At 32.4% G+C, this 505061-nt stretch overlaps 1 protein-coding gene across 4 annotated transcripts; it reads left to right on the top strand.

The window, feature by feature from the left end:
- The first annotated feature begins 57981 nt into the window (after positions 1-57981).
- Positions 57982-503599, top strand: chas (chascon). Of its 4 annotated transcripts, XM_085944590.1 has the most exons (12): positions 57982-58100; positions 58711-58894; positions 189095-189246; positions 275133-275169; positions 275316-275485; positions 277976-278242; positions 420737-420892; positions 421631-421738; positions 444890-445037; positions 445921-446037; positions 467321-468731; positions 501443-503599. In XM_085944590.1, exons 3-12 carry the CDS (start codon positions 189139-189141, stop codon positions 502740-502742), a joined length of 3822 nt encoding a protein of 1273 aa, XP_085800716.1. In that variant the 5' UTR covers positions 57982-58100; positions 58711-58894; positions 189095-189138; the 3' UTR covers positions 502743-503599. The 4 variants fall into 4 exon arrangements, with proteins under 4 accessions (XP_085800716.1, XP_085800713.1, XP_085800714.1 ...); XM_085944587.1 differs by lacking the exons at positions 57982-58100; positions 58711-58894; positions 189095-189246 and adding exons at positions 222380-222437; positions 274586-274888; XM_085944588.1 differs by lacking the exons at positions 57982-58100; positions 58711-58894; positions 189095-189246 and adding exons at positions 222383-222428; positions 274586-274888.
- The last annotated feature ends 1462 nt before the right edge of the window (positions 503600-505061 follow it).

Here is a 505061-nt window from a genome sequence, read left to right as displayed (position 1 = left end):
ATAGGACAAAAAAAGTTAATTAGTTTTACCTATTTATCGCTCATATTATAGGGATATGTATGAAGAACAAGACATATTTTGGTCCATTTACAATTATTATCTTAGCTTCCTGTTCTTTTAGTTCGGTTTTTTTTAAATATGTATTAATTTGGTTCAGAAATTTATTTCTCTGCAAAATGCAGCTCTAATTAACTACATAATAATATGTCCGTAATTGTATTAGTTACGATTGCAGACCCAATAATTTATATACCCAATAATATTATTCCTTCATCCACTGTTACTAGAAAATTTTCTGTCCTAAGTAAAACTCTTGTTAGGTAGCTACTCATTTAACACAATATCCCTAAGCCAACTTTTAAAATACCTTATTGTTTAAAAATAGGTCTTGCTAAAATCCTTTTTTCTCTATAACAAAAAAAACAAAGTCAATTCTCGTTGAACACAGTTGGGAATCACTGGCCTATATAAAGAACATTTAATGTCATTTGCATTTTATGTTGTTTATGCATTATTGGATCAAATTAAATAAGGCCTTCAAACGTTGGTTGTCCGAGTGGGTGTAAGAATCTTGTTTTAATAAGCCTCTACAAACAGATGTGTGCTATCATCACTATCCTTACATGTCACGTGGGAAGAAATGTCATGTTGTTACGTACGAATAATACAAAATATATATTATTATCATTGTTTCATAACATTTGTTAACAACGGTGAGTGTTATAAACTTCTAGTGTAACGGCATTCGATGGCAACTTTGTAACGTTTTTATTGTAGTTGATTTGGTGGCCAAAAGAAATTATATTCTGTGGGCACTGGGCATTGAAACATGATGATTTTTGTGATTATTCATGTAAATATTCAAATTATAATAGTTTGGAGTCTGCCAATCTATCGTTACCAAATCAATAATGCATCGTTAGGGCAAGACAATATAGCATGTACTTATTTTACCTAGTATTTGGGAGACTTGACGAAAAGAGTATGTTTGATTTAAAATTTTAAAATTTGTGTAGTTTTTACACAATCAAGGTTCGACAAAACATCCAACAGATGTCTTTCCAATCACAGTCAATGGCAAATAACACGTCAGTGATATTATCTGCCCAAAATTAAAATAGAATTAGGTTTACTTTGTGTATGTAATCCATGTTCATGTTGTGTGGAGGCTAGGGGGAATATTCAACCATCTTCCTAACACACCGTCTGTAATTATTAACTGTAATATAAAAATTTATAATTTGTTTACCGGGTATCGGACCAAGTTAAATCATTTATTATGATTCATTGTAACTGGACCCCCTTGAAATGAAATTACGACTCAGTGGTTCCTGTCGTGCATTGGAAGGTAACCTGGATTCTAAAGATTACACTACCCTAGTAGTTGTTTTAAAACATGTAGTTTTTAGTTTTATTTGTATTATAATGTGAATGTTTAAGTTCCAGTACAAATAATTGATCATGTGTTAGATTTGTGATACGTAGTAAATAAAACAGTACAATCAACGTACAGCAAATTCAAGTTTTGGCTAGGTATATCTGCACATTTAATTTTTCCGACCATGTCCGATCCTAATAGGATCATATGGGCCTCCATAGAGTAGAGGTTTGTATTAACAGATTTTGTTTTTTACGAGAAATGGATGTCAGCCACTTGCTCAACCTATTAGGTCCATACCCTGACTCACACACAAATTGAAAAACAATATGTGTACTTGCCAGACCCAGGATTCGAACCTGGGACCCACGGCGTGATAGTCAAACGCTTAAGCCGCGCGGCCACCGTGGGTGTATCTATATATCGATTTTAGTATTTGAGTGAATCGAAATCGAGTATGATCAAAATTATACTGAAGCTTGATTTGCTATAGGTACCTACCTAAATAAAAAGATTTTCTAGTTCACACATTTTTAATTTCTAGAAAATAAATAAGTATCAATCTTTCCAAAATTAAATAAAAAATACATCTATGAAAACACTTCAGAGAATGTATAAACTAAATTTTAATTATAAATAAAAACATTAAATAATTAGTCATAATAAGAAGATGGAAGACTTGAATGATGGTATCCTCAGTTCAGACAGGGCGGAGTCAATTTGTACTAGCTTCTATAATAATAATATTCGTTCACACTTGTCCGCGTCGGAGCTAATACAAGTTGACTCCGCGGGGTCCAATCCGCGTTATTTATTTCTTTATTTATCTTTTTAATATTGTTTCATAGATGGCACTGTGTACTTAAGAAAAACAATCTTTATAGTATAATTATTAATAATATAATAATTACTACATTATTTACTTACACAACTAAATTTCAGAAATTAATCGCTATTCCCGCAAAAATACTTATGGAAATATAAATGTTTTAAATTTATAAAATTCAGATAAGTACATAATTATTAGAAAAGGTATATCTTTTTTGTTGACTATTACCGGAGATGTTTGAAAAGTGTTTATTATAGAGACAGGTATGGACAGGATTATCTACATCTTACCTACTCCACAAAATTTAGAGGAGCTATACTGAAAATAGGATAGGTTCCTAAACTAGCATGCTATGCAAAAGTAATGGCGAATGCTTAGTCAACCGAGGCACCAAGACAAGTGATAAAATATGAAGCATGCCAATTATTGAGAAAATTTAGTGATACTTTACATTTTAAGTGTTTTAATTGATCACTTAGTATGTAAATACACTGAAAAGATGTCTTTTTTACAGTCAAAGATCAATTTACAATTAAAAAAACTTTCCACCTACCAGTATAGTATCTAGCGGAAACATACAAATCTTGCAATTTAAGACATCTAAAAAAATTAAAATGGTGAAAAATATTAAAATTCAATGATAAACTTATAATTAAAAACAAATGTTACAACATGTGAAGGATCCCATCATATTATTACATGTTATTTTGTGGTGATGTTTTTTTATTAAAAATTAGTTTATTATGTATGTTCTTATAATTAGGTATGTTCCCAATATTTAAGCTCGATTTGATATAAATAAAAAGGATTTCAAGTTATACACATTTATATTTTTTATAAAAATCGATATTTTGTAAAATAAATATAAAAATATTAAAACTATGAATTAGTCAAAAATCTAAGCCGTAAAAAATTGAAAACTTAATAAACTAAATGTAACCATAAAAAATAATGTAATAATAACGTAACCTATGTACCAAATATGTCACAAATTCACATTTTTTACAATTGAAGCGCCTAGTTTCAAAAGCCCCTAAAACGGTTTTTGAAATTTTTTGAATTAGATATGTATTTAGATGGATATTTTTGTTACCTATATTATGGCCAAAGATTGAAATTTATAAAACGCCAAAAACCGTTAATAGGTGTGATCAAAAATTAGGATTAGTTTCAAAACCCGCCAAAATGAGTGGGTTTGTTTTTCAAATACCCCTAAAATGGAAAGCCAAAATACTCTTTAGAATGTAACGAATTTAAAAATAAATACATAAACTTCACAGATTTAATAGATATCATTTTTTCTCATTTTCTCAAAACTACCTAAAATAGTTTTTCTCATTTTTCTCAGAACTACCTAAAGTCGTTTTAGGGGCTTTTGAAACTAGGCGCTTCAATTGTAAGTTTATCTTTGACTTAAAAAAAATCTTTTTAATGTTTTCAGATACATATTTATTAAAATTGTAAATTATCAAAAAAAAATTGCAAGCTTCGTATTTTTCCGCTAGGTTCTCTGTTGGCATATAGGATCCCCCTTAAATGACCTTATTATTACACAATTAGTATTGTTTTATGGTTATACTTACCATTTAAATTTATTTTAATATGTATTATCTTATAGATTTAATAGACATAAAAACAGATTATTTTTAAACAAGTTGGACAAAACCAAATTACATTCGTAGCTACAGATACAGTTAATAAATATTGAATAACTCAGAGGGCGATTAAAAATGTAATAAACACAAAAAGTCGTCAGAAATTATTGTAAAATTGTTGTGTCATTCCACAGTTTCAAATTTTTATAATAATATACTTAAGTAATTGAAATCCATGTCCATGACATCCAATGAATATGCTTTTGGGACTCCATCTATTCCGATGGCCGCCATTAATTTTATTTTCTCACAGTGAATTAGAATCACACCAGGCTGTACAGATTGAAAAAATATTATGACATAACATTAAATAATATCTGAAAAATATTTGTTTTTATTGGAAGAGAAACTTTACTATCTTCGCGGGCGGTATAAACCTCTGATTTAAATAATAATCGGTGGATTAATCCAAAACAAGAACACTGTGGGTGCAATATTACGGAATCGTCGCTTTAAATGACTTTGCAAGAAAGTGTTAAATGTATATATAATATTATATTATATATAATTTATTAGGTACCTACCTCTTTATATGAAGTAATATTTTTTAATTTTATATTATTTCCGCCTGTCCGGTGTCGTAGGACTTTTACGTAATATGTTTAAATAATGTATATGTTTTTGGCATGCTAGAGGTTAAGAAAACCATAAAATCGACCACACCATTAAACATTTATGTACGTAGGCGATTATGAAGTATTTTTTTTAGTAAATTGAGTTTTATCAAAATACCAGTGGTGGTTTTGGCAATGGGACAACTGGGCGCCACACAGTTTAATGATATAAATATACGTTCGTTACGATTTTATACAGAAAGTAGACGAGGAATTTTAATCAGTTTTAATCTTGCTATTGACATGCTGTTTTTTATTGTGGATTGAGAAATATCATGCCTGAGGCTTTATATAAAAACAAAAGTATTCTCTTCTTATTGGAACTTAAACATATGCACAGTTAAATAATTGTACATATTTTAATTCTCACCAAGTATTAATTAATAATTTAAATATAAATAGATACAAGGCCAGAACAAAAACAATGCATAAGTGCGAGTGAGAAAGTATTCGGCACCCTTATAATCTCTGCGACACGCGCTAGAGTAAGATAAAAAGTTTACAGATGTGTAGAATATTTTGTTGTCGGCGTAGCCGCCAAATCTAGGTTTTTTGCTTAACTAAGCGTCGATAACCTGATAGCGCGTGTTGCTAAAATTGATATTTTTCGTCTTAAACATAAAGTCAGTGGTAAATATTTTTAGTTAATTAAGTAGAAAAGATGGTTCTGTGTGCTGATTTAAAAGGTGTTAGCCGTACTGATAAGCAAGAAGATGGTATTACGTTTCATAGGTAAGTTGATACATGTTCGTAATAATTTATTTGTATATTATTATATATTTTAATATCAAGTGACCGTGTTTCTTTAAAAGAACTTAAATTATGGATATTTTTACCTAATGGTTGCATTTTGACCGCTTAAAAATACTATATAACGTAAAAAAATAGAAAAATATATTTTAATTCTGAGCGTCTAGTGCGAGCACTTTGGGCAAGCACTAGCGAAATGGTCTATGGTCTCGAACATTTGTATACGAATGCGTTCGCTCGCCCACAAACCAAACGCACGGCAGCTTCATTTAGCAATGCAATGGGTGGCATCTAGATGTATCTATAGTCTAAGAATAGATATTTTAAAAGCACATATAATTCACGAACGTCTATTTATTTTTGAATTTTATTCGATTGCAGTGCGCCCAGTTGTCCCGGCGCTGAATCGTCCTAGACTCTCGGTTTTCGGTACGCCGAGCTTTGAGGCGCTGATATGTTTGGACGCCACCTTGCAATAATGTTGCCTATGCGATAATTATATTGCCAGGATTTTTTATGTTTTTTAAACTCCCTTTAAATGTGAATTTTCATTTAATAGTAGGTACCTTCTTTTAGTAAGTATTTATTAAATTGTTGGCAAACTGTTTTGGATCTACGAAACCCTTTTATATAGGGTTGCAGCCTAAATATATGAAAATTAATGGGAAAATACCATTGGTCTACTAACTTTGATAATATAAACTGAATAGGTATATCGTTTGGAAGTATTATAATAATATAACACTTGGTTACACGTAAATTGTACGTAAAACATTTCGCCGTGGCACAGTTCACCGCGAGCTTTCTTATAGGAATGTGACGACCGTATACCATACGGTCTCCAATTTTATTAGATTCAATATGAGAAATAATTCAATTTTCATAGCCGATTTTGGCAAAATTCATGAAATCATGAATGAAAGCTTAATCTAACCTAACCTAAAGAATAATCCAATATATCGGCTATTTTCAAAATTTGTTTGCCGCTGGTTTCCTGTAAAGTGTAAACCGACAAGAACCGTGTTTTATTTAGACATGCATTTTATGTCAGTACTATACGACTCAAAGAGGTTGGACCACAGAACAGATAATAAGTAGAATACCAATAGGCTATATTCAATACGCCGCGTGTTGATGCAGGGTTTTGAATGTGTGAGTGTGTCCTACGAAAATGAAGCACGGATTATGGACGTGCAATAGTGTGTGTAATATACCAACATTAAATGAGCGTAAATGCATAAACTGAGAGCAGTTTTCAGTATTCGAAGTATTACGTAGTCTTGACACGTGTGTAAGTTTAACCCGGGTTCTTCCTTACTCGATGCGGTTACCTGCTATCACCTTATCCGTTAGGTATTTCAGTTCCCATTATTTCTGAGTTTCCTGGATTGGACAGTCTTATACGGCCATATATTTCCGATACAACATTTCACGGCGAAGTGTGATACGGCGAACTGTATACGTACAAGTTTCCGGACACGATAACACTTTTGGTGTACTGGAAATTTCTTCAGTAATTTTGATTGGGAAACCAGACAGGGATCAATCTAGCAGGAGGGTTTCTTCAACATCTTTGGTTATAAACTTATATAGGGAACTCTGGTATACAAGTTCTTTGTCTGACAGACATTCATCCCACTAGTTAAACTGTTAAAGGTTAATTTTGTGCCGTCGTATATTGGTAGGTAAATGTTTGTCCTTAACTACCCTTCAAACACAGTTTTTTTTGTATCTTATTTATTACACGTTCATAATGTCTATAAAATCTCAAAACTACACCTTTAAAGTCAAATAACGACCACCTGAGTTGAATAATAAAAGAACTTTGGCGATGTTCGATAGTCGACTAAACGCGAAACATTCGCAAAAAATGGTCGACCAAACTGTTTTGTCTAGTCACTGAAACTTTGAAGCAATGGCTCTCCAGCTGAGAAAAAACATTTGAGTTTGTTGAAATCCAGTATTGTGTCCAGTAGCTTATGACAAAGACATGGTAAAATAAAAATGGTTCTTATGAGGAACCTAGGATGAAGAAAGCTTCTTGCATACTCAGAGGATGGTTTTAAAAAGTGATACAATATCAATGACGGAAAATGCAGGCCGAGGACAGACCGGATGGAAAAAAGCAGTAGATAATTCCATTTTGTAGATTCTGCCGTCTATAAATAATGCTGTAATTTAATCTAAAATAGCTCCTCAAACATCAGTGCAGTGTTCCTAGATTGTGGAACATTTTAATAGTAGAAGGAAATAATGAAAGGGAAATTTCATTCTGAAATAACATAATTATTGACAGAAAGAAACCTTTTTATGATTACGTATAAAACTGACTTTTTATTTGTTAAAAAATCGCCTTCGGTGCAAATATCGGTCATGTTAATTACTTATATTTACAAATAGTTTTCGATTATTCTTTAGTTTTTAGTATTTTTGTATAGTTATTAATTACTATATAATATAATTATTTAATTTGAAAATTCACTAGTTTTCATTCACCCTCAAGTAATTATTGTAAGAGTTGTATTAATAAAAAAATGGTGAGATCTTCAAATTATTATTGTTCAGTTTTCCTATAAAATTGCAAATTATCACTTTGACCTTTTTGCCTAAGCAACCTCGATAATAAACAATATGTTAAGAGATCTATTCAAATTGAAAACAGAATGACGATTGAAATATAAAGTTTAAGAAACATCGTTTCAAAGCAAGCCTACCAGCATTGATTTCGATCAGATTTTGTGCTTTTGACAACCGCAAGCTTCGCAAAGCTTTTGAGCGGAACTGGCGGGGCGAGAAGAACCGAGAAGTTTCAAATTAAATAATATCCTATCTCTCTTGTCAAATATTATCTACTTACAACTTGTATTTTTACTTGTAACAACATACGTTACATATGTCTACATGTCTATACTGTCAGAAGATGTTGAAATATTCAGTGATGCGCTATGTTGTAGGTTACCTATACCTACCTACATAAAACTATTACAATTAAAAATATGTATATTTATAAAATGGTTGTCGATCTGGCCAATCTTCTACCAGCAACAAGTATACCTATACTCCAAAGCCTAGAAACAGTGGACGAGTTTGTATATCTAGAACCGACCATTAGTGGAAAAGGCGGATGTGAAGCAGAAATAAGAAGGCGCACATAGGCTGCGAAAAATGCGATGACACGTCTTACATATTTCTGGTGTTGTGGACTCTTAGGGCAAGGGAGCGAAGGGCAATTGATGCCTTCGAAATGTGGTGTTGGCGAATGCTTCATATTTCTTGGAAAGGACATGATGTACCAGTCAACATCTCAGTGACTAACGATAAAGGACCTCGACAATATGTATGAAACACATTTTGCAGTGTTTTGGAGATATTGTCTGACGCAGACCAGATAACCTGGAGGACTGGTGGTTTTGGGTAGCCTACAGGGAAGGCAAAGCAGACGAAGAGCGTCCTGCGTCGTTATCAAGTTAAATAGCTGACTGAGGGTAGCCATCACTCTGTCCTATGAGAATCAGGTGATCGAGATGGGTGGATAGTCTTGATAGATCAATTAATGTTAATAGAATTTCAAGGTGGTCACGACCTTCAGTCATGAGGGAACGACAAAAAAGATAGCAATTCAATCTGACCAATATAAGCAGGATTAGGAAGTTGTAGAAAGAGTTTTAGCATACGCTTGACTTACCCTCTTTTCGTAAGCACCGATTTTTCACCAACGCGTGATACAAAGCTGCGCGACCATTGAACATTACACGCTACAATACGACCGCTTGACGGAAAATGATCGCGTGATACCTAATATTCGCTTCGTATGGAACGGGAGTTATGGTTATGAAGAATAAAATTAGCCCACATGGGTATAATAAATACTTTTATAGTATAAGTTGCATGGGTTGCCACTAAATGAAAGCGAATGATTTACATTATTATAATGTTGTTTTATAATATTAATATACAATATTATATAAGTTCATTGATCATTCCATGTATCCAGGCGCGCACACTGAAAAATTGTTTGCGGGGGACCACTTTGAAAAGATATTCATAATATTTTTTAATTGCTTTTTAGGCGGTGGGAGGGGGCGAGGTTAAGCAAATCTAGCAGGTGCCACTGACTTACACATTTACTCTGCCTACTAGTTTCTTGTCGCTTCAATCGCAGAATACCACGCTTTTCGTATACATTCCCCATACTCAGATATTTATTTTTATTTATTTATTTATTAAGGAAACAAACAGATACATTTTGAATACAAAAATATGTTTAAAAAAGAATAGTGAAATTATATTGCAACCAACAAAGTTTCCATGTATAAATTATAATATAGTTAATCCTAACAAGAATAAAAAGTGAGAAAGGATGAAGAGCATAAATATAACGAAATTACATATGAATAAGATAAAAAGAACTTTTTATATGAGTACAACGTTTTTAAATTTTCTGTTGAATTATTATGCTTAATATGCCCAAACTTGTACTTGAAGTAAATAAAAAACAAACAAACAAACAAATATAGAATACTGAAATGTCATTTTGACATTTCATTTTGATTTCCATAGTAACGCACGTATAGACTAATAATTTAGTTGCTAGGACCACCCCCTAGCAACCATTAATAGTCTTTTACTTTACTAGACAAAAATAAGTTATAGGTGCTTATTATATAATATATACATACATTTTAAATTTGGTTAAGGCGATACATCAGTGAAACGGCAAATAATTTTCAACTATAGGCGCGACGAAATTTTGGACTCGCTGGCATTCGGAGAGTGAACGTAGAGGTGTGAATACGTCAATTTGTTTCGTGATGGCGACGGGGTTATTAATTCTTAAATTGTGTAAAGATGACTAAAAACGCTACCCATTTACTTGAAAAACAAACATGTCAATGAATATATTATTATTGTTACTAATAAAACAACAAACAGAACATTAAATGGACGCGTGTTGGATTTATATGACAAATTATATTTCGTTCGGCATGCATCATTAAATTTGCACCCGCAATCCGCGCATCGCCTAACCACGATCTTTTTAGACCATGCCTCAATTGGGTATGGCCTTAATGTCCATTATGCAACATTTTGGAGCGCGTTTAAACGAAACAGATGTATTATTGAAAGGATCAACGGTGGAGAAAGACATACATATTGTAATTTAAAGAAGAGCGCCGAATAAATGAGTTTTGTGCATATTTGATATCGCATTTCAAATCTAGCGATAAACACATGTGCTGCATGTACCTATAACTAAGAGTTATAACCTATGATTTATTATTAGCAGTCGCATCTACAAGATCGTTAGTGTCCATTTGTGTCACCTGCTCTGTATTGTCTTTTAGACATGCCGCATCATCCGGGGGGCGATCCTCAATCATGAAGTCCTGGCTAAGTGATATTCCATTTAATTTAATAATTTAATTTTTTTCCGTTTCTGGGGGGGGGGGGGTCCGGATCCTAAAACCCCCCCTCGTGTGCTCGCCTGCATGTATCTAATAATAACATAATATGATACCTATTATTAATGCTGTAGCACATAAATAACGAAATATCTAGCAATATTTTGAATGATGATTCTTATAAATTTACAGCTATCAGAAGAGGCTTGTTAAAAGATGCGCCATCTGTTCAAGCATTGTTTTTTTAAATAACACCAACGATATATCAAGCAGTTTGTTGTTTATTGTCAAATTATCATATCACGTAGGTATGTACATCATTGTTTTTAATAAACAAAAAACAATAAAATATTGATTTTGCTTTATTTATGATAGGTGTAGGTACAGATTTATTATTATTATTATATATGATTCAGTATTACAAGTATACGCTTCATAACTTTGCACTCCGGCACTAGGATGAAAATGGTGTAATATATTCAATTTTTTTTATATATATACTTAGGTTTAGGTATTATATATTTATTTATTACTACATATTATATTAATATAAGTGAATATCATTTGAACTAATTTTACGCGAGGTAATCAGGCAAAGAGGCGTATCAGTGTAGTGAAAAGTGTAAAAAAGTGCAAAGTTATAAAACGTATTACTAGTTGTCATCAGTCTACACCAGGGGTAGTCAACCTTTTTATACCTACCGCCCACTTTTGTATCTCTGTTAGTAGTAAAATTTTCTAACCGCCCACCGATTCCACAGTAATGGTGATTTATAAAGGAGGGAAGTTAAGGGAAAAAGCATGAAGTCTGATGAAATTACATTTAATTAATTAAATTATCAATAAGATCTCTGAGGCTGGTGCTGCGAAACTAAATAATATGGCTCAATTTTTGTAAGCAACAAACGAAGGTCTGCTCTTTCGAAAATATTCGAGCGGTTTCTTTTTTTGGCCATATGATTAACAGCACTTAAGCCTGATTCCATAAGATATGAGGTAAGGAAAGGTAAATCAATAAACTGAATATCATTTTCCACGTATTTAGATATAAGACAGGCATTTTTTATTTTGCCATAGGTTTTCATATCCACCTCTATCGAATTTATGTTTACTTTCTTCAAGGCCATCCATGGACTGAAACCGTATGCGGTTTCAAACCGTGTGCTATACTAGGCTTATCTTTTCTGGTCATGGAAATATATTTTCACAAAGTATATTATAAGCAACTGATCGTACCCGCTTATACTATACACTTCCACTTACAAATTTAGTGAAAATATATTTTCATGAACAAAAATCATAAGTTTAGTATGGTACACGGATCTAAACCGCATACGATTTCAGTCCATGGATGGCCTCTTCATCATTTCTAATTTCTAATAGTTCTTCTTGGCGATAGTTACAAATAGTCTCTGTTCTGGCAGAACACACTAACTGGAGAATACTAGTTTTAAGTAATTTGACTTTGAAGTAGTTAAAATGTTTGAAATGGTCTATAATGTGAGTTTATTAAGTAATCGTAAAAAGTATGACTTTAAAATAAAGACTGTTTATTTATTAAGAAGGTTTCCAGGCGGTAAAGTTTGAAATAAGGAATATTTTGGTATAACTAACTCAAATGTCATTTTTTAGAATTAGTGTTTTCTGCCAGAAGAGTGACGATATTTTCTATTGTCACGGGGAATTTTATGAAAACATAATGAAAATGTTTTTAAAACCCCTACCGCCCACCATGAAAACTGGAACGCCCACTAGTGGGCGGTAGGGACCAGGTTGACTATCCCTGGTCTACACTCTACAATGTCTACACTTGTAGAGTATTAATAAGTTTAATGCTGGGTACTCAACCTACTTACAGGTTCATCGTTCAAAAAATGTAGTTAGAAGTAGGTACCTATTGGTTTTTAAAAGTATGTGAGACTTTCTTGTTTACATAACTACGCAAAGAAATTCGCTTTGAAATGAAGAATGTTGTGTTCAAACACAGCCAATAAGTGGTAGGAAATAATCATACACTCAACATTCGAGGCAAGTTTCATATATAACTGGAGTGGCGTCCCTATGAATATTTTAGACGTTGAGAGCTGTGGATGAAAAAAGTCAAGCCTGCCCAATCATATTCTTCTTCTCAAAGTATATTACAAACTTAATCAAGTCTGGGCCTTATCAAATTTTCAAGAAGGAGCTCCCTAGCGTTCAGGGTAGATGGTACCAGGACTTCTCCAAAATGTTTTAAATTTTGTATTAAGATTAAGTAATACAAAGTATAGTTATTTGGTTATTTATTATATGTCTTACATAAGCCATAAGTGTATAAAAATTTCTTCACGTCACACTGAAAATAGCAGTAATTGTTGAGCACGTCGTTTATCAACTAGGTTATAAAATCTTGGAATCAGGAGGCTCTCGTGGTGTAGTGTGTAAGGCGCTTGCCTTCCACCCGAGAGTTCCTGGGTTCGATTCCCGGTCAGGACACACAATATTTATGTTTTTCTCAAAGCCTGGGTATTTGTGATTGTTCAAAAATTACTAACAACCACCTTGTACGAAAAAGCAAGGACATGGTTATTTAATTCAAAAAAAAAATAATCTTGGAATCAAAATAATTATAGATCTCCTATGAGGTAAATTAAGGACCTAAAGTACTTCCCTTAAACAGACTCAAAACGCTAACTTACTCCCTTTTCCTGACGCCCAAATCATCCAGGTCATGAGATCCCAACGACGATAGATACCTACGTACGTAACTTATAACATAAGTCAACGTGCATATACTATAAAGCGTAGTCTTTCAGATACCAATTTAGGAGTATGATTCACGACCAATTCTGGGGTCGGCACCTTGAATTTTCGTGTATACCTACTATCATACTATGTAGATTAATTACAGACAAAACTGCGTCTCTTATATTATCCATACGAAACCGAGACTAGAAACGAGAAGCGCGGTGCCTTTGACGGACAAAGTTACGGAGGTGAGGAGTGGCATCACGACTTTTTTTTTAATCTAATATGGTCTCCAGTAGACGAATCGCAAAAGAAACTGCGTCCTTCATATCGGGGTCGGTCCAAGTAAGGGCCAGGGTTGGTGATTCTGATTATATCATAAAACTACTTAACCGAATCAATATGATATTTTTTTAGAAAGTTTAACAGTTAATGATTAACATATATATTTTGAAGAGAAATTTCGCTCTCCCAAAAATTTGCTTAATACAGCATTACTTGTGATCCAAAAAGCTCATTTTTAGAGTGTTGTTGTAGGTAGATAATGGTTCTGAATAACAGAACAAAATAACCACGTTAACATGTGTTAAAATCCGATCGGATACTACTGTATAAATGCCCCGCATTAGAATTGTTTAACAGTTAAAACAATATTTAATTAAAATGAAAAACAAACAACTTTTCTGTTGTTGTTTCAATGTTTTTTCGATTACTTCGATTACTACGATTACTCATTTAGGATCCGTCAGCCTACCAGGAATTCTCTCTGTATCCCTCCAAGCCAGTACGCCCTTGCACTGCGTAATGTGGGCCATTGACCAAAACGTGTAATCAATAAATTAAATACTTACCTACCATTACAAAGTAAATTGCACGACACTGCCCAGTCGTACGTAGTAATAGGTTGGCATACAATATATAATAAAATATATCGCATAATTCCGTTGGATTGAGGTATCCACGACCCGGCTCCTATGATATCTTTCTTCCACGACAAGCTGCACCACGCATGAACCAATATGCAGTTAATAAATTATTATAATGCAGTCTGCAGTTTCAATATGAACGTATTATTATTATTACGCTGACTCACTGATTCACCACAGACGCGACACATGTGATTGGCGACTGGACCAGATAGGTAAATAAATTAACTAAAGAGTGGTCATCTAACACAGTGCTTCTCACACTTTTTCATACCCCCTAAGAATTTTAGTCTTTAGTAAACAAGAGTACTTTATTTACCATTAATTATTATTATAGGTAGGTACATTTTTATTAAAATTAATATAACATTTCATTTACTTGCTTGTAAAACAAAATTTAAAAAAAAAACTTAAAATTTACCACCAGCCTAAAAACACAATTTAATGAAAGGAAAATGATTGCATATTTTAACATAATAAATCAATATCCGGTACAATGTTTGAAATGATAATTCGCAGGGTTTGTCACCGTTGAAAGACACGCCCTGTGTACTATGTACCAGCAGTGGCGGCCGGTGACAAGAATATGAGGGAGTGCAAAAAAAAACTCACCTATTTATACAAGAAGTCCATCTTCCATCGATTTTGAAAACACGTCGATAAGACGAACATCTATACTTAACATCGCAAGAGCATTTAGCCTGTCTTGAGTCATAGTATTTCTCAAAAATGACTTAACCTTTTCTAAAGTTGAGAAACAACGCTCACTTCCCACTGAAATCATCGGGATTGTACAAATTATTTTTAATAGGGTAACACTTTTTTTTATTATTAGTGAAAAGTTGAAGTATCAATAATGCTCCAACAGTAACGTAAAAATCTTTGTCACGTTAATAATAATTATTCATTATTTATAATTAAGTATTAAATTACCCGATTTAAAAAAATTCATTTACTAAAATATAAAGCCAGCCGGCTAGGTAGGCGGCTAGCTCTCTTCAGTATACATTTTAAATATACGTATGATTTTGAAATGATTAATGCGAAACATAGCTGATAATTTGGCATAATTCGGTCGCGTTGTTTACGGAACTCTAACTGTGACCGCCGATTTTTAAAAATTCATTGCGTGCGGCCGCATTGTAGATATGTTTCAGATGATGCATATTTACATATTCCAAAGTTTTAGCGTTGTCCATCGAGTAATAAGATAGTTATAATAAAAGTTATAAAAAATAAATGTCACCTCCGCGCATTGCCAATCTGCCCCTATGTTAAACGTCGAACTGCAAAAAATTATATAAACTTTGCAACGAAGGAATTTCGGCACATTTAACATGAGTGACATGCTTATTGAACATATTTAAGCCGAAACGTCGATATTGAGTGGAAAAAATTAATATCTTCGGTATTTTCTTTAAAATCAGCCCATGTCAGATTCAAATCGCAGAACGTTCCCGCGACACGACAGTGCTGTGATCTGTCATATAAAATCGCAACTTCGTTTAATGAATGCATTTTCACGATACCTACGATGACGTTATTGAATTGAATCGTCGATTTATGCTCTAAATTCCCATTGATGACATTCTGCCGCTACGGCAGCTATCCAAGGTAGGGTTGTATCGAAGTATTAGCACTTATTGTGATCCAAAAGCAGTCTTTATACTTACCCACCTATAGAATAGATGATGCGCCGATGTGAATAATAATTGCTTCATGAATTCAACTCGGAAAATTAATTCCCATTAAACTATAGGACAGTGGGTAGTTATCGACATACTACCTACACAATTACCTACCTAATGATAAGGTTAATGATACCTACCTAATCTCAAAATGACCACAAAAGAAATGGGGCCTTTTTATCGTACTTACTTACCTATCAAAATAGGTACCACCTAATCTCAAATCGACCACGAAATAGGGCCCCATTATCGTTTCAAATAAGAAAAATTATAAATAGGTAGGTAGGTACCGTTCAATGAATGAATACTTGGCTGAGCTAATAATGTCGGCCAATGTAAACTGTCATCCGTCTCGATGTGAATCGCTAATTAAAATAACGATGAACAATAATAATTTCACTTGTAAAATTCTCATTCAACGACAGTACCTATGCTCCATGTTCCTTCTTATTGAATAGATACCTACCTACCTATCTGTACAAAATAAACGTAATAATAGATATTATAAGTCCTATGTAACTAGGTACCTACTTCAATGCGGCAAACACTAGGCTAATTAATTGTTAAAAGCTACCCACCCACCTACGTCTACAATTCTACACCTAAGTACCTATTTATTCTCAATAACAGCCTTTCTGTGGAATACCCACCTCATTAAAATCATAATGAACCTAAGTACCAAATTAACAAGCTGAACTGAACTGTGTGTACATCAAATTTAAGATACCTACCTATTGAAACACTAATAGTAATAGGGTAATCTCAAAATGAAAATAAAAAAATTAATCCACCAACGTTAGCATAATAATATCGGCGAAATCGGTGAAACCGGGAGCGGCTTACGTTGAACTAAACTTACTAAACTAACCGTTTGATAAATAAGTCGGGAATAGGTATGTTTCTATTTTTGCACAGCATGCATTGACATGACATTAGTCATCAATAATTAGGCTTCCAACTATATCTCGACGCGTGGCCTAAGCGCTTGTGTTGGAATATTTATATCGGCCAGTGTATGATTTTATTGTCCGAACGCCGAGTTAAGCCTTGTGTGCTATGGCATTAGGTACAGGCAACCTCCTGAAGAATTAACTTGGAAAACATCATTTCCAACGAAGATTCATGTAGTCTTATAGAACTTTGTTGGTTTTGATTCTACTAGCCTCATTTGTCGATCTAAATTTTTAAATGTATGCGTGAAAAATAGTGTAAATTCAAGGTACACTTTGAATTTTGCTCCTTGGCATGTCTCACCGATGGAGGCATGTGTGTATTGGTCGCGTCTCATTGGTGTAGTTACGTGTGTATTGGTAGACGGTGGCGTTGGCACGTCGAAATCACATGTTCGAATACGCGCGGAATTCAAAATGATTGATTTCGTATAAGTTTCCGATATCGCATTTTTCGGAATACATGGGGGTTGTATATTATATATTTTTATTTAATCGATGATGGGAGTGCAGTGCACACTTTGCTCCTTTACTAGAGCCGTCCCTGTGTACCAGTAATGATGAAAATGCTGTTTCGCATAGGTATGTTGTCGTAATTAGATCAATATAAATTTTGTCTAATTAAAACGTCAATATAATTAATAAATATTAGTAGATTATAGAAGTATTGTGATCGCGTAAAAATTTGACCTCGAGATTTTGACTGATTTGTATCAGGTATCGTCCAGCGATCACATTTATTTTTATGATTTTTTTTTCAAATACTGAATTATTTTGCAGCTCCCTAGTAGAGACTTCACTGCGGGCTGAGGCCGGGCGAGGCCGCGCCTCCCAGTTTGAGAAGTGCCGATCTAATACAGAGCTTTTCAAACGGTGAACCATTGATATACCTACCATATTACCGGGATACACCCACACATATAAATCTCAATATTAAAATAGAGACATTTTGTAGAATATGTCAAAGAAATCATTAACCTTTATTGCACTGTAGGCGGGGTTAGTAGAATATAACTACAATGTTGTAAAACTATGAACGAAGATCTGTCTCTCTTCATACTCTAGCCCTAGCCTAATAATAACTGAAGATGGTGATTGCTGAAATTACAGGCGTTGCCAACAATCTCCTTTGATCTGGAGTGATCCTGCGCTGATACTATTGCTTCAGTGACCTCGTCCCTTCGACGCCACCAGAGATCACTATCTTCCAGGGATTTATACTGGAAGAGCTTGGCGTAAAAAAATGTTTTCGTCTATTATAAAAGACGTGTACTCTAATTATTTAATTACATAATAACACCATAGAGAAGATAGCACAGAACAGAATAATAAATATAATTCTGATAGGCTATTATATACCTACACTACATTTTTATGCAGGGTTTTGAATGTGTGAGTTATCGCGTCAGGTCATGGACGAGTTATTTTAATAACTCTTGTAATGTCATAACTGTGTATATTTTCTAAAAAATATTTCTCATTTTAGTGTGAAAATATTCACGATAAACTCGAGAAACGTGTTGATTTGGTAAGTTTTCACAAATATTAATCATTATGTTCCTATTTCATATTTTTTGAGGTATTTATTTTATTTCAAAAATAGCTGGCCTACAAGTGTCCACCTAGTAAAAATTGGCTGGCAGTGAAAAGGTTAAGTTTATCCCAAAGAATACCTATTATTCTTTCACACTCGAGATCGGTTACCTGTTACTTTAGGTATTTCAGTTCCCATTAATTCTTTCCCTGGGTATCAACAAGTGTAGTCCGAATATCCCAGCCATGCCCCCCACATCCTGAAGCGGGCCCCAAGGCTAAGATCTTTGTCGGCTCCCCTACCTATCGCCAAGGTTAAAGGCAGTGTGACGCACTACAGTAGCGTTTTCCAAATGGCGTTCCCGGTAAAATTAAGGGTATTTGGTGTATGTATTTTTAATACTTACATCCACTCTAATTATGGAGTTAATTATCAAGTAATGACACAATTCAAAATTACATCGCACTATCAGATATTTTAAAATATAATCACTATTAAAAGAAAATAGCGCCGCAGGCGACTTTTTTTACTATTTGAGCAAATTTGTGATGTGTATATATCTCACTTATTTGGTTGACTCTCCATGCCGGCCCCCCCAGGCTAGAGCCCTATCAGCCCCCTCCTTATGGGGGCCATGATCCCAGCCAAGGTAACAAGCCTGGTACAAGTGAGTCAGGTATCGACACGTTAGCAAGAAAGGGGTCTTCAAGCCAACCGTCCCGCACCCAACCACATTCGGTTGTAGTCGAGCGTATCACCAGGCACTACGTTTGGATATTAAGTATTAGCGGTTTTTTACGCGTATGGCTTCGTCTCAGGACAAGGAGGTGTGTCAATAAAATCTTTTCATTCCGAAATATTGTGTGTAACGACCGTATGCAATTAATTACGATTGCATATACCTACATGATGAATGCAGATGGGGTAACTCTATCATTGGAAATATCGTTGTAACTGCAGCTGATTTTATCGAACTATATTGATAATATGCAATCGATAAAACATATAGGAATGTAAAATGCAGCTCTGGTTCACTTACTTGATCGATCGCAATGCAGATAAACGACCCTATTGCGTCTGACGTTTGCCGAACACAAAAAAACAGTAGTTTGAGAGAAACTCGTGATTAGGTTTTTCAGTTACTTATGGGTGTATGTGGAGTAATGATAGTAATGCAAGTAATGCACTTGCTATGAGATGAGTGATTTATTTATGATTATTTATCATTGATGCTTGTGGAAACATTAGCGTTCTCAGTATTTTTATACGGTGTCGAGTCATGGACCTTGAAGGCTAGGGAGTAGAAAGCAATTTTATTGATGCCTTCGAGATGTAGTGTTGGCGCCGAACGGTTCGTATTTCTTGAACAGAGCACAGGACGAACCAGTCAATCATCCGGGGACTGCAGATAAAGGAACGGCGCTCAACAATATGTCTGAGACCCATTCTACAGTTTTTTGGACACATTGTCCGGCGCGCAACAGAAAATCTGGAGAGACTGGTGGTTTTGGGTGACCAGGAAAGGCCTAAAAGCGTCGGCGTGCTGTAGCGACCGAGCGGGGGGCAGTATTCATTCTGCCCTGAGAAAAATGGAAGATCGAGAGGGATCGAAAGTATTGGTTGCTCAAAGGATGACAAAACTCAAAAGTGGTCATGTTCCTCAGCCATGAGAGCACGACCAAGAAGAGAGAAGATAGTGATTTATGTACTTATTTATGAAAATATAGAGACTTGAAGGTATTGAATAATAATTATGTTGACTGAAATAGCTACCGGTAAGAAACACATGCGCCACGTAGGTCAAAATGGAGTTTTATGGTATTTTCAGAGCATAAGCCTGGATATTCCTTAAACGTTGTAGATAATCTATTTAGATAATTTTGAAGCCTTATTATCCTTTATATTTATTTTAAACATTTTGATGACTGTATAAAGTATTTTTATTGCATAAAATAGTATTCTTTTAAGCCTCTCGATCTGATGTTTTAGAATATGGTCATATTTTAGTATGTATATCCATGTGCAGCTATGTATTTTTAGTGTATCGTTTTTTTTAATAAAACTACAAAGAATGCATATATAACAATTTAATATTACAATCACTTACCTTGCCTGAGTTAAGTTTGGCTAATAATGTAAGTATGGTAACATTCCATACTAGTCTCCAGTTATAAAAAAGCAAAACTAGTAAATTCTACTACACATCACGTGCCATTTTTTCAAGTTTTAAAAACCTTTCACAATAATATTATGTTATTTATGCTTTATAACAGTTTATTGAGAGGTGTTGGTTGTCCGACGTTCGTGTACTAGAATCTAGTCAATAATTATTACGATTGCGAAATTCGATATAAATTTATTGAAAATATGCGTCATAAAAAATATCATGCACGAAAAAGAATCCGGTCTAGCCAAAGACGATGGTTAAAAACATTCTTCAATGAAGGTAAGCATTTATCAAGTAAGGTAAGGTAAGGTAAGGTAAGCTTCAATAAGCTTTTATATGTGAAAATGAAACCAAAGAAATTGAAATAAAATCCGGTTTTCTAAAACTAACTTCATATGAGACCTAATAATTAATCAGAATAATAATAAAAAAAATATTATTTTGAAAACACTTCTGAGAAAATATATTATAACCAATAGAAAAAATCTTTTTGAAAAAAGTAAGACCTGAATCGAACCTGCTTCTCTCGGGTATTAAAAAAAGCCATTAGTTAAAATGTGTCGCAATTAAGTATGACGCCTCTAGCATAGTGGGCTATGTGCATGGGCGCGATACCCGACATTCGATTTTTTTCTAATGGTCATAATATATTTTCTCAGAAGTGTTTTCAAAATTATGTATGTTCAATAAATTAGAATGCATGCAAAAAACAGTTAATTAAAAATAATATATGTATTTTTATATTGAAACAATAGCGACGACTTCGAAATAGGTATCTATAATAAATATTATATAATATTATACTTTAGATGTAAAATAATAGTGCCTATGCACATATATGGATTTACTGGCACCAATAGACAAGAGTACGCGATGTAATAGACGTTGCCAAACAGCTGAAATGGAGATAGGCGGGGCACATTGCTCGTCGAAAGGATGGCCGCTGGACAAATGCCGTCATCCAATGGTAACCAAGGGGCACGAAACGGCCACAGGGTCACCCTAAAAGCCGCTGGATTGACGAACTGATAGAGTTCGGCGGAAATACGTGGCAGCGAACGACAAAGGACCGAGAGAGTTGGAGGAAACTTGAGGAGGCCTTCAACCAGCAGTGGATTGATCCCGGCTGATGATGAATAGTGTGTAAATTCAACCATAGTGATAATAACTGTTTACATATTGTAATAGTGCTGACTGTCTCGCTAATCTCATTCTTCACACGTAAGCGAGACGCGTTGTTGTCATTTTATTTATGGTGCTATTTGGTTGTGAAAATGGTAAACGCCAAAAATGCTCTGCGCGTGTAGTTTTTTTTCCTAAGGTTCGTCACTATTGTTCTACTGCGCAGGCGCAGATATCTCACAAGCTCCAACTGTCGCGTGGAAAATTAGAAGCTGCTGAACTTTTTTGATCCATGCAGGCAATCTTGCAACTTGCACGATATTACTTGTTTACACGTCGTGTATTTTCTTGTCATGGCCGCGATAATACAAACTGTCAGCATTAAATCCATGCACGTGTAAACGGTAAAGTATAAAGATAAACAAATCAAAACCACATAAGCTTCATAAATGAGTAAAGACTGGTTTATTTCGGGAACCCGACTCGTGGTACCAATCGGGGCCCAACAGAAAAAACATGTATTTTTTAAGTACAATTTAACTACCTACATAAAAATCGTAAGCTTATATACCTACTAATATTACGTGTAGAAGAAGATGAGGAAGATTGATTTATATTTCTTTGATGTTTTCCAATCAATATTAATTTATTATTCTGTAATAAAGTGACTAAACCGGTAAAAACAATTTATATTCACAACGGAAATCATCTCAAGCAGGTTTCGTTACATAATATGTATATAATCAAACAAAAGTAAAGGGAATAAAGTAGCTCAGTAATTGCTTAATTGCTTAATAATTTTCCTCTTGTATTTCCCGATTGGCAAGCATGGATGAAACAATGACACAATATTGCCCTTGGGTACTGCATAACCGTTGCGTTACTATATTATAAGCAATAATGTCGTTTCGCGGAAGCGTTTTTGACTCAGAAATACGTAACTTCATAAGATATTGTGGCTTGTTTTGAGAATTCTCTGTAGTGAGTGTGAAGCATTTAAGAAAATATGTATTTTTTTTCGGTTTATGCGGTTTTTCAACATTGACTTTTCGAAAAAGATTGGGGCGTTTTTCACGAATTCCTAATAGAATGAAAAGATAACAATCCTATATCTATATCACATCTCGAAGATGCAAGATGTAAAGGTGCAATCCTCGTCTGTGACGCTAGATGTATATTAATGCTTTTAATGTAAACTGTATCGTTATTAATCAACATATTTATTCAATTAACAATTAATTAATTAAATTAATTATTATTTATGAGCTTATCAGTTTTTTTATTTCTTATTTCAAGGCTAGTCCTTATACGGTCATTTAGTACACATTTACTTAGAATATTCAGTTTATTAATAAAGAAAAATATACTACATAAGAACACATTATATTGATATACCATTTGTTAATATAAACGCAGTATTATGAAACACTGCTTCTTTACGTACAGCAACCACCTACAAAAACACTTTGTATTTGCACGTAAAAATACATAACTAAACCAACGATTTTAATCGAATTTCGTATTATCAAATTTCGTAAAGTGTAAAATATATTGTAGGTATACCTGCCTATTTAGAGATTGAGTCAAAATAATCCAATAGTTTAACATCATTAGTTAATTAAGAGAAAGGATAGTTTTAAACTTGGGTTATCCTATAACAATTTCATTAAAACCAGTAACGCTGTCTTTTTACTTAGCAAGGCAGTACATAACGAAACTACGAAAGAAATTAAAGACAATTTACTCAAAATTTACTTTGAGTATTTTAATATTAATTAATACATCTCTATAATCCTTTTAGTTTTCTTTTTAAAAATAAATAAAAAAGTACACTAAAACTATAATGAAAACTATAAGTTATAGTAATTTGAAAATTTTCAGTGATTTATATTTAATTTCATTTTTCGTAATTCCGTTACCAGATTTCCCTAGCTGCATAATAGTAGTAGGTACTGCATTTCGTCTTAAAATCTGAATGTATGGAATTATTACGATTTTTTATTGTCGTTGTTGTTTTAAATGATTTTCTTTCATTAGATAATATCTGCTGACTTTTATAATTTTCTGACTTCTCTGAAATCTGTATTATTTGTAACGGAGTCAATGAAGCTGTTCCCACACGTAAACCATTCTCCGAATTATTATTGTTTGTATTTACACAATATTATATACTACTGCTGTTTTTAAATAGAATATACCCAATTTTAACAATTAATTATATTTAAATGCTGAACAATAAGTTGTATGTACTTATTTAAATACGACGATATCTGTTGAACGATTTTACAAATTTATGCATTTTATGGGAAAATTAATGCATTTAACGGGCTATTATCCTAACAGAAAATATCAGTTTTATTGTCCGTTTTATTATCAGTTTTACTATTACAATGCTTACTCAGAGTAGGAATTAGCATGGTCGGATTTACGCTTTCAATGGCCCTGGGCTGATATATATAATAGATTATTGGCGATCTCAAAATATAGCTTTTTATAACGTATTTAAAAAAATGATTTTATTTTGCGAACACTCTCTTGATTTTTTATTGACAAAGTAACTTAAAGGTAGGCTACCAGACTGTAATAGATAACTGAAAACAAGTCATAGGAAAACCATATTTACATTAGGTACTTGAATTTCGTTCATCTTCAATATTTTAATTAACAAAAAAAATTATATTTTACCTTTTTACACGAAAAAGACAACAGGCACTAAAATAGATGTTTAAAAAAGTAATGTCCAACGCTTCAACCGCAATTCAAATGAACGCTAAGATCACGCGAAATGAATGTATAGTGTGTACATATACAGAAATAACCATTTCATGGATCCAGCGGCCTCTAGGTCTACCTTGCGGACGTTTTGTACCTCTTGGATACCACTGGATGACTAAATTTGTCCAACGATTGTCCGTTCTTCGAGCTGTCCAGCCTTTTTCCATTTGAGGTTTTTTGCAAAATCTATTACATCGAGCCTAAATAATGTCTTCAAAAGTGACCTCCCACTGTGATCGTCATTGAGATGTTTTCTTTTTCAAGTAAATGGGTAACGTTTTTAGTCATCTTTACACGATTTAAGAATTATACCCCCGTCGGCATCACGAAACAATTTGACGTATTCACACCTCGACGTTCGCTCTCCGACTGCCAGCGAGCCCAAAATTTCGTCACGCCTATAGTTGAAAATTATTTGCCGTTTCACTAAAGTATCGTCTTAAGAAGGTCGGCTTTAAGTTTAAATAATAGCCTAGTATGGAGTCGTGGACGGGCTGACACTTGAGGTACATTGACCTAGGAGAGGGGCTGATAGAGGAAGTTCTTGCGGATAGTTCATTTGGTAAGACTAAGAGGCACTGGGCAATATCCCATTTAGAATAACTCCAGCCCTGTGTATCAAATCAACAGACGTCATATTTGTATAAGCGACTGTTTGAAATGGTTATTATTAAATGCAACATTGAAAATCATTATCAATTACCAGGGATCGAGTATGAATAACGAACTGTATGGCCTTAAACTCTTGCAGTCAATTTTAATTCTTTTAATACATACTTGGAATTACTGAATTAATATTGTTTGCTTGTTTTGTGCTGACTATAGTAATTGAATTTACGATGTAGAACAAGTGTTTTTTTGTTCAGTGTATCGGGGTATGCTAACGTTCCTAACACGAGTTACTATCAATATGTATGGTACAAGGTCTTAACAAAAACGATGCATAAGTGCGAGTGAGAAAGTATTCGGCACCCTTATAATCTCTGCGACACGCGCTAGAGTAAGATAAAAGGTTTACATATGTGGGAGATGGTTTGCTACGGTGTAGCCGCCGATGTGAGCGTCAATAACCGTGTTGCTAAAATTGATATTTTTTGTGTTAAACATAAAGTCAGTGGTAAATATTTTCAGTTAATTAAGTAGAAAAGAAGGTCCTGTATGTTGTATTAAAATGTGGTAGCCGTACTGATAAGCAAGAAGATGGTATTACTTTTCATAGGTAAGTTGATACATGTTCGTGATAATTTATTTGTATATTATTATATATTTTAATATCAAGTGACCGTGTTTCTTTAAAATAACTTAAATTATGTATATTTTTACCTAATGGTTGCATTTTGACCGCTTAAAAATACTATATAATGTAAAAAAAATAGAAAAATATATTTAAATTCTGAGCGTCTAGTGCGAGCACTTTGGGCGAGCACTAGCGAAATGGTCTATGGTCTCGAACATTTGAATACGAATGCGTTCGCTCGCCCACAAACCAAACGCACGGCACGCGCTTCATTTAGCAATGCAATGGGTGGCGTCTAGGTGTATCTATAGTCTAAGGCAGGGGTACCCAACCTTTTTGTACTCTAGAGCACATTCTAAAATATCGGTAGGGTGGCGGGCACCACCTATTTTTAATCGACAAACTCCTTCCATAACTTCTCATTTTCCCATAATTTATTTTCTTATATAATTTATTAATAAATAATAAACAAAAATGTTTCAAAATAATAAAACTATTATTCAAATTGAATACACACAGAGAAATGTATTTACGAAATGTAAACAAAGTAAACAAAAAACACAAATACAAAGAAAACATTTTATAAAAAAATAGAATATCAATATGTCAATGTGATCTTTGGCATTGCATATCATTGGCCAGTGCCTCATAATTAGGAGAGTATGACGATAATCCTGTTAGCAAACAATCATAAAGATGCTCATCGGTGGGTCGAGATCTATATCTTGATTTTATTAAGTTCATGTTTGAAAACAATGATTCGCATAAATATGTCGAACCGAAAAATGATTCAATTTTATATGCCGCTTTTTTCAAAAATGGGAACTTTTCTCTGTCCACTGTATTCCAAAAGTCCTCTGATATTAAGGATTTAAGCAAAATATCATCCTTAAGCTCCAAAATTTCTAACTCTAGTTCTTCTGTCTTACCTTGAACAAAATCTGCAATACATGCGGCCATTTCCATTACATTTATTTGGCAAGTAAAAGGATTGATACAGAAGGAAACAATTGGCTCGATATATGTAAACTGCAAACATCTCTCTTCAAATTGTTTTTTTAACACTACTTGAAGATGCTTAATAAATAATGACCCGTTTAATTCATTGTTACCTAGCATTTTATTCATATGTGGGAAATGCACGAGAGAATTGATCTGCAGATGTGATATCAACAAATCCAATTTAGCTTTAAATGACTTTATAGAGCTTATCATTTCAGCACAACAAACAGACGCATCCATTTTTCACATTAAAGAAACAATATGATTCCTCCCAGTCAGTGTTAAAATTACAGGTTCGTTATCTTTTCTCGGTCCACTCATTTTAGAACTATATAGAAGGAATATCAAAACTCCTAATTCGTGTTTCGTCAGACGAAGATGTCTCCTAGCTAACTGTCGCGACCCGAACGGGGCAGCAATCGCAATCACAATGACAACAACGCGGTTCCAGGCGGGGAATGCTATTTGCACATCACTCCTGGTACACGCCGAAAACTTGAACTGTGCCGATGATCGCCGAAGCAATCGGGACGGTACGAGCACGTGACTACTGTCACGTGCTTTGGTCGGTCATCGGCTCAGTTCGTGGCGTTCGTTCACTTCGGGTTTTCTGCGTGTGTCAGGCTAGCGTGAAAATTCTGTCTCTGTCGAATAGTGGCGGGCACATACGAATCGTTCCGCGGGCGCCATGGTGCTCGCGGGCACGGGGTTGGGAACCCCTGGTCTAAGGTATGGTATAATTTTTTGTTTTATGAATAAGTACTAGGAAAAATTGTGTTATACAGTTATGGAGGAGAGTAATATTACTAGGGTCATCCGGCGACAGAATACGAAGGATGTAACTAAATGGATTTTTCTGATAATTTTCATTTTAAACGTATTAAAATTTAATAACCAATACGTAACTATCTATCTATCTATCTAAAAAACATTAAAAAATAAGTATACATACATATTTAAATTCGAATATAAAACTTACGATTAAAAAAAAATATTAAATGTGCGTTCGTTAAATAGTTTCTTAATATAACATATTACCTGTATACTAGAAAAAAATCATATTTTCAAAAAAAAAATATGGTACTTACGTTTATAATATTTGAGGCATTTTCAAATTATGTGTGTTCCATATAAGAATGTTACATTCTCAAATATTGTAAATTATTCAATGAATAAAAAATAGTTTATTATATTATTAGGCACATCTTATTATTACCTACTTCATCACCATCATGACGTGACTACACGTTGTTATTTAAATCAATTATATTAATTGGCATACCTACTTAAGAAAGCGTTGTTATTAGTAATTATTTGCAAGAATGACACATCGTGGGTCAATAGCTTGTGAGCACTCTTCTACGGAGTGAAAGATGTTATTTAGAATCCATGTCGGTCAGTATAATATTATAGTGTGTATATTGGGAGTGGGACAACTGGACTCCGGACAATTAGACGCCGCACTGTCGTAGACACGTATACAGAACGTAGACGAGGTATTTTAATCAGTTTCGATCTACTACTTAGTAGTTTTAATTCATTTTACACTTAACATAATGTATTCTTTATTGCGGATTGAGAATTACCGTGCCTAAGGCTTTATAGAAAATAAAAAACTCTTTTTTCGTTAGAACTTATCTAAACATATGCACGATTAAATCATTATTTACGTCTGCATATTTATATTCTCACCAACTTTTAAATCATAATATATTCATTTAAATATAAATAATAATATTAAATATTTTTTTTAAAGTACCTATAAGTACCTAAGGTCTATTTATTTTCGAATTTCGTGGCGTCCAGTTGTCTCGGTGCCAAATCGTCCTAGACCCTGTATATTAATTTACATCTTCAAAATAAAATATTTTAAATTAAAATAATATTACATTCTTAAATTGTGTGTACATTCAAAATTACATATAAAATAATATGATTTGACTATGTATATACCATGCAGATCTTTGAATACTTACCTAAATTAATTGATTAAGTAAGTAATTACTTACTTAAATGCGAATGCATATTCTTCCACAAACTTTTAGGAGTGCATTAAGGTGACATCAGTGAAACGGTAAATAATGTTCAACTATAGGTGCGACGAATTTTCGGATTCGCTGCCAATCGGAGAACCAAAGTCGAGCTGTGAACACGTCAATTTGTACGTAATTTCGGCCGCGTTGCCAGTCGGAGAGCGATACTGACCTGTTTGCACGTCAATTTGTTTTGTGATGGCATCGGGGGAATGAATTCTTAAAACATGTAAAGATGACTAAAAAACGTTACTCATTTACTTGAAAAAGAAAACATGTCAATGAATATATTATTATTATTACTAATAGAATAATAAACATAACATTAAATGGACGCATTTTGAATTTCTATGACAAATTATGTTTTGTTCTGCACGCATCGTTTGCACAATCTTCGCGTCGCGTAGTCACGATCGTTTAGACCATGCCCCAGCTGAAGCATACATAGCCTTAAATGCGAATGCATAAAGCATATTCTTCCACAAAACTTTTAGGAGTGCATTAATGAATTCTCAATTTCTGTGACGTTTCCCATGTGTTGATTTTCCCTCGCTTTCGCTGTAATGATTTGCGAAACTAGCGTTAATTTTTCGCGCATATTACAGAGACTAACGCAACATAAAAACGCCCAAGGACCGTGTTACAGATTATTTAATTGTTTTAAAAGATACCTACATTTTATTATTACGTCGCAGGTAAGCGGTAATTAAATTCAAATATATGTATTGGGAGTGTGCGAGAGAGGAACGCTTCTTGTATAAGACCGCGCGTGGGATTAGAACTGATATACTCTTGCGAAGAACAAAGACAACGAAATGTGGATACATCCCACGTACGCCGGATAGATAAAAAAAACTGTTCCTATTCTAAAATCACGCGGCAGTATTAAACTGAACGATTCTATTACGGCCGCAAGACGATGAAGACAAATTTTTCATTTTACTTGGCTGCATAATTATTAGATACTTTGCTTTCTTTCTAAAGGATATTTATGCTACAATCAAGGAACTCAGGTAACATAAAGAGGCCATTTTGAAATCCGACTATTTTTTTATTAAATATTGATGGTGGTATTGATAAAAATTAAAATTAACTAGGCGTATAACTTTAATAGATAAATAAAATTCAGGTGAGTATATATTTTTTATAACAATAATATGTTACATATTATAAATCTTAACATATTATGATATAAATCAATTATAATTCGTCGTGCAATCTGGGTACATATTTTAATTTTATATTAAATACCTACATCATTTTTTAATAATTGTATTAACCAGGGAACTAGGGAGAAATAATGGAAACTGAAATATCTAACGAATGTGGAAAAATAAGCAACCGATCCTGAGTGTGGAAGAATATGGGATAAACTTAAACAGGTGTGAAGAATACGCTTGTATTTTATTCTGATAACGGCTCTCGTTTTATACACTAACGCTCACTCAATATTGGTTGCAACGCGCACTATTACACGTCTATAATGCGTCGTTCATTTTCGTAGGACACTCACACATTCAAAACCCTGTGTCAGAATGTAGTGTATTGGGATATAGACTATCAGAATTCTATTTATTAATCTGTTCTGTGGCTCCAATCAGTTTGTTAATTTTCCCCATTTTTTTGGTAACCTGATTGTAATCCCGGATATTAATCTTTTTTCTTATTTTTTAAAAATCATGTTCGATTCTAAGAAGATTGTATGAGCCATTATAGAGTGGAGGTTGTATTAATAGATATTTTTTTATGAGAAATGGATGTTAGCCACTAAGCTTGGTCAACCTATTAGGTACATACTCTGAATCTGACTCTAAACACAATTTGATAAACAACATCTGTATTTGCTAGACCCAGGACATCATAAGCCGACGCGTTACCCACTCGGACATCATGGTTCTATGATTGCTGAAAATATACATAATCTTTTGTATGTGAACATAAATAAATAGGCTGTCTTTTTAATAATAGTTTTTAAAATCCCAAGTTCGCAACCCTCCATGCAACATTATATTATGTACTATGTACCTAGTGCTTCCGTTAGAATGTAATACAAGTCAGGAATGAGGATCACAACTAAATTCAATATTTTTACTCAGTTGTAGGACATGCACAATATTTCAGTCTACAGAGCAGATTAATTAAATAGAAATGCGAAAGCTAGTCACCATAGACTAAGAATTTGGAGGCAGTTTTGGTTTAAGAATTAATGAAAAGCAAGCCATTAAACGCAAGATATGTGAAGCCCCTGAATATCTACAAAATATTATCAATATTGAATGCGCGTTGCATTTACATCCGTAACTTCTTCAGTGCATATTAATATCTTTATCCCATATTTATTTTCTCCACACTCGCGAATCGTACATTCTTACAGAAGGTAACTCGCCAGGCATAATTTTTGTGTTTATTGAGTGTACCGATTAATAAAAAAATTAGAATAATAGATTTGGGTTAGTTTGTAATTTTAATCCCTGGGCGTAATACGGCCTTAGCGAAGGAGAACTGAATCTCGATTGAAAATTACTGTCGAGATGATGTTGATATTGTAACAATTTGCAAAATCATCCCGAACAACGAACGCTCTCGTAAATTTGATTTAATTCGTTGTTTCAAGCTGCAGTTGGCGTAATTGTGTTTTCATTTTCAATGAAAATACAATTCATTAATAAATAGCAGTGGTTATAAACAGAGTTATGAGACTATTACAATTTTCAAAACTTCATTACATGCGAAAAAATGTAAGTAGGTAACACTGATATTTTCTGAGAGAAAATTTTCCTTTCATTAACATACTTAATTATCCATAATTGTTATAAATTGGTTTCATCATATTATTCATTTGTAGTTTTTTATTGTTCATATTCAAATGTGTGTTTGTATCGAGATTCGAGGGTATGGCATAATTTTTATGGTGGTATGTAATTTCTCGATTTATTTTTACTTTCCAATAAACGGTAGAAAACTCGAGTCGAGAAAGAGTCGAAATTTAATTTCATATTAATTGAGTGAAACAGTTGACAAAGTCGGGTGCTCGATAAATGTTCAATTCAATTCAATTCATTTATTTTTTTAACATATTGTGGACATTACAAATTATAAGTTTAAGACGTTCACAACATGACATTTAGAAACAAAGATATATAAATATAATAGTATTACATAAAAAAGAGATATATCAGTAGATGAATTAGACAGGTACAAGGAAGTACACCGGATGAGTTAAGCAGACCCTATTTTAAGAATTTATAAAACAACATCCACCTTAACTCATTCTCACGTAGGTGGAATATATCAACACCCGAAGCAATTTCGTTGAACATAGTTATCACTCTCCCAATTGGCATTACCAGTGGCAGGTTGGTTCTGCACCTTGGGAGAATAAACAACTGATGGTCTCTATTTCTAAGATAGTTATCAGGGACACACAGGTCAACACTGCCCAGAATGGCAGAGTTCTCATTAATACCTTGTATATTTATTTTTATATTAAAATTAATTTCAAACAGGGGGCTAGAAGTTGTGATTGAATATTACACTGTGCATACATAAAATTAAAATAAAGTAAGAAAAGTAAAGTAAAGTTAGAAGCAGGCTTGAGAGTGGGTCTGTCGTTTGGGCCCCGCTTCAGTTGAAGTACTGCCTTATGGTGGAGAGAGTCCAAAAGAAATTTTTGAGACTCCTTTACTTTCGGCTGTATGGATATTATCCGTGGCTCTATCCGACTGATTTTCTCTTAGGGATGCTTACATACTGTAGCTTAAAATTTAGAAGGGATCTTTATTTAGCTACATATTTTTTCAGACTTATACACGGCGTAAATGTGAACTCTGGCATTCTTGGTGGTGTTGGCTTGTGTGTCTCTGATAATTACCTTATGAATCGAGGGCATCCGTTGTTTGTTCTCCCACAGTGCAGAACTAACCTGCCATTAGTAATGCCAATTGGGAGGGCAATAACCATGTTTAATGAAATCGCTTCGGATATTGATATATTCCACTTACGCGAGGGTGAATTTAGGTGGACGTTGTTTTATAAGTTTTTAAGATAGGGTCTATCAAAGTTCACTCTGTGTGCTTCCATCTACTTTTATTTTTGTTATTTTATTTTATTTTATTTCTTATTTTATTACTTATTGTATTATTAACTCACATTTCTCTAATTCGAAAAAATGACATATAGTTAGTTATACCAAAATGTTCCTTATTTCAAATTTTACCGTCTGGAAACCTTCTTAATAAATAAACGGTCTTTATTTTAAAGTCATTCTTTTTACGATTACTTAATAAACTCACATGATAGACCATTTCAAACATTTTAACAACTTCAAAGTCAAATTACTCAAAACTAGAATTCTCCAGTTAGTGTGTTCGGCCAGAACAGAGACGATTTTATTACTTACTGTATTATTAACTCACACTTCTCTGTATTTTTATTTTTTTAAATTATTAACACTTATTTTATGTCATGTCGTGAACGCTTTGAATTTATAATTTGTTATGTTCATTATATGTAAAATAAATAAATTTGATTTGATAAATAAAATATTTATCTTTCGTGGTCAAATGAAGATTGACTAAAACAAGGTTCAAACAGGTAGCTGGTTGTGATGAATTCAACCGACCGGGATCAGGCGATGCCCGTTGATTTTCTTTCGAACTTTATTGTGACGAAACCATGTAAAATTGTAAATTTTTAAAATTAGCCGGGCATGTTTAAAACTCAAAGTAAATGTTAAATTGTCGCTTAAACGCGTGAAAAATGTAGGCTACTGGATGTATTCATGTTGTGTTTATACCCCTCAATTATTATTATTAAGTATTATAGTGAAAATGCGAATAAAAGTTTTTGTAATTATAAAATAAAGTTTACCATTGATTTACGTCAAGATTATAGGCCAGCTTAACGTCAGAAGAAATGATAAATGATTATATTATATCTACCAGCAAAATAAAATAAATTTAATTCTTGTTAAATAAGCAAATAAACAATGCATTGTCCAATCAAGATAAATTGTGCAAGTATTGGCAGTTGATAAATAAAAGAAAACAATATAATTTAACTATCTTATTGGTTTTATCTTATTTATATTAATTATGGACACATTAAACGGTCGTTTATATAGAATTATTTAATTCTGTATATTTTCTCACCCTTGAGTGTTATATTAGAGTTAGACCTTGACTAGTCATTCAAAACGGTATGCATTAAATCAAACTTCATAATATCACACGGTCGGTTATTCTCTGACAGTCCATAATACATTACATAGTCAATATTGGTATTTTTGATGTTGATCGATATTATAGATAATAAATCAAATTTGGACAAAATATGTTTGCTAAATTAAGTTATTTTTTATACAAAATAAATTATATGAATTAAATTAGAAAATTATTTTAAATTAAATGAAGATTAAGACGTACCTAGTATAGGTGAGTTGTAAATACTGTCATCAGTTTGTGTACTCAAGTTTCGGATGAAACTACCCATACTCAGTATGTGTGGCCCAATAAACTTATTCCAAAAAACTTGTAATCTTGATGTCATCGCGACTCGTTGTTCTGTGCACTCTCTAGTTGGAACACTTTCAACACTATTGACATTGAATGCGCGCGAACGAATCGCGTCTATTGCGTTCGAATGTTTGAATAATAGGTCATAAATTTTGTTTCGCAGCACAGTGGTGAGATAACGCACAGGCTTAGGCTTGTTATACGACCGTTCAAACCATGTTTCAAATTTAAACTGTTATTCATTTCTGTTAACAAGAATATTGTAACCTAACAGAAAAACAACTCATAAATTTAAAATGTGTTAAAAAAATTGTAATAAATGGGACTTTTCGACAAGCGGAGCTCAGCGTATTTTTAGCGATTCTATTGAAGCCGATACACAGTCTGAGTTCCCTGAGCCGATACATATTTCAAATACTAATATGGAGTTAGTTTTAGTTTCTGTTGAGTATGAAACTTTTGTGGCATACGCATGCCAAACGCTCTATATAGTATTCCAAATACTAATAAGTATTTTGGAAGAAGTTTCTATACTTACTAAGTATTTTTTTTATACTGGTAGTAAATATACTTAGTCTTCAAAATCGACCAGTTTTCCCATCTCTAGTATCTAGTAATTGAAAAAATATTACTAATTACTAAATACTATTACTAAATAATATAAATGGGCACATATTGCTGAAAATGTGTCGAATACAATTAATGTAATGATAAACTCCTTTGCCGAATAAAAAGCGATCCTCATAAATTACACGCAAATCGAGCGGGCCAACAACTACGTATATCTTGGACAACACGTATCAATTGATGGTGATATACAAACTGACATCGATCGCATTTGGGCGTCTGAATAGTAACTCCAAAAGTTACCTCCCACCAGTGGCGCACCCAGGATTTAATATTGGGGGGGGCCCAAGGCGGAGAATATAAATTAGTCCCATAGGCTCTTTTTCTTCTTTACAGCCTAATTTCACGTTTATCGGTCTTTTGTCTATTGCATCGGTGTACCTACACCATGGTCCCCACATCCTGAAACGGGCCCTCAGGCTAGGCTATTTGGCGGTCCCCCTACCTACCGCTAAGATTAAAGGCAGTGTGAAACACTACATTAACGTTTTTCAATTTGTGTTTTAGTTCAAATTAAGGGTACGTATACAGTGAATTATTGACGATTTTTAATACATCTACTTTAATAATGGAGCTGTCGAGTATCGATACATAATAATCAAAAAATATATTGCACAATTATATAATTGAAAATGTTCATAGCCATGAAGTATAATAGCGCCGTAGGCGACTTTTCTTACTATTAAAGCTAATTTATGATGTGTGTTTATCTCACTTATCTGGTCAACCCGACACGCCGGTCCCCCCACAGCCCGGGCCCCCAGGATAGAGCCATGTCAGCCCTCCCCAGCCATGACCTACGCCACTCCGGAATTCGGGTGGACACCGAGAATTTTTTGACAGTTCCATTAGGGATTAGGTTTCTAAAAAAACCTGACATTAGTGTTTCGAAATTTTTGTGTTAGAAATTAAAATCTAAGAAATTTTTCTAAAAAGAGTGCTGGAGAATTACAAATAATTTTTTTGTCGTGTTTTTATTTGTCTAAGCCCAAAGGTATAGGGCTTTCGGTTTCAATGTTTAAAATCATTCTGATAATTTTCATGTTTGGGGGGTGCCAGGGCCCCTTGGCTCCCCCCCTGGGTGCGCCACTGCCTCCCACTGTGTCTTAAGCGTAATGTTTAACCAGTGTGTGCTACCAGTACTTACGTATGCATGTAACATGTGTAAGTGAAATCTAAAATTTACGAATAACGCTACGTACATGGGCAAGGTACATACTTGTTGGGCATAATGCAGAAAAATCACAAAAGCAATGGATACGGAGACAGACAAGGTGGTATCCAAAGGGCACTAAACTATCACAAGGACGCCCTGCAACTCTGTTGAAAGGATGCTAATACACGTTTTAGAGAAAACATATTATTATGAGAGGTCATTATGATGATTTTATTATTATGATTCATAAATTCGAAATAATAAATATAATTCTATCAAGTAAAATATCCATGTGCTTATCTATAACATTAATTTACTAGCGGCGCTTTTCAGTGGACTGTAATTGGGATGGATTCTGGGTTCTGGGAGAGGGCGGCTTAAACGGGAGTCAATCCGGGCACTTACCCAGATGTTAATGGAGTGATGGAGTTAGTACCGGGTTTCACGCACGCACGCACTAGTAAACTGATGGTAGTTTGTCACTCTCACAGTTACACTAGTTATTTTTAGGATGAATGATGGTGACAAGTTCACGATGGATAAGAGATGCGACAATCACTCAAACCATATCAGATTTAGCACAACCAAGGTCGATCAGATACATGATGGATGAGTCACCCTGTTGTGTTAACGCGGTTTTGGTCGTATCGTATCAGATCACGGCGCGATAGAGGTAGAAAGGGTACTAAATCATTTATTTATTAACGTGCCTGACATTAAAGTGCTTGGTTGACAGCAAATGTGATACGTAGGTAGGAAATATTGGATCGTGTTAGGGATCAAATTGGGACCAGAATTGACCCAAACATATTTTTACACATAAACAAATGCAATGAAAAGTCTATTCTATCTTATAGTGGGAATAATGGGAACTGAAATACTTAACGGGTAAGGAGTAGCGGGTAACCGATCTCGAGTAAGTAAGAATCTGGGATAAATTTAAACACGTGTCAAGAATGCGCCATACCTCCAATACTGATAACTGCTATCGGTTTATGCATTGACGATCAATTAATATTGGTGTATTACACACACTATTTCACATGCATAATGCGTGTTTCATTTTCGTAGGACACTCACACATTCAAAACCATGCATCAAAGTGAAGTGTATTGAATATAGCCTATCGAAATTCTATTTATTATCTGTTCTGTGGTAATGCGTCTTTTTCATTTAAGTGATAATTAATGTTGGTGGACACATAATATTGTCTTTGAAGCGCGTGAAACGTGTCTTGTTTATTATTAAGCTAAGCGGAATTACATAGTACTAGGTAGTATTGTGTTTTATTTTAATTAGGGTGCCTAATACGTTTATTTCACAACACTAATTGCCATGCCCTCCACAAGGGGGGGCTGACAGGGCTCTAGCCTGGGGCCCGGGCTTAGGAGGAGCCTGGCGTGGCGGGTCGATCACTTAAGCGAGATAACCATACACTTCAAATTCGCGTTAATATTAAAAAAGTCACCTGCGGCGCTATTTCACGCGTAGAATTTTATTTTATAATTATTTTTAGTGTGTTTCCTGGCTAATAAAAACGACTATTTTATCCAATACGGCGAAAGGCTGTATGCTACTTGGCTATCGCAAAAGGGGGTCGCGATTATTGCTTCATAATATAATACCGTTCCGACAATTGACAAGTTGATTTATTTAAAAATGCCAAAAATCTCGGAAAACCCTTAATTTTACACAGAACTCTGCAGTTCTACAGAATACCATTTGGGGATCACTATTGTATTAGTAAAAAATTACACGGCTCTTAACCTTAGCGTGAGGTAGGGGGGGCCGCCAAACATCTAAACCTGGGGGCCAGCTTCAGGATATGGGGGCCATTCTAATTGCTATGTAAAGCCCTGTCTTGAATATTACACTATATTTGTGAAAAATATTAAGTAATCTAAAAAAAAACAAAAATTAATAACTTAACTAGGCAAGTCGTAAAATATTAAATCGTTCTGTAATCAAAACTTTTGTATTAGACATTTATTGATCATTGTTAATTTTTACAAACTGGATATTATTACCCAATTATCGTAAAGAATGTAGGCATATTGAAAAACCGCATTACCAAATGAATGTTATTTATCGACATAACGTTCATTATGAATTCATATTTTTGACTGAGCACGCACATTTGGTAGATACATGAAATATGTACCTGTCATACGTGGCCAATCGAAAATTAAATACAAGTGCCTAGCGTCGACCTATTAGGAGCGTATAACATTGAAAAGGTCGTTTATAATAATACGAAATCTTTTGAAGACCAGCAATTATTATTGGTTACATAAGAGATTATAAAACGTGAACGATGAACCTCTGTTAAGTACAAAGTATATTTAAATATTATTGTAAATACAATTGAATACATATGGTATTATACACTGGGTCAAATCTGTGTATGTATTCAGTCAACATTGTTACATAATAATATTTAAAAAAAATTAATCAATCAGAATTATTATTGTCTAAGACAAGGCCTGAATAATAACGATGCATAAGTGCGAGTGAGAAAGTATTCGGCACCCTCATAATATCTACGATACGCGCTAGAGTAAGATAAAAGGTTTACAGATGTGTGAGATGATTTGCTGTGGTGTCGCCGCCAAATATTAGTTTGTTAGATAGCTAAGCGTCGATAACTTGCGAGCGCGTGTTGCTAAAATTGATATTTTTTGTGTTAAACGTAAAGTCAGTGGTAAATATTTTTAGTTAATTAAGTAGAAAATATGGTTCTGTGTGTTGTATTAAAATGTGGTAACCGTACTGATAAGCAGAATATGGTATTACGTTTCATAGGTAAGTTGATACATGTTCGTGATAATTTATTTGTGTATTATCATATAATATTTTAATATCAGTGACCTAGTGTTTCTTTAAAATAACTTAAATTATGGATATCTTTACATAATGGTTGCATTTTGACCGCTTAAAAATACTATATAACGTAAAAAAATAGATAATTATATCTTAATTCTGAGCATCTAGTGCGAGCACTTTGGGCGAGCACCAGCGAAATGGTCTATGGTCTCAAACATTTGTATACGAATACGTTCACTCGCCCACAAACCAAAAGCACGGCACGCAGCTTCACTTAGCAATGCAATGGATGGCGTCTAGACGTATCTATAGTCTAAGGTCTAAGATCATAATATTTATTTTAATAGACAATATAGATCATATAGAAAACTATTTTCCTTGAAATATCTCATATTGACATGAATATATTAACTTAGAGTAGCACAGCGTGGTATGGAGAGGTGGATTCTGGGCATATCGCGAAATGACAAAAAGAGAAATTAGTGGATAAGGAAGCAGACAAGGGTTTGCGATGTAATATAGTTCATTAAAAGCCTCAAATTGAGATGGGCTGGACACATAGCTCGAAGAAATGACAATCGTTGGACAAATTTAGTGATCTAGTAGTATTCAAGAGGTACAGAACGTCCGAAAGGTAGACTCAGAGGCCGCTGGATTGAGGAAATGATACAGTTCAGCGGGAATACGTTCACGAGTACGAGTTCATCCAGCTGTGGATAGATTTAGGCTGATGATGATGATGATATTATACATCTTTAAATTTATAATGTACATTAATTACTCCAAAGTTACGGGATAGGTGGATCCGACGAAAATCGTTTAGCCACTTGCTCAACTTATTAGGACCATACTCTGACTCCAAAAACAAATTGAATGATATGTATATTTGCCAGTCCAAGGATTCGAACGTAGGACCCACGACATTATAAGCCGACGGGTAAGCCGCTCGGCCATCGTGGGCGCGCACTGTAATATACGTCAATGTCAGGTTTTTATACTTATATCTTCTGGTTATGACATTTTATGCGTGTGTTTTTTACAATATTCGAGTAATCGTTTGTATGTGTTGTATGCGTGAAATGTACCAAATTAGTTGAAACCTTTGTTAGATTGACTGTGTTTGTGCTATAGTTCATTACGTATTAGTGGAATTGTTATGTGCTGTCTAGTTCATAGTTTCTTAACCGGTGGTGCGCGAAGATTTTTGGGTGGGCCGCAAAAATTTTCTGCAGTTCAAAAATAGTTACCTAGAAACCCAAAATCTGATGTGGGGTTGTATTATATTTCGACAATTGTTTCAAAAACTGTGAAAATATAAATATTTATTATTTTATTCCAATGTTGATGGTCCGCAAAACATTTTTTTGATTTTTTTGTGGTCCGCGGATGTAAAAAGGTTAAGAAACATTGGTTTGGACCAAGTCGACAATCAATTTATAATACATACCTACAGACAGGTGTCATTGGCAGAAGCTATTATTTAAATACCTTAATATGTATTTATAAATTGTTCTTATTATGAATATAAGCTTTAAATAATAGCCTAGAATGGAGTCTTTGCCACTGATAGACGGAATAAAATTTTACAATAAATATAATATTTACAATAAGGGACGTGCAAGTGACCAATGTGAAGTAAACGTTATGTAGCTTTGCGATGCTCAACCCTTTTGACAAACCAAGTGTTGCTATCATTATTTCCATATTGTTATAGAAAATTATTTAAAAAGTGTAACACGTACTGTGAGAAATATATTTGGGATATTTTGTATATCGACGATATTTATTTTATCTTTTGAGGAGCCAATTGATATTTTTCCTCGGAAGCAAATTTGATACATTTTTTTCGAAGGGATAATAAAAAAATTTCCATTAAAATTCCCTTCAAATTCAAAACATTTTTTATGCTTAGTTATTTTAATATTTACAACGATTATTTTTCCAACATCTTATAAACATAGACTGCCTTTCATTTGTTACTTTATACTTTTATAATATATTATTTGAATATAAAAATATTAGTTTTAAAAAGCGTGGGACGTGATGATTATTACTCCAACATGTTTGAACTACTGTGATTACTATTACATACCTCCTCTATACAAAGATTTTGCGAATAATATAATACAGGGTTTCCCAAACTTTTTCTGCAATGGAACACTTCGCAAACACGGAAATTTTAACGGAACACTTAGTTTATTTTATAGGTTATTTATTAGCGCAGCTAACCGTTTTGCCAATTTTGGCAACTGTCGTTAAACTGACAAGACTTGTCAGCCGGTCAGTTAAAGACAATATACCCCATCTTTTTTATGCACACGGTATGAGGCTGTACCTAGATCCGATACTTCCGTCTGTACCTAGATCATGGCCCCCACATCTCGAAGCGAATCCCAGAGCTTTGGCGGGCCCCCTATTTATCGCTAAGGTTAAAGGCAATGTGACGATCTACAGTTGCATATTCCAAATGGTGTTCGAGGTAAAATTAAGGGTATTTTTAGCGATTTTTTGTATTTTTAATACACCCACTTTTATGTTGATATGCACAATTATGGACATGTGAAAATATCGACAATAATCAAAAATTGTAAGTATGGCAAAACCACATAATATTATTAAATGTTAGGAAGTTTGAAGTGAAACAGTGCCGCATGCGACATTTTTTTTACTATTAGTGCATGTTTGTGATGTGTGTTTATCTCACTTGGCAGGTCGATCTCTCACGCCGGCCCAGGGCCCCAGGCTAGAGACCTGTCAGCCCCCCCCTTGTGGGAGCCATGATCTATCTAGATACTTGACGTCATAAACATCAGTGGCGATTGATCATCACTCGCCTTTCAATACGAATTAGATTCTTTAATTATTTTAGTTTTACTTATTTTACTTCTACTTAGTAGAAATCTTTAAATGTGTTACAGTGTATAAAATCTTTCCAAATGGTCGCGGAACATCTATCCAGGTTCGGCGGAACACTGGTGTTCCGCGGAACATAGTTTTGGAAACCCTGCTATAATAGATGTAATTATTATTTTATTTTTAGGTACTGTAATTATATATTATGTGCATTTTATGTAATTCTAGAAAATACAGTAGGTATATCGATTAAACTTCATAAATATAATATTAAGAAGTACCTAGTATTATTATTAAAGTTATATGTAATTAGGTATATGAATGCAAACAAGCTTCTATGAATTTGTATTTACGTTATATAAATCCATCCATATTGATAACCACAGAACAGACTAATAAATATAATTCAGATAGGTTATATATACTACATTTTGAAGCAGGGCTATGAATGTGTGAAAACGAAACATGAAACACACAATATAGACGTGTAATAGTGTGTGTTGCAACCTTCAAATACACCAATATTATATGAGCATCAGTGCATATACTGAGAGCAGTTGTCAGAAAGAAGGATACGCTTAGATTGTCGTATTCTTGACACGTGTTTAAGTTTATCCCATATTATTTCATACTCGAGAACGGATGCCTGTTACTCCACACTCGTTAGATATTTAAGTTCCTATTAATTCTGTGTTTCCTGGTGATAACAAAGGTTTACGTTGTAATTTATTTATATGGTTAATAAAATTATTATGAAGTAACGTAGGTAATATAAAATAAACGTATGTACCAAAATTGCACGACGTATGATAATAGATTCATATTATCATAATATGTCAAGATTTTGAATATGTAATTTGTATAACATGTTGTTATAAAAAAAAATATACACCTGAATTTTATTTAGCTACTAAAATAATGCGTCTACTAATTTAAATTTTTATCAATACCTCGATCAATATTTAACAAAAAATAATCGAGTTTCAAAATGGCCTCTTTATGTTACCAATAAAGTCAATATTATATATGAAGGTCCATATTAGATAGGTACTTAATCTAAAAATATTAAACTTTTCGAAAAACAACTTGACAGTTAAATATATAGTCAAAATTTAATGACATGGCTATGTGTTAATGAGATGTGCTTAGAATACGAATTAAAACCGCTGTTATCTTTGAGAATTTTAAATATAAATAATTACCTTTTATGTGTATGTTATATATTATGCTATCGTACAATTTAAGATAAACATATACTTAAATGAAATACGCTTAGCGAAAAGCATGTGGCAATATGGACATTATTTATAATATATTTTTATTACGTTGTTATATGTTGACCATAGCCCCCACAAGGGGGGGGGGGGGCTGACAGGGCTCTAGCCTGGGGGCCCGGCGAGGCCAGTTGACCAGATAAGTGAGATAAACATACAACACAAATTTGCTTTAATAGTAAAAAAGTCGCCTGTGGCGCTATTTTCCTTCAATAATATTATTACTTAAAATTATTTGGTTATACGATAAAAATTTTAATTGTGTATCGACACTCGACAACTCCTAAATTCAAATAGATGTATTAAAATATACAACACAAAACACTAAATATACAGATTAATTTTACCGAGTACACCATTTGGAAAACGCTTATCCTTAGAGATAGGTAGGGGGGGCCGCCAAAGATCTCAGCATGGGGGGCCGGTTCAGGATGTGGGGGCAATGATGTTGACCATCAATTCTGAAACGTCAGACATTTTTGACAATAATATCGGATTGGGATTTCTTAAAATTAAAAGTAATACCTACTTTTAAACCAGAGATAATAAATACTAGTTATTATTCTCTTTTATTCATCGGGATTCACGAAAACTGAGGATTGCGAACCAGATGATATAGCTCTATGACAGCCTTCTCGACGGTGGTACTCTTGATTTGATTCGTCCATCTGGTGGAAGCTTTTCCTCGCCTTCTCCGACCTTTGACATGACGTAATATCACGAGTTTAACAGGTTGTGATCTTCTCTTCAAGCTCGATGACCAAAAAATTGAAGAGTCCGACGTAGATAGGGTCTGTCTTGAACCTGGAGTTCGCTGATTATAGAGTCGTTCTATTATATGAAAATGCGTATTTAATTCACTATGTATATAATAATATATTAAATGGGTTTACATAAGAAGGAGTGAGTTCGATTTCGACTTCGCCAAAAATACCGTAAATTATAATTCATACTTGTATATTAACATGAAACTAAATTATTTTATAATATATAAATTCAAGATATTCACAATATGACATGGAAATATAAAGAAAATAAAATAAATAACGGTAGTGAGTAGAATAAACGATATTTTAAGAACTCACACATCGAATATTAAGTGGAACGGCAAATAATTTTCAGCTATAGGCGCGACGAAATTTTGGACTCGCTGGCACTCGGAGACCGAACGTCGAGGTGTGAATACGTCAATTTGTTTCGTGATGGCAACGGGGGTATTAATTCTTAAATCATGTAAAGATTACTTAACACGTTACTCATTTACTTTAAAAAGAAAACATGTCAATGAATATATTATTATTGTTACTAATAGAACATAATCTACGTTAAAGTTCCCACCACCACCCGTCATATATGCACAGCCGTAACAATACAACATTAAATGGCCGCATGTTGGATTTATATGACAAATTATATTTCGTTCGGCATGCGTCATTTGCACCCGCGATCCGCGCATCGTCTAGCCACGATATTTTTAGACCATGCCTCAACTGAGGTATAGCCTTAAGGCCATGCATTAGTTGAGGCACGGTCTAAAAGGATCGTTGCTAGGCGATGTGCGGATTGCGGGTCGCGGGTGCAAAAGACGCCTGTCAAACGAAATATTATTTCTCATATAAATCCAACATACGTCCATTTTATGTTCTGTTTATTATTCTATTAGTAGACTGGCTTTGCCACAAACTCTCGAGTAAGACGTACATCGTGTAGCTCCCGGGTCTTTTGTGCTTTAAAAATCGAAAAGTCATCCGATTTTGAAAAAAAAAAGGTTTCTCTGTTTTGGCTCATGAATGTCAACCTGGTGATACAAAACTTTTCCGAGAGATTCCTCCGGAAAGCCGTAAAGCCGGAAAATCTTTTTGAATGTTAGTTTTTTGATAAAGTGTCGCGAGAAAGTGTTTCAGAAAAGTCGGTTTTTGCTCCCAGGCGTCGACGGGAGCCCCCTTGCATTCGAAGTCGTCGGAAAGTTTTGGGAAAATCTCAAGGTTCTTCGTGAATCGAGTGAAAAACCATTTTTTTTGTCTTTTTTGTGCTATTTGTGACATTGTGAAGGCCCCCTTTGGGCTATAGTGATAAATTGTTTGTGGGATACAGGCGTATGTGCCCTCAACGTTTTGGTGTTTGTCCGAAGAAATTCGGTTCAGACCAACCGATTCTAGCTCCAAAAAACCATAATTTGTATTGTACCATTCCCCGAACACGTGCAAATTATTCATGTTTTGATTTGAACGATTTCCAGAACTTTCTCGAATGATCTGGAAGAATCGAATTTCGAAATCCGCATAGCAATTACACTTAACTGCAAATCCTTCTAGAAGTTTCTCGAAACTACTGGAGCAAATCGAAAACTTCGAGGGACTTTTTTATTAATAATATTACTTGCATATATATTTTAAGTTTAAATTTAATTTAGATTATTTTATTGAATTGAATATTATCATTTACCTAGTTTCTTTAATAAAGAATATATATTTTATATATATTTTTTAGAAATATTTTTTAATTTTTTTTTTATAATTCTAAAAAAGGATTTTTTAAATGGTTTTTTAATATTTTTTTTAAATAACATTTTTTTTTTTTTCTTTAAATATTTTTTTCAATAATTAGAAAAATAAATAATTTTTTTTTTAATTTTAAAATTTTTTTTTTTTTTTACTTTTTCTTTTACTTTAGTCATTTACTTATGCCACTAATCTTATATATATATATATTATATAATAAGCTTCTCCACAGCAACTCCACAAGAAAAGCAACGGCATGGGAAAACCTGCAGTCGATCCGCCCCCGGGAGGGGATAAGCCAATAGTTCCCGAGGACTGGTACAATACGCAATCCGACCCCTCCTCCGAGGACTCTGACACAGATGCAGTGCTTGACACCACCAAATCCGAAAAGGAAACGGTGAGAACTAGGGCGGAGGCTGCCACAAAGGCGAAAATCCTTGCTCGAAAGGCTGCGGATCTGAAAGCGGAAAAAATCCTAGCGGAAGCTGCCGTGAAAGCCAAAGCATCCGAACGCCAAGCGGCCACAGAAAGAAAAGAGAAGGAAGAGGCGGCAGCCACCAAGGCCAACAAGAAGGTCAAAAAGGTCAGGAAGGAAAGACGTTCCCTGGCTGAGGAAATACCACAGGACTCCGAGGAAACCCCGAGGCCAAACGCCAAGAATCCAAAGAGCGTTGCCCCTCCCGGGGATAGGATAGCCGACTCGGATGTTACGGACTCACAAAACGGGGCTACTAAGGTTGCTCAAGCAATCCAAAGAGTGAAAGAATTACTCACCGGCGACGGAAATATCCCCGCATCGACAATTAAGGCGATAACAATGGAACTGGAGGCAGTCGTCGCGGAGACTTGGTCTCTCGCAATCAAGCTTGAATCCAGCAAAGCCATACTGGAAGATCGTGCCTCCTACATAAACGCGGTTGCCGCTGCCACTGGTGACGCAGTCAGTGAAGGAACCAAGTATTCTTGGAGCGACGTCACTCGAAAAGGCGCCAAGCCGGTCAGACAGACTTCTCCGGAATGGCCAATTGTGCCACCAACAACCGCCGCAAGGCCCGGCGTGTTCTTTTTTCCTACACAAGAAGGAATGGAGTCTCCGGCCACTAAAGAAGTCGTCAAGAAAGCCATCGTGCCCGCGGAACTAAAAGTCCAAATAACGGGCTTGAGAATGGTACGTGGAGGTGGGATAATCATTCACCCCAGAACCGAGGAAGAGGCCAAACGACTGGCCGCCGCTCCTGGTCTAAAGGAGGCCGGTCTCCGGGCTGAAATCGCAGGAAAAAGGCTCCCGCGGATAATTGTATTCAACGTGCCGGTCAAGACGACGGAGGACGACCTTAAGGAAGCCATTAAGGCCAACACTCAAGAGGTCACGGGTCTCCCCTCGGAGGCATACCGCCATGTTAAACTGAGCCACAGGGCAGGCCCCAGAATCGGAAAATGTCACATGGTGATATCAGTCCCGGCAAAGGTGAGGGAAGCGCTCATCAATGACGGGCGCATATATATGGGATGGGAATCCTTCCCAACCAAAGACTTTTGTGGCATCGTCAAGTGCACAAGGTGTCACTTATACGGCCACATGGCAAAGAATTGTTCGGCGAGAAGCGCCACATGCGGCCATTGCACCGAGGAAGGACACGATAGGGCTGAATGCCCTAATATTAAGGCCCCCGGAAAGTGCCCGGCCTGCGCCAGGCACAAGAAGCCGCATCAACATGCAGCGATCGACCCTGATTGCCCAGCGCGCAAGTACGCAATCGCACAGGAGCGGAACCGAACGGATTATTCGATTCAATGATTCGGTTCGGTCAGTTAAATGCGGGCAAAGGGAAGGCTATAACGGCGGAGCTGATCAAGACGGTTCGGGAAATGGACATCGATTTGGTCCTGGTGCAGGAGCCTTACTCCTACGGCCCCAACCTGGGTTTCAGTGGGGGTCGGGTAATGCACCACGGCCTGGGGTCCATCGCCTGCATCTTCGTTGCGAATCCTACCCTAGTGGTGCTACACCTTGCCCACTTGTCGAGCGAACTCTTTGCCGTAGCGGAGGTCTCCGACCGATCGGGGAACTCCATTGTGGTGGTCTCTTCTTACTTTAAATTCAGCGTAAACATCCTGAAATGCGTCGAGCAGCTCGATAAAGTTCTGGTTGCATGCCGCGGCAAACAGATTATAGTGGGAGCGGACGTCAACGTTCAATCATGGCTGTGGGCCCCCCGGGGGCCGCGGTCTGGCCGGGACAATCCGGCGCCCCTCGAGGAACTCGTGGCAACTCACGACCTGACGGTGCTGAATAACTCTAATGGTCCAGCCACATTCTCTACCAACAATGGGGAATCTCACATTGATGTCACTTTGATATCCAATGGTTCTGCCGGACGCGTCGTGAACTGGACTGTCCATTTGGAAGCGTCAGCAAGCGACCACCGTCTGATCACGTTCGCCTACAGGACCGAGAGAGGCCACGCGTCTCTCGCTCCACTTGTGAGCGAGTCACTGCCGAGGCGTTTCAGGACCAAGGGAACCGACTGGGTACGTTTTGACCGCGAGTTTGCTGAGGGTCTGGACAGGATGGCCTCGCGCCCTCCGCCAAAGAACATGCACGCTGCGGCTGAGGACCTCACGAATCTCATTATTGAAAAAGCGGAGGGCACTATCGGAAGGACGACCCCGAGACCGCCGAACCTCGCACCCTGGTGGAAGCCGAGACTGACAAGACTGAGAGACACGATGAGGAGGGCCAGAAGGGCCTTACAAGCAGCGCGAAGATCGCTGGAGGGGCCGCTGCACGCGGACCATCCGCTTGCGGTCACCTACAGGACCACTAGACTCAAGTTCAAAAAGGCAATCAGTAAGGCTAAGAAGGTGCACTGGAGAGAGTTCGTCACTGAAATGGGTGGCAATGATCCGTGGGGCCCCCCCTTCCGCGTGATGAAGCTTGGCCTACGGCCCGGAAAAGTCATGTCGGCGGTACGGCGCCCCGACGGATCGTTCACCAATAGCTCTGAAGAGTCCGCCACAGTCCTGTTGGATGCTCTTATCCCGCAGGACAACGAGTCGCTCGACATTGACAACGACCGATTTCAGCAGCTTCGCGTCTATGCGCTGCTCCCCTTAAACACTCCGCGATCCGCAGCCACTACCATGTCCGAGCTAGGGATCCTGTTTGCCAGCCTCCCGATTGGCAAAGCCCCGGGGCTTGACTGCATAGATAACGCGCTAGCGAGAAGGGCGTGGTCTCTTGCCTCACACGAGATCACGCAACTCTACAAAGAATGCATGAGTAGTGGCATATTCCCCGACTGCTGGAAAAAGGGTCATCTCACGGTGATCCCCAAAGCCGGCAGTCGCCCTCCTTGTGACCCGAAAGCGTATAGACCGATTACGCTCCTTCCCGTCTTCGGGAAGATATTGGAAAGATTGATAAACAGCAGGATTGAGTCCCACCTGTCGGAAAACTGTCCAATCTCGCAAAGACAATTTGGGTTTAGACCCGGAAAGTCCACCGAGGATGCGATTCGCTTTGTGATCGATTCTGTGGAGAGCTCTGGCAAGGACCTCGTTGCCGGGATTTTTCTCGACATAGCGGGCGCGTTTGATACTGCGTGGTGGCCCTTGGTTCTGGCAAAGCTTAGGCTGAAACAGATCCCCGGGGACCTCTTTGCCTTAGTTCAAAGCTACTTCAGCAATAGGGAGATAACCTACGACTCCGGCCCCAGCCTGATTCACAGGAGGACCACCATGGGGTGTCCTCAGGGCTCCGTCCTGGGACCCCTTCTGTGGAACATTCTGTTTGACGACGTTCTGTCCCTGCCACTGCCTCCGGGCTGCACGCTCGTTGCGTACGCCGACGACTTGCTCCTGCTTGTTGGGGCGACCAGCCGACCGGCACTTGAGCGTGCAGCCACGGACGCCTTGGGCAGAATCCTTAATTGGGGGTTGCTGAACAAGCTGACCTTTGCCCCGAGAAAAACGGAAGCTGTCCTCCTCAGGGGTAGTTCTCGGGTCAACATAACTCGACGGCCGCCCACGGTTCGTTTTGGCCAGACCTCAGTGCGTTTCTCCGAAAGGGTTACGTATCTGGGAGTAATTCTTGATGACAAGCTGTCTTTCGTTCACCACGCCAAGACGGCCGTCTCTAAGGCCAATTCGGCCTATCAGAGAATGGCCCGAATGGCGGGCAGCAATTGGGGACTTAAGCCTAGAGCCCTTAAGGTTGCATACGGCGCAATTTTCATGGGAATTGCCGGTTACGCCTCCAGCATTTGGCATTCTCGAGTAAACTCCTTAACTCTCGTGAGACGCGCACTATTAAGCGGGCAGCGACTTGCGCTGATCTCGCTTACCAAAGCCTACCGCACAACTTCTACTGACGCGCTTGCCGTACTCGCGGGGGTGCTACCCCTCGATCTGCACGTCCAAGTCAGAGGATCGATCACCCTCCTCTTGAGGGGGATCAGCACAATACTCGCCGGTGTCCATCTGACACTACCGCAGAGATCCGAGGACGTTCCTTACAGGAAGACTGTAAGTGACATTGTGTACAAGACCGCATTTGCGGCATGGCAGGCGAGGTGGACCGCCTCCCCCAAGGGGCGGCACACTTACCATTTTTTTCCAGACGTATTCTGCAGGCACCAAACTAGAAGACTCCAACCTTCGCACTGGATTAGCCAGTTCCTCACCGGCCATGGCAACTTCGCCGCCAGACTCCACGAGTTTGGCTTGATAGTAGATGGGCCGGGTTGTACCTGCGGGCATGACCACCAAGATGTTGAACACATCCTCTGGGATTGCCCGCTTATGGAATTCGAACGAGCGGAGCTGTTTGCCAGGGTCCGTCCTCACACGGGCCCAATTGGTCATGGAGATCTGGTAGCAACCGAGGCCAACTTTGCGGCATTTGAGAAATTTGCAGCGTCGTATGGGGAGCGGGATAGTCCCGACTCTTCTGTAGACTCATCCATTTCAATTCGTGACACTCAGTATGCGGGTACACAAAGCGCTTAACGTCAGCGGACAGCAGAGCCAGTCCAAAAACAAACATTTTCTTTCTTAACTTTCTTCTTTCAGCACTACGGTGCATGGTTGCAGCATCAGTCCCGTGCGGCTCCGTCTCGGGACGGAATGAGCACTTAAAATCACTTCTTTCAGACACGTTTAAAGCGTCATAGAAAGCGGCCGTGCATATCCACGGTTGTGCATATATGACGGGTGGTGGTGGGCACTATTCTATTAGTAACAATAATAATATATTAATTGACATGTTTTCTTTTTAAAGTAAATGGGTAACGTTTTTAGTCATCTTTACACGATTTTAGAATTAATTGACCCGTCGCCATCACGCAGCAAAGTGACGTGCTTCTGGCTCGAGATTCTCTCAGTGAATGGCAGCGAGTCCAAAATTTCGTCGCGCCTACAGTTGGAAATTATTTGGCGTTTCACTGATGCGTCACCTTAAGGAAACAATTCAATACTCGATCCTTGTAGAGCAAGATATAGTCGACTGTTCTTCTTTGAAAAATGTGACATCTCATTTTAAAATAAAATATAACTATAATTTAATTAAAATATATAACATTTATAACAAGATAGGCACTATCATTCGATTATTCAACATTAATAATCATCATTTTCCATTATAGTGGTGATTGTATTGTAAGTTATTTGTCGTTTATATTGGTTTAAAACAATAAAAATAACTGGTATTTCAATATGCTGGTTTAGTTTAGGTATAATAAAATATTTGCATGTCTAATTTTTTGCCTACATTTAAAACATGTTTATTTTATATAGTAGCCGTAAACACTTAACGTATACAAGTTATAATAAAGAATAACTACCGATATAATGCATATTATGGAAGATGGTTACAATATAAATAAATAAACTGATGTTTTATGTGATATAAACCTGATTCACTTTATTTAGAGATGTGTTGCAAAATATTTAAACCAATGATTAACATGAATATAACATCAACTTTATCAGGTTGTTTATCGATAGAAAGTGACATATTTATTATGTAAATTGCGTTATATTTTACCAATGTTGAGATATTTTGCGGTTTGCTTATATAAGAATATCATAGTGGATTTTGTAACATATTGACATCTATATTTAGATTTTAACATAAATGTATCATAAATTTGAAGATTTTGATTTCTATTAGCCTATAAGATGAGCAAAAGAGAAAGTTATATAACTATGTGGATGTAAATTTATAAATAGCACGAATTCATTCATAATATACTTAAAACTTTAGATTTGAATAAAAAAAAAATGAATTAATATTATCGACTTCGGTACTTAAGAATTTAAGGAATCGACATTATTAAATTTATGATGCATTGTTAATTTAGTATTCAAACAATAATATACCTAGGTACATTAATTTTGTCAGGTATATACACTACATGGCACTCAGCTCGAACAATTAAAAACTACATCTATTTGGGACAACAAGTGTCTATAGATGGATGTATATTTGGTGAAATTGTTCGCAGAGAAAAGTTAGGCTGAAGTGCTTTTGGCCGCCTGAATAATATCTTCAAAAGTGACCTCCCATAGTGCCTAAAGCGCAAAGTGTTCAACCAGTATGTGTTTCCCGTAACCACATATGCGTGTGAAACATGGACCCTAAGTAAAAGAGAGATCCAGAAAATCCACAAAAGAGAGATCCACAACATGGTATAGAGAGGTGCATGCTGGGCATATCGCGAAAGGACAAAAAGAGGAATGAGTGGATAAGGGAACAGACAAGGGTTTGCGATCTAATAGAGTTTGCTCAAAACCTCAAATGTATTCAAATGGGCTGGACACATAGCTAGAAGAAAGGAAAATCGTTGGACAAATTTAGTCATCTAGTGGTATCCAAGGGGTACAAAACGTCCGCAAGGTAGACCTAGAGGCCACTGGATCGATGAAATGATAAGGTTCTGTGGAAGTACGTGGCAACTCAACGCACAGGACCAAGATAAGTGGAATCAGCTTGGAGATGCCTTCATCCAGCAGTGGATAGATTCAGGTTGATGACGATGATACACTGCATCTTAAGTTATTACAACTTAAGGTTCGCAGATGATACCACGCTAATCGCTTCTGATGAAAGAGATCTCAGAGAGTTGCTACACCGGGTAGAGAAAGAGAGTCTCAAATACGGCCTCCTTATTAATAAGAATACGACCAAGTTAATGGTTATCGATCATGCTAACATTCTACCAGCAGAAAGTATACTCCAAAGCCTAGAAACAGCGGATGAGTTTGCATATTAAGGATCGACCATTAGTGATAAAGACAAATGTGAAGGCGCACACAGATTACGAAAATGCGATGACACGTCTTACCAATAAATGGAAGGATCGGGGAATTTCAATTCCAAATGACGCTTGTGCAAAAATTAGTGTTCTCCATATTTTTGTACGGTGTCGTGTCATGGGCCCCGAGGGCAAGAGAACGGAAGGCAATTGATGCCTTCGAAATGTGGTGTTGGCGCCGAATGCTTTGTATTTATTGGACAGAGCACATGACGAAACATTCGGAGATTCAGATAAAGGAACGGCTCTCGACAATATCTTTGAGACACTTTCTGCAGTTTTTTGGATTACATATTGTTTGGTGTGGACCGGATAACCTGAAGAGACTGGTGGTTTTGGCTAGTCTCTAAAGAAGGCGTACCAGGAGAATGGTAATTAATTAGGGGCTGCCTTTACTCTGCCGTGAGAAAAGCAGAGGATCGATTGGTCGCTGAAAAGATGACAGAATTTCAAGGTGATCACAATTCTCAGCCATGGTGGAATGATCAAGAAGAAGAGATATATGATGTATATAGAAAAATATATACATCATTAAAACGCAGAAAAGCGAATACCTGGTCGCTAAAATTGATTACTATGCAATAGTACAAAACCAGGAAATCTCTTAACTATTTTATATAGGTATCTGTTATGAAAAATCATCGTGTTTATATTGATCATCATGAATTTAAACAAGATAAATAGAACTATGTATTATTGAAGATTATAGACAAATAAACTAATTAAATTAAATGAGAAATGGTTCAAGAGTAAAAATAATGATTCATGTTCATTGGGGGAAGTTTTAAATAAAGCTACATTGCATACATAGTTAAGAAAAGTCAAAACTTTATATCCCATTACCTCCATTTATCAAACACCATGTTTGATCTTCTCTTTTATCCTGGCGCTATAACCCTATATTATGTATCTTGATCTTCTCTAGCGTATGTATCTATTCAGGTCTATCCAAAGTCGCTTTCCTCCAGTTTTGGACCTCAAAATGCCGTTTGCCTTCTGTCTTCGTGGACAATTCATCTATCCTGTTTAAATGGTCCAACCTATTCGATATCCTGCTCCCAAATTTTCTATGATTCGTAGTGAACATAGACATTTTTTTTAAATTAAATATTTTGACAATACGAATATGGTAATCGTCGACGCATCATCTGGAGCCGGCATTACGATCTTCGATAAAATTTACTGCCAGTAAATATGATTTAATTATGTTTGGATTTAAAAAAAAATAATATTTACCACATGTCATGTCCAGAGCTACCAACCCACACAAGTAATAACAAACACACGCATGAATACAGGTAGGTATATTAATTATACCTACACACCTAAGCGACGTCATTTGTTTTGAATTCCACCGGCCGATATTCGCCAAACCTACGACAAGGTGGGCAGAAAGTTTTAGAGATAGATAGACATCATGACACCAGTGTCGTAGAGAAATCATAATTAAATATTATAATACGAATTTGAAAATGACTTGTCAATTCAAAATGTGTTGTAATGTACTGCTGTTGTGTTGTAAGTTTGTAAGAGGGGCCCTGGGTTACCCGAAAAAAATAAAACGCCATTTTTCAAAATGCTAACTACTTATTTTTACTTTTACAAAAAAGTTTTTTGCTTTATGATATCACAGGTCCTTCAACAACGGAAGTTTTGGCTGATGTGTGCAAAACTAATGAATTTGGTGTCATAACTTCTGAATGCTAAGGTCACTTCTGATATATTATCCAAGTTTGCAGTGCACAGTAAATATTTTTGCCGATGGCAATTTTATTGAGATTAATTTTAATAATAGTACATCCGATCGAAAGTAGCTTGTACTTGCTTTTGTTATTTTAGACAATTATTGTCTGTACCATGGGACCCTAGAAATTAGTGTGCCATGGTCTATAGCCCCTTTAGCCCTATGGTGAATCCTGCCCTGTGAATCTACTGTAATATTAGATAGGTACCGATTTGGCAATCCTGTGAAAATAAGTGCTGCATGAAGACTAATTCTAGTGTAGTAGGTACCTTGTTGGATGGTCGTACAATTCGGGATTTGTTATATATTTAACGCCTCTCTTGAAGTCGTTTCGAAGAGAAACCGTAAAGTCAGGGAATTATGTGAGTACCTACCAAGTAACTAGCGAGTATATATATATTTGAATTATTAATTGTAATGTAGCGGACTATTATACATATATGCATTTATTCATATACTTTTCTTCAAGCCATATACAAGCCAACACAATTAAATAAAAAGCCTATTGTTCCTTTCTAAATATGTATATGGCCAGATATATTGAAAAAATAATTTTATTATAATATGTAATTACATTGCCTAATACGGCTGCGTTAATAGAAAACTATTTTCGATTTCATATTTGTTTTGATATCTAACGTTATTTTTATTTGTCAATAAGATAGACAATGATCATTTCAAAGTGATAGCATCACAAGAAAACGAAAACGATTTGAATTCAAGTACCCTAGAGTATAGAATGCTGCATAATGTTATTCGTAAATTAAAATCAGTGATTATATACTATATTCTATTATATGCTAGCGAGAATCAAAAATTCTTAAGATCAATTATTAAAAATTAAACATAGAAAAGTTATCCCAGTAAAACCTCGTTGTGTTAGAAGGTTAGATGATAAACAGCACCTGGTAAATAGCAGATTAATATACATTTTTAATGGCGTTTGAAAATTGTGCTGAAAAGTAAAGTTTTCAAATGCAATTATCGTAGTTGTTTGGTATTTTAATTTGATATGATGTCCAACTACTAGGTTTAATTTTATATGGATATATATTAGATTAATAGACACATAACTGTTGTTTTATTGCATGCACCGGTATACTGTATTACATTAGGCCCCCATAGACGGACAGTTCTCGTAGCAGTTTGAACATGGCACAGACAATAACTGTTCAATAACTGTACGTTAGTGGACACACCACAGATCAGTTTAACTACCCCATTTAAATCTGTCGAACTGTCAACAGACGTGCCCATATACGTACAGTTATTGTCCGTGGCAGAGCAAGTGTCAAAAACTATGGAGGTTATGTTCGCGGAGATAATACACAGGGGTATTGTTTAAATTAGTTTTAGGTAGGGTATACTTGAACGATGATACACGAATAATTTGACATAAATACACACCTATGACGTTGGTAAAATGAATCATGATTTCGCTAGTGGATTGTGTATTTTATCGATTCACCGAAACAATATTATACACATTCGTGTAAATATAAAATATAATCTTTTCTTTTGAATAAATTATTCCCTTTAATGGACAGTATTAATTAAGTAAGAAAACGGTAATATTTATAAAGGTATTGATTTTATATACAATAAGCCACAAAATTATATTTACATCAATCATCAGTATAATAATTAATTACTATGATATTATTAAAATATATACTTAGATTTTATTTAGATTTAGCGACATTGTCATTCACAATTAGGTATATTAATTTATGTTGTGAACGTCTTAAATTAATAATTTGTAATATTCACTACATACAATAAATAAAATTAGTCTATATTTTCACAATAACTTAATATTTATAATGCTCTCTAAATTTTTAACATTTATATTATATTGTATAAAATAATATGTTTACATAAATAACTATTACTTTGTTTTACTCTCGTAAAAATAAATAAAATATAATATTTGCGATCTCCGCGTACATAATATTATTATATTTTTAATAATAAATGAGTTTGTATTTTATAACAAGCAACACCAGCCGTAGTTGTATCGTGCGGTATATTCTACTTTACGTTACCGCCATCTAATGTCAGTCGAGAACTTTCGGCTAGTTGAAATTCCAACAGTTTTACAAAAACACGGGAGTGGGGGGGTCGCTGGCAGTTTGAACATGGCACATATCTGAAAGGTCGAAAAGTGTCCGTCTATGGGCGCCGCAGATTATCTACCAAAGATAACTGTATAGTTATTAACTGGCATGTTCAACCTGTTACGAGAACTGTCCGTCTGTGGCCGGCAATTGTGAGGATGTTTATATTTAGATAATATTTATTTAGTTATATATGTAAATTGTTTATTTAATAGTTTTTACGTCATTATTGGACAAACACAGTATGCTAGGAATAATAAATTATTTGATTGTAAGATTATTTACGGCTTGATTGAAAGGTTTGATATCGACTGATCATTACATTGTGTAATACACTGTAATATTATATGTTCAAGTGACGAGTAGGTACTTAATTATCGTCTGAGATCGTTAGTTATATTTTATGTTTATATATGTTACTATATATTATCTTTGGATGTGTTTATTTCTTTAAAATGATGAATGCAGATGTGAATAAGTCGAAGTTAAAAAGTTAAAGTATCAGTAAAATGAGACGTCTAATTACAAAAAGCGACAAGTCCACAAATCAATATTTTCGGGAAATGTTTTTATGTTTCAAGCTTCAATTATTTGTTTTAACGTGAGATTATTTTTTCCGTTGTATTCTATGTCGAAATTAGAACCAAATTGCAATTTGTTTCAGCCGATAAACTCTTAAATGTAATAAATATAGGCAAAATAAAATTGGACGTAGCGGTATTTGTACCTCATTTTTTAATTTACTCCGCATAAGGCACATATTTCCGTGGCACTGTCATGAGTTTACCAGATGCTACAGCATGGGAGACGCCCTTTTCAATATTGAACGTTCCCTTATTGGTTGACTTAAACACGCGCAAAATCAACCAAGCTTTAAAAATATGAAACACGGACTTTACACTTTTTGTAATAAATCGAGACTTAAATATTTTTTTCGTAGGGTTATGTCGCGTTTTGGAATTTATAGATCAATACACATTGTGTAAAATTATACACAGAATACGTGCGTATTTTTTTCTCGATTTTGACCAAATGTAGACTTATCGCTTTTTGGTAATATCATTTAAACGCCTCAAATGGTAATATCATTTAAACGAGAAAGTTATTTAAAATAGGTTACCGTCATAATATGAGTGATCACTATTAATTGTTTACAAATTAAATTATTTTTTTTATGTGGCGTAGATAAGTGACGTTGGACCGGCGCTACTGTCGCTTGTACCAGCGGAGGCTGCGCGGCGACACCGTTTCCGCGACACAGAGCCAGTCGCAGGTTGATCGCGATTTTCCCTCGCCGATTTTGGGCGCGCCGCGGTCCGCGAGGAATGCCTTCTTGCCTCCTAACCCGACCTGCGCAGTGATTACCGAACCGGCGAACCGAATGGTAACGCGTGCCGCTCTTGCGCACTGTATTATTGTTGGATCATTTATTTATTTATCTATTATTCGATCCGTTGTTTACCTATGGATCGCGCACGCGCTGTTCTTCGAATTGTGTTGATTTAAAATATAAGCCGTGATTTATTTGTATTAATACTGACAATTTCAAAAATCGAATATAGAATTCAATTGTGCAAGATTTTGAATATTCAATTAGAGTTTAATTGAATAAAATGGATCGCCCATGTGTTGATTTGCATATTATGAGATCATTGTGTTGTTTTTGTTTAATATTGACAATTTCAAATATAGAATTCTAGATTAATTGTGGAAGATTTAGAATTAATATCTACCAATAGATAATTTCAAATTTGGAATAACACCTTAACTAAAATTTTGAATAGTCAATTGAATTTGATTTTTTTTAATTGATTTAATGAGTAGTTTTTATTATACTCGAACAAAAATAGGATTAAATTTGAATAGTTACATATATTTATTTAATTTCAGTAAATAAACTTTCCATTTGGGTTTATTAAATTATCGTAGAATATTATTAAGTACGTCTTTTTGAATTATATAAATAAAGTGTAATACCTATAACTTTTTTACAGATACGATTTTTTTTACTCATAATTAATAATTAATGAAAAAACTTAAGCAAAAAAATAATAATAATTAAGAAGTGTGTGGTTATGCAAATACGTGACTTGTGACAAGTTTTTAGTATAACAACACATGTCATTGTGTTAGTGACTTGTGTACAAAACTTAAGTTTTTCCTGCATCACTTGTTCTGGTAAGTTGATTTTGCCCCATAATGTGTTACATGATTATTATTTTTGTAAACCACAATGTTCAACAGTGACACTTGGCTTTTTTTCTTCGATAAGTATGATGTTTCTGAAATTAAAAAACAGTATTTTATTTATTTATTTGTCTCCTTGGTTACGCAGTCTAGTGATGTTACATGATTGACGTGACGTCATAATAATATTATCATCCATATAATCACAAGTCTGGTGTGCGCACTACAATTAATGTGATGTACACCTGACTTCTAGATTTATTTTTAAAAAAGTCCTAAAATGTATGTCGATAGCTATTTTGGTTGACACATCATTACCAAGACACCATTGTTGCTACCGAAATAGCTATTTAGATTTACTAATAAACCAACCTGTAATTAAAGGGTTGAAAGTCTATAGGGTCTAAGTACCAAACATTCTATTACAAGTTTTTTACTTCAATACAATTTATATGCCAAACCTAATGATATTCTGAATGGTCTAAGTTCCTAACTCACATATATACACACTTATCACACAAATTCATTGAAATATGGGCGGGGTCTATGTGCCCTTACATACCTATCTACATAGAACGTTTCAATATTGTCCATGTTTAAATATTTTATTTCCTTCCTTTGTTTATTTTATCTTTAGAATTATATAAACTTATCATATTATACTGATCTTCTTCAGTAACTTTTAAAAATAAATGTGTAAGTTTTCATATTCGTATGGTTTTATTCTTTTTTTTTTGTTGATATATCTCAGTTTCATATTTTTGGCACATCCAACCCTTAAATTTATTTTATCATTTTATAAAACGAAATTATACCGAGCAAACGAAATTCACTATAAAAGTATACAGACAGATGTTTAGGATACGTAACGTGTAAATTCTACTGCAATCGATAATTTATAATAATAATAAAACTATATTACAATATATTACCTGCTCCTTCTCGTACCACAATAAGGGTGTTAATTGTCAGTACCTTTAAAGCAGTATCAAAGCTTGTGATTTCGATTCTTGAAATTAGGGAAGTTTCGAATTCAAGAATATTTTATTCTCAAGATTTTGTTTATTTAAGGCATTACGCGAGAAAACTGTAATGATTTTACTAAAAATGTTATTTTAAGCTGTTCCTAGTAAAAAATATTTTCCATCCGAAACCTTATCTACTTTAATTTAACATAATTTTAAAATTTGTGATATTGCTTCAAAGTATTGTTTTGTCCGTCGTTTATTTGTCAATGCAACTGCGTTTTAGTAGATATGTATCCTTATTTTTGTGTAATATTTTGATTTTGGTATTATTTCGTCCATCTGCCATTTCTCTGTTTACCTGATCCGTGCCACGGACGAATTAACTCGCCAAAGCATGTATGTCGCGTCAGGCCACGGACGAATATATTCGCGGGTTCTTGTAAACGTCATAACTTCTGTGTATATGTGTATATTTTCTAAACATTATTTATCATTTTAGTGTGAAAATATTCACAATAAACTTGATAAATATGTTGTGTTGCTAAGTTTTCACAAATATTTATCATTCCGTCCTTATTTCATATTTTTTAAAGGATTTATGTTATTCCGAAAATAGCTGGCCTACAAGTGTCCACCTAGTAAAAATTGGCTGGCATTGATGAGGTTAAGAATGTAGTACTGATCTCAACAGAGTCTTTATGATTTTTGAATCAGGCCATTTTTTTCCGAGGTCTTCTTTACCAAAAATATTGTTACTTCTCTAAGTTGCATCACGTGGCCAAAGTATGTTAGCTTTTTCAGGAGCTAGCTTAGTATGATAGATGATCATTTTAAATCGGGACACTCAGTAGATAGGTATAGTAGTTGAATTGAGTCTAATTTAAGCAAAATCTCTAAAATAGAAAATATATTAGATGCTCATTCAAACACTTTACCAAGGAGCTAATAGGTTGTAAATAAGATTTAGAGAAGATCATAAAAACTCTCGACCATTATGAAGTCGTCGGAAAAAACCGACCACAAATCGAGTCGATTGTATAAAAGGCATTATAAAAAAGAGGTTATGGGCAATTAATAATCATTATTACGCGATTCACCTGTTTCGGTCCTGCCTTAAAGTGCTCGGGCAATAAATATCCGGATATTCAGGTGGACAAAAAGAAAGTTACCGACAAAAAATACTTAGTTACCTACCTGTCTTTTGGACTTAAATTAATTCCGAATTTACCACCCGATTATAGTCTGAAATCATTGAGTATGCTAGTTCAAAAATGCTGTCTATTTTACTTTTGTCACTGTATTGATACGTCGTATAACTTATTGTAAGGGAAAATGAGTTTTGTGAATTACCTCCAGTTCTCATAAATGTGTGTAGTTTTTGTGTCTCGACATAGGCTATAGGTATTTTATCAATTTTTTACAACTCGGAATTCTACATTGTCGTACTCAAATACCAACAAACATTGCATTAATTTGAATATTATATTCTTCAAACACGATTACCTAACCCAAAACAAATAAATAATACTTACTACAAGTTAGAACTGAAGTGACGATGTACGTATATGCAATCACTCTCATTAACTGTATCGACGACACGCAGATTTATAAATATTCTTACATAACATTCAGAAACCAATCAGATCATCTCGACTCATGTTACGATTGTCTTATTATTACATTATTTGTGTTGCTAGTATTAAAAAAATACTCTGACGCTTTACAAATATTCTTTAGTCAAGTTAGGGGCTACAATAAAATATAGCCGTTCAGCGTTATTTTAAATGCCAACTATTGAAGATTATGGTACTGTTCGGTTAAAGCGGATACAGCGGAAAACGCATTTTTAAGATTATATTTTATATACATTTTTGAGAATTATTAATATTTGTGTAAAACGTCCGAGCGAAAATTATGAAGCCAAAGAGTCTGTCCAGGTGACGGGTGTCTCGCCGCGATACGGCGCGAGTGCATGTGAACAGCTCAATAAGACCGCGCACGAGAAGTGACTCGCGGCGATTATTTGTGGACGGCTCAATGATGTCACATGTACCTGGAATGCGCGCGAGTTTTTACGCGCAAGTCAAATCGCGCCATCTGAACAGGGGCAAAGACAAGGCAGCACACGAGATGGTAGCGTACTAGCATAATATGGGAACTCTTTCAGAGACATTCGTTAACCATCGACATGAAGTCGGGTCTGGCAAGAATATTAGTTTGTTTATTTCACTCGAAACTGTTTAGCCAGATTGAAACGTAAATTTTATAACACATACATTACATGACACATACTTAGCGTTTCGTGTTGCATGTTGTGTGGTTTATATTTTTTGATTAATAGATTTTAATACAATTGATTATTTAGTAGAAGCGATTATATACCGTATGGATGAACGTAAGGACAATATGAATATTTTTTTATATTTTGTATTGCCTGTTTATCAAGAAACTTTTTAATTAAAAAAAAAGGAATTCACAAGTTAACCGTGTTTTATTAGTAAGTAGCAGGTTCCATTAATAACGATAAATTCTCTTCTGGCACATGAGTCATATGATTTAATCACCAATAAAACCGTTAAAATCACGCCCGTATACATAATAATATTATGTATTAAAAACAATAAAAAAGAATGATAAATTAAACATACATACGTTGCATTTTTTTCTCATGATATATTATTCAATCAACAATAGAAAAACTTTACTCGAGGCTCATTCACTGTTGAAAGCAGACCAGTTAAACGCATGGCCTATAAGATATATATAATATGTACACATCTACAGTTATACATGGTAATTAATTGCCACAGTGAGATTACAAGATAATTAATTATTGACCTGTGACACAAAAAAAAAATTAAAAAAAGACTAAGGTGGATTACTCACGTATTTTTTTTCAGTGATTAATGTCTTTGTTGCATTTTGACGGCGATGAAAGAATTAATCATTCCAGGGTAGAAAGACATTATAATTATAAATTAAAATAAAATCATACATAAAGTATGTATTTATTTAACAATATAATAATAGTTTGCATCGATTTATCCAGCTTATACCGTGGTTTACCACGTGGACATCACCGCCCCTTTGTAGGTGCTGGAGAAATCTGAGAAAAAAGCGTTGAAGAGTCGATAATACGAAATGTGATTTCAGTTGAATGAATAGTTTCATAATTATTGTAGTTTAAAGTTATATATCATCAAAACTAGTTTTTTGAAATCCAAAAATTATACACACAGGTACCTACATAGATATTTTAGTAAAATTAAAAAAATAAAAATTGTGTTGTTGTTGAAATGGTGACAGAAATTGATAGAAAAATCATATGCCGTTATTAAAATTTAATTATCTTCCCTACTTTAATGAAAGCTTAACCCTTAGTGGATACAAGTGCTTAACATTATAATAATTCATCAGGTCTGAGTTATAAATAATATTTTAAGTAAATGGTCATATATTATGTTCTTACGCGGAGCATGCACTGAATGTAGGTTATATAACCAGGAAGAATGGATATAACCCATTAGGCTCAAACACGCATTGAAAAACACAACGTATAATTTTTCACGCGAAGTTCGAACCACGATATCAGAGATGGAAACTTTTATAAGTATTGCAATTTAAGGTCAAAGTTAATAAAAAGTATTTATTAACTATTATGCTCAATTGTATGAAATTATTCGTACGATATTCGTTTATAAAAAGATTCTGAAAATTTTACTTCAGCTTAGTTCTAAATTCAAAAATAAATTTAGAAGTAAGCTGAATGTCCTCCGCTTTTCAAAATAGAATTAAACCGAATAATTCCCTTGTGTTGTACGTGTGACACAATGTATTCAAGTATACATTATTATTTTATGTGTGTGTCTCTGTCCAATAGTAGGTCTTCTTCATTCAACTCACCAATGTCCGTATTCCATAGTTCGTCATGCCCATATTATTTATTGTATAATTATCTTCTTTCGAGCAAGATGATTAAATTTAACAAACCATAAGAGGTACGTGTGTACTATGGCAGTGAAAGTGTTTTTACAAGTGATACGGGTTGGACAGGCCTTGTTATTACGAGAAGAACAAAAGGTATACAGTAGCGGGATATTTCGGAACATTTATGAATTGTATGCTAATAACAGTTTTGAAGAATGAAAGTGAAGTCAGCCGCGAAATATTTCTTACGCATATTATATCCATATGCAAGAATGAATTATTAAGTTTGGTTCGTCCTCGTGCATTGATGTTTCTTTAAAGAAAATTCGACCCATATGGAATATTATTGACGTCACTTTTATTAGTAGATTCATTTTGCTTTATTAAAAAAATATTCCACCGTCGTGCTGCATATTTTATAGAGTACATAATACGGATCATACAATAAGGGAGATAGTTTAATTGTTATTAATCAATTAATTAATTTATAATCGGTGTATACACATTAGAACGACAATTCATAATATTATAGTTTCTGATATGAATGAACCGTTGACTAAACTAGATTAATCCAATTATTTTAGTATACAGTATTAATTAGAATCATGGTATATTTCGTTACCCCGTTTTTAACTGATACATTTAAATTGTACGTATTACATTTCACCGTAGCACAGTTCGCCGTGAGATTTCTTATCGGAAAGTGATTACCGTATACTATAAGCATAAGGTCATCTCTATAACACCGAGATAAAAAAAATCTGCGTTGTTCGTGGAGCATTGCAGACAATAATATTCCAATTTAAACTTAACCTAACCTAACAAATAATCCAGTATATCAGCTTCCTGTAAACAGACAAGAACCGTGTTTTATTTAGATATGAATTTTATGTCAGTACTATATGATCCAAAGAGGTTGAACGGTATTTATATGACCATATATTTCCGGTACAACATTTCACAGTGAACTATGATACGGCGAACTGTATACGTACAATTTTCCGAACACGATTTTTAGCTTATTATAAGGGAAATATACTGTATTTAAATACCATCAGTTTTCATAAATGTGGGTGGTTTTGATCTGTATTTAGCTTAATTCTTTGATACTTGAGATTTTCTGAGATACCCATAGATCCTTCCATTCTTCTTGGTCGTTAGTTATTTGTTACCATATACATCCGTTGAATTTAATGAGTTCATTGATCCAGTCCATAGTGCCATTTCAGTAACATTGTATGACTGCTGTGTGTTGTTTCTAATTCACCAGCTTGGTAAGTCCTATAATATCTTAAGTGGCGAAGGGTGGAGGTAGGCTGTTCCGGCATAAATAGTCTACAATAAACTTTGCCAGTCATAAGAATTTGTTTTCATTGAACTAAGTCTACGATTTACGGATGGCGTTGATTAGTTTTGTAAAATTCACTTAAACACTGTGAAAACCAAGCCATAATAGATAATAGTCAAAAAATAATCGTCTATCTATAAAATATCTAAAATTAAGCCATTAAACTATACATAATGTTGGATATTTTATAGACAGAATAATATTTTTATATACTATGGTTTGGTTTAGGCAGGGCTTTATCAATTTAAAAAAACTAACTAGCAACGTGTGTAATATGTATTCTTAATTCATTGAAAACAAATAAGTGTGAGTGAAAAAGTGTGCACTATTTTGTTGAATCGCTCATAACATACCAAAACTATTATGGTTTGATTTAGACAAAGTTTAATTGATTTTTAAAAACTAACCAAAACCATCTGTAAATAATTTTAGTTATAGGTCAATAAAAACAAATACGAATAACTGACAAAGTTTAATATATACTATTTAAGTTTGATCTTAACAGCTTACCTACACCCTTCGCCAGTGACATTTACCTTATTCGATGGTTTCATTTGTGGTCTTTTCGCGTTATACCCAACATCCACCGCACAATATATAAATATTTAGTATTAAAACTAGATTAACTCGAAAATAATAAATCGAACTTACGACAAGTTAGAAGCTGGGTGACACTTTATTATGTGTTCGCGAATTATTTATGCAGCTCATTTTCAATGTTAAATTTAAAAATACTCACGGAGCTTAATTTCATTGAAATTATTAAGCAATTAAATTCGTTTTGTTTATTGAAATAAAACAATTTATTCAAAACAAGATCCGAGTTTGTGACAGGATCCACGGATAAGAACATGGTTGACATTGCGTGCTATACGCGCGATTTTTTTGAAACAGGTAGCATATATCGTGACCTTGACCGCCTAACCTGTCCGAATTATGACCTCTAAATGACATTTAAATCTTAATCGATTTTGTATGACAAAACACTATTGCTATTTTAATGACGCATGACGTTTCGTTTGATACTTAAAACATACTATCACACACATAAATATTGTCAGATTGGCAAAATATCATTATAATCCATAGTTAAGTTAAGGGTATATTCCTACTTCCAAAATAAATTAAAGGTTTTTCACTATCTTACCGTATTATTTCTTTTTATACTTATTAAGATGTAATACATAAATAATTACAAGATAAAAAGAACTTTTTATACCTATACAACGTTTTAAATTTTTTTGTTGAATCATATTATAAACTTGACTTGACTAGCTTAAACGATCAAAAAATTTTGTACTTGATAGAAATACTGAATAATGAAATGTCATTTCATATTGATTTCCACAGTAACGCACGTATATATTATTTAATAATTTAGTTGCTAGGACCCCCTAGCAACCAATAATGGTATCGAAATTACTTTTCAAACAAAACAGAATTAACTAAAAATGAATTCAATTCTACTTAAAGATGGCTAAAATTATTAAAAATGCATTGGCATCGTGTTCTGATATATTACAAAAGTTTCAAATGTCTAGCTAGTCGGAAGTTAGTTAAAAATCTATTGCATGATTTGTACCGGACAAATAAGAATACGAGCTAAGAAAAACGTTGTAAAATAGTTTTTATGTATGTTATTGATTATTAAATAAAATTACTTACTGATAGAGTTTTACTTGAATCGCAAAGATAATAGCTACTAACAATGCATTTTTTATATACTACTAGCTGAAGTACCCGGCTTCGCACAGGGTCGCTTCGTGGTTATATTTACTCGTAGATATTTAAAAAATAATAAGAGGTAATTATTTTTTTAATATTAAAATATCTGTGTAATACAATATATCAATATGAAAATAATTCTAATAGGAGTAAAGGTCAAACAAAAGAACACTAAATTAAAATCGAATCCAAAATACGCAAACGTTATTAATGTTATTAATATGCACTAACAAACCAAAATTGGATTAAACGAACTTTGTATTTTATATAATACTAATTAATTTAGAAACCTTTGCAGGTGTGCGCACAACAACTTACAAAAATTTCATCGCAATCAGATGAATGGTATAAGAACGCATACGAATAGAAGAAGATAGAATAGATGAAAAAGAAGAAGAAATGGTTGCCTCAATTCAGAAACCTTGGCGGGCGTGAGCACAATACTTGATCAAAATTTCATTGCAATCGGATGAATGGTATAGGAACGCATACGAATAGAAGAAGAAGAAGATGGTTGTACTAATTCAAAAACCTTTGCGGGCGTGCGCACAACAACTGGTCAAAATTTCATCGCAATCGGATGAATAGTATAAGAACGCACACGAATAGAAGAAGATAGAATTGAAGAAAAAGATGAAGAAAATAGTTTTATCAATTATTCATTAACCTTTGCGGGCGTGAGCACAACACTTGATCAAAATTTCATTGCAATCAGATGAATGGTATAGGAACGCATACGAATAGAAGAAGATAGAATATAAGAAGAAGATGGTTGTACTAATTCAGAAACCTTCGCGGGTGTTGGCACAATTACTGACGAAAGTTTTATCGCAATCGGATGAATGATATAGGGACCATACGAATAAAAGAAGAAATAATGAAGAAGAAGAAGAAGAAGAAGATGGTTGTACTAATTCAGAAACCTTTACGGGTGTTACCACAAAAACTGATAAAGGTTTCATCGCAATCGGATTAATGGAATAGGAACTCATACAAATAGAAGAATATAGAATAGAAGAAGAAGATGGTCGTACTAATTCAGAAACCTTTGCGGGTGTTATCACAACAACTGACGAAGGTTTCATCGCAATCGGATGAATGGTATAGGAACCATACGAATAAAAGAAGATATAATGAAGAAGACGAAGAAAATGTTTGTACAAATTCATAAACCTTTGCGGGTGTTGGCACAACCACTGACGAAAGTTTCATCGCAATCAGATGAATGATATAGGGACCATACGAATAAAAGAAGAAATAATGAAGAAGAAGAAGAAGAAGAAGAAGAAGATGGTTGTACTAATTCAGAAACCTTTACGGGTGTTACCACAAAAACTGATGAAGGTTTCATCGCAATCGGATGAATGATATAGGAACCATACGAATAAAAGAATACATCTAATATATAAAAAATAATATTTGTTTGTGGGTTTGTTTGTTTGTTTGTTCGTTTTGAATGCACTGCCATACCGTTCATCCGATTGCGATAAAACTTTGTCAACTTATTGCTTGCACTTTCGCAAAGAGTATAGGCTATACTAATATATAAAAATGAATGTCTGTCTGTCTGTATGTCTGTCTGTCTGTGTGTCTGTCCCGTATGCGTTCCTATACCATTCATCCGATTGCAATGAAATTTTGGTAAGTGGTTGTATGCATACCCATGAAGGTTTCTGAATTAGAAAAATCATCATCTTCTTCTTCTTCTTCTTCTTCATTCTATTTTCTTTTATTCGTATGGTTCCTATACCATTCATCCGATTGCGATGAAATTTTGGTAAGTGGTTGTATGCACACCCATGAAGGTTTCTAAATTAGAAAAATCATTATTTTCTTCTTCTTCTTCATTCTATCTTCTTTTATTTGTATTGTTCCTATACCATTCATTCGATTGCGATGAAACTTTCATCGGTTGTTGTGGTAACACCCGTAAAGGTTTCTGAATTAGTACAACCATCTTCTTCTTTTTCTTCATTCTGTCTTCTTTTATTCGTATGGTTCCTATATCATTCATCCGATTGCTATGAAACCTTCATAAGTTGTTGTGGTAACACCCGTAAAGGTTTCTAAATTAGTACAACCATCTTCTTCTTCTTCTTCTTCTTCATTATATCTTCTTTTATTCGTATGGTCCCTATATCATTCATCCGATTCCAATCGTCAGTGGTTGTGCCAACACCCGCGAAGGTTTCTGAATTTGTACAACCATCTTCTTCTTCTTCTTTATTATATATGTATTCTTTTATTCGTATGGTTCCTATATCATTCATCCGATTGCGATGAAACCTTCATCAGTTTTTGTGGTAACACCCGTAAAGGTTTCTGAATTAGTACAACCATCTTCTTCTTCTTCTTCTTCTTCATTATTTCTTCTTTTATTCGTATGGTCCCTATATCATTCATCTGATTGCGATGAAACTTTCGTCAGTGGTTGTGCCAACACCCGCAAAGGTTTATGAATTTGTACAAACATTTTCTTCGTCTTCTTCATTATATCTTCTTTTATTCGTATGGTTCCTATACCATTCATCCGATTGCGATGAAACCTTCGTCAGTTGTTGTGATAACACCCGCAAAGGTTTCTGAATTAGTACGACCATCTTCTTCTTCTATTCTATATTCTTCTATTTGTATGAGTTCCTATTCCATTAATCCGATTGCGATGAAACCTTTATCAGTTTTTGTGGTAACACCCGTAAAGGTTTCTGAATTAGTACAACCATCTTCTTCTTCTTCTTCTTCTTCATTATTTCTTCTTTTATTCGTATGGTCCCTATATCATTCATCCGATTGCGATAAAACTTTCGTCAGTAATTGTGCCAACACCCGCGAAGGTTTCTGAATTAGTACAACCATCTTCTTCTTATATTCTATCTTCTTCTATTCGTATGCGTTCCTATACCATTCATCTGATTGCAATGAAATTTTGATCAAGTGTTGTGCTCACGCCCGCAAAGGTTAATGAATAATTGATAAAACTATTTTCTTCATCTTTTTCTTCAATTCTATCTTCTTGGGTGTGCATACAACCATTTACCAAAATTTCATCGCAATCGGATGAATGGTATAGGAACCATACGAATAAAAGAAAATAGAATGAAGAAGAAGAAGAAGATGATGATTTTTCTAATTCAGAAACCTTCATGGGTATGCATACAACCACTTACCAAAATTTCATTGCAATCGGATGAATGGTATAGGAACGCATACGGGACAGACACACAGACAGACAGACATACAGACAGACAGACATTCATTTTTATATATTAGTATAGCCTATACTCTTTGCGAAAGTGCAAGCAATAAGTTGACAAAGTTTTATCGCAATCGGATGAACGGTATGGCAGTGCATTCAAAACGAACAAACAAACAAACCCGCAAACAAATATTATTTTTTATATATTAGATAATATATTATTATGTCTACACAATAAAGTTATCTTCCTAGAATCAGTACGCAATAAGCATATTATGTGAGAAGATAGGTATATACCTACATAGCCTACATATGTTGGAGTGGTTAGATAATCGGTATTGGCTCTCCAGATATAGACATGATTTCACTTCAAGTTTGTATTTCTCATCTAGCACACACATCAACGCTATGACACACTACGCTTGGTAAATTAACATTTTTCAGCTATTTTTTTGTATAATATCCAACACTGGTTTGATTAAATTAACACCTCCAATCCTGACCGCAACATTACAGAATATATTAAAAGGGTAAACACTTCTTTTTTTGTTAGGATATCTCGTTACTTACCAAAAATTAAGTTTTTTGATTTCTACAACTTTGATTTGGGGATTATGGCATTTGGCGTTTTAGGCAACGGGACCCACACTTTTATTATAACATTTGGATCTGTATACTAATTTAGGTATACATAATAATATAAGTATGCATTTACATTCATTTTAATACGCTGTCATTATAATTGCCAACGCTATTAATATTAAGACAGTAAGCAGGTGAACCTTCGATTTTATGATACAATGTAATATACATGTACATACTTACTATGAAATATGCTTGACAATTATGTGAATTTAGGGGTGTTGGTATTTGTTACTTTCCAATGTAGACCCCACAATTAAATACACTATTTAGTCTGCAATATTTACACATTATCATCATCAGCAGAGGTCGACCCACAGCTGGATGAAGGCCTCCCCTAACTCCCTCTCCTCTTCTCGGTTCCTACTAGTTAAAAAAAAACTACTTTATCGTTTAAGGATAGGTCATGTTAAACATTTTACTACTTTATTATTTTATTAGCAAAAAGATTATGCAAATTTCTGCGGACTCCTAGGACCCGGTCAGACTGACTTATGCAAAAGTTAGCATCAATTTCGTCTCGCATATAATTAATTATTTTTCCACTACACTCATTAATCATTTTATCGATTGAACTGGCTTTTATATGGTAACACTTCATTGTGTTAATCAAAAACAATCTCATACATACTTGATTACTAATACTTATATAGAATATTCGAAATCAAAGACAAAAAAAAAATAATACGTCTTGAACTAATAGTGTTGGAAAAATTAAATATGGAAACGTATGTGTGACATTGATTACCATACAAAAATGGAATAATTATTGATGAAGTCGGCTTTTGATGTCATGTTGTGTTTTTTTTTTTTTTTTTTTTGAATAAAAATATAATAATATTATGAAAGTGAATTAGAGCCATGTAAATTTTTGTTTTTTCTGATTTCGTATCTTATTGTTTTAAAACCATGTGGGTTTATTAAATTTACAATAAAGATTTTACTGTCAGACTCATATTTGGGCACGACACTGACTATGTCTGTGTAGTCATATTTCATTTTTATCTGTGATATAATTATTTCTATATACTTATCTTATAAATAATATTCCATCTTGTCTTTAGTAAGTACATCGCTACATCCAAAACATATTACTTATTCTTTTTGTGTTATTTCTGTAAAGATCTTGAGTTACCTTGGACCAGTGACGTCCCTAGACAAAATGCCGCCCCTAGGCAGTGCAAAAATGCCGCCACATTTTTTTATACAGTACTTTTTATCATCCTTTCATGACTCCAATATCTAAGAAATGTGTTATATGGATACATTACTAACAAGATATATATACCACTGAATCTAATTTGAGTGCCATGTCTGGTTCAATAGACAATATTGCGAGTCTAAGGTTTCAGATAGGTACATTAAAAAATACACTTGACAACTTCCAAAACTCACGAGTGACTGGTAAATAAATTTGAAATTAGGTATGCACGTGTCATTGCTGTTCACCAAGAACGTGACGTCCAAGGACAACGGAAGTAAACTAGACATCGTGAATCTGATAAAAAAATAAAGTCCTGTTAAAACTTTAATAGTAAGTACCTACCTAATTAATACATTTTGTTTCCAACCAGTGAGCTTAGGTAGCTATTTCTATGTTTACCCAATGATTCTCCTCGATTTGCCGGCCTTTGGGTAACTGCCGCCCCCAAGCGACGCTCAATCTGCCTACCCCCACGGGACGTCACTGCCTTGGGCCCATCCCAGAGCCTACAAAAATTGCAGGTAAATAAATACTTACATCCAATTTCACTACCGTAATAGAGACAATAGTACAAACGTTTCCTATTACAACATTACATAGACCTAGGATTCAAACTCAGGACTTTCGAAATTATAAGCTGTTACGTTACCGCACAGTCATTGGGCCTATTATTGCACTTAATAGTAATTATAGAACGTCTTTGGTTGGATACTTATAGTAACAATAGCCTAGTGCGACCTTGGCTAATAAATGCAAATAAATCTGAAAATATTACATATTAGAAAAAAATATTGGGCCTTAATGGCATTTGAACATACATCGTTCACTATCCAAGCGAAGGCCCCCACTTACCACTAAGATACCGAGTCAAGTACTAATATTGGAGATATTGCCTGATAATCGCTATTTGAAGTGTTTTAAAATTATGTGAATAATGTAAATCATATTTGTAGTAACTATAATTATTTGATATCTATTTGGCACTAGATTTTGGGATATATATATTTATATATAATCATAAATAATTAGACTGTAGAAAGGAAAAAGGACGTAACCCTTAATTTTTTCAAAATAGGTTTTATTGGATAATAACGTTGTGTATGTCCAAAGGATGTAAACTGCAAATGCCGATTGATCATTTAAATATAACTGCCAATTTAAAAAAAAGAAGGAAGTGAAGTGGTAAAAATGACTTCACTACCATGTTTGTTGATTTTTCTTTAATTAACTCAATAATTAATATCAGATTAAGGAAATTAAAACCAAATTATTATTTATCATGCACTTCACGGTTATGTCAATTTTGTATTTTAACTTTGACCGAAAACCATAACAAAAACGTTTTTGTACCTCCTGTAAAAATTGATTTGTGTGGATTACGTCCTTTTTTATTTTCTACAATCGATTATACAGTTTGAAAAACGCTTTTTTAAACGTGACCGGTGACACGAATTAATACGATTTAATTAATGTTACGTTTTTGAATAAAATAAAACAGCTTTCATCATACATATTCGACGTTCACTTTAATTGAGATCAGATAATTTAGATTCCTACATATATAATATGTAATTATCTACATGAAAAGATTTTTATTAAATAAAAAAAAATATCTTTGATGCAGCAGTGTCTTTGAGAGACACCTATTTATAATTAATATGACTATTATACATAACTGCCATAGGACATATTCGAGAGATTTAATTGCATATTTTGATCTTGTGAAAGATATTATTTATAAAAAAAACTTACACTACCAATTATTGTTAGTAAATGTTGAGTAACTGACTACCTGGCAGGCTCTTTTTATTTAAGTATATAGATTGATAATTAAATCAAAATATTTTAACAAATAATTTAAACGGGATACTACTGAATATGAATTAAAGTTTGTAGGTATGTGAAATGAAATAGCTCTGTTTATAACGAGTAATTTTAGTTTTTCTCTCCCCATAAAAACAACAGTTGACCCCAGATTGATATACCATATTATACAGTCTCTGTTTAAGGTACGTGAACGCCCCAAGTGGCGACAAATTTTGAAATGCTCTACAATAGAAAATAAACAAATCAGTGGTTAACTTTCAAAACTGGACATGTCCCATTTATGCCGAAAATTAGTTATTATCGGAATATCATTCTATAAACTCATACACATTTTGTTGACTTTCAAAAATAGCCACAAAACACCAATTTCATATTGATAAGAGGTTTCAAAAAGTAGGTTGAAATTCAAATAGGGACACGTCCAACGTTGTTGACATTCGAAATGAGACATGTCACTTTCAGCTAATGGCGGGACTGTATTGAGTCACGTGACCAAGTATGTTGTCATACAATCTGACAGTTTGGTTTTTGTTGCGTGCGTGTTTTCGCTCTATGTTATTATTTGAAAAGTTCATTTATCTCTGAGGAGTGAATAGTGGACATGTCCAGTTTTGAAAAATAACCACTGAAATCTACTTTTACTAAAAGTATGTCGTAGCACGGAATTTAGGCTATGTCGCAAGTGACAGTTATATATACTAACCATCTGATCCTAATAGGATTATATTATGGGTCGCCACAGAGTAGAGGTTTGTATACAGATTTCTGTTTTTTTTTACGAGAAATGGATGTTAGCCAATTGCTTAACCTATTAGGTCCACCTGACTTAAACACAAATTTAAAAACAATAAGTATGTGTTTTTGTCAGACCCAGGATTTGAACTGTACCATGGAAAAGTCCTAGTGCTTCTAGGATTTTTTATACCTACTTAAAAAAAGTCTACGTAGGTATCTCTTTAAGATTTTGAAATTTTCTGGCATAAGCAAGTACTTAATGTGTTTTAAGGAAACCCGTCAATACGTACTGATAGAGAAAAACAAAATATTCATTTAATGCAGTCGGGGTATTCAACCTTGTATGCTTTGTATAGATAGTTATTGCTGTATCAAGTGATTTTACGCTTAAATTCTTTTCGAGTATATAATCACTTAGCATACATCTTAATTAGTAATTCACTTGGGCAGTTTGATTTATTTAGAATTAATAGTATTAAGTCCACAGTGAGGTAATGCTCAAAGAACACTTGATACATACTATAATATCGACCTTGTTTAGGAAAAAGGGCGTAACCCTCACAGAACAAATTTTACAGGAAAGGCAAAAAACGTTTTTTTGAGTGATTTAAGTTTAATATTTTTTTTAAAATAGACACAGATATTGGGTGCATGATGATTGATCATTTGGTGTAATATATTTTTGATCTAATAATAATTAAAGAAGTTATTACAGAAACATCATTAAAATTGAGGATAAATGCTTTTTTCATAAATTAAAAATTAATTAATCTCAATTAAAACTTGAATTTAGATAACAATTCTGCATTTGCGGCTTACTTCCTTTTTATAGAATGTGTATTTAGTTGTATACATTGCTAATATCTAATAAAAGCACTTTTCAAAAAATCGAGTGTTACGCCCTTTTTTCCTAAACACAGTCGATATAGTGTAATATTATGACAATGAAGTTTTTTCCCGCTTGTTTTTCACTACAGCGTAATTCTGCCAAACAAAATATTTAATCGATCCAGCGTACCTTGGGGCGGCCTTTCGATTGTCATTCCCTCGGCTACCACTGGATCGTTTCATTCGTCCAGCAGTCATCTTGTTTACTTAGTTACTTATTGTTAGATCACATTATTAAAGATTGAATAGATAATATGTTGTTTAGAAATATAATAAAACGTTTTAAAAAATATCTCACTCAGAGGTAATAGAGTAAATGAGGCTATCGTGTAATTTATAAAGCATGTGTTCTTATAAATTGCTAAAATGACCTCACATTTCGGCATTATGTATTCTAAGCCTATGAACTGTCGCGACCCTGGCAATATAAGCATATATTATATTATTATTTTTAATATTAAATAAACATTACATGATTATTATGCAAGAACTTTGAATTTTATATTGAAATGAATGAAAGTTGTGTGACACCTTTTTAATTCATAACATAATTTACATATTGCATTGATAATAATTTCTATCCAAATTTCCGTCACATGGTTATGTTGATTTTTTAAAACAAGTTTAAATAAAATCGATCAATAGAATGTTTCTACATTGATTATGCGTAACCATATTAAAGAAGGAAAACGGAAATTGAAAAAAGTAAGGAAGTATTATATCATAATTAAAAAAACGTGTTTTGGTCTTTTTTGAAAATATTTGTGTAATAAAAAATAATTAAAATTAAATCTTCACACTGAGGCTATTACGCAGTGCAGCATCATAAAGGTAAATAAATTTAGGTAGGTACATAGATTTTGTCAAATATGTACATATCTAATTAAAATTATAAAATATTTTAGCCCAATTAATTATCGATCTGAAACACTACATACAAATTGATTATACAAAACTATTATATAAAAAAAGTTTTAAATATACTTTGGTAGAAAAGCTTACCATTTTCGTATAATTTGATAATAATATGTTTCTCGTGGACCGAATAATCTGGAGAGATTGGTGGTTTTGGTTAGCCTCCAAGGAACTTAAAGCAGAGGAAGAGCGTAATCACGCTGGAGTCACCACGCGAAGGAGCTTACTGGGGTAGCCTTCACTTTACCACTCAGGTTAGTTAATACTATTGAATTTTAAAATGAATTAGGATGAAATAGGCACTTTAGCATATCTAGTGGTGTAGAGTGGTTAGATCCGACATAAATTGTGCTAACTAAACTTTGTCAGTCAAACGTACTTGCTTTCATTGAATTAAGTAATTAAGACTATAATGTGTAGATGGTGTTTTTTAGTTTCATATTTTAAAATTCATATAAACCATGCCTAATCCAATACATGGCAGATAATAGTCAAAAAATATTCGTTATTTATGGTTTAATGATCATTTTAGATATTTTATAGATAGAAGAATATTTTTTATCGATTATGGTTTGGCTAAGCAGGGCTAAATAATATATTTAAAAAAAAATAACCAACACCATCTGTAATATGTATTCTTAATTCAACGATATTCAAGTATGACTGAAAAAGTGTGCACAATTTTTGTAGCATCACCCGTAGGATACCTAAATGATTATGGTTTGGTTTAGGCAGGGTTTAATTGAATTTTAAAAACTAACCACCACCATCTGCAAATTGTATTCGTAGTTCAATGAAAACAAATAAGTAATTAGTATGACTGACAAAGTTTAGTGTCAAATTTTAACAGCCTACCTCCACCCCTCGCCACTGGTCATATAATATATCATACTGTCAGGTGTTTATTATAAATATATGTAGAATATTAGTTTCATTTAATTTATATAACAGATTACCCACATCGTAGATATGTATGTAAGTTAAATGTAATGTAAATTTATATAGAAATGATATATAATTGTGATTAGTCAAAGATATTGTTTGAAAACAGTCACCGTATCCAATCTGTCAACGACTTCACTAAATAAGAAAGTGAAAAACGATGTGTCAAATTAAATAAGATACGCTTAACATAATGTAAAAAATGGTATGTTAAGTTTTTCGCAACGCATGGGTATTATCCAAGTACAAATTTCACGCGTAATTTTTCATTTAGTAACCATATTTTAATGTCATTCAAGGCAAAAAGGATTCAGACAAGCGACGCGATGTAATTAATGATGTCGTATTAACGATATTAATAATATTATTTTGTTATATTACCTTGGCCGCAGTGGCCTATTGGTAGAATGTCTGCTTCTGAGGCTATGAGTCACAGATTGAATATTGCGTCCGGTAGATTTACATGTTGTTATTCAATATGTGTTTTAAGTCAGGGCGTAGACTCAATATATTGAGTGAATCGATATAAACCATTTTAGAGTATGTTGCAGTGTTTTTTTTTTTTAGATAGACGACGTTAGTCGAAAATACGATCAATGATTTGATAGCTCTCTAACTAAGATATGTATTATTAATACTATCGACCGAGGGTACTTGATGGAATTTGAATTTATATTTTAATGGATTTAAATTTTGTACAATTCCATTTGAGTCATTCATTTTTTGCTTATACAATAAATGAATACAATAAAAGAAGGTAAACAAATTATTATCTACTAAATAATGGATCATGTATAAAAAAGTGTTTGTAAAAACCCGTACCTAATAGATCATTTGATAAAATATACTCACTAATAATGCATTCAGTAAGAGAATTAATCGTTGTATGTAATATGGGTTTTACCTTCTTGTATTTTATTAATTTCTTATAGGTATAAACGAGAATTAACTGTATTCGTTGTCACTGTGCATTTACCATTTGGTGATTGCGCATAGTGCCTGAAGATGACGAAAATCGAAACCCGAGTCGCAAAAACCAACTCAATATGAATCGGTAGTACAAAACTGAAATAGCTACATTAGAATTTAAGATATATATATATATATATATATATAACCGATACCCAACATTATTAAGGCTATACTTCAGCTGGGGCACGGTCTAAAACGATCATGACTACGCGTCGCGAAGATTGTGCAAATGACGCGTGCAGAACAAAACATAATTTGTCATAAAAAGTCAACATGCGTCAATTTAATGTTATATTTATTGTTCAATTACTAATACTAATAAAATATTCATTGACATGTTTTCTTTTTCAAGTAAATGGGTAACGTTTTTAGTCATCTTTACACGATTTAAGAATTAATTCCGCCGTCGCTATTACAAAACAAATTGACGTGCTCACAAGTCGACTATCGCTCTCCGAATGGCAACGCGGCCGAAATTACGTCCCACATAGTGTTGAAAATTATTTGCCGTTTCACTTATGTACGCTCTTAATGCAATTCGATAAGCATTACTACTATCTAATCTACTAGTTAAAATCATTGTAATTATGTAGGATGCCCGTAACTTTATTGGAAAAGCACACTGGTGCGAATCCAGCGGTTACTTCAAGTCCCGTCGAGTGTAGTATTTTTTCTGCATGAGTTATTTTCAAACTATGTGTATTCAGATTATATTCCTTTTCCAGTGATATCCAGGTTTACTTATGCAACAATGAGTTTTTCATTAATCGTTAACTGAAAACTATTACTCTTAAACACAGATGAATAATTATATTTTAGACCCATTTAAGCGTCTCTTGCAGTTAATATTTAACGGGATTGTATTTATATATTGGTTACTATTAAGTACATACATATTTAATATTCCTGGAAAATGTTCCTAAACGTCATATAGGTACAATAAGTAATTTAGGCGTTTCAGATAATACTCGTATTGAAACAAGTTAAATAAATATCATGGGTTGAAGCAAAATATTGTATAGTAATAATATTATGTAGCTATTAAACCCAGTAAACTAGAAAACGATATATATTTTTTGTTGCGTGGGAGGGAAGACTGTAAACCAGTGTCAGGCAACCTTTTATGGTCTCGTAAACAAAACCACAACACTGTTATTAGCACAAAAGTTATGACTTATAGCAGATATCGTGTGGTTTTTTGAAATATTTTAATTGATGTAGGTATGAAAAAAAGTGTAAAATGAACATTTATGTTTATAAAAGTTTACAATGTAAGTTGCACGTTTAAATAATATGATAATATACATACCTATATGATCTAAAAACACTGACATCCGACAGGACTCGAACCCGTATCCACTGGATTCACGCCAGTGTGATTTACCAATTGAGCCACGTACGTCCTATTTAATTATGACGAAATTAACTAGCAATTTTTACAATATCTCGAAGAGCTCAACAGATTGCGTTAATTTGAATTTCTGTGTTTTAAATTATAGTATTGATATCCTAAATTAGTAATCGGCGTCAGGTTCTTTCGAAATTTTAGTTATAACGTACTTGGCATCTGCTGATAATTTAATAAACTATTTTTTCTGATAAGTATACATCTGAGGTGTTTTCAAATTATGTATGTTCAATAAAGAAAGTTACATTCTCAAAATGAAAAATTATTCGTTGAATAAAAAATAGCTTCTAACAACAGGATTGATTGTGGTGAATTCACAATACACAATGTTTGTGAATTTCTCAAGCAATCTGGATCCAAGGGGTTCATATATAGATACTTATATAGAACATGTTTTACTTTTTTTTACCAATACTTCAGAAATGGTTAGGGTAAGCATCAGATTTTGTTTTTTTCACTATTTATTTGATTTTAACCAAAGTGTTGGAGCGGACCCTTTTTTGAGTTGCTCCGGGACTTAATACTCGCTCCGCCTCCGCTCCAGGTAAACAGTTTTAATAAGTATTATATGTATACAAATGTTAAAAAATAAAAAAATAAATAGTTTTAAAATAATCGTGATTTTCATTATTAATTTTATTAAACAAAATTCCCGACAGCAATCGTCAATCATATTTCATTATTTGCCTCTTCTGTCAAAAAAGTAAGGTATTTATCACTCGGCAGTGTTGCTATATTTCAAATAATTCCAGTGTTGCAAAGTGTCAAAATATAGTATTTCCATTGGATTTTAGAACGAAAATTTAATAATAAAAAAGCATTCGGAGCAGTGGAGCACTGCAAATTTTCGGTGCTGCGGCTCCGCTCCTGCTCCAGATAAAATCCCATTGCTCCAAGGCTCCGTGCTCCTGGTCCTCCAACGCTCTGATTTTAACCTATGTCATGAATTCTGCAGTAGATTTTATCTCACAAGACTTTTTTATTTTTGCTAGCTCATGCTGAATAAAAGTGCATTATTACCTAAAAATTGATATTTTTAACTTAATAGTATTAAGTTAAGTTAGGTTAAGGCTATACTTCAGTTGAGGCATGGTCTAAAAAGATCGTGGTTAGGCGATGCGCGGATTGTGCAAATGACGCGTGCCGAACGAAATATAATTTGTCATAAAAATCCAACATGCGTCCATTTAATGCTATGTTTATTGTTATATTACTAATAATAATAGTACTTATATTCATTGACATGTTTTCTTTTTTAAGTAGGTACCTACATAGTAAAGTTTTTTAATCATCTTTACACGATGTCATATAATGGTTTTGACAGGGGGATTTAGGAAGGATGGGATGGGGATATAGGGAATAGGTGGGAATTGTGACAATTGATCGGATTGTCACGTAGGGTAAAGAGGAGTGGATATGGGAGGGATGAGCATGAGACTCGGGGAAAGGATGCAGGGTCGTGGGTGGTTTGACTTTTACCTCTTAGACCTCAGTTACCTGTCCGGTTACTTCGCTCATTCGTGTGATGTTCCTTGATTAATAAAAAGGCATAATAAATATGGAATAAATATAAATATCTCGGATTTGAGCGCCACTCTATGATGATGCATAGAGACAATAGTGATAAGGATAATTAAATGAAAAGCAAGTAGAGAAATTTCAACAAATGTATATTAATAAATGAGATAACTTGCGGGCTACAGTGTATAAGGATGTATAATTACTCAAGTGAATCACGAGCACCTAATGCGATATAATATTTAAACAAATTAGAACAAAAACCCAAAAGCTAATTCCGGTGGACCGTAACATAAAAGAACAATAAATACCAATTACACAAAAGGCTCTCCAGCCTCTTCGCTGCCCTCGATTCCTTCCAGGACGGAATCGAGGAGTGCTTCTTCAAACGTGTGGGGACCGTGGAGTTCCTCCGATCTCCTGACGTGGGGGGGACGTCCTTCGGATGGCCATCGTCCACGTCTCCAAAACGTCAGGAAATCGAAAGCCCTGTGCCCCGGGTCCGAGGCTCGGAACTGGCCAAGACGTCTGCTTCCTTCGAACGATCAAGACTGAGAGACTCCTTCTCGCTCGCCGTCATCTTCTCAAGCCCTTTTTTTGTTTAGCGCCGGAAATAGTTTTACGAACGGCGTACAAAACTATCCGGCGTGCGCACTTCTGACGATCCTTTGCGTATTGCCATCATTAAAAAATAGTGTGTCATGTTATTAAAATAACCTGACAACGATTTAAGAATATTTTCGACAAAACGACAAATGACAAAACAAATCGACGTGCGGACACCTCGACGGTCGATAGGCGACTAGTGAGAAATTCACTGAAGTACACTCTTAATACACTAAAGTACTTTTGGTGCGACTGATCTTTGTTTGATTTCACTGAGCTTTATTGCGTAGCAAGGGCAGACAATATACTATTTTTCAATCATCGTTTTGGAGTTAGAACATATTGAGCAACGACGGTAGTGGATTTGAATGTTATGCTGACGCATACCGTTATCTATGGTAGTTGGCTGATTATTTAAATTTTGACGACGCGATAATGATCACCGCTGCGACTCGCAACACGCCCGAAGAGATTTCAATTCCCAAGACACTCATTTGAGACATCACAGCCGAAACGGTTTTGTGATTTATCCAACGCCAGCCGTGACAGACAGACAAATTTAATAAAACCAGTACCCACGGACGTAATAAAGGTACTTACGGAGGTGTTGATGGTGTTCAAACGGAATTTTATCTTCGTCTTCTTCTTCCGATTGCGCTACAGCTCAACTTGTACCGTATTCTATTCCGATATGTAAATTATAGTGGAGAAGAATGCTAAATGTATACTATAAGTGAAAAATTCATATCAGTAAGTTTATACACTAGTAAGCATACCCCCCACATCCTGAACCGGGCCCCCATGCTAGGATTTTTGGCGGGCCGCCCTACCTATTTCTAAGGGTAAAGGCAGTGTGATAACGCCCACGGTGGCCGCGCGGCTTAAGCGTTGGACTATAACGCCGTGGGTCCCAGGTTCGAATCCTGGGTCTGGCTAGTACACATATTGTTATTTAATTTGTGTGTGTCAGGGTATGGACCTAATAGGTTGAGCAAGTGGCTGACAACCATTTCTCGTAAAAAACAAAATCTGTCAATACAAAACCTCTACTCTGTGGAGGCCCATATGATCCTATTAGGATCGGACATGGTCGAAAGAAAGAAGCATGCCCCCCACATCCTGAACCGGGCCCCCATGCTAGGATCTTTGGCGGCCCCCCTACCTATCTCTAAGGATAAAGGCAGTGTGATGTTTTACAGTAGCGTTTTCCAAATAGTGTACGCGGTAAAATTAATGTGTATATTTAGTGTTTTTTGTTGTAGATATATTTTAATACATCCATTTTTATTAAGGAGTTGTCGAGTGACGATACACAATTAAAAATTTTATCGTACAACCATATAATTTTAAGTAATCACATTAATGAAGGAAAATAGCGACTTTTTTTACTATTAAAGCAAATTTGTGTCGTATATTTATCTCACTTATCTGGTCGACTGGCCTCGCCGGGCCCCTCCTAAGCCCGGCCCCCCAGGTTAGAGCCCTGTCAGCCCCCCTTGTGGGGGCCGTGTTAGTAAGTTTGTACATAGTAATGAGTGTCAAATTCGTTCGGGTAAGTAATCAGTGCAGGGAAAGGTAGAGGACAGTGGAAGCGTAGCCAGAAGATTCTCTTGGTAATAGTGACTCAATGTCCAAAGCGTTGGGAGGTGTAGGTACCTACTGCAAGTTTTTCGTCAACCTTCGATATAAATGCACAAAATGAAGACGAAACGTTCAGTGATCAGATTTTTTTGAATCGACCACCATACAGGAAATTTAAAAGAAAGTATAGTCAATGTTGTATAGTTAATTCCGGGTGGCGCATGTTCAAACCCTGCTGGGTATCGTATTTTTATCAATTTTGCTATATAGTTATTTCTTAGAATTGTTTTAAAATTATGAATGTTGTACTCGTTTAAAAAGTAAATTACTATGTTCACTCCTAAGCGGAATCAGTGGTATCGGAGTCCAGTCCGAAAAGGGGCCCTGAATCTTAGCTCGACATGTGTTAATAATTTTTCTATTTCATAGTAGTATATCGATCACAAAAGTAAATCAAACGGAAATCTGAAAAAAAAGCTATCGACTCTGATTTCGGACTTAAAAAAATATTGGAAAAGACGACTGAAAAAATAAGAGAAGAGGTAAAAAAGCTCTCAGTTTTTTCACTTACTGGCTCCTTGCTGATATTTCTAGTAACGCCACTGAGTAAAGCATGTCGGCTTCTAAAGAGTTGATATTGTATTAACCGGTTAAGTGCCCAAAGCGTCTTTGGATGCCCTAATTACACCAATTCTTATGTTAATTACTATCAATTAACTAATTGCGGCATAGAAAGGATTAACAGAGTTTTAAAAATAGGAATAGTTGTTAGCCATTCACCCAACCCATTGGGTCCTTGTACTGGATCAAATACACTTTGTAACAACGGAATCATTTTTTTATCCAGCCGTGGATTCGAACCCGTGACCGACGGCATCGTATTTATACAAAGAAGATCGCTCCACCAACTAAGCTAACGTTGAAGCAAAATTATCAATCCATTCATATATAGTATCTAAAAACATTTTCAGAATTGAAATGCTTAAACTATACATTAATTAATTATACATAGAAAGTATTTTTATGTTTTACATGTAACTAACTATGTTTTAAAAAAAATCGTAAAAACTTGTTTCAAGTTTATTTGTTTTTCGTGTAGCAAAAACTACAGCGTTTTGAATAGCCAATTAAAACGTTCAAGCTCTATTTCAATAATATATTATTATGATTATGTATTTTATATTATATTCTCAAGGGCTTAAATTTGAATAGCATATGCTCGTAATATTATAGTAGCACATAGTTTATAAATATCCAATCACGTGCTCGAATGTAAATTGTCACCGCATGAGGTATGCAGACCTTCGACGCATTAATTTACCTGTTATTTGCATCAATATGTAAACATGTTGGTTATTATTATTTATTTTTCATAAAGTTAATGTTTATCATGATTTTGCACATTCTTTAAACTGAAAGTTTGTTTGAAGTTAATTCATAACTTCGTTGATTTTATTTTGACTTTTAACCTTATCTAACGGCCTCCGACATTTTCAATTTAATTGTAACAAACATACGTATCGAAGTATTTATTTTTTTATATAATAAGTAACACGTCTTTTCTTCAATAAAGTGATTTAAAAAAAAATGTTTATATACAAATTTAATAAACTACTTACTTGTTTTGTTGAACAAATAATTCACAAGGTTTTAGAATGTGTCATTCTATATATTATTGACCATACATAATTTGAAAATATTTCATGCAAAAGCACACTGGCAGGCGGTTACAGGTTCAAGTCCCGTCAGGTGTCGTATTTTTTCTAAAAAGTATGCTTGAGATGTTTTCAAATTATGTATGGTCACAATTCAAATAAAGTGAAAATTACATTATTAATAATTATAAGTAAAAGAATTACTTAGGAATTGGAAAGTTTAAATTTTTTGAAATCATTGTATATAGTAATGAGAACTAATTAACTTAACACATTGACTGCTGACTAGATAATTTTATCACATTTAAATAGCATGCTAATTATATCGAATGGCCACCTTAATCGTTACGCACTGGGCCATAATTATGATATATTAAAATAATTATAAGACATCCAGCGCATTTTATTTTGCTTTTATTACTATGCAATAGTCTGAACTATATGAAAGCACTGAATATATGTTTGTCAAGACAGATTTAGGGCAATGATTGTGTTCAACCAAACCGCATCGGATATGGGTATACAATTTTAAATGAATATGTTTATGGTGCTTTTTATGTTTCTATTTACTCTTTTAATTACTCTGTTTTTATATAAATATTGTACGATGTTGTGAACTTCTTGAATTTGTAATGTTCACTACATGTAAAATAAACATTTTTAATTTAAATTTTAGATTGTTTTATGGACCAGTTCATTTGTTTTTAGAAGTAGTAATAGGATCCAGCTGTTAACTTAGTCAATACCAACATCTGTTAGAATACACACCGATAGAACCAATTTCTTAGTTTAACTTATATACAAACGCAGTTATCATTGGTCACTATCGGTCCAAGACTTTATTATGCAGATATAAGTGATATGTTATACGTTAGGTATAATGTATAATAGATACGCACATTTTTACTCATATATCATTGATGAAAAAAAAACGAGTCGTGTCAAAAATTTATCGGAACAGTTTAATTATTTATGATAGCCAATTAGGCAGAGTGTAGCCCACGGCTAGATAGCCAAAGATTTACAATCCAGATGACCAAGCCTTGAGCTAAGATAATGATTTTTTTTAAAACAGTTTTCCTGGCATTAATGATGCGTCATATATATTTCAGAGTTATCTTATTTTTTAATATTACGGGTATATATACAAGAGTGCTAGTTTATGTGAAATAAATAATTATCCCAACTATGTTATAACTTTATAAATTAGTGAGTATATTTACCTTTTTATATAAATTTAAATTCACACAATTTGAATAGTATTCAGAATTGTAGACACTATATTTATTTTGATTGTTTATAAGCGTGTACGATATCGTGGGGATATAGCCAAACGTTGGTTTGACTTGCCAACTGTCACAACCTAGGGGCGGCAGGTTATATGAAAGTATGGTGAAGCAGGCTAGTATGCTGAAATGTATGGTGGGGCGGGCTGGTAATCAATTTGTGGCAAAATCTGAACGTTAACATTATATTATATGGGTACGTTATAATGACCAAAGTAAATCCTCTGTGATGCCCTGAATTTTTTTTATCGCGTCGCTATTTTTCGTAAGTTATCGGCTATTGTTGGCCTGCTTCATTCAGCTAATGAGAAAGCCGATTCCTTGCCCCTCTTTTAATTTAATACCTCTATGATCACAACCATCAACCATCTTACTCTTACTTATTCTTGGTCCATAGCTGGTCTTTAAGTGAAGCATATGTGCCTCCAACAACCTGTCACTCGTCAGACTTTTTCCATATTTGCAGATTATGCCAGCATTCTGGAGATCTGTCGTATATACCTTGGTGTTTAATGGCTTTCCAGAACGCTGGAATCTGGCTATTAGCAAGAAAACCCAGGACATATTGAGACTCACTTGAGGTAACTGTATCATGTGGTCTAGTCAGGTTCAGCGTTTAAACCTCAGCATAATATAATATGTGATGATATACTGCATTATCTGCTTCCTTATGTTACAGTTACCAACAAAACCATACGTACATGGCAGTCTTCGTCGGGTACTACAATTCTGTTTTAAATTAATAACCATGCCCTTACTTTCTCGTACAAGGTGGTTGATAAATAAATAAATTGAAATTGAAATAGGGTTAATTATATTGATGTACAGTTAATTATGTTCCTCCGTGTATGTTTTTAATTTTATTTGTGGCCAGAATTAAATATTTTGTGTATTGTTCTTGTGTTTTTTTAATATTTCGTGAGATGTTTGGTAATACGACTTTTTAAAAAAAATTAATAACCATGCCCTTGCTTTTTCATTCAATGTGGATGAGAGGGGTAATTACATCGAGGTGCAGTTAATTATGTTTCTTTATTTATGTCTTTAATTTTCTTTATGGTCAGAATTAAATATTTTGTGTACTATTATTGTGTTGTTTTGTTGTTTAGTATTTAGTGAGGTATTTGGTACAACGACTTGCCACCACATGACGGAACTGACAGAATGCTACCGTTGTACCAGCAGTATTTGTAATCTAAGGGGTAACATAATCATATTGTTTAAAATATTAGGTATCATCTGCTTTGTTTCCTATCGGTACTACATCTAATAGTATTTGTGTGTGAACATAATATAATAATGTCAATTATTTTATTAAGGTTATACTTCAGCTGGGGCACGGTCTAAAACGATCGTGACTGTGCGACGCGAAGAATGTGCAAACGTCGCGTGCAGAACAAAACATACTTTGTCATAAAAATTCAATATGCGTCCATTTAGTGTTATGTTTATTGTTCTATTTTTAATATTAATAATGTATTCATTGACATGTTTTCTTTTTCAAGTAAATGGGTAACGTTTTTTCAGTCATCTTTAACCGATTTAAGGATTAATTCCCCCGACGCCATCACAAAACAAATTTACGTGTTCACAGCTCGACTTTCGCTTTCCGATTGGCAGCCAGTCCGAAATTTCATCGCACCTATAGTTGAAAATTATTTGCCGTTTCACTGAAGTATGCTCTAGTATATGAGTCTCCTTTTGATGTCACGTTGTTTATATTTTGCATAAGTTTTTAATTTATTATGATTTAAAATCGTTAGCTATAACGTAAGAATATAGGTGTAAAAATATTATAAATTCGAAATAATACAGCAGTCATTAAAAGAAAATGAGTATCGCACAAACGTTGTATTAGATGGCGTCAACGATGGATTATGTCGCATCCTCCATGTTACATTATCATAAATAATATTAAAAAATCCAATCAAATGGATTAGAATAATAATATAACAACACGAGCTATGCAAATATAAAATGAGAATAATCGTCAAAAGAATATACGACTTGGAGACTAACAATAGTCAAATCATTAACCTTCGCTCGACAAGGTATCCACCCACTTCAAAACGCCAAATCAAATGATCGCATCGAATCCATTTACCGCCACCATATAAAGACATGGTTAACTTGTTGTATACATTCACGCTTATGTTTTGCAAGATCGAAGAATCGTCGTCAACTGTGAAGTCATGTTATGTTTTTAGCGTCAAATTATTCTGCATGATGAACAAGTCTGATTGAAAAAAAAACCAGATTTATTTAATATAATAAAGTACTAAACTACATTTTCAGTCTACTTAGGCAGTCTACGGTTTCAGTAATCGAGGAAAAGGGAAGGAAGCGTATTATTAATTATAAACAGGAATGATGAAGGGTGGAGGTAAGCTGTTAAGATCCGACATAAATAGTGCATACTAAACTTTGTCAGTCAAATGTATTTGTTTTAATTGAACTAGGACTAGGTACAAGTTGTAAATAGTATTGGATGTTTTTTTTTAAAATTCAATTATACCCTGCCTAATAGCCATGATAGCTGATAATAGTCAAAAAATGTTCGTCTATCAATAAAATATCTAAAATTATGTATGACTAACAGTATCACCCGGCGCTGCCCAGGAGTGGAATGGTTTAATATTTGAAAATAAAAATTATAAATTTAATACGTAGAGTGCAAAGGATTGAATTTAAAAAAAATTAAAAAAATATAATATTAGAGATTTTTAATTTTAACATAATATAGTATATTTTTGTACATGTATTGCATTTAAATATCTTAAGAAGTAATACATATTCAATTTATTATTTTAGGGCTTTTCTATATATGTAATATAAATATCCAATCCATCATTCCAGGGCTTTTCGATATACAATATTTGTGGCTTTTCCATTTGGTGCCAAAATATATAGATTTTTACTACTCCCCGCTCTTGATGCCGCTACATACAATTGTCCGTGAGTGAAGCATTCCAATCTAATGTGACAGCACTGCCTCGCCCGCGCCGCGTCGGCTCAGTTGGCTCCCTGCTGATTAGCGATTCTAATAACATAATTATTTTCATATAACTTTACCATTTGTATAATATTTTTTAAATGTAGACATTCTAGCGACATTTTCAATAAAAAATGGGGGTTGCAGCATTAAATTCCGCGTTTCAAAGCCTGTACGCGGCAACATTTTCCGCAAAAACCGCAAAACTGTCCCCGGGGTGCAACGGGTTAAATCTGAAATTTGAGACCCCAAACACGCACTCCGGTTTATCGGCCTCCGTCTACTGTCAAAATGTTGTTGAAATCCGACTGCGCGTGTGGATTTGTATAAAGAAAAACCGACGCGACGGTGCATAGCCACATCCAAATATATTTTTCAAATTATAGTATAGATTTAATAGAAGAATATTTTTTTATATTATAGTTTGGTTAGGCAAGGCTTAATGAATTAAAACAAAACTAACCAATACCATCTGTAATACTATGCATTATTAATTCAACGAACACAAATAAATATGACTGAAAAAGTTTGCACTATTTTTCTCGAAACGCTCATAACGTCCCTAAACTGGTATAGTTTAGGTAGGCAAGGTTTAATTGAATTTTAAAAACTAACCGGTACCATCTGCAAATCGTATATTTCAATAAAAACAAATAAGTATAACTGACAGAGTTTAGTGTGCACATTTATATCGAATTTTAACAGCCTATCGCCATCATTCGCCAGTGATATACAGATAATATCTGTACTATCTATACATTTACAGACATATAATATATCTAATATTATGATTCTAAATCTTAATTATTGACCTACATGGCATATTATGTCACAATCCCATCGAAAAACTAATTATTAAAAATAATGTTAGTATGTAGGTACTTTTATAACGTTAACACTATCACAAAATTAACGATTTCTTGAGATGTAGAGATAACACGCTGGATTTTTCGGCAATTAAATAAACACAATAATATATTTATTCTCTTTATATTATATTGTCCTGTTTGGCAATATTATTTTTTTATGCAAATCAACAGGTTTCGTTAGCAATCTAATATGTACAGTGATATTAAATTTATATTTTGATAAAATAGTTAAGAATAGAATATAAAAAAAATACTTAATGATGCACAGCAACTATAACGAAAATTTAGGTTTGGTGACACTACCCGAAAAACAAGGTTGATACTCGTATCTTTATACTAGAAACATTTGTCATTTGATAAACTGTTTTCTTTATTAATTACTACTGTTTTTGTTAACAGACTATCGTGTTTATCCAGTTAGTATTAACCGTGTTTATTGGCTAGTATATCTCAGTGGCCATGGGTGGAGGTACGCTGTGGAGATTCGATATAAACACTGCAAACTAAACTTTGTCGGTAATACTTATTTATTTTCATAAGACTAAAATACAAATCGCAGATGGTATTGGTTAGTTTTTAAATTCAGTTAAACCTTGCTTAGACCAAACCATAATAATAGAAGTAGGCTATGGAGATCCGAGAAAAATAATGCACACTTTGTCAATCATGCTTATTTGTTTTCATAGAACTAAGAATACAAATTGCAGATGATGTTGGTTACCATAATAGATAAAAATATTCTTCATTCTATAACATATCCAAAATGATTAAATTAAAGGCATAATTTTAGATATTTTGTAGATAGTAGAGGCTTTTTTTTAATCTAATATCTATTATGGCAGGGATGGCGAACCTTTTTACGTACGCATGCCAAAATTTCCTAAATAATAATTTTCGACTGTCTGACGTGCCAAGCAGTTTTTTTTATGGCGAAATTTTTTTTCAAGTTTTCTAAAAAAATAGTTTTTAAGAATTCTATTGAAAATTTATAAAGATTACAATTGAGTAATTGATATTCTATCTTTCACCGTATTTATAGCCGAAGGCATATCTTTTATTCTTCCAATATTTTTTTCCTTGTTTTAAAATTACTCAAAGAAAATACGCATGACTATGTCATTATTATTTTTTAATATTATATATAAGTACGTACTTAAGTATATATTTATTTGTGAAACTTTTTCATAAAAAAAATATTTTTTTAAATATACTTATATAAAATAGTAATATTTCTCTTCTCTTCAAAATGAAACATTTGCGTGCCATGCAAAATCATCTCGCGTTCCACTGGTGGCACGCGTGCCATAGGTTCGCCATCCCTCTATTATGGTTTGCTTTAGGCAGGGTTTAATTGAATTTTAAAACAAATCAATTTGCTTTCTAAGTTAAATGAAACAAATACTAAAGTATGACTGACAAAATTGTGCTTTATATAATATGTCAGACCTACACAGCCTACCTCCATCCTTCGCCATTTGTGTATCTTGACCCTAATACAAAATTATTGAGTACGTATATATGTTTTAACATTATGCTCCATTATATTATGCCGCGCGGCATAAGCGTTGGACTATAAAGTCGTGGGTCCCAGGTTCGAATCCTGGGTCTGGCAAATACACATATTATTGTTTTTCAATTTGTGTGTGTCAGGGTATGGACCTAATAGGTTGAGCAAGTGGCTGACATCCATTTCTCGTAAAAAACAAAATCTGTCAATACAAACCTCCACTCCGTGGAGGCCCATATGATTCTATCAGGATCGGACATGGTCGAAAAAAAAAATTATTATATACGTCCCCACGGTGGAGTAATGCCAGAGTATTCGTTTCTTTAGTCGTGAGAGCGGATTTTACTCCGCATCTAACAATATGATTTTTTTTCAAAATGTGATTGCTCCAGAGCAAGGGTCCAATGGGTTGAGAGAATGGCTAAAAGTCATAATTAGTAAAAAAAAAATGTTAATTTAACCTTCACTCTCTGGATCATCTGGTCATTTACATTTTTATTTATATAGTAGGTATATCCATACTGAAGTAGGCATGGATTTAAGTACGTGAGATGACATTGGTCGTCAAATCTATTTAGGAAAATTGTAAAGAACACTAAGAATATTTCGTGACTTAGTGTCCTTAATCTAAAGAGTTCCATGTCAACACGCAAGGCCAAATTGAAGACATGCTTTGTGTTTATTAACAATAATTTAAAGAAATACATTATATGAATTGTATGCCTTCACGGCTTTATCACCTAAAATTTGCGTCAATTTAAGTGAACGTAGGTGTTTTTATTTAGCAAAAATAGTGTTAAGTGTATATAATTTACTTTGAAAGTGCATTTTTATAATCTCAACCAATGCCAGCACTCCAATAATGGGTTGTCATTTAATGTATGTCAAGAAACAAGTGTTTTGTTTTGTCAAATAAACGATTTTATTGTTCGTAATATACTGTCATTTCCAAAGTAAGAGGTTTTCGCGTTGAAAATGGCCAATACGGTGTTTTCCCAAACTGTGGTACGCTATTAAGCGCATTTTAGTTAAATTACTTTGACTTATCGTTTAGTATTGCCAACTGCATTAAAATTATTATAGAATTTTGTACAAAGTGTAATTTTGGTTTTGTACGAGTACATAATGACCAAAATACTATGATATTACATTTCTATACGATAATCATTATTCTCAGAAATAAATAATGAAGTAGGTACCCATATAAAATAATGGAAATGAATTAAATATGAAAAAGTGGTACCTTTACTCATATAATATAAATGATAAGTGACATATATTTTCCTATAAAACATCCTTTTACATAATATACTCTTTGGCTGACATCAGAAGTTGCAACTAAATTTTCGATTGCACATCAGAAGACGGAACGAAATGTTGATTGAATCTCACTCTGCAGGAAAATTTGTATCGGACATAATATAATACCTATATAGTGTAAGATAAGAGATATAAATATTATAAATCAAAGTTTTATTGATAAAAATGACCGTATTTTTACATCGTTTGTATTAACTCGTATTCTTACTTGTCCGGTGGTTGTTTGTCCGGTACAAATCTTGCAATCGATTTTTAACTAACTTCCCGACTAGCTAGACATTTGAAACTTTAAAAATATATCAGAACACGATGCCAATGCATTTTTAATACTTTTAGCCATCTTTCAGTAGAATTGAATTCATTTTCAGTTAATTCTGTTTTGTATGTAAAGTTATTTCGGAAGAAATCCGTAATCCAATCCACTATTATTGATTGCTAGGGGTCTGGGGTCCTAGCAACTAAATTATTAATATATACGTGCGTTACTATGGAAATCAAAATTACATTTCAGTATTATTTCTAGAAAGTATAATTTTTTTTGATCGCTTAAGCTAGCTAGTCAAGTTTATATGATTCAACAGAAAATTTAAAAACGTTGTATATAAAAAGTCCTTTCATCTTGTAATTATTTAAATTAAAATTTTATGTGTTTTAATAAAATGGTAGCGGGCTTTTAAACATAGTCAAATTGACCTGGGGTTTTCTTACATGGTTTACAATAGATAGTATTAAATTATTGACTAACTAATTTGTGTTATAAAATATACAATTCGACCTGTAAAATCATCCAGAAATTATTTGAAGCCTAGAAGAAACAATTCCTACACTGAAGCATCCATTCTATATTTTAAATTGAATTTAAATGTTACCCCGTGGCCTTTTCTTTGTCTCGTGGAAGGTAATCGTGAAGTCTGGAGGTTAAAGAGGGTACTATCATATTATAAGTTTGAGAACCACTATGGTAAAAGATTGTTCAGACAAGGTCATTAACATCATAGACAAGACCCATTACGCACAAACATTTCGCTGCTTCCTGCGGTTTTGTGAAACGAATTGGTATAAGTACTTACGCACGTGGAAATTAGACCCGGTATAGTAGCAATAAAAACCGTTTCAAAGATATATTATTATAATCTCAATGTGGGAACATTAGAAATCAGAAAAAATACAGCGAAATATTTGTCTGACAAGGTTGCGTACAGCATACTAATAAATAATTTCCGATATATAGTGACACAGCTCTAATGGCCGAAACTATTACAGTCTCCTTAATCGAGTCAATCTTGTATATTGTAGATAATAGAAATAGATTTAATGTTAATGTAAAATATTGATAATTAGCAAAGAATAATGATCGAACTGGTTGTTAATGGTTCGGGTAAAAATATAACCACTATAAAAATTTTAAAAGATACGACACCCAGCAGATTCGACCCTGCGTTCCCTGAAAATCGCATCCATATGCATTGACCTATAGCTATACTATACGTGTCTATAAGTGCTTTCTAAATTCTGGTTTTAAATGGTTTTTGGTGGCTATATCTATATTTTGGTGGTTATAAGTGTTTTCAAATTATGTATGTTTAATAAAAGAATGTTACATTCTTAAATCTTGCAAATAATTCGTTGTATAAAAAAATTATTCATTAAATTTAGACTGGTGAGATTAAGTAAGCTCAATCAGTAAAAATCGTAGGAAAACTTTATTAAAAAATAACTTAAGATAGGAGTTGTCAAAATGTTGATCTAAAACTAAATAACCGTATATACAAGGTGATTTGATCACACAATTATTTTAGTAGGCATTTCATGAAGTAACAAATTACGTGGTTACAGGTAACAAAATATCTGAGATATCTAAATTACTAACCTACATGTATGTATATTATCGCAGGTACCTGTATAAAATTAAGATTTATATCAAAGTCGTGAGTATTCATCTGCAATACACTGAACTCCCAAATATCTCCAGCTATAATAGACTAATGAGCACCTAACCGGTTTTCTTGTATTATACTAGTGGAATGAAATTCATTTCCAAAAATAGATGCATCAGTATTTTTTCATTTCGTACTATAGACTCTCGTTTGGTAATGAACTCTGTGTAGTTTTTTTTTCGTGGATGTTCTTCAAGCTATGTTTATGTTTTGATTACTACTAGAAATGTTATTTGCATATATTAATGCCTGGAAATTTTCAGAATCACTTTACCTGTCTATTGTATATATAAATAAATCAGACTCAATATAGGTATGATTAGAGTTGGGTGTCGGATTTTCCCGACGAGAATTCTCGAGAATTTTTCGAGATTTTCCATCCCGAATCTCGACAATTGAAATTTTTACTATTTCGAGAAATCCCGGATCTCGAGAATTTTTTCTCGGGATTCGGGATTTCTTTATTATCAAATATTAATTGAAAAAACGATTTTCTATATGAAAAAAATGTACAGAAAACACAAAACTTTCAAGGACTGATAGGGGCATTTAACACAATTAAGCTAACGTCGACTCAAAATGAGCGCAATTTTTGCAACATCAGGGAATTTTGTGTCTCAAAGGCGTACGCGATTGTCAGACGCAGCGATTAATAGTCTGTGTTTTTTGAAATTCTATTTTAATAAGTAATGTTTTGAATTATTTTTGTTTGCTTACTTCTGTTTGTTTGTCTTCTTACATTTTTTTGGAAATTGTCTCTTTTTACACTGATTTTAGGATTTTTACAGGTTTATTTTAAATTTCCCGATTTCTCGGAAATTCTCGAGAATTCAAAATTTCATCATTTCGGGAAATCCCGAATCTTGCGATTGAGATTTTCTCGGGAAATACCCAACTCTAGGTATGATTATGAAACATGTTGCCTAATCGAGACCGATAAAAATTAGCTGTCTCTGAGAAAGAATATCATGTAATATCTTTGAACTGACAATACGCAATGGGACTTGCCATAGCTAACGATTGATAGATTCTGGAAGATCTCAATGGTCGGTTCATTCAGAAAGAATGTCAGACAACTACTGTGTAGGGAATCCAATCCCGAGCCAAAATTCTGATATCGGGATTTCGGGATTACAACTTGACAATCCCGGGATCCCGAGACTGGTCCCGGGATTGGCATTTTTTCCATAGTTAATATAACATTTTTATATTTACAAATAACATTGATAAAATCGGTCAAAAATAAATCTAGTATAATTTATACCATTTAAGACATTTATTGTTAATATTGTGTACGTTCATCCTTGGAAATATATAAGTTTAATGGAGTAAATAATATTATAATATAAATAATAATGTAAATTTAATATGAGATTGCTGTTTTTGATAGTAAAGACTCAATGAATGGGTTAGCAGGATTTAAAATAGTAAAGCAAATCATGGTGTATGGCCTTTCCGCTTCATAAATCTAATTAGTCAGCCAAATATGAAACTGTCGTAAAACGTATGAGATCATGGTGGAATTACTTTGTTAAAAGTGCGAAGCATTGTTTTTTCCAATCTTTCTCATTTTTATTAATTTATGTGAAAAAATAAAATGAATAGGCAACTTACACATGGGCATAAATCAAATTTCATTCAAACTCAGTTTATTTCTAATGTAGTTATTTGTTATTAAAAGTATTTTTTCTGTAATATTTTCGTTTTTATTTTATTTTCCATAAAAATTGATAAAAAAATCAATCCCGAAAGTTTCGGGATTATGTTTACCAATCCCCAGATTCATAGGTATCAAAAATAGCTCGGAATACCGGGATTGGAATCCTTACCACTGTGCATCATATATGTAGCCCGCGATGGAGGTGGATTGACTGTGTGGAAATGGATAGTAACATGATGGAAAGGTTGGGAAAACTATGAAAAACTATGTGTTATGGGGTCTGGAGAAAATTATGGGGGATTGGAGTTTTTTTTTTTTTTTTTTTGTGATTTTACCGAGGCTTTGACTGCGACTCGCTGTCATATCGCCTCTTCTCTTCTAGAAGGGGATCCTTCGATCAGGTCCTCACTCCTATTCTGTTAAATGGCTTTATAATTATTTTGTCTAGCTCTTCCGTCTTTCTTTCTTTCTTCTTTAGACGCCAGTGTTTTATGCACCAGAATCGCTCTCCTCCGTATCCATCCCTTCTGTATTTTCGATACATCGTGTAATCATTGAATTTCAGATAGTCTAATTCAGACCTCAGCCAAGTCTCTGAGATTAATGCTATTGAAATTTTTTGTCTTATTAAGTAGAGTTCTATATCTTCCTTTTTTTGCTTCATACTTCTGGCATTCCATTGTAAAATCCTAATTTGTTTTTTATTATCCATTTTGCTCCAGAACCTCCCCTAGAATTTACTTTAAGTGTCCTTCTTTGAATTGTTTGCATACCCAGTCCACTGCTTTAATTATTAGTTGTTTAATGATCTGCTGCCAGTCTCCCCCTTTCAGCAAGACTTTCATAATTTCTCCCATCGCGTTAACCTCTGTCTTCCCCTTTGAATTTTTCTTATTTTTTGTAGGCTTTACGCTACTACCTGTAGATATTATTGTTGAGCCTGAAGCTTCTACCACCGCTTCTTCTTTCTTTTTGTTTTCCTTAGTTTTTTGAATTGTTTCGCTTTCATCTCTTCCTACGATTTTTTTTTGTTTTAATATGTCAGCATAGCTATTATTTAACATATTTTTTTTTGCTTCCTTGAAAGGTATGTTCATTTTTTTCATTGCTTCTTTGCAATTCTTTTCCTCTTGCCACTTTGGGCATTTTTGGCTGTTTGCCGCGTGGTTACCTTTGCAATTGATGCACGTAATTTCCTCCTTTTTTTCGCAGGTTTTGTGGTTTTCACCACACTTAGGGCACGTTTCTACTGTACGTCCGCAATTGTTCGCGATATGCCCATATCGCCAGCATTTGTAGCATTGCATAACCCTGAATACATACGGTTCTACAGCAAAAGAGACTCCATATATGTAAATTGTTCTCGGCAATATTTTCTCCCCAAATTTAATACTGACTGACGAGGTCTTTGTCAGCTCTCCTGTATCACCTTTTCTTGTCAACCTCTTAAGGTTGATTACTTTTGCATCACTTTTGATTTCCATTTGCAGTTCTTGGAGGTCCATATCAATATCGACTTTTCTTATTACTCCATAAGAGCAGGAGTCATTCTCTTTGGTCACAAAACCGAGATCTTTGAGTTCTCCAGCTTGTTTCACTTTATCTGCTTCTTTTTCGTCTTCTACTTGGATGTACGTCTTTAAATTTTTATTGTAAATTTTCTGTACTTTTACTCCTGCCTTATGCAGCATCTGCGCTATTTTAAATTTTAATGGAATTTTACTTCCCGTCGCTATCATGACGATGTTTTGGTTTCCCTTTGGAGTGACCCCAGAGTCTCTTCTGGGTTTTTTTTCCAGAGGTCACCGTCTGCCATTCTTCTTCTTTTTCTCCAACCACTTCCTCTTCATCATCGTTTCTTTTCTTCTTCGTTTTTTTGGTTTCATTCACTTCCATCGTGGTGTTTTCCATTTTATTGCTTTTGCCGTTCACGCGGTCTTGGAATTCGTGCAACAGTGTGAACAAAAAACAGTGTGGACAACCCCTCGCTTCACAGCGTTTGACGCACTCCCCGCACAAAGTGCACTATCCGTGCAACAATAAATATTTTTCACTTTTTCTCAAGCACTGGCACTGATTGTCATAATCACATGGGACCACACATGTTGAGTTTATTGTCAAATTCATTTACAAACAATATTATTTTTGTTGTATCCCGTATTTATAACCGTTCGCGAGTAACCAGGCGAATAGCGTCCCGAATACGCAAGCGAAGTTGTACAACCTCACTCCACCGCTGTTGGCTTCCGACTGGGGATTGGAGTTAATGGAGACACTTAGGGATGAGGTCAAATCACACTCTAAGATATAGTGATGAGAAAACACGAAGAATATGGAGTGGAATTAAGAATCTAGAAAGTTAAAAATGTCTATGTTAAAAGGTATACGAAGCTACAATCTCAGGAATATGTTAAACTAGATTAGATAAATGTGAAATCAAAATAATGGTCGACTAAATCTCATTTTAAATCGTACCATTTATGTATATTCTATTATCAATAGATTCGGAAAGATTTAAAATCGAAGGCATCATTAATAATAAAGTTGTATTTTTTGGAAGAACCTTGTTCGGGGTAATCTTATACGTAGGGTGCCAAATCATCCATACATTTTAATATAATGTATTGGTACCGCATTAATATTTGTGTACAGGATTTTAAGTCACTGGATACACAGAATATATAGGAACAGAGAATAGAGGAGCATATTATTATTATAGTTCTAAAACCCAAGAGAATATTGTAATAAAACCTCAAAATTGACTAAGGATGTGAATTCTTTAATTTTGATTTTGTTTTAAAATGTTTTTGAAGCCGTGTGAACATAATTGAACCTATCAAGATACGCATATCCGTGAAAACATATTATGCAAATGACTATTAACATCTAATACCAATGTTCATGTACAATCATTTGTTTGAAACCAACGTGCGTCCATGTCTGCAAAACATTGTTATCAAATTAAATGTGGTAATATTGAGTTTACGTTTCGCTACTATCTATGAAAATATGTCACTATTTTACAATGTTTTTATTAGCTTGTATTCTTGTTTGTCCGGCGGTTGTTTATCCAGTACAAATCTTGCAATCGATTTTTAACTAACTTCCCGACTAGCTAGATATTTGAAACTTTTAGAGTATATCAGAACACGATGCCAATGCATTCTTTTAATACTTTTAGCCATCTTTAAGTAGAACTGAGTTCATTTTCAGTTAATTCTGTTTTGTATGAAAAGTTATTTCGGAAGAAATCCGTAATCCAATCCACTATTATTGGTTGCTAAGAGGGTGGTTATTATTATTGATTATTAATATATACGCGCGTTACTATGGAAATCAAAATGACATTTCAGTACATATTCTATATTTGTTTGTTTTTTATTTACTTCATATCAAGTACAAGTTTGAGCATATTGAGCATAATAAATTAATAATTCCTAATTCAACAGAAAATTTAAAAACGTTGTATTTAAAAAGTTCTTTTTATCTTGTAATTATTTGTATATGATTTCCTTTCGCAGCGAAATGCAAATAAAAATATTCATTTGCACAAAAACATTTAAGATGTTCTTAAAGAAATGTTCGTAAACAGTTTTTATATAACTTTTGAACAGTTGTTGTACAATGTTCATTTCTTCTTACACAGTTGTATTTTGGTCTGGATGATAAGTAAGCACATAAAGAGTGTAGATTGTTTATTTTATAACTAACAAATAAGATATAGTACCTCCACATTGGTTTGCTTATGCTTAGCCCTTGGTATTTTAATATTGTGAAATATATAATAATATTAACCATGCATCATTGCTTATTAGATATTGTAATATATGTATTGCTCAACCTTTAATAATATCCCTCGAAGCTATATCCTACAGAGTTTTTAAATGAACCAAAACCCAATTTCGTTAAATCCGTAAGCCGGCTTAGTGTATCTCGGTTATTATGTGCAATACTCTTCATATTAAAATATATAAAAATACATAATCAATAGGTGATTTAAAATTATGTAATAATTTTTGATTTGTACGCTACGGTTAATCACATGAGAATATAAATAAGTATGCAACGTATATAGTTTCTCCAAGTGATTTCGTGTTATTAATTAAAAGTTTTGGTAGACATTCAGGAAATAAAATAAAATTTTAAAACTTATACAGTACCTTACCGACTAATACTCATAAATTAAGAGAACAAAATTTATACGATTTCAAGGATATTATTGTACCAGACTCCTGAGACCTGGACAGCGCATGACCAGCACATGCCAGGTCATAGCCTCGCAGCTTTGTGCCTATCTTTGTATTATTAATAAGCATGCATTATGAATGGCTGGAAATGCATTTGATAAAGATTTGATTAAGATTTGATTTATCGCATTTTCTTATCAATCCAAACGTCTGGATTGCAATGCATCTTTATCGCTCGTTGTTTCAAACTTCATTCTAACGGATATTGTTTTATAGGTATACACTTTTCTTATCAAACTAAACGTGTAAGAATGCCATGCGTAATATTAATAATGTTTGTTTTATATAGAATCAAAATAGTTTTTCAACCTTAAAGAAGGACGTATTTGACTGCATTCAATCGCTGTATCAAATCAGACTGTTAACAAGTTATTGTCTAAAACATAATCTATTATATATAGGTATTACATTCTAATAAAGCCAGTTTATATATAAAAAAGTGTTTATATGAAGTTGATCCCACTGTTCCATAACAAGAGAAACGGGTACCCAAAATCATCCTCGTTGAGAACCCAGGTAAATGGTGAACAGTTAGGTAGCCACGGAAGTACTAAATCAAGTAAGAGAGACGACTATCTTAGAAATCGGGAGCATCAGTTGCTTGCTCTTCCAAGGTGCAGAACAAAGATGCCATCGGTGATGCCAATTGGGAGGGCAATAACTCTGTTCAAACAAATTGCTTCGGATGTTGACATATTCCACCTACCCCAGGATAAGTATTATAGGAGGGCAGTGTTTTATAAATTCTTAAAATAGAGTCCTACTTAGCTCATTTGGTATACTTCCATATTTGTATTTATTCTTTCTACTGTTTTCCAATACTGTTACCTATTTCTTTATTTTTTATACCATTTGATACTCTTTCTTTGTTTTTAAAACAAATTAGACACAGATACGAAGAATTTTACTAACTCAGTTAAAATACCAAGCTAAGGTAGTGACACGAGCAGAAACGCCGACCTTCAGTTAGTGTTTGTGGCAGAGTATGGTTTAACGACATAACTATACAAATCTAGCCTTGTAGTCAATTCTACTTCTCAATAGCCTTGCGACAACCTCACGACACGGTTCAGACAGGATATATAAGTCCCATGGTTCTAAACTATGGAAGAAGCAGGGAAGAAATGGTCGAAAAAGACCATGAACAGGTAACCAGTAGCGTAATCGTTTAGTAATAAGAAGTAAAATGTATGTTGTTAACCTTTTCTTTGTAAATGTAATAAAATTTTACGTACAAAATTTCGCCTCCGAAAGTCGAGACTGCTAAAGTGTAATTGGAACGCTGTGACCACAGGCCTCGAAATGACACGTCGCGTAGATTTGGGCGCGATCTAATTTGGAAATAATTTCCGGGAAATCTCCATTAAACTTAGAAAATAAGTTATGGGAGAGATTGTTTACGTAAAATTTAGCAAGTACATGCTTCAATAACTTTTATAGCAATAATGGGAGTGTATGAAAATTGAAAAAGAAAATTGAATATTTATAAATTTATATACTGTATAATTGTAAATAAAGAATTTTAATACTAATTTTATCAATACAAGATAGAAGTTAACTACCGTTATAAAAATACTGTAAACGCGTACCTATATTTATAGACGCGTAATTATAATTATAGATTTTATTAATGCTATAACTCGCTGACTATAATGAATATTGTAAAAGTAACGATTGGAAAAACTTAAGATTCTGGTATAGATGGGTTTCTACCCATAAACAATAATAAATCTTAATCGCGTCTTGGGTAAATAAAAGAATCAAATACTACAACTAAAAATACAAATTGACGTGTGACCTTGAACTTTAACTGAATTCTGTTCGACTAAAATTTACGGCCCAGCTGTGTTGAGTTGCCAGATAAAAATAGATTCAAGGTTACGTTTAGATTACTATGGAAAAGCCACTATTAAAGACTAAATAAATTTGTAGTCGCTTGTAATTAACATCTTGTTAGGATTAAGCATTTATATATTTAAGTTGAAATGTTAAGTATAATATTATAGAGTTTCTACGTAATAATATTCGTCCGGAAGGTAAATATCGAATGAAACGTTTTCTGCGGGAATAAATAGTTTTATTAAAACTTAGTAAAATTCTATTGGCCTAAAAAGGCCAAGAGTGGTGGAAAGGACTGGTACGTGGGTGTCAACCTTTCGTTTTGACATTTTAAATTTAAAGACTGCCATTCCCTTATTTAGTACCCGAATACCTATTCCGATACCTCGTTGGAAAGCTAGAAACTTTCCCCTTCGTTCGAACACGAAAAATCATATAAAATCAACTACTTTGCTTACGTCATCGCAACTGCGTATTTAAGGGACTTGTTCTAGAGGGTGCTTGAAACACCCCTATTGAAACTTTATTTTGTGAAAATAAGGTAGAGTAAATTTAACCCGATTTAATTAGAAGATATCTCTATTAGAAAGTTGCCAGGAACGGGAGATATACGTAAATTTATCCCGTGAGAGAAAGATATACATCTGCTATCCCTTACGGACTGTTTCCTGTTAAACCTCTATCCCGAGGGTATAAAAGGTGACATCCTTTTTCCGTAAAATCATTAGTTTCCACACTCTTCACCGGCGATCTTCAACAAGCAGCAGTCCTCACTGCCAAGTTGTGAGACACGGTTCTCAGTACATTCGCGATTCATACGTACCAGTAAGTCCCCCTTCGGCGGGCAAAACGTAGCGCGAATAACACGTATCTGTCGGTAGTGACGTCGGCCGCTAAAACGTAGCACGAATACCACGTATCTGTCGATAGTGACGCGCTCGCGGAGTCATTTTATTTTTCATTACTCATCATACGAGGTGACGTAATCGGGATAAATTACGTGATCGGATTTGTTTTATAAAAACAAATTAATAAACTCAGTCTGTAATAATACATTTTACAAATCTTTTCGGGATTATAAAATAATTTTTTTTTTTGAAACTTTATTAAGTAAACATAATTATAAAACAAGTTTTGGTAAATAAATTTGTAAACATAAAACAAATTTTAGTAAATAAATTTGTAAACATTAAGCAAACCTTTTGTAAACAAGTTTGTAAACACAAATAAATATTTGTAAACATGCTGTGAACATAAATAAACTTTATAAACAACAATAAAATAAATTCTATTCTTTTATAAACCTAATACTGTGTGACCAAAGAATAAATTATATTTTCTTTCTTATGGGAAAATATTTCATGAATTAAAAATATCCAAAGAATATCTGCGTATACATTCTCTGAATTAGGTGTGACTTTTTGGGAATTCGTGAAAGATTTCACAGAGATCCTATAGTGAACAAATAAATAGTTTACTGATACTTTAATGAGATTTAATTACGGGAACAATGACAGTTAACCTTATCGTGTGACCGTGAACTCTGGTACCTGGATAAATTCGGCACCACACCAGCTGAGAGTTTTATTCGGGAATTCAAAAGTTGTGATACTACAAAGGAGATCCACCTCTCCTAATTCATCACTAGTCTCCTCAGTGACGGCCCGGTAGCATTATTGAGCTAGCCGTGAGCCGGGTCATGTCAGTAGTAGGAATGTAACCTACAACCACTTCCGTGGTTGTATCGTGACTTTTTGTGTATAATGTCGTCTCAGGTAGGCGAATTATGACATAAACTGCGTCTACCATATTATGCCGAAGAATCCGAAGCTCGCGCGTGATGCCCACCAAATAGCAACTTACGGAGGTGAGGAGTGGGAGCCACGATCACTTCCCGGTACAATATTGTCTCAAGTCGATGAGGGTAGAAGAAATTGCGTCTTTCATAATAAATTATTATGTAAGTATACGAAAAAGGTCCTAACACGCGATCTATAAAATATACGACAGCAAAATACGACTTAACAATGTTAAAAACTCGGTTTAAAGTAAACTTAATTTAATTATTAAAAAAGATTAATGATCTCTAATATTATGATTTAATTCATACAATTACGGTCGTTTAAATGGTGATTTTCTGTTGAATAACAATATTCCTAAATATGTCAAATTAGCAGATTCCATTTGAGATAAACAAGTAATTCGTATTAAAACTATTTAAAAATCAACATCTCACAAGTATATAATTGATTCATACAAATAAAACAATTTATTTTATTATGCAACCCACAAAAAAGCTTACTTCGCAATACGACCAGCGTTATGACGTCACTAGAAAAATTCAAGTTGTTCGGCGAAGAGCGGTGAGTTGAGTACATATTTACATACATTGGTGATGGCGCTGTGGCACGGAGATGTGATTTGTCTTGTATTTCGATGATCGGAGTTCATTATACTACATTATTACTTTTTCCCACCCATATAGCAGTAGCGAAGGGTGGAGGTAGGCTATTAAGATCCACCATAAATAGTGCACATTAAACTTTGTTAGTCATACGCATTTGTTTTTATCGAACTAAGACTATAATTTACAAGATGGTGTTGGTTAGTTTTTAAAAATCAATTAAACCCTGCCTAAACGAAACCATAATTTTATTGTGTTGGTATATAATTATGGGCGATACGACAAAATTGTGCACATTTTTTCATTCATACTTATTTGTTCGTTGGATTAAGAACACATAATATTACACATATTGTTGGTTCATTTTTTTAAATTCATTAAACCCTGCCTAAACCAAACCATAAAATAATAAATAAACCATAGAATATTATTCTACCTATAAAATATTCAAAGTTATGTATGATATAATTTTAGATATTTTATGGATATACGAGTATTTTTGGCTTGGCATCGCAAGGCTTAATTGAATTTTAACTAACTAACACCATTTGTAAATTGTAGTGTTATTTCAAGGAAAACAAAAACGTATGATTGACAAAGTTTAGTATGCACTATTTATGGCTGATCTTAACACCCTACCTCCACCCTTCGCCACTGCCTTATAGGTGCATATAGATCCTCCAGTAAGTTGTCTGCTGATTGTGGGCGCCACATGCTAAGATTTGATTTAATTCAATACTTTTTATACTGTAATGAGCTTAGTTCTGAATTCGATCACCTGAAGATTTATGATGGTACATTTATAGTTATTCGGTAGGTACCACATACTTTCGCGCAACTTAATAAGTTCTTCAATCCAGCGGGTTATGGGGCTCCCCTGCGTGCATTATTAGTCTTCTTGGTATCACTGTATATTTGCATAGTTTGTCCAATGGTTATCTATTCGCCGAAGGGAATGGGACGATTGGCATCCGGACAATTGGACGCCGCACTGTCGTAGAGTACTTAGTAGTTTAAATTCATTTTACTCTTAACATAATGTATTCTTTATCGCGGATTGAGAATTACCATGCCTAAGGCTTTATATAAAATAAAAAAAACTCATTTTCGTTGGAACTTAAACATATGCACTATTAAATCATTGTTTACGTCTGCATATTTACATTCTCACCAACTATTAAATCATAATATAATCATTGAAATATAAATAATAATATTGAATATATTTTTAGTACCTACCTATAAGTATCTAACGTCTATTTATTTTCGAATTCCGTGGCGTCCAGTTGTCCGGTGCCAAATCGTCCTGGACCCCTCGCCGAATGACATACACTGGTCCGAAAATTTGTACATAATATGTACGCAGTTGATCGGATTACAGTTCATCGTAAGCTATTGTGACAGAAATAGGTGGCCGTATAGTATCGAGATCAAATACATACCTAAATAAAACATTAAAAAATACCAATAAAACCACCGGAATACAAAGGAAAGACAGAAGAAAATAGGTGGGTAGGTAAATTAGAAATAATATTATATTTATATAGAATTATAGTAGGCGCTCGTAAGTATTAAGTAATACCAATCAAATTAATGTTTTTTATTGAAAATAATAAAATTATTGTCTCCAATGCCCCACGAACAACGCGTATTTTTTTTGATCTCAAACTATATGGCCATCCTCTTTCCGATATGATAGTTCACGGTCAAGTGTGCTATGGTGAATTGTAATACGTACAATTTACATGTAGCCGAGATACATGACCCATTGCTATTTTAACAATCCCAACGATGACTGAGCGGTTAATGCGTCGTCTTATAATGTCGTCGGTCCCAGGTTCGAATCCTGAGTCTGGCAAATACACATATTGTTTCTCAATCTATGCTTATTGTCAAAGTATAGACCTAATAGGTTGAGCAAGTGGCTAACATCCATTTATCATAAAAACACAAATCTGTCAATACAAACCTTTACTGCGTGGAGGCCCATATTATGATATTCTTAGAATTCTTAGATTATTTTTTAAAAATATAAAATTGGTCACTTCTATCAGATCATATATTCTTGTCTGGCTACTTATTCATTAGTTTATTTTGTGACATTTCCACGCTATGCCTAACATGCACATGTCCATGCCTAGTTCCGCTTTTCTTATTTTTACGATTTATCTTACATTAAAGGTACATGTTTCACATGCACACGGTAATTAAATATATTTTATTAGAAATTTAATATTATGTTCTTTGAAAAAAATTACATTAAATAAAATAAACACAGTAAATTTAATATAATAATTACAGAACAGATTAATAAATAGAATTCCGATAGGCTATATCCCAATACACTACATTTTGACGCAGGGTTTTGAATGTATGAATGTCCTACAAGAATGAACTACACTTTATAGACGTGCAATAGTGTGTTGCAACCTTCAAATACATCCATATTGAATGAGCATCAGTGAATAAACCGAGAGCTTTTGTCAGAACGATGAAAAGCGTATTCTCGACATATGTTTATCCCATATTCTTCCACACCGAGATCGGTTGTCTGTTACTCTACACCCGTTAGGTATTTCAGTTTATTTTATGTTTATTTTATGTTCAGTTTATTTTATGTTTAGTTATTTCTGAGTTCCCTGATAATATTGATATGGATTGGTATCATCTGCTCAAAGGAAGAATTAGGTTTTAAAATTTTGTATGGAACTATTATTTATGCTAACTTGTTGATATATTCAGTCAAATCTGACAAACAATATGATTACGTATTATTCTATGCACGAATCTGTATTCGACCACAACTTATTTCGATATTCTGAACAAAGTTAAATCTCAAAATAATTTATTACACAGGCACACGAAAACCTTATCGTATTTATATATTATATCCATCGCAAAGTTTAATACTGTGCTTCCTCTTCCTCTGATAACAAAGCATAATAAGTCAACCGATCTCTGAAATACCTGACAATAAACAAACACGCCTTTTCGACTATTTCATTAATCATGCCGGATATGACGATAACAAGTGCATACATGACTAAAGCACCAACGCTTCGCTACCAAAATATTCTGAGAAAACTCGAAATTTTTCTTGTGTTTTATATTACACAAAGTGGGAAATTGGCTATTGTAATACATACTTACTTATATACCTTATATTATGTAGTATGAATAGGTATGATTCGTCAGTATGACTGGACCTTATGACTTATTCATTCGCGTTCGTACTATAAGTAGTAATTAAATCTAGTACTTTGTAAATTATTTTATTATTGTCTGATAACAATAAACTAAGTATATAATTTACTTCACAATCAAAGTAAATTACCACTTTAGTAAATGCTCTAACACGACACGTTTTATGTTGATCATCATCAGCCTGAATCCATCCACTGCTGAATGAAGGCCTCTCCAAGCTGATTCCACTTCTCTCGGTCATGTGCGTTTCGTTGCCTTTATCATTTCATAGATCCAGCGGTCTCTAGGTCTGCCTTGCGGCCGTTTTGTACCTCTTGGATGCCATTGTATGACTAAATTTGTCCAACGATTGTCCCTTCTTCGAGCTATGTGTCCAGCCCATTTCCATTTGAGGTTTTTTTGCGAACTCTATTACATCGCAAACCCTTGTCTGTCTGCTTATCCACTCATTCCTGTTTTTGTCCTTTCGCGTTGTGCCCAGCATTCACCTCTCCATACCACGTTGTGCTACTATAAGTTAATACATTCATGTCAATATTAGATATTTAAAGGAAAATAGTTTTCTATATGATCTATATTGTCTATTAAAATAAATATTATGATCTTAGACAATAATTATGTTTGATTAATTTTTTATTATTGTGTAACAATGTTGACTGAATACATACAATGATTTGACTTAGTGTATAATACCATATTTATTCTATTGTATTTACAATGTACAAGTTTCTAGATCTCTCTTTTACTTAGGGTCCATGTTTCACACGCGTGTGATTACATTGATATAGTAACAAAAAGGTGTATTGAAAGTAGGTATTAGATGTTTTGAAAAAAAAACAGCTAGGTACTACGGATTTTACATACCTAGTTATATTAAAAGAGCGTATGTACCACTATATTGATTGAACAAATAAAAATATTATCGTATTGTTGACAGTCATTTACCCATTGGATGCATGATCTAAAAATATTGAAAAGACAATATATAATCTTTGCAAATGCAGGATCGAACCCAATCCCAGTAACTTCAGAAATGAATGCTCTGTCAACTACTATACCACAAAGAGATTCCTACCTCAAATTTTGTTTTTTGAGCATTTTATATGGGTCAGGTATTAGGTATTATAAATCAAAAATGGTTACAGTCAGTGTTGTGTAGGTAGTTCAAGATGACCCTGTGAAATATGAGACTCACAGTAAAGACTAATAAACATAAATATGAAACCAGTCGCCATACATCAAGAATTTGAATATAGATTTCCTTTAAGACTTAATGACGGTCAGGACATAAAACCCAAGAAATATAAAGCCTCCAATATGTCCTCAAATATTAGCACTATTGGATGCGTATTTCGTTTACGTGAGAAAATTGAATGCATTTATTATGTGATACATAAGTAGCTTTAAAACGTGTTTAAGTGTATCCCATAATATTATCTCTACAGTCGAGAATTAAATTTCTTTTGCTATACAATTATTTTTTGATTTGTTTTTTCTTCACTAATTTGATTTACATGTACTTTTTATTCTAAATATCTTGTTATGAACGCCTTGAATTTATAATTTGTAATAAATAATTTGCTCAATGTGTCTTTTTCAAATGAATAAACAAATAAACCTTATTTCAGCCTTATCCAGAAGGCAACTCATTTCCCATTATTATTATGTTCCCTGATGTAACTAGAAACAAGCTTTATATCGTATTTTTTACTGTGTAGAAACGATTGACTTACTTATATCATCTTATACTTTTATATCAATGGTGAAAACACACTACATACTTTTGCCATATACCTACTCTAAGTTTATTTTAGTACAATACCCAGTATTAATAAACGTACTATAATTATAATACAATACTTAACTTTACGCCAAATATACTACAATTTTGCAGGATTGAAGACGAAAGATGTTCCGGTACTATAATTTGTTATACACCTTTTTACTATAATCAACATCGAAAAAGATTACAAAATTGACAATAGGTACTTATGTACATTAAAATTTATTTCACAGATTCTGTTTTCCAAAACTAATAGCAACTACATACCTCCCAGCTTACAAAAAACTTGGGACAAAACAGCCAAGACTTGAATAGTAAGTAAAGCAGGTATAGATCCACCTTCCTACGTGATTGTCAGCACGATACCTGTAATTAATATTAGGATTGCATTTATTCATAGGAGCGTACAATATAAGAACACATCAGACAATAGATATCAATGTAAATATGTAATACCTACATAGATATATTACATATTGTGTTATACAATGGATTGATGTTTTTCTACAATGTTAACTTCACAATGGACCTACTGGCATGACGTTATGTGATTTGACGTTGATGTAATTTGATTCAACAATTCTGCGAATCTGATTCGCAGAAAAAATGTATTAGTGTTAGATGATGCAGAAAAATATGTAATACAGCGGTCTATTGATTTTTTATGTAACTGATTATTATGAATATTAACTTATACAATGTATAATATAATCAATAATTAATAAATATAGTTGATAATAGATACTATTAAAATTAAATTTTCTAGCGTGTTCAGTAATTTGAACGAAAACATTGAAAATTGACTGACAACATAAAATACGATTCACAAATCAAATATTTTTTTCATCGAAGGAGTGTTTGCATATTTAGTGTATTTAATGATTTGTTTTGACATTTTCATATTCAAATGTATGTAGGTACCGAAAGTATCCTGAGTGAATGACATACACTTCGTACCTAATTAGTATCAAAAATTTCATTACCATTTTGTCGAATTCTGTAATATATATAATTCTTCATTGTCTTCATAGGAAAAGAGCTGAAAGGAAAGAGCTGCTCAAGTCGATTCAACCAGCTGTTGGGCCCGTCGGACCGTCCAACCTGGTCGCCACAAAGGCCAATTTTATTGGATTTAGAAAATTTGCGGCGTCATACTGCCAGCGTGAAGATTTCTTCATTTTGAATGTTCGGCAATTTTGTATTAGCTTTTGTTACTTACTACTATTTTTAATATTGCCTCTACGTGTTCATCTCTCCCATTGGTACTCCTGACTTAAAGTCATGTAAATTCAGTTAAAACATATTTGAGTGCATGGCGACCTTCGTCTTGGGCAACTGCTCCTGAGACATTCCCAGTCATAAAAACATCCAAACGTAGGGTCTCGTGATACGCCCGATTAATACTGGTGTGGTTTGGTGGGGCCATTAACTTCAATGTTTATATTACAATTATTGTTTTAGTGTCATAACCGCAAGAACCAAATGGATGTTCCACAAATTGCACAATACTCGTGCAGCGTCCAGATGTCCATCGTCCAGTTGTTCTATAGGCGGTCCGAATTATTTCATTCCTCATCAGTTTGCCTCGTTTGAAGGTCACTCTATAATACATTGACTGGTGATCCTATACAAAGGTATTACAATTCCGGCATAGATTTAAAATTTGATATAATAATAGGTACTTACCTACATTATATATTTAATTAAATAACAAGTTACACAGCCATCCATTTAACGACACGTTAAAAACTGAAGACATGGCAATTTTTTAACAGTCCGCAGGCCGCTTTAATAGCAAAAAATCCGATGCACAGATTCATTAATATTCCGAGCACGATACTACACATGCCAATGTTTACTTTTTACGAGCACACAAACATTAATATTGTATTACAAGTCGCTACTTAGTTGGTATCTCTTAGAAAAGCATCGTATATTGCAGGGATGGCGAATCTTTTTACGTCCGCGTGCCAAAATTTCCCAAATAATATTATTCAACTGTCCGACGTGCCAAGCAGTTTTTTTAGTGCGAATTTTTTATTTAAGTTTTAAATTTAAGTTTATTAAATTACAATTACGTTATTTATTTATTTAAGAATACAAAACATTGTGGACATAACAAATCTAAATTCAGTATTTCAGGTATTCTATTCTTCATTGTATTTTTAGCCGAAGGCATATCTTTTATTCTTTGAATATTTTTTCCTTGTTTTCAAATAATTACTCAAAAAGATCGTGGAAGCATTTAAACCACTCTCTTTTCATACTAATATATTTGAATGACTGCCGATAATTAATTTCATAAGGTTTGTTGATTGTATATTATTTTCAAGTTTAATTCCCCGATCCTAAGGACCGACCTATGCAATCGTATATTAACATTAAACGTAATGATTATTCTTTAAATTGATTTGCCTGCATTTTTTATGAAATACGATTTGTCATTATTCATGCATGAATTTCGACGTTTCCGTTTGCGCATCGATTTTTAGGTATATAAACATAATATGAAAAACCGAAGAAAATACGCATGGCAATGTCGTAATTATTTTTTTAATATTATATATAAGTAAGTAATATATTTATTTGTAAAACTTTTTTATAAAAAAACATTTTTTAAATAGGTATCTGTATATAAAATAGTAATATTTATTTTCTCTTCAAAGTGAAACATTCGCGTGCCATGCAAAATCATCTCGCGTGCCACAGGTGGCACGCGTGCCATAGGTTCGCCATCCCTGGTATATTGGATGTATTTTACTGGCCAAACTATTTTTTCTCTCTCTCCATGTTGACTATTTCGTGATGCAATATTATTTATAGAACGGTATAGCCACTTGAACCGATCTAGAATGATCGTCATATATTACAATATTATATATTGATAAATATATTATTTTTATGTTCTTCTTTTTATATATTATTTACTAATAGCGCTTTTATGCATGCATATACAAAATGCGTCTTTGCAAACTTTAGCGTCAGTAAAACTTAGAACGAATGGTCTACATATTATGCATTTTTGTAGTAGTGCGATAGTGACTAGAGAATAGAATCCCGAGCCAAAATTCTGATCCCGGGATTTCGGGATTACAATTTGACAATCCCGGGATTGGCATTTTTTCCATTGTTAATATAAAATTTTTATATTTACATTTAACATTGATAAATTTGGTCAAAAATAAATCTAGTATAATTTATACTATTTAAGACATTTATTGTTAATATTGTATATCTAAGTTCAATCTTGGAAATACATAAGCTTAATGGAGTAAATAATATTGTAATATAAATAATAATGCGAATTTATTATGAGAATGCTGTTTTTGATAGTAAAGACTTAATAAATGGATTAGCGAGATTTTAAATAGTAAAGCAAATAATCATGGTGTACATAATATGTCCTTTCCGCTTCATAAATCTAATTAGTCAGCCAAATATGAAACTGCCGTAAAACGTATGAGATCATGGTGGAATTACATTGTTAAAAGTGCGAAGCATTGTTTTTTTCCAATGTTTCCTCATTTTTATTGATTTATATTAAAAAATAAAATGAATCGGCAACTTACACATGGGTATAAATCAAACTTCATTCAAACTCAGTTTGTTTTTAATGTAGTTATTTGTTATTAAAAGTATTTTTTCTGTTATATTTTCGTTTTTATTTTATTTTCCATAAAAATTGATAAAAAAATCAATCCCGAATGTTTCGGGATTATGTTTATCAATCCCGGGATTCATAGGTATCGGAAATAGCTCGGGATCCCGGGATTGGATTCCCTAATAGTGTCTACATTATAAATCTCACCAGTGATTGTTAATGCCAATTGGGAGGATATTAACTGTATACTCCACTTGGGTGAGAATAAGTTTAGATAGACATTGTTTTATAAATTAAAAGGGTTTATTCGGTTTTACATGTAGTTTTTTTTAATCTAATAGCGCCTGTGCACGTGCATGGATTTACTGTTTGCAAATTAAACTATCGCGTTTGCGATAATAACGATTTACACGCAAAAATGCTGACTGCCTCGTCAATCTCATTTTTCAAGCGTAAGCGAGACGCGTTGTTGTCATTATATGGTGTTATTTGATGGGTTGTAGAAATTGGTAAACGTCAAAATGCTCTGCTTACTGCAGGTTCACCATTATCGTTCTACTGCACAGGCGCATATATCGCACAAGTTCCAACAATCGCGTGAAAATTCATTATTCAAGGACATTTTTGATCCATACGTGCAAGTCGCAATAATACGTACTGTCAGCAGTAAGGCTATTATACTGTTTAAATACTGTTGATACTGTTTTTTTTTTAATTTCTAATTTGTAATACTATAGTACAGTGGCGCACCCAGGGGGGGGGGGGGCAGGGGGCCTTGCCCCCCCCCCAAAAACCTTGAAATTGAAAGCCAATAGATTAGACAAATATAAACACGGCAAAAAAAATGATTTAAAATTCTCCAGCACCCTCTAGAAAAATTTCTTAGATTTTAATTTCTAACACAAAAATTTCGAAACACTAATGTCGGGCTTTTTTTAGAAACTCAATCTCTAATGGAAATGTCAAAAAATTCTCGGTGTCCACCCGAATTCCGGAGTGGTGTACACCGAGTGTAATAGACAAAAGTCCGATTAACGAGAAATTAGGCTGTGTTCTGTTGGGTAGTGACATGACCCGGCTCACGGCTAGCTCAATAATGCTACCGGGCCGTCACTGAGGAGACTAGTGATGAATTAGGGGAGGTGGATCTCCTTTGTAGTATCACAACTTTTGAATTCCCGAATAAAACTCTCAGCTGGTGTGGTGCCGAATTTATTCAGGTACTAGAGTTCACGGTCACACAATAAGGTTAACTGTCATTGTTCCCGTAATTAAATCTCATTAAAGTATCAGCAAACTATTTATTTGTTCACTATAGGATCTCTGTGAAATCTTTCACAAATTCCCAAAAAGTCACACCTAATTCAGAGAATGTATACGCAGATATTCTTTGGATATTTTTAATTCATGAAATATTTTCCCATAAGAAAGAAAATATAAATTATTCTTTGGTCACACAGTATTAGGTTTATAAAAGAATAGAATTATTTTATTGTTGTTTATAAAGTTTATTTATGTTCACAGAGTATTTACAAATATTTATTTGTGTTTACAGACTTGTTTACAAAAGGTTTGCTTAATGTTTACAAATTTATTTACTAAAATTTGTTTTTATGTTTATGAATTTGTTTACTAAAATTTATTTTATGATTATGTTTACTCAATAAAGTTTCAAAAATTTATTTTATAATTCCGAAAAAGATTTGTAAAATTTATTATTACAAACTGAGTTTATTAATTTGTTTTTATAAAACAAATCCGATCACGTAATTTATCCCGATTACGTCACCTCGTATGATGAGTAATGAAAAATGAAATTACTCCGCGAGCGCGTTACTACCGGCAGATACGTGCTATTCGCGCTGCGTTTTAGCGGCCGACGTCACTACCGACAGATACGTGTTATTCGCGTTACGTTTTGCGGCACACGTCACTACCGGCAGATACGAGATATTCGCGTTACTTTTTGCCGCCGATGGGGACTTATTGTAGGTAAATTTCACGAATGTTACTGAGAACCGTATCTCGTATCCGCGGAAGGACTGCTGCTTAGTAGGAGATCGCTGGTGAGAAGTGTAGAAACTAATGATTTTACGGGAAAAGTGGTCGCCTTTTATACCCTTCGGATAGAGGTTTAACAGGAAACAGTCCGTAAGGGATAGCAGATGTATATCTTTCTCTCACGGGATAAATTTACATATATCTCCCGTTCCTGGCAACTTTCTAATAGAGATATCTTCTAATTAAATCGGGTTAAAATTACTTTACCTTATTTTCACAAAATAAAGTTTCAATAGGGGTGTTTCAAGCACCCTCTAGAACAAGTCCCTTAAATACGCCGTTGCGATGACGTAAGCAAAATAGTTGATTTTATATGATTTTTCGTGTTCGAACGAAGGGGAAAGTTTCTAGCTTTCCAACGAGGTATCGGAATAGGTATTCGGGTACTAAATAAGGGAATGGCAGTCTTTAAATTTAAAATGTCAAAATGAAAGGTTGACACCCACGTACTAGTCCTTTCCACCACTCTTGGCCTTTTTAGGCTAATAGAATTTTACTAAGTTTTAATAAAACTATTTGGAGCCGCAGAAAACGTTTCATTCGATATTTACCTTTCGGACGAACATTATTACGTGAAAATACTATAATATTATACTTAACATTTCAACTTGAATATATAAATGCTTAATCCTAACAAGATGTTATTTACAAGCGACTACAAATTTATTTAGTCTTTAATAGTGGCTTTTCCATAGTAATCTAAACGTAACCTTGAATCTATTTTTATCTGGCAACTCAACACAGCCGGGCCGTAAATTCTAGTCGAACAGAATTCAGTTAAAGTTCAAGGTCACACGTCAATTTGTGTTTTTAGTTGTAGTATTTGATTCTTTTATTACTTAGGAGGCAATTAAGATTTATTATTATTTATGGGTAGAAACCCATCTATGCCAGAATCTTAAGTTTTTCCAATTGTTACTTTTACAATATTCGTTATAGTCAGTAAGTTATAGCATTAACAAAATCTATAATTATAATTACGCGTCTATAGATATAGATACGCGTTTACAGTATTTTTATAACGGTAGTTAACTTCTATCTTGTATTGATAAAATTAGTATTAAAATTCTTTATTCACAATTATACAGTATATAAATTTATAAATATTCAATTTTCTTTTTCAATTTTCACACACTTCCATTATTGCTATAAAATTTATTGAAGCATGTACTTGCTAAATTTTACGTAAACAATCTCTCCCATAACTTATTTTCTAAGTTTAATGGAGATTTCCCGGAAATTATTTCCAAATTAGATCGCGCCCAAATCTACGCGACGTGTCATCTCGAGGTCTGTGATCACAGCGTTCCAATTACACTGGAGCACTCTTGATTTTCGGAGGCGAAAATTTTTTACGTAAAATTTTATTACATTTACAAAGAAAAGGTTAACAACATACATTTTACTTCCTAATACTAAACGATTACGTTACTGGTTACCTGTTCATGGTCTTTTTCGACCATTTCTTCCCTGCTTCTTCCATAGTTTAGGACCATGGGACTTATATATTCTGTTTGTACCTTGTCGTGAGGTTGTCGCACGGCTATTGAGAAGTAGAATTGACTACAAGGCTAGATTTGTATAGTTATGTCGTTAAACCATACTCTGCCATAAACACTAACTGAAGGTCGGCGTTTTTGTTCGTGTCAGTAGGTTTGTGTACCTATAAGTTAAATGCAATAATACTTTTTTATCCATTTTCAATTAATATTTTGGAACTTCACTATTAAAAAACCCAAAATCGACGATAAAAATTCGGCGAAAAGTACGACTACACCAACCACAATGGGCTGACAGGGCTACAGCCTGGGGGCCCGGGCTTAAGAGGGCCCGGCGTTGCGGCTCGTCTAATTGTGAGATAAACACACACCAGAAATTTGTTATATTATAAAAAAAATCGCATGTGGCGCTATTCTATTTCATCAAAATGAACATAAAAAATATGATCTATGATGAAAATATTATGAATACGTAACTACATGATAATAATTCACGTGTATCATTTTATATTACAATTATTTTTAGTGTTTCTAGAAAAATAAAAATGGTTATTTATCCAATATCGAAGGGTCGAATGCTACTTGGCTACCACAAGAGGGGGTCGCGACCAGTGGTTCATAGTATGATAACGATCGATAATATGATATGAGGTCCGACAAATCAAGAATTCAAGGGAATTATTTAACAATATAGATAAATCCAAGGAATACCATTTGGGAACACTACTGTAGAACATCACATTCCCCTTAACACTGGTGTTAGGTAAGGGGGGCCGCCAAACATTCATGATGTGGGGGCCATGCCCACCATAGTCGGTGGTGGTGTAAACTAAAAAAAAAATTTTTTTTTTCGGTGGAATTCAGCATAAATATTGTGGCTCTAGACCAGTGGTCACCGCTGGCTTATTGCAAGTGCACCGCAAAAATAATGATAAAAGCAGAAAAATCCGCGAAATAGCGAAAACCGAAAAAGTCCTTCGTGAAATTATGAAAGCCGATGAAAGATCTAATGTGATTTCGATGTTGCCGAATCGATCGCACGCGTCTATCGTTGGCCTCACAGGTTTTCGTTTCATAAATGAAAACAAAATAGTGGATCAATATCTATGCTGCAGAGAACTCACCGAGCGTACAACATGACAAGATGTTTTTGATTCTATTTCTTCATATTTAGAACAATCTAAAATATCATGGAGGAATTTGTATGGATGGTGCTCCGTCAATGTTAGGCTCATTTTAAGGATTTGTTACCCTCGCAAAGACACGAAACCCTAACATTATATCTACGCACTGTTTTATTTACACAGGAAATCTATAGTTTCGAAAACATTACCGCAGTGCTAAAACCTGTACTAGACCAATATGGTAAATTTCATCAAATCCAGACCTTTAAAAACAGGCATTTTTTAAAAAAAACTTTGCATTTCTATGGAAGCTAAGTACGAATGTTTGCTTTTTCACACTGAAGCGAGGTGGTTACAGTAGCGCACCCAAGGGCGGGGGGGGGGGGTGGCAAGGGGCCCCAACACCCCCCAAACATGAAAATTATCAGAATGATTTTAACCATTGAAATTGAAAGCCAATAAACCTTTGGGCTTAGACAAATAAAAACACTGGCAAAAAATGATTTGTAATTCTCCAGCACCCTTTTTAGAACAATTTCTTAGATTTTAATGTCTAACACAAAAATTTCGAAACACTAATGTCAGGTTTTTTAAGAAACCCAATCCCTAATGGAACTATCAAAAAATTCTCGGTGTCCACCCGAATTCCGGAGTGGTGTAGGTCATGGCTGGGGAGGGCTGACAGGGCTCTAGCCTGGGGGCCCGGGCTATGGGGGGACCGGCGTGTCGGGTTGACCAGATAAGTGAGATAAACACACATCATAAATTAGCTTTAATAGTAAAAAAAGTCGCCTGCGGCGCTATTTTACTTCGTGGCCATGAACATTTTCAATTACTTATATAATTGTGCAATATATTTTTTAATTATTATGTGTCGATACTCGACAGCTCCATTATTAAAGTGGATGTATTGAAAATCGCCAATAATTCACTGTATAAGTACCCTTAATTTGAACTAAAACACAATTTGAAAAACGTTAATGTAGTGTTTCACACTGCCTTTAATCTTAGCGGTAGGTAGGGGGCCCGCCAAATATCCTAGCCTGAGGGCCCGTTTCAGGATGTGGGGACCATGGTGTAGGTACACCGAGTGCAATAGACAACGAGAAATTAGGCTGTGAAGAAGAAAAAGAGCCTATGGGACTAATTTACATTCTCCTCCTTGCCCCCCCCCCCAATATTAAATCCTGGGTGCGCCACTGCTATAGTATGTAAGTACCACACGACGTAAATTTGAATTTAATTTTAAACCAAAAGCAATAAAAGGGAAACATCACTCTGATATTGTAAAACATATAGGTATATAATATTTTTTTATAGAATTGACAATAATATTCACCAAGTTTGTATTAGTAAATGTTTATCTATAACTTCTTAATTTTTTTAACGAAATCCTTGAACAGTATTAAATATTGTTTGTTTTTGTAATAACCACTAATAGTTTCTGTCGTAGAAGCATTTTTTTTATTCATTTTATACAATTATCATGGAAAATGTAATTCGAGTTATTTTTTACAAAATCGCGATAAAAAGTATAAGATTTTGTCAATTTTATATTGTTAAGATGGTACAAGTTACAAGGTAAACATCATGAGTAAAAACAATTGTTTGTAGATCACATTTCTTATTATAAAAAACTTAAAACAAACATTATATCGGAGCTTAACTTAAAATAAAAACAAAAAGCTTATATATTTTACGTAATGTTTGCTCGTTGAATCAAGAGGCACGACATGATCTGAGAGTAAGTTAAATAAAACTTAACGTTTATATGTTATATCTAAAACGTTGATTATTGTTTATGTCTTCCCACAAATTTTTAACATCATGGTCGCTTTGGGACCTATTGAAAAGTTTATCGGAAGAAATTTCATTGTAGAAAACGCTGTTGGAATTTTAACGGAAAAGTTTATTTACAAGATATTGCAATGTATGTAAACTGTGCACATAATTTATTATGGATTAGTTGCAAGAGTATGTACTCATATGGGTGCGATCCTATGGCTGGATAAAAATCTATGTTTTTTTCAATGTCTATTTGCTCCAGAAGAAGGACCCAGTGGGTTGGACTAATGAATGACTGATGATTAATAAACGTTCCTTGTAAAAAAACCTATTACTATAACCACAACTCAGAGAAGATCCACGTGGTCCGCTCAGGAGTAAAAATAATTTAATACATTTTTACATGCGGTACACAAAATCATTATGCCTTTCGAAATAAAAATCAAATGCGATGGTCGGGACCGATCTAGGGACCTTTTAACTAGGAAGGGCGCATGCTACTGATTGCGCTATTCTGGGCATCATGTAAGTGACATTTTAATAATTTTTATATACAAGAAAACTCTTATTCTAGATGAAAACCAATAAACTAATGATTTCTATTAAAATCCTTAATTTTTATGTATTTTTAACAAAAATTGCGATATAAAAATGTTTATCAACGAAGAAGATTATAATATTAAATTCATGTATTTTGAGAAATATAGTAAAAATATTTATTTCGAATATATTCTTCTTCTTATTGTGCCATCCCCTAGCGGAGGTCGGCCACCATCAAGGCGATCTTATATTTGTCGTCTGCTACCCGGAACAGTTTGGTGGAGCTGCACTCGTACCAATCACGAAGGTTCTTAAGCCACGAAATGCGGCGCCGTCCTCTGCTACGCTTCCCATCGATCTTTCCTTGAATGACAAGTTGGGGAATGCTGTATTTTTGTCCTCTCATAATGTGGCCGAGGTATTGTAGTTTCCTGGTTTTGATACTACGTAGAACTTCTCGGTCCTTCCCCATCGAATATATTAAAATAATTAAAAAAATATATATATGCAATTTCCTATGGCTGCTTGTCATACTTATAATTTATGTGTGAGAATAGAGAGTAAAATGAAAAGTTTCACATCTGTCGCGTGTGTTTGCCTCACTAAAACTTATTTTTCTACTGATATACTCGTATTATAGAATTGAAGTTAATAATATAACGTTAGTAGATAATGAATCATGTCATTTCTATCCAAAAAATATGTACATCGGAATAGTAGACATTGTTGAGAGGTATGACAGAGTATCTTATTTATTACCGCCTACTACGCAGCCATTCCTATTTACAGGATCTACCTGTGTTTTAGTAGGCGTACATAACTATGCCTATACATGATATATAATATATAGGTATCTAATGGCGGGTATAGGGACGTGGATGCCAGACGAAGACTGTTTTTGAGGCCCCCACAATAACAAGTAAAATAAAAACCATAAATGACATCTTTTAACTAATAATAATTATTGTTGATAATGACGATGATAACATTAATATTATTAGTGGATTACTTTCTGTGTAGAAAGAGGTACATATATATTTGATTAGTTATACCTTGTGCCATTTAAATGTTAGTTACAGAGAATTTGTTATATTTTGTGTACAATTTAATACTTGTATGCGTTTGGTTTGAACTGTTTCGAGGCCCGTTTTAAATATTATGCCAAATCAATTGCGTTATACGCGTCAATGATAATAAGGTCATGTAGTTGTCTAATAATCGTATGTTCTATCTACATTCCAAACTTAGCGATTCTCCGACGAGTTGACTGCAGATTTATTTTATTTTAGCTATTTAGCTTATTGTAGCTGAGCAGGTCTACCCCCAGTAGGGAATCCAATCCCGAGCCAAAAATCTGATCCCGCGATTTCGGGATTACAATTTGGCAATCCCGGGATTAGCATTTTTTTCCATTGTCAATATAAAAATTTTAAATTTAAAAATAACATTGGTAAAATCAGTTAAAAATAAATCTAGTATAATTTATACTATTTAAAACATTTATTGTTAATATTGTATACGTTCAATCTTGGAAATGCATAAGTTTAATGGAGTAAATAATATTGTAATATAAATAATAATGTGAATGTAATATGAGATTGCTGTTTCTGATAGTAAAGACTTAATGAATGGGTTAGCGAGATTTATAATAGTCAAGCAAATCATGGTGAACTTATGGCCTTTCCGCTTCATAAATCTAATTAGTCAGCTAAATATGAAACTGCCGTAAAACGTATGAGATCATGGTGAAATTACTTTCTTTCTCATTTTTATTAATTTATGTGAAAAAATAAAATGAATCGGCAACTTACACATGGATATAAATCAAACTTCATTCAAACTCAGTTTATTTCTAATGTAGTTATTTGTTATTAAAAGTATTTTTTCTGTTATATTTTCGTTCTTATTTTATTTTCCATAAAAATTGATAAAAAAATCAATCCCGAAACTTTCGGGATTATGTTTATCAATCCCGGGATTCATAGGTATCGAAAATAGCTCGGGATCCCGGGATTGGAGTCCCTAACCCCCAGCTATCTGAATTGCATAACCTGCTGTATCAGTGTACCTTTGATTATACAATTGCATCTTGTTAAGTTCCTTGAAAATAACTGATCGCATATATGCTGACGGAAGTAATTTCATAACATAACAAGGAATAAAATTGTTCAACCGACATTACATTATATGTTTTTTTAAATCAAAATAAATACATAATTATCCGCTTCTAAAACAATCCACTGACTGGCATACTACTCTACTCACTGTATCGTAGTTAATCAAATTCACACGCTTTGTGCGATTTTCATTTTTTATAATGTTATATAAGCAGTAATTTAATAATTATTCGACAATAAATAAGTAATCGAGGCGCGAAAGATCCGTGACAAGGCGAAACGTAAACAAACACTCTGCAACGCGATCGGACGGTGATACTCGACCGGTAATTGAATCGTGGATGCTGCGCTCTGTACGCGTTATGCATTTACCGACTGAGCCGTGAAGATATTATTATTGTAGGCAGGACTTCGCCTTCGGTAAAGCGTCTCGCTAAGTTATTAAAATTGCTTGATAAAAAACCAAAGGATTGCGAGCCGATTAAATGAATTATAATTATTATTATTAATTTTACAGTATCGTACCATAAATGGCATAAATAACTAAAAAAATCCGTAAAAAAAGTTTCAGTTTTTGTATAAATTCTTATGTACCTACTTACATTTTTATTTAAAAAAAAAAAACACAGTAATAAATGACACAGTAACCACGTTAATTAATTGAACTTAGTTTTAAGTGGTACAGTTCCATTATGCTCAAATTACATTGGCAGATTGCGTCTGGCCGGATCGTCTGCTACGATTGCCAAAATCTATTATCTATGGTTTTCCGGGATCGTGAGCAAATTGAAACCAATCCTATTTCCGTCTGCCACGAGTCATGAAGATTCCAGCGAAGATTACCTAGAACGTACAAAGATATCGCTTGCGAGGTTAGCTTTTGACGTAAAATTGAGAGGGAAAACTGTTCAGTGTAGCCACCAATTTAACGAAGAAATAGTTTTTGGTCAACCTATATTTTTAATAATAGCAACACTATGTTTATTTTAAACCAATCAAAGGCAAGGACCAACGCGATCGAATCATTGCGTGTAACGACGTCAGTTACGACGGTCGGCCCTTAATAAGAAACAAAGTTTTTGTAAATTGTACGATGATTTAGTGTCTCGGGCTATAAACCTTATCCTAAAAAACATCTAAAGATAACTGTTATAATATTCTCTAAAAGTTATCTTAAGATCGTTTTGTTGATTGTGATGGGTGTTTAGACTGAACAGAACGTAAATCGTAGGATTTCCAAAACCATTAGTGATATTACAGTACATATCGCATAACGCTTCTCAGGTTCGAATCTGGGACTGGAAAGTACGCATTTAAATACATAAAATAGGCTGAGCAAGTGGCTAACATCCATGATCGTTTAAACAAACCTCCACTCTGTGTAGGATTAAATGATCTTCTTAGGATTGGACATGGTCAAAAAAATGCATAGCATAGAACTTCTATGTAGTATATTATGAAAAAATGAGGGTGTCACTGAACTGACCAAATTATGTGAAAGATAAACATTCAACCCCTTTTCACCTAAAAATGAAGCTTATAAGTTACTATCAACTCTACTAATCTACCCTTAAAAAAATTCCAAATTATAATAATAATAAATTATTGAACATACATAATTTGAAAACATATCATGCATTTACTCACTAGAGACAATCTTTTATAGAAAAAATACGTCGTTGGTTCGAGGTTCGAATCCTGGATCTCGAAAATACACATAATACTCTTTTTCAATTTGTGTTTGAGTCAGAGTATGAACCTAATAGGTTGAGCAAGTGGTTAACAAAAATGCATGAGATGTTATCAAATTATGTATGTTCAATATACAGAATGTAACATTCTTATATCTTATAAATTATTCGTTGAATAAAAGATATAGTTTATTATAATAATATATAATTACCTTTATTTTCTTACAAATTTGTTCTACGAATAGCAAAAAAGCCAATGAAATTTCATCTACTGTTTATTTACATTAAAATTATTATGCTTACGTGATATTATTAATTGGTTCTAAGTTACCGATTATAATAATGTATTGATAGATTCGATTCGTCACCTGTATGCGCTGCCAATTATTATTTGTGAACATTTTTTGTCTACGTCAATGCAAAGGAATCATCTTTTTTTCGCTTCTCTATGAAAGTTCACGTAGTATGTATTTTTATTGATACAAGATAGTATTTCTTAGCCATAAATAGATTCGGTCAAAGATTACTACGATTTTTGGCGCGTGTTTATTATATATATACTAACTACCAATGTTATCGACTCAAAAATCGGTGTTAAATAAATAGACACACACGATGTCCGCGCGGCTTAAGCGTTGGCCTATAGCGTCGTGGATCCCAGGTTCGAATCTTGGGTCTGAAGTACACACGTATTGTTTTTCAATTTGTGTATGAGTCAGAGTATGGACATAATAGGTTGAGTAAGTGGCTTATATCCATTTCTCGTCAAAACAAAATTTGTTAATATAAACATCTACTCTGTGGAGGCCCATATGATCTTATTAAGATCGGACATGGTCGAAAAAAAATGTGGAATTGGATAGTTTATACGAAAAAGTAATGTGACTGCGAATGTACGTAACATCAATAACTAAGGTAAATTGCTTATATTTGAGGGCTCTGGAAACAAAAAACGACAGTCTATTTTCGCAATATGTTTTCGAGTAATTAAAAATGTCTTAAGTACATCTTTCTTATACGTATAAATTCTGAAAAAATATTATAACATGTTAAATATGTTTAGTATAAAAACGACATTTTTAATGACTCGCCAACATATTATGAAAATGGAGACTGCCGTTTTTGTTTCCAGTGCCCTCATTTGTATTACTTATCTTATTCATAAAAATGACGACGTATTTCCTCGAAGCCTTATTTTAGTCTATAAGTGGGTACTAACTAGTTGAAAAAGATTTATTGAGTGGGAAGTTGCGACAAAAATACTTCAAATCCTACAAAAACAATGTGAATTCTTCCGGGTCGGTCTTACAATAAAATTCCATCAATTTCGTCGAAACTCTCAAGGTTCGCAACCACTCCAGAAATGGAATATAATATAGTGTCAAGGTCAGTTGACAGATGGTGCGGTTAGCCTACAAATCCTCACGCCTTTTGCACTTATATGGACTTTCAAGGAGTACTACGCACGCTCTGATGAACTGCCTTGTCTTGGACAGTAATGGGAAACCATATGATTGATATCTTTTATTTAATAGTGATAAAAATAAAGCAGTGAATGCATCATACGTATTGATTGAGCTGTCTTACAACTACATAATCGATTTGATAAAAATAGTTGTATATGTATTGGATTTTTCTTAATTATATATTTCTGACGTCATAATAGTTATAATACGAGTACAAAGTATGACCAATGTTCTAACGACACAAACATAGAATTATGGTGCTCGTACTAACACAGTTTTAGGTATGAGAACGAAACAGAGTTTTAGTTGGTTAAACTTAGTATATGAACGAAACAGCTGATGTTAGATTAAATATATATTTATTTATGGTAAATACCACGTGATACATACATTTTATATCATGAATTATCACCAAATAAGTGCAAAATTTCTTAAAAAGGAAAGTTTATGTGTTAATGAAACTAGTTTGATTTACGGATGTTGACAGTAATTTCGGAGTATAAAGCTGTAATCAGAATATTCAATAAAACATTTTTTTGTTTATGCAAATTTGAGGTAGGTAGATTAAATAGGTATATTTGGTATTAAATTAAATTGTAAAATTTACAAACTCAAAACAGTAAAATTAGTTTTAAGTTTATTTCTCAATCTTAGTAAAAATTGTTAATTGCCATCTGCCAAATTTCAGTGTGTAGTTCATCGATACTCTAGTTCTAAAATAATGGCGATTAATTATTGTGCATGAATTTTAATTTCAATATTAAAGCCTTAATCTTTAAGAGAGATATGATTTTGTCGAATATGATTAAGCAATGTTTAATGAAATTTAAAAATCTACGCCTAGTATATAATAAATTGATGATTTGGGTTTTTTTTTAGAATTATTAATAACCATGTCCTTGCTTTTTCATACAAGGTAATTGTTAGTAATTTTGAACAATCGAAAACACCCAGGCTTTGATAAAAACACATAAATATTGTGTTCTCACCGGGAATCGAACCCAAAACTCTCGGGTGGAAGGCCAGCACCTTACCCACTGCACCATGAGTGCCACTCATTAGTGCCAAATTTTGTTTATTTACTGAATATACATTTCTGTATTGGACGTATTGGTTAAACTAGAGTAACGTTAATATGTGCATTCAAAGAAAGGTTAAGGTTATTTTAATATTTTTTTACGATGCACGATTGTTAGCTATTCGCTCAAGCCATTATGTCCATGGCAAGGTGTGGAACTCAAACCCGCAACCCACAATCTTGAAGGCGGGTGTTTTGTTCATTACTACACTACGTGTATTAATTGTTATTAGTAAATTTAACTGATAATACAAAAATCAAATCAGGATTTTATACCGTTATGTATTGTCACATTATTTCCTATTTACCATTGATAACATGCTATGTTACGAGTAAAAAATACACGTATTATGTAGCATGTAAGACAAATAATCATAAAGTATATATTATTATGAAGGAACATGCCAAAATTCTCATGCTCATAAGTTTTTATGAACACATAAAAACTTTAAATGACCCACTACTAAGTAACTAAACCAATGTACTACGACTAGAAATACATAGTAATTATTAGAGGCGGCAATGAGGATTCGACATAAAAACTGAATCGTGTTGTCTTATTGCTGCAAAAAACTTGTCTTATTGGCAGTGGCGACCGGTGAGTTATTTTACTGGGAGTTCACTTTTTTCACCTTTTGACTGCCGTAAAAAGGCATTTGCCTTCATCAAAACTTCACCAAAAAATCAAAAAAAAAACTATTGGTTTTTTTAATTTAGTACATTTAAAAGAAATAATAAATAACTCATTATTTATTATTTGTTGTACCTCTAAAAACAGTTTTTCTTGAAAAAAAAATGGATTTTAAACTTTAACACAAACTATTTTGTTTTGACCGAATTATTAATAGTACCGAAATATCTCGTATCTGGCAGTGACCGGGATTTATTGTTCATTTGTATGAGAAATCCATTCTTCTGTTTTTCATCGACACAAATTTTTCAATTACGCGTTTGTTGAAGTCAGGAATCTCTTGTATCATTCTTTTTTCAATACTGAGCATACATAATGCGTTCAATCTTGATTGCGCGATGGTGTTTCTACTAAAACACTTGATCCGTTTGAGTGTGAAAAAACATCTTTCGCTTTCCACTGATGTCATCGGAATAGTAAAAATTAAATTTAATAGTAAAACCGTTTCCGTAAATGTGTCAATGAGATTTTTTTCGATTAAAATGTTTTATAATGCTGAGGCGCCATCAGCATTATAAAAATTATCCAAGCTGTAAATAACAGACAATTCATTTTTGAGTTTATTTTTATCTCAAAAGTCAGACGTATTACAGAGCTAGTTTGAAGAGATATCATAATTGATAAACATTGTGAATTTAGTTATCAAACTGAAAAAAAACTTGAAGTTTATTTTTAAATTGTACTTCGCCTAAATTTGAGAAATGTTGTCAACATGTGCAGAAATTTAAATGCGTACTGTGAAAAGAATTTATTTTTATAATAATATTGAATAAAAATTGTCATACAATAATTGTACGTCTGATACGGGCTGTATTGTTTTAAAACCAATGAATCTGCGTTCGGGCCGAGAGCGACTTGAACTGTCGCTCCCGAGCACGTAGAAAAAATATTTACGTATTGCTGTTCCACGCGCCAGACGACGCTCTTTCTCATTGCAAAGAAATCGAAATTAGATTACTGGGCGCTTTGGTCGAGCGATGGCGAATATCGCTCACATCAACATATAATATTATTATTTAAAATAGCCGGTTAAAAACACATATTAGAATTTGTTTTTGTGTATGAATTAATGACTACGGTAATAGATCAGAACACTTTTAATTAATCAAATATAAATTAAATACTCATTTAAAAAAAGTCTTTTCGCATAAATTGAGTGGGTGGGTGTGCACCGCTCCAACGCTCTCAAGGGAGAATCGCCACTGCTTATTGGTCAATTAAACCAGTCAACCCATCGGTGATATCACTGAGAATATATTTGAGATGGCTTATACAATATTTAATACCAGAATTTATACGTTCAACTATCTAAACATATTATTTTTAGCATCGTGTCATTAGATATCTTAAAATTTTCCCGCTTTGCTCGTGCCTGCTTACCTACTAGTAACAAATACATTTTCAGACTCAAGATTAAAACTGGTAACCCACGGCTTTCAATAAATCTTTTTCGTTTTCATAGCGGTTTGTCCAAAAAGTCGGTTCTCATTTCTAATTACTTATTCGTTATTAGAGAATGATAAAATAATTAGATACGCTCAATAAATGGATGTACTTATGTATTTATTACGTCTATTTATTAAAAACGCTCAGTGAGCTAAGAAAGTGTCTATAATGCGTTGTGGATGGTGTTGAATGACTAAACACTGAAATCAACTGCTTTTTCTTATATGTTCTTATAGATATAGATAATTATTTAGAACGATCATAAGCCGATCGAACTTTTCATAATTCACAGAATTAACAAGACATAACTTATAATGAAAAAAAATCTTTTATCCGAAAATATTTATTATTCAATAATGCGGGAATGAAAAAAATCAGGATACAAATAACAAAAAAAAAATTAAACTCTTCATGCATTGTGCAAATATAAAAATAATAAAAAATAATGGTTGGTCAATTACCACCATCCACAACCATGTCCGGAAATATGTACGTATACAGTTCGCCGTATTACACTTCACCGTGAAATGTTGTTATATATATACATATATTAAAGATCGTCCAACCTCTTTGTGTCTTATAGTACTAACATAAAATTCATGTCTAAATAAAACACGATTCTTGTCGGTTACACTTTACAGGAAGCTAGCACTAAACAAATTTTGAAAATAGCCAATATACTGGATTATTTCTTAGGTTAGGTAAGGTTTTCATTCTTGAATTAATGAATTTTGCCAAAATTAGGTATGAAAATTGAATTAATGCTCATATTGAATCTAATAAAATTGGAGACCGTATAATATACGGTCATCTCTTTCCGATAGAAAGCTCACGGCGAACAGTGCCACGGTGAAATAGTTTACGTACAATTTACATGTAACCATCCACAACGCATTGTTGCTGCTTTTGTTATGTTTGGGGTTAACTACATATTTGTTATATAGTTATAACACTTATAACCTATTCGTCAAGTATGTATTTTTTACATAACGACAGATCAGTAACAGTATGTGTTAATCTTATAATAAACTCAATACGATCATTCTTCGCAATAATCGATAAAGAAGTTGAAATATTTTTAATTATGTAGTCACTGTATATGTAATTATAAATACATCAATGTAGGTAGTAATACTTATCGAATTAATCTATTGACTTTCTCTGCGTTATAAAATCATTGTGTTTTTCTAGGAGAATTATGCAATTTTCTCGTATTGTTTTCCAGGAAATTCTCATTATGCGTACAAGTGTTTATGATTGAATATACAGTGGCGTATTTCTTTGGAGGCAAAAGAAACTAAAAACCAACATATATAATCAATTAAATGTAAATGATTATTTTTTAATATTTTAGGGTCGTTTCAGTGGGTCTATTCTATTCACAAGGCAGCTATAGACGGCTATCTAAGGTAGTTTATCATATTTATGTATTGATGCGTTTAATTGTTACAATAAATTAACCGTCTGAACTGTCAAACAGTGCTATGTTTTAATAGCACCTCTCTTGGCATTGTTAACTTTTAGAGCGAGATAGACAGTTTTGATAGTTTAGACGGCTAACTTATTGTGACAATTATAATAGCTCAATACATAAATATAACAAACTACCCTCGATAGCCGTCGATAGCAGCCTTGTGTATAGAATAGATGCGCTGGTCACAATATCTTCGGATACAAACGATATAGAGAAAACGCAATCAAATTTTATATCATATGCTGTTAGTGGTAATATCACTCAATTTTCAATCAATCATTTTTACGTACTTAAATAAAATACAGGAATTGTAATATTTTTTTTTACTCCCAATCTCTCTCTCTCATACAAAGGATATATTTGCATAGTTTTTTTTTAATGTGAAAAATGTTGCAAGAATCTTTAGAACTAATCGAACATTAAGTATCTACAAATAATAGCGTAGAAAATTGGGATCGATAATACTGATCCTGAAATCATGGAAATGAATAGTTAGCCTAAGATCGCAACTCCTAGCTATTATATAAATTACGTATATAGTAATTAATTTAGTAAATTGTAATTAATTCTTAATCATTTTTATACTTTGCCATGTGAATTATTAATCCGAGATTCGCTGTGTGGCATTTTCAATTCATTTGGCAAATATACAATTAACAATAATAATACTAATAATACACTATATATAGTCAGACCATGACACGAAAATGTAAACTTCGATGGTAGAGCTAGTTATAGCGCATACTTTGAATGCAATGTAGTAAATTGTTTGTTTAACATGATTGTTGCTTCATATTGAAATAAATGATAATAATTTGAACGAAATATGTAATCTAATATCTTCATTTATTGCGAAAAAGTTGCCACAGTGTATATGAAAACAATCAATAATATGTAATGAACCATTTCTTTTATTCAACAAATAATTCGCACCCTCGCAACTAAACTGCCACAATCCAAAAAACGTCAAACAGAGAAAATCAGCTTTGAAGTTTTTACCTTTCGCATTTTTGTACTGTATTTTTGAAATATGTTTAGATATTGAATGAAGTTTTGATTTGTATTTGATGACTTAGAGATATGAAATTTTCGGTATATGTACTATGAACGATAGACAATGAAACCTAGTAATTAACTCGTTAAAACACGTAAATTTGGACTTGTGGCGGTTTAGTTGCGAGGGTGCGAATTATTCACAAGATTTTAAGAATGTAACATTCCATATATTGAACATATAACTTGAAAACACCTCAGATACCCAATAGAGAAAATCATATTTGAAAAAAAAATCGATGCTCGTTTTATTTTACGAAATACGAAATACGATTTTTTCTAGTGCGTATATATCTGAAGTGTTTTCAAGTCATGTATGTTCAATATATTATGGAATGTTAAATACTCAAAATCTTGTGAATTATTCGTTGAATAAAATAAATGGTTTATTAAAAATCGTTAGCAAGTTCAAGAGAGCCGGGCGTCGGTTAGTAATTAAAGTAATTACAATTCCTTGCTTTAATACACAAAAACCGATAGTCAATAATAGCACAATTTGATAAGCATTTCATGTATGACCTGCTAGTTTAAATTTTCGTAATTAGATAGGAGCCTCGTAGCATAATTGGTTAATGCACAGTTGGCGCGATACCAGTGGTTAAACGGCTTGAATATAGTCGGAAAAACCAAACCTGTGTCGCTAAAATTTATTCTTTGGGAGAATATAAATCTCACAATAATGAGAATTAAAAATCAATGTTCATAAACTACGTACCTACTACCTAGTCCCAGTCGATAAAATTAATTGTATATTAATAGTAATTATTCATACCTCTCCCTGTGTTACCCTGGTAGAGGTGCATATAAAGAGGTTCGGATCAAAGTAAAGCCGAGCCGTGCATGTGCAACAGTATACAGCAAATAGGCGTTACATAACGCTTTCCATTTCACGGATTTTAATGCGTATTTTATAGTGCCTTGCAATTCGCAATGGTTTTCATTGACGTAGGGAATTACGGCTTGCATTTTCCCTTTTGGTATAATTGTCGATTGTAATCTATACACAACGTCTTCTACAAAGAAAAGCATTTTTTATATCAGTGAAAATGTGTGACATAGTATTCACATATTTTAAAATAATACTTATTTTACTTTTAATTAATTCTTGAGATAACCCAGAAAATTAACATATTGTTTTTATGAATGGATTATGGCGGATTATAATGGAACTATATTACCTACTAATAACAAGGTGACTGTATGTTGTATTACATAACAAATTATTTTCAATGTTAATTTTTGCTGGAACGAATTGTTATTAGAAAATAGCATATACTTTCTACTAAACGACTTATAACTAACTAAACGTTCTAAATTGTTATTTCTAATAATAATTAGATAAAAAATCACAAGATACAGTAGTTATTTTATGCGTACAAACAAAATATCAAAATAGGCTGTCATCTTTCAATGGAATGCCAATGAACAGAATATTAATTATACTATCGGTACAAGAGTTAACCACACTAAAACATTGCAAAATCACCATCAAGTATTGTAATACATAAACTTGATATGACTTTATCTAGCTATAGACCTAAATCTTCCATTAATCCAATAGAAAATGATCAAGTTAGATATAGTTATTACAACGTTTTTATTAGGTCGTATTCTTGTTTGTCCGGTGGTTGTTTATCCAGTACATATCTTGCAATCGATTTTTAACTAACTTCCCGACTAGCTAGATATTTGAAACTTTTAGAATATATCAGAACACGATGCCAATGCATTATTTTAATACTTTTAGCCATCTTTATGTAGAATTGAATTCATTTCCAGTTAATTCTGTTTTGTATGAAAAGTTATTTCGGAAGAAATCAGGAATCCAATCCACCATTATTAGTTGCTAGGGGTCTGGTGTCCTAGCAACTAAATTATTAATATATACGTGCGTTACTATGGAAATAAGTATGAAATGTCAAAATGAAATTTCAGTATTATTTCTATCAAGTACAAATTTTTTGATAGTTTAAGCTGGTCAAGTCAAGTTTATATGATTCAACAGAAAATTTAAAAACGTTGTATATAAAAAGTTCTTTTTATCTTATAATTATTTTTAATTACAGTTTATAATAATAATATTTTCATGATATTGTACGTCATTAGTGATATTTAAATAAAAATATTTACTGATTTCTATTCTAAACATCTGGCAGAGACATATCACTAATGCCTGCCTGCCGTGCCTATATAAATTATATGGCTATCACCAATTCCATATCCTAGTCAAGTTATGTTGTTAAATATTAGAAATTTGTATTATTCTAATGATGGATATCTGAACCAGGCCACGATGTCCATGTGGGTTGATAACTAGTCCTCGTATCAATGGAACAATTATTATTTATGTGTATTGATATACCATTTGTATACACATATTTATAAAATAAATTAAAGGAAAATTATAGATATTATTAGAACTTTCATGTGACCTACTGTAAGTAACCAAACTATGTAAGTAGATTTATATATATAAATATAGAATTGAGTATTAACGAGGATAACATTTACTGAAAATTAACATTTTCTTATTCATCTTCCTGGTGCTACAATAATTATATTTTACCATGAGCTGTCTTACTGGAAATATATGGCCATGTAGTATTAAGATAAAAAATAACGCGTTGTTCGTAGAGCATTGCAGATAATAATCATCAAATTTTATTAAAATCCATATGAAAATTCATTTGATATAGATTGGTATACCATACCTACTTGCTACTCCACTTTTTAATAATTCATAATTTCATTTTAATAATATATACGGTGTGATTGTATTTCTAATTTATTTACTTACCTATGTATATTCCTTGTAATCCTTTGTTTTTTATTACGTATTTTTAAGTGTTTAATTTTTACATGAATTTTATCTCAATGACCATTTATTTCCGATTTAACATCCCATAATGAATTATGATACTGCCAACTGTATACGAATAAATTTCTGGGCCGGGAATTCTCAACTCCACAGTCACATTCACACAAAACGTTGAAACTTGGCGTTTTCATGCCAGATCTAGCATTTTTGAATAAGCATCTAGCTTGCTAAATACATATCTAGCCCATGGTATTAAATCTAACGTTTTTGAAACCGCAAAAAGTTTTAAAATTCTCACAATAAAGCTATAACTGTATACCATAATAATGTGATTGAAAATCAACATACTGGCTTAACAATTAGCAATACAACAAATGTAATAAATGTATGAAACAATAAATTCTTTAATATTTTCGATCTCGTGAAAACAATTTCCATAATTATTATGACGTAATTTTTGAAATGTTAGTTTCTATTTTTTTTTATTTTGTAAAAATCTAGCATTTTTTTCTGCCAATTAGTTTATTTTATTTCCCTATCTGATATATATTATTTTTATTTGTTTTTTAGTTGTTGTTTTTATCAGTTTTATAGTTATATTTATAGTTGGCAAGACTGTTCACAGGTGGTTATCTTGTGCGTGCAACATTAATGATTGATAGTGAAGTAGAGATGTAAATGCCGTCAATATGCAAAAAAATGTTGCTATGTAACCTTTTATAATTAAAGTTGTAGCAGACACGATATTCTATAACTAATAATAACTAGTCGCTGAGATAGCATCTCTTATTATTGGTATAAAGATGAAAAAGTGGATGTTTTATCTAGTTAGTAAAGTCGCTGTAAACATCAATGAGGTGTATTATTATATTACTAAAAAGTCGTGCAATTAATATGACAGATTAACCAACGCAGAGGCGTAGAGTAATTTTATTTTAAATCACTATCAAATTAAACCTGATACAAATGGCGCGTCAAAATAATAATAAACAATGCGAATCGGGTCCGCGTTCAGCGGTCCTTTTTCGTACGAGGAACTGTCGTGTGGGATGGCAAGACAAGAAAACAGATCTGCGCAGAGAAAACCGAAATGGAAGTGGGCGATACAGATACTTCCTACGACGTTCCAAAGGAATGGGAACGATGACCAGAAAGCATCGCGGTGTGTCTAATATGGAAAAAATCGATTTATTAAGTCGGTGAAGCTGTGCAAAATCGATACGCTCAAAGGATTATTGCATTGTAATTCTTCCTCGGGAAGTCAGCGACCAGAGTCATGACTGAAGAATCGTGGCCTAGATGATTCACATACGCCTTACCACTTCTCGCGGTATTTCGAAATACCCAAAGACTGTGTCAGTAGTTCTTTTGACTAATACGTGGTTTTAATAAGAACTCTGTTATTCTTGTTAGTATTTATATATGCGTGATTCTGATAACTATTTAAGAAATTGGTAATATCAGTAGTTTGTTCTAATGGAATTCTTTGGAAATACTGTCACCAGTTTGTGTACTCAAGTTTCGGATGAAACTACCCATACTCAGTATGTGTGGCCCAATAAACTTATTCCAAAAAACTTGTGATGATATCATCGCGAGTCGCTGTTCTGTTCACTCGCCAGTTGGTATACTTTCAACACTATTGACATTAAATGCGCGCGAACGAGATAGCACTTGAATATAGGTATATTTTAATTTATTAGTCTATTGCGTTCGAATATATGAAAAAAAGGTCATAAATTTTGTGTCGCAGCACAGTGTTGAGATGTCGCACAGGCTTAGGCTGTTATATGACCGCTCAAAACATGTTTGAAATTTAAAAAAAATCAATGTTATTCCTTTTTGTTAACAAGAATATTATAATCTAACAGAAAAACAACTCATAAATTTAATATGTATTTAAAATTTTATAATAAATGGGACTATTCGATAAGCGGAGCTCAGCGTATTTTTTGCGATTCTATTGAAGCCGATACACAGTCTGAGTTCCCTGAGCCGATACGGAGTTGGTTTTAGTCTCAGTTGAGTATGAAACTTTTGTCGCATACGCACGCCAAACGCTCTATAGTATATAGTAATCCAAATACTAGTAAGTATTTTGGAACAAGTTTCTATACTAAGTATTTTTTTTATACTGGTAGTAAGTATACTTAGTCTTCAAAATCGACCAGTTTTCATCACTAGTGTTAACCTACCTTGGTGATGCCGATTGGGACGGCAATAGCTGTGCAAAACCAAGTTGCTTAGAATATCGATATAATTATCTTACTTGTGTGATGGTACGTTGAGGTGGACGTTGTTTTATAAATTATTAGAATAGGGTATAGTTACTAGATATAATAATAATTATAATGTGTAACATTTGCTCACGTAAACAAATATATAGAATAATTTAGTAACAGTACCTCGTCGTTTGCGTCATTCATTTCAGCCGAATACCACCGCACTTTTTCAACAAGCTCTCTAAACTAGGAGAATATGCTGTGTTGCCGTCCATGAGACTCACAAAAACATTCAGTGCACATTTGGATTGCAACTACGTATCCACTTCATATACTTATATTATACTCTAGTCAAGTGTATTCCTCATTTATTTTATTTGAATAATTAGTTCCATTTTTACTATGATTAAATAATCACTATTATAGTCACTGATCAGTGATATTCTTAAAATATTTATATTTTAATTTGACATAATTTTTTAGTCTATCAATATATTTTTACCCAACTTTCATCCCATCACGCCACTGTCGTTGATGTTTACGTGTTTACCTATATTATATACTTGCATTTAATATTCATACGTATTATTTTTATACTACTAATCCTTGCGGTTAATTTGTGACTTCGTTCGTTTGGAGTCCAATCTTTGGTCCAATGAGTAGGCGTCATTTTATTGACATTTAAGTGTCATGGCGTAGCTGCCGATTGTCAAACTAATTTTAACTTGGAAAACACATAATTAAACATATAAAGTCGACAAATAATTTGTTTCCGTTATATTATATTACACCAAACATAATTAAAATTTAAAATATAAATCTGGTTAGTACATATATATTTTCACATTCTTTTATACAAGCCGACTGACAATATTTGCTCTTTGGTTAAATAGGGTTATCAAATAAGATATATTTAATTTAACTCTTAATACGTTGATTGTTTCACGAGCTGTATGGCACGTTGCACCATCTTATTGTAACCACAAACCGTCCAGATCAAACTCATCTAATTCATGTCAGAAAAAAATCAGTAATCATATTTCTGTAGCGTTCTCCATTGATAGTAACTGCATTGCCATTTTCGTTTTCAAAAAATATCATTTAATTACACCTCCAGATCATAAACCACACCAAACTATTAATTTTTGTGGATGTAAATATGTTTCAAGAATAGCATGTGGGCTTCATTACGCTAAATGCGACAATTGTGCATACTTACGTAAGTCAATTAACAAAAAATGAGCTTCATTGCTAAAGATGGTTTTTTCATGAAATTCAGGGCCTGTTTCAGCAAATTTTCGACACACCGAATGGTCATACCGTTTAAGTTCTTGTATTAACTGTATTTTACACGCCTTTAAATGCAACTCTTTGTGAAGAATATTCTATGTACTGCCAAAAGAAAGTCCAAGTTTTTGAGAACAACGTGCAACAGATTTTTATGGATTTTCATAACATCGATATTTTTAGCAGTACGTTTACGTTTTTGACGAGTTGGATTCTTAACATCACAAATATTACGATTCGACTCGATTTTTTCAATTAAATTACGAATAGTAAGCTTTGTAGGTCGGTTATTTTAACCATAAATTTCAAGTAATGGCCGAAACGTAGCTCGAATATATTCATTATTAATATTAACACTATCGACTGAGGGTACTTGGTGGAATTTGAATTTAAATTCATTAATATTTAGATTTATTATTGTAATAAATTTTAACAATAATTGGTTTACGCTGTACAACTGTGTATCTTTGCATGATGATTTTCCAAATGCCAATTTTGGTGGGAATCAGAAAAAATGGCTGCTATGACGTTTTAAAAATCTATAGTATTAATTTGATAACTCTTTATATTTTTCCAAATCTTCAGTTCAACTTTTTATTACTCTGAGGTTATCCCGTAGACTCGCATGGCTACAAAATTTTGGACCTTGTTCTATTCATAAGATTATTACTGGAACGCTTACTGCGATTCTCGATTCTATTGAGTTGCTTCTAAAATTCTGTCAGAAACTCTCTACAATTTTTTAGTGTAAATCGTTATTTTCCTAGCCCTGTAGCATCAAATTTAATGTCTCAGTCAGCGCCATACTGTTGGTACTTGTTTACACCTTTTTTTCAATTAAAAATATGTTCAATCTATCGCAGTAACATTCTAGATTAGACAAATTGTTGGTAATTAATTTTCTTTTCCAATATTCCCTATTATCTATTGTGGAGTGGAAATAGTATTTTGTTTCATTAAACATAATTTGGTATTTGAAAAGTTCATGATTTCATAATTAGGTTCCACATTCTGACTACTGTCTGTTACAATATTGTCTTATATACCACAAAGCTATAAACATATACACGAATATTATAGAATTTTCAAATGGTTTATTCTTTTGAATTTGTTTCTTAAATATTTATACATAAAAAAAAACCCATGTAAGAACTGCGGAATACTCAATTTCAAACTTTTTTTTTTAATCTGTACACATAGAAAAAAATCCAGCACAGGGAACTCAGAAATAATGGGAACTAAAATACCTAAAGGTAAGGAGAAACAGGCAACCGATCTCGAATACTGCTATACCTGATACCGAATACTGCTCTCGGTTTATGCATTTACGTTCATTTAATATTTGTGTATTACACACACTATTGCCCTTGCACAATGCGTGTTTCATTTTCGTAGGACACTCATAAATTCAAAATCCTGCATCAACATGTGGCGTATTGAATATAGCTTATCGGTATTATATTTATTATCATCTGTTCTGTGATCCAGCACCATCTTCCAACAATTTGCAAAGTTTTGCGCACATGATAAAGGGCTATATACCAAATGTATGCACATATAGGTACGATTAAAGAACCCAAAGGTGTATATAATTCAATTTGCTTGAAACCATAACTAATCACCACATCCGCCGGTCAAAATTCTCGAGTTGAGAAACGTTGATTGTAAAAAACATAAATAAATAAAAAAAAAACAAAGTTACTGAAGATGAATTCATCATGGCCGTGATTTGCAAACCTTGGTTAACAATAATAATATTAACAGTAAAAAATCAATTGTTATTTCTCGCTACAACAGTATCTACGAAAGTGAATTTGGTTAACTCAAGAAAAAAAAGTGTAATCCGATTTGCCTTGACATAGCAACAATAATAAAAATAATAGGTAATATTCGGTTTATTATTGAGAAACAGCTCTCTTATACATAGTAATAATATTATTATTATACTTTTCGGTATTGAGAAATGGTTCTCAACAGCTTCCAATGATTTTCAACCAGAGGTCATAAATGTATTGTTTGTTCATTATTTTCGGGATTTGCATCTTGTTTCCCAACGCCTTTCTTGTTATATTATAATAATATGTATCTAGTTAGATACTAGTTGCATAGTCAGTTATTTCGATTTTTTGTCGATGTTGGTATTTGTTAATACTGTATAAAAATAATATTTATTGTTAATTCTCTTTAACTAGGTATCAAATTCAAAAAATCTGTTACTTTGCAGAGTCAGTATTATCCATAAAATGATAGCGATTTATTATTTATCTAATAGCATAGCGGCCTTTTAATAATCAATATATTATTATGTGTTCATTATAATACATAGATAATAGTTGCATAGTCAGTTATTTCCATTTTTTGGTCGTTGTTGGTATTTGTTAATACTATTTATAAAAGTAATATTTATTATTAATTCTCATTAACTAGGTATCAAATTCAAAGAATCTGTTACTTTGCAGAGACAGTATTATCCATAAAATGATAGCGATTTATTATTTGTCTAATTATAGTATAGCGTGACCTTTTAATAATCAATATAATATGTGGTCGTACACCCACGGTGACCGCGCTGCTTAAGCGTTGGACTATCAAGCCGTGGGTCCCAGTTCAAATCCTGGGTCTGGCAAGTACACATATTGTTTTTCAATTTGTGTGTGAGTCAGGGTATGGACTTAATAGGTTGAGCAAGTGACTGACATACATTTCTCGTAAAAAACAAAATCTGTTAATACAAACCTCTACTCTGTGGAGGCCCATATGATCCTATTAGGATCGGACATGGTTGTAATATAATGTACAGTTTGGATTTATTGTTGTTTATTATTATTTTATCTGACGAATATCTCGGAATAAAAAAATTTGGAGTTAATACACTTTGAGACTAGTGCCCACTCTCATAATATGAGAATTTACCACAAAATACTAACAAGGCCTGTGTTTAATTTAAAACAGTTACTTATTGACCCGTTTCCTTTAAAATATTGAAATACTATTTTATATTCATTAATTCATACCATATTGCAAACATAAAAATTAAAATATTTGCGGCTATGGTCAGTGTGTGATATAAAATAAAGTTTGTAGGTAGTTACGTATCTACTTTACAACTAAGTAGCTAGAACCGACGATGGCTGAGCGGCAATACGTCAAGCTTATAATGTTGTGGGTACCTGTGTTCAAAGCCACAATGCACATGTTGTTTTTCAATGTATGTTTGGAACCAAAGCGTGGACCTAATACGTTCATGAAATGAGTAATATCAATTTCTCGTAAAATCAAAAATCTGTTAATAAAACCTCCAGTCTATGGAGTCACATAATTATTATTAAGGCTATACTATAGTTGAGGCATGATCTAAAAAGATCGTGGCTAGGCGATGCGCGGATTGTGCAAATGACGCGTGCCGAACGAAATTTAATTTTTCATAAAAATCCAACATGCGTCCATTTAATGTTATGTACTATAGATCTACCATCATAAATTGGCGTTTCAGCGAGGGCGCTAGTATGACATTGAGAATTTTACCATAACTAACAAAAAAATAGTAATTTATAATTTATTATTGGTAGTAGATTTCTGTACAAATATTATGCAATCCATAATTCGAGAAACATGTTGTAAAATTAAATGGCATTTATAACAAATTTATCCTCGATAAACAATTTTAGTTTCAAATTCGACCGGCTGCCAACTTACGATGGTAGATCTTTAATAATAATAGTATATTCATTGACATGTTTTCTTTTTTAAGTATACATGTAAAGTTTTTTAGTCACCTTTACACGATTTAAGAATATTTTCATCCAACGGCATGACAAAACACATCGATGTGCGTACACATCGACTATCGGTCTCCGATTAGCGAGTCCAGGCAACGAGTGAAAAATTTCGTCGCACCTACTGTTGAAAATTATTTGCCGTTTAAGTAAAGTACGCTCTTAAAGTAATATAAGTTAATAAATTATTTTTAATAATTGGTAAAAAAGTTAAAGTTATGATATTGATTTTTGGTACCTATATAGAGGTTGTTAATATACTGTAAAACGTTATCACATGCAAGTTAACAAAACGTTGTCGAAAGAGCATCATTAACCGCTATTTAAATGACTTTTCCAAGTAAATTGAGGAAATGACGTTATGCAGGCACTATTTCCAAATATATAAGTTTTATACACAAGACTCGAATGATGAAAAATAACTTGAGTTTATTGGGAAATTGCAACTTCCAACATAGGCTCCCAAAATGAATACTCACCTACGCTTTATTCAACAGTTGGCTGTGAGTTGGCTGGCGGTTGAGTATTTACAGTAGGCAGTCACTAATAATTTTACAATTAATATATTATTTACATTATGTAGGTATTGTGACAATGTTTTTTTTTTTTACTAAGTTAAGTGTTTGTAAAGTTTCAAAAAATATCACGTGTCATCGATGTAATAATTACAATCCTGTGTTTGTTTTAACATGTTCAGGAGAAACAAGAAATCTTCTTACAGAGCGAGATGCTAATTTAAAAACAAGTCCGCTTAGTAATAGCATTTGTTTCTTCACATTATTGCTGATCCACGGGTTTTACAGCAAGTAGTGGTTCTTACACGGTATTTATTAAAGCTTGGTTCAGACACGGCGGATTCCGCGCGGATACAAGCCGTGCGGTCTGATCCGTGCGGAGCCAATTTGTACTACCATCTTGAAACAGTAATCCGCTAGTCAACCTCCAAAAAATTGACCCCGCTCAGAATTTGCGTGGCTCTGTTTCTATGGAATGCCTACAAGGCGTTCAGTTACGGCAGGAAAACCACTTGAAGAACTTGAAAGTTCTTCTCGAATTATCGCACCCAATTCTTAAATAATTAAACGATTTTGGTTAAAATTGTAATTATTGTAATATGTCATGTGTAAGTTTATCTTTTAATATAGGGTGCACCCAATACAGCTCTTTTTTGTTATTATTTTTTGTAGAGAATCGACTATTTTGTAAAGTTCGAATTACATATTACGGGGGTGGGTCAATAATTCCTTAGAAAAAAGCATTAAAACAGTTTTTATTTTTGTATTTTTTTTTATTTCTCAACATAATCTCCTTGGAGCTCAATACACTTGGTTAGACGTTTCTCAATTTTTTTTAAACCGACAGAAAAATAAGTTTTCGGAAGGTCCTCAAAATAAGCATTTGTCCGATCGATGACTTCTTCATTTGAAAAAAAACGTTGTCCACTTAGCCATTTTTTTAAGTTTGGGAAAAGGAAAAAGTCACTGGGGGCTAAATCTGGCGAATACGGTGGGTATTCGAACAATTCGAACTTCAATTCTTCAATTTTAGCCATTGATGTTTGTTGGTGGTTGATGGCCAATGGTGGTTGAATATATGTATCGAGTACAGGACTCATGACAATAGTAGTGCATTCCGTGATGGACTCGATGAGTGAGTGAGGATTCATGCATTGTCCTACCAATTTATACAAATGCAGTACATATATTACAAGAGACATTGTCGCAATTAACAAACCATAACAGACCCTACCGATCTAGTTATGATTGAGGAAATGCTGACAATTATTGTCGCTCTATTGTTTTATTTTGACAACAAAACATATGTATTAAAGTGTGTCACTCATTTAATGATGAGTCGTATGATTGCTGCAAAAGTATATTAAAGAGAACTCATTTTATAATTCTGTTTCACTTCAATTTAATTTGTCATTAAAATACAGTACATGTAAGTGACGCTGGGTTTAAACTGGTATTTATGCATGTAATAAAAAAAAGATATGCGTTTTTGCCCATTAATAGTAGTGCGTTATACTTACATAAGCAAATATAAGGTCATAAGTATTTATAATGCAAGTGAATCTAGTAATAAATGCTCTTGCAATAACTTTAATTGGGTTGTTTTAAGTGTTATGACTGAAAGCACTTGGTATTATATAGGTAGAAACTGTCATAGAAATTGCGTGACATAACGCAGTATTATTTACTGACATAATATAGCGTCTAAATTATTACAGACATCGATATACGCAGATGTCCTTTGAAAATATATAGATAAATATTTAGTAGGTACTCGATTAGATCTTCTTTGAAATTAATATTTATTTTTCTATTTGATAATAAAATATTAACACAGATAAAATATTATATTGGTGAATATGAGTAATGTATCATAAAAATAAGTTGAAGGGTAATGCATGTGAATCTTTCAACAGTAATTCTAATATAAGCTAGGAAACATTATCCCAATTGCGAAAAGTTTGGGGCTAATGGCCAATTAATTAGTGTTCGGTCCACGTGGAAAGGATTAATTGGGTTGAAAATAATTTTCAGATTATTTTATATTAAAGCCGATATATTCTTTTAATAAAATAGGATTAATTTAAATAAATAAATTTAAATAGGATTATGTATGTACACACCATTGGAAAATATATATTAGTATGATACATGTACGACATATTGTTAAAAAAGCCGAGTTTTTATTTGAATTGAATAATACCACGACATATGAGTGAATATTACAACGAAAAATTTCAAGACGTTCTCAAAATTGCATGAAAATTATAATGAAAATAAGTACTACACAAAAATGTGAAATAATACAAGCCAATACAAAAAAAATCAGTACCTATGATAATAAAGTGTATTATACAAAATTACATATAGTGAGTATAAGGCCAATACATAATTATTATACATATTTAAAGAATTTATAAAATAATGTCGAAACTTCTAAACGCACCTCACGCAAGTGGAGTACCCGAAGCGATTTGGTAGAACAAAGTTATTGCCCTGTTCTTTTGAAAATATACGCAGATTATTTATAACTATAGTTAGGGCATTTTTCATTTATATAAAATATATTGTTCATTCAAATAAATAACTTATTGCTTTTTATTCAGTTTTCACTTGGTGGGAATTCATGATAATTTATAAAATAGGTTTATTAATTGATATTCACCCCATGTAACGATTGTTTTAACAGGATGTGTTTTGCTCACATGTTGAGATTTATCAAGTATGTGTACTATTAGGGGGTGTTTTAGATTTGTCATCTTACCCTTAATATATTATATTCAGACGGTTGCGTTTGGATGTGTGATGTGCTATTATATGGGTCCCTTAAGGCAAAAAAGCATGGGTGTTGTATATAGCACAATTACACTGGTGATATTACATGGCAGGATAACACGAAAGTATATTAATCTATGAATTTACATGTACAGGTTTATAATGATACTTTTACATTATTTGATATTTTAAAGTAAGGCTGAGCATCTTGTAACGTGTAAATTTTGGATGCTCTCTTTTACAACTGCGTCGTTTCCGTCTCGTTATTGTCTATGCTCTAAAAATAAGCATATTTATGATAATATGTCAGCTGTAGAGTTTGGTAAAACCTCTATTGATAAAAAAAACATCATGTGAGCGACATGAGTTTGTAAAAACTATTCTTTTATTTTGTGGTAAATACTAAATTAATAAACCTATTGTTTAAACTTATTAGGTGTAAAAGATTAAAACAAATAATATAGAATTATGTATTGTAGGGAGAACATAATATGTACTTACTGATGATTTTAAATGGACCAAACTACACTCCCATATAAGTGGCTCCCTATATATAGCTGCAATACTTATTTATGTATTGATGCAAGTAGTCAATAGATTTTAAAATTGTTATTCAAATCACGATAACAATATGGTTGCCAAACTAAATGTATCATATTATTTGAATTTACATGAATGAAGTGAGCAGGTACGCAACCAAGCTACTGCATAAATTATCTTTTTTGATTTCATTTAAATATAATTATCGTTGCTGTATATTGAGATTCAAGTATATTATACAAACAGCTTGCAAATGCATTATTGTAATTCATCAGCTATTTGTCGGGCAGCGCATATAGCCGTATAGTAAATAATGCATCGTAATGACGAGAATAACAAATCCATAATTATTCTGTATAATGTGACGGATTACTATTGATTATCATGAATTGAAACCGACTAATATATTATCGAAATTTTATACGTAGCATGCTAACATCTTGAATTTGTAATACGTTAATTTCACCATTTGTAAATAAATAAATTTGAATATTTCAAATATAATTTGAAAATCACTGATATGACAAAATGCTTCATTACAATTGCATAAAAAAAATGAGGAAAAGTGAAATTTTCAAACGGTCAGGTGTTTAAGGTGATAATTTTTAAAGCGTCATATTAAATTGAATACATACCCAGTGCCTAAATTTTCCAAGGCTATGTATAACTAAACATCTGTTCTCCTTAATAATATTCTAACTAAATATTTATTTTTATGTTAATGCTGTTAGTACCTTGTTAGTGTTCGAGTTCTGCTTTATTGTAAAACTTTACCTTTTCCTGTCTCTCTTCTTCTTGGTCGTGCACTCATGGCTGAGGATCGTGACCACATTTAAATTTCGCCATCCTTTGAGCGACCAAGACTTTCCATCCTTCTCGATCTTCCGCTTCTCTCAGGGCAGAATGGATGGTGCCCCCAGTCAGCTCTTTCACTTGGTCGCTCCATCGCGCAGACGCTCTTCCTCTGCTTCGCCTTCCCTGGAGGCTACCCAAAACTACCAGTCTCTCCAGGTTGTCCGGTCCGCGCCTGACAATATGTCCAAAAAACTGCAGAATTATTGTCAGACATATCGTCGAGAGCCGTTCCTTTATCTTCATTCTCTGGATGATTGACTGGTTTGTCCTGTGCTCCGTCCAAGAAATGCGAAGCATTCGGCGCCAACACCACATCTCAAAGGCATCATTTGCCTTCCGTTCTCTTGCCTTCAGGGTCCACGACTCGACTCCGTATAGAAATATCGAGAACACCAATGTTTGCACAAGCATCATTTTTGTGGCAATCGAAATTCCCCGATCCTTCCATATAGTGGTAAGGTTTGGTAACCTTTTCCTGTATGCCTGTTAAAATTTAGAAAACATTTCTGGATAGCAGGAATGATAAACTTGGAGAAGTATAGTTGCGTAAATGGGATGTATCTAGGGCGAAGAGATCTCATTTGGTAATATAGAATATAATTGTAGATCCAGGAGTCTAATAGCTCCGTAACATATCGTAGCAAATGGTACAGATATATCCGATGATGAGAATATAGAACATAAATAAAAGATTAAATTTGTTTCAGTACAGACTTAATCTAAACTCTAATGCATGTTGTTATCTTGAGGATAGGAGGAAGGATCATGACGCAATTAGATAGATGATGCTATATTAGCACAGGTCTAGTGAGAACTATTTCTAATGATATTGTTCTCACTAGACCTGTTCAGACAGATTCTGTTGATATGTTGTTCTGCCTATGATTTTATCTTTCACACCTTGCAACCATTCGGGTAAACGAAGTAATATTATTTTACGATGAAAATACATTTTCTTTCGCAGTTATCTTATAAACGTACTACTTTTGATCATTAAAATCAAAACATATACAATATGATATTTTAACCAGTAGCGGATTTAGGGACGTAGATTTTGAGTTTCGACTACCATAACAAAAAATAAAATAAAAATCGTAAATTATAATATATTATGATGTGACATAATAATGTTAGTGGTTTATTTTGTTTACACAAATACGTACCTGCCTGAGTCTTTAGATATGCTATTAGCCCGTTTGAAGTAGTTGCAATTCTATAATGGTTTGGGTAGTATTATTTAATACTCGGCTGCTCTCGTGGTGTGATGCGTAAGGAGCTGGCCATCCGTCTGAGAGCTCTGGGTTTTATGCCGGTGAGGACACAATAATATATTTATGTGATTGTTCAAAATTTTTAACAACCACCTTGTACGAAAAAGCAAGGACATGGTTATTAATAATAATAAAAAAAATGAATACTCAATTTGTGAGAAATACGCATCTTGTAAGACTTAGGTATAATTGAATAACTGTGTAATTGGTTTGAACTATTTCAGGACCTTTTTTTAAATCACCTGTCGAATCGATTACGTCGTCTGCGACAAAGAAAATCGAACCATGATTTTAACTATTAGGTACAACTGCTTTAGATTTATTGTATACCTACTCTATACGATTTACAAACCGATAATCAGACAATTATATTTTATTTAACAATGAATGCTTATCGTTATAATATATATTATACTATATTTTTTATTGTTAAATAATAACCAAAATAATTATCCATCATCATAATCTACACAACAATCCAATTTTCGTTTTGACAACCATCAAGAATTTTCTCTCGGTCCTGTTTTTCTCTACCGAAATGCTCATTCAATTTATGAAATTGGTGTCAAATTTTCATTTCTTATTTTTTTGTGAGAGCAATAACAAAGATGTAATACTATGTATGAACATTTTATTAGCGTTTTTTTTAATACGCAATTTGTAGTTATGTGAACATTTATTATTATCTTCTATGTATATAACTACTCAAAATAGAATATCAGAATACTTAAGTTTTCGTTATATAACATATTATTTAGCTACTTTGTTACAACAAAAAACTGTTTTCGTAATAAAATAAAGGCTTTGATAGTATTTAGACTGATGTTGTCGTATTAATGAAATTAGCAGAATTCACACGACTCTTCTTAAATAGTGACTTTCATAACTCTTTCACTTACGATTAAGATAATAAAAAACAGCACTTAAAAATAATGTTACCATGTTTTCATAATTAACTAAGTTTCTACGTAATACATTATGAAAAATGTAAGTATGAACAAATTAGAAATAACTACTAAATGTAGATATCTATTATGTATCTAGTATTTACTAATTACTATAGGAATAACCAGTGGCCCGTTTAGTGACAAAAAGGTCCAACGCACAGATTGATTTTACAATAAAAAATAACAATAAAATTTTATTTTTCAAAATGAAGCAACACATGATTGATTATTTGGCAAATAGCTTTCATAAATTTATATTAAAACACGAAAAGAACGTAAGTAAATAAGTTACAATTAATGAGGTTTATTTTTATCGCTGCGAAAATTGTACCTTCTGTTTATGAAACCCTACGTTATATAAACATTCCTAGTGGCAATTTTCTTTAACGCAAAATGATGTAACCGATTCATCAGAAAACAAAAAAGGGAGCCCTTAAGTAGTTCAAATCAGTCGAAACATATTTCTCACAAGTTGCCACATCATTAGGTACTGGAAGTTTATAAATTTAAATTAACGTCACCGTTTTGTCACCAAGTTGGTAATTCAATAATTTAAGTATTTAAAGTTAACAACGAATTTTGTGTCCATACATAAATATTTATGCTACAAAAAAACTTCAAGATTCATTATAAAGCACAAATAAATAAGCATTGTGTCTGATTTAGAGGACATGTCAAACTTCAAATTGAAATTACTCCATAACGTGATTTCGAGACTTACCAACTTTTGGTAGTAACCGCATGATATATTGTTTGTATTATAAGAATCAAGTATCTACATCACACATCTACAAGATTTAGATGACTTTTATAAATAATTGATATAATCATAGTAAATGATTGCAACAATTAAGAAATATATTGCCTTCATTTTAAACTGTAATATTTTTATTACTATTTGTTATGTAGGTAAATGATAAGCTAAATGGCTTAGAAAATAAATAAAATGAAAAGATACCTATCTACATAATTAAGAAATATTTATTTTTAAATTTCGGTGGGTTTATGATTTCGGCACGTTTTCTCACGAGATAAATTATTTGAGACAGATATTATCATTATATGAAGTTTTGTAAACAAAACCCACGCTTTAAAATGAAAATGCAGTTTGTTAATATTGCTTATTTAACAATATATGTTTTACCTACTGTGTTTGAACATATGTAGATTACGGAACCAATAAGCTTGGCAATAAATTAGGTGCGATTTATATCAAATTTAAAATATTGTATAATTTAGCTATGTACTAAAATTCATTTGATATCGTTTCTATGTTTAATAAATGTTATTTTCTTTAAATATTAGACTTATTACATAATGTTAGAATATGTTATTTACAAAATATTCAATTTATTAATAAATATTAATAAATAAAATAAATACTATGTACTAGCATATTTTTTAACCTATCTGACATATTTTTATGAACGCCAATCCTGCCAGTGAAACTTGGTGCTGCTGGCTGAAGACTCAACCAGCGAAGTTATCCACTCTACTGTTTTTTTCTATTAATTTCTTGTTGAAAGTTTCTTTATTGAGAGACTTTTATTGTGGTATATTTCATTGATCGAAGTCGAAATATCATAAGTCTGTTAAAAGCCGGGATTTATAACGTGTACAAGTGCATGAAAACTCACTGCTCGTTAGCTTATCGATAACCCGAGAAAATCTTAAGATGTTATACCTGGAAAAATCTCACAATAAATAACTGAATTTTACCTGTGCGCAGATCGAATAATGAAATTTGAAATAATTTGTATATATGTAATTATATTAAAATAATCATAATAACATATATTACTTAATCTACACATCGCTATCTGAAATCAACAGTGATATAAAGTGAAATAAGTATGCTAATCCATTGCTGAAAGCTATACCTACATAATGAATTTCTGAGATATTTTTTATAGTGATACCGCATTTAAAAGAATATTGCCACTATTGCATTTATATTATAATTGTAAACCAAAGCGTATAGTAACTATTTAGTTTATATGACAGAAACATTAAGGATCAATTATCTCAAAACTAGTATTTTCGACTTATCCTACTGTTGGTTTTAGGTAGCGATATGTAATTTAATTACAATCTGAACCAGTTTCATCTAATTTGGCATGCATTGTGCTGTCTAAATGAATGAAACTGGCTCTGATCATTATTCCATTGTGGGGATTAAGAGTTTGCAAAAAAATGTCTGACGCGGATGATTAACTTACTGCAGACTTATATTATTATCTATTATTTCATTTTTATTATAACCGACTTCTTTGTTTTGACTATGAGATTAATTTGTCCAAAAATCTTCAAGCTGCATTACAAAATATTATTTCTGTTGAAAGACACTTTTATTATTTTTCATTATATCAGTGACCACAAAATCGGTTTTTTAATACATTTATGAATCTACCCGCACGTCTTATTTCCGCGGTAAATTATTTAGGTATGCAAATGTATAATATATATATTAAATAATGTTTGTATTCACATAAATAGTTAGTCAGCACAGTTAAGCACAGTTTAGGGCAGGCATTAGAAAGAAATTATTTCATCACTTTATGAAAGGTGAGAATCAAAATGTAGACTCAAAAGGTGAGAATCAAAATGTAGACTCAAAATCTTGAAATATAATAATACCTCGACTTATGTTATCCCGACTTACGCGGCATTTATTTTCAAAAACGAGACGGAAACAATGCCAGAAACTGATCATGTCGCTCATGTGATAGAAAAATTATTAGCAAGCTACGAAGAATTGTGTCGTCAGACGAATTTGTTAGATTTTATGAAGCCATCAACATCGAAATAACTTTTTTACGTTACTCATTTATTTAATTAATATTAATATGTACAAATAACTGCAATTTTATTAAATATTTTTCTTCAAAACTAGTGTTTTTGTTCGTCCTTGGTCCCAAATAAACAATATATATATGAAAAGTTGTGCCCTGACTTACGCGAATTAGATTTAAGCGAAGTTCGTCAGATCCACCTATTGCGTAACTTTGGGATATTGCGGTACATAATTATTGGTTACGTTGGGTTAGGTTATGTTTCATACTCACCTCCAACATTGATATTATATAAACGTCGTCTGTAAATTCACAAATACCGTTTTCTTGTAGTACTTATTCCACTTTTAATACTTTGGACGCGGAAGACGCACACGGCGCGTAATGACCAGGCGGCCGATCGATGTAATTAACGTGCATTTTAAAGGGGGTAATTTAAATCTCATTATCTATTCAGCAGCGAATGCGTTAATCAATAAATTAGGACCGATTTCGTCCGCCTCAGAGGGAAATTTTCAACTGAATCATTAAAAATGTCCTTCTGAGGCGGACGAAACCGGTCCTAATTTATTGATTAAAAGTGGAATAAGTAGTACAAAAAAAATGCGTTTTATTAAATTAAACAAAAAAACAATGCAATTCCACCATGAATTGACAGTTAACAAAATAAAAGAAATTCATAAATACCGTTCAAATTGATATAATAATTATGTATATAAACCAGAAGCCTCTACATAATGTCAGAACTATGACAGTCGGGATTCAATTTTAATTAATTATATAAGTGTTTAAATTAATTTATGTCGAGACTTCTAAAAACAAATGATTGCTGATTTTTATTAAGTCGCTGAAGGATAATTGTAACATTATACAACTGAATTACAATTGCTTTACGGCCTTCTGTCAAACATTAGGAGATAGCGATATCAATAAATAAAGAACATAATTATGCCAAAAAATCGTGCAAAAATGCTGTTTAACCAAGAAATTGTTCACGCATCTATTTAATAGATCAATAAAATGCCAGATTTCATTGTGAATTTTACTCTATAAATAAAATATACGAAGGCCAAACAAACAGTTAGTTAAAAGTAAATCGCCGGTGTAAATTGGAATAAAACTGTGAGAACTAACTAACGAATAGATATCATTGAGTTTATCTATTCAGGAAATCCATTGTTAATTCAAACGTAAAACAGTTATTTATTTATTATTGCAATTTTTACTAGTATTTAAAATCTTCTGTAATTGTCCTTATTCATACAACATTAAAATTAATTTAAGCATTTTGACGATTTTTAAGGAAACTTCTTTGTGGTTGGTAAAATTGGTACTGTTCGGTTAAAGCGGATCCAGCGGAAAACGCATTTTGAAAATAGCCGATAAACTGGATTATTTATTAGTTTGGGTTAGTTTAGGTTAGGTTAGGTTGGGTTAGGTTAGGTTAGGTTAGGTTAGGTTAGATTTAGTTAGGTTAATCTAACAAATAATCCAGTTTATCGGCTATTTTCAAAATGCGTTTTCCGCTGTATCCGCTTTAACCGAACAGTACCGTAAAATTATATCACTTCGGTTTGTTTGCGACCTATATAAATGATATACTCCAACTTATAATGTAGAGGAAGTTAGAGGGCAGCAAAAGCGTAAGTAGAAAGAGATTTTCTTGGCTATGCAACCTCTGTAAGTATGTATAATGTCCAAACCCCAAGATATTGGTGATCTGATACGACTGACCCAAGGAAAGGAAGGTGTATGTACTGTGAGTTGGTCGCCAAACTTAGATAGAAGGTGACACCACAACAAAAAGAAGTATCGTGGACAGTAAAGTTGGGTAATTATTGGCTGTTGTATATTTTTCTGACAAATACTACGACACACAAATTGACATGACAAAATTATATTAAAAATAATACACGAAAAGACATCAACGGTAGGTCAAGATAGCAGATTATTTTATTTTCTAATAATTTTATGTATTATTATAGAGGATCACCCTCGACTTTATCCCCGTGACATACGGGTAGAAAAAGTATATATATTATACTATGTTATTATTGACACAAAATTATACGTGTTCGATTTCTAAGCACGTGTTTCTTATTCCTTGATTCATCCTATATTGTTTTTGAAATATTTAGAATCGAGATGAAAGTCTACTAGTAGTATGTAATAACAATAAGCATACTCTATAGTCTATATTATAAAATATGAAGTTTCATCAATATTGGTCCAGTATTTTTTTTTTAATTATTACCGAACAAACAAAATTTTATTATTACTTAGTATTATATAGATTGTTTTAAGCTATCGATGATAAATTATAATTTGACCTCTTGTGAGAAAGTTAGACTACATATTAAATATACAGACGATAACGCATATTGTGATAGCTAAAATACAGCTGCTGAATACTATATTCATAAAATTATCCTTTTAAACAGCCTTGGTTTTATAAATCTATACTAGATTTGATTTTAAAACATTATACATAAAAATGTCAAATAGAAGAGAAAAATACTCACTCATTGTTGTGAATTATCAAGATTTATTTCAGATTGACTTAATAAACAATGTTAATTGAATTTTATATTACTTAGGTGGGTGCAAAATTATCTTCATTAATTAGCATATTATACCTAATTAAACATTTACAATTCTAATTTAATTCAAAGTATTTTATCTATAAAGGTAAGGCGTCATTATAAAAATGATGACATTATTACATTAATCAATGCCAGTTAAATCAAATAAATTAATTTTATAATAAAATTGAGACTTATAAATAAATATATGTAATATTGAATATTTCATTAAGATAATTAATATTTAAATCCTTTGTCCCGCGCAGTGCACTAACGGTTAGTCTTAGTTACTAATATTCAATATTTTTTTAAGTATAGAAATTATTATCTAACATTTGACTCAAAATTCATGCCATGTGTGTTTTAAATATTATCTTTTTCAGTTGTTTTTCCTATTCTTTAAGAATATCCTCATAGAGATGGTGAAGATTACCTATTAAAGGAAGGTACACAATAGTACAATTCTAAATAAAATAGTGCCGGATCGCAGTTTTTAATCATTCTTAATTCCCCCATCTCCATCCTACTTTTTCTCAAGCATATTTTTAGTATTTTGAAGAATAGAGACGTAGGTGCCGAATTTAATAACAGCAATTGTAATAGTTATCGATAGACAAAAAATAAAAGAGACGGGATGATAAAGATCAACGCATTTTTCTATTACTCCATTTCCTAAGAAATTGAACTGAATTATCACGTTCCTCGCATTTTACACCCAGTTTATTGAATCTGGATTGTAATAATAATATATTGATGAAAACTGTCTGGAGAAGTTACAAAACTACAGTCTGGTGCGTTCCGTCCAACTACACTACAGCGCATCTATTATATACACAAGGCTGATATCGATCTATTATCGCTAATGCGGTTATTGAGGGTAGTTTATAAATATTATAAAACCTCGATACATAAGTATAGTAAACTACCCTTGATAGGCACCCATAGCAGCATTGTGTATAGAATAGACTTGCTGGAGGTGAACGATTCGTGGAATTATGAATTATAACATTATGATATTTATATTGATAAAATATACCTTTAGTCTATATAGTACGAAATCTCTGAAAGTTTCACTCCCGTATATCGTTTTAAATAACACGTTAATCAGGCAACGTGATGTATCAGTATAGAAAAAAGTGCAAAAAAGTGCAAAGTTATAAAACGTAATATACTCTATCATAGACCAGTGCATAAGACGCTGGTTATTCATCAGGAGACTAAGAGTTTGATTCCCGATGAGTTCACAATAAATTTATGTGATTTAAACAAAGTCTTATTTGTGATTGTTTGACTTCTCTAACTAAATATACTACTGTCAATGGGCATCGTGGTATGTTGCAGTGTTAAAAATATATTATGGGATAACTAAAGCCATTCGCACAGTCAAACTTTTAAATTTATGAAATATTATTAATTTATATTTATAATAAATATATTATTAATTTATTAATATATTAAATATATTATTAATTTATTAAATATATTTAAATTATGTGGGCATATTGGCCATCATAGACCAGTGTGTAAGGCGCTGACCTTTCGTCCGGAGACTTTGGGTTCTATTCCCAGTTAACACGTGACATTGACGGCCCACGCGCGCCACGTAGGTCAAAATGAATATTTTATGGTATTTTCAGAGCATAAGCCTGGGCATTCTTTAAACGTTGTAGATTATCTATTTATATAATTTCGAAGCCTTATTATTCTTTATATTTATTATAAACATTTGATAACTGCATAAAGTATTTTTATTACATAAAATAGTATTCTTTTAAACATTTCGATCTAATATTTTAGAATATTGTCATATTTCAGCACATTCATGTGTAGTGGTGTTAAGATTTTTTAGGTTTATTAATTTTTTAAACGCATTAGTAAAATTGTTGTTAACATTATATAGTGAAATATTTGCGATAAAAAATATATTTATAATCTCTGTGATCCCATGTGGGCCCTTAAAAAAAGGAATTCTCGTACTGAGTGTACAATGATTATTTGTATATTATAATATCACTATAGCGTTTCTGTCGATATGTTAAAAACGTGGATATACATATTTTAATTTTTCCAATTTTTTACCATTTTATTTTTCACACATTAAAATGCATGAATTGCGTTAAAATACTTAAACAGTGTTGTTCTCGCGCTGCCAAATTAAAATGTAGTCAAATAAATCAATTTTCGTTATTAGTGGCTATAGTTGCATAATACCTTGATTAATGAGTGCTTGTAAAAAAAATATTTATTTTCAAGTCAAAGTAAATGATAAATACCTAACTTAACACTTACTGTGGAGTCTTTGCTACTGCTTTGCGGAAACCCGAGCTGAAAATGATAAAATAATTAAAATTTATTATTCCTATAGTATCTCATATGAACTTACTATGGTAAACAACAACTATCAATGAATAATGACGTGTATACAGACATAAAAACTAAAAACATATTTCGGATTTATGGTTTTATTATCCCTTCTAAGTTGGTAGTTATAGATTGTTTTAGAATAGTTTCTGTTATCACGATTGATATTGTATTTAAAATTATCTCGTTAACAATGGAGTAACTCAATTGTTATCTTACTGTTATCGTGACGCTTGTTTTCCCGCCGGGTGTGGTCAAAATCAAGCATACAGTGACGTCCGGTCTAAAACGGCGTTGCTATTTTACTCCGGGGTCGAAGAGGAGGCCTTGTAAAAGGTCGGGTGGTTCTGATTTTTGAATATGTTTTATATTTTGGGGTCCTAATAAAAATCCGAGTTTCCATTATCAATTCATTCTACACGAAAATACGTTTACTATAACTGTTAAATGGGCCATGTTCAAAAGACCGGTGACATGTTGTTAATTTACTGATTAAAGCATAGATTTACGATTGGAAGTGGATTCAACATTAAATTAAATTAAAATAGACAATTATAATAAACTACAAAAAAATTCATGTGGCAGTGTCACTTGTCAATATTCTTGGAGGTGACTTAGTTCTGCAAATTAAATTGTTTTGACTTAAATCACATTTAGACTTTATTGATACCTTTTCGTCAATCTGTCATAAATTAAATGTAATTTCGTTTAATACTTTCCATGTGCTCAATATGCTTGTAGGACTGTAAGTATCTGTCAATTTATTATGACAGTATCATTTGTCTTATTTCATGACCCAATTTTAATATGAACGTGTGAGATTATTACCACGTTTTTATTAGTTCGTATTCTTGTTTGTCCGGTGGTTGTTTATCCAGTACAAATCTTGCAATCGATTTTAACCAATTTACCGACTAACTAGACATTTGAATCTTTTAGAATATATCAGAACACGATGGCAATTCATTTTTTTAATACTTTTAGCCATCTTTAAGTAGAATTGAATTCATTTTCAGTTAATTCTGTTTTGTATGAAAAGTTATTTCGGAAGAAATCCGTAATCCAATCCACTATTATTTTTTGCTAAGGGGGTGGTTCTAGCAACTAAATTATTAATATATACGTGCGTTACTATGGAAATCAAAATGACATTAGCAAATAAGCAAAAAAATAGCAAAAAAATGATTTGTTGACAATTGCTTTATTTGTCCTAAATTATTAATACATAGAATTGTCAAGTTTATATGATTCAACAGAAAATTTAAAAACGTGGTATGTATATAAAAAGTTATTTTTATTTTGTAATTATTTTTCAGATTTAAATTGCGTTTACGTGTACTCACTTTACCCCGTTTAATAATTTTTTTCTCCTACATATTTACATATTATTATGTTTTATCTCACGTGTTACAGATTAATTATGACAAACACGTACGTATATTATAAAAAAAAATGTTCAAAACTACAATTAAAAATGATTATTTTTAAACAATTCGATAGGTACAAAGAATAAAAAATATGACTTCTGAATAGCATGGAGAATTTTCCACGGGTTTTGTGGCGATTGCAGTTTCTTCAAAAAATATTTAATTAAGTCGGCAGATATAATATATATTTTTAAATATACACTATAAAAATAAGTTTTAGCAAATATTTTTTCCGATAGGTAAATGATTTAATTTTTTAAATGATTCACAAAAAAAATCTTTTGTATTCTGTGGCTGCTTTTCTACTTAAAATACTAAACAGATACTTGTGGTTTAAAGAAAATACCTCAACAGTGGAGAATTTAGTGGAATGTAATATTATTAATTTTGTTGACCTCTTGTTGTTTTTAAATAAACTATTTTATATTAAATCAATATATCGCAAGATTTAAGAATGTACCATTGCATTGATATATTAAATGGTAAACAACAGTGCTTGGATTATGGTGGTTTGTTTCAATCCCCATTCGGTACATTTTTATGCATGTTATAACAAATTTTATTATGCATGTTTTATACGATTATTTGAATACAGTGGGTACTGCACTGATGGTGCGTATTACTTTGAGGGAGTAGATCCGACCTCTCGGCAAGTGCAGAAAACATTATTATGATTATCTTGTCAATAATGAACGTAAAACGTGCCAAAGAATTCAATACAACAATGAATCATGTCTTTTTTAATTATATGAAATAAATTAGCACACAAAAAATAATGTCTGATTAAAGAGTTGCTATATTTTATAATGAATTGTGATACGATCAATAAATCCCCACTTTTTTCTCTATCAAGTATGGCACAGGTGTATATCTACAATACATAGAAAAATTTAAAAACGTCAATATAATCTGTATTGTATATAATTAGGTGTCTATCACAGAACAGATTAATAAATAGAATTCCGATAGGCCATATCCTACATTTTGAAGCAGGGTTTTGAATGAGTGAGTGTCTACGAAAACAAAACACACATTATAGGCGTGCAATAGTGTGTGTTGCAACCTTCAAGTGCATCAATATAAAATGAGCGTCGGTGCATAAACCGAGGGCAGTTGTCAGAACGAAAGGCACGCTTAGAATGGCGTATTATTGACACGTGTTTAATTAAATCGTATATTCTTCCACACTCGAGATCGTTTGCCTGTTACTCCATACCCGTTAGGTATTTCAGTTCCCATTAATTCTATAATATAATGTTTTATATTTTATTAAATATAAAAATGGGTGACGCATTTATATTATGTGTAGGTACATATTATAATTGGCGAAGATTCCATATTAAGCATTTATTTAAACGTTATTTTTTAATTGCCTATTAATGCCTTCATTATTTTATATATATGCACTACAAAAAATATAAATTGCCAACGATACCTGTCTGTAGGCATATATTATAAATTGATTATCGACTTGGTCAACCAGACGGTACCTAGCAATTTGACTAATATGTAACGAGATATAACACACACGTAATATAAAAAAAAACTTTAACTAATTTGGTACATTTCACGCATACAACACATACAAATGATTATATACGTATATTAGAAAAATCACACGCACACAATTTCAAAACCAGAGGCTACGGGTATAGAAACTTAACATGTTTTGTATTATATGTTCTTTATTTTAACAAAGTTCAAATTAAAGTCCTGCAAATGTGGATGTTCTAGGATTTTCATTCAGTTGCCTACCACAGCCTACCTAACTTCAACTGGCATCCTTCGCCACTGGTACGTAATATCGTATGTAAAATAAATCAGAGAGAGTTTATTTATATATGAAATGATTAGGCTTATCCAAAATTTGACAGCACATAAAAGTATATTTTTTGTATTTAATTTATTAAGCTTATGAAAATAGACTTTTACTTCGAAATGCAATCATCTAAACACTTAGAAACAAACATAAAATAGCTCTTAAAAATGATTGTATCTATTTGACAACATTTTTTTAAATCAGGAAAAGGGTCCTTGGTTTAATATTTTAGTTTAGTTTTTAGACATACAACTTAGAACAAACAGATTATTATCGTTATTATTAAGGTTAAATGGTTGACCAAAACAAACATGTGCGAAGCAAATTTTAAAAAAATATTGAAAAAATACAGCATAAATTATACTAGATTGTAAATCTTACAATATAACTTATGTCGATAGCATATCGATTAGAGACCTAATGGTTGGTTCATACCGTAATCATTAAGTAACTCATTTTTTAAATTGCTTCATTTTTTAACGACTTGTTTAGATGTTATAAGGCAAGGTATTGCAAAAATTATGGGAGCGGTTTTTAACTTTTATAACTTGCCCTTAAGCTGAGTTCTAAGGTTATTTACTTTGAATGTATATTTTGATTTTTTTTAATGACTTAATTTTATTTTTTATTATGCATTTAAATATACAATAATATCGGCATTTATTGTTAAGATTTGTAATGGGCACAATATTTATAACGTGTTTTTTATTGGAAATACTTATTCTTTCATAATATAAATAATTTTGTTATATGCTCTATAGAAACCCCCTATATTTGGTCACATTTATACAAGCATTTAAATCTAGTATCTATGTATCTAATATATTTATACAGCATTAGTTGCTAGTAATTTATGTTTATCTAATTCAGGACAAATAAAGCAATATAAAAAGAGGTTAATTATGTTATAAATCAAAACAACTTTTTTGACACTGAGCTTATAGTACAGGGAAAAGCAGGAAACTCGATTTTGATTCGAGAGATAGGTAATTGATAATGGGTACTTCATTTAAGGTCCGTCAAAACTCATTTATTTCCATAGTAATTTACATCAAAGCACATTCATTTGGTAGTTATATGCGGTTATGGAATTGATTTTTAACTTATTGGTGGGGCTCGAGATTACAACACGTTTTCTCTGCATGAAAAAAATAATACTAGGAAAGTTACATTTTTGAATTGGTCTTGTTAACAGCAACGCGATGGAAGGTCAACTAATTTTCTCAGGTATACGAATTTCGAAGCACATATGTAAATATTACGATGTTAATACGATAATATTATAGGCATGCAAAACCCCGTAGTGTGTTAGGAACTGGTTTATTATATGAGGGATTGCAGGTTCAATCCCCGACGAAGTTTTCCCGGGGTGTTTCTGTGATTGTTGCACTGCGAATATTGCAATACATACTGAAATTGGACCTGTCGTATTGTTTAAAAAATATCCAGCTAATGTACCTACTTCATTAATAATTATAAATAAGATGTGGTTTTCCTTCAGTTAATACAAGATGTTCTATACGGTGGGTCGCTAGTTATTGAAAATCAGATCTATATTTACATATTTTAATCAATATAACATATTCCATTTCCATATGGATTGATATGAGAGAACGTGGCATTCCATAACAATACTGATCTACGACATAATGATACGATGATGAATAATTGCTAATTTCATATTGGCTTGGGAAATTATAAATAATGGGAACTACGTTAAAGTGCCCACCACCACCCGTCATATATGCACAACCGTGGATATGCACGGCCGCTTTCTATGACGCTTTAAACGTGTCTGAAAGAAGTGATTTTAAGTGCTCATTCCGTCCCGAGACGGAGCCGCACGGGACTGATGCTGCAACCATGCACCGTAGTGCTGAAAGAAGAAAGTTAAGAAAGAAAATGTTTGTTTTTGGACTGGCTCTGCTGTCCGCTGACGTTAAGCGCTTTGTGTACCCGCATACTGAGTGTCACGAATTGAAATGGATGAGTCTACAGAAGAGTCGGGACTATCCCGCTCCCCATACGACGCTGCAAATTTCTCAAATGCCGCAAAGTTGGCCTCGGTTGCTACCAGATCTCCATGACCAATTGGGCCCGTGTGAGGACGGACCCTGGCAAACAGCTCCGCTCGTTCGAATTCCATAAGCGGGCAATCCCAGAGGATGTGTTCAACATCTTGGTGGTCATGCCCGCAGGTACAACCCGGCCCATCTACTATCAAGCCAAACTCGTGGAGTCTGGCGGCGAAGTTGCCATGGCCGGTGAGGAACTGGCTAATCCAGTGCGAAGGTTGGAGTCTTCTAGTTTGGTGCCTGCAGAATACGTCTGGAAAAAAACGGTGAGTGTGCCGCCCCTTGGGGGAGGCGGTCCACCTCGCCTGCCATGCCGCAAATGCGGTCTTGTACACAATGTCACTTACAGTCTTCCTGTAAGGAACGTCCTCGGATCTCTGCGGTGGTGTCAGATGGACACCGGCGAGTATTGTGCTGATCCCCCTCAAGAGGAGGGTGATCGATCCTCTGACTTGGACGTGCAGATCGAGGGGTAGCACCCCCGCGAGTACGGCAAGCGCGTCAGTAGAAGTTGTGCGGTAGGCTTTGGTAAGCGAGATCAGCGCAAGTCGCTGCCCGCTTAATAGTGCGCGTCTCACGAGAGTTAAGGAGTTTACTCGAGAATGCCAAATGCTGGAGGCGTAACCGGCAATTCCCATGAAAATTGCGCCGTATGCAACCTTAAGGGCTCTAGGCTTAAGTCCCCAATTGCTGCCCGCCATTCGGGCCATTCTCTGATAGGCCGAATTGGCCTTAGAGACGGCCGTCTTGGCGTGGTGAACGAAAGACAGCTTGTCATCAAGAATTACTCCCAGATACGTAACCCTTTCGGAGAAACGCACTGAGGTCTGGCCAAAACGAACCGTGGGCGGCCGTCGAGTTATGTTGACCCGAGAACTACCCCTGAGGAGGACAGCTTCCGTTTTGCTCGGGGCAAAGGTCAGCTTGTTCAGCAACCCCCAATTAAGGATTCTGCCCAAGGCGTCCGTGGCTGCACGCTCAAGTGCCGGTCGGCTGGTCGCCCCAACAAGAAGGAGCAAGTCGTCGGCGTACGCAACGAGCGTGCAGCCCGGAGGCAGTGGCAGGGACAGAACGTCGTCAAACAGAATGTTCCACAGAAGGGGTCCCAGGACGGAGCCCTGAGGACACCCCATGGTGGTCCTCCTGTGAATCAGGCTGGGGCCGGAGTCGTAGGTTATCTCCCTATTGCTGAAGTAGCTTTGAACTAAGGCAAAGAGGTCCCCGGGGATCTGTTTCAGCCTAAGCTTTGCCAGAACCAAGGGCCACCACGCAGTATCAAACGCGCCCGCTATGTCGAGAAAAATCCCGGCAACGAGGTCCTTGCCAGAGCTCTCCACAGAATCGATCACAAAGCGAATCGCATCCTCGGTGGACTTTCCGGGTCTAAACCCAAATTGTCTTTGCGAGATTGGACAGTTTTCCGACAGGTGGGACTCAATCCTGCTGTTTATCAATCTTTCCAATATCTTCCCGAAGACGGGAAGGAGCGTAATCGGTCTATACGCTTTCGGGTCACAAGGAGGGCGACTGCCGGCTTTGGGGATCACCGTGAGATGACCCTTTTTCCAGCAGTCGGGGAATATGCCACTACTCATGCATTCTTTGTAGAGTTGCGTGATCTCGTGTGAGGCAAGAGACCACGCCCTTCTCGCTAGCGCGTTATCTATGCAGTCAAGCCCCGGGGCTTTGCCAATCGGGAGGCTGGCAAACAGGATCCCTAGCTCGGACATGGTAGTGGCTGCGGATCGCGGAGTGTTTAAGGGGAGCAGCGCATAGACGCGAAGCTGCTGAAATCGGTCGTTGTCAATGTCGAGCGACTCGTTGTCCTGCGGGATAAGAGCATCCAACAGGACTGTGGCGGACTCTTCAGATCTATTGGTGAACGATCCGTCGGGGCGCCGTACCGCCGACATGACTTTTCCGGGCCGTAGGCCAAGCTTCATCACGCGGAAGGGGGGGCCCCACGGATCATTGCCACCCATTTCAGTGACGAACTCTCTCCAGTGCACCTTCTTAGCCTTACTGATTGCCTTTTTGAACTTGAGTCTAGTGGTCCTGTAGGTGACCGCAAGCGGATGGTCCGCGTGCAGCGGCCCCTCCAGCGATCTTCGCGCTGCTTGTAAGGCCCTTCTGGCCCTCCTCATCGTGTCTCTCAGTCTTGTCAGTCTCGGCTTCCACCAGGGTGCGAGGTTCGGCGGTCTCGGGGTCGTCCTTCCGATAGTGCCCTCCGCTTTTTCAATAATGAGATTCGTGATGTCCTCAGCCGCAGCGTGCATGTCCTTTGGCGGAGGGCGCGAGGCCATCCTGTCCAGACCCTCAGCAAACTCGCGGTCAAAACGTACCCAGTCGGTTCCCTTGGTCCTGAAACGCCTCGGCAGTGACTCGCTCACAAGTGGAGCGAGAGACGCGTGGCCCCTCTCGGTCCTGTAGGCGAACGTGATCAGACGGTGGTCGCTTGCTGACGCTTCCAAATGGACAGTCCAGTTCACGACGCGTCCGGCAGAACCATTGGATATCAAAGTGACATCAATGTGAGATTCCCCATTGTTGGTAGAGAATGTGGCTGGACCATTAGAGTTATTCAGCACCGTCAGGTCGTGAGTTGCCACGAGTTCCTCGAGGGGCGCCGGATTGTCCCAGCCAGACCGCGGCCCCCGGGGGGCCCACAGCCATGATTGAACGTTGACGTCCGCTCCCACTATAATCTGTTTGCCGCGGCATGCAACCAGAATTTTATCGAGCTGCTCGACGCATTTCAGGATGTTTACGCTGAATTTAAAGTAAGAAGAGACCACCACAATGGAGTTCCCCGATCGGTCGGAGACCTCCGCTACGGCAAAGAGTTCGCTCGACAAGTGGGCAAGGTGTAGCACCACTAGGGTAGGATTCGCAACGAAGATGCAAGCCAAGGACCCCAGGCCGTGGTGCATTACCCGACCCCCACTGAAACCCAGGTTGGGGCCGTAGGAGTAAGGCTCCTGCACCAGGACCAAATCGATGTCCATTTCCCGAACCGTCTTGATCAGCTCCGCCGTTATAGCCTTCCCTTTGCCCGCATTTAACTGACCGAACCGAATCATTGAATCGAATAATCCGTTCGGTTCCGCTCCTGTGCCATTGCGTACTTGCGCGCTGGGCAATCAGGGTCGATCGCTGCATGTTGATGCGGCTTCTTGTGCCTGGCGCAGGCCGGGCACTTTCCGGGGGCCTTAATATTAGGGCATTCAGCCCTATCGTGTCCTTCCTCGGTGCAATGGCCGCATGTGGCGCTTCTCGCCGAACAATTCTTTGCCATGTGGCCGTATAAGTGACACCTTGTGCACTTGACGACGCCACAAAAGTCTTTGGTTGGGAAGGATTCCCATCCCATATATATGCGCCCGTCATTGATGAGCGCTTCCCTCACCTTTGCCGGGACTGATATCACCATGTGACATTTTCCGATTCTGGGGCCTGCCCTGTGGCTCAGTTTAACATGGCGGTATGCCTCCGAGGGGAGACCCGTGACCTCTTGAGTGTTGGCCTTAATGGCTTCCTTAAGGTCGTCCTCCGTCGTCTTGACCGGCACGTTGAATACAATTATCCGCGGGAGCCTTTTTCCTGCGATTTCAGCCCGGAGACCGGCCTCCTTTAGACCAGGAGCGGCGGCCAGTCGTTTGGCCTTTTTCTCGGTTCTGGGGTGAATGATTACCCCACCTCCACGTACCATTCTCAAGCCCGTTATTTGGACTTTTAGTTCCGCGGGCACGATGGCTTTCTTGACGACTTCTTTAGTGGCCGGAGACTCCATTCCTTCTTGTGTAGGAAAAAAGAACACGCCGGGCCTTGCGGCGGTTGTTGGTGGCACAATTGGCCATTCCGGAGAAGTCTGTCTGACCGGCTTGGCGCCTTTTCGAGTGACGTCGCTCCAAGAATACTTGGTTCCTTCACTGACTGCGTCACCAGTGGCAGCGGCAACCGCGTTTATGTAGGAGGCACGATCTTCCAGTATGGCTTTGCTGGATTCAAGCTTGATTGCGAGAGACCAAGTCTCCGCGACGACTGCCTCCAGTTCCATTGTTATCGCCTTAATTGTCGATGCGGGGATATTTCCGTCGCCGGAGAGTAATTCTTTCACTCTTTGGATTGCTTGAGCAACCTTAGTAGCCCCGTTTTGTGAGTCCGTAACATCCGAGTCGGCTATCCTATCCCCGGGAGGGGCAACGCTCTTTGGATTCTTGGCGTTTGGCCTCGGGGTTTCCTCGGAGTCCTGTGGTATTTCCTCAGCCAGGGAACGTCTTTCCTTCCTGACCTTTTTGACCTTCTTGTTGGCCTTGGTGGCTGCCGCCTCTTCCCTCTCTTTTCTTTCTGTGGCCGCTTGGCGTTCGGATGCTTTGGCTTTCACGGCAGCTTCCGCTAGGATTTTTTCCGCTTTCAGATCCGCAGCCTTTCGAGCAAGGATTTTCGCCTTTGTGGCAGCCTCCGCCCTAGTTCTCACCGTTTCCTTTTCGGATTTGGTGGTGTCAAGCACTGCATCTATGTCAGAGTCCTCGGAGGAGGGGTCGGATTGCGTATTGTACCAGTCCTCGGGAACTATTGGCTTATCCCCTCCCGGGGGCGGATCGACTGCAGGTTTTCCCATGCCGTTGCTTTTCTTGTGGAGTTGCTGTGGAGAAGCTTATTATATAATATATATATATATAAGATTAGTGGCATAAGTAAATGACTAAAGTAAAAGAAAAAGTAAAAAAAAAAAAAAAATTTAAAAATTAAAAAAAAATTTATATATTTTTTCAAATTATTGAAAAAAATATTTAAAGAAAAAAAAAAAAATGTTATTTAAAAAAAATATTAAAAAACTATTTAAAAAATCCTTTTTTAGAATTATAAAAAAAAAATTAAAAAATATTTCTAAAAAATATATATAAAATATATATTCTTTATTAAAGAAACTAGGTAAATGATAATATTCAATTCAATAAAATAATCTAAATTAAATTTAAACTTAAAATATATATGCAAGTAATATTATTAATAAAAAAGTCCCTCGAAGTTTTCGATTTCGTCCAGTAGTTTCGAGAAACTTCTAGAAGGATTTGCAGTTAAGTGTAATTGCTATGCGGATTTCGAAATTCGATTCTTCCAGATCATTCGAGAAAGTTCTGGAAATCGTTCAAATCAAAACATGAATAATTTGCACGTGTTCGGGGAATGGTACAATACAAATTATGGTTTTTTGGAGCTAGAATCGGTTGGTCTGAACCGAATTTCTTCGGACAAACACCAAAACGTTGAGGGCACATACGCCTGTATCCCACAAACAATTTATCACTATAGCCCAAAGGGGGCCTTCACAATGTCACAAATAGCACAAAAAAGACAAAAAAAAAATGGTTTTCACTCGATTCACGAAGAACCTTGAGATTTTCCGAAAACTTTCCGACGACTTCGAATGCAAGGGGGCTCCCGTCGACGCCTGGGAGCAAAAACCGACTTTTCTGAAACACTTTCTCGCGACACTTTATCAAAAAACTAACATTCAAAAAGATTTTCCGGCTTTACGGCTTTCCGGAGGAATCTCTCGGAAAAGTTTTGTATCACCAGGTTGACATTCATGAGCCAAAACAGAGAAACCTTTTTTTTTTCAAAATCGGATGACTTTTCGATTTTTAAAGCACAAAAGACCCGGGAGCTACACGATGTACGTCTTACTCGAGGGGAACTGAAATAACTAACGGGTAAGCAGTAGCAGGTAACCGATCTCGAGTAAGGAAGAACCGGGATAAACTTAAGCACGTGTCAAGAATACGCATACGTCGAATACTGACAACTGCTCTCGGTTTATGCATTTGCGCTCATTTAATGTCGGTGTATTACACAAACTATTGCATGTGCATAATACGTGTTTCATTTTCGTAGGACACTCACATATTCAAAACCCTGCATCAAAATGTAACGTATTGAATATAGCCTATCGGAATACTATTTATTATCAGTTATGTGGCTTATAATATTATCTAAAAGTAGGATTGTAGAAAGAGTGGGAGTACAACTGTATGATACCATTCTTTTTTTAAATATTTAAATTTAAAAAAAAAGTGATATAGTCGCAAAAGGGATTGTAATACCGGAATCGCAAATCCCGGGATTCTATTTTATTTGTTGAACCAGAAATTTCAGGACTAAAATGCTAAAATCCCAGGATTTTGGAACTGGAAAAAAATATGTTGAAAATTGTAAATAAACATTAAATACAATGGATAGTTTCTTAATAGATCAATATAAAAATTGGATTCATATATAATAATATATTTTGAATTATTTATTTTTATAAATACCTAATATTATTTTTCTGTAGCTCTTAAAATATACCCCTACCATCTTAATAATAGGGATGATGGCTTAAAGATTCTCATAAAGATCATTGATAATAAACCTTGAAGAACTAAGTGTATATAACTTATAAACTGTTTCATTTAGTCAATACTATATTTTGATTATAGAGACTGGTATTTTTAAATTTTGCATGTTGCCTAGATTCTTGGATCGGGATTGAAAGTATTAATCACGAAATTGCAATCCGCAGCTAAAATAGTATCAAACAATACTTTAGATAATATTGTAGAAGTTCAGTAACTATGTCACTGCTGAAAAAATATTGCAAACACTGCAATGATAATTAAGGTTGAAAGTTGAAATATAGCCAAAATTGGAAGTGTACCTATATTTATGTTTAGAGTTTCATAATAGGCACTCGGCGTAAGTAGAATTCTTAGTACATTCTATACTTGCAAGTTGCAATGCTAATTGACTGACCAAATTGTATAAACATAGACAATACAAATTCCATAATAAGTGCACAATCGCTCTGGCGTCTGCTGTTTATAAAAAAAATCTTTTGTTATTGAAATTTTCTGTATTTTGCAAGCGCTAAAGACAAAAGTATTAGTCCTAATACTATATACTTTGGACTATAATAACCAGAATGTATTCTAGGTCGTTCTACATTTTAAATTAGTTGATAATATGTATCACTTAAAATGGGTAATTGATTTTACAATAATTGGAATTCTTAAATATTACCGATGATTTTAGATAATACACTGTTGCAAGTAAATTATATCACTAATTTATCGGATGAAAGAAAACTTTAACTTCGGTATTTAGTACTAGCCTAATTTAATGTCTCTCAGTAACTCAAATTAAATTGTATTTATTATTATCCTTATATTTAAATATATAAATAATTTTGTGTCGATAGCTAATTCAACTTTCACGCCACTACCAAGATTTATATATGTAAATAAAATAAAAGAACACTTAATTGTAATAAAACACAATATGTAGTATTGTGGAACATAGTTTCCAGGACAATGTCCGTACGAAGCAGACAAAACCGGTCCTGGTTAATTTAAAAAACATATAGAGTAGTAAGTAGTAAGGTAGTAAGTACTATATTTTGTGTATTATTTCAATTACGGTTTTTCCACCAATAATTGGCAGTTAACATCATACATGAAATTAATTAGAGATCAATTCTTATTTTTTTTGTTCTTCACGGTTGAAGATTATGGCTTGTTTCAAATGACCTAGTTTTGTGTCTCCAGTAATTCCTCATTTTGCCGTCTATATAGCTGAAGATTTTAAGAGGTATTCTTTACTTGATTGATTGGCACTCTTACCTCTTCCGCGGCGATCCTCGATAATTTCACTGGCTGTGAATTTTTTTCAAGTTATCCTATTCCCTTATGGATATGTTTCACGAATAACTGCAGAGATATCTGGAAACTCTGTCATCAAAATAAGGCTGTATTTTCACTTAATATTTCCCCACATTTATCTGCATTCATCACGATATTATAATTCATAAATTAGATCAGAAAACAGCTGATTCCGATTTATATTTTGTTGATAAATTCAGAGCAGTTTTTGGTTCGACCGAACTAAATAGGCGTCGATTGTTTCTAATTTATCAGGTTGTGTAAGCTCGAATTGATTGACACCAAATAATTTTCTATACACAAATTACAATGGTTTACTTGCGAAGTGTGGCTTCGGAAATCCGGCCCTGATCAGAAAGCCTGACGTTAATAATACTTCCATTTTTACTTCGCCTTTTTTTTGGAATTCCAAATCGACGTAATGAATATATTGTATTAGCACTAGTTAAGCTGTACTATCTGTTTTATAAAATATTTTTTTTGTGCACGTAATGTCAGGTATCGAATATGATTTTTTTTATTTATTTGTTTGTAAGTGGCGTGAGCCTTAAAATATATACAAATAAATCTGACATATATAAACTTACAGAAATAAAACACAGAACAAAGAGCAATATTAATAAAATATTCGCCGGGTAATATTATATAACATAAGTAGGTATAACAAAAATATAATAAATCAACATTAATATAATATTATGAAAAATATGTTGAATAGGCATACAACAAAAAACAAGTTAATTTACCGCATTGATTAGTGTTTGAATGGAGGTATTGAACATGTCAATAGAAGAGCTATTCGAAAGAGTTAAAGAGAAAGAGTACATCCGTGGTATTGAAGAATGATTAGAGAAATTATTTTAAAAAAATCAACGTGAAAAGGGTTTCAATTTTTCATCTATCTAGTGGGGACTCGCAACTAGGTCATTTAATTTAAAGCTATAAATTTAATGTCCTGGTAGAATAATACAATTGTAGGTATATGTGAGTAATAAAAATTGAGCTAGTTTACGGATACAGGATAGTGTACATAAAATTCTGAACCATTTGACATAAAATCACAAGCAGTATTAAAATCGACATATTGTTTTTCACTTTTTTCGCAAAAAAGGTAGTTATTCTGAACAAGAAGACTGTAATAAAGGGATTCATAAGCAAAACAGCATCGATTGAAAATATACTGGTTTTTGCTTAAACCATAAATTTAAAAAATCATCCACAGTTTTGAAAATTTTCTTAATTTCTTTTATTTTGTTAACTGTCAATACATGGTGGAACTGCATTGTATTGTTGTTTTTATTTAATAAAAACAACAATACAAAACTTTCTTAAGAAAAGTTGAAAACACGTGAATGTCTCATATCTAAAAATGTGACTAGGGAAAATAGCTTCCTTTTTTGCTTATGGGGTAGAATAGTGTTGGAATTAAGTAAGGTAGTATAAATAATTTTGGTATTGGCATTGTATCAGCTTCATTTAAATCTGTGAAAAAATATTAGGAACATTTAAATAAATGAAAAGATAATATTTGAGTACATAAGAATGTGGGTTACATAACTAACTAACTAGCTTTGTGGTTTAATGAATGTATGTACTCGTATTATTATTATGGGAGTGATATACGATCAGTATTATAAATCAATCACTACTATCCAGGAGTGTGGGAAGTAATACCTCGAATGTTATCCATTGCATCAGCTGTTGATATGGCGTAGGTGGAAAAAATAGCCACAAATTCTTTCTGATCCAATTCCAAGATGCAGAAGTGAAAGGACTTGGTGCAATATCTCATAAAGTCCTTGCGTCTGATACGAAAAATCACACGATACTAAATAAGTGGGAATTTTACGATAGGACAGTAATAAACTCGTTATGGCTTGTTTATCTGAAACGTTATTGCAGCATTTCTTAACACTTTAGGTGATATTTGAAAAGTGTTCCTGTATAATGCGCGCATACAGAAAAATAGTATGGGGGGGTCCATTTTGATATAATATCAAAAATACTTTAATATTGATAATTAAGGCGGCGGGAGGGGGCGAAGTTAACAAATTCTATCAGGCAAAATTGACTTCTCACCACTTCAACCGTAGACACCACCCCGCATTTTTCCAGATACATTCCCCATATCCAGACACTCTCCATTTTATGTATAGATGTGGCGTACAACACAAATACAGACCCCTCCAAACCAACCTGCCTCGAGCCGCACTCGGTCTCAATCGAGCGTATCACGAGGCCCTACGTTTGGGTGTGAAGCATCAGCAGTTTTCCGCATTGTTAATGTCTCAGAAGCAGATAATTAAGTTCTCAAGTGAGCTTTGACTGATTCTAATGATTTTACTCTAATGCAAAGTGCCGTGGTAGAGAAAGGCACGGATGATTTACAAAACAAAAGAAATTTAGGAATAATATAAAATATAACAAAAAACGAAGCTAATCAATACGGACAGCAAAATTTATGTGAAGCGATCTTCACGCCCGCAGTAAGACGCCACATTTTTTTTAAAAGCAATAAAATTGGCTTTTATGGCAACCAGGTTGGACGGCCCGATGGGTCTAACAGCTGGTTGGACAGACTTAAGCATCGCTTCCCTCTCGGAGCACATTCTCGGACTATATATTCTACAACTATAGGTGCTTACGTACGATAATAATAATTAAGATCATTACTGTCAGGTTGTGTGCGTTGTCTTAGAGACGGGACACCGGAATCGCGCTCGATATACTATAGGAGGCCTTTGTATTCGAATAAATGGGCATTTGTATTATGTTTATGAACGTCCCAGAGCTAATGAGTCAACGCGTGTCTGGTACACTTTTTCGTCGGCCGATTCATCCGCTTTCGATTTCAGCCGCCGATACACTTGTTTTATTACCACAACCAGTTTTATGTTCTAATTTATAGCGCGAAATTATGCGTTGACTCATTAGCTCTGGGCGTTCATAAACATAATACAAATGCCCCTTTATTCGAATACGAATGCCTCCTATATTATATCGAGCGCGACACCGGTGTCCCGTCTGAAACGGGCCTTATTTTGAGACAAGCCACGTCCGAATATTAATGGTTGTATAGTATATCCAGTGTAATATATATTGATTGTAATGGCGGTTTATCCCTTAGGTAAAATTTTTATAAGGGTGCCTCAACATCTGTCAGTGATTATAACTACCACCGTTTGAGAGTAGGTATCGTGGAAATGTTATAATTCTCAGTCGATGATGTGTTTGTCAATTTAAACGTTTTTTTAAATGTATTTGTTTATTTAAGTAAATAGTAGCAGAAAATAAATAATAAAGTATGTAAGTAGATATCTAACGAATTTGGTAGAAAATTTTAAAGTATACATGGAAGGGGAAGGCATTTTAAGTTTACTTAAGGGTGTAAAAGTAATCTTGAAAAAGCTCAATGATTGAGCGAAAAACAATCTTTATAATGTGTGCTGAATAAGTACCATCCAAGTGATAAATCCATTTTATAAATTATCAACAATAATTATTGAGAAACTTTAAATCTATAAAATGAATTGTTTAACTGACTTGCAATTTATTGCGTCCTTCACAAAATGAAATAAAATTGTATTAAATATACCTGAAACACGTGCACATCAAACACATGGTAAAACAACATATGACTCATGATCTGAAAATAGAATTAATCTTTTATTCATTGCATCTACAATATGTAAAAAAAACACATAATATACCTATTATGCAGTTGACGTCTACCGATGTCGACCAATAAGGGATATACCTACATGTTTCATGTTACGCAGTTTACCCGTAAATGGCAGACGTATATAAAATCGATGGGCATTGAATATTTAAATGACATCTTGTAAGATAGACACTTCTGATAACTAATTAGGTGTAATTTGTTGAGGGTTTGGACATGTACAAACCAATTGAATTTACTTTAAAAATAATAAAATACGCATTTTACCGTATATCATTGTCTCAGCTACTCTTGAAAAACTGCTGGATGAAGATCTCTCCACTGTTTTCGGTTCTTAGTCTTTCGTTGCCACGTAGTTTTAATAAGCTCAGTTATTATCTTTGTTACTTAAAAACGAAACATTGTGGATGTAACAAAATAGAATTTTATTCAAGACGTTCACAACATGACGTTTACATTGAAATTGAACTGGCTCTAAGAAAATGAGTTAAATAAAAATAAATATCTATTTTTTTGACCATGTCGGATCCTAATAAGATTATATGGGCCTCCACAGGGTGGAGGTTTGTATTAACAGTTTTTATATTTACTAGAAATTGATAGTAGCCACTTGCTCAACCTATTAGGTTACTCTGACTCATATACAAATTGAAAAACAATATATTATGTACTTGCCAGACCCAGGATTCAAACCAGGGACCCACGACGATATAATAGGTACATAGAAAATATTATGGAATTAATGGTCTTTAGGTCTTTTAACATATTATCTTGAGTACAGTTGGATGGATAGTAGTAAGATTTATCCGTCGATAATCTGTTTTTCGAGCGATGTGTCTACCCATATACACTTTAAGGTCTTTACACTTTGTAGGTACATGCTATTATGTTCAACACAATTATTTGTTTGCTCCCTCACCTCTTTATATATTCTCTCCATACTAAGTTGTGAGCTTTTTTTATCATCTTTTGAATTTGAGGTCTATGTATCACATGCATACGTTAGTATTTTAAGAAATCGGTTAAACACCTCAGGTTTCTTAGATTGGATCATTTTCCACATCCATGTTGAATAAAATCTGACTTGTCTTCTTTGAAATATTACACTATATCAATAAACATAAACACATTGAAATATTAATGTTTGGGCCATTTATTTTCCCATTCCACTCCTTATCTCCTCACAAACCTCCTAATCCCCAATGTTATTGTCACCAGACAATCAATAAGCAATTACGGTTGATGAGAGACGGTGTTACAAAGAACATGCAGTTGCATCTCGACAGCGGGCGTGTGCGGGCTTCTAATAGCTTTCCGTCACTTCAGTGATTGACTCAATAGATACAGACTCATTCAGAATCTATAATCATCATTCATACACCCTCACATATAATCAATAAAACTGTGTCACAAAGTGCATGAGGGTACACAACAATACCGATAATCGAGTGAAAGTTAAAACCAGACCACGGAGCCATCATACATCATCACAAAGGTCAGTGTCTGGCACTCTGTTCCATCGCCCCCACCCCTAGATCCGACCTCCTTATCTTCCCACAAAATAATTACAGTCCACTTAAAAAGCTCATCTAATTATTAATAAATTATATCTTACAATAATACACAATTGGAGAACATTACCTGATTCACAAAATATTGAAGACAGTTATGTAGAATTTATAATCGCATATTTAACTTTGCCGTCGATAATTTCATCGATAACCTACCGATATTTTTCTATTCGTCCAATCCTCAGTACCTACCACAAAAATAATTATTGTAAAAATTGTGTATTTTATATTATTTATTTGTTTACGACTGATGACTTTTATTTTGTCTATTTTCCTGTAATATTAATTTTATTCAAATGTAATATTTTATTTACAATTTACTATACTTATTCTATGTTTACTGTTTTTATTATTACACTTATTATATTTGAATATAATATGGCATTATCATTAATAACTACAAACAAAACATATAAATAAACATAACAATTATAACGTACGTAATATGTAGTTGATTTTATTAGTCAGATTAAATTATATTTATAATATTATATCAACGTATCTCAGGCTGATTCGTAGACGTATGCATGAATCATATGTGTATGTACATAAATGTGCAAAAAACCCCATATGGTCATAGATTTTTTTTGCTTCAGTCTCGTTACGCTTTTCTCGATTGATACCTACTAACTGCTAAGTAACACAAAGCAAGGTCGTTTGATACCATATGGTGCGTATGACTGTTTCCATATTTTGGTCTAGTAGAAAGCGAGTGCGGTTTTAATGGCAGCACTTTATTTGGGAACATCCTGTTCTTCATTGGAAAGACAGGAAACCGCGTAAGGAGAGATCGGCCTGACTTACAATGTATGCCGATTCTTGCAGAAATTTTACAATAATATGACCCAGTGGCGAAGGGTGGAGGTAGGCTGTTAAGATCCGCCATAAATAGTGCAGATTAAACTTTATCAGTCATACGTATTTGTTTTCATTGAACTAAGACTACAATTTTATAGATGGTTTTGGTTAGTTTTTAAAATTAAATTAAACACTGCGAAACCAAACCATAATAGATATTAGTAAAAAAATACTCGTCTATCTATAAAATATCTAAAATTATGCCATTAAACCATACATAATTTTAGATATTTTATAGATAGAATAATATTGTTTATAATTGATTTTAAAAAACTAACCAACACCATCTTTAAATTGTAGTCTTAGTTCAATAAAAATAAATACGAATGACTAACAAAGCTTAATGTGCACTATTTATGTCGGATCTTAACAGCCTACCTCCACCCCTCACCACTCATTTACCTGTTTATGCGGATGAATGCTAATTTCAATCAAATTTATTGAAATCTTTACGATAACATATAACTTAGCTAAGCTAATTCATAACAATAAAAGGTGTGGTTATCTTAAAACTATCTCTTGTTAGAAAATTAATATTGCATATTAAGTGTTTTGTATAAATAATGATTCTAAGAAAACTATGGATTTGATTAATCGATTGATAACCAGAATCGTATTACACGTAAATTTATCATAAATACCTATGTCATAATCAGTCTAAATAATCTCGTGGTACCAGCGTTGATTTTCTTTGACGTGGATGATGCAATCGATTCGTCAGGGGTTTTAAAAAAGGGGGCTCGAAACAGCTCAAACGAGTCATATAATTACTAAAGTATACCAAAATCGGGAAAAAATATGCTCTTCTAATAGCATAACCGGACATTTTAACATAACCACTTGAACAAATACGTATGTGTAAACAAAAAAGAAACCATTATTATTATGTGTCTATTACCTACCGTGGATATCATTCTAGAAAAGATATACTTATATTTATATATATTATTTTCTATGTAACTATGTACCTACATGGGTTTGAACTCTGTTTTATTGAACGTATAAAGGCAAGTCAAAAATAAAAAAAAGAGTTGGAATTTATCGTTTTCTCATCGTGAGGGCTTCAATATCAGGATTCGAAATAGAATGAAATACACATCCGGTTCGTGAAACCCCAGAGATTATCGCTTCGTCTCGCGGAAAAGTTAAATATTGCGTTCCGGCTCGCCAATTATTAAAAAGTAATTTAATTTACTTACTTTATATTTATAATATTAAGTTTAATGTAATAATTGTCGGAGTCAGGGCTCATATTTATAACGTGACGTTAACCGAATTTTCGTGCTAACAATATTTGCATGTCCTAATCTTGCATGCTACAAGTTTAAAGACTGTTATTCCATTTGACAGTTTCAGCTATGTAAGTATATAACAAAAATTCTGTCTCCACTTCCCTAAATCCATCATTACTTGGGGCCATTCGTTGCTTGGTAGCGAATCTACGCATAATTTGAGACTAGAATAAACGGATGAGGTGTGTTATAAAGGTATATAAAATCTACCGTTTTATACTCATCCATAATCGTTGCGAAAGCCTAACAATATGAAACTTAAAAAAACATGGATACAAAAAGGTTTAGACACAACAAAACAAAACACACCAACCCCCACAGAGGTGAGGCTGACAGGGCTGTAGCCTGGGGGCCCGGCGTGGGGGTTCCGGTCAGTCAGATAGGTAATATTAACAGAAAACAACAGTGTTAATAACTGTTGCGTTTGTACAGATTCCATTCTCCACAAATCTGTTCCATGAATAATAAAAATGTCGCTACTTTGCTTCAGATAAATTAACATTTTAAAATATGTGTTTTCACGAGGTAGGTAACAATTTTGTATTTTTCAAATTTTGATTATCGTGTGTCATTGCTGAAAAAACATAGTAAGTTTGGGATTTCGTATTTTTTGATCGAAATAGGAAATTTTAGGTCTATGTGTGAAATATTCTTTATATCATATTTGAGAAAACTGGTTTGACGACATCTAATCACGAAATCTTTCTTGTATGTTCCCTTTTTTATTATTATTTTGTAATCTTTTCACGTTATCCTACCGGATCTGCTTCAGCTGATAAACTACTGGACTCTGTAGAATATCAGCTGCTACCTTAGCGATAGGTAGAGGGGCCTTCCAAAGATCCTGGCCTGGTGGCCCGTTTCAGGATGTAGGGGCCACGCGCAAACCATACACGGTCAATAATTCGCCGCGTAGATAGATTCAAAAACTTATTGAAAACAATGTTGGATGTTCACTATAATCTTAAAGAGATATAATTATAACGATGACAATACACAATAATGATTGTATATTAATCACTCATTTTGGTTAGAATCATATGAAATAATATACAATAATAGGCAAATGTTTTTTTTATATAATATTATGTAATCATTTAGGAGAACAGTAAATCAAGATGTAGGTATATCATAATATATCTGACATCTGAGTAGTATTTATATAAATTGAATACGCAGTAATTGTTTACATGTTTAATATGTTCACGACTATCTTTACATGGATGATGTCATATTGCATGGTTCAATCATTCGTTAGAAATTTATAACGGTAAATTTTGAATACGGTATATTATTTATTATAAAGCCTTTCTTTTACGTATTTAAATAAATGAACGTTAAGTAAGAATAATTATTTATTATAAATCGTCACTCAATTTTACAAACCTTGTAACTGAATAAATATACTTTTAAGCACACATAAATAATCCAGTACATCGGCTATTTTCAAATTGTGTTTGCCGCTGTATCCAGGATAAACGTATAGAACCGTTATTTTTGCTTATTGCAGTATTTGAAAGTCTTTGCTATAGCTAGAAGATACTAAATACAATTATTATATTAAAAAGAAAAAAAATCGACTATTTTCTAGTGTGTTAGGTTTGTTCTGATTCAAAACATGTGTTTATAACTTGGTACGTAGGTACCTATATGAATAATCAGTTCATATAACATATCAACAAATGTTTTACGACACGTGTTTTTATTGGTTAATTGTACGTATTACATTTCACTGTAGCACAGTTCGCCGTGAGCGATATACTATACTATACGAGATCACAGTATAGTATACGGTCATCTCTATAGCACCGAAATGAAAAAATACGCGTTCTTCGTGGAGCATTGCAGACAATAATGTTCCAATTTTATTAGATCTCAACCTAACCTAACCTAACAAATAGTCCAGTATATCGGATATTTTTAAAATTTGTTTGCCTCTGGCTTTCTGTAAACCGACAAGAACCGTGTTTTATTTAGACATGAATTTTATCTCAGTACTATACAACCCAAAGAGGTTTGACGGTCTTTAATAATATACGACCATATTATATTTCCGATACAACATTTCACGGTGAAGTATGATACGGTGAACTGCATAGGTAAAAAAAATCGGATACGGTTTTTATCACGTAGTGAGACCTTGATAAAGTATATAAATCTACCTTTATGTAATATTACGAGTACATTAATTATTGTGTATACTTATAGGTACTATGTGATTAGGGTAGGAAAGGAGCTCTATTTGAGTATCAAGTGATACATTTTAACGTCCGAATGTCTTGAAAGGTTATTCGGACGATTATATTTTCTAGTTCACATAATAATATAGGGGTGGCATTCTTGGAATTTCGAATATTTTGCAATTCGTTTTCAAAAGTAATTTATTTTTATCGTTTAAAAGTAATTTCTATACTTATCATATACTATAAAAACTAATATATACACTTACTGTGAATTAACTCTTTACAATAATAATTTTATTATTCTCTCAGTATTTATGACAATAGATAATATGTTCTATAATCTAGATAATATTCTGGAATCGCTATTGGGAATACAAATTTTATCTCGAAATCCCGAGATTTTTATCTAAAATCTCATTAAAAATAACAATCATAGCGGAGACATCTTTCGCGAAAAAAATAACCGAAAAATGTTAACAAGACAATCATTATTATAACAATAATAATTATAACATTTTTCGTTGTTTTATTTTCTACTCAAACCAAATTACGTTTGTTGATAGAATAATAGATGGCGCTGTGTGTTACATTGTTTCATAGAAATATGGCATGATTATTTTTTATTTATTTTACCTTCATGTATGTATATTAAATTTACCCTAATAATATTAAAATAATGATAAATAGGTAGCTATATAAATGATAAATTAAAATTGATGTTTGAAAGTTATTTTGTTTTATTTAACATTTTGTATTCATAATATTAATCCTTTTTTTTACATAATTCAATAAAACGTACTTTTTTATCGTACCTATTCCACAATTAATTCAAAGATGAACATGTACTTCTGAGGTGGACGAAACCGGTCCAGATATTAAATAAAAGTGGAATAAGGACTATAAAAATGCGTTTAATGATAAAATATAATTATAATAACACTGCATTTCAATCACGAATAATTGACATTTTTCATTAGGTAACTATTAGGTACATACAAGTCAAATTAAATATTATTCAGTTGGGTTAGCCTGATATTATTTATTTAAACATAATATAAGTAATTAAAAAAATAATAATACAAAAACATAATATGCAAATGCGAAAAAATTCATAGTTCATAGTTTATCTACTCATTATGCCTAAAGAATTTAGGTTTTTCTTTCGTTTGTGTTGATTGCAGTATAACAAATAAATGGCTTATTTCAACCTGTAAAATGAGCGGCGTACATATTATGTAATAGCAGGTATTAGGAGTGTTTGAGTGGCAGATGCAATCCTATTGTTAGATGCAGGTGAAATAAACGTTGGTTTATAGTATCCATTATTTATAATTCTACAAGTTTATTAAATTTTTTTTAGAATATTTTTATTGATGACAATATATTATTATACAACAATATTATCTACTTTATCGTTTATGAAAGTTGATACATTTGTTTTAAATACGTTGCATATTCGGACTTATATACACTCTGTGGAATTGCCTTCAGATATGTATTGATATGGACAACATCACATTAGCTAGTTCGACACTTTGGGAACCTTGTGCTATAGCTGTTTTAGCTATTACTAAAAATCCAGTCCTGCATACATCGTATGAACCAATGGTGGAGGTAGGCTGTTAAGATCCTGCATAAATGGTGCATATTAATTTTTGTCAGTCATATGTATTTGTTTTTATTGAAATATATGTATACAATGTGTACATAATGTTTGTTAGTTTTTGAAATTTTATTAAACCCTGTCTAATCCAAGCCATAGTAGATGATAGTAAAAAAATATTCATTTATCTATAAAATATTTGAAATTATGCCATTAAAATATACATAAATATTGAGATATTTTATATATAGAAGAATGTTTTTTATCGATTATGGATTGGTAAGGCAGGGCTTAATGAATTTAAAATAAAAAAAACTAACCAATACCTTGTGTAATTTATGTATTCTTAATTCAACGAATGACTGAAAAAGTATGCACTATTTTGTCGGATCGCCCATAGCACACCTATACTATTATGGTCTGGTTTAGGCAGGGTTTAATTGAATTTTAAAAATTAACCAACACCACCTGGAAATTGTATTCTTAGTTCATTGAAAACAAATAAGTATGACTGACAATATTCAGTGTGCACTATTTGTGTGGAATATTAACAACCTAGCTCTACCCCTCGCCACTGGTATGAACTACCATACTGAAATGCAAGTGTCTTATAATGGTCGTCCTTTTATATACTCATGTCATCGGTATCTGAGAGAAAAAGGAGACTAAATATTATTTTCTATGATTATATTACATACTACGGTAAATTTATTCATGGTTTTTTATTTCTGAGAAAATTATTGGATGACACGGATATGGCTTGTTTACCTGCATCACATATATAATATATCAACATATTAAAGTTTTATGTATTGAAAGACAACAAGAAATAGGGATAATATAATAATTTATACATTTGAAAAAAACACATAGATAATCCGTATAATAAGAAAATTATCATAATCTTCAATATCTATTTAATAGTAGTTTTCACATTCTTCTTCTTTTGGTGTCATATTCTATTGAACATTGTCTACCGAATTGCGGTAGCTACATCTCTTTTGCCCAGGCTACTATTATCAGATTACCAACGCCTTTACTTAGAAATGGAACCACTTTAACTTACGACTTTTGAGTTTTCAACTTCTCTATCCGGTAGGTATTTGGACGACTGTTGTAAGCTTTCCTCGAAAAAAGCTATTGATAAAAGTTCTGCGGCCGTTCCAGGTGATTTTGAGGATATTTATGTATCGTAAAGAAGTTTTCTGCACTACAGACGATAACCATCTTCATCAGCGTCTCGTTTTATACAGTTTTGTATTAATATTCCTCTAACATACATTTTTAATATCACGTCCTGGAAGTTTATCATAATTACGTGTCTTTGAAAAGATCATAAAATTTATTTTACCTACATTGATTTTCAATACATTTAGTTACAAACAAATGTGCAATTAATTGAACAATTAAGCATTTATATCCAATAAGTAGTGGGTCTGGAAACGTGGCCAGTCTTATTAGCTATGTTTTTTTTGCAAGTAGGCTTTTTTAATGTTCGTCATATTGCATACCTCGTTAATGAATTTAATTTTATGGCAACATTTGAGTCAATGATGGTTTTTGATTTTTTTAATACTATTAAATTATTAGACTCAGATAGGTATGTTGTAACTGAATTTCATCGTAGGCAGTCGTGAGTTGTTAAAAATGTTAAATACTATAATGTAGTTTGATGTATGTAGATGGCATGTCAAACTGTAATACTTTGTTTCAATAAACACATATAATCTTTTTGGGTGTAAAAAAATATATTCCCGTAAGTACGAGTAGACTAAAATTCTGACTCTTTAAATTGCATCTCAAATTGTATGTAAATTTATAAAACACTAGCTAATAAATACCCCACTTTGCACGATATCACGTCGTTGACCGATATGTATTTATTTCACTTAACAAATCAATAGTAATCACATTTTCAATATGAAAACAACTGTTTAATCTACGAATGCAATATGTCAAGATGAAAATAATTCTGACAGCAATAAACGTCAAACAAAAGAATACAAAATTAAAATCGAATCCGATGTAGTATATATTCATTCTTTATGGTAAAAATTCAAAAATAGAAGAACAAAAAAAATAAGGAACAAACATACAGAACTACAAACTTATCTAAAGAATGAATGGGGGAGCCACAGTTGAAAACTACCCAACCAAGACTCGCAACTGGAATGAATCTGACATTCGAATGACGTTTTCAAAATGGCGTCCATATGATTGTCCGTAGTTCCATATTTCACCGTTATTTAGATAAGTTTGTAGGACTGTATTTTGATATTTATGTATTCTCTTGTCAAAAAAATGAGCGTTTAGTTAGTCATGATAATTTATGAAACAAATTGAATACGTGAATTAATTAAGGCTCTAAGTACCAAAAAGTAGTATTGCCTGTTGTTACAAAGTACCGAGTCAATGCAGTAAAATTGCATGAAGCAGACCTTTTGAAAAATGTGGTGTCACAGTGTGAAGCAATCTCGGTAGCTTCCATAATTTAAGGTATTAAGAACTCACGAGTGTCAACACACCATCGTCAGCCATTTTACATTGAATACCGTTGACCACTGCAGTGGTACTTACACCATTATAAATAAAAAAAGCCAACGACGTACAAAGTCGACAGATTTAAATATATTTTGCTGTATTTTTTTGACTTGCTTGAGGCACTTAGACCATAGTTGAAGTTATTGGCGTTGGTATGTAGAAAATTTTTCTATAAAAATGTTAGTTTATATTTTTTTGGTACTTAGCGTCTCAATTAATACACGTATTCAATTCATCCCTTCATATTATGTACACATATGAAGATAGTATTACGATACGTACCTAGTTTACTAATGGTGAGCTTTGTGAAGTATTAGTACCAAAATTTACGTTTGTGCTTAAATAATTAATAAATAATAATTATTGACAATACAAATACAGGCGAGTGCCCACTTGTAGATTGATTTATTGATTGAATGAAAAAAAAAAGAATTTTTTCTGACATCAGGATTAGTATTCCGATATACTGATAAAAAGTAGTGTAGTGTGCTATTCACTGTTATATGGTGGGCATTATATATAATGCTCGATACAATTTTATAATACTCTAACTAAAAAACAAATTTATTCTGAGAGGCATGTTGCATTGGCCCTTGAAATTTCTGTATTTGAAATCTGCCGAAAATTATAATATTCCTATCAAACGTGATGGCATATTATATTTCCTGACAGAGAGCTCTAATCTAATTTAATCTTCTTTCACGGCGCTACATCCCGGGGTGGGATTTGGCCTCCTCCATAACCGCTCTCCACTCACTCCGGTCTCTCGCCACACTTCTCCAGTTACCGGTTCTTCCTATATGAAGCCAGTCCACTTCCACGGCGTCAGCCCATCTCCTTTTTGGACGACCTCTGGGTCTCTTCCGTTGGGGTAGCCACTTCGTCATGACCCGTGGCCCTCTAACTTCAATCTAATTTAATATGGATGTATTATTTTATTTTTTAAAGATAGAATTAAGCTACAAGGATTAGTGTCACTTATTATACACGTCATGATTAGCAAGCTCTAGCAAGATTAAGAAAAATTTAAATATTTATATATTTTTCACCATATTAGTTTGTTTTGATAATTTGGTTTAGGTTCCTATTAATTTGAAAAAAGAGGTACCATATGCCTTTACCTAATGGTTATAGTATGGTTAAAGAAACATCAGTGATGGCGAACTTATGGCACGCGAAAGAATTGTACATACGTGGGGATCGTTCCGGAAAATAGGTCCCTGCCAAGGCCTGAACAAAAACGAACCATAAGTGCGAGTGCAAAAGCATTCGGCACGCTTATATTCTCAGCAATATGCGTTAGAGTAATCTGCTGAATTAAATATTTTTTGTACACGTCGTCGGTAAATATTGGTTTAAATGAATGCATTCATTCAAAAATTGCGAGTACGTATTGCTGAAATTTATTGTTTTTGTGTTAAATATAATGTTAGTGGTAATTATTTTTAGTTAATTTAGTATCTAGAAAATATGGTAAACTATGTTGTGTTCAAATTTGGTATCCGTACTGAGAAGCAACATGATGGCATAAAGTTTCATAGTTAAGTTAATAATAATAAAATTGAGGTTCCACGGTGCGATATACGCAAGAAATACGGCTTCATATAGATAGATGAACAATACATACTCTCTTTATATTATTACTCTGGGGTCCCTGGCCAGGATCTCCGTTGAATCACAACCGGTATGTACGTTATAAGACACCGATCCAATTTATGTTTAACGGGAAGCTCTTAATGATAAGTAGCACCTCGCAAAATGTTCAACTAGGATTCAAGACGAATAATATTTTTCCAAGAAGAGTCGTAAGTAGAGTTAAGTAATTGTTGGAAAGAAAAATTAAAGAAAAAGTGCTCGGACAGAAAAAAGAAAGATCTCAATAATATTTATTAATTCGATTTAATATTTTTACACACCCATTATTATAAATATATATACATTATTAAGTTAACATTAAAAGGTATGCCCCCGATGTTAAAGATCACCTCTCTTCATATTATTTGCCTTATTATTGAGGACGGAGATCACTGAAATTACAGGGTTTCCCAACACTCTCCTTCCATCTAGCTAAAGAGATCGTGCGCTGATCTTGCTACTTCAATTTTTATTAATAGTGTCGCTCTTTCCTCTTAACCTCCTCCCTTCTACGCCACCAAAGATCACTCTTATCTTCAAGCTGCTCCAGCGCTCGAAATGGAAAAGTTTACAAACCGGAGCGCTCGACAAATTTTATGAAGATATTTACATAGTCATCAAATCGTATGTGTATTTTATAAAAATAAGTGTCAGATTTTCTATTCTATGGCTTTTCTAGCTCAGATGGTCAACATATTTTTTCCACGAGACGGAGCGATAATTTTACAAATTACAAGCCGGAATGGCGCTCCGGTGCGTTCCGTTCCATTTCGAGCCCTGAGCTGCTCATATCTCTTATTATTACGTCACAGAAAAATTGGAGAACGCGTCTCTTGCAGTTGGCCGAGAGACATTCATTGATCATACATAATTTGGAAAACTTCAGAAACATAGTATGTACTTATTAGATAATGCTTGAGACTTTCACGATTGTTTGTTATTGAAATAGCTTTTTTAGTTGTCACCGTGTGTCCTTCCTTCTTCCTTACTCAACTTTAAGGGCTCTTTTCAGAGACCATTCTCAAGAGATAATAACATATTGAAGTGTGATGTAAGGTATATGACTGCGACAACTCAAGAATCGATTTCATGATGTGATGTGTGTTGCCATTCGGTAGAGATCTTTTTGAAATACGTATAAATCTGAGGTTATTCTAAATTATCTAAATACTGTTATATTCTTCAATCTTGTGTATCATTCATTTAAAAGTTGAATTAAAAAAATATACGTTATAGATACCTACTCAATATATAAATTAATCGGACCATTAAACAAAACACAGGATGCTATTATAATATCTATATGCAATCAAATTAATAATGTGCAAAGTAATAAACTAATATGTTAAAAACTTTTCATTGAATCTGACACTTTGAAACATTCGCGAAATTAATTTGCCTGCAGATTCAAAATAGCGTGTTCGAAATTGCATACTTATTCAATTACTGATGTTCAGACGTTGATAAAACTCCGGAAATTAAAACAATTTCACGGTTGATTAATTTTAATATGTGCCTATTAATTATATTACCTCTTCACGACTCGAAGTTAAATAAATAGTAGCGGCTACATAAATAATAAAACGGTTTCCTTTCGTGTATAGATATGATCTATAATTTTATAAACATGTATAGTATTTATTAATAATTTAGAAAGGTATATACTAGCTACAGCAACCACATAAATTTCAATTACCTATGTATTTAAATGTACCGACAATTTTACTTTCTAAACAAAACTTACTCAGTTGTGTTAGGTTTTTCATTAAAGTTTTTTTTATTCATGTTTGAATATTAATAATATACATGAATTTAAAATTCAATATTTTTCCTTGAATGGAGAATGGCTTGAAATTAGAAAAATCTTGAATCGCTACCAATCAATAGCATAATTGATAAAGCTTTCGTCCGGAATTACGATTAATATGAGTTCAAAGACTGTGTGTATAAATGTATAATATTTTCTGAGGCTAAGCAATTTTCTGAATCAAATGCTTCGTGCAAAAGCTGATATGCCACGATTTTCCATACTATATGATTAATAATTTGTCAAACGATTACTTTCCGACTGCCTTTCTACAAGGCATGTTTACTTTTCACTCTCTTGAATCTCGTATGTCACTTCTGTTCTTGAGCCATTTTTACCTGCCATCACAACGTGTGGTTTTCTATCATGGCGTCCCAAATAGTTTAAATGTATATGCGCCTTTCAATTGCCTACGTTGTTGCAGCTATGACATATTCTGGGTCAGAACTGTTTCCTCTAGTCAAGCCTATCAAGCACCGTTAGCAAGGGGTGCAAGATATTTTCAATGATGTGCTGTTCATTTTGTTTTTGTAGATTTATTTTACTGTATAAAATTCTGAATGTTTTTTGTATTTTTTTTCTTCTTCCCTCTTGTGAGAGTGATAAAGTAAATCTCATGTTGTGAATGTCCTGAATTTTGATTTGTTATATCCACAATATTTTCTTTCCTTAAAATAAATAAAAATATATCCGGAAATTATTATGCAATAAAATTATTATATTATAGCATTATCGCACTTTTCACATATTTGTGACTGCGATGTTAGTTTCCACGTAATCGAATTTGAAGATTGAATACAAATATAATATATACAATGATAGTATGTACGATATAATAATCTCTTGTATTCAATTCAATTTATTTTCAATTTTCAATTCAATTTATTCAATTCAATTTATTTATTTTTTTACATATTGTGGACATTACAAATTATAAGTTTAAGACGTTCCAACATAACATAAAAAAAGATATATATAGATAGTTATTAAACAGTAGAAATATGTACATACAAAATTATTAATTATATAGGTACATGGAAATACACCGGATGAGTTAAGCAGACCCTATTTTAAAAATTTATAAAATAACGTCCACCTATACTCATCCTCACGTAGGTGGAATATATCAACACCCGAAGCAATTTCGTTGAACATAGTTATCGCCCTCCCAATTGGCATTACCAGTGGCAGGTTGAATCTGCACCTTGGGAGAATAAACAACTGATGTTCTCTATTTCTAAGATAATTCTAAGGTCAACACTGCCCAGAATGGCAGAGTTCTCATTTATACCTCGTATAAGTCGAAAAAAATACGTAGCTAAATAAAAATTTCTTCTAAATTGCAAACTGCAGTATGTAAGCATGCCTAAAAGAAAGTCAGTTGGATAAAGCCACGGATAGTATCCGTACAACCTCAAATAAAGGAGTCTCAAGAATTTCTTCTGAACCCTCTCCACCATAAGGTCATACTTCAACTGATGCGGTGCCCAAACAATAAACCCACTCTCAAGTCTGCTTCGAACTAAAGAATTAAATAAAAGTTTTAATACCGTAACATCCGAAAAGACCCGGGAAGTACGCATGACGAAGCCCAACATTTTAAGCGCCTTGTTAGAAATGGTAACTATATGGCTAATAAATGTCAGTTTACTCTCAAACGTAATGCCAAGATCCCTTACAGATGATATTCGTGACAGAACTCTAATGATCTGATATTTGATCCGTCGCGTAGATTCTTTTGTCATAACCTGTAAACCCAGCTGTCAAACTTATTGCGACAATATACCTAACTTATTTTGTTGAAATTAACCTATCTTTTATTTTGCTCCTAGTCTCCCAAATCATTATCTTTTCAGATCTAAGAGCTGGCGCCCATTACCAGCATTAGCTTTTGATACTCGATATATGTTTCGCCTTGTGAGCGGATGTTCCAGAGGAGTGAAATTTCAGAACGGCCGTTGGTACTCAAAAGACCCACAGCCTGGGGTACAGGTCTCTTAAATTTGCTAGCCGGCCTTGTTACTTATATTCTTGACCCTTTCATAGGCCTTATAAACCCCGTACACGAAAGTTACGTGACAATTAGGCTTTTTTATTAAAAAGTAAAACTAACCGATCAAATGTGACATTGCCTAAAGAAGAGAGACAAAAAGTACAAAAAATTGAGATTAATTATGACATCCCTTGAAAGCTTTTACTTATAATAATATTGAAATAGATTAACAGTACAGTTTATCGTGAAGTGGTGAAGATCGTAAATATTGAACACCAAAACAAGAGATATTTTATACACGCTAAATAAGTTCTGGAACTGAGATATCAATTATTATTGAGCTAAAGAAAAGTTAAAAGGTTATAATCTTTATAATCTCATTTTATTCGATTACAAGTAATATAGCAATATTCATAGCTACACAAACAAATAATGGGCGAAAATTATAAAGACGTCAGCGGTTATCTTATTTACATTTTGTTCTAATATTTAAAAAATAGTGATATAAATTAAACAAGAATATTCTCTTTTTTCAGTGAAAATGTGCTGTTAAAGTGAGTTTGGTTCAACCTCATTGGAAATGCCAGCTGGAACGCGTCCCCCTGCTCCACCACCGCTGCCGCCGGCAGAGTGCAAGGCTGTTGCTGTAAAGCACTATGAAGCTGGACCACCCTTGGGAAATGAACTGGTATGCCATTTTTAAATTAATTTATATTTTAATCAGTTTCATTCATATTGAAATGTTTAAAGGTGAAAATCCACATTTAATTTATAAATTAATATAAAAGCTACAGTTTGTAGATGACAAAACGAAAGATACATTGTATGGTTTATTTACCCGAAAAATCATGCGCCACAAATCATAGTAAACGATATTTTATGAGTTAATAAAATACCAATATTAAAATTTAGTTAATGTTTCTTCTATTTTGGATAAGCACATTTCAGGAGTTAGTTTTCAAATTTGGTCAAATCCACTTTTTGTGAGAAAAAGTGAGAAAATGCGCTAGTTTCATTCATTCTTCCTAAAACGTTTCTGTTTATTAGCAATAAAACAGATCATCATCTTCATGACTTTTGTCATTCAGCAAGATTACACCTGGCTTTGAATGGTTGAAATGAATTTTGTGGTGTTTGAAAATAAACCTGCTTCATCTGAATTAATCCCATATTTAGTAGATTTTTGAAACCATTATTTGATATTAAATTTGGTGAGATCTAAAAAATACATGTTGTTAGACACTCAAAAGAGATTGACGTAGCATTGCCAGTATACATTATTATTTTGAAGTTGACCACTTTTGAAAACTACCTCCTGAGGTAATCTTTATTTATTTTCATATAGGTACTCAGTTTATAATGCATTATTTTAGCAATAGTTGATATAATATTGAGTTAACAATATATTATTTATACATTAGTCACAAGCAACTGATTATTCAAAAAAAAATCTTAGTACACTAACTTTTGATTAAACCTTTCGGTTAACTTAACGTCGATTTATGCAGTTGAGGATTTTGAGGAAAAATAGTCTAAACTTGAAATAATACCGATTTTAATGACAAGCATGTCTCAGTCACATAATTTATGTATATCCTAAAAAATAATCACTATTCTGCAATGTCCATAGATGATGTTAAAACTTACCAAAACAAAAGCATTTTATGGTCTCTCTTTTGCTTTAATTAATTAATTTTATTATCTATATTTTATTTCCATAGTTTTAAATCATTTTTTATATAATCTCTTAGATTTCAATAAGTATTATAATTATTATAGTTATTATATTAAAATATGTTTTGGAAACGGATGTTTTTCATTTTATTAATCTTTAAGAAGCCTATCTTATGAATTTCTTCAAATTCCTAATCATTAATAAAAGGATTATTTAATTATAAATAAAGCCCTTATTAATTTGAGAAACTATAAAAGAAAATATTCGAAACGTTTTTTGATTTATGACTGGTGTATAAAGTGGGTGGGTATCCTATATAAACAAGCACGTAGCAATTTACTTGTAGTTAAATATTTTGTAATAGAAACTCTTTGAAATGCCTCGTATTCAAAAGCAGATGTAAATTGTATGGCGACTCGCGATGAATGGTAAACAAATAGGTTAAGGTTATGCAGGTGAAACAAATAAAATTGCGATGTTTTACGATCTACACAGGCCACAGCTGAGCGAATGATGCTTTCATAGAAAATGAAATAACAAAGTCGTGAATGGATTAGATGCCTACACGTTTTGTAATGATTTGGTTCATATTTATGGCTTCAAATAAAATGTATTTGAATTATGCGTAAGGTCAAAGAGGTTATCAATATATTATATTATACTAGCGGAATTTCATCTCCGATCAGTTGGCTGCATGCCCTGATCGTCTACGACCCCCACCCTTACCAATACCACCAATAAAGTTATTAAAATAATACAAGGCTTAAGTTACATCATCTCTAAAAGTAGATTGACAATATCCATGTTTGCCTATGTGTGCTCCTCTCTCCCATGGGCGGTGATAAATTAAAGTCATGTTAACTCAGATAAAACTTATCTGCGTGCTTAGCAACCTCCGTGTTGAGTAACTACTCATGATACATCCCTTGTCATGAAAATTACTTCACATTCAAATGTAGGGTGCCGAAATATGCCCAATTAAAATAGGGTGTAGTGTGTGACGGCGGGCGGAGTTTGGGGGGGGGGGGTGATTTTGCAATGACCATTTTGTACTACAAACAACATTTAATAATGTTTGAAGCATCTTTAAGATTTTTCAATGATTTGATTTTACAGTTTAACCATAAATTAAAAAAAGAAATACAAAATATATGATGGCAACACAAACAATGACCCCTCCAAACCAATACGCCCCGCATAACACTGGTCTTAATCGAGCGTAACACGAAACCCTATATCTGATGTGAAGCATCTGCAGTTTTTTACGCCTAGTAATGTCTCAGGAGCAGATACCCAAGTCTTATGTATGCTTTGACCGATTTCACTAAGTTCACTTTATTTGATCCATGTGAGAAAAAAGCACGGAAAACTAATATAATAAATATACGAATTGAATGATTATAATACAAAAACAAAGCTAAAACAATACGGACATACGAAACTACGTAAAGAGATCCATAATATGAGGGAATGGGACGACTGGCCTCCGGACAATTGGACGCCGCACTGTCGAAGACACGTGTAGACGAGGTATTTTAATCAGTTTCTATCTACTACTTAGTAGTTTGAATTAATTTTACTCTTAACATAATGTATTCTTTATCGCGGATTGAGAATTACCATGCCTAAGGCTTTATATAAAATAAAAAACTCTTTTTTCGTTGGAACTTAAACATATGCACGATTAAATCATTGTTTACGTCTGCATATTTACATTCTTACCAACTATTAAATCATAATATAATCATTGAAGTATAAATAATAATATTGAATATTTTTTTTAAAGTACCTATAAGTATCTAACGTCTATTTATTTTCGAATTCCGTGGCGTCCAGTTGTCCGGTGCCAAATCGTCCTAGAGCCTAATAAGACGCCGTAAACTTCTTAAAAGTATTATAATTAGCCTTTGTGGCGAACAGCTCGGACAACCTGATGGGCCTAAAAGTGGTTGAATCAACTTGAGCATTTTCTCCTTTCAGGGTACACTCTAGATAGGACATTAATTGATGGCGGGAAATAAAGCCTAGACATAGTCTAAATTATTACGTTATATTTTTTATATATTTTAATGTAATGTAATGATGTATATACCGTACGCCGGCAAATGGTGAGTAAGTACGCCTGTTAGGTATAATAATGATGTAAATTATAATATACATCATATTATAAGAAAATTCTCTTGGCAAAAAGTTAGAGTACCTAACGTGAGGTGATGCATGCAAGACTACGTTCACCAGAGCGGAGAGGTATGTGATCTGTGAATGAGACTTATCTGTCTGCAAAGTTCATCATTATTATATCATATTTAACAGAGTTTTTAGTGGACTAGCCATTTGTTCAACCCTCGTGAGTAAAATGTAGATGTCAGCAGTAAGCTATGCATGTAGATAGTATTTCACTTACATGTTATTGACAGTCAATATTTGATGGAAAAACAGTATTTAAATGAAAATAAAATATATTTTATTATTATACGTAAAACCTATCCTAACATGTAAGAAAAATATCTAAATTTAATAATCATTCCGAATTTTATCATGGTAAGTATATATAATTTAGAAACATTTAATTTAAAATTTAAAATTTAGAACATTATTGCTTAAAGTCTCCCCATAAAGTTGGTATTTAATTGCATTGTCATTTGTTGACCACTGCGAAGGAAAATATTATTATGTAAAAGTATTATTTCCACAATAAATAATTAATGAAGTCATCCAAATGGCCAGAATGTCTTCTAAAACTTCCTAATTATGTTTCCCATTATTTTAGGGAACCACTACAATATTAATTAATATGCACATATAATTTAATTTTTAACTATTTTTGTAGTACGTAATGCGAATAACATATACGCTGTTTTCATTTATTTTATTTATCTGTAATAATAATATATATATTTTTTTAATTTAAGCTGCCCTTCTGCGTGCATTTCAGACTTAATTTTTTGGAAAATGTAAACATACAATTCAAAGAAAGCTTCAACTGATTTAAAATATTTGGATATACATGGTCTTTTTATAGGATTATTGTGATTGTTTGTTTTGTGAGGTAATTTATTATATTGCTATGAAAATTTTGTTAATCTGTCTCTCGTCTATCTACTCATGGTACCTACCCCATGACTCATGGGCCGGACATGGCCCAAGAATTATTAATTTTATGTGGGCCCAGGTTTCAATAAATAATAATAATAATTAAAACATGCATTTTTTCAAGTGGGATGGTTTTTTTCAAATATCAAAAAAATGGTTTGTAGCAAAATTATATGCATAAAAAAACTATATAAAATTATACCTTATTATGTTAAAAATGTTGCTAATGCTTCGAGGATGTTTTAAATTTATATGATTTAGAATACTTACCTAAGTTGTTTGTAATTAAGGCCTCCGGATCAAAAAAGTTTGCCTATACTTGTAGCTAAGAGGATGTTATCAAATTATGTGGATGTAATAGTTAAGTTTTATTGAAAAAATATTATAGTGGATTTCTACCCAATTAGCGAGTTAGAACCGCGACCCATCGTGTTGCCAATATACAACATTAACCGCTATTCTGACAAGTGACAAGCAATACAATAAAAATAAACCTATTTCTTTTGTGACAACACATCTCATGTTTCTACAATACATAATAATTGAGGGGCGAAGTATTAAATTGGTTGAAGTTACACATAAGGAAAAAAATAGTTATGAATCGTCACAATATCACTTAACTATTTATATATCAGAAAAAGGTTCAGAGGTGGCAGTTATCTGTATGCAAAGTTATCTTCCTCGTCGTCACCTTTATGAGTGAGGATCGTGGTAAGGAATTTGTGCCTACTGCGGAATTCAGGATACGTCTTTTCAATCTTTCTCTACTTTTATAAGCATTATGGCAGAAGCAATAGGTTTTATAGTGAATTCTTTTATATGACCATTCCACTTTATCAGCGTTCACACTCCGATTTTTAACATAACATATTGCCAAAAACAATGAACTACATTTTTTTTGGTTTCCGCCAAGTTAAAATACGTATATTGCTTTCAAGAAAATAGTCTGGAAAATAGACGTTGATTTACACAACTTGAACATAATATATCCGCAGATAAAAAATTATCATCAAAACACTGTATCATTCATAATAATACACTTATATAGTATGTAGAGTAGATATAGTATATGTACGTTTAATAAGGAAATTTAACTGCACGACATGCTTGTAAAGTGCATTATTTTGCAAGCTGCAAACAGAGTATTTACTTGTTGTTGTGTGTGCCTAGAATAAAAACAATGATTTTTTCGCTCGTTAGCAATGCAATTTTGTTAGATTTTTTTCCAAGGACTTGTGATAAAACGGGTTGAATAAATTAACATTCAAAGAACGTTAGAGTAGCATGCGTTTTGTAATATTTTGTCGGTGATTTCAGATAAAAAGGTGTATTTAATTTTTCTGAATGAATTCTCATGTACTTTCCTGTGTAATAGTATATTGCTGTCAATTTTAAAGGATGTGGTGTAAGAATTTTTACATTTAACTTACAAGTAGAAACGCAAGTTTTTTTCAAAAAAAAATATCACTTACCTAACAGCTATGCTTAATATACGTCCGTATTTAGTCAGAATTCTTTATACTTGGCAACCATGTCCGCACTTGATATTTTAACATAATTATTTATTTCATCTTATTCAAATTCCGATAAAGCCGTTTTAATAATAATTAAAAAAACAATGTAATGTAATATGATGATGTAAAAAACAGTTTTTAATTATAAAAATACATACATATGGGTGGCGTACCTTTTTACGTACGCGTGCCAAAATCTCCCAAATATAATTTTTTGACTATCTAGCGTGCCGATCAGTTTTTCATAGGAAAAAATAGTTAAGTATAAGAATTCTATTAAAAAAGTTAAAATTATAAAATCGAGTTTATGAGTATTACTAAGTTTGGTTGATTACGCACAAATTGACACCTCTGATCAGATGAGGTATCCTCTCCAAGCATTGTACAATTATTGTAAATCGGTCAAGATCAGAGGTTCATGGCGCGGCTTCCCACATCGCATATTGAGGTCAGTGTGATGATAATATTATGTATGACGAATAAAACGCAAAGACTGATCTATGCAATTTAGATACACACTTACTTACCAATACCAGTACGATAGATGGTCCAAAATTTCAAATATTCCAAGATTTTCGGAGACTGTGTAGTCAATAAAAACTTCGTCTGATTAGACCTATATACTGACTAAGTAATTGTAAGATAATAATATAATTCTTCACTCTCCCACCAAAATCGTCTTAGATTGGTTATCTGTTCAGAGCTGAAAAAATATGTTTATACTTAACTGAATTAAAAATCAAGTAGGTATTTACTATTTAATACTCAGAAAAAATACCAGGTGGAAGTGCCACCTATCAACATACTTACGACGCGGTCAATAATAATAATATTTTTATATCATAAGTATAATAATATGCACTGCTAAAGAATGCGTCGATTTTAATATCAGTGTATATTGGCAGGTATCTACTTTGATAAAGCCGGTGTATTTTATGTGAGTTTAATCTGTGCTGATTAAGTAGCGTGTGATCGAAACGAAAATACGTAAGTGCAACGCGCATGAAAGGGATGCAACGTGTGTTTCATATTTATAATATCGCGCAACAAAGACCCAAACTCTTTCGCATGTAAATTTATGTGCGTCAGATAAAGTGATAGACAAACAGATATATAAAGACATATATAACGTAATAATTCATTTTAAATCATTTAACAGTACAGGGGATCCTCGTTATCCGAGGGTAATTGGGACCGAAAAAATACCCCTTAAAGTGAATTTGCTTATAACGGGCACCAAAGTTACTTAGTAAATGGGTTTAATTGGGGTACGTATAGAAAAGAAAAAGCGTAGGAATGTGGGATTGATAGATTGAAAGTGACAGTAGTTGACGACTGTGAACTATTGTGCTGTGCTCAGATAACGAATACGTGGATAATGAGGACCCCCTGTAATATTCTAATTTTTTTCACTATGTAAATGCAAGCATACATTTTATTTTTTAATTTCACTTGTATATTATGTACATTATCTTCAGCGCGAACAATATTTTGGGTCATTTACCAACGGTTTTACTCAGCACGCCCAATATTGTTCACACACCCTCCTTATACAACGTAATTATTCAATATACTATTGTGAATAAGCAGGTACATACTCGTATTATTATAATGTAATATACGGGTAATATAGTACCTACTAGTAAACCGTGATTTGTATTGCACAGTTTCGTGTTTCGTCATAATATTTCCGCTGCAAAAAGTGCTTCTTGGATCGCCCCTGGCTAGTCTTTCTATATTATGCAATATGCCTATGATTAGAGTAGCTACAAACAAGTACTTTTATTGTACTAGAAAATAGTCTAAGCAATTGGCACAGGTGGGACTGTAACTAGAATTATTTGTTCCGCTGCATCGAAGTTATAACCACACCTGAGTACTGGTGGTATTTGTAAATGAATGTTTGGTTCTGAAAATTTATGTGAAAAGAGGAACATGATTTAAAAAAAATAAACGTGGAAGAATACTATACAAATATCGACGTGTTGATTATTCAATTATGAAAAACAATTAATTATATCGGTAAAAATTGTAAGTAATGTTTGATTAAAATTTAGCTTACTTTTGCACTTTGTCTGATATGCACAATTTAAATATATTTTAAATAAAATATTTTAATAAAAATATTTTATATGAAAATACACTGGATACATGCCTCAAAGAAAGGACTATCGGTAGACAAATTAAGTCTTTTCAAATGAATTAATTTTATTTGCTGAATTAGACAGTGATAATTATTTATTTATTTATTACACGAGTTAAAGTTGTGTTAAACAAAAAATGGCATTAATTTGTCCTATTATTGATATAAGTTTATTTATAGTCGGCAAATGGAGTATAATTGAAAACTCTCTAAAGCGTCAATTACATTGAGCTTCTTTACGAGCTGTTTGTTGGCGAATTTATAATCTGCCTGTAAAGTCGCCCAGTGTAATCATTGAATAAGCTAACAAGCAGGTTGTAAACACTCTAACGATAAAAGTTGAAAACCGGTCAACTTTACACGCTACACGCCGGCGTATGGGCCTTCTGCGTCTGCGCAGTAGAGCATAGTAGCAACCTCCCGGTAGAAAAACGAACTACGTTCTGTCAAAATAGTCGCTGGCTTGTGGCTTCTCAGCGAATGGAAAGTTTTGTGTGTAATCATCAAATCGCAGTAGCTGAATCGCCCGCTTTTAAATTCGCCAACAAACAGCTCGTAAAGAAGCTCAATGTAATTGACGCTTAACTGACCTATACCCAGGGCGATTTTATTCGATGAAAATAACGCAATCGATTCAAAGAAAAAAAATATGCGTATATCTGACAGATTGAGTATAAAATATTACTCGAATTCAAAGCATAACGAAATCCATTCAACTAAGATCAAACGGACCTATAACATAACCACTCAAAAAGATATGTAGTTAGGTACTTGTATACATAAAAGTAATCCACTAATATTATTATATATTATCATTGTCATTCTCATTAATAATTATTTTGAACATACATAATTTGAAAACATCTCATGTATACACTAGAAAAAATCTTTTTGCAGAAAATACGACACCCGAAAGGACTTGAACCCGTATCCACTGGATTCACGCCAGTGTGCTTTTCCAATTGAGCTACCGGCATCCTACTTAATTACGACGGTTTTAACTGGTAGTTGTTACATGAAATGGTTATCGAATTGCGTTATAATGTTGGCTATAGATTTTAGTATATATATATATATATATATATTTTGAATTATTAATAACCATGTCCTTGCTTTTTCGTACAAGGTGGTTGTTAGTAATTTTGAACAATCACAAACACCCAGGCTTTGAGAAAAACACATAAATGTTTTTGTCATGACCGGGAATCGAACCCAAAACTCTAGGGTGGAAGGCCAGCGCCTTACCCACTGCACCACGAGAGCCGCCGGTTTTAGTATATTAAATTAAGGTAGGTATCAATTAAATCTTTAATATATAAAATGTTGTATTCTCAGATATTGTGTCTTATTTGTTGAATAAAAAAATAGTTGATTAAATAATTATTTTGATTAGGTAAAGTAATGAGTAGATGAGGTAAGTGATTTCTGGTATTTATTGTATGTCTTTTCGTAGTGATCTCAAAATCAGTCAGTGTGTCGGACCTCCACGTTCCTAAACCTACCACTGCCTATACATATTCATATGTACTATTTAATTTATTAACGTTTGACTAGAACATAATTCAATACTAAATAATAATATTTATTTTTATAAGTACTACGTAATTCAGAATAATAGCTCTTTAAAATATTCATATCCCATACATAGACTACTTACATATTATATAATATAGTTATTGAAATGGCATGCATTCCTGCCACCTAGGCGATCACCTAGATCCAATAATAACGTAGTAATTTTATTACACTGTTTATTGGTTGATTGAATTCCTTCCCGGGTAAATGCAACAACATTCACACGCTTTGAAAATATAAAATCAAGTACAATATACTTTCGTTCCAATCATGTTGCATGATCTTTGACCATAAATCCGTAATTGTTTACCTTTGCCCATTCGTACTCCGTTAATATTAACCAAAGATTAATAAATCTATCAAGAAAATGGAACACACTTTACATCACCGTAATGAAAAGCATATAGATATTATATTGTCGACGTATTTCACTTTGTTCATAACTTGTAATGTTTGTTTATTGTTGTTGAATCAAATTCTTCTTCTTTTAGATATTTTATGATTATTCTTAGCATCAACTCGTTTAATGATGCAGTTATTCTGAATTATTATGGTAAACTGTTACAACTGATGATTAATATTATTGTAATTACTTGTAACATTTCATGTTAAATCCATATAGTTTCTGTTTTTATTATTTAAGAGAGAGGAGAGTAAAAACAATGAGTAACGTCTCCAAGAAACTTTCTCAGACTTATTGGGTCTTTCTAAATTATGCCAGTCATGGCCCCCAGATCCTGACACAGGCCCTCCTACCAATTTATTGATAAAGGCAGTGTGTTGTTCTACAGCAGAATTTCTCAACGAGTATTCCGTGGAACCCTAGGAACTATAGTATAATGAAAAGTCAATGAATGTAATTATTATAGTACAAAGAGCAATTTAATTTATGGGTTACCACTTGGGGAGTCGTCGATGTGTTGTAGGTTATGGTGTTGAGGATGATGACGAAGAAGTCGAAGATGGATGCAGGAACGAGTTTTATTAGGCGTAACGGTTGGTAGAATAGTATGTTACAGTAGTTATATTGCGAGGAGGTGTGAGTGAGGATGAGGTAGGTAGCTGGACTTCAATGGATCGAAGGTAGATGCGTGTTTGAGTAAATCTCAGTTTATTCTCCTCAACAATACTTGAACAATTCTTACAGACAATATATTTAGAATTACAGTTAAATTGATAAGGTTAAATTATAAAGGCGTGTTGCTATGAGAAAAGTTGAACCGCGAGCGACGAGCAGAGATTCGACTATGTGTTTCAAAGATTTGACGACGTATGTTATCAGATTCGCCCCGCTTTGAGCTTTTATAGAAATTATAACAAAGAAAGGTTATCTGAGGTCAGGGCGTTGACCGGTGACCACATGTCACTTGTTTACTGTGAGTTTACTAAGTACGAGCAAATCTGATAAGTTGGCACATTTCCTGATTACCTTATAAGGCCGCGGAAATGCTGCTAACGCACACTTGTTACAATGTTGCTCAATAATTATTGTGAATAATTATAATTTATCAAGAAAGCAAATGTGTTTACGATGAAATTTGATGTCTTGCAAATTGCTGCGAAAGTTGACTGACCTGCCAGTGTGTGCAGTCAGTCAGATTATGAATCATGCCAACACGCTTTTCTTATCAACTAGTTTACATAGTAACAAATATTATTAGATACTTAAATATATTATGATAATTTATATGTAATGGTGAGTTTCCATGCTAGTCCCGACAGACCCCCTCCCTAGCGATCTGGTGTGGCAGGTCGTGATGCAGGAAGATAGACGGTGTGTAGCATGGTGACTCTTGCGTTAAAGTTGTCTTGGTGGTGCTCGGGATCCTGGGACGTCTGTCCTGATGTCCTTGAGGATCCTTTTTGTGAGGTGTGTAACGTACAAACAAAGGACTGAAGGTTCTTTTGTTTATTATTACTTACATAATGTAGGAAGGATTTGTCACATGAATGTAACATAATGAGTAATTTGAGCTTTACCTACATCAGACTTATACTTCTGAAGCCGCTCGTTCCGACCTCGCTCTCTCGTCCACCTAACTTTGCCACCTTCTGGTGTAGAACATGAGAATTTCTTATCAAAAGGAGTGGATCCGACCGCTATTTGGAGCAGCTAAACCCACGCCGGGAAGCAACTCCCTTGGCGTGGATTCCCAGACTCACCAGGAGTCTGGAGTTAGGCTTGCACGTTTCCTTCAACCTTTGAGGTACCCCCGTCCAACAGGGTTGGACGCCAGCTAGCTTTTCTTTGGGAGGGAAACAGCTGCAAAAGACCATGTGTTTACTGGGACTCTAGGTTGATAAGTGAAAGAGGTTTCAAAGTATATCGCTGAAATGCGGTTACATTTAATGAGAGATTATTTCAGCGAAGGTTTACAAAAGATTATATATAAAAGAAGTGGGACGGAGGTTCTCACAGGAGCGTCTCCGTCACCAGCGAATGGCACTAACCTAGACACAATTTATAATTACATATTTACATGCATCGAGCCCTCCTCAACGTCCTTCCATTTCCAAGTCCAAGGGGTGTATTCCCGGGTGAAGATGACACTAGCACTTTACCCTTCGACACGGGTATGGAAATATGCCATCCATTGTTGAAGCGTGTGCTCCTAACACGACCGCGTTGCGCGGCACGAGCGCGTCCGCCCGGTAGAACGGTTGAAACCAGAAGAAGGAAGTTGCCTCCCACGCACTCGTGTTCTCCCCCCGCCGCTACGTCCCCCCCACCTTGTCTGCTCCGGCCGTTGATTATTTGCAGCCAGCATGAGTTTGGTGTTGCCAGTTAAGAAAGTATATTTATGGTTTCTTTAGGTGACGAGTTCATCGCGTTACATCACCCGCTTGGTCAGGAAGAAATTGAGTCATGGGTGTCAATTTCCTGCCAGGGGCGTTCTCCGCTTCTTGGTGATGAGAAGTTGGTGCAGTCAGGTGGTACGGTCGGGGCAGGTGACGAAACTGCTGACGGCGGAGCTGCTGACGGCGATCCAGCGCAGACCCTCTTGTGTGCTGGTGAAGTGCGCGCCAACGTCTCCTCGTCGCTCCTTGCTCCCTTCATCCATCCTTCTGGGGGGGTTACCTTGCATCACATAGAGGCCTTTTTAAGAAATATAGTTTTGCACAGTACAAATTTTACAAATTAAAGTATCTGTCAACAATATGACTATTGTTCGGTAATCAAATTACAGTTTTTGACGGAACTCATCCTTGATGAGGCCGTCGGCTACTTGGCTGATTACATTTCTTACAATCTTCTCCATTGAGAAGTTGTTTCCTAATTGACAGACCGTTGGACCTCTGTCTCCCTACGTGGGCCTTGCATGTAAGCATGTCGCAAGGGCAGGAATGATAGGTTTATCGGTGCTGTCTAGGCACGCTTACGACTATCTAGTGTGGTGGGGCTCTTCAGACCTCCTCCACTTCTATGGTATCCTGACCGATGCCAGACCTAGATGTAGCTTCAGTTTCCCATTCTAAAAGGAGTCTATCCTTCTTGAACTGGTACTTTTTGAGTTTGCCGCTGCTTCCTCCCACAGCTCAAGGCAAACCGATTGCTAATGCAACTTATTCTCAGCGCTTGAGAACCTAATTCTCAGCGCTCCTTCTTCCGCGTCTGAGGTATGCCATTTCGGGCTCCCTCATGTTGACGTCTAAATTGCTTCTGGAGTGACCAACGTACGATGTCGTGACGCGAGCTTCTCCAAGCTCATCTTGTTTACTATCTGAATCTGAAAATGGATGGTTTACTAGACCATCGGATGCTTATCGTGGCAATTAAGCGGTGACGATAAGTGTGGTATTCTGAAAGACATATGCACAAGTGATGCAGCTTGAAGGGGAACCGCGTGAAGCGGGCTCGGACCTCTCTCTGAAAATGAATTTATTATACAAGAAAATACCATTCATTGCCACGTTGGCTTATTGAACTACCATTAAAATAATAAATTTCTGTTTGAGCGCGCAGAAGTTTATATCTATCATGAATCTATAACCTATAAACTTCGATCAGCGTTGTCTAGCCGTGGTGTTGATAAAAACCAGAGCTCTATCTTCATCAGTACTCTATCCTTGTGTGTGGTGTGTGCTTATAATCTAGTTTATATACTACTCCACTCTGGTTCCCACCAGACCACAACAGACAATCTGAGAGTTGCTCATGTCCCTTTAAGGCATATGCCCCCTTGTCGCTGCTTAAAACTATCGTGATCTTACTCTAGTGCGCCAAGGTGACAGATGTCCAAGGGCAACATGAAGCTGTAGGGAATTTACTCAGCGATTAGCCAGATCCACCACACCACGGCTCATCTCCAAATCTGCATTTGCCTATAATGTTAAATTTTGTGACGTGTTGAGTCACACATCTTGTTGACCGGTCTTTATGCCGAGTCGTTTTTTCCGAAAATTATTAATTCTAAATGCTTCCAGCTTATGCGAAATAAGTAACCACAAGCGTTCATATGTATTAGACAATATGAATTACTAAGCTATTAAGAGTTGGTTCTTGAGGTCCCCACTTGAGTTTGCTTGGTCGCGCACCCTAAAAATTTGACAGAACGGACTTTTCCAGTACCTTCCTATCAACAGTCATATCACAGCGCCAGGACACACTGCTTTTCCCAGCTGGATTGACCCTCTCCCAATTACACGACTCACAACACAGAGTCCGGTGTGTAATTAGAGAATTGACCAAACAAACAGAGCAAGTGAGACTAGACCTCTCAGTTGTTTTTCTCACAGCTGCCAAGCTCTTATACTAAATGCTTTAATTAAGCTATATTTACAAGTTTACAACATCTTAGTGTCCTTCATAGCGATTTCATCTGTATCGTGAGATCGGGTGTACATCTCTGGTACAGATCTCGTTGCGTGTTCGCAACATCAAGGTTACATTGTTGGAAGAGACACACTCTTTCTACGGAGTTGTGTCGTAAATTCCATATGCATGACTTACATGCAAGCTCTACGTTTACAATAGTTGGGAAACATTACAAAGAGGTCAACTTAACTTTCATCTGGTATTCACAGCACAGGCTGTGACGCAGCACGTCTCAGACCAGCAGGAGTTCAAGCGTATTTCATGGCCGCAATGGTGCTCATTACTTGCTGTCTATCCCCTGTGGATCTCTACGTTACTGCTAGCACACGAAATCATCGTCCAGATGTAACATTATGTTGAATACAGCAATTCTGAAATTGATAACAAACTTTTGTATGCAAAACAAACAACATTTCTTACATTAGTTAGGCTTATCTTGTTACGTAGAAACGCAACTATAGTATTTCTTAACAATGATATGAGAATTCATTTTTTATAAAAAAATAGAATCTTATACATTTTCATCGTGCATACCGCACAATAATTTTCACATAGTGAGTACAGTTTTTCCATGGTATTCCCATCAGGTATGGATGTCTTTGAACAGACATATTTGTGCTCTTTCCATATTGAAAGAATTTACATTTTGCTTATAAATTACTAGCAAGTATGATCATTTTGTGATTCAAGTGTACTTGTTAAGACATAAAATATGGATTTTAACCATAGTTTGTGTGGCACAGACTGCTACATTATTTTTGTAAGTACCATGATCAGGTGATGATGGTACGTTTGCAGTTGCATTTTAACTACATTATTAAATGCTAAATTATAGTAAATCTAAATCATATTGTTAAATACTAAGGGGACGGCACATGTTACCCTATTTAATAATAACTAAATCCCGGTAAGGTAGATCCTTCATCGATACGATGCAGAACGCCATATTGCGGGTGTCTCTCAGTGAAACATAATGAATGCCGTGTACCTTGGAGGGGTACATAACTTTGTAAGTTGCAAGACAACCATTCGTGTCATTCATTTACTGATGTTCCAAGAGACGAGACAGCTTTGGTGCTATCATGTAAAACATGAAAGTTTGAACACTTATTTAACTATACTTATTATCGAAATGACAACACAGTACATAGAAGGCGCTTGATGTTACCATCCAGCTTGTGTCGAACGCAGAGGAAACTGTTGTTCGAATTCGGTACAGACAAGTGTACTTAGTGCGAAGGATAGGTTATATGCTATCGCTGTACAATATGATCGTACGAGTACTTCGTTCACTATACTTATATTGAGGTGACAATACAGTATGTAAACAAAGACCGCTAGATGTGTACATCTAGCATGTGTCAAACACAGAGGAATCTGTGGTATGACCATCACCCCTTTCGCCAAATGACGAAGAAGAGCATGAATGTCCTCCCTTGGAATTCGTGGGCACGGATATACGTTGCTTGGAGCTTACAAGGCTACTTGAACAAATGCAATTTTCCAGGATTAGACGCAGAGCGACGTCCGTTGTCTGGGAATCATAGGTGATCCGAGGCAGTTGGGAGTGCAACCACAGAACTCTGCAAGGAACGGGGTGGTCAAACTAGACACATATGACATATCAGGGAAGAAGATAGACTGTAGAAAAGGGGTTCACATCCACCTACCATGTGAAGTGCCCGTGAAAATGCACAGACGGCTAACATGGAGACCTTATGTGTTATGACACGATAACGGTTCCGTTAGTATGTTACTTACAATGGTGCGATCAAAACGCACTTTACTTAATTTATGGATGTTTATGCCTATGGGACAACACACACAAAAACTTAAGTAAATAAACATGTAAGTAAAATTAATTCAGACTTTGAGACATCAAGAAGATTCTCTCAGTAGGTGGAATAATATCCTAGCAACACTTGATGTGCGCTTGGAGATATTATTAAGGACTACTTGCACTGAAACGACGTGCAAATTTGCATTTGTTAGTGGTTAGTAGTGATGTACCTAGTAACACTACTAGATTTTCATGCTTCCTGCATGTGAAATCTGTGTTACGCTAGAAATGAGGAATAGACAAGTCTTTTTGAAACAATGAAGACCAAATCGATGCTTGTTTATGTAAGGTCTCACCAGTTGTGCTGCTGGCTGTCTGCTTTTAGCACACTTGACTGGCTCGAGAAGACGAGTGGACAAAGTCAGCGACAAGTTAACGGGAATGTGTAATCATTAATTGCACATCCTGAACATTGTGTTTCGCGACGAGTGTCAACTTGAATGAGAAGTATTGGACTTGGGACTCGCATTGTCAATTACCATAAATGTTTAATCGATCCATGGTGAATTGACCCGAGTTACGTAAGTAAGAAGAAAGAGATTGAATTGCGCACTGTGACTTTGGTGATGTTCGCGCACACCGTAGGCAGGCACAAAGTGACGCAAGTCGAAACCACAAGTTGTATATATGCGACTGGTCCTCTGCAGCAAACAGAGAGCAGTAATACACCCCTTCAACACATTACGTCCCTTGGAATGTGATGGTGACCATGGAGCAAAAGATGAAAAATGAAAACTGCGTTTAGTGAGATTTCCGTTTTCACCGAAATCTCACACAATTCCGCACCCTCACTTGAGCGAAAATTTGCTCACCTATCGAATTCCTTCCAACACAAACAACCACTACTTTGATTCTCCCTGTGAACGCAATGGTCAATGTAGTTGGACCAAGGTTTCACTGTACTTAACTTAACGACAAAGTCTTATGTTGAAAGACTTATGTCAAATTATACTAGACTTATGTATATCACAAGGCACAATATGAAGTAATATATCTAACGATGATGTTGGACGAGACAATTATTAACTAATATTTGGCGATGTCCTTTATATGAAATCGACCTAACGGCTTACCATTCAGATCACCTAATTCATAAACCAACGGAGAGATCTTAGTTAAAACTATATTTTCCACGTACCGTTGCGCGAGCTTGGTGCTGAAATAATTTGCCGCATCTGAGATTCTGAAGTTCTTACGCCAGACCCTCTGGCCTACGACAAGTTCAGCATCTTTCCTTCGGAGATTATACCTTTTGGCGTTCGATTGAAAATTTTCCAAAAGCTGAGCTTGGACGATTTCAAAGACGAACGGCAAGTTCTGTATGCGATCAGCATACTGCGCACAGTCTGCTGCCGCGGGGAGAACTGAGTCTTTGGCCTTGAGATAGTCTTTTGGAAGATGAAAACGACCATCCAAGATTATCTCTCGACCATGCATGAGGAAAAAGGGGGAGTACTTGGTTGCTAAGTTTACAGATGCGTTTATCGCAGTCTGCACGCTTTGAAGATATTGCGACCAGAGTCTCTGATCCTTTCCTACTAGGATTGCCAGTGAGGTACCCACTGTCTGGTTATATCTCTCAACTGTGTTGCTTTGCGGAGAGTACACCGCATTAAGGAACAATTTGGGGATAGAATACTTCTTAATGAACGCCTTGAATTCTTTAGATATGAATTGACGACCATTGTCCGTTAGAATACTGTTGGGTACTCCATGTTTAAGAAAGATCTCCTGTTCAATGAATTTTATGATAGGTGTTGCTGTAGCTTTTCTAAGTGGGTGTAACCACACATATTTAGAAAAGACGTCGACAACTGAGAGAATATGCATGTATCCCTCCTTCGATTTAGGTAGAGGCCCTATCAAGTCAATCGACAATGATTGCATCGGGCGGTCGACTTCCTTCGGATTCGACATAAGTCCCGCCGGTGCATTAGTTGTGTGTTTATATGCTTTGCATATAGCACAACCCTTAATGAATAACTTCACATCTCTGTAAATCCCTGGCCAATAGAACAGTGAGGAAATGCGCTTGAAAGTTTTGAATGTGCCAAAATGCACAGAAGTGTTTCCACTATGAAACTCTGAGATCAGTTTTGTTCTATCCGCGCCCTTGACGCACTCTTTCCAATTAGAGTCATCAAGGGGCAGATCTCCTGCCTTGAACCTGAGTAATTTATCTCCCTCAAATTTGAATCTCGGGAATTTTTCTGGGTGAGACTTCACGTTATTGACTAAGTTCTCGAACCAAAGGTCCGGTGGGTCTGCAGTGTTGCTAGCACTAACAGATGAAATCACGACTGGATTTCTTGATAATACATCAGGGACGGTGTTAAGCCTTCCTGGACGATGTTTTATTGAGAAGTCATATTGTGAAAGTCTCGCTGCCCAGCGAGCGAGCCTACCCTGTGGGCTTTCGAGCGTCGTTAACCATTTTAAACTAGCGTGGTCAGTGATTACCGTAAACTTATTTCCCTCTAGGTATCTCCTAAAATGAAATATACTGTCTAAAATAGCTAGTAGTTCTAGTTCAGTGGTTGTGTAGTTGCGTTGAGGCTTTGTTAAGGTGCGAGAGTAAAATGCAATCGGGTGCTCGCCATCAGAAAATTCCTGCGTGAGGACCGATCCTAGCCCTAGGTTAGAAGCATCACAATGTAAAGTGAACGGACTAGCGAAATCAGGACATGCCAAGACTGGAGCTGAGGTCAGTGCGAGTTTGAGTGCCTCAAACGACGCCTGAGCCTCATCTGACCAAGTGAACGCGGAAGCTCCCTTGCGCACACTTGTCAAGCCTGTCAAAGGACTCGCTACCTTGGCAAAGTTGTCTATAAACCTCCTATAATATGAACACAGTCCTAAAAACGATTTCACGTCCCGAGAATTCTTGGGAACGGGAAAGTTCCTGACGCTGTCAAGTTTCACTGGATCACAGTGTAATCCCTCCTCATTTACTACATAACCTAGGTATTTTAGTTCTTTTCTGCAAAATTCTGATTTGGAGAAATTTATAGTCATGCCTGATTGTTTAAACTTTTCAAAAACGCGATCTAGTAACTTCATGTGGCTATCAAAGTCTTCAGATATCACTATCACGTCGTCAATATAACAGAAAACCTTGGCCTCGAATTCCGGGCCGAACAAACTGTCAGACAATCTTTGTAACTCCGCGCTCGAGTTTTTGGTGCCAAACGGCATGACAACAAATTCGAACAAACCTCTGCGCGGAACCACAAAATTTTTGACGTCGTTAACGTTTGACCATACCATTTCGAGAAAGTAACATAAAACTAGCCAAGTCTTATATACTAAATGGAAAATGATGCGGATGTCTACATCCACACCATAAATTAATTGCTAGCTGTGTACTAGCTATTACATATCTTTTTACGGAATATGAGTATTTTTTGTTGCTATACTAAAACGTAAATGCACCAAGCCGCAACGAAAAACCACCGACCTAGGTATACACTGATCGAAACTGAGTGAAAAAAACTGGCACAAAATTTACAGAGAAATACGACAATGAATATCCTAAAATAATCTCACTTTAAAATTATTTTAATTATACTAAGACGTAAGTACAATTGGATCACTATATTCTTAACGGAATGTTCCGGAATGATTTTGCATTATAACAAAACACGGTACGGCACTGTGAAGTTTTGTGAAAAAGAAAAAAAACTTGCACACAACTTACAGAGAAATACAATAATAATTATCCTGAAATAATTTCATTGTAAAATTATTCTAATCCTACCTATGACTAAACATAGCATGACGTAACTACAATGACATCACACAATTCTTAACCGAACATTCTGGAATGACGCGCACTACAAATATTAAAACACTCGAAATTAATTACGGCACGGCGCAAAGGAAAAAATCCTACGCGAGTCGGTGTGACTTCTGCCCTTTTCTGGCAAGAGGTGAGCGCTCGTGAATTTTGTAACAAAAAGTTGTTACGAAATTACGATCTCCACTGAAATTGTTATTTGGATCGAACCAAAAAATAAATTTTACCATTAATCTGAGGACGCACAAGATATGCTATGTGACCAAATGGAAACAATAGTCTGACTATCTTGTAAGTTTTCATTCAAGCTAATCTTTTTATAGACGAGAATTCATTTAAGTAATTGCAGGAAGACTTAGCTTTGATTGAGAACGTCGAACATCGTCGTGAACTGGAAGGCCACGTGACTTCTACGTCTTATCCAACATCCTTCAGAAGCGACTTCACGTTCCTCCAACGTGAAAAATCCTAGAGTGCCTCCTGGGTGTATGGCAGGGAATGAAAATAAAAACGTCCTCTCCGTCGTCTTTCACCATTAGTCTCAAGTTTCCTGACTTGATTATGATGATTGATATCCACGAACATGTGCTTTTCAATAAATTCTATAACAGTATATTGGAAGGCACAACATGTTAATTATACAAAAGCGCGTTAAATGATTAACGCAAAAGTTATAAGTGTGCATGGATTGCACAGATAAACGTGGATGTAATTCGGATGTTGGATTCTAACCAACCATCCTTGCGCGTAGAAAGCGGAAATGCTCCCTCAATAACTTCACACTCGTTCACAAAATCACGTGTCGTCATTTATTTGATCGTGTCAAATAAATAAAAATTAATTTCCACAATGCAGAAACATTTTCAAAACCACACTAATGTTACTATTATCAATACTAAAACTGAGTAAAGTTAACTAAGTTACTATGGCAGAGCGCAAGTAATGTGCGTCTTGCTATTGTGAATGTTCAACTAGAAGTCGCCCGCATTTTTTTTTAAGAATGCGCGCAGTCGCTCACTTCTGGTATACCCAACCACAAATGTTCCGTCACTATAGAACATTCCAGAACCGCTCGGTTAACTAGACAAAATGCACTACGGAAGAAATACATACAAATATAACATATAATATGATTGAATGCTGGTGACAAAAACTCTCGCAAGGCACAGGAAACATGAAACCAACTTCACCGTCCAAATCGCGTTGGAGGCGCAAATGTAACATATAAACAAAAATAAAGTATGAGGCGGATTCAATTTGGAACAGCTTAACCCCACGCCGGGAAGCAACTCCCTTGGCGTGGATTCCCAGACTCACCAGGAGTCTGGAGTTAGGCTTGCACGTTTCCTTCAACCTTTGAGGTACCCCCGTCCAACAGGGTTGGACGCCAGCTAGCTTTTCTTTGGGAGGGAAACAGCTGCAAAAGACCATGTGTTTACTGGGACTCTAGGTTGATAAGTGAAAGAGGTTTCAAAGTATATCGCTGAAATGCGGTTACATTTAATGAGAGATTATTTCAGCGAAGGTTTACAAAAGATTATATATAAAAGAAGTGGGACGGAGGTTCTCACAGGAGCGTCTCCGTCACCAGCGAATGGCACTAACCTAGACACAATTTATAATTACATATTTACATGCATCGAGCCCTCCTCAACGTCCTTCCATTTCCAAGTCCAAGGGGTGTATTCCCGGGTGAAGATGACACTAGCACTTTACCCTTCGACACGGGTATGGAAATATGCCATCCATTGTTGAAGCGTGTGCTCCTAACACGACCGCGTTGCGCGGCACGAGCGCGTCCGCCCGGTAGAACGGTTGAAACCAGAAGAAGGAAGTTGCCTCCCACGCACTCGTGTTCTCCCCCCGCCGCTACGTCCCCCCCACCTTGTCTGCTCCGGCCGTTGATTATTTGCAGCCAGCATGAGTTTGGTGTTGCCAGTTAAGAAAGTATATTTATGGTTTCTTTAGGTGACGAGTTCATCGCGTTACAGGTGTTTCTTGCAAAGCTTCCACAACAGGAAACTGGTTGCTGCTGCAATGATGATGATGACGATTGCAAAAGTTGTCCAAGAAAGCTGGTTGGCTGCTGATGTGTCATTTATGATGGTGCCACCCGCGGCGGCTTGTGACAGCACGATTTCCTCTTTTGTCTGCTGGGAACCCATGTTATCGGATGTTGGCGTTAGTAACTTGATTTGTTACTGCTCTCGTATTTCACACTGGTTATTCCAGCTGTGTGGTCCAATATATATTGTTATTTTCTTGCTTGCGAAGCGTTTTGTCGTTGTGCAAAAACATACTGACCTGTATTTCGGTCACTCGTATGGTTTTTTTTTGCTTGCACTGGTTTTGTAATAACAATGAAACTCGTGTCGTTGTTTTGCAATTTGACGCTTGAACATTCTGGCGGCGCGTGCCGTGTGCGATATTTATGGTTTATTGTTCCTTTGCATTTTGTTGACCTAGTCTCTCCGGGAAACGGACACGACGGCCTGTTCGGGTTACATATTGTGTTTGTCCGAGGTCAGTTCCCTTTGTCGGCGTTGTTTGCGTATGCAAGTTATTCTCGTTAAATAAATATGCCGGTTTTAAACGATCGATTGAAACCGTGATATTTTTTCCATGTTTGCAAATGACATAAGTACGCGTGTTGCGTGTTATGACTTCATATGGTCCATTGAACGGGGATTGAAGTGGAGTCTTAACTGTGTCATCACGTACAAACACGTGTGTTGATTTGCTGAGGTCCTTGAAAATAAATACACGCTTTTCGCCGTGTTGTTGAATTTTCACAGGTTGTAGCTGTTGGAAGTGCCTTTTTAGCCTCGTGACAAAGTTACTAGGATCTTCGTCTGAGTCGACCTGTTTGCACAGAAATTCTCCTGGTAGTCGTAAAGGTTCACCGTAAACCAGGTCGGCTGCTGTTGTTTTCAGGTCTTCTTTCCAGGCTGCTCGCATACCCATTAACACGGTTGGGAGTGTTTCCGTCCATTTATTGTTTTCATGGCATTTGATTGCGGCTTTGAGCTGTCGATGCAGGCGTTCGACCATCCCGTTTGCTGCGGGATGATACGCTGTTGTGTGAATTCTTTTCGTACCAGTCAGACGGTTTAATTGCCTGAACAGGTTCGATTCGAATTGTTTCCCTTGGTCTGTAGTGATTCTCAAGGGTGTGCCAAATCTTGTGATCCATCCGTTGTAAAACGTACGAGCGATTGTTTCTGCCTCTTGATTTATTATCGGGAATGCCTCTGGCCAACGCGTGAATCGGTCGACGCAGGTAAGGCAGTATCTACATCCTTCAGACATGGGGAGAATGACGATGTCAATATGGACATGTTCAAACCGGCCTGAAGGTGCGAATTTTCCGAGCGGTGCTGAGACGTGACGGGTGATTTTGTTTTTCTGGCACTGTACACAATTGCGGGCCCAGGTTCTGCAGTCTTTTTTAATGGACGGCCACACGTATCTTTGTGTGACAAGTTTGACCGTCGCATTAATCCCTGGGTGGGCAAGACGATGAATGTGGTTGAACGCTGCCTGGCGGTGTTGTTTGGTGACGAATGGTCTAGCTAGCGGTGTCGATAAGTCACAATATACGTTTACGCTTGAGTCCGGAATTTGCACGCGTTTTAACTGCAGTGCTGTTCCTTCACGTAGGTACGTATGTAACTCTTCGTCGTTTTCTTGATCGGCTGCTAGGGATGTATAGTCCAGTGGGTTGTCAATTTCTTCGATTCTTGACAAGGCGTCAGCGACAACATTGTCTTTTCCGGCGACGTGGCGAATATCCGTTGTGAATTGGCCGATAAAATCTAAATGGCGGAATTGTCTCGGCGAACATTTGTCGGATTTCTGTTGGAATGCGAACGTAATGGGTTTATGGTCGGTGAAAATCGTGAACGTGTGAGCTTCAATCATGTGTCTGAAGTGTTTCACGGCTAGGTAAATAGCCAGCAATTCACGGTCGTAAGCACAATACTTTTGCTCCGCTGGGCTTAGCTTCTTTGAGAAAAATGCCAGCGGTTCCCATTGGTCGTCGATTCTTTGTTGCAGTGCCGCGCCGACGGAAGTGTCAGATGCGTCGCTGATGATTGCCAAGTGTGTTCCTTCACTCTTGGGATGATGCAGCAGTGTTGCTTGTGCTAGGCTCTCTTTGCTTATGTCGAAGGCCTTGATTGCTTCTGGTGTCCAGTTTAGAGGCTCTTTCTTCGACGTTTTTCCTTGTAGGAGTGTGTTTAGCGGAGCTTGCATCTCTGCGGCCTTAGGAATGAATCTTCTGTAGAAATTCAATATTCCTAAGAACCGCCGTAAGCCTTTTTGAGTTTCGGGTCGGGCGTAGTCACGTATTGCGCTAACTCTGTCTGGAAGTGGCCGGGTTCCCGTGCTGGAAACTAAGTAGCCGAGGAATTTGACTTCCTCTACTCCGAAGTGGCACTTTGAAGAGTTCACTACCAGGCCGTATTCTTGAAGGCGTTTGAATAGTACTTCCAGGTGTTGCAGGTGTTCTTGCTCAGAAGTTGACGCGACTAATATGTCGTCGATGTAGGCATAGCAGAAGTCCAGGCCTTGCAGCACCTCGTCGATGAAGCGCTGGAATGTCTGGGCTGCATTCCTCAAACCGTACGACATATATGGAAATTCGAACAGTCCGAAAGGGGTTGTGATCGCTGTCTTGGGGATGTCTTCTTTGGCAACAGGGATCTGATTGTAGGCTCTCACCAGGTCAATTGTGGAGAAAATCTTCCTGTCGCGCAGTGATTGCGCGAAGTCCTGGATGTGCCGCACGGGATACCTGTCTGGTATGGTTCGTGCGTTTAATCCGCGATAATCTCCGCATGGTCTCCACTGATCCTCGTTCTTGGGAACCAGGTGAAGCGGTGAGGCCCATGAGCTTTCGGATGGACGTGCTATTCCGAGTTTAGTCATGGTGTCAAATTCCTTCTTGGCGATTCGCAGCTTGTCAGGGGCTAGGCGTCTGGGTCGTATGGCGACTGATGGTCCTGCAGTGGTACGGATGTGATGTTGAGTATTGTGGATGACTTCTCTTCCTGCTCCATCCGGGCGAGTAAGGTCGGGAAACTGCTGCAGTAATCCATGAAATGTGGATTTGCCTGCGACAGTCTTGATCGATGTGATCTCCGATGTGCTGTAGCGTCCAGAAGTCGTAAGATGAGTCGTTTGATCCAATAGCTTGCGGTTTTTGACGTCGACGAGTAATCCAAAATGAATTAAAAAATCGACGCCAATGATGGGTTTTGTTACATCCGCCACGACGAAATTCCATGTGAAATCTCGCCGTAGTCCTAAGTTCAGGGTCATCGTGATGCTGCCATATGTAGAAATTACCGTTCCATTTGCGGCCGAAAGTTCGTATTGTGCTTTTGTTCGGCGCCCCTGCACTTTCGTGCGTGGGAAAACGCAAAGATCTGCGCCGGTGTCGATTAAGAATTGAATTTGCGTAGCGAGGTCGGTAACGAAAAGACGGCTTGAAGTAGGGCTGAAATCGCTTGCCGCATTTAACGAGCGCCCTGGGCGTTTCCCTCGGCGAAAGTGCACGGTGTGACGCACTTCTTCGCCTGCTGGCCGAATCTGTGATGGTACCAGCACATGCCGTGGCGTGATTGGCTTCGTTCTCTGGTTCGGGATGCGCTTCGATTTCTGCTGGGCTGACGTGACTGCCTGCTAGCTGGGCGGGAATCCTGGTTAAAATCCTTGGAGAGTTCTTCGCGGAGTGCTGAGATTTCCTGGCGTAACGTGACGACCAGCTGCTTGATCCGGCTGTCGAACATGTTCTCCATGGCTGTTTCAGCGATGGTGGCTTTCGATGATGATGCAGCAGACATGGCGTCTGCTAGGTCGGCAACTTTGTTCAAATCGGCGTCCTTCTGTGTGGCCAGGACCACTTGCATGGTGTTTGGTAGGCGGCCCATCCACAGAGTGCGCAGGATTTCGTCTGACATGGCTGTGCCTGCGAGGGTTCGCAAGTGACGCAGGAATTGTGATGGTTTCCTGTCGCCAATTTCTTCGTGTTCCAGGAGTCGCCTCGTCTTTTGTTCTTGGGTGGAGCTCAGTCTTCGTGTCATCTCCGTCCTTAAAAGCTGGTATGCTCCTTCCTCTGGTGGATTGAGGATGATGTCTCGTACTTCCGCGGCGTAGCGTGGCTCCAGTGCTCCCAGGATGTATCCGAATTTGGTTGCGTCGGTCTTGATCTCAGATGCCTCGGAGCTCCTTTCTGCCATGCAGAACCACATTTCAGGGTCCTCCGGGCAGAATGGTGGAATCCTCACCGCCACGCGGCTGATCTGTGCTGCTGCTTGCTGGGCCGGTGCTGTGGTGTTTTCTCCGGCAGTGTTGCCACCCCCGGTGGAATATTGTCCATAGGACATCTTGAAAAGCAAGTGATTTTAATTGAAAAGAAATACGCGGGAAAACGGATGTTGAAAAACTTCGCGGGAAAAACGAGATCGACGATTCAGTTCAACTTTCTCAAAGCAAACGCAGTGTAAATTTATAAAAAATTAAATATGCAAGTAAAGACTGTAAAAATTGATCAGCTGAATTGATTGATTTACTTTTGAGGGGTCACCACTATTGCGAGGAGGTGTGAGTGAGGATGAGGTAGGTAGCTGGACTTCAATGGATCGAAGGTAGATGCGTGTTTGAGTAAATCTCAGTTTATTCTCCTCAACAATACTTGAACAATTCTTACAGACAATATATTTAGAATTACAGTTAAATTGATAAGGTTAAATTATAAAGGCGTGTTGCTATGAGAAAAGTTGAACCGCGAGCGACGAGCAGAGATTCGACTATGTGTTTCAAAGATTTGACGACGTATGTTATCAGATTCGCCCCGCTTTGAGCTTTTATAGAAATTATAACAAAGAAAGGTTATCTGAGGTCAGGGCGTTGACCGGTGACCACATGTCACTTGTTTACTGTGAGTTTACTAAGTACGAGCAAATCTGATAAGTTGGCACATTTCCTGATTACCTTATAAGGCCGCGGAAATGCTGCTAACGCACACTTGTTACAATGTTGCTCAATAATTATTGTGAATAATTATAATTTATCAAGAAAGCAAATGTGTTTACGATGAAATTTGATGTCTTGCAAATTGCTGCGAAAGTTGACTGACCTGCCAGTGTGTGCAGTCAGTCAGATTATGAATCATGCCAACACGCTTTTCTTATCAACTAGTTTACATAGTAACAAATATTATTAGATACTTAAATATATTATGATAATTTATATGTAATGGTGAGTTTCCATGCTAGTCCCGACAGTTATGCTACAATACTTATGATACGGGTCCGAAGTCCGCATCTCGGTACAATGAGATGTTGTGCGGGACTATAGGGGGAATGAGATTCTAACAGCCCGTGAATTTATATTCGAGTGAAATTTAGATGAATTATTCTCATACGATCAAAATACTATCTAAACAGTATAATTTAGTAAATAATGATTTGATCGAGTCAGCGAATAAATGGCGTTTGCGTCAATGGATACAGGAGTAGCTGAGAATTTATTATTTGTTTATTATTGCAGTCATATAATTTGTTACTATGTGAATGGATCAAACTGCTGACACAAGCAATGAGTTGTTTACCGCCATACATTTAACAATTGAAATGAAATAACACCGCAGACGACCTTTTACTTGTCGTGGAATAAATTAGTAGTATATAAAAATACTTTTATCAGAATTTAAGAGTAGCTGACGATTCCCTAGGGCCTAGGCCCTAGTAACATTCAATTAAGAGAAAACCTTATAATTTTTATTCCAAGACAACATTTAATACGGAAACGCTGCTCTACAGGATTAAGGATAAAATAAATTGACCTAAATTATCATACACTAGGATAATGCAATGTGCCTAATAAATAATAGTCAGATGGACAAAACAAAATTCAATATTTTATTCACTTTTGTCTTCTGTTCATCACTTAGCTGGCTGACTTGCCAAGCCGGTTCGCACCCATAAGCCTAGGCCCACCCCTTGTAGGGACCATGATATGATGCTAGTATCTCGTAAATTTATCATAAACATCATGCGGATGGTATTTAGTCAGATTCTGGTTTCAGGGAATTTGTAAGAAAAAAATTAAAAAATTTCATGAAAATTTTGATGAATTTATTTTGTATTCCACTGCGGATGGAAAACATTTAAAAATATTATCAAGCATGTAAGTGTGGCAATGTTTAGAAGGTTTTTTGATCTCGTCACCTTGTGGTATGATGTTCTGTCTAAACTACGTTTAATTTTATAATGTTTGCAGATGCATTTGTTTCAAATATCTAATTATATACGGACATCTGTGTTGGAACAGATGATAATAGGCATTTGTATAATTTGTTCACGGGCAGATGTCTGGAGTCTGAACTAGGTATACAATTATCAATTTGTTTTTTTCCCACACGTTATACAATACAATTGTCAAGTTTTATTTCACAATATTCATAATATCATAAAAGAAAACAAGATTTCATAATATTAATTAAGGTCACATTAGCATTAGGATCATTAGTAATCGTATTACCTGGTATTAAAGCAATTTAGTGTGACCTCACGATTTTTACAAACGGTACCCGGGCTGTCATGAGATAATAATAATCATGCATGCAGCTGTGTGACAATGGTAACTTGACATTGTGAATATTATTACATAAATACAATATACATGTAAAAGTAGTAAATATCACGGAAGAGGTGATTTAAAAAATGCAATATTTTTGGTGTCTGTATTTTAAGATGTGATATTATATTAAAAACTTTTGTATATACACATAATTAGGAAATATATACCTCGGAAACACACATATTTGAATATATTATATATATAGTTGCCGGGTGTTCCTCCAATATGATTTAGCAATTTAACTACAATTATTATTATACACAATTACGACGAAATTAACTTATATCTATACGACTAATGTTTATAATATTAGCAACCAATTTTTGCGTTGTCATGATCTCTCTAATGTAAATATCATTGTTTAATACATTGCTAGAAAAAGGCCTCTCCAAGTAGATTTCATTCTTCTTGGCCCTGTATGTTTCATTGCTACATAATTCCACAGAATGCATGACTCGTTTGAACTCAATCTAGTGGTATGTAGGTCTATCATTCTGACGTTATCTATCTCTTTGGTACCACTTCTTCTTCTTCTTCGATGGCGCTACAACTTAAGTCGAGCCCTGGCCTCCTCCACCGCCGTCCTCCAGCCGCAACGGTCATCCGCAGGTCTTTTCCAGTTCATGATTTTTAGCAGCTGGTTGGCATCTTTTGTAATGTTGTCACCCCATCGTGTGTGTGGCTTTCCCACTGTTTTATAGAGCCGGGTCTTAGTTTTTCTGTGGACATTTCTGGATTTGAATATGGGCAGCAATGAGAAGTACGATTTATTTCCAGCGGTTATACGGGCTTTTATTTCTTCCAATTCCTCGTTCTCTTTTGTAATATTGGAACCCAGGTATGTGAACCGGTTGACAATTTCAAATTGATGGTTTCCAAAACTGGACTCTTTGGTACCACTAGATGACTAGATTTGTCCGGCTATGATATTTCCTTTGAGGTAGAGACCTGTCCATTGTCATTTTAGCCTTTTGCTTTACTAAATCGCCCAAAATAATAATGTCTACATAAGTGACTTCCCAATTTACCTATGTGCCTAAAAGAGAGTCGTATTTTTTGTAATCGCATATATGTGCGAAATATGCAGAAAAAAATATCCAAAAACTTAGACTACAATTAATAGCGTGCAATGAACTGTAAATATATTAAAAATGAGAAAAAATAATGAAGATTTTACACGTGACATATCATAACTCGAATAGCGTAAAACTTAAAAAATGATATTTCATAAAACTAGACTGTAGTATGTGAAAAAATACAGTGTTCATATTATAATTGAATCCAAATATTTTAGCCTCACTAAGCCAAGCCATAAAATAATGTATTTGCGAGAAGTAAATTTGTTAAAATAAAAACAAAGTATCACGAAAACTTGTGTAGAAGTAGCAAGTTAAAAATAATAAAATTTGATCTACGAGTAAACAATTTTATTTTTAATACAGCTGTTCCTTGTTTTAAGATAAAATTTTGCAACAGAGGTCTGTAATTTGTGTAATAAAAAGAAAATTATCTTAATTTTTGGAGGGTGTCATGTTGATGAAAAGTCGGCAATTGAAAACTAAAATAATATGTCACAGTTTAATTTGTAATAAAACACTGATTCGTTTCTCGTTATTCCAGCATTTTTTGGATGGTAAAGAATATCGAACATCTTATGCATTGTCATATTAATTATGAGTAAAATCTAAATTATTAGTCATTTTAATGGTGTTTACTGTCAATTTTTAATGGAAAGACTTTGTATTCCAGTACATATTCATAATATTATTAAAAATAAAACTGTATTTTTGTGTTTCATTCCAGAATAAAATAATTTAAATTTAAAACTAGTTTTTTGAGATACCACAGTCCTGATTCATGACGGCGACATAATCATTAAAATTTAACAGCATTATTTTAAAACTTATGAGATATTGAAAGAAGTTCATTGGTATATAAAATCTTAGGCTATTAATTGGAATTTATATGTTTTATCACTATCAAACTATTTGAAATATCTGGTTCAATATATGTGATAGATTAATTAAATAATTAATATAGCATGCATTTGGTAGAATATCATCTTCAACGGTACAATGATATTAAATTACCACAGTGAGATAATACGATTCTTGTATTGTAACAATGATACTCGTACCTAGACGTTGTGTATATTAAAACATAAACGCAACATGCATCATACAATTATGCACAGCCTCATTTGTCGGTACTGCATTGCACTTGGTAACGCTATTAAAACGCACTTGAATAAAATGCAATCACCGTAGTGAAACGGCCTGCATATTCTTTGAAAATGACCCAAAACTAAAACACGCTTTTATTATGATGGTTGCCCCACTTTTTAAAGCGATAGTAAAATAATGTGTAGTTTTTATTTTTAAGATTTTGTTGACGTGCGATTTCGATAAACAGATTAAAAATAACGAAAATATTGATTTCTCCGATTTTTTTTAAAATTATTTTTTAACCTGGGTTATTCACGGTGAACGTTGAATTTAATATAACTTCGCCACAATATTTTCAATCATTAATTTTAGAGTAGTAATGCCATTCATTTCTCGGTGGTATAGTCATTAAATCTTCCGTCTACGACACTGAGGGTGCGGGTTTGGAATCAAAGGGTATTTTACAACGTTTTTCTTAGCTCGTATTCTTATTTGTCCGGTGGTTCTTTGTCCGGTACAAATCTTGCAATCGATTTTTAACTAAATTCCCGACTAGACTAGACTTTAATAATATATCAGAACACGATGCCAATGCATTTTTTAATACTTTTAGCCATATTTAAGTAGAATTGAATTAATTTTCAGTTAATTCTGTTTTGTATGAAAAGTTATTTTGACACCATTATTGGTTGCAACTAAATTATTAATATATACGTGCGTTACTATGGAAATCAATATGAAATGTCAAAATGACATTTCAGTATTATTTCTATAAAGTACAAATTTTTTTGATCGTTTAAGCTAGCTAGTCAAATCAAGTTTATATGATTCAACATATGGACGAAGCATCTGGAAAGAAAAATGACACTCACTTTTTTTGTCGGGTCTGCCGAATGGCATAATCTGTTCTAACGCCATTACAATAAAGGTGATATTGCTATAAATTCCCGAAACTTTTTGTCGGGTCTGCCAAATGGTTCGGTTCGAACAGGTTCGCTCAAACGAACATTGATACTAGAGACACTGTTCTAACGCCGTTACAATAAAGGTGATATTGCTATAAATTCCCGATGCGTGATATCGCATAATGGATATTGCGTGACGTCTACCTATGCACGTGCGAATGTCACTGTGGGCGAATTTACTTGCTAGCTACTGTACTGAGTGCGTCGTCCATTAATATTGTCATTGGATTCAACAGAAAATTTAAAAATGTTATATACAAAAAGTTCTTTTTATCTTGTAATTATTTCAATGTGCATTTGATTAAGAATCGGGATCCAATGTGTGGATGAGTGTCTAACAATCATTACTCGTCTGATAATATTATAACGCCGACTCTGTGGAGGCCATATATACTGCGTATAAGCCAAAATATTATAAATTGAAAAGCTATAATAGAATTTATGAATTAGTAGCTGTAAGGCTGACATGACAAGCGCTTACGTACATGGCGTCATTTCCGGAAATTTGTACGTATGCGGTTCGCCGTATCACACTACACCGTGAAATTTTGTATCGGAAATATATGGTCGTATATTAAAGACCGTCCAACCTCTTTGGGTCGTATAGTACTGAGATAAAATTTATGTCTTAATAAAACACGGTTTTTTTTCAATTTACAAGACGCCAGTGGTTATCAAATTTTGAAAATAGCCGATATACTGAATTATTTGTTAAGTTCGGTTAGATTTTCATTATTGAATTCATGAATTTTGCCAAAATTGGCTATGAAAATAGAGATGACCGTATAGTATACGGTCATCTCTTTCCGATAAAAAAAGCTCACGGCGAATGGCGAAATGTAATACGTACAGTTAACATGTAACGACGTGTCGTTGGATCAATTGAACTATCGAAAAATCGTGTGCTTCAATGGTGCCTACCCTCTGTCTATATCTATCAAACAAGTCTTAACCCATAGCTTACGGGAAGCACAAAATTGTGTTTTTGCTAATTACTTTTCAAATGCAAATTAACACGTTAATTACAAAATTAATTAAAAGGGCCCGTAAGCATTGTGTTAATACTTTGGACGCTGAAGACGCACCTGGCGCGTAATGACCAGGCGGCCGATCAACGTAATTAACGTGCATTTTAAAGGTAGTAATTAAAAAATCATTATCTAGCCAGCAGCGAATACTTTAATAAAATAATTTTACTATAACAATAATTATTAGCTTTAAATATTTTATACTAAGTTTGTTAAAAATACGCATATTTTTTAAGTTTTGTTATAATTTAATATTTGTATGATTGGTTTGAACTGTGACGGGGCCCCTTTTTTTAAATATTCTGACGAATCGATCGCGTCATTTGCGTCAAAGAAAACCGCCGCTGCTTTTGGCGTGAAAATTAAATTGAAAAATATTATATTATTCCTAACTTGGGTACACCTTTACGGAAGTCGCTACAAAATAAAATATTCTCAATATGGTTTATTAATAATATTCTATCGGTTAGCTTAATTGAATTCCGTTGACGTGATGCCTCTTCGTTCAAAACGTACGGCAATTTTTTTCGCTCACCATTTTGTACGGCAGAGAAACACTTTTTGTTTCATTCGGTTGTGGGAAATTGCTGTGTTCGGCCGCCTGGCGCTCTACGGTGAAAATTGTAAAATATACTCATTACAAAAAAGAGTTTTCTTATAAATCGCGGATATATCTGTTGTGTGTTAAAGTGCACGTGATTGACGGAAATATATGGAAATTCGAGCCATATGTTATGTGTGTTAAAATCGTAATCGTAGACGAATAGACAAATACAATTTTCAATTTGAAATAAAATCTAAAACTCACGATTTCTGATGATTTTTTATAATAGTAAAGTAAACGGAAACTGTTTCATATTAATTAATGAAAATCTTTCGTAAATTATGTTATTGTGTAAGGAAATCTTGAAGAGTGTCTAAATTGATTTAATCATGATCAAATTTGGTGCTATTGTGAAAATTCGAATAATACAATCTAGTCTAGTATTTTAATTTTAATACATGGTGTTTTTGTATAAAATATTTCAAAGTTTTAATGAAAAGTTATAATATGTGAAGTGACAAAAGAAACGTGCTTTGAAAAATGAATGCTAAAATTTTCTATTACCTATCGACGATTTATAAGCATTATTTTAATTACAAAAATATGTTAAAACGGTCGCTTCGGAAAAATTTATTCATTATATTGTTTTAATAAACAATTGAGATATTATTTACCTAGAAGTACATCCATTGTACAATAGTAAAATAAATAAATATATACTTACAGATTTTCTTTTAGTTGATAGCTATTTCGGCCGTAATATCATTATTAGGACTAAATGGATTTTTATCTTTTATATCATATTATAAAAATAACTGTCGTATTTATACGACCATAATTAATGTTTTACCGTTTATTCTTAAAATAGGTACGTTTTTCACGTATTTTTATTTAAAATATTGAAATACATACGCATGTAAGAAATATGCATTTAAAAGAAAATCTAGGTGATCTTATTAAATCATTTAAAATATATAATAAAAAATATTTCTATCCTAAAATAAATTAAGTGTAATTGTTACTAATGAGTAATGACTATCTGAATAATCATTAATATGCTCTTCACTCCCCACTAATTTTAAATAAAACGTTATAATTTATTCATCCTGTAGGTATAGACAAATATTGTATTTTTTTTTGTAAATTTATAATACAATAGAAGAATAGTTTATATGCAATTTCATTAATATTATTAAGGAGGTACTTATAACTTATTTATATTCGTTAAAAAATAGCTTTTTGTATTTAATGAAAACGACAGCTCATAAAATGTTAGCAATTATTGTTGGTTAATAAGATGGTTATTTGCTGTCTAACTAGATGCCATTATAATGATAAAAATGTTAAATTAACTCATTTTTAATAGCGTAAAAATGTTACAGTTAGCTAACTGTGCATTAATCATATTCAAATGTTAATATGATTAATGCCAAAGAATCCACGCTTTAAAATAATTTATGTCAAAAATAATTAGTGTATGTTGCAGTTATTAACTGTCTGTTAAAAGAAATAATTTTCAACATTATATTATTTAGAAGAACACTAACTGAGAGAGTATATCACAACCAATAGAAAAAACTTTTTTGAAAAAAGTAAGCCAACCGGTCGGGAATCGAACCCGGCATCTCCAACGGGTAAACGCCCCAAACTAGTCGCATTCAGCCATTATGCTACGGAAGACATACTAATGACGACAAATATTTAAGCTATTGGCTATTAAATACCTACCACTCAACGCTCTTCGAAATCATGTTACTTCGGCAATCGATTTTTGTTTATTAAATCAAAGTAGGTATATATCAAAGGTATTAAATCAAAGTAGGTATCAATAATCAGAATGATATATTCTTAAATCTTGTGAATTATTCGTTTGAATAAAAGAAATAGTTAATTAAAAATTATTAGCAAGTACAAGAAGTTGCTTAAAAAATATTGGAGAAATTCCTAGACGTCGGTTAGTAATCGTTGTAATAGTAAAATAACTACCTACTTTGATTTAATAAACAAAAATCGATTGCCGAAGTAACATGATTTCGAAGAGCGCTGAGTGGTAGGTATTTAATAGCCAATAGCTTACATATTTGTCGTCATTAGTATGTCTTCCGTAGCATAATGGCTGAATGCGACTAGTTTGGGGCGTTTACCCGTTGGAGATGCCGGGTTCGATTCCCGACCGGTTGGCTTACTTTTTTCAAAAAAGTTTTTTCTATTGGTTGTGATATACTCTCTCAGTTAGTGTTCTTCTAAATAATATAATGTTCAATAATCAGAATGATATATTCTTAAATCTTGTGAATTATTCGTTTGAATAAAAGAAATAGTTAATTAAAAATAATTTTCAACTTCAAAAAACGTATAATAAATTAAATAAAGTGGTAATGCATTATTATTTATTTTATTTCGTACATATCGCTGTATAAGTACAATACTAACACAAATCAAAACATATCGTTATAAAGATGTAACTTAATAATTTATATACACATTCCTAGTAATAATCAATTAGATTGATTGATAAAATTATCAATTAGAAACGTAGTTTTAACAAAATTGATTTATTTAATTGTTATGCTGTACTGTAAGGTAGTGCATATATACCTATATGCATTATATAATATTGCATTACATACATAAATTTTTAATTATTCAATGTGTATAATATAGTACCTTACTAACGGATATTGTTTAATTTTTAGTGGTTGAGACATGATTTTTAGGTATTGAGAAGCGTATATAATCAAGTAAAGTTGTTCGATTACATATTATTTTAAGTTTGAATATATAATTATAAAATTCAGATTATGAGAACAAACCAAAGGGAATTTTAGCAATGAATAAAAATGGAATTATCTTATTTATAAAGGTACGCGTAGGTATACATATACTGTAAACATACAAATTGTTAGGTTAGATTATTGCATCTATTCAAAAGTAACTAGCTAGATACCCTCATAATATGCAGTCAATGTATATACAAATTATGACATGTATTTAAAAATACATCGACATAGTTATCAATAGAGAAACATAAGTTTTATGAGCATTTTATTCCATTGTTTAAACAGCTGGTTTAGATGTTGTGACAAGGTTTTATGACGTTTTAATATTCATTGAATACAAAAAACGTTTCATCGTAGTTTGTGATTGAAATGACCAGGAAACACAAAATAAATGGGAAGTGGGTTGCCTTCTGGGTGAGGCTGAAGCAAGATTTAATTTTCTAGAGTGTGGAAAAATATGGAATAAACGTAAACACGTGTTAAAGAATATCGACTGTTTAATCTGTATGTCAGTTAACTGCATGTTGGACCAAAAATGAGATTTTCATGGCATTAAGCATGTTTTCTGTGCTTACACAAAATTTCAAACTCATAACCCTATACATAAATACGTTATCGTTCTTCACACAAAACAGCCAACTGCAAGTGCCAAATTTTCAATATCGTAAATGGAACAACTCCGCTCTTTATAACAATTTTCTTTAAATATAAAAGGGAAGCTTAAATAGTGTATTAATTTATCATACAGCTAATTTTTTGTAAAAGAAATAATTTCCATGTATTTTTCGAAATCTTAACGGCGCACGTGCTCCGCGTAGGTCAAAATGGAGCTTTTATTGTATTTTCAAAGCATGATCCTGGGATTATCTTCAACGTTTAAGGAATGTCCAGGATCGTTCTTTGAAAATACTATAAAAGCTCCATTTTGACCTACGCGGCGTACCTACGTCCCCCCTTAAATTATTAAGTTTTTTCTCCTTCCTGAACAATTTGCCCAAATGGATTTAGCCAGTTTGCAGATTATGCAATCGATATTTAATTTTCAGAAGTTATCGTGATATGAATTAAATTTTGTTATGTGAATGAAACGCGTATAGAAATTGGTAATATTTGAGGTCTTTCCAGAAGCGTTGTATTTCTAAGTTTTTTTAATCTGACTGTCATTAAGTCATAAAGCGTTATTGAACTGTCCTGTGGGAATGACTACAATATTCGTAGAAGTTTTTAATGAAAGAAGTTCTACAGAATCATATTTTTATTATACTGATATGTTAGATGATAAATTTTATATATGTTTGAAAATTTACTGTAGATACCAGAAATATTGAAAAAATCATTCTATATAATATAAGAAAGTTAAGTCGGAAAATATTTAGTATGACTAATTACTATATTAACTGTTTATAGAAAATTTAACATTGGTCGCATCTAACAATATACGCAAGAAATTAAACAGGATTGCTCATTCAAATAGTCGGTGTTATAAATTGTTATTTATATGAAGATATTACCAAGAATTAAATTAAAACTTGAATGTTGATATGAAACACGGTTGACTTGTTCCGAAACCAAAGCATTTATATTATGATACAAATAAAGCTCTAGTTGCCATTGAAAGGACTATTTATACATACAAACAAATACAACGAAACATTTAAATGACCTTTAACAAAAATAGTATTTTTTTTAAAACATATTGTGAACATTACAAATTATAAGTTTAAGACATCCACAGCATGACTTGTAACATTATTATAAAAAAACAAAGAAAAATAAATGTAATAAAAAGGGATAAAAATGAAAATATAAAAATATAACATAATATTATGAACATACAAAAGCGGTGAAAATACTATAAAATCTATAAAAGTTCAAAGAAGTACACCGAATTTGCTAAAGAGACCCTATTGTAAGAATTTATAAAACAGCGTCCACCTAAACTCACTCTCACGCAAGTGGAATATATCAACACCCGAAGCAATTTGGTTGAACATAGTTATCGCCCTCCCAATTGGCATTACCAGTGGCAGGGTGGTTCTGCACCTTGGGAGAATAAACAGCACTGATGCTCCCTGTTTATAAGATAGTTATCAGAAACATACAAGTCAACACTGCCCAGAATGGCAGAGATCTCATTATTTATCGTCGAAAGTCGAAAAAAATACGTAGCTAAATAAAAATCTCTTCTAAATTGCAAACTGCCGGTAATGGCACCTTGTTGCAATGCGTACACGAACAGAATATTATTTTATCTATAATTAACTACCAATTTAACTACACTAATAACGTAGCTGTACTTATCGAGTATTGACATAATATAAAAATCATAAAATTTATCGGTCCACGACATCGATCATAAAGTAGTGATTATATTGAGATGCATGTCGCGTACTGTCACGCTGTTACGGTAACAAATTTAGTCAATGGTTTCGTTATTTTACAGAATATTTTCAACGGACACGATCTCTGTAAATTCACTGTTGGAGTAACCTAGTAACGATTTTCTGTAAATTCAATAATATTTTGAACAGAACCCAACCCGAAGACCATAGATAATAGAAAACAATCTTATAGAAAATACATGGTGCCAACCGCAAAAAACAAAAAAACACGCGATTTTGACATGATTGAAAAATGTGTAGGCATGTATAAAATGATAAAAAACGTTCAAAACGTCATACAGTTGTCGATGTAGTGTAGTACAACGTGAGGTGACCTCATTGTTGTATTGGTAATTTCGGCAGATTTTGCTGACTGACAATGTTCGTTTAAAAAGGTTCAAAATGTACTACGGGATAGAAGCATCAGTCTGATAACATTTTAAACACCAAGAAAAATGACATTACACACTTTTTTACTGAGACATCACGTGATAGTACGCGACATGCATAATAATATATTTCGCGCTTAATTGAAAATATGTTTGTCTCGTATGTAGTATCAAACCCGAGATCGACTGGTCAGTAGTTCGCCGCTATATCTCGACGGGATAGTAAATAGTCTACATACATGTAATAATGACTCTAAAATTGGACGAAAGGGAAATTTTTGGTTGCACTATGAATTGACCCTGGTAACCCAGTGAAAATACGAGGCGTTAAAATATTTTTTATACCATTTTAACGTTTAAAGTTTTTTTAGATTAATGATGAGTCATTCATTGTTTAATCTAGATCAGGTGATAAGCCGGTGATTTATTGCACTTAATTCACGGATGAAGAGATTTGTTTTAAATTTACATATATTTAAAAAAAACACCGTATATTTTCTGCTAGCTATACGGTCTTGACGCAAAAACGTGCGGAAGGTTTGATTGTTTAATATACTTAATCATAACCATCATACGAATAATTACGTTGTAAGATGAAAATTATATATGATATGAGCATTATGTATTAGGCACGATTTTCAAAAATGGATCGACATAATTACTACCTACTGTAGACTAAAATATAGTATATAAGAATACCTAAGTAATTTTAAGAACATCAATTTTCAACATTGTTTTTTTTAACGTACATAACTAAACTTGTTCTCATAAATCAGTGCACCTCTATTATATGTATGTATTTTGGCGTATAAATAGGTAAGCTGTTCAATATATTGGAACTGCTTATAACTTCGAAACAAAAATTATATAAATAGGTAGACAAATCAGACCCCTGACGCCGCAGTGGTGTGATGTGGTAGGCTAAGATTATTTAAAAAATAAACCATATAGTGAAAACTACAAATTACTAATTGCAGACGTTCACAACATGACATTTAGAAGCAAAGAAATCAAATAAACAAAGAAATAGATCAGCATTAAACAGTAGAAAAGTGTAAATACAAAAAATAAGCCTAATACAAGGAAGTACACTGATTGAGCTAAGCAGAACCTATTTTAAGAATTTACAATGCGTACATAGTGTTTGTTAGTTTTTAAAAGTAAATTAAATCCTGCCTTGGATTAGGCATTTGATTAATTTTTTTTAGGATCCAATGAACCTTTTGAACAAGATGTAAATTAAAGAATTATCATTTAGAATTACAGAATCATCATCATCTTTATTTTACCATGTCAATGAATGATTTTAGATTTTTTTGTTTACTATTTTTACCAATATGCAAGATCATTCCTAATATGATTTTTTTATAATTACATAAAATTATTATAACCGTCATTCATTATTAAGGCTTATTAACATTATACTTAATTAGTACATTCAATACAGACACATGTCATGATAATTTCTCGAATTTTCGAGAATCAATTTTTTGAAAATTTTGAAAGTTTTAAAAAAATATTTATGTTAATTGAGAATTAAAAGTTTCATATTTCTCGATCGCAATCTTCTACTTATTTGTTAATAATCAGTGATTAAATTTTCCATAGTTTTTTAGACAGACTTATCTCCACTTAAGTCAAAACTAATGTAAATTATATTATATATATATTACATACTAGGAGTCCATACCTATTTATATTGTTTAATACAGTTGAAGTCATATATTGATTTACGAATACCTTGGCATACAAACGTTTACAAATAAATACATGTATAATACGTACCAGTATAAGACTTTGCCCTCTGTAAAACAGAATAAATAAAAAATCCATGCATTGATAACTTTAATAATGATTACACAAAAAATATTACTTTCACGCTTATAAATATTAAAGAATTTTTAATCGTTTATGATAATAATAGTATAGTAAGGTTCCGACAAAAAATTTCTAAACATCTTCTGAAAAACAATAAATGAAAGTTTATTTTATCAATACTTTTTGTATGGCAATCATTAACGCGATGTGAAACATATGTTGGGTTTATTCAAAATGAACCTATTTAATCGTACATATACTAATAACTTATATTATCAGTGTATCATATTATAATGCTTACCTATTTCTAATTTATGTAAGTAATGTTTTGCTAAATGGTCAAATAGTGTAAAATATCACTATCCGTTGATGGATTTTAACGAGTTTGCAACCAATTTCCGATATAAACATAATTTAACAAGTAAAAGAGCTGACTTTGTAAAATAACATTAGGAATGAAATTATAGAGCATAATACTTAACACACATATTTATATAATGGACCAATACCAATATAGATAGATAGGTAACTGAGTTTCCAATTAATACTGTGTTTTTATTTGACTGACTATACGATAATGAATTAACTAAAACATTTTTTAAATATTTTTGTTTCATTAAAAAAGCCTTGCTCGATTTATTTTATCCAAAACGAATTGATAATAAACAATTACAAGATAAAAAGAACTTTTTATATACCACTATTTTAAATTTTCTGTTGAATCATATAAACTTGACAATTCTATGTATTAATAAATACTTTTTTCTTGTACTTGATAGAAATACTGAATAAATATAGAATACTGAAATGTCATTTTGACATTTCATATTGATTTGCATAGTAACGCACGTATATATTAATAATTTAATTGCTAGGACCCCCTTAGCAACCAATAATAGTGTTTTACTTTTAACGATTTTTTTCCGAAACATACAAAACAGAATTAACTGAAAATTAATTCAATTCTGCTGAAAGATGGCCAGAAGTATTAAAAGAATGCATTGACATTGTGTTCTGATAAAAGTTTCAAATGTCTAGCTAGTCAGAAACTTAGTTAAAAATCTTCAATCGTCCAATACAAATCTTGGACAAACAAGAAAAAATCTGTACCGTACAAACACGAATACGAGCTAATAAGAACGTGGTAAAATAATTGTTTAGTGTATGCGGTAATCACTTCTTTCATGAAATATTTTTTTAAATTAATTTACATAACATACTATAGCAGTTGGTTGATCGTCTCTATATTCCACTTCTCTTAACTTTAAAGAATATCTATTATATATTCAATTTTCTTTCTAATTATATTATTTCATATTTTTCAAATAAAGAATGGTGATTAAAAAACTTTACAAATAACAGTATAATATAGGTATAACATTATAATATATGTATAATCATATGGTTATAATAAAAAAGACCTATTTAATTTTGGTTGCACACCATTATCAATAGGCAATATTGACTTAACGTCTACATTTTAGTATCACTAAATATAACTATTTTATTATTACTAATTATTTCCTTGGTCTGGAAACAAAAACCATATGCTGTTTTTCAATATGTGTTTGGACCTAGAGTTTGGGACTAATAAGTTGAGCAAGTGGCTAACACTCGTTTCTCGTAAAAAAAATCTGTTAATACTGTCCACTCTATGGATGCCCATATGATTTTCTTAAAATCGGACATAATATGGATTATAGGTTTAGTCATAGTGTTAAAGATACATATTTTTTGTACCATAATCATAATATAACTAATGTGTTAGTGGTTGAACGTGTTGATTTAATAAAGAATAGTATATAGTTTTTGTTTAAATAATGTTATCTTAGGTTAAGTTAGGTTTTAGAATTTTAGAATTTCAGTTTTCTTATTTTAGAATATCTTTTATTATGTTAGCTGTCAATTCAAGGTGGAAAAAGCATTGTAATATTAATTTAATTTAATAAAACGCAATTTTTGAGTGTACCTTTTCCACTTTATTAATTATATCTGGAGCAGTTTCGTCCGCCTCAGAGATACATTTTCAAGATGTACATACAATTATTAATAAAAGTGTAAAAAGTACTATAAAAATTTGCGTTTTGTTTATTTTAGAGACAGTAAGAAATGTAAAGCTTAAATTTATTTTCGTAATGCATTCAGTAACAATAGACGCAGAATAGAGAGGTTGCAATTCAAATCGACCGTACAAAATCACCATAATGATAATGGCACAGTCGTTTCATAAAATAATATGGCAATAATGGATTAAAGTAATTTGTGTCTATGAAATTTGGCTCCAAGATCTGTTCCAATTTCATTCTATAATAATAATTGTTATAATTATTATTCTGGAAATAATTTTTAATGAACGGAAAATACATTATTATTAGACGTGGACTGTACTCAATAAACATTATTGTTTGTCCGGTTTATTTTGTACATAATTATTTTATTATTTTGCAAACAACATATTATTAATATAGTGTAATATATAATATACCTTATTGGGCTCGCACATTCATACTAGACGCAACCGCAACTTGATGGTGTCCGTAAATTTGTACGTATGCAGTTCGCCGTATTACACTTTACCGTGAAATGTTAATATAAGTCGGAAATATATCGTCGGTGTTTTGTAAAAAGGGCGAATCAACAATTTTGGCGAAATCGAAATTTTAATGAAAATACAATATGTGCCCCACTAGCTTTGTTGTGTAAAAACGGAGAATTTGTATCTCCACAGGAAAGTACTTAAAAACGATAATCGTAAGGGCGAATATCCATTTAGTATTACGAATAAAAAGCGAATGTGACATATTAGACCTTTTAAAATATTATATAATAATGCCTATTATAATGAAAGTATTCTTTCTAAGCTTTATTAACTTGTTAGATATTTATAATCATCCACAGGTAATTAACATATAAATGTCAAAAGTTAAAAATCCTCCTCCTGTAATATAGCATTTTGGTTAATTCGCCCTTTTTACAAAACACCGACGATGGTCTTATATTAAAGACCATCCAGCCTTATTGGGTCGTATAGTACTCAGATAAAATTCATGACTAAATAAAACACGGTTCTTTTCGGTTTACAGGAAGCTAGCGGAAAACAATTTTTGAAAATAGCCGATATACTGGATTGTTTGTTAGGTTATGTTAGGTTAGGTCAAGTTTACATTCTTGAATTTATGAATTTTGCCAAAATCGGCTATGAACATTGAATTAATGTTCAGATTAAATATTCTCATCAGTTATATCTTTCCGATAGAAAGCTAACGGCGAACTGTGCTACGGTGAAAATTTTTTACGTACAGTTTATATGTAACCCAACTTGATAACCTTATCTATGCAATTTAGATAATATTTACAAAATACATGTAACCTAATGCACTGACGTACACACAGTTCATTCAAAATTGTTTTGGTAGGTACCAACACTATTAACAATGTAGTCATGGTATCGATTTCGATTTGATGTAAATAAAAATGATTCCAACTTAAAACATTTTCATTCTCTAGAACATTTTTTTAATTAAATGAAAACACAATTAACCCTTGAATTATTAAAAAAAGCTCATATACCGACACTAATTGGTAGAATTATTTATCTAAATGAATTTAAATAGAAAAAATATTTTTTAAAGAAACATTAGGTAGGTATATAAAGCTGAAGGTTTTTTTCTTTTTCTTCGTCTTCTTCTTACACTCTACCCAATTTAGGGTAGCATAAAGCAAGCACAATTTTGCGCCACTTCAATCGGTCCATCGCCAACTCTCGCGCTTCCCATCATGCAAGTAATGCGGCGCGTAGATCGCTTTTGTAGTACCGCTGCAGGGTGAGTGAGGGCCGGCCTCGGCGACGGAACCTTTGTAGCTGTGCTACTACAATGAATGCTTTCAACGATCGCAAATTATATGACAGTTTTTTTTTATAAAATATAATATATTTTATTATTTATCATAAATGGTACGTATTGATTAATTACATATAGTTTAATAAATTTCTTTTATCGTAGTTCCGTCAGTAGATTTTCCTTATAGCTACATGCTAATACTACCATTACTATTGCTTTAACGGGTTGAATGAACTATGTCGTGATCGTCATTAGAAAAAGTAGGCCCTATTATATTATAGCAATAAAATAAAATCATACTTTACATAATTGATTTAACACGATATTAACACTAGTGACCAAATAAAGGTTGTACTTATATACATTTGTAAAACGGTAGAAGAAATCAACAATTATTATTTATGTAATAATTACTTTTACATAATCAGTATGATAAAATTAATACAAACTATTTATTTATTACCTAGTTGTAATAACCAATCATTGAAGAACGTACAGGTATATTTATAAAGAAGTTTATTATAATTTTACAACCTATCAATTTTTGATCAATCTAACGGTGTGATATTTACTTACAAATCAAATGCCAATTTAATTATTGATAACATTTCTATTGAAACCTTTTACGGTCGCGTGGTGTCATAATAATATTATAATATAAAAAAGTTATGCAATATTTTTATCACATAATAAATGTAACACTAAACAGAAGAAATGAATGCACATGACGTTTCATAATGATATTATTCGCCCAAGCTTTAATAAGACGCAGCATGAGTCAGATTCATATCTCCACGTCGTTAAAGAGAGCAAATAAGGCTTCCAATTTGGAAAATGATCTTATGATTTATTTTATATTACTAAGTTACGTTAGCTTAAGCTAGTTCGAGTTGCCGACGCCTATTTTTTATTTAAATAAAAGTTCAAGATAACATTAACACGTCTAGAGTTAAGGGTTTTAAAAATACAAAATTTTGAAAATCATCGGAAAGATACATACAGTAAAATTCCTTGAAAAAATCGTGGACTAAGTTGTAATCGAAATCACATCGTTCACTTTTAAAAGAGTGATCTTAACAGATGCAAAAGTTCTTCATGGTAAAGGAAGCTTTTTAAATTCCGCCAATTCTTAACACAATCTATAAATACATCTTTTAAATTGCGAAGATGGTAATAATGTCTACACATTTTAATATGGACAAACACACACACAACCTATAGGAACCCTGAAAATATTAATAGGGATGATTGGCTACGGTTAAAAACGTCATGGCTTTTGGCACTGTCGGCAAGATCCAATATTCGATACGTATCTCTGATCGTCACAGCTGGCACAGCATATTACTTTGAGCAACGTTTGCTCTCAACTAATCGGAAACCCTTTTGGCGTTTGAAGATTTTTTAAATCATGTTCCAGTATCTATAAATCCTATTGACTTCCGCTAGGTTATCTGGTCAGATTCTTTAGTGTCCTGTTGGCTGGCATTTTTTTCTAAATATGACCTGGTTGTCGCAGTCATTACGTCTTATATGGTCTACATAGGTATCCATCATTTTGCACATCATGGCACACTTTTCACAAAATTCGCGCAACACTGAATAATACTAAGGAGAATCATAAAATATAAGTTTTTGAGATACTTACGTGAATTGATGTACTTATTTTTATTTAAAAAAATAATTAAAACTGATTTTGCAAAATGAAATATTGCAAATGAGCTGAATTTACCGATTACAACAAGCATTTGTTTTTAAATAAGTATGTAGGTTCAGGTACAATATGAATAAATGCCGTAAAATTGTGGTGGAGGCGACTTTTTTTACGACATAAATACAAGTATATCATCTGTGTGACAAAAGTGCATGAAAATGTTATTTTTATCCAGAATTTTCATGATTTATAAAGGCAGTGTGATGATTGCTGCACACTAATTGATTCGTCGCTGTTAGCCTGTAAGTCAATAAGTAAGTTTTATAATGTGGGTCCAAAGATTTGAAGTAATATTTTTTAAATAAAGTATATTTTAAAATTACCCTTTATTAGTAGTTTGAATATTGAAGACCTCAACGGCAAAAACACTTGTTAAATGGCGCAAAACTTTATTGCCGCCAAACGCAACCGTGTTCCAGTGTACCACAATCACAAAAATGTACAATGAACGCTGTTATACGTTCCCACGGCTTAGAAATAGGTTTAGTTAGGTACATATTATTATCTGTCGTTTCCTACGTATTTGTTGCTATTATAAAAATAATATTGTTTAGAATCGCAGCCATAATTGTTATTAACCACTTCTAATTAAACGCCGGTTAATTAATTATGTTAGAAAATAAAATAATCTTTCAATTAAGGGGGGACATGCTCAGCGTAGGTCAAAATGGAGCTTTTGTTCTATTTTCAAAGCATGATCCTGGACATACCTTAAACGTTGTACATAATCTATTTAAATATTTTTGAAGCCTTATTATCCTTTATATTTATTTTAAACATTTGATGACTGCATAAAGTATTTTTATTACATAAAATAATATTCTTTTAAACCTCTCGCTCTAATGTTTTAGAATATAGTCATATTTCGGTACATAACTGTGCAGTGGTGTTAAGATTTTTTACATTTATTAATTTTTAAACGCATTTATAAAACCATTAGTATAATTTATGACGAGATACTTTTAGTAAAATATTTACGATAAAAAATTATATTGATAATCTCAAATCCCAAATTTGACAAGAATTAGGCATTTTATTATTCAAAAAATCGGCAAGATTAACACATTTGAAGATAATTCTAAAGATACTAATTATAAGCTATGTTTTTGACCAGGTTTGATAAACATCCCATGAATAATGATTGCTTTATAATAATTATTGACCTAATAATAAGGTAGTGTTTTTTTTGAAATACGCCATTTCTTTTGTCATCCCCCAGTGGTTAAGCTACAACATACAGTCGTAGCCATAAATTGACAAACTAAAATTGAAGTAGAGCGAGAGGTTTAAAAGAATACTATTTTATGTAATAAAAATACTTTATGCAGTCTTCAAATGTTTAAAATAAATATAAAGGATAATAAGGCTTCAAAATTATACAAATAGATTATCTACAACGTTTAAGGTATGTCCAGGATCATGCGTTGAAAATAGAAAAAAAGCTCCATTTTGACCCACGCTGAGCACGTCCACCCTTAAGTAAGTTATTAATTACATACATATCTAGTAACTTCATTCATAATTAGAAGGTTAGCTTAAAACTTATTTTGTCTATATAACTAATAAATAAAGCATTCTCGCGATAAATAAATGTACACATTTATAATATATTTAGTTGTTGGTATATTATATATCAAAGAACTAAAATCAGACAATAAAATATATTCAGTCAAAATAGATATATTTACTCGTTGATTAAATAGGTATGAATTATTCAAAATGAGCCCACGATGGCCGAGCGGCTAATGCGTTGGATTATAATGTCATGGGTCTCAGATTCGAATTCTGCGTCTGACAAATACACGACATATTATTTTTCAATGTGTCTTTGGGGTCAGAGTATGGACCTAATATGTAGAATGAGCAAGTGACCAACAATAATTGTCAATACAAACCTCCACACTGTGGAGGAAAGATACATATTTTTGGTATCATAATATAACCAATGTATTAGTGGTTGAATATGTTGATTTAATGACGAATAATATGGTTTTTGTTTGAATATTTGGTTAGGTTAGGTTAGGTTAGGTTAGGTTTTTTTTATATATAATTTTGACATTTCTCGTAAACAAAAACCTACTTCCTCTCTGTAAAGGCTCATATGGTATTCTTAGGAACACAAAACACAAAAGAAAGAACACAAAAAAAAACAAAGTTATTATAGATAGTATTAATATAGTACCTATTGTAAAATGTTCATATTATGGTGAGTGTTTCTTAGCTTATTGCATATTTCTTATAAATATGATTGTCATTCCTATTTCATTTAAAATTCATCAAATATGACTGATTTTTACAGTGAAATGAAAATCAATGTTATTCAACGAAAAATATATAAAATATGTATAAATAATCTAATGGAAGTACCTATAGTAATCCTATAATACCTAAGGTCATTAAAAATATAAATAACATGTCAGTCACTATGTTTATTAGAATGACATTTTTAGATCCCATAAAAATATTTCTTTTTTGGTAACCTTCTCTCAATATTTTATTCTTTAATAATTTATAGGAAATTACAAAAAAAATATACTTACTGTAATTATTATTTTTTTAGAAGAAAATTATGTAGGTTTCTATAAATTTCACCAGAGTAGGAATTGTAATACGACGACAAAGTAGGTATACGTTATATGTGTTTAGTTTTAAAAACTTTCTAAAAATTGTTTCTAAATAATAAATTACACGTTTATAGCACAGACTGTCAAAATATGTTATTTTATTTCAATAAAATTGTCAAGGCAGCAATTATTGTTAAGTTCCGCCTTTGAAGACCGCACCCCCAAAATAAAAAAAAGATCCAATAGAGATGAGCACGTCTTGCTGATTATTTGTCGCCACTAGTATTTTGATATTTGTAATTTTTGTATTTATTAAAAACGTATATCTCTACCATATGCTGACTAGATCATTAATTATCATTTCCAGCTCCCAGTTTTATAAAAAAAAGTAGTTGCTAAATAGCTAATATCTATCGATATTGATCAATAACAAAACATCTTTTTCTAATAATTAGAATGTGTTTAAGGTCATTATATTTCACCATTTGCATTTCTAATTGTTTTATAATTATATGTTTGTTGCATCAAACGACGGTCGGTTTTTGTGAATATCTCAAAATTAAAGTTTAGGATATTACGGACTTTGTGTATGTTTTACTGGAGTTGTAGTAACTGATATAGCTTAATAATAATTCATAGTATATTGTTTTCAAGTTAGTTCATATTCATAGAACAATCTTGCCTGACCTATTGAATTACATCATATTATAACGTTTAGCACTGCTTATTTCACATTGTATTACATTTTGCAACATCTGGGTTAGCTATTTGCAAAGTTAACGCTATTATGTATGAAATTTACTATTTAATTGGTAGTTATCATTTGAGCGCTATTGTTAAATATACAGGTTGAATGATTCGACGAAAACTTAGAAAATTATTATCAAAGGTTTCATATAGTTTTACTCAATCAATTTTGATTCATAACGGTATTGTAGTTTTTAAAATGAAATATACAATATAATAATAAAAAATAAAGTATGTTAATTTATTCCTTCCAATTTTGAATTTTTACGGATTAAAGGCCCACGTGCTCCGCGTAGGTCAAAATGGAGCTTTTATGGTATTTTCAAAGCATGATCCTGGACATTCTTTATACGTTGTAGATAATCTATTTATATAATTTTGAAGCCTTATTATCCTTTATATTTATTTTAATTATTTGATGACTGCATAAAGTATTTTTATTACATAACATAGTATTCTTTTAAACCTCTCGATCTAATGTTTTAGAATATAGTCATATTTCAGTACATCCATGTGCAGTGGTGTTAAGATTTTTTACATTTATTAATTTTTAAACGCATTTATAAAACCATTAATATAATTTATGTGTGACATTATTATAGTGAAATATTTACGATAAAAATTATATTGATAATCTCTGTGATCGCAAATTTGACAAGAATTAGGCATTTTATTATTCAAAAAATGGGCAAGATTAACACATTTGAAGATACTTCTAAAGATACTGATTATAAGCTATGTCTTTGAAAATTCAAGTGTGGTATAAACATCTGACGGAAAATGATTGTTTTATAATAATTATTAAACTAAGAATAAGGTAGTATTTTTTTGAAATACGCCATTTCTTTTGGCATTTCCCAGTGGTTAAGCTACAACATACGGCCGTAGCCATAAATTGACAAATCATAACTGAAGTAGGGAGTAAAATCATGTTAATGCGCGTGTTTGAACATGTACCTAACCGAAAAAAAAATCTTTTTTTTTAAAACTGTAAATGTTCAAATAAAATTTACATAATATTTTGGATTCTATTTAAATTTAGTGTTCTTTTGTTTGACTTTTACTGTTTGCCAATAATATATAGTTCCTTATTAGAACAATAATATTTTTTTATCCAATTAAGATTGTAACAAGTTTTGAAAGATATCGAATCGCACTTGGTTCAAATTTTTCTAAGCTTTTTTTAATACTCATGTTTTGAATTTATTTATGACCTGTGGGTCTATTCTATACTTATCTACCGCTAAAGTAATAAAGTGATAAATATTATCAAACTTAGGGCAGGTTTGTATCAAAGTATTAGCACTTATTGTAACAATTAGAATACGTTGGTTGTAATTGTTGCAATAAGTACTATATTTTAACAGCACCTCTCTTGGCTGTGATAAAATTTAGAGCGAGATAGACAGTTTTGACTGTTTATACGGCTAGTTTATTGTAATAATTATAATACCTCAATACAAATATGTAATAAATACTATAAATTTATCACTTTATCGGTCGATAGTCACCTTGTGTATAGAATATACCAGATGATTGTAATGTTCGAAGATAAGTATAAATTATATTAGGTACCACTCAAAAGAGTTCATAATAATGATAATACTATTTAAACTGTGTGAACTATCGACATTCTACTTCTTATATTATTTGCTTGAAAATGTAGTGTGCAAAACACATATTTACCTGACCCACCTAATTTTCACAGTATTGAAAACATAACCTATTTGCATATGAATGTTACGTTAGGTGAATATGTGAATAAATTACCAATGAAAACACACAGACTATGTAAATAACCATCATGTAATCACATATTCTTAGCAGCAGTTATATCGTTCAATTGATTCAGTTGTTATTGGGGAATATGTATATTATACTATGTTAAATAAGTAGATATATTTATAAAAGTATTTATACCGAATTGATCTTGGACAGATAACTATCGCAATCAGGACGGTATGCTTTACCAATTAAGAACGATATCGATATAATCATTAACCAGGGCGAAACTAACAATATAAAACTGAGGTGTTATTCCAGGGAACTCAGTTATGTGTGTTATTCGGTTAATATAATATATTTTCCCTACTACCACGTGGTATAGTTTTCAATACCGATATTCTAGAAAATTTGAATTTTTATGCACCCGTCAATTACATGCGTGGTCGCTATGACCTATTTTGGGTGAAAGCTGTTTCCTCATGTCAGGCTCACCATGAACCAATAGGGAGTTGTTTTTTTATTTTATTTCTTTTCTATAAAATAATTTTTTGCTTTGATTTTTTTTCTCTACCTTGTTTTTTATCTAATTGATTTAATTGTACTTTTATTCTAAATCTCATGTTGTGAACGTCCTGAATTGATAATTTGTTATGTACTCAACGTGTCTTTTTAAATAAATAAATAAATAAAATATATGGCGGAACGTTCCATGGCAAAGTGCATGTTACCAAAGGCTACTAGTAAGAAGTATATTTAGACACTGTTGATCTCAGAGGAAGTAATATGTCTGCCTACAAAGGCGAAGCGGGTAACGTATTGGCCTATACTATTGTGGGGTTCAAATCCCGGGACTGGCAAGAAAAATTCACATGATATTTTAATGTGCGCTTGGGCTCAGAGCACGGACCCATTAGGTTAATAAAGTTGCTAACATATTTTTTTCTCCAAGGCCCATAATATGATTTTCCTAGGATTGGTCTATAAGTGCCGTCATTCAGTGATACCCTAAATGGCCACAGGGATACTCTAAAATCTAGTTAACCGAATAAATTAATTGATCGCTCGAGCTTTTTTATATAGTGCACAATGCGCTAACCTTTTATTCGGGGGCTCCGGGTTTGACTCCCAGTGAGATTACAATATATTTATGCATTTTTTCAAAGTCTGGGTGTTTCTGATTGTTTTACTTCTATTACTAATTACACTACTGCAATTGGACCTCGTGGCCTGTTGGAAAAGTTAAAAAGAATATAATATATTCTATATTATTAATACTAACGACTGAAGGTACTTGATGGAATTTGATTTCAAATTATAATGGATTCAAGCTCTGTACTATTCCATTTAAGTCGTTTTTCGCGACCCGGGTTTCGTCTTTCGGCATCTTCAGGCGTCGTGTACACTCAGCAAAGGTAAACACACACTGACAACGAACACTATTAAGTCTAGCTTATATAATAAATCAATACAATAACGTAGGTAAAAACTCCATTACCTACCTATCAAGTCAAAGGTCACAAAAAATACAATAAACAAATTATGAATAGTTGAAGTGTCAGTAAAAAACCTAATTAGTAAAAACCCTGTCTTATTAATAACAATACACTCGATAGCATATTATAATAAATCGTCAACCTAATAATAGATCATTATTCTTTATAAACAATAAAAATACTACACTCAAGAGGTGTAAATCGTCAATTCTAAGAAAAATAATTAATGGAATTAATGTTATATGGGGTTTTTACCTACTTTATTGTATTGATTTATTATATAAGCTATAGTTAAGAGTGTTCGTTGTCAGTGTGTGTTTACCTTTGGTGAGTGTACACGACGCCTGAAGATGCCGAAAGGCGAAACTTGGGTCGCAAAAAACGACTTAAATGGAATAGTACAGAGCTTGAATCCACTATAATTTATATTCTATATATTATATAGTATTAATATTAAGCTCTACATCGTGTAGTTTGTTGTCGTAGCATCAGCACCAAATAAAGCTATGTAGGAAAATAATTTGACGGTGTTCTTTTATAAGTAATTCATTTCTGTTTTATCAATTGAAAATTGCATTTTGTATCGGTATGAGATTATATCTTTCGATGTTTCAGAACATTTATGGCCAGGCAAAGGTTAGTTTAAACTTTAAATTAACCTGGGTGGTATATAACGCTATAGTTATGCAATGAGCAGGTGCCAAGGGAATCTGTAATACATTTATCGTAATAGATAATAGATTGTTACCGTCTTGAAGTATATAATTTACTGTTGTCTTCAGCACAGATTATCTATGTAGCCTTCGCATTACATTCGTGACAGTAAATCACGCATAGGCCTGGTATATAATTATTTCGCTAGTTATCAATTATATTAGATATTTATTGCCATATTTAAAAGGAAGTCATAAATTATGTATTTTGAAAATTGATGTTATATACTTCCAGACAGTTTTGATAAAAATATCAATCATAACCGTTGGGTCGGATTAAAATGGAAAGATAATTCTGATAAGTATTTAAAAAAAACCTCGATCACGCATGAAATTGTGATTCAAATAGATTTGTATAAATAAAAAAAAACATGAAGGTGTTTATCCAAATCAAAACAACATTCATCAGTTACGGAAAAAGTTATATTTATTTAAAAATATTTATTAGACTTGCAGGAAGGACACTTGATAATTAATAACTAACCCATATTTTCGATAATAATAATGCTATATTTTAAAATATTATGTATTGTATACAATGCTGAATAAAAAATATGTACTATATAATTTATTCTTATTAATTTATTGCATCATAGTAATTTTAATTTTATGGTTCTACTAAAATAACTACATTTATTATGAAATTGAAAACAAAAATACTCCGCCCATAGCTTGGCGAAGACAAAACAAAAACATAATATTCTAAACTAATCTATTGGAATAATACAATATTATAACAGCCTCTATATTAAAATTAAGATGGTGCTCTTAAGAGTAAGTAAGTATTCAACTCTCTACTAGTCGAAGTGGGTTTTAAAAAGTTCGTCCAATTGCCATTGATTTTTGGTCTACTTATTACAAATTTGAAATGTTTTTGGGAGACAACAGTCAGCATAAATCGAAGAGTTCCTTAATCAAATTTATTTCTACCAATCAATGGCACTTCTTCTTCTTCTTTTTCTTTGACTATGCCCGATCCTAATAAGATCATATGGGCCTCCACAGAGCGGAGGTTTGTATTGACATATTTTTGTTTTTACGAGAATAGATGTTAGCCACTTGCTCAACACGTCCATACTCTGACTCCAAACACAAATTGAAAAATAATATGTCGTCAGCTGAATGCCAAACAGCTATTTTAACTCACATTTAAAATATTGTACAGAAGTATTCTTTGAAACACCGTATTTAAGTGATTTTTTATTTATATAAACGCATTTATGCATCATTTTCTTCATCAATAGTCTTATTAAAATATGATGTATATATTTATTTATCTATACAAATAATAAATAATTGAAGTAGGTTGTTTCAAAGAACTTCCTTCTAAAATATTTCAAATGTGAGTTAGAATAGTTCTGCATTCAGCTGACGATTGTGTATTTGCTAGACCCAGGATTCGAATATGGGGACCAACGATATTATAGGCATAGGTCCTGCAATCAATAGCATTTACCGAAACTTAATAATTGTTATTTTTACATCGAGTATTTTGCGTATTATGTACCTACTTATTTACTAGTACGGTTTCGAGTATCGTATCTTTGTACACTATTTACACTCCACAGTGATTTGAATAAATTAGGTACGTTTACAAGCAATCACATGAGTTATTTTTAAAATTTACCAAATAAAATAATGGAGGATTTACAGTAATTGAAAAATAACTTTTTAATTTATTCCTATTTACTAAGTAGAGTATCCGGCCGCCACGTATCGACTCGAAAATTTAAAATATAAACAATATTAAATTTTGTCGCATTCTTTGATGATGAGCGAAATAATTTTAAATAAATATGAAAGACATTATTTTCTGACGTGTATCGATTCGAAATGCGTTTGCGATACGAACTATAAAAGGCTATGCCACTACCGGTCGGGTTTTCCATTGTCATTCGCAGTCGCTTTGTTGTTACTAAATTGGTAGTGCCACAATAGTACATTGTGATACTCGATTATCGATTGATGATGATGATGATGGTGGTATTTGGTAAAAAAGGTTATATATAATTGAACTGACGAAATTGTCAACACAAACTACATCATTGGTTGTGAAGTTGTATATCAAATGACAGCTGTCTACAGACTCGCTGAATTAGATGTGTTTACTGTGTATATAATAATATGAGAAATGCCAATTATAGTAACAATATAAATTAAAATAAGAAAATTGACGAGGAATGAGCTTAAGTTAATACTGAGGCTAAGAACAGAGCACACAATGGGGAAAAGATTTGATGTCCTCATGAGAAGAAGCGAATCGCAGCTCTGCGATGAATGTCATGTTTTAAAGGACATTGTACATATAGCACTGCAATGCCCTAAATATGAACTTCACAGAGTACAGCTGCAAATTGCGGATATCTATGAGAATGTCGACGAATTGAAGGGTGTCGGAAGGGTGTGGGTAAGACGGAAGAGCTAGGCAAAATTGTAAAGTTATTTAACAGAATAGGAGTGAGGACCTGATTGACGGATCCCCTTCTAGAAGAGAAGAGGCGATATGACAGCGAGTCGCAGTCAAATCCTCGGTAAAATCACAAAAAAAAAAAAATGATATCGTCACCTCAATACTACAACTAGATAACTTGATTTTCATTGTTTTTGAGAGAGCTATTGAATCTGATTCTATATTTCATTTGTCTACAAAATGATAAACCTAGGTAATTCAGCAGTTAATGGGAACTGTATTAATTTTGTGTTTGAAAATGTTAGATAACTTTAAAACCATAAATGCATTAAATAAATAAAATAATATATCTACAATATTTTTTCATACAATTGAATATCATTTTATTGTTACCAATTAGACAAGCACAATTTTCCATTTTTATTTAAAATAATAATTATAGTATAGATATACTGTTAATCAAGTATAGTTTAATTTTCATTTTCCCAACAATGACCAAATCAGAGTTATCTAGTTGCAGTATTGAGGTGACGATATTATTGGTCAATAATAACGATCATTATTGAGTTATATTTATATCCTAGTTATTGAAACTTAGCTGACAATATTTTTTTGGTACTGTAGTTGCTGTATGCTAGTAGTACGTAATAAGTCAATTATGATCGATGGCTCGCTACAAAATCGTCCTCCAGACATATCTGTCCCGAATCCTCTCTTTCCAGTAGGGAATCCAATTTACCGAGGAGAAAATACTTCCAGTTTTTTACGAATCCGGTTAACCGATTAAAATCATAAGATTTTTATTTTAGACTATACCTAATATTGTTCACTTTTTAAACATAAAACAAAATAAAAGAACAATGCGAAACTTTCTAAAGCTCATCATCAAAATACTATACCTACATGATACAAAATAATGTATAGTATTTACTAAATTGTATTTCGTTTTCGAAAGTGAGAAGCACGCTGTCACTTTTATTTTGGTATGGTTTTTCGTCTGGATTCGGGATGTGGAGGTGGACAATTAACACACCGGAATTGTGATGGAAGTGGCGAGGTTTATTTAAGTTAATAATATTATATAATAGTTACATTTTTAATAATTTATTTTACGGAGGACGAAAGGTGCGTGTTTACTGTTTGGCTGTTTGCAGCGTATTACCCGACATCTTGTGTTTCGTTTTCAACGAGAGCGTTGTCGAAAAACGGCGACGTTGCAAATATTTTCCAACGGTCGTAATCTACGGCATTGCTGGCTCTATTATTATTTATTTTCGTAATCAGCCCTTACTATTTGTTGGATTTGATACCGACTCGGGCCTCTCCAGATACACAGAGACATCCCCAAATGGGGACCATTCGGGGGTGTAACACTACCTATTTGTTTTTTATTTTCTATGAAGACAAAATTTTGGGTCATTCAATAAATAAATACATGTGGTTATTGAGTGCAGTTGTGATTTTTCAACAATCTGCATCTGTATTAAAAAAAATACTTTTATTATTTGCTTCCCGAATTTACCTGTCACTATAATTACGATTATTTCAGGCCGCTTCAAGCTTACTAATAATATGAATGACAGATTAGTTATTTAGATGGGTTTTAAATAATTTAAGTAAAAATTATGGACAGTTAACCAAGTAATATTACTATGCGCGGTTACCTGGTTAGTCGATTTCGGTTTCACCCATTTTGAATGCTCTACTTTCCAGTCAGTCATATTCTATATGCTATATGCATCCCTTTATATTTTTTTTACCGACTACCGGTCTTACCTTACTTTACGTAGGTCTATTAAGCTTCTTCAATAGCATTATCAAGAGCCCTGCGTTCATTATAACATCGTGACCTGCATGTGAGTCTCTTGCCCTCAAGATAATATTAACTTTATTTAATCAATTAAATATTAATTTTTAAATGCTTTCTATCAACATATAATATATTAGGTATATATACATACACAATCAATGATGTATATTTTTAAACAGAATAAAAATATTATTTGAATAGTTTAACGTCGCACCTTTTGTGTGAACGCGTCACTTGTATAATAAGTTTTTTTGCTGTGTGAATATGTTTCACTTTGTAGATTGTTGGTGTCGATAGTTAAATACTTTTTATTTCGCGATGAAAGTTGTCATCACTTAGTTGATGGTGCCAGTGTGATAACAGGAGGAAATGTTTTTAATTAAACGATTAATGAATACAGAACAGGTACTAGATTTGTTAAGCTCATGCTGATTTTTTGAAACTATGCGTTGAATACCATTCGTTCTCCATCGCTCTGTACGAAATTACTCGCCATGCTCATTTAATCAAGAAATGCTTAGTTATGTTTTCAGACTAGTTATAGAATAAGTGAAATGTCAATATTTTGGTTTTTAAGGAAATGTTCTTCGGTTTTGTCAAATTGTCTTAATAAATTATGTAACAAAATCATTTCAATTTCAAACGGACTAGCTATATTCTTTAAAACATTATTTATTTGAGATTTAGTAGGTTTCTACCCACCGTATCTCTGACAAAGGAAAACATGCATTTCAAAAAAGATAGTTGTATTCATGCTACCTAATTCTACTTTTTAATTATTATTTATTTATTTATTTGAGAAAACAAAACACTGTGAACATAACAAATCTAAATTTAAGACGTTCACAACATGAGATTTACATTATAACAAATATTACCCTCACAAGAGAGAACAAGAAAATAGATTTTAAAAAAAACATAGAATTTTATACATAAAAATACAATTTAGAAAATAAAATACATATAACGTCACTGAAAATGTCTTTGGGGAGCGCATTGACTAGTCTTGCACCCCTCGTTAATGGTGCCTGATAGGATTGACACGAGGAAATGGTTCCGACCCAGAATATGGCTGTGACCACGTAGGTAATTGACAGGCACATGCAAATTCAAATTCTTTAGGACACTAGGATTGGAAAGCATCTCTCGCGATAACAGTCAAAAATGTCTCAAGAGCAGAAGTGACCTACGAGATTCAAGAGAGTGAAAAGTAAGCATGCGTTGTAAAAAAGCAATCGAAAAATAGTCATTAGATGTCTATGCCATTTACGTAAAGATTTTTGCAGTATTCGCTTAAAGCAGCCGAAAATAAATAATAACATAGGTACCAACAAATTTGCAGAAAATGTTAAACTAAAAATGAAAGAGGGCGGTATTGAAAGTCTGATTAAGGGTGGCACCTTGGCTAGGGACATCACTGGAAGAGCGATATGAACCCATCGTTATCCCCGTGCCAAGATGAGTATTGATTATTACATATTCCTAGTAGGTATATTATTAATATAATAATGATAAATTATTATTCTATACTAGCACTAAATCGTACACGGTAAACTTTTGATATTATCATTTGACCGCAAAATTATAATAATTTAAAAACATATTAGCTTGTCGGCTGTCAGCATCATAATCAAAATTGTCAGCGTGCTTCCCGCTAACTATAAACAAATCCAGGATGTCGAATTTTTACACTTCCAAATATGTTGATCAGCGCCATGACCGGTGGATCGCGACGCCATATTTGACAGGCCGCGTACGTGTCCACCGACTGGTAACCATTTTATAATGTAAATCGCCACATATCGACAGCGATGTCACTCACTGATAGAGGAATTATAAATAATAATCACAGCGATTCGAAATTATCGCTAAAAGTACTGACGAATATTAATACATAGTTATAACTTATATCCATCAACTTACTAATAGGCATAGCATGCCGTAAAAAATAAAAGGGTTCTCTTAAACGAAACTTAGGTCCACCAATGACTGCTTAAAAAATTTTAATAAAATTAATTAATGTGGTAGAAAAGTGATTTACACATACATCGTAATAAGGGTCATTATTGTAATTCGCCTGCATCTAACCGGTTACGTGTAAATTCTATGTAAACCATTTCACCGTGGCACAGTTCACCGTGAGCTTTCTTATCGGAAAGAAATAACCATATACTATACGGTCTCCAATTTTATTAAATTAAATATGAAAATTAATTCAATTTTCATAGCTGATTTTGGCAAAATTTATGAATTCATGAATGAAAACCTAACCTAACCTAATCTAACAGATAGTCTAGTATATCGGCCATTTAAAAAAAATGCCGCTGGCTTCTTGTAAACCGACAAGAACCGTGTTTTATTTAGACATGAATTTTATGTTTGTACTATACGACCCAAAGAGGTTAAACAAATAGTTATGATCTTTTTAGACTATGCCTCAGCTGAGGTATAGACTTAACATATTTTTGTTTTTTTACGAGAAATTGGCGTTAGCCACTAACTTGCTCAACCTATCCATACTTTGTCTCCAAATACACTATCAAAAAGAACATTTGAATTTTCCAGACCCGAGATTCGAACCCAAGACCCACGTAATAATTAGTATAGACCAGGCCTGGGCAAACTATGGCCCGCCAAGTATTTCCGTGGGGCCCGTGAGCTTTAATCGTATTTCTGAAAACAGTTTACTTTTTTCTATATTTTAACGCCTTTTTAAAAATAAAATTTGATATAATTACATAAATTGCACCGTCGAGAAGAAATCTATAAATTTTACAATACTCTTAACTCGGACAAATTCGAAGAACTTAAAGATTCTGTTCGAAAAATGTTGGTTATTTTTTGATCAACCTATGTTATGTGAACAAATATTTTCAATTATGAATATCAATAAAAACTCTTCACGATCAGCATCGCCGATATTTACCCGTAGTTTTAAGAATCTTAACTACAAAATTAACACATGACATTTAAAAAAATACAAAACAATTTCATTCTTCTCATTAAATTGTTGGCTATTAGAGAATTATTTATTTTTACCAAGTTTTTCTTAGCTCGTATTCTTGTTTGTCCGGTGGTTGTTTATCCAGTACAAATCTTGCAATCGACATTTGAAACTCTTAGAATATATCAAAACACGATGCCAATGCATTCTTTTAATACTTTTAGCCATCTTTAAGTAGAATTGAATTATTTTCAGTTAATTTTGTTTTGTATGAAAAGTTATTTCGGAAGAAATCCGTAAAAAATAAAATACTATTATTGGTTGCTAAGGGGATGGTACTAGCAACTAAATTATTAATATATACGTGCGTTACTATGGAAATCAATATGAAATGTCAAAATGATATTTCAGTATTCTATAATATTTATTCACTTACCTATTTCTATCAAGTACAAAAAAAGTATTTATTAATACATAGAATTGTCAGTTTATATGATTAAACAGAAGATTTAAAAACGTGGTATATAAAAAGTTCTTTTTATCTTGTAATTATTAAATGATGAAATTCCCTTTTCATGATAATATAATAATGTATGTCTAAAAATAGTATTTTAATTGCGGCCAGCCTTTCATTTTATGTTCATAATGTGGCCCTTTATTAAAAAAGTTTATCCAGACCTGGTAATAGACTATAGATTAAAAAAAATTGTATTTGTTATATTTTACATAATTACTGTAGTTTTTCAAAAGAATTTGAGAAGGATGTTTGTTTAGTGAAGAGAAACCGATAAAGCCCTAATAAGTAGTCAGCCCGCATAAGTCATATGGTTAGGAAATATTTTTGCGTGTCATATCCACATACCTACTACAGTGTTTATAATACTATGAATTATTATATAGGTAGGTACTTACAGAATATCTCTTTAGCATCTCATAGATTTTATACACTATGTCAGTGGATCCCAAAGTTGACTGGACCCCGACCCATCTAACAAAAATTTCCAATCTTGGGACCCACCTCTTAGCTGTCTTAGAGAAAAGAGGGTAGGTATAAATATTGGTAATGCTCAGATTCCCTAGTGGCGAGTCGTGGAACTACTTAATGCTGTCTTATTTGTTCTAATTGAAATAAAATAAAAATTTATAAGTGTTACCAATATGAATGAAAGACTGTTGAAATAAGAAACACAACTTAAATAAAAAAATATTACTTAAATACCTACACCTGCAAGGTTTTTTTACAAAGTTATTTGAATGGGAAGGATGTATTTGTTTCTTATTTTTCTTCATTACAGTTTTAGCATCACCTTCAACTTTTGTTACTTTTAATCGCAGTGAGTTTGATATATCCAATTTATTTCGGTATTTAGTTTTTAAGGGGGGACATGCTCGTCGAAGGTCAAAATTGAGTTTTTATTGTATATTCAAACCATGATCCTGGACACTCCTTAAACGTTGTAGATGATCTATTTATATAATTTTGAAGCCTTATTATCCTTCATAGTTATTTTAAACATTTAATGACTGCATGAAGTATTTTTGTTACATAAAATAGTATTCTTTTAAACCTCTCGCTCTAATGTTTTAGAATATAGTCATATTTCGGTACATAACTGTGCAGTGGTGTTAAGATTTTTTACATTTATTAATTTTTAAAAGCATTTATAAAACCATTAGCATAATTTATTACGAGATAATTTTTGTAAAATATTCACGATAAAAAATTATATTGATAATCTCTGTGATCCCAAATTTGACAAGAATTAGGCATTTTATTATTCAAAAAATCGGCAAGATTAACACATTTCAAGATGATTCTAAAGATATTTATTATAAGCTATGTCTTTGACCATTCAAGTGTGATAAACATCTTATGAATAATGATTGCTTTATAATAATTATTGACCTAAGAATAAGGTAGTGTTTTTTTGAAATACGCCATTTCTTTTGTCATTCCCCAGTGGTTAAGCTACAACATACGGCCGTAGCGATAAATTGACAAACTATAATTGAAGTAGGGAGTAAAATGATATTAACGCGCGTGTTTGAACATGTACCGTTTAAAAAAAAATAAAAAAAATTCGGTTAAGTACATGTTCAAACACGCGCGTTAACATAATTTTACTCCCTACTTTAATTATAGTTTGTCATTTTATGGCTACGGCCGTATGTTGTAGCTTAACCACTAGGGAATGACAAAAGAAATGACGTATTTCAAAAAAACACTACCTTATTCTTAGGTCAATAATTATTATAAAACAATCATTATTCATAAGATTTTTATCACACTTGAATGGTCAAAGACATAGCTTATAATAAATATCTTTAGATTTATCTTCAAATGTGTTAATCTTGCCGATTTTTTGAATAATAAAATGCCTAATTCTTGTCAAATTTGGGATCACAGAGATTATCAAAATAATTTTTTATGGTGAATATTTTACAAAAATTATCTCGTAATAAATTATACTAATGGTTTTATAAATGCGTTTAAAAATTAATAAATGTAAAAAATCTTAACACCACTGCACAGTTCTGTACCGAAATATGACTATATTCTAAAACATTAGAGCGAGAGGTTTAAAAGAATACTATTTTATGTAACAAAAATACTTCATGCAGTCATCAAATGTTTAAAATAACTATAAAGGATAATAAGGCTTCAAAATTATATAAATAGATAATCTACAACGTTTAAGGAGTGTCCAGGATCATGGTTTGAAAATACAATAAAAACTCAATTTTGACCTTCGACGAGCATGTCCCCCCTTAAAAAATCCGACCTCACATAGATATGAGGTAGTAAAGAGGAGGAAGATTTTCATAGCTTCATCGAACAGGCAAGGATAATTTATTATCAGCAACTGAGAGCCAGAATTTCGTTAACTGTTTACGATTGAAACTATTTTTCAATGACGTATCTTCTGATAAATCAATGAGTTCTTCACTTGCTTTTGTTGACTTACTAGTTGGTAAGTCGTCTTGAAATGGGTTACAAATCCAACACAACAAATCAAGCCATCTGTAGTGCATTGGCAATTGAAATTATTATTATTTTATCACAATATTTTCCGTAACTTAAGTTTATTTCAATTTTTAAGAATTATAAATAGCTGAATGAAATATCAAATTTATCACTTTCTATTTTTTTAAATTCATGTATACAGTGGCGAGGGCCCACTCAATATTCGCTCGCGACCCACAGTTTGGGAAACCATGCACTATGTATAAAATTATTAGAAAAAAATACATCAAAGAGAGATAATAAATTATGCTAAGTCCAAGTTAGGTGAAAATGAGTTATTACCACGTTGAAATTAAAATTTTCGTCCTCTGTATGATGATAAACATCTCATGATAAAAAAAAAACTCATAATGTTTTTAATGACAAAGAAAATCATTAAAATGTCTTTGAAGTTAAACATTAAAAACAAACCCGTTCTGGACAATAAAAAATCTAAATAATAAAAAAATATTTTACAACTCTTATGAATACATAAAAAAGAATATATTATTATTATTAATTTAATTAAAACGCAAATTTTTTATCGTACTTATTTCACTTTAATTTAATATCTGGACTCAGGGGAATATTTTCAACTAAAGAACAACGGGCATTTATAATAACAATTTCAAAAAGTGACAAAAACAATCAACTAATACATCGAGGTATAATATCAAATAAAATTATGACAACAATACATATGGTAATTAAAATGAATAAAATTGCATATAAATGATCCATAAAAGGACACTAAAACCCAAACATTCTTAATAATAAAATGCATTTCCATCATGAATGTTTGACAGTTTACAGTCACGATAAAAAAACGAATATATTAGTATACTAGGAAAACTGTAAGTAATCAAAATCACCAATTTTATGTCTCCGGCAAAGTTGTCAATATGGAATTACCGTTCTTTATCCAACAGCTAACTGTTGGATACAGAAATTGAATAATTTTATTGTTAATTTCATGCATTTAATAGTAAGCAAGTACATAATACACTATTATTAATACGAAAAACTACAATTTTTAATTAAAAAAAACAACCTTTCCTTTAAATTAAAAGTTTAACTGCAAAATTCGGAGGTAGTAATATAGTTGTGTTAAATAAAAAGATAGTAAAAAATATAGGATGTTTCTAATCTGAAAACCGTTTTCCAATTTATCCAGAAACGGAAAACATGGGTGCATAGTTTTCTGTGTTCACTTACTTAGGCCTCATTAGTCATTACTATAAGACCAAGGTCAACCACGGCCAGTGGACCGCGGATTGAAGTAACCTTAATCAGTGGGAAAGGGAAGACATTTAAATAGTTAAGATGCGTAATAATAATAAATCATTTTATAACAAGTCATAATTTCGATGACTCATTGTTAAAAAATCATTAACAAATAATATCACTTCAAGGTTTGTTATATAACAATGGCGTGGTTCAACGCACAGCAAAACCTTTTTTGACCGCTATTCAAACAATGATCAGATCCTCTTTAGTCAACGTAAAATTCAAAAGTGAAAGTGTTTGGACCCTTTGAGTACCAATACTTTGCTTCGACCCTAAATATGTCATAAGTGTTACCATTACATTGATATTTTGGTATTTTTCGACCACTCTTCTTCATCGTCACAATTCAAAAATCTTAATTTTCAATTCCCCACCAAAACCGAATTCGTTAAAAATAATCGATTTTATTCCGAGTAAAAATGCATTATTATTTAGTTTGTTTGACGTCAATTTTTTTGCGACACCCCTTTCATTATTTTGACAATAATCGTCTTTATATCAGACGTTATTCTAAGGCATAACGACCCTTAATGCGTGATATGATTACTTGATTGAATTTACTGAAGACTATTTTTTTTGTGAAAAAATAATAAATCTTTGATAACTAACTACACTATGTACAACATGTGGAATAGCTCAGCAGAGTTTTACATTATCTTGTAAGTGCCGAGTGGTTACGCGTCAGGCTTATAATGTCGTGGGTACCGGGTTCGAATCCCGCGTTTGTCTAATTCACAATATGTTATTTCTCAATATGTTGAGCAAGTAACTAACATACATTTCTCGTACAAACATAAATTTGTTAATATAACCTCCACTTTGTGGAGGCCCATATGATCTTTTTGTTAACAAGCATAGTAATATATACATAATATCGACAGTGTTTAGGAAAAAGGGCGTAACCCACACAGAACAAAATTTACTGGAGAGGCAAAAAACGTTTTATGAATGATTTTGGTTTAATATTAATAAATAGGCACAGACATTGGGTGCGCGATGATTGATGATTTAGTGTAATATCTTTTCGTTCTACTAATAATTAAAGAAGTTATTACAGAAAATCATTAAAATTGAGGGTAAATGCTTTTTTCCTTAAATTAAAACCTAATTAAAGCATGAATTTTGATAATAAATCGGCATTTGCGGCTTACTTCCGTTTTTACAGAACGTGTATTTAGTTGTATAAATTGTTAATATCTAATAAAAGCACTTTTAGAAAAATCGAGGGTTACGCCATTTTTCCTGAACACATAAACAATTTGAATTGATCACAGTTCAATACGTAATATTGGTGCAAAAATAAATAAAAACAATATAACCATGTAATAAATCAATCTGACAGTAAACAACGTGTTATATACCTTATAAGGTGCAGTGTCCAATCACCGCGATCGTTTACCTAAGCACACCTACCGCAAGACAACATCACGAATCAACAAAACACGTGGAAATTGCCGGTGCTTACTCTACCGAATCGACGAAGGCTTTCACAATATTCGATACTGCGGGTCAAGCACTTCGCTAATGCGGGACATAATAATGAAACGTATCAATGAATCAGTTACCGTAACTGTTCTTTCTTACCTATTTACTAATTCATGTACTATTATAAATATTTTGGTTAGATACGGAGTGGGAAGAAATATATGTGTAGATAGCGGTGTTTTGTGACTGGGCATTCTCTTCAAAAACATATTCTTATAAAGGGATATTTTGAGATACTTATAACATGTTTTGTTAACCCGGATGTTCTATTTTTGAAATACATTATTTAGGTGGCCTATAGGCGTAACCACAGAAAAGAAAATAAATAGAACTCCGATCTCCTATTCTACAAACGTTTGAAAGTGAAGCAGGATTTTAGTAGTGTGAGTAAATGTGTGGACGCAAAAAAAATGACCTTCGTAGCACGCACAGAGCCGCATTATTGATGACTACTTTCAGTAGAAAGACTTAATACGAAACATATTTTAAATACTTACATATTACTAATATTAGTATTTTAACGCGTTTTTAAATTAACATACATACTTATTAATTTCACACACAATTAGGAATATACTTTCTAGAAATTAAAAAAAGGATATTAATTTGGTTTTTTAGAAAGTAGGTATATTTATATGAAATGAATGAACATAAATAACACATTGTACAGAATAATTATGAAAAATATTAAATATAATTATAAAAATCCCATTCAACTTATACGTCACATAATATATAAGATTAAGTAATAACAAGATAAGTACAGCAATATTTACATACAACAGGTAATTCTATATAGGTATAACATTAATCGCATTTATAATAATATATTAACAGAAAGCATACATTTTGTCTTATACCTAACTTACTGTCATCCATCAAACACACATTTTATTAATGGTGTGGGTTGAAAAAATCAATCTAATAAACAATAATGATGGGACCCATGTAGGGCTTCCAATTATTATTAACCAGAGGAAAATTACTTACTATCCAGTTAGCGGTTAGTTTGCTTATTTACATTATTTACAATATATTTGTATACAAACAAAATTATTTACGGGCAAGACAAGACGTGTACCTACTCAATTTAGGGGATTAAGCAAAAAACCCAAAGCAGTTGTCGATATCCCACAGCTCTATAGATTTGCCGTGGATATCTAAGCCACGCGTAATCCTTAAAGACCGCCGCGCTATTATTTATTCTATGGAATTTGTCTCACACTATATCAATAACAATAAAAGTAAGCCATTTAAAGGGTAAGTAAGTAATAAAGTAATTTAGGCAGGCGATTTTATTACTTGAGTGAAGACTGAGTTGTTGATTATTTGTTACGACGCGACGTTTTTGAAAAAGCTTTCACATGTTATTTTCGCGGTTTGTCTCTTTAGTTCATATACCTACTAATAATTATATAATAATAACCCGGTTTTCGGTTAGTTTACATATCCGCGGTTACCCAGTTAGCAGGTTTCAGTAAAAACAGGGTTGGAAGCTCTAGATCTATTAACACGCTATTCATTTTTCGTATACAAATATGAAAAACGACGGTACGGACGTAAATAAGAAAATATTATACACGATTTATTCAATCGAGACAGGGAGAAAAACCAAATATCAACTTTTTTGACTTTTCTGTCGCATGTATAATGGAAGATCTCTCTAAACATGGCATTATCACTTCCCTTCCGACTAAATATAGGTAGGTACACAATACATCTACGGTGAGCAATAATACATAACTGAAACATTTAATGACTTCAAAATAAAGTGATAGTCAGCAATTACAAGGTTTTGTGTCTGCTTATGGTAGTCGAGATGGATATCCAAAACAAGGTACCTATTTGGAATGATAAAAAGATCATGGCTATGTCAAAATGCCGACGGAGATTAGGTATGTCGACGTAGTTTTAAAATTTGAAATAATATAGCTAGCCATGTGTTTTTTTTTAATTCATAATCGGCGGTAGTGCGTAAGGTACTGGCCTTCCATCCCAGATGATGAGTTCTGGGTTCGATCCCGGTGAAGTCAAAATATATTTACATAATCTAATATGTAAATTCCTTAAGCCTGGGAGTTTTACCACTATTATTGGGCTTCACGGCCTGTTATGGTGTTTAATACAGAAACAAATAATAATTATAAAAAATAATACAGCCCCTTTATAAACATTATATATGTATACAATACTTATGTGTTTACGTTATTTCTTGATAATAGAAAGTAACATTCAGACCATCGACATCTAATTCAAATATAATTTTCTACAGTAAATATTTTACTATATAACTATAACAATACTAACCTAACATGATCTTGATCTTGATCCCGTGGAAATCTGTTATGCCAAAAGTCAATTCTTAGTATAATATCATTAATTATTCATAAAATATTTGAAATCGTTAAACTTTGTAATTTGTGTGTTTATCTCTTCATTTTGTGATTAAAATGAATATTGACAGTAAATAAATGCACATTTACCTATGCATATTGCATACGCAACTGTATAAATCATTATTATAAACAAAACAGTTATAATTGATTATAATAAATATTATCTAATATTCCCTGTCTGAAATGCGGCCCTGTTATTCAAACAAAACACACGTATTATATGCATACAATGGTGTGCGTCGCACTTTCCAAATACACCCAATATTGTTTGTGCGTCGTCAAATACCACGCGTAAAATTAATTTTAATTCATGTTAAGATATTGACATATATATTCAAAATAACAACAAAAATATGCTTTCTTGTGAAATGTAGTTGCGCTATTTGTTTTATTTTTCATATTTGTATCGCTACTACAACCTTTTACTGAACATATTGCCATTTTCAATTTTAAATTAACATAAAACCGAGAGCACTGAGGCAGTTGTCAGACCGACGCACAAGTTTAGAGTGACGTTTTCTGAACACGCGGTTTAAGTTTACCTTACTCGAGATCGGTTGCTTGCGTAGCCTTACCGGTTGGGTATTTCAGTTCCCTATATTTCTGAGTTCCCTGGGCGTAACTCACATTTTTCAATATTGTCATTTTTGAGTTAAATTTACCAAGTGATTCTAGAGCAGTGGTTCTCACGTAAAATTTAACTGTGGCCGCACAATTGACATTGACAGTTCTATGGAAATGTCTGGTAGCCGCACCAAATTTCACTTTTGTTGTGATTGAAAAAAATGTATTGACTAAAAAAATGGATCAATATATTTAAAGACAAGTCCATTTAATAAAACACATTTGAACATTTTAGTACATATCTATTTATTTAAAAATAATGCAAATGGAAATTCCTCAATACTCTTTTTTTCCAATGCGAGCAGCATGGCTGCTTCTTATATTATATGTATTTATCTGATATTTGTTTTTTATGAAGTGCATTACAATGAATGATATTTCACAGTATACAGTAGTAGGAAAAATCGACAATATTAATAAAGCAATTTTTGCCAATACTTTGAATTTACTTGATTCTTGGTCAACGTATAACTTCGACCACAATTTTTCAACCGTGGTATTATTAAAACGGTTTTTTAGTAGGTACTTGGTCATGACTCATTTCCAATAACGCATATTTAACGTTAGCCCAGTTAATTAAATTAAATACTGAAAATAATGTCTAATCAATCAGGGAGCTCTATTTCTCATAGTGTGCTATGTGCCTGCAGGCTTAGGAGTATTATATATATCTAAAAAATAATGTAAATCTATTCACTCACTCATTAATATTGAAGGGAGTTCAATACTTATCTTCTAATTATAAAATATTTTTAAAATATATTTTTGCGATTATCTCAAAACTAGATTTTTGGAATATGTTAGTAGTTACTCTAGGCAACTCATTTGTACTAAAAAATACTCTACGACATATGTGCAAAACAAATAAAAATATTAATAATCAAGAAAGAACAATAGAAAAGATCTACCAAATAGCAAAGTCTTATACCACACACTTGCTCCCATAAGGAGCAGTACCGGGAAATTATTATGATATTAAATATTAATCTATTGGCTTTATGGATAATTATGCTATCATACTATGCGTAAATTAATCCAAAGTATTCATATTATATGACTATCTTGGAATAATGTATGTATGCGCCACATCCATAGCATCTATGCATGACACGCCACTGATAGGTAGGTATGCTATGATAAAAAAATATATAACTAATTATTTCGACAGGTATTATTCTTACGTGCTGCTTTTTTACATTTTGTAGTCGATACAGAGTAAAAGTCTCATGGGGTTAACGAATGGCTCACTATCATTCCTCGTAATAAAAGTTTATTAAAACAAACTCCACTCCGTAGAGGCCCAAATGGTCTTTAAATAGTATACAATTGTATCAATAATAATGGTATTAAATTGTTTTAAAGTACAATGATTTTCATACTCAATTATAAACTTTCATTTGACTGCCAGGCAATGTTATATCAGATCGGTTTTCACACATATTGAATTAAATTAAAATTATCTTTGAACATATATTTTTTTATTTTCTTAATCGTTATGAGAGAATCTTGGCTAGAAACCCAGTTCCCTATCGTTGATCGAATGTTTCATCCAACGTGGTAATCCAGTTCTCAATCGCTGGAGCAATCATGACTTGGTGAGTGCCAGGCAGATCGAGATGGATGATTAGGTACGGTTTCTCGTTCGCGACCACTCCGCAGACGCTTACATCGTCTTTATCTGTGGCTATCACCTGGCGAGTGACATGTTTAATTAGAGAAAACGTTTCGGTTGAAGTGTTAATTGCTGTTTATTTAAATTGCGCTAAGTGTGCAACTTTCAAAAGTTCGTTACCATTGTATTTAAATTTCATATAATTTTAAACTAACTGTTAAAGCGGAAAGGTAAATAGTGTAGCTTGTGGAGAATAAATAACAATACATAAGTAACTTACATACTGAGAAGTAAACGAAAAAATATTAAAATTTACTGAAATATGTATCTAAATTACATTATGTTTCTATGGCCACATTTACATGTAATTATATAACAATTGGTTGGAAATTTTAGCAGTTAAAATTACCGTGCCATAGGTACACACTGTGAACTTATTGGACTTATACTTTGTAATGACAATAACCATAACGTCTTGAAATAAATAAATTGAAATGGTCCGATGTAAATAAATTAATTTGGCACAGTAAAGAAACACGAAATAACCCGTCTAAATAACAAGTTATCTCCTACACAAATTGTTGATTTATCTAAATACCTTCCACCGGTATAATAAAATTACCTACAATATTACACAGTTGTCACAAATAAATGAAATTCAATGGACTATTTCTAACAAAGTTAAACCAATGTTAAATGTATCACTGTAATTGCTTTTAATGAATAATACATAAATATAACAGTTTCATGCGTAGAAATAAATTACATTCAATTAAAATTTAAATTATTTTTTTCGAAATCGTTCACACGCTCATATATTATATGCAGTAATTAAAATCCTGTGTTATTTATTTTATACTATTTATATATATCTATTAAAACTGAATTGTTACTTTAAAAAACATGGTGATTAGTTTTAGGTTAAATTATAATATGTCATGAATTAATATTGGTTTTAACGTTTTAAATTGATTGGCTCTATCAATTCAATATTTTTTTCGACCATGTCCGATCCTAATAGGATCATATGGGCCTCCACAAAGTAGAGGTTTGTATTAACTGATTTTGTTTTTTACGAGAAATGGATGTCAGCCACTTGCTCAACCTATTAGGACTATACCCTGACTCACACACAAATGTGACGCTAAAAAACAAACGTAGCCATCTCCATCACAAGTGAAACTGAGTAAATCAACTTTTTTGTTTTTGTGGTTAATTTGAACCCGTAAGTTAATAATTTCCTAATTTATGATTATATTTTATTTAAAAGATACGATTTAAACAATGCTCAATAATCGCGAATCTTTAACAAACAAGATATTTACGATTTTATGTTGGAGATGGCTACGTTTGTTTTGTATCATCTGGATTTGACCAGGTTTGAAATAAATACTATTGGAGATGGACAGTTTTGTTTTGTATTCGATTGGTTTGTTTTGTATTCTAACAAACAGGGTTGTGTTAAAATGGGTGCTGGACGAAATCCCGAATGCTGAAATCCCGAATGCCGACATCCCGAAAGCCGAAATTCCGAATGGCCGGTATCCCGAAGGCCGAAATCCCGAAAAATAAAAAAATATAAACAGTATTAATTTTCAATCAGCGGTTCCCCAATAGGCGGCGCTTTTTCTTGGGTGTGTAATTTAACAAGATAATTAAAATAGTTATATAAAAACTGTTATTAATTATGGAATGAAGCAACAAAATAATTTTCAACCAGCGGCACCCCAAAAGGCGGCGCTTTTTCTCGATTGTATAATTTATCTAGATAATTAAAATAGTAGTATTAAAAACTATTATTAATTATGGAATGAAGCAAAAAAATAATTTTCAACCAGCGGTACCCCAATAGGCGGCGCTTTTTCTTGAATGTGTAATTTAACAAGATAATTAAAATAGTTATAATAAAAACTATTCATAATTATGGAATCAAGCAACTAAATAATTTTCAACCAGCGGCACCCCAAAAGGCGGCGCTTTTTCTCGATTGTATAATTTATCTAGATAATTAAAATAGTAGTATTAAAAACTATTATTAATTATGGAATGAAGCAAAAAAATTATTTTCTACCAGCGGTACCCCAATAGGCGGCGCTTTTTCTTGAATGTGTAATTTAACAAGATAATTAAAATAGTTATAAAAAAAAACTATTCATAATTATGGAATCAAGCAACAAAATAATTTTCAACCAGCGGCACCCCAAAAGGGGACGCCTTTTCTCGATTGTATAATTTAACAAGATAATCAAAATAGTTATTAAAAACTATTATTAATTATGAAATAATGCAAAAAAATAATTTTCAACCAGCGGTACCCCAATAGGCGGCTCTTTTTCTAGAGTGTGTAATTAAACAAGATAATTATTTTCTTACTTCATTCCATAATTAATAATTGTTCTTATATAACTATTTTAATTATCTTGCTAAATTATACAATCGAGGAAAAGCGCCGCATATTGGGGTTCAGCTGGTTAAAAATTATTTTGTTGCTTCATTTCATAATTAATAACAGTTTTTATATAACTATTTAAATTATCTTGTTAAATTACTTACTCAAGAAAAAGCGCCGCTTATTGGGGTACCGCTGGTTGAAAATTATTTTCTTGCTTCATTTCATAATTAATAATAGTTTTAAATACTACTATTTTAATTATCTAGTTAAAATATACAATCGAGAAAAAGCGCCGCCTTTTGGGGTGCCGCTGCTTGAAAATTATTTTGTTGCTTTATTCCATAATTAATAATAGTTTTAAATACTACTATTTTAATTATCTAGTTAAAATATACAATCGAGAAAAAGCGCCGCCTTTTGGGGTGCCGCTGGTTGAAAATTATTTTGTTGCATCATTTTATAATTAATAATAGTTTTTATATAACTTTTAATTATCTTGTTAAATTATACAATCGAGGAAAAGCGCCGCCTATTGGGGTGCCGCTGGTTGAAAATTATTTTCTTGCTTCATTTTATAATTAATAATAGTTTTTATATAACTATTTTAATTATCTTGTTAAATTATACAATCGAGGAAAAGCGCCGCCTATTGGGGTGCCGCTGGTTGAAAATTATTACTGTTTATATTTTTTTATTTTTCGGGATATTGTCCGGCACCCGAAAAAAACAACAATATAAATGTATAACTTATTTCATATTTACAACTAACACTTAATAATTTGAAAATTATAATTGGGTTTATGAATTTATTTTGAGTTTTATGATATTAGAATTAAATAGGTAACTAAGCAAACATAACAATATTTTTGAATAAAAATATATAAAAAAATATACATGACTAAACCAGTTTACACGATATTATGCAGCTTTAAAACTGAACTTAAAATATGAACAGCCAAGGCACAGCCCTGAGGTTCTAAGATGCTAACTGTCGTAAAACGTTTGAAAATCAAAATTTACTTACCGTTTTTCAGTCTTCTTTGTACGTTTAATGGTATAATTTGATCTGGTAAACTTTCGTGCATTATCTGGAGACACTATTTCAAACTTTATTTGGATTATTTTCCATTCTTTGACAATTATTTCGCTTAAAAACTTGAAGAGCACATCTTATATACAAAGAAAACTTTTTGCTGATGGGAGCCATATTGATAAAATGCCACGACATGATTGGCCATTCTGAAAAAGTGCTACGTCGTGATTGGCTAAGACGAATGTGACCACGTTTGATATAAAAAGTCAATGGAGATGACTAAGTTTGAAAAAAATCACAACTTTTATTTTGATTTTTTAAGCAGAAAATAAGGAGATAGACATGTCTGAAGTGAATATTATTATATAAAACAACACAAGCAGTCATACCAACCAAAAATCTAAAAAAAGTCAGTGACTGGAGATGGCCACGTTTGTTTTTTAACGTCACAAATTGAAAAACAATATGTGTACTTGCCAAATCCAGGATTCGAACCTGAGACCCACGGCGTGATAGTAAGGACAGATAGATTTGATATACCATCTTTTATTCAATGAATAATTAACAAAATTTGAGAATGTAAGATTCTATATATTTAATATACATTACATATTTGAAAATACCTCAGATATATTATTGTAACCACTAGAAAAAATCTTTTTTGAAAAAAAAATACGACGCCCGCTGGGTGTTGTGGAACGGCGGAATAATTTTCATATGAACACCTTTTATATTTAAACTGTCTTTATTAGAACGAAATATATATAATAGATTATGTTTTAGACAATAACTTGTTAACAGTCTGATGTATACAGTGATTGAAAGCAGTCGATACGTCCTTCTTTAAGGTTGAATTTAAACTGAATTGAAAAGTTATTTTGATTCTATATAAAACAAACTTTGATATTACGTATGGCATTCTCAGATGACAATATCCGTTAGAAAGCAGTTTGAAACAATGTCCGATAAAGATACATTGTATTCCAGTCGATTAGATTGGTAAGATCAATGGTGCGATAAATCAAATCTTTATCAAATGCATTCTCAGCCATTCATTATGCATGCTTATTAATACTTGATACTAATACACAGATAGGCTCAAAGCTGCGGGGCTATAACACGGCACTTGAACATGTAACCACATGATTCGCGCCAATATGCATTACCAATTGGCTGAAGTACTTGTGAATATAATATTACTAGCTGACCCAGCAAACGTTGTTCTGCCATATAAATTATTTCTAGTGAATATTTTGGTTGTTAAATAAAAAATAACGAATGTATCGTAAGTGTGTGGGGATGGGATCTATGACAGAAAGAGGAATGGAGCGCTGTAGACGATGACCGCCGGTAAAAACAAAAAAACACCAACTATTCATTTTTCAATTCAAAATGAGTAATGATGTTCATAATGAATGAGTTACCTATGACAGGATCTCGTTGTTTAATGTTTATGCAATATCCGTCTTGTCCCTTCCAGAAAATTAGCGGATATTGGAGAGCGTCGTATGAACGGTGTGTGTCAGCGATGAACTCCAGATTATTGTTTCTTCTTCGAATCACGATTTCTCGCGTCGATGTGCGGTCGCCAACCATGATTCCAGCAATGTCGTCAACAACAGGCGCATTGAATCGACGCACATGCTCTCCAGCTGGTGTTTTATCAGGATTGATGACAATAGCGTGATTGTCACTTTGGAATTCGTGCATGTGTGCTTTGAAGAATTTCAATAATTCATTGTGCTCATTCAATAGGGCGTCCAGTTCGCCGACGATGCGCCTGGCATTAGGTTAATTGAGGTTATTGTAGCCGCAACGTGCATCCACATGATTGATGTCCTCACCGCCCATGAAGTAGATTTGTAAAAATGTATGTGGTTCGTTTGGCATTGGCAGCAATGAGCCTACTTTGTGGTATACCTGGCCTTTGATTTTGAACGTAGAATGGAATTGTTGACCATTTGCCGCAGTATTGTGAACTATTTCTGTTGCTCCGAACGAAGTCATTTGGAAGCATGAATTGAATGTCCGAATGGACTTCAGGAACAGGTTTGAATCTGGAACCGTGCCGATGAGCAAGCCGTTCAATAGTTCTGGTGGTATCTCAATTTCTGGTAGTTGCACTTTTCCTGATGCGCAACACATCCCAGCTGACTCATGTTTGAATTTGAGCGCATGACAATGGGGACATTCTTTGTCCATAGCACCAATCAGCACTTTCGGGTGAGCGGAATATATAAGTGGATGTAAATGCTCGATGTACTTGTTGGCGTTGTCGGTCATTTGCTCTGCGTGTGTTAACTACGAACCGGCGCGCTTGGCTCCGTTCCAATTGTCGTTGTTAATTTCGTTCAGCTCGTGCCTCTTGTGATTGAGATGCACGCAATTGCGACATGCTCACACGCACGTTTTTGTTCTCTTGTTCGATTTGTTCGTCTGTTATTTCTGCTCTACTATTTCGCATGTTTGTTGCTTTATTCGTTCGATGGCCCAAATAGCCCCCCTTGCGTCTTGCTGGCATTGTGCACTGTAATACACGCACATAAAAATAGATAAATTAAAATAAATCGTACAAAATTTTGCACGCACTGCGTTGTGATATGCCGAATGAAATGTCAAAATGACGCGACGCTTCTCTTGAATTCTTCTCGGACGTAGCGCCATCTGTCATTCAACAACATAAATAATTTCCTTCTGTTTGAAATACGAACGACGGTTAAATTTGTTCATACAAAAATAATAAAATCGTAATTAAAAAATGGGAGGGTGGGGATAGGAGATTGAAAACTTAGGGTTATAGGTATTTTTTGATGCCAGATAATAAGAAAAATACAAAAAAAAAATTGTCAAAAAAATAAAAGAAAAAATTTTCTGGATAGAGATACCCTAATCACTTAGCGGTATGAAATATACTTGTTGACCTATTTTCATACATATCAAATATACAGAAAAAAAATCATAAAAATCGGTGAAGCCATTTCGGAGGAGTGCGACCACAAACATCGTGACACGAGATTTTTATATATATAGAGATTACCACGGAACAGATTAATAAATATAAATGTAAAAGCCATTGCCATGGACCAAAGTTTTGAAGCAGGGTATTTTATGGCCTGACCGCCATAACATCCGAGTGAAAAAACCACGTCGACTGTAAGCTCCAAACGATTGAAAGCAATTGACGTGACGAACTAAAATGATTAATATTAACTATTGAAAATAGCATATTCTTTAACACGTGTTTGTTTATCCCATATTTTGCCACAGTCGAGATATTTAGTCTCTTATACTACACCCAGTAGGGTAAGCCAGTTCCCATTAATTGTATGTTCCCTAATTATTACTAATGTAATGAAAATACAAAAAAATCTTAAAATAGTCAAGTATTCCAAAATAAGTGAACAATAAAACATAGCGTTGTCGTCATAATCATGATATAACAGCTGAGTTATTATGTAATTAAGTGGTGGTGTGTATTTAAAAAAAAATCATGAATGATAATAATTATTAAGATACATAACAGTTTATTATTGTGACAGGGCACAACAACAATCTCAGCTGCACCGAGCTGTTGAGCGTTTAATAAAATGCTGCTGCATTCCTTGCAAGGTCGTTCGACTGCATTTTAATTCTGTATTATATTAACGGTCCAAATGGAGGCCAGTGACGTAGGTCACGCTTAGCATAAACTTTTATTGTTTTTAATTAAAAAGAAAAAATACTAATGAGTAAAAAAAGGAGTATTTTACTTGAGTTTATTTCTTAATTGAGAGAGCATTCGCCCGACATGCAATAATTAACATGCATTTGTATTCTACTTCGTTGAAGATTTGTATTGTGTTATAATACATAGTTAATTTTTCTGGAGCAGTTTAAATTATTATCTGTTGTTTTGTTTATTATTCAGAAGGAAAAGACTACAATTTGTACAACATAATATTATAATAATCGTACCTTACTACGGTTTGTTTTGTCAAAAGGAAAAAGAGTTTAGTTATTAATTAAATCCATTTTATTAAATCAGTGTGCGTTTGTATTCAATTATTTTGTTATTTAATTAATATTATTAATTAATTATATTGTATATTGAATATATAAAATATGTAATACATAAAAAAGTATTCTATATTTAAAATATTTTTAGAAAGCTCTATGAGGAGAGTAGAATAATTTTAGTTACATATTATTTATTTATGGTACTGTTCGAGTATTAGTTCACGTTCTTAGTTATTATCAAATAAGGTTTTTTTAAATGAAATAACAAAATATGAAAAGTTCAATTTATTTCAACGGGATACATGTAAGTTGTACGTATGCAGTTCATCGTGGGACACTTATTCGTGCGCCGCAGTACGTGAAACATGAGTTCGTATAACATTTTATCAAATGACGTGGAAATTTCACCTTGGAATACATTCGTACGTATCTAACAAAATGCGGCGATAGTTTGAAAAAAGTACTGTTCGAATTAGATTAACCCTAACCTAACTTAGTAAAACATCTCATAAAATTTGCCACATGTTGTAGTATACGTACAAATATACTCCATGGTGAAATGTTTAACGAAGAACTCGTCATTCGATTAAATGTTACATGAACTCATATTTCACGTACTGCGGCGCACGAATAAGTGTCCTGCGGTGAACTGTTTACGTACAAATTTCCGGATACGATTTCAACAGGCCTAATAAAAAGTATCGCGAATAATCTGCAAGACTTTCAGACAAATATAATTAAACTTAATTGAGATAAAAAAAACATTTAGTTTTATTTTGGACGTCACTGGAAACCAATAATATCACAATGGAAAATTATGATTTGGGTTCTAATGAGAAATAATCTATGTTATTAAATAACTAGTTTTCTCTTGATCGGGTGCATTGATTGCGGTGTAATTTCAAAATGAATAATAAATAGGAAAATAAAAATTATGTCAGACAGCTGCTATTAAATGAAGGTATGGCCTAAACTGCTTTTTATATACTTACATTATGTAATGACTTTTGTGAATTACTACTCATTTTGAATGCCTATTACAAATTCCTATGTTCTTGTACCTCTGTATGGCTATGAATGTGTGTACGTAAGTATATATTTTATTAAATATCCAGTATGAAGACGTGGCTTCGTTTTGAAATGAAAGCTTTTTTTTAAATAAAGTATCAAAATAAATTATGGGCTTAAATGAAACTTTATTCAGATTTGTTTGAAGGTTTATATTATTAGATACCAGTTTATTTATAGTTTAATATCAACGTAGCAACCGGTTCACATAATGTAAAAAGGATTACACAGTCAATTATTTACTTTCCATTCAATGAGAATTTTTATGAAATACATATGTTCAATGCAATTAGAAATAATTACAAGATAAAAAGAACTTTTTATATACAACGTTTTTAAATTTTCTGTTGAATCACATAAACTTGACTTGACTAGCTTAAACGATCAAAAAAATTTGTACTTGATAGAAATAATACTGAAATGTCATATTGATTTCCATAGTAACGCACGTATATATTAATTATTTAGTTGCTAGGACCCACTTAGCAACCAATAATAGTTTTACTTTTTACGGATTTCTTCCGAAATAACTTTTCATACAAAACAGAATTAACTGAAAATGAAATCAATTCTACTTAAAGATGGCTAAACGTATTAAAAAAATGCAGTGGCATCGTGTTCTGATATATTCGAAAAGTTTCAAACGTCTAGCTAGTAGGGAAGTTAAAAATCGATTGCAAGATTTTTACCGGACAAATAAGAATACGAGCTAAGAAAAACGTTGTAAAAAATAATGTAGGTGCTTATCTACTGACTTGAAAAACATTTTAAAAAAATATTCTTATATACAACATAAAAGAGGTTACTAATGAAAATTATGAAATTAACTGAATGTCACTTCGATTACAGATCCGTGGCTGGTAACTTCACATTTATGATTTATGTATTTCATCAGAGATTTATTTCTAGGGTCAATGATTAGTGTTACAAGCCTAAAAGTATACATATTTGTAAATAAACAAAGTAACCAAACCATGAAATTTTCAGCTATCTGCCAGTTTCTTTTTTAAGCGTGTATAACCACCAACGTGTAGGATTTTTTTTGAGTTACCAATGAAATTGTTACTGAATCGCTATGAAATAGCAAGATTCAAACCGTTAAAATAAAATTGCTCATTCTATTATAATAGATATCAGTGGCGAAGGGTAGAGGTAGGTCATTCATATTTGTTTTTATTGAACTAAGACTGGTGTTGGCTAGTTTTTAAAAATCAATTAAATCCTGCCCAACCCAAACCACAATAGTTTAGGTATGCTATGGGTGATCCGACAAAAATAGTGCATACTTTTTCAGTTATATTTATTTGATTTCGCTGAATTATTAAGAACACATAATATTACAGATGGTGTTGGTCAGTTTTATAAAAAAAATCATTGAGCCCTGCCTTATCCAAATATTAATTATTAATATTATCCTGTCTATAAAATATCTAAAATGATACATTACTATTATTAATTATGGTATGGATTAGGCAGGGTTTAATGGAATTTAAAAAATTAAAAAACACAATCTACACATTATAGTCTTAGTTCAATGAAAACAAAATACGTTTGACTGACTAGCGTGCACTATTACTGTCAGGTCTTAACATCCTACTTCTACCCTTCGCCACTGGACGACCCTTTTTACGGGACGTATCAACGCAGCACGCAGCGTACCAACGTTGAAGTATAATACATGTATTAATAATATTTGTCCCAAAGTTTATTAAAACTGCTTCTATGAAGTGCTCGTTATTAATATGATGCTGGTTTTAAAAAAAAATCTTATAGACAGCTGAAACGTATTGAGTAATAATCCCTTTCTTTGCTCATTGCAAGACTGGATTGAGATAAATATAAGAGAACCAACTGCAAAAATGCTAAATGGAGATATCGAGCTTTAAAGTCTGTACATGTTTTTATATAATTTATGTAAATGTTGGGAAAATGAAAACTATTATAAATATATCTCTATTACCAGTAAAATAATATAAAATACAGTAATACTCGTATATCTTAGGATATTAATCAATAATACAGTTGGTTCCTTTTCATTTTATGACATTTTCCATACAAACAATTACTAGAAACTACTGTACATAAAGGAACCAACTACTGTGTGTCTTTTTTATTATTCTATATTACTTGGAAAGTCGTCAACTATTTATTTATCACAAAATGTCAAATTGCAAATAAATATTTGTATATCTTTAATAACCTAAGCAAAATAATTTAAGGTTAAGATATAGTACTATATACCATCAAAGAAACCTTGACCTCTTGCCTTTTCTGACACTTTGATACTGACTATGACAGATACTTCTTAGCAGATGGTTCTTTTTCCATAACAGAAAATTTGAGGTTTAGAACATTTGTCCGTTAAGCAAAAAGAAAATAATGTAAATAAAATAGAAGCTAGACCAAATTGAACTTGGATCTCTTTGGAAAATTGAAATTTGAATTTTTTTGAACAAGTTCTCATTCATAACTCAAAATACCTGAAAACGTTGTAAAACTAATTTTAATTGTTATTTCTACACATAATTATAATTTGAATCCAATACAATAATTTCTTTAGATTGAGCATATTGCAATGCTTAAAATGCATCATTATCCATTTTCATCACATGCCTATCGTGTCGTAAAAACACAATCGTCTACCAAATTAATAATATGCTATTTGTCCGTGAAAACTGATCATTATTTTCACTATTTCTGACACACAAACTCAAGGCAAATTACTCCAAACACTCGCTAGTAGAAGGAATACTTTGTCACGCGAGGCAAAATCAATTAAATTGTGAAAAGTATTGTAGCTATCGGTGTCAATATATGAATATTTATTTATATTTATAATTATTTCGATGTTAGACGAAGTGCGAAGTGACATCTTTGCCGTTAACGGATATGTACTTGTGAGTATCATACAAATAGTTGATCAATGCGTTAAGGCCTTGATTACTGCTTCGACAAAATAATGACATCGTATAATACGGCACTATCGTTGTCATCAGTACCGCACTACAACGCAATGGGGGTTTGATTACCTCTAGAAAATTTCGCTACTCCCCTATGTCTCCCGCAAGTTTCCTCCACCGCCAAAGATTATGTGTTTCCATTTACATATACCAATAACCGCACTCTATATTTTCCGACACTTTTGGTATATTGAGTAGAGTTCAAAACTACACACATATTATATACTGATAGTTTAGAATGCTTAGATAATTGATAATAATTTAAATATTTTAATTTAAATTTAAATTTTCCTTTTGAAACGACTTAGTTAAGTATCAACTTAGTTATTTATCAAATCAAACAATCGTAGTTAGGCATTCGTTCGACTTCCAGAGTTAGATAATGTGAATTATAATATAACTACTGTGACGTTACGTCTACTGTCCTGAAGCCTAGTTAAAACTAAGCTACTATTTAGTCGAGTTGCGATTGATTTACTTACCACACATTTTTTTAGTAACTAAAAAGTGTCCGAACACAGCAAAAACTAAATCGTGGCAACAATAATGTACTTAACTATAGATAACATGTTCAGTGGATCTATTCTATATACAAAGCGGCTATCGGCAGCTATCGACGGTAGTTTATCATATTTATGTATTGAGGTATTAAAATGGTTACAATAAGTTAGCCGTCTAAACTGTCGATCTCGCTCTAAAAGTTAACAAAGCCAAGAGAGGAGTTGTTAAAACACAGCACTTTTTGATACTCGTAGATTAGACGATTAACTTATTTTAACAATTAACCGCCTCAATACATACATTTTTGATAAACTACTGTCTATAACTAACTGCCTTGTGTATAGAATAGACCCACTGAATTGGTATTTAGTGTGATGTGGTGAGGGCCGCTATTCGACCGAAAAATATAACAGAATGGATTGACTCGACTAAAATTGTCTATTCATACACATTTAGTTACTAAATTACTCGAATAAAACACTAGCATTATCTGAGCCTGACTTTATTAGAGAGAAATAAATAGTCATCGCTCGACGTTCGCCACATAATTCCCTTCATCCTTGAAAATGCGACTTGTATTCATAACGATAATAAACGAAAAACGAAAATATTATGTTGAACCGTAAAAACCTTAAATTACTTAGTAAAATAAAAGTTAAGCGACATAATATGGAAATATATGTTGAATTATGTGGCCTGTTCGTATATTTTTGAAACATATAAAATATTATACACGCCATTCATAGGAATCATAGGCCTCTATTGATACATTGTAATATGTATATACATAGCTACTTAGGTAGATTATTAAATAATATTCATACGTGCCGATGTGTTCGTGAATACGTTATTACTGTAAGTAAGCTGTATGAATGGATAAATAGACAAGATTGGGAAATACCTGCGAATGCTCATGGATAATATTATTTTGATTAGGTACCTCTCTCACGACAAGGTTTCGCGTAGTAGGTACTGCATAAAGATGAATCTCGGCTCATCGTGTGTTGACTATTGTGTCATCATACATAATTACGAGACATGAATATAGTTGGCACAATATATTTTCTTTAATTTAATATTATGTACTATCATGAACATACTATTCTGCTGTAGTGAGCATACCGTAACCGACACCAATAGGTTCGAGAAAAATTAAATATTTACATCTATATAACTATCTATTTCTCGATTTTCATTTGTTTTTGATTTCTTCTTATCTTCTTAGATTTAAAATAATTTTGCAAGTAGTTTAGTAGAAATAGCTTGAAATATAATATAAATTTGCTTAATATATAGCAATACATTAAATTGCATTATGAAATATATGGAAAACTGTATTTGGATTTATTTCATCCGAAAGAATATATAATTTTGATCTACATATTATTCAAAAATGTTAATATAACTTTATCATAGGTATTTCACAATCTAGCAGTTTCTTAGCTGAAGAGATAATAATGAGTCCACAAATATGTAAACTTATGTTATATACGTTATTTTTAATACATAATGTCTACTGGATAACCAATCATAATATCTACGATAAAAATAATGTAATCTAGCGGTTTCTTAGCTGAATAAATAATAAAGAGTCCAAAAATCTGTAAACTTGTCAGCGCACGAAATGAAAAATTTTACGAACCGGAGCGCTCGACGGTTTTCTGAAGACATCTACATAGTTATCAAATTTTATGTGCATTCATAATAATAAGTGTGATAGATTTTCTGTTATATGGTATATCTAACTTAGACGGTCAAATTAATTTGTCCACGAGACGGAGCGATAATTTTACCGATTTCACGAACGGGAACGGCGCTCCGGTGCGCTCTGGTGCGCTCCGGCCATTTTGAGCGCTGAAACTTGTTAAATACGATATTTTTAATAAATACTGTCTACTGAACCAATCATAATATTATATCTATGATAAAGATAACGTATTAAAAGTCTGTTGTAACTCAAAGATATACATATTATTTGACATATTATCCTAAAATGATTTAATCTTGGACCGAGTATGATTCGAACACACATCTCATGCTTGTCAGACGAATACCTTGATGTGATCCTGGGTGTGATACGATATAAACGAATAATATAGTAAACCAGTGCTCTGATATTAGTTTCGGTTTATTACTTAACGACAGTCAAGCCATTAAACGCAAAAAATGTAAAGCCGCCAAATATGTCCTCAAATATTAGACAATATTAAATGCACGTTTCGTTTACGTGACAAACTTTAATGCTATAATATGCATAGACGTAAGAAAATAACAGTTTATACCACATTTATCCACACTCGACAATTATACCCTGTTACAGCCTCACCCAGAAGGCAACTCACTTGAGTTATTTTTGTGTTTCCTGGTTACGATCGTTAACAAGTGGTGTTGGTGGGAATATTAACATAATTCTTACTTGGTATTTAGAAGAACTGTAATAGTCCGTACTCATTAATGAACTCACAATTATTATTGTTTTGTATGACTAAATATTTCTATTATGTAACTTTTAAATAATAATAATTTTAATAATAATTAATAGTCGAGCGAGGAAAATGACGACATTGAAAATGGAAAAATATAAAGTGCTCTGAAAGAAAAAGCATTTTTTTAAAGTGTGACATAAAAAATAAATAAATTATGGATTAGATTACTATATAAAATTATAATAACATTGAAGTGATGATAGTTCACAACGTTTGTATAAAGTTAAAAAAAAGAATTGGCCATTTTCATGGTCGTGGTGGTATTGGTAGGAGACGACAGCGCCACCAAGCGGAGCCCGCGCTTACTGCTGCGGTTCGTGTCTAGGGTGTCGATAGAGAAGGATTCTGCAAACACACAGGTTTGTTTGAACATTGGTACAGAGATGGCAGTAATGTAATCGAAATAAAATACAAATTAATTTTTAACCTGTTTATGCTGTAGTAAACATATTATTATAAACGACTGTTGCACGTAAAAAACCAATTATTATTATTAAGACGTATTTGTATAAACTATTGTTTTTTTTTTTAATAATTCATAGATGTCTCCACCAAAAATATTATTATGTTTTCAAATACTAATTTGTGTTTTTTTTGTTATAGGTTGAACCTGGGGAAACGGTAGCAACAACCAAAGAAGGTGAGCATTGTTTGTTTACCATTTTTTTTTAAATTTATTTCAATTTAACAAGTTTATTACTTTATCCATTAAGGAGACAATACGGTTTATCGTGTAGTTAGTCACTCATATTGCATGGTACATAAACAAATCCACTCGTTTCGCAGAAGAATGGGTGACGAAGAAAACACGCGAGTTGACGACGCGCAGGCAGATAGCAACAAGGGTCCAGCGCCAAGTGGTCCTCGAAGATGGACGCGTTCTTCAGGATTCTGGACCTCTCGTTTCCACCACCACCAGCGAGGATACGGAGACTCACGAGCACGAACATACAGAGGTAATATATTGATTATATTTTTGTTGATTCAATGGCCGCATAGCATTGAGATTAAAAACATAACGCGTTGTTCGTGGAGCGTTGCAAACAGTAATTTTGAAATTTTATTATATTTAATAAGAATATTAATTTGATATTGATTGGTATCAAATATGTGATAATAACGGTGTCATTATTATCAGATATATTGACAGGTATCTACAACTTTATACTTACGAGCACCTACCAAAATTTTACATAATTAGGTACTTATATACGACATGGTTGTAATCAGTAGCGAAGGGTGGAGGTAAGTTCTTAAGATCCGCCATAAATAGTGCACATTAAAATTTATTAGTCATAATGGATCTAAACAGCCCAGCTCCACCCTTCGCCACTGGATTATAACCCTTTCCTTTGTATTCCGGTGGTTTTTATTTATACATGAATTTGATTTCAATTATACACAGTCGAATACCTATAATATATTCGACGCTTGCATTCTGACGGTGCTGCTTTACGGCTCAGAGCAACCGTATACTGAGCTTCGAAAACAGATGTTTGCGACGACGACTTTAGGAGCAACGAGGATATAAGAGAACGCACCTAGCAGCCTCTCATCACGCTGAAAGTGAAGAGGCGATGTTGGACCTGGCTCGGCCACATGCTGCAGATGCCAGAAGAGAACTTCAACCTGGTTTGCCTGTTCTTCAAGCCGACCAGATTCCGGCGTCCTGGAAGGCCGCTATTTAAAATCTACAGAGTGTATACGGCGGAGCTATGGGATGATGGTTTGACCTGAAATGAAGCAAGAAGACTGGCGAGCGACAGCGATTCTTGGAGGCGCCGCGTGGTGTCCATATGCTCCAGTTAAGGGGCGGATATGGCCAAAGAAGAAGAAGAATACACGGTCATATATTTCCGATATAAGAGTTCACTATGGCCTGTGATATGCCAATTGCATACGTACACATTTTCGGACACGTCGTTCACAAGGACCATACAGAAAACACACACGTAGCCATTTTCAACTGCGATATATTTAATTACATATTTATATATATATGATTTGATACTATAACCTCCACTCTGTAGAGGTCTATATTATGTTAACTAAATTTTCACTATATCTACATTACACAGTCGTCATTATAGTTTACCAACTACAGCTAATTAAATAAATTAATATTACTACATGCCTACTTATATTAGATGGTAAAAAAAATATCACAGATCTATACAAAACGAGCGGTGCCTACTGAGTTAATAGTTAATGTTATATCACGACAATGAACTTTAGTTTTGTTCAGACCAATTTGGTTATATCCTCAACGTGAAGCCTAGAGGGTATTCTAGGCTATTAATATTTCACATTTTTATCATAACGCGCGTGTCTAACTATAATAATATTATTACGTACCGAGGATGTGAAGTTAAAAGGGCGTATGGCGAATTTAGGCGAAAATTAATTATCTATGGAATTATATTGCTAAGAATCCAATCTAAATTTTTAGCATCCCAAAACTTTGCCAGCAAACTATTATGTTAGTAGGATTGTTTTATTTATTATTAATCGCAATGACACATACTCCGAATAATTTGACTCCAAAAAATCTTATATACTAAAACTATTTCATAACCTCTACAATGTTTTAGTTATGCAGAATTAAAATAATTTGGTTAAAACTTAGACAATTCTGATTTTACTTAAAATATATGTTGAGCAATTATCATAAAATAGTATTAAGGTTAATTTTTGGTGTAGGTATGTCATAACACGATTTCCTAATATTAATATTTAAAAAATGAATTAAATTATTTATTTCGACTATGTTTAGGGAATGGGGAGTAACCCTCATAGAACAAATTTTACAGCAGGCACAAAAACATTTTTTATGGTTTTCGGTTAAAGTTAAAATATACAATATAGATAAACCTTAAGTGCATAAAGATAATTATTTTGATATTTTATGTTCCCAATCAATATTAATTATTGAGGTGATTAATGAAAATCCAATAAAAACGATGTTTAAGTCGTTTTTTCCACTTCACTTTCTTATTTTAAAAAAAAGTGTATAAGCTGAATTTAAATAATAATTTAGCATTATACTTTGGACACAGAGTGTATTTAGTCGTATTCGATGTTATTATCCAATAAAACCTATCTTGAAAAAAAAATGTGGGTTACTCCCTTTTGCCTAAACAAGGTCGAATTTTGAAATCGAAATTAGGTACTCATATTTTGACAGCTCTGAATTAATAAGAACCTCGAGTTTTGACACGAAATTTTAAGGTCGGCTATGTGTCATAAAGCATGTTTATCGGAAGGACGAATTAATTATTGTTTGCCATTTGTCTGATTAAAATTTAATGGTACCTACTTTAGATAATATTATCCTCCCTAAAAGCTTTTACACGTGAAATATAAAAACATGGCCATATAAATGCTTTTTGATACAACAGAAAAGAATTATATTGATATACCTAATAATAAAATTGTGTTATTTATAGCACCGGAAGCTCGACGACCCTCCCGGGGAGGACGTAGACGCCGTAGACGGAGCGCAGGCGCAGATCGAAGGCCTGTCGGAAGTGACCAAAGCCCTGGCAAACGGAGACCTGGTGACTCAGGATGGATCCCCGTCAAAGTGGGTGTCCGTGGCCAATCCAGACGGAAAGGTCCGCGAGATTAAGGAGCGCAGGGTACTCACGCACGAGGAGATCGACGAACGAAAGGAGACGGAGGAGCGACAACACTTTGGCGACATCACTGATGAGGTGAGGGTCTTTTGTTATATTAATCTTACATAACAGATCTTTAATGTATATTGTTTTAAGGTTTGTACAGACGTTGTATACACATATTATATTAGATAAGATTTCGTATAATTTTCATATGCAGTACCTTGTGAGTTTAGGACGTTGGAGACCTGAGGCACTAACCGATTGTAATATTCTAAAAATCGTCTAACTTCATCGTAATTACGTAGGATGCCCGAAGCTTAATTGGTAAAGCATATTGGCGCGAATCCAGTGGTCATACGTTCAAGTCCCGTTGGGCGTCGTATTTTTTCTAGCAGGTATATCTGAGGTGTTTTCAAATTATGTATATTATAAATTATAATACAAGAACGCCATTAATAAATATGTGGCTATAGCCCAGACCTTAGTAATGTCATTATTTTAATTGATCACAAAGAAAATTTCCTCCCGATTGGCGGAATTTGAAGTACTTCAGTTTAAATGTAAATATAAGAAATAATTCGCATGAATCATAGACGGATCGATAGCTAAAGAGTCCAAAGCACTCACCCTGAAAATGAAAGACGTGAGTTCGAGTCCCATTCGGTCCAACTTTTTTAGTTCTTGTCTATTTAGTGGAAGCCAGCGGCAATTGAAAATAACCGATATACTGGATTGTTTGTTAGGTTAGGTTAAGTTATCATTCTTGAATTCACGAATTTTGCCAAAATCGGCTATGAAAGTTGCCGCTGTTCCCGCCTGGTTTTCAGTAAACAGACTTGTACCAATTTTTTTTCTAATATGTTTCTGAGGTTTTTAAAAATATGATATTTCTATAATAAAGAATCAAACATTCTTAAAACCTTGTGTATATTCATCATTCATTGAATAAAAAAAATATTAGTTGAATGTTACATTCTCAAATCTTGTGAATTATTCGTTGAATAAAAGAAATTGTTTATTAAAAAAATATTCACAAAATCTGCTGTCTGCATATCTAAACATGTTGCTACGTGCTATGGATTTTTATTGCAGCATTTAAATAGAGGGGTATATTATTTTGATTGTCATATTTGAAACGGCAGCCAAATAAATCAAAAGACTAATAATTATTTAGGATTATGAGTTGAATTTAAAAATATTGAAAAATAGCAACTTATTTTTAACCAAAATTTCACTTGTTTTTGTCTGATCCCGGGAATGAAACAATATGTCAATACCATAATCCTGGGATGGAAATCTCTATATTTGGCTAAACACTTGTCATATCGATTAATATTGATTGCGATTTTATGATATTATCAATGATTCAGCTGATAAATTTTAAAAGTGGCACTGATATAAAATAGATTACTTGTCTCAAAAGTGTTTCACCATTTTTCGACAAGTGAAATAATTGGGAGTGTAGTATGAATTGCGCCAAAGGCGATGTTATCAGATTTCCAAACACCCGTAATTTATTCATACAATAAATTAATAAATAAATCGTCGCCCAAAATAAAACCAATAAATTTTCTTTAAAACTTGAAATCCAACTGTTGATTTCTTGCAGCCAATAAGAGCGTATATCTATTCACATAACTAATATAAACAATGTACAAATCACATTCACCTGACACGGAGTTCAACTATTTTTCTATAGGTAGATCAGAATTGGCTCATTAGAATGCCTGAAGCAATCAGTGTAAGCTTTGATGTATTGATGTTGGTATAGGCAACTTATTTATTGAAGCGATATAATGTAGTTGACTCTCGATTTACCAGAGTCTTTCTTATTCTTCGGCACCTTCTAAATATTGTCAACCAAATTACAATTATTCTGGACGAGTCGTGTCAGATCACCAACATCTTGGATATTGATTCACTTACAGAGGTTTTGTCAATTTGAGCATCTATTTTTATCAACATACCCAGGGCTTTTTTTTTTAAAAAAAAAGGTGCCGGAACTCACTTCATGTCAAGCTTTTTACTAAATAAAATTATATTCAAATGTCACTTAAATGAAATTTAAAGGAGCTATGCCACGAAGCGAACAAAAAAAGGTTGATTTTTACGATAATTTTTTATTTTAGTCAAAACAAAGCTACAGAAACAATAAAATACATACATTATATTTGAAATATATTGTACAAATAAGACTAAATAAGACTAACTTTAAAATATAATTGTAAATACATATGTAATGTATTTATTTATGAACTTGAATAAAAGTTTAGAGTGATTTCCAAAGTTTTTTCCAATTCTCGTCTGATACATCATCTCGATTCCTTTTCTTAGTGTTAGAGTCTAAGGCCGAATGTCTTCCTTTAAGTAACCACCTATCAACATATTTTGAAGGATCGAAAAGTGTCAAGGGTGGTCCCACGAGTTTGATGAACAAGAGTGCCGAAACTGTTTTAGTGTTTAACGAAGCTCTTGTTGGGGTAATAATAAGATTCATTTGCGAAAACCCCCGTTCACATTCACTTGAAGAAATGGGAATAGAATTCAGAGCATATACCAAACGCAAGAGTTTTTCAGAATATGTCTTTTCGAGAATGTATTCGCGAAATCCACGAATCATTTCTCGTTCATCTAGTTGTAGCCTGATCGAAATGTTTCTAATTTCCATCTCTCCAAATGTCAACCGATTATCAATGTCTTCAGGCCAATATTTTTGGTCAAGTACGCGAGCCCAAAGTGCAAACTCAACATCTTTATTATCTAGCAGCCTTTTTTCAATTGACGTTTTCAACGTGGAATAAAATATTTTCGGATCAATAGGAGGATCATTTTTAGAAACTTTTTCGTGAAGTAAAACTCCACGAAAATGCAGATTGCTTATAGCAGCTGCAGCACATTTATAATAGGGTCCAAAATTCTGTTTTCTTTCTTCAAAAACTTGAACGAGTTCATTTATTTTTCGATTTGCAATGTAAAGGTTCACATTGCGATTTTGTAGGTCCAAACTAAGTTCCGACTATTCTTGGAGAGCGTCGCACATCAATGCTAGATCCAATAAAAATGCTGTTGATGTTATTTTGTTCTTTAAGCCACTGTAAGTACACTTGTCATTTTTATCTCTTGTAGGGTCATTCATCGCTTCTTCAAAATGACGCACAAGGGATTCATAATTATTCCACACAGCCGAAACTGAACGAAAACTAGATGCCACCCATCGGGTACTTAAAACTCTTCCGATTTTCAGTACCTCAACGCCTAGTGATTCTGCACATAAATGCAACTCTCTATTATTTTTCGGCGACGCGTGGTATAAAACATAAAGTTTATCAATAAATGATTTGAATCTATTGATCCCTGAAATTTTTTTTACAACATCACTTACTGATAATTCTAATCTGTGATTAGTACAATGCCAAACTATAATTGAAGGAAATTTTTCTGTCAGCAATTTTTTCACTCCATTTTTAGAACCTAACATCACAGCAGCGCCGTCGCATGCAACCGAAACTAAATATTTTTTTAAATATTCTTCTGTCATCCCATATAAATCAAGAGATTGGAGTAATGATTCAAATATTCCTTTTGCCGTTACGTCTTTAAGTTCAATCAAATCCAAAAACAAATTAATTGGTGAATTCATTCCAACACTTTCGACACAGCATCGAACATACACAATGAGGGTGGTTTTTTGGCTTATGGTGGTAGACTCATCAATTATCAAAGAAATTATATTTTTCGATTGAACAATTTCTTTGAAAACATTTTTTCTCATTTCATCACAACACACATAGTTGCACAATACGTAATCGTAACACAAACTGACTAAACAAACGTAAATAACAATATACGCAGATGCTGCCATGCGATAAACGTCAAACTGTCAAAATCAAAATACGCAGCATACGTATGAAGCTAGTTACATACGCATGTTTGCTATTTAAACTATACGGTTACTTCACTAACACTAACACGCCAACATTCAAAATGGCTTCCACCTGTACCTTATTTTATCATTTTAACGAATTATTATTGTAATTACTTAAGCGCAAATATTTTTTCGTTTAATTGATTTTGAAATAAAACCGTGAAAAAAGGTGCCGGAACGCCGTTCCACCGCGTTAAATGGAAAAAAGCCCTGAACATACCTATATATTGTGTTCTACATTTCTCCCTGCGTTATGTATTGGAGTAAATCCTAGTTTCCACTTTGGAAAATATGCAAACTTTCGCGGTTTATATTATTCTGCATATTGATTTGTCTTAAAACCTCCTTAAAGGGCTCGCACATCAGAACTCGCCGCATGCGTCTTACGACGAATTCGTCGATGTGACGTCATCGTAAACCAAGAAACAAACGTTATCAAATGGAGCTTCGCAGATTGGCCGATGCAACTGCGACGCTCCTGCATGCGACGAATTGTGTTTGCTAGAGCCTGCATGTCGATATCGAAAAATGTCGACTACACGCATGCGCACAGCCCGCACAATCAGCAATTTCTGTCTCTGTCTCTGTCTACACTGTCATTGCTCGCTCATCGCTGGTCACCGCGTTTGACGTTTGTTCATACAATTAACACAATAAAAATGGCAGACGAGAGACATCTCCTTTTTCGCGTTTGACGTTTGCCGCTAGGCAGATGTGCGAGGTTGTAGCATGCAACATTCGCCGGCGGTCTTGGAAATTTTTATTTATGGCCGTCAGGCACACAAGACGAGTTGTGATGTGCGAGCCGGCTTATTGGTAATCTAACCAGTAAATCCTCATTATACGCTGATATAATATAGCCACACCCTGAAAGCCTTCAGTAATTTATTCTGATGGTCCATTGATTTATAGTACAGGTTCAAATAATATAGCACCTGATAAATAGATATCAGGTGAACCCTGACTTATCTCCAAATAGGAGATTTAAAATTTTTCAACAGTGCTTCTTGCCATCCCAATTTTGATCTTTTTTTATCACACGGTTAGGCACTATTTTATATGAAGAATAATCTATTTCTCGGAGCAATGTAAATATTTATGTAAACCACGTGTAAATGATGATATTTTATTTCATTCACGATTAATCCGTCGCCAGATTAAGACAAACCCGGTAGATCGAGAGTTAACTTTAATATTATTCGAGAGGCGGTTAGATTACTTTGTCAGGGTTAATAGCGAGTTGTAAAACAATTGCTATTAGCTTTCACTGCGTACCCTTTCGCTGAATTAATAATGATTTCCATTTGATTAAGTAAATTATATTTAATGATTTTAATGTTGAACTAGAATCAATTTTCCTTGTATTGACAACAATTCCTGGTGTGTTATAGATTTGTACTGTATTCAATTGACTTAGGAATATAGAAGATTTGATATATTATGTTATTCATATACAATTGCCAATATGTTTGATTCATCGAAGCTTTTTTGGAAACAATGTTTTCACTGCCTTTTCTAGATTTTGTTGGAATGTATCACCGATGGATGGTCTGAATATTAAAAAATGAATTTGGAAATATTTCTTAATTTCATTCGCCAAATATAAGTGAAGAATTAATTGGTACCTAACTACCGTATCAAAGTTTATTTTATACTTATAATGAACATATATTTTAGACTAATGATTTTTATCTGTCCCAAATTTAAATTTAAAATTATAATATAAATTTTATTATTTTCATATATAAAACCTACCAGTTAAAACTGTGATCATCACTTTTAAAAAATGAGAAGTTTTTTTAAAAATCTTATTGTAAAAATTACTTAGGGGACGTCCATATATGATGTTACAGCCAAAGAAGGGCAAGAAGTCTGATATAATGTGATGATTGTGTGACAAGGGGCAAGATGTTGTAGATATTGTGACAATACAAAAGAAGTCCACGAGAGCCACTGAAATTGACAAATTGTCATGTTTCAATGAAAACAGGGGGGGGGGGGGAGGATTAAATGTGACGTAATTAAGGGAGTTAATTTTTTGTGACGATGTTGGTAGGGGGGAAGGTGTCTCCTAAAATACCATAATTAGTGTAACGCGATTTATGTTTTTTTACTACCTATTGGTTTTTCAATTGTCACTAAGGATATTATAAGAGGTTAAGTTTTTATGATCATTTATTTATGAACCTATAATATTGATCTACTCTTAACAAAAAAATATTTATATTTATTGCTTTAAAATTATCTATTCATTATTTTATTAATTAAAACAGTTCCCACAATAATACCCGAGATTTTTTTTTTGAAATATTCCAGGATTTAAAAATAAAAACATGAGAAGAGTTTAGTTAGTTATGTAAATAAAATTAGCAGATAATCACGTTTCCTGCGAGTGTTAGACAGTCATACTGAATTCGATAATGCGTATAAACTGTAGTATGAAAAAAGTTAATTTGCTATATAATAGGCTACAGCGAACTTTATATAGGTATATGTCCTTTCCGTTCACAATGATGATTATGCATTTTGTATGAGGTACGACCACAACTGGTTATGTAAGTCGCCGTAACTAAGATTCAGGTTACTCCAGGTTAACAGGAGCGTTTAAGGGAATGAATGCTCTGAATTCTGCGTGCTCACTTTTTGTACAGTTACTTTAAGGACTGTCAAAACGAAAATATTAAATAATTAAAATAAACTGTCAATTGAGACTTTGTAGCTTTCAGAAAACACCTAAACTCTCCTATACTGCCTTATAATTATCGATATTTTTACCCCATAACTCTCCCACAAAACCTAAGTTTGATAAACCTTCACTGCACCGGATATTTAATTCTTCTTTACCCGTGAGACAAACAGTTAAATACCTAGCCCACATAATATTAATATATATATCCAGCGCTCGAAATGGACCGGAGCGCACCGGAACACAGCTCCGGTTAGTGAAATATCCGAAATTTTGTGGACAAATTAAATATTGCATCCCGATGCGAATTATTAAAAAGTAATTAAATTCACTTACTTTGTGATATTTAAAGTATAGTACAAAACTTGTTGGTTTTGTGATAAAAATAATATTAATGACGTGTCGTAAACCCCGTTTAATCCTACGGTGCTGATATTCGATAAGTTTAAAGACTGTTATTCCATTTGACCGTCTGAAGTAGGTGAGAGGTAGTGATATAACAAAAAAATCTAGAGTAAATATTTGTGTATATTATACGTAAAATTAGATAAATATGTTAATACTTTCTGAAAATTATCGAGCGCTCCGGTTCGTAAAATTTTCCATTTCGAGCGCTGTAATATATCCACTGTACGTGTTTTGATCACTTAAGTTTTCTAATCGAAACATGGAGTGTGATGCTCATGTTCTTATATAATGATTACAATTGGTGATAGAATTTAAAATGTCACATTCCGTCCGCGTGAGTTGGGTCGTAGATTCCTGGAACGAGAGTTGATCCAACTATTCCCATTCGGATAGCGAGCTCTCTCTGCAAAATGCCATCTCCCGTGATGTGTACCCCCAGGCTCGTGGCTCAGGCCTCGGGGGCGCTGGGCTAATCACCTTGCTTCCTTAAAAAAACAATCGATTAATACAACACTATTACATAATATATGTGGGGGGCTAACGGGGTAGTGCATGCGTACAGTACGACACTGTATCCTGATAGTCTCACAGAGCCTCTCCTACTCAACTCCTATCTCTACCTCCACGTAGTGAACCCTGGAAACCTGACCAACTACACCTAAGATCAGGTAGTCAACCCTGGTGGAAGGTGTAGTCAGGGCTAACGGAGAAGGATACAAAAAATACAGGATTACAAATAAACGAGGCAAAAACTAAATACATGCTTGTCTATATACACACCACAAGAAGGCGCACCAAAGTTAGATATTGGTGGATACAAGTTTGATACGGTCGACAGTTTCATATACATTGGTTCTCTTGTAACTCGACATAATGATAGTACAGAAGAAATCAACAAGAGAATCATGTCTGCGAATAAATACTACTTTGGCCTGTTAAGACATTTTAAGTCCCGCATACTATCTCGCCGAACTAAAAGCACTCTTTACAAGACACTTGTAAAGCCAGTGCTCACCTACGTATCGGAAACCTGGAGATTAACTTTGCGAAATGAACGAGCCCTGAACATTTTTGAAAGAAAAATTCTCCGCCGTATATATGGACCGATCAGGGACGGCACCAATTGGAGGAGAAGATATAATAATGCTAAGCTCTACGGGCTGTACGAAGATTGCAGCGCAGTTCAATCAATCAAGATTGGGAGACTGCGTTGGGTAAGTCATGTGCACCGTATGAATGACAATGAACCGGCAAAGAGAGTGATGTCCAGCAATCCAATAGGGCGTAGAAGAAGAGGCAGGCCAAAGATTCGCTGGTTGGATGGAGCTGCCAGTGACTGCCGTATTCTGGGGGTACCGAATTGTAAAGATAGGGACAGCTGGAGGGAGCTGGTGGAGGAGGCCAAGACCCACACCGGGGTGTCGCACCTCTGATGATGATGATCACATATATGTATAATTAATGGTTATCCCTTTCTTTATTACCACGTGTCACCTTCTCATATGTCTCCGAAAAACTTCTAAATTTAGCATCCTTAATCTAAAAACTTCCAGTTTATTCCCACCAACGCCAAGCGCTTTAATTCGTAGTCAATATAAACGTGATGCGAGGTATGTTAAACCCACTGTGAGGCACAGATCTTTCAAATTGTCTCCACTATATTCGGTCATTGTCGCAGAAAATTGGCTTTAATAAATCTTTTAGTATGTAATATAAATAGTATAGAGATTTTTTACTATGCGCATACCAAAAAGTATAAAAAAATATTCATAATGATTTGTTATGTACTGCTACCTACATGTACCTGTAAGCATAACAAAGAAATCGATTTCATATCTTTGTTTTTTTTATTGCTACACTAGAAATTCAAAAATGGCAATGACTTTATTCAGGTTTGCTATACGTAGAGATATTAGTGATGCACCCCAAAATAACATCAACCGGCTCATCGAAACAACAGTAAATTGATCACAAATAATTACAAGATAAAAAGAACTTTTTATATACAACGTTTTTAAATTTTCTGTTGAATCATATAAACTTGACTTGACTAGGTTAAACGATCAAAAAAATTTGTATTTGATAGAAATAATACTGTAATGTCATTTTGACACTCATATTGATTTCCATAGTAACGCACGTATATATTATTAATTTTGTTGTTAGGACCCTAGCAACCAATAATAGTGGATTGGATTACGGATTTCTTCCGAAATAACTTTTCATATAAAACAGAATTAACTGAAAATAAAATCAATTCTACTTAAAAAATGCATTGGCATCGTGTTCTGATATATTCTAAAAGTTTCAAATATCTAGCTAGTCGGAAAGTTAGTTAAAAATCGATTGCAAGATTTGTACCGGACAAACAACCACCGGAGAAATAAGAATACGACATAATAAAAATGTTGTAAAATACTATATTTTTCACAATAAATTAAGATTATTTTCCTATGTATTTTTCTCATAACTGAATATAACAATAATGATTTACCCAGCATATTGGAGAATCTTGAAACTACACGTGTTTCAATTTTATTTTATCTTCTGCTAGTCTTGAGATAGTTCCATTATAGTTTATAATAGTTTTACCGTGACTTCTTTCACTTGTTTACACCATTTCATGTTTACCTACTTTATTGTATTAATTTATTATATAAGTTAGAATTAACTGTATTCGTTGTCAGTGTGTATTTGCCATTGGTGAGTGCGCATAGTGTCTGAAGATACCGAAAGGCAAAACCCGGGTCGCAAAAAACGACTCATATGGAATAGTACAAAACTTAAATCAATTTAATATTAAATTCCATTAAGTACCTTTGTTCGATAGTATTAATAAAATAACTTATTGTTGACAACAAAATATCGTTTACTTGATCAACTGGATCGTAGGTACCGGTTGTTAAAATGATCGACTCTATAGATACACGGGAGACACCACCCGGCTGAGTTCAAGACTGATTGATGTATTACTGACATTTTACCGAATGTCGATACGTATTGTGTTTTGCATTTTGTATTACAATTTATTTGAGAAAATACCTTAACGGTTTCTTGCCTTATATGTACATCAGAAATCTCAATTGTCCCATTTGTAAGTAAGTGTATTCATGTTGGTCCAAAATAAGATATTGAATCTTAATATCTATAAACCTGTTTTTTTTCATAACTGATGTTTATCAATCTGAGACATTTTTGACATTTTTTGAGACATTTTTTCAATAATCTACATTTTGAGTATTTAAATAATAAATATTATAAAATGTAAAGGATCGTATCTAATAATTTTATGGTCATGTTTTTAGGGGTGAAGGTGTAGAGATGAAAGACAGGGTGTAGATTGCTCGAGTGAATTGAGGAGAAAACCACGCGATGAGATATGCTCAGTCCGGGAAGTTATGATAGAGTATCCTATCCAAACAATTATGATCCGCTATTTATTGACGTACGCACTATTGAATAATATGAAATGACTATTCAATAAATTGCGGATTAGCTATTTTATTGAGTATGTGATAAATTGGAAATTTCGCCGGCTGTCGCTGAATGAATTATTTAAGAAATAATTTTATAATTGAGGTTAGTTATCTCATTGAGTTTGCAATAATTGGATACTGGCTGACTCTACGTGAAAATGGATATTATGAAAATGAATATTATAATTGAGGACAGCTCCAATATCGCAGACATATATGCTGATATCAAATCACGTTATCAAAATTCTGTTTATTAAATTATCTCTAATGCACTGAAAAGATTTTTGTCTAATTCATAGTATTAATGTATCTATTCTAAATTTATTTTTAAAACATTGATTTATATAACAAAGAAAAACATGAATACTTTGAAATCATTTTTATTTATATTAAATCTAATTTCAGTATGATTCCAAATTGAAGCTCGATGAATTGGGAAAAAAGAGTAAGGGCTTGTTTATACGGGCTTAGTCATTAGTAATCATTAGTACTTGATTTTTCCTCCACCACCCGCCACGTCTCCACAACCGTTATGTAGGTATATAGCGTGGCGTAACGAGCGTCACGTGGCCTTCAAACTTGTCTTAAAAGTAACTTCCTAAGCTTGGTTAGCGTGCAATAGAGTGTGCGTGATTTTCGTTTGATATTGTAAATTACGGTAAATTCTCGATGAGAAAAGACCTTCTCGCTCGAGAATCATTAGTAGTCGCTACTCGCATAAATACCGACAAGTGGTGGCTGAATACTAATGCTTATTACTAATTCGACCTGTATACACATGGCGGTATTAGTGCGAGTAGTGATTACAAATTATTAGTACTAAGCTTAATCCTATCCAATATATCGCAGAAAAATAGGCGGGCCAAAATCAGCTTATTAGTTTGAGCTCCACCCTGCTAAGTAAAAATACAGTCTTTTTGGTTTTAGTGAACCCTCTTTTACATAATATAAAAAAAGGTAGTTGAAAACTTGGGTTCTCCTACAACAATTTCACTAAAACAAAAAACACTGTCCTTTTATTTAGCAGGGCAGTATTCGTGACGTCGTACACTTGGGAGTACCGAATCGGAAAACATCGATTTGCTAGGATAGGTTAACTATATTTAAAAATACTTTAAGATCATTTTAAATATTGAAATTATGTAAGTTGTTATCTTTGAAAATTACAAAGCCGACCCGACATCGAATATAGAACAAACTTGTCTTTTTTTATCAATTTTAATTATAAATGTTAATTTAAATATGTCAGCCTTCTTATTGATTTGACATGTAAGGCCACCGAATCAACATTTTTTTTTAAATTATAAATTTCGACGATGAATATTATTACGATGCAACTAATTTATTGTATATTTTAAAAACTGATTGCATTAAATTTGGTGACCCTAGATAGTAATGTAATCGATTTTTTTTGAGTGGGTATTTATTAAGACTGAAAATTTATTTAAAGAAAACGAAATATTAATTTATATTCTTATTTCAAAATGACCACATCACAGAATAATCATAAATATTTGAAGAAATTCAAATGATATTCAATTTATGTGTTATTGTTTATTCATTTTTCGGGTAAAATAACATAAGTCACTTATTTCACGATTAACGTTTTGGTAAAAGTAGATAAGTATAAGTCAACAATAAATAATTAAGTATATGATTTTAAAAACCAATGTAATATACTTCAATTTGAATATACAATAAGAATAATTCAGTTTCTTTACAATACTAATCGGTATTTAAAATAAACTAATATATATAATATGTATATGATTGAACACAATGTCGCGCATTACGTGGTTTTATTATATACAGCATGTTTAATACGAGTATTGTGGTTGCAGGGTAAAAGTTTTAATGAAATTATGATTTTAATGATAATGTGTAAAGCATTGTGCTCTTTTTTGTGTATCATAGATTATGTCACATGTATGCAAAATAAATATATATTTCAATTTGAGAAAATTTATTTATTTGGTACAGTTTGGTTATAAGGAATACACCGGAAAACACGTTTTGAAAATACCCGATATACTAGATTATTTGTTAGTTTGGGTTTGTTTAGGTTAGGTTAGGTTTGGTTAGGTTAGCCTAATAAATAATCCAGTATATCGGGTATTTTCAAAATGTATTTTCCGCAGTATTCCTCATAACCGAACTGTACCATTTATTTATTTAAGAATACAAAACATTGTAGACATAACAAATCTAAATTTAAGAAGTACACAACATGAGATTTACATTATAACCAATATTACACTCACAAAAGAGAAGAAGAGAATATAGAAAATAATAATAATAGTAATAATAACAGAAAAAATAAAATCAAAAAACATACTTAGTATAATTTAATACAGAAAGATAAAGTTTTGAAAACAAAAAACAAAGTGCATCATTGAAAATGTCTATATCTTTAAGGAGCGCATTTACTAATCTTGCACCCCCTGCTAATGGTGCTCTAATAGGCTTGACACGAGGAAACAGATCCGATCCAGAATAAATCATGGCTGCGACTACGTAGGTAATTGACAGGCGCATGTATATTCAAATTCGTTAGGACACCAGGATTGGAAACCATCCCTAGCGATAACAGGAAAAAGTGTTTCAAGAGAAGAAGAGACCGACGAGATTCAAGAGAGTGAAAAGTAAGCATGCCTTGTAGAAAGGCAGTCGGAAAATAATCATTTGACGAATTATCGAAAGGAAAACAGTTCTGAGTAAATTTATTTATTCAAAAAATTGAATATAACGTAAATAATAACATTCATTTTACCTACACATCTTGAAAAACTACTTTTATTATCATTTTTAATAAATTTGTAACACATTTAATCTATAAATTCGATTTCGTGTCTTTCTTCACTTGTCGTTTTCCAGTTGATTATTTCATTGTTAAATCAAGTGCTCTTGGAACAATATATTTTATCAAGATTTTTATAATATCAATAATTTTTTTCTTGATTATTGATACATAACTTTAGGTCTTAGCTTAGAAGTAGTCATTGTTACTGGAATTCTGCCATCCCGCAAACAAAATATATGTTCTACAGGACTTCCAATGAATGCTAGTCCAGGACTTGTGTTGTTTTGAAAGTCAACAGTTTTTTTTGTCTTGGTTTTATACCAAAGATATGTTTGGCTGAAGTTGTTTTAAAGTAGAATGGTAGATATTTATTGAAAATATTTTTTTTTCTTTTAGTTCTTTTAATTATAAGTGATTCAATTTTCTTATTATTATAGACATTTGAAACTTTTAGAATATATCAGAACATGATGCCAATGCATTTTTTTAATACTTTTGGCCATTTTTAAGTAGAATTGATTTCATTTTTAGTTAATTCTGTTTTGTATGAAAAGTTATTTCGGAAGAAATCCGTAAAAAGTAAAACTATTATTGGTCCTAGCAACTAAATTATTAATATTAATATATATATATATACGTGCGTTACTATGGAAATCAAGACGAGTGTCAAAATGACATTGCAGTATTATTTCTATCAAATACATGTTTTTTGGTCGTTTAAGTTAGTCAAGTCAAGTTTATATGATTCAACAGAAAATTCAAAAACGTTGTATATACCTAAAAGTTCTTTTTATCATGTAATTATTTATTATAGAGGAATTTATTTAGATTCCTTTCTATGACGAATTTAATTGTAAATGTAAATCATTTGTAACAATGCGTCAATTTTGTATAAGTACATTGGTAGATTAAGTAAGCTACATATATATTTATTTTTTTCTCAATCAATTGCTCTAGAAAATTATAAGCTACAGAGGCTCGGTTCGATTATTCGATTATTTATTACTACTATTAATATAAGTTAACTTTCAAACGGCCATGAAAATGTAATATGCAAATGGTTCAAATTGAACTCATTTTAAGACCGATATTCAGATGCGTAGTGTGCTTTTGAATGAAATTTGAAAATTACCAGTCATTCACTGACATTAATGATAAATAATGTAATTTGGTATTGCGTAACCGAATGATAGTTGCATATAGTATTTCGTTTAAGTAATTCTACTATTTCTACGACAGTTATTTATTATATTGGAGTAATTTTGAATCCAAAATAAATTATTGAATTAGGTTTTCTTTAGCGTGCTCATAGCCAAACCAGCATTGTAATCATCGTACCCACCGTAGAGCTCAACATTGTATCATTTTCTTCACAATTTTCCGTCAATGATTTCCCATTTATATAGCTTATAGCAGTGGCGAAGGGTGACTTTTGGAAAGATGTAAGCGGTGGAGATCAGAGAAAAAGAGCACACTTGTCAGGTAACTTACGGGAAATAAGAAGATAATACTTATGATATTACTACTGATGTATAGGTGCACACTAATGACAACGACACACTGGTCATATGGTTTACCGCTGAATTTATCAAATTATTTAAATCACTTATGCCAGTAGAATTCCACGCTGAGTTTTCTTTAGCAAAAAATACGCATGGCCAACAAAAAAGTTTGTTTAATGTATAACTGCCAGTTTAAAACGAATATTTATCATATAAATTGTTGTGAAAATGTCTAATATAAGTTTTTTTGCTGTATTTAAACTAAATGAACCATTGGAAGGTCAAGCTTTAATAATTTTTGATTTTTGAAGAAACATCAAACTCGGGAATGATTGCACAATAATTTTCAACTTCAATCGGAACACTAGACAATTTAATAAATACTTATATATTTAAAGCACTGACAAATGATTTTGGTACAATATGAGATAATTTATCCACATTCAAAACACAGTAATACACTGAATTTTGTAGTATAAAATAAAACTTTATCACCGTCTTTGAAATGTCAATATGACATGAACTGTAAACAGCATGTTATGTGTGTCTATGACTGAAGTAACCTAAATAATAATCACGAAATACAATATTTATTTTTAATAACAATTTATAAACTATATGTGATCGAACACAATAGTTATTTTTTTGAATCATCCTTATTATTTATTATTTGCTTAAAAAGATAGTCATCGACAATAAACAAATCAACATATAGTGTAAGCTTATCCTGTAGCGCTTATAAATCTGGAACAAATATGCAGGCATGTATGAAGTTGGCGACGAAATCGCAGTAGAAATAACGGCGATGATTATGTTCGACATAATTCTAAAAATAGAACTCACTTCTTGACCTTCCGTCATTTATTTTTGATTCGAAACTTGACTAAATTAAACACTCTACTTCAAAATTCTGACGATAGATGACACTCAATATTTTTATTGTATTACCTAGTCCTAGACAATATAGATATTTATTTATTTAAATTAAATACTTGAAAATAGAAGGTAAGCTTTAAATAATTGCTTAGTATGGAGCCTTCGCCACTGGCTTGTAGCAGCGTAGACTTTTTCCATGAAATATATTATTAGGCTGTTTATTTCACATAAACAAGGATCAGGTTTCCGAGTCGTAGATGTGCACAGACTTTTTTTAATTCTACACGATAGACGAGACTTAAAATGTAAGAAGCATTTCTGTGTATTTGTATGTATTTTTAAAAATGTATTTCTATGCTATTTCAATTTATTTTACTGTTAGCAATGTACTAAATAATATTTTTCATTTAGATATAGAAGATTATAAATCCTATTTTTATTTAAATTTCTCAGAATAGTTCGGCGAGGTGTTTGAGAGAGTGAAAACATATACCCAGCAAATTGAGCAACAGTTTTATACTATCTTTTTTATCATTTAGTTTTATCATGGACTTTTGTTATGTTGTTAAAAAGTCTAAAAACACATTTGACACGTTTTATTGATTGCACTGATATACAAAGTTAGCTTAAGATATAAATAAATATTAGAATAATTCAATATCCACAAATATTTCAAGAATTTATTTGAATTAAATGGTGAAATGCGTTTTGTTTGTAATTAATAATTCATTACTATTTTTTTTACGATATATCTATAAATAATGGCCTGTATAAAGGTCAAATTGTAAATTTTAATAATACATCGTAATAATAAGTGGTAACTTAAAAGATACACAACATTTTTCATGGGCGAATTTATATATTGAATAATGGAAAGCCGAACTTTTGATTCTAGACAACTCACTTGATAAGAACATGTCAATAGGAAATATATTTTTCAGTGATCTCTGACGTCACGCGCGACCCCATTAATCTCTTCCGCAAGATGTCGCCAGGTTAAATGTTACATAGGCGAGCTCAATAGAGCCTTCCTTGGTCGACTTCGTGCGGCCGCATACAGCCTGAGACAGGTCGTTTTCTCTCGCGAGCCTTATTATTACTTTAGAAAGTGCATCTCGTCGACAATTTATTATTCCACCATCTACGTCGCTTGCCGATGGTGTTTTACCGCTGCATTTTGATAATGTAGGCTTCGGCCTTGGCCAAGTAAAGATTGTGTTATTGTTATTATATTTAATTTAGAGTCTGTCCGATAGATATATATATATATATATTTAAATATAATAGCGAAGCCTTTTGTGATTTACACCGCTGTGTCTAATAAGTAATAAGAAACATCTAGCAAATACTATGAGTACCTGGCACCTGTACATAATGACAATGAGTTTAAGCGAACAATATTAATATAATAATACACCTGTGATTTATAGTTATATATACTTATATATTTCATGTACATTAAAGACAATACTTTATAGAATAATTAAATAAAATTATTTTTCGATAACACAAACATTATCGTCTGCGTCATATCCAGAATGAAGAAATAAACCGATTCGATTAGATTTTTTTTTTTAAATTACGAGATATACAAAAGTTGAATCAAGGCGAGGGTCTATCTAGTTGAACCTCACCTCACCATTCTACGGTTGTCAACTGACTGCTTTACCTTTTCGTGATTTATTATTGCTAATGTGTTATTCGACAACAGTTAGACGAAGTGAGTCCTTTTACCCGTAACCCACCTCATCACCATGGCCTTCACATCCTAAAGCGGGCCCCCAGCCTAGAATCTTTGGCGGGCCCCCTACCTATCGCTATGGATAAAGGGAGTATGATGCTCTAAGGTAGCGTTTTCCAAACGGTGTACGCGATAAAATTAATGTGTATATTTAGTGTTTTTTTGTGTAGTTTAATACATCCATTTGAATTATGCAGTAGTCGAGTATTGGATACACAATTAAAAATTGTATCGTACAACCACATAATTTTTAATTGCAGGAAAATAGAGCCGCGGGCGACTTTTTTTACTAGTGAAGCAAAGTTGTGATGTGTGTTTAGCTAAATTATCTGGTCGACTCGCCTCGTCGGGCCCTTCCTGAGCCCGGGCCCCCAGGCTAGGGCCCTGTCAGCCCCCCCTTGTGGGGGCCATGTTCACCACTACACTACTACTATTTAACCATTTTACCTAGTGCGTTATATTAGAGGAGTATTCAATTATAAATTCAGAGCATTTTGAGTTACTTATTTAGATAGGATAGATCTAGTTAATATGAAAAATGTAGTCTATAATCTTTTAGCTAAAATAATGACGCGTTATCGCAGTGTTGCCATCTTTTTTTCGCCAAATTATAGTACGCGTTCCAAAAAAATATACTACGCCTTGTCTTCTTGTCTTGCCTTTTTAATTTAGGTACCTCTTCTGACCAAAAATGCTTCCCAGTGAATTCCTATTTAAAACCCAAAGATTAAAATCAAAGCCTTTTTTACCTCCTTTTTTTTCATGTTTCGCCAAATTTTCTTATATTGCAAAATTAATGTACTTTGAACCAGTTTATAATACAGACATATCAAAATTTTAATTCCATTTGCGTATTCTTTCCTATATTCCAAATTATAGTTTTCTGGGTATACTATAACTTTTTTATTATCGTACATAGTACGCGGACCAAAATTAAAGTACGAATACTATACTTATAGTACGGTCGGCAACACTGCGTTAGAGTCTTAATATTACACCATATACCGAGATCAACCAACTGTTGGATGAAGCATCTGATGCTCAGCCATGAGAGAACGACTAAGAAAAGAGAGGAGTCTTGGCATTGAACGAGCGCTCTGGTAGCTTTTAGTTTTTTTTATTGTTGTAATATTTGAACTCATCTTGGGATATAGATATTTCACCTATGGGACGACATCAAACACTGAAATAGGTGCAGTAGTTTTCGCACAATTAAAAGTGCGGTGAGTTCATTTTATGATTTGTGTTTGATTAATAACTCGCTAAATCTTTCACACCGACAAAAGAGATATAAATTTAATATTGCCACGAAAGCTCGACGATATTATTTAATGGATACGTAATCGATTATAAATAAGAATTATTCGCTTAATTTGTTCTGCCACGATTTAGTTTTATGTAGCGGAAAGTGTTTGGTGTAATATATACTACAGTCTCATAAAACAGACTACACATAAATATATATTATGTAGATTAAAGCCGAAGAAAATATAAATCACAGTTTCATTAATAATAATAATATTGTACATCTCTTGCGGATGTATTATTACGTGGGTAATAAGTAAGTTACAATAAGTGCTGATACTTCGATACAAACCTACTCTAGATAGCTGCCGTAGCGGCCGAAAGCAGTCTTGTGTATAGAATAGATGCGCATGAGCAAATACAAAACTGATGTTACCACGCTCTCAAGTGAGCTTTGGCCAAGAGTATCGATTGACATAATTTAATAAAAAGTGCCATGTGGGAGAAAAACACGAGAGAACATTGACATAAAATAAATGAATTTAATGGTTCATATATGAAACAAAAATCAAACCTAAAACAATACGGATATACAAAAACTTTATGAAGAGATCTTCACGTTCACAATAAGACGCTGTAATTTTATTTTTAATTCAGTGACTGGATTTATTTGTTGCCAAGAGAAGTTAGTATACTGACGTAATTAGTGCTTATCGTATGCTCTCCTACTCGGACTTTATGCACATGCGCACTGTATCATGTTAATACGTTTATAAATTTGACTTTCCAACGGTATATTACTTATTACAGGGCTCGAAATGGACCGGAACACACCGGAGCGCCGTTCCGGTTCGTGAAATTTGTAAAGTTATCGATCCGTCTCACGGACAAAATAATTTTACCGTCTGAGCTAGATATGCCATAGATATAACAAAAAATCTAGCACCCTTATGTTTATAAAATACAAATACAATTTGATAACCTTGTTAATATCATCAGAAAATTTTCGAGCGCTCCGGTTAACAAACTTTTCCATTTCGAGCGCTGTTACTATCCGATGACTGGTTACTGAGTTAGAGCTCTTGAAAATCCCTACTAATTTCGTAACACGTTGAATTCAGGATAGCACCGATTTCAATGACGTTAAAAAGGTAATCTGAAATTCATCAAATAATATATATAGTAGAGATTAGAAACTCTTCAAATTCTAGGTTACTGTAACATCGTCTAATTGATGTATCAGATGAAGTTTAGTAGCGCGTTGCGATTACAAAATAATCTATAAAATATAATGGTAAAGTCTATTGTCTTTGTTTCATGCAAAATCAACGACATGCCTTGTCACAATACCGTTATATATAATAGAAAAATAATAATCCTAAAATTATGTCTTATTTATTGAATTCTGGGGTTACTAATCTTTATCTGGTAGTGCCAGGGGTTTTCAAAGATGGTACATATAATAAAAAATGGCTTGCTATAGTGGTTTTCTATTTTTTCTTTTTACGGTGCCTTTAATGTATACAGATTTTTTGACGGTATCCTAAAAACGTACTGAGCTATATATAAATTGTTCCACGGGGGGGGGGTTGGCTCAATATAATAAAGATATATTTTTTGATTACTTGAAAGCTAAGGTATTTAATATAGTTAAAAGCACATTTTTAATGTATGTAAAAATTAAAGAGAATTGCGCAGCGGACAACTTTTTTCTAGATCAAATCTATAAGAAAAGTCTTAATTCGAATCGAGAAAAATATTTTTCTTTAAAAATGCTTTGCAAGCACTGAATTTCCGATATATGTTCGACAGTTTTTCTCTTCAAAATTACACTCAATAACTTTTTTAAGCTTCTTTGCAAGGTGTCAATCGGTGGTTGTCTATTGGGAAGTTATGTCATATCTGACTTCGACTGAGTGCTTACCACAGAACAAATTAATAAAATGGAAATTCAAAAGCCACTTGCCATATACCAAGGCTTTTAAGCCAATTTTGTTTATTACTATGACATAAAATACAATAAATACATAACTCGCCGAATGTTCTCAAATATTGAATGCGCGTTTTTTTGAAAAATCGTAATGCATAATAATATGATACATAAATAAATATTGAAAATAACACGTGTTTAAATGTATGCCATATTTCTCCACACTCTAAAATTGTATCCCCAGAACATTGTGTACCCAGAACAAAAGGTAACACTTCCCTTATTTTTCTGTACCCTGGTACCTATGCAGTACTATCTATGATAAGTAGAGACAATTTAATTTTGTTATCGCCTAAAAAAATAGTCACCGATGTATATTATCACTATAATATCATTGTAATCATACATCATCTGCATGTTTTTTTTTTGAACAGCCTGCGACGCCCCTAGGAAGCACACTTTGAATACCACTACCCTATTGTATCGTTCATTGGTAGGTACTTGAAATATAAAGTGTAAAACATACTTCCATGTCAAGTTACTTGTCTACTACATTCCGCTGTCAATAAGCACAGTTCTATGACAGTGACATTAATGGCGGATAAACCTTGACCCGTGTAGTGCTTCCCACAGACAATAATTGTCATGTAATTAATAAACGGTTTGCCTATACACGGCTGAAGAAAGTTATCTCGCCATCAAGCTAAACAATGCATTGGCATTTGAAATTGAATGAAGGTATATAAGCGGTTAAACTTTCCATTTGTACTATTTAGTTGGAGTAAGAAGTTGAATAGGATAATGCCTTAATTGGTGTATTATTTGTATGAGTAATATTCATTCTTGTATTTTTCATTCATAATAAATCTTTACAAGTTAACTTACATTTTTTTTTACCTTGCAAGACAAATCGAATATTTTGATCCATAGCTGTTCATAATATATCATTGGGGTAAAAGCGAGCTAAATCCAATAGTATGATTTCACGGTAACCTTTGAATGAAACTATATGTAAGTATCTTTCTTGCAAAATTCAAATTTATTGTCATATAAAATCTATAATTATTTTGAGCGGTTGTGGAAATATAAAATTTATTCCGACTCATTAAAAGTTGTGTCAAATGTGAAAGCCACAAAATTTCGTATTTTTGACTTTATGTATTGCAAGTAAAACAAGAGCAAGCAAAGCAAGACAAAATACAAAATCATGAATAACTATTCAATTTGATAACTAAATATTGGGACCTACTACAAAATAAGCTGATAAAATCGCATATTTTATTATTTTTAAAATATTTGATTTTAAACTGTGTTTTTCATTTGCACCAAAACATTGGAATATAAATAGTATTTTCTCTCTCTTAATTTTATTGAAAATATCTGACAGGTATTTGTTCACTATCCAATCTTTGATACGAAGTCATATTATTAGGAATATGACACTCAATTCCGATTTTTTTTGACATACATTCATATTATTTTAGTTAAATATAATAGCTCGATATTACCCTCAATGGAATTTAGTAGATATTTTATTATTTTAAATATTATGTATTGCATTTTCTAGAATTTATTGTTTTTTTTAAGTAATTTATTGATGGCACAGAAATACTTTGTCGTTAAAATAATCTTAATATTAACGACCGAGGGTACTTACTGATATTTGAATTTAAATTTTAGTGTATTTAAGTTTTGTACTATTTTATTTGAGTCGGCTTTTGCGACCCGGGTTTCAATTTTCGTTATCTTCAAGCACTATGTGCACTCACCAAAGGGTAATTACACACTGACAACGAATACAGTTATTTCTAACTTATATAATAAATTAATACATTAAAGTAGGTAAAAACTTTATCACCTACCTATTGAGTCAAGGCTCACAATAAAAAATACAGCAAACAAATTATGAACAGTTAAAACGTTTGTAAAAAAACCGCTATCACTAATAATAGTGTGTATTTACCTATTGGTGAGTGCACATAGTGCCTGAAGATGCCGAAAGGTGAAACCCAGGGATGACTCAAATGGAATAATACAAAACTTAATCCAATAGAAATAAAAATAAAAATTGGTAATAACGATCGCTAGTTATGGAGTTATGGAAATGGCGACGCTAATAATATGTACATATTATATTTTTAGTATACTTATATAGAAAATTTATATGTTATTTTTAATATATTATGTTTGTATCCAGAGTATGGACCTAATATGTTGAGAAGATGACGAAGATCAATTTCTCGTAAAAATCCCTTTTTTCTCTGAAACAGTAGACTAATAAATTATAAGAATAACTTTTTGGCGGGTTTTTATTGAATACAAGTCATGAATAATATAAATACGTAGAAATCAATAGATGTCGACTGAAATTTGTAACCGAATAAAATCGATTGATTTAATTTTGATTGGATCACGTCTAGCCAATGGGTATTTTCAAGTATTTAACGAATGAATCAGTGACGTATCTGTCAGTGCCATGTTTTACGGTGGAACGCACGCCGTTTCTCCACGGATGGTCTTCAATTTAGCGTCAATGCTTCTGTAAATGGACACTTGTACAGGGAATGAAGACAAACACTATCGACCTGCGTGACTTTCATTGAGTATAAACTCGACAAGATGTCTCGTTTAATGTAAGCTTTGGAACTGTATTCCAATACTCAAAGATAAATATTTTTGCTAACCTTTATAAAAGTTAGTTAAAATTTGAAATTACATCTTAAATACATGTTATTATTTACAATTTTTCGAGTCATTATTTACATGGATTGCAGTGGATCGGGGTTAAAGTTTCATTCGCTATTTTTTTCAACGATTTTCTCCAACATAATCAAATGAAATATTTTTTATTTTACATATACCTAGTGCACATTAAAAATTATTAATTTAAGACGTTCAAACAAAGAAAAAAGAAATAGATCAGTAAACAGTAGAAAGTGTAAATACAAAAAATATTAATTAGATACAAGGAAGTACACCGGATGAGCCCCTATTTTAAGAATTTATAAAATAATGCCCACCTATACTCATCCTCATGTATGTCGAATATGTCATTATCCGAATTGATTCCGAAGTTTTTGGGGTTGCTTCAAATATTGTGTTTCTTAATGTAATGCTCAGTATAACTGTCATAATTCTACTATGTGCAGCTAGGGACAACACAAAACATACAATTTAATACAATGTACTGATGATTTACATTTAAAAAAGTATTTTAGGAAATCAATACGTACTTATATAAAGAGATTAAAATAGAAAAAGTTCGTTCAAGGGTCACCATTTTTGTTATTGTATCTATTTATTTAATAAAATCGAAAAGAACAGGGCGAGAACTTATAAAAATGGAAAAATCAGTTGAATTAGCCATTTGAACAATACACTATATACATAAATATGAAAAATGCTTGGTCGAATCAACGGGTCTGAATTACTAAATTTAATACTAATTCTATGGAATTTCCATAGAAAGTGGTCTAAAATCAATTGATAGACATTTAAATTGACTAAAATGTAGTGTTTTTAGACTTATCATCATTTTGCATGCTTTCGTAAATGTGAAAAGTTTTAATGTTTTTTTTATTTACTTAATTTAAAAAACATCGATGATTAATATATAAAACAAAAATGTGGTATTACCTATGTAATACCACATATATTACCATATTTTTCACATTATGTTCTTTGGCGATAGGTTATAGGCACTTAGTAAATAAATAAACTACACTGTTTTTTTAGGTATTTTTATTTCTCCTTTTGATTATTTAAGCCATTGTTGACAAGTATATGGGTATGTATCTGAAAATATCCTAACATATTATGAAACCGGATTGATTATTTAAAAAAAAACGAATATGAAAGAAGTATGACGTACTGAATCAAATTAGTTTTATATTATGATAATCAAAGACACGATTTCAACAGCATTGCACACCTAGTCATTTCATATCAGTTTTCAGGCAAAATAAACTGTTAGTTGCAATAACATTGTAGTAAATATAACTACAATGTTATTGCAATCAATATGTAATAAGCATTAATAGAAGAAAATATTAAGAAATTCAGAACAGGCAAATTGTATGAAGATATCCAGCGTGGTGAATAAACTATTAAAATTCAACGAATTGTAAACATTGCATAAACGCATATCGTAAAGGTATTTTAAGATATTGAGCCGCTTTAAAATTTACTTTATTTATTAAGGTAGGTACCTAAATTCTAAAATGGCAATGATTTTTCTTATAATAACAGTCTGAATAACCGAAAATATTAAGTTTAAAATCGAATAAGTATTTAGCACCATATAATACACATCCTTTCAATATGCTTGAGGCGTAAAGTGTTCCAGTTACCAATGTGTGCTACCAGTGCTAACGTATGCTTGCAAAACATGGACTCTCAACACACGAGAGATCCAAAAATTGAGAGTTGCGCAACGTGGCATGGAAAGGTGCATGTTGGGCATAACGCGTAAGGACCGCAGAAGAAACCAATGGATAAGAAAGCAAACAAGAGTGAGAGCTGTGATAGAGATCACCAAATTGATGAAATGGCGGTAGGCCGGACACATTGCATGGCGAATGGACGGCCGCTGGACGAATGCAGTCATTCAGTGGTACCCGAGGGGCACTAAGCGGCCCAAAACCCGCTGGATTGGCGAACTTGTCAGGTTTGATGGAAGTACGTGGCAGAGAAAAACATGGAACCGAGAAGAGTGGAAGGAGCTGGGGGAGGCCTTCATCCAGCAGTGGATCGACCCCAGCTGAAAATAATAATACATGTGTAAACTTAAAATCAATAAAATAACACGGTTTTAATAAAAAATAAATTTTGGTAACCATTTTGGTATTTTATTGGCTTCCAATTATTGTAAAATTTTAAGCTTTAATTTTAATTACTATTAAGCAAAATAAAATACATGTTCCATCAAAAATCAATTAATTCAGATGGTAAATAAAATACTTGAACAATTGAATTTTTATTCGCACTTTTTTATAGTTTAGAGATTGTTGTGTAGATTTTGAAATGGCTCAATATCCTAAAAATGACCTCTAAAATATTTATAATAATTACGTCAAATTTTATGTTAATTGTACAAATAATCGACAATTATTTAACTATGCCGCCGAACTATAAATAATACAGATTTTAGGAAATGACTGCATGAACTAAGGAGAGCCAATACATGGGAGAAATGGACAGTTTCGACAAAACATCGAGATGAAGCCAAAAAATAAATAAAAAAAGCTCCTACGTGCCCCATCTTATTGTAGTTGTACGAATAAGCTACCTATCTATGATGTTTTCTTATAGGCAGAGGCCATTTATTTATTGTATCAGATAATAGACCATTGCATTATCGCATGTCTTTCAGTGAGGCGACTGACGATTTTAACTCAGAGAGGCGTATTGATGGAATATGGATTTCCGGTATACAATAAAGATAAATTAACTGCTCTGGCGTAATAACAATTTTCTGAGATCATTACGAATTAATGGATTATACAACTATTACATATTGATCATCATCGAAAGTGATTCTTGTTGGTCAATTTTGATTCATGGTTTGGTGTTGGTCTGGTCGTGGTCTAGTCGTGATCTTGTAATGTCTGATCGTAGCCCATTCGTAGTCTAGTCGTGGGCTAGAGTTATGGTTTGGTCGTAGTCTGGTTATGTAGTAAAAAACGTAGCATATAAATGAAAACTATAAATTCTCAAAGTGTAAACTTCTGGAAATAATAGGCGAATGAATGATGGGTGAAAAAATGCAGTGATACAAATTATCTCGTGTCCGGAAACTTATACTTATGCAGTTCGCCGTATCACACTTCACCGTGAAATGTTGTATCGGAAGTATATGGCCGTATATTAAAGACCGTCCAACCTCTTTGGGTCGTATAGCATTGACATAAAATTCATGTCTAAATAAAAAACACTTCTTGTCGGTTAACACTTTACAGGAAGCCAGCAGCAAACAAATTTTGAAAATAGTCAATAAACTGAATTATTTGTTAGGTTAGGTTATGTTTTCATTCTCGAATTCATGAATTTTGCCAAAATCAGCTATGAAAATTGAATTAATGTTCATATTGAATATAATAAAATTGGAGACCGTATAGCATACGGTCATCTCATTTCGATAGAAAAGTCACGGCGAACTGTGCCACGGTGGAATGTTTTACGTACAATTTACATGTAATTACTTAAGAGACACTGCCCTATTACCCGTTAGATCATTGAATTGATTAAATTCGGAAAACATATGTGGTACTATCATGCTCTCGATTTACTTATGCGTTGTAATTATAATTATAATTACGTTGTTAATCGAGTTTTTTTTTGCAACGAAAAACTTGTGAACACCTGAAAGTTTATAATATTAGACTATAAAATATTATTGAAGTATATTTTTATTGTTCAATTCAATTATTGGGGTTTCAAAAATCTTTTTCAATGAAAAATGTTAAGTTTGTAATTTACATTATGTTGTAAACCGAGATAACAAGACGATATCGTTATATAAACAAACAGATATATTATTGGAACGTGATTATAAAAAAAAGAGTGATACCTATTTAATTTTAATATATTTAACTTAAAACTAAATACTATATTGTAGTTAAAACTCAATATGAACATAAGAAAAAATCTGGACCGAATGGAATTTAAATACACATCTTTCATTTGCCGGGCAAGTATATTCCTCGCAGATTGTTTTCTTATATTATGTGGATAATATCTGAAGGTGACTTTATTATTGTTAAGAGCTTCAGTGAAACGGCAAATATTTTTCAACAGTAGGTGCGACGAAATTTCTCACTAATCGCCAATCGGAGACCGACAGTCGAGGTGTCTGCACGTCGATTTGTTTTGTCATGGCGTCGGATGAAAATATTCTTAAATCGTGTAAAGATGACTGAAAACTTTACGTATGTACTTAAAAAAGAAAATATATCAATGAATATACTATTATTATTAGTAATATAACAATAAACATAACATTAAATGGACGCATGTTGGATTTTTATAAGAAATTACGGCACAGTTCGGTTATGAGGAATACAGCGGAAAACACATTTTGAAAATATCCGATATACTGGATTATTTGTTAATTTGGGTTAGTTTAGGTTAGGTTAGGTTGGGTTAGGTTAGGTTTGGTTAGGTTAAACTAACAAATAATCTAGTATATCGGCTATTTTCAAAATGTGTTTGCCGCTGTATTCCTCATAACCGAACTGTACCCAAATTATATTTCGTTCGGCACGCGTCATTTGCACAATCCGCGCATCGCCTAGCCACGATCTTTTTAGACCATGCCTCAACTGATGTATAGCCTTAACTGATTGTTACTAAGAAATTGAAAATAAAGTAAAAAATACTTAGCAATTTTATTTTTAATAGAAAAAATAATTTAATACTTGTCCCGGATTTGTTTAAAAAAAGTTAGCGATCTGTTGTACTCTAACCACTGAATTATCGATCCAAAAAAATGTAAATAATCTTCTAAAAACTTTTGGTGTATAGTGTAGTGTAAAATTTGTACGTAATAATGAAACAGATTTCTCTTGTTTGAGAGATTTTTACTGGGGCCAGATACAATCGGAAAGGTTAAGGTCATTCGTGGTAATGTAAACACATTCACTCATTGTCTACAGAAAAAATAAAATGGATCTATTAACTAACGAATATGCAAAATGAACGTTGACGTTAGGTGTATTTGTTAACTAAAGGTAGCATTGTTTATTTATACTTGAATAATTTTGGGGTATAATATTTAATAATTTGGAAAAACTGATCAATTTTCAATTAACTATTACAGCAGCATTAATTAGAACAGTTTTGTCACAATAACAAAAACAAAAGAGGTCATTTTTTAATTTAAATATGCATATATTTTAGGTGCATACGTTTTGACGATATTTATGGTAACAATTTGTCGATGAAAAAATAAATATAAACACAATGATACAAAACACACAATCATATCGGTGAACATACATAATTTGAAAACATATCAGAAAAAATCACATCCACTGGTATCGCGCCAACATGCTTTAACCAATTAAGCTACGGGCCACCTACGTAATTAAGATAATTTTTAACTGGCAGGTCCTACATGAAATCCTTATTTGAAGTTTAATATTGTGAGTATATTGTCATTCATCATTGTTGATTTATTACTTCCCTTCCCATTATTTAGTATATATTTAGTATTAAGTAGTATTTATTTAACGTTTTATGTATGATTAATTTGGTGGCCGCTGTAAAATCGAGTAGCCGTTGTATTAAATTTAGTATTACAGGGAATTTTTATGTATAAGTACTTAGGTTTAGAAATATTTGGAAACACCTTTCAAGGTGGTGGGTTTTTTTAAAATACAAGAATGTCTGAAAGTTACTCGGTATGTACCCATATATATATATATATATATATATTTTTAAATATAATGAAAAGTAATAATTCGAAATGCATGATTTATTTACTAAGATAGGTCATGACACTTGTGACACAGCTTAGTGAGTTTCAAAAGCAATTGGTTATTTTTTATGATAAATATTACTTTAACCAGTGAAGTGTGACAGTTCTATGACGCAGGTGGGTTTTATTGCGGTACCTAATCTTTTTTTTTTGTTTTTAAGAAATAATCAAAGTTGTTACTTAGCTGTGTAGTATTTTTTTTAACATGGAATCAGTAAGATGGCACGTGTAAACAATGTGACATTGGTAAATTTCTGGAGTGGAAATGGCTGGATATTTCGTTCGATAATTGAATGATTGTTGGAAAATGGCATCAAAATATGGGGTTAATAGTAAAGCTAGTTGTCATTTGTATGGAGGATTAAAGGTAATACGAATCCTATACACCGGGCTGTTCTGGATGGAGGAAGAATCCGTCCAGAATAATTGTTTTGGTGCCAAAAATGCTAGATGTAATATCATACGCCAGGGGCCTTATGTTAGAACTTGCGAGTTGTAGTCGCCCGGTCGACATGACGTCATATGACATCATTGTGACGTACTACCGGAGTGATAATAGCATTCGAGAAAATAACGCTACTAAAATAATGGCGTTATCCATTGTCCCCATACACAAATAGGTGTTTCAGCATAATAATATATATGGTGAGCCGTGTGCGTTGGACGGCTTGCCTCGAGCCTATATTGGCTGACGTCACAATTCCGTCATGTCGTCGGGTGACTTCATATCACTAGTTAGAACAAAGGGCTGCAGATACGCATTTTTCAAGCTGTGTATATTATCAAAAATGCTAGATCTGACAAAAACACTAACCTGACAACCATGTGAAAATACTTAACGGTCTTTAACTCTACCCTTCTGGAGGAATGCTTTGGCTTAGTTCCAAAAGATACAAAAAGAGTAAAATAATGTAAGACTTTATTCAGCAGTCAATCGCCTAAGATGACGATGATGATTATAACCATTAAAATAAGCTACATTATAAATTTCTTTATACTCTAATATTCTCGAAATCAAAATAATTATACCGACTTACATGAGAGTTTTTTTCTACGAATAATGAACGCATACTACATACATAATTAAATGTTTTATTTTATAATATACGAATGTGAAGCAACAGGCAGTGAAAATATTATCTATGTAATAGCATTGTTAATGAGAAACGTCAAATAAATTGATCGGTACAATCAAGCTTTGTACTAAATATTGTACAAGAAAAATAAAACGATTACTGAGTATTACATATGTTTGTGATTTTGTAATACATTAGTTACATTTTATACATAAATAGATTAACGATTATTTAGCTCAGATTACGTATATTTTTTTTATTCACGATTCACCTCGATTACAAAGAATTTAAGGATAAAAATTGATGATTACGGTATTCTTAATATGAATGTATGGGAAAATTAGGTTAATGTATTTTGTAGTATTTATGTATGAATGATGAACCAAAAAAATATTCACCAGTATCTAAATGATAGCAAATCTATCAAATTTCACATGACAGGGTCATGTCTGCATACAATACTTCAATTGCTTTTTGTTTTTTTTTTTTGCTATTTTTAATTATATTTTTCAAATATATATTGATGTGTGTTTCTTTTTTTGGTTTCAGGTAAGCAAAATATTGCTGTTTATAAACTGGCCGAAGAAGACGTGGCATTTCAGGGTTTGTCATTTTTATATATTTATTCACGTTTAACATGATATTATTTAATTTTTCGTTATTTCATAGACGGGATATGACATATCGACTGCTTCATCTTTAAATCAGCTAACTGCACTTTTGATCAATAATGAGATTTTGATTGCATTTTCATGTTTTCTATAAAAAAAAAAACTCGACACATAAAAAACTCCTAAACCTATAAATAAATGCGTTATTAATTATTAACTATTTTTTTAACGAATAATTCACAAGATTTCAGAATGTACCATTCTAATTATTGAACATACATAATTTTGAAAACACGTCTGGGAAAATATATTATAACCGATAAAAAAATCTTTTTTGAAAAAACACCCAGCAGGAATCGAACATGCATCTCTCGGGTTTCGCCCCGGTGCACATAGACCACTGTACGTTATCGTTCTTCACACAGTACAGCCAATTGCAGGTGCCATATTTCCAGTATTCGAAATGAAGCAACTCCGCTCTTTATATAAATTGTCTTTATATTATAAAAGGGATGCTAAAATAGCGCAAAAATTCATAGTGCAGCTTATTTGTAAAAAAATAGTTTTTAAGTGTATTTTTGGAATTTTTAAATTCCGCTCGATGGTTAAATTAATAAACTTTTTTCTATTTCCTGAAAAAATTACTTAAATGGAGTTACCCGGTTTGCAGACTAAGCAGTCGGTATTGGTTTATTAATATAAAATTTTGGTAATGCTCAAATCCTAAATTTTTATCGGCGATACGTTTAGTTTATTAGATGGTTTATTCACATACATACATACTTATTAGATGGTTTATTCACATACTGGATAATAAAACTGTACTGTTTATTTTCGAGTTGGTTTTCCTCAGACAGGATTTAGTTTTTATGTCACTTAATCATAGCAATATTCAGCGATTTAAATGTCAAAAAATAAGAGATAATATCTCAGTACATTCGCTTTGTTGACTATAAATAAATAACTATCAACTATGACTGTAAACTGGAAACTATAAATACTTAGTTGTTGAATTTAGAAAGTAAGAATTCTAAAAATAAGCATATTTTTATGTCTTTAACTTACAATAAAATTTCTGGTGTATTTGACAAATTTACCAATATTATTGGACCTGGTTTTACGAATGAATAGTGAATAACTGTTCACACGATTGATATAGGTATTTGAAAAATATTTACGTTCAAATCAAAAAAATATTCTACGTTTTTTTTGTATTTACTGATAAAGACCGTAAAAATATTAATTTGTATGTTATACAAGTCGATAGAATCCGTCTTTTCAATTGTGAATTAAATGTTTATCAAATTATGCTCAAAAGAAAATGAAGACGTATAATATTAATTCTGTAGTCAAATAAAATGGTGATAAGTCAAATATAAGATTTAAATATCATACATATTTATGTAAAATAATAAGGATATGAGTCAGAGACAATAGTATTTTTCTGATATAGGTATATCTAAATAAAAGAAATTCAACATACATTGATATATCTCCATATTACTTTTTGTACACTTTCATATTATAGGTCACATCTCAGTAATAATGTATTTAAATTCGGTACTGTTCGGTTATACGGAATACAGCGGAAAACACATTTTAAAAATACCCGATATACTGGATTATTTGTTAGTTTAGGTTAAGTTAGGTTGGGTTAGGTTACAGATAATCCAGTTTATCGGCTATTTTCAAAATGTGTTTTCCGCTGTATTCCGTATAACCGAACAGTACCTTAAATTCTAATGGATTTAAGTTTTGTACTATTGTCCACCAAGTTCAAGTACCATCGGTCGATAGTATTAATATTATTAATAATGTATTTGTTTTAATTCTCCTTTCTTTGAAAGAAAATAATTATTTATATAAAAGATCTAATATATTAAGTCACCCAGTGGTGAAGTGTGGGGGTAGGCATTTAAGACCAGACATAAATAGTGCATACTAAACTTTTTAAGTCATAATATATATGTTTTCATTGAACTAAGAGAATACATATTGTAGATAATATTAGTTAGTTTTTAAAATTAAATAGCGCTATCTGCAATTTTTATTCTTAGTCAAAAGAAACAAACAAGTATGACTAACAAAGTTTATTGTGCACTATTTATGTGGAATATTAATAGCATACCTCCCATCCTTTGCCATTGATTAATCTCATAATTAAAGTATTAGCTAACTGAGTCGCTTAGAATCATAACTCACATATTCCAAAAATCAAGTTTTGAGATAATCGCTAAAAACCAACAGAGCACTATTTTTTGTAATTAGAAGAACAGTATTGAACTCCCTTGAATATTAATTAGTGAGAGAGTCGAATAACTTTTTTTTTTTTTTAATATATATACCTAATACTCCTAACTTCCAGACATACAGCTTACCATGAGAAATAGAGCTCTCCGATTGGTTAGGAAGGCGTTGGTGACAAAACTCTATTCTTTGAAATATGTGAGATATTACACCAACAATGAACTTTGTCAACGATTTTCACATGGTTTAAATTGACTTTTAATACTCAACTATTTTTCGGTATATAGATTAATTCATTTAAAATCACTTGGCATATTTAACTAAAAAACGACAAAATTGCAATATGTGAGTTATGACTCCAAGCGACTCAACTATTCTATATTATATAGTTTGAGTTTGAACATTGAGTTAAAAAGGAAAAAAGGAAATAAAATAAATAATCGTGAATATTTCAGGCACTATAAGATTAGTATTTTAGTCTTAAATTGATGTATTATTATTCATGGAGAGAGAGAGAGAGGACACTAATCATACCATTATTAAGTATATGAGACATTTCTTCATTGAAAATCATGTAATTTTGATCAGCAGTTCATAATTGTGTATACTATGTTAAATACTATATATTACATGGAAAGGTAATTGAAAATTATATAAGAAGATAGTAGATTTAAAAAAATAGTAATATTCTTACTGTATTGATTCTCGATTAACCAGTCAAACTAGAACGTCTTTTTAATGCACTTTGAATTAATTATTTGATTTGAGAGCTTAATGCATAACTTACTAGATGCATTTTTGTCAAGGCGATATCAGGTTTACAAAAAAAATTAAATCATCGAAGAAAGGCCGTTTCAAGGTCCCACATATTCTAAAAGCCTCAGTCTTGTGGTCAGAGATTCATTTTTGAGAGTGAAGGTGAAAAAAAACCTGTATACTAATATGACTCACGTTCACATTATGATGTCGAAATATAGATATGAAATCACAATTCTTACAAGTCTTTTGTTGCTTCAGAAAAACACGAAAATATAGAAATATCTCTGGCAGCCTCACGGAATCAGTTGAGTCAAAAAAAACAATGCTGGATTTTTGTAAATGTCATTAATCAAAAATACATACCTTGAACTATAAAATGTAGTATTCTGAACGAAGTAAAAATAGCGATTTTGATATAATGGCATCATGTTTTTTTTTTGTTGATTAAATACGTTGAAGGATTTTCGACCAATACAGGTATTATTGTAAGTACAGTATTGGTCTATATTATTGGTCAATTGATTCAACAAATAAATAACAAACGATTCTATAGAATTTAAATAATTACAGAAAACATATTATGCATATAGTATTTAACTTTTGACATTTTGTAAGAAAGAAAAATCCATTTAACTATTGTCTAATTAAATACTTAAATCAATTATCTAAAACTTATTTTAAGTCACTATAAACATATATAAGATAGTAGTATTATATCAATTTTGAGGCTACATATGGGTGGTATTTTGCTTATTATTTAAAACTGATTTACAAATGTTCCTTGATGTCTTGAAAATGCTCCAAAGGTTTCTCCAACCAAAAAAAGGTTTCACATCACTGTTTTATATAAATGGATCCAAAATAAAGTCCCTGATCTACTATTTTTTTTATAAAAACTGATTAAGAAATTTAAGAAGATTTGAAGGTTGTTATGTAGATAAATAACACTTACCTACGTCTAAAGCGTCAATTACATTGAGCTTCTTTACGAGCTGTTTGTTAGCGAATTTATAATCTGCCTGTAAAGTCGCCAACAAACAGCTCATAAAGAAGCTCAATGCAATTGAATCTTAATTGAATTTTATTTCAGCGGATTTGATTGGGAAACCACAAAAGGGTATCTTCTGTATGCAAATTTATGTGTTTTGAGTTATCTTTACATAACACCAGTGTATCACGATACACTGGTTGAGAATCTACAATTCAGGAGCAATTACCCTGCTAATCATATTTTATTTTCTTCATATATTTTTAATTTTAGTATCCCTTGCTCAGAGGATCATGTTTTTTTTTTATAAATTTCTTGGTTGTATCTCTCCGTCGATTTCCGACCCGCATTGTTGAAGATGAAATGAGATATAAAATAATATAACATAATAATATTATGTTTTAAAGCTCTATTTACATAGGCATATGGTTTTTATATAACGTTTTTTCATTTGCATTCACAATTACGTCGATTATCTTGGATATATTATGTTCTATTTCTAAAACCTCGATATTATAAATTCTGAGTTACTCTAAATCTATAACAAGGATCATTAAATCGCGGATCACCAGTCACGTGTGACTCATTGGTACGCGCATACGGTCTTTCAGAATTAATCATCTTCCATATTACCAAAATCGATCAACCCCTAGATAAAAATTTTCCCCCCTTCATTCACTTACTTAATGTACTTCATACTTATCACGTAGCTCCACAGAATTCTTTGATCTAGTTGATTTTAGATTAGTTAGCCCTGTGGACATTTAGTGCTGTTAATTGCATTTTTCCAATATTTATTATATACAAATAGTTTTGTGTTTAATGTACATTCTGAAATGACAGCCAATATACATGTGATTTTACTATATAATAAGTATTAAATGGTAAATAAACTTTTATATATATTTCATATTTATATTACTCTTACAATTTTGGAGTATTCTAATTATAGTATACCAGTGGCGAAGGGTGACTTTTGGAAAGAGGTAGGCTATGGAGATCTGATAAAAAGAGCACACTTGTCAGGTATACTTACGAGAATAGTACGATATTTACTACTAATGAAGAGGTACACACGAATAAATGACAACGACACACTAATTCATTGAAACTTCAAAAACTCATTGACGACATAAAAATGAGCGATATGTTTAAATTATGTATTTTTCAAAACATTTATACCCATCAAAAATCACTAGATAAAATTTATTTCTATTTTTAAAAAGAATTTATACTAATTAATAAACGTCGTTGTAATTATTTTTTTAATTATTAATGATTTTAGACAAAGTGCGCAGTCGTGACAACAATATTATGCGCGAATGTTTTAGGCTCTGCAATAGGAGCTTACCTTATTTCATACAAATCAACAGACTTCCTGAGGTTACGAGGCGTAAAGTCCATACGAAAAAAATTCAGAATTTTTTCACACATAATCGGAAATTTATTTACGTCCAAGATAGATGGCGCGCTGTGGTATATTTTTTAATACCTTGGCAGATTGTTTAGTAAATTGTGTAATACTGTAATACATTCCTACATATACGACATCTCTCGTTGGAAAAATAAATTATTTTTATAGAACATAAAATAATGAAGTGATTAAGTATATAAATATGTCAATATGCAATTAAACAATATTTTTCTTAAGAAGGTAGGCTTTAAATAATCGCCTAGTATGGAGTCTTCGCCACTGTAGTATACATGCTAATATGGGCAAACGAGTAGTTATAAAAAAAAGGAAATCAATACAGTTCGTTTAGCCGTAAAACTTTCTTCGATTTAAAGGCTATAAAAATATAACCTAATTAGGTGCTAACGTGAAAACTACTGCCTCATAATTCGATCGTGAAAAAAATACAAAGATTTAGACTATTAATACAATCACGACTTTTATATGAAAGTAACAATTTTATTTGGTACTTCATTACACTGTTATTGAAAACGTAATACTATGTTTTCTTTTTATAGCGATGTCGTGTTCGTTTTAGCATGTCAAAGGCCATACTCAAAATATGAATTATTATAATATATTTTATGATAGTTTTTTTAGAATAATCTAAAATTAATGGATTGCCGTTGAAGTGAAATGACGTGAAAGTTCTTGATGAACCTTTATTTTAAATACAATATTTTGATAGCTATAAACTATTTGTGAGGAAGATTTTTATCAAAATGATATTACGCAATAATGAAAGTTATCGTATACCTTTCTACTAAGTATTTGATTTTTATAGTTGTGAATTCTTTATAATTTGTCCTGAAGTTAAAATATTTCTTAACTTTATATTTTTATTTATTATTATTATAAAAGCAACAGATCACGACTTGGTCCGCGTGAAATAAGGAAATAAAAAGTAAACTGAATATATAATTATAATGAAGACATATATGTAGGAAAATCAATGAAGTTGTTGAATGCTGTTGTCTAAGCAGTTAGATTTGAGCGCGAGCCCGTTTTTCTGCATCTCACCTCACCATTCCACCGCTGCTATCTGATTTTTAGTTTTAATTTTTTAGGCACACAAATATGTTTAGGCTCACACGATTCAACTAGCTTTTGGGCCAGTCGGACCGTCCGACCTGGTCGCCACAAAGGCTAATTTTGTTGCATTTCGAAAAAATTTCATACTGCCAACGTGGTCACTTAGAATGTTCGGCAATTTTGTATTAGCTTTTGTTACTTACTACAATTTTTAATATTGCCTCTACATGCCCATCTCTCCCATTGGTACTAAAGACATGTAAATTCAGTCAAAGCACATTTGGGTGCATGGTGACCTCAGTTTTGGATAACTGCTTCTGAGATATTCCCAGTCATAAAAAAGATGCTTCGCATTCAAACATAGGGTTTCGTGATATGCCCGATTAAGACCGGGTGTGGTTTGGTTGGGGCATTCAATGACAACTTTTTATTTCTGTATCTCACGCGGACGAAACGGGATATCACTAGTAATATCAAAGTTAAATAAATAATGAAAAAAATATGAATATAGATCTGTTAACTCTCGATATGACTACTTAAATTTCAAATGCATATTAATTAGATAGAGTTGTCACTATATTAGCAAATCCAATCAGTGTTTTTCTGTTATTATCAAGGATATACACCTATTTTTGACACCTGTTAGGTAAACTATCAGTGACTGACTCATATGTATTTTACTATTGTTAGTGCAATATGCAGATATAAGTACTTCCTTACAACTTGTGTAGAAGTGAAGATAATTTATAATGGTGAAATAGCTAGCACGCCAGGTTAAGTCTTGATATTATTTGTGAAGAGTTGGCCACGGAAGTACGCAGTTGAAATCCAGTCGATGTAATTGCTTCCCTGAAGGCTCGATCAGAGCTCGTCTGAGAATTAACTCAGGGGAGTAGATATTAAAAACATTAAACATAACATCTTCATAATGTTTTTAATATACTGCCTTATTTTACTTATACGTAAATATACGAACTTACGTAAATTCATCCCTACGCCATCTGTATTTGGAATATTTAAAATAATAAATTAGCAAAACAGTTATTTAAAATTGCAGAGACTAAGGATAATAATTAAACGATATAAATAAGATTATTTGGTGCAAGGGGAGAAAAATCTTTATTCCACAAAAGCTCACCGCTAACTGGGCGTCTTACGTGGGCGAAGTCGACGAAGCGTTGAGCGGCGTGCGCAACTCAAACGTATAACCGTGTGTGAAAATGTTCGTAGACAAAGTCTTTTTTTGATTATACGTTCATACTGTTATAAGTTTGAGTTGCGCGCGCCGCTCAACGCGCCGCTGAACGTGTTTACCTAGGACGAGCCGTTAGTTTATTAAAATCATCTATCTCCAACTTACATCTGTGATTTTATTCTACTTTTTGTGTATTTTTGTAATAAAAGTGTTATGCACAATTCTCTCATAATTGTTGAACTTTTGAAAATTCATGAACTTTTTGTCGACTTACGTTACGTACAATAAGTCGCCGACTGTCAAATCGCCTAAACCATAACTTCAAAGTGTTGTGCCTGAATTTTAATGTAAAATTAAAAAAACTACTGAATAGTATAATATCTTAAAATATCGATTACAAAATTAACATAATCTTTTAGGATGCAGCGCAGAGGCGGCTCATAGTATTCAAGGAGGAGTATAATACGTATCTCTAATTTCACCGTCAACGTTAAATTATATTTTTTTACTTCATAACAATTAGATTTGTGTGTTTGGTGTCAATGTAGGTTCGTTATTATTATCTTACATTATTTTTTCTCATTTCTATCTTCTTGATAGAAATCATATGAATGAATAGTAAATTATCATAGTAAAAACATTTCTTTAAGATACCTCACCTATTATAAGAATTAAAATGATTCTAGAACGTTTTTTGTCTGCTTGAAATAGTAAATATAGAAATTTTCATATTATATAGGTCTGTTGAAGATAATCTTTTGGTTTCATTATTTACTTATTTTAAACACTAAAATGGTACGTTTTTATCTTACTCTTTAATCTTGTTTTATCTTCAATTCGAAATATCTGATGAATATCTCATCATCAACTTCTATTTTATTTATAAATGTTTCATCTACTTACGTAGAAGATTGTTTTTGTTTTATAACATTCCATTTATAATATTGCGTTACGAATTTTTGGTTCAGCGAATATTTTCTTCAAAACTGAGAAACAGACTAAATTTAAACCACTCTGATGATTATGAAATACCTACCAAAAACGATCGGTGCAATAGTATAATAATTCTCACAGTAATGTCAATCAATTCGGTTCCTATTTAATTTGTAAATTGTATTAGTATATAATAATAGTATTATATTAAATTTATTACGTTACTACGTCACTGCATTTGCATGTGCATCGGCAACAACTGGCCAATGGCCATCCCATATTATATCGCATACGGTTTATGCAACGGCCTAACCGTGGGCATATTTTATTCATGCATAATACTAAAGTTTTGAATCTAAGCTTCATATCGGTTTTCATTTTTACAGCACAATAATTCATTTTACACACGCATAGTTACATCTTATTGACACTTTTATTAGCAATAGTTAAAATAATTACCGACAGTTAACCAATATCTCCATAGGGTAAGATAAATCACCCCTTTTGCTTTAAGGTAGATTAGGTTAGCCTGCAAGGTGTAGGAGTGTCTTAATAGTATTTTTAGACTCGATTATACATATGTAGGGATATGATGATCATGTCGACTTTGATTCTCGTTTCACGTTGGGGTCACCACTTTGGGGATTATGATGTGTGTGTAAATATGACAGAGTAATGTTATAATCGCGGGTACGGATGTATTGATAAAATGTACTATATTAATGAACTGATTGGCGATGTACGGGATGTTAATATAACCGAGAGACTATTAATTGAAAAAGCAACATGAGAAATTGACTTAGCTATGAGATTTAAGCTCGTAACGGATAGGACACACAACTCTCCCCTCTCCAGTGTGCCTTTTTATTTACTTACTGGTTTCGCTTTTTAGTGAACTTAACTAAGTGGATAATTTGGATGCGGAGGAGGGCGGTTACACAGGGATTCAATCCAGGCACTAACCATTTATGTTTAGGTGGTGGGCACGCTGGGTTGGTTCCATGTACTTCTGGCGGATAGATGATATAAATTTATTGAGTTTAATTGACAGGCGAGGAGGGTCATATTCGTAATTATTGTTTTATGATGGAGTCACTGTGATGTTAACGTTTTGATGGTCTGAAGGTAAATGAATTGTTCATAACATGTCTGGATGTACAACAATGATTGTGGAAGGTAGGTGTGGAATTAGTGCTACCATAATTGGCCCAAAGATTTATACTTCAAACTAATAATAATTAAAAATAAAATCATCAATTTGTGATAAAAACACATTTTAAATAGATTTTAGTATAATTTAGAGTGATTTGAATTATTCGGAGGGCCCCTTTTAAATTTTATGATAAATTCGTTTCATAATTTTAACATTTTATGACTGGTTTGAACTGTTTGGAGGCCACTTTTAAATTATATGACGAATCCGTTGCATAATTTGCCGCTGAGTAATATAAAGGATCCATTCGTAATAAAGCAAGGTTTATGATTGTTAAGACTCATATCGATGGTGTGGTGTCACATTATAATATTACTCTGAACCGCTGTAATATTTCGCTATAAAAATATTAGACTAGCATAAATGTGTCTTTACATTTCAAAATCAGCCAAGTCCACCTTTAGGTATTTTTTACTTTTTTGTGAATTGCTGAAGAGCTACTGCTTTCTAACATTTCTGCATTATCAAAATGTGGAATTTATTAATTTTAAATATTATATAATCGAAATAATATAAACTTTCACCCTTGTGACTGTGTATTTGAGAAAACAAAAAGCTGTTTTTCCCCTATTCATCTATTATGGACTTAGCTGATTTTGAAATCCAGCGACACAAATATTCCACAAAATGCGCAATATTTTTCATATAACTTTCGATTATTATTTTGATTACATAAAACTTCAATAATACGACCAAAAGAATCTTTAATTAAAATACTTTTTACAAACTAATATACAAGAATCTCGCGAACTGATAAGTTTCGTTCACTAAGTAGAATTTAATTTTTTTGACATGCATTAAAAATATGAGTACTCGTGGTTGCGATACTGTCGAACAAAACATTGGGTAATTTTACTGCCCACGTACTGTCAAATGAGCGTTATTTATGACGTCAGTTTGACCGCCTTATCAGTGAAAGCACTCCAATATTACAATGGTCATATAAATTCGAAGAGGCAATAATTTATTAAGAGGGATATACTCATTAATTAAAAAACTGTTTTTCTTTTACTATATCGATTATGCGAAGCATATTTTGTATTGAAATAAAGCTCACAAATTAATTCAATACAGTTGTAATTAGGTAAGTTTTTACGACTTATTTTTAATCTTTCTACGGGATGTTCTAAGTGAGGGTACTAAGGTCAGTAAAAAAAAATCTTAGGTTTGACACATTATTTTCCATAATAAAACATAGCTCTATCAATAATACATGTATTTTTAGGTGAGTAATTATTTTGTGAGGTCAATTTTTCTCAAAACACCAAATTTAACTATTGTTTATGACACTATTTCGTCTATTAATTCACGCATAAATTGAATCGAAGATAAATATTATTATGTATATTACCTTTTTCTAGAACAACTTAAAATTAAAAGGTTTTTCCGCGAGATATCCGCCATATTCTCCTTGAAACAGTTCATATAGGTCGCCAACTACGTCGATATTTTTTATCGTTTGATTGTACTTTTAACAATAAACATATAATTAATATATTATGTTTGCATAACAAAATTAAAGCATTCTTATTAATATTTATCCAAGTAGAAAATTATATTAAACAGCGATTACTTTAAATTTAGGATACGAAAAGTTAAGATTTAAGAAAATATAGTGTGCTCATTTATTTTATGATAAACATAAATGTTTGGATCACAGGTGAATTACGGAACTGGAAAGACACTCGCCTGGAATGCCATGGATATAGGGTTTAATACTACTCAGTGCATGATATTTTACAACGTTTTTATTAGCTCGTATTCTTATTTGTCCGGTGGTTGTTTATCTGGTACAAATCTTGCAATCGATTTTTAATTAACTTCCTGACTAGCTAGACATTTGAAACTTTTAGAATATATCAGAACACGATGCCAATACATTTTTAATTTTTTTAGCCATCTTTAAGTAGAATTGAATTCATTTTCAGTTAATTCTGTTTTGTATGAAAAGTTATTTCGGAAGAAATCCGTAATCCAATCCACTATTATTGGTTGCTAGGAAATTATTAATATATACGTGCGTTATTATGGATGTCAAACTGACATTTCAGTATTATTTTTATCAAATACATTTTTTTGATCGTTTAAGCTACTCAAGTCAAGTATATATGATTCAACAGAAAATTTAAAAACGTTGTATATAAAAAATTCTTCTTATTTTGTAATTATTTCTAATAATTACATATTTTTGAGGCTATTTCAAATAATTGAGTTATTTTAAGTCCTTAGCATAACAGCCGATTTGTGTGGATTAACCACCTAACTACTGACTACTACAAGTAGTCTTATGTTGGTGGGTCTCTAGTACACTTGGTATTGAATATTGCCTTTTCAAATAAACTACCTAAAATTTCACGGTCGGTTCATGTAAAGTTTCTCTTTTAAATATGGCGGCTATTAAATTTATTAGTTCATTTAATATCAGACTTTCTAGTGATGCATATAATATAGGTAATTAGAGTTTATATTTCACGAAGTAATTGAAAATATGTAAAAGTAAATGTATATATTTAATTTTAATTATGGTCATTACTTTGAATGTGGATAAATTATTAGTAAATAAATGTATCGATAAACGTTATTAGTACCGATAAATGAAATGTATGATATTTTTTTCATATAAAAAGTAGATCGTAAGTTATAAAAATAAAATTTATTTAAAAAAAAAATACAGGGTGATACAAAACACACAGAGTAATAATAATAAAATATTAGTCAGGTATAATTATTTATACAACAAGAACCAAATAAAATATATCGTTAAATTAGAAATACATAAGTAAAAGTAAAATAGGTAACGTAAAACCAGCATCTCTAATAATTATGGAAACAAGTTAAATTGTCATTATAAAAAAGTCATTTAATGAATTTCTTCAGTAACTGTATGGAGGTGGTGAATATATCAATAGAAGTACTATTCGAAAGAAAATGAATCTTTCGTACAGAAGAATAAACAGATAATTTTGCTTTACAAAAATCAATGTTTAAAGTGTTGCAATTTTTTGGATACGAAACTGGATCATACATAATAGTCCGAGGTTCAAATTTACGGTTTATAATATAACGAAAAGGCCAGCTATTTGCCAAATTAATTTTGACGTCGACATATAAGTAAAGTTATCTCTAACAGATTACCACAGATACTATAAAAAATACATTAAAGTAATATAAATATATACCATTATTCTATACACAACGCGGATATTGGCGGCTATCGACGATAGTTTATCATACTTATGTATTAAGAAGTTAATTTTTACAATAAATTAGCCGTCTAAACTATCAAAACTATCTATCTCGCTCCAAAAGTTAACACACCCAAGAGTAACAATAACATAAATATGATAAACTATCGAAGATAGCCGCCTTTTGTATAGAATAGACGCACTGAATACTAAAAATATTGATTCTTTTATAAAGACAGAGCTTTTATTTAATATGAAACTAAAGCTGAAGGAAAGTTCTAACATTAATGATTAAATTGCCTGCATTTCAATTACGTCATTCTACGTTGCAGGTTTATTTGTAGCCAGTATCAAGACTTATGGTGTGTATATTTTGTCTTATTGATATAAATACTTATATATTTCATCAAAATATTGGATTTTCAGATTCGCGTATCTCTTGGTACTTACTATTACTCAAATTATATTATTTAATCCTTCTTATAATATTGTAGAAATATTGATGAATTATGCACGATAGTAATATACAGATGTTTCAAAAGTTATTTACAAAATGCATCATAACAATGAATGGTTTTTAAAGGGGACTGTTAATGCCATGAAAGACGTTTAATGCACTCAATTGATGCAAGATTATGTCGGTAATTCGACTTTATATCAAAAGCTTGTTTTCATATATGGGCGTATAAGGAAGTATAAATTGACAAGATATGAAGCTCCGCTTTGAGAATAATATATAATATACGGCATATATTACATATGTAAGAGTCTAAATATGTTATGCTTGCATACATAATTATTATTTCATTGCAAGATTATCTCTAGCGTAATGCAATATATATATATATATATATTTAAACATTGTATTATCAAAACCTACTTCAATTCAAAAATAATAGTTTATTATTCACTTAGGTAATCATCTTATTAATATTATTTCATATTAAATAGTATTTCTCGTAAGATTGTGGTTTTTATAACATTTTATACATATAATAATTAAATAATTTAAAGTTATTTAATTATGTATTTAATTTAGTCTAAAATAGTACGCTCGGGTTTTTCATATATTAGTATGCAATGTAAATATAGAACCATTACAAATCATAAATTTAAGATGTACGCAACATGACATTTAAAAACAAAGAAATAGTATTAAAACATTGTAAATAAGAAAGAAATATATATATCATCACAAGGAGAATATAAAAAGTAAATAGGTATAAAAATGATAAAGCATGGAAAAACATACCGAATGAGCTAAGTGGACCCTATTTTTAGAATTTATAAAACAACGCCTACTTATTATAATCGTACTCTCGTAGTTGAAATATATCATACGAAGTAAATTGGTTGAACAAAGTTATTGGCCTCCCAATTGGCATCACCAATGGCAGGTTAGTCGTGCACCTTGTAAAAATAGACAACTGATGCTCCCGATTTCCCAGGTTTTCAGCTTTGCCAAAAAAATGAGTTTATAGCTTGTAATGAATATATCATAAAAATTGATAGTGCTAATGATAAAAGAGGAAACGGAAATCACACATAAACTGAAGTGATCAAATCAAAAATGCGCCAGGACTCATTGATGTCGGGAAAAACTGGAGCATAATAGAAACTGGTCATAAAAATCACAATAGTCAGTGACTGAAAATAATTATTATGTAATATTATTATATTTTCATTTTAATACGAGATTTAGAAATCGAAATTTAATAAGCCTTTAAACAGTATTCCGACTGTTTCCATTTGAATAAAACAATGATAAATTTATAATCCGCCGGCGAAGTTCAACGGATCAGTGGCCGCTAAGAGTAATTCAGTTTACTGACTGTTTTTAGTTTTACTTTGAATATTCATTTACAGTTAATATTATCATATTAAATCTAAACAACATTCATTTAAAATGATCACCATTATCGATATTACAACACAATACGGATTTCGACAGTTTCCAATCCATGTGCCAGTGTAAAATTAATGAAAAATTTGTTTTTTTGCTTCAGTTATATATAAAATGATGATGCAATTATTATTATTATACTAACTTTAAGATTGATATAATTTTGACTAGTTATTAGTTATGTGTAATTTAAGATATATAGAGTCATTATTCAAAAATATATTTATTTTTAATATAATTTATTCAAAAACAATATTATACTAATAATGATAATAATTTTTAAACATTTGATGACTGCATAAAGTATTTTTATTACATAAAATAGTATTATTTTAAACCTCTCGCTCGTCATATTTCAGTACGTCCATGTGAAGTGGTGTTAAGATTTTTTATATTTATAAATTTTTAAAGGCATTTATAAAACCATTAGTAAACTTTATGTTGACATTATTAAAGTGAAATATTTACAATAAAAAATATAATTTCTGTGATCCCAAATTTGACAAGAATTAGGCATTTTATTATTAAAAAATGGGCAAGATTTACACATTTAAAGATACTTTTAAAGAATTAATTATAAGCTATGTCTTTGACCATTCAAATGTGAAAACATTCTACGAATAATGTTTGCTTTATAATAATTATTGACCTAAGAATAATGTAGTATTTTTTTGAAATACTGTCAAATTTAAAAAAGGGCAAAGTGTAATAGTAGTATCGTTAGAATGATAATAGAAAAGAAGTTTAATAATTGTAATGCACAATCGTTAAACATAGAGTGCCAACTAATTCAATCAATAAAACATGAAATATTTAGTACTATTAATCTCACAGCGTATGAGATTCGGCTTTCTGCCAACTTAACCTTCTGTAAAGAATGCTTTATAAATCATTTATCTACCTCAAATAAAATGTCACTTGTAAACTCGTTGAAATATTAAATTATAATTTTTGGGCGCCTTAAAAGGTGTATTTTACAAATTAAATATCACAATATAAAAATAAGAACACAGCTTAATCGTTAAAAGTGTCATTTAATTACACAAAACCACTTTACATTGAAATTTAATACTGATACGAAAACAAATACAAATTTTAATACAAATTTGAGAAGCGTTCCTTGGTATGGGACATAGAGAATTTCTTGTAAGATGGTAATGATTACTAAGCTTTATGTTTAAAGTGTGATGGCTGGAACTTCATCTTGGCTGGAATTATGAGCTGATGATCTCTTCCTGTCCGAAAGGAAGTAACTACAAATGGCGCTGAAACTGTATCTAAATGTTAACCGGACACATCCGTACTGCACTGAATCTAATCCCGGAGTGAAATCTTCTGGGCGGAAATAAGTTATTTGTTGATATGACGCTTTCAAAAAGGCGGGAAGAAACCCCATTGGCCTATTTTTTTAACGATCATTGTTTTAGAAACAAGGTTGACACATACTTTTAAAAAGGTTGTGCCAAATTTATTGTTAATTAAATTAACATTATTTATTTAAGTCTGCGTTTGAAATGTAGACATGTCACGTGAAATGTAGCATGGCAATACGCCATTTATATTGGCATTTCCCAGTGGCTAAGCTACAACATACGGCCGTAGTCATAAATTGACAAACGATAAATGAAGTAGGGAGTAAGACCATGTTAACGCGCGTGTTTTAAACTTTTAATTTAAAATAAATATAAAGAATAATAAGGCTTCAAAATTATGTAAATGGATTATCGACAACGTTTAAGGAATGACCAGGATTATGCTTTGAAAATAGCATAAAAGCTCCATTTTGACGTACGCCAAGCATGTCCCCCTTCAGTGGTAGAATGTCTTCTGAAACAGTGAATCGTAGACTATTTTTAATAGAAAGAACGTGTTAATAAATCTTAGATAAAATTTTTATTGTGTCAATTAAGTATATTATATTCGTTTTAACTTCTTTAAAACAATATTGCAATTAATAATGAGTTACATGTTATCGATACATCATTCTGAGGATAGGTATGTAAGCTGAGGATGCTGTCAATATCAGTAGCTCAATGAAATCATAGATATTGTTTGTTTCAAAATTTATTTAATTTAAATTATATTCATTTTAAATTTCACTTAACGCTATACTTCAGCTGAGGCATGGTCTAAAAAGATCGTAACGCGTAGATTGTGCAAATGACGCGTGACGAACAAAACATAATTTGTCATAAAAATTCAACATCCGTCCATTTAATCTTATGTTTATTGTTATATTAGTAATAATAATATATATTCATTGACATGTTTTGTTTTTCGAGTAAATGCCTAATGTTTTTTTAGCCATCTTTACGCGATTTAAGAATATATTCCTCCGACGCCATCATAAGACAAATTGACATGCTCCCAGCTCGGTTATCGCTCTCCGATTGGCAACGAGTGCGAAATTACGTTCCACCTATTGTTGAAAATTATTTGCCGTTTCACTGAAGTATGCTCTTAAGTAAAATTCCTGCAAATATTTAAAAACATTATCCATTCTTTACATTGAATAGTTTGTAGACTTTAGAACTAAACCAGTGTGATCAACGTTCATTAGCCGCTTTTTTAAAAATTTTATTACCATTTTTACTACCAATATAAATTTAATTAGAAGTTTTGTCGGACATGTTCATTAAAACGTTTAAGATTAATAAAAACTGGATTTTATGTTGATAAACTATAGCGTCTTTCAATAAAAGCTGTTAACATGTTAAAATATTATAACGAACACATATTGAATATCGACTAGTTTATTATACAAAAAAAACTATTATTTACATTACAATAATAAAATTACAACATGTAATATAATAATAGATAAACAGACAACTTTTAGTTCGAACAAATGTTTTACTACCCACATGAATCTATTAGTCTACATATTATTTAAATGCCGCCTCTCTATTCATGTTATCATCGAAATTATAATTAATATGTTATTTTATCGTTTTGATACTATAATTAGGTATGATTATAGTTGTATATTATATAAGTAATAAATATTATAAGCAATGAGTTTCAGTAAAACAGTAGTATTATAAAGTGAAACAGTTACAGTAACGCCCGTAAGAAACTCAAATAAATTTATTTACCTGGAATCAAATCCATAGCTTTTACATGATAAGCCAGTGCCTTATACTTTAGACTACGATGACGATAGTGAAGGAGGTATTGAAGAAAATGTTCTATATGTAGACATACCTCAAATATATTAAAGAAAAGAGTTACTAAGACTAATAAATAATCAAATTTGGCTGCGGGTTATTTTGAATTTTGAAATTAATATAATAATAAGTAAACATCAGGTCGTTATCACCTGTATCGATCACAAACACCAATCATATTGAACGCGAAATTCGTTTGGTTTGTTCCGGAATCAAACAAAAAAAAAATACAAAATATTATTATATGGGTTTTCACAAGCATAGTGAACCAAGTCCATTCTGGTTATTTTTGAGTAAACTAGGTTCAAACATAATATTTGAGTATTTCCTATTCTCTAAGAGTATGATTTCCCTTATATAATAACTTAAATGTATTCAAAATAACACTTAAGAATTATAATCATACCCTTACAGAATTAGAAATACTCAAATATTATGTTTGAACGTAGCTTACTCAAAAATAGCCGGAATGGACTTGGTTCACTATGCTTGTGAACCACTTATATAGCTTATTACCGTCTATAAACGGACTATGATTGCAAGTATCTAGATACGAAGCCATACATCTAATAATTATTATTTATAATATTAGACAAAGAATCACACAAATTCACTTACATCATTCGCACATAAGAAGGAAAGTCAAAACTTTCTTGGTTACTTCCACAATACTAAAAACGTTGAGAAATTACTATTAGAAATTTGAATATAAACAGTTGATAAGACTCCCCCAAGTTCTATTATAAACTTTTGGTTCATGCATAATATTATATTGTTGTAAAAAATTATTTGTAATATCTAAATTATTAACCACAATATTTAAATTAACATGTTAGAATGTAAATTTTTTTTATAAAGTAGATACATATAAATAGATCTGTAATATCAATAAGCTTTTTTTTAAGTTGTTGGATTGAGGAAACAATTATTACTTTCCGAAGAGATATATCGTAACACTGGTATTAAAAGTATAAAAAAATACTGAAACGAAAAATGATTAGAAAGGTCTTCATAGACTAAGAACAGATTTATAATGAAGTATCATGGCCATAGAAATTGAAACATAAATAAAGATAACTTAACATACTCTTATGTGAGTATATACGTATTTAATTTATTTGCCAAATGAAAGTGCCACTATTTTACTATCTAACGACCACGTTAATTAAAGTTTAATCAAATGATGTATCTAATGATTATTAATCGATTCGGTACACTACATAATTAGTTTAATTTAATTAGTGGTAAATAAAAAAGTATCAGGGTCGCAGAAAATTGCAAGAGAAATTCAGATAACTGAAGTACTGGTCACAAGTCCGAACGGCCTCTCTACTCACACAATATCTTCCTCGGCTGCTTTGTTGCGTTTTTTGGCCTTTTATTCATCACATCCATAAAACAAGTGAGCCTGCACAGTTGGGCGGAAAAGTTACAGCATTCATTCGGTAGGTAGATTCAAAAATTATATGTAATTTGCGTTTACTACTAACAGTTAACTGTACTTTGATAAACGTTTCGGTTTTATGATCTCCTGATTCAAATGATTGTCTCAGTTATATAAATATACATACTACCGAACATAAAAAGTAATTAGTTTATTAAAAAAAATATTCCATACTTTTCTCTTCGCAGCGTATTAGTAATACAATAGGCCTGGAAAACGACCCTGTACATAGACACCTGAAATTATGAGTTTATTCAACAAATGAATGTAGATGGAAAACAAACTCTACCGCTATTGTAATAACGGTACATATTGCAAAAACCAAAAACTCATTGTATTATTTATTTATTTCTTTGTTAACCACCAAAACAGGCCATGAAACCAAATCACAGTGGCAAAACTCCCAGGCTTCAGGAATTTGTATATTGGATTAAGTAAATATATTTTAACCTCACCGGGAATCAAACCCGGAGCTCCCGGATGGAAGGCCAGCGCCTTATGCACTGCATTTACTGTACTTATAAGGGCTGTGTCCTGAATACGTCGATAAAAGTATTTAAATTTATTTTATACATTTAAATCATTCATATTAATAATAATTATAATGAAAATCCCGTATAATTTAGTTTCGGACGAAAAAACATACTCCATATTATTATGAATGTACAATGATAATATTTTTTTATATCTCATTTTTTGTATTGTATCTCACCTTGGTTTATTGTACTGTGTTCGTTTGTGAGATAGTGCATTGAATGTAGATTTATAAATCGAAATATTTGTGAAAATAAAAAAATCAGTCAAAAATAATAGGATTTATAAAAAAATGATTCAAAACCATAAAAAAATATGCATTATGCTTCACTAGATATAATGTGGTATTGTTTACAGAAGCTCTTCTGGTATGTATATAATAATAATTATTGTATGCATTGCATACGTAATAATGAAAGCTATACAGATGCACTTAATTAATATAAATTGATAGGAATAACATTATTAATTTTACACTCCATCCTGTACATTGTAAATTCTTATGATAATTACAAAAAATGTTATTTTGATCAATTTAAATAATTAATAATGCATAAGAAAGTTTATGTATCATCGCACTGACTTGCTCGGGCTATGCATGTTGACCAAATAATTGCATCGATAAAACGCTCTGTTCACATAGCGCAGTATCTAATCAGTACCCGTTGACTAAAATTATATGACAGGATATGATGCATGAAACTGAAAGACCCCTAAAATTTCATAAAATTATATAAACACATGTAATATGTTACGGATATAACAGTTATTTACTTATTGTTTCATAACAGAATGAGGCAACATGCACCCTTGTTGCTTTTCAGCCACATCCTTAGGAGATAATATTATAATGTATTTTAATGTGATAATGTTCAAACACCCACGTTCGGAAACTTTATCAGAATATGACAAGAGTATTTGAAATGCACGAATGCTATTTTTTTGTATTAAATATTCTTTATAAATAGAGTTTATTTTATACGCATTCATGCTTAAGATGTTCATCAGTAAAAATACAGTAATATTTGAATTCACAGAGTTTTAATATTGTATTATTCACGTCATATTGAATATTTTTACTGTAGAAAAGTAAAACCACATGATATTGTTTCTATAATCTAAAATAATAATAATTTAGATCACCCAACAGTAAAAATAGATCTTTGTATTGTTTTTATTTCACAGTAACGTTTGATAAAATGAAATAATTCAATTAATTTTACAATATGATTTTTTAATTTTAATTTATTTATCATCACTATATTATTATTATCTTTAAATGACGACATTATTCAGTACAGTTTTACTAATAATGTAATGTTTTTTAAAGTTATTAACATTCACATAAACTAATTACATTTTAAAATACAACAATCCTCGGTTTATTATCTGAAGTTTTATGAATTCAACTATCGCAGTATAATAAAATTTAATTGATAATAAATTTGGGAAAAAATGAGTTAATCGGGTTAGATTATTTAAAATTCTATCTTCATTGTCTTAAAGGTGCTCTGGTATATGACGAACACAATCAAGTTTTTATTTTAATTTTCTGTATATTTAAAAATTGTCATTTTTGGCTTAGCAACATCAATACATTTTTTACAACGTTGCAATGATAATAATAAATACATATTATACTAATAGATATAAACAATTGATATGATTTAAAGTTCATAGAAATTAAGGAAATTTATTGATAGTTAATTATGAATATAGCTTGTGATTGAAAGGGTACTGATCTGGTACTGAGTCTATAAACGGGGCTTAATACGGCGAATGCTTAATCGGCCGGCGAATAGACGCAAAGAAAAAAAACAAAACACCTTTTTGCTGCCAGCCACCACCTCCTCTTACTCCGAAGACTGTCCTTCAGCGGTCGAAGGCAGTGCGGCTGCACGGCCTCAGTGGCTACCTTCAGTAATACTTGCGAATGCGCTCGGCTAGGTAGGCGATCGGGTTTTCGTCTTGCCCGCGCGTCGACATAAACACTATAAAGAGTGAGTGTATACTAGAAAATGTACCGGCAAACTTTATTATCATAAGTCAGTGATTTTTGTTTTGTTTGTATTGGTGAATACATTTACAAACATCATATATGACTTCGAGTGTATACAAAAGTTCACCATCTGGATTATGGATGCTGCTTTTATATTGATGTGTGCGAAATAAATAACAGCCCTTTTCCTTTTTTTTCAAACCCCAAGAGCCAACTATGAAAGAAATGATCAGAAATCAGTAATCTTTCCCTTTAAATTGTATAGTGAATATAATATAATAACGTCTTATATAGATTCAAGTGTAGTTATACTATATAAAGGTATTGAGTTACCATTATACAACATAAATATGGACTGTTCTACTATACATAATATTTCACTTCATACAAAATAAGATACCAATAATGAATTGTTGGTATATAGGTCCCAGTTGATGAAATTATAATCAATATATATATATATATGAATTCAAAACATGGGCGTGCAGTGTTATAACTTTAGGCACTCTGACGTATTATTACTCTAAATCAGGGCTCGAACTGGACCGGAGCGCAGTTCCGGTACGTGAAATCTCCGAAATTATCGCTCCGTCTCGTGAAAAAAAAATATTGTGTTCCTGTTCTGAAATTATTAAAAAGCCAATAAATTTATTGACTTTTGTATATAATTCATTTATTGTTTTATAATATTATACACAAAATTAGTTAAATATGTTAATATTTTCAAAAAAATATCGAGCGCTCCGGTCTGTAAAAATTCCATTTTGTGTACTTCTCTTCATATACCGGTTGTGATTGAATGGCTAACGATTGATATCATAAAGATATAGATGAAAAAAAGTGTAACTCTAAGATTAATAGGGTTAATTCCTTAGTACAATTACAAGCAGTTATAGTTATCTAATGGTGTTAACTGACATTTATTGGTTAAAATAAAACACACTCTGTGACACTTATTCTTCTTATCATATTCCTATCGTAACATTTTCTATCCAGAATTTTTTGGTAGACCTGCACTCTTACTAATCAAATATGTTCGTAAGTCATGAAATGGGGCGTCGTCCTCTTATACGTTGACCATTATGTAGTAAGTATGTACTTATTTTACATAATTTAAAAATGATCCCAACCGCTTTCATCAGCTTCAAGGAAATATTCTCAACTGATACAAAATATACGATCAAACGGCTATTATTTGTACTAACTAAATTAAAGACAATAGTATTTATTACATACATAAGCAATATATAAATCTTATAAAGGACTTAGTTAAAAGTAAATTTAATTTACCTTTTAATAAATGAAAAAGATTTTTAAAGCAGAATAAACTAGTACTGATCATTATAAAATTATGAAGAACGAGTGCTAAATAATGATTGTGTTTTATATTAATTAAATTTCAGTTTTATTAAAAAATTTATGGTCGATTATAAAAATAACAATAATCATTACCATTATTCGTCGTGAAACAACTCTATGTTCATCATATAGTTGTCACTCCGATCCCCATTATATGCATATCTTGGGATAAGGTATTCAAACCACCCCAACTCGGACATTTCAATACCCATAAAACCAGTTGGCAATAGTTTGGCATTAAAAAAGCTCTCAGGTCCTTTATAAAAATCATTTGTTAGACATGACTAACCGATATTAGTTGGAAATGTTGATTACTTTAGATTACCTGTGTTAAGTTTCCAAAATTACTATTACAAAAATACTCTCAAAATGTTTTTTATCTCCCATAGTTATGATCAATCAATATGTGAGAACTGACGTCAGCAGTTTTTTGTATATTTTGATTTTTCGAGATAGTAACTTTGACTTCAGGTGTATTCCAAAGTACGAGCTGATTTTTGATTCTATATTGGTGGTGTGATGAGATCCAGGTAGATAAGGTTACAGTGACGAAGGCTAGAAGTAGGCTGTTAAGATACTCCATAAATAGTGCACACTAAACTTTGTCAGTCATATGCATTTGCATTGAAATAATACTAAAATTTACAGATGTTGGTTAGTTTTTAAAATTAAATTAAGCCCTGCCTAATCCAAGCCATAGTAGATGATAATAGTGAAAAAATATTCGTTTAACCATAGAATATCTTAAATTATACAATTAAATCATACATAACTTTGGGTATTTTACAGATAATAGAATATTTTTTGTCGATTATAGTGTGGTTTAGGCAGGGCTTAATGAATGAAAAACAACAATATGTGTAATATGTATTCTTAATCCAACGAAAAGAAATGAGTATGAATGAAAAAGTGTACACAATTTTGTCGTGTCGCCCAAAGTATACCAAAACTATTATAGTTTGGTTTAGACAGGGCTTAATTGATTTGTTAAAACTAATAATATCTGTAAATTGTAGTCTTAGTTCAATATAAACAAATACGTATGACTAACAATGTTTAATGTTCACTATTTATGGCGGATCTTAGCAGCCTACCTCCACCCTTTGCTACTGTAAGATTATCGGTATTCTAAAATGTGTTATTTCTAATGATGATAATATTATCTAGTAGCTATATCGAGACTATGGTTTTTATATATTTTATTTGAAGGGACAGTAATATATTCATATAGAAAATATACGAGAAAACTTAATATAATATGATAGAATTTTTGTTTATATAAGGGAATCAGCAAAAACATTACATTTTTATCAATATGGCAATTATTGAATCATTGACTTAAAGTTTGCCGGTATATATTATAATAACCGCGAGTGTTAATCGTATTTCTTCATTGGATTGATATTCGATACTTGTCTTATCGAAATGTCGTAACGTGGTTCTGTGTTGCACTCGATAGAGTGTGAAATACATAATAGATTATGATATCATATGAACTAGTTTCGATAAGAGAAATTAAATATCGAATTTATTTCGTGTTAAGTAAAGTGACAATATTTTTCAGTTAATTGTGTATGACAATAGCGGACTGAGTTGAACGGCGACAAGTGTTTTGGTGTATTTTGTACATTTTAAAAGTTGGTGTGTTTTGATATCTCGTGTGCTTGGATGGACTTGTCTGATATGATATTTGCTGTTATCAGGTAAATAACTATTTTTAAAAACTAATATTGTAATATGTTTGTAATGCCAACCATATCGTGGCAGTTTTTTAGTGATCGAATATAGAATATAAATACATATACTACATTGATGATTGGATGGAGGAAAACAATTATAATACACAAAAAAAATACAATACATACTTTTTATTAAAAAAAAAATGGAACTAGTACTACACCCACGGTGGCCACGTGGCTTAAGCATTGGACTATCACGCCATGGGTCTCAGGATCGAATCCTGAGAGTGATAAGTATACATATTGTTTTTTAATTTGTGTGTGAGTCAGGGTATGGACCTAATAGGTTGAGCAAATGGCTGACATCCATTTCTCGTAAAAACAAAATCTGTTAATACAAACCTCTACTATGTGGAGGTCCATATGATCCTATTAGGATCGGACATGGTCGGAAAAGTACCACATACATATTGTGTTTTATTTTAATTAATGCACATTTTATGTAACCGAAATTATTTCGCCTGCAGCGCTTATTCTATCAATCTATGAAAACAACATTTTTAATAAGTAACATCTATAGTAAACAATAATTTAATGACTCTCCTTCTTTCAAAAACTTTTTCCTGTGCAACCTATCAAAGTGTTTCATTTCATTAATAATTAAGCACGGCTTATTAAAACACGTAGGTAGATGCTGATTGTTTTTCGAGTAAAGTAAATTGGCACAGTTGCATTTAAATCGACTATAAGGTCATTCTTATGTCTAAAAATTTAAATACTCATTGTTTGTATTGTATTTATAGTTGGGTGCAAAATTCGAAAGGTTTTTATTTTGCGTTGGCACAGTATTACGTAAAAGTCTACCTTATTACATTCAATAAATGCAGGTAGGTTATGAAATGCTTCAAAGAGCTTAACAATATGAACAGTACGATTTTTTTTGCATACAATATGTTTATTTAAATAAAAAAAATACAGAAAGCTCTAGTTTAACTTTTATAATTATTATGACAATTCATTACAGTAAACTTTCATTTTTTTAAAAACTAGGGTTAATAATTATTAATTACAACTTAAATTATTTACATAACAGGTAATGGGAGGCTCATATTCATAGAGCGTTTATTGGTCCGATGCGATGACTATATACTTTATCTTGAAGGTAGAAATATCTTACTAAAATAAGATGTAATACACTGAAAGTTTTTATAATTAATTGATTATTATGTTATAATATATAAATAACACTGTGTACTATTAAAAAACGTATAAAAATAAATATATAATTTGACAAAATTGGCATACCATTGATATATAATTCTATCCTCTGTAAATTTTATATTATTCGATGAATTTAATTTTTATTTAAATATGTCTAAAGTATTTCTACGTGGGTATAATTAGATACAAACTATTGGTATTTTTTGTACCTAACCGCTGTCTGTGGTTATATACGAAATGAAACCGGAAATTTAAAAATTATTTCCACCAAGATCAAGTAGGTACCTTCTTTGCAAATGGTTTATTTACAACTTTCACTGAATATAAACAATAAAATACAACATATCGCGTGCAATAAATAAATTGTTTTTGTAAAAAAGCATTCGTTGGATAAAATCGAAAATGCATTATAAACATCTTCGTGAATCGTAAGTAATTGAAAGTAACATAACATGAACGTAAATTTTGTTGTGTTTGCAGTTTACATTTCAATTTAAAATATATTTATATATCAACAATAAAAAATCATTTTACAAGTGCTAATACAAGCAAACATTTATTTTTATTCAACCTATAATTCACCGAATTTAAGAATTTAACAGTCTTTATTACACATTTATAATTTTAAAACACCTCATAGAAATATATAACCACTAGAAAAATTCTTTTTGGAAAAATACGATGCCTTGCGGGATTTGAACCCGTGGTCGGGATTCGCGCCCATGTGCTCAAGCTTTTTTCTTTCTAGTAAATATGTTATTCTAAATTATGTATGGAATATTTTTTTGTATATTTTCATGCAGATAAGTCATATGATATCACAAAGTAATATATATCAGTATCAGATATTTATTTTAGTTACCAAAAATTGCATGATTTGTCCATTCTCTCTAAAAGTTTAGAGACGATATCTACATATATATTTTAAATTTTATTCATTAACTAAAAGTTAGTTTTGCAATTTTTTTACTTTGGCGTTCCAGGCCACCCCCATTTAAAAAATAATATATTGTGTCATTTAATTAATTATTTTTTTATTCAACGAATAATTCACAAGATTTAAGAATGTAACATGCTAATTATTGAACATACATAATTTTGAAAACACTTATGAAAAAATATATAACCAATAAAAAAATCTTTTTCGATCGCCAATAGTAACTCAATTTGGAAGGCGCTTCAGAGAGTATTAAGAGTCATTAGATAAAATTAGTCGCAATTCAGTATGATACCTATTTATAGCATAGTGTTATATGTGCATGTGCGCGAAACCCGAGGGATGCAGGTTCAATTCCTGCTAGGTGTAAGTATTTTACAACGTTTTTCTTAACTCGTGTTCTTATTTGTCCGGTGGTTCTTTGTCCGGTAAAAATCTTGCAATCGATTTTTAACTAACTTCCCGACTAGTAAGACATTTGAAACTTTTAGAATTTCAACACCATTATTAATATATACGTGCGTTATTATGGAAATCAATATGACATGTGAAAATGACATTTCAGTTTTATTTCTATCAAGCACATTTTTTTTTTGATCGTTTAAGCTAGTCAAGTCAAGTTTATATGATTCAACAGAAAATTTAAAAACGTTGTATATAAAAAGTTCTTTTTATTTTGTAATTATTTTTTTTTCTACTATTGGTTATATATTTTTTCAGAAGTGTTTTCAAAATTATGTATATAATATGTCGTTGCTTGAGAGCCTGCGTACCAAATTTAAAGTCTCTATATACCTATACGGAAAATAAGAAAAAGTTGTTCATAAAAACGTGATTAAAAACCAGACATACATAGAAACCTGACAAAAACCTGACAAAAAATATCGAAGATGTTAGCATATCTTTTTATACTATAAATTTAATTTTAAATATCGCATTGGATTTCCATGAGATCAAATCCGCCCATTTTTTGCATCTCATGTCCGCTAGAAAGCAAATTAATTTCTTAGTACTTAGCTGTCATTTGACAAAAAGTGCTTGTAATACCGGTAGCGTGATCTCGACACCGCGTAAAATTATTAACAATAAAAATTCCTCGGTGTCAAATGTTGACTTTGTGATTGATTGACAAAATTGTTTAAAAAATGTTAATCGTCTTTCACTTTTGACTTCACATGAACGCTTATTGGAATAGAAAAATCGGCTCCAGTTGATGGACTATGTTTAAACGCGTACTTCATTAATATTTTTTTAATTTAAATAAATTAAAAAGTAATTAAAAATTGACTATTATTTAATGAAATATTTAAATCATCTTTAAATGTTACAATAGAAATTATCTCAAAATGGAAAAAAGAAATCTGCCTTGAATATTTATTTAAATTTTATTTGTAAATTATTATTTATTTTTGACTATCCTAATATTTTTCTACAAAATAAAAGTTAAAATCGTTAGATTCATAAACTTTTAAAACTTATCTTATCACTATGCTATTATAAAAAAACAATATTTGTGTATTACTATATTATTTCACAATGTATATAATTTAATAACACGTATATAACATATCTCTTATAATTTTGAATATTTTAAGCTTAATGTATTTTTTTTAAATATGAAACAGTCATTTAGATGAGTTACATCAGTGCATTTTCTTCTAACATATTATTGAATAATACAGAAAAATATAGTTAAAAAAGCCTTACCAAATCTTTTTGTCAGCTTAAGACAATTAGTTGTGAATTTTGGGATATATATGGTTATTAAATAAGAGATATATATGTTTAATACAATTTTCAATAAGTTGATTTTATCACAAGCTGTATGGCTAGTTGCAACTTGTTGGAACCACATTTATCGTCCAGATCAAAATCATCTAATTCATGCCAGAAAAAATACGTTATGATGTTACAGTATCGTTCTTCATTGACAGTAACTGCATTGCTATTTTCTTTTTAAAAAAAATATGATCCAATTACACCTCCAGATCATAAACCATACCAAACAGTTAATTTTTGGGGATGTAAGGGTGTTTCAAAAATAGCATGTGGGTTTTCATTGCTCCAAATGTGACAATAATTGTGCTTATTTATGAAGCCATTTAACCAAAACTGAGCTTTATCGTTGAAGATGTTTTTTCATGAAATAATGGGTTGGTCTAAAACCCAATTAGAAAAATTTCGACACACATACTCGATACTTACACAGTTATTCGATCAAAGTTCTTGCATCAACTGTATTTAATACGCTTTCAAATCTAAATCTTAATTAAGAATATTCCATGTAGATAGTGCCATAAGAACTTCCAAGTTCTTGAAAATCACGTGTAATTGATTGTTCAGATTTTTTATCCACATTTTGATTCACAACATCGATATTTTAAGCAGAACGTTTACATTTTTGACGAGTTAGATTCTTAACATCATAAAAATTACCATGCGACTCGAATTTTTTAATTAAATTACGAATTGTAAGCTTTGTGGGTTGATTGCCCGTGTGCGAGTGCCCTAAATGTAGCCCGAATAGATTCATTATTATTATAATAATTTTTAACAATTTCTATACGTTGTATAACTGTGTATAATTTGCCAATGACGTTTTAAAAATCTTTAGTACTAATTTGATAAACCTTTACGTATACTATATTGAAACTCCCATTTCGTTGATAGTATTAAAATATATAATATGTATTATATATAAATAAATGTATATTTATAAGTTTTATTAGTACATATTCCATAATATTATTATATTAAACTCAAGACCGGTGTTGTTCTGACTCATTTCATTAATTATGTATATCCAATAACGAATCATAAATCTAATGACTTATTCATTGAATTAAAAACAGTTTAATTAAAATTAAACATATCCATACTATTATCCTAGTTCTAATTTGTTGTCAATAAAATTTTGAGTTTATTAAGTTTGAAAATATATAAATATTACTGGATGTTGGTTTGTGCGGCAGTAGGTACCCATATTGTCCCAATTGAACGATAGTTTATTAAGCTGTTTCGTGTTTAATCCTACGACAAGAAATACACGTTTTTATAAAAATATGTATTTGATCAATTGCAAGGACAAGGACCCAATGTATTATGAATCCCACTCTGAGTATCTTTAGACACTTCACTTTTTTATGTGCGGCAGAGTAAAATTTTGGAAATTAAATCCGATTATTAAAATATAGCAATACTTACGAAATAAATACCATTGTAATTAACTATTTTTTTTTCAACGAATAATTCACAAGATTTAAGAATGTAACATTCTAATTAATGAACATACATAATTTTTAAAACTAATTATGTTCAATAATTAGAATTTTACATTCTTAAATCTCGTGAATTATTCGTTGAATAAAAAATAGTTAATTAAAAATTATTGTCAAGTTCAAGTAAGTTACAATAAAAAATCTTGGAGTGATCCATGACGTCGGTTAGTAATTAAAGTAATACCTACTTTGATTTAAAATACAAAAACCGATCGCCAATAGTAGCTCAATTTGGAAAGCGCTTCAGTGCGTATTAAGAGCCATTAGTTAAAATTTGTCTTAATTAAGAATGACTCCTTTAGTAATAGTGATATATGTGCGTGGGCATGATACCCGAGAGATGCAGGTTCAATTCCTGAGGAGTGTCGAAACAAAGATTTTTTTCTATTGGTTATAATATAATATATTTTCTCAGAAGTGTTTTCAAAATTATGTAACTGTGTTAAATACCATTGTGATAATTAAAATTAAAATAGAAAAGAAATGACAATAAATTTCTGTAAAATGTATAAACAATGTTTGAATATTTAAATATTCTTTTGCAATAAATTAATATGCTGGCAATAGAGAAATTCGAAGTCAAAAACTATGTATAATGATTTATTAATTACATGCAGGTTAAATAGCTTTTACATAAATTATTCATTGTCCAGTACCAAACTTAAATTTTCACATTATTAGGAATTGCTTTCCATCTAATGAACGTGATTGAAAGAGAGCCCATCAACAAAAGACTGGCGTGGGAAAATCAAAAGGCATTTTTTTTCACATACACGTACTCGCGGCTATATTATAATGCTCGTGTATTGTCGATCGAAGAATGCTAAGTAACTTTATCTGAATATCACTACCAGTGTGATAAATTAACCAATACACGAGGCCTTAACAAATTGCTTTTGGTTCTAGAGTGATAATTAGGGCTTCCAATTACTCGGAAATTATTCAGTAATCGGTATTTTTTAGATAACCGGTTAAAACTCTCAAATTTAATATTATATTAAAAAAAAAGTAATTACCATGTTTGCTCTTAAGTTAAGAATGCCTCTATAGAATATATGTTATATTAACATTTTTTACGTGGTAATTGTAAAATATTGTCTATGCACTGCATCGAGTACACATTCAAAAACTTGTTTTGATTAGCCGAGGGTTAAAACTCGCGACCTACGGCTTCTTATTTATATAAAGATAGCCACCACAGAAACTAGGCCAACGTGGGTAATAATATATGTTTGGTTGAATATTTTTAATCTAAATATTATTTATAGTTGCCAAAAAATATGATATACCTAGTAGGTATGTTAATTATACATAGTATTTTATTAGTAAAATATATTTATAATGAAACATGTCGTAAAATGTTATTAATACAGATTAAATCAATTTTAAATTACTTTTAATGCATAGTATACAAACCGATTAAAACATAATATTATTATCGATACTTATATATACAGGATATATAATTTAAACAACAGTTTTTTAGAAGTCAATAGCTTAAGGGATATTGAAATTAGCACACGCACACCCATGCATAACATCTCCAAAAATAACTGTTATATTATTGTTTTCCTCGAAAATGTATCTACCCACTTGACAAAGACAATAATAATAAGCAGTAATACGTTATTAATCGGTGGTACAGTAATTCAGGTACAACTTTATTTTTGTCATTTCCCACGCCCATTGCTCCATTGCTAAAATTTTATTTTTAAAATCTTCATTGTTATCTTTTTTGTCTATTACTTACTAAGAGTTTGATCGATCGGTTAACCGCTTAAAAGTACTCAGTTTTAGTTTACTTTAAAAACTAGTGATAACCCGGTTAACCGGTTTCGGTAACCCTAGTTTGGAAGCCCTAGTAATAACTATCACCATATTGATCTATCATGCTTAAACTGTAATAAATTGCTGCACCTATGTCTTATATTAAAAACATTACTAATATTACACAACTTTGATTACCGCTATTATTTGAAATAATTATTAATGACAACTTTTAAAACGTTAAAATTTAGTCCAGCTGTTTAGATGATGAAATTTGATAAATGTTATAAGTTTAGAGTATAGTTACTTAATAATTTATTTTTTATTACATTTATTTATCCTTTTTTATATAGTGAATACGAGGAGTGATCGCCATTTATTATGGAACAGGGCTTAGTACAATACATACTCATTATCAGTTTAAACCTTAATACATTAGTTCGGTGGTCATAAATTATTACGATAAACTTAAACTAATAATTATAAGATTTTTTTAATCGAAATACATTAAAATTATTGAATTATAATATAATTATTAATAGTCTCTAGTTAGATGGCATTAAAAATTATATTAAAATAATAAATAATGAGCAATATTACATGGTTTGCAGTAATTTTACCAATTTACCATTTAATTAAAATCCATTTTGTTCTCATCCGTGTTATACAATTAAATATTTTTATTTACTCAAAATTTTCTACACTATGAGTTTGTTAAAAATATACTCAAGTGAATCGTTTTAATTTATTTAATAATAAAAAAACTCTGCAATTAATTATGTATGAGCAGTTGGGTCTTTTCTGTTAATAATTCTTATCTGCCACGTATTTCTGCCGAACATGATGAATTCGTCAATCCAAAGTGTTTTAGGATCGGTCGTTTAGTGTATTCAGCACGTACGGATTATTGTCATTTCGTTAAAGTGTGGCTCTTCCGTGTTATAAGGGGTTATGCCAATTTCCATAATACATTGCGCTAGCCATAATTGTTAGATTTAACTTATATCAATAGTCCATATTTCACATGCATAAGTTAGTACTGATAGTAACTAAATATTATTGATTGAAGATGTTACTCTTCAGACGCAGTGGGAGGTCATTTTTGAAGATACATTTAGATGCACAAACGCGCAATGTCAGTTTTCTTGTGCGTGCAATCTCGTCAAATATAGGCATTATTTGTTCTCCGAAATAGAGTAATTATTGACCCATTTGATTTGAGTGCAATTGATGAGGCGAAGCCATTTACAATTTTTTTAATTTTTATAAAACTATTTTTTATAAAATGAATACCCAATTCTAAAATATATAGTTAAGTTAATCATTAGTTATATATTTGAAACATTTATCTTAAAAATATGTTACGACATTCATTACTAAGGTACTGCATCATATTCTGCTGGATCTTTTTTGGGTGTTTTACAAAGTCAACAATGTCGTCTGTAAAGCGTCAAGGTATAAAGATTATATGATGATTGAATCACCGATGTGCAATTATTATTATGGATTAATAAGATCTTAGAAAAAACATATTCTGAAGAAAAAATAATTACAGTTTCATATCAATTTGGTTCATCACAACAAGCCAAGAAGCTTAATTACAATGGCAAAACTCCCAGGCTTGAAAAAGTTACATATTAATTTACCCAAATGTATTTTTATCTCATCGGCAATCGAACCCGGAGCCCCCGGATGAAAGGCGAACGCCTTACGTACTGGACTGCAAGGGCCACCAAATATAATAGTAATAGTTTGTTATTTAGCTAGCTACATACATCTGTGTGTAGGATGTTATCTATATGATTTCTGCTAGGTAACCTTTGACGGTGGGCATATTTTTTGCTCATCTATTTAACAAGTTCGTGTTGTTGATCTTGTCTGTTGCCTAGCAACTAAATGACAGTACATTTAATAACCATGCAGAGTAACTATGATCGTATCATAACAATCATAGATTTTTTTAGGTGATATGAGTTGGTGCCGTTGGTATAAAAATTACGTTACGTGTTAAAATGCATTGACTATACAACACGGTGCGATAAAAAATTACTTCAGGATTTTTTACAATATTTAACGTTCGTGAGAATGAAAACTTGCAAATATAAAAAAAATGTTTGTGTAAAAAAATCAGTTTATATATATATTATAATATGCTTCGTTGCATTACTGTACATACGGTGTAAATTAAGGTTTGCAATTTCGGAATCCCAAATTCCGGGATCTCGGAAGTTTGCGAGATTCGTCGATTTTGAAATTTTGGGATTGGTATGCTACATTCTGGAATAATGAGTGATTAACTTTCATTGGATTTACATCTGAAATAAACCAATATTGTGAACGGAAAATATACGAAATGTGTGACTTAATTAATTACATCTATATTGATTTTTGCATGGATATGACACTGTTTTAATGATATATGAAAATTTCTTCCATTTTTCACAATTATAAGATATTATATGTGAAAAATATAATACAAAATATCATATTTGTATGTAAATTATAATCGATTTTAGTTTTATACTATTCTAATTGAGTCGTTTTTTGCGACTTGCATCTTCAGGCACTATACGTACTTACCAATGCTATATACACACTGACAACGAATACATTTCTCGCTTATATAATAAATTAATACAAGTAAAGAATCAACAACTTAGTAGATATTATGTAATAACGTTTTTGCTTACTTTATTATATTACTTTATTAAAAAGTGAGAATTTATTGTATTCCGTATCAGTGTGTATCGGGTAATATGCAAAAAACGAGTCGAATGGAATAGTACAAAACTTAAATCCATTACAATTTAAATTCAAATTCCATCAAGTATCCTCGGTTGATAGTTTTAATATATCTATGTGTATTTAAAATATTTATACATTGGTCAATTTTGCATATGCGAATAGGAACGATAGCTTAAAAAATGTAGGATAATAATATAATACGTACTAACTGATTTCATTTTTTTTCTTTTCGACCATGTCCGATCCCACAGAACAGATAATAAATATAATACCGATAGGCTATATTCAATACACCGCATATTGATGCAGGGTTTTGAATGTGTGAGTGTCCTACGAAAATGAAGTACGCATTATGCACGTGCAATAGTGAGTGTAATACACCAACATTAAATGAGCGTAAATACATAAACCGAGAACAGTTTTCAGTATTCGACGTAAAACGTATTCTTGACACGTGTGTAAGTTTAACCCGGATTCTTCTTTACTCGAGTCGGTTACCTGCTATCGCCTTACCCGTTATGTATTTCAGTTCCAATAATTTCTGAGTTCCCTGTCCGATCCTAATAGGATCATATGGGCCTCCACAGAGTAGAGGTTTGTATTATCAGATTTTGTTTTTTACGAGAAATGGATGTCAGCCACTTGCTCAACCTATTAGGTCCATACCCTGACAGACACAAATTGAAAAACAATATGTGTACTTGCCACACCCAGGATTCGAACCTGGGACCCATGGCGTGATAGTCCAACGCTTAAGCCACGTGGCCACCGTGGGTGGTAATCTCATAAGTAATATAATGTATATGTAGTAATAAATAATCTCATAAGTCTCATAACTCATTATCGACTAATTAAACAACCTATAAAATACAATATAACTTGTATTATTTCTAAAATTTAATTTTACCGAGCTAATTCAAATAATAAATGTTTTTTTATGAAGTATGTAGTTACAGATTTATAAGGATAGTGTACAAACATAGAAAAAAAATCTTTATATCAAATTTATTCACCAATACCAGAATTTGTATTGGGATTGGGATTTGAAATACTAATCTCGAAATCATGGTTTTAAAATTCTCACTGATATATAAATCACTAAAAATAGTGTATACTGATATGTAAATTTCATTCAATTATATATACAGAGTGGAACGTAAAATTTTCACTGAACTTTACGATATGCAATCAATGTTTTCAATTTAACAAAGAGAGCATCTTTATGAGGCCAATAAAGCATCGGGAAATATATTTCTGCGTGTGAAGTATTTATGATGTTGAGTTTTATTTGCTGAATAAAAGAGTTATTCATACTTCCCGTATATTTATTTACGTTTGATTTTTATTGGTTATAAAATTATTACAAGAATTCATTCAACTATACAAAGATTTAATTTTAAAATTATTTGTTTTCAACATGGTATACTTGTGATTTTTTTTTTAATTCTGAGATATAGTACAGTGCATTATAAACTACTAGTAGGATTGCTTATGTGTCTATAGCCTTGGACTATGTCTACAAATACTATTTTTAAATGTTTAGTTATAGTTTTGTTTATATTTATATAAATCTAAGACCGGTTTCATCTTGACGGATATACTCAATGAATAAAACTATATCTACATATATTTAAACAGTGTTCGTTATATCTTTTTATCTTATATAAGTATGTGTTTAATATATCAACCTATCATAACCAAAGATACTTTTTAATAATACGCTATACAATTTCATCATAATAGATTCTTGGGTTTCCACCACGTGTACTTATTCCTTTTTTCCTCGATATTTCAGGCTCGTTGTATAGGCCATTATGAAGAGGTATGACATCTGCAACGAGCACGAAACGCCGAGAAAAGAAGGAAAAAATACACGCGGTGGAAACTCAAGAATCTATTATGATAAAAAAAACAACCGCGAAAGTCTCAAACATTATAGAAATATATATTTTTTTAATTAATAACTATGTATTCAGAATAATTTTAAAAGAAGATATATATCACAACCTCAATACTACCACTAGATAACTCTGATTTGGTCATTGTTGGGAAAATGAATTTTAAACTTTACTTAATTAACATAAATCTAGGCAATAGTTATTATTTAAAATAAAAATGGAAAATTGTGATCGTTATATTGGGAACAATTAAATAATGTTCAATTTATTGTATGAACAGATAGGTATTGTAGATATATTATTTTATTTATTTAATGTATTTATGATTTTAAATTTATCTAATATTTTCAAACACAAAATTAATAATAAAGTTCCCAATAACATCTGACATACTTACCTATTTTACCATTTTGCAGAGAAGGAAATGTAGAATCATATTCAATAGCTATCTCAAAAACAGTAAAAATCAAGTTTAGTTGTAGTATCGAGGTGACGAAATGCATTGGTTAGACATTCGGTTAGACGAGAATTTTTCACAGAATTATAATAATAATCGAACCGTTAAATATTCACAATGAATTATTGATAATGTAGTTATGGTTTTATTTTAGTTTATATTATATATGCGTACCAGTGTTATAATTACCAATAATGTTAGTAGATAATCGTAAAGTCGATAAACTTCTTTTTGTTTAATAAAAAATGATATTATCTAAACTCTGTCATTAAATCATTTCGCCAAGTAAAGGTTACGTATATTATTGTAGTGTTTTTTTTCTCTTAAAATTTTTGCTAAGTGATTTTCTCAGTCGACTTTTAATCGGTTTTCGTGATCCATTATATTGTATCAGCTAATGTTTTACGTTTAACTCAATTTGTTTTAGCCTCCAGCTGGTAATTGGCCGATTTTGGTTATCTCGTGAGATATACCATAGCTGATTTTTGCCAAGCAATATCAACGTAACCATCTTAAATTTAATCATTAAAATAAAAATTTAGATTAACGCTGGTATAACTTTATTTTTAAATGTATGAGTAATTAGCATTATTGCCCACTTCGAATGTAGTAACGGTATAAGTATCTTGTATACATACTACCCTTATTGAATAGTTTTATCTTTGATACTAAAACCAGGCGACTGGTAATTATTTATCCCCCATAATATAGTAGGTGAGTTGGTATATTTTATAATGACGATTCGTCGATAATCATTATCTTAATATATATTGGACACTTTGGGATAGAAAAAAAGGAAAACATTTAAAATACAATACGAATAAAATTACATAAATTTTATTTTTATCGATAACCATCTTTAAAAAATATTTGCATTTATGTAATTCATAAGTCAATTTGTCAAATTCTATTGTGTATTGAACCCTGCATCTCCTTAGTACGTCGCCTTGTAGCATAGAGGTAAATGCAACGCACGGGGCGTAAACCCAAGTGATGCAGGGTTCGATTCCCTGTTGGGGTGACTTCCTTTTTTCAAAAAGATTTTTTCTATTGGTTATAATATATTTTCTCAGAAAGTGTTTTTCAAAATGATGTATGTTCAAAAACATAATAAGTTGGTAAAACTGTTTTGTTGGTAAAACTGTATACATGTTGTTGAATTAATTTTATTTTATTTATGTACAAATTTATTATAAAATAACGTCATAAATAAATTTAGATAACTCCTGACGCCAGCAATAAATCATGTTCATCATATCATTTCGACTCAAATTATAAAGTCGGTTGCTTTCCTTGGCGGAATTTCATAGCTTTAATTTGCAGAAATCATCGATAAAGAATCGAAGATCGAGAAAGATCGGTAGCTGACAAGATAAGAGCACTTATCCGGATAGTGAATGATGGGGGTAAAATCTCAGTCTAATTTATTTTCTGGTATTTTTTTGAGGTTTTTCAAAATTATGTAAACGACTTTCATTTGTAGGAATTTGAAGTACTTCAGGTAATCAATCATAGTTATTAGTAAAACTTTGCATCAATCATACATGAATCAATAATTCAAGAGATATAAAGCACTCATCCTGACTAGATCCTTCTCGGCCCAACTGTTTTACAAAATTTTGTATTGTAGTATACTTATTTTTGACAAAGTCGTCTTATGTGAAATTTATATTTTTAACTTACGAAGACCTCGATATAACAGAATTAAAAAACTAAACTTAGCTTGATCCTTAAACCTTTTAATCTATATTGGGCAATGCTAATGGATAGGCCAAGGTATTTCGTAATTAATATGTCTATAATTATATAAAATCATGTTCAAAACCGTAACATATGATTTTGTTTAACACTTAAGTACTGAATCGACAATAAAATCAAAATAACTACATACCACGTAATATATTTACGAATTAAATACCGGTCTAGTGAAATAAAGGTATGTAAAGCAGAATAATAGTTTTATTGGTTACTTCTTTCTATAGATGTATATTTTATCTTTTGAGTACATATAACAAATATCATAATAAAATTGATATGTAAAATAAATCGGTTGTTATGAATCAAGGTTACATAAATTCGTGAATTATACGTGTTTTAGATTTAAATTCCTTACATTTTGAACAAAGCACGACAAATTATAACCAAATTTATTCGTATACTCGCTATATTAAATTTGACATCGTAAAACTCATATACTCATAATATTTGAGCTTTAATATTATAATCTATCGAGATAATCATTCTAAATATTCACTGTAATATTGTAAAATATTCAATGATAAAATAGAAAACATTGACCCCATAAGGTCATTGTACCAAAGTGCCTATTTTACAATAAAAGTAATTTGTTTATCAAGACTTTCACTGATATTTGTTTTATTTTTGCATTGATACGAGATACATCCTTACATGTTACATAATATTCTTTCAGAGATACGAATGCGTATTTTCTATATGCACTCTCATCGTAAAGTAGGCAAGATTTAGTTTTTAGCCACATTGAAATGTACTATGTAAGCTGTATGTAGTATTAATTAAGCGGACACGTTAGCAGAACAGGAAAGCAATGATGAAAATATATACATTATAAACTATTTCTTTTCTTCAACGAACAATTCACAAGATTTGAGAATGTAACATTACATATATTACATTCCATATATACAATATATTAACTTGAAAACACCTAAAATACATACTAGAAAAAAATCACATTTGAAAAAAAAACACAAAACCCGATAGTCAATAATAACGCAATTTGATAAGCATTTCATGTAGGACCTACTAATTTAAAGTATGGTAATTAAGTAGGAGGCCTGTAGCTTAATTGGTTAAAGCATATTGGCGTGATACCATTGAATATACGGGTTCAAATACTGTCTATATAAATATAAAATATATCTGAGGTGTTTTCAAGTTAGGTATATTCAATATAAATTATAAACTCACGATGACAGGCGGCTTGTGCGTCGGCTTATAATATCGTGGGTCCCAGGTTCTAATCCTGGGTATGGCAAATACACTTTTTTTTTATTTGTGCTCGAAACTCAGAGAATGAACCTAATTGGTTGTACAAGAGGCTAACACCCATTTCTCGTAAAAACAGAAACCTGGTAATAATAACCTCCACTTCGCGGAGGCTCATTTATGGTCTTATTAGAATCGGACATGGTCTAAGAAGAAGAAATACATTGGTAAATTAAGTTTTTTTCAAGTCTCAATCATCTGTATTCATTTGTTTTGGTAAGGATGAAATTTCTATCAGAACATGAACTGGAAAACAGAACGTTTGTTTATTTATTTGCTGCGTTAAGTTAAGAGCATTTACCCGAATAGTATTTTAGAATAAAATTCTCAGTAGGTATTGAATAATAAAAGAATATATGCTTGAATTTATGTACAATTGCATCTGATGTTCTTTTATCATGTCATCCCTTAACTGAAGTTGACCACCATCGATCTTTGCTCCATCGTCTGCCATACGAAACACTTCATCGAAGCCGCACTTGTATCACTCACGAGTACTCCTAAACCACGAAATGCGGCGTCGTTCTCTGCTACGTATACCATTGATCTTTTATTTAATGACAAGTTGACAAGTATCTGATGAGAACCATTTAAATTTCTTAATTTTAAAAAGAACTTTTCCTGGTGATGATATTCTTGAATCTTTTAAACAAATAACAAAGAATTATTAGAGATCAACAATTTTTTTACCATTCAAGCTTTATTAAGTGTGGTACTGATTTCTCGTTTTATAACCGTTGTTCATTAGATAGGTGTATACTATACCATTAATTTAAATGATTGACGAAATAAATCAGTCCTATATCAATCGAAATGAGCGCGATTGTTTGCCTGGAATTTTATTATCGTATAAAGAACATTTTACGTCCGTATTTGCAAATGATTAGTCACATTTTTATTGACTGCTGATTTATCTATAGTGCTTTATCTTACTACCTGAACAAGTTGGTTGATTAATGTTTTGTGTAAAAATGCTCAATACATCATGAGTATAGGACCAATATATACAAATTAGATACATGTATTATACTAATATTATGTTTAAGTGTTACAAGTTCTTTTTTTTTATTATTTTTTTTCTTATCAATTTGTTTTTATGTAGTCTAATTTTTTAATGTTACTTAATTGTATGATCAGAATATATTTTTTTAAATGTGACACCTACTTTAGAATATTTAATTCGTTCGCACATATATATAATATGTGGCGTCGAATTCCAAAAAGCGATAAGTCCACATTTGGTCAAAATCGAGAAAAAAAATACGCACGTATTCTTTGTATAATTTTACACAATTTGTATTGATCTATAAATTCCAAAACGCGACATAACCCTACGAAAAAAAATATTTTAAGTCTCGATTTATTACAAAAAGCGCCAAGTCCGTGTTTCATATTATTTAAAGCTTGGTTGATTTCGCGCGTGTTTAAGTCAACCAGTAAGGGAACGTTCAATATTGAAAAGGGCGTCTCCCATGCTGTAGGATTTGGTAAACTCATGACAGTGCCACGGAAATATGTACCTTATACGGAGTAAATTAAAAAGTGAGGTACAAATAGCGCTACGTCCAATTTTATTTTGCCTATATTTATTACATTTTAGAGTTTATCGGCTGAAACAAATCGCCATTTAGTTTTAATTTCGACATAAAATACAACGGAAAAAATAATCTCACGTTAAAACAAATAATTGAAGCTTGAAACATAAAAACGTTGTTTTCCGAAAATATTGAATTGTGGAGTTGTCGCTTTTTGTAATGAGACGCCTCATATAATGTTGATTTCCTTCTTAGGGGTACACATCACATGAAATAATATTATGTTAGGGAATGACAGGAGCCACATTCAATTCGATTGTAACTAAATGCTGCCTATTCAACGCATGCATTTTGATGGTAGTCAGTCATGGTTCCTTACGAAAGCTCGAAGCAACCGTATACTGTACTTTGAAAATATATGTTTACGGTGGATACTGTGTCTTCGATGGTATAACTTTAGAAGTAATAAGGAGGTATGAGAAATGACCATACAGCCTCTCATCACGCTAAGAGTAAAGAGACGACGTTGAACATGAGATAATTTATACCTGGCTAGCCAGTTCTTCAAGCCAAGTGGATTCTGGCATCCTGAAAGACCTTTAAATACCACCCACAGAATGTATACGGCAAAGCTATAAGATTCTAATATAACTAAAGAGCGGATATGGTCAAAGAAGAAGAAGAAGTTTTTCTTCTTTTATTTCTTCCTGACCGATCTTAAGTGGAACATAAAGAATCCATGTCTCTCACGAGTCTTCTTTCATATTATCATGTTATGCCTGTGGTATTTAGTGGTCTTCCATGACGGCTAAATCCGTATTCTTTGCAATCATTTGCTTATGAATCTCCCGATATGATTTATTTATAGTGGACATTTAGTTTTAGATGACACCTGATGTGATGATCTGTCACGCATTTTTTTAAATTTTACATATAGCTATACAAAATTACTTGATGTCGCAATAAATTTCTAGGTAGGCCTCTTCGATGACATTGGTAATAACATTGAAAATTTAACACTGTGTTAATATGTTAATATATCAAATTTCTAATAATATCATAGTTATTTACACGTAATATTTTTATACGTACTTTTAGTAGTATATTAAAATTTAATAATTGTTCTATTACCATAAAAATGTGATGAGAATATAAATACATTCATTCCGATGTTTAATTTACGTAAAAATTATATATTTGAAATATGTTTAAGTAATATCGCATTACTTGTCAACAAATTCTATTCATAGCGAAAACGCGTAGGCATCTATTGCATATATTTAAATATGTCTAGTTTTTGTCGTTGTTTTAAACCTGATTAAATGGACATTGTTGTGTACGCACAAAAGATTCCTATTTGCCACTAACACCGATTTAAAGTGGTCAGGCTGGTATGCCTAGACTGATCGTACTATACTTGTTAGGCAAATACTGAGAGGTAAGTGATGAATTAATATTTTATAATATTCGATTTTTAATAATGATACCGTTATGTGAATTGTATATAAAGAAGCACTTATAGTAATTAGTTCTGAACCAAATATTATATTTATTACTGAGTTAATAATGTAGTATTATTTACTGTAATTTAAAAAAAAGGTCTGTTATCTATAAATTGTTCTTTCAGATAAGTTAAGAAGAGTGCTGGTGGTATTTTTTTTTACTTTCATCATATTATTCTTATGCATCCCCTTTCCAGATCTTATTGTCGGCAAATAAGTGATATTTCCTCCTACATCAGTAATTTTTCTACTGTATGCTTTACCCTTTAGAGTTTTCCTATCAAGAATATGAAAGGAAGTTTTAATTTGTTATAAATACAAATTTTTCATGCAACATAACCTACAAACACTTCATAGTTTGTATAAAAATTAATAAGCCAAATATCATTTTCTTATGATGTATTCACTTTTATACATATTTATATATAAGAAGTCTTTCTTCAACACCTTATAATTTTATAGTATTGTATTATTTTCTTATTTTTTACATCTGAAATACAAAAACCTAATATATTATATTGACATTTTCATTTACTTAAAAGCCTTTTCATTATTCACTACATCATATCGATGGTAAACAACCAATATCTTTTCTAAGTAAAATGTAATATGAAAGCGTGGCTTGGATTAATTTTCCCTTTGACGAGGATTATTTGTCAGCCATTATCTCATCCTTGGTGTAGATTAAGCACAGTTTGAAAAACAACATGACTTTATCAGATGCGGAATAATTGTAATCTTCACTGCTTTAATTACTCACGGCTCTAAAGAGGGAGACTGTGTCACTATTCCAATATTTTATGACAAAATAAAATATTAGTACATAATGATTGTTTATTATAATAGATAAACTATTTTTTTTATTCAACAAATAAGACACAAGATTTCAGAATATAACATTCTCTATATTGAATATAAATCATTTGAAAATATCTCATGCATATATACACACTAGAAAAAATCATTTGTAGAAAAAAATATAACACCCGACCTGTATCTGCTGGATTCGCGACAGTATGATTTTCTAGTATGTATATGCATGACATATTTTCCAAGTATATATATATATAGGTGGATAATGAGTTTCAATATAGTCCTAACAACATTTTGTTTTCTTATCGTGTTACACTAAGATTTTTACATTAAGATTTAAAAAAAAAAAAAAAAAAAAGGGAGGTTGAGATGTGTGAAGTTAGATCTGGCCGTTGCTGGGTAGTTTTTAGGATGAGCATGTAGGATTTTTTCTGCCCCAACTTGTCACATAATATGTAACATTCGAAAGCCTTATCGCATAAAAAACAGTGTGATCTAATCGCTTCAAATACACTGTACGAAATTTGCAAATAGAAATAATGTGTATGGTGAGAAAATTACTTTTACCGGTGTAAATAATTTATTATATGCTTTGACCTTTTTTAACTTAGGCCGTGGCTACTTGTGAAAGGATATTTCGCATATATATCTGATATCATCTACACTCTATATCTTCTCAATGTCTTAATAAAAAAGGTACTTAATAATAATTTCACTATATGACCGATCACTCTATTTTGAAGAGTTGTATTTTCTAATATATCATATATATAGATGCCTGAGTAGTAAATATAACTCATACATTCATCTTAGGAGAGTAAATTTGCCTCGGGGTAATTTTCATTTACTGTTCAAACCAGTATTGTTGTGAAATGACTATATTATTTTGTGGTCATATTTTTACCGGCTCTATTTCACTGATTGGAATCGAATGAAAGCTTCGAAAAACATTACGCATATCTGATTTGAAAGTAAAAGTTTATTATGTGGTATGCTTATTAAGTTAATTTAAACTTACATGTATTTATGGTGGCCTCTGCGGTCAATATACTTGTTTTGAAATGAGAAAATCGATAATTGAATTTAATTCTTAAAAATAAATAATTTTATATTTATAATTAGGTAGTTAAGTAAAATACAGAATGCATTAACAGATAAAAACTACAAAATATATATGACTTTGAACAGTTTTCGAAATAAAAAATCTTAAAAACAATCTACTGATATACAAAACATATCGATCAAGATCCTCATTCATGAGATCTGTACGAAGACTAAGAAGAAGTAACATTCTACTTAAGCATGTAATTTGTATTTTTTCCGTTTCTAGGGGGGTCCCAGATCAGAAAATCCTCCCTGTATGTGAATCTGAGAACTCGTGACACTGGTCATATACTGCTAATTAAAGTATTAGCCATATATCTTCAAAAGGACTAATATATTTTATTTACTTATTATAATGGTTATTATAATAATAAACATACATATTGTTTTAACAAATCATGGGGCCCAAAAAAAGTTGTTTAGTAGTAGAAGCGAAACGATCACATACCTAAATATATTGTAACCTCAACGGGAATCGAACGCCAAAAGCCACGGGTGAGAGAGATAGCCCAGTGCCTTACGAACTAGGTAACAAGGGCCACAGATTCGAATATTACACGTTCAATGTTAATATAGTAAATACGTGATATTTTCCGTACGTTATAATTTAAAGTTTTGTTTTTCCGAGAAATGGATGTTAACCACTTGTTAAACCTATTAGATTGATACACTAAATTTGGAGCACACATAGAAAAAAATGTGTATTTTCCAAACCCAGGATTGGAACCTGGGACCCACGACATTATAAGCCGACCCGTAAGCTGCCTGTCATCGTGAGCTTATAATTTATATTAAATATACATAACTTGAAAACACCTCCGATTTATTTCATATAGACAGGATTTGAACCCGTATATCCAATGGTATCGCGCCAATATGCTTTAATAGATTATATAACAAACGATTGTGTAATAGAAAATATAGTCAAAATAAGTTATTAATATTAATATTAATAATTAAGTGTAATGCACCAGGTTTACAATCCCTTAAAACAGAGAAAGTCAACTATTGATGTAGGCCGGATATATTATAAAAACCCTTACAAGTTCTTATACTCAATAATGATGGCAAACGTTGTTCAGATAATCTAAGTATTGTGAGTTACCTTTTTCTCTGTAAACATTGAGAAGTAATTCCTATGAGAAAACTAGACAGGCTTTTATTTTACCATATTTGGTTAGAAATCTGCGACAAGAAAATAAAATTGATGTTTAACTGCAGCTACAAATTTGATAATAGTGTATTGTACATTATTCTGGTAAAAATTATTTAAAAAAGTATGGAATAAAATAAGGGTACGTCATTCCGATTGTAATTTGCTATAAATATTATTTTTAAATTATTTCTTTCTTTCGACCATGTCCAATCCTAATAGGATCATATGGGCCTCCACAAAGTAGAGGTTTGTATTAACAGATTTTGTTTTTTACGAGAAATGGATGTCAGCCACTTGCTCAAACTATTAGGTCCATACCATGGCTCACACACAAATTGAAAAACAATATTTGTACCCAGGATTTGAACCCACGGCGTGATAGTCCAACGCTTAAGCCGCGCGGCCACCGTGGGCTTTAAGTTTTCAACTATACAATTATAATATCTACAAATATGTATAGTAGTATGAATTGGTACCTATATATTACATAACATTTTTATGTATTTATTCAAATACCTTTGGTGTCCCTTAGAATGTAAAATATTTCCTCCGGTCACTTGAATACCCCAAGTGTCCCCAAAATAACGATCGTAGATTTTTATGATTGTTCGCTATTTGCGTACTCGACCGAGAATCACTCACCTGTGCTATCACCAGCGACCGATTTGTGACAGATCGTGAGATCTATAACGCAATTCAATAAGCATTTCATGTAACAACTACTGTTTATGATCGTTGTAATTTAATTAGCCCGAAAAGCATACTGACGCGAATCCAGTAGATACAGGTTTAAGTCCCGTCGGGTGTCGTGTTTTTTCTACAAAATGATTTTTTCTAGTGTGTATATTCAATAATATATAGAATGTTATATTCTCAGATTTTGTGTCATATTCGTTGAATAAAAAAATAGTATATTAGATCGGCTTTATTAACTTTAGTTAAGAGTTGCTGAGTCCAATGACTCAATATGTTTAGTCAGATTTTTATTAAGTTAAGTTGGTTAGGTAGGGAATGGGACGACTGGACTCCAGACAATTGGACGCCGCACTGTCGTAGACACGTATACAGAACGTAGACGAGGTATTTTAATCAGTTTCTATCTACTACTTAGTAGTTTTAATTCATTTTACTCTTAACATAGTGTATTCTTTATTACGGATTGAGAATTACCATGCCTAAGGCTTTATATAAAATAAAAAACTCTTTTTTCGTTGGAACTTAAACATATGCACGATTAAATCATTGTTTACGTCTGCATATTTACATTCTCATCAACTATTAAATCATAATATAATCATTTAAATATAAATAATCATAATATTAAATATTTTTTTAAAGTACCTTTAAATACCTAACGTTTATTTATTTTCGAATTCCGTGGCGTCCAGTTGTCCCAGTGCCAAATCGTCCTAGACCCGTTAGGTACGAGTATACACGGAATTGAAAATACGTAAGCTGATTGATGTATGATAATACTGATTATAAGAGAAACCAAAATTATACTAGTTTGTGATAACTGTTGACAATAAAAAAAAAACCCTGACAAAAATTTAGAAATGTGGTGATTATTTATAAAAGGAAACGTATCAATTTACTTATTTATTACCCTATAGGTATTCCATTTTTAAAATATATTTATTCACCCGCTTTTATGAATATTTACATGGATCATGGCACATACTGTGGATTTGTGTTGTGTGTGGTTGGCTGATATTTCTCTAACGATTAATCTTCAGACTTCATCCTGTCTTTGTTTTGTGTGGCATTGTATACATTATATATTAGAATTTCATATTGTTATTTTTTTGTACATGACGTGATAATTTATTAAATAAAATAAAGCATGCTATGTCGTACTTCGGATCGGTTTCATCTGATTCAATTTCTTCAGTCTTTAAAGAAATGTGACGATTTATTCATTTTTAACGTTATTATGCTATTGGGGTTGTGATTTCTCGTTTTTTTTTCATTTCTCGAGATTTGCAAATTCTCAAAATGAAGAATATTTTTCTCGAGAATTCGAGATTGATTTTATGACATGCGTCTAAAAATATTATACCTAGAAATTTGAGAGATTCCGTTTAGAAAGACCCTATTTTTGCTTTTCCGGCCAAAAATAAATTACTGAAAATTTTTAGAAATTCCATTCAGATTGAAAGTCGAGAAGACTTTTTAGATCTTCCAGCTCCTTCTCAGGAAAATCCATTCAGTTTGTTTTAACTTCTGCTTGTGGTCGGTAGCTTAGCCTAGTGATAATTTCTCGAGAAAACCTCTAGTGTAGTACTCGCCAGTAAATCTGTAGTGCCCTAAGTCTGCGTAAATTTACTAATACTCATTCACGTAAAAATTCTGTTAAGAAAAATTTAACTGAATTTATACGGCATTAACGAGCAAAAGTAGAAAAAAAGTTTTTTTTGCACGGAATAAGAAAAATAGATATTTAGCGTGACTGTTAAAAAAGTATTCTTCATTTTTAAAACTAGTAAACCGGCCAGTAGGTGAGGAAAAAAAGTAAATATATGACAGATCATTGGTTCAAAGCTATAAATTAATATTGACAAGCGTGATAAAACCATTAACATCCTTTCCTTTTCCCATATGATTTATTAATTGAATTGAAACTTCCACAACATGTAATAATCTCAGCCTATGTAACACTATACGGTGTGTTTCAAAATTGGATGCAAAGTCGTAAGTAATAAATTTTATGATAGATCTTTTCGAAGAGTTCATGAATATAAATTTTACAAGAAAGACATTAGTTGTATTTATCATATTGTGAATAACTATTATTACTTGTATTTTAATTATTATTATTTATAAACTGAACCAAGTCTACTAAGTTAGTTGTGTGGGGGTCATTGGTGTGATGTATGGTGTGGTGGATAAAGAGGTCGAGATTTGGTGGTATGCAGTGTAAACAGTCGGTACAAGAGTATGTTACAGTAGCTATATTACAATACTTATGATACTGTTTCGAGGTCTGAACCTCGGTAGAATGAGATGTTGTGTGGAGCGATATAGAGACTGAGATATTAATAGACCGGGAACTTATATTCGAGTGACATGTCCAATGAATTATGATCCGCTATTTATTCACGTACTTACAATCAAAATAATATCTTGAAAAGAATATTTAGGGAATAATTATTATAATTGAGTCAGCTACTATATGGAATTTGCGTCATCAGATATAGCTGACTATGTATTGAAATGGATATCGCGGAAATTAGCAGTGGAGTCAGTTATTTACTGAGTTTGTGGACACTACGGGAAATGGATGTTTAATATCGCCGATCAATATGCTGACACGGATTGAGTTGTTTATCCCCATAGTATTATAATGTAGATGCGATTATTGAAGCAAACCATTTTTCTAATGTTTGATAGTATATTAAACAATAAAACTTTATAATTTTTGTGAAACAAAACTTTTGGTACTTTACGGGGAACGGCAGAAAACTGGATATAGTTATGAATCGAGGGCTAGGTAATTTATAAAAAGTACTTATTCTACAATCGGGTCCAACCAAAAACATTTTATTTTAATAATACTTACATTAAAGCACATTTTTATATGGTAATTATACAGGAGTTTGAAATGGCCATATTTTATCAGCAACGTGAAAGGTTAAAAAACAACCGCTTTTTTTCAGGTATCTGAAATCGAAGTGATTTGATAGGAGACAGCGCAACTTGCTAAAATGGCAAATTTAAACGAAAATCAAACCGGCTCTGTTTTGGTCAATCAATACATCGGTTCACACGTATAATCAACTAATTATTATAATGGTAACAGTATGTTTATAAGTAGTACTTGTTTTATTTTTAAACAATGCCAGTGATTTATCAAATAAAACAATGTTTTGAAAAAACGAAATCCTGCCAAATTTGACTAGGTACCAAAATTAAATGTTGCTGAATGATATCGAAACTTTTATTTTATTTTTAATATATCTAATAATTGCTCTATATTATTATTATTATTATTAATTAGCATGCAATGTAAAATGACTTTCAGATAAGTTAATAATAAATAAGCCTTAGTAACCACCAGCAATCCAAGGACTTGTGAGATTAAACTGAGCAATGAAAAACATCATCAGTAAACAAAAAAAAAAAATACTTCAATTCAGAAGAAAACAACTTTCGGATGTGGTTTTCCTATAACAGCGAAATAGATTTCATATAAATCTTCTCTTATTTTTTAAAGCCAATAAATAATATATTTTATCACGTTTTGAAACCGCAGTCGATTTTTTAAATTACGAACATTGTTGAAATCGACTGCTAGTTCATTTTTAACCATAACGATTGCGTAGAAAGATTTCATATTGAACATGCAAAAAATGTATATTTCTTGACAGATGATACAGTTTTTATAATAATACCGCAAAGAGTTTGCTGTGAGAATAAATGAGGCGGATAAAACTATTCTTTTTGCAAATATGCATATCTTATGTTTAATGTAAGCTCTGTTCATTTTACAACGTTTTTATTAGGTCGTATTCTTATTTGTCCGGTGGTTGTTTGTCCGGTACAAATCTTGCAATCGCTTTTTAATTAAATTCCTAACTAGCTAGACATTTAAAACTTTTAGAATATATCAAAACACGATGCCAATGCATTTTTAATACCTTTAGCCATCTTTAAGTAGGATTAAATTCATTTTCAGTTAATTCTGTTTTGTATGAAAAGTTATTTCGAAAGAAATCTGTAATCCAATTCACTATTATTCGTTGCTAGAAAATTATTAATATATACGTGCGTTACTATGGAAATCAATATGACATTTCAGTATTATTTCTATCAAATACAATTTTTTTGATCGTTTAAGCTAGTCAAGTCAAGTTTATATGATTCAACAGAAAAATTAAAAACGTTGTATATAAAAAGTTCTTTTTATCTTGTAATTATTTATTTTTATATTATTCAAATGTAATTTAAATGATAAAGCTTGTAATATAATATAAATATAATAAATTTAAATACACCATATTAACACCACACGTACCATAATATATATATTATATTCTTTCCGAAATTTATATTTGCTGTAAAATGAATTAAGATTTTAAATGCCATAAAATCTACTTTAGTTTAATATTACAAAACGTGTTACATTGAATAGCATTTCAAAAAGTCCTTGGTTTTTTTATGTGAAACAAAAACCTATTTATTGACTTTCAAAACACCTGCAAAATAACATACATGTGAACTATATTAAGAAATATTGATTCTGATCTGTGTTTTTTTTTTGATTTAAAAAAATGTGTTTATCGACTTAATGAATCCAATAATATTACAGTAATACTATAGTAACTATATTCATTACTGACAATCAATGATATCGAGATACGAATATTCAATTCTCCAAAAATAATAATGTCTTCTTAAAATAGAGATACACACATGAGGTGGAAAAATCGATCACTTCCTCTATTGTTAACATTTGTATTAAGTTATCTTGTTGGCCTTGAAATGCTTACAATTATCTATAGAACAAAAAATATCTTTTAATTGCTAGACATACATTGATGATTTTTTTAGATGGCATTGTTCTAAATTTGAAAACTATGGTAGTTAATAGAGGAAAATTAAAGATTTAAAAATTTTAAATTCGGGTTACTTTTATAAATATTTGTTGGCTCTCTTCGTGAAGTATTTAAATTTTATTCTGGTATAATATTATTTTATAAATTAGTGTAGTTATAAATTTGACATAATATAAGTACCTTTGTAAAATATAATATAACTTAATACTATAGAGCGTAGTTGATGAAAATTGAATTTAAATATAAATTGATAAGACGTCATGGTTTTAACAACACATACTAGTGGCTAACAATGTCAAAAGGTGCAACCCGGGCCGCTAAAGTGAATTCTAATGGAAAAAAAAATTTATAATTATAAATTTCTCATTAAAAGTATTATGCTCCCGTATTTTACAATGCGTCAACTGAATTATATAATATTTTGATTTAATTCTCATTTAAGTCAATGTGAAAGTTTTTTGAGTCTATAGATATTACAACAGTATTTATGTGTATATTATGTTTTATATTTTAAATATCGTACCACGTTTATATGTGCATAGATATTAACTGCTTACAGTACGTATTACCGCGTCCATAACAAGAAAATTTACGTGTAAACATGCATTATCTTGCAGTTGGCAAAATTGCATGCATGAATCAAAAAAGTTTGGAAGCTTCTGAATTTTTATGCGACAGTTTAAAATTTTTCGATCTGCGCCTGCGGTTTAGAACGATAATAGTGAACCTGCCGGCAAAAAAACGAACTACGAACGAATGTTGACGTTAACCGATTTTCACTACCCGTAAAATAGTACCATAAATGACATCGCGTCTCGCTCAGTCATGAAGAATCATATTGGAGAGACGGTTAGCACTTTTAAGTGTAAACAGTTATTGTCACGATAGTTTAAAATACACACGATTACTGGCAGTAAATACATGCACATATACAGGCGCTATAATGTTAAATTAAAATGTTTAACAAAATGATAGAAAACCACTTTTTAAAAAAACTCCATAGTCAACTATGTAATTATATTGTCACAATACCTCAATACCTACAATTTACTTTTTATAGTGAAATAATAACAATGACAATTGCCGAAAACTTTTGTACTTTTTTTAAAGAGTAAAAATAGTACATTTCTTTTAAAAAATCTGTCGTTTTATGGTCCATTGTCATTTGTTAATTAATCATGATAATAATCATGGACAGAAATCGAAATTCAACTATTTTTAGATGAGACAATCACCTCTAAAAAGCGTAAAAAGTGTTTAACCAAATCTAAAAAACAAATCTACTTAACGCCGTCTTTTATTTGTATAGATAATTATTTGTGGACGTAATGAATTTTATTAAGTACTCTATCTAACACTCAGCAAAATAAACAAAATATAAATTTAATAATCATATTATATTTTTTTTAATTAAATATAATTTCATATCAGATTAAACATCAAAATAATATGGTTTGAGCACAGTATATTACTATAATATTATAAACTTGCAATTTTTAAAATAAACTTAAGTAATTGCGATTTATTTGATTAAAATTTTAATCCCAATATAAATGTGACACAGTCTATTTCCGTGTTATGTAGACTTAAGTAGTTATTATATGCAATTCATACTGAATATATATATAATATCAGCTGTTGATATTTTGGATAACAAATGGTATTTTAAAATATTATTTTCCGCTTGTAACAAAGGTGGGATAGCGATTTGCTCATTTTACAATGTTTTTCTTAGCTCGTATTCCTATTTGTCGGATGGGTCTTTGTCCAGTACAAATCTTGCAATCGATTTTTAACTAACTTCCCAACTAGCTAGACATTTGAAACTTTTAGAATATATCAGAACACGATGCCAATGCATTTTTTTATACTTTTAGCCATCTTTAAGTAGAATTGAATTCATTTTCAGTTAATTGTGATTTGTATGAAAAGTTATTTCGACACCATTATTGGTTGCTAGGGGTCTGGGGTCCTAGCAACTAAATGATTGATATATACGTGCGTTACTATGGAAATCAATATGACATGTCAAAATGACATTTCAGTATTTTTTTTTTGATCGTTTAAGCTAGTCAAGTCAAGTTTATATGATTCAACAGAAAATTTAAAAACGTTGTATATAAAAAGTTATTTTTATCTTGTAATTATTTAATTTAGATTTAATAATATATTAAGTACGTTTGAACGAAATAATGCGAAGTAATAGAAAAAATCATTTATTCCAGATCAAGTATTATAAATATTCAAAAATAACAAACTTAAATTAAATATAGACTTACCGTTTATGCAAAAAAATATAATGTAATCTGAGTAAAGACAAATTATATCGACTCTCTTTACATTTCAATCGCAAAATTTTATCAAAATTCCAACACAAAATGTAAACTAAAAATAAATACTAAGAAAATTGAAAGCATGTCGAAATATGTCGTTTTCATTTTTAGATTAAACTGTCTAGTTTTTTGGATAAATCTCGAAAAACATCGACGGGTTGATATGGATCGACTTGAGAGCAGTGAGCGATTTGAGATGTACTTAATTAAATAGGAGTAATAAAACACATTGTATAGTATGCCAGTGTTTAGTATACAACACGAACAAATTATTTTAAGTATTTTATCTTCATTTTACAATAATAGTTAAATAATTGTAGAGAATTGATTCCTATAAATTATTTGAAAAAATTTACAACTATTTATTGAAATAGCTGTTGGAAGCAAAGCATTTTTTTCGTAAGAAAAGGTACTAATATCCTATATCGTGTCCGGTCTTTGGTAAATGTATCATTGTCAGATGTTGACAAAATATGTAACATATTTTTCCTTGACTTATATCCAATATGTCTCTAGACAAAGTGCTGCCCTTAAGAACAACTAACTTAGAATGCCATCCCGTTTCATTACTACAAATTATCTGAAAAATTGTTAAGTTCTCACATATTTTATTATCTATTTTAGGCTATATTAAACATACATACATACGCACTATATAGCATGTACAGAGAATTATAGCATTTCCACAAAATATACTCTCAAATAGTAGTGGTGTTATGTACGTGAAAGTCAATGGTGATGAAAGATTTTGAGTTTCCTCGTTTGGGGGCACCTTTGTATTTTTTACCTATGTATCATTGCCATTTGTATCACATCAATCTCGTATTTTGTCAGTGATTTCAACACCCCACGATGACCGCGCGGCTTAAGCCTCGGCCTATAGAGTCGAGGGTTCCAGGCTCAAATCCTGGGTCTGACAAGTACATATTGTTTTTCAATTTGTGTAACCTGTAAAGGTCCACTCTGTGGTGGCCCATTAATTCGATCTTATTAGGATCAGACATGCTCGGAAAAAAAAAATATGCATATTTTTTAAACTAAAATGCTGATACTTTCTAATGGACGAATATCATTTGCTTTATAAAAATCCATCACTGCTTTTAAAAGTTGTAATATTTTTGTATTTGTTCCTCTATTTGCCATTTCTATACACTTAACCTTTCTACTACCACGGTACATCTCTGCGTGTAGTGTATCGTTAAAATTGTATTTTTTAGACATGCCTTGCATGAAAACATTGAATATAAAACTAAAAATATTACCTACGTGTGGACAAATACTGCATAAAAATATAATAGTAGTTAATACCTACTTCAATTTTTGTTTTATTTAAAAATATATAAGCATTTTTAATTAATAAATAATATAATTTTGCCACAGCTCTACTCTCGTAAATAATGTTATAACTCTTCATTGAAACGTGACTTATTCGTATTATACAGAGTGAGTATCTATATTATTGTAACTATAAGGTTGTCTACTTTTTTATATAGTTTAACGCTTCGGTAATAAAGTAAGTATTTTCGTCGTGAAGATGATACAGCGATGGTAAACGTTCAATAATTTATATTTAAGAATTATTTTTCTAAAATGGCATGGCCAAAAAATCTATTTATGAATTTTTTCAATGCTGTCAAATATCGTTTGCTGCATTAAATCCAATAATTTAAAAATAGCAATCTTCGTGGTTATCAATATGGAATTATTGAAATTATTACCTTTACAAAAAAACAAGTTTTCAAAACTCAGCCTTATATGGGGACTAAAATATTATAAAATAAAATGTTATCAAGCTGAGAAAATCTTATTCACATTATCAATAAAAACAACATTTTTACATATTATTTTTATTAAATCTGGATTAGTAAAAGTCAATTTATTTTTAACGTGAAAATCGTTCTATTTACTTATGCAGTATTTTACAATGCCACTGTGTCCTGGTTTACCTATACAAAGAAATGGTGACGTATAATTTTCAAATGTTATTTTCGACAAAAGCGGAATTTTGCAATTAACCCAAATGTAAACACTTGGAAATAATTATTGGATTTAAAAAAATATAATATTTAAATATATATTCTAATAGATATAAATTTTGTACTATTCCATTTGAATACTTAAAACTTGAGTACTACAAAACTTAAATCCATTAGAATTTAAATTCAAATTCCATCAAGTACCCTCGGTCGATAGTTTTATTAACATAAAAATATATTAATATATAGATACACAATAACTGTAGTAAGAAAAGGTGTGAATTAAATGATATAAGTACGTATATATAAACTCATATTTATAAAACTTTTGATATCCTAGGTTTCCCTCAGTTTATAAAATATCTCCTCCAGTCCTCTGGATACATCAAGTAGTGTACCCGGGTCTAGGACGATTTGGCACCGGACAACTGGACGCCACGCAATTCTAAAATAAATAGACGTTAGTTACATAATATAGGTACTTTAAAATAATATTTAATATCGTTATTTATATTTAAATTATTATATTATGATTGAATAGTTCGTGAGAATTTATATATGCACACGTAAATGATGATTTAATCGTGCATGTGTTTAAATTCCAACGAAAAAAGAGTTTTTTATTTTATATAAAGCCTTAGGCATGGTAATCCTCAATCCGCGATAAAGAATACATTATGTTAAGAGTAAAATGAATTCAAACTACTAAGTAGTAGATAGAAACTGATTAAAATACCTCGTCTACGTTATGTATACGTGTCTACGACAGTGCGGCGTCCAATTGTCCGGAGGCCAGTCGTCCCATTCTCGTATACCCAACACAGCGACTGTATTATATCTTTAAATTTATATGCTTATTGGATATCTCAATTACTTATTTAAACGGCACTAATCTGTTTTATCAGTCAAGTGACGACCGATCTCAGAAACCGTCATAAAAGAAAAGGGTCCCGAGGGTCCAAATTTCTCGAAACTTAGGCGACAGACAATATAATTTGATAACGAACAGATTATATTAGATGGTTTGATTGTTTATAAAATTTTATTTTATTTTATTCAAATACACTTTTATTTGCAGAAGAAAGATGAGGTTAGTCTAATATAATAAAAAATACAGTAATGTGGCAAATTAAATATCTTATATATTATGTATAACGGAGAAAAGAATCAAGTGTAATCAATGGCGCTGAATCAGTCAATTTAATACAAAATATAAAAATTAAACATTCAATTTATCTTTGCAGAAAAGTAGTGATTTTTTAAATACCTCTCTTTTCCTTCCGCATTCAGAATTATTGAGTTTATAATATGACATATATGTATATTATTATTATGTATCAATAATAAGAAAACGTGTCTGACCGTTAGTATTACGATATTAGAATATAGCATATTCAAGTCTTAGTGGGCTCGCACATCAGAACTCACCGCATGCGTCTTACGACGAATTCATCGATGTGACGTCATCGTAAACCAAGAAACAAACGTTATCGAATGGAGCTTCGCAGATTGGCCGATGCAACTGCGACTCTGCGACCCTGCGACATGCCTCGAGTTGCATTGGCCAAAGCCTGCATGTCGATCTCGAAAAATGTCGACTCCGCGCATGCGCACAGCCTGCGGCCATCGGCCATTTCTGTCTCTGTCTCTGTCTACACTGTCATTGCTCGCTCATCGCTGGTCACCGAGTTTGACGTTTGTTCATACAATCAACACAATAAAAATGGCAGACGAGAGACTTCTCCTTTTTCGCGTTTGACGTTTGCCGCTAGGCAGATGTGCGAGGTTGTAGCATGCAACATTCGCCGGCGGTCTCAGAAGTTTTGATTTATGGCCGTCAAGCACACAAGGCGAGTTGTGATGTGCGAGCCGGCTTACATTTGATGCTGCACAAGCTTTCCCTTTTAAATTATAAATAACTAATAGGTACCTCTTGTAACTATATAATTAATGCGATTTTTTACCTGTTTAACAATAGAATGAATTGATAAAAGATATGCATACATTTTCTAAAGACTTTCTTTTAAAATCTTTAAATCTGACTTGTGATAGTTTTGCATTTGGCATAATTTTACTTGATTTATTATAATATATTATATGAGAAAGGTTGAGCATAAGGGGTTTAGGGTACTGCCTTGTAATTTGATTTGAATATTAGACATGAATTAATGTAAGTCAGATGAAGCGTAAAAATCCTTGATGGATATTTTTTTATGGCCTAATAAAATTTGCCAGTTCATACAGCCATTAGACAGAAATTCGATACTATTTTGACTTCATTAGTATAGGTCGATATTTTTTATTTGTACAATTACGAGAATATAAAGTTTTTGTTTCTTTTAAAACGCAAAAAAAGTTTTTAAAAATATATAAGAACGATGACGTCTTAATCAAAATTAATTAAGAGTTCTAAAAACAAGTAGCATATTATTGTCTTAATAGTTGAACATATACTTATAACCAAGCCCATTCCTGGACGATATTTAAAAAAAACTGCCCTCTATCTATATACATTGAAATTAAAAAAATATATTTCCTCAAATAATTAATATTCTTGGGTATATCTGTCCATATGTCTTCACTTAACATAGTATGAATCGTTTTGTGGCACCATGAAGTACGGACGAGTACACAGAAAAATGGTTTGAAGGATTTTGAAAAAATATTAATATTATTTTTATTGATTTTTAAGGCGTTTAGAGAGGATGAGTAGCTTTCACTGACTAGCTTCACATCTCTTAAGGCACGGAATACCCTTTTCCAGATACGTCCCCATACCCAGACACTGAAAAACATCAGTTATCCTGCATGTTTACCTAAAAGTTGTTGCGATTTGTCGCATAAACAAGTGGTTATCAAATGCGTATAGCTTAAAGGTCATAATTATTATGATCGTTAGTGTGCGTTTTGATAATTTGTATTTTTTCTGCTTCCGGGGTGAGAGGGGCGTATACTATACTATTAACTATACGAAGTTAACAAAATAAGGCATTCATTATTATCCACATTGTAATATGGGAACATCTTACAGGTAGGTTATTTTGTTACATCTAACAACTTGTTACAGTCTACAACAGTAACAGTTAAAATAGTAACACATATTAATTCTCCTGTTTGTCCCGTGCTTTTGGTATAGACCAGTGAATGTTAAATGCCATGATTAATATTGACGTCATGGAAACAGGTGTTCAGAATATGGAAAATCCATTCAGACCTAACTAGTCTCATAGATTTGGAGGTGGAGTTATGTATATTTTTTTTAATTGAAAGGTTTAATTCATTTAATATAATAAAAATTAAATTGTGGAACAAAGATAATACACAGTCAAGATGAGAAATTATGACATGGTACAACTTTGACCTTTCAAATATAATATTGCAGCATTTTGTTCGTTGTTATTAAAATTCCCAGCACTCGGTGCAGTGGCCATTAAATTTAATAAGAAACATGGATTGTATAAATCTTTGAGTTATTATTACAATAATTTTCATTGCGAAAATATCATGTCTATAGTTGCAATATTATAATAGAGCTCTTCCAAAAAACAAGCGACCATTTTGAGTTATGTTGCAAATTGTACTATCTTTCCCAATGGCGTGATTTGTCTTCTTCGTAACAGCTTTCTACCAAATTCTTTCCTTGTCACTTCTTCTATATAAGTTGTATTAAAAATGTGCACTGGAACGCGACTTGCCAAATCTTAACTAGCAGAAAGCAATGCATAGGCAATTTTTGCGCCTATATTGATGTAGATTTTGGCGACCGTATTAAACATCGCTCATACAGACTACAGCTCCAAAATCTACTTACCTGAGAATTCTTCACTTAGAATTTTGGACAGTTTTGTATTAGCTTTTGTCACATTGAGTGCGTTGAGTGCAAGACTTGGGTAACTGGTCCTGAGACATTCCCAGTTATAAAAAAATGATGCTTCACATTCAAACGTATGGTTCCGTGATACGCCTTAATAAATCCGGGTGTGGTGCGGGGTGGTTAAGGTTTGATGGAGCCATTAACTTCAATGTTACCGGAAATCAGTAAATTCCAGAAGACTCTAGTGTGAATGCTGCCACGCGTTCATACCGCTCTTATATAACGTAATATTAAATCCTACTCACGCGCATCGGAACCCAATAAAATAATATTTCCGCAAACGTTGCCTCGCGCTCATACCACGGGAGCGACGGGATCAATTTCGTTTAAACTAGCTTTATTGCTTTATTAGAAGGTAATATATAAAAGATTATGTTTTAGACAATAACTTGTTAACAAGGAGAATTGGTGTAATTTATATCTCTATAAATTTTTATATAAGTACTATATTTATAAAAAATGCATTGTTTTTAAAATAATGGTTTTGTGAAAAATTGTATATAGATCTAATAAATAGTTGATGATTTCATTTAAAAATTGAAAATTTTTAAATATCTTATTTATTAATTATAGGAAGATTTGGTCTTTAGTTTTAATCTCATGGTTTGATACAGTGATTGAATGCAGTCGATGCGTTATTCTTTAAGGTTGAGTTAAAACTGAATTGAAAAGCTATTTGTATTCTATATAAAACAAAATTACTAATATTACGCATGGCATTTTCAGACATTTAGTTTGATAAGAAAAGTGGATATAAAACAATATCCGCTGGAAAGAAGTATGACATGATAAGCCCTAAAGATGAATTGCATTCCAGACGTTTAGATTGATGAGAAAAATGGTGCAATTTATTTTATTTAATACTTGATAAGAATACAAAGATAGGCTCAAAAGTGCGGGGTTATAACAGTATAAGGCTGTTGAATTTTATTTGAGAGAAATCTGTAAACTGTGCATGAAGTGAATTTGTTTGTAAATATAATTCGTGTACTATATGCTTAACTGGTCATTTTAAGATGTATCATACGATCTCAAATGTATGAAATTTCAAACTTAAAATGTATTATTAGTCATTAACCCCAAAGTTATATTAGACACTAATTATATTATATTACAAACATGGGCACGTAAAATTCTATAATATTCTCAAGTATAAAATTAGAGGCATATCTAGACCAAAGGGTCACTGTTGTAATGACGTTAATTAGTTTTTGTTAATAGCCAAATTTGAATAATATTTCTGATATAGCTTTGCATCAGTATGATAATGAATCTCATACAAAAATCACCCGAAGGCTAAATAAATTCCACGCATACCGATACACTTGTCTTGTGCCGAATGAGGTGTGTGAAATACTTTCTCGTTGCAATGTTTAAAGCTCATTGGATATGATTACTGTGCATGATCTAATCGGAAATGAATAACCGAATAAGTCAAATAAATACAAAAAAATATATTTTTACTTACATTAATTTCAGGAAGATTTAAAATAATTCTTTAACTTTGATATATACTATTTTATGTGGTGTTTCTAATACAATAATACATATCAGGGTGAAATGCATCGAGAAAAAAATGAATTATATATTTTGTACAGTTTTGACACAAGTAAAGTTCGAATAACAGCCAAAAACGTCTATAAAAAAATGTAATTATTCAAATATGCAAGAAAATATCATAACGTTTAAATTACATGCATAATAATGCACATAAAAATGCACTGAATGCACATTAAATGTATTTCACACATAAATTTGCAACATAGATTTGTCAGGTTCATTTGTATACTTATATGAATGCACAATATTAATTATTGATACATTTGAAAACTACGTAATATATTATGTCGTTAGTATGCTGTTACATAGGGAATGCAAAATAATATAATAAGTAATTAAACACGTGTTAAAGAATGTGCTATTTTCTATAGTTACGTCTGTATCATAATAATCTGCATTAAAGTTTGTTATGCACATGTAACGCGTATTCAATATTTGGGGGCAGTCGGGGCACTTTGTTTTACTTCGGTATTATAGCCGTATCATAAAGTACCCTATTTCAAAACCTTGGTCCATTGCGATATCTCATTAATCTATCGTGTGATTGTAAATACACGTATCTAACCAATTTACAACAATCAATGTTTAGTATATATATAGGCTAAGTAGATTTGTTTTTGTCGAAAGCTTAATTGCACGAAATGCATGTGCTCACTAAATTTTATACCAAATAAATAAAAACTATCTATGATTTCAATTACAGTTTTTTGTATTGTTATTTGTCTGTCTGTTTGTTTTACACTAGACCACAAAACTGATTTCAATTTAATAAAGTCTCTTGTTGACAATAATTCAAAAGGTTTCAAACTTATAAAATAAAACTTCTCTAAAATAACGCGCTTGCAACAATTCATGATGAGTAGGTAAACTAGTCAGAGTACAGCAGTGGAATGATGGGGTGAATTGAGAAAGGGTAGAGGAACGAGCGCCTACGCTAAACCATTGTCAATTGCATGAGTTTACTCGAGCAGTGAGTCGAGTGTGTTACTGACGGGCATGTTTAAATACACTGATTAAATATTCAATGAAATGAACCGTGATAGTATAAGGGGTAGTTTTAATTTAGTTTACAGGGAGAAATTGAAGGTTCAAACCAAAGATGTCTAATAAACTCTTCTTTTATAGAGATATGGTTTATTATGCGTTAGTAAAAATATACCTATATGATTAGCAGCTCTTTCCATATAGTTAAAAATCTCTCTTTTCTAGTAGCTTCCATGGATATGTCTAAAATGGTACGTCATTTTAAATTAATTGTAGCCCATTTACTTCAATAATTTTGTTTACCTATCTAACGAATTTGAAAGACGTGGGGTTGCTGCCAAAAGTTGGTAAGTCGATATTTTATGTATTTAGAGTTAACAACGAATTATGTATAAATATGTATGTGACAAAAATGAAGACAACAATCAAGGTAATACGATATATATAATATGCACATAAAGTACAAAGAAATAAACATAATGCTGGATTTTAGACGGCATATTAAACTTTCAAATATCAATTACTCTATAGCATGATTTCGAGCCTTATACACGAAATATACACACGTGAACGACTCTATAAAAATCATATGTACAGAGTTATACAGTTATTTTGTCACATAGCCAGAAAGAAAAACAATAATTAGGAATTGATCATTGTTAGAAGAATTCAGGATCAACGCAGTAGAAAGAGGTCACCTATAATAATAATCTGACAAAGTGAAGAACGCTATGCAAATGCAAAGATCGCCATAGAGATATAAAATAATAGGATTTAAAAAAAGGAACCATAATAGTTTATTTTCAACAGTGAGAGATATGGAAATGAAATCTTACTGTTTATTTCTGACGACGGCTACTAGTAGTAAGTTTAATAGCGTTTCGTGAAATATCGTATATATAAATCAAATAAAAATATATTATATTTCACTAACTACTCATTCAACTATATATATTAAAAAACATGCTTTCTACTCTTACAAATAAGCGGTAACGATTCCTCTTAAAATACACCCATTACAAGACTTTCATTTCAATTTGCATAAGGGGTACAGCCTCATCTACGTCACTTTATTTTTACTGTCTATAATTCAATTTTGTCCGGCATTATCTGCCATGCTTATGAATAATGTCTGAGCTGCCTTTTACAAGGTAATAAATTTAATACTTTGAAAGTAGGTGCGGTGAATCCGACTATCTAGCACTTTGCCAAACCATACTTTTGCAAATTTTAATAGTCATTGCGACATTTTGACCTGACTAATATTAATACTTAGTACTTACTGAGATGTATCTATGCCTAAGACATGCATTGTTTGAATCCGAGTTTATATCCGCTAACCTACTTGTTTATTTTAAATTTTAAAGTTTAATAATAACTTTAAGATAGCCCGACACTCTCCGTGTAAAATATTGAAATGAATTAATTAAAAAAAAAAAAAAAAAACAGATTATGAAATGAAGAAATATACTGATTCGATTTGATTTTTTCAAATCATTGAGATATATAACTGCTGGATTTAAATTCGCCGGGTGAATGAAGAAACAAGAAGCAGTGCCGGTTTTCAATTAAATAAACAATCGACAACTCAGTTTAAAAAAAAATAGTCGAAGTTTAAAAATCCTGATAGCATAATTATTATTTTATTGCAAATTATAGATAACTTTTGTAAATTGTATCGTAATGGCAGAAGACAATACATTTCCATGAGGTTTTCAGAGTAGGTTTTGTGGAAATGCTCTAATTTTCAGTAAATGGTGAGTAAGTAGGTAAATAACAATTTCCAGATAAATTGTAACTAAAAAGGGAACGGTATTCTAAGTCTGCTTAAGGGTGGCAATTTTGCCTACGCCTTGATTGACCAAACGAAAAGTTTCACAAAACTTTATTATATTACATAATATTATTTAATTACCGGTTTAGTACTTTTACTAAGAACACAAATTTTATATGTTAATTTAATTTATAAATTTCCACGAATAATTTTCGAGAAAATTTACTTTTAATTATATATTATCGACAAGTAGGTAGTATGTATGCTGCCATAGTAGTGCAGTATAACACAAACATTATTTACCAATCGATTTCTGTCACTCGCAGATCATACCTCGTTCATTATTTATCAGTTCGGCGTATAAAATTTCCCTCGTCTGATCTTGCTGAAAAGTGTGTCAGCAGAACCGGTTTCGCCGATCTCCGCCGTGGGGCTGTTAACCCTTTCACTGTGCAATAAATAGTTTCATGTCTGGCGGGGTACTAAAATATTTTTTAAACGGACACTAACTACCAGTAATTATTTTATACGGCTTCACGAGTAATAACTTAGTACAGATTTTATCAATATCTTCAACATTGCAATAAACTGCACTTTACACGGTAACCATATATAAATATTCCTCGCAATTATTAGGTAGAATCCAAAAAAGAAGTGAAAAAAATTCTAAAACAATAATTTTCTTTTATATCCTATGTTTTTAGGCAATTCACTTTATATGGAGACTATTAATGAGATTAATTACAGTTACATATTTTATTTACTGGTATTTCGTAGTAGAGCTCCGTTATAGTAAAATTTAAACAAAACTTTTTTGGGCTAGGTATATTAATTGCAACCAAAAAATCTTTAATATAAATTAAGTTAATAAAATTTTGTTTTTATATAACAAGTTATATAAAATTAAGTTAGATATAAAATAATGATACACGTACGTACCTAATTACTTAATCATCATAGATGAAGAATTTTATTTGTTCATCGAATCAGAGGTATATTAAATTCTGATTTTTCAAAAATGCCACAACTATAATAGTTCAATATATTATGATATATATTTCGCATGGTGAGTGTAAAACCATAACATGTGCAAAAAACATATTTTGGAGATATTATGGTTTAAAGTCTTCATTTTGTCAGGACAAATAGTTTTTAAAATAAAACCAATAACATTATAAATTGTCATGTTCTTTCAGTTCTTTCACTTTCACATTATCAATTTCATGACTTTTGCAGTTGTTTAGCATTTAATCTCAAAATTAAAAAAAAATGCACATGTCTTGGTTTTACACTGCGGTGCGATTTATTGGTGCAATCGACTGTATCAAAGGAATTTATGTACTAATAATCATAACAGTCGATAGCAGTTCCAAAATGAAGTAAAGATGATTAAATTATTAGGTGTAGACAACTCAATATCATAAATTTGTTCAAGTGAATAAGTTCACTCCATAAAAAATAGGGTTGTACCTTACACTAATAATTTATGTACAAGAATAAAATTTTCTACAATGATATCTTTGCAAAGTAACTCGAAAATAATATAATTATTTTTACCCTAATCCTTATTTATATTATGCTCTATCTACTTGCACTTAGGTGCAAAAAGTGGCCTTAACGGCCCACATGCTCAGCATAGGACAAAATTGAGGTTTTATGCTATTTTCAAAGCATGATACTGGACATTCCTTAAACGTTGTAGATAATCTATTTAAATAATTCTGAAGTCTTATTATCCTGTATATTTATTTTAAACATTTGATGACTGCATAAAGTATTTTTATTACATAAAATAGTATTTTTTAAACCTCTCGCTCTAATGTTTTAGATTGTAGTCATATTTCGGTACATCCATGTACAGTGGTGTTAATAATTTTTAGATTTATTAATTTTTAAACGCATTTATAAAACCATTAGTATAAATTATGTTGACATTATTATAGTGAAATATTTACGATAAAAAATTATATTGATAATCTCTGTGATCCCAAATTTTACAAGAATTAGGCATTTTATTATTCAAAAAATGGGCAAGATTAACACATTTGAAGATAATTCTAAAGATACTAATAATAAGCTATGTTTTTGAACATTCAAGTGTAATAAACATTATACGAATAATGATTGCTTTATAATAATTATTGACCTAAGAATAAGGTAGTATTTTTTTGAAATACACTATTTCAATTGGCATTTCCCAGTGGCTAAGCTACAAAATACGGCCGTAGCCATAAATTTACAAACGATAAATAAAGCAGGGAGTAAGATCATGTTAACGTGCGTGTTTGAACATGTACCTAAACGAAAAAAATTTTTTTTTTAAAAACGTTACCTAGGTAATTATATAAATAGATTATCTACAACGTTTAAGGAATGTCCAGGATCATGCTTTGAAAATAGCATAAAAATCTCCATTTTGACCTACGCGGTGCACGTCTCCCCTTAACAAAAGTTTACATATTATATGTCAATGTATTTCTTACAAAACTATTGATTACAAAAGGTGTTATCTCTCGATATTCTTTTTAACAGATTTTTTCTGTAAATGTATTATTTCGCAAAACGGTAATTTTCATTGTTGTCCATGACAACAGAAATAACATGAACCAATCGGAGTATAATAGATAATATATTGATACTTCTCTTTTATTTAGATATCGCGATGGGTAATTGAAATACATGAAAACCAATAGTTTTTTATATGAAAAAATACAACGATTTAAATATACTAACTACTCACAGCTGCTATGGTATGCCAAAGATATATTACTTACAATTAGGATTAGTCGGCTATTTTACTTTGAGATTTTTTGTTATTTAAACGGTTAGGTATTGGGAACTATTGTGTATAGGTATGTACTAATTTTTGGTTTGTTTATATTTAGACGCGTATAAGTTACCAGTGTACTCATTTATTTACTCGTATAAGTATAAGGTACCTAGGAGGTCCCCTTCCTTAGATACTACAAAGAATAAACAAATATCATGACAAAAAGAAAAGGAAAAACAAATTAAATCAGTTAAACTTGGTGGAAATAATTGTTTTTGTTTTTGGTTCCATTCACTTTTTGCCATTACGTTTTTTTTTAATTTAATTTATACTGTCGACACTGTACGATTGAAAAATCTTGGAGCCCACGTTTATTTTCGGTTTCCTCTATTCGAATTCTAAAAATATACCACCTTGTGGAACTTACATATTAATTTTGATATATAGATTACAAAATATACAGTATAAAAACACTTAATATGTACATATTATATAAAAATTATCTCATTTTCTCACATCATAATATAAGAATCATTTGTGTGTGAATAAAAAAAACGAAAATTCTGGTCTACTATAGTAACTTTTTTGCTTACTGTAATAGGATTGATAATTTAGGATTGTAACACTAATACAATTTGTTTTTATCTAAATGAGACTCTCTACAAATGATCGTAAAATGCGAATTAGTTACACCATTACAGCCAAACTTTTATTATCAAAAATTTTAATAGACTAACTATGATTATTGTTTAATATATTTTTGTAAAAAATACATACATATAATAAATATAGTATAGGTCGATTGTTTTCTCTTATTATTATGGAAATGAATAGTAGAAAATATAGATTACAATCCGTTTAGTTGTTTAATTTTGGATCTCAGATAGGTACATGTACAATAAGAAATCATACAATGTTAAATATTGTTATGATAGATAAACATAAATAAAATTATCTTTATGCCAGTCAAAATGCAGCGATGCAAATAATCAAATTTAAAACAACATTGTTAGGTATTTGAAATGAGCATACTTGATCTCAAAAAAAAAGTTGTTATCTCAAAGTCAACTATAGTTACCGAAAGAATAGTTATATATATACATAGAATAATAATATGTATAACAATTTTGTGGATATAAGTATTTATATTATTATGTGCATCGGACGCAAGTGATAGAATACCAATGCCTTTTAAGCGCTAGAAAGTATCTACCTGCCATTGAGATGGCATACTAAAGTCTTGTTATATCAGATGACATCCATTTCTATTGGCTATTACCACCTGACTGGTATTTATTTAAGGTCAAGGGCACACATATATAAATAAAAGTAACTACGATTTATGTATAAAAAAGCGTTACGTTTAATATGTCGAATCAAATTATTTATCTCTTCAATTAAATGTGTATGTGTTTAGAAAGGTGGACGAGCAATTTTTTGAAGCTGTACAAAAAATAGATGATGTTTAGTTATCGTGTGAACAAAAATTAGCATATAAAAAACTGTTGACATTTTATGTTTATTTATACAGTTGAAAGTAACACGTTGTTTGTGGACATACACAATATTAAATTCTGTATCTTATTAATGACTGGTAATAATGGAATATCGAAACCGTACATATGACCAAACTTTCCAATGTTACAAGTGAACGTAATAATGTTTGAATTATTGCTTGTGTAATCATGCGTCATACAAATACATACACATATTTGCGAATAACCATATTTGTCATTATTATCATGTGATGAAGCCGGGGATACGTAAGGGCATATTTCTGTCTAAGTTCATAAAATATTTTTATTCATATTTTGACGGCACACATATGTACGCATTTCAAGCCTCGATGTCGCTCGTTAAGCTAATTTTCCACTCATTTTGAGTTTACGATGCGTACCTAAGGTAGAATGATGAAATCAACACCCACCATTTAAACAGTGTTTTTCATATTCATTATTTTCTTTACAGCCAAAAGATTAAAATGCATTCTTAATAATTATTGATACATCTCTCCCGTAATAATATGTAATACATTGTTCCGATGTTTCTAAAACAATGTTCATATTAAAGCAACCAAAAATATTCCACCCCTTCTCTCCTGCAATTCCACACCGTATTCGTCTAAAGCAAGAGAGCGGTTTGTTATTATCCAGTATAGAAGTGTTTGTCCAATTACTATATTAAGAATATCGACATTACTCAAACTCATTTTGTCTGCTTCCTAATCCTTTGGTTTATTTTTCTCACTTTACCCATTATATCCAACATGCACCTTTCCCTGCTACGTTGTTCTAACTTTTTTTGAACTTGTTGACACGGCCCCAAAATGTAGGCCATCAGCCGGCATTTTTCCTTAATAAATTAGTGACGTCACAACTTTTCGATCCGATCGTGAATGTCGATTTTACTTGAAAATACGTGCCCTATCTCTAAACAAAGCTATAGTAATTGTGTATTGAGTCCCATAGTACAATCTGAGTGACTTATAGCTCCTCAGAATGAATTACGGATGAATTTTCTTTCAAGGGGACCAAATGGTCTTATAAGGTGGAATGTAAGTAATTGAAATGTATAGGATTAAGGTTAAAAATAGATAATAAATTGTAAACGACTTGTGGGATATCATTTGCTAAACATTGTAAATAAATGTCCATTTCTATTTAATCTGATTTTGAATTATATAAAAATAAATTTTATTTTTCCAAATTTAGTCGCGATGTTTTCGCCGCGGCCAAAGTCGAATACCTTAAATAAATAAATTATGATATCAAATATTGTCGTAATTAAAATCTAATGATAACGTTTTGTAAGTACTGATTACACACACTCAATTTAAATAATAAATTAATATTTCGAATTGTAATAAAAAGGGTACCTATTTAAGTACCTACTTTTGTAAAAGTTAAATGAAGGAATTTCGAAAATGGAAATTCTGATAATGTAAGTCTAAGGACTCGGTTGCTCTCCTAATTTACAAATAAAAATTATTCTTTAGATCTGTCAATTAACCCTGACAGATCAATATTAAATTACCCGAAATAGGTAATTTTCAAACTCAATAAATGAATACTTGTCATAGAAATTTAGATTGAAACTAATGTTATACCATTAAGTTGAAGTGTTCTATAAATATAATTGAATAAATTTTAATCGCAACCCTTTCCGGCTATCCGTAATTAGCCCGCAAAAGTTCTGCATAAAAGAAACGGACAAGTTTGATTTCTACCATTCTCTTTGCGAATACGTAGCCGTTCGGTAGTTTTAATGACTCACGCCGCTACTACGCATTATTTTTAGCGAAAATATTTTCATTTTTCCTTTCTGTTAGCTCGATAAACGGACTAACAGATATTTGGTCAATTTGTGTCGAAAGCACTATAAGGACTTTCACGATTGTTATCAAACTTGTACCGTCTATAGGTATTAACTAATTATATATTTTTACTCTATTGAATGATCATAATTTTCCGGAAAAGCCGGGAAATAAACGGCTTTTCTATGATTGGTCCAAAATTTTGGCCATTAGCTCTGTGGAGGAGGTAGAACGATCTCCCATTGGTCCATATTTCGAATGACGTCAAAATCTCGGGTTTTTCCCGCTGTGGGCCTATATAACGTCCTGCATTTCATGTACCTTCAGTCGTCGATTTTTCAGTATTCCCGGAAGGTTGTGCCCGGAGGCGATCCGAATTCGCTTAGTTTTTAGATATTTCTCCGATATTCATTCGGGAGATATTTCGGTCGCGTCGTAGTCTGACGTCACGGCGGATGACGTGTGTGATTCGAGTTGTCAATCGATAACGTAAATAATACTGCGTCGTATCATCGTTAGCGAGGTTATTTCCGCGATATATTTTTTTGAAAGAGCATAGCTCCTTAAAGTTTACGATCGGCGACTCATAGTTATAAGTGTGTGATCGTACATAAATTAAATATAAAATAATTATAATTAATTAACTTTATTTAATAATTAATTTAAATAAGATTTATAAAATAATTATGCAATTATTTGAAATTAAACTAAAGTGTATAATTGTCGATTATAATTAATTAAAAAGAAATTAAATTTATTTATCGAGAATAATTTAATAAATAATTTGAACTGAATTACCAAAAGGAGTTTTTTTTTTATTTTGAAAAATAATCAACTAAACATTTTATGAAAAACATCTGATACTAAGGAAAGTGACAGATAGTCAGCTGTCTTTGACGTTTACGTAAATATTTACGAAAATAAGTTCGATTTGAAAGACAATCAGATAATTAATGATCTAGGCACTAACCTATCGCTAGGTAGTGGTCCTAAATAATATAAAGTTAAATAATATTGATTAAGTGTATTCCAAAAGTGTCAATCAAGAACTTTAGTTGATCACCCTCTCCCCGAATAGTATCGAGCTAGCCAAACAAAGGTTCTTAATCGGTCCGAGGGCAGGACCGGTTGAAGATAAAGTACCTTTGAGACTATTCCAGGACCGGGGTGAACGTCATTGTCTTACATTATTTCACATCAACCGTCAAGACTGGTAGGCCAGATTGGTTGATCACTCTATACTTTTGTAAAATAAACACTACATTTGACGAGTGGAAATCGACGTCTTTAACTTTCCGGATGAGTACTTTCACCTCTAACTTTAGAGGATCATGACAAGTTTTAAATGCAGCCATGTTTTGAACGGCCAAAACTATCCACCCCTGAGTCAAGTCTGCCCCCAGTAAGCTCATTCACTCAGCACTCAGTCACTCCAGCGCACCATTCTAAGGTTAGCATTCACTTAAAACTACCCAAAATCATCGGTTTTTTCAAATTCACTGGTCTACAACAAGCAATATTTATGTAAAAAAAAATGTATTATAAATATTGTCCTGAGATATTTCTTTATTGTCGGTCTTTGAATAACTGCGTTATGTGCTTTATCCATCAAAGGGCATTAAAGGATGTAGTCCTAATACCACATTTCAATAATAATCTTACTTTGTACTCTATTTCCTTCAGGGTTAACTTTTCAATTTCGTATAATATAAACTATGAAACTAGAAAATCTGTATACTTACATCATTTTTACTGAGCTGCTTGATAATATTATAAAATAATAAATTAATGTAATATCGACATGAAATATAAATAAAAAATACTATGAATGTATTTTTGACGTATAATAACAAAATGATGAACTCGTGAATCAACAAAACCGTTGCAATCTTTCCGAGTCAGTGTCGCAATGACTTGACAATTTTTGCAAAATACGGTTACCTTAAACGTCCCTTCCTGGCTCCCATCTACTCGGACTCTTGAAGGCGCCAAACTGGTTCAAGGTATGCCGCCATCTCTACGGGCAGTCTTGCCCAGCATCCGACCAGGCGCAGTACCAAAAACCACCTGCCTCAAGACTTGAGAAGAGGTCACGATGTTTTTTCGGCTCTTACATTGCTTCTGTGGAATGATTTGCGAGATCTGAATGATGCAAAACTTTGCAGTGTTATTATTAGTAAAGAGCAAATATGTTGAAGGAAATATTTCCTATGTAGATGGTACCTAAATAAATGAAAACGTAACTCAAAAACGACTACTGAAACTATTGATTTGATCAGCTATAATTAATTTCATTTTGTTTATTAATTTGTAGCAAACTCCACACTTCTATCGTTCGTACCTATAAAAACCGTACGCAATTCAACACAATTTTAGATTCACTCAATCAGTTGATTCTATTAATTATTAAAAATTAATTATCGTCAAGAAAAGCGAAAGGATTATACTGTTTTATTATTTATTACATACATTGACCATTTTGAATATGATCAATTCTCTAACTGCACCGAAATCAAATCACTCGCAATATAATACAATTTTTGCTATTACTGCCGGTGAAAAAGCAAAACTAATTATAACTATTATTATAAATATATCACATTGTCGAATAAGGTTTCATAATTCTGTATAGTAACAGGAAAATTGGAAATGGGTCTGGACGAAAAACGCCGATATGACCGAAGGGGAATGGGACAACTAGACGCCAGGACAATTGGACGTCGCACTGTCGAAGACACGTAAACAAAACGTAGACGATGAATTTTAATCAGTGTCTATCTAGTACTTAGCAGTTTTAATTCATTTTACTCTTAACATAATGTTTTTTTATTGCGGATTGAGAATTACCATACCTAAGGCTTTATATAAAAATAAAAAACTCTTTTTTCGTTGGAACTTGTACATATGCATGATTAAATCATCATTTACGTGTGTATATTTAAATTCTCACCAACTTATCATAATATAATAATTTAAATATAAATAATAATACTAAATATATTTAATAATAATATTTAAATATAAGTACTTACGTATAAGTACCTAGCGTTTATTTATCTTCGAATTGCGTGGCGTCCAGTTGTCCCGGCGCCAAATCGTCCTAGACCCGACTGAAGCAATGTAAACACTACCGATGATATCTACTAACTATCGACTATATACAAATTTGCCTCACCTAGTTTTTCTACGTGTAATGTAGTAGAGCTACTATAATATCCTTGTATCATTGGTGGAAATACGGCACAGACATAAAAAGTTATAGTAGAAAAATGCGATAGTAAAATAAGCTCGGTCATTACTCTCATATTGTAAATTTATCTATATAATGTTTTGGGCATTCGCAACGGGGTACCCGGAAAGATGAACGGGTTCTGCCGTAAATCCAGTGGCGTTTTCACAAGAATATAGAAAAGTGTTGTTTAACTAAGTATTATTCATTGCAGGTACATTTTTAATTCACGTGGATTATTCAATAATTTAATGGTAAATTTACATATTAATTAATCGTGTACCTAACAATAAACTTAAAATTCGGAAAACTAATAGGCAAACTAGTCACAAACTGAAGACAATAAATGGGGTGGAAAAAATCGTTTATCAAATATTATTTTTTTCTATTGAACTTGGTGTTTTCTTTAAAATAAAATATAAATTGTGACGCTGCTATATGTAACTTAATAAATATGATCGATTATTATCAGTTGAACTCATTCACTGCTGACTAGATAATGACTTTTTAATTACCACCTTTAAAATGCACGTTAATTACATCGATCGGCCGCCTGGTCATTACGCGCCAGGTGCGTTTTCAGCGTCCAAAGTATTTTTAACATTGTGTTTTATTAAGTAACCCGCTTACTATAATTACTTAAACTACTATAACTACTATAATTTAAACTTTAGAGTGACATAGTAGTATTTTTTATCAACTTATCAACTTGGCCACTATTTAGCCGATTTTTGTATGCATGAGAAATAATCAGTAAGAACTAACGCATTATGATAAACAGGTAGCGCTGTTGGCGGGAAAACATTTAAACAAAAAACATCCGTTACCAAATAATTTCGTTTTGTAAACAGTAGTAAATAATAGTTTCTGACGAAGTAAAATTGTATTAAGTATCGTTCTACGCTTTCTAAGACTTTCATAGATGGAGAATAGTATGAGAATTTTGTATGTATATTGTGCGGTTTTTATACTTTTAAGATTGCACAATGATGAATATGTACCTATTTTAATAATTTAAGGAAAAATTATGTTTTCTGTGCACGCCTCTCATCATGACCGTTACCTTGGTGATTGACAGGGCCGTTGTCGACATTTTGACCAATCTGACTTACTGCGTGTTAAAGTGATATTTTGGCGACGACAGATGGCAGTCAGAAGAAAAGTTTCTAAATATTATAATATTGATATATTTAATCAGTTAGGTTGAATGTTTATGTCATACATACGTAGTTATTATTAAATCTACTATTTGACTGTCTGAGATGTAACGTCTATGAATACCACAGAATAGATTAATAAATATAAATGTAAAAGCCATAACCATGGACCAAAGTTCTGAAGCAGGGTAGTATATAGCCTGAACCCCATAAAACCATAGTAAAAAAAATCGCGTCGACTGTTCCCAAAGATTGAAAGAACGTTATATTAACGTGACAAACTAAAATTCATATTATAGATACAGACGTAGCTATTAAAATAGCATATTATTTAACACGTGTTTAAGTTTATTCCATATTTTTCCACACTTAAAATCTTTAGCCCATTATACCACACCCTGTAGGGTTAGCCCAGGAAACATAAAATTAATGTGAACTGACTTATCCTACTGGGTGTGGTATAACAGGCTAAATATCTCGAGTCTGGAAAAATATGGGATAAACTTATACACGTATTAAAGAATATGCTATTTTAGTTTATCACGTTAATGTACCGTGCTTTCAATCTTCGGGAATAGTCAGTTCTAATCTGTTCTGTGAGTTAGCCAGTTTCCACTAATTTTGAGTTCCCTGATTCCGATATGTATTTATCAGATTATAGGGGCGTTGAAAAAAACTTGTATGGTTGCGATAAACATTCTCAAAAATGTAAGTATTATTTTATATACCTATAATATTATATACTTTACAAGTAATATTAGCGATATATTTAAAATAACACGTCGATTTTATAATACAAGCCTTGGCAAAGAATACAGGGGAACAATTACAAAATTGTAGTATATAAAACGATATTTAATGGCACTAATCAAATCTATTTTTCATACGTCTAAAAATGTACTTAAGTATATGACTTTTTATAACTACTTATTAGTGGTTTTTCAATGAAACGAAAACGAAAACTTCTCTTGACGTTTTGGGACAATCGTGCGTAATTTGGATCGTTCGTTTTTACTTTTAAAGGTGCCAAATAAGATTCATTGAAGCAAAGCTACGTACGAATAATGAGATACGCATGTGGAACGCTTTTTTGTACTGAAACTTTCTAATGGTCAAAATAATCTTTGTTCTCTCACTGGATTTCCGCCAAATAACAACAATTACTATTAGACTACTGATGTATGGTATTAAACAATACAAGCGAAAGAAAGTTTTATAGTCGTATCGTTAAGGAACAATATACCATAATAATTCATCGCCCATAGCATAACTACGATATCTATGGTGTTTAATTTGAATGAAGAAAATGATATATGAACTTCGTTAGACGTGGTAAAAGTTGATTGGTACTTGTCGGTCATTTATTATTCAATTTTATGTATTTATAACATTATGTAAAACTAAATAATTATGATCCCTTTGCATAGATGACAAATATTAACATGCGATGTTCTAAAATTGATACCTCGTTTCTGAAATTTAATATTTTTGACAAGGGGGAGTTTCAAAGTTATAAAAAAACTTATAAATGAAATTAAATAAAAATAATTGGTTATTTTTTACGGTAACCGTATTTTTGTTTTTATTTGATTTGATTATCTGATATTTTATGACATTTTAATTCCTCCTATCGAAAATATTGTAATGTCAGTTAAGAGCAATGACATTAATATAGATGAATCATCTGGAAAAGAAAATGACACTCACTTTATTGTCGGGTCTGCCAAATGGCATAATCTGTTCTAACGCCATTACAATAAAGGTGATATTGCTATAAATTCCTGATGCTTTTGTTGGGTCTGCCGAATGGTTCGGTTCAAACGGGTTCGCTCAAATGAACATTGCTATTATAAACACTGCTATTTTGAAAAAAAAAGGTTTCTCTGTTTTGGCTCATGAATGTCAACCTGGTGATACAAAACTTTTCCTAGAGATTCCTCCGGAAAGCCGTAAAACCGGAAAATCTTTTTGAATGTTAGTTTTTTGATAAAGTGTCGCGAGAAAGTGTTTCAGAAAAGTCGGTTTTTGCTCCCAGGCGTCGACGGGAGCCCCCTTGCATTCGAAGTCGTCGGAAAGTTTTCGGAAAATCTCAGGGTTCTTCGTGAATCGAGTGAAAACCATTTTTTTTTTGTCTTTTTTGTGCTATTTGTGACATTGTGAAGGCCCCCTTTGGGCTATAGTGATAAATTGTTTGTGGGATACAGGCGTATGTGCCCTCAACGTTTTGGTGTTTGTTCGAAGAAATTCGGTTCAGACCAACCGATTCTAGCTCCAAAAAACCATAATTTCAACTCCACAAGAAAAGCAACGGCATGGGAAAACCTGCAGTCGATCCGCCCCCGGGAGGGGATAAGCCAATAGTTCCCGAGGACTGGTACAATACGCAATCCGACCCCTCCTCCGAGGACTCTGACACAGATGCAGTGCTTGACACCACCAAATCCGAAAAGGAAACGGTGAGAACTAGGGCGGAGGCTGCCACAAAGGCGAAAATCCTTGCTCGAAAGGCTGCGGATCTGAAAGCGGAAAAAATCCTAGCGGAAGCTGCCGTGAAAGCCAAAGCATCCGAACGCCAAGCGGCCACAGAAAGAAAAGAGAGGGAAGAGGCGGCAGCCACCAAGGCCAACAAGAAGGTCAAAAAGGTCAGGAAGGAAAGACGTTCCCTGGCTGAGGAAATACCACAGGACTCCGAGGAAACCCCGAGGCCAAACGCCAAGAATCCAAAAAGCGTTGCCCCTCCCGGGGGTAGGATAGCCGACTCGGATGTTACGGACTCACAAAACGGGGCTACTAAGGTTGCTCAAGCAATCCAAAGAGTGAAAGAATTACTCTCCGGCGACGGAAATATCCCCGCATCGACAATTAAGGCGATAACAATGGAACTGGAGGCAGTCGTCGCGGAGACTTGGTCTCTCGCAATCAAGCTTGAATCCAGCAAAGCCATACTGGAAGATCGTGCCTCCTACATAAACGCGGTTGCCGCTGCCACTGGTGACGCAGTCAGTGAAGGAACCAAGTATTCTTGGAGCGACGTCACTCGAAAAGGCGCCAAGCCGGTCAGACAGACTTCTCCGGAATGGCCAATTGTGCCACCAACAACCGCCGCAAGGCCCGGCGTGTTCTTTTTTCCTACACAAGAAGGAATGGAGTCTCCGGCCACTAAAGAAGTCGTCAAGAAAGCCATCGTGCCCGCGGAACTAAAAGTCCAAATAACGGGCTTGAGAATGGTACGTGGAGGTGGGGTAATCATTCACCCCAGAACCGAGGAAGAGGCCAAACGACTGGCCGCCGCTCCTGGTCTAAAGGAGGCCGGTCTCCGGGCTGAAATCGCAGGAAAAAGGCTCCCGCGGATAATTGTATTCAACGTGCCGGTCAAGACGACGGAGGACGACCTTAAGGAAGCCATTAAGGCCAACACTCAAGAGGTCACGGGTCTCCCCTCGGAGGCATACCGCCATGTTAAACTGAGCCACAGGGCAGGCCCCAGAATCGGAAAATGTCACATGGTGATATCGGTCCCGGCAAAGGTGAGGGAAGCGCTCATCAATGACGGGCGCATATATATGGGATGGGAATCCTTCCCAACCAAAGACTTTTGTGGCGTCGTCAAGTGCACAAGGTGTCACTTATACGGCCACATGGCAAAGAATTGTTCGGCGAGAAGCGCCACATGCGGCCATTGCACCGAGGAAGGACACGATAGGGCTGAATGCCCTAATATTAAGGCCCCCGGAAAGTGCCCGGCCTGCGCCAGGCACAAGAAGCCGCATCAACATGCAGCGATCGACCCAGATTGCCCAGCGCGCAAGTACGCAATGGCACAGGAGCGGAACCGAACGGATTATTCGATTCAATGATTCGGTTCGGTCAGTTAAATGCGGGCAAAGGGAAGGCTATAACGGCGGAGCTGATCAAGACGGTTCGGGAAATGGACATCGATTTGGTCCTGGTGCAGGAGCCTTACTCCTACGGCCCCAACCTGGGTTTCAGTGGGGGTCGGGTAATGCACCACGGCCTGGGGTCCATGGCTTGCATCTTCGTTGCGAATCCTACCCTAGTGGTGCTACACCTTGCCCACTTGTCGAGCGAACTCTTTGCCGTAGCGGAGGTCTCCGACCGATCGGGGAACTCCATTGTGGTGGTCTCTTCTTACTTTAAATTCAGCGTAAACATCCTGAAATGCGTCGAGCAGCTCGATAAAATTCTGGTTGCATGCCGCGGCAAACAGATTATAGTGGGAGCGGACGTCAATGTTCAATCATGGCTGTGGGCCCCCCGGGGGCCGCGGTCTGGCCGGGACAATCCGGCGCCCCTCGAGGAACTCGTGGCAACTCACGACCTGACGGTGCTGAATAACTCTAATGGTCCAGCCACATTCTCTACCAACAATGGGGAATCTCACATTGATGTCACTTTGATATCCAATGGTTCTGCCGGACGCGTCGTGAACTGGACTGTCCATTTGGAAGCGTCAGCAAGCGACCACCGTCTGATCACGTTCACCTACAGGACCGAGAGGGGCCACGCGTCTCTCGCTCCACTTGTGAGCGAGTCACTGCCGAGGCGTTTCAGGACCAAGGGAACCGACTGGGTACGTTTTGACCGCGAGTTTGCTGAGGGTCTGGACAGGATGGCCTCGCGCCCTCCGCCAAAGGACATGCACGCTGCGGCTGAGGACCTCACGAATCTCATTATTGAAAAAGCGGAGGGCACTATCGGAAGGACGACCCCGAGACCGCCGAACCTCGCACCCTGGTGGAAGCCGAGACTGACAAGACTGAGAGACACAATGAGGAGGGCCAGAAGGGCCTTACAAGCAGCGCGAAGATCGCTGGAGGGGCCGCTGCACGCGGACCATCCGCTTGCGGTCACCTACAGGACCACTAGACTCAAGTTCAAAAAGGCAATCAGTATGGCTAAGAAGGTGCACTGGAGAGAGTTCGTCACTGAAATGGGTGGCAATGATCCGTGGGGCCCCCCCTTCCGCGTGATGAAGCTGGGCTTACGGCCCGGAAAAGTCATGTCGGCGGTACGGCGCCCCGACGGATCGTTCACCAATAGCTCTGAAGAGTCCGCCACAGTCCTGTTGGATGCTCTTATCCCGCAGGACAACGAGTCGCTCGACATTGACAACGACCGATTTCAGCAGCTTCGCGTCTATGCGCTGCTCCCCTTAAACACTCCGCGATCCGCAGCCACTACCATGTCCGAGCTAGGGATCCTGTTTGCCAGCCTCCCGATTGGCAAAGCCCCGGGGCTTGACTGCATAGATAACGCGCTAGCGAGAAGGGCGTGGTCTCTTGCCTCACACGAGATCACGCAACTCTACAAAGAATGCATGAGTAGTGGCATATTCCCCGACTGCTGGAAAAAGGGTCATCTCACGGTGATCCCCAAAGCCGGCAGTCGCCCTCCTTGTGACCCGAAAGCGTATAGACCGATTACGCTCCTTCCCGTCTTCGGGAAGATATTGGAAAGATTGATAAACAGCAGGATTGAGTCCCACCTGTCGGAAAACTGTCCAATCTCGCAAAGACAATTTGGGTTTAGACCCGGAAAGTCCACCGAGGATGCGATTCGCTTTGTGATCGATTCTGTGGAGAGCTCTGGCAAGGACCTCGTTGCCGGGATTTTTCTCGACATAGCGGGCGCGTTTGATACTGCGTGGTGGCCCTTGGTTCTGGCAAAGCTTAGGCTGAAACAGATCCCCGGGGACCTCTTTGCCTTAGTTCAAAGCTACTTCAGCAATAGGGAGATAACCTACGACTCCGGCCCCAGCCTGATTCACAGGAGGACCACCATGGGGTGTCCCCAGGGCTCCGTCCTGGGACCCCTTCTGTGGAACATTCTGTTTGACGACGTTCTGTCCCTGCCACTGCCTCCGGGCTGCACGCTCGTTGCGTACGCCGACGACTTGCTCCTGCTTGTTGGGGCGACCAGCCGACCGGCACTTGAGCGTGCAGCCACGGACGCCTTGGGCAGAATCCTTAATTGGGGGTTGCTGAACAAGCTGACCTTTGCCCCGAGCAAAACGGAAGCTGTCCTCCTCAGGGGTAGTTCTCGGGTCAACATAACTCGACGGCCGCCCACGGTTCGTTTTGGCCAGACCTCAGTGCGTTTCTCCGAAAGGGTTACGTATCTGGGAGTAATTCTTGATGACAAGCTGTCTTTCGTTCACCACGCCAAGACGGCCGTCTCTAAGGCCAATTCGGCCTATCAGAGAATGGCCCGAATGGCGGGCAGCAATTGGGGACTTAAGCCTAGAGCCCTTAAGGTTGCATACGGCGCAATTTTCATGGGAATTGCCGGTTACGCCTCCAGCATTTGGCATTCTCGAGTAAACTCCTTAACTCTCGTGAGACGCGCACTATTAAGCGGGCAGCGACTTGCGCTGATCTCGCTTACCAAAGCCTACCGCACAACTTCTACTGACGCGCTTGCCGTACTCGCGGGGGTGCTACCCCTCGATCTGCACGTCCAAGTCAGAGGATCGATCACCCTCCTCTTGAGGGGGATCAGCACAATACTCGCCGGTGTCCATCTGACACCACCGCAGAGATCCGAGGACGTTCCTTACAGGAAGACTGTAAGTGACATTGTGTACAAGACCGCATTTGCGGCATGGCAGGCGAGGTGGACCGCCTCCCCCAAGGGGCGGCACACTTACCGTTTTTTTCCAGACGTATTCTGCAGGCACCAAACTAGAAGACTCCAACCTTCGCACTGGATTAGCCAGTTCCTCACCGGCCATGGCAACTTCGCCGCCAGACTCCACGAGTTTGGCTTGATAGTAGATGGGCCGGGTTGTACCTGCGGGCATGACCACCAAGATGTTGAACACATCCTCTGGGATTGCCCGCTTATGGAATTCGAACGAGCGGAGCTGTTTGCCAGGGTCCGTCCTCACACGGGCCCAATTGGTCATGGAGATCTGGTAGCAACCGAGGCCAACTTTGCGGCATTTGAGAAATTTGCAGCGTCGTATGGGGAGCGGGATAGTCCCGACTCTTCTGTAGACTCATCCATTTCAATTCGTGACACTCAGTATGCGGGTACACAAAGCGCTTAACGTCAGCGGACAGCAGAGCCAGTCCAAAAACAAACATTTTCTTTCTTAACTTTCTTCTTTCAGCACTACGGTGCATGGTTGCAGCATCAGTCCCGTGCGGCTCCGTCTCGGGACGGAATGAGCACTTAAAATCACTTCTTTCAGACACGTTTAAAGCGTCATAGAAAGCGGCCGTGCATATCCACGGTTGTGCATATATGACGGGTGGTGGTGGGCACTTTAACGTATTGCTCTAACGCCATTACAATAAAGGTCATATTGCTATAAATTCCCGATGCGTGATATCGCATAATGGAAATTGCGTGACGTCTACCTATACATGCGAATTTACTTGCTAGCTACTGTATCGAGTGCGTCGTCCATTAATAATGTCATTGGTTAAGAGGTATTAATGCTAGACTGTGGCATGGCAACATCGCTTTTGGCGATCAAAATTATTGCATTTTTTTTTAAATTACGATTGTCCGTAAATTGGTAAAATATTTTAACATAATATTATAATGGTAAATGTAAAAAAAAATGCACAATATTAATAATTATGAATCCACTTTATAAAAGTTACCAGTATCGGATAAAGTATCCCTATTATTTGTATAGTAAATAGATATTACTTGAATCACAACTATTTGAGTACTGAACTTTTTTGTATGTATTTTATTAACTTTTTAGTAACAGTTTGACGTAAATACGTAATACATAATTATTATGTGTATTTAAAAATAACTGTTGAAGGTATATTTTTTATGGGTACAATGATATATTATTATAACACGTATATCTCGATACTAAAAACAATTTTCTAAATTAAATTGTTTCCTGTGTAATAATATGATATTGATTGATTGCTTTAACAAAAAATCCTCACACAACAATTATTATTGTAACAAAACATCTATAAATCATAACAAATAAAGATTTCTATTACGCAAAATTCGTGACCGGGATGAAATGTGTATGTGTGTAGTTAAATAGTGGACCACAAAATAGCCGATAGTACTCGTAAACACGTTCGTTCACATGCCTTAAATCATTTTTTTTCGCCAGCTAATAAAATACTTTCGTTAAATTTTATCGCTTTACAATCTTTTTGCGTTTGTAAAACGTGTTGAACTTAAAAATGTCTTAATTAAAATTTGTTCTATGCTAATTTTATTGTTAGAGTATAGTAGTGTCAAACACTATTTTTGGTGAGAAATAGAAAATATCAACATCACAGTAGAGCATTTTTTTTAAATACAAAGAATTTTTAAAATTCTCTGTTAGATTACAATAAATAAAATTGTGTACACATTAAACAAAATTTTAGTAAATTCATCCCTGTATGGCTCAAAAGACTATAGAGATAGTTACAACACTATTTACTTTGATACAGTTAATTATTATTATTTTTTACGCCATTTAGTATTTGAAATTGAAGTTAAATCTGTTAACTCATGTAGTGCTAATACTGCGACTGGCGCGTTTGGAGTCGTTGGCCATTAGATATAATTAACGTGTTATTTAAATGTGGTAATTAAAAGGTTAGCAGTGATTGTTTTAACACAAAACTAACTAAAATTCGGTCTCGTCGAATGGCGCAAACGTCAGGTTGCTTGTGTGAAGATGCATTGCTTAGTGTTGCAATGCTCTAATTGTCGACATTGGAATAACATGTCAATAGATATAATATGGTTGATAATGTGTGAGATGCAGAGACCATGGCTATGTATGATTGGGCTAAGTCCAGGAATATCACCGTTAATTTAGCCTTATTTTTTTAGAAGATTTTTTCTATTATAAATACATACGTCGCTTGTTTTTCTCATTATCACTAAGTTGTCGTTTAGTTAAAACAAGTTTGACTATATATTTGATCCATAATAAATCCATCGATAAAATGAAGAAATTTAATTATTACATACTTTATCTAATAATGCACATTATAATTAGTAATAATACCTCTTTAAAGCTTAGCAATTATCAAAACAAATTATTTTTATTATTTTAATTAGGTGCTTATTAAAAATACTTTCAATACAGTCATTATTTTTTTTGGCGTGCCGACAATAATCATAAAGCTCGATTAAAAGCATTAACATAATCTGTTTTTTTTCTCTTTTCTATTTATTTATATTGAAGACTTTTTTTATTGTAGAAGACTATGTCCATCATTATGCCGGGTATTGTAGTGATGTGAGAATAATGTGGGTTAATAACCCATGTTACTTCCTAAAAAGCTTTTGTGAAAGAACGATCAAATTATGTTTATATCGTAATGTAGTTAGGTTAGCACGTATTTACTAGATGTGTAGGTAAGTATAGTTATCTACTATAATGTTATATTATATTTATAATAGTCAATAATAAGATGCCGCGGAAGTAACTAAGTAACTAAGTACATATACCTACAATATGATTAGTAACTAACCGAAAAGGGTTATTGTGGTTTTATCTGTATTTGCTGGAATCTCACAGTAAGAAAATTAATACTTTTAAATATCTCACGTAATAAAAAAGTTTTACGGCTATTCATAATTATTTCTTACCAACTAAGGTTATTAGAAAATTTTAATGTTTCATTAAAAAAAACTGTTTGTTTATATTGGAATTTTGATTACAGCAACTGCATATAAACTTTACAGTTTATGGTAATAAGTTTAACGTTTTTTTTTATATATATGAGAAAAATTTATATCATTAATATTATTATGAAGGGTACAACATGCATAAGTCTGCTTAAATATTTTTTTTTCAATTGAGTAGGTATGTCACAAAACAATAGTTTATTCAACCTAAAAATATATTAAAATGTTATTAAAACCCAGACTCCAGTGTTAGGGTTGAAAATGGAGAATTTGGAGTATCATTGTGAGCTTAGCTTAGATAATCTGTAACCTTTATATACGTGTCATTATAATACTTTGTCTTTTCTCATCTTAGAAACTAACATTTAATTAGCACATAAAATATATAAATACCATAAATGAGTATTGTTGGAAACATCGTCGTATTAAAATTGAGAATAAAGCCATATTTAGTACATCAGATGTCCGTGGTTATAGCACTTTTTAAATTTATTAATTTGTGAAAATACGTATTACATTTTCAATTTTCATCAAATTTAAAAAAAATTATAGTCGGTTTACCGAATAAGTATACCGATAAGAAGTATGGAGAAATTTAAATATTTTGTTTCTCTATATATTATATTTCATGACAGTTTTATATATTATTTATGATCTGAAGACCCATTTAAAACGAAGAATTTTAATAAGATATTATATGATAATTACAAGATTAAAAGAACTTTTTATATACCACGTTTATAAATTTTCTGTTAAATCATATAAACTTGTCAATTCTGTGTATGTATTAATAATTTAGGACAAACGTGTCGCTAGATTTCAAAATCAGCCTAGTCCATAATAGATGAATAGGAGAAAAAAAGTTTTTTGTTTTCTCAAATACACAGACACAAGGGTGAAAGTTTATATTATTTCGAGTATAAAATATTTAAAATTAATAAATTCCACATTATAATAATGCATACATATTAGAAAGCAGTAGTTCTTCAGCAATTCACATAAAAGTAAAAAAATTCTAAAGGTGGACTTGGCTGATTTTGAAATGTAGCGACACAAATAAATCAATTATTACTGTCAAAAAATCATTTTTTGTTGCTATTTTGCAACAAACAAACAAATATAGAATACTGAAATGTCATCTTGATTTCCATAGTAACGGTCGTATATATTAATAATCCATCCATTAGACCACCCCCTTAGCAACCAATAATAGTGGATTGGATTAGGGATTTCTTCCTAAATAACTTTTCATACAAAACAGAATTAACTGAAAATAAATTCAATTATACTTAAAGATGGCTAAAAGTATTAAAAGAATGCATTGACATCGTGTTCTGAAATATTCTAAAAGTTTCAAATGTCTAGCTAGTCGGGAAGTTAGTTAAAAATCGATTACAAGATTTTTACTGGATAAACAACCACCGGACAAACAAGAATACGAGCTAAGAAAAACGTGGTAAAAAGTAAACATATATATTATTATTACATGCATTTTAGTTATTTTGGTAATCTCGCTCTTCCAAATTGAAATCATAAAACACAAAATTATATAATATACAATTCAACAATAACATTGTATCAAAACCAGCCTACGTGATATTTCATCTACGTTATATGGATATCAGATTTCTATTCTCAGAAGCACCAGCGAATCAAAAGTCAATAAAATCATTGTTCGCACGTATTTGAACTTTAATTAACGCTATCATCAAATATGATTCAACGGAATGCTCCACGCCATTTTTCAATAGTATTATTTCAAATAAATCCGTTATGTAAAAAAACGGGTAACAAATGAATCGTGAGAGAGGAACTCGATCCCTCGGAAATGTCTGCTAACCTGCTATTAATACAGATGTATTATAGATCTAATATACAATTCGAACATGTATATATTGCAATTCGATACTTATAGAGTCTATAAAGGATTCCCAACCGTGGTTCCGTGAGAATTCGAAAGAACCCACCAAAAAAGTAATCTTTAAACCATTTTAATTATTTTCAATTTCAATTTTTGTTTTTTTAACATATTGTGGACATTACAAATTATAAGTTTAAGACGTACACAACGTGACATATAGAAACAAAGAAGTATACTTCTTAAAACAGTAAGTGTTACATAAAAAAGAGATACATAGCATGTTATTAAAAGGTAGAAATATCTACATGCAAAAATATTAATTAGATAGGTACAAGGAAGTACACCGGATGAGTTAAGCAGACCTTATTTTAAGAATTTATAAAATAACGTCCACCTATACTCATCCTCACGTAGGTGGAATATATCAACACTTATAGTGAACAAAATGTTTAACGTGACCTATTTTAAAAGAATGTAGCATTATGAATGTATAATTTAGTTACATGTCGTTTAATAAATACTGTTGCAATATGTAGCAGGAGATTTACTTATGGGGGAAAATTTTGTTGTTGAAAAAAAGTTGAGTTTTATAACTTTGCACTTTTTACTACACTGATACGCCCCTTTGCTTGATTACCTCGAAAATACATATATAATATGTAAAAAATATATTTTAATATATTACAACATTTTCATCCTAGAGCCGGAGTGCAAAGTTATGAAGCGTATACTCTAGTGATGAATAAAGGGATTGAGTTTTCAGTAATGACCGTCACTACCTACTACGCACTGCTAATATCAATGCACAGTATTGATTTTTTTCTATACTATTTATTGATAAATGTGCTATTTTGGTATGTCCATTAATTTTGGACAAATAATATGTCAAAATAACTTTTATTAATATTTTTATGGATAATATATATATGCAAATTATAAATTCAAACATTCTTCTTCTTCTCATGCCCCGTTAAATAAATAAATGTCCATGATAATAGTAAAATTTTATACTATATTACCAGGTAGGTACTATTTTACTCATTCTATTTTATGCCTAAATTGTATCTTGAATATAGTTGAATTTCAATATTATGTGTTAACCAGGTAGGGGTTTCCCGATATTTCACAAAAATGTTCGAGGGTGCGATTTAGAATATGTTGGGAAACACTGGTATAAATATACTCAAATTGAACTGTGATCTCAATACAAAAAAAATGTAAATGGTCATTGCTCTCGGTTATTTTATAGATTTATTTAGCAGTAAACTTTATATAAATGAATATGTATGCATTTATCCACTCGCAATGACAGAATGTCGTTTTTTAAATATTATATATTTGGATCGTTAACCTAAAACTCAGCTTTCATGAAAAAATCAATAAAAGGTGAGGCATAAAGTGCATACAACATAATAATATTATGTATATTTTATTTATGACAGTTTTTGAGAGGATACGTATTAGTACAATAATGTCATAAAACATATAATTTCAAGCACCCTGTTCATTTGCCAACCATATCCAACTGTTTATTCTGATATCTGACGCAGATATCTATGAGCAAATAAAATAAAATATGACTATTTACCAAAAATACTAAAATATACTTACAATAAAATTAGAGTGTTTGTATATCTGTCTGTTTGTTCGATTATTTAAAACTCAAAAATTCCCGGGCCCAATATTGATGGAACACGGGAAGAAAAATTTTCACCTAGACGCCCATAGACCTTCACCACTAAACATCATATTATTGTCTGTTAACTTTTTGTTTCCGTATTTCACGTAGACAATCATTAGTTAAATATATATTTAGAGTACTCATTATCAGTAAAGTCTCGACTATATTGAAGAAATATGTGTTTTAATATAATTAATATTTATAATTAATTAAGATGTTGTTTTACAACTCAACTACCAAAATATTATATTATGTCCAGTGAAATACTTGTATGTAGTGAATTTAGATTCGCTGTAGGCTATATCCTATTTTTTATTAATATAAAGTTGTCCAAACTTGTATTTATTGGTTAATCATAATCCAATATCATTCCGTTCGATCAATGATATAAAATTGTTTCAGAAAATTTTAGTGAAAGTTGTTTCTTAAAAATTATTAATAACCAATATAGATTGACCAGACTCGATTAGGTTTTTTATGAAGCAAATGGTTACCATAATAAGTAATTTGTATTTACGAATCTGACCAAAATTGTAGAAAGAAAAAAAATAATTTAAGGAATATTAGTTATTCGTGCATAATAATATACTAGTGAAAAAAAAACTTTAGAAAGGAATATCTATAAGAATGAGTAAAATGTTTATAAAAATAGTAAATAGTAAACACATTTTACATGTAAATCGTACATACGCTTTACTAAATTGTTGTTAATTATTCCAGTATATTTTTTTAAACATGCCCAAGGCCCTACGAACTTTTTCAATAAACGTTTATAGTTAAGTATTTATCAAATGAATTTAATAGGTATAAGAACCATCATTAGTGAAGGGTTTTTCCCTTTTTATTGCAACATACGCACGTCAGTATAGTAGTCAAAGTAAAGACTTATAGGCGTAGGGTTACCAACACCGTTTTTTTGTGAATCAAAATACCGGTATTTTTTGTTACTTTTAAAGATTATCGTAGCGCTTTTAGCAGTGGACTATAATTTGTGTGTTTCGCTGGATTGGTGGATTACGAAACTAGGGGGAGGGGTTTACACAGGATGCCAGACACTGACTTTTATGTTGAGAGCGCTGGGCTGGTTCGGTGTTCACGCACTCACGCACTGGTAAACGGACGGTACACTTTTGATGGATGATGATGATAAGTTCACGATGGATGGTATAGACGCGATGTTCACTCAAACCGTAACAGATTTAGTGCAACGAAGGTCGAACAGATACGTTTTGTATGAATCACTCTATAGTTAACGCGTCCTCGTTCGTATCGTATCAGATAGAGCTCGATAGCTTTAACAAGCCTACGCGTTCGGCTGTCTTGGAGTTACTAAACTTAACTTTCATCAAGGTCAATCATGACTTGTGACTGGTGAACTTGTGACAATAATTGAGAATAATTTGAGGTTGGTGGAAAGAAAGGATGAATGCAAATATAAATGGCCCAACAATGTTGTAATAATATTTACTGTTGTATTTGTATTTTACGCAGTTTATATTTACTGTAAATAATATGAAGGGTACCTACAGCCTACAGGTGAAGAACTTGTCACATTTATGACTTTTTTTAAAAACTGGAAATCTAGTCTAGTAGATCGAGCCAAGTACTACAAGATGGTATTTTAATTTCAGCATTAACAGTAATAGCATTAGAGAGCATTGGAAATTGTCATACAGGCTAAAAACAAAAATAATGTCCCTTTCGTTCAGGGTAAAAACTATATTGTCTATATTCTACATTCACGTCAGACTTGACATTCTTAATAGTACGAGTATATAGGAATCATAAATTAAAACTCCTGTGAAACACAGGACGAACAGATGAGCGCTATAAGCAGCGCCATACTAAAACCGATGCCCTTTAGAGTCATTGACTTTAAAGAGTCTTTAATTAACGATATCTGAATTTGATATTTGTGTGACATTATATGTTCTTCTCTTGTATCCTTCATGTGTAATATATCGGTTTATATTTAGAAATTAATAAAAAACCTCATCATATGATAGCTATAAGCTCATAAAGCAAAATTATAAAATTCTTGTTTGAAGGTTTAAGTATTTAAACTCCAGTTATTATTTCGGTAATATCAAAAAATCGATAATTCTGTTTAAAAAAATATATATATTATAGTAGTGGTTTTAAATTTTTTTTTTCTCAATTGGACGCGATATATGAGTTGTTTATGTTAACAGTTATACACCACTGTTTGGCGAAAGAAAGAAATACTATAGAATAACACAATACAAACTGAGTTTTATCTTTTGATTTTTTTTCCGACCATATCCGATCCTAATAGGATCATATGGGCCTCCACATAGTAGAGGTTTGCATTAACAGATTTTGTTTTTTTACGAGAAATGGATGTCAGCCACTTGCTCAACCTATTAGGTCCATACCCTGACTCACACACAAATAGAAAAACAATGTGTACTTGCCAGACCCAGGATTCAAACCTGAGACCCACGGCGTGATAGTCCAACGCTTAAGCCATGCGGCCACCGTGGGTGTCAAAAATTGTGTGTTTGAAAAATAGTTATCTTATTATCGTTCTAAAAATCAATTTATACACATAAAACAACTTAACTTTATTTTAAAACCACCATTATATATTTTTTGCAGAATTTTCGGTTTTTTTTATATTACCGAAATAATTAACCGGGGTACCGGGATTTTAATTGTTCGCAGTACGTCCCTTAAGGTAAGTGCTTTGACCACCTGAATGACCCAGGAAACGGATGGCACTTATTATGGACGGCGTTAAGTTTGGGACACGGTCAAATTAAAGTTCACATTTTCACCATTAACTGTAATTACGTTTTATTAGTTAATAGTCCAATGATCAGCTGATTTCGAGTTGACTTTTCTACACATAAAAAAAATGAATGGTGGATCACGAAATAATGATATTACAGTTCAAAATCATCCGGCGGAACACTGTAGAAGTAATTATGGACACAATACGACAAGTGCAGTATATTTTTTTTCACGGTTAAAGTGTAATTGATATCATTGTCTTTTAATTAGTTTCATATTTACAACAATAAATTAAAGTTTATGCTATAGTTTCTTCTACAAAATTGACGAGCCGAGAAATATGACGAAAACTAAAAATGAAAAAAAAAACTATCCAAAATGTAATAATTGGTAGATACTACACAATAATAAGTATTTACTAAAATTTTCTTTTTTTTTTAAAGATTACCAATTAAAATTTGGTTTTTTTGTAGGTAGTTAAATAATCATTATTTCCGTTACAAAATGGAAAATATCGACCTTCATATAATTGAGACATCTTAATAAACCCTTTATCGAAACAGAGTATAGTATGTTTTATTGCTTTGCACTTTTTATTACACTTACGTCTCTTTGTCTGATTACCACGCATAAAATTAGATTAAATGATATTCACTTGTATCTATATGTGTAGTAATAAATAAATTAATTGATAAAAAAAATATTTTTAGAATATATTACATAATTTTCATCCTAGAGCCGGAGTGCAAAGTTATGAAGCGTATACTCTACTGCAAATTAAACCCTTGATAATAATTGGTAAACGTCTACGATGACCGAGCGGCTTATATTGTCGTGGGTTTCAGGTTCGAATCCTCGGTCTGATAAATACATATCGTCGTTTCCATTGCAAAATTGAATATCTGCAAAATCTCAAGTTTTCAGGGGAGCATAAAAACAGTTTACAAAATGTATGGCACTTGAATCAATTCAAAAAAGGTTTTCATAATTTAATCGATATGCAATTTTTGTAAATTGTGTTATTTTGCATGTGTGTAAAGGTGATTTTTGCGGTTTTAATTATACAAAAATGTCAAAAACGCATATTTTGCAGATATTCAATTTTGCAATGGAAACGACGATATAGTTCTTCAATATGTGTTTGGAGTCAGAGTATGTACCTAATTGGTTGAGCAAGTGACTAAAATCCATTTCTTGTAAAAACAAAAATCTGTTAATACACTTTTTTACTCTGTGGAGGCCCATTTAGAGTGGGATATGGATTAATTGATAGATGTATCAGTGTATGAAAAAAACGAGAGGAAATGCATTTTTCCAGATTACATGAAATATTGATTGTCTGTATAGAGTCTGCGAATATATTTTTTTAAATATGTATATTTCTTATGTCTAGCAAATAATTACGTATGTTATTAAATATCAAATGCTACATTAAAAAAACTAGTATATTATTGATTAAACTCAACAGACTAAAAGAGAAAAGAAAGTCGAGAACTTTAGTGGTTGGACTGTTAAAAAAAGACAGCATCCCTGAGACAAAGTATTGGTGGAAGCTTGCAGACAGAGAGAAGTAGAGATGTATCCCTTACGTGGCTTATAATCACTTTGGATTATAATGCTGCTGATGATTATTGGTGAAAGATAAAGCTAGCGGAATACATTTGATACTTTCAGTAGGATTTTAAACATTTCATGTCATTGCACAAAATTTTGCCCGTATACTGGCCCAACTATACAATGCTTTGCCATTCTACGTTTGGGCAGATGTCAAATAAATGCGCTGTCATTGATTTATGTACACATAGCTAAGATGTAATATGCCAGCCAGTGAATTAAGAAATACAGCCAAATAAAAAAAAAAAAACAAATTACCCGTCGTGCCTTGATTGAAGGTAACAATTGAATCCGTAAATGCACATATAAACCATCTCAATTGAGATACGATTTTGTAACATCCTCTTCTGAGATGTATTTTGTGATGCAATAGCTGTAAAAGAAACGAAAAACGTTGTAACTCTGCACCAAGAGCGAAACCACAATGGCTCGTCTGCTGCACGCTTCGATAGATTGGTAGACCTTCGATGTTTTACAGTCTCAATACAAAAACATACTAAGTTGAAAATGTTAAAGTTTACTATATTTCACATAATATATCGTAATTTGCATTACTTGCAGATTTTGTATTCCCTTACAATTATATAATTAATTATAAAGCGCGCACACAGAAAAATGGTATAGTGTCCATCCCAAAGCTTACTGTGGACAAACCCGTGCACTGAATTGCTACTTACAATGGTAGTGCTGTATTAATTATTCTCGAAAGTAATACGGTAAATTGATCGCAGTAGATGAAGATTTTCGATTGTACATATTTTTTTCAAAATATCAAATAACGTATTACCATTTATTTATATTAATAGTTTACCAAATGGGTCCATCCATTTAGAAAAAAATATTCAGAATATTTATGTTTGGTTTTTTAAGGCGGCGAGAAGAACAAAATCTAACAAGTGATACCAACTTCTAAATTTAACCCGTCTATTACTTATAGGTTCTTGTCATTTTAGCCACGGGCTTAAGTATTTTTTTAGATATGTTCCCCATACCCAGACACTCCGCACATTGATTCTAGCCATGAACCCTTCACTTGCAGTCATAACTGCGGATGCTTACCTACGAATTATTGCGACCTATCGTATCCACAAGTGGTTATCGAATGCACGTAAACTAAAGGCCATAATTATGAGAATTGTTAGTGTCCGTTTGTGTTGTCCAGGCTATATTATCTTTTAGACATGTCGCGTCAGAATATTAAAGCAAACATTGAACGATTCAGATGGTTGCACCATTTCCAAGAGGAAGATGTTGAACTAGCGGCTAGAGCATTATACCTACTAAAATCAATAATTTTTAATGAATTTGTTTTTAAACGAACAGGGAGGAGGGTAAAAAATGTGTCGTTATTTAGACAAGGGAGAAAAGATTTTGTAGCGTGTGACAATATGGGAAGGACAGAGGGCCAAAAATATCGAACATCGTGTGACGTCATCTATGGACGACGACTAACAATAAAATTTTCTGGTTAAATCACTATATTCGATTATGGTCACAAAAAATGTACCATAATAAATACGTAATCGTCATAGACGACGATTTTTTCATATTGTATCAATGTCGACTTAACATAATATAAAATTATAGCAGTTTTATTTTTTCAGAATTAATAAAAAATACCCAATTTTTTCAAATTGCTGTATCAATTTAAATTTAAAAAAAATGTATATGTGCCAAATATAAATCATTGGAAAAGCATACTGGCGCGAATCTAGCGTATACAGGTTCAAGTCACGTCGAGTGTCGTATTTTTCCTACTAAATGATTTTTTCTAGTCATCACACAATCGTCGACACCCACGATGGCCGCGTGGCTTAAGGGCCGGTCTATAGTGTCGAGGGTCCCAGGTTCAAATCCTGGGTCTGGCAAATACACAAATTATTTTTCAATTTGTGTATGAGTCAGAGTATGGACCTAATAGGTTGAGCAAGTGGCTGACATCCATTTCTCGTAAAAATAAAATCTGTTAATACAAACCTCCCCATATGATCCTATTAGGATCGGACATGGTCAAAAAAAAAAATATGCATGAGTTTAGATAGAGGGTTTAGAGAGATTATGTATATTCAATATATAGAATGTTACATTCGCAAATCTTGTGTCTTATTCGTTAAAAAAAAATAGTTTACTAAATCATTTTATAATAAATTGTATAATTAAGAAAAAAATATAATTAATACCATAATTTACTTTGCGTATTATCGTTTAATCGTCTAATGCATAGTGTATAATTATCGAAAGTGTTAAGATGCTTACATACATTAATTACTCTTAACATAATACCATTTAATATACATAATACATCAAAAGTTTCTACTATGTTTGAAATATCTCTTCTATTATTGTATTATGTTTTATTCGAAAATGCATAATATGATAAATTATTGCTTCTATTATGTTTAGTTCTATTATCCCTTTAAAGACGTCTCTTACTGGTAGATTTGTGGGTATTTAAACAGGTGTCTACCTATGTATGTTTTATATTCTTGATTTATTACGAATATAATATGATTAATGTGCTAGTTTTATGTAGGAAATGAAAGTCGTAATATTTTTACTCCAATCAAGAGAGCTCTGTAATACTGATAATAAATGGGAATAATAATATTATTATGTAAAGGAAGATGCATTGGCTTATTGGCTTAGAAATAAAACGTTATAAGTCTTACAAGTCGGAATGTTTTATGGGTTTTATTAAGAATGAAATAATAAGGAAGTGAAATTTATATTTGATAAAATTTATTATGCATTAGAATTTTATATACAAATCTCATTGCACCTTCTTATATTGCCGATAAGTTAGACATTTCTTTATTATACAATGTTTGAGACTTTTGCGGTTGTTTTTTATCGTAAAAGATTCTTGGATTTCCACCGCGTGTACTTCTTGGTAAAGGAGGCCATATAAATCCATAAAAACCCTGAAAATATTAATAGGGATAATGGTTACGGTTAAAAACGTCATGGCTTCCGGCACTGTCGGCAAAATCCAATTTTCGATCCGGTATCTGTGGTCGTAACGAGTGACACATTAATCTGAGCAACGTTTGCTCTTTGCTAATTGGATTCCTTTTGACATTCTTAGAGCAACGTTTGAATTCATATACCTACACTACACTTTATCATAATACAATATATCTCTTGATAATGGCCTCTGCAACAAGCCCGAAACGTCGAGGAAAGAAGGAAAAATTACACGCGGTGGAAACCCAAGAATCTATTACGATCTTTATTATACCTTTAACATTTTTTTAGATTCCGTAGTATAACATTGTTTGATTTGAACAGCGTTGATAACGAATCCTTTTTCTTGCATAGAAGCATTTAAAAATCTGCATTATGATAAAACACCGACATCCTATTATTTATTCCGATCAGTTGTGAGCATTTAAAATTATGCATAATTTTAAATACTTCTCCTGAAAATGTATTATTTGAGTTGTGACAGTATTCTTTCATGCTTGCGATTATTAATATGCTAGTGAATAGTTTTTGAAATAGAAAATGTCAGATTATATTCAGGGCATAAAATAAATTCTACAATTTTTATATCTACTGATTTCTATAATACTCTTATTGGTTAGCAATTTCATTCGTTTTTAAGTGTATTACTAGTAATTACCCGATATAACTTTTCTTATACTTGAACTAATTGGCTTCTTTGTTCCGATATGAAAAAATTTAATTCATCACAAAATCTGCGGATCAATGAAGATGTGTGTCGTAGGAGCATCATTGGTCACGAATAGAAAGCCAAGAAAATCACGTCACAAGCCGACGGTCGTGTTAAGTCAAAAAGTCAAAACATGAGAAGTCGTAAGCGAATTTAAATCCGTCGCAAAGACTTTTCTGCAATGTGTTAAGTGCCACTATAGGATGAGCACAGTTTGCCTTTTGACATTTTCAAGACAATAGAATCGGAATGTTGTTAAAATCTTTGCCAAGTATTTTAGGTTGAATGCCTGTTATAGTAATAGTATAATACAATAGTAAAGGCTATATAATATACTATAACAACATATATATTATAATATAAAGTGCGTGAGAAATATAGACTCTCTATAAAATACAGATCCAAAAACTCCGAGTATCAAACAAGTCTTAGTAGTATGGAATCATGCATGCTGAATTATATATAATATATTTATTTAAAAATTTTAAGAACAGGCAAGCCAGGTTGAGGTTCTTTTCTGGCATCTGAAGCACATGGCCGACCCAGCTTCAACGTTTCCTCTTCACTCTCAGCGTGATAAGTGGCTGCTTGATGCGTTCTCTTATCTCCTTGTTGCTCCTAAAGTCATACAACCCACACACCCAGTATTCGTCGCAAACATCTGCTTTGAAAGCTCAGTATACGGTTGCTTTGAGCTTTTGTAAGGTGCCTGCAAAGCAGCAACGTCGAATATGCGGCAATTACTTTTAACCGAGTACAATCGTGAGTCCCAGATACTCCGCATCGAGTTGAGCGTTGCTCCAGCCATTTCCATTCGGATAGCGAGCTCTCTGCAAAATGCCATCTCCCGTGATGTGTACCCCCAGGTATTTGAAGCTGTACGCTCTCGATATTTTGCCCTTAGCTAATCAGAGGTAAATCTGGATCAGGACAGGTGTTGTTGCAAAAAGCGTTAGTTTTCTTCGCGTTTATTTTCAAACCAACGTAAGGCGAGTTGTCATGCAACCTGTTGATTATCTCTTGAATGCCCTCGATTGACGAGATTATAGAGACGAGATAAATATAATCAGTTTGGGGAGACATACATTTATCAATTCCGTTCAGGCATATGTTATATTCAATATAAATGGGAGTTGTGTGTTAAATATGCTAATGTTCAAACTAAAACAATCAATAATTCAATAACTATTACGTCAAAACTATGTTTTTACCAATGACACTTTTTCTGAGTAGCCACTGTAAAATGTATGTAATGCTAAACTCAGTACCTACGACAAACTTTCTTTCTTGTCATACTCTATATAACTTTTAACGAGACATTAATAATTATTTTTAACCATTAGATTCGATAAATTACATTTTCTTAAAAAAATACTGTAAATATAATTCGGTGTCGTTTGGGCATAACCTGTTAACTGAAAAATGTTGAATTTACAGGAGAGCCATTTTAAGCTTTGAATTGCTTACATAAATTTCAGTTCATTTTTTTGTTTAAAATTGAAAAAAAAATTGAAAATCAATAACTGAAGAAAAATATGACAATATTTATATTGTCAATTATTTCACTAATTAGGAAAATAAGGTCACATATCAGTGATCAAACTATGATAAGGTTTTTGGTCATGTTTTGACCAAACTAACCACTGTGTTTGTTCACATATCACCATATAATAACAATAGCGTTTTGAGCATTTTAAGTGAAATATAGATATCGGGTTATTACCAAATGGAAGATAATACTATAGTGACCCAATTTTTACTCTTAACATAAAATGACCAAAAAAGCAGTTATCAGGTTATGTCAAAACGCCACCGAATATATAATGATCAGTAGAAGTTTCATTTCTTATAAAATTGAACCCATTATATAGCAAAAATTACAATTTTCATTATAAATAGTTAGGTCTGCCAAATTACATTCAAACTATGAAGATGTCTTTCAAATAAAGAATATTTTTGAAACCAAATTAGCTATCTAATATATTATGTATGTACAAGTAATTTGTTACAATACATATTACATACTGACTGTTTGTATGTAATTACTCAGTTATATTATCGTCACCTCAATACTACAACTGAATAACTTGATTGTTTTTGAATAAGCTATTGAATATGATTCTACATTTCCTTCTCTACAAAATGATACAACTAGTAAGTCAGAAATCAATGGGTATAGTAGTTTACAGTTTTGTGTCACGGCCCGACTAAAGTACTTGACATGAACAACTGCATACAATGTATACACTGTTTATTGTATGTAACAATGTTTAAGTGTCTTCGATGGATGAGTGACGAGCTTATGAAGTCGTAGGTCTCGGATACGACTCCCGGGTTTGGCAAAATAATATCTGTTTATACTAATAGGTTGATCAAGCGGCTAAGATTCATTTCTTCGTAATTGTATGGCTATTTTTTTACCAGATATTATTTATCTCACTGTATCTAATACTTTCAAATATTGTAGTATTATGACACAACGCTATGGAACCATACATTTTCTTTAAATAGATAGTTACATAATTATAAGCAGTTTCATTTTTAGTCAGTTAAGCTGTCATTAAACGTAAGACGTAAATAATTTTTAAATTGTGTATAAATCCCACCGTCGAAAGATTTTTTGCTGGTACAAGCTAATTTTAACTTCATGTTTCCCAGGAAGCTTATACCTCGGAATAAGCACGAAAATTGATCATTAAAAGTTACGTAAAAAATATTTATTTATATTTATAAAAACGTGTTAATCGAAAAATAAATCGTGTTTGTTACGAGAGATAATTTGATAACGTACTAAATTATGTTTTACCTTTTTCTAGACTAAAATGAATAGTGAACTATAATATTTAACTCTCTGTTATTTATGACTATAAAAAATACATTTTTAATTTTAATGTATTCTGTACTCCTAATTCAATATAAACAAAATTTGAGAATCTACCAGTCTATATTGAAAATACATAACCTGAAGCAGGTTAAAAAAAGATACACATCAGCATACATTATATCCTCAAATAGAGTAATAGGATAGCAACCAAATATCAAAAAACTGTTGACACGAATCATGTGCGAATCTGGGCGGCCTTTGCAGGGGTTTCTATTAAGTTTTTTTCTTTACGTATTATAATTATTAGCCGTTTTTCCAACTCATTAACACTTGAACCAATCGCACATGGGAAAACTATTGTGAAAATAGAGATAGTCTTGTGTTTACTATTACACCGTGGACGCTTTTTATATATCAGTTCAGTAATTTTGCTGTCTATAGTCAATACATTCCATATTATACAGTTCAATACAAAATACGGAGTAGATATTGTTATATAGATTAATAGAGATTAGGAAACCTGAAAATTAAATATAATTTCACGTTATGTTATGAAATAAAACCGTAAGTATGTATATATATGAATATATATATGTAATATTATGTGCGCCCGCGATGGCAGAGCGGGCGTATAAGGTAGTGGGTCTTGGGTTAAAATGCCGGATGTGGCAATTACATTTGATATTTTTTCGATTGTCTTTGGACCCCGAGCTCACAGGTTTAGCAAGTGGCTAATATTCATTTATCTTTAAAAAAAAAATATAGGAAATCTCTTCATGAGGCGGCCAAGATCCATATTGGATTGGAGAGCCAATTAAAAAAATACGTATGCATGATAAACAGCATCATGAAATACTACATCTGAGGGTTATATTGAAGGTCGGATAGTTATAATAGACGCAGATGGAAGTCCAATGCATGCTCACCATTCATCAGCAGTCCCCGGGCTCGATTCTGTTAGGGTCACCTGAGATTTTCTTAAAGTCTGGGTCGTCTGGGAGTTCACTTATATTACTAACTACACTATCGTCATTGTGATTAATCCATCTTTGGCATACTAAGAGTAGCGTTCGCATTCATACAGTTTATAGTACACTTTCTCACGAAGAAAGAAGAATGAAGAATACCGACAAATATTAAAATCATTTGAAACAACAACACTTGAATCTGGAGGCAACAACCTCTCCCGGTCCTCATCAAGAATCGGGAACAAGAATAAAATCGCCACGTAAAAGCAGTCATAACCTACATTCCAGACATAAGAACAAGATGAAGGGAATGTGGGACTAGCCCGGGTGCCCTGAAACCGAGAAATATCACAAACAAAACTCATGATATTATCTCTTGAGAATGGCCTCTGCAAAAGCCCGAAACTTTGAAGAATGAAGGAGAAAGAACATATAGTGGAAACCCAAAAATCTATTACAAAAGAAATGTTTTAAACGTAAAATCGCTATTTGGGAATTTTTACGTAGCATAATTGCTTTTCAATATATAATTATAATTCATTCCAACTACATTAGTAATCAATAACTCGTGATAAAGTTATATATACGTCAGTTATCTGGAAAATATGCTTTTAATATTATGATCGACAGTGCTTTACTGACATAAGAAATATTACGTAACATTTGCGAGAATGTTAAAGATAGAATGATTGTACAGTAATGTACATTGAAAAGAATTCTACATTATTTGATCGTTGACCTTTTGCGAGTTCCAACGGGTCATCCAATAGAACATTGATGTGTATTTTATAGCTACATCCGCGATAAAAGGCTATGTACATATATTATGCTATATAATATTATGTAGAGGTGTAGTTTTTAAATGCGATATACGGGTAATTTCGGAAACAAACCGGCATTCAGCGATATACGGTATATTAGAGACTATACGTATGGAAAATAAATTCAAAGGAAAATAAAAAATACGTCAATAAGAAAATAATAAATTCCATTTTATGATGTTGGTAGCAAACTCGTGTGCATGAATATCAGTGGCGAAGGGTGATTTTTGGAAAAAGGTAGGCTGTGGAGATCAGATAAAAGAGCACACTTGTCAGGATATAATACGATAAGATATAATACGATATTACTACTAATGTATAGGTACACATTAATGACAATGACATACTAATTCAATGAATTTTCAAAAACTCATTGATGACATAAAATTGGGCAATGGTTTTGATTACGTATTTTTCATAACATTTATAAACATCAAAAATCTTTAGTTAAAATTTCTTTTTATTTTTAAAAACAATCTATATTTATTAATATGCGATTAAACGCCATAAAAAGTATCTAATTATTAATTATTTTGGACAAAGTGCAGTCATGACAACAATATTATGTTCGAAGGTTTTAGGCTCTGAGATAGGAGCCTACCATATTTCATACAATTCAATAGTGAACAGGCTGACTGAGATTACGTGACGTAAAGTCCATACGAAAAAATATCACAATTCCTTAAGAAATAATCCGACATTTATTTACTTCAAGACAGATGGTGCGCTTTGGTATATTTTTTTAAACTTTTGCAGATTGTTTGTAATCTGTATAAGTAATACATTCTAACATATTATACAACATCTGTCGTTAGTAAATTAAATTATTTTTATAAAATAATCAAGTGATTATAGAAATATGTATGTCAATTTGCAATTTAAAAATCTTAAATAATCGCCTAGTATGGAGTCTTCGCCACTGATTGAATATATAATTTGAGAGTAATGTAAAGACTACTAAGAATAATAATAAAATTTTGTAAGGAACATTATTAAATTTGTCTATTTTTGATTATAAGATAATTTTATAAAAGTTTATCTACTAAAGTAATATAGTATCCTTTTTCAAATGGTATCTACGGTTGCATCAAGTGAACTTTCACCGTCACGTCTATTGGATTCATTAGATACCTAAATGGTGAGATATACGTTAATGATAAAAAAAATCATTTATGATAAAAATGTCTGCTTAAGATATACAATGGTGTGGTGGGTGTAGCAAGTAAATGCGACAGGTAGTTTAAAAAGTGAGATAAAATTATTTGTTTAATTTCCCCTCTCCCAGCTCACCTACTGAAACAAACTCGCAACTGCCAGGACTAAATATACTCAATATATATATATATATATACATAGGTACATACACGTATACATACATATAAATGTTTTATATCAATACGATTACACCATAATATTATAGTCTCGCATGTAAACCATCATATACGATTTAGCAATGGGTTATTAACACAATGCTTACGGGCCCTTTTTAATTAATTTTGTAATTAACGTGTTAATTTGCATTTGAAAAGTAATTAGCAAAACACAATTTTGTGCGGCCAGTAAGCTATGGGTTAAGATAGCTAAGTTTATCATTCAGGATAGGCAGGCTCTGCAACAGTGCTCTAATTATCCCTAATATTAGGTATATAATGCCGAAAGGCGAAATCTGGGTAGCGAAAAACGACTCAAATGGAATAGTACACAACTAAAATCCATTAGATAATAATATTATTTATAAATAAATACTAGTAGGCCGTGGCGTGGAGATCAATTATAAAAATAAAACCAAACAATATTTAAATATAAAGGCTATATTACTATAAATAGTTCATCTCTCACGATGAAGTCTTTGGTAAATTGCTTTCATCGCAGCGTTCATTTCAGTTTTTTTTGTTTTCGGCTTCTCATAATCTGTCATTACCATTAGTGGAAAAGACGAGCACGTAACGTTCAAGGTTATATTATTATTATTATTATATGGTATCCATTGTTTTTTTTTATTTCTCTTCAAAGAGGTTTTGAGTCTAATAATAATTGGCGCCGCCACACTGCAAGAGCGTGTAAAATGATTCTCGATGTACGAACGGACGTTCCACGGATTGGATTTCTTGGAACGGTCTGAGAGATCCAATCAATTATTGTAAGTGGCGGATACTGCTTTTCCGAGTGAGATAAAAGATGGGTAAATGAAAAAATATAGTGCATACTCGGACCGTCATAGTGTTGTCATAATATGATAGTTATTCAAAGACCATAGACTGCGTGAACAAGATATAGTATTGTTTAAATCTTACCACAATATCTGTAATTTGTATTAGAAAATATTTAAAACAAATTATTTTCTCGTATTTCTGCTTTCTGTTTATAGTTTTTTTTTTGTTATTGTCTGTTTAGTGAAAGTCAACGGCAAACACATTGGTTGCGCTTTTTGCAGTGGACTGTAATTTATTTGACGATGCTTATAGATTACGGATCTAGGAATATTAAATAGGATGCCAGACACTGAACTTTTATGTTGATAGGGCTGGCGCACGTTGGAGCTGGTTCGGTAATCACGCACTCACGCACTTTTAAACAGACAGTTATGAATGTCACTATCACGGTTTTACTTATGTTTTCGGATAAATGATGATGACAAGTTCAGGATGAATGATAGATGTGACGTTTGCTCAAACCATATCAAATTTTCCGCAACAAAGTTCGAACAGATGCGTATCAGATCACGGCGCGATAGAGTCTTAGCTTTAATGAGTCTAGGCGCGTCCGCTGTCTTGAAGTATCTGAATTTAACGTAATCACGGTCGCCTGGATTTGAGACAATATCTGGGAATTTGAAGTAGGTGATTAATTATTGGCCTAACCACAAATTTTGAAAATAGCAGATATACTGGATTATTTGTTAGGTTATGTTAGGTTATTATCCTTGAATAATTCATGAATTTTGCCAACATCAGCTATAAAAATTGCCGCTGTTCCCGCGTGGCTTCCAGTAAACAGACTTGTACTGTTTTTTCTTTGTTAAATTCTCAATGGAACAAGTATACGGAATGTACTTAATATGGAGTCAGTCTCAAATACTTACAAAATAAGTGAGCATACGGGCCTTCGTAAAGTGAAGGTAATATGAACAGATATTTTTAGAAGGAAGAGTCTTTTAAAACTATAGAGAAAAATATGGTTTTTATTATCTGGAGATAGATAATATAGTCAGTTACCATGATCAACACAGTGAAATTATTAAATTGTAATAGCTTAGAAAACAATAAACATGAGAATAGTATTTAAAAAAAACAAGAAATTAAAAAAAAATCTAAGAACAATTGCCGAGGCTAGAAAAGATGCAGCCAATGTAAAATGCGTATTGCGAAACCTAAAAATGAAGAAACTCAGATGCATTGTAGAAAAATCATAAAAAGAGCATAATATTATAAAATGAATAGAATCGGATATGGTCAGATGAAGATAAAAATTAAAAACATTCTGAAGAACCAAATCTGTCGATCTACAATATATTTTAGAAGAAGAAGAAAACATTACAATAATACAAATAAAGTATAAAAATAAGTTGTGTAAGGGGTTTGGACCGTCCCCAAATTTTGCCAGATTAAAAAAAAAATTTTGATAGAACTGCACATATGAAAAAATATATAATTTTGTAATAATAGAAAAAGGATCATGATGGCCGAGCGGCTAACGCGCTGGCTTATAATGCCATGGGTTCCAGATTCGATTCCAGGCTCTGGCAAATGCACATTTTATTTTTCAATCTGTATTTGAAGTCTAGTATGGACCTAATAGGTTGAGCAAGTGGATGACATCCATTTCTCGTAAAAACGGATATGGTCAACAACAACAAAAAAATGCATGCATATAGGTACAATCATAAGTATTACTATCCATAATATATTAATTATTTACTTAAAATATTTTTTTTGTATAATATACAAATTTAAAAAAAAATTAAAAATTAACCCCTATTAATTACGAAACATACACAAAGCGTCATAGTTATCAATATTTAATTGTGGATAGTTCTACTGTTGATTATATTCAAGTCACGTTGTCTGATAGAGTTTTTGCGTGTGTAAAAGTTATTACTTTTTATAATATTATGTATATATCATTCAAACTACATAAAAATAGTTCAACAAAATTATTGTGTACAAAAACGTCATGCTCATATAATATGTATACACTATTGAGAATTAAAAGCAATTATGTAATTTAAAAAAAAAACCGTTTGTTTTATCAAATTAAAATCATAACATTTAAATATAGATCAGTGAGTATGTATGACACGATATTACTCAATCGATTGTATAATCGGCTTGAATAGTCCGTACATATATTATTATATTATATTATGTATGCAATGGATTGATTTACTTACCTACTGTTCCGCATCATTAATTACGGACTAGAAAGCAGTGGTAACTTATTTATTTGCAGTAGTTATGAATAATTGGCCACTTGAAAAGTATATAAGATATTATTAAATAAACATTAATACAGTGTCTTGTTAATAAAATCGCTACAATATTACAAAATATTATTTTTGTTATTTATTTTTTTATATATGATTAATGATTGTATCAATCTTTATTGTAAATAAACGATCGCATATATTCTATCTCTTCGTGAAATACAGAAAGAAACAGCACGCGCTTTTCTAACAGGGCCTCATGTCATATTGTTGCAGTGAAAAGAAATTCGAGAAAACTATGTGGACTAACTACTACATATCGTGTTTATTTTTTAACCACCAACGTCATAAAAGAACTTATTACTACCTCGGTTTTAATTATATACATCATGACGTCATCTATTGAAGGAATTTGAAATACACTCAGATCCACGGAACTCAGAAATAATGGGAACTGAAATACCTAACGGGTGTGGAGTAAAAAGCAACCGATCTCGAGTGTAGAAGAACACGTGTCAAAAATACGTCATTCAAAGCTTGTCCTTCGTTCTGACGACTGATCTCGGTTTATGCACTCACGCTTATTCAATATTGGCATATTTGAAGATTGCTACACACACTATTGCACTCTATAATGTATGGTTAATGTATGGTCGACACTCACACATTCAAAACCCTGCTTCAAAATGTAGTGTATTGGGGATATAAGAATTCTATTTATTAATCTGTTCTGTGGGTATGGTTTAGTATGACTTTTATACTCTTTTCCAATGTATATTCAATAAAAATATTCTTATTACTAAGTAAATTACAAATTATTACAACAAAAGTCAACTTTGCTTTTTTTAGCCAAACTACAATTGTTTCAAAATTTGTTTGTTATAAATAATCAGTTTCTATTAATTTAAACGTACTAAAAATACATATATATACCAAGCATATTCAGCATATATTTATAGCAGATATTTTCGAATATAAGTAGGTTTATATTAATTTTTAAATCTTACCACATTGATGATGGGCTAACATTTTCAACGTTTTCAACTCGCAACTCTACAATACAAACATGTTGTTTTCCCTCCATCATATTATCCAATAATATAATTCGATCAAATAAACTGCAGTTCAAACATGTAATTATTTAGTATAATATTTAGTTCATGTTTTTAGTATAATATAACATTATCCAACACCAAGTTAAAGCTCACATACCCTTATCGAAAAATCGCTTAGATTCGAGAGGAGTATTCATTTTTTTATTTTTTTGACGTAATTATTGTGTTATATTTTTTGATAAAACTCAAAAAAGATTCTGCATCCCTAGCACTATTTTTTGTGTTTGAGAGTTAATTTGAAATCAATCTATTGAAGAATGATGTTTTTTAACTTGATTGAATATATTTGTAATTGTTCTTATCCCAATATTAATAATTATTTAATATTTAATGAAAGAATTTTCAAATGTCTGTCTCGGCTGTTTTAAACAATTCTTAGTATGTATTTTACATACAATATATAAATTCCATTGATACTACGTAATGCCTTTAAGCTCATTTAGTTGCATGCTATAAGCATAGTCTTTAAATAATTTATTCTGAAAAATGCCTTTTATTTAGTTGTTCCACCAATACTAAGTAGCGTGTTTAATAATTAAGTCAAATCACGACTTCTGCACTGTCAATATACGAATGGGTGACAACTTTACTTTCGACATTCTTGCATCAAAAAAGGTATACAATATTTAATATAATTTTAATATTATATTACTGAGAAAATCAAATACATATACAACGATAATAGTTCTTAATTATAGTATTGAAAATTTAAATACTAATTGCTATAATTTTTACGTTCCATTTTTGAAATATAGAAAAGTGAAAGATTTCGAAAGTTCCATCGGGGAAGTATCTACCATTTTAAGCTTTTTTTTCAAATAAAGCACACAGTTTGCTCATATGGTACTGTTTTAGACACAAGCATATTGACTATGAGTTAATAATTTGTAAAACGTATTGGCCTGAATCCAATAGACGTGCGTTCGAATATCGCCAGTAAGATTTTTTAAAAACATGTATGTTTCTGAGGTGTTCCAAATTATGTATATTTAAAATCCCACTTATATTAACAACGTAGGGTAAGTAGAATATAATTGTACCTAAAAGCATGACAATTTTAAATGCATTATCATGTGCGATATATTTTGAATTAAATTGATGTTAAAGTGTCATTAGAACTTAATAGTGACTATTATATATGACTTATTAGTGACTTTAAATTAATTATGCAGTGAAACAAATTATCAACGATTGATACATATTATTGCTAAATATAACCTTCTACAACAGCGTCCAATTAAAATAATTCAAGAAACTCTAGAAAAATATGCAGAAAGAAATATATTGATTCGTCTCTTTCATTATTCTTTTTCTAGGCACGCACTTCTATACCCGCACCACACATAATATTGTCGCAAATGAGTATTTTAGATATATTTTTTGCAATATTGAGATTATTCAGTACATTAAAATAAACTTCCATTACGCTACCTCAGTATTTAGAATACCTATTGCTTTTATCAACCACTGTGTTATGTAAAGTTGTCGGGTAACTATTTAGAAATTGTATTATCTTACTTAGTACAGCAGCAGATAATTGAACAGAAGTTTTGCAAAATTTGCAACACGGAATGTGGTTACTGTCTCAAAAATACGAATTTGTACTTATGCTGTATTAAACAAACCTGTATTTTGTCGCATGTATTACGTGAGATATTTTGAAGGGCTTGGTTCATTTGATTTAATAATATAACATACTATCGTTTGAAACAAATTAAAATCTAAATTTACTCAAAATGGTGCACCATTTTAGCATATTTAGTCAACACTGATGCAATACGCAAATAAAACGTAGTTGTACACATAATATGACTATAACGTACATATTTACGAAGTATTGATTAATGTTTATATTTAAAATTTATCTTAATCTGGATTTAACTTAATCAGTGATTATACTCACACCTATAGATTCGGTGTGTAAAGAAATATCTTAACTCAGAAACATTTACCTTTTTTGGTATCTTAAGTTTTACACATTTAAACTAAGTTTATATTTACGTAGGTATATTAATAGGTATAACGTACGATATTATTATTACTGTAGTAGGTATTACACTTATAACAGTAAAATTTCAAATATTTGCCTTCAATTATCTCGGAAAGTAGATTGACTAACGGCACCAATTTTGTGTAAAATTACAATACAAATATTACGATGAATCAATTGGTGAATATTTTAAATTGATATCATCACTAATAAAATAGTTAGTTTTTTGAAGAACGTTGTATGGAGCACTTGATCACCTCTAAATTTTAATAGAATTTATTACAACGGCATTAAAAGAAATTAAAGTTTATATGTTTACTGAAAATATATGAAAAAGCTGTTGCTAGCTTAAATACAGATATGTATCAGCAATAATACCGGACAATTGAGTAGTACCAAGTGTCGGATCAATGAGAAGGAAATGGCCAGTGAAGGAAACACTCAGTGGACAGTTTCCTGCTCATTGATCCGACAATCGGTAAGATATAATTGGGTGGTGTAATTGTGGCACCTAACTATATACAAATAAATATCATATATTATAGAACAAAATGTGAATATAAAGTTAAAAAATATGACTCGAGTCTGTTATAAATAATATTATGTAATGGTTTGTACTGTATTTCAAAATACATTGAAATGACCAAATCCTTTTAAAGTTCCATTGACGTATAACTGTGTATCTACTTATAAGTACAGTACTCTGACATGTCTTTAAAGTCGAGCAAATCATTTTGAAAATAACAATGAGATGCAAGCAGTATTTATTCTCAGCGAATAATTTCGCGGGAACGTCGTTGAATGGGAGTGATGAGAGATGAGTATAATCTGTGTATGGTGTTGTAACTTAGGGTGACTATGTTTTATAGAAAAAAAACCATAAGGGAAATCTAAATATTATATATCACGCCCAATACCTGTTTTATCATAGTATTTGTGTGATGCATCGATCTGTTAAGTTGTATGTATTAATAGAAATTGTATAAATATTGTGTTATAAATCTATCTGTTACCAATTGAAAATATCCGCCTGAATGGAACTGGATTTGGGTATATTATAATAATTGTGGAATTAGTACTTACTAATAAAATTATAACTAAACATTTTTCATTGTTTGTTATTTCTAATAATGGACATAGTTATAGATATAATAATTGATGTATCATATGTGACGCTAAGTTTCAAAACCCGCTATAACACTTTTTCATTATGTTGAGAAAATCAATAAAAACTTTTTGAACTAAAAAGGTTTTTCAATGTTTCAGTAGTGTTATAGCGGAAATTGATAGACGCATTGATTTTGTTTCATAAATGACAGTTAATCGTAGCGGATTTTGAAAGAGGCGCTAAAATTTTAATGTAGAGATTTTAATAACGAATCCAACGATATATATATATCTTAATTATTTCAAAAAAGTGTTATAGCGGATTTTGAAATTTAGCGACACATATAAACATTGATTCCAGCGCATCTATTTGATACACAATGTTGATATTGATGGATATCGAGGGTAGTATATCATATTTATGTATTAAAGTGGTATATATAATTGTTACAAGAAGTTAACCGTCTGAACTGTCAAAAAGTGCTACGTTTTAACAGCATCTCTCTTGGATTTGATAACTTTTAGAGCAATATCTCGCTTGACTAGATTGTTATATTAACGGCTAACAATTATAATACTTAACTATGATAAACTACATTCGATAGCCTCGATAGCAGTTTTGTGTAGAATATTTTAAGTGTGGTATAAACTATAAAATATTAGTAGATATGTATACATAAATAATATTATATGTATCAGTTTTGTATGCTTCAATGGGACATTGTCAATTGGTAAAGAATAAATAATATAATTTCATAGTTCATAAACATATAAGTAGGTAGTTCATTTATAAAAATATCAAATCTCAAAAAGTCTTGGCAATACCTGCATATATTAAATTATGAAAATAACCGATTAAGTGCATGTAAACGTGTACTACAATGTTTGCGTATGCATATACATCAGATTTGGTAATATTGTTATTAGAGTTCTATCAGAGATATTTAGACCCCTCATACATAAAGAAGGTTGTCTTCAACGTCTTTGGATAAATATTTAAATAACAACAAAAAAACTTAACACCAAATAAATGTATTTGATCAAAATGTGTGGGCGCCCTTCTGTGGACTTATGTCGCAGAATAAATTTTGTAGTTGTATTTATATCTGTGCCTCGGAGTCGTGGGTAGATCGTGACAAGTGCTATGTGACATTTTTTTATCGTCTGCGAGCGAATTATGCAACAAGATGTCACATTGTGTATTGCACACTTAATACCTTGTGACTGTATTATAATAAGAAAATCTTACAAGAGAACATTTCATTATTAAAATTTCAATGATTCTAAAAACAATTAGGTAGGTGTATTTTGTTTTACTTTGTCGTTAAACAAAAGTAGACTTTAGAGATTATTACTAATCACGTCAAATTATCCGTAATCTCAAATGTATTAATGCAAATATGCACGATATCGTATGGTTTCTTCAATCATGACTTTTTGTTTACTGAATCCAAACTAATCACAGACTCTTATTATTCTTATGCCGTGATAAAGATTCATTGGAATAGTTTATTTTTCGACTGCAAATTATTAAGATTTTGTTTTTAATTTTTTTAAGTTAGTTTTATTATTAATACTATTTACCGAAAGTACTTTATAGAGTTTGAATTGAAATTCTAATGGATTTAAGTTGTGTACTCAAATGGACCCACATGGAATAGTACAAAACTTAAATCCATTAGAATTTAAATTATTTTTGATAATGGTATATAAACCAAATTAGCCATAAAATTTACATTCAAATTTATTTGTAACAGGTTATATTAATTACCTTTGTTGAAAAAAAACACTGTCTTTGATAAACAACCAATTTGGGAAATGATTGATAAGTTTCTAAGGCAAATTTCAATTAAGTAACTTTCTGTTATTGCTTGTTACTATTCACCTTTTGTTTATGCATTCAAAACTTCGTCAATTCTAGGTTCTAGAGATAATAGGTTTATCATATAACCATTCGTTGAAATCTAGATAGACATGGAAATACCAAAATATGAAATTGTTACACCACATCTTTAGGTAATCTATCACTATTTTGAAACAGTCAATTTTAACTGAAATATAGGAAATAATTCAAGATATTTACTACAAATAATATGTACGTTGATGCTGAGTGACGATGCCCCAGTATCGTCAAAATATAATATGCATTATATTATATACATTTATGAGTATTGTTTTCAAACATTAATATTAAATATCAAAATAGGTATATAATATTAATAAATTATACCTGATTATACTTGATCTGTTGTAAATACATACAATTGATAATAATTATTGATGACCTTAAATAACAATGGATATTTTTATTTCCAGGCTTACCTGAAGGCGGTGTCCAGCGGCCGCGAGGACATCAGGCAGGCGCTGAGGACCTGCACAGACGAAGACTTGAGCAAGGCATTGGTCGCCAGTGGACCAAAATTAGTACATGAGTCATCCAAGACCAAGAAAACTATTGATACAGAAGATAAGGTAATTTATATTTCTAGCATACGAAAAAATATATTAGGTATTCTTCATAAAAGCCGAATGCTATCATTTCTAATTTATTTTATGTTAAACCCACTGTTAAATAAAGGTATTTCCATATCTTTCTATTATTTTTCATCAGTTATATATTATTATATACATTTTTTAGCGTTCCAAATTTATTTTTTAATCAAAAGATATTTCAGTTAAAATAACCTAAATCAAAAATCACAAAAATATAGTTATTATAAAAATCATAGAAAAAATCTAGATTCGAATGGGAATTAATGACACATCTTTTGCTTGCCGAGTAAATATTTTATACACTGAGATATCGACTAATGATCTATTATTTTTTCTCCTTTTTTACCAAATTCAATGTTTTATTATGCGAAAAACACATAATAATATCATAATATGAACAATAAATTATTACATCGTATTTTATACGACATGAGATTGAATAATTAAAATAAAACAGAACAAATAGTAATTCATTCAAGTAATCCATGTAAGTTAATATCAACAAAGAGCAGTTTAGTCATTTAAAGATCAAGGTCTGTAAATCAAACATAAATAAATTTCAAGAACTTGTAAGTGGCTGAGAAGTTGTTTCCTAATTTGAAAAATTAAAAAAAAAAACTTTGTGAATGTCAATACTACATCGAGTATTATTAGTGTTATAATTTTAGATATTTTTATACTACCAAATGCGTAATCTTTGATCATATAATATTTCAGGAGGAATCTAGAGCACTCCATCCGTCAGGAGATGGTCGAATCCTGACCGAATCGAAGGTCACAACCGAACACGAAGAAATCAACGACGAAGATTTACCTGACGAAGAAGTAAGTCCCATAGTCCACAATCTATTTATTATTAACAATATCTAGTTTATATAGCTGTAAAGTTAATAAGAAAGCTAGCCATTTACTATACCTACCTTATTATACTGTGCAGCACTAATTTAGGAGTTAGACATATTATTACTAGACACACCTTATTATGGTGTTGCGGTAATTTCCTTTAACGCAGGTAACTTTTAACAGTTAAAATCAGTTATACAATTAATAAAGTATTCTGATTTCTTAATAATTTGCATGGGTGTTTCTCATAAATTCCGTATAAAATATTACCCAAAGCATATCAAAAACCCTACAACTAACACCAAAAGAGCCTTACCAATAAAACACAATATACACATAATATAGCCATCGATGATATTGTAAGAATTTATCGTTAGTTATTAGCTTAATAATGGATACTAACTGGTGAGTTTAAGGACTTGAAGACCCAAAGCACTGACTGATTTTAAAACCCTCCATCATAAAAAATAAAATGAAATTCATAAAGACTGACTACTAATAAATGTACCTAGTAAAAATATCAATGTACCTAAACCTTTCTTAAAATTACGTCCTGTAACCAAAAATAATTATTATTTATGATGACAGTGATAAGACATACTTAATAATATCAATAGTTTACTTATGTACAAGTACGTATATATATAAGGGGTATGATATATTGCGTAGTATAATAAATACTATGATATAGGCCACTTTGATGTTAGTAGCAGGGATTTGTTATGCTTTGAGAAATAATTTATACAGAATTTGTGAGAAATATGCGCCCTTTTAAGATTTTGTTATAATTTAACAATCGTGTAACTGGTTTGAACTGTTTCAAGGACCCTTTTTAAATCTCTGACGAATCGATTACGTCATCTACGTCAAAGAAAATTTCCACCGTGGACAAACCATATTATTATGAATAATGACATGGCTCTCTTTAACAAACTAGCTGATGGACATCTGTACCTACAATAAAATAAAAATGAACTCGACTAGCATTGCAATAAGTGTGATTATTGAAAATTTTCTTTTATATCTTTGAATAAGAATTTATACGGGATCGTATATCCTGGCATAAGTAAGCACATCTAGCATAATAATATGTCGACATTATTTATATTTATATGAAGGAGGGAACCTTAGAATTCTGTCGAAGTGAGCTTAGTCACTTTACTCGTGTATGTATTTCTTTTTATAAATTACAGCAGTTTTGACATTCTCATAAACAACAAGAAGTGGAGAATTTCTATACCCGGTGTTGTACACGATATTAATTCAGCATTATTACATAGTTTAGTTAGAGATAAAAAAATACCTGATTCTATCAAACACCAACAATTAAAATTCTTCTCTCAAAAAGTATTTTTTCTCTCTTAAAATCCACCGAAAGTGAACGTCTTACGTGAAGATCAAAGTTGGCATGTCAGTACCGAAATGAATAGTAGCATTTTCACATAAACAATACATAATTAGTAGTAGTAAAGATTCTTTGGAAAATTGCTGTCTAATAATTCCGTGATGTAATTGATTGTTTCATTGTACTTGAAATGCGTTCAAACACCTTGCAGGTATTCATTGTTTATAGTGAATTCACTATGAATACTTTGATTATTTAATGCAACAATTTAAGTTGAGAAACACAACGTGTGAAATTGAATTTTAAGAAAAAGTTCATGTGTAAAATCTGTTTTTTAAAACATAATGTTTTAAAGTAAAATCGGTTATCTTCGTATGCTTTGATTTCGAAATATTCATGAAAATCGGAAAGGACTGCAAATTATTTGCTCTAACTAACTGTGGTGCTAGTATTGAATTAATTAATACTAATATGTATGTATATGAGCTCTTGTAAATTCTACAGACCCTCACGATGGCTGAGAGGTAACGTGTCGGCTAAAAATATCATGAGTCCCGTGTTCAAAGCACATGTTGTTTTTTAATGTGTGTTTGGAGTCAAAGTATTAACTTATTTAGTTAAGCAAATAGCTAGCATCCATTTCTCGTAGAAACAAAAATCTGTTTATACAACCTCTACTCTTTAAAAGCCCATGATATTATGTTCCTCTTAGGATCGAATACGGTGAATTCTCCATAACTATTTTTAATAGTCTATAAACGATTAAAAGAAGACAAGTCAAACAAAAATATTCAAATTAGGAACGTATATATAAAAATAATAATTATAATATTCTCACAAACAAACGGGTTTATAGAATGCAATGTTATGTATAGTAGGGCAGTCGTTGATGACATGTCACAAAGTTTGAGCTGTGTAGCCGTAACATAGACATCAGTCATCGTCCCTCAGTTTAAATCTTTTTAAATAGGCTTGCATTGCTCCGTAGCCTGTTAGTATATATGTGAGTTCGTGTGATACTTGTATGTTCCTAGAAAAGGAACGATGGACTCTCAGGACTCTATGTAGACAGCATTAGGATGAAATTGACCTCCACAAACCTTACAAAATACTAAACAACAAAACAACACATGGACACTACACAAATATTTAATTCTGGCCATAAAGAAAATTAAAAATATAAATGGAGGAACATAATTAACTACATATCAATGCAAATTAATAATGTGTACGAAAAAGCATGGGCATGGTTATATATATATATATAAATGAAATGTACAAATACAATAAAAAAACCAATCATAATATTGTGTTTTTTGTTAATATTGGATCAATCCATTGCTAGATGAAAGCATCTCCGAGCTAATTTCATTTTTCTTTCACTGTAGTACGTCTAATTTTGCTACATTTTCTATGACAAGATGATTGTATATTAACAACAATAAGTTTTGTTTAGATGAATACTTAAAATCAATTGGAAAACCGATTATTAAAATATTTGCGTGTTCCTGCAAGAAAATTACAATAGAACCTTATACTTACATCTCTAAATTACATAAAAAACACGATAGCATTATAATATATTTGTCCAGATAATTGTTAGGTTTATATGTTCAGTTCTCACATAAATTCGAATATGTAAAAAACATTTCGTTAGGCGAAAATTCTCACATTTATTTTCTATGGTGAAATCTTCTGTTGGAATATTCGCATATCACATTACAAATCGTTCAGAAACAAATTTCAATGGCACCCGAACAATTGCGAGCTCTTTAAAAGTTAAATTTACACTCGGTTGAATGATTGTGTAAAAAAATATTAGTTTATGCGTAAGTTATTATTATTAAACATTTCTCCGGTAAAATTATTATGAGAGCTATTTGAATAAGCGATTAAAGTTATGTGTCCATTATTCAAAGGTGGTGAATTAATTGAAAAGTTATGTTTTTCTCTCAGAATTGAATCAAAATTACACATATTATGTGTGTTGATTCAGAGAAAGCCTTGCGTAGGCTTCTAATAATACAATGTAACTATACTATACCTATTTCGTAACTATCCAAATTTAACTGTCGTTTTCATTTAAAAGTCACACTACGTAAAGTATGACCCCTGTCAAATATTTTGGAATATACCTAGAAAGAATCATGACATTTTCTATTTAGTCATTTAATAGAAATTCAACAATGATTTTAGTACAGCTAAATTGATATTTATAGAATAATTACCATTCTCTGTATTGGCAGCGCATAATAAAAAAGATAATAACGGATTTTGTTGAAGTCATCCTTTCAGGATAATATTTTGGATTTCAATCCAAACTAACGCTTATCCTATCATGAATACGGCATTGTTATAGATTTTGGATGTTTAAAGGGATCTTTTGTCAATCTTTTTTCTTATCATGCCATCCCTTAGCGGGGATCGTCCACCATCAGGGCGATATTTGCCATATCATCTGCTACCCGGAACGGTTCAGTGGAAGTTCTTCAAATTCAAATTCAACTTTTTTTTTTAAATATAGTGAAAATTACAAATTATTAATTTGAGATTTTCACAATATGACATTTAAAAACAAAGACATGTTATTAAAACAGTATTATATAAAAGTTATTAAACAGTAGAAAAGTGTAAATACAAAAAATTATATATTAGATACAAGGAAGTACACCAAATGTGCTAAAGAGATCCTATTTTAGGAATTTTTAAAACAATGCCCACCTATAATACTCATCCTCACACAGGTAGAATATGTCAATATCCGAAGTGATTTGGTAGAACAGAGTTATTGCCTTCTCTATTGGCATTGCCAATGGTAGGTTAGTTGTGCACCTAGGGAGAACAAACAACTGATGCTTCCAATTTCTAATATAGTTATCAGGGACACACATGTCAATACTATCACGAATGGCAGAGTTCTCATTTTCACCTCGTATAAGTCGGAAAAAATACATGGCCAAATATAAATATCGTCTAATGTTTAAGCTATAATGTGTAAGCATACCTAAGAGGAACCCAGTTGGATAAAGTATATTCTTAAATCACGGGTCACGACATATGGCATGTCGTCCTCTGCTGAGCTTTTTGATTTTTTCTTGGATGACAAGTTAGAGAATTCTGTATTTTTGTCCACTTATAATGTGACCGAGGTACTGTGGTTTTCTGGTTCTAATACTACGTATAACCTCTCAGTTTTCTCTCAATATTTTATGGTATTGAGGTATTAACACTAAACCAAGAGATGTCACGGAGAGTGTGGAGATTTAATTATAATTAGAAGCTTAGGATTTTTTTTTAAATATATTTACACTATAATAAAAATTCTACATTCTCATATTAATATAATATTTGGTCGACACAAATATGTAAATAGAAGCCTCACTTAATAATGATATATCAATAAAAATAATAATTGGGGTATCAAATCTGTAGCATCATTGTAAAAAATGCACTCAGCTTCAAATAAAGAATAATTTTAACCATAAAGAAACTCCAAAATTTTCAGTTTTCCCTTATATTAAAACATAATATGGCCATCTGTTTAATTTTCGTTCGTTCAAGTGAAAATGGTTTCAATACAAGATAATTATTGGTATATATATTATATGCGAAATCCAATACTTTAATATTCGATAGTGATTTTATCTATCGCTTCAAGTAATTTTGTATGAAAAATGCGCTATCGGGAGTATGACCTTAATCTTTTAGAACAAAAAATATAACTATCAGAATAAGAGTTTAATCTTGAAATACTTTACGTGAATTGTTAGTTAATTTATCGCTGGAGAGATTACATATGAATGTATCCCTTGCTCCATCTAATTACATGAACTTAATCTCAACAACATGTTCTCTCGTAAAATTTTACGGCCCGTTATTGCCTCTAGCGTGGTGGGCTGGCTGGGCTTACCAATACAAACAATTCGGCCCAAGAAATAATATTTTCTCTACTTAGTTTTTTTTTAAATATAAATTACCCTAATTTATGGAATCTTCATATCCCTTGGTGCAAGAGATGCGCCTAAAATTATCTCACCACTAGGACACATATGACAGACTCGACAAACCATGACTTATTTCGTATTTCGAAAAAACAAATTCAAATTTATTCAAATTTATTGATTTTTACATATTATAGTAAAATGTACAAATTACAGTTATACATAACAATATTTATACAATAAAAAGAAATCTGAAGAGTTATTAGAAACTTCAAGTGTAATAATCCGAAGCGATTTTGATGAATACAGTTATTGTCCTCCCAATTGGCATTACAAATGGCAAGTTAGTTCTACACTTTGAAAGAACAAACAACTGATAACTAATTTATCATGACAACTTCATCTCTAATCCCCCATGCCATAGAAAAGATTTTTTTTATAACCATGTTCGATCCTAGAAAATCATGAGTATCCATATTTTGGAAGTTGTATTAACAGATTTTTCTTTTTACGAGAAATGGGTGTTATCCACTTACTTAATCTACTAAGTCCATACTATGAGTCCATACATATAAATTTTCCAGACATGGGATTTAAACCCGGAACCTTAAACATTTAAACCAATGTGTCACCGTTCGGCTAAGTGCAAAAATAAATTAATAAGATATACCAGCACGTCATATCAGGCCTAGGCTGAGGTTTCAATTGCCAATGGTATTATTTGAATAATGCACTCTTTGTTATCTCAATTCATATTTTTGAGGTATTCTCAATAATAATGATACACACATCATAAAGGTATCAATACAATCTATACTCACATACTCTCAACACTGGTTTTACTGATTGTAAAATTATATTTATTATTAAAATTTTCTCTTTCCGTAAACGACTTGTTTTGGTATAATATTTTAATATTAAAACCAAGTAGAAACTTTCAATGGTATGCCTATTCTAGATTGATGAAAGGGTTATTGACTTCTCCAAGCATACACCTGAGGGCTGATGACAGTCATGCTTTAATTATATCAATTATTTAGAATATCAAAAATATTATGTAATGTGATTTTTTACTCAAATTAGTTTATATAAAAATGTGAGATAAGAAATACATATTACACGCCAGTATTTTTCAACATGCAACTGACCTGAGTGTAATAAAAGCTATTAGATATTTTTTCAAGTGATACTTTCAATTCAGAAAAATTTTGATACTTATTTTAAGTAGATGGTTTGTTGTGTACATGTATATTATCTTTAACCACACAGAATATATTTAAAAATGTTTTTATGTTATCTAAATAAAAAAAATATATTTAATGCTTGCATGATATAGCATTATAATTTATTTTCTTATACACTAGGTACCTTGAATGTCATTAGGTATTATTTTAATAGATAACTTAAAATTGTCTTTGAGTTTTATTCAACAATTTGAACGTAATTAATCACAGAACAGATTAATAAATATAATTTTGATAGGCTATATTCCAAAACACTACATTTTGACGCAGGGTTTTTGAATGTATGAATGAATTTGAAGTATCTTACGAAAATGAGCCACACATTATACACGTATAATAGTTTGTGTTACAATCTTCAAATACACCAATATTGAATGAACGTCAGTGCACAAACTGAAAGCAGTTGTCAGAATGAAAAACGAGCCTATTCTTGTCACGTGTTTAAGTTTATCCCATATCCATCCAGACTCGAGATGGGTTGTCTGTTACTCCACACCCGTTAGGTTTTTCAGTTCCCATTAGTTCCCTGTACTCAATATTAAAAAAATAATACTATCGAACGAGGGTAGGTGCTATTTAAATTCTAATTGACTTTGGTTTTGTAATAATCCATTTGCATCACTTTTGAAACCCTTGTTTTGCCTGTCGGAATCTGAATACACCATGCACACTCACCAAAGGTATATTATGAATGCAAATGGTCGCAAAGAACTACTCAATTGGAATAGTACAAAACTTAAATCTATTAGTGCCTATTCAATATTATTGTATTAGGTAAAAGTTTTTGCTTGCCCAGTATTTGCCGTATAATATGTACACATATTTAAATTTATTTAACGAATGTTAACACACTTAAATTACTTCTTTACTACCCCCTACGTTTCCGTATCCGTTATGTGGCCATTATCCCGACGACATGAATATTAGACACCTTTAAAATGTGTACCGAGATTACTCCAGGAGCAACTTCCCAAGACCTTAGTTGGATTGCAGTATATTGTTAACCTTAGTACTATTTATTATTTTCTGGTAAATTCTTGATAAGAAGAGGCTGTACTACTCAGATTAAGATGCCAAAAGCTTTCTAAAAGCTGAAAAAACTTACTCTTTCTTTTCAACTCACATTTGGAGACCAACAAACTTAACTATCCTAACAAATTTATTATTTCTTACAATGGTGCTAAATCGCACACCAAATCTTGGCTTATTTTATACTTAGTCCTCTGCTGCAGGCTCTCCTTCAGTTGTTCACCAGCAGAAGATATTTAGCATCCAATCCCACACTATTTTATCAGCCTAATCTTGGTTATCCAACAACTATTTTCCGTATGTCATACATCAAGTATCTTATCTGGGATTATCAAGTAATTTATCCATTTCAAGTGTCTTCTTCATTTCAATTTTGAAGTATTTTTATATGTATGGAGAGTCGCAGATCCTTTTAGAGATTATAGAGTTCATCATTATACTGAGTTCTTCAGATTCTTAAATTTCGTGAGTCGCAAAATATTCCTTTCGAACCTAAATGTAACAACTCGGTAATCGCCATCGATAAATCCCGGATTTACCTCTCTCAAACACCACAATATAGATTATACGCGATGGTTCAATGTTATAGTTTGAATATGAACATTTATGTATCTTAGAATTTTTAAAAGGGCGATCAAAGGGAAAATTAGTTATATATGGAGTTATTCATTCAGTAAATTCGATGGAATCTTTATTGTTTTATATTATATTCGATTGAAATTCTAATGTATTTAAGTTGTGTACTATTCCAAAGTAAATACCTAATGGCAATAAATATAACCAATTCTTACTTACTACCTATTTCTACTTAAATAAATTAATATGATAAAGTAGGTAACAATTTTATCACCTACTTATTAAGTCAAAGATCACAATAAAAATATAACAAACAAATTATGAATAGTTTAAGTATCTGTAAAAAAATTCTATCACTAATAACACAATCAATAGGGGTAATCTTTGATCACTTTTCTACATTACTATACAAATATTATATTTAACTACTTTTTTCTAAGACATTGTATTTACTCGAAACACTTTACAGAAAATAAATGTATTATTTCATACGATTGCGGTCAAACAAGGCAATACAAAAACAATATTTTATTCTATGCAGACTTTTCTAATACAACATTGCAATGCAATTTCAAGCCTACTTTGTCCACACATTATATATATATCATGTGCATTATGATCTAGTTCACAATGTAATTCTGTGGTTATTTGCATTACCATAAATGCAGTTTGTTAAACCGCGATTTGAAACACTCGGTGTAGTAAGCTATCTACTCATCGATACGACTAGTATGTAGGAAAATATAATACGAGGGTGCCACAAAGAAATATGCAGACCCGGTATATTGCAAATATTAACTAAGCTATCGCCAAATTTATTGTAAATCTTTATCTATAAAATATCATTAGCAAACAGTAGAGCAGCGATTTAATTCCCAACACTATTTAATTTAGATTGGGTATGTTGTGCTACACCTGTATACACACATTGTATGACACCCACAGTGGCCGCGTGGCTTAAGCGTTGGACTATCACGCTGTGGGTCTCAAGTTCGAATCCTGGGTCTGGCAAGTACACATATTGTTTTTCAATTTGTGTGTGAGTCAGGGTATGGACCTAATAGGTTGAGCAAGTGGCTGACATCCATTTCTCGTAAAAAACAAAAATCTGTTAATACAAACCTCTACCCTGTGGAGGCCCATATGATCCTATTAGGATCGGACATGGTCGAAAAAAAAATGTTGTGCTACTAGAGACATCTAATGACAAAATTACAAAACAGCCAACAATAAAAAATATACATCAAAAGTGTAGATTAATCTATCTCAAAAAATTGAAACAAAAATACTGTTATACAGAATAGGACGTGTAGTTTGAAAACTTCCAAAATATTATTGAACATTTATTTCGTTGAACGCTTTTAGTATGATTATCTATATAATTTAAAAGTATTTTAATAATTTCTTTTGGTATACGGAATATTTTTTGATAATGCAGATTGCACCAAAGTAAAAATGCTCATAGATCGATTATGATTCTGAAACGTTAAAAAATACATAACATATAAATATATTTTTTTATTCGGCATACATTTAAATACCTATATATTTATGTGTATGAAATTTAATGGTGTACAAAATTGTCTGGCGGAAAGAGATAAACAAATAGGTAGGTACTAAAAGGGTTACCTCTATCTATATTTCAAATCCGTGTTTAAGTCTTTGAATTATTGTGCTAAAATATCCACTTTAATATTAAGATTTGTAAATAATTGTATTAGTATGTTAATGGTATCGTCTTTGTATTTTTAAATCAATTAAATCAAAAATGACGCACGGATTGATCCAAAATCATTTTTTTCATTGATTCTATTGTCCGATGTTGACTCTATTTCTTAGTTTCCCGAAGATGTTATTTTAACAGTTTTAATTTATGAAATACCCAGTTACTCAGTTTATACTTTAGATAAAAACACATAACATGTGAATTTTACAGAGACGGAATAATTTTCTCAATGGCACACAGTGTGGTAATGATAGTCTCGCAATGTTAATATTTTCCAAATTTCCGCATATTAATATTATGATGTAATGGTCGTCATCTATCTTGCTCTAATCAGTAGAGTGGCAGTCTGGGCCGTCGTTAAAAACCCTTACACTTGACGGTTCATATCCCGGGATAATTAACTCTTGGAATACGACATAGCATATTTATCACTTTTATATTAATTTTGGAGTTAAGCGATATGTTCGAATAGCCCTGCTGATCCGTCTCTGCCAAGCAATCACTATTACCAGCTAGTCTATTACGCAATGCTTGGTAGTTGTTCGCTTACAGATTACGTGCACGTGTTATCAAGACCATCTCTCAGTCAAAGGATCGATGCGTTGCGTAAGAAAGCATCGACCAGGAACGTTTTCGTATATTTCACTTCACTTTATAATTGCAGGCCGGTGCATTGTAAAAGAACCACGGGCGTAGCTGCAAGAAATGCAAAAATATGGACGTTAATTAAAACTAACTAAGTAATAATGTTTCACAACCTTATTTCTACCAAGCCCCACTTCAACGCTTCAGAAATCTCCATGCTTCCCATAAAAATTTTATAGCTACCTAATTAATTCTATAAAAAAATGAATTGCTTCAAATAAAAAATGCACATAAGCAATACTATTTTTAATTTAACTTTCGTTAGTAAATATGTATATTATGTTACATGTACAACTCGGAGAAAATTAGTGCGATCCTTGTGCTATGCTTCGTCTTCAAATGATTTTCAAAATGACCTTATTGCCCCCCGGTGGAAAAGACTGACATACATAGTTGACAAATAATAAATAACATGGCAGTATCGCTTTAGACGATCGAATGTGCTACCTATTTTTATATTCAGATTTTCCGTAAATTAAAAAAATAGAAATATAAATACAAAAGAATGAAAACCGCACAATATAAATTTAATAATGACTGATTTATGTATCAGTAGTGTATTTAAATAAAATCATATCTAGCTTCTTCCCCGTCGGGACCTCATGATTTCTACAAAGCTTTGCTCCAGTTTTCTGGGAGTTCACTGTCTCTAACATTAGGGAAAGAATATTTAAGTTGACGACTGCATACATAAAAAAAATGTCAAACTAGTAGTCACCCAGACAGTAACAAGATATGAGGTTCGACTTCCATTTATTTTAAGGTTCTTGCCTATTATGTCAAACATACATCTCTTCATATCACGTAGCAGAGTTATTTACAAGGAATGGGCTTAAGCATCGGCTCTGGGCTAAGCACGTATTATAAAAAATACATACCTAACTATTATGAATTATGTCACACAGGTTTCGAACTGCCATTCGTCTATAATGGGTGCTAGTATAAAACATAAATTTAATATTTACTTACTGTAATTATTCACCTTTAAATATTGCAACAAATTACTTATCTACGCCACTGTATATAGTAAATGCACCATTCAAAAAGGCACATCCGTTATCATTATTTTTTGATCTAAGAAGAAAATCTCAGCGGCTTACCTTTGTGATTAATGTAGGTACCTACTACATGCAGGTAAGTACGGTTTGGGTTTGAAAATAAACCACGTATCCAAAGGCAACGCACTAGACTTTCTAATTTTTTTGCGGTCTGTGTAAATAAGTATTGATTATTTTGCCAATTATATATATTTATTGCAGAAAAAAACATCCAACTTACATACATCGAGGTCAGAATCTAACTAAAAATATAAATACAACACTTCATTATATGTGTGCATCATGTTAAAAGATCCAAAGTGTACATCATAAATATCGTATAGATTAATAATTATTATCATCCCCTGAATAACTCCAACAAGTTACACTTAGTAAGTTATCATTTTTGGTGACTCTTACTCATGGCCCCCACATCCTGAAGCGGGCCCCCAGGCTAGGATCTTTGGCGGGCTCCCCTACCTATCGCTAAAGATAATGGCAGCGTGACGCTCTGCAGTAGCGTTTTCCAAATGGTATACGCGGTAAAATTATTGTGTATATTTTGTGTTCTTTTTTGTAAATTTTAATACACATAATTTTAAATAAAGACTAATGAAGGAAAATAGCGCCGCATTTATTTAAAAATACAAAAAGGCGATTAAAAATACACATAATACAATTGATTTTACCTCACGGAAACAAGAGATTCCACGGAATATCATTTGGAGATTTGGGGAACACTACTGTAGATTATCATACTGCTCTTAATTTTAGTGATAGGTATCCCGCCAAACATCCTGGCCTGGGGGTCCGCTTCGGGATCGGGTGGCCCCAGGAAACTCAGAAATAATGGGAACTGAAATACCCAACGGGTAAGGCGATAGCAGGTAACCGTCTCGAGTAAGGAAGAATCCGGGCTAAATTTACACACGTGTTAAGAATACGTTGTACGTCGAATACTGAAATCTGCTCTTGGTTTATGCATTTACGCTCATTCAATGTTGGTGTATTACACACACTATTGCATGTCCATAATGCGTGCTTCATTTTCGTAGGGCACTCACACATTCAAAAACCCTGTTTCAACGTGCGGCGTATTGAATATAGCCTATCAGTATTCTATTTATTATCTGTTCTGTGGGTTCCCCCCACACGACTATATCATACGTATATTTAATTCGGAACATCTCAGAAACATATTATCTGTATTTAAAGAGATATCGGTACGGAGTGGGATTCGAACCTGCTTCCATTGAATTTCGGAGAAAATATTGTTGATTCATAAATAATAACACATCGTACAGAAGAATTTAACAATCACCTTGATTAAAAATGGAAGCGTTTGAATATAATATTATTTTCATCCAGTATTAATTACGTCAGAAGCGTAAAGATTTTTTTAAATTCTACTTGCGTAATAATTCATGATGCTATGGTTGACATCTTTTTGTCAGTTAATATTCCATGAACTTGCATTAATCGTGTTGTGTTGCATTTTGGGATATAAATATTATATAGGTGGGCACTCAAGTGTATAATGTGTGTACACGCGGTCGTGTGCAAGGTCGGGCTCGTCAGTGCTTGAACACCGTGTATAATGATTCATTTATAAAAAAATAAAATAAATAATATTTGATTGACACAATTTAATTATTATTTAGATTAAAATTAAAATTATTCACTAGATTGACTTGGCAAATAATCTTTGTGAACAGTAAAATACAGACGATTTTGCTGAATTGGGCCACCGCTAAATTGGACCAGCGGGCCTATTCTATACACAAGGCTGCTAAACAGGGTAGGAAAGTATCGAATTATTAACACTTATTGTAACAATTACAGTTTTGTAGTTATAATTGTTACAATATGTGCTGTGTTTTAACAGCACCTCTCTTGACTGTGATAAATTTTAGACCGAGATAGACAGTTCAGTGGGTCTATTCTATACTTATCGACCGTTAAAGTGATAAAATGATAAATATTATCACACTTAGGGTAGGTTTGTATCAAATTATTAGCACTTATTGTAACAATTACAATAAGTTGGTTGAAATTGTTGCAATAAGCGCTACATTTTAACAGCGCCTCTCTTGCTGCTGTTAAAATATAGCACTTATTGCAACAATTACAACCAACGAATTGTAATTGTTACAATACGTGCTAATACTTTGATATAAACATACCTTAACTTTGATAGTATCTATCACTTTATCACTTTAGCGGTAGATAAGTATAGAATATACGCACAGATGGCTAACTTATTGTATTTGATACAATAAGTGTTAATAATTCGATACTTTCCTACCCTATTCAGCTGCCGTAGCGGTCCGAAAGCAGGCGTGTGTATAGAATAGACTCGCAGAACCATATTTGAGCTAAATCTCAAAGAACGGAAACTAAACCAAAGAACTAACAGTAAGTGGAAAACGTAATTTTGTAGGGAGTTTTTGCGTAGATGACATTTACAATGCTGATGAAACTGAATTCTATTATCGCACAATGAGGAAAATAATGACATGTGAAGTTTTTTTTCTTTTTTTTTTCAATTGTGTTCTATTATGATTCTCTATAATTCTTTAATTCTCCCCGATGTCAGGATATATTTAATTCCCTCAGCGTCATTTAAAGTTTAAACGAAGTTGGTCATTTGCTAGTCGCAGTATAATGAACTTTTTATTAAAACTTAAAACCCTTAACTGCATAGTATCGCAAATTTGCGACATTTCAAACTATTTCGATATAGCCAAGGCCATATGTGTAAATTATCAAATAATATCCTTTTTCGATGCCTAGAAAACTGTTTTACCATAAACATTCTACTTTACCGATTTTGTTTGGACATTTCAAGAAATAAAGCATTTCTGCATTATAGTCTCTGCATTTCTGCTTTGACAGTTGACGAATTCGTATGTACGCAAAAATCCGCATTTGTAAATAAATAAAAAAAATATACAGAAGATTGAAATTGGTTGAATAAAAATATCTACACATCAAATAAGGTGTGTACATTAGTTTTTTATAATTGTTTTCATTTGGTTTTGTATTTTGTCATACTGAAATGTAAGATTTCCAAATGTCGTAAATCTGCGACACCACGCAGTAACATACAAAATTTAATGAAATTTTCGAAAAATATTTTTTTTATTATTTTTCCTTCATTCACAAGGCATTTTGACACCAAGAAAAAATAAAAATTTTCAAAAAAAAAATCATGCAGTAAAGGGTTAAACAAATGTTACGAACACCCTTAAGAATAAACTCTGTTACCACTATGTTACAGTGTCAATAACCAATGAAATCCATTGTTTAAATTACATTTTTCCCGCTTGTATGCTCGTCGTGAATAATATTCATATGAGTATTATAATAATGACGTCGAGTCTAGTGTTTGACACCTGCACCCATGGAATGCAGGTAGACTGCGCATGCGTCCAGGGTGCAACATATTACCTATAGCGCGCAAGAACGGCGGATGCACCTCATATGTGACGCGCATCGCAATGTCCTTGTCGTAACCTCGCTTGAACTTTAATATTTTCTTTTTGTGGTAAAGAACTTTTTTGAATTGACCATACAATGTCTTTATACTTTTTACTTTACACATTTTATTTACTATATTATATGTTTTGCTACATCCAATCCAGTGGGAGCATAAATTATAAAGCTTGTAAACAACGCTCAACTTTTACCTACGTACTAATTCTACGACAATTGAGTTATTATGTTGACAGCCTTTTTGGGCTATGAACTCATTTTTAAAACAACACTAAAAGATAACCTTATAAAGTTATCTTAGTATTATAATGAAAGGGTGTTAATAACCCGAAACAATCAACATAAATAACTCTAGTCCTTAAGGGCGGACGTGCTCAGCGTGGGTCAAAATGGAGCTTTTTTTCGATTTTCAAAGCATGATCCTGGACATTCCTTAAACGTTGTAGATAATCTATTTATATAATTTTGAAGCCATATTATCATTTATGTTTATTTTAAACATTTGATGACTGCATAAAGTATTTTTATTACATAAAATAGCATTCCTTTAAACCTCTCGCTCTAATGTTTTAGAATATAGTCATATTTCAGTACATAAATGTGCAGTGGTGTTAAGATTTTTTACATTTATTATTTTTTAACGCATTTATAAAACTATCAGTATAATTATGGTCGACATTATTATAGTAAAATATTTACGATGAAAAATTATATTGACAATCTCTGTGATTAATCAAAAAAATTCAAATACTGATTATAAGCTATGTTTTTGACCATTCAAGTATGATAAACATCCTATGAATAATGATTGCTTTATAATAATTATTGACCTAAGAATAAGGTAGTGTTTTTTTGAAATACGCCGTTTCTTTTGGCATTCTCCAGTGGTTAAGCTACAACATACGGCCGTAGCCATAAATTGACAAACTAAAATTGAAGTAGGGAGTAAAATGATGTTAACGTGCGTGTTTGAACATTTGAATCAAAATTATATAAATAGATTATCTACAACGTTTAAGGAATTCCCAGGATCATGCTTTGAAAATAGAACAAAAGCTGCATTTCGACCTACGCTGAGCATGTCCCCCTTAAGAATTAACAAACTACTTTGTTTTAAAACCCTTATTTTATAACTTATGTATATGTATGTATGCACGACAAGAGTGTGTTGTAGCTCTAGTAAATATTAAAAATGACACCCTTACCTCTGCCATATGTTTTATTAATCAGCATCAAAACCAAAATCAACCCTTCCTGGCCTAATGCGTGGATTCATGACAAAATTTATATTAATTTTTGAGTGACCTTGAAGAAAGTGTATTAAATTACTCAGCCAAATTTCATTAACCATTCACTGTGTTGATGTTATTAATTACATTAATATATTGCAAAGAATAATTTCTCTGCTCAAAAAAACTCGTTTGAAAGTACGAAACAAAGTTTGTACATCGTGATCTTATTTACCGATGAAATTGATTAAAATCACTCTCAGACACAGTATAAAATATAAATAAGCCATTAAACCAGTGATTCTCAACATTTTTGTTTGGCGGAACCCCTATTTGGCTGACACCATTAAGGTCCAGGCTGATAAAATACAAAATGGTCGTGCTAAGCCATATACCGAAGCAGACTTAAAATGGCGTTATTTAATATTTTAGTCTCAAATATTATCTGAATTCATTTCCTACTGCAATTTCTGCGTTGTTATCTTAAACAGATATATGCTCTGCAAACATAGATAGGATAATATTTCCACAGGAGAACTTTTTGTAATCTTCACATAATCTTGTATTCCTTATTTAACCTGTCACCCTCTTAGAATATTTTGGCTTAAAATACTTTGGACGTCGAAGACGTACCTGGTGCGTAATGACCAGGTGGTCGATCGATGTAATTAACGTGCATTTTAAAGGTGGTAATTAAAAAATCATTATCTAGTCAGCAATGAATGAGTTAAACGACATACAAAATGCCTACAGGTACGGTATGCCACGGCCAGTAGAATATTATTAAACGATAATCAGTAGGTAATCACGTATTCGAATAATATATATATACATATATATTATAAGAGTTTTGAATACAACTGAATTCCTCAATTTTTGTTACTTCGTCTGTTTCTCATTCGGTTCTTCATTCTCTTGGCAAGTGAAATTCACTGTAGTTTGATAATAACTACGATGCGATATCGAAAGCTAAGCAAGCTCAAATTCCCAAATATGCACCCCATTACTTAAAATCAAGTCACGTTAAACCTTTATTTTAAGCTCACTGCTAAAAAAAAGTTTTAAGATGTATCTACTTTGGGCGAGCTTTTCTGAATTCTCGCGGAGCCTCGGTTGGGTATCACTGCATTAAACGAATCATCAATATACAGTAGTTATAGACCAATAAAGATTGAAATTGGACAATGGTCGTAAAACGATACGTTAATAATTTAGACCGGTAATAGAAGAAGCTATGTAGCTTTTGATTTTGTGGTTAGTTTTCACTTTATCGGTCTCTTAATTATCAAAACTACCTGATTCCAAAGTAGGTGGGCAAGTATTTGTAACGGGTAATTTATTATTAGTTTTTGCTAGCTCTTGTTTTCAATTATTGATAAATGTATTATCTGAAAGTTGTTAACATTTCGTCGGTACAAAGATACACATCACTTAGCAAAATATTACAATTTCAGATACAGCTGACATTAAAGATTGTTTCAAATTTTGAAAAACTGTATACATTTAATGAAAAATATTTTATATAAAACCCTCAATATTAATTTGCGTGTAGTCTCCGAATATCTCAATCCATTACACATACATAAACATATTTATCTGGGACTTACTGCTAAAAGTGCCTATGGCAAATATATCAATTGTTCCGTACAGGCTATTTCTCATCAACAATCAATATTATTAAATTTTACAATACACATCATGTAAACCGGGTTATATAAAATATAAATTAATAAGATCAAGGCGGACAATTACAGTTTGTGTTTGGAAAATACTGGAAAATGAGGAAATTTAAAAAATTTGAATCGTTATGTCAACACTGAACATTTCTTGTTCTAAAATAATATGCCGACACATTATTTTTACATACACTCTAAATGTGCTCTTATATCATTCATTTTACATAGGCTGAAATAGGTATTTATAGCATTGAAAGAAGGTAAATTTTAACGTATTTTCTCATATTTAATTAAAAATGCCCAAAATCCGTTATAGGCTCTTGTACCACTAGGCCCCAGATATATATTATTTTTTATTTATTCGGTACGAAGTTAATAATATGATAAATTAATAAATAGCAAAGATTTTTAGATAGATAATTTCAACTTCTTACCTGATACTGTTTATAAATAAGTTTAGTTATAATATCACCTTATTTTTTGAAATTACGATATCCATTTTTGGCGAAACTTAAATCTCGGATACCATAGTTAGTATGAATTATTTGCAAGAAGAAACTTGAGTTGGTTTTTTAATTGGTGAAGAAGACTCACCTGTCAAGTGACAGGCGTGTGTTCGAATTCCATGCGGTCAAAGGATTTTTTCAAGGAGGTATGTTTTTTTTTAAATGATGTATTTTCAATAAAAAGAATGCAACATTTTTAAATGCTATTTAGGTATATTCAGTCTTCAATAAAAAATTAATAAGAATGCATAAAATATTAATATATAGAAAATATCAATCATAAAAAAATATCTAAAGAATGTCTATATATTTTCTGCTATAAATGTTCATACTATAGTAAAATAATAGGTACTATTCGGTTATCAGGAATACAGCAGAAAACACATTTTGAAAATACCCGATATACTGGATTATTTGTAAGTTTGGATTAGTTTAGGTTAGGTTAACCTAACAAATAATCCAGTTTATCGGCTATTTTCACAATGTGTTTTCCGCTGTATTCCTGATAACTGAACAGTACCAAATAATACTATCATATTAAAATAGTGGCCATAAAATCGGATAATAATTACCTTACAACCGCTGTAAGAATTCTCGGTTTACTATAATTGCCTTCAATATCTGCGATAAAATAACCATTTTAAATGATCACTCTTTTACCTGCTGAAAAGCCTACCGCAGTCATCATTATATCGCAGTATTTCTCAAAATAACGTGCGCGTACTCCTTTAGTTAGAGTTATGTAATATTTTACTGACGTAGGTATCTAACTGTCGACAAATAAAATTAGGGATATATATTACCGGACACTTGGCAGGTTTGAAAGTTGTTACACCAACTGACGTCTTATTGGCTCTTTTTTCTCGTTCACGTATGTAATTATATTATATCAACCAACGTTGCTTTGAAGAAAATGACATAAGTACATAATTATATTTTAAAAATTTAAATGTGAGAAATAGTCTTAAAAATCTGGACGAAGGAACGAGTCTGGACAAAAGACAGGACTGGGTGACCAAGTTTGGACAATTCGGACAAAACTTAAGCGTATTGCAAGATAATGGAATATATTATAATTATTTAACTGTAGTGGAGTCATACAACATGTATGCCTTCCCCGGAACAGTTTCAGCCATACATCAGACCAAACTGGAGGCTGTTGTTTGGATCGATATTATTTGTAGTATTGTATTCTAGTGTATGTTTGTTTTTGAACACAATTGTTTTTCTTTGCTATGATGGTGTAATGTTACACAATGTGACGGTAATTATTGTGACAAACAAGTTAATTAAAAAATGAAAGTAAAAATATAGAAACAAATTTATATACGTAATATACTTATAATATAAAAATAATTATCATTGTTTTTTGGCTATGATGGAACTCTTTGAATTAGTATTTACGGCGATATTCGGTAGGTATGATATGTAACATATTATGATAGGCGGAAGGATTAAATATAAATTGTACGTATTAAATTTCGCTGTAGCACAGTTTACCGTAAGCTGCTTACCGGAAAGAAATTCTCGTATAGCATTGAGATACAAAAAAAAACCGTTGTTCATGGAGCATTGCAGACAGTACTGTTCAAGTTTTATTAGATTCAATAAGAACATTCGTTTGATATTGATTGGCATTAAATGTTTGATAATGACGCTGTCATTTTAATCAGATATTTGATAGGTACGATTTGATATGAAAACCTACCAGAATTTTATATAAATTATACGATGTTATGATTGCATTTCTAATTTACTTATTTTTTCTGTCTATCCTTTGTATTCCGGTGGTTTTTATAACGTATTTTTAAGTGGTTTATTTAGGTAAGGAATTTATTTCAATATTCTATACGGTATCTATTTTCGATAGAACATCTCATCTGTTTTAAGGCAAAATGAATACGTACAATTTTGCTAGCACGATGTGTAAGACATCACTCCATCTCAATAATTTCATTTATTTTATTTGTTTTTATATTTAGAATCGCACAAACTTATAATTCACCCAAATATAAAATAAAAATCACAGAAAATACTTAAGAGCTTCATCTAACAGAGAAGAATTTTCAAAACGAATGCATAATCAAATTTAATGTACATGTTTTTACTGGAAATATTTTTATAAAAACAACATCCTAACGTCTATTTATTTTCGAATTCCGTGGCGTCCAGTTGTCCGGTGCCAAATCGTCCTAGACCCTCTGTGGTATTAGATCATATTGTATTTTGAGTTGTTGCGCCGCTAGAAAAAATGATGTGCTCGCTGTGTCCTGTATCGCAATTGTAACCGATTTTTCAGTTTTACTTTCAAATAAAGTATATAGGTTCTGTCTTCTTAGTTTGAAGTTTTTTTAAACAACCTCTCACAATAAATTGGGCATATCTTTACAAAAATAGCAATGGCTAAGGGTAGAAGTAGGCTGTGAAGATTCGACAAAAATGGAGCACACTACACTTCGTCAGCTATACTTTAATACTATTTCATTGAAATAAGAATACAAATTGTCGATGGTTTTTAAAATTCGATTAAATCCTCCCCAAATCAAACCATAATAATATAATATTGGCCCATGTCAAATCTTTCACGTGGGTGCCACATATTGAGAAATACTGTTATATCAAATTAATCGTTGTTTTTATTTAATAAAACGCATTTTTTGTAGTGCTTATTCCACTTTTAATCAATAGATTATGACCGGTTTCGTCCGCCTCAGAGGGACATTTTCAACTCTCGTCCCTCTGAGGCGGACGAAACCGGTCCTAATCTATTGATTAAAAGTGGAATAAGTACAACAAAAAAAATGCGTTTTATTAAATAAAAACAACAATACAATGCAGTTCCACCATGAATTCACAGTTAACAAAATAAAAGAAATCAAATTAATCGAATATTTATAAATACATTTATTTGTTTAGATAAGATCTAATAAGAGAAAGATGAATATTGCTATCTATCCAATAATCATTATCAGCATGGTACATTGATTGATTCGTGAGAAGATGATTACTGAGTAATTGACTATTTTAAAAAACTAATCCCGTTGTAATGTTCATGACTAGATATTTTTCGATAAAAATACAGTTATTATTATCATCGAAAAAAAACTGAACTTAGAATATGCTAAGTAATTCAATATAGCTTCAAAACAGTACATAATACAAATTACAAGGTATACTCCGGGTCATCAATTAAATGCAAGACACATGGAATCTGATACATGGTAATAATAAAAATATAAATCTAACTTTTATATTGTGATTCAATTTGAATTCAATTACTTACTTGTAATACGTACCTACCTAAAAGAGAATTGTTTTATATTGTGGGACTCACTAGCGATAAATTATCTGACATCAATCACATTGAAGATTTTTTTATTAAATAAATAGTAGATACCTAACGTAACTGTGCTTTCGTTTATCTATAACTTTAATAATCTACCTATTTATTAGTTGGCTGATTCATATTCTGAAGTCATGTTTTCAATGTGTGATTAACATGGCCCCCACATCCTGAAGCTGGCCCCCAGACTAGGATGTTTGGCGGCCCTCCCTACCTATCGCTAAGGGTAAAATCAGTGTGACGCGCTGCAGTAGCGTTATCCAAATTTAATGGTTTATTTTTAGCATTTCTTTATATTTTTAATATGTACTTACATCCATTTGAATTATGGAGTTGTTGAGTATCGGCACACAGTAAAAAATTGCATCATACAACCAAATAGTCTTAATTATTAATATCATCAAAGGGATTTTTTTACCATTAGAGCAAACTTGTGATCTGTGTTTATCTCGGTATGGTCAGCTCGTCACGCCGGGCCCTTCCTGAGCTCGGGACCCCAGGCTAGAGCCCTGTCAGCCCCCCCTTGTGGGGGCCATGGTGATTAGATTCAGACGATGGACTTATGTAATAAGTGTAGAGAATGATCAACATCCACTTTCTTGTACGATAACTGTAAAGACAATATTTATATCAAGTTTGATTGTGGATTTCAGTGGCGAAAGGTGGAGGTAGGCTGTTAAAATCCAACATAAATAGTACACACTACATTTTGTCAGTCAAACGTGTTTGCTTTCATTATCCAATACTACAATGTGTTGATAGTGTTTGTTAGTTTATAAAATTCAATTGAGCCCTGCCTAATCCAAGCCATAGTAGATAATAGTCAAAATATATTTTATAGATCGAAGATTATTTTTATCGATTATGGTTTAGTTTAGTCAGGGCTTAATGAATTTAAAAAACTAACTTATACCAACTGTAATATTATGTATTCTTCATTTATTCAACGTAAACAAAAAATAAGTATGACTGAAAAAGTTTGAACTATTTTTGTCAGATTGCCTTTATCATATTTTTATGGGTTGGTTTAGGCAGGATTAAATTGAATTTTATAAACTAACAAACACTATCTGCAAATTGTATTCATAGTTTTATGAAAACAAATAATTGTGATTGATAATATTTAGTAAGCACTAGGTATGTATGTCAAATATTAATAGCCTACCTCCACCTCTCGCCGCTGGTGGATTCAATTTTCATGATGGTACTGGTGATTCTCGCCTATGGTAGGCATATTTATTTTCAGAATAATTAGTTTATTAAAGACTGATTATAACTAATAAATTAATTAATATTGTTTAGACGAAGTAATACTAATATTGTAATTTTCTTTGCTTCCAGGGTAAATCTTTGAGCAGCGGTTCCCTGGAGAGGAAGAAGGAGTCTGGTGAGAGGTGGAGGCGCACCAAGGATCAGGAATACGTTGACCATATGGCAGGTGGAGCCAGACTGGCAAGGGAAATGAGATACAACGCGGACACCGAAGAAGGTACACAATGATATACAATATGTATTATCTTTTGATTTTTATGTCAATAGTGTTATATCCTAATATAATTTCAATTATCATCTCAGTCACTCTCGATCTATTGCCGGATGAAGGCCTTCTCTTGTTGTATCCACTCTTGCTTTACCACATAATTCTGCTAAACTTGAATATCTCCCCGGGGTTGGTCTTTATCGCTTGAGCTATAATTTATCTATAACTTCTCTCTCCATGATATCTCCCCAATGACAAATAATATATTATTTTTGGTTTAATTCATCGACTTCGACACCCTAAGTTACTAATTAAATATCTTTTGTTGAGAATATTTGATTGGTGTGATTTCGACTATTGCAATGTACTTACTATTAATCAACCCCAATGTATCCACCCTATCTGGCTGTATTATTCCATACATATAAATACCCTTCTATATAAACTAAGTGTCACTAACATTACTTAATTACTTTTTTCTTATTTATAATGTATATGATTCTAATACAATTCAACTCTAGCTCTCCTATCTGAGTTATTTTACTGCGGACCAAACTCTACTGAGTTCTTTCCCATATTACACCATGTAACTATACTTTGAGATTAATTGACGAATAAACAACACCGAAGATTAACATCCGTCGAGACTAATCACTGGCATACACCTTCCAAAAGACCACGTGAAAGATCAGGGTCCGTTGGTAAGGATTTCCATTAGCGAACACAAAACAGAGTTATCACTATTTATTGTGATATATTTATTATAACTATCAGTTGAGAATGCCGTAAGCATGGAAAGTGACAACCTTAATGTGGTAAAAATATTATAAGTAGATTATATGAACCTATTCAAAGTAAGCAAAACCAATTCTTACCAAGTGTTTCTTTCCAGGTGAAAAATTCGGAGATCCAGGAATGGAGGACGCTCATGATTGGGACAGCCTTTCGGCGCGCGTGAGGAGGCAGCGCCGACAGGGGCAGCAAAAGACGCTGATGCAGAGGCAAAGAGGTCAGTAAAAAAATAGTCATATTAAATTATATGATGTAAGTATTTTATTTGATATTTTTTTTAAATAACCAAAGAATAGTTTAAAATAAAAGCATATAAGCTATGTGCTTTTTGACAAGCTTTTCAGATACTTAAAAATGTGTGTTTTGATTTTTTCTAACAAATATATTGTTTTTAATCAAATAGCGACATCTCTGGTTAGTTCGAATGAAATCTATGATTAGTTTGAGATTTTATACAAAGTGCTTTGATTTAACAGTTAAACTTCATGTTGTCGTTAACAGATGGCGTTATTTATCTATCTTTCAGGTTATTGTTTTTCTATTTTTTGATTTGAACCGAAAATATCTTCAGTTTTTTATGTCGATATTTAAATCAATAAAAATATAAAATTACTATTAATATTGGTATGGATAACAACGTTATTTATTTAACTAATTGCCTGACATTGTTTTAATTTTCATTTCACTATATTCCACGTTTGTTTGGCGATAATAATTAATAAATCAATTCAAATTTAGAAGTAGGTACGTAGGTATTGTAGTTAATTCAAATGTAAAAATGTAAAATTAAAATTTAGAATATTAGAATGATAGATAGATAGATAGATATCGACAAGAACTTTGGGGTTTTAGTGAAGAATTAGCATTTTTCGTTCTCATTCGTTTTTCAGTGTGTAATTTATTTTTTGGTTTGTTAATGACACGTAAACATTAGAGTTATTTACAATCAGACAACTTTAATGTGTATATGTGTACAAATAATGAACACAAATACACACAGATATTTTTAAACAAAAAAAAATATAAGAAACTTTAATATGTAAACACAAAAATAAATAATTACATTTAGATTGAAGACAAATAAACGACAATTTTTTGCGTACACAGCACAAAAAAGATCACAACATAATAAAATATAGGTATATGTATTTAGCGTTTGTGCCTGAGTAAAGCAGTTGGGAATTACCTGCATTTTTTTAGTTTAATTCATCAATATCTATGACTGACCTAAAACAGTCGATTAACAGCATCAAAATTCATACATACATATGTTATGGCATTTTACCACGTTTTTCTTAGCTCGTATTCTTGTTTGTCCGGTGGTTGTTTATCCAGTACAAATTTTGCAATCGATTTTTAACTATTATTTGTTGTTAAGGGGGTGGTCCTAGCAACTAAATTATTAATATATACGTGCGTTACTATGGAAATCAAAATGACATTTCAGTATTCTATATTTGTTTGTTTGTTGCAAAATAGCAAAAAAAATTATTTGTTGACAATTACCTTATTTGTCCTAAATTATTAATACATATAATTGTCAAGTTTATATGATTCAACAGAAAATTAACGTAGTATATAAAAAGTTCTTTTTATCTTGTAATTATTTATATTGCAAATCAATGTAGCACCGCAGGCGAAAACAATGTATACTAACATGAAACTTCAACATAAGCATTAAACATGATGATAGGTCACTCATTAGACATCGTTATAATTCTTGGCTTTTTTATATTAGGCGATTCCTGGCAACTTCCTTTATTTTGCCCAAGCATCATAAATGCCCTTTGATACAGTTTAGCTTTCAAAGTTATATTTTACTCTCTGGGATTATGTACATAGCTCGCCTTTATAATTTTATGACGTATAAAGCTATTAATCGTTTCTTAGCTATTATATCTATTGCTTTCTAGAATGGGTGAGCGTTGTATTACATGACGATTGAAGACAAAACATAGTTTTATTAAATAGTTTTTATTTTACTATTGGTCACACTTAGAATACCTACTTATAGGTGCGTATTTTTGGAGGACGGTATATTTATTTAATAAATAATTAACATTCAACTGCTACTTACTGTACCTTATTACGCACCACCATTAGAACATAGAGCAAGCACAATATCGCGTCACGTCCCACGGTCAATCTAACGGCAGTAAATGAAGATTTTTGATTGCATATTTAGTTGAAATTATTACCATTTACTTTAATAGACAACACTCATCGTTTATTACAAACACCATATAGCATTCGATGTATGAACAATAACTTGAACTACTATTAATTGAAGTTTACGGTTTTGTGTCACGGCCTGACTGCAGTGGGCCCTGCAACGTACCAAGTAAAAATATCAACGTAGATATCTCATTCCTAAAATCACAACGTTTAATTGAAAATAATTATTATTGAAGATGACAGTGATGACACAGAAGAATATTGGTTTATTTTTTTGTGTAGAATAAGTATTTGTTTGAGTGGTTATAACCTGTTGTGATGCTAGTTGAAGACATTTTGTTAAACCTTGTGTAATTTTTGTATAATTTCATATTTGTATGACTGGTTTCAACTGTTTTGATGCCCCTTTTAAGTTTTCTGTCAAATCGATTGCGTTATCTGCATCAAAGAGCATCGGTGGTGCTGCAGCTTTTGCATTTTTTTATATTTATTCAACGTGATAGTTTCACAGTGGCGAGGGGTGAAGGAAGGCAGTTAAGATTCGACATAACTAGTGCACACTAAATCTGCCAGTCATACTAATTTGTTTTCATTGATGTAAAAATACAAATTGCAGATGATGCTGGTTAGTTTTTAAAAGTCGATTAAACCCTGCCTAAACAAAACCATAATAGTTTAAGTATGCTATGGGGGATCCGATAAAAATAGTGCACACTTTTCAGTCATATTTATTTGTTTTTGTTGAATTTATTATACATGGTATTGGTTAGTTCTTTTTAATTCATTGAGCATTGCCTAAACCAAACCATAATAAATACTTAATTATGATATATGATTTAATGGCATAATTTTAGATATTTTATAGATATACGAATATTTTTTGACTATTATGATTACCTATCTCTATTATTGCTTGGTTTTCGCAGGGTTTTATTGAATTTTAAAAACTAACTAATACGGTGTGCTATTTGTGGTCTTGGTCAATGAAAACAAATACGTAAGACTGACAAAGTTTAGTGTGCCCTCTGCCCTTAGCCACTGTAATGTTTCTTCTTCTTCTTATTGTGCCATACCCTAACGGATGTTGGCCACCATCAAGGCGATCTTATCTTTATCGTCTGCTACCCGGAACAGTTCGGTGGAGCTGCACTCGTACCAACAACGGAGGTTCTTAACCCACGAAATGCGGCGCCGTCCTCTGCTACGCTTCCCATTTATCTTTCCTTGAATGACAAGTTGGGGAATGCTGTATTTTTGTCCTCTTATAATGTGGCCGTGGTATTGTAGTTTCCCGGTTTTGATACTACGTAAAACTTCTCGGTCCTTCCCCATTTGATTGAGAACTTCAACATTTGTCACCCGGTCAGTCCAAGGAATTTCGAGGATGCGTCTATACAGCCACATCGCGAACCGTGACATCTCTTGGTTTAGCGTGCATACTTCCATACCATAGGAAAGAATTGAGAGCACATAACAACGTACCATACGCAGTCTCAGACCTAGGTTAAGATCTCGATTTCTAAGGAGTCGTCTAATTTTGAGAAAGGCGCTCCTTGCGGTCTCAATTCTAGTTTTTATTTCCTGAAGTTTCCTGAAGTTTCTTCACATGAAGTGAATACATAATTATCAGGACATCCACATGCCATCTTCTCTAACTGCCCTTAAGATTATTATCTACTTAGAATTATAGGGAATGGGACGACTGGCCTCCGGACAATTGGACGCCGCACTGTCGTAGACACGGGTAGACGAGGTATTTTAATCAGTTTCTATCTACTACTTAGTAGTTTGAATTCATTTTACTCTTAACATAATGTATTCTTTATCGCGGATTGAGAATTACCATGCCTACGGCTTTATATAACATAAAAAACTCTTTTTTCGTTGGAACTTAAACATATGCATGATTAAATCATTGTTCACGTCTGCATATTTACATTCTTACCAACTATTAACTCATAATATAATATTGAATATTTTTTTTTAAAGTACCTATAAGTATCTAACGTCTATCTATTTTCGAATTCCGTGGCGTCCAGTTGTCCGGTGGCAAATCGTCCTAGACCCGAATTATAATATATAAGTAATTATTATTCTAGAAGCTCATAGACCGGATGATCTGACTGATTGTTAGTCATTTGCAAATAACAGCTGCCAATTGCATTTCAATTGATTCGCGATCTCACTTGTCGCGGCCTACTCAGTAGAAGTCGGTATTTATTTTTTGTGCGACATATACATACATGAATTATTTAACAAAGACAGGTGGGATGCTCGCATATACATATACGGCAATTGAGGAAGCTTTATCATATAATGAGGCAAGCTATTATTTTATAATTTATTATTTAATCAAGGAAATTGTGCGGAGTAATAAATCACAATGGAAATAATTATAATACAATGATGGTGAGAATCACACTAGTATAAATTCTACAGTTCTGTAAGCCATTTTTGGGCTGATCGCTTTGATGATTGGTTTTGCATTACAGAACATCTGTCAATATTTTTTTTTAATTGGAGCATTCAAAATAAGCACCAATCTGATGAGGGTCTATTGACACTTGATGGAATTCTAAATTGATATGTAAAATTGTAGTTGTTTCAATTATCAAGGGCAGACAAGCCCATTTTTTGTTTTCATTGGCATATGAATATACTTATAACTTACCTATCATTTCTAAATTATCATATTATAGAACAAGTTTACTCCAGAAACTCCAGAATATAATTATAAATATTGCTATTGCTAAGCCAAAAGGGCTTTCGTGAATATTTGACGCTTTACATTTGAGCAATATTTTTTTACAACAAAGGTTTTTCTTAGCTCGTATTCTTATTTGTCCGGTACAAATCTTGCAATCGATTTTTAACTAACTTCCCGACTAGCTAGAAATTTGAAACATTTAGAATATATCAGAACACGATGCCAATGCATTTTTTAATACTTTTAGCCATCTTTAAGTAGAATTGAATTCATTTTCAGTTAATTCTGTTTTGTATGAAAAGTTATTTCGACACCATTATTGGTTGCTAAGCGGATTGTCCTAGCAACTGGATTATTAATATATACGTGCGTTACTATGGAAATCAAAATGAAATGTCAATATGACATTTCAGTATTCTATGATCGTTTAAGCTGGTCAAGTCAAGTTTATATGATTCAACAGAAAATTTAAAAACGTTTTATATGAAAAGATCTTTTTATCTTGTAATTATTTTTAATTAGGTGAGAGAACATTACAGTTCCACCTGACGATATCATTGAAGTTTTGTTTTTTTTTCCATTTGAATTATTTTTTGTTAACCAGACTATCGGTATCTTCAGGAACTATGAACACTCATCAATGGTATTTGCCATAGGTGCGTTATTAAAATAACTCAAATGGAATAATACCAAACATAAATCAGTAAGTATTATTTTTCATATTAAAATATATTGTTCACTAACTACTCTGCTAAAAAATGTTGTCACTCTTTTAAGGAATAACTTTTGCTGGAGCACTTTTTGTAGATGGTATTTTAAAATAACTAATTTTGTATAAACAAATTCACCGACAATGTTTTACTTTTTCTACAATATTCTCAATTACCACGGAAATACCCAGGTTGTCTCCAGACTATTGAACTCATTGGTTATTCAAAGGTTACTGTGGTTTTTCCTGCAAACTCTGTCAGCTTGGCCTAGTTACCACTTGCTTAATGTGACTAATTACAGGACGATGATGACATCTGTCATGAGATTATCATATTATGTATGTTGAAACTAAATATCTTCTAAAATCTTTCCCACTCATAATTAGACTAGTTGGCTCATGACCCCCACATCCTGAAGCGGGCCCTCAGGCTAGAGTCTTTGGCGGGCCCCCTACATATCTCTTATGTGAAAGGCTGTGTGCAATTTTTCAAATTTTGTTACAGCTCAAATTAAGGGCTCAAATTAATTCAGTGTATTATTAACTATTTTTAATACATCTACTTTCATCATGGAGTTGTCGATCACTACGCAATAATCAAAAATTACATCGTTCAATTATATGATTTTAAAATTAACAAATATTAATAGTCATGAAGTACAAGAGCGCCATAGGCGACCTTTTTTTTTAACTATTAAAGCAAATTTGTGATGTGTGTTTATCTTACTTATCTGATCAACCCACCACGCCAGGCCCACCCAGAACCCGGCCCCCCAGGCTAAAGCCCTGTCAGCCCCCCCCTTGTGGGGGCCATGAGTTGGCTATTGAGACTCGGTTTTATTAGGGATTTCTATCGATGAAAGTTTCGGATTGTTAGTACCATAGAACAGTACCATAGAGCAGTTTTTAGTATTCGACGTAAAACGTATTCTTAACACGTGTGTAAGTTTAACCTAGATTCTTCCTTACTCGAGTCGGTTACCTGCTTCGCCTTACCCGTAATGTATTTCAGTTCCCATTATTTCTGAGTTCCCTGGTTAGTACCTATCATTATTAATTGAAAATCACCTAACGACCCACCTGGTACTAGAGTTTATTCCGTTGCATCGGTTGACAATCACTGGTATTGAATATAGAAGTCTCACTGTGACTATAATATAATATATAATTTCTCAGACAACGTACAGGTATGCTAAAATATGATCACCTGTCAACTCTAACGCTATACCTTTGTCAAAAACCATTCACAATAAGTATTTACTACGAATTCTTGCGGTTTGAGCGACAATGGGTTAACTCGTATAAGTTATTTATGACCAGTTTCCGATTGTCTAAAATTATGACAAATAAAACGTTATATTTGATCTGGAGATTTGTATGAAGGTTCCATTAGTTATGAAGAAAATGATTGATGTTTGTTTTTGACGTGAATTTTATCTACATATAACTAAATAAAAATCTTTAATATACATGTCAATATTTTATAGATCATGACATTTTGGATAGTCTGAAAACAGACGTTAAATTGACATGCGTCCTGTACTAAACACTAAACCAGATATCTATAAAATCTTTGCAACGTATTATATACCAAGTTTCCAAATGTTTTATACTCACCTTGGTTACAACCCTGTAACTTCAGTTTCGGAAATGGAGATAAGTCAACATTATTATTTTCTCTTTGCTGAGGCCACGTTCATTCCCTCTTGCCAGTCAAACCTGCAGTATACAAGTCGTTCTTGTATCATCATTAAAGGAAGAGAGAGTTAAATACAGATTGTGTGTGTTAATAGAGGCTTTATAGAAAACTCTATTTGCATTATCTCGGACGTGTTGTTTTTAGACATAATATAATATACAATACATTTATTAAAATAAAATTGGATTCTATCCCACATGATACTTCATCAATATAGGATAATTTAATATTTTTTTACGTAAAAATATTTGTTTGTGGTTATCCAATAAAATCGATTCTCACGCCTTATAGGTAGGTATTGTAGCCCACTCATTTTTTTATTATGCTTATTATCTCCTCCTTCCGCCTTTTTTAATTTACTTATCAGATTGTTAGAATCATTTACAGTTAACAATAAAAAGAAAAAATACTTAGTATAACTGGAGATTATGTTATTATCTTGACTGGTTTAGCTCACCATGCCTTATTGGGGAAAATCGCTATTGGCTGATGACTTTATCGGTCGCTGAAAATAGTTTTATTTTCTTTACTTGAGGATTAAGCTAGTCGCAATTACAATCAGGTGGTCTAACCTCTTCTAATGGTTATAATTTTGAATTATTTAAAATTATAAAGGATTTGCTCCAATTCGCAAAAGAAGATACTTTATAGCATCATCAAACAACTCGCTGTACTCTACGTACAATGCTACAGTATATAATATTAAATAATAACAATAGTATGCGAAACTTCTGAATCTTTATTATTTTTCCAAATGTTGGCATCTTTATGTACTGTAAACACTCATCAATGGCATTTGCTATTGGTGTGTTATTAAAATAACTTGAATGGAAAAATACTAAACTTAAATCAATAGTACAGGAGGACCTCGACTTTCGCACATAATTGGTTCCTGAAAATGTCTGTGAATGTTGAATGTTCGAAAGTATTTTCCTATATATATAAATAGTTCCTAATATATTGTTCACCCCAAGTACTATGTTAAAAAATGTTGCCCCACCTTTACGGAATAACTTTTACTAGAACATTTTTTGAATATGGTATTTTAAATACTCCCAAAAATTGCTAATACAATCTTGACTGAACACCATCAATATTATTTTCATGACGTTTGTTTTTTCATGACAGTTTTTAACTCTTTCTATAATATTGTCAATTACTTCAGAAATTAGCAGTGTACTTCATTCATCTAAGTAGTAAAATACACTTCTCACACACCAGATCGGGGACATCTGTAGAAGTTGCAATCACCGACGATTTCTTGCTCCCTAATACCCCGTTTACACGTGCATGGATTTACTGTTGGCGCGGCCATAACAAGAAAATGTATGGGTAAACGTGTATTATCCTGCAGTTGGCAAGATTGCATGCATGAATCAAAAAAGTTTGGAAGCTTCTGAATTTTCATGTGACAGTAGGATTTTTTCGTTGACCAATTTTCACTACCTCGCGTTTATTGGAGTGACAGTCAGCACATTTACATATAAACAGTAATTGTCACGATGGTTTAAAATACTCATTAATGCTGCCAGTAAAGCCATGCAGTGTAGAGGCGGTATTATACATGTTTCCCCATACGTTTTCTTACTGTGCACAGTACATCCATGCACGTGTAAACGGGGTATGATAATAAGTGGAAGCATGACACATTTGTTTTTTTTAAGCAAATGAAAATACAGGAAACTGCATTACCGCTCGAGCTTTCATTTATTATTTTCGCCAATTGATGTCACTACAAGCTTTCCACTTATTTCACTGCATTTACAACTAACAAATATTTTAAAAATAAAATTCATTGTCTAGCTTCCACGGTTTTTGACATTTAAGATTTTGAAATGATGCCCAGAGCATTCCACAGTCGGGAATATTTTTTCCTAGATGTAAGGGACTGAAATTTATAGGTTTGCAAGAAGTCTGAATAATTTATTATTTTATATGATAGATATTCTAATCTGGTGCTGATTATTTTAAGGTTTCCTATTAGAAATTCGGGCATCGATATTATGATAAAGATTTAGCAACAATATAATATTATAATATATGTTTTGGGTTATCTTCGTATTATGTTTCGCGTATGAATACCAATCAGTGTACATATAGAAAATTCAATTTCCCGGACATTGTAAATACACAGTTATATCATTATCTGAGTTGTCAATCGTTCGCAATTTGATTACCTGAATAGATCGTTTATTTACTGGTTGGAATAATCTATGAGATTCACACGCCTGACTACAAATTACACGTCTGTGTTAGATTTTCCACATTATCAAGGTGAACCATCGGTGTGTGTTGGAAAACGTTTGAACAGCTGCCGACTACTTACACGGTGTCCAAAAAGAGTATATATGTATTTTTATTTTATTAGAAAAATCAATATTTTTTTCTTTTTGATATCATAAAAAAAAATATTATTTAACTCGATAGTATCTGATTGTCCAGATAAACTTATTTCTGGAAATGTTGTGTGATTTTTTTACAAAAACATCAGTGACATGACATGTGATGTATTAATATTTAAAAAAAAATCTTTATTATTTATAGAATAATGACAGAACCATATTGACTTAATAATTACAGGATAAAAAGAACTTTTTTATATACCACGTTTTTAAATTTCTGTTGGATCATATAAACTTGACAATTCTATGTATTATTAAATACTTTTTTTTGTACTTGATAGAAATACTGAATAAATATAGAATACTGAAATGTCATTTTTACATTTCATATTGATTTCCATAGTAACGCACGAATATATTAATAATTTAGTTGCTAGGAATGGATACACAAGAAAAAAATTGTACTGGACAAACAAGAATACGAGCTAATAAAAACGTGGTAAAATAGAGCAAATGCAAATAAAAACTTTGAACTCACGATGCAATCTAAAATATGTTATGCAGTTATTCATTTCAACAGTCGATATAACATTATGTATATGGAGAAAAAGCTTTTATATCCAAATCCTGATTATTTTTTTCAAGCAATATTTATACAAATTGTTTTTATTTAAATTATTATTCATTCAAGGTTGAATATATAGAAGGTTTATAAATTTAAAAAAAATGTTAAAGCAAATATTCGACAGAGTAGAATTTGGACACAGATGCCAGGTAGCTACCGACTCAAGTTATCGTACACCGCTAGCATAATTGATTAAAATACTCTCCTGGGAATAATGATAGATGAGTGTTCAAATCTCACAGTCTTAAAAAACAGTATTTTGAATGCTGTCTAAAGTAATTTGTGTATTTGTGTATCATCGTATTAAAGATACTGATTCTTATAATGTTATCTTCCTTTTTTCTACACCCTTAAAATAAGGGTTGATGAGAAAGTGAGTAATAAATTCTTATAAAAAACTTCGTTTTAATTTTTTTACCATATCCGAACTTAATAAGATCATATAGGCGTCCACAGAGTGGATGTTTTGTATTAACAGATTTTTTTTACGAGAAATGGATCTTAGCCACTTGCTCAACCTGTTAGGTTACTCTGACTCTACTCTAATATACAACAATCTGTTGCATAAACAGTGATCCAGAATCTATTGTTAGCACAATTATTATGGTAATAAGTACAAAGTTATTAAATTAAAATAAGTATTACGTCACGTTTATAGGCTCCCTATATCTATAACTAAAAATGTTTACTTATGTACTCATTGCTGAAGCAATGTTTATATTAAAAAAAATACGTTTTGGTTAGACACGTTTTCTTAATCGTGGATGACAAAATAACCAAAAGGCTTGTAATTTGAATGAAAATTGAATACTCAGCCTATTAATTTTATGTAAGAATATTTCTCAGTAAATCAATAATAACATAAAGTCATCACTGATTTAAATTGTTAACATTAAATACGTAATTAAACGTTAATTCAAAAATATTATAATTATTTTTTTCTGTTTAATCATCAAATGAAATATTATTCAATCAAGCAAAAATTGTCTTAACTGTAGATAGGTATTTTTTTATTTTTATTTTTTACAACGTTTTTCTTAGCTCGTATTCTCATTTGTCCGGTGGTTCTTTGTCCGGTACAAATCTTGCAATCGATTTTTAACTAACTTACCGACTAGCTAGACATTTGAAACTTTTAAAATATATCAGAACACGATGAAAATGCATTTATTTTAATACTTTTAGCGATCTTTAAGTAGAATTGAATTCATTTTCAGTTAATTCTGTTTTGTATGAAAAGTTACTTCGACACCATTATTGGTTGCTAAGCGGATGGTCCTAGCAACTAAATTATTAATATATACGTGCGTTACTGTGGAAATCAAAATAACATTTCAGTATTATTTCTATCAAGTACAAATTTATTTGATCGTTTAAGCTAGCAAGTCAAGTTTATATGATTCAACAGAAAATTTAAAAACGTTGTATATAAAAAGTTCTTTTTATCTTGTAATTATTATTTATTTATTAAAAAAAAGACACGTTGAGCACATAACAAATTATTAATTCAAGACGTTCACAGCATGATATTTAGAATAAAAAGGACAAGTAAATCAACTAGAGAAAAAACAAGGTAGAGAAAGAAGAAACAAAGCAAAAAATAATGTTATAGAAGAGAAATAAAAAAAAAGAAATAAAAAACAACAATAATTGAAAAAAATACAATTTAAACAATAAAATAGACTGTTAAAAACAGAATGCACAACACATCACTAAAAATGTCTACATCAGCTCTAGGGAGTGCATTGACCAGCCGTACAGCCCTCGCTATTGGTGCCAGGTGAGCCTGACATGCCACGCATGTAATTGACGGGTGCATAAAAATTCAAATTTACCAGAACATCGTAATTGGAAACTATACCACGTGAGAGCAGGGGAAAATGCTTTATTAAGAGCAGAAGTGACCTACAAGCTTCAAGAGAATATGTTTGGTTAATCATGTGTTTTCCTGGCAATTTTTCAATACCAATAAGAAAAATCAAAAAATACAATCGTGGACCGAATCAGATTCAAACACAGGTTTTTTTCTGTATTTAACATTATTTAGTAACCCAAAGCCATGATAAACAAAAGTGAAACTTAAAAAATATTTGATCTGAACTGAGTAAGTGCCTAGCCTTTATTGTGAAAAACACCTTTGACTACTTGTATGGATTATTAAAAAATCATTCGATGAATTTAAATTGGCCATCAGGTACGTTTTGTGGTTTATTTTTATACTTAGCATTGACAAATTGCTTCAAGTAATGTATTATTAAAGGAAAAACTGCGCTTTTTTAGTTATTTATTTTTTCGAGCAAAGATTGAGAAATAATTGCCTAATTTATGTATGAACAGTCGGTTTGCTTAGCTTTATGTTGAAAACGTATAGGTGTAGAGGAAAATGTATATCAAATGAACGCTATATAATATGTGTGCAGTCTCTAATAACCGTTATTATATAGAGAAAACACGGGTTTTCCTAATGATATAAATAATAAAAAATAGGAATATTATTATATTTTAATTGGATGGGATGTTCAATGTAATAATATAATATCGTTTCATTAAAAATATATTCCTGTATCCATCAAAAAATGTTTTTAATACTTTAATTACTTAAACGTAAGTTTACTTCTATATTTTGTTGTACCTATATACATATCAATTCAGTTATTTATAAATCATATTTTAGCCGTTTATAACAAATAAAATATGAGAATAAATCTGAAATATATTTTTTTCATTTATTTTTCGAATTTGTTAATATTTACCTAACCTTACAGACCTGCAAGCTTATATGAAGAATGGATGAGGGAGCCACAATCGAAAACTAACCAATCAAGACTCGCAACGGGACAGAATCTAACATTCGAATGTCGTTTTCAAAATGGCGTCCATATGGTAGTTCCATTTTTGACCGTTCTTCAGATAACTTTGTAGGACTCTAATTGATTTATTACCTAAAACTGAATATATTCTTTATAACTTTAAAAGTCAATAATTGATAAATTATGAAGTAGATAGGTAAAATACATGATTTAAAAAATGCTGTATATGAAGGGTATATAATTAACAGTAATAATAAAACACTAATGTTATGAAATTATCTAGTAGTACTAAGGCTATACCTCCGTTGAGGCATGGTCTAAAAAGATCGTGGCTAGGCCATGCGCGGATTGTGCAAATGACTCGTACCGAACGAAATATAATTTGTCATATAAATCCAACATGCGTCCATTTAATGTTCTGTTTATTATTCTATTAGTAACAATAATAATATATTCATTGACATGTTTTCTTTTTCAAGTAAATGGGTAACGTTTTTTAGTCATCTTTACACGATTTAAGAATTAATACCCCCGTCGCCAACACGAAACAAATTGACGTGTTCACAGCTCGACGTTCGCTCTCCGATTGCCAGCTAGTCCAAAATTTCGTCGCACCTATAGTTGAAAATTATTTGCCGTTTCACTGAAGTACCGTCTTGAATATAAGTAATAGGGAAAACTTGTTTTCTAGAATGTTGTTATGATTGTTTAGCATAATATTATAGTAGATTAGTGGATATCAATAAAAGGATTTGTACTAGAAAAATGAACACAAGCCAAGAAGAATGTTTAAGTTATTTATTCGCATTTTATTAAATACAGATAATACGATAACTTAGCTTAAAGTAACTGTAGAATATTCTGAAATATTTATTATTACATGTTTTAGTAAGCATTTTTATTTTATTCTGTAGTACAATATCTTAGTTGTGGTTCCTACGAGAGTTTAATGGTAATTTTTTGCAAAGTTAATTAATTGTTAGAGACCCAGCGTTCACCTGTCAAAGACGGTCCGATAGGTGCGCGCAAACAGTGCTTCACAGACAAATTGACAACGCAAAAAAAAACTTTAAAGATCAGTCGGAAAGGCTCTAGTAAACGGAAAGGCTGCCTCTGAAAGACCGCGACCATCTTCATTAATTCCTAATACGTAATAAAGCATGGTGAAAACGTAGATTGTTTATATTAATAATATATTAAATAATCATCGGCTAAACTGTGTTATATTTGTGTTAAAAGTGAAAACGTGTTTTAATTTAGTGTGTTTATGTGGTGACATTCACATGGCGTCGATAAAAATGGTAATTTTCTATCCATATTGGACATATATTTTTAATTTTCCGGTTAGGCATGCGTAAGAATTTGTATATACATTTTATATAACACACAATTTATTAATTATTGATAAATATATATCTCTCTCTCCGACCTCTCCGATCCTAATAAGATCATATGGGCCTCCACAGAGTGGAGGTTTTTATTAACGGATTTTGTTTTTCAATTTGTGTTTGAGTCAGGGTATGGCCCTAATAGGTTGAGCAAGCAGCTGACATCCATTTCTCGTAAAACAAAATCCGTTAATACTATATATATATACATATATTCTTTTTAATACTACAACAGGCTAAGAGACTAGTCTAGAGAAGAGCTATGACAGTAGTGTAATTAGTAATAGAGGAGAAACAATCACAAACATCTAGGCTTTGATAAAATTACATAAATATGGATGAAAGCACAACGAGGGCTGTCAATTAACACTCTGCAATCCGACAATTATATACAAGGGCGGGTCGAATTTAAACTTTAATCAATATAATACTTATTGATAATTCATTAATAATTGAATTGACGATTACGTGCTAAAAGTCCATTACAATGGTTTTAAAATAAAGTTTTTCTATTAATTCTGCAATATTTGTGTTATTTATGTTGACAGCTATTTAGGGTTATATACCCATCTTAAAAACGACTGTATAATAACTCATTTTCAAGATTTCATACTCAATATTTGCAACTCTCAAATCATGTTAGAAAAAGAGGGCGCATTATATTAACCTTTCTTCACTCCTTCGCACAACATTTGCGTAGTTTTATTTTTATTTATTTAATTAGAAAGATTGACTTCTACGATCATTAAATATCTTTTTGTCTTAAAACAGTTTATAGAGAGGATTTCTATATAGTTTTACATGTACATTGATAATTAAGTCAGCTCTAGACTCTTTGCAATATGTATAGTTCACTTTTAACTCTGAAATGTACCAATTAATTTGTACTGAAATTCTTATACAGATGATATCTGTGCGATATTGTAACAAAAATAATGTATCAAATGGGAACGGTCTGGAACTGCAGACCGCCAGCTGTATTTTGCATTTGGTTATAAGACATCTCAAAACTAACGAGTAATCTTTAAATTTAATCAGTTATTATTAATGAATAGAAAACAGCTGATATGAATAAACCTTGCATTAGTAATCAATTGATTCAAACCTATCATGATTATATTAATCAAAGTCGTCGTGGAAAACCTTCCTCTATTGATATATAAAAGTATAATTAAATAAAATCTACTAAGGTTAATCAATAAATCTGTTGCAAGTCATTTCTCATTGCAGGTTAATTTAAAAAAAACACAATACTTGTGTATGTAGAAATTTGTTTTTCAAGTCTATAATTAATGATAATAGCGTAAAACAAGTTTTTTCACAAAATTGTCAAAAAAGGCGCCATGGCATAATATCTATAAGGCTACTAACTCAATCACAGGAAATACTTTCAAGAACCAACATTAAGTATTATGATACATTTGAATCTTTTTGGTTATATACTAAATCGGTATAACCACAGAACAGATAATAAATATAATTCCGATAGGCTATATACCAATACAGTAAATTTTGACGCAAGAAGTTTGAATGTGTGAGTGTCCTGCGAAAATGAACCACGCATTATAGACGTGAAAATAATAGTGTGTGTAATAAATACACCAATATGAAATGAGCGTCAATGCATAAACCGAGAGCAGTTGTCAGTATTTGACGTATGACATATTCTTGACACTTGTTTAAATTTATCCCGTATTTTTCCTTACTCGAGATCGGTTGCCTGCTTCTCCTTACCCGTTAGATATTTCAGTTCCCATTATTTATGAGTTCGCTGGACATAATATTATATTTTATTTATTGAACTGGCGTTTACTTGGTAGATCTCTATTATAAAGGTTGTCGTTCTGACAATAGGTTAATAGCCCACACAAATAACTAAAATATCGTTGACATTAACAAAAACTTTGATTGAACATTTTGAACCATTAAGATGAAGTTAATTTTTTTAAATCAGACAATCATACTGAATTCCCTTAAAACTTAATAAGTTGGACTTTGTTTCAGTCGTATTTACTCTGTTCTGAGAATTACAAATTCTTGTTTAATATTTACGTTAAGAGATGACAAAAAATTACTAGTTTGCAGAATAGAATGGCCTTGACATATTTTTCGTGTGATCCACACATTGTACCTATATACCATTATTACTCTCGTATATAAATTGAAATTTTCATTTATTTTTTATTAATATTTTAATGTGGGTTTTCTTAAAATATTTAGCATACTTTTGTAGAGCCGTCATATTTTTTTTGTAAACAAGCATTTCTATGAAAATTAAATTACTAATTAACAAGTAGGTAGGTATATAATATTATTTATTAATAGCTATTGAATTGTTGTAGAATATTCAATAACTACAGATTTTCTAATTTATTTATTCTTATTAAAGACTGACTAATGCATAATATTTGAGATTTATCACTCTTCATTGAATGTATATATGTAATAAAAATACGTCATGTAAATTTTCAAGTAAACCTTGAGTCGGTATTACAATCGTTGAAGTACTGTCCCTACACGCAATAGATGTATGTGTGTTTAAATCTGCATTTCAGAAAATGTCTACGAGCATATTATATTCTCAATTCAGATATCTATGATTTCATTATATAGGTACCTTAATACTTTATAATTTTTTTTAACCATGCCCGATACATCATATTATGAGCCTCCACGAAGTAGAGGTTTGTATTAGCAGAGTTTTGTTTTTACGAGAAATGGATGTAAGTCAGTTGTTCAACATATTAGGTCCATACTCTGATCCAGGATGCGAATCTGAGACCAACGACGTTGTAGGCGCGCTTTAAATTACTCTGTTTAATTACATGTTTTTAATACCCTAAATAGTTCGTAGATTAAAAATCGAGCTAATAATCTATCAGTAGATCGGTTGACATCACTGTAAACCTAATTGAAGTTCCCTGAACAAACTATCAATTACCTAATATATTGAATATTTACCTTCCCATGTAATAAACGAGAATTTTGAATGACTTATTCAATTATTCGTCCGATGGTATTTAAAAAGAGCACGAAAGCAAAATAAGTTCTACCTCCCTAGATACCAACAACCCTCTTAATTTTTTTAAAGTACATATAGTAAACATTACAGAGTATTAATTTAAGACTTCACAATATGGCATTTAGAAATAAAGAAATATTATTAAAACAGTATTATATAAAAGTAATTAAACAGTAGAAAAGTGTAAATACAAAAAAAATATATAAATTAGATACAAAGAAGTACACCGAATGAGGTAAACAGACCCTATTTTAAGAATTTATAAAACAATGCCCACCTATACTCATCCTCACGCAGATGGAATATGTCAATATCCGAAGTGATTTGGTTGAACTGAAGTTGAGTAATTGCCCTACCAATGGCACGTTAGTTCTGCGCCTTGGGAGAGCAAACAACTGATGCTCCCTATTTCTAAGATAGTTATCAGGGGGACACAGGTCAGTAGGTACAACCAAGAATGACAGATTTATAATTTTCACCGCATATAGGTAAGTTAGAAAAATACGTGGCCAATAAAATCGTCTGGTATTTAAGCTACACTAAACTCATCCATAGTTTAAAAACCTGTTCGCACGAGCCGGACAAAAATAGATAGATCACACCACTATTTTCATATCTGCACGTGCAAATACAAGTTATTAATACATCGTCTTTAATTATTCATTGGAAATCGTCATATACATTAAAAACTACTTAATATATTATCAACTAATTTAATTAGTGTTGCTGTTTATATAATATTACATAGAGACCATGTAATCACTGAATATTGATTTTTTAAACATATAAAATGAATATATTATTTATTGGAGATGTTTAAAGAAATTATTTTTACACACTTATTAAATTGGGGTTAATTACAATTATTTAATTAATAATTCATGTATGTTAAAAATAATGAAAATTTTTTATGTATAATATGCGTAAAAATATCTACGACTTCTCTATATGAAAAGTGTTGCGGCGTAAATATTTAGTTATTTCAGTATACGTATATAAATCCACACAAACCACCTTTTTGCCTATTTCATGAAAATATATTTTATATTTCTTCAAGTAAAATACATAATGTGAAAAGACGCTAGTGGGCGCTCTCATTATACCTACATATACATAAATTAATTATATATTTTATTGCTTGTAAACAAATTGATCCTGCTTAAACACAAAGACTTCAAAATATAAAACATTACAAACTAATTTACTCGAACGATTTCCTTTTGCCTAATATAGCATATACTACGTATGGATGTAATATTGATTGCTCTTGAAAACCACATAAAGTAGCTATATAATATTGGACGCATTAGAAAAAAAATATTCTTCAGAACTGAATGTAAAGTATTTTTTATCTCTTTTTGACATAATGCTGAAAGATTACACATGGCCTCTTTAATGATGCCTTACCACTCTAACATATCTTTAAAGAATTCAACGTTTATTAGTAATTGATTTTTAGTATAATAAACGTATAAAAACAACTCTGATGTGAATTAAGATGGCAGAGAATATAAACTATTATTTCAAAGATGATCGCAATTTTTTTGATAATATTGGTTTAGTGGTTGCTAGGCTATGTCCGCTTAAATATCCGATTTAATACTTTGGACGCGGAAGACGCACACGGTGCGTAATGACCAGGCGGCCAATCGATGTAATTAACGTGCATTTTAAAGGGGGCAATTAAAATCTCATTATCTATTCAGCAGCGAAAGCGTTAAGTATGTAAAAGTCTAAACAAATTTTCTTTCCGTTTACTTATATAAAAGAATTATTTTATTATTTCTAACCTCGTTTTTATTATCACATAGGTAACTTGGTTACATGTACATTGTACGTAGAACATTTCACCGTGGCACAGTTTGCCGTGAGCTTTCTTATCTGAAAGAGATGACCATATACTATACGGTCTCCAATTTTATTAGATTCAATATGAACATTAATTCAATGTTCATAGCTGATTTTGGCAACCTAACCTAACCTAACAAATAGTCCAGTATATCGGCTATTTTCAAAATTTGTTTGCTGCTGGCTCCCTGTAAAGTGGAGACCGACAAGAACCGTGTTTTATTTAGACATGAATTTAATGTCAGTACTATACAACCCAAAGATATTGGACGGTCTTTAATATATGGCCATTTATTTCCGATACAACATTTCACGGTGAAGTGAGATACGGCAAACTGCATACGTACAAGTTTCCGGACACGAGGTAACCTGCGTGTGCCTAAAAAAATATGATGTGATGGGGTAGTTATTATAGTTACGACTATTCATGGAAATCACTAAAATGATTGAATATGTTATGTTTTTTCGACTTGTGATAATTTCAATTCGTAATATTTGTCTGTAAAAAAATGTTGGTTACCCATGTTATAACACATTATATCCCACGTCATCGAACTTCATGGACAAATAATAATTAATAGTATTATGAAATTTCAGATCATACTATAAATAGACATTCTCAATGGATAATGTAGGCTAATTTTGAGACTAATTGGCTAACATCGTTTGTTTTTAGCCAAGAAAACAAATATTCTTAATCACAGATTGAGAAAAATATCATAAATATTTACCTGTTTATTGGATATCTCTATGTAGATGACTGATATTTCATTAATTGTATAACATAAAATGTTGATCAATTTATGAGAGTTAATTATTTATACGGAATCAAGTTTCATTAAAAACAGTTTTATATGATACAGAAAAATAAATAATATAGTTACATAGTGGTATAGTTTCCAATCCCGATATTCTGGAAATTTGAATTTTAATACACCCGCCAATTACATGCGTGGTCGCGGGTGAAAGATGTTTCCTCATGTCAGGCTCACCAGGCACCAATAGCGAGGGTTGTGCGGCTGGTCAATGCACTCCCTAGACAATTTTAGCGATGCATTATGTATTTTGTTTTTAAAATTCTATTTCATTGTTTAATTTGTATTTTTTTTTTGTTTTCTATAAAATTATTTTTTGGTTTGTTTTTTTCTCTACAAAGTTGATTTACCTATATTTTTTATTCTAAATGTCATGCTGTGAACGTCTTGAATTAATAATTTGTTATGTGCTTAATGTGTATTTTTTAAATAAATAAATAAATAATTTCTACATGTGTCTCATATGAATATATACAAAAGGTTAATTGGCTCTGAAAGATAATGAAGCTTTAAAACTACAGGTGCAAAATCTATATTTATACTCGTAACTCATTTTCTGCAAAATCGTACATATGACACATTTTATTTGAGGTACATATATTAAAATAGGTAGTCTATCTACAAAATGGTACCTACACCATTAAATAAAATTGTATTCAAGGATTTATGTTTATATTAACATAAATATAAAAATATTTATTGAACAACCTACAAGGTACCGTTCACAAACTCATATTTATCTACCTTCGCAGAATACATACTATATTTCCGGAAAATATATTTAAATAAGATATTCGAATGAATAATGTGCTAACTCACAATAATTGTGTTAAATTATGTCATTCCGATGGTAAATCCTTACTGTTAGATAAAGATAAACGATTATAATGAAACAATAATAAAAAACTACCTATGTATAATATATACAGTTGATAATGTGTTATAATATTATCTATGGAACGCGCGTCAATTTATTCTGTCTTATTCGAATTATATTTAAATATTTGGAATATGTACACTAATATGTTTAAATTTAAAAAAGTTTTGTATACTATATTTGAGTATTTTTTTGCGTCCCAGTTTCTTCATATACTATGCACACTGACCAATAGTAGATGCACACTGATACAGAATATAGTTAGTTATCGCCTATATATTATACATTAAACAGGAAACAGGAAACGCGTTGTATGAAGTATTGGAATTTACATCACTAAGTTCTGAAGTGGTTGGAATTAACATAATGTTAATATATTTAAAATTCCATCATTCGGTGAACAATATTACATAATATTTATGATTTTTAGCAAAACGTACCTAATTAAAATGAACATTGTGTTAATGGTATGATTTGTTGCAGATGCTGAGACGCTACAGGACAGGAAGGACGCTCTGACAAAGAAGCCGCTTGACTTCGACCTCGAGGAGGAAACGAGGAAGAAGGAGACGTCCAAGTGGCTGGAGCATCATTTCGGAAGTGACTCTAGGTCCTCGCGGGACTCCATCGGAGACGAAATAGCCGACGAGGGGCCGAGCACCAGTTATTTTAACGTCACCATCAAGTCCCAGAATCAGCAACCGAGCCACATAAAACCTAACTACGTGCCAGAACCACCCAGAGCTAAGAGTCCACTGAGACAAAAAATAATCCATCCCGTTAATAACACTCCGTCTAGGATTTTCGTTCCTTCTCCGGAACCGGAATCAGTGCCGAGCAGAACAAAGGGATTCTTCCAAGGTGTCAGTGAGTGGTCGCAACGTAAAACTGATGAGACGAGATTGAGAACTGACATGTCGCCGAGGCCTGTTGATTCTCCGCCGTCATCGGACCATCCGCGCATTCTAAGGTCACCGGCTTTACAGCGAGACGATTCCGCATATGTTTCTTCATCCACTGTTAATACACCTTACAGAAGGTCCAGTCCGGAAAGGGCGTCTCCTTTTCAAAGCTTAGATCGAAGGGATAGTCCAGATCGCGCTTACTCACCAATGCATAGGCAGCAATATAAACAAGTGGCTCAACCACAATATAAAGCGCCAATAATTGATGATGATAACATTCGATACGACAGAGGTCCAGCACCTCCTGAAAGAAAACGTGCCATAGAACGTAAACAGAGAAGCTCGAATGACAGCAACAGATATGACAGTGGATATCGCAGCCATTCTCGTAATGAAGCGTCTTACAGAGAGGAAATGGCAGAAGAGCCTGCTCCGGATTATTCCCCTCCGAGAGGGGCCCGCGGAAAGTCACGATCACCCACTCGGTCTCCGTCTCCCCCGCAACCTGCGAGGTCGAGCCGTAAGCCCAGCCAGAGGACACGTTTCGAGGAACCGCAGGCAAAAAAATCAGTCGGCGCCGCCATCGGGCAGTCCATCAGGAAACTGGTCGGGAAAATTCGCTCCGCCAGCCAGGAGCGTCGCGGGCGTCAGAAGGGAAAGCGCGCGTCTCGCTCCCCTTCTCCCAGAAACTTAAGCTCGACTTACCAACAATACGGCAGCGTCGATAGCGACCCTCCCGCGGTGAGAGGTCGCCGAGGCAGCGGAGGGGGGGCCGTCAATGGCGGAGGCAGCAGCGGGTCTCGCGTTAATCGTGCGCCGGACATGGAGCGACGAACTAACGGGGAGCCCATTCAGCGATACTACTTGGGGGAAGACCCGTTCGGGGGTAGCATCTACGGGAGGGAGAACAAATACGATGGCGCCAGACCGCAGAGGTCCCGTAAAACCCCCGTGAACGGGCACAACGGGACCAATGGAGACGAACACAGGTAGGAATAATAATTTAAAGTGCTTTTTTCAGTGTTGTGTTTGTAAAATATCTCATTTTTGTGTGTCATAATTATTGCTAATTAAAGTGATACTAAAAAAACAGGATTAAGTAAACTAAATTTTAAAAGATAAACTATATAAATGTGTATCTTTTCTGTGCCTAAAATAATTTGTAAATAAATAAAATCAAACTTAAAAGTACTGAGCTGATAATAATTTGATAAAATCAAATATAATATTTACGAATATAGAAGTAATAATAATTAATATGTAAATTAAATTAAATACTACTTACTATATTGCACGTAAAATGCCGGATTGTGCGCAATCATTTAAATGTATAAAATTGTTTGTATTATAAAATATATTTACTTAACATGTAAACTGCACGTACACATTAATATTAAAATAGTGGCATAGTAAAAAATAATGATAAAAAATTGTAATGTAAAAATAATCAATTGAAAAAATAAACAACTTATATTCAAACTTTTGTTGTTTATTTTCAAATATTACGCTTCAACTAATAATCATTAATTTAAAGATTTTATCTGTATATATTTATATATAAATATAAAATATTAACTAAGCTTATTATTCATGCTTGCTTTGTAAAAATCGCTATAGCTTTATAAAGAATGTCATCACATCATTTAGCTACGCATTTTTTTTATATGAAGACTAAACCAGTTTTCCTAAAATCATATAAGTTGATAGGTACATGCTATACTTATATAATATTTTATGTTAATATTATTCTTTTTGCGTGTCGGGCACATAATATAATTACAAATATATATTTTTTAAATGTTGAATATAAGACATTAAATTTATGTACAGTGATATTTAAATATAATTTTAATGACGTTGCAAAACAATTTAATTGTGGTATAAAGGAGAGTTAACGTGATTTTTTTGCTTATATATAATATTAAAAAAACGTTCTTAATGCTAAATTTATTGTGGACCGATGTTATTAACATTATAATTGTGTTTTAAATTTAATCAGTATAATATATTGCGTAAATATTAACCGAAGGCATTCTTTTGCAAATATAAGACCATAGGTAAATAATGATATTCTTTATAAATTAAAAAAAAAACCCATGGCTTCGAAGTCAGCGTATTGTTATGTTTAGTTTATAGTGGCCTTTATTTTTTTAAATGCATGTACTTAGTAGGAATGATCACTCAATAAATAGTATGTTGTATTTCTGGAATATTTAAAGTAGACACGAAAAAGATAATTCATGAATATTGAATACGTCTTAATAACGTGATTCAAGAAATTCTCTATAAAATTGCAAGATTATTTTAATTGGACTTAATATATTTTGTTTTATTATTATCATTGATGACGATCTGTTATTCCTCTCACAACATTTACAAGCTTCTAATACAGGAACTGTATATTATTATACTTACGTGGCTTTAAAACATAATCTGTTTGATAATAAAATCAAGTGCTTATGTCAATCGATCAAATAAATCCACAGTCAAACGTTAGTAATATGTTACAATACGATTTTTTATGTTTGTTACAGTATTTCTTAATTAGATTGATACCTGTTTTTAGCTTAGCAGTTATACACTGAATTGAAAAAAGAATAGATAAATTAAAGCATGCAGTTTATTTTTGTTTATTTAATGTGTGATACCAATACACGAAAAATAGTAAAAATAAAATGTGTGTGTTGTTTTTACGATAAAATTCATTGGCATTTTGAACTGCGTATTTAGCGAATCACGATCGTAAAACCGGATTTATTAGAAATGCTTAGAATGCCTTGCCGTTTATAGACGGAAATATTTATTTTACGTGAAAAAATTTAATCACAGAATGACGCCGATCCACACTAACTTATATGACCATACAAGGCTGTCTTTGGATCGAACATTTTATTTTGCTTGTCAATTGTTCCGCCATTTAGGTTGGCTTGTTTTTTATAACAATTCACACGAGAGTTGACCTATAAATCTAATATCTTTAAATGATATTTAGGCATATTTTTTTTATATTAAAGAGAAATGTTTTACGAGTATTAATGACCTTTTGTTTTCAAATTTTTATTCCGCATTCCGTTAGAAAATAAGTAGGTACTGTGATTTAAATTATATTTTAATCTCATCAAATACAACTCAAGGAAGAGAATAACAGATATTATTGCTTAAAGTGGTAAAGTTTCAACATATTTTATTTAAAAATTAATACTATCGACTAACGGTAATTGAATTGCAATATTTGATCAAAGATTCAATACAAATCGATTTTAGAGACCTGTGTATATAAGGGTTATAACTATTTAGTAATTAAGTACTTTCAACATAATAATTCATATTTTTCAATAGTTTAATTATTATCAAATTTAGTAGTTTGACAGTTGTATGTATACCTACTATATACATAATATACAGAACGTATAGTTATTGAATTGTAAAACATAGACCGGTAAAACTCATTGTGATAAAATAAAACAAAATTAAATATTTAAAGGCAGCCTAGCCTATATGATAATAATTAATCATATATTGACAATATCTTTAATTTTTAGTAATACATTTTAATATTTAGGAACCTACATATTATTATCGCTTATTATTTCATATATATGGGCTTAATATTATATACTTGTATTTGGGTTAATTGGATTAATATATATAATATATTATAAAGGTTTCGGAGAATGTGGTGCATGTTTTTATTTTCTAGGATTACCTACCAAAATTTAGTGTCAAAAAATTCCCATAATAAAGGTTTTTTTTCACTGAATCAACCAGAAATAAAAATTGGACTTTCTTTAGAATAAATTATTGATGATTATTCATAATTAATTAACTGAAAAACAGGATTAATTAATTTTGCTGTATTAAAAAATATATAAGTTTGGACTTTTATTAAAGAGAAAGATATTTGAGGTTTCGTCGTGTTCAATAGTTAAACTAATTGAATATAATTAATAACCAAGACATTGATTTAAAACCGCGTAAGTAACTTTCTCTTCTTAATTCAATCAATTGATAAAATACCCATTATCCATTGATCGCTTTAAGGCAAACGAATATACTGTCTTCAAAATAATACTAATATCAAAGTCAAAATCCAGTTCACCTGTTGCGAACGTAACCATAACACCAGGTCAATAATATATTCTATGTATCAGAGATGTCGCCCACACGGCCAATCAAAAAGTTTTGCATGGTTTTTTGCGCCATTTGTTTTTTTTTTCTCGACAACATGGAAGGAAAACGAACAACACTGAAGTGATTAAAACACCCACTAGGCTTTGAGTTGTGCTCTGGTCACATGTTTACGGTAGCTACATTGCGATATATCCATGTAACATTGATGTTTGTCATATTGTCAAAAATACCTGAATCGTAGATTCACTACAGCATTTACACCGAGATTTTAGTAATGTCCAAATTAGTAACTGTGAATATATCAATTTAACAGCGTATTTAGTTAGGTAATTCACACATAATGCCCGTTTGCAGTATAACTTTACAATATTTAAACAAGAAGGGTATATAAGAATAAGCTTATATCCATTAGAAAATACTCCAAAGAGTTCAGTAATCCAATTAGAGATTTATGGACTAGGAGGCCCAAGGCACTGGCTGAATTAAAGCCCCCTTACGATTAAATATAAAATTAAAATCATCAAATTCACACTACCAACCTACCTAGTAAAAATAATAATGTATCTGTTCCCTATCAAATCATTATTGATGATGACGGTAATGACACATAATATTATTAGTGATCTATTTACTGGTTTACAAATACGCATCTCTTTGAGATGTTAAAAACCCTTTTGATATTAGTTACAGGGATTTTTTATGCTTTAGGTAATATTTTATACGTAATTTCTAAAGATTTTTGTATAGGTACTTTAATAAATGTATAATCGGTTTAAATTGTTTCGAGGTTCTCTTCTAATGAATCAATTGCGTCATTCCAAATAAAATTGCCGCTGTTGCAACCCCAAATATTTGGCGCCATATTTTGAAAGATTTCACAGAAAGCAGACCCGCATTATCCACTCGTAATTACTTAAGTCCGATTTTATGAAAATATTGGCCAAGCGATCATCACGAGAAATATTTCATGGGAAGTCCTCTAGTGAAAATGAATATCATAAAATGTTAGATAATGTTAGACGGTGTACTAGTGGCATAACGTTCGTTTCTGAAGCTGTTGGTTGCGAGTTCTAACCCTGCGTCTGGCACACCCACATGTTGTTTTGATTTTAATATATATTTAAACCCAGAGTATGTACCTACCTAATATATTAAATGATTTTATTAAATATAAATTACAAAACCTCATAGGCAGGCTACAAATTAATACCAATTATTAAAAGCAGGTAATTTCGTCATTTGTTTTAATATCAGGTTTACTTTCATAATATATAGTATATATATGCTGCGTCCATAGAAAATACAATTATAAATGTCTTTGGCTAGTATTCTTATATTACGAATTAAAATTCCTTGTATATTTATTATAAAATAAATACATACTTTATACTTTAATAATAAATTATACTTATTGTGAATGTTAATTGTATAGTTCAAACTGAACATTATTTGCATGCGTTTGATTTTATCTGAAAAATAAAAGAGTTTATATTATTTGGTACAACGATTAAACCATGTAAATGCACATATGCAATTTTTTCTAGTGCGCAGTAATTATGCCGGACTAATGTGATTATTGTCACGGTTGGTATTATTGACTTACATCAAGCTTATTGTATCGCTTTCTCTTGCTCCAAATTCCATCCAAATTCGTGCATATGCAGTTTGTTTATTAATATATCGTATTGACTAGAATACGAGCTGAAATAAACGGGTAAATACTTACCATCCACCGTTAGTTGATCCCTGTTCCATGACAGACAACCCCCTATCAGATCGATCCCTAGCTCTTATTGACTAAGCATTTTCTTTTCCTTCACTATTTAATTTAAAAAAAATAACTTTTTTAGTTATTGGGGATGTATACAAACTTCTCCTACTCAATTTAAGTGATAAGTCGTAGCGCGTGTCTCTAATATTTGTTTATTTACATTGTATAATAAAACAAGATTCATATATGATCAAATATAATTATATTTATCAATTATCTCACACAATCCTGCAGTTTCTCACAAATAATGTAAATCTTATACAAACACATGAATTAAATTAGATGATTTTTAAGTCTACTATTTATAACTCAAATCTATATGTAGGGGTTAGTTGGGGATCTACACTGGCCCCAGTAATGCAAATAATAATTATTAAACAAATAAAGTAGTTTTAAAAGCTTATTAATTAACTGTGAAAGCTTCGGTTGTATGTACATTCGAAGGACAATCTGACAATTAAAATACGTGATGTTAATTTTGGTCATATATTAAATTAAATTTCAATTAAATTAATATTCGAATAGGCCAAAGGTATAATAACTGTATTAGAGAGCCATGGTATCGTATGTCCAAAACTAACACTTTCGGGAAAATATAATTTAAGATTTTCAGGCGCGCCCTCCACTATTCAATTAAGATATTCAGGACCATTACTTCGAGAAATACATTAAAAATAATGTCTGTACGCGAACAAAAGCTTTTTTTCTCATTCTTGAGTGAAAACTCGATATCAACTACAAAAATTTCCCGAAGAAAGTGAATAAAATTCGTCTTATAATCAGTGTGAATGTATGCTATTTAACTAACTTCCCGACTAGCTAGACATTTGAAACTTTTAGAATATATCAGAACACGGTGCCAATGCATTTTTTCAATACTTTTAGCCATTTCTAAGTAGAATTTTCAGTTAATTCTGTTTTGTATGAAAAGTTATCTCGGAAACAAATCCGTAATCCAATCCACTATTATTGGTTGTTAGGGTCCTAATAACTAAATTATTAATATATACGTGCGTTACTATGGAAATCAATACGAGTGTCAAAATGACATTTCAGTATTATTTCCATCAAATACATCTTTTTTTTGATCGTTAAAGCTAGTCATGTCAAGTTTATATGATTCAACAGAAAATTTATAAACGTTGTATATAAAAAGTTCTTTTTATCTTGTAATTATTTTTGTATAATATAGGCACATTTTTATCATACATTCAAATCTCACTTATATGTCATTTAACTTAGACTACAGAATTAATGCTTCTATGATAATCGTAGATTACCAATATGTCCATTTTTTCTTAAAAATAATTAATCACCATTTGTTATTGCACGTTTTTTGTGGGAATACTTTTTTTTGTTTAAAAATACAATTCCGTTACACACTACCTAGTCATATTCCAAACTAAATAGTATTTACTCGGGCAGAGTAAACATTCTATTGTTTTCCTAAATCACACAATGATTTTTAAATCAGTTTTTTTTATTTCATAGGACAAATGGTAATAATTTATTTGCTTACATATAAGGAATTTTTAAAACAATGATGACGTTAGTTTTTCACGGAATAATTGTACGGAATAACACATGATTTGTCGTATGCATTACGTCTTAACATGCAATTTGGGTATATCCGCTTTTGGGATTTGGACATGAACACAAAAACTACCAAAGATGAAGATTATTGTCCTTCCATTAATAAATGTCACCTTGTAAATGAATTATTTGGAAAACACTATTCTGAATTCCCACAACGAAAATAAATGTAACTCTGTGATATACCTATGACGTAATTTTAAATAGGGCTTAACGGCCCCACGATGGTCGAGCAGTATCATGTCGGTTATAACGTCGTAGGTCCTAGGACTGGAAAATTGACCTATTATTTTTCAGTGTGTATTTGGATCCAGAGTATGGCCCTAGGAAAGGCCTGGGAAAACTTTTTGAATGAAGGGTCACATTAGAAATGAACGGCGGGCCGCGACTAAAATAATATTTTTAGACATCATGAAAAAGGAATTTCAACATTAAAAAAATCTCAAATAGCCAATAATTTAAAGAAAATATACAAAACTGTTACTTTTGTGTTAACCTGTTAGTAACAGGTGTTAATTTTGTAGTTAAGATTCTTAAAACTGCTTGTAAATGTTCATCGGTGATGCTTGATCGTAAAGAGTTTTTATTGATATTCATAATTGAAAATGTTTGTTCACATTTATGTAGGTAAATCCAAAAACAACCATAATTTTCGAGCAGAATCTTTAAATTGTTCGAATTTGTCCGAATTAAGAGTGTTGTAAAATTTGCAGATTCCTTCTAGACGGTGCAATGCATGTATACTTACTCAAATTTTATTTTCAAAAAGGCGTTAAAATCTAGAAAAAAGTATTTTTCTTCTTCAAAAATACAAATAAAGCTCGCGGGCCCCACAAAAAGAGTTGACGGGCCGCAGTTTGCCCAGGCCTGGCCTAATGGGTTGAGCGAGTGGCTAACATCTATTTCCTGTAAAAACAAAAATCTGTAAAATACAACATCCACTCTATAGAGGCCTATATGAGTAAATTCGACAACGGTGATGTAATTTAATGTGACGTAGGTATATCTTGTATAACCATTCCAATTATGAAATGTAACGATATCATTCACAACACCGCTACGTTGGCAACACTGATCGTCTGACTTTGTTGTAAGGTAGTACACAAAAAAAATTAATACTAAAGTAACTTGCGAACATACACTAAATAAGTAAAACAACTTCTTGTATTTCGTTATTATAAATTGTAAATAATATGTTAAAGTGTATATTTACAATTTAAATAACATAATATTATAGAATTGAATATTTCTATAAAACAACGCCCATTTCTAATAAACGTGATTTATAAGAAGTGGTTTTAAAATAAATGTTGTTTAAATCACATCTGTATTATAAAAAATAAATCTATTAATAATATGAATAATGAAAAAATGCTGGACTATAATTTTTATTATACATATAAACAATATTTTAATTATTTTAATAAAAATCATTCTTTTTTTAACCGCCTATAAATTTCCTCGTATTCAAGTATTATTAATCTTATTACAATAAAATTAAAAAAAAAAAAACTTGTTTTAGCTGTAAATGTCTAAGCATTAGAATTATTATAAATAATATTGTGATGTCATTTTTTTCAAATATATTTTTCCATAAAAGTTATCTAAATTTTTATCACTTTATAAAATACAGATAAAGTTTTATAAAAGTGTAAAGTAGATAATTATATATATATATTTTGGATCGTTTTTTTAGTTTTCGTTTCGTTTAGGTCGTAGGTGCCTCTTCCCTGGTACAGTTTTAGTGAGAAAATAATGTTTTGCACAGCAGATAAAATAATTATATACCACTAATATTCATTAATTTATTTTTTTAATGATAATAATAAATTTTATGGGAATATATAATATTTTTGGAATATTATACCATATATTTGCGAAATTAATGCATAAAAAACGCTAAAAACCACGTAATAATGTTTGACGTGTTTCTACTTCGTCAATATCGTTATATTATATACCTATATGATGTAAATGCAAGTTATCGAATATATTGTATCGGTAGAGGATTGGAGGTTGTATTTACAGATTTTAGTTTATCCGAAAAATGGATGTTATGTATTTACTCAACCTAATAAGTCTATGCTCTGGTCCAAACAGATGGTGAAAAAATAACATTTGTTTTTCTCGGGCCCGGGATTCAAACTCGGGACCCGCAACTTTATAAATCGATATGCCACCGCTCGACTATAGTTAATAATGTTTCAGACTTTCACGGTGAGTTTTTCATCCTTCTTGCCTTGGCGTTTCGGGCTCGTTACAAAGGAATTTTCAAGAAAATGATACCTCTGCAACGAGCAACTGCAACCAAAAATCTATTACGATATACATATTAGAAATTTTCTGGAATGAACCCATTAGGATTTGAACACAATATGTCATTTATTGCGTAAGAGAGTACTTTCGGTGCCACGTTTAGTGACTTAGAAACCCGACGCAGGGACTGATTTTGAGGCTCCCTACGTTGAAAAAATGAACAATCTAATTTTAATTTTCCAAATAAATCAATGCGTTCAAAGAATGTTTAATTTTTATTATCTCTGTTGATTGCTTAAGGCCATGCATTAGTTGAGGCACGGTCTAAAAAGATCGTCGCTAGGCGATGCGCGGATTGCGGGTGGCGGGTGAAAATGACGCCTGTCAAACGAAATATTAATTGTCATATAAATCCAACATACGTCCATTTTATGTTCAGTTTATTGTTCTATTAGTAACAATAATAATATATTCATTGACATGTTTTCTTTTTAAAGTAAATGGGTAACGTTTTTAGTCATCTTTACACGATTTTAGAATTAATTGAACCGTCGCCATCACGCAGCAAAGTGACGTGTTCCCGGGTCAACATTCTCTCAGTGAATGGCAGCGAGTCCAAAATTTCGTCGCGCGTACAGTTGAAAATTATTTGGCGTTTCACTGATGCGTCACCTTAATATTTATAGATGCATAACCTACCATAAATACCTACATGTTAATTGAAAAGAAATTGATGTCAAAGATACAAATAGTCATAGGGGGCGCATTTTTTTTATTTGTTCACTTTTCGTTTGTATTTCTTAATTAATCTATTTTTACTGAGCTATTAGAACCCTTTCATGCAAGGATTTTGTTATACTTTGGGTAATAACTATTTTCCAATCTTTTATAAAATTTCTATATAATTTAATAACTGAGTAGCAGGTTCTAACTCTTCGGGGGGCCCTTTTAATTTTTCTCACAAATTGGTTACGTCGTAAGTACTTTAACAATGAAGTTACCGACTCAAGTATTTTGAGGTTTTACACAACGTATATTTATGATCTATAATATGTATTATTTTATTTTTATTTATTTATATTGTATATGTCTCATTACTGGCTGTAAACGGTTGCATGCGGCTCTTGGGTTCGACACGTCTGCATTTGAATTTTTTTGATCACTCATAATAACTATTATTAATTTTCACATACAAAAACAATGCGTTGTTATGATTAATTTTGGTGATACAAAACATTTTTAGAATTTGGCGATGATGTTAGCAATACCTACTCTAGTCGGAAAAAATATAGTGTCACTTTGGAATGTGCCAAGTAATACAAATTACAAACTCCTACGTGGGTAAATTTTTAACCGTTTACATTACAATTCTTAGTATTTATAGAAACAAATAAAATCGCAAAGCATTTTTGAAGCTGCGATATTTTAATTTACAATCATCATCTCATTATTTACAACTCCGTTGAAGTACAATATTTTAATCTTGTCACATTTAAAATTCAAATATTTCCGCAAAACAATACATTAATAAATTCAGTTTAATAGCAAGGCGAACAGATTATTAATGATTATAATACGATAAACCTGAATAATCTTACGCCCAAATTCATATGTAGCAAATAATTATTATTAAGAGCGGAACTCTTAACACAGTAGCGTAGAGTAATAGGTAAACACATCACAATTAAATAGGTTTTTATCGACGATGATGCACAAAAGTTTCTTGTATAGAGATGGAGTCTTTGAAACATTTTAAAATAAGGTAATGTATCTAGGATTTTTAATATTCATAGACTCTATTGCCAAAGGGGCGTAAGTAATGTTTGTATTATTTATTGGATTCTATTGTTTAGAATGTCATCTTCAGTAACCAAAAAGTGGGTACGGCCAAAAGAGCGTAAATAACGTTTTGAAAAATGTGACTTATTTGTAATGTGTTTAATGTTCCGAATGACATTCTCGGTGTCCCAAAAGTGGGTAGGGTCGTTAGAAAAAAATATATCTAGGTTTTTAAGTCAAAAGAGCGTAAGTAACGTTTTGAAATAAGTGAGAGTTATTTATAATGTTAGATATAGATTATTTAGAATGACATCTTCAACGTTCCACAAATGCATCAGGAAGATTTATAACCATTTTTTCAAATGTATTGCTTTTCTATAATGTCGCAAAATGGTCACGTGCTTTTGGTTTAGCACTCTGGATATGGTACGCCAATGTATATAATAACAATATTTTGCATTTTTTTATTCAATACTTTATGGGAGAAGATTGTGTTAGTTCATTTATTATGGTTAGGACAAGCCGCCACTGTGTGTTATAAATAATGCTTATAATATTCGAAGTCCATACAAACTGCGTTCAATATTCGTCCCACCTGCTTTGGCCTGTGGCTATGTGGGATTCAAAACTCTGTTCTGCCTTCACTCTCGATGATCGTTACGTAGTCCTGTAGGTACTACGAGCGAAGGAAAAAACCTTTATAAATATTGTTATACTAAAGAGTATAAGCTCTTTTTACACTATATTCAGTAGCTTTCAACAAATAATGTAATTATTAATAATTTTTAAAAACAAGCTTTGATTGTTGTTACTTTTTATTCTCGTTTGTAGTACATAGGTATTTTAGTTGACCAATAATGCTCTTATGTATGTAACATAATATTAGTTTTAGGGAAATATAAAAAAAAATCATAGAGAGAGCTTAATATAATATCTTAGCTTGATAATTCATAAAATACCGCACAGCATAACTTACTACACACAAATGGAATATATCGATATCTGGAGCGATTTGGCATCACCAATCTCTCAAGTCTTTATATATTCAATGCCAATGTGTTGTAAAGAATTAAAGAAGAACTTTTTTGTGTATCATACTTTTTGTCACATATACCTAAGCAAAATAAATAGATATTTTAATTTGTAGAAATAGGTTAATTTGCGAAAATTATTTTTATCATTAAGTAAAAGTATGTATTCAAAACATTGAATATAACACAATATCAAAAACTTATACGTAAATAATGTAAAACAAACGCCTAAGCAAGAATATTTTCAAAACTGTGATTTATATCAAAACCAATTACCTTAGCTCAAACTGACTTAAGCACTTTTACCCCCATGAAACCAGAGTTATCACGAGTAGGTACACATCGTAGCATTAAAGAATGGCATAGTTATCGTTTACATCGCAATAATAGATGTTTTAGCTTGTTCACTAGTAACGATCATGTCAAAGAAAAGACAGTTGTCAAAAAAGTTCTTTTTACAGTTTTAAAAGATCACTTTATAGTGTTATACCATAGTATATACCTACATAAAAGAATACAGAATAGTAATTCTGGATAGAGAAAAGAAAAGCTTTCTATATATTATTATTATGTCCAAAGAGTGAGAACTTAATTATTTTACAGGATGTATTAATTTGTAAAAATGTTGTTTATGAAAATTTTAGAAATATACATTTAGCATTATTTTTTAGGTTCATTGCTATATTGTGTATTATTGTGATACTTTGACAGAGGGTGCATGAAATGTTAAATATTTTATAATCGCTAAAATTATACGATATATCTTTAACCACGCTGTACATTACAATTTGTCTTCGGAATCGCAGTCCACCTTCACCTTGGTACTCCAAATATGGTGACGCCAATGGCATACGGAGGATTATCCATGCCTATATACTCACAATGTTGAATATTACTCTCCTTGCACGATATCAAAAGCCATTATCTCATGGTGACAAATGATAAAAAAACACGAATAAAAATAATAAAAAACAACTCCGACTGAATGTATTAATGTCCACGAATGGTATTTTTATTATGTTTTTAACATGTTATTTTAGTTAATGTGTTTCTCGGTCAAGGGTGATGTAGATTAATAATGGAACATCAGGTAAAAAAGCACTATTAAGTATTTTGATCACATATAAAACACGCAAAAAGCAAATTAATATAAATATTATTGTTAATAAGTGCCCGAGAGCTGACGTTCCGGATATTATTATCGTGTTGGGTCTCGGGTTTGTATCCCAGATCTGGAAAATCCACATTTTGTTTGTTGAATGTGTGTTTCAACCCAGAGTATGGACCTAAATATTGAACAAGTGGCTAACATCCATTTATCGTAAATGTTAAGAATCATCTTCGTGAAGCGATCAAGTTTTTGAGCCAATTTTTAAAAACCCACAAAAAACAAATGAATATAAATTCTAATGGATTCAAGCTCTGTACTATTCCATTTAAGTCGTTTTTTGCGACCCAGGTTTCGCCTTTCGGGATCTTCAGGCGTCGTGTACACTCACCAAAGGTAAACACACACTGACAACGAACTCTCTTTACTCTAGCTTATATAATGAATCAAAACAATAAAGTAGGTAAAAACTCCATTACCTACCTATCAAGTCAAAGGTTACAAAAAATACAATAAACAAATTATGAATAGTTGAATTGTAAAAAACCTAATTAGTAAAAACCTATCTTATTAATAACAATACACTCGATAGAATACTACGAGTATAATAAATTTATTATAATATTAAATTATTATATTAAATTTAATACATAAATTTATTATTAGAATTTAAATTCAAATTCCATCAAGTACCTTCAGTCGATAGTATTAATATTAAATTAATATAAATATTATTTTGAATAATGTCCAGCTAATGTATGAGTCGTATAATAGTGATTAACGATATCACTAAATAGTAGCAAAATTGAGAAACTCAAATGACTGGTGTCAAATAATTAAGTAGATACTCGTATATCGTTTATTTCGTTTGAAATTAAGGTTAATTTTATCCGGTGTATTAATAAACGAAATACAACACTGACATATGCCTACTTACTGTACTCTATAAGACCACATGACTTGAATATAATCGAAAGTAGAACTATCCACAATTCAATTTTTAGAACTATGACGCTTTGTGTATGTTTTGTAATTAATAGGGGTTGATTTTTTAAATTTGTAAATACAAAAAACAGTTTATATAAATAATTAATAAATTTTGGATATTAATACTTTTGATTGTACCTACCTATATGCATGCACCGTTTTTGGACCATGCCCGATCCTAATATGATCATATGGGCCTCGTTATGTTTTTACTAGAAATGGATGTTAACGATTTGCTCAACCTATTGGGTCCATACTCTGACTCATACACAAATTTAAAAACAATATGTGTACTTGACAGACCCAGGATTCGAACCTTGGACCCACGATGTTTGGGCCGATGCTTAACCCGCGCGACTATCGTGAGCAAATACTACTTAGTATTTTTCATTTTCCAATTTCTTTACTAATTTTTTCCATATTATGAATATGATAAATTACAAATTTAACGCGTTCACGATATGGCGTAAAAATCTAATTAATAATTAAATAAAAATACAGGGTAATTAATATAAGTAAAGCAACGTCAACCTAACCTCACTCTCACAAATGGAATATATCAATATCCGAAGCGATTTGACTGAACAAAAGTATTGTCTTTCCAATTGGCATTACTAATGGCAGCTTAGTTCTGAACCTTGGGAAAACGACGGGCACTACCGATTTCGCTACGTAAAATATAACTGACAAGTTTAACAGATACCACACAGCCTTTTCGTATCTGCAACTATTTAGTGGTGGTGACACATGTTAGTTTGGGTAGTTTAATAGCGACATTCATTCACCTGACTATCTGGGTCGAAACATATTGTTATTATTCATTTGTCAATTCCGCATCCGGAAACTTATACGTACGCAGTTCGCCGTAGCACACTTCACCGTGAAATGTTATATCTAAAATATATGACCGTATATTAAAGACCAACCAACCACTTTGTGCCATAAATTCCATGTCTAAATAAAACACGGTTATTGTCGGTTTACACTTTACAGGAAGCCAGCAGCAAACAATTTTTTAAAATAGCCGAACAACTGGATTATTTGTTAGATTATGTTAGGTTTTCATTCTTGAATTCATAAATTTTGCCAAAATCGGGCATGGAAATTATTGTATTAATGTTCATATTGAATGTAATAAAATTGGAGACCGTATAGTACCTTTACGATACGGTCATCTCTTTTCGATAAGACAGCTCACCGCGAACTGTGCTACAGTGAAATGTTTTACAAGTAACAGTCAATTCACCCACCGTGAAGCGGAGGTTTGTATATTGTTGTGTTTCCGATATTTGTATCGTCGGTTCATATCCCGTTTACTGGTTCAATATATTATATAAAATTTACATTTGTGGCATGGCCCCAAACGTTGAACAAATTCCTATAAGTATTATAATAATATTATGACCATAGGTCTTGACCTCTAAAATCGAAAATGGTGATCACAGAATGATCTGTATTCACTGCCAAAGGTATTACCTATGTGAGAAAATATATGTATTTTTTTCGGTTGGATATAAATAGAAAAAAGGAGATTTTTATATGTTAATTACACCCAAACATAAATAATTGATAAATACTTCAAATTACACCTTTGATAATCGATTAAGTATATAATTACACCAACCTGTATTTCTTTCAATGGACAAAGTTGTTTGCTCAGAATATATTTATAAGTAGTGTTTCCCACGCGAATTCTCGGAGGCATTGTAACGAGATATTAGCAGATTATTGTATTTAACATATTATCAATGTATTAATTAATAATTGTTGTATTGCATCGAATTGCGAGTAAACAATTTTAACCTTGATTGACCATCAAGTACAAAATCATTGCAATTAAACCACAGTAAGTTTAATATGACTCAAGGCCTTCGTAACATAAACTATATTATGATAATATTATATTATAACAAAATAAACAAAAGTAACACTACGATTATATTATATACTTACCCGCTTTGTACGGGTAAATATCAATTAAGTCGATAATATCAATTACAAATAAAAGACACTCTAAAATATTTCTGGTAGATAATATGCAATTGTACTAAGTTAAATACAAAATATCATATATGTAGTACCTGCATTAGACTGGTTATAATAACTCCAATACCTATTTTATTAGAATAAACGCTTTATAACTTTACACTTTTTACTACATTGATACGCCTCTTTGTCTGATTACGTCGCATAAAATTAGATCAAATGATATTCACTTGTATTAATATAATGTAGTAATAAATAAATAAATAGATATTAAATGTAAAACATATATTTTTAGAATATTTATAATACAGGGTAATGCGGCCAAGCCCCAAAAACCCAGTGTTGTCCTTTATTTTGAAAATTGTACTCATGAAAAAAGCGTTCGACTTGGGTTTTTGGACGATTTTCTTTTGGGCAAGGAGAGATAAAAAAAAGTCGACTTTTTCTATGTGTGCGCCAATAAAATTCATCTTTACTCAATTTGGCCCAGCGTAGTACAAATGTTGGACACCTATGATTTAATGCGTCAATAACAAAACAATATAGGATAGCTTCACTGAAAATCCCGCTAATATAACATCAGTAGAGATTCATAATGTTATGATCTACTTAAAACGACAATTTATTATTCTACTAAAAAATTAACTAACCATAATAATATTAGTTAACATGTTTTAAATTTTTTTTTGTTTATTTGTTCTTGCAACATATATGCAGTTATGTTTTTTTTTTAATGATAAAATAGTTTAAAAGTTTACCATTTTGACAGTGACAGATCTGAGCACCTTACTTTAATGTTATTATTCCAAATTCTAATCCTTTGCGCATCGTTATGGGACCAGTTTTTTTTTGCATTTTGATGTTACTAAAAAATAACTTTGTTTATTTTTTTTACTTCGTGCCAATTTGGTGTAATGGGATACTATTGTATTCTATACAACATGATAAGAAAACCGATTCATCAAAATGGCATCTCGATGGGGTTATAATCCTCTTATTATACGGAATATAAAGCGTAGCAATATTATGATAATGCTAATTTTAAGCCATATTTTATTCGCAGAAGAGTTTACATAATTATTATTATGGGCATGTTAAAAAAAGTTGTTTCTTTTTTCCACGTATCAATTTTTTTTGAATCGATATTTTTGTCAACGTATGCTCCATATCATCATCATTCAAATTAAAATTCAAATTTATTTATTTTACATGTAATGAACATGACAAATTATAAATTCAAAGCGTTATGAAATGACATGACATAAAGTGTTAACAATTCTTCAAATAACAATACATGGTAATGTGAGTAAATAATACAATAAGAAAATAAGAAAAATAAAAGTATATCTTAAAAACTTATAAAACAACGTCCACCTAAATTCACTCTCATGCAAGTGGAATATATCAATATTAAAAACGATTTGATTAAACATAGTTATTGCCATCCCAATTGGCATTACTAATAGCAAGTAAATTCTGCACCTTGTGAGAACAAACAACGGATGCCCTCGAGTCCTAAGATAATTATCACATACACACAAGCCAATATGTATCACTAAGAATGGCAGAATTTTCAATACGCTGCGTGTAAGTCGGAAAAAATATATAGCTAAATAAAGATCCCTTTTAAACTTAGCTTTAAGCTTAGCTACAGTATGGAAGCATACCTAAGAGAAAGTCAGCCCGATAGAGCCACGGATAATAAAGCCGAAAGTGTCTCAAAAATTTCTTCTGGGCCCTCTTCACCATAATATCGTACTTCAACTGATGCGGGGCCCAAACAATATACCCACTCTCAAGTCTACTCATCTACTACCGGATGAAGGCTTCTCCTTCCTTTTTTCACCTTTATCGGCCCTTAAGCTTTTGAACTCTCTGTTGGTCCCTTAATGTCTCGTGGGTAATACTTTAGTCTAGTGATAATCTGTTCTTCAAGAGTTGTAGTCTGTTCATCTCTACTTTAAGGTCATTATAATTTGTATACTAACTTATCACTGTCATTTGCTACCTAGCCGATTTTTTTTTAAATTTTACCGACATTAATATCTATTATACTTTTCTATTTTCTCAACAATTTTTCCCCATTCATAGAATCCTATTTTAGTTCGTCAGAATTTTATTTTAGCACACTAGTAATGACTGTTTTTTGTGGTTTTTTACCATGTTTGCTCCTAATATCGGCCTCCACATGTGAGGTGAAGGTAATATTAAAAGACATTTAGTACGACGAATAGTTACCAGACTTTGCCCAACCCATTGTGTTTTAATATGGGTGAAAAACACAATAAAAAACAAAAATGTAATTTTTGCCAGACGCAAAATTCAAACACGTAGGTACCCATGACTTGTGATAATAATGATAAATATTGTACTCAATGTTGCCAAATTAATTTTAAAAACATTTAATTTTTACAATCAATAAAGCTTTGTTCCCACGACTTTCAAGTAAACCTAGTTACTTTAACACCTGTCAGTGTTAGTATATCCAATGGCTTATTTATGACATTATATTCATACTTGATTCAGACTTGAAATAGTTTCCGTCGTTTTACATATATTTTTTTTCAGTTATATATAGTTAGATATATATATTAATCTTAGATCAAATAATTAATAGCCGCTCGGTCTATGTTTGGTGACCGCTACCGCGCCCATCAAGCTGTAGTAATTGATTACATCAATTTATTTTTAATAGGTTGATTTTTTTTAAATGTATTTCGTGGTTCAAGGATTGACATCTTATTTAGTTTTTAGTTTTTTTTATTAATTATATTTAGTTTATTTGCTCAGACATCCTTCTTAGTAATAATGGACCGAGTTGTACATTTGTAGATCAAACAACGTTTTCGTTCATCTCTAGTCCAGACGAGATACATAATATGTCCGCATACAAAATATACATTGATTTGTAAAGTACTGCCGCTAAACAAATGCACATAATTTGTTTGAAACTCAACGCACGTTCACACATGCAAACATTGCTATAAAATTAAATGTAGTTTGGAAGTCTACATTGTAAAAATTTGCACACTTTGTTTAAAAATGAATGAATGAAAGAACATCCACTAGTGTTATTATTTAATTATTGGCTTTAAATTCTAATTGTTAAAACGTATAAAGGAAACACTCCGTACCTTTGAACGTTATTTTGTGGTAAGCCAAGTTATCAATAAATAAAATTAATATTGTATAATGTCATGGTGATTTGTATGATATTGGGTACCTAGGTATATAATAGTTTCGATAAGCTTGTGAATGTATCTACGTAACATTGTCTCTCAGCAAATTGCCTTGGTACGAAAGTAATAGGTACACCGAGGTCCAAGACCTACCCAAGACCCAACTTTTTAAAATTGAACTGCCTATCTATTTTTCCCGCCGACCAAAACCACCCCGCACCACACCTGGTTATAATTTTCAGTTGTTTCAGGGCCAGATTAACCATAGGTCCAGGGCCCCCAAATATGACGGGGTACCGGAGCCCGAAATATATATTGAAAAAACAAATCCATAAGGCAGAAAAAACGACAATGTTATTTTATATTAGTAATTCTATCATCTAGTTCTAGCATCGTGGGTCCCAGGTTCGAAACCCTGATCTGGTAAGTACACATATTGTTTTTCAATTTCTGTATGAGTCAGAGTATGGACATAATAGTTTGAGCAAGTAGCTGACACCCATGTCTCGTAAAAACAAAATCTGTCAATATAATCTACCACCATGTGGAGGCCCATATGATCTTATTAGGATCGGATATGGCCGGCTATTTTTTTATTCAATACTGTATAATAAAATTAGTATACATTTGATTAGATTCGAATGCCAGATTCTTTATTAAATTTTGAAAGCCTTCATTATATTACATTCTACAAAAAATATTATATAAATAAATTAATAACCAAGAGTAAAATTAAAAATTAAATCATTTTTTAATATGTTGGGTTCATTCAATTGTTTAAATCCGGCTTTAGGAGAGATGGAGACAGACTGGTAAAAAAACATAAAACAAAAAACTAAAATAATCATTAAGCCGAATAATGAATTCAGAAAAATTAATACCTTTTATAGTTTTACTAATGTATTGTGATTACTGATTAGCAAGCGAGTCGGACAAAAGCGGTTTTTCGGCGGGAAACTTAGGTAGCGCTAAGTGCCCATTTTTGTGTAAATTGATATTCCATTCACGTTCTTAGTCTCACGTATTCGTGTTAACAGGCATGCCAATATATCACGACCGAATCATCGCGACGTTTGACTTGTTCCATGTTTTGATTCAGTGATGTGCTTTGGGTTCAGTGGCAGTAAGTTTGCGATGCCTATTCGGCAAGCGAAGCCATATCTGTAGGTATGCATTAATCTAATAAAGGCTTTTTTTTTTAAATAATCATAATGTATACTTTAAAATGGAAACATATTAGATAATAAAATATATTCGATATAATATGATGGGTACGTACGGAATCTCTTGTGGTTGTGACATACCAGTAACTGGTATAGACCAACTTCTACATGTATTCTACGTCACGGTATTACGTCAAGTGCAGAGTTATCAGATATATCTCTGGCACTACTGAGAGAAATTAAAAGCTCTCTTTTCTATTTCCCCTCCTCATAATACTTCTACATTCGAAATAATGCTCTTCGTCTACTTCCGTAAAGGTTTAGGCATATTAATGTTAATAATACTAGTTATTACTACTACATGCGATTTCAAACACACACTGAATTATGGGCGCGGGAAGGGTTTTAGTTCCAGAACCGACCGTGGCGGTAACGTAGAAGACTTGAAATTAATAGAAGTTGCAGTGAGCATTCCTGTCGGCAATTATAGTATGTAAGTTAAAAGCCGTTCACCGCTAGAATCAAAGCAATCAACACACAGTGTCCGTATATAAATTAATTACTTAATTAAAAAAACAATCAAAAATAATTTAGTCGGTTATTTTTCTTTTCTGTCTTGATCATGCGAGAGATGTGTCTCTAGACCAGGGGTTCTCATGTGCGGCCGCCAGAGGATTTTGCTGCGGCCACCATCAACATTTTCAGTATTTAATTTAATTAACTGGACTAACGTTAAATATGCGTTATTGGAAATGAGTCATGACCAAATACTTAAAAACCATTTTAATAATACCACGGTTGAAAAAATTCAAAGAATTGGCAATAATTGCTTTATTAATATTGTCGATTTTTCCTACTATTGTATACTGTGCAAGATCATTCAGTGCAATGCACTTCATAAAAAACAAATATCGGGTCTAGGACGGCGGACGGCCACGGAATTCGAAAATAAACAGACGTTAGGTACTTATAGGTACTTAAAAAAATATATTATATATTATTATTTATCTTATTTAAATTATTATATTATGATTTATTAGTTGGTGAGAATGTAAATATGCAGACGTAAATATTGATTTAATCGTGCATATGTTTAAGTTCCAATGAAAAAAGAGTTTTATTATTTTATATAAAGCCTTAGGCATAGTAATTGTCGATCCGCAATAAAGAATACATTATTTTAAGAGTAAAATGAATTAACACTACTAAGTAGTAGATAGAAACTGATTAAAATACCTCGTCTACGTTCTGTATACGTGTATATGACAGTGCGGCGTCCAATTGTCCGGAGTCCAGTTGTCCCATTCCCTAAATATCGAAGCCAGCTGACAGAATGATATAAACTTGGAAGTAGTCATGCGGCTCGCATTGGAAAAATGGAATATTGAGGAATTTCCATGTGCATTATTTTTAAATAAATAGATACGTACTAAAATGTTCAAATGTCTTTTATTAAATGGACTTGTCTATAAATAAATTGATCCATTTTTTGAGTATTTTGACAATTCCATTGATATATTATATTCCAAAACAATATTTAAGTATGTATTGTATATATTTACCACGAGTGTTCCACCACAAATAATACGGATTCTAGTGTATCCTTGAGTGAGTTACACGGATGATTTGTCTTTTATTTATTCCTGAATAATGCAGTAACCATAAAGTAAACAAAAACATATGGGAAGTCTGCGTACAATTTTCCGCGTGCCCAGCTGATCACTCGTATAATATAGTGTAAGCTTTCGCATTGGCATGGGCACGTCACTGATGGGTGCATTTTTTAGACTGCGTAAACAGGTTTTTAAGCGTGTAATTTAGCTACGAGCAAAAGGTGACCCCCGTAGCCCAAGCTGTGGGAATTGAATACAACTTTTTACGTGATCGGGTGCAGCAGAGTCAGAAATATACTTCTTGTTATTATTTATGACATTCGGTTAGTTTTATGTTGGCAATTAAAAATTATTGTATGTTGAAACCGCCCAAAGTCACGGTCGCCGTTCACTAATCTATTAGAGATGCTTTTAATCATCCAAATTATCTACAGTTAGTTTCATGTGTACCAGGGAACTGAGAAATAATGGGAACTAAAATACATAACGGGTAAGGCGATAGCAGGTAACCGACTCGAGTAAGGAAGAATCCGGGTTAAACTTACACACGTGTCAAGAATACGTTTTACGTCGAATACTGAAAACTGCTCTCGGTTCATGCATTTACGCTCATTTAATGTTGGTGTATTACACACACTATTGTACGTGCATAATGCGTGTTTCATTTTTGTAGGACACTCAACATTCAAAACCCTGCATCAAAATGCGGCATATTGAATATAGCCTATCGGTATTCTATTATTTATTATCTGTTCTGTGATGTGTACATTTCGTCAGCTGAATGCAGAACAACTCACATTACAGAAACATTACTCAAACAGCTTACTTCAGTTATTTATATAGGCAAGTATATGTACCATTTTTTATTACAACGTTTTATTAGGTCGTATTCTTATTTGTCCGGTACAAATCTCGCAATCGATTTTTAACTAACTTTCCGACTAGCTAGACATTTGAAACTTTTAGAATATATCAGAACACGATGCCAATGCATTTTTAAATACTTTTAGCCATTTTTAAGTAGATTTAAATTCATTTTCAGTTAATTCTGTTTTGTATGAAAATTTATTTCGAAAATAATCTTTAATTAAATCCACTATTATTGGTTGCTAGGGTCCTAACAACTAAATTATTAATATATACGTGCGTTGCTATGGAAATCAATATGAGTGTCAAAATGACATTTCAGTATTATTTCTATCAAATACATTTTTTGATCGTTTAAGCTAGTCAAGTCAAGTTTATATGATTCAACAGAAAATTTAAAAACGTTGTATATAAAAAGTTCTTTTTATCTTGTAATTATTCATCAATAATCCTACTAAATATGATGCATACATTTATCTATAAAGGTAATAAATAATTTCAGTAAGTTGTTTCAAAAAACTCTCAAATGTAAGTTAGAATAGTTCTGCATTCAGTTGCTGCCATGATTTAAAAAAAAAAACAATTTAGTATTCTAAACGTCTGTTGTGATGGGGTGGCAGAGGGATGAATGAAGAATTAGAGGTCTACGCCTGAGCAGTACGTGCGCCATTTTGGTACTCTATCACTTGTTGTCACTAGAATAAACATTAAATTTTTTGATTAAGTACATAAAATATTTTGAAATTTAAAATATAATTATTTCAATAAAGTAATATTTCTTTTTATTATATTTATGGTATTTAATATCAAACTATTCCTTTGTCAACACGCGTGTTATACATTTAATTTAATGTATTACTAATAATTATTTACTAAAATATATTCGGTAATATTGGAGTTTATAATTGATGCGATGTACATACATATTAATCATTATGTATAATTCGATGATGTTTTAGTACCTATATTATGTTAGCAATTTATTAATGGTAACATAATAATGCAATGATCAATTATATAAGATAAATTTTGATTTTATAATAGCACATTATTTTGATTAAATTATTTTTGTAGGTTGTAGTGGCAGTATGCCAATCACATTAGATGTATAAAAACGTAATCATATAATATCTAAGAGTGAAAATATTTATTATAAAATTATACTTATTTTAGGAATTATATTATTATTATTATATAATAATATGTTAGCCAGATAAAGAAACAATATTAAAAATCATCCCACATTAATTAAAATCAGGGAACTCATAAATAATGAGAACTGAAATACCTAACGGGTAAGGAGAAGCAGGCAACGTTCTCAAGTGCGGAAGAATCGGGATAAACTTAAACACGTGCCAAGAATACGTCATACGTCGAATACTAACAACTTTACTGCTCCCGGTTTATGCTTTTTTGACACTCATTTAATATTGGTGTATTACACACTCTATTGCACGTCCATAATGCGTGGTTCATCTTCGTAGGACACTCAAACATTCAAAACCCTGCGTAAAAATGTATTATTTTGAATATAGCCTATCGGAATTATATTTATTAATCTGTTCTGTGATTAAAATAGTCCATTTCTCTGGCGAGCTCTGTACCTATTTGTAATATATTATTTGAATCGTAGATCTGTTCTAAATTCATTCAACCAATTAAGCGATCGCTCTTCAAGTCTAGAAAGGCTTTAGCGACAAAATAATTAATTAACACACTGGCAATACTGTGAACTTTTCACTATTTATTTTATCCGTAACATTATGTGGCATCAGCAAAGACGGTACCTATGTGGTAAAATATAGCACGGGTAGACGATTCGTAAATATTTCACTAATTCATTGGTTACAGAAACATGTGTATGAATGAGAAATGAAGTTCATTGTTTCGTTTCCGTTATGTCTGGAAAACCTTACTGTCTGTGAGAAGTTGTAATGAGTGTTGGTGGGGGACACATTTTAAAGCACTTCATCTTCTGAACACAATCGAATATTTTGTCAATGTGACATGCCTATAAGACGCATAATGACTGTCATTATCTTGAAGATGTATCGATTTATTGCTACGAAGAATTTTCTAATACATAATAATATGTAGTTATATTTATTTGTAGTTATTGTAGCTATAGTTATATTATAAGCTATGTCTTTGACCATTCAAATGTAATAAACATCCTACGAATAATGATTGCTTTATAATAATTATCGACCTCATAATAAGGTAGTATTATTTTGAAATATGCCATTTCTATTGGCATTTCCCAGTGGTTAAACTACAGCATACGGCCGTAGCCATAAATTGGCAAACGATATATAAAGTAGGTAGTAAGATCATGGTAACGCGCGTGTTTGAACATGTACCGTTTTTAAAAAAAAAAAAAAATCGGTTAGGTACATGTTCCAACACGCGCGTTAACATGATCTTACTCCCTACTTCATTTATCGTTTATCAATTTATGGCTATGGCCATATGTTGTACTTAGCCACTGGGAAATGCCAATAGAAATGGCGTATTTCAAAAAAAATACTACCTTATTCTTAGGTCAATAATTATTATAAAGCAATCAATATTCGTAGGATGTTTATCTCATTTGAATGGCCAAAGACATAGATTATAATCAGTATCTTTAGAATTATCTTAAAATGTGTTAATCGTGCCCATTTTTTGAATAATAAAATGCCTAATTCTTGTCAAATTTGGGATCACAAAGATTATAAAATATAAATTTTTATCGTAAATATGTCACTATAATATAATGTTGATATTAATTTTACTAATGTTTTTGTAAATGCATTTAAAAATTAATAAATCTAAAAAATCTTAACACCACTGCACATGGATGTACTGAAATATGACTATATTCTAAAACATTAGAGCGAGAGGTTTAAAAGAACACTATTGTATGTAATAAAAATACTTTATGCAGTTATCAAAATATGTTTAAAATAAATATAAAGGATAATAAGGCTTCACAATTATATAAATAGATTATCTACAACGTTTAAAGAATGTCCAGGGTTATGCTCTGAAAATACCATAAAAGCTCCATTTTGACCTACGCTGAGCATGTGGGCCGTTAAGGTGATGTCTTTACTCAGCCTTTCTACCACCATTTGACGGCCCCCTAAAATAAAAAAAATAAATAATCGGATTTTAATTTTTCAAATAAATCCATGCATTCGAACGATGTATTATGTTTATTTTCTATCCGCAATTTCTGTCATAATTTTCTATCTCTTAGCAATAAATTCATGATCTGCCTGTCCTACCGGGTATTACTAAATTCAACATGATCTGTGAAATTTAAATCGATATAATTAATTAAAATGTTAAATACGCATATTTTTTTTAAATTTTTAAATATTTAAAATTTTAAACTTTTAATTTTTTTGACGAATCGGTTGCGTCATTAAATTTGCGTCAAAAAATCGCCCCTGTCAGTACCGTCGATAATTTTCAATGTTCCAAATTCGAAATCATCTATCACGCGCGGTCAATAACCCCAACGTTATACGAGCGTCAATGTTACCCGTTGTAAATATTGTTATTCTGCGTTTAGTAAACACCTTTCATTATCATTCTTCTTCGATGACCCGGGGCCATGAAATTCAGAGGCTTGACTTCGCCATATGACTTGCCATCAGTTTCAATAATGTGCCACTTTTTGCGCAGGTATTTGAGTATTTCTTTCACCTCTTTGTCCACGTTCGACTTTCGTGAAGTGAATTTGAATAATTTCTCTATTCACCTATATTAAATTTGTATGGTGAACTAACCATTAATTGATTGATACATTAATTATAGAATTATTATAAGATTAAGAACATAAAATTTACAATCTACTGTCCGACAAGAAGATCTGGGCGATAACCGGAAGTCGCTGTAGTCGAAGTGCGGTTAAAAACAGGAGGGGCTTGTAATATTCGGAAATCTAATAAGTACAAAAAAATAAAGTAATGTGCAAAGTTGGTGCATACTTTCTTTTGTCATTTTGTCATACATCTATCAATTATTGAAAAAGTGAGAATTTCTGGGGATAATAAAGCCATTGTCCCTGCTACGTCGAATTACATAAGATTTCTAGTAGATTTTTAAATGATTTAGGAAAAATAATGGCATCTTATATTTTATGAAACAACTAGTTTTCTTTTTTTTATTGGGTGTCCCTTGTCAGCCCAGTCGCACATTGAAAATCGTCACGACCGGGAAATAGTCATAAATCAAAACTGGGTGCATATTTTTCCATGTGCATAGGCGATACCATGCCGGGACAGTGACGTCACGTGGTTAGCCTAGTGCAACATTTTGGCATTGTGATACCAGCTGTTTTCTTCAAACTATAATGTCGCTGTCGAGCTGTGTGCGGTGGTGCATTAAATAATTCCGACCATATCCGATTCTAATAAGATCATATGGGCCTCCACAGAGTAAAGGTTTGTAATAACAGATTTTGTTTTTACGAGAAATGGATGTCAGCCACTTGCGCAATCTATTAGGTCCATACTCTGACTCATACATTAATTGAAAATCAATATTTGTACTTGCCAGACCCAGGATTCGAACCTGGGACCCACGACGTTATAGGCAGACAATTAAGCCGCACGGCCATCGTAGGTGTACATCAAATTACATGTGCTTTATTTAAGGCTATACCTCAGTTGAGGCATGGTCTAAAAAGATCGTGGCTGGGCGATGCGCGGATTGCGGGTCGCGGGTGCAAATGACGCATGCCGAACGAAATTTAATTTGTCATATAAATCCGCATCCATTTATTGTTCTGTTTATTGTTCTATTAGTAACAATAATAATATATTCATTGACATGTTTTCTTTTTAAAGTAAATGGGTAACGTTTTTAGTCATCTTTACACGATTTAAGAGTTATTACCCCCGTCGCCATCACGAAACAAATTGGCGTATTCACACCTCCACGTTCGGTCTCCGAGTGCCAGCGAGTCCAAAATTTCGTCGCGCCTATAGTTGAAAATTATTTGCCGTTTCACTGAAGTATCGCTTAAATCAAAAAATAATTTCGAGATATTCGACGTGCTGCAGTCGAGACGGGGTTAGATGTGCGACACGGCTTATTATTTCTACGCGCACACATAGTATTGGTAAATTCGCTCCCGCACATTTCTTGTAAAAATATTGTATGCCCAAATTAATAAACCATTTGAGAAGATGTTGTCTTATTCAAATACTTCTTCTTCGATGGCGCTACAGCTCAAGTCGAGCCCTGGCCTCCTCCACCGCCGTCCTCCAGCCGGAACGGCCCTCCGCACGTCTTTTCTAGTTCCTGATTTTTAGCAGCTGGTTGGCATCTTTTGTAATGTTATCATCCCAGATCGGAATGCAGAAACATTTGTCATAACTAAAATTTTGTTAGCAAAAAACACCATGCAGAAACATTGTCCTTAGTTAAGATCATTTCTATTGAAAATAATACCATATTCAAAAATTCTCTTTCCTATAGTTTAGGTAAATTATTTTATAATTGTTAAACGATGACAAAAATATGACAACTGCATTTTATAAATGCAATAACTATAAATACATATTAATATTTAATTATAATACTCTTATATTTCCGTTATAAGTCATTATACGTGATTCCACAGGCACCGCAAGATATTTTTTTAACATGGTAACACTAGCGTCAAGTGTCATTCTATCATCTGGCATCTTGTATTTCTGTGGGCTGGCGTATAAAAGTAAAATAATATTCTGCAAGTAGGTACATGCCAAACGAATTAACATTATCAATATCCATATTGAGATACATTGTTAAATGAATTTGAGTGTATGGACTGTTTTATAGACATGCGAATTTATTTTGACAGCAGTTCAGCAGTCAGTGGTAAATGGTAATAATAATATTTCATAACAAAAGTAGTCTATGGTTAAGGATTCCTTAACACTATACTCAGGATTGTCTATAGTTAAGTCATGCTTTTCGGCGACTTATCCTTAGGATCGAAATCTTAGATTGTGCATGCCGCTCTCTTATTTCAAATACATAATATAATAATATGACCATTTCGCCACAGATTTTTAATCGATTAAAATTTTTCAAATTCTATTTTCTTAAAAAAAATACAATACTGGACATTCATCATCTGCGCACTAACCCGTCGATATTATTTATTGTAAACATTTTGTTCCTAGAGTATCCTAGAGTTCTTCTAGATTATCTAACACTCGTCATCTGATTAATATAATATAGTATTTGTTTAAATGGCCTTGCTTTACTACATAGAATTGCATAATAACACTTGCTATTATGTGCACCTATTCAAAACACGTTGCAGCTGGCAGTTACCTACATACACTATCATACGATAATTGCATCCGTTGTAAGCATATGCATAGGTGCCACACTCGTATATTATCGTTTTACGACAAGTGATGACGAATTAAAACATCAATCACTGACAGCTTTTTATAATAATTCGATTCTGTATTAATTGTAATATTATCAATATCATATGAGTCAATAATAGGTATTATATAATAAATTTTCTTTCTTAATTTAAATACAACTAATTATCAACTTTACGTGGAACTCGTTCAGTGACGTTCCGTTGTGTACTGCATTAAGGCAGCAAATTCAAAAAGGATGTACATGTGAATACGAAAACTCTTTAGAATTCTGTAGTCTGTAATCTATATATACGAAAATAAAATTCTTGAATTTTACTTGTGCCTCGTCAATCGTTTTATCGTCCTTGCGATATACCCTTCCAACCATTTCAACTCAATACCGCATAACAATATAACTGGGTAGCACTAAATATCCTGTCGGTGATGCCAGTAAGAAAGCAGTTGAGGAACTTTAGAAGAGTCAAGAAAAATCAAGTTCTGTGTTCAATTACTGAATACAATCTTCCAACAATGTTAATATTGCATGTTTTGTGGTTAGTAAAGAGATTTCTAAGAGAGGAAGTCAAGAGTAAATTGAGAAGTCGTCTTATTGATGATAACCTGGAATCGTGCTTAAAATTAAAAACATCAACACACAAACCTGACTTACCAAAACTGTTCCAAGGAGATGCAAGGGCATTATTCACATTGAGTGTTTGTCAGTCATTGTCATGATTTAATTCTATGGATACCTTACTTACAATTAAATTTTTATCAATAAATAAGGTCATTATTAAGTATGATATCAAGTTTCATTCAGTGTACCTATAGTTTAATTAAGACTTAAATCATTAACTAAAGTTTATTGAGTTAATAAACAGTGTGCATATTTATTGATTAATAATACAATGCAGTTCCACCATGTATTGACAGTTAACACAAAAAAAAGACAAAAAAAGTGTAGGTACATATTATATAATTTCGGTATAAGAAATTTGGCTCTCAAAAGAAATCTCGATTGTTGTACTGTTGATATTTGGCTCTTTTGACTAATGAGTTTGCCGACCACTGGCCTACCCTATAGAGATTAATAATTTTAAATCAAATTAGAAAACGTAACTACCTAATATCATTATGTCTTGAGTTTAATTGGCATATTAACCCAGGATATATTTATTTCCATTGTCTTTCATGTACATACGTTTTCATCAATTTTGAGGTGTGACTAATTTTTGTACTTACTACATATTTATAATATGAAACTCTAAAATCTCACATATCACAATATGGTCATGTTTACGATGACATCCCTAGACAAAATGGCGCCCCAATTTTTATATAAGTAGTGTTTTTATCATCCTTTTTTGATATCAAATGGCAAAAAAACAATTTTCAAAATAACTGCTCCAAAATCTTCATATAAGATGGTATTTTTAACGTACTTTTAAGTTTGGTATGTACTGATGTATTTTTATTTTATATTTTTTCCTGTCCAATGCAATGTACATTACGACATCATGAGTCATTTGCGTGGCAAATATGGGGAAACAACTGGAAACCACTGACGGAAAACGCATCTTAAAGTACTTCGCGCCAAAAATGTATTGGCCAAGGATTTCTTGTTTTCTTTAACCTGTTCTGTGGTCAAGTTAACATAATGAACAGGATAATGTGTGATATTGTTAACTTATTAAAATATCCAAGACGAAGCTGTTCTGTTGTAACAAAGATGTCACTTTGACAAATGCGTGAATGAATAAGAATATTATGCAGCAATGGTTTCCTTTATTATGATTGGCACTACAACCCGATATGTGTATGGACTTCTTCCACAAAACGTATCTACTACTCTTTATCGACACCCTGCACTCTACGTTGCATTAGATTAGGCCAATATTGAATGCTTATGGACTTTTGTCAGAGTTTTTCTTCATGGGACAATCGTCTTGTTACCGCATTTTTCAGTTACGTCCTTCTCCAAGACCTCTCATAATGATGCATAGCGTGGTATTTGTACGATGAGAGTTTTGTAGCGTTTCATATAGCTACTCGTGTCCGGAAATTTGTACGTATGCAGTTCGCCGTGTCACACTTTACCGTGAATTGTTGTATCGGGTTTCTTGGCTCTTTGGGTCGTATAGTATTGAGATAAAATTCATGTCTAAATAAAACACGGCTCTTGTCGATTTACAGGAAGCCAGAGGCAAAAAAATTTTGAACATAGCCGATATACTGGATTATTTGTTAGGTTAGGTTAGGTTTTCATTCTTGAATTCATGAATTTTGCCAAAATCGGCCATGAAAATTGGCGCGGTTCTCGCCTGGCTTCCTGTAAACCATTTCCTGTAAAACACTTACAAAATACGTAATTAATAAATACTATCGAAATACAAGGGAAATACAGTAGAAAATAGGTATGTACTTAAATTATAAATACAGAACAACGCGTATTTTTTCATCCCGGTGCTATAGAGATGACCGTATAGTATACGGTCATCTCTTTCCGATAAGATAGCTCACGGCAAACTGTGCTACGTTTAAATGTAAGACGTACAATTTACGTGTAACCATAGCTACCATAATATGCTTCCTTTCATTCAAAAATTGTGCGAAAAGTGTTTGATACTTTTCGAACGCTTCTTGCTTGGAGCTCCAACAGGAAGTCAGTTGGAAGATCGCATCAATGATAAATACCTGTACTGAATTTTGTTTGTACAGGTCATGTGATTTAAAAGTAAAAGTAGACATGTAGGTACTTGGACACATTGTAATGTTTATAAATTCTTTCTCAGAATGATTTTCTCTTTGACCGACACACCTGCTCATAATAACTACCTTTCAATAAGTCTTATGTATTGCCAAAATATAAATGACGTCATGAAAAATACGATAGAATATTTTTTTATCGAAATCTTTCTTTCATTTGTAAGCGTTTGGTAGTGGAAACCAATGTAAATGTGTTGAAATAAAATGTAAAGGTAAATTAATTTGATATATCAAATTTACGATTATTTTTTGTTGGTACCTGCTACTTACGCCGTTATCCGTATATCGCAGTAATAGGCAACCCTTTTGAGTTTGCGTGCCAGAATTAGTACCGTATCTAATAATGTCGCGTGTCACAAAAATTATGCGAACTAGGCCAATAATAACGATATATGTGTATTTGAAAGAATACTAAATAATATGGTTAGAAATATTCTGATAATAAAATTACATTGGTACATACATGAACTGGGTCACACGGGAATATACTTCGAGGGGCTTAAATACGGCAAACCATAAATAAAATATAATACATTTTTACCGACTTACTTATATGAAATTAAAAATATTTACTAAAACTCAACAGTATGAGGTCCTAAAAATATATATAATATCAACATATTATATAATTTTTATCCGGCTTTATACCCACTGAGGTACCAAAAGATGAAATTAATAAATGATTAAACTTTATGCTTTTTTTCTAGTAATTTATGTGGTAATGAAAAATAAAACTACAGAATGATATTGTTAAGTATATTATGTCAGGTTTAAATGCTGTAGGCTGAATTCACGAGAATAATAGATTTCTGTAAACAATGGGGCAAAAAGCATAAATAAAATAGCCATCACATTGTTTTGCATTTTTTCTATCGATAATAATAAAATTGATTGACCCCCACAGGTTTTACTCTTTAATATTTTATTCTTGTCTATTCATTCTAATATCAAAATCAAAGCAATAATAATTAATATCTTTATAATTAGCCTTGAAGTGGTTCCATCTATTTGTGGAATACTGGAAGCTTCAAGTCTGATTGTCTTACAATATTTACCTAAAAATATTAAATAATGTAATGGGTAATTATATATTTTTTTTTATTCGTTTCAGAACGACTTTCACGACAACGTTGGGGAGATTCAGCAAATCGACGAGTCGCCTTGCCAACAATGGAAATTCCAGCGACGAATACATGCGAAACTCTCAAACACTACCACGAAAACTACACGATGAACAAATCCAAAAGAAGACAGCCCAGAAGCAATATTCAGCACCGCAGCCGCCGAAGCAATGGGAGAACGACCGATTGGCCAACAACAAGAGATCTTCAAGCACCATCAACGTGTCAATTGTCAACGTGACACCCCCGTCGTCAGCCCTCGGAGTCAGCAGACCGATGACGAACGGATCACGCTTACAAGGACCAATCAAACCGGCAAGAACATATAAAGCTTTGAATAGAAGTAAAAGTTTCAACGTGCACGCTATGGAACCCGTCAATGACATTCCAAAGTCAGGGTATTTTGGAAATTCAAGCCGGTTGAATAGCTCGAGTATGTACAAATCAAATCCTCATTTGAGTCGTTTGGATGAAACTCCGGAGCAGCTTAAAAGTCCAGGAATCGTTTCGATTATAAGCAGAAGCCAACGTGATCTGAGCAGTGTTGTAGAAAGAGAAGACGATGAACGTAAAGAAAACGTTTACAGTTCCAGATTCGCAAAGAAATCGTCTTATACGAACGGGTACAATAGCCCGACTGAAAACGGTGTTAATGATAAAAAGAAACTGTTTTTGAAGAGTCTACAAGAAAGGTCTCCGGAACTTTATCAAACTCTACATGGTGATGATGAGATTGACGGTATTAATGGCAGAGGAAAATCACCAACGCCTATATATAATAGTACCCCAATTAAAAATGGCTACAAAAAACAAACAATTTATAATGAAGATGTTCAATATAAATCAGATCCTTACCGTCGAGATACCGGCTCACCATACAGACCTATAAATGGCGTAGACAAGTTTAAATCTTCAGAAGGTTACGCTAGCAGTCCTGGATATAACGTTGTACGTAGAGGAAGTACCAATAGTGATAATTTTTCAGAAACATACCGCACACAATCCAGATCAGACGATCCCAGAAGACCTAGCGTCACAAATACCGTTCAGACTGTCTCCAAAAAGACTATCCCATCGCGTGACGGTAGAACCAAGGAAACGATAGAATCAACTGAAACTACGACAGTCACCAAGAGCCGGTACGTCGGTGATCCTATGTCAAACTTGAAATACGTGGAGAACGGTGGGAGATTAAACGGCCTCGACCACAGACGCGGCAGCGGACAGTCTATCAATGAAAGGCGCGGTAGTAACGGAGTCATTATTGATAACAGGGACTACAGAAAATGAGATAATAATTAACGGGTATCCTGAATTATAAAATGAATATAATCGAACTTACAGTGAATAGAACAGATATTTTCCCAGTGTTAAATATTAGTCTTTTAAGGCTTGTTTGTTGTTTTCCATTGAATTTCACAAATTTTCATACATACTTAATAATAATTCGTAAAGAAAGATAACAACACCATCTATGGAAGAACTAATAAAACACAATCTTTAAGTCATATTATTGTTATGTGGTAAAGGCACGTTTTTGATTAATATTTTTCTATTATGCAATATCAAAATATATAAATACCATCATAACACACTGTTAATAAAATTGAGAGGATAGTTTGTAATAATAATAATTATTATAATAATAATGGCCATAATATATACATAACTGTAAACGTTTGAATAATATTATTCTATTTGTTAAACAAGTATTAAATCAGTAATTTTATTTAATGTATTAACAGTTATTATTTCAAATATTTTTATAAAAAAAAAACATGGACCAAAAAAATAATCACTAATTAAATAAATGTCATGTTTACTATAAATACAGCTGGTGCTTTAAAAACAATGCCGAGTTGAAGACGCTCGAGCATTAATCAATATACAATTAAAGTAGTTTTAGGATAAAATCGAATATTTTATTTGCATGCTGTTTTCTACGCAGTTATTAAATAACTGCCAGTAAAACAGGACGAATCTAAAATGAATAATGTTTTCCCGATCGACATCTTACAGTCAGTTGATTATTGAATTTGTTTTATTATATTTATAAGATAAAATTTGTTGGTCTTGTATACGTGCCAAATTTATGTGAATATCTGACAAATAAGAGAAATATTTGAGATAAATATATTCGTATTCTCAACAAAAGTCTTTTATTTGTTGTGTTTTATTATTATACAAACCTATTTTCCTTAAGGTGAAGCCTTTACTGAGCCTTTTTTAAAGGGGCACCTAGCGGAAAAATACGAAGCTTGCAATTTGAGATTTTTTTTTGATAATTTACAATTTCAGCTGTATTAAGTAATAAATATGTATCCGAAAACAAAAATGAAAAATGTTTTTTATTTAAGTCAAAGATTACAATTAATTGTAAAAGATGTGAATTTGTTAAATCGGACCGCATCTTATTATTACATATATTTTATGGTCATATTTATTATTAACATTTAGTTTATTAAGTTTTCTAAGCATCGCCTAAGAGATTTTTACTAATTCATAGTTTTAATATTTTTTATATCTTTTTTAAAAAACATTGATTTTTATAAAAAATATAAATGTGTATAACTTGAAATCCTTTTTATTTATATCAAATTAAAAATATTAAAATTATGAATTAGTCAAAAATCTAAACGGTAAAAAATTGAAAACTTAATAAACTAGATTTTAATAATAAATATAACCATACAAATAATGTAATATAAAATATGTGACCTTTGACTTAAAAAAAAAATGTTTTCAGATATTTATTAATTATACAGTCAAAAATTTTCAAATTGCAAGCTTCGTATTTTTCCGCTAGGTTCTCTGTTGGCATATAGGATCCCTCTTGAATGCTAAACAATGATATATCACTGTTAATAATACCAGCGAGAAATGCTAACCACAATCATCGTTATTGATGTCACACTGCTTGGAACGGTAAATTATTTTGGAGACTTCATACTACACCATTATCATTTTTGTTAGTTTGCTTTGTACATTTAATTAGGAACATTTTTCTTTTGCAGTTTAGATGATTAATTTATTGGAAATTAAAGTTATATATTAAAAGGGAAATCCATGTATGTACCTAAGTCTTGTTAAAATTTCAAATAGACATTAAAATGATGCAATTATTAATTAATTACTTACACTCAATGGGCCATTAGTGTCAATATATTTTACAAAATTAAATATCTTTGGACCATGTCCGATCCAAACAAGTTTATGTTATGGGCCTCCACAGCGTGGGGGTTTGTATCAACAGATTTTCGTTTTTATGAGAAATGGATGCTAGCCACTCAACCTATTAGGTCCATACTCTGACTCATACACAAATTAAAAAACAATGTGTACTTGCCAGACCCAGCATTCGAACCTAGGACCCACGACGCTACAGGCCGAAGCTTAAGCCGCGCGGCCATCATAATTATTACATAATCCAACTAAGATTTATTTTTCTGTAACTGGAATTATGGGTAACGACTAAAGCAGAGCGTTGGAGCGGACCCTTTTTTGAGTTGCTCCGCTCCGGGACCTAATACTTGCTCTGGCTCCGCTCCGGGTAAAAAGTTTTAATAGGTAAGTATTATATGAGTACAAATGTTCAAAAAATAAAAAAAC

This window comes from Rhyacophila brunnea, unplaced genomic scaffold, assembly GCF_057557595.1.
Source record: "Rhyacophila brunnea isolate RB1 unplaced genomic scaffold, BYU_Rbru_1.0 scaffold_17, whole genome shotgun sequence".
In the NCBI taxonomy this organism is placed as follows: domain Eukaryota; kingdom Metazoa; phylum Arthropoda; class Insecta; order Trichoptera; family Rhyacophilidae; genus Rhyacophila; species Rhyacophila brunnea.
The sequence above is the reverse complement of the archived record's forward strand: the minus strand, read 5'-3'. Positions and strand labels throughout refer to the sequence as shown.

What these genes read in the sequence shown, in the direction of transcription:
- chas (XM_085944587.1), top strand. Translation starts at nt 274,778, where the DNA reads ATGGTCGTGGTGGTATTGGTAGGAGACGACAGCGCCACCAAGCGGAGC. An exon ending in ACGAGCACGAACATACAGAG is followed by an intron (nt 275,486 to 277,975) that starts GTAATATATTGA and finishes TGTTATTTATAG; the next exon opens with CACCGGAAGCTCGACGACCC. An exon ending in CTATTGATACAGAAGATAAG is followed by an intron (nt 420,893 to 421,630) that starts GTAATTTATATT and finishes ATAATATTTCAG; the next exon opens with GAGGAATCTAGAGCACTCCA.